This window comes from Plecotus auritus (assembly GCF_963455305.1).
Source record: "Plecotus auritus genome assembly, chromosome: 13".
NCBI lineage: Eukaryota > Metazoa > Chordata > Mammalia > Chiroptera > Vespertilionidae > Plecotus > Plecotus auritus.
This window is the reverse complement of record NC_137779.1, coordinates 12644803-13146666: the sequence shown is the minus strand read 5'-3', so window position 1 is coordinate 13146666 and position 501864 is coordinate 12644803. Positions and strand designations below refer to the sequence as shown.

The 501864-nt window shown below is 46.0% G+C and overlaps 10 protein-coding genes across 31 annotated transcripts in view; 5 read left to right on the top strand and 5 right to left on the bottom strand.

The window, feature by feature from the left end:
- The window catches only part of TMEM120B (transmembrane protein 120B), a 36840-nt gene extending 4209 nt beyond the window's left edge, over window positions 1-32631 (bottom strand). For both annotated transcript variants that reach the window (XR_013959578.1, XM_080650664.1), the window contains exons 1-9: window positions 32417-32631; window positions 17196-17314; window positions 14654-14770; window positions 13252-13311; window positions 12618-12713; window positions 9394-9483; window positions 2225-2290; window positions 1464-1525; window positions 390-482 (exon numbers count right to left, since the gene is read on the bottom strand). Coding sequence is in view for 1 of the 2 variants with exons in the window: in XM_080650664.1 (XP_080506790.1) it covers window positions 390-482; window positions 1464-1525; window positions 2225-2290; window positions 9394-9483; window positions 12618-12713; window positions 13252-13311; window positions 14654-14770; window positions 17196-17314; window positions 32417-32485 (772 nt within the window). In the remaining variant the exon portion in view is untranslated. The remainder of the gene's footprint in view (window positions 1-389; window positions 483-1463; window positions 1526-2224; window positions 2291-9393; window positions 9484-12617; window positions 12714-13251; window positions 13312-14653; window positions 14771-17195; window positions 17315-32416) is intronic.
- A 20980-nt stretch (window positions 32632-53611) lies between these two features.
- MORN3 (MORN repeat containing 3) lies at window positions 53612-61378 on the top strand. Of its 3 annotated transcripts, XM_080650667.1 has the most exons (8): window positions 53612-53762; window positions 54221-54394; window positions 57115-57272; window positions 58820-58979; window positions 59966-60150; window positions 60416-60510; window positions 60669-60697; window positions 61006-61273. In XM_080650667.1, exons 2-8 carry the CDS (start codon window positions 54250-54252, stop codon window positions 61083-61085), a joined length of 852 nt encoding a protein of 283 aa, XP_080506793.1. In that variant the 5' UTR covers window positions 53612-53762; window positions 54221-54249; the 3' UTR covers window positions 61086-61273. The 3 variants fall into 3 exon arrangements, with proteins under 3 accessions (XP_080506793.1, XP_080506791.1, XP_080506792.1); XM_080650665.1 differs by lacking the exon at window positions 60669-60697 and having other exon boundaries at window positions 61006-61378; XM_080650666.1 differs by lacking the exons at window positions 53612-53762; window positions 60669-60697 and adding an exon at window positions 53874-53977 and having other exon boundaries at window positions 61006-61378.
- Window positions 61379-65131: 3753 nt separating this feature from the next.
- On the bottom strand, window positions 65132-80935 carry LOC308238557 (calcium release-activated calcium channel protein 1). Its single transcript, XM_080650668.1, has 2 exons — window positions 80391-80935; window positions 65132-66473 (listed from the first exon to the last, which is right to left on the bottom strand). The coding sequence occupies exons 1-2, from the start codon at window positions 80685-80687 to the stop codon at window positions 65862-65864; spliced, it is 909 nt and encodes a 302-aa protein (XP_080506794.1). The 5' UTR covers window positions 80688-80935; the 3' UTR covers window positions 65132-65861.
- Window positions 80936-102782: 21847 nt separating this feature from the next.
- KDM2B (lysine demethylase 2B) lies at window positions 102783-195319 on the top strand. Of its 3 annotated transcripts, XM_080650629.1 has the most exons (23): window positions 102783-102936; window positions 103986-104130; window positions 106932-107010; window positions 109136-109182; window positions 120197-120379; window positions 120535-120637; window positions 131419-131512; window positions 132481-132634; window positions 138625-138740; window positions 144154-144280; window positions 147414-147892; window positions 153599-153685; window positions 180030-180254; window positions 186946-187089; window positions 188372-188458; window positions 188629-188889; window positions 189084-189197; window positions 189806-189844; window positions 190008-190687; window positions 191362-191525; window positions 191611-191772; window positions 192622-192840; window positions 194005-195318. In XM_080650629.1, exons 1-23 carry the CDS (start codon window positions 102904-102906, stop codon window positions 194184-194186), a joined length of 3924 nt encoding a protein of 1307 aa, XP_080506755.1. In that variant the 5' UTR covers window positions 102783-102903; the 3' UTR covers window positions 194187-195318. The 3 variants fall into 3 exon arrangements, with proteins under 3 accessions (XP_080506755.1, XP_080506756.1, XP_080506757.1); XM_080650630.1 differs by lacking the exon at window positions 180030-180254; XM_080650631.1 differs by lacking the exons at window positions 102783-102936; window positions 103986-104130; window positions 106932-107010; ... (7 more) ...; window positions 147414-147892; window positions 153599-153685 and adding an exon at window positions 170319-170496 and having other exon boundaries at window positions 194005-195319.
- Window positions 195320-197875: 2556 nt separating this feature from the next.
- On the bottom strand, window positions 197876-215333 carry RNF34 (ring finger protein 34). Of its 4 annotated transcripts, none has more exons than XM_080650661.1 (8): window positions 215194-215311; window positions 214552-214652; window positions 212955-213024; window positions 203239-203460; window positions 201745-202152; window positions 200576-200668; window positions 199931-200132; window positions 197876-198831 (listed from the first exon to the last, which is right to left on the bottom strand). In XM_080650661.1, the coding sequence occupies exons 3-8, from the start codon at window positions 212961-212963 to the stop codon at window positions 198641-198643; spliced, it is 1125 nt and encodes a 374-aa protein (XP_080506787.1). In that variant the 5' UTR covers window positions 212964-213024; window positions 214552-214652; window positions 215194-215311; the 3' UTR covers window positions 197876-198640. The 4 variants fall into 4 exon arrangements, with proteins under 4 accessions (XP_080506787.1, XP_080506788.1, XP_080506786.1 ...); XM_080650662.1 differs by having other exon boundaries at window positions 214590-214652; XM_080650660.1 differs by lacking the exon at window positions 214552-214652 and having other exon boundaries at window positions 215194-215333.
- A 20303-nt stretch (window positions 215334-235636) lies between these two features.
- On the top strand, window positions 235637-267980 carry ANAPC5 (anaphase promoting complex subunit 5). 2 transcript variants are annotated; one of them, XM_080650632.1, is made up of 17 exons: window positions 235637-235949; window positions 237508-237587; window positions 238312-238421; window positions 239725-239917; window positions 247642-247708; window positions 250062-250163; window positions 254206-254396; window positions 256806-256887; window positions 257758-257847; window positions 259516-259697; window positions 260557-260692; window positions 260897-260971; window positions 262966-263087; window positions 263761-263868; window positions 263950-264097; window positions 266198-266360; window positions 267001-267980. In XM_080650632.1, exons 1-17 carry the CDS (start codon window positions 235743-235745, stop codon window positions 267210-267212), a joined length of 2268 nt encoding a protein of 755 aa, XP_080506758.1. In that variant the 5' UTR covers window positions 235637-235742; the 3' UTR covers window positions 267213-267980. The 2 variants fall into 2 exon arrangements, with proteins under 2 accessions (XP_080506758.1, XP_080506759.1); XM_080650633.1 differs by having other exon boundaries at window positions 235653-235949; window positions 238242-238421; window positions 267001-267677.
- Window positions 267981-275351: 7371 nt separating this feature from the next.
- Window positions 275352-321073, top strand: CAMKK2 (calcium/calmodulin dependent protein kinase kinase 2). 8 transcript variants are annotated; one of them, XR_013959576.1, is made up of 18 exons: window positions 275352-275512; window positions 279416-279492; window positions 290026-290539; window positions 294029-294076; window positions 294755-294808; window positions 295796-295847; window positions 298036-298169; window positions 299518-299554; window positions 302541-302562; window positions 302704-302792; window positions 303928-304127; window positions 304721-304774; window positions 306898-306971; window positions 307071-307158; window positions 311365-311465; window positions 315231-316760; window positions 318405-318669; window positions 320283-321073. XR_013959576.1 is itself a non-coding variant. In XM_080650639.1 (18 exons), exons 3-18 carry the CDS (start codon window positions 290090-290092, stop codon window positions 315393-315395), a joined length of 1740 nt encoding a protein of 579 aa, XP_080506765.1. In that variant the 5' UTR covers window positions 275352-275512; window positions 279416-279492; window positions 290026-290089; the 3' UTR covers window positions 315396-318320. The 8 variants fall into 8 exon arrangements, 6 of the variants coding, with proteins under 6 accessions (XP_080506765.1, XP_080506767.1, XP_080506768.1 ...); XR_013959577.1 differs by having other exon boundaries at window positions 318405-318746; XM_080650639.1 differs by lacking the exons at window positions 318405-318669; window positions 320283-321073 and adding exons at window positions 308260-308388; window positions 311968-312010 and having other exon boundaries at window positions 315231-318320.
- Window positions 320247-334628, bottom strand: P2RX4 (purinergic receptor P2X 4). 3 transcript variants are annotated; one of them, XM_080650646.1, is made up of 12 exons: window positions 334435-334628; window positions 331291-331438; window positions 328007-328078; window positions 327821-327893; window positions 327280-327376; window positions 325069-325149; window positions 324829-324970; window positions 324592-324728; window positions 321870-321963; window positions 321652-321717; window positions 321276-321371; window positions 320247-320785 (listed from the first exon to the last, which is right to left on the bottom strand). In XM_080650646.1, the coding sequence occupies exons 1-12, from the start codon at window positions 334566-334568 to the stop codon at window positions 320759-320761; spliced, it is 1167 nt and encodes a 388-aa protein (XP_080506772.1). In that variant the 5' UTR covers window positions 334569-334628; the 3' UTR covers window positions 320247-320758. The 3 variants fall into 3 exon arrangements, with proteins under 3 accessions (XP_080506772.1, XP_080506771.1, XP_080506773.1); XM_080650645.1 differs by lacking the exon at window positions 320247-320785 and having other exon boundaries at window positions 321048-321371; XM_080650647.1 differs by lacking the exon at window positions 320247-320785 and having other exon boundaries at window positions 321048-321371; window positions 334292-334599.
- On the top strand, window positions 334486-465013 carry IFT81 (intraflagellar transport 81). Of its 3 annotated transcripts, XM_080650634.1 has the most exons (20): window positions 334486-334827; window positions 338537-338700; window positions 412660-412825; window positions 413347-413450; window positions 414090-414270; window positions 415740-415829; window positions 417030-417095; window positions 417397-417507; window positions 418529-418613; window positions 424799-424962; window positions 426277-426372; window positions 427746-427892; window positions 437431-437580; window positions 442267-442395; window positions 443605-443694; window positions 452008-452094; window positions 453117-453188; window positions 453273-453358; window positions 459133-459178; window positions 462492-465013. In XM_080650634.1, exons 2-20 carry the CDS (start codon window positions 338672-338674, stop codon window positions 462672-462674), a joined length of 2082 nt encoding a protein of 693 aa, XP_080506760.1. In that variant the 5' UTR covers window positions 334486-334827; window positions 338537-338671; the 3' UTR covers window positions 462675-465013. The 3 variants fall into 3 exon arrangements, with proteins under 3 accessions (XP_080506760.1, XP_080506761.1, XP_080506762.1); XM_080650635.1 differs by lacking the exons at window positions 334486-334827; window positions 338537-338700 and adding an exon at window positions 410206-410329; XM_080650636.1 differs by lacking the exons at window positions 334486-334827; window positions 338537-338700 and adding an exon at window positions 410547-410862.
- Window positions 346135-387016, bottom strand: P2RX7 (purinergic receptor P2X 7; the record flags this gene model as incomplete). Of its 2 annotated transcripts, none has more annotated exons than XM_080650637.1 (13): window positions 346135-346632; window positions 348134-348235; window positions 350968-351117; window positions 351205-351270; window positions 352934-353024; window positions 359798-359934; window positions 361369-361498; window positions 362115-362195; window positions 368269-368365; window positions 369909-369981; window positions 373478-373546; window positions 374607-374772; window positions 386898-387016. In XM_080650637.1, the coding sequence occupies 13 exons, from the start codon at window positions 387014-387016 to the stop codon at window positions 346135-346137; spliced, it is 1779 nt and encodes a 592-aa protein (XP_080506763.1). The 2 variants fall into 2 exon arrangements, with proteins under 2 accessions (XP_080506763.1, XP_080506764.1); XM_080650638.1 differs by lacking the exon at window positions 386898-387016 and adding an exon at window positions 378755-378882.
- Window positions 465014-501864: the final 36851 nt, after the last annotated feature.

The window sequence follows — 501864 nt, the reverse complement described above, 5'->3', positions numbered from 1 at the left end:
TATTTTTAAAAGTTACACACACATTCCCAATGTGCATATATGTATATGTTTATATATTACACATCGGTTATATATGTACAACAGCACTAGGCTAACATATATATATATATATTTTATTATAAATCACAGACAAAAACCAGACATTTTAAAAGCATAAGAGAGAAGCCAGCACTGAGGGCACACAGCTGGTCTCACACTTCACTAAAACAGAATCCCCAGTGAATTATGAAAAGCAACTTGGGTAGAGGCCAGCAGCCCTGGCTTTATGTGTGGGAGGTTTGTTATGTCCTTACTGGCACATGCTCCCACTGTGGGGGATTAGGGGTCAGATCTGGAAGAGGAGGCAGGGACCAGTACTTGTGCCTCCACCCGCCAGGTCGGCTACGCACCTACAGTGAGGTCCAAATGATTCCTTTCCCCCAGAGCCCGCAGCCGGTAGAGGCAGCCCCTCTGGTAATAATATTGCAGGAACTGGACACAGCCTGCAGGGGGAGCAGAGCACGCAGAGGATTGAGTGACACTTCCACCGCAAAGGGGTGGGTCTTCACTGCCCAGAGGGTATAACCCTCTCCCACCCACACCCCTCCCCCTCTCTCAAACAGAAACTTCTAGAGCTTTCCTAGGCTTTCATTAGGCTCTCAAAAGAGGCTTGCACCGGGCTGGGAGCTGTGTGCAATGCCAGGTCAGCAAGAGACAGTTCCATACAACGGGATACTTGTACGGAGGCGGAAAAAAGCCCATGGTAATTGTTTCCCAGGTTATATGCAAAGCTGTATGTACAGAGGGACTGTGTTTGTGGACTATACATAATGCAGTATTTATGCATATACGTATTTGTGAATAAAAATGGTAGAAAGGACATAGACCTATTACCAGTGGTCACCCCTAAGGGGGGGACTGTACATAATTTTCATTCTCAGCTTTAGATATTTGTATTTATTTGTAAGCAGGGTTTTATTTAAAAATTAAGTTGTATTTTCTGAGTTGGCAATATGCACACGGTATAAAATTCAAAGGGAACAAACAGGTCTATGGTGAAAAGCAAAACTCGCTCTCCCTGTTGCCAACCATCCAAGCTCCCCGACCCCTGGGACAGTGCATTGTATATAAATCCAGGGCTGTTCTTAAATGAGAAAAAAGAACATATATTTATATTTCCATTTTAAGGAAAACAAAGTTAGTGCCCCAACACCAGTGGGTTCTCAGAGGTGGTGATTGGTCGGGAGAAGCGAGGCAGTGACTGGGGCTCCAGGGGGGCAATGGGGCAGGCCATCCCTAGAGGCTGGGGGTGGAGGGGTAGGATGGAGTTGACCTGGGGGCAGGTAGCTCTTTGGATTTCCAGGGACCTCCCCCAGTGCCCTCTCCCCTCCAGGAAAGACACACCCCTCCCAGGCATGGGGCCTCCACAGGGAACCCACAGGGAACCGTGCCCCCTCCCCTGAATGTAGGCAAGAGGCACTCACTCTGAAATATGGAAAACGCTAAAAACTGACTGCGAAACTTCTGATAGATTAGTCCATTAGGCCTGCAGAGAGGTGGGGGAGAAGGTGAGGGGTACCGGGAAATCAGACATCCATCCCGCCCACCCTGTTCCCGCTGGGAGAGAAGAAAAGGTTTTTCATTTAAACCCAAATCCCAATGTCTGCCCTTCTTTACCACCATGTGCCTGGGAGCGCGTGTAGTTTTGAAGCCTAAGTTCCCACAGGTCTCCCCTCCCTCTGGGCCTCACTCCTCCGTGCCACAGCCTCGTCCTTGTGCTGCTGCCCAGCCGTGCTCCTGTCCCCTCTGCCCCAGCCGTGCTCCTGTGCCCTCTGCCCCAGCCGTGCTCCTGTGCCCTCTGCCCCAGCCGTGCTCCTGTCCCCTCTGCCCCAGCCGTGCTCCTGTCCCCTCTGCCCCAGCCGTGCTCCTGTCCCCTCTGCCCCAGCCGTGCTCCTGTCCCCTCTGCCCCAGCCTTGCTCCTGTCCCCTCTGCCCCAGCCGTGCTCCTGTCCCCTCTGCCCCAGCCTTGCTCCTGTCCCTCTGCCCCAGCTGGCAGGCGGAGGGGACGTTCCCAGGAAAACTCCCGAGGGCTCCGCTGTAAGCTCACACTCCCCTTCTTGGCCCCAAAGTCAGCAGAGGCCAAGGCCTTGGAAAGCCATCTGGCCCCTCACCCACCACTAGTCCCCATTCACAGGCCCCTGGGGAGCGCAAGCGGAGGAGTGGGGGGCGGGGCAGGAGACACTCACCAGGTCAGCATCACTCCAGACAGGAAGGTGGACACGTAGTGGTGCGACACCCACCAGCCTTTAATTCTCGGAGAGAACAAGAGAAGGGAAAGCTCAGGCAGGGAGAGAAACGCAGGCACCTCCCAGCTTCCCAGCCTGTGTGTGTGTGGGGGGGTGGTTTTGTCCTCTTCCCTGCCCTACAAAGACGCACAACCACACTAAGCCACGCATCGATGATCCAGGAGACCCACAGAGGCTTCCAGGTACCCTGAGAATGCAGCCCTCACCTCAGCACAGCTACAATCCACCTCCCCGACCTCTCCTCCTCGAACCACTGCTACCTCAGCACCTGTTATGGACTCAGTTGTGTGTCCCCAGAACTCACAGGTTGAAGCCCTAGCCCCCAATGTGACCACATTTGGAAGTGGAGCCTTTCAAGAGGTCACTAAGGCTAAATGAGGTCATAAGGATGGGCCCCCATCCAACAGCACTGGTGTCCTTAGAAGAGGGGACGCACGAGGAGTGTGCATGCTCACAGAGCAAAGGCCACGTGAGGTCACAGGGACCGTCTGCCAGCCAAGGAAGGCCTCAGGAGAAACCAACCCGGCTGGCCCCCGGGTCTTGGATTCGGAGCTTCCAGGATTGTGAGAAAATGAATTTCTGCTGTTTGAGCTGCCCGGTCTGTGTATTTTGTCATGGAAGCCAAGCTGACTGATGCAGAGGGCCTTTTGTACGTTCTCTCTGCTCCCAGGCCTTGGCCTACAGGCCTCCTGGTCCAAATTCAAGTTCTGTCTGTTACCTCCTCCAAGACGTCCCCGACCTACTTATCTAAGTCAGCCAGACAGCGCCTCTCTGGGTCACACTATCCTGCTGCCTCTTCCTCGTGGTGCTCACCGCTGTCTGAAATTACTACTGTTTTCTCCTTTGTTTCCTGAACCCCCTTCCCCACTTAGATGTCAACTCCAGAAGCGCAAGGATCCTGTCTGTCTGGCTCGTTGATGCACCTGCTCAGAGCAGGTGCTCAACAAGTTTGCTGAATAAACAGAACACACACACTGACACAGAGCTGCAGCTACCAACAGCACTTGCAGCATCTCACACCACCCCAGCCGCAGCTGCTCCCTGGGAGCCCACGCCCTGGGCGAATCTGCTCTTCCGTCCACTGCAGGCCCTCATCCAGCCCTGGACTTCACCCCATCCAGTCCAGAAGCTGTGGGGACCCTGTTGTCAGAACCCAGTGTCTCCCCTCCCCCCCGCCCCCACCGCAGCTCAGGGTTCTCACTCCACAGCCAGGGAGGGATCCTGGCTACCACTCCCTCCCCAGTGTCGGGGGGGCAGCCTAGGAGGAATGCTGGACCCAACACCTTTGCCCTTCAAAGTCCCTGAGATTGTCTCAGATCTTTGCTGGCCCTTCCTGGCCCCTCTGGGAGCTCAGACAATGGAACACAGGGTGGCAGGGATGTGCTTTGCCAAACAGCCTGGGAGCAGCCGGGCTCCTTCCTCCCAAGGATGGGGCTGTAGTGATTGGGACACCAGAGGCATCCATAGTAGGCATCAAGCCATCTCTCTCTCTCTCTCACTGGGGTGGGGGCCAAGTGAGAAGTTGGGGTCCAGGGCACCACTGCTCAGGATGAGGAGGAGCCCGAGGATCTGCTGGCTTGGGGAATGAGCTGCTGAATTAGACTTTCTTTTTAACTAAATCATCCTGCAACTGGCTTTCTCATCTGGATTCCCAGGCTGGTACCTATAGATCTGTCACTGACTTCTTAAATGCCACATGGCATTTCAGGATGTGGCTCTGCCATAGTCCATGTGGTTATTCCTCAGCGGTCACTACCATCCTCGGTGCTGCCAAGACACCCCCATGGAAGTCCCCTGGTGTGATGACATTGTTTCTCCAAGAAGCGGGATGACTAGCTCAGAAGCTGCCCCCCCCCCAAATCTCAATCCCAATTTATACTCCCATCAGCAGTAGGGGAGACTATTTGGTTCCCCAAACCCTCACCAACACCTGAAACCAAATTTTAAAATTTCTGCCCAACTTATTAGGTAAAAATTGGCGTGTCATTGAGATTTCCATTTGCATTGTCCTAATGGGGGTTTAAGTGGCCTTAAAACCTCCCGACCAGAATATAGACATCATAAGAGCAGGGACTGGGTCTTCCTCATCCCTTCTCTTTGCAGCCCCATTAGTTCTGGGTGTAAATCAGGTGTTCAGACAACGGCCTGTGGGTCCCTCAAAGGTTATGGTGAAGGACAAGGCTTTTTCCTTTATTCCTAGCATGAACAGCACTAGGTAAAGAGTAGGAACTAAATAAATGTTAAAATGCATGAAGTGATGCCCAGGAGGTGCAGCTGGGGAAAGCCACACCTGGTCTGGATGCCACCAGCACAGAGGGAATAGGAGATGGTTGCAGGTGCCATGGGAGTTCATGGGACAAGATAAGACGTCCATTCACTTCTCAGTTCCGCCTCTCCCTCTTCGTGTCCCTGTCTTGCCTGTCAGAGTCTAGGAGGCCCCTGGCACTGGTTTTCTGATAGAAAACGCAGTTGGCCACACCCTCAGACTTTTAGCTTGAAGAGCACCCAGGAAACCTCTCTGGAACCTTCCCAGCTCTCTGCCAAGCCACACACAAGTCCTTGGGTCCTGGCAAGTCCCGTGCTCCTTTGTCCTACCCTCCACACTCTCCGGAGAAATGCCCTCTCTCCACCTGGGAGTGGCCTGAGCAGTCACAGGCTCTGGGCAAGAAGCTATTTTTAAAAATATATATATTTTATTGGTTTTTTACAGAGAGGAAGGGAGAGAGATAGAGAGTTAGAAACATCGATCAGCTGCCTCCTGCACACCTCCTACTGGGGATGTGCCCGCAACCCAGGTACATGCCCTTGACCAGAATCGAACCTGGGATCTCTCAGTCCGCAGGCCGACGCTCTATCCACTGAGCCAAACCGGTTAGGGCTGGGCAAGAAGCTATTTGAGCAGCAGCTTTTTCACAGCTTCTGTGCCCATAGCCCAGCACTGACAGCTGCCACTCAATGGCAGTGGGAGAGACTAGAACTCGCTTCTCCCCCAGCCCCATCATCCATCTGCACATCCCAGGGCTCTGGGCAGGTTTATTTAACACTTTCACTGTGATACAGTTCAGACCCATACAATTCACCCATTTAAAATACAGATTCACAGAGTAGTGCTACTGTCACCACAATCAGTTTTAGGACGTGCTTGTCACCCCAGAAAGAAACCTGCACCCAGTAGCCGTCACTCTCCGAGCCTGTTTTGGACAGAAAGGATGCTTGCAGGGAGGGCGGGCTTTTTCACGAGCAGACAGTAGATGCCCCAGGAAGCATGGAGCACTCCTGCCGGAACGTAGGGACTTCAAGTTCTGGTATCTGCGGACTGTGCCCAGGAAGACCACAGCCCCCCCACAGGACACCTTGGCCACATCGGTGTGTGTGTAGAGGATACCGCACCATCCACTATTCACCTGCAGGCCGTTTCTGTAATCTGGGCCGTTGGTGGAATGGCTTCTACATTGAGGACCCTTCCTTTGCCAGTACCACTATGCCTTAAAAGCTTGTTAGAGCCAGGTGCCCAAGGGCTGGCTAGCCAGAAAAATGAATATGATCCCTGATTCATGATGTGTTCTGACCAGAACTAACTGCAGGAGACATCTGCTGTTTTGCCTTGTCTGTCAATCACCCCCATTCCAGTTCCAGACTTCAGCTTTCTTTCAGGGAACCAATTCGCGGCCACTCCCAGTCTGGATGCTTGGGTGCAGCTGAGTAATATAACTGGGCACATGACCCAGAGCCAGCCAATCAGGGCTCTGCATCCCCCCCCCAGCCACAGTGATTGGCTCAGGGATGAGCATGTGACCTGAGACTAGCCAATCAGAAGTCTGTCTCAAGATTACAGCTAGATCTGCGAATGAAAGGAACTCAGGGGTTGCTGATCCAGTAGGATGCTGACCTGACTGCTGGGAACCAGTGCAGGGGACAACAGAATAAGGAGAAGGAGGAGGGACTGTTAACATTGAACCCTTTTTACCTCCTTGAACTATTTATATGATCCCATAAATCCCCTTTATGTTTACTCCTATCAGGTAGTTTTCAATAATTTGCAAATCTGCAAGGGAAGCTGACTTGCTTATCGCACTAACTAAGCTAATGAGTTACTTCTCACATGGGCGGCATCAGACACAAAGCTCCCTCCCACGATGGGGGATTCCCCCACCTCTCTAGGCCTGCTTCCCTGACCATACCTCTAATTCAGGTCTCAAGTACAATGGGGAACAGGATGACAGAGGCTCAGTCACACCAAAACTGGGCACCACGTCTCCAGGAAGCCCATATGGCTCAGCTCCACTTGTCCTTAGAACACGGTAAGGCCCCAAGGGCCCTGCCTCATCACAGAGCTGGGGTTGAATTCATTTCTACAGAGACCATGGGGCATTTATGGGGCAGCAACGCTGAGCGCCTGAGCTGACTCTGGGATGCTTCAGAGGTGAGAAAGGTAGCGCTCACCCCTCCTCCTCACTGTGCTCTCTTAGCTACGGGTTTCTTAGCTATTCCCTGGTAAGGGCCAAGTGTGAGGGAGCAGAGTGGACCCACACGCAAAGCTTTGCATTACAAGCTCAGAGACAACACTTCCTGCGGTCCCATCAGAGCACGCATTCCAGAGAAGCCCTGGAAAAGCCCCAGCTAAAAGTGTTAGGCAAATATTTAGGCTTGGCTTCGGAACCCCACTTCCTCCTTTTGTCCCCTCCTATTTTCCTGGTGTGCCCCACACTTGCAGGGACCTCCCCTCAGTCCTGCTCCCACCCACGGCTTATCACACTAGAAAAAGAGCTGACCAGAGTAACTTACTAAAGTATTAGTGACCATCAGAGACACAGCATGTCCCGAACACTCTTACTATGAGTTCATCAGGAGGGTGAGACTCCAAGACCGATGGCAAGACCGCAGTACAGGAAGGTAATTAGTAACCAGGAAGCCCTGCCAAATGCCCTGGGCCATTTCCTCACTAAATGCTACCCTGGCTCCCCTCCAACCAGACCTAAAAGCAGAAAGCTACTATTCACCAAAATTAAGGCAAACTATGAACGTTATTTATTGGTAAGATTTTCTACTTCAGTGCTTCCCAAAGCATGGGGTGTGTATCACTGAGTTTTAGATGACATTTGATTGTAACACTAGATCAAGCTTGTCAAACTCATGCCTGCACTAGATGATGCTGAATTACATCTCTTTCCGTTCTCCTGATTACGTCGAGGAGATGGTCTCGGTTAGATGCTAGTATATCTTTAATGCGTCTCAAGATCTGTTCGTCTCCCTTTCTACACATGAACAAACACACATAAGAAAGACCACAGGCTTCAGGCCCAGAGCCTTCAATAAATTAGACAATGAAAACAAAAAGATATTTTTATACTACTTCCTCTTTCCTGTAATTGATGCTGGTTTTCCATGTAAAGTGGTGAAATAAAGTTTCCTTTTAAAACAAATATTTATTTAAGTAAAAAAAAAAAAAAAAGAGGAGATGGCTGATTTAGAATGTGGGAAAAATGATGCCCTGACCGGTGTGGTTCAGTTGGTTGGGCGTCGTCTAGTGCACAGAAAGGTTGCAGGTTCGATTCCTGGTCGGGGCACATGCCTGGGTTGTGGGCTTGATCCCTGGTGGGGGGCGTGCAGGAGACAGCTGATAGATGTTTCACTCTCAAATCATTGTTTCTCTCTCTCCCTCTCCCTTCCTCTCTCTTTAAAAAGCAATTTTTAAAAATTTAAAAATGTCATAAAAAATAAAATGTGGGAAAATGATCATCTAGGTCAGTGGTTGGCAAACCGCGGTAAGCTGCGGTTTGTCGCTCTGTTGACTAATGAGTTTGCCGACCACTGGACTAGACTAAATGTTACCGTGTAGTTGAAAGCTGTGAGGATTAGGCAATTGTGGCATATTGTGTGCAAAGAGGTAAAGGGTAGTGTATGACAGTGGTCGGCAAACTCATTAGTCAACAGAGCGGCAAACCGCGGCTCCTGCCGTCCACTGATCTAGGTGATACAAGGACATGGCAAAAATGGCGTGGATGGGACAGGAGTGAGTGCAGTTTGAGAAACACTGATCTTTTGTAACAGGCTACATGCTACAGGGCTGTGTACTTAGGAACCGCCGTTCCTCTGTCCTTACCTCCTGGCGCTACGTTCAGGGTAAGGCCCTGCTCAGAGACCACTGGGCAGAAAAGTGAGAAGGTGGCAAACTATCTGAGGGTTTGGCAGGTGCCCCAAATTAAATACATGCTCCTGGTTGTTCTTTATAGCCCCTGGGAGGGAGGGAGGGGGAAGGGTTTGGAAAGTTGCTCCTTCATGTTTTGGGAAACGATAGGGACAAGAATAGTGTGCAGAGGTTCAAATGGCCACCCCAAAAGGAATCAGAACTATGGAAAATAGGCCCTGAAGGAGGAAGGCAAGCCATGGACCTCAACAGAGTCCTGAGACTCCTCTCCCTGTGGGGGACCATCACTCTTGTCACCAGAATCCACTCAATCCACTCATCTGGTAACCTCATCCCAATTTTCCTGTGGGGAACCAGTCCCTCCTGACACTCAGCTTCTAGGTTTCCAATGACAGCTATAGGGGTGGGCAGGAGGCTCAAGACCAGCCAATCACAGAAATGCATTCTCTGGCTACAGTGATTGGTTCAGAGATGGGCACATGATCTAATGAACGCCAAGAGGACCCAGTGAAACACCTTGCAAGAGAGGAATGTGCCCTATTTTGCTGGGAATGCTAAAAATAAAGACGTGAGCTTGGAACTGATAACTCTACCTAGAACCTAAGAATAGACAACACAAGAAGGCAGAGGTGAAAGACAGAGAGAAAGTGGGTCCTGATGACATTGAGCACCTGGATTAAGCCTTACCTGAAGTCAGCCCCAAAGAACCTGTTTCTTAATATGAGAAAATAATGTCCTGTTATATTGAGTTAGGGTTTCTTGTGAACAAGAGACTGACCATGGCAAGTGAGGCTGCTGCAGTAGCAGGCACGGTTTTTCTCCTCCCTGGGTCTGAAATGTCACGGATCCCCAAGGAGGAAGGGAATGCAGCTGAGGGTAACAGCCCTCACCTGCCTCCCCTCCATGACGGAGTTCCCTTTGGCTGCCCCTACGCCCCCCATAAAGCCAGGCCCCCAATTACCTCGAGCCGTTGCTGATAAGAATACTCTCCCGAATCGTCAGGGTGCAGTAATACCACACGAGTAGGAAGTTAAAGACTTCGTCCGTTACCCTGTGTGGAGAAACAGCCCCCGGAGGGGAGCAGGCATGAGAACCAGGGATGGCTGTCCCAGCCCCACTGCAACGAAACAGAGAACCAGGCCAAGGGCTGCTCACACAGGGTGCCTCCGGAACCCCCTGATGCCCGGGAAGGCAGAGGGGGTCTGCCTCTGAGGTGTCTTTCCCCCTAGAATACTCATCCCCCCCATTCAACTTTCCACCTGAATCCTACCTGCCCTTAAGGCTCTAGCTGAGGTTTCCCTCCTGCCCTGATCACCCAGCCCACGACAACCTGTCTCCCTTCCACAGAAGGGCCTGTGGGTGGGGCACCCAGCAAGGAAATGATCCGAAGGGGGAAAGTAAGGGAAGAAACTCCTGCTCCCAGGATGCTCAGGATATTAGGCTGTGATCTTTTCCCTGCCTTCCCAGTGTAGCGGGAAATAACGGTAGCAATAACGCCTGCTTGTGTGCCAGGTTACATCTGAATGCTATCGGTGTACCTTATCTAATCCTCACTACCGTGCTGCCAGGTAGCTCCCGTTTTCCTCACTTTTTTTTTTAAAGTTTATTTTTATTTTTATTTTATTGATTTTTTTACAGAGAAGAAGGGAGAGGGATAGAGAGCTAGAAACATCGATGAGAGAGAAACATCGATCAGCTGCCTCCTGCACATCCCCCACTGGGGATGTGCCCGCAACCAAGGTACATGTCCTTGACCGGAATCGAACCCGGGACCCTTCAGTCCGCAGGCCGACGCTCTATCCACTGAGCCAAACCGGTTTCGGCCGTTTTCCTCACTTTTTTTAAAAAAATATATTTTATTGATTTTTTACAGAGAGGAAGGGAGAGGGATAGAGAGTTAGAAACATCAATGAGAGAGAAACATCAATGAGAGAGAAACATCAATCAGCTGCCTCCTGCACATACTGGGGATGTGCCTGCAACCAAGGTACATGCCTTTGACCGGAATCGAACCTGGGACCCTTCAGTCCATAGGCCGACGCTCTATCCACTGAGCCAAACCGGTTAGGGCTCTTTTTCTTCTTTTAAAATATATTTTTATTGATTTCAGAGAGGAAGGGAGAGGGAGAGAGAGAGATAGAAACATCAACGATGAGAGAGAATCATTGATTGGCTGCCTCCTGCATGCATTACACTGGGGATCGAGCCTGCAACCAGGGCATATGTCCTGACTGGGAATCAAACCGTGACCTCCTGGTTCATAGGTTGATGCTCAGCCACTGAGCCATGCCAGCCAGGCCTGTTATCCTCACTTTCTATGAAGAAACCAAGGCAGGGCGAGGTTATTTGTCAAAGGTTAAGCATCAGGACCTCAGAATATGACCTTATTTGGAAATAGGGTCCTTGTAAATGTAATTAGTTAAGAGGAGGTCACACTGGATTAGGGTGGGCCCTAAATCCAACCACTGGTATCCTCCTAAGAAGGTCATGAGAGAGACTCAGAAAAACACAGGGAAGGAGGCCATGTGGAAAGACTGAGGCACATGAGGCAGAGAACGGAGAGAAACAGCTTTAAGCCACGGAACGGAAAGAGAGAGGTGGCCAGCGACCACCAGGAGCTGGAAAAGCAAGGAAGCACTCCGCCTGCAGGGGGAGCCCGGTCCCGCCCACACCTTATTTCAGACTTCCGGCCTCCAGACTTGAGAATATCTGTTTCTGTTGTTTCGAGGCACCAGCTTGTAAGCTGTGCTGGTTACGACACCCCTTGGAGGGGAAAACAGAAAGGGGTGGGGAGCAGTGGGAATATCCAGGCCCTCAGTGAGCCTGGGAACTAACTGCACACCACACCACAGGTCTGCCCTCTGAGGGCCCAGAGGGCCCAGCATAGGAATCTGGCTGCTCATTGAGAACTTTCACCCCCTTCCAGGGGGGCATGTGAGCTGGCATTACTGATGGTGCAGCCTTTGCCCTCCAGGGAAACGGGCCAGGCCCAAGGCAGCAGGGAGGCACGGGTCCAGGGCCTAAATGAGCCTTTGTTTTGGACATTCAAGTGGCCAGACCAGCAAGTGGACAGCCAGCCAAGCGACTGCTAGGAAATAAACCCTTAACACCTGGGCCAAATATGAGAAAATAATGTGCTTGGCCACCTCCCCTGGGGCAGAACCCCCTGGGGCAGTGTGGCTTCAGCCCCTGGCCTTGTCCTCAATGCACTGCTGGGTGTCACGTGCTGGACAGAGCCCTCCATGTACAGTGTTAACACGTGAGAACCCTGTGAGGTAGGCACTGGTGTCACCCTCCTTGTACAGACGGGGAGATGGAGGCCCCCAGAGGGAACCTGCCTGTGGTAACAGCCTGTTAGTCTCAAAGCCACGAGCAATCCAAGGTTCTCTGTGACCTATTCCCTCTCTCTTTCTTTCCTTTCTTTTTGTTCCCTTCCTCCCTCTCTTTCTTTTTGCAATTGAGATGTAATTCACATACCATAAAATTCACCCTTTTAAAGTATACATTTGGTGTGTGTTTTTGTGTATTCACAACATTGTGCATCCCTCACTACTACCTAATTCCAGAACATTCTCATCACTCCCAAAGAAACACATATCCATCTGCAGTCCCTTCCCATTCCCTGTCCCCGCCAATCCCTGGCATCCGCTAATCTGTTGTCAGTCTCTATGGATTTACCTGTTCTCAACATTTCACACAAATGGAATCATACACTACGTGACCTTTTGTGACCAGCTTCTTTCACCTAACATACAAATGGAGGTTTACAGTTTTCTTACGGAAAATAACACCATCATCAACAAGTAACAATACAAGAATCAACTCTGTGTTTCACATACTCACAGCTGTAAACGCACTTTTGCCTCACCCTGTAATGTTTCCCAGATTCATCTGTGCTATAGCCTCTGTCAGAACTTCATTTCCTTTTACGGCCAAATGATATTCCATTGTGCGAACATGGCCAAACTGGGCTTTTTCTTGACTGCACTCTAAGGCCTCTGCAACAGCCTTTTAGTAGTATTATTGGAGGGATTACAGCAAACAGCACTGCTATTTCTCATGAGAAATGGCCCTTCTCTATTGACACCTCATCACACAAACACTGTGGATGCAGGAGGGACCCTGGATCCCTCTCTCACGGTCTCCTCTCACCCCAGCATGTCCCCCACCGCCACGCTGCGTTACCTGTAGTGGAGGACAAATTGACAGGCCACAGCCCCCAGGAGCAGGATGATGGTCAGGTAGAGCTTAAACTTCTCATACTCGTCCTTGTAGGCAAATCTATGGCAACAGACATGCCCGGGAAAGGTCACGTCACTATTACGACATTTATGGTAGTATAACTACATCCCATTGGGGGCAGGACTCTTGCCCCATTGGATCCTTGTCATACTGCCAACCACATCCCATTAGGACCTTCTGATCCCACTAAAGGAGAGACTGGACCTTAAATGAATGGTGACGTCAGTTAGGGAGCGAGACAAGGTCCCCTCCCCCAAAACGCCTCGGCTCCACCTCCCTAGAAACTTGATAGATTGTGGCTGGACACAACTGTCTGCTTCCCAGGAGAAAAGTGTCTGATGAGACGTGAAATGGAGCAGAGCCATTTCTCACGGGAAACTGGCAGTCCTGTCCACCCAACATATGGAACCCATGAAGGAAGCCTTTCCCAGGGGGTTAGACAGAGAGACCAAGAGCCAGAGCACCACCTATTAACGTTTTTTCCTTTATGCAAAAATTCAGCCTGGTCCCATCTCTCCTGAATTGAAAGCACAATGCCTGGGTTCTGTAAAGCCAGGTGGGCGTCGGGAACACTTACTTGGCCTGGTTGCTGAGGAGGGTCACGCTTACGTTGCCGAGGACCAGATTCAAGTAGAGCCTGGAAGGAAACACCTGTGAAGTCGCCATGTCCCTAAAAGCCCTGGGTGCAGCCCCAACCAAAAATATTCAAACGTAATGGGCACGCGTTGAAAAGCCAACACAGAACATACGATGATAAACTCAGCAACACAATGGGCCTCACATTGAGTGCGAATGATTAATTAGAGAACGGGAGGACTGTGACACATGATAGTCATGACTGACCCGTTTTTCTCCCCATATTTCCCAGCTTCCCTTGCAACTAATGTGAGCATGTGACTAAGTTCCAGCCAATGAGGTGAAGGTATATGTACAATATCTAGGTCAATTTAAAGCAGGCTCTTTTTAAAATTAAGGCATAACCTTCAAAAGTACCTAAGTCTTGCTCTGGCTGAGTAGCTCCACTGTTTAGAGCATTGACCAGACACACCATGGTTGCAGGTTCAAAACCCATCAGGGCACATCCTATCTAATAAAGAGGGAATATGCTAATTGACCCTCATGCTGTCGCAAAGATGGTGGCGCCCACAGCCAATAAGGAGGGACTATGCTAATTGACTGTCACACCCTCAAAAGATGGCAGCACCCACAGCCACAAGATGGCGGCGCCCAGTCCCCTCAGCCCCGCCGGGGTACCTGCCTACAGAGTCCCCCAGTCTCCTCAGCCCCCCAGCGGCCCAGGGCCGGCCTGAGGTGCAGGCAAGCCTCAGATGGTGGCTGCCCAGCCGCCCAGGGCCACCCGAGGCTCAGGTAACCAGGGCTGGCCGAGGCTTGCACTGCTGGCAGTGGCAGCAGCAGAGGTGTGATGGGGGCGTCGCCTTCCTCTGATCGCCGGGTCGCCTCCTGCCCTTGAGGGCTCCCGGACTGTGAGAGGGGGCAGGCCGGGCTGAGGGACTCTCCCCCAGTGCATAAATTTTCATGCACTGGGCCTCTAGTTTTTTATAAGAATCAACCAATGAATGCATAAATAAGTGGGACAGCAAACTGGTGCTTCTTTCTCCCTGTCCCTTCCTCTCTCTCTCTAAAACTCAATTTTAAAAAAAGTGCACAAGTCTTAAGTATATAACATGATGGATTTTTATATATTTATGCATCCCTGCAACCAACACCCAGATCAAAGAATAAAACACTTCCAGCCCCAGAAGGCTCCCTCCCAGCCCCACCCAGTCAGTACCTGACCCACAGTGTTCATGGAGAAACATGTGAGGAAGCCTCCTTCTCTTTCCTGCCCTCACTTCTGCCTTTCCCTCTCAACCTCAAGCCCTAATGGGAAGGTGAGAATTATGCAGAACAGGTATCCTAGACCCGGTGTCTGCCCCGCAGCGGGTGGGGAGTAGGGTGTGTAAGTTCCCAGCTCCTACCCATTCTTCTTGGGCAGGTAGGCCTCCATGTCAAAGAAGATGTTCTGCCGCTCCTTGATGGTGACATCTATCTGCTGAACCAGCTCCGCCTCCTCCACACTGGCACGGCGCTTATACCTGTGATCAGAGGTGTGGGCATGGGAGAAGCAGGGGCGTTACCAGCCTGGAGGAAGAACCTGGAAGCTCTGGCCACTGCCTTCCCACTCTTCCCTCTCAGTGTTTCTTGCAAGCTCAGTCTCCACCTGTATTCCCTGGGTTTGATGCAGGCTCCCTGCTAAGCCTTGTGACCTTGGGAATGTCTTTTAACCTCTGCCTTATTTTCCTTATCTAAAAAAATAGGAATAATATCAAGCCTACCTTCTGGAAATACCACTGCGACAAGTGAATGAGTAAGTGCAATTTAAAGTATTTAGCACAGTGAAAATCTACTAGCAATATTATTCCTCTCACTATTCTTTCTTTCTAAATGACTTTGGTTTAATCATGAGGAGTAAACTAAATGGAAAGCTTACAATAGAGAAGAATTATATGTCAATGTCTTTTGCAAACTAAGCTGGGACACAAAGGGACTGGGGCTCTGCTCGATGTTCTATAGGAGTAAGCTGAAGATTACTAAGACGGAGACAGGACGGCACTTTAAAAGAATAAGTGGCCCAGCCGGCGTGGCTCAGTGGCTGCGCTTCAATCTATGAACCAGGAGGTCACGGTTAGATTCCCGGTCAGAGCACATGCCCAGTTTCGGGCTCAACCCCCAGTGGGGCACGTGCAGGAGGCAGCCGATTAATGATTCTCTCTCATCATTGATGTTTCTAACTCTCTCCCTTTCCCTTCCTCTCTAAAATCAATAAAAATATTTTTATAAATAAATAAATAAGAAAAATAAAAGTATAAGCAGTCGGGGCTGGGTAGAGGTGGGCAAAGGGTGGGGCGGGGAATGTGGACATCTGTAGTGTCAACAATAAAAACAAAGTAAAAAAAGAAAACAGCATAAAGAGTAAACTAATCAAGGTCTAATTGTTAGTCTTTCAAGACTAGAAAAACAAGTCACAGACACTCCTGGAGCAGGGATTGTCTTCAGTGTGAGAACCTAACCCAGGGGCCAACCTTCTACCCAGTGGTTCTCAATGGCGATGTCTGGGAACTTTTTGGTTGTCAAGACAGAGTGGAGGGTGTTACTGGCATCTGTGGGCAGAGGCCAGCAATGCTGCTAAACATTCTACAATGCACAGGACAGCCCCCAACAGCAAAGAATTATCATTAGTGCCAAGGCTGAAAAACCCTCGACAGATATAAAAGACTTAAGTCCTGCCATCGGTAAGATGTGTTTTTCCAAGAGTGGCAATGTCACTGCATTAAACAATTTACACTTTACCCCACGACTAATGGGCCTCTGTTTCCCAAATGGTCAGCTAAGGTTAGGGGTACAATCAATAACCTTCCCAAAAATTGTTCACGAGGGAAGGGAAAAAGTGACCCGGAGCCACACACTTTGGAAGAGAAGCCCATGTAAGTGACCTGGGACAAGCCACTCAGTGCCTAAGATGTCTGCCTGACTGAGGGATCACAGCATCCACTGGACCTGTTCGCCTACGGGGGATGAGAGCACTTCCGAAACCAGAAAGATACAAGGACTGGAAACTGAACATGTAATCCTGGCCTCAGGAACTGACCTAAGTGATGAGCTCAAGTTTATCTCCACCAGGGATGCCAGACCTCTCACCCCCTGATCAGACAGCCTGGTGGAGGGAGTCCCCACGTGCCTGAGAAGCGCAGTTAATGTTTATCTGCCCAGCAGGACTTCTTATAACAGTTTTCTCCTGGGGAACTACCTGTCATCCTCTTCCCCCTCCATGGGGTTTAAGTAGGGCTGTCCCATTCCCAAGGTCCATAAACTGAGCATATGACCTAGTCTTGCCTAACCAGTCTCGGTGATTTGATTGGTTCAAAGATGGGCACGTGACCAATTCCAGCCAATGAGAACTGCTCCCAGAACTTGTGCTGAAAAGACAATTCTCCTTAGGCTGGGGTGCCCAAGCCAGTGGGAAGAAAGGCTGCAGGATATAAGCCTGGCACTGCTGGCTGGCCATCTCAGTGACCATGAGAGGATGGCTAGCCATAGAGTGAAGCCAATCTAGGGAAATGGAGAATTTAGAGGAAAAAAACAGATTCCTAAAAACAACCTTTGACCCCTGCATCCTAAAGCCACTTCTGTTTTTTTCCATTAAAATTTCCATTCTAGGCCTGGCAGGCATGGCTCAGTGATTGAGCATCAACCTATGAACCAGGAGGTCACAGTTCAATTCCTGGTCAGGGCACATGACCCAGTTGTGGGCTCGATCCCCATTGTGGGGCATGCAAGGAGGCAGCCTATCAATGATTGTCTCTCATCACTGATGTGTCTATCTCTCTCTCCCTCTCCCTTCTTCTCTGAAATCAATAAAAATATATTTTTAAAAAATTTTCCATTCTCTACCCAAGCCAGTGTTGAGCTGGGTTTCTGACCCTTAGAACCAGGGGAGCTTTGAATCGCAGCCCCGCCTACCTCTGGAGCGTGCGCTTCAGGTCCTTCAGTCGCGTCCTATGCTTGCTGATGGAGCTGCTACATAAAGTCTGGAGCGCAGTCAGCTCCTCCAACTTCTGCCTGTAGATCCTGTGAGTTTCCTGAGGGATGGAGCAGCCCGGGCAGGGCCCAGAAGAGAACAACACCAACAGGTCATTTTTCCATAGTTTGTTTGTGTCAGGGGACATGATTGCGGAGCTTACAATTTGACAGCTAGGACGATACAAGTACAGCTATCAAATCTGTGGCTTAGAAAACTGGGACTGGAATTGGGGAAGGCGGCACAGCACAGCCCTTGTGTAATAAGGAATTACTGTTTTCTTTCTTGCCCAGGTCCCTTCCTTCCTAATGGTAACAGCAACTAGGTCTGACTTTGAAGGGCCACTTCTTGTCAATTCTTAGTCCAGATGGTTCCACTAGAGCTAACAGTCCTCATTCCAAGAGTAGTCATGTGATCCAGGCCTGACCAATCAGTATCTTCCAATCCCTTGGCAACTGATTGGTTCAGACATGGACACAAGGCCTAAATGGGCCAATGAGAGTCAGCCCCGGGACCCTGCTGGGAGTACTGGTGTAGAGATGCCCTCTTTCTCCTGGGTTTGCTAATGGGATAGCAGGTACACACGGGGTTGCTGAGTGGGGAGAGCCGGCCTAAGAATAAAGCCAAACAGGAAAACAGACCTGAGACATGGTAAGAGAGAATTCTCATAGCCTCATTTCAGCCCTTGGATCTAATCACGTCTAAGTGTAATCCTATTCAGTACTCTTGGTTATATGGATTCATAAATTCCTTTTCAGTGAGGCCGGTATGAGTTGGGTTTCTGATCCTGGCAATGAAGAGAGTTCTTACCATATCAACTAAGGAAAGGTCATACCCCTTCCCCTTACAGCCAACCCTGCCCACCCCAGGCACAGTCACTCCAAATAGCTCAATACCTCATTCCTGGAAATAACCAGTCAGGGCCACAAGGCCACAAGAAATACAAGAGACTTTGCCCCAAAGCTGGGAGAAAGGAACACTGTAACTTCTCGGCATTGCTGCCACAACGCACCTCCCCCAGATAACGCCATATGCCGGGAAACAAGCTCTTGCCTCTAATCTGATCATCTAAGACAAATACTAACAATTTGGAGAAACCAATGTGAGGGGAGGGAACTATAACATTAAATACAATAATCCAATGAACACATCTAAAGTGGCTGTGTCCTTGAACACGTCTAAAGTGGCTGGAGGAGAAGTGTATTTAGTGGTAGAGGGAGAGAAAAGGAGATGGTCCAACAGTGAGGCCAGAGCCTAATTCTCATTCATGCCTGCCAAGCAAGGTCCCTAACTATGCAGGGGAAGCCAGAAGATCAGGGAGACGTGAAGAAAATGAAGTGAGCAGATAGCAATTAGGGGCAACACTGAAGCACGCTGTGAGCAAGTCTCCCTGGGCTCCCAGACGAGAGGGCTCAGTCCCTCGGATTCAAACAGTATCATAAGTTGCTCCTTGCTGGCCCCCCAGAGAGGAAAACCCTATGTCTATTTAACTTTTTATTTTTAAATAATTTCAAACTTGCAGAAGAATTCTAAGAAGAATAGAAAGAACTCGCCTCTACCCTTCACCCAGATTCACCAATAGTTAGCATTACACCATATTTCCATATTTGCTTTACGCACCACCACCACCACCACCACCACCACCCTCGCCGTGTGTGTGTGTGTGTGTGTGTGTGTGTGTGTGTGTGTGTGTGTGTTCTTTTTCAATATCAGGCATCAGGAATTTATAGCCCACAGACCAAACCCAACCAAATCCAGATTTTTGCACAGGCAGTAAGCTAAAATGGTTTTTCCTTGGTTGAAACAAATCAGAAGAATATTTTGTGACGTGAAAGTATAGGAAATGTGAAATTTCAGTAGCCATAATGGAGCCCAGTCACACCCGTTCATTTGCATATTGTCTGGAAACGACAACAGCAGAGTGAGTAGTTATGACAGAGACCATATGGCCTGCAGAGCCTAGAGTCCTCACTAGTTGGCTTTTGGGCCAAAAAAGTTTGCCTCCTCCTTTTCTAAGCCAGTTGGGAGTTAGCTACAGACAGACAACATGCTTCTTGACTCCGCAATCCTTCACTGTGCATTTCCTAAGAATGACGACATTCTCTTACATCCTCAGTACAATGATCGAATACAGACAATGCAACCTTGATACCACACAATACCATGACCTCACATCTTGCTAGCTGTCCATTGATGGCAATTTCCCCCCAGATCCCGGACCCGACTCGGTCTCCTGCCTTGTACTACTGCTTGCATCGTTAGCCTCCTTTAGCCTAGCACAGCTCCTCAACCTTTCTCTGTCTTTCGTGACATCCACATTTTTTAAGGAGTTGAGTCTAGTTTGGGGGAATGTCCCTCCGCCTGGGTTGGTCTGTTGTCTCTTCATGATTGGATCTGGGTTATGCCGTTGGAGCAAGAATGTCACTCAAGTGACACTATGTCCTCAGTGTCTCCCATCCGGAGGGACACAGTGTCCATGAGGTTAATGTTAACTGCTTAGAGGAGGCGGTGCCACCTGCCTTCCCCATTGTACAGCGACCAGCTTTCTATCTGTAGTTAATAATAAGCCATCTGTAGAGAGACAGGCTGTATTTTAATCACTTTTGAACTCTTCAGTCCCAAAACAGCCATCCACTTACAACCAATATCTATTGTGGTCTAGTCAGGGGGTCTCCAAGGGGAGGACAGGGGCAGAGACCCCCTGACTATAGTCCTCAAGAAGGTGGGGCCATTGGACTGAGTGTCCGGCCAACACCAGCTGCGGTTCCTGGAAGATAAGAGCCATGTGACCTCCTTGGCACTCCTTAGGGTTGGGTGCCACCACGGGGAGATAAGACCAAGACTACAACATCAGCAGCCAGATGCTTACCAGGCCCTCTTCAGTTTGAATTAATATTTAATTTCAAAGTAAAATGTGAAGACATTACCTTATAAAACATTAAAACACAACAGTTATGGCTAGAGTCAGCTTTGAACACATCCCTGTCCTTCTCCCCCATCCCCAGAAGTAACCACAGTTGCCAGTTTCTTCTAGACCTTTTCCTATGTATTCCTCCAGACTGTTCTATGTATCTATCTATTTCTATATTTTATATAGACCTATTTCTATATATACACATAAATATATAGACATATATACATGAAAAAAGCACTTGCAAAATCTAATTGTCCCTAATATTTATTCTCCTTTGCTGGGTTTTAGCAACAGGACTCCACAGACTGATAGCTAGGCATGTGGCCTATAGACTACATTTCTCAGCCTCTCTTGCAGCTACAGGTAGCAGCATGACTAAGAGTTAGCCAGTGGGATGGGAGCAGAGTGATGTGTAGTAGTTCTGAATTACATTTTTATAAGGGACTGCTTGGCCTGCACTCTCCCTGTCCCTGGCTGGCATATGGCAACTTATGGGTCCTGTTACATTGAAACTAGAGATGAAAGCTACATGATACAAATAGCAAAGCCCACTGTGCCTTCCCTCGCCAAACCAACAAGGATCCCACGTGACCCCATATGACGGAGCTTCCAACCTGTAATGGTTTAAAAATATGATCGCCCATCCTTTAGCAATCCTCACATAGAGAGGTGGGGGTCTCTGTTCTTTCCCCTTAAATATACGTAGGCTTGTGGCTGGCTTGACCACATATAGATAGATGATAGATAGATAGATAGATAGATAGATAGATGATAGATAGATAATGGCAAAAGTGACACTATATAATTTCTGAGAACATGTCGTAGAAAGACATATGCTTCTGTCTTACTGAAACACTCACTCTTAGAGCAAAAAGTTCAACTACCCTGAGGCTACCATGCTGTATGGAAACCCTAATCACATGGAGCCGTCACAGGTAGACACTGATAAATAGTCCTCACTGGAATGACAAACCTTCTTGTCATTCCAGCTCAGGCACACAGAGGTAAAGAAACCTCCAGGTGACTCCAGCCCCAGCCATGTGAGTTACTGCTAGCTATCCAAGTCTTCCCAGCCACGGCCTCTTGGCATCACAGAACACAGTCCAGTTTTCCAGACTATGCCCTGTTTAAATTCCTGACCCACAGATCCATGAGCAAAAAAGCAATGATTGCTGTTTTCTGCAGTGACAGATAACTGGAATACCACTCACCCTGGACCATACCTCCCTCTGGACTGTTCTGTGAGAAAGAAAGAAGATACCTCATTTCAGCCTTTTCCTGTGGGGATCTCTCTGTTATAACAGCATAGCTTATACCCTAACGCACATATTTTTGATTTTAAAAAAATATATAACAGTATCAGAACATACATATGATTCCACAACATCCTTTTCTTACTCAATAATATGCCTTAAAAATCTACCCATGTAAGAATACATTTACTTCATTTTTCTTTAGTGCTGTGCAGTTTTTCACGCTGTAGACACACTGCAGTTTATTTAACCCATTCCCCTACTGCTGGATATTTAGGTTGTTTCCACTCTCTGACTATAACCAACAATGTACCGTTGGTTAATACCCTTGCACTGCCTCCCTGGGCACAGAGGCTAGTATCTCTCTGGGGAAGATTCTTTCTGGGGAAAAGAAACGGAATTGCTGAGTCAGAGGGTACAGGCTTGTTTTTAGTTTTAATAGATCTTGGCAAACTGCCCGCAGAGTGGCTGTACCAATTTACAGTCCCACCCACAGCATATGACAGTTGTCCACATCTCACCAACTCTCAATGCTATCAACATTTACTTTTTAAATAAGTTAGATATGTTTTTATTGATTTTAGGGAGACAGGAGGGAGGGAGAGAGAGGAAAAAAAAACACTGATGAGGGAGAAACATCAATCGGCTTCCTCCTGCAGGCCCCGTACTGGGGATTGAGCCTGAAACCTGGGCATGTGCCGTGACGGGGAATCGAACCGATGACCTCTGAGTGCACTGGACATGGCTCAACCAAATAAGCCACATCGGCCAGGGCACAACAGCTGTCTCTTGATGCACTGTCCATGGGTGCTTCTGGGACATGGGGGCAATACAATTCCTGCCTTCCCTTGGAGTCCTTAGCTACCCTTGCACATGATGGTATCTCCAACGGGCCCTTGATTGGACCTGTGCTTTGAGATTCTTTTTCCAGGGGCAGATGACCCACACAGAGGCAATCCAATCCTGGCCTGTGGTCTCAAATGGAACTAGTTGCCAGATGGAGACCTTCTGTTGTGTTTGCCAACTGGGCAGCTAGGCCCCCTTCTGGTTAATGTCCCCATAGTTTCTTTGGAGACCCATCCCCGAGTTTCTTTGGAGACTCAGTCCATGAGATCTGCCTAGGTTTGGGGCTGACCCTGCCCCCGGGCTCCAGAGAATATAACACAGGCCTCGCATGTCAGATCATCAGCCTCCTAGTCCAGCTGGTTGATTCAGGGAGGGCCATTTAGAACCAATGAAACCCAGTCGTAGGGCTTTTATCAGAACTCCTGGGGGAAAAAAGAGACTCATTTTTTACTAGTTTTGAAGGCAGTAGGATATAAGCCCAAAGTTAATGGGGTTGTCCTGCTGAGAATGAACCCAGAGAGAGGAAAACAGGATAGAAAGGTAGATAGATGAAGGCTGAGTCCTGATGATTTTACTTGAGCCCCTGAATCAGACTGTACCTGAAAGCAGTTCACCTTTGACTTTCCAATTATATAAGTGAACATCTTCTGTTTTGTTCTGTTTAGCTTTGCCAATTGGTTTGAGTGTCTTCATTTCAGAGGCAAGTGTGACAATCTAGATTAAGATGACAAAGAACCCAGCTTTCCTTCCGGGCAAGGTTAATCACACAAGGTAAGAGGAGAAGCCACAAATCTTGGACTCATTATTACCGAGCTCTTGCCCAGGACACTGTCATCTTCAAGATGCCAAAAGCAAGGACTTGGAGCCTGGTTGAATGAATCCTTCATTAAGCCAGTAACTAGTCACCCAAAAAATGCAGACCATTAAACAACCATATTGGGTAGTTTTCTACCAAACTAAGAACCTAAACTACTATTTTTTTTAACAACTTTATTGAGGTGTAATTTATATACCATAAAATTCACTCATTTTAAGTGCACAATTCAATGATTGTTATACATTTAACAAGTTGTACAACCATTACCACATCCAGTTTTTATTTTTCATTGATTTCAGAGAGGAAGGGAGGAGAGAGAGATAAAAACATCAATGATGAGAGAGAATCATTGATTGGCTGCCTCCTGCATGCCCGTATCCTGGGCATGTGCCCTGACCGGGAATCAAACCGTGACCTCCTGGTTCTTAGATCGATGCTCAGCTGCTGAGCCATGCCCGCCAGACACCACATCCAGTTTTAGAACATCTCATCATCCAAAAAGATGCTAGGATCTATCAGCACTCACTCCCCACTCTCCCCTCCCACCAGTTCTTAGCAACCTCTAACCTGCCTTCTATCCCTATAGATCTGTGTTTTCTGGATATTTCATATAAATAGAATCCTACAACATGTGGGTTTTGTGTCTGGCTTCTTTTAGTTAGCATAACTTTTTGAGGCCTATTTACATTGTAGCATGTGCTACTCAGCAATACAGATTTGGTATAGATTTACCATATTTTGTTTACCTATTCACCAGTTATTGGACATTAGATTATTTCCACTTTTTTGCCTCTGATGAATAATGTCACCGTGAGTATTAAATACAAGTGTTTGTGTTGACATATACTTTCATTTCTCTTGGGTAGATACCTAGGAATGGAATTGCTGGGTCACATGGTACATGTATGTTTCACATTTAAAGAACACGCCAAACTGCCAAACCACTACTTATTCTTATTTCTAAATTTGGCAGCAGTGGATTGGAACATGGGAGACACTCACCAAAAACCAGGAGTCAGTTCTCTGCACATGGCGCAGGGAACTCCAGCTTATTAAATGTGATTGACTCTCACATCAAGTCACTAACCCCAAAATAGCCCAGAGTGCTGGGGCACCAGAGTGGACAGGCAGCTGTGGAAGAAGGGACCCGTGCTGCAGCACAAAGCAAGTCCCAACCCCCCGCACCACCACCACCACCACCACCACCACACCACCAAGTGTCTCTAGCTCAAGACCAATCCAAGAAAAGAAACATGCTTGATAGAATATGTACTGACAAAACTTGGGGGGAGAAAAGAGGTAAGTATAAGGCAAACGTTGCCAGTAAGAATCGAATGCTAAGACACTCATTTCTCCAAGAGAGAAAATACAACCACAGCACACGACTCAATTCTGCTGTAAATGATATTTGCATGGTCATAATCACATCATATAGCTGACACTGAGCCTGGAGAGATGTTTTCCTTTACAAGTCTTTTGGTCCTGATGCATTACTTTCCAGTTTCCTGCTCATTTTGTGAAATAGTTCAGGCATATAAAAAAGGACAGAAGAATCATAGACCAGAAAATAAACACATTAACATTCATATTCTGACCCTCATTGTAAGAAATAACAGTGCACATAAGGTTGAAAGCCCTTGTGTATTCTGAGTGTGTGTGCGCGCGCGCGCATGCGTGTTTTCTTTCTAGGTGGAATTCCCATCTCCTTTCCCCAAAGAGGTCAAACCCAATGCTGGTTATTTCCGCCCCCCACGCCCACCCCAGATCAACTTAGTCTTTCTCTGTGCTGATGCTGACCCTTTCGGACTCTATTTCCTAAGCTCCCTTACTCTGCCTCCTACTGAGGTTTGGCCCATGGGGGGGCGGGGGGTCAGGACAGAAGACTGGAAGGCTGGAGGAGAAAGATGTGGGGGTGTAGTTCCTCCTGTCTCCGCCCTGCTTGGCTGCAGCCTTCAACTACTACTGCTCCAGCCCTGTAGCTCCCCTTCCCCAGCAACAAACTTTGACCCACCTCTGGTGACTGACCCCTCCTCTGTCCCTTTAGGCTCCAGTGGCCTCACACTTAAACTGCCACACCTCAGTAATACCCCCTTCCTTAAACTCTTCGCTGAGATCCTTTGGGGAGAGACGTTTCTTGCCAGATCCCTGCCTGAAGCTCCACTACACTGAATCTGGCCCATCTCATTCCCTTGCAAGTCTTTGTATTTGTACTATAAAGACATGTATCAGGGCCCTGGCCAGGTAGCTCAGTAAGTTACAGTGTCATCCCGATACACCAAGGTCGCAGGTTCAATCTCCAGTCAGGAAGCAACCAATGAATGCATAAATAAGTGGGAAACCAATTGATATATGTCTCTGTCGCTCTCTGTCTCTCTCAAAACCAATTTTTAAAAAAGTTATGTATCGCCCTAGCCGGTTTGGCTCAGTGGATAAAGTGTCGGACTGAAGGGTCCCAGGTTCCATTCTGGTCAGGAGCACATGCCCGGGTTGCGGGCTCCATCCCCAGTATGGGGCATACAGGAGGCAGCCAAGCAATGATTCTCTCTCATCATTGATATTTCTATCTCTCTCTCCCTTCCTCTGAAATCAATAGAAATATATATTTTTTTAAAAATTTAAAAAATATATGTATCAGTAATACATAGTGTTGCTCTGAATGTTCTACTTTATTATACATGTCATAGTGTATATATCTCTCTGCGACTTTTCATTTCAGTGTTGCTTTTCTATTTAAAAGTTGTATCCATATTGATACATGTAGCTCTAAGTTTCTTCATTCTGCTCTTCATACCCCACTCCATGGTTCAGTGGAATTATCCATTTTTTAGTTGTTATAAACAAGTGATATGAAAATTCTTGGACCTATCTCCTATTTGAATTTTTAACTATGTGGATATGTATTACTTATAAAAACGTATAATGGACTTAAAAAAAAAAAAAGACAGAGAAGCATTAACATTAGCTCTGTGAGCTGAGATGCCCATAGTGTCTTTCCTGCACATCTGATTACCCGCCTTTCATACCATGTACTGAAGACACAAACAAGCGAGTTTCTCTTGGAGGACTCGAGATCTGCCACCTCTCCTATCCTCTGAGGCCCCGCGCTCTGCTCCACTGGGAAGAAGAGGTCAATGATTCCAGGCCCCAGCACGGCTGTGAGACACCTGGAGATGCCTTCTTAACACAAGGCATTTGGGCTAAGTTGTAAGTCTGGGATCCAGAAATGAGTCGACATTTAATGCAAGAATTGCCAGCAATGGAATCTCATGGCATTTTCAGATCAGGCTCTGGCCCAGGAGCATCAGGAGTTGATGGGCAACCTAGTAAATTTCAACAGAGCCATGTTCACCACCAAAATGTTGTGCCTGAGAGCTGTGTCCTTCTCTGCTGGTATGTTTTCCAAGATATCAATGTCAAATAAAGATTCTGGATGCTGAGTATACCTAAGACTCGTCACCATGGAAACACTACCAAGGTTGGCAAGTTGACTTCACCTCAACTGTATCAACTTTATATGGGGAAAGATGCTGAGTCATGTGCAAGGGTCGATTAGTAATGTCTGTTATGTGAGCAGTAACTAAAGGTGTCAGCATGCGTATCAGGCACTTGGAAGGCAGGATAATGTAAGAACGCAATGATTACATTATGTAGTCAGACTGAGTGTGCCTCTTGTTAGCTGAGTTACGTAATCTCTTTGTACCTCAATTTACTCAGTCGTGAAAGGGCTAGAAGATGAGGTCTATGTAACAGGCTACGTACTGGTTTTTAAAAATCAGCCTTACTGAGTTATAATTTATATATCAATTGGCCAGTTTTCAGATGTATAATTCAATGAATTTTGGCAAATATATACAATTGTGTAACCACCACCACCATCAGCACATAAAACAAAGGTTCTGTTCAGGCTGGTGTTCTCAGTGGTTAGAGCACTGGCCCGCAAACCAAAGGCTCTCGGGTTCAATTCTTGGTCAAGGGCATGTACCTGGGCTGTAGGTTCAATCTCCAGCCCTAGTCGGGGCATATGGAGAAGGCAACCAATCGATGTGTCTCTCTCACATCAATGTTTCTCTTTCTCTCTCCCCACGCCCCTTCTTTCCACTCTCTCTAAAAAATCAATGGAAAATTATCCTCAGGTAAGGATTAAAAAACAAAGGTTCCTAAACTTTTCTGGTTTACCATACCCTTAGTATCTAAGTAAACTTTCCACAGAGTCCTCAGGCCAAATAACTAAAAAAGTATTTATGTCTTAACAACTTAGTAGCCTTTTCTGGGGGGGAAAACACTCTGAAATTGACAAAAATATTTATTTTCATTCTGAAAACAAACAAAATAAAACAAAATTATTTACTAACGGGAATGTGTGTGCCTGTTGGCTCCCCACAAATTCTCAAACCTTGGTATCAAATTAGACATGGCTGCCATCATGTCCTGTCCCATGCTGCTTTTCCTGTAGCACTTTATTTTAATTAGAGAGCACAGAAAATCCAACTTTACAAAGATATGACACCATCGAAAAGAATGCAGCATGACCTAATGTACAACTGTGAACTGCCCCAAGCTAGCAGTGTAAGTAGTGTGGGACAGAAGTCATTGTGTTTCCCTTGAAAATTCAATCACACCATAGAACCCCTGTGACTTTGCTGCAGCTTCAGGGGGAAGCCTTGACATGGTTTGGGAATGAGAGATATAGGCTGTTTCTATTAGCCCCCAAAGATGCCTGTCTAGCAACCCTTGTTTGTTTGTTTTTATTACCAGTATTTTTATTTTCCTTCATGAAACCACCCCTTCCCTATTCTTATGTCATGTGGTTTAAAGTAGCACTGATTCCAGTTTGAGCTCCAGAAGTAGACATGTAATCAAGGCACTGCCAATCAATGCCCCAATGACTGGTAAGGGATAATCACATGACTCAAGTCCAGCCAATGAGAATCGGCCCTGGGACTCTTACTGGAATTACTGGGGAAAAGATGAACTGTTTTTTTTCCGGTTTGCTAAGTAGATGGTAGATGTCAGCCTGGAGCCGTCAGTGGTCATCTTTTTTTTTTTTTTTTTTTTAATATATTTTATTGAGCCGAAACCGGTTTGGCTCAGTGGATAGAGTGTCGGCCTGCGGACTGAAGGGTCCTGGGTTCGATTCCGGTCAAGGGCATGTACCTTAGTTGCGGGCACATCCCCAGTGGGAGGTGTGCAGGAGGCAGCTGATTGATGTTTCTCTCTCATCGATGTTTCTAGCTCTCTATCCCTCTCCCTTCCTTTCTGTAAAATATCAATAAAATATATTAAAAAATATATATATATATATATTTTATTGATACTTTACAGAGAGGAAGGGAGAGGGACAGAGAGCTAGAAACATCGATCATCTGCCTCCTGCACACCTCCCACTGGGGACGTGCCCACAACCAAGGCACATGCCCCTGACCGGAATCGAACCCAGGACCCTTCAGTCCACAGGCCGACGCTCCATCCACTGAGCCAAACCGGTTTCGGCGTCAGTGGTCATCTTTACCACAAAAAGGGAGATGCAAATCGCCTCCTAAGAATAAAGATGACAAAGAGGAGACAGAGAGACACACTCACAGAGACATCATTGGAGCCCCAGGATCCAGCCCTACCTGAAGCCGTTCGTCACTGGACTTTCCAATACATGACCAATAAACCCCTTTTTTGGCTTAAAACAGCAGAATTGGGTTTCTGTCATTTGCAACTAAGAGTTCTGACTAAATGCTATTGTTTTAAAGAACCACACAAATGAAATGAGACCTCACAAGTTCAAAAGTTTTCTTCTAGAGCTAAGCATCTCAAGAAGGGTTCAGAGTCCACTATGTTAGGAACCCAGAAAATATCTGACCTACAGAACGCAGACTCTGGTGTTCAACAACTTGGGTCTGAATCCTGGCTCCAGCACTTACAAGCCATGAAACTTTGTATAACTTATTGTCCTCTGTAAATTGGTGATAATGGGATCTATTTCTTAGGGATTTAATGAAATAATACTATCTTCCTGCTTACAGCCTGCCCCACCCTGATGTCTATTCCATACACAGCAGCTAGAGGGATGCCCATTTCATTGGTAGTAAGAGCTAAAATCTTTTTTTAAAATATTTTTATTGATTTCAGAGAGGAAGGGAGAGGGAGAGAGAGAGAAAAACATCCATGATGAGAGAGAATCATTGATCAGCTGCCTCCTGCACACCCCCCACCAGGGATTGAGCCAGCAACCCAGGCATGTGCCCTTGACCGGAATCGAACCCAGGACCCTTCAGTCCGCAGGCCGACGTTCTAGCCACTGAGCCAAACTGGCTAGGGCAGAAGCCAAAATCTTTACAATGGTCTACCTACTATGAGGTCAAGTTTAAGGAAAGAGTCCTGGCTGGTTTCGCTCAGTGGATAGAATGTCGGCCTGCAGACTGAAGGGTCCCGGGTTCGATTCCGGTCAAGGGCACATGCCCAGGTTGCAGGCTCGATCCCCAGTGGGGGCGTGCAGGAGGATCAATGATTCTCATCATTGATGTTTCTATCTTTCTTCCTCTTCCTTCCTCTCTGGAAAAAAAAAAAAAAAAGTTTAGGGAAAGACCGCTTCTAGCTATCTCCTTCCTTGTTGGGAGGGGCAAGGTCAGGTTTCCAGTGATGTAAGGCAAGGCAGGAAAGGCTCATTAAATCACCTGCCACCGTGTCTGTAAATGACCTTCTGTGGTCACACCACCGGCCACAGGGCCACGCTCAATTTACCAGCAAGGCTGAAATCCCAAACAGCTAAAAACAAAATAACCATAGTGACCTGACCTTGCCCCAGAGTCCAGTGAGGCCCCACAATCAAAAGAAATCAGATCTTTTCCTCTGGAAATTCCCAGAGATTATGACTTTTGCGGGAGGGAGAAATTCTAAAGACCTTTCAAATCCTCTAGGGCCTGAGTTAGGTTTCCTCTTTCCTCCCTTCAAGTGTAAAAGGGAAGGAAAGGTAAAACCCAGTGATATTCTACACTGCCCCAAGAAAGGAAATCTGAGAGATACAAGCATGAAATCCATGATTCCCAGATTCTGAGGTAGATTAGGAAAATTAAGATAGACCGAGATTTTCTGGTGAAAAAAAAAAGAAAAAGAAAAAACCTTTCTAGTTCCCATCTGTCCACCTGCCTACCTGCTGTAACCCTCTTATTCCCTAATAAATGCCTCATCTGAAAGTCTGTCCAATACATACACAATGACAAGGTACACCCTACTTATGATACATGTATTTCCAGAGACTTTCATCTCAGGAGTTCAGAGCTCTTACGTTTAATAGGGGCCTCCCAACACAAGGACATACATGTGAAGTAAACATTTAGAGAACTAAGCTCTAGCTCCAACTCTGTCACTAAAAAGCTGTGTGACCCCGGTTAAATTAGTATGCCCAAGCTTCAGTCTCCTCGTCTAAGAACTGAAGACACAGTGCTTTTCACCTTCAGCCCTCCAGGGGACTCCGTGGCCTTCCATCCATCACTGACCTCTGATCCAGAAGCTGCCACCAAAGCCTGAGGCCAGCAGGGGTGAAAGCAGCCACACAACCTGTCACCCAAATGCCTCAGTGTGCATTTGGGCTGGGGCAAGCGTTATGCCCTCATGTCAGGTAGGGAATTGATGCTCCTCCTTCCCCAAGTCCACTCCATGCCCGACTGCTGAAGAACTAAGCAGAGACGTCACAGTTTCCATCAAATGAGCCCTTCTACAATCCTTGCTAGGCACCCAGGGATGAAATCCAGAATTAATGCCCAATTCCTCCCTGTCCCTCACAACCTGAGCCCCAGAGACACCAAATAAGAACACAACAAATCAAACTGTCTCCTTTGCAACCTCTGCCTGCCAAGACTTGCTGTCTAATTGCTGTTAATTGCATTAATCGCATAGCTCTGAAGTGTGAAGACTCCTCCTTCTCCTAGGCTAAGGCAGGACAAGGGGAAGGAATGATGAACAACAAAAGCTCCACACAGCAAACCTCTTCTCCCACTCCTGACCCTAACACCCCCTCCGTGGTTCCAAGGCTGGACATGACATGAGAGCCCAGTAGGACAAAGCATTAAGAAGTGGCTGAGTTTCCTCAATGGCATTGGAGCCACAAGGGTCCCCAGGGAGTTGGGTGGGACCCAAGCTCCAGACCTGAAGGAGAGGGCACCAACCCACACACGCTGGACAAGCCAAAAAAGGGATACCACTCTGGTTCTGGGTACCTTACCCTCTGCTCATGCCTAAAACTGTCCCGTCTCTCCAGCACCCCTCTCTCTATTCATCCGGACCTGCTGCCTCAGGTCTAGGAGGACTCATTACAAATACCCTTGGCAGTCACTTCTCCCCTCCTCTGGATACTGTAAGAGGCCAGCCAACTGCAGACAAAAGCTACATGCTCGGGGGAAATGTCATTGCTCAGGCTGAGGACAAGGAGGAGTGCGTGTGATAGGACCTCAGGCAAGCAGAGCTTAACTCTGAGAAAACAAACACAATAGGGTAGCTGCAGAGGGAGCAGCCCCATCTCCCAAAATGGTCCAGGAGTCCCCTTGGCCAACCCCAAGGTTTCTCGGGGCGTCTCCAGTCACCAGGGTAGGTAGCGGAGGACTCTGAGACTCAGGAACAAATCACCCTGCCCCGACCTCAAGGCCACAAAGCCATTCTCTCAAGGGGCCTCCCTTGCCTCCGCCCCACTCCACCCCGCCTCAGGCTCTGGGCCAGAAGGGTGAGGGAGGCAACCAGCTGTCAGAACTGACAGATGCCGTCCACCACGCCAAAGTCAGCCTGCAGCAGCGCCTGAGAAGCACCCACACCAGAGCCCCGAAGGCGGAGAACAGGGAACCCTAGTCCCAAAGCAGAGTCGATGAGTTCAAGGTGAACGTCTCCCAAGCACATCTTCCAAACAGAGCTGCAGCGGAGGGCTGCTCCCCAGGGCAGAGGGGCAGTTGAGCTGCCAAAAGCCGAAGGGTGGGGTTAGGGGAGACCCCTGAGGAGGTGGGGGCTGGGCTGTTCTCTCCGAGTCCCAGCAGAGACGTGTCCCCCACATGGACACGCCTGGAACTTCCCCTCAGAGGCCACAGACCAACTTTCTGCAGCGAAGGAGGTGCTCAGAGCAAAGAGCCGGTGCGAGGGCGGGGGAATGGAAGCTTTGACGGGGCGCCCCAAGTGGGTGAAGAACTGAAGTGCTGGGAGATGGGAGGGGGCTGGTCCATGCGGACCACCAGCCTCCAGGGCCTGGCCAGGGACACCCCTGGGCCCTGATGGTGCCCACCACCCGGGCTGGGGGAGCAGGAAGGGGAAGGTACTGCACCTCAGGTAGCCGAGTTGAGGGACCAGGTGGCCCGGCCTTACCTGCAGTTCCTGAAATTCTCCCTCCAGCTCGTGCCACTCGCGCTCGCAACGCTCCAGCTGGCCGGACATGGTGCAGTGGCGCGAGGCGGCGGCGGCGGCTGCTCCCGCAGCGTGGCGCGGCGGGCCACCAGCTCCCCACGGCCGTGCGCTCGCCGGCCGTCTTCAGAGGCACCAGCTGTTCCTGCGCAGCCGGAGCCACGCGCGCACCTGACGTCACAGCACCCGCCCCGGCGCCCGCCCCATCCCCTCGCCGGGAGGCAGGCTCCACGCATGCGCAAGCACCGCCCCCTGGCTCCGCCTCCGCGGGGCGCGGGCTGGTCCGGGGATGTTTGGAGCTTTGCGGGTCCTAACCTGGTCTGCCTCCGGCCCCTGGGGAATGGGTTTGCGCCTCCAGGATCTCTCTTCTAGTTGGGGTTGGGGGACTTGTTCACAGACTGCATTTGCAGAACTTATTTTATTTAGATTAACTAGATTGTGTTTATTTGGGGTATCTGGGGGTCGAGAGGGAGAGAGGCGATTTAGGGGACGTGAAAGCTCGCCATCCCCTTAGCATTACCTGGTTTGAGCCAAAGCCAACAGCCTGGAATGCTAGAACTGACATTGCCTATCCATCAAGGTCGCCGAGCAGGGCGGGGAAGCACAGAGAAGGCCTTGTCATCTCACATTGTCATCATGTACTGCAACTAATAACATCCTAGATTCCTGCCCTCTGACTCTGGGTGACTATCTTGACAGCTGTTTCTGTCGCTCAAATAACACCAGCGCCTCAAAGCTAACTGAATCCAAATCCCCCTCCCCCTCAAGATCTGTCCCTGCCTAGCTTTCCAGTCGCATCTCTTATCTCACCCCCATCTCCAGCCACTTTTTCTCTTCCTGCTCTTGCATTACTGGATGCCAAGAGCCAGTCTCTAAAAAGAGCACCTTCCCAAGGAGAAGTGAAAATTCCAGGGTCGTATGCTCTGGCCCCGGTAGCTCAGTTGGTTAGAGCATCATCCAGGTACACAAAGAATGTGGGTTCATCCTGGGTCAGGACACATACAAGAATCAAATAATGAATGCATAAACAAGTGGAACAACAACAACAAAGAAAATTCCAGGTGCATTTCCTTCATCTGCTTCCCATAGATGCCCTTGCTCAAAATAGTCCCAACGATTGTAACAAGCAATTTGTGCAAAGACATTTATAGCAGCACTTTCCAATCAGCCAAACACTGAAAATATCCCAAGTGCCCACAACAGGGAGATGGTTAAGAAGCTACATCCTGTCCATTTCATGTAATACTATATGGTTGTTTAAATGATCATTATGGGAACTAAATGCATGCCTGTAAACAGGTATATGAAATCATGGTAAGTAAAAAAGCAGAACCCCAAATCATCTGTATGTATACTAATTAAAGTTAAATGATCATGGTGTACCCTGAAAAAGACTGGGCGAATTTAGTGTAACAGAAAAAGTCAATCAGGTCAATTGATGGGATTTTTATTTCCTGAAATGTTGTGCAGGTGTTTGAAAGAAATTTTAAACCCGTTTTGCTGTTCATGGGTGCAGAATGTAATGGAAACAGCAAGCATTATCTATTAAATTTCATTTCCTTAATGTTTACTCTTCAGGTATCAAGATGTCCTTTCTGTCCTTATTCAGCTATTTGCTTTACTGGACCTATCTGGAGCTAGATGGGGCTGTGTGATTTATTTGGCCCAGTCAGACAGACCTGAGCTCAAATCTCAGTTCTACCACCTGCTGAGCACAGGATCCTGAGAACCTAATTCACCTTCTCTGTAAACTGGGAGTCGCTATGGGGGGATTATTTTGAGGATTAAATGCAATGAATGGTGTAAAGTGTCTGGCAAAATGTAAGCACCAGAAAGCACTGACTTTATATGTTTGGAAATATAATTTATTTAGGGATATTTTTAGATTTACAAAAAAAAAAACAACCCCAAAACCCTGCCTATATAGTATAGAAAGTACCCAGCTACTCTTCACTCAGTTTCCCCTAATGTTGACAGTGTCCATAATTTCTTCAAAACGAAGAAATTAACATAAGTGTATTCCTAACAACTAAGCTCCAGACTTTATTCAGATTTTACTCTGCTCTTCATCAAACTTTCCACTTATTTCTATGAGCATGAACTCATATTTTTCTATTTTAGTGAGTTATAATCCATTATTACAGTTATTCATTTTGATGCTCAAACGGTCATAGACTTAGTCACTGAAATCCACTTCAAGCTGGCTTCTGTGTCCTTTTGGTAGGTCCCCATTATTTTTTAAAAATATATTTTTATTGATTTCAGAGAGGAAGGGAGAGGGAGAGAGAGATATAAACATCAATGATGAGAGAGAATCATTGCTTGGCTGCCTCCTGCATACCCCACACTGGGGATCAAGCTCGCAACCGAGACATGTGCCCTAACAGGGAATCTAACCATGACCTCCTGGTTCAGAGATCCATGCTCAACCACTGAGCCACACCAGCCAGGCCCCCATCATTTTTTGAAGAGCATTTCCTCACATTTTTTGACACTAAGCACATCTTACACCTTCCCTGCTCCAACTCTGGAATCAGCCATTTGTCATTCTTGGTTCCTTTTAGCAAAGACTGGTATTTAGAAACCAAGTTCTGGGTACTAGATGTGTGTTTTCACCACCATGGGTGTCATCACTCCTGGCTCTCTTAAGGGACAGATCTAGAGACTATGCTTATGGATATATGTACATATATATTTGTGCACATTTATACCTTTATTTATATCTATAAATACTTAAAACCATGATGTCACACCAACATGCAATTCCAATCCACAGATTTCATTCTAGTTTCCTCCCTTTCCCATATTCACAACCCACTTCTTCAACAGTGAGAAACCTGGCTCCCGTTATGCTTAATATATTTACTCATCCAATCAGTCCTCCCCATATATAACCAATCTCCCACTGCCACCACCATCCTCTTCCCAGTCCTGATGCCCACCTTGCCCCATATAAATGATATGAAAGGGATGATAAGCATCCCTTTCTTGCCTTGGTGTCCAGATTAAAATGGCTTTTTAAGTAATTAAAATTTCCCCAACCTCCAATGGCCATAATCAATACGACATAAGTAGAAGTGCTTGGTAAAGATTTAGAATTGAATACTTCCTAATCCAGCTCCAAAGTCATCTAACAATATTTGAGAAATTTATTACTAGACACCATTGCTGTCCTCATTTCTTGTAGACACAGAAAAGCTCTATATCCTGGGTTCTGGCATCCTATTATTTTGAAGGCCCTCTGTCAAACAACAGGGAGAAAACACCAATATCTATGTTTTTCTTTTTGTTCCATGCATTTGAAGAATTAGATTTGACAGTTTCCCCCAATGAAGTCGTATTTACCAGGTTCTTTTGTATGATGGCCCGTTTTGGAGAAAAACTGTAAGTGGTGGGAAATGGACCAAAATGTTTTCCAATGACCAGATGAAATGTTGGCTGCTTTTCATGTTTTTGTTTTGTTTTGCCCTTTTTTTTAAATGACTGAGAGATTAAATATTGTTTCATTGCGCCACCTGCTGGCAACTTTTCATAATTTCTGTTTCTTCCAACAAAGGGCAAAAAAAATTTCTTAACAAATATTCCTTTTTAAAAAAAATGTTTTTATTCATTTCATAGAGGAAGGGAGAAGGAGAGAGAAACATCCATGATGAGAGAGAATCATTGATCAGCTGCCTCCTGCATGCCCCTACTGGGGATGGAGCCCACAACCCCGGCATGTGCCCTTGACTGGAATCGAACCCAGGGCTCTTCAGTCCACAGGCCAATGCTCTATCCACTGAGCTAAACTGGCGAGGACCAAATATTCTTTTTTTCTCCCACCCTAAAAACTACCACTCAGAGTTTGGGTAGTAGAAATATTTCAATGTTCTTTATCTTTAATAAAACAAAACATTTGCTTTCCAAGTTTTCAACAATGAGAATACATTACTTTTTAAAAATATATATGTTTTATTGGTTTCAGAGAGGGAGATAGAAATATCGATGATGAGAAACAATCATTGATCAGCTGCCTCCTGCACGCCCCCTACTGGGGATTGAGCCCACAACCCAGGCATGTGCCCTTAACTGGACTTGAACCTGGGACCCTTCAGTCTGCGGGCCGACGTTCTGTCCACTGAGCCAAACCGGCTAAGGCTACATTATCTTTTTATTGTGACAGATAACATTTGGCTTAAATAATACTTATAAAGAGAATCTGTGTAACTAAGACCCAATTCAAGAATAAGACATCAACCCTAGCCGGTGTGGCTCAGTGGACAGAACGTTGGCCCAAGGACTGAAGGATCCTGGGTTTGATTCCGATCAAGGGCACATACTTCAGTTGCTGGCTCTATCCTGGCCCTGGATGGGGCACATGCAGGAAGCAACCAACTGATCTGTCTCTCTCTCTCACCTTGATGTTTCTCTCTGTGTCTCTCCTTCTCCCTTCCACTCTCTCCAAAAATCAATGGAAAAATATCCTCAGGTGAGGATTAACAAACAAAGAATAAGACATAAAAAAAAAAAAAAGAGTAAGACATTACCATCACCCTAGATAACACCATACCCCTCTTCCTTAATCATCACTTTCTCCCTCCCTTCCCCCAAACATAACCACTATCCTGATTTTAGGGATAATCATTTGAGCATGTACTATTTTTATAACTAGAAAACAACTGATGTATTCATTTGAAAAAATATGTAAACATAATGTAAAAAAATTTGGTGTAGCTATTTAATCTGGAAACTTGGTTATTCCTGCATTTAACAAATATATATTGAGTTCAACAACATTCATCATTAGGGAAATACGAATGAAATCATGGTGAGATACCACTTCACACCCAGGAGAAAACACATGTCCACACAAAAACTTGTACACAAATGTTCACAGTGGCATTACTCATGATAGCCAAAAGGTAGAAACAACCAACATGGATAAATGAATAAACTGAGGAATGGATCAACAAAATATGATATACCATCCAATGGAATATTATTAAGCCATAAAATGGCATGAAGTTCTGACACCTGCTACCACATGGGAGAACCTTGAAAACATGATGCTGAGTGAAAGAAGGCAGTCACAAAAGGCCACATATTGTATGATTCCATTGAGATGAAATGTCCAGAATAGGTAAACCCATAGAGACAGAAAGCAGATTAGTGGTTGCCAGGAGATGGAGATGAGGGGGAGAGTGACTGCTAATGGGTATGAGGTTTGTTTTGGAGGAGATAGAAGGAAATGTTCTGTAATTAGATAGTAGTGATGATTGCACAACTCTGAATATATAGTATACTGAAAGCCACTAAAGTTTACACTTTAAAGAGTGAATTTTATGTAAGTGACTTTTTGTTTGTTTGTTTTTGTTGTTGTTAATCCTCACCCAAGGATATTTTTCCATTGATTTTTAGGGAGAGTGGAAGAGAGAGGGGAAGACAGAGAGAAACACTGATGTGAAAGAAACACATCGATTGGTTGCCTCCTGCATGAACCCTGACCAGGGTCCGGGCCAAGGAGGAGCCTGCAACCAAGGTACGTGCCCTTGACCGGAATCAAACCCGGGATCCTTTGGTCCACAGGCCGATGTTCTATCCATTAAGCCAGTGGTCAGGAAACTCATTAGTCAACAGAGCCAAATATCAACAGTACAATGATTGAAATTTCTTTGGAGAGCCAAATTTTTTAAACTTAAACTTCTTCTAACGCCACTTCTTCAAAATAGACTCGCCCAGGCCGTGGTATTTTGTGGAAGAGCCACACTCAAGGGGCCAAAGAGCCGCACGTGGCTCGCGAGCCGCAGTTTGCCAACCACGGCACTAAGCCAAACTGGCTAAGGCTATGGTAGATAACTTTTTTAAAAATATCTATTTTTTAATTGATTTCAGAGAGAGAGAGTTAGAAACATCAATGATGAGGGAGAATCATTGATCATCTGCCTCCTGCATGCCCCCTACAGGGGATCAAGCCCCAAACCTGGGCATGTGCCCTGACCAGGAATCAAACTGTGATCTCCAGGTTCATATGCTCAACCACTGAGCATATGCTCAACCACTGAGCCACACCAGCCAGGCAGTAGGTGACTTATTTTACTTAATAAATTTGTTATAAATAATATGTGTTGCCCTAGCCCAGTGGTCAGCAAACTGGCTCGCGAGCCACATGCGGCTCTTTGGCCCCTTGAGTGTGGCTCTTCCACAAAATACCACGTGCAGGCGCACACGTACAGTGCGATTGAAACTTCGTGGCCCATGCGCAGAAGTTGGTTTTCGGCTGTCAAAAGAAATTTCAATCGTTGTACTGTTGATATTTGGCTCTGTTGACTAATGAGTTTGCCGACCACTGCCCTAGCCAGTTTGGCTCAGTGAATAGATTATCGGCCTGCGGACTGAAAGGTCCCAGCTTCAATTCTGGTCAAGGGCACATGCCTGGGTTTCGGGCTCAATCCCCAGTGTGGGGTGTGCAGGAGGCAGCCAATCAATGATTCACTCTCATCATTGATGTTTCTATCTCTTTATCCCTCTCCCTTCCTCTCTGAAATCAATAAAAATATATTTTATAATAATAATAAGTATTTGAGTGGTTACTATGTGTCAAGCACCATGCCAGGTACTGGATTACAATAATGGGCAAAGCTAGATAGGGCTCCTGTTCATATATAGTGTGTGCAGTGTTAAATATTGCATCACACAAAAGATATTAAAGAATCTTTAAAGGGAAAACAATGTCTGACTAACAACACAAGACTTCCTAATTATTTCCACCTAGTAGAATTTTGTGATGGTGAAACACAGCTCCAGATTGCACCTCTCAGTTTAAGGAATTAGAGGCTGATGCTGGAGCCCCTGTACCCCAGCATAAGGATAACTAACAAGTAAATATAGAATGGAAAAGATGAAAACGTATCGTTATATAAATGTTTCATTTTTGTGTTTTTTATTTTGGGAAATCTCGAAAGAAAGAAGGGAAGGAAGGGAGGGAAGAGGAGAGGAAAGAAGATAATTTTTGTGAAATATGCATGCAAAAAAGTGCAAAAACATTATGTACAGTTTAACAAATAATTATGAGGTGAACACCTATGTGACTATGCCCAGGTTGCCCTCCAGAAGCCTCACACATGCTGGTTCCCAACTGAACTCCTTCCTTCCCCCCAGAGGTAACCACAATCCTAATTTTTTTTAAAATATATTTTATTGATATTTTACAGAGAGGAAGGGAGAGGGATAGAGAGTCAGAAACATCGATGAGAGAGAAACATCGATCAGCTGCCTCCTGCACACCTCCCACTGGGGATGTGCCCGCAACCAAGGTACATGCCCTTGACCGGAATCGAACCCGGGACCCTTCAGTCCACAGGCCGACGCTCTATCCACTGAGCCAAACCGGTCTCGGCCACAATCCTAATTTTTATGGTAATTTATTTGCTTTTCATTGTAGTTCTACCACTTATGTTTGCATCCCTATATAACATGGATTTGTTTTTCCTGGTCTGGAACTTTTAGAAATGAAATGATACTTTATTTCTTGGTTGATTGGTTGCTTTTCATGTCTGTCTTCTTTGCACTCAATATTATGTTTTTAAGTCACATCCATGTGACTATAATTTGTTTGCTTTCATTTGCTTTCACTGCTCTGACATTCTATTGTATGAACAGTACACAAATGATATTCCCGGGCTATCACTGATAAAAACCTGGGGTGTTTCTTGTTTGGGATTTTTTTTTTAAAATATATTTTATTGATACTTTACAGAGAGGAAGAGAGAGGGATAGAGAGCTAGAAACATCGATGAAAGAGAAACATCGATCAGCTGCCTCCTGCGCACCTCCCACTGGGGATGTGCCCGCAACCAAGGTACATGCCCTTGACCGGAATCGAACCCGGGACCCTTCAGACCGCAGGCCGACGCTCTATCCACTGAGCCAAACCGGTTTCGGCTTGTTTGGGATTTTTAAAAAATATATTTTTATTGATTTCAGAGAGGAAGGGAGAGGGAGAAAGAGATAGAAACATCAATGATGAGAGAGAATCATTGATTGGTTGCCTCCTGTTTGCCCCACACTGGGGATGGAACCTGCAACCCGGGCATGTGCTCTCACCAGGAATTGAACCATGACCTCCTGGTTCGTAGGTTGATGCTCAACCACTGAGCCACACCGGCTGGGCTGAAAAATATATTTCTTGAGGCCCAGGTTTGGTAGCTCAGCTGGTTCGAGAGTTGTTCCGATATCCCAAGGTTGTTGGTTTGATCCCCCATCAGGGCATATATAAGGATCAACCTTGCCGAAACTGGTTTGGCTCAGTGGATAGAGCGTCAGCCTGCGGACTGAAAGGTCCCAGGTTCGATTCCGGTCAAGGGCATGTACCTTGGTTGCGGGCACGTCCCCAGTAGGGGGTGTGCAGGAAGCAGCTGATCAATGTTTCTCTCTCATCGATGTTTCTAACTCTCTATCCCTCTCCCTTCCTCTCTGTAAAAAATCAATAAAATATATTTTTAAAAAAAAGAATCAACCAATGAATAAGTGGAACAACAAATCAGTGTTTCTCTCTCTCTCTCTCAAATTAATACATTTTTTAAAAAGAAAAGTATATTTCATATGATTGATGATTTTTTAAAAAGTCTAAGTAGGTTTTCATGAAAGCTGCTATTGAGCTATTTGAAATGGGGAGGTAAGTGCCACTTGCCAGAATAGGCACTTCAAGAATTTACCAACTGCTCAGTGCCTCTCAGCTCTCCACTCTGACAACAGAACAGGCATCACCATTTATACATTTTCCATACACCTCCAATGTGAATAGTTGCTGTTTACAATATGCTTTCACAAAGAATATTTCATTTAATCCTCATAACAATCCCAAAAGGTAAATGTTACTATGGTATATTTTAGAGATGAGGCGACTGAGATTCAGAGAGTAATACCTATCTGGTTTATCCAGTAAATTACAGTGCCGGGGCTTGTACCTCAGCTTATTTCTTGTCATCACAGCATAACTAGGAACCTGATAGGGTATTTTGTTGTAAAAGACTCATTGTAAGCAAATCAATAGAGCATTGTATACACCCTGGGCAGAGTGTACTTCCTACCTCTTCAGTTGGGATTTGGTCATGCAGATTGTTAGGGCCAACGTTACCAATGACTTTGAAAACATTGCATGAATAGACTTGCTCACTTCTGCCATTGCGGTGAGGAGAGTATTCCTGAGTTACCCGCTGATCCCTGAAGGAGGAAGAGACACTTGGTACAGAGCTGCCCCAGCCAAGGGCCAGCAATCAGCCAACTGCAATTGAGTGAGCTAAAAGAATGTTTATGGCTATCTGCCTTCAGAATAGGGGGCTGTCAATTTCAATGCAAAAGCTCACTGGCCATCTAGGATAAGGAATGAATTTGTCATTCAGAACCCTTCCTTGGAATGGCACCTAGGATCATGAAATTTCCTTATTGATGATTTCTATTTAGGGCCTGCTATGATCTGAATGTTTGTGTCCCCCCCAAATTCACATGTTGGAATCCTAATTCCCAATGTGATGGTATTAGGAGATGAGGCATTTGGGAAGTGATTAGGCCGTGAGGGTGGAGCCCTCATGAATGCGATGAGTGCTCTTATAAAAGATTCCCCACAGCCCTAGCCAGTTTGGCTCAGTGGATAGAGCATCGGCGCGCCTACTGACAGGTTCCGGTTCGATTCCGGACAAGGGCATGTGCCTTGGTTGCAGGCTCGATCTTCGGTCCTGGTCGGGGCAATGTGTCTCTCACATCGACGTTTCTCTCGCTGTCTCTTCCCTTCCCTTCCACTCACCCTAAAAATCAATGGAAAAGTATCTTCCTGTGAGGATTAAACAAAAAAAGAGAGCGAGACCCCACAGAGCTCCCTAGTCCCCCTTCTACCATATGAAGATACAATGAGAGAGAAATCAGCAACCTGGAAGAGAGCCTTCACCCAACCATGCTGGCACCTTGATCTTGGACTTTCAGCCTTCAGAACTGTGAGATATAAATTTTTGTTGTGTATAAGCCACCAGAAGCAAGTAAAACAGGGTCTAACATTTTGAGTAATGAATGAGATCCATATTATTTGCAACACAATCTCAATTTCATTCACTATTTAGAAGTGCAGTTACTGTTGCCAGATATATGTATATATAAATAACAGAGAATGTCTGGCCTGCAAAGCCAAAAAAAAACACAAGTTTACTACTTTACAGAAAAGGTTTGCCCAATTATTACTCACTTCCTGACTCTGGGGAATAGATCACTTTTCCTGGATAAAAAGGAAGTTAACACACTTGGAGATCTGCCATCAAGGAGGAAAGGGAGGAGGGGTGTTGAATTTCAGTAGCAACCAATAGTGTCCACCACCATTGCCACCCACTCTACCAGCCCATATTATCATGGCCCAGGACCAGTGTGAGGCACAGGACAAAGCCAGTATTAATCAAATACAGTGACAATATCACAGGAGAAAATGAAGTAGGTTACAGAAAGGGCCTTCACCAGGCTTGAAAGGTTGGGCAAAGCTATTATCTTGATACCTCTTTTGTCATCTTTTGAAGAGCCATAGATAATAAAATTGTCCTTTATTCATTCACCCCTTTATTCAACAAGTTACATATTAAGTACTTATTGGGAACTGTATTCATTTGCTAGGGCTGCTGTAACAAAGTGCCACAAATTGTGTGGCTTAAACAACAGAAATATCGTTTCCCAGTTCAGAGGCCAGGAATCTGAAATCAAGGTGTCAGCAGGGGGGTTCCCTGTGAGGGAGACTCTGTCCTATGACTCTCTCCTACTTCTAGTGGTTTGCCTGAAATCTTTACAGTTCCTTGGCTTGTGGTAGCATCACTCCAATCTTTTTTAAAAAATATTTTTATTGATTTTAGCCGAAACCGGTTTGGCTCAGTGGATAGAGCGTCGGCCTGCGGACTGAAGGGTCCTGGGTTCGATTCCGGTCAAGGGCATGTACCTTGGTTGCGGGCACATCCCCAGTGGGGGGTGTGCAGGAGGCAGCTGATCGATGTTTCTCTCTCATCGATGTTTCTAGCTCTCTATCCCTCTCCCTTCCTCTCTGTAAAATATCAATAAAATATATTTAAAAAAATATATTTTTATTGATTTTAGAAAGGAAGGGAGAGGGAGAGAGATAGAAACATAAATGATGAGAGAAAATCATTGATTGGCTGCCTCCTATACACCCCACACTGGGGATCGAGCCCGCAACACAGGCATGTGCCCTGACCAGGAATCGAACCATGACCTCCTGGTTCATAAGTCAATGCTCTACCACTGAGCTATGCCGGGTGGGCATCACTCTGATCTTTATGTGGCATTCTTTTTTTTTTTTTTTTAAACATATTTTTATTGATTTTTACAGAGAGGAAGGGAGAGGGATAGAGAGTTACAAACATCGATGAGAGAGAAACATAGATCAGCTGCCTCCTGCACACCCCCTACTGGGGATGTGCCCGCAACCAAGGTACATGCCCTTGACCGGAATCAAACCCAGGACCCTTCAGTCCGCAGGCCGACGCTCTATCCACTGAGCCAAACCAGTTAGGGCTTTATGTGGCATTCTTGTGTCTCTGTCTCTGTGTCCAGATTTTCCCTTTTCATAAGGACACCAGTCCTGTGAGATTGGGATCCACTCTAATGACCTCATCTTAACCTGATCTTCTGCAAAAACTTGACTATTTCTAAATAAGGTGACATTCACAGGTACCGGGGGTTAGGACTTTAACTTCGGGGGAACACAATTCAAGTCATAACAGGAACTTGTTTTGAGGCTACGAGGCCATGACAGACTTAAATTTGGGCTTACAGGAATAGGGGAGGAGGGACAAGAAAGAAAAATAGGAAGAAGAGAGAGAAAATAGAAGAGGGAAGAGAGAGAGGAAGAGATGAAAGAGTAGGATTAGTAAAGAGAAAAAACAAAGACAGAAAACTTGCAGGAGGGAAGCAGGACCAACTGCATAATTTGTGGTTTGTGCAAAATGAAAATTAAGAATTTCCAAATGGTGATGATAGCAGAGCATTAAACCAAGCTCAAGGCCCTTTTATTTATTTATTTATTTATTTATTTATTTATTGGCCCTTGTTTGTTTGTTTTTTGTTTTGTTTTGAAATATATTTTATTGATTTTTTACAGAGAGGAAGGGAGAGAGATAGTTAGAAACATCGATCAGCTGCCTCCTGCACACCTCCTACTGGGGATGTGCCCGCAACCAAGGTACATGCCCTTGACTGGAATTGAACCTGGGACCTTTCAGTTCGCAGGCCGACGCTCTATCCACTAAGCCAAACCAGTTAGGGCTGGCCCTTGTTTTTTTAAAAATATATATATTTTTATTGATTTCAGAGAGGAAGGAAGAGGGAGATAGAAACATCCATGATGAGAGAGAATCATTGATTGGCTGCCTCCTGCATGCTCCCCCACTGGGGATTGAGCCTGCAACTCGAGCATGTGCCCTGACCAGGAATAAACCATGACCTCCTGGTTCATAGGTCAACCCTCAACCACTGAGCCATGCTGGCTGTGCAAGCTCAAGGCCCTTCTTAGAACAAGGCCCTGTGTGACTTCCCTGTGGACAGGATTGTGCTAACTAACTAATGTATTTTGAGTCCACTTAAGGATTTTGTTTTTTCATTATTTTTCTGTGCTCTTTATGAGGTACCTGGGAAGCAGTCATTTTTGTAACAGCAGGTTCATTCTTGGCTTAGGACCGTGCTAAGATCCTGTCTCTTAAGGAGAAAACAGCCTAAGGAGATGGTGGCTACAAACAAGGAAAGCTTTTCTCCTTAGCCCAAAACTTTCTCAGGACACCCAAGAATCACCTTTCCTTTCCTTTCAGCATTTTAGGTCCTTAATTAAGATATAACTCTTGGCATGGAGGTTTTTTGCCCACCTGCTTAAGACTTTCTTGGTTTCCCCAACTTCTCCCTGTTTAACCAGATCACCATGGTCAAAAAGTCACCTCTGCCTCATCCCCTGCCATCAAAGCAAGTTCAAGAAAACACAATGGGCCCTGTCCAGTTTGGCTCAATGGATAGAGCGTCAGCCTGCGGACTGAAAGGTCCCAGGTTCGAATCTGAACAAGGGCACATGCCCAGGTTGCGGGCTCAATCCCCAGTAGGAGGCATGCAGGAGGCAGCAATCAATTATTCTCTCATCATTGATGTTTCTATCTCTTCCTCTCTGAAATCAATAAAAATATATTTTTAAAAAACACACTATGGTTCTGGTCACTGGATTTGGGTCTAAACTTCCTTAGCTTGGCATCTAGCCCTCCTCATTCCCAGTCTACCACACTATAATTTAGGATGTGCTTTCTTATGTTATTTGAGGTCATCCTTCCATTCTAGTCAAGGCAGTCTCCAGAGTCTATACACTTTACTATCATTCCATCTCCAAGACCTTGCCTGGGCTACTCCTACACCTTCCTCCCAGTGAGAACTCTTCAAGGGCAGAGGCTGAATTATAATTCATCTTTGAATACACACACACACACACACACACATACATCTGTTTATGCTTTCCACAAATGTTTATGGACTAAAGATGAGTTGAACTGAGGGGCTTCCAAAGCATTTATAAATTTACTAGAGGCCCGATGCACGAAATTTGTACAAGAGTAGGCCTTCCTTCCCCCAGTTGCCAGCACCGGCTTCCCTCTGGCAGCTGGGACCTGGGCTTCCCTCGCAGCTCAGGCTTCCTCCAGAAGGTCATCTGGAAGTACGTCCAGTCTAATTAGCATATTACGCTTTTATTATTATAGACGACACAAAATCACCCTTAACTCGGTGCAGACTTGTTTCTTTTTCTGGCTCTTACATAACAGATCTTCCTAACGGTTTTCTGACTACATGTTTCTGTGGGCAAGCACCTGTCCTCTTATTACTTTTCTTATATAATACTTGTTTCCAACCTGGGCACTTAGGAGGCATTCAAATGTTTCTTTATTGAGTCTTTTTTTAAAATATGTTTTTATTGATTTCAGAGAAGAAAGGAGAGGGAGAAAGTGATAGAAACATCAATGGTGAGAGAATCTTCCATGGGCTGCCTCCTGCACACCCCTTACTGGGGATCAAGCCCGCAACCTGGTCACCGGAATGGAACCCAGGACCTTTCAGTCCACAGGCCGACACTATCCACTGAGCCAAACCAGCTAGGGCTCTTTATTGAGTCTTGAAGTCTTCTAGAAATGTAAGAATTTATGGGGGAAAAGGAAACTTGGGGAAAAGCTTCCCTCCACTAAAACCTTTTAACACATATGTAAACAAGAATAACCTTGTAAAACTTTAAAAATGTTTTTATTTATTTGAGAGAGAGAAGAAGGGAGAATAATCATCGATGAGACAGAAACATCCATTGAAACCCCAGCATGTGCCCTGGCCGGAACCCAACCGGTGACCTCGGGACGACACTCAATCCACCGAGCCACACTGGCCAGGCTTGCAAAACTTTTTAAATGTGGAAGTTCTCAGTGTTCATATTCAGGTCTTTACATTTCTAGGTTTAGTAATTTTACAGCAGGGCGTTTGGGTCAATTCCTAAATTCAGCTTTCCATTCAGGTACACTTACCTTTGCCAGGTTTCCTCCCTCCGCCCTTTCCTCTTTGGAACATGATTCCGCCCACTTCCGGCTAGGGGCTCCCAGAGCGCAAGCGCAACTCCAGGAACCCTTCCATCAATCTCTTGATCTATGCGCATGTGCAAAAGGGGCGTGGCTGGGTAAAGCGCGGGAGAATGCAGGTCCACCAAACTCACGCGACTGTCTCCACCCACCTAAATAGGCAGGCGGAGCCCAGGCACGCCTCAGGGTTCAGGCGGCGCACGCGCACTGAGGACAGGAACAGTGCGAAAGAACAAGGGGCGACTTTACGCATGCTCATGTAAATGAAGCAAGAAGCTTTTACGTCAGCATCAGAAGCCGCCTCCTTCCTCTTTTCACCTGCCTCTGACTTTTAAAGGGCCAGACCCCTTTTTCAAAGAATAACTTTTTTAAAATTAAGCATTTCTTTAAAAAAAAGTAAGCATTTCTTGAGAGCTCACTACGTGCCAGGCCCAACTTGTGTGCCTTTTCCAATTGTTCCTTTGTGATCATTGTAATAATTACATTATTTTTGCATAAATTCCTTCCCTTGCCCCAGTTGTACCATTCCTTTGGAGACAATAATTTGAAATGGGAGGCAAAGTGGTGTTCTGGGCAGGTCTTCCTAGGTCAAGAGGCTTGAAACTGAATCCTGATTCCTCCACTTCCATGCTCTTTTACTCCAGATATGGTACTATCAAATCTGTGAACCTAAGAGTTTGTTAACTGTTTAAAATAAAATTTGTTTTCAGTTACAGTTGACATTCAGAATTATTTTATATTACTTTCAGGTATACAACATAGCAGTTAGACATTTATATAACTTACAAAGTGATCCCCCTATAAGTCTAGTGCCCACCTGGCATCATACATAGTTATTACAATACTAGAGGCCTGGTGCACGAATTCGTGCACCAGTGGGGTCCCTCAGCCTGGCTTGCGGGACTGGGCCGAAACCGGCTCTCTGACATCCCCCTGATTGCGAGAGGGCGCAGGTCAGGCCGAGGGACCCCACCAGTGCACAATCAGGGCCGGGGAGGGACACGGGAGGTTGGCCAGCAGGGGAGGGACCACAGGAGGGCTTCAAGGCGTGTCCAACCCATCTCACTCAGTCCCCATTGGCCGGACCCCAGCAGCAAGCTAACCTACCTGTTGGAGCGTCTGCCCCCTGGTGGTCAATGCACGTCATAGCGAGTGGCCTTAGCATATCATTAGCATATTACACTCTGATTGGTTGAACAGCCGACCAGTCAAGTGGACACTTAGCATATTAGGCTTTTATTATATAGGATTACTGACTGTATTTCCTATGCTGTACTTTACATCCCTGTGGCTCTTTTATGAGTTTGCTGATTTTTAAAATGCTGATAAGGTTCCTACCTACCTAAAAGGATTATTGTGAAAAGTATATATATTTTTAAAGTATGTAGGTTACCAATACTATGCCTCACACCAGCTATCTATTAAATAAATAAAAAGTAGTCGTGACGTGAAATTATTTAATCAAAAAATGGTTTATAAGTTCCTGTAACAGTTCCAGATGATACTTCAGGAGGAAATACTTAATTACCAGGGTGGCTAGCAGTGTGTAACAGTGCCTATTTCCCCACAGTGTTGCCAAATCACAGCCCTTCGTTTTACACATTTTTCCTTGTCTAGACAGTATGTAATGGTATGGCAGGGTTACTTCAACAATCTTTTTTTTTTTTTAATATATTTTATTGATATTTTACAGAGAAGAAGGAAGAGGGATAGAGAGCTAGAAACATCGATGAGAGAGAAACATCGATCAGCTGCCTCCCGCACACCTCCCACTGGGGACGTGCCCGCAACTAATGTACATGCCCTTGACCGGAATCGAACCCGGGACCCCTCAGTGCGCAGGCCAACGCTCTATCCACTGAGCCAAACCGGTTTTGGCTCAACAATCTTTAATTGCTAGTGAGGCTCTGCATTTTTCCTTCGGATGGTTTATTATCTGTATTTCTTTGCCTAACAACTATTTTCAAATACTGTAATTTCCATTGGCTTATCCCTGTAGACATTATGTTAGGTTCTGACATAACATTTTTCTGACCAATTAAAAGAAAAAAGAAGAGGATTGGGGTGAAGAGAGAAAATTAAGAGGAAACATTCCTACGGAAGGGATAGAGACTAGAGGACAGAGGTCTCAGAAGCAATGTGTCCCCCTAGCTGGTTTGGTTCAGTGGATAAAGCATCAGCCTGCAGACTGAAATCCTCTCTGAAATCAATAAAAATATTTTTTGAAAAATAAAAATATATTGTAAAAAATAAAAAAGAAGCAATGTGTCCAGTAGAACTTGCTATGATAAAGGAAATAATTTGTATCTCCGCTGCCAGTAGTTACATGTGTCTACTGAATACTTGGAACCTGGCTAGTGTGACTGAGGAATTTTGGTTTCATTGAATTTATTTATTTTAAATATTTTTTTAAATTTATTTCACAGAGGAAGGGAGAGGGAGGGAGAGATAGAAACATCAATGATGAGAGAGAATCATTGATCAGCTGCCTTCAGCACACCCTCCACTGGGGATAAAGCTCACAACCCACCCAGTCATGTGCACTGATTGGCAATAGAACCGTGAGCTCCAGGTTCATAGATTGACACTCAACCACTGAGCTATGCTGGATGGGCGGTTTTATTAAATTTAAATATTAAATAGCTACCTTACTGATGGCATAACCCTAGAGATTAGGAAAGAAGAAGAGAAAGGAGGGTTAAAAAGGGGTGTGCATAGTCATTCTGAAGTGGACTTATAAATATGAAGGGACTCAAATTTAGATTTTTGGTATGGTTCCCAATGAGACAGTCCCAGACAAGGGTGTGTTCAGTTTGCAAATATCTATCAAGCTATATACACTGATGGTATTTCCACTTTTCTATGTGTATTTTACATTCAATGAAAATTTAAACTATATTTGCCACACTTTGTGTTACACTCTTTAGGCGTTTTTGGCTCAGGGGATAGAGCGTTGGCCTGCAGACTGAAGAGTCCCGGGTTCGATTCTGGTCAAGGGCACATGCCTGGGTTGCAGGCTCGATCCCCAGTGGGAGCCGTGCAGGAGACAGCCGATCAATGATTCTCTTTCATCATTGATATGTCTATATATATATTTCTCTCTCCCTTCCTCTCTGAAATCAATTTTAAAAAATACATTTTTCTGATTTTTATTTAAGCGAAGTCTCCAAAAATAGAAGTGGGCTGTGACTAGCTTTGGACATCTGAGAGCCCCTAGAGGGCGCTCATTCTTCATCAGAGACCTGAAGGCTTCATTGCGAGAATGCACATACCACACATTCATTCCTTTAAAGTGCACAATTCAATTTCTAGTCTGTTCACAGAGTTGTGCAACCATCACCACAGTCAGTTTTAAAATATTTTCATCACTGCAAAAAGAAACTCTCGGCCTATAACCTTCCTATCTCCTCCCTGTGCCCCTCTCCAAGCTACCACTAATTTATTTTCTGTCTCTAAAGATTTGCCTTTTCTGGATATTTCCTATAAGGGTAATCATATAAAAATGTGGCCTTTTGCCGAAACCGGTTTGGCTCAGTGGATAGAGCGTCGGCCTGCGGACTGAAGGGTCCCGGGTTCGATTCCGGTCAAGGGCATGTACCTTGGTTGCGGGCACATCCCCAGTGGGAGGTGTGCAGGAGGCAGCTGATCGATGTTTCTCTCTCATCGATGTTTCTAGCTCTCTATCCCTCTCCCTTCCTCTCTGTAAAATATCAATAAAAATATTTTAAAAATGTGGCCTTTTGTATCTGGCTTCTTTCACTTAGCATGTTTTCACAGTTTATTCATGTTGTAGCATACATCTCTATTTCATTCCTTTTTATGGCTGAATAATATTCCATTGTATGGATAGACCACATTTTGTTTATCCATTCATCTTTTGACTGATACACAGGAGAACTCCCTTCACCCAACCTGCAAACAAGGCCCCTGAGAAGAACCCAGCCAAATTCTAATCATTCAAATCTGGCAAGTAATTATCAAAAGAGTAGTTAGGACAGGGGCCTTCAAGCTTGGTGCTCCTGACACGTCAGTATTGGGCAGTTGCCAGTCCACAGCAACTACTCAGGAGTTTGTGAATAATGGTAGCAGATTCTGACTCAAGAAGAAAAATAATCTCATAGATTTGTGACCTGCCCTTCCAGCTGGCCTGCTGATAAGCCTTCACCTGCCCCAAATTCTTCTCTAGGGGACATCCTGCCTTCCCCTGAACCAGGGTCTAAGTAGGGGCTGTGAAAGGACTCTTTGCAATAGTGGGGCTGAGGCTTGTGACTGTGTCTTCGCTTGGCCTAGGAAAGAGAAGATTTTAGGCCACGAAGCGCCATTCAACAGGCAGCAGGGCAGCTTTGGACAAAGCCATGAGCCAAGGGACAGTTTGACCTACTTGGCTGGGCATGCTGGCCAGGTACCTAAGGAGGAGAGGCAAATGGCTTGAGGAGTGTCAGCAGCATGACTGGCCAGGGGCAACTTTGGACCCTAGCTAGGGTACTCCAGAATTAGGGATTGTAATTCAGAAAGAGCCAACTAATTTCGGTGAGTGATACAAGAGGCAGCCATTTTGCACCATGAATATGAGAACAATGAAAGAGAGAGAGATGAGATAGAGAAAGAAATAGAAATAGAGAGGGGGGGGGATGATTGCTCTGCTGTTGACAGCTTTCCAAACACTTGTATCCTTAATAAATTTCCTTTATTGGATAGTATGAGATGGTGTCTCTACTTGCAACCAAAAGACCCTTGGATAAAGCAAGAAGATACATTGTGCAAGTTCTGTGTCCATTAATTACTATCCACTGAGAGGCACACACTCAACAAATTAACTATAAATGATGTGGTAAGTGTGGAAATCAGAGCAAAATTCTCATTCCACCTGGAGTGAAGAGCACAGCAATGAAGGAGCACACACTGGAGCAAAAATGACACTTAAGCAAATACTGTATGAAATCAGTGAGACCAGGCATCCAGAATAGTTATATTTGTTAAGACAAAGTAGAACAGAGGTTACCAGAAGCTGGGGGAGAGAGGAATGGGAAGTTGTTGTTTAATGGGTACAAGAATTTTAGTTTGGGCCTGGCCAGTGTGGCTCAGTGGTTGAGCCTCGACCTATGAGCCAGGAGGGCACATGCCTGGGTTATGGGGTGGATCCTCAGTGGGGGGCATGCACGAGGCAGCCAATCAATGATTCTCTCTCATCATTGATGTTTCTATCTCTCTCTCCCTCTCCCTTCCTCTCTGAAATAAATAAAAAAAAATTTTTTTTAAAATATATTTTATTGATATTTTACAGAGAGGAAGGGAGAGGGATAGAGAGCTAGAAACATTGATGAGAGAGAAACATCGATCAGCCGCCTCCTGCACACCTCCCACTGGGGATGTGCCCGCAACCAAGGTACATGCCCTTGACCGGAATCGAACCCAGAACCCTTGAGTCCGCAGGCCGACGCTCTATCCACTGAGCCAAACCGGTTTTGGCAATTTTTTTTTTTTAAAGGATTTTAGTTTGGGATGATGAAATGTTCTGGAAAGGGATAGTGTGAATGATAGCACACTATTGTGAATGTACTTAATACCACTGAGCTGTACCCTTAAAAATAATTAAAATGGTAATATATATATATATATATATATATATATATATGAAATCACAATAAACAAAAAACAAATCACAAAAAGAAAAAATTACACCCAAGTTCAATCAGTCTTGAAGTCAGGGCCTTCAGACTCAAGTGTCAATCAATCTCTTTCTATGGGACATGCTGCAGGGGGTGTCAGTTTCCAGACTCTTCCAGTTCTTTGCCCAGAAGAGTGGAGTGGCTGCAGGAGCTCAGAACTGCAGATGGAAGAAGAAGCCACTTGGCCTCTGGCCAGGCTGCTGTCTGGAGGAAAAGAAGTCTTGGCTGAGGGCACAGAAGAGGCAAAGGCCCTGAGGCAGGAACATGCCAGGGAATGTTCCAGGAAGCAAGTGTGTGGGGCTGGAGCAGAGGGAGAGGGTGCACTGAGTAGGGCACCAAGTCAGAGAGGAAAGGGAGGGAGGTGGGTAGATGAAGCAGGGCTTTCACTAGGGCTGTGGCTTTTACCCTGAGTAAGGGGGGGGGGGGGAAGCCAGGTAAAGGATGTGAGCTGAGTGACTCGGGCCTACCTGCGTTCAAGTAAAACGTACGCACCTTCCAGGGTTGGAGGGGCTGTAAAACCTCCGTCGGATTCTCAGAGGCGGCTAGCAAACCCCCACAAAACTAAGAACCCGTGTGGCCTTGGTTTTCCCTTTGTAATTTTGCCACTATATCTTGGCAGAACCGCCTTTAACCCTTTCCTCCCTGTTTCCGGCCTTGTATTTGCTCTGGGAACCCCAGGCAGGAGAGGGGCAGGCATGGAAAGGGTAGTAACCTGCCGGGGCGCACCGTGACACTCCCTCCTCCCGCCCCTGCACACCTTTGGCCGCCAGGCGGGTGCACCTGCCGGCACTCGACCTCCACAGGCCCGAAGACTTCCCTCCCCAGCCGCGGAGGACCTGAACCGTCCCCGCCCTCGCGCGGCCCAGCAGGAAGGGGCGGGCACTGCCAGCAGGCTGTGCTGTAGCCCTACGTTGCCATAGCGACCCCGGCCGGGCCTGGGACACCGGAGCGCGCTCTGCCGGCTGCGATTGAGGCGGAGGCTGTGACACCTCATCCCGCCCAGGGACTCCGGATCCAGGCTCCGCCAGGCAGGTGAGCGCCGGTGAGAGGACGCAGGTGGGACCGGGCGGTGTCTCTGAACGGTCCCCTAGCCCTCCTAGGCCAACTTCTAGCCGTAAGGACCAGCATCCACTCTGGATTGGTCATACTGGTTATCAAATATGTGACCATCACCTCCGGCCCTTGGACAGCTTCTTTCCGATGTCATCACAAACGCAACTGCTCTACTGGTTTCCCTGGATTCCCAAGTAATTGTGCCATCAGACCCCTTCCCCTCCCCCCAGGGGCCCCCTGGAGAAGCAAGGGAGGAGACACCTGAGGGTCAGACCAGCACAAAAGAATCCCCTCCAAGGGCAACTCATCTGCCCCAGGGACTCAGAACACACATGATTCACCCCACTTGAGCTCAGACAGTGCCTCCCTGGGAAGCCCCAGAACCCTGGCATAGCTCGAGGCACACTGAGCCCCTGATGTCCCTAACCCTTTGCCAGCACCCTCTGGCCCCGCGGAAGCAGCCAACATGCCTATCTCCAAGTGCCCACCCAAGTCACAGTCCCTGTGGAAGGAATGGGACCAAAAGGCCCAGAAGAATGGACTGAGACACCAGGTGTACGCTGTCAATGGTGACCGCTACGTGGGCGAGTGGAAGGACAACATGAAACATGGTGAGTAGGGGACCTTCAGGGGCTCAGGTGGGGTCTGAGCCAAGGAAACGGGGTACAGAACTCATGGGGGACATAAGATATGTCCCTGAGGCTCCTCCAAGGGGCGAATACTGACCTGGACCAGCCAGGGACCTCCACATGGAAAGGAACTCAGCCCTGACTTTAGCTGCGAGAAAGTCTCAGGCACCAGCAGGGCCCAAAGCAGTCTTGAGACACCAGCCCCAGGCACAGCTGGGGCTCAGGAGACACCAGCTCTGTCCCACCCTCCGAGGAGACCTGGGCTAAGCCTTCGGCTGGCTAGCAGGAGGAAAAGGCAGAGGCCAGAAATCAGCTTACAATTGGGATGCTGGTCTTCAAACTCAGCCCTGATGTGGATTCTGAGCAACAGGTGGTAAAGGAGGACCCCTCCCTTCCCTCAAGTAGCTGGGGCTCAGGCTTTAACTGCATTGGGCTCTGGGTCTAACCAGCAGGGGGGCACAGGAGTCCTGTGATACAAATGAAGACCTGAAGGTAAAAAAAAAAAAGTTTTCATTTTAAAAAGTGGCATGACTTTCATTCCAGTCTCGCAATTCCAGATTCTTAACCCTTCTTCTCTCCCGCTTACCTACATTGAATGAGGTGGAGTCCATTAACCTGGGTGAGAATCTTAGTTCCACCAACTATGACCTTGAGTGACCACCATGCCATTCTGGGCCTCAGTTCCCCCATCTGTAAAATGGGAATAAAGCTTATGTGTGAAAATAAGAGATAACATCTATCAAGTATGTAGCCCAGGGTCTGTGCAAAAGGGAGAGAGTGTATGAAGAGGCTTATAATTTTATTTTTTAAAATAAGTTTTTATTGATTTTTACAGAGATAGGAAGAGAGAGGGATATAGAGATAGAAATATGGATGAGAAACATCATCCATCGGCTGCCTCCTGCATGCCCCCTACTGGGGATCGAACCCATAACTGGGCATGTTCCTTGACTGGGACTGGAACCGTGACCTCTTGGTTCATGGGTCGATGCTCAACTACTGAGCCACACTGGCCAGGTGAGGCTTGTAATTTTAAATGGGATAGTCAGGGTAGTCCTCATTGAGAAAATGAGATTTGAGCAGACTTGCAGGAGGTAGGGAGTGAGTGAATATTTGGGGAAGAGCATTCCAGGCCAGGGAACAAGCAGGTGCAAAGGTCTTGAGACAGAAGTATAACTGATGGGTCCCAAGGACATTATGGAGGCCATAGCAGTTGGAGGGCAGTCTGAAAGGTGGGAGTGGAGGACACAGAAGGGGTTGGAGTAGTAGATGAGTCTCTACGTGTGTTCAGGAGAACTAGTGAAATATGCAGAACATTTTCCAGAAACAGTCCATGAAAAAAATCCCAAATCTGTCCAGCCAGTGTGGTTCAGTGGTTAGGCATAGACCATGCACCAGGAGGTTGCAGACTCCATCCCAGTCAAGGCACATGGCCAGGGTTTTGGGCTCAGTCCCCAGAAAAGGGAGTGCAGGAGGCAGCCAATTGATCTTTCTCATCGATGTTTCTATTTCTTTCTCCCTCTCCCTTTCTCTCTAAAACCAATAAAAACATACTTTAAAAAAAATCCCAAACCTAAAGAAAGGTTTTTAACGTTTATTTTGAGACAAGGGTTTTGAGGTTAATCCCAGAAGCAAAATCTCAAGGAATTGAAATAATGCTCCTGAGAATGGCAGTTTTGCAGCTTATTTTATATGTTAGAATCAAAGGAGAAGACATAAGGTGGGCACATGAAATCCACGGGTGGCAGATTAAGGAGAAAGCAAAGCAGGGAAATCTCTAGAACTGGATAAAAAGTAAAATAGAGAAATACATACTTTTTTTTTTTTTTACATTGGTGGTTACAGGAGAGTTAATATTTCACATACATAGTTTACAGAGGTGGGCAAAGATAATAATGAAGAATGTTGGAGTCGTCTTGCCCCATACCGGGTTCTGAAGATCATTTTGATATTTTATTTTATTTTTTTAAAATATTTTATTGATTTTTTTTACAGAGAGGAAGGGAGAGGGATAGAGAGTTAGAAACATCGATCAGCTGCCTCCTGCAAACTCCCTACTAGGGATGTGCCCACAACCAAGGTACATGCCCTTGACCGGAATTGAACCTGGGACCCTTGAGTCCGCAGGCCGACTCTCTATCCACTGAGCCAAACCGGTTAGGGCCATTTTGATATTTTAAATATGCTTTTCTAGATGCACAAAAACAATGGACAGGGCTTGTTCAAGGTAGAGAATTATCTGTCACATAGACCTTCAGACGTGACTTCCCAACATAACTTACTCAGTTATGATTTTTTTTTTTTTTTAATGATTGAAACATCCCTTGAGGTCACTTCTAGCTATGGAGTTTGCCAGGCTTGCCAAGGTAGCCCCTTTTTGTTCACAAAACCCTGGCCAGCTGGCTCATCTATTCTGTATTATTAAAGAGATGAGACTGAAATCCTGGAGGGGCCAGTTGTTACCTGGGGTTTGCTATGTCAATCTGGCTTCAAGGCAAAGGGCTGGAGAACCAACGTTTGTAGAAATGGAACTTTCTGGGGGTTTTCCTGGGCGCTGGTGGTCTAGAGAGGAGGCACAGACCCTGTCCCAGTCCCCCAGAATCACCAAGTCTAGGGGCCCCTGAGGCCAGGCAGACCCAGCAACTGCCCTCCAGCCCCTTGATGGCCATGTCTGCAGTGTTGGCCCATCTGTATGTCATCAGGAAAAGGAACACAGATCTGGAAGAAGAAAGGGGCCATCTATGAGGGGGACTGGAAGTTTGGGAAGCGAGATGGCTATGGCACCCTCAGCCTTCCTGACCAAGAGAAAGGAAAGTACAGGAGAGTATATTCGGGCTGGTGGAAAGGCGATAAGAAATCGGTGAGTGGTTCCCATCATGCCCTGGGATGTGGGCCAGGCTGAATGCCTGCTGTGTGTGAGTGTGTGTGTGTGTGTGTGTGTGTGTGTGTGTGTGTGTGTGTGTAGGGGGAGGAGCCAGAGAGGCCTGGGAGAAAAGGGAGCGGATGGATTTGAGGAGGAAAAGGGGTACTGTGTGGGGAGAAGGAAGGGGTGGGGAATCCTTAAGGCTTCTCAGAACAAAACCCAGGAAACAGGAAGGCAGAGGAGAGACCCTGGGAGGAGCCTGTGAAATCCTGTGGCTACAAGAAGCCAGCCAGGCTATGGGCTGGTGCGTGGGGGAGAAGTCTCCTCCTCCTTCTCCCCCACTCATTTCCTGGCTTTCTTTTCTCTGGACGGCCCTTTCTCAGAATCCCCCTTCTGTTGGGCCAGGATAAGAAGAGGGTAGGAAGAGTGGGAGCAAGAAAGCTTAGGTCACACCCTTAGTCATCTGACAAGAGAGGAAGGTCCCACTTCCCAGGGGTAGAAGCCAGCCAGAGGCATGTTCTCACCCATAAACATCAATATCCTCACCATAGGCCATGGAAACAGATAAAAATATATTATTGCTATTGAACAACTGCTATTGCAATCCTGGAAAATGATATGGTACTTGAGCTAACTCTCACATCATCATCATCATCATCATCATCATCATCATCATCATCATCCCCATTTTCCTGATAAGGAAACAAGCTCAGAGGTGAAGTGCCTTGCTCAGGGTCACACTGCTGGCAAGTGGTGGATCCCAGGATTTCATGATCTCTGCTTTCAAATGGTTTATTGGCCAGTGATGAGAGAAGTGTTAGGATAGAGCTTTGCACAAGGAGTCCAGAGGAACATCATGGAGCATTCACCAGAGGCTTCCTGTAGAAGCTGACACACACACACACACACACACACACACACACACACAAAAGCAAAGAGTTAACCAGGGAGAAATAAAGGAGAAGGAGAAGTAGCAAAGGAGGCAGAAGTAAGGAAAGGAAGGATATGTCAGCAAGGTGTGTGTGCCCACAGGGGTGGGAGTAAGAGGAGGGAGGGAGGAGTGGGCCTTGATCAGGATTTGGAGGGAGGCTTAACCCAGCCTCCTTAGATATGATCTGCAGGAAGTCCACGATTCTGTGATTAAATGCTAAGTATGGTGTTGATATTCATTTTACCTGGGAGGAAAATCCATAGCTTTGATCTGATGTTCAGAGGCATCTGTGACTTTTAATAGGATCAAGTCAGAGTTGGGGCCAAGATAATCAGATGGGAGATCTAAAGATCCTTCTAGTTGCTGTAAGTTGGATGCACGAGGGCAGGGAGAATGGGAGAGTGGAGGAAGGGGAGAGTGAGGAGGTGAGAAAGGACCGTGGGCTGCATAAAGGCGGTAGCAGAGGGACAGAGGGACATGGACAGCCTGGAGAGTTTTTCAATACAGGATGTAGGGCTCAGAGAGCAAGGGAGGAAGAAGCCCAGGTGCGTGGTTTGGGTGCCAGGGAGGATGGTGGGGGGCGTCGTGAACAGGGACACCTTCGTGCTTTCAGGGCTATGGGATCCAGTTTTTCGGACCCAAAGAGTATTACGAAGGCGAGTGGTGTAGCGACCAGCGCAGCGGGTGGGGCCGCATGTACTACAGCAATGGTGACATCTACGAGGGCCAATGGTGGAACGACAAGCCGGACGGGGAGGGCATGCTGCGCCTGAGTGAGTGCCCCGCCCCGCCCCGCTGGTCACGCCCACATGACCACGCCCCGATCTGGTCCAGGCCCCGCCCGTGCCCTCAGGGCCGCATTCCTCTGGGTCCCTTGTAACCCAGATCCCATCAGGCCACGCCCCTGCAAAGCCCCAAAGCGCCACTCCAGTGTGGGTTAAGGACCAGATCCCTGCCCTCAGGGAGCTTAATACTCTAAAAGGACAGCCTAACAATAAATATGAGCAATTAAGCCCTTTTCTTATGGTCATAACAATCATAGCTACACTTGTACAGTACTGAAATAATTTAATCTTCACCACAATTCTATAATAACAGGTACTCTTATCCTGACTCTACAAATAAAAGGAGGAACAGAGAGGTTAAGTTACTTGATCAAGGTCATGCAGTGGTGACATCAAAAAGTGCTAAGGAATTCTCCTTAAATTCACCACCATCAGATGAGAAATTGAATTGACTTCCAATGAAGAACATGGACTCCTGGGATGAACAGGCCTTGGTTTTAAATCTTGCCTCTGTCACTTCCTAGCTCTGTGACCTTGAGCAAGTCAATCAAACTCCTTGAGTTTTGCAAGCTCCATCTGTAAAATGGAGTCCTTCATCCTTCATAGAATTGTTTGTGAGGAGTGACATCAGAAACAGGCAAGGAACCAGGTACAGAGTTAAGTGCTGAAAAAACATTACCGATTCACATTATAGCAATATTTTTTTTTACAAGTAGGAAACCATGTGGCTTGTTCAAGTAAGTAGTGGAGGCAAGATGTGAAACAGGTCTGATTCGGGAAGTCACTGACACCCCAGGGCTCTGATGTTTATAGGTCAGTTGTCCCAGACCCCACCCCATTTACCAGCCCAGCTCACTATAATCAACTTAGTTTTGTTCTGGCTTCCTGGTGGGCCTGGTGCCTAGCCTGGAGTGGCAGAAGGCCAGCCAGACATGCTCTGCCCAGCACCCACACCTCCCTGCCCTTTCTTCCAGAGAATGGGAACCGCTATGAGGGATACTGGCAGGGAGGCTTGAAGAACGGGCCGGGGCGTTTCTTCCACCTGGACCACGGTCAGCTATTTGAAGGCTTCTGGGTGGACAACATAGCCAAGTGTGGCACAATGATTGACTTTGGCCGAGATGAGGCTCCTGAGCCTACCCAGTTCCCCATTCCTCAGGTGGGCAGCTCTCATCAGGGCCCTGTGACCACACCCAGACAGAGACAGAAAACAGCACCACCCCCACAACCACACCCAACCTGGCCTGATCCAGCCCAGTCCAACCAGGGAACAGACAAGGTTTTGTTTTCAGTCTGGGTATCTGCAGGGAGGCAGGTAGCACCTCATAAGGCAGACAGCACCCCCAAAAGCAGGCAGCACCTCATAAAACTGGCACCCTGGGACTTCTATGCTCCTCAAACCCATCCCTGCTGTTTCCCCCCAGGTCAAAATTGTAGATCCCGATGGTGTGCTGGAGGAAGCCTTGGCCATGTTCAAGAAGAAAGAGGAGCCCAGTGACCCAGGAACCAGGAAGTCACGGTTAGATTCCCCAGTCCAAGCAAATGCCCGGGTTGCAGGGTTGATCCCCAGGAGGGGGCGTGCAGGAGGCAGCTGGTCAATGATTCTCATCATTAATGTTTCTCTCCCTCTCCCTTCCTCTTTCTGAAATCAATAAAAACATCTTTTTTTAAAAAAAGAAGAGGAAAAACAAGGAGATCGATGCCAGGTGAGAGGCTGGGCACACCTGTCACCCTCTATGTGGGTGAGGCAGCGACTGGAGTCTCTTTTGGGGGAGGGGTTCCTCCCCTTCAAAACCCATTTCATTGAAGACCAGTCCATTCCAATCCTGCCCAAATCCTCCCTAGGCTTACTGGGAGGAACGCTGCTTGGAGGACTTTTTTGCCCCAGGCCTCCACTTGTCCAGTGGGTTCATCCAGTCCTTGCCCCTCCTGCTGTGGGTATTAGGTTTGAGGAGAGGGCACTGGTACAGTGTCTTTCAAACTCCAGCTCCCACCACCTTCTTTGCCCCTGCAGGGACTACCAGAGCTTCAGGAGAAAGTCAAGTCCGCATCATCCAACTGCTCAAACCGGTGCAGCTCCCACTGGAGGAGTGAGTGGTGACTCCGGGCACACCCTTGGCATCCTCAGAGAGCACCTGATTCTCCCAGCACTGGATCATTCTTTGTCAATAGGGGCCAGTGCTTCTCTCCCCAGTTGGCCTTGGGGGCCCTCTTGTTACAGCTTTTACTCTAGGCCCCTATCCCTGAGTGCATGAGAATAAAGGAGAACCTGGTGGCATTCGCCTGGGCCTGTGATGTGAGGTTTGGGGGCCAGGAGAGCCACAGGAGGGATTTCAGGTAGAGAAGAGGGCTCTGGCCTGCATGGGTTGACCCTAGAAGGGAGAGAGAAGAGGTGTTGTCCCAGTCTCTGAGCTCTGAGATGCTCCAGAGAGGAGAAAGCCTGCATCTGTTCACATTGGTCACCAAGATTTGGGGTTAAACCTGACCCAGCTTCTTGGCCTAACACAGGGGCTCTGGACTTGGGAATCCTGTGGGAGCTTTAAAAGCTACAGATGCCCACAATCCACGCACAGTTTCTCATCTGTCTGGGGTGAGGCCTGGGCCTTCAAAAGCTTCCCCAGGTGACTTCAATGTCCAGCAGGGGCCAAGAATTCCTGACTTACTGGATTTGTGACCCTTAGCCAGGGACCTCCAGGCTTCAGCTATAAAATGGGACTTAAAGAGATCTCACAGGGGTATTGTGAGGATTTGCTAACAGATGTAACCATAATGAATAACATGTATTGAGGTTAATTGTGAAGCAGATATCTGGGAAGGGCTTTGCATCACTAATCTAGACAACATTCCTGCGCGATAAGAGACTCTTACATAATGAGTAGGAACATGAGCTCTGCAGTCAGATTGCCTGGGTGTGAATCCAGCGTGATTTATTAGCTGTGGGTTCTTGGGTACATCACCCAACCTCTCTGTTCTCTAGGTTTCCTCTTCTCTACCATGGGAAATAACGGTACTTACCACCCAGGGCTGTTGTGGTTACTGTGAGGATCAAATAAGGGAGCCCATCTCCTTCCCCGGGGACATTTGGCACGTTCGGAAACATTTTTGGTTGTGAGAACTGGCAAGAATGCTACTAGCACTTAATGGGTAGAGACTGGGGATCCTGCTAAACATGCTGTAGTGTAAACTCTACAAAAGAATGATTCAGCCCATCCTCAACCGTGTAGCCCTGAAATACCATGTTTGTAAAGGTCTCACCAAGCACCTGGCACATAGTAAAGGCTCAATAAATGTTCACTGACACTGTCTAGGTTCTCTCTGCCTCCATATCATAAACAGGGCGGCCTGACCCAAGGCATGGTACCTCTGACACCAGGAAGCTGAGCCTGGCAGCCTCGGGGCACAGAATTAACAGATAAAGCGCCCACTTGGGTGCCAGGTCCTATGCTGACAGCTTTACCTGTGTCCTCTTCCATGACCCCTCATCAACCTATGAGGTGTCCTGCTATTATTAGTGCCATTTTTGTTGTTGTTAATCCTCACCTGAGGATATTTTCCCATTGATTTTCAGGGAGAGTGGAAGAGAGGGAAAGCCAGAGAGAAACATGGATGTGAAAGAAACACATTGATTCGTTGCCTCCTGCACGAGCCCTGACCAGGTCCTGGGCTGGGGAGGAACCTGTAACCAAGGTACGTGCTCTTGATTGGATTCAGGCCTGGGACCCTTTGGTCCACAGGCTGACACTCTATCCACTGAGCCAAACCAGCTAGGGCAATTAGTGCCATTTTAGAGTTGAAACTGAGGTCCAGGGAGGTTTCCAAGTCACCACGTTGTAAGTTGATTGTACTTAAACAGAGGCCTATCCGCTCTTAAGGTACAGAACAGTGGTAGTGTGTGCAGGCTACCATTTTTTCAGAAAAAGCAGAAGTGTATGCTGGTTTATGTATAACTCTCTCTACATGGGAAATAAAGTGAATTGGCAACAATGGTTGTTTCGCCCCCCTGGCTGGTGTGGCTCAGTCAGTTGAGTGTCCTGCCATGTACCAAAAGATCAACTATTGAATTCCCAGTCAAGGTGTGTAGGGAGGTAACCAATCAATGTTTCTCTCTTACATCGATGTTTCTCTCTCCCCCTCTTCCTTGTTCTCTCTCTAAAATCAATTTTAAAAAATCCTATATAATAAAACCCTAATATGCAAATGGACTGAATAGCAGAACGACCAGTCACTATGATGTGCACTGACCACCAAGAGGCAGACGCTCAATGCAGGAGCTGCCCCCTGGTGGTCAGTGCGCTCCCACAAGGGGAGCGCAGCTCAGCCAGAAGCCAGGCTCATGGCTGGCAAATGCAGTGGCCGGAGCCTGTCCCGCCTCCGCAGCAGCGAGCCGGTGGGCGGAAAGGAGCAAGGGGTCCCGGACTGTGAGAAGGCACAGGCTGGGCTGAAGGACACCCGCCCGCACCCCCCCCCACCCCCGTGCATGAATTTTGTGTACTGGGCCTCTAGTGTGTGTGTGTATATTTTTAAGTCATTATCTCTGGGGAGACTTGGGAACCTGGGAACAGGGAAGGGAAACATTTCACTGTGTATCTGGAATCATGTGAATGTATTATCTATTCAAAATATGAATAAAATTGAAATTAAAGAGACTGTGTTCCTAACTACTAGCATTTCCATAAATTGCCTGGATTTAAAAGTACCTGGAGTTAAAAATACAGTATCAGACACACCTAGGGATGGGCTTGGGTATCTGCATTTTACAAGCCAATCTGGTGATTCTTGAGTTTAGGCAAGTTTAGGAAAAAAACACTTAAAACTACAGTCATAGAAATTATTCCAGCAGGATCCCAGGTCTCTGCAGAAGCAGGGAGGTGGATCTCTTAGGAAGATGCATGGAAGGTGCCTTCGTCTTCTCTGGGGAGCAGTGGAAGGTTTCAAACAGTGGCCCCTGCCCTATCCTAATCATCCTACTGGGTTCAGGCCAACCAGGGTGGGTCCTGGTGCACGTGCTGCAGGAAGAAGGCAAGAAACTGCCACAGGAAAAAGGACGGCCTCCTTCCCCATTCAGCCCACAAAGCTGCTGTTGGCCAAGTTCAAGTCTGCACAGGACAAGAACTAGGGCCACACTTTCCCCCAGCCAACTTTGACGTTAGTCAGAGCTCTTTGTATTTATAAAACCACTTACTGAGACAGACAGAGCTCTCAAATGCAAAGACCCATGGAGGCCAGGCAAGCAGCATAGATGAAGCTGGCCTGGTGTGAGAAAAGAGGGAGCAGTGGGGACTGTGGCAAACGTATGTCCTGAGGAAGAGGATGGCTACAACTCACTTCTGCTCGTCGTTGTTCTACAAAAAGGTGGGCCCAGTGCTACTGCTGGATCTTCTCACTTCTTAAGCAAAGTCAGAATCCACCCATGGGAATGCCCAAGACTTTCCAGGTTTGCATTCTGACCAATTACTTAACCTCTTTGGGCATCAATTCTGTCATCTGCAAAATGGAGACAAATACTCCTGCCAAAATGCACAACCTGATTGTAAAAATGACAAAATACCAGAAAAACCAGACTGAGGCAACATTCTATGAACAACAGATCTGGTCGTTTCAAAAATGTCAATGCCACAAGGATAAAGAGAGGCTGTTCCAACTAAATGTAACACCCTGATCCTGGATGTAAAAACCACTGCTAGAAAGGACATGGTTGAGACAAGTGGGAAAGTGAACACAAATGTTACATTAGATTTCCTGAATTGTGGTCATGTAGCAGAATGTCCTTGGTTTTAGGAGGTAGTATTTAAGCATGAAGGGTCACCATATCTGCAATCAACACATATGGCTCAAGGGCAAAAAAACAGTGATTCTCACCATTCACGGTTTCTGTATTTGTGAGTCTGCCTACTTGCTGAGGTGGAATAAGGAAACCCTCTGCCTTATTTCAACTCTCATGGTCTATTTAGTGCCATGTTTTTCAAGTTGTGTGCTTTTTGTTGATTTCACCATTTAAAATGGTTCTCAAGCGTAGCGTACCCGAGTGCAGGAAGGCTGTGACGTGCCTTACCTACCTGTGTCAGGTGTAAGCTTCATTCATGCACGAGTGATGCTTCTGTTGGCCTGAATTCAATATCAATAAGTCAACAATATATATTCAGTAAGATGTCTTTAGATAGAAACATACATAAAATCAGTTGACAAAAAATATTGTGACCAGAGGCTCGCAGGAACCTAAGCCCATATTTCCCAGAGAAGCGGTGGTTCAGTACCCACTCATTCAGCGTTCACAGTGATTTTATAGAACAGAACTACTGCGAATAACAAGAACTGACTGCATATATATTTCAGTTACTGTTCATTCAACTTTTTTGCAGGTTTAAAATTTCTCCAAATGTTGAAAAAACAATCTGTTTAGAGGCTCACCTGATTGGGGCACCAGGAGAAATGATACCAGGCAGCCCAGACCCAACAAATACAGACACAAGAAGCATCCCTTATGAGTATATTTATGTGTTCACACACACGCGCACACACTCGACGCTGAACAGGGAGGGGGAGGTCACGACAGAAAGGACAGGAAGCATCCAGATGGCACTGGCATGGGCGGGGAGGAGGGACAAAGGGAGCATTTGTCCTGGCTCTGGCTCCCATTGGTGGCCTCCTAACAGGAGGTGAACCTGGAGCTGGAAGAACAGGAAGTGCTTATTCTCCTAGAGGAAAGTTTCAAAGTGCAGTAATTTCTCTTTAAAAAGAGCTTCTTCCCTCCACTTCTGTCCCCTGACGAAAGCCCGCACCCTATGCAGGCTGTCCTTGAGGCTGGGGCAGGACAAGGTCATGGGGAAGGGCATAAGGCCAAAGCTAGGAAGTGCCCAGGCCCGGGAGGGCTTAGGCATAGTGGCTGCCTGGTGTCAGGGGGTGGTCTCCTCTGTGGTCCAGCTGGTCCTGCAAGCGGGCGAACTCAGCCAGCTCGTTGAGCTCCTGGAACTGTCGGTCCGTCTTATGGCTGACCAGTGAGCGGTAGAAGTGGACAGCAAAAACAATGAAGACTAGGCCAAAGGGGACCATGATGGTGGTTGAGGCGATGGCGGCGGCCTGGCCTGGGGTGATGCCGCCAGTGCCACCACTGCTGTCATTGGAGACCGAGCCGGGGGCTGGGGGCTTACTAGTGGGCCGTGGCTGGCCTGGCTGCCTCTTGAGGGGCAAGAACTTGACCCAGCAGAGCAGCACAACCTCAGCCAGGAAGAGCAGTGTGCCGATGACAGTGGAGAAGGCCCAGGCCAGCTCAATATGGCGATGCATGCGCTCGTGGGGTGACTCCTTGACTGAGTTGAGGTTGTGCACATTGCTCACTGCCTCGATGTTGGGCAGGATGCAGGTGCTGATCATTAGTGCAAACAGGTGCACGGCCACTAGCACCGTTGTGCAGGCACTGAAGGCGATGAGCAGTCCCGGCGGGTAGTCATGATCAGCATCCAGCTGCACCTCCACCATCGCCACCTGAGGATAGGGGAGAGGCAGGCTGAGCACCAGGACAGTCACGGCCCACAGAGGCTTTCCTCTTGTCAAACCCTGCGAGCCTGGGAAAGTCACTTGGCCTCTCTGAGCCTCCGTTTCCACATTTGTATAATGGAGATCATAAGACCCACCCACGTGGGGTTGGGAAGCTGCAGAAAGTACAGGTAAAGAAAGCAGGCTTATGCCCTGGCCAGTTTGGCTCAGTGGATCAAGGGTCGGCCTGCGAACTCAAGGGTCCCAGGTTCGATTCCGGTCAAGAACATGTACCTTGGTTGCGGGCACATCCCCAGTGGGGGGTGTGCAGGAGGCAGCTGATTGATGTTTCTCTCTTATTCATATTTCTAACTCTCTCTCCCTCTCCCTTCCTCTCTGTAAAAAATTAATAAAATACATTTTTAAAATAAGAAAAAAAGGAAGAAAAAGAAAGCAGGCTTGGAGCCCAGGCCGCCAGGATTTGAATCTACCAATAGCTACATGCTCTTGGAAAAGTCCCTGAATCTCTCTGAGCCTCAACTTTCTCATTTGTACAATAGGAACATCATATTAATTCACAGGATTCTTTTTAACAATTAAACGAGAGCTCCTAGCACGTAGCAAACACCTCCCAAATGGCAACCACTGCTCTTTCCACCCAGCCAGGTATTAAAAACCAACCACCACAAATGGTTAAAATGGTTTTATGCATATCTTACTGTGATAAAAAGTTTGCATTAAAAAGAAAAAGCAACCACCCCCCACCCTCCCTCTTGGCCCCACACTCCAATTCTCAAGCAGATGGGTGAGGATGGAGATGAAGGCCCTCCCAGTCATGCCCAGGCCCTTTCTGAGAATACAGTGCACCAACCAACAAGGAACCGCAGGAGGCTTCCCAGAAGAGATGGGCTCTAGTCGGGTGCAGTGGGACAGCCCTGGGGCCATCTACACACCAGGCCCCAGCTCAGGGCTCCAAGGCTGACGCACTAGCTACTCCCCAGTTCCTGGAGACCTATGGATCCGGGGTCACCAGGGGCATGTTCTGGGTCTGCCACCTGCTGCTTCTCACCTGGACCTTGCAAATCACCCCCAAGTGAAGGAGCCAGCTCATTTCATTAGATCGGAGCCGGGAGCAGCAGGTGCTGGGCACACTGCCAGGGCCTGCCTGCCGGGCCTGGAGCAGTGAGCACCAATGGCAATACCATTAAGGACAGTGACGCTTCATGAATTGTCCACTACGTATGTACCAGGCTCGGAGAGTGGGAGGTCTGATGCTGAAATGTGTCCACCAGCCCCACACCAGCCTGCCCTGACCTTTCCTTACTCCTGGGGAGGGTAGTGGGCTCCTTCCTTCCCCACCAGCTCTCCTCCTGCTTGTAATGCCTGGCCTAGTTCACTTTCATTTCTTATTCCTAGAAACACTTCCTATGGCCCGGAAAGGCAGAGTGGGGCAGTGGTTAGGAGCACAGGCTCTGGAGCCAAGCAGACTGCCTTTGAACCCTGACTCCTCTGTCTTTTATTAGGCTGTGACTCTGGCAAGTTCCTCCAATTTTCTGGGCCTTGGTTTAGAAACGTCACCCCCAAACCCACTGTCTCTATACGAAATCCTCTGAGGTTTCTCTCCTCCAGCTCTAGGAGGATGTACAATTTAGATGCGACTTGGGGTCCAGTGCCTTTAAGAATCTGGTGACAGCCCTGGCCGGCTTGGCTCAGTGGATAGAGCGTCAGCCTGTGGACTCAAGGGTCTCATGTTTGATTCCAACCAAGGGCACATGCCTGGGTTGTGGGCTCAATCCCCAGTGGGGGGCGTGCAGGAGGCAGCCGATCAATGATTCTCTCTCATCATTGATGTTTTTATCTCTCTCTCCTTCTCCCCTCCTCTCTGAAATCAATAAAGAAATATATTTAAAAAAAAGAAGAATCTGGTGACAGTAGTGGACACCCTCCTCAGAAGGCCCAGGTTTATATATTCATAGGACTTTTCAGACAATGGGATTCATAGATCCTCGCTCTGTAATTCCCACAAGGGACGATTGTATGAACTTCTCAGTGCAAGAGTTTATAAAATATTTCAAGTTCCTATAAAGCTGGAGCAGTGCCATTAGGATTTTGGTTGTTTTAAAGACCATTGGTGGCCTAATGTCAACCCTGAGATTTTAGTACATGTGGTTGAGGGATATGGGGCATCAGAGCAGGCCACCAGGGCACGGCGAATTAAAGGCCACTTCCGGAGGCCCCATGGCCTCTGTCCCCAGGGTTGCCCACATGGGAAAAGGGGGGCACGCACCCTCCAGCAGAGGGTGCCTCTTGCCACCTCCCCACCCCCAGCACTTCCTCTTCCTCTTTTTGCCTGCTGCCCCGGCATCTGAAACCAGAGAAGGGACAAGCAGGAGAGCCTGCTGTTTGGCTGCCCCAGGTCCACTGGCTACTTATTCACTCTCTGGAAATGTCCAGACCCATGAGGTGCATCAGGCCCTGAGCTGGACACAGTGGGCGTAAAGGGGGGGCGGTATATACAGGTCATGCTCCCTTACTTGATATCCCCCTCAGTATATAGCCATTAAGAGTGAATTGGCTCTTCCACTTGTCCTTAGAAGACCTGGCATAGAATAAGCTTAATAAGGTGTCAATGATTATTGGCAACATCATTATTAAAGCCTTGTGGAAAGGGAGTAACAGGAGCATTTCCCTCATAGGGTTAGGCTGCTATAGACTGAATGTTTACATCATCACCTCTAAATTCATACGTTGCAACCCAAACCCCTAATGTGATGATGTTAGGAGGTGGGGCCTTTAGGACGTGATTAGATCACAAGGGTGGAGCCCCATGATGGGTTAGTGCCCTTACAAAAGAGGCTTCGGAGACTCCCTGGCCTTCCACCATGGAGGACACAGTGAGAAGATGGTGTCCATGAACCAGGAACATCGAATTTACAAGTGCCTTGATTTTGGACTTCAGAACTGTGAGAAATAAATGTCGGTTGTTTATAAGCCACCCAGCCTGTGGTATCCTATCTAATAAAAGAGTAATATACAAATTAACCACCACTCTGCTACACTCACAAGCCACGCCCACCAGTCAATCAGGAGGGAGTATGCAAATTAACCTGACCAAGATGGCTGTGGCCATGGAGCGAACAGGAGGCTTGGGTTGCCCTCGGCAATGGAGGAAGCCAAGCTTTCCGCACACCCTGGCCAGCTCAGGCCTCCACTCAAGGCTACAAAGTTTCAATTATAGAAGATAAATAAATCCCAACAAAAATGGCGGCAGCCACGGAGCTAGAGAGAACAGGAGGCTTGAGTTGCCCCTGGTGATGGAGGAAGCCAAGCTTCCGCAGCCTTGGTCTCCACTCAAGGATACAAAGTCTCAATTATAGAAGATAAATAAATCCCAACAAAAATGGCGGCAGCCACGGAGCAAGCAAGAGTCTTGGCTCCACTCAAGGCTACAAAGATTCAATTATAGAAGATAAATAAATCCCAGATACCAGGGCCTCCGCTTGGGTTGCCGGGGGGCGTGGCCGGCCTGAAAACAACCACAGGCCCCTCTCCCAGGCCGCCCACGGGAACCCCCACCCTGATCTGGGACACCCTTCAGGGCAAACCAGCTGCCCCCCACCCATGCACCAGGCCTCTATACTATCTAATAAAAGAGTAATATGCAAATTGACCATCACTCCAACACACAAGATGGCTGCCTCCATGTGGACACAAGATGGCCGCCACAAGATGGCCAGCAGGGGAGGGCAGTTTGGAGGGACCAGGCCTGCAAGGGAGGGCAGTTGGGGGCAATCAAGCCTGCAGGGGAGGGCAATTAGGGGTGACCAGGCCGGCAGAGGAGGGAAGTTGGGGGCGACCGGGCCTACAGGGAAGGGCAGTTGGGGGGGACCAGGCCTGCAGGAGAGGGCAGTTAGGGGCAATCAGGCTGGCAGGGGAGCAGTTAGGTATCAATCAGGCTGGCAGTCAAAAAGTTTGCCCACCGCCAAAACTGGTTTGGCTCAGTGGATAGAGCGTCAGCCTGCGGACTGAAAGGTCCCAGGTTCGATTCCGGTCAAGGGCATGTACCTTGGTTGCGGGCACATCCCCAGTAGGGGGTGTGCAAGAGGCAGCTGATCGATGTTTCTCTCTCATCGATGTTTCTAACTCTCTATCCTTTTCCCTTCCTCTCTGTAAAAAATCAATAAAATATATTAAAAAAAAAAAAAAAAAGTTTGCCCACCCCTGGGTTAGGGGCAATCAGGAAGGCAGGCAGGCAGGCAAGCAGTTGGGAGCCAGCAGTCCTGGATTGTGAGAGGGATGTCCGACCGCCCGTTTAGGCCCGATTCTACCAGGATCGGGCCTAAACGGGCGGTCGGACATCCCTCGAGGGGGTCCCAGATTGGAGAGGGTGCAGGTTGAGCTGAGGGACACACACCCCTGTGCACGAATTTCATGCACTGGGCCTCTAGTTCTGTTATAATAGCCCAGAAGGACTAAGACTAAGGATTAAATGAGGTCTTGACATATAAGTGTTTAACACAGGGCCAGCCCACAGGAGGTGCTCAATCAATCTCAGTTATAAAGAAAAATGCAGGGCTTGAAGTGGAAGAGAAATAGCCCCTGGACGCCCTCAGCTCAGGCTAGAGCAGGGGTGGGCAAACTTTTTGACTCGAGGGCCACAATGAGTTCTTAATCTGGACCGGAGGACCGGAACAAAAGCATGGATGGAGTGTTTGTGTGAACTAATATAAATTCAAAGTAAAGGAGCGGAGGGGAGAGCAAGAGAACCCTCTGCTCTTTCAGCTCCGCGGGCTGGATAGAACAGCCGAACGAGCCGGAGCCGGCCCGCGGGTCGTAGTTTGCCCACGGCTGGGCTAGAGACAGCTGACCCCACTTGCCGATGTTCTACCCCTTGGGGTGGGAGAGAGCTGAACTTCCATTCTGGGCCTTGTTTGTCCCAGCTACAATCTCTGGGCACAGCAGAAAGTGTGTCCCAAACCACACCTGGACAAATGGCCACACCAGCAGGACAGAGACCACCCTCTGCAGATCATCTGTCACAACCATAGGCCTCAGGGCTGGATGCAGACACAGCTGGCCTGGGGACACCAGAACTGGCTAGCCCTCCCCCAGCTCTTGGGCCAAGGAGAGGCTGGGCGGCTCAGACTGTGACACTGGGCCCTCGGAGGAAGAGGAAGGGGCCCGAGGCCCTGCTCCGGAAGAAACCCCATCACCCTTGCCGGACCCTACAATTCCTGGAACTTCGACCACACAGACTGGCTGTTGGGATCAAGTTCTGTGCCATGGGGCTGCATAAAGGAACATTTGGCATGAAAATTGTTCACAGGAATAAAGCCACTGATTTTTTCCAGGATGCTTCCCGCTTGGGAAATCTCCTCATGTGAAGGGAGCGTAAAATCACAGGGGCCTCATGAACCTGGCAGGCGACTCCCAGGGCCCCAGCTGAGTCCGGAGCGATAGATCAGATTGCAAGCAGCTTCACAAGGTAATTATAGATGGAGCGCTGGGTGAGTTAACCCAAAATAACAGCTCCCATCCAGTCACGGGCCTGTTTGAACCTGGCCACAGGGGTCCCAAGGGATAGGAAGGGTGAGAGACAGCCAGCCTCACCTCACAGTGGTCCATGGATTCCCCACATGTGGGATTGGGACACTGAAATGCCAATTTTCAAGCATGAGCCAAGATAGTCATGTGATTCTGGAAGGTAGGGCCTGGTTGGCTTTGCCAGAGTCTGCTCCTATGCCTGAATATCAACCACCTCTCCTCACTCCTGCTGGACTCCATAGAGACCCTGGCCACCTGGCGCCTGGAAGTCCAGGCCCTTCCGAGGCAGCGCTCCTACGAGGCAGCCCTCCTATGCCTGGCTAACCCTAGCGCCCACAGCCAGGACACAGGACTCTCCTTTCCCAAGCCTGGGCTTCTCTCACTTTGAGGAGGGTGGGTGGCTGCAGCCTGGAACAAGAGCTGCCAAGCCACAGTCACCCAGGCTCACTCGGAGCTGTCTGAGCCTGCCGGTCCCACCTCAGATGCAAACCATCTATTAAGAGAGGGCTGAGGTCCAGTCCAGCAGTTTACAAACTCTTTTGACCATCACCTCCAGTACTCCAAATGTTTCTATAAATAGAAACACACATTTATAACAGAAACTAAAGTTCCAACAAACAATACATCCCTAAAAGCACCAACAAGGTCTATTCTTACAACACAGGATGCATGCTGCTACTTTCTATTTCATTCCATTAAAAAAAAAAAATGCTGGTTGCAACTCACTAAATTTATGCCATAAACCATGGATTGGGGGATGCGGGGGAGAGAAGAGGCCTAGACTTTCTCTTTCATCTGGCTAATTCCGACTTCTTTAGGTTTTACTTTCCAAGTCACCACTATTCCATGGCCTCCCGGGTGAGGACAGGGCCTTCATTCATTCATTCATGGAAATATTTATTGAGAACCTTCTATGTGCCTGAAAGGTCTTATGGCTCTGCTGGAAAGAAAGCAGGAAGTCAAAGAGCCAACTCCCTACCCCAGGGAGGAAGACAGGCACTGAGCATTTGGGCAAATAAGTATTTTCAGGCTGTGATAAGCATCCTTCATCAATGCGCCTCCATCACCACACTTTACTGAGCATGTTCTGAAGATGTAATGACTTACCATGTTTCCTCCACTCCACTCTATTTATCTCTGTTCCTCCAGCACCCAGCACTGGGCCTGCCCCTTTAAGTGCTTCAGTAAAAGAATGGGGAAGAAATAAATGGAGGCAAGACCTGATCTTCAGGTATTTTAACCCAGTGTGTCTGACAGACTAGCCTATGTAATCGACTGGAAACCAGAAGACCATCTCAGAACTTCTAATGAACTTCTTACTTAGCTCATTCCTTTCCACTTCAATATTGTATTTTTATGTATGCTTTATTAGAATGCATATCATACATAAGGTATAACACACATAAATATATGTATATACATAAGCATACAAATACTGAGGCTAGTACTAAGAATTTTTTTAAGACTTTTTTTTTTTTTTTTTTTTTTTAAATATATATTTTATTGATATTTCGCAGAGAGGAAGGGAGAGGGATAGAAAGCTAGAAACATCGATGAGAGAGAAACATCGATCAGCTGCCTCCTGCACACCTCCCACCGGGGATGTGCCCACAACCAAGGCACATGCCCTTGACCGGAATCGAACCCAGGACCTTTCAGTCCGCAGGCCGACGCTCTATCCACTGAGCCAAACCGGTTTCGGCAAGAATTTTTTTAAATATACATATTTATTTATTTCAGAGGAAGAGAGAGGGAGAGAGCGATAGAAACATCAATGATGACAGAGAGTCATTGATTGGCTGCCTCCTGCACGCCCCCTACTAGGGATCGAGCCCCCAACCCAGGCATGTGCCCTTAACCAGAATCAAACCTGGAACCCCTCTATCCACTGAGCCAAACCTGCTAGGGCTAGTACAGTGGTCGGCAAACTGCGGCTCGCGAGCCACATGTGGCTCTTTGGCCCCTTGAGTGTGGCTCTTCCACAAAATACCACGGCCTGGGCGAGTCTATTTTGAAGAAGTGGCATTAGAAGAAGTTTAAGTTTAAAAAATTTGGCTCTCAAAAGAAATTTCAATTGTTGTACTGTTGATATTTGGCTCTGTTGACTAATGAGTTTGCCGACCACTGGGCTAATACTAACAATTTTTGAGCAAGGTGTGAACTAAAAACTTTGGAGACCATAATTGAGACCAGGAGATGGCAAACTGTGGCCTGCAGACTACAATTTTTGTAAATAAAGTTTTATTGGCAGGCACACCCATTCATTTACATACCAACTAAGCTAAAATGGCAGAATTCAGTAGGCACCACTGAGATGACATGGCCTGCAAAGTAAAAAACATTTACTATCTGGCCCTTTATAGAAAAAGTTGGCTGACTCCTGGCTTAAACCAATGATCCCAAAGAGGGCTGTCCAATCATAGTCCCAGGAGATTTTCCTCTGAAGAAAAGCCCGTGTTCCTATCAGCTTGAGACATCCCTTCTGGAGAGCAAAAGTCCCATCAGAGAGAAAACAGCTGCCTTTTGTTTAAACTTTCTCAGTTCTATTTCTCCAAGACCTCTGACTTCCGCATTGATTCTCATAGCGCCCCCCTTGGGAACCCTAGAGTCCTTCACCAGGCCTGGACCCAGGAACCAGCAGAGATCAGAACAGATGACTACTGAAAATTCCAGAAATGTGCCACAGGCACTTGTGAACATTTATAAAAGGCTTCTTAGCTAGGCAGGGAGCATCATCCACTCGGGGCATTCAGCAAAATTCCATTTATACACAGCCCAGAGGGCAGAACTGGACATCTGGAAGACTTCAATGGCCCAGTTATCAGCCAGCTAGAGAGATGTAGAGAGACTGTAGCTGGACAGAAAGATCAGGGTTTGAATTTTACTAGCTGGGTGATCATAAGCTCTATGAGTCTTCGTTTTCCTACCTACATAGATTTAAAGCTGTTCTGAGGATTAAATAAGACCAAAGAAAAAGGTCCAGGCACATGGCTGGTGTTCAGTAAACAGTAATATCATCAACAATATTCTAGATCATCCTGTAACTCTTGTGCTCCAAAACCTTCTATGGCTCCCTATTGCCTATACCAGAGTTCAAACTCTCTAAATAGCCAGGCAAGACCCTGCACCATCTTACGTGGCCAGATTCACCTTTCTCTACTACTTTCTTTCTTTTTTTTCCTTAAATATATTTTTTATTGATTTCAGAGAGAGATGGAGAGATAGAAACATCAATGATGAGAGAGAATCAATGATTGGCTGCCTCTTGCATGCCCCCTACTGGGGATTGAGCCCACAACCCAGGCATGTGCCCCTGACCGGAATCAAACCTGGGACCTTTCAGTCCACAGGCCCAACGCTCTATCCACGGAACCAAACCGGCTAGGGCAGTGGTCGGCAAACTCATTAGTCAACAGAGCCAAATAGCAACAGTACAACGACTGAAATTTCTTTTGAGAGCCAAATTTTTTAAACTTAAACTTCTTCTAACGCCACTTCTTCAAAATAGACTTGCCTGGGCCGTGGTATTTTGTGGAAGAGCCACACTCAAAGGGCCAAAGAGCTGCATGTGGCTCGCGAGCCGCAGTTTGCCGACCACTGGGCTAGGGCTTTTTCTACTACTTTCTACACACCAACTCCAGCTCTGCCTTGCCCTGAGACCCTGTAACACTTCGTCTGATCAGAGTGCTCTTCCCCAAGCCTTAACTCTACCACCCTCAAAGTTTAGCTGGAATTACATTCTTTCAAATCAGTTATCCTTATAAAAGCAGTCCCAACACCAGGAGAATAAGGGTGAGCAAGATTCCTGGGTAACCGGGCCAGATATATTGTAAGTGATTTGCAGATACAGATGCTCAACTTACAATGGGATTACATCCCAATAAATAAATTTTAAGTTGAAAATATCACAAGTCAAAAACTGCATTTAATACACTTAACCTACTGAACACCATAGCTTAGACTAGCCTACCTTACACGTGCTCAGAACACTTACACTGCCTTACGGATGGACAATATCATCTAATGCAAAGCCTATTTTATAATAAAGTGTTGAATACCTCATGTAATTTGTTATCCATATCACTTTTGCACCATCATAAAGTCGAAAAATCTGTTCAATCAAACCACTTTAAGTTGGGGACTGTCTGTACTAATTCAATGAATCCTCACCCCCACCCCCATGAGGTTGGTACTACCACTACCCCCATTTTACAGATGAGGAAACTGAGGCCCAGAGACATTAAGTGACTTCCCCAGGATCTCACAGTCGTAAGTAGAAGAGCCGGGATTTGAACCTAAGATGCCTGGTTCTTACTTTGAGTCCTATAGCAATGGCACTACACCACGGATACAGGCTTCTGCAGCTTATCAGCCAGGTAACCTCAGGCAAGCCATTCAACCTTCCCTAGGTTGTGTGAAGAACACAAGACCCGGTACAAGCACAATACTTAGCACAAGGTCAGGCCTCTTGCAAGAGCCTAAGCAACAATAGCAATGATCGCTACTAGTAATGAGCACTATGAGAAGTGATAGTAATTTCTTACTCATCTCCATGCCCCCCGGATTCTGAACATGTTGCAGAGGCTCAATGTCTTATGATTTGAGCCCTACCTTCCAACTCATTTTCACAGAAATTCCAAGCAACTTTTGAACCCATTCTGGAACCTGGGAACAAAAGGGTGCTGGCGGGCAGAGAACTTGAGGAGGAAGATAATCCAAAAATAATTGATCCCAGGTCGTGGAAAGCATTTTGTTTACGGCAGCAGGCTGACCTTCCCAATTATCTTCTGCTTAGGCTAACGTTACAGCCTGCCCTCCCCACAAAACCAAGATTGCCACGTGTGCTCGCCACAATCCTTTAAGTAACAGAGTCAGGCCAAGGCTGGCAGCCTCTCACTGAGAGATAAACCGAGGCACAGATGGCCTGAATCATAGCCCTCGTGGGTACCTATGGCTCAAGAGCACCTGCAGGATGCTGATCATGCGCTACATCCAGGCCCCCTTATTCAGAGTCTGGATGCTGAGCTCAGACAAGGCCTGTTCTTTCTAGAAATGCCATCAGGAGCGGGATTCTTGTCTGCAGACTAGAGGGTCCAGTTAAGGTGTACATACATCACATCATCAGATGCTGAAAATTCTTCAACCTGGCATGTAATGAACCCTCAGGCAAGTCCCAGGGAGAGGAATGTGCTCCCTCTGTACATACGAGAAAACTGGCCCCAAAGAGTAAAGCCGCTTGTCTGAGGTCCCACGGCCTGTCTGGCCTATCTCCCCAGCACATGAGGACACCTGGCCAGGCCCTTCCACCCATTGGGGAGGAGGGAGGTCTCTCAATCCCTCCATCTCACCTGGAGACCAGGTGAGCCTGGCATCCCTGATAACTCTATCCCTGGAAATCAAAGGTCACATTAGCTCCTCTACTTTTCCAGGTCTCTAGGAAGGAAGCCCTAGGGGGCAGGCAGTTGATAGTGCTGACTCACAGGACCAGGGAGAGTAGTCCAGGAAACTCACTCACTGTTTCCATGGTGTTAGGCTGTGTGGCACCCCTTCCCCTCAGAGGCTCACTCACAAGGCTGGGTGTCTGTGGTGGAGGTGGGGTGCAGGCAGACTTGCCCTGCTGAGTGCCTCTTGCCACCCCAATCCCATCTCTGCCATAGATTTCCAGGCACATGACAAACACAGTTACCCTCTTGTCACTGCTCCCCCAGAATGGAGGCTGTCATGGGATTCAGCCCTTTCCTGATGGCAGAACTTGGGGGGATTCCACCAACAGAGCCAGGAAGTCTTTGCTTCCCAGACCAGGGAAAATAAAGATCCCCAAGAGATGGTCTGGGTGAGCCAAGGCCCACCCAATGCCACTGCCTGACCCTGCCTCCTACTTCCCCTACACTGTTTTTAGTAAGAGGAAGAGGGAGGTGACATTTGTTTAGAAGGCCTGCTTCCTTGAGAGGAAGAAAGACTAGAGAAGGCAGGAGAGTTCTCACCCATTGATCCTCACTTTTCCTGGAGTGGGAAAGGGGCCTGGGCAACTGTGAATTTATGACCCCAAGTGAAAGGGGAACAGCAATCCCACTATCTTCAGAGCACTACCTTAAAGAGCTGATAATCACTGGTGTCACTCCCTTCCCCCAAACTGTAAAATTTTATTTTGCTTTAAAAAATCCTTTTCTGGCCCTAGCCGAGTAGCTCAGTTGGTTAGAGCGTCATCCCAATATTTCGGGTTCAAGCTCCAGTCAGGTCACTTACAAGAAGCAACCAACAAAAGCATAAATAAGTGGAACAACAAAATTGATGTCTCTCTCACTCTCTTTCTCAAATCAGTAAACACACACACACACACACACACACACACACACACACACAAACTTTAAAAACAAAAGTGTTCTGCTCTATTTCTCATTCTCTAGGACAGCCGTGGGCAAACTACGGCCCGCGGGCCGGATCCAGCCCGTTCGGCTGTTCTATCCGGCCCGCGGAGCCGAAAGAGCAGAGGGTTCTCTTGCTCTCCACTCCGCTCCTTTACTTTGAATTTATATTAGTTCACACAAACACTCCATCCATGCTTTTGTTCTGGCCCTCTGGTCCAGTTTAAGAACCCATTGTGGCCCGCGAGTCAAAAAGTTTGCCCACCCCTGCTCTAGGAGGTCTGGTTCTATACCTGACTGGGCATTAATCAGAGCTCCATACACACAAATGACAAAAGTGCCAAGAGAGTTCTGGGTGCCAGCCAACCTGGGTTCAAATCCCACGCCAGCAGACCAGCTGAATGGCTTTGGGAAGTCCCATGACAAAATCACCTCAAAGGGTGGTTAAGGAGTTAGTGTAGAAGTTAGGGAACCCCACACAATGCCTTGGACATAGTGAGTGCTTGGCAAATGTCGGCTCTTCTTACAATCTTCAGGCAAAGGCAGAGACTAGTCTCTTGGAATCTGGCACTGATAAAAAAGAATTTCATCACATCAGCCTCAACTAAAAAATAGAGTGCCACTCCCTTACTCTCACTCTCTCTCTCTCTCTCTCCCTCCCTCCTTCAATTTAATTCTTAAAGTCAGAGAAACTACATCACTTCTCGCCTTTGGCTAAAATCAAGTGAAGTCAGAGAAACTTCTGAGTCGCGCCTTCATGCACCAATTCAGAAATCAAGGCCCAGAGAGGGATATGTCTGAGGTCACACAGGCAGCAAGTGGCAGAGCTCAGAGCTCAGAGAGCAATTCCCACCCTCATCACCGGCCTTTGCACTGTGGCTGGCTGTGCTCTGTGCTCTGCGTCCTGATCAGAGCTTCTAAAAGTTCAGGCTCCACAGTCTTGACCCACTTGTTTTGCAGAACACTGGGAGAGTACCAGACATACTCCCTTCCCAAGAAAACACAAAGGGTGAAGCCACTCCCTCCCTCCAGGCTAAAGGCTGAGCTCACTCACTGACAAGCAGCAGTGCTCTGGGCTAGAGACCCTGCCATGTGGGGGGGGGGTGGGGGGGGGACGGGGGACGGGGACGGGGACAGGCCCCTTGCATGCAGGCAGATAATCAAGAAGTAAGTGTTCGGCAGCACCCTGTCCTGGGAGACTCCAAGATTCCAGGCCAGAAGGCATTCCAGGGGCCACTTCTCTGCCCAGCCAGCAGCCTTACCTACCCCACCCCTTTTTCACTACAACGCAGCCCTGCACTGGGAGAGGAAAACGATGCCTACCCCCAAAGTCAAGAAAGAGCCCATTCACGGGAACATTTCCCGCCCTCCTCCCACACACTCAGTGACTCAGTGGCAAGTTTCTGGAGAAGAAACTGAGAGTGGCGGGTGGTTGTCAAACCCCTGGCTGAGGCTCTAGTCTAGGCAAATGCGGTAGGAGAAAGGGTGCCAGGAAATCCCCTTAACTAACTAGGTGATAAAAGAACGTGGCCAATATCTCTGGCCTCAAGTGTAATGACGAGAGAGAGAGAGAGAGAGAGAGAGAGAGAGAGAGAGAGAGAGAACGAACTCGAGGGTTCATCTCTTTCTCCCCACCTCCAGACACCTGCTCCCAAGGAGATCAGACCCTTGATGCCCTTCCTTTCCGCTCCTCCCCCCAGAACGGATGTGGGACGGTGTTCTTGCAGACCTACTTCGAGGATCCAGCTTTCTCCCCCCTTGCTGCATCAAACTTGCCCATCTGAAGGCACCTGAGCCCCCCACCCCAACTCTGGACATTTGTAGGACACCCAATCGCCCACATCAGGTGTCACTTGTCGCCACCTCACCTCACGTCCACGAAAGCCTTCTCCCAGCTCTTCCCCTCACCCTCAGCCCGCCTGGCCCGCCCAGCCCGCTGCCCCGTGGGCCCCGTAGGGGCTGCGGGCGGGAGCCGCCAGGACAGGAGAGGGGGCAGGGCAGGGCGGCCCGTGCTCACCATGGCGAAGCCGGAGAGCAGAGCCGAAGTCCGGCTGGAGGCTTTGAGCTTGGCGCGACTCAAGTAGAGCTTGCGCCAGGACAGCGCCTGCATCGAGTGCTCGTTGAGGCTCATCACCTCGGAGTAACTCTGGCTGATCCAGTCCGGGTAGGTGACGGCAGGCGGCGGTGGCGACCCTGGGGGCTCCCCGTCCCCGCTTCGGCGGCGGCTCCGGTGGCTGCCGCTGGTGGTGCTGCAGCCGCTGAGGGGAAGCTCGGGACTGTTGTTGCTCGGGGGCGGGGCGGCCTCCGGATGCATGGAGCACGCTGCAAAGGCGCGGGCCGGCCCGGGCGCCAGCGGAGGCAGCGGCCCCCACTCCCCGCCGCACCTCCGCCTCCGCCTCCGGCAGCCGCCGCCTGTCCTTCGCGCGGGCCTGGCCTGACGCGACCGGCCGCCGAGGACGCTGAGGAGGGCGAGGAGCAGCGGCAGCCGCAGCTCGCACGCACCCAGCGCCGCCAGCAAAATCACGGGCGGCTGCTACGCAAGCTTTGCCCGAGCCAGCGTCCCGGATCCCCCGGCCCGGACCCTCGGCGCGCGCCGCGATTGGCTGACGCCTCCTACTCATTTGCATTCTCCCCGCCCACCAGGACACCCCGCCCACGACGGGTGGGCGGTGTCTGTGCGAGTCATGTGACTCTTCTTCTCCGACGGCACCGCCCACAGTCCTAGCGCAAAGCCGCGGGCGCCCGCCCCTCTTCCTGGAAGTGCCGCGGGTACCCGGGCCCCGCTGGGCTTCGGCTGCCGGCGCCTCCGCACTCCTCAGCTGCTCCCATGGCCCTTCTCCAGGACTTCGGACTCATTGGTCGGGTCGCCTGAGGTCACCTCTGGGCGGTTCCTGAGGCCCGTTTTCCCCTTGGAACAAGGTAGCTCAAAATCTGCAGGAAAAAGCAGGCTGAGACCTAGAGTTCATTCTGTATTTAATGAGCATCTACTGAATGGCAACACTGTTCTAGGCTCTGAGTGAGGGTAGGGTTATGAACCAAGTGGGCAAGATCCCCTGCCCTCGTGGAGCTTTCATTCGAGTTGGGGAGACATACCAAGAAATAAATTATAAATAGTTTAGAAGGTAATAAATGTATAGAAAAAATAAAGCAGAGTAAAGGGGATGGACTGGGCTGCAATTTTAAATTTAGAATGCTCTGGGCAGAGATTTTTTCAGTCTTTTTTGTCCAGTTCGTTCACTTACAGTTCACCGGCGTCTGACACAAAACACAAAGTAGGCCAGGCCAGCACCTGTAACACTTCCAATTCAACAAATGTTTATTGAGCACCTGTTAAGTGCTAGGCTGAAGATTCCAGGAAAATGGTAACTTTCATGGAATCTTATATTTTAGTGGGGAGAACAGGCGGTAAACAAACAAAATAGGTTCACACTTTTCTTGCTTCGTCATATTTGAGCTGAGATCTGAACCAGCAATGTAAAGAGCCAGGGACTTGTATTCCAGAGGGAAAGGAACAGCAAGTGCAAAGACCCCGAATCAGCATTATGTGGCTGGAGCCATTAGGAAGCCAATTTAGCTGCAGAAGAGTGGGGGGCAGAGGTGAGGTGGGAGTAGAGTCCTGGGCTGAGAATTGTCCCCTAGGATGTCAGCTCCAGGAAGGCAGGATCCTTATTTGTCGAATTCTATCCCCAGCATCTGGAATATCACTTGGTATATACATGGTGCTCAGTAAATATTTCTTGCACATATTTCTTGCACGTGTAGGAGAGACAGGAATGAGTGGCATTCCAGGTCAGCTGAGTGAAATGTAACTGTTGTCACCACTAGAGAGCGCCCCTCCACTCACCTAGGGATAAAACTGAAGCACCCCTTCCCAAAAAAGTCTTAGGAGATTCCCCCAGAGGCCTTTCTCTTTTTATGAACTCTAGGATAGAGAACTTGAAACTTGAAATCTCATCCCTCTGGACTTGTTTCTTTGGTGGCCTTTGTACTTGTTACTTCCTCCACTTACCATCTGTGTCTCAGCTCCAGTATCACCTCCAAAGAGAGCCCTTCCCCATTTCATGTTCTATCACCTCACCTGGTGTTTTATTTCCTTTCTATCTCTGATCACTACAGTATCTGGAATCACCTAGATTGTGTACTGACCAGTTTGTCTGTGCTGTCCACTTCCCTACAGATGATGTTCTGAAAGCAGAGTTCACGTGTGTTTAAATTTTGCTACCACCCTAGGGCCTCTCACAGGGTCTGGCACAGGGGTGGGCAAACTTTTTGACTCGAGGGCCACAATGGGTTCTTAAACTGGACCGAAGGGCCGGAACAAAAGCATGGATGGAGTGTTTGTGTGAACTAATATAAATTCAAAGTAAAGGAGCGGAGGGGAGAGCAAGAGAACCGGATAGAACAGCCGGATCCGGCCCGCGGGCAGTAGTTTGCCCAAGGCTGGTCTGGCACACCACAGACTCCCCATAGAAAAAGTGTAATGAATAAAATAATGAAATGTTCTTGGTTCGAAGAAACCCCAGCTCAGAGTTGGTACACACAACATTTGGAGGCTGATGGGGCCTGAAGGAGGCCAGTTGGTCTAAAAGGGGAAAAGGCTGGAAGCTTGGAGGAGAGATTTGCTGATTAAGGAGAACAAAAGGATGGGAGCTCAGTAGGTTTTTTGGGGGTGGGGGGTGGGGAGGGAACTCAGTAGGGGGTTTTGGGGGGGATGGGACCAGGTTTCCTTTCTCCTGCTCCTCTATCATGCCCATCCCCCCTCCTTTTAATTCTCTGGGGTTTGAATCCCACCATCTGCACAGAGCAAAAATAAGTAATAATAATAAAAGTGCTATCCAGACTTGAGGGGGACCTGTCTCCCAACCTAGGGTCCTAAAGTCCTGAAAGGCCTATGTGGTTAGTAGCTTTCCCCACCATATTAGAGCCAGGTGTGACCATGAGATGGGCAACCCATCCCGAACACCTGTTTAACAGATGGAGAAACTGAGGCTCCAGGGAGAAAGCACCTTGTGAAAAGACACCAAAGGAGCCAGTGAAGAATCATATTTGGAACCCAGGGTGCCGATCCCAGAAGTGCCTCCAAACATCCTGCGTGGGTCCCCTAGTGGCCAGGGAGGTGTGCTCTCAGCCTTTTGGGGTTTATATCCAAAGAGACCAAATCGAATTTTTCAATCAACTGTGCATGAGGGTGTAAAGATCCAACTGAAAGGGCTGTTACAACCAGCTGCACCACTTTGCCCAATGGGCACAGCCCAGGGCTGGTCAGAGATGGCATGACCATCCTTAGCAGGTAGCAAGCTCACTATCATATGGGGTAAAAAAAACAGTTAACACTTAAGTAGTACTTACCAATGACAGGCACTATTTTAAGCCCTTTATTATTAGATAATTTATATAAATATATAATATAAAATATATTTAAATAGAAGTATATATTTTTATAAGAATGCCCACCTTCCATTCTTTTTAAATTTATTTTTATTTTGAGAGAAGAAACATCTATTTGTTGTTCCACTTATTCATGAATTCATTGGTTGATTCTTGTATGTGCCCTGACCTGGGTTCAAACCCGAGAAACCTTGGCGTATCAGGATGACACTCTAACCAACTGAGCTACCTACTCAGCCAGGGCTAAATAGAAGTATATATTAATTATAATCCATATTATATATTAAATTATCTTGTTTATTATTATTTTATTGTATTGAGTATATTACATAGAACTCAGAAATTCCTTACAACCACCCATGGTGTTACTGTTACTATATTATAGATGAGAAAACTGGACAGAAAGCCAGTAAGTAGTAGTACAGGACGTTAAACCATCCGGCGTCTGTGCTTAACCACCACCAGAGTCACCTCCTCCTCTGCATCAAAATCTCCAGAGGTTTTTGTTAAAATGCAAGTCACTAAAAGGTCTTCTGGTAAAGTTTGCAACTGAACCAGAGGAGCTTGCATTTTTAACGCTTTTTAGTATTTTACAGTGATTCAGGTTGGCTGTTCCCATGGCCACTCAGTTGTAGTGTGACTTGAACCTCTCTGAGCCCCCAATCCTTTGAGCAGAAATGGAGACCTTACAAATATCTATTTCTAGACCCTGAATTTGGACACCCAGTCACCCACCCCAGGCAGATTTTTAGGAGAGGTAAATCTGATGCCCAAGTGAAGAGAAACCCTCCTCGCCCCCCCCCCCCCCGCGCCTTTCCTGCCCAAATAAGACCTCAAAGAAGTCATCACTTGCACTTCAATTCAAAAAGAGAGCATTTTGCCAGAGCCCATCATTGTCCTTGGGCTTGCCTCTGTTTACTCCCTTCCCCATCCATGCCTCCCCTCTGATTGCTCTGAGTCTCGAAATCCCTAAATTAATAATAATAAAAAGAGCCACCATTTCTTGAGCGCTTGCCTTTATAGAACAAAACTCCCCATTCCTGGGCTCCTCAGGCTCATGCTTCCCCCTGGTCAGGAGCCATTGCTGGTCTGTGGCTTCGTGCCCCTGCCTTTTATGGTTAGTGCTTTTTGTGTCCTGGTGAGAAATCTTTGCCAACCTCAAGGTCATGAAGGTCTTCACTTATGTTTTAAAACATAGATTTAAAAAGAGAACTGTGCTTGTATGTTCAAGTGTATGATCCCATCCACTGATTTTCGAGTGAAGTAGGTTTCTCCATTGAAATGCTTGGACATTTTTGAAAATAATGAAGTGTCTCAATAATGGATTTGGAAAACTTTGTATCAATAAAAAAAGAATGTAAATTTTCTCAAAAAAAAAAAAGAAGTAACTGTTTCTGGACTCTATTATAGTCCATTGCTCTACATGTCTCTCTCTTTTTTTTTTCTTTCTGCCAAATCCATTATCTTGATTACTCTAGCTTTAAAATAACTCTTAAGTCAAGTAGATGAAGTCATTGCATCTCTTAAAGGGGTGGGGTGTCAGCAGATTTAAACATATTCCTGGAAGATCTAATCCTCCGTTAGCAAAACAGGACCACTGGGTCATACTGTAGAGACTGAGCACCTGAGATCAGGGAGGACTGTTGGGGGTTGAATGGTGTTCCTCAAAAGACACATTCAAGTCTTAACTCCCAGCACTTCAGAATGTGATCTTATTTGGAGACAGGGATTTTATAGAGATAACCAAGTTGAAATTGAGGTCTTTACAGTGTGCCCTAATCCAGTATGACCAAGTGCTTATAAAAAAGGGAAATTTGGACACAGACCTGTCCAGAGAGAAGAGAGTGTGAAGAGACACAGGGAGCCCTAGCTGGTTTGGCTCAGTGGATAGAGCGATGACCTGTGGACGGAAGGCTCCCGGGTTCGATTCTGGTCAAGGGCACATGCCCTGGTTGTGGGCTCGATCCCCAGTAGGGGCGTGTAGGAGGCAGCTGATCAATAATTCTCTCTCAGTGATGTTTCTCCCCGCCCCCCCCCCCTGAAATCAATAAAAAAAAAAAAGTATGTATTATTAAAAAGAGAGAGAGAGAGAGAGAGAGAGAGAGAGAGAGAGAGAGAGAGAGAGACAGGGAGAAGATGGCCATCTACAAGCCAAGGAATGCCTCTGGCTCATAGTAGCTAGGAGAAAGGCTTGCAATAGACTCTCATAGAATCTAAAGAGGGAACATGGCCCTGCTGATACCTTGATTTCAAACTTCTGGCCTCCAGGATTGTGAGACAGTACATCTCTGGTGTTCTCAGCCACCCAGTTTGTGGCACTTTGTTACAGCAGCCCAGGAGATTCACATGAGTGTCCTGGAGAGAACTGAGGTGGGGTCTTCAGTCATGAGTGCCCTAGAGAGAACTGAGGTGGGGTCTTCAGTCAGCCAAGGAAGTTGAGTTCTCATGGGCTTGTCAGGGCTGTGTGTGTAGGATATCAACAGAGATTAGAAACGGGCACAGGCCCTAACCGGTTTGGCTCAGTGGATAGAGCGTCGGCCTGCGGACTGAAAGGTCCCAGGTTCTATTCTGGTCAATGGCACGTGCATTGGTTTGTGGGCACATCCCCAGTAGGAGATGTGCAGGAGGCAGCTGATCGATGTTTCTCTCTCATCGATGTTTCTAACTCTCTATCCCTGTCCCTTCCTCTCTGTAAAAAGTCAAATATATATATATATATATATATACACACACACACACACACACACACACACACACACATATATATATATATGTATATATATATGTATATATATATATATATATATATATATATGAAAAGGGCACAGACTTTGGAACTAGGTCTGCCTCAGTTCGAATCCCAGCTTTGTTCATTTAGAACTGTGTCACTCTGGGCAAGCAACCCAACCTCTCTGAGCCCCATCTGTCAAATGGGAACGGTAGTGGGACTTGGCAGAAAGGGTTGTTATGAGTGTCCGGTGAAAGCACATTTGTCCGGCAATTGGCACAATGCTCCATAAATGATGGGTAGTATTTTCCCTCTTGTGAGATGTTCTGTGCTCAGTGAAAGGAGTGTATCTCATTCCAAACCTAAGGAATTGGCTAATTCTAAATCCAATGAATAGGCTATTTACAAAAGGCAGAATATCAGTGAGAATCCAACTAGGGAAAACATACCAGAATAGAGGAATTTACACAGAGTCTTGCTTCAGAGGTAATGGAAGAACTATGGAAGAAGGCAGATTGGAGGGTGACTCACCTACAGGTTCGCAATAGCAAGAGGGTAAGCACCACTCCTGGGTTGGAGGGACAGAAGGAATAGGTGTTTCTGGCACCCAGGAAGGACTGGAGTCACCAGATAGAAGCTGGACCCACAGTGGCCTGTGTGGTGAGAGATGGAGACACAGTAAATATGGCTGCTGTTGGAGATACTACCCAAGGCAGAGAGAGGGAGAAATACCCTGGCTTCTCCCTTCCTCCCGCCCACCAGGCTCCTATCACTGCCTCCCATTAGTGGATCTCTGCAGGAAGCTAGTTGATTGACAACCTGTAGGGATTGGCCTCCCTGTGATACAAAGCAGAGGGAGGGCAAGGAATGGTTTAGAGGGCAAGGAATGGTTTTGAGGACAAAGAAGCCCAGGCCCAACACTGGGGAGTTGGGGTTACGTTTAATCTCTCCGAGCCTCAGATACCCCATCGAGAAAATGGGGATCATGGTAGATGAGTATCTATTCATGGAACAGTAGATACAATTCCATAAAACAGTTGAACCCAGTGCCTGGCACATAAGAGGGAGCACCTTGTAAATGTGAATGAAGGGTCTAGTTAGCTATTTTCTGCTCAGAGGATGAAAGGAGGGAAGAGGACAGAGGCCTGGGAATAAACTCAAGGTGCAAAAGTGGTGCTGCTGCCGGTGGTATTTTTGTCTGGGAGGCCTGCCCATCTGTCCTCTCTGTTCTAAGCTGGTGATTCTGTCAGTCTCCTTTTAGAAATCCTGAGTCAGGCTGACCACACCGAGTTTGGGGCAGTTGGGAGTTTGGTCTCCACGCTCCTTCAAAAAAGGTTTCAAATCCACCGGGTTTTTATTTAGTGTCTCTGCCTCCAACTGCTGCCAAACTTTCCTCCATCCCGGGGCTGAGTCGTCTCCAGACTCTCTCTTTGTATAATTAAAAAGAAAAATAGAACAGCCGATGTTGCCAAACATGTATTTAAAGTGACACCCTGGGTCCAGGAAGTGAAAAATAAAAACGTTTAAGGTTTAGATTAAAAGGCTCCGTGCTCAGCTGTCTCCTGACCCTGGGCCTCCTTTAATCCCTTGCCCTGGTTTGTAAAAGCCTTTTAACTGAGGCATTTATTTCCCAGAGAACTAATCGCACAAAAATGCCCAGCCTCCCAGGAATCGCCTGTCAAGTGCAATGCGGTTCTATGAGGCCCCTGGGGAGGTGGGGAAATTGGGGTGCTGACCACCCTAGGAGCCACCCTGAATCCTTGCTTTCCTTCCCCCTGCCCTTCCCCCACCACACCTAATCCATTAAAAAACCCAGTTGAATGTAGGTTTTTCTTAAAATCTGTACCTTCTTCCCAGCATCCTCTTCCATCTTCTCCAGGTCACTGTTATCACTTGCCCAGAAAAACCTGCAGTAGTAACCTGTTCCCTGGTGTCTCTGCTTCCAGTGGCTTTGCGTCTGAGTTAGAATAAAATCCAAGCTCCTGCCTGGCCAGTGTGGCTCAGTGGTTGATCCTCGATCTATGAACCAGGAGGTCAGGGTTAGATTCCTGGTCAGAACACGTGCCTGAGTTGTGGGCTCGATTCCCAGTGTGGGGGCATGCAGGAGGCAGCTGATCAATGATTCTCATCATTGATGTTTCTATTCCCCTCCCCACCTCCTTTCTTCTCTGAAATCAATAAAAAATACATTTTAAAAAACTAAGCTCCTCCCCTGTGATGGGAAGGCCTTATCTGATCTAGCCCCTTTCTATCTCTCCAACCCCATTCCACCCACCCACTGCCCCCAACTTACTTGCATAGGAGCTACTTGCTTTTCATTGTTCTTTCCACAGGCCAAATCCTCAAGGCCTCTGCACATGCTGTTCCCACTGTTTAAAAGCTCTCCCCCCCCCTAGCCAAAACCGGTTTGGCTCAGTGGATGGAGCGTCAGCCTGCGGACTGAAAGGTCCCAGGTTCGATTCCGGTCAAGGGCACGTAACTTGGTTGCGGGCACATCCCCAGTGGGAGGTGTGCAAGAGGCAGCTGATCGATGTTTCTCTCTCATCGATGTTTCTAACTCTCTATCCCTCTTCCTTCCTCTCTGTAAAAAATCAATAAAATATATTTTAAAAAAAATAAATAAAAAAATAAAAGCTCTCCCCCCCGCCCTGGCTGGTTTGGCTCAGTGGATAGAGCATCTGCTTGCGGACTGAAGGGTCCCAGGTTCAATTCCTGCCAAGGGCACATGCCTGGGTTGTGGGCTCAATCCCCAGTAGGGGGTGTGCAGGAGGCAGCCGATCAATGATTCTCTCTCATCAATGATGTTTCTATCTCTCTCTCCTTCTCCCTTCCTCTCTGAAATCAATAAAAATATATAAAATAAAATGATAGTTATATAGAAGTCTAACCATTTAGTAACACATTGTCACCTGATAAAATATTCCCTTTAAAAAAATAAATAAAAGCTTTTCTCCCAGATCTTCCCTTGGCTGTTTGCTTCTTTCCTTTAGAATTTAGCTCAATGTCACCTTCTCAGAGAGGCCTTTCCCTGATTAATCTATCTCACCCCCCACTCCCTGCACTCTCTCACATCACCAGGGTTTGCTTAATGTCAACATAAGCCTTTAACATTACCTACTTGTTTTTAAAACTTGTTTACTTATTTAGTGTCTCTCTCCCCCACTGAAATGTGAGCAAATGAGAGAAAAACCCTTCCTTGCTTTGTTCCCTGCTTGCATTCCCAGTGACTGGTGCACAGTCCAGCCTTGTAAAATGCTTGTTGAGTGGATGAATGGATAGGTGATGGTCTGAGCCTCCAGTTTGGTCTCTGGACTTCAGTTTCCAGGATTTCGGTTCGGGATGGAGGTGGGTCAGAGAGGCAGGAGGGCACAACACTGAATGAACACTCCCTGGGTGCCAGGCCCTGTGCTGCTAGTTCTTCCTTTGTGAAGTTCACCATCTTTATTGAACACCAGCTGTGTGCTAGGCCTGGTGCAAGTTATGTATTCAGTTCAAGGAACATTTATTGAGTACCTACTGAATGCTGGATACTATGCATTTGTTAAGCATCTACTGTATGCCAGCGGTCCCAAATCAGTGCCTGTGTACACAGTAATATGCCTGAATCAATGAATGCCTCAAGAGACCCCCATTCTTCTTTCTAAAATGGCCTATAAATAAATAACTCTTAATACTCAAAGGTAGGTCTATAATGTGGGTGTGTTCAGAGTGTAGAGGGGCCCTTATCACTTTGTACTGCCAGGTACCTTTCCCAGAGCCTTATCTCCTCACCTGTGACCAGCTCTTTGCAGGGCAGGATGACTTGCCCCTCACTCACCTGCCAGGAGGGATTGTGCCTGTAGCACAGGTTCAGTCTGTGCTGTTTCTGATTCCTGCTGCTTCTCCTGGCAGTTGTTTGTCATTCATACACGAGACAGAAGGGCAGCAGGCTGGTCCTAATCCTGACGCTGCCAGGGAGCTGGGTGCCTCCGACAGGCTGCCCACCCTCCCATTTGGCCTGACTTTTCCAGCTGAAAAAGGATTTGATTCTTCCTCCTTGGTACAACCCTTTGCCTGGACCTCTTATAAAAATTCAGACAATGCACAGAAATTGTTAAAGCCTAAAATCCTTACCATAGTCACAAGGCTTTGCCTGATCTGACACTTCCTTCCTCCTCCTCCTCCTCCTGCTTCTATTTTAAATTGTGGTAAAATATACATAACAATTTACCATTTTAACCTTTTTAAAGTGTACAGTTCAGTGGCATTAAGTACATTCACCTTGTGGTGTAACCATCACCACAATCTTTCTTAATATAATTTACTCATTTATTCAATTATCTTATATTGAGATCTTATACTTAATAATCAGTTTGTTTAGAACATTTACAAAGATAACTTTAAAAATATACAGATTATTTTGGTAATAAATGGCTAATACTGTGAGCATGTGTAAAAAATAAAGAAGAATATTATGCAGTTGTAAGCTTTAAAAATAAGAAATAAACATGTAAATGAGCCCAGCTGGTGTGACCCAGTGGTTGACCATCAACCTATGAACTAGGAGGTCACAGTTGGATTCCTAGTCAGGGCACATGCCCAGGTTGCAGGCTCGATCCCCAATGTGGGGCGTGCAGGAGGCAGCAGATCAATGATTCTCTCTCATCATTGATGTTTCTATCTTTTCCTCTACCTTCCTCTCTGAAATCAATAAAAATAATTTTTAAAAAAGTTATAGAGTTAGACGGTGCTGATGGTTGCACAACAATTTGAATGTACTTAATGCCACTGAACTGTAGACCTGAAATGCTTAAAATAGTAACTCCTATGGCCACAATTAAAACCAGTGCTCAATTCAACAGTAAATTTACTAAAATTGGAACAATACATAGAACATTAGCATGGCCCCTACACAAGGACAATGTATAAATTTGTGAAGCATTTCATAAAAAAGAACAACAGCAACAACAAAATCCTTTTCTTCCCCAAAGTCACTACTATCCTCAGGTTTTTTCTGGTTTTCTTTTAGTATGTGTTTTTAAAAATCCTCACCCGAGAATATTTTTCCATTTATTTTTAGAGAGAGTGGGAGAGAGAGGGAAAGACAGAAATATCAATGTGAGAGAAACACATCGATTGGTTGCCTCCTGCATGAGCCCTGACCAGGGCCCGGGTGGGAGAGGAGCCTGCAACCTAGGTATGTGCCCTTGACAGGAATTGAACTCGGACCCTTTGGTCTGCAGGCCTATGTTCTATCCACTGAGCCAAACCAGCTAGGGCCACTTTATTTTACTTTTAAAAAATAAATCTTTATTGTTGAAAGTATAGCATATGTTTCTGTCCCCCCCCCCCAAGTACCCTCGTATTGGCTCACCTTCTTCCCCTGCCTTAGTCCCTGTTCCTCACTCTTGCTTCTCCAATAAAGTTGCACCGTACAAACTTCTGATTCACTCTCTGCTTCCTGAGGAACCCAAGGAAGACATATGCTGCAGTCTCTCCACTCTCCTGTTGATGAACATTGAGGTGGTTTCAAGTTTCTTTGAGATTGCACACAGTGCAGCTAGGATAACATCCTTTTTCGAGCTTCCTGGGGTACTTGTGTTTTTGTAGAATGTTCCTAGCTATGGAACTGCTGGATAATAGGTTGCACACTCCTTTAGCTTCACCAGATATTACCCGATTGATTCCCAAAGTGACCACTTATATTTTTCCAGTTTATTTCACCTTGACCCCTGCCTTCAACTCCCTGGATTTGTTTGGGTCATCTGGGTCTTCTTTCAGTTCCTTTAGCACATGTCGTCCCATCCCCCCCCTCCCCCCCATCACGAGGCTTCTGCATCTGTTCTTTTTTCTGCTGAGAACACTTTCCCCACATGGCCTAGCTAAGACCTCTTCTTTCCACAGAGATCAGCCAGCTCAGTGCCTCACTTCTCTGGAACAGCTCCCCAGCTTCCTCAACCCCAGACCAGGACAACCCCTTCCCCCGCCCCATGCCTGTTTTATAGATCTCCTAGTCTCATACACCTCTCTGTTGTGATACACTTACCAGTTGCAATGTTTTGCCTATCTGTGCAACTATTGGAACAAGGTCTAGTCACTCCGCTAAGTTCACTAGCCTAAAAGTAGTGAACTCCATGTTTAAATTCACTAAGTTCACTGCCACATCTCCAGCACCGAACACCGTGCCTGGCACACAGTAGGCAGTTGATATTATTCTAATCACTATTTTATGTTCTTACTCATAATCGAGTTCAGCGTGTAATTTTTCCAGCATGTTTAACATGAATTAGCATCTACTGGGAGCTAAGATCATGACAGTGTAAAGAAACACAATGTCTTTCCTTGAGGAACTCACAGATAAAGGTCAGTAAACATTACTGAGCTAGCTGGAGCCTGACATGTTTTAAGTGCTTAGCAACTGTTGAATTGACTCAGAAGTCACCTCTAGTCTGAGTCTTACTATAACGTGTATCCATGGCTATTGTTTATTGAACACTTATTATGTGCCTGGCACTCTACTGGGTGCCTTTCATTTGCCATCTTATCCTATCCCACATCCTGCCAGGGAGGTACTGTTATTACCTCCATTTTACAGATTAGGAACATGAAGTCACTGGTTCCAAATCAGGTAACTTAGTAAATAGTGCAGGCAGCACTCCTCAGCCAGAGCTCCTAACCCCCTATCATGGTGCTAATTTTCTCCTACCCCAATTACACTCCTTTCAGATTCCAGAGGCTGAGGTCTTAATCACAATGGTGAATTAATGATATCTACCATTATGGGGCACTTAATGAATATGAATCACTTTGCATCCATCCATTCATTTATTCAACAAATATTTACTGGGAACCTACCATGTGCCACGCTGTGTGAGGGGCTGGGGAAATAGTGGTGAACAAAACAATAAAACACCTGCTTTGTGTTGATGATATCCTAGTGTGAGGAGGAAAAAAATATATATATGTATGATAGTGATCAGTGCTACAGAGAAAATGAAAACAGAAACAGGAACTATGGAGTGGGATGGCTGGGGTTTCCGTGATCTCATTTCATTCGACCAACAAGCTATTATTTTTCCCATTGATAATGAGATTCAGAGCGGTGAAGACGCCTCCTCACAGGCACACAACTCATAGGCTGAGAAGTCAGGACTCTGGAAGGACCAAGGATCCCATCACTGCCAATCACTTTTTAAAATTATATATACTTTTTCCCCCTAACCAGTTTGGCTCAGTGGATAGAGCGTCAGCTGGTAGACTGAAGGGTCCCGGGTTTGATTCTGGTCAAGGGTATGTACCTTGGTTGTTGGCTCCATCCCCAGTAGGGGGCCTGCAGGAGGCAGCTGATAGATGTTTCTCTCTCATCCATGTTTCTAACTCTCTATCCCTCTCCCTTCCTCTCATTTTACAGGAAGGGAGAAGGATAGAGAGATAGAAACATCAATGATGAATCATTGATTGGCTGCCTCCTGCATACCCCACACTGGGGATCGACCCTGCAACCGGGGTATGTGCCTTAACCAGGAACTGAAGTGTGACCTCCTGGTTCATAGTTTGATGCTCAATCACTGAGCCATGACGGCTGGGCATGCCAATCACTTTTTGTTGTGTGCCTACTGAGTGCCTAGTATCATGGTGGAGACAAAAGGAATGTCAACAGTTTTCCAAGAGTTTAAGCTCGGACAGGCAGTTAAGTAGACTCAGGTGACTGGAGGGTTCAGACAGCTGGATATAGTGTCCATCCTGTGCCCAGGGCAGACATTAGGTGTGATTGCCTATGGGAGATGCTGAGGCGGGAGTCCAGGCTCAGGCAGACAAATCAATTGCAGAGACCAGGAGCAGAAGACTAAGGCCCCATATGCCCTTTGGATGTTGGTGATTCACAGACCCACCAGTCCCTGCCCTGTCCCCACAGCCAGCTCTACCGCCCCTCCCCTTTCCACCCTAGGTCTCCAGCCCTCCAGGCCACCAAACATGGAGAAAGTGGCTAGTGACCAAGTGATAAGCTCTGGCCCCACCCTGAAGCCACATGCACAAGCAAATAGCTGCTTCCCCTTCTCCTCATGCTGCAACAGCTGCTTGAGGGACCTCCCAGATAGGGGTCTCTGGGGTGATGACAGCTGGTCCCTTGCCCCCACATGGCCCCAGGACTCAGTTTCTGCCCAGCAGATCACATGAACTCCGGAGGCCACCTGGAACCCAGGGGAGGAGAGCCTGAGCTTTGGAGCTACAACGGTATAGAGTACCACCTCCCTCAGGCAGGCCACCTTGTTGCACTTCAAGAGGACCTCTTAGAACATTTGCATGTTCTTCAAAGAAGAGCACTTTTAGGTTTAGCTGATCAAGCTGAAAATAGACACATTTTGGAGTTTGAGGAATTCATTCATTCAACAAACGTTTGTTGAGTATATTTTATGAGCCCAGCCCTAGGGGCTGAGGATAGACAGTGAACAAGACCAAGGCCAGTCTTCTCAGGGACCTTTCCTTTTCTTCTTTTTTTCTAATGATTGTTTGATTGATTGATCTGAGAGAGACAGAGATTTGTTCCATTTATTTAAACATTCATTTGTTGATTCCTGTATGTGCCTTGAAAGGGAATGGAACCCGCAACCGTGGTGTAAGCGGATGATACTCTAACCCAGCCGTTGCCAACCAGCGGTCCGAGGACCAGTCTAACCTACTCAGTTACCCGACCAGGGCAGAGACTTTTCCTTTTAATAGACAGACATTAGACTATTAACACATGAGTATTTTATTATAATTGTGAGAAAACTTCTAAATGAAAAAGGGTTTTGTGCTTGGGTAAACGGGGCAAACTGGCTGGCTGTTGAATTTCTAAGGGCCACGTCAGAGCTGTTTCCCTTTAGACGGGATAAGAGCCAAATCTCCGTCTCTTTTCGGAACATCCTCACCTCACCAGGGCGACAAAGGCCTCCTCCTCTGCCATGAATAGGTGCTGAGGGGCCAAGAGGAGGGTTTCCTATGAATGCTGCTCTGTGTATGAATCTAGAAGGCACTCAGTAAATAATGGGCGAATTAATGTTATTTAAGGTGGGATAAAAAGCTACTGACTCCATTAGCAGAGGCTGAATGGCTCGCTGGGTAAGAAGAAATGTCAGCACTGTTATTCCCAGATTTCTGGAAGGATGAGGAATTTGGGGACTAGCGGAGGCACGATAGGGATGCTGGACTTCCATTAGGCACATCCTTTTAGAGTAGGTGCTGGGACGTACAAGGTAGAAGATGCATCAAGGGAATGAGACAGGTGGGGGCGGGAGCCGGTAGGGGGGGGCCCTGCCCTCCCCCAGCTCACAAGTCTGGTGAGAGCAAAGGCAGCAATGCGATAACGTGATAAGCATTATGAGAGGGCAGGAAAGAGAAGGTAGCTAAGTTGATTGTAGGAAGATAAGAGTTTTGGAGAGGAAGAGGGCAGGCAGGAGAAAGTGCTCAGGGCGGAGGCATCAGCATATGCAAAAGCCTGGGGGAGAGAAAACAACTTCAAAGAACTTAAGGTAGCTCTGGAAGTTCAGACTGATTGGGGAAAGGAAGGGTGTTGGAGAGAAAAGCAGGGCTGTCCCACCCTTTCAGCCTTCCCCTTGGGGGAAACTGTATTTCCCCCATCCACAATTAGGGTCATTTACTGACCACCACATCATAGAACACTGGGTCATTCAGTCCTTATACAACGCTTACAGGTTTGATACTATGACTCCCATTTTACAGAGGGCACAACGGAGACTGGGTGCCGGGTCTAAGCTCACATAGCTCGCGATGTTTGGGAGTTTAAATGTTGCTTTATGCAAATGCTTCTGTTCTAGCAGTTCCTTTTACATGAGGTAACGCATGTAAAAGCTTTTTTGTAATAGAGCCATGTAAACACGAGGCATTATTAGTTTTCGGTCTGCAGCATCTGGGGAGCCCAGGAAGGGGCAGTAATGAAAGCCAAAAGGCCCAAGGGCCTCTCTTAAAATTCCCCCAAGTCTATTCTAGTTCCCTCTTTGGGGCACCTCCAGATATTATCTTCTGTCAAGTAGAAAGTTTCTCAGAAGTTGCAAGATGTGGGAGGTTAAAAAAAAAAAAAAATCAGCAACAACAACTACAAAAACTCCCGCGGCAGCCTGCACATAAAGAGTCTGAATTTTGAACAAAGGGCAGGGTGAGACCCAAAAGTAAATGCTGACACATCCTCTCTCCAGCTGTGAACTGGGGGTCTGAGGGCTTCGGCAAAGGTCATCTGTCTCCACATCTTTGGGCAGGAAATGCAATTCAATCCTCTCAGTGACTGATGGCTCTGCAAGATTAATGGAATCATCCCCAACCCTGGACTCTCATCTGACAGCACAAAAAGTGAATCAATGCCCCCCCCCGCCCCCCGCCCTCCTTTCCTCTTACTAAGCGAGGTTCGCTGATTCCTCATTTTAAAAGTTCAAAACTTTTCTCCCGGAAATTTGTCCCCAGGTGTCCTTTTGCAGGGTGAAACTCTGCCTTTTGGGGTGAGATTCTGAAGGTCTGAGGAATCTTTCTAGGCTTTTCCTCTGTCCCTACTTCATCTTTCAAAATAAAAATTAATGCAAAGGGGGCATGACTGTCCCTGAGAGGGTTAACTGCCAACCCCTGCTGTCCGGCCCTTGGGGATTGGCAGCCAATGACCACTTAGCACGATGAAGTAATTCGTGGATTTTGATTTCCATTGGGTAACACACTTGTCCATCAATCCAAAGATGCAAGTTTTGAAAGTATCTTTGAACTTTTATGACTAGCTTCCTGGCATTAACCCCTTAATAAACTCACCTGTTATTTCCAACTTTCCTTCCAATGCTCATACAGGAAGAGAGATTAGAAAAATGCAGAACTCTAGACATCAACTTAAGTCTTCTCCAAATGACCAAAGCTCTATGTAATTCTGCTCTTTCCTACTCTGATACTTCAATCTACAAGGTACTGAAGAATGAAAAACCAGAAAAGGTCTTTGGGAATTCCAAACATTTTAATGGAAATAGTGTGGTATGTTGTTCCCCGAAATATTTTTTAATTGCAAGAGTAATACAAAATATGGCAAAACTCTAAGGTTTGGCAAAGTCTGGTACTAGATACACTAGTCCTTGCTATATTTTTTGTGATATTTATTTTCTATTCCTTTCTTTATGTTTGAAGTATTTGATAAATTTCAAAGGACACAGTGGTAATTACAAATGCAAATCATATTTACGTATAGTCTATATAACCCCTTCAAAAATTTCCTCTCTATGTTTTTTTTTGTGTGTGTGTATTTATACATCATCTATATGCAGTTTGTTTTAATATAAATGGGATCATAACATACACATTATTCTGAATTCTTTTTAAAAAAATCCTCACCCAAGGATATGCTTTTATTGATTTTAGAGAGAGAGGAAGAATAATATTTGAGTGACCACCATATAGATTCAGAAAGAGAAAATTACTAGTACCTCTCGCTGTTCATTATCCCCAGAGTTCAGTCTTTTCCTGCATTTTGTGTTGATCACTCCTTTGCTTTTATTTATGCTTTACCACTTACCTATATATATAGCTAAGCAATATTTATTTGGTTTAAATTTGCCTGATTTTGAACCCTAGAGCCTCAAAAAGGGTGACTAAAATGTAATTCCTTTTTGAATAGGCAATATATTTACATAGAACAAAATTCAAAAGGTACTACAGCATATAAAATGAAACAAGTCTATAAGGTTAAAAATCAGGAAACACTAATGCATACATGTGGTAAAAACTTCATGCTGTACCAAACAATAAGTTTTCTTCCCTTTTCCCAATTTAAAATTTTTTAAAATTTATTTTAGAGAGGGAGAGAGAGGAGAGAGAGAGAGAAAGTGAAAGAGAGAGAGAGAAAGAAAGAGAAAGAGAAATATTGAATGGCTGACTCCTGCACGTGCCTACCAGGTATCACACCGAAACCTGTGTATGTGCCTTGACTGGGAATTGAACCGGCCACCTTTTGGTGTGGGATGACACTCCAACCAACTGAGCCATACTGGCCAGGGCTTTCCCCCTGTGTGTTTGTGTGTTTTCCTCTTTCTTTCCAAAGAAAATTCTGTGCTTATAAAATATATGTAGATATAGATATATCCCCTTGCTTAATGAAAGGGTAAGCACAATTAAGTATTAGCATTCTGCACCTTGTTTTAAGGCTATAAGACCATTCCTTCCATATCAGTATATACAGAGCGACATTATTCATTTTAATGATTTAATAACATTTCATCGGGCATAAACATGGTCCAGGAATTTTTTAGTCAGTTCCCCAACTTTTAAGTTATTTTCAATCTTTTTCTGTTTCGAACAGGGCTACAATGGATTGCATCTTTGCGTTTGAGTCTATCCTTAGGAAATATATCAGGAAGTGGTTATCCCATTCTAAGGCTTCCCGCCCCTTCACCACTTACCTGTCCTTGAGAAGTTTGTCAGATCCAGGCAGGTGGCACAGTCTTGTATGTAACTGCCATCCCCAGGTGCCTACCGGGCCATGCTCTCGGCAGGCACTCAGAGTGAGTGGTTTAAGGGCTAACACTGCAAACATTCACACTGTACCAGATGGCCCCTTCTAGGAAACCTTTGTAGATATCCTGGGCTCCTCCCCCCAACTCATCATCACAATACTTCATTTTCTTCATTCATTCCACAAATATTTGCAGAAGGTCAATGGGGGACCCAGTGCCAAATCAGACCATGAGGTAGCCTGGTAGGGGAGTTGTGACAAATTCTGGGAAACACTGGAAATCTGCACTCTCCAATAAGGTAGACACTAGTTACATGTAACTATTTAAATTTCATTTCAATGAAATAAAATTTAACATTGGGTTCCTTAACCCCACTACCCACATTTCAAGTGCTCAATAGCCACATGTGGCTAGAGGCTCCTGTATTATCACAGACAAAAAACATTTCCATTGACAGCCCTGCAGAGAGGCAGAGTGGTAAAGCCTGTGGGCTCTGGATTCCTACAAGCTCGGGGTTCAAGTTCTGTCTGCTATTTCACAGCTGCAAAATGTGGGCAAGTAGCCTGACCTCTCTTTGAGCCTCAGCTATAAAAGTGGGGCACTACAGACCCTCCTTCACAAAACTTTGATGAGGATTCAGAGAGATAGCAAAGGCGAGTGGCTTTGCTCAAAGATATAGTAAGCTCTCAAAGATCAGGAGCGATTGTAATTATATATAAATATGATAACATCTTCAATTTCTAACAGTTTGAAAATCCTGAATTCTGAGGGTTCCATCCAGTATCATCCCTTCCTAACTAACTCCCGCAGGAAGCTGGTGGTTCACACCCTGCCCAGCCTGGAGTATGTGTACAATCGGAGCTGGTTCTTCTATAACACCCCCCCCCCCAAACCCCCGTGTTAAAGCACAGAGCTGCTCAATCAACCTTTGATGAATGAAGAAATGAATGAATGGGCCAGCACTGAATCTGACTGGGCTCCTGTAAGAAGGAGCAGGAGGGTCCAGGAAATCATTATTATGATGTTTCAAATACAACTGGCCTGGTCTTCTTTTTTTTTTTTTTTTTTTCCTTCCTGCAAGAAAAAGAACTTCTCTTGGAGAATTACCTTAATCTTCCTTCTCTCACCTACTGCCCACTCCTCTGGGACAATTAGCCAACACCAGGAGCTCAAGGGTCTTGGCCCTTCCCCCTTTGGCCCAAAATTACCTCCTCCCCCACTTTGAGCAAATGCCTGGAATTCTTTCAACAGGAGGACAAAGCCTTTCATCTGCCAATTACTGATAAAGGGAAAATGCAAATATCGCTGGGGAAGGTGATCCATCAAGGGCTCAACATTTATTGAGTGACCACTTAGGACCAGGCTGCAGGGTAGGCATTCTGGGGGAGTCAGAGGGGAACAAACCCCCGGCTGGCCCATTCTTCTCTCTGGTCTTCAGTTTCCTCGGGGTTTGTAAAGGGAGAGGATTAAATTAGGTAACTACCCCTTCCCACTCTGACATGCCAGGAACTGCTCATCGGGGTAATATATGGACTTAACTGTTTTTACCCTAAGGTGCCTGTCATCGGATCTTTTTCTGATACCACTTTTTGGGGACACCATGTGGCCACATGGGGAGAGAGGTCTTTAGGAGGAAAGAAGAATTAAGATCAAGTCTTCTATTTCAGTTTTCCTTTTTTTCCATGACCCCTCCAGTCCATGCACCTTCCTTTGAACATGTTTGTTTCATGATGTGGGAGCAGTAAAAAGCATGTGATGTCCGAGGCCCCCATTTGAGCCCCAGCAACCCCACTTACAAGCTGTGTGATCTTGGGTGAGTGGCTTTGCCTTTCTGAGTCGAAGTTTCCTCTTTTGCAAAATGAGGAATAACAAGACTATTTCCCTTAAAGGGTTCTTGTGAGAGAGAAGGAAATAAAATGGTCCCTGGTTCTTGACAGAGGCGGAAGGCAAAACCCTTCTCACTCCCACTGAGCCAAAGTGAAACCAATTTTTGATGTTTGCCAGCTAGTGGACTTGGATTAAAACAACTTCTAAGTAGTCTTTGGCGGAGGTGGGGAGAGAATACAAAAAGATAGGGCAGGAAACTTTAAGGTGAGTGAGTGGGAAGCTGTCTCTTAGGGTGACCAATAGGAGCTGATGGTTCACATCCAATCTCTGATGAGGGAAGCCACTTCCTCTCCACATGTCTGTCTGATTGCTGTGTTGACATGGGGATGACAGAGGGCAGAGCAATCTCCAGAATCATAACTTCCCTGAGCTTCAGTTTCCCTATCTGCAAAATGACCTGCTCTAGCTATCACACAAGGTTAGTGGCAAGATACAATATTAAAAGAATGGGAAGTATTTTTACAATGCCTGCTATAAGCATCTATGAAGTTCCTTTTCTTATTTCCCAGACCCATGTCATCTAATTGTGATATTTACTCCCAAGATCAGGCCTACGTGGCCTAGAGGACTGTTTAGGGCCAGCTTTTCTCACAACCAAAGTTGACCTGACTGTTCATTTAGGATTTCAGCTTTGGGGGTGGTCACAGCGAACCAGGTATGCGGACAGGGAAGCATATCCAGGTCTAATGACACTCCATATATGTATAGAGGGTGCCCATATCTCCGCAGAGAAGCCTTATAGGATTAATCAGGGGGGCCCCGAGTTCCCTGTGCCACATCCCATAGAGCCTTGCATCTTTCCGCAGACTTTTCTCTTATAAATGGCCAATAAAGGCTTACCCTCCGCCTGTTTGCCAGCTGTGTTAGGAGGCGCCAGATCCAATTCTCTCGGTATTTCACTCCTGAGCCTCTATTTCCTCCTGTTGGCGAGCGCAGGGACCTTTAAAAAATGTTCAACTTCTGTTCCAGGGCTCATCGCTTAGCAAAGCAAAGGACTCCACAGACGCGGGCAGAATGAATGAATGAAAGGCAACATCTTCCGGTCAGCTCGGATCTGAAAAGGCGCTGGTCTGGCTGTATTTCCTGCACGTTTGTGTGTGTGTGTGACTGTGTGTGTATGTCCATATCTTTTGAGTCCGGGAGTTTAAAAGTTACGCAGTTCGTACAGGTATTGGAGCTGTGCTAATTTCTTTCTGAGCCCCCAAATGCTTCTTCCTGATGGTAGGTCCGCATATGGGGCGTCTACGAGGATCGTCCCCACCCAAAAAGAAAAGACTTGCAGCAGCAAAAAAAAATATTAAAAATGCTTTGAATTTCGCTCGGCCCCGTTGGTAATGGGATGGGGTGGCTGAAGGAAGAGGAAAGGTAGCCCGTGGGCAAGGGGGGCAGGAGTTGAGCTGGGGGTCATCTTTTGGGGTGCCAAGCCCCAGGGGCTTTCACGCCAGCTTGCTCTGCTTGCATTTCCGTGCCTCCCACTGAGGCCAGCCGTGCAAATCTGCACCTCTTCCCCCACCCCCTCCTCCTCCTCTCTCCCTGCCCCGCCATCTCCGGGATGCGCCCTCCGCCTGCAACTCAGCCTCCAAAAGTCAGCTCTGCACACAACTCCGCGGCGGCGGCGGCGGCGGCGCCTGCGTGCAGAGGCACACTCGTGACCCAACAACAAAACAGTGATGCCAGGGCGCTAACGGCGCCCGGTGCCTCCCGGGCGCCCTTCCCGCCCCAAACCTCTTCGGGCCGCCGCCCCCGCCCCCCCGGGTCCCAGGCTGAGTGCCGCCCCCCCTTCCCCAACCCCTAGCCCGGCCGCGGGCTCAGAGCGCGATCGGCAACAATGTTTACGTTCCGGGGATTATGACGTCGACGCCTCCCCCCCCTACAACTGCTGAAAATGGTTTCCTAGGACTTTGCAAACGGATCTGCTTAAGTGTTGGTGCAAAACTTTGTAGATCTCGGCTCTGGCTTGCTTTATTTATTTATTTTTTGATTTGTTTTCTTTGGTCTTCTCTCCTTACCCCCTCCGCCAAAATGCAGGGGGCAGGAGTGTTGACAATTAATTGGTGAACTCTCCTAAAAAAATGGAGGCAGAGAAAGACTCTGGAAGAAGATTGGTGTGTAGCTTACCCCCCCCCCCCCCAATCTGTATCTGGTATATGATAGATCTATTTTTTGTTGTTGTTTCTTGCTGTCTTTTCTTTCCTTTTCTGTTTTGCAAGAGGACCGGAAAAATATAATAAATTGCATGCAAAAGGAAGCCAGCAGCTTACTCCTCCAGTCCCTTGTGAGGCTCAGAGTCTCAGACACTTAAGTGGCGAGGTGGTAGCGGGGAAAGGCGTAGAAGGGAGCTGAGCGGGCTTGGGGTTCGCCTGGAATCTGGGGGGCTGCGGGGTCGGGCGCTGGGCTGTGGAGGGAGGAGGCAGAGGATGCGGGGAGTGACGGGGGAGTCTCCTTAGGAAGTGAGTGTGCGCGCGCTTGTGGGGAGATGAGGCAGCTGCTGGTGCGTTTTGGGGTCTCGGATGGGAGCTTTGTGGCGGGCGGTCTGCCTCTCTCCCACTCAAGCCCAGAACCCCCCCTCCCACCTCTTCTTCTTGCACTGGAGGGCGGTCGGCGGGGGCAGCTGGGGTCTCAGTCCTTTCATTTCAGCTTTCCAGCTTTCCCGGTAGGTCGGGGGCGGCTCCAGTCTTAGAAATGCCGCCGGCCCCGGTTCCGGCTTCCCGGCTCTGCCGCCGCGGCCGCCGGGTTGCTGTTAGCGCCGAGCCGGGCGCCGCCGCGGCTCCACCCGGGGCCTACAAATGCCCCGCCAGCCCGTGCGCGGAGCCCCCCTCGCGGGTTACATAACTAGGCTCCCGGCTGAGTGGGCAAAACTCAACACCTCTCGGGGTGGGGGGCAGGGGAGAGCCCCCACAGATGTCCCTTCCATGGCCTCCAAAGATGCAGGAGGGGAATGCCCTGTATAGGGCGCAGGCAGACACCGGGGGTGCGGCCCCTCTCATTATCCCGATTTTCAGCATCTTTGGCATTTGCGCAAAGTTGTTCGGGTGGCAGTGGTGGGGTGCAGGGGGCGCGCGGCTTCTGCACCTGTTCGAGCTGGCCTCTTGGTGAGAGACGACCCCCAGGACCCCCAGTAACGTCCCGGGCTCTCTGGCTTGGGTCCCCGCAGCGCCCGATTGACCGCCAGAGATACGACGAGAACGAAGACGTGTCGGACGTGGAGGAGATCGTGAGTGTCCGCGGCTTCAGCCTGGAGGAGAAGCTGCGCAGCCAGCTGTACCAGGGGGACTTCGTGCACGCCATGGAGGGCAAAGGTGAGGCGCCCCTCCTTCAGCTGCCCTCCACGCCGCGGGCCGAGCGCACGTGGGGAGGGAGTTGCCGGTGGCTGGGTTCGTATTTCGCGCCCGCGTCCCCCATTCCAGGGGATCCGGTGACGAAACGAGGCCGAGCACTGGGGGGGTGGGGTGGGGTGGCAAGAGAGGAGGGCAGACTAGAACCGGGGCCGGGCGTGGGCCTAGGCCCGGCCCGCGCCCACCATCAGCCCTAGGGTGGGCAGAGGCAGGGGTCCGGCCAACAGAGGGACCTGGGGACGAACGAATGGACGGATAGGCGGACAGAGGGAAGGCGGGTGCGCCGCGGTCTACCCCTCCCGGAGCCGGCCCAGCTACTTGCGCGCTGCCCGGCTGGAGTCTGACTGGGGCGAGGGCCCCCCATGCCTGAAGCCTCCCAAACCCTGGTTATTTCGGGCCCTGCCAGTTAGGAACTGGCGCTGGGGGCGCTCAGGGATCATTGAATGATGGGCCTCCTCAGGCCTGGAGTCTACGGAACCCCATCACCTGGGGGACTGTGCCAGATTGGAGCAGGGTTCCGGTAGACTCCAAGTTGTTGGGCGGAGCCCCCACTTAAACCTGAGGCCTCTAGCCCTGCAGCCCTGACAGTTTGAAGTGGGGACTGGGGGTGAGGGAGTGACAACCCTCTGGCTTAAGGCTGAGTTCCCTGTTCCTGGCACTTTAAACAGACGACTTGGGGCACCCCTCTAGGATACGGGGTGTCTTCTGGGGCCTGAGACCTTGAGAACTCTGTCCCTCTTGAGAGCCCTGCCAGGTGAAAGCAGAAGTTGGGGAAGCCTCTAGGATTTTGGGGTGCCACCCCAGCCTGGTACCAGGAAGGTGTCTGGGGATGTCCTCTGGGCGTTGGGGTGATGCTCTGGTTTGGGTTTGAGGCCTCCAGAGGCCCTGTGGGGTTGGTATTGTGAAGGTGCCCTTGCCTACCTAGGCATCTACCTCCCTTTGCCCTGCTGGGGTTTGTAAGTTTATCCTCCCCCTTCAGAGATCCGAGTTTCCTTTATATTACTCCGTTTCCATTTTGTATATCCCCCATCCCCCTTGGAAACCCGTTCCATCCATCCCTCAGTGAGCTCATAGCTGAGAAGCCCTCCCACCCCCCAGGTTCCGCTTGAGTGGCTTGCCTGTGGGGTTAGCCTCTGGAGAGACTGTCCAGGCTTTGCATTTTGAAGTTTCTCTTTTGTGCCCACTGTTTCCTGGGGCGCTGGGCTTCCGTAGTAAGAGGGAGTTGCAGGGGGGAGTTGCGGGGTGGGGGGGGGGGAATTTCTGCAGCCTGTCTGGTTTTTCTGGGCATCTTTGCAACCCAGGAGCCATTCTCAACTTCATTTAAATTTCCTTAGCACAAATGGGATTTTAATTCCTCTCTTTTCTCCCCCCTGGTTCTGAGGAGTTGGCGGATCCTATGAGGAAACAATATGCAAACTCTTCCTAGTCATTTGTGAGGAATTCTCTGCCGGGATCTCTGGCCTGTTTGAGGAAGCTGAAGCTGATCCTACGGGTGGGCTTTGGGTGTGTGAGTTCCCAAAGGGGGCAGGGGTTCCAACCAGGGAGATTCCTTAAATCTGCTGTCCAAGCTCCTTTCAAAGGAGAGGGCCCTAGGGTTTTGGTAGTTCATTCAGATCTGGCCCCCGAAACTCGGGGGAGGAGCTGCGAAACAGAAGGAGCCCTTAGCCTGGATTCAAAATAGAAGCTTCTTAAACTTCTCTGCCTTTAAATCCTTAGGAATCCCCATTCACTCTGAGCCCCTGGGGATCTGAGCTGCTAAGGTCAGGGCTTTCCCGAGCTCTGGTTTTGTTCTCTCCCTCGCGGAGCTGAGCTGCCTTGGCCTCCTCCCCCTCCAAGTGGCCCCGGTGAACTGTTTCCTTGGGGCAGGAGCTCCTGTGACCCCAGAGCTCTTCTGTCTCCCTTCCGATGGGCCAGGGAGGCCCTGTGCCCCTGTGGGTTGCTTCCCTTCCCTGAGGATTCGGGGATGTGAGAGTTTATCTCAGCCTCCCTCACCTCCAGAGTTAGGGTGAGGATTTGGGGGTCTGCACTAGACGAACCCCAGATGGAAAACTGCTGTGAATTTCTTTGGGCCTCTCCGGGGCCCCTTCGCACAGCCTCCGCCTGGGGAGCATCCCTCTTGGTTACCCAGTTGGAGCAAGTATTGTGATGCTGCAGCAGAATTTCACTGTTAAGGCAACAAAGCGGTGCCCAGTTCCCTAGTTATTTTGGCACCAAATACACAGTTTCCAGGGAAACCGACTTTTCCCCCCCCGCTCCCCTTCACTATACAGGATATTACAATAAGATCTTCCCCGATGCTCAGCTACAATGAGAATCCTCCTCCCAGCCTCCTTTCTGGCCTTCAGATCCTGCCAGGTGGCATTCTTCAATTTTGCAGTCCCTTTACTTTCTGAGCTCAGCTGGGGATGAGTTTCTCTGTCCCTCTTTCTCAGCACTAGCCAGGGCTCCTGTGTGGGGCTCTTTCATGAGTCTCCCTCCCCAACCCTCGCCATCCTTGAGCTATTCATTGACAAGTTCTGACCCGTGGGGCATGCCGGGAATGACTGAGTAGGCAGAGGAGCTGATAGTTGGCATGGCTTCTCCTAGACTTCGCTTAATCCATTTCCCTGTCATTTTCCAGGGAGCTTTTGCTCTGGAGCTGGTGTCTGCCTCTAGTGTAACCCCTGCCCCTTCCTCCATCATTTTTCTTCTCCTAACCAATTGCCTGTGGTTCTTTTGCTCCTTCATGACTTCACCAGCTTGTTTTAATTCCAATATCCAAACAGATTTCAACTATGAGTACGTGCAGAGAGAAGCTCTCAGGGTTCCCTTGATATTTCGAGAAAAGGATGGACTGGGAATTAAGTAAGTTGCTGAAACTCATTGCTCCCCCTCCTCACCCCGGTCTCCCTCCCTAACACAGTTTATACCTTGGGATGGATTTCTCATAGCATTTGCTCCATCCATCTTTCATCACGAGGAAGGCTCTTTCTTCATTATCTGGGGGATATAGTATCTCTTTGTTCAAGACCCGACAAAGGGAAAAAAACTCTCTAAAGATTGGTCTTTTTCAGAGGAGTTGGGAAAAGAGGATGTAGGGTGCTCAAACAGTGTTGACTTTCCCCCCTGAGCCACCCCAGTTAACATACAGTGACTTCCTAAGAGAGTGTGCCTCCTGCCCAGAATTAGGGAACTGAGGCAGGGCCTGGACTGGGAAGGATTGGCCAGCCTCTAGGTAGGCCCCAGGCAGGGCACCCCGGTACATATATCCTTTTTTTTTTTTTTTTTTTAATATGTTTTTATTGATTACTAGAGAGAGGGGAAGGAAGAGGGATAGAAACATTAATGACAGCCCTAACCTGTTTGGCTCAGTGGATAGAGCGTCGGCCTGCGGACTGAAGGGTCCAGCGTTCGATTCCGGTCAAGGGCATGTACCTTGGTTGCGGGCACATCCCCAGTAGGGAGTGTGCAGGAGGCAGCTGAATCGATGTTTTTCTCTCATCGATGTTTCTAACTCTCTATCCCTCTCCTTTCCTCTCTGTAAAAAATCAATAAAATATATTTTAAGAAAAGAAAAGAAACATCAATGACAAAGAAACATCGATTAGCTGCCTCCTGCACAACCCCCACTGGGGGATTGAGCCCACAACCCAGGCATGTGCCCTGCCTGGGAATCAAACCGGTGACTGGTCCATGGTTTGGTGCTCAACCGCCGAGCCACACCAGCAGGGCACTGGGTACATATTTCTACTCGGACTCCCACTGTGTGGGAATTGGTCTGTTTCTATGGAGGACGGGTTCCTAGGGTACTAGGCCCCTGCCTCCCCTTTCTGAGCCTGCTGAGCACCTGCCTCCTCACTGGGATTTGTTTGGTTTACTTTCTCTTGGAGACCTGTCAGAGCTCCAGGTGGGGAGACATCTGGAAGGCAGCCTGGAAGAACAGGTTTCCGCCCGTTGGGCAGGGGTGGGGAGGAGGCTGAGGGTGTCATCTCAGCCTGCTGCCCTCTCCGGCATCTACGGCTGCCAGACTTGCTCAAGCCTCTCATTCCTATGGATAGAAATGAAACTGCAGCATCATTGTTAATTAATAGTGAATGTCACCATAATCATTATCACCCCCTTGCCATATCCCTGAAGTTGCCCCCCCTCTAAACTTAGAGGGGTCCCTCCCACCCTCTATAAAACGCATTATGCAGAATATTTTTTAGAGGGAGACACACAGAGAGGGGTACCCACACGAAAAGAAACAGGTGTTTGAATGCTCAGCTCTGGCTCTTACCTTTGACACTACCCTTCAGTCTTCCCTGAGAAAGTGGGTGGACAGTGGATGTTTCCTCTTTTCTGTAGCAGTGTGAGTTCAGGAGTCAGGGAGAGTGTGCGGGTTTGGTTTGCCCATTGGTATGAGGAAGGGGCTCAGCAGTGACCCTCCCTTGACCAGCTGGTCAATCACCCTCCCTCTGGATTATCTCAGTTTGGGTTCCCAAAATGAGAGCAAGGACCCAGCCAGCGTGGCTCAGTGGTTGAGCATCAACCTATGAAATCAGGAATTCACGGTTTGATTCCCAGGCAGGCAGTGTGGGGCATGCAGGAGGCAGCTGATCAATGATTCTCATCATTGATGTTTCTATCTCTCATCCTTCCTCACTGAAATAACTAAAAAAAATTTTTTTAAAAAAATGAGAGCAAGCTCTAGCCGGTTTGGCTTAGTGGATAGAGCGTTGGCCTGTGGACTGAAGGGTCCTGGGTTTGATTTCCATCAAGGGCACATGCCTGGGTTGTGGGCTCAATCCCCAGCAGGGGGCATGCAGGAGGCAGCCAATCAATGATTCTAGTCATTGATGTTTCTCTCTTTCTCTCCCTCTCCGTCCCTCTCTGAAATCAATAAAAAAAATATTAAAAAAAAAATGAGAGCAAGTTCCCCTTGCCCCCAGAATTGGGTTGAACTCTCTGGTTTCTGGCTTCTCATCAACGTCTGCTCCTCATTTTCTAGGATGCCTGACCCTGACTTCACAGTCCGAGATGTCAAACTCCTAGTGGGTAAGTTGCTTGCTGTGCATGGCTCAGAGATGCTGAAGTAGGGAGGGGGAGAAAGGGAACGAGGCCTGCCCTAACCGGTTTGGCTCAGTGGATGGAGCATCAGCCTTCAGACCGAAAGGTCCCAGGTTCGATTCCGGCCAGGGGCATGTACCTTGGTTGCGGGCACATCCCCAGTAGGAGGTGTGCGGGAGGCGGCTGATCGATGTTTCTCTCTCATCGATGTTTCTAATTGTCTATCCCTCTCCCTTTCTCTCTGTAAGAAATCAATAAAATATATTTAAAAAAAGAAAAAAAAAGGGAAGGAGGCCTGACCAGCTGCCTGCTTAGGTTTTAACTGCCTCTGACAACAAAGTCCCTGCAGGAGGAGGCAGGAGCAGGTGTGAGCTGCACCCGCGTCATTGTGGGGAACAGGTCAGATTGCAAAGTCCTAAGAAGCTGAAGCTGAGGGTGTTTGCCAGTGTGCAGTTTGACGAGGCTGATTTGGACCCTAGTCTCCAGCTTGGGTGTCAGAGACCCAACCTTAGATCTCTCCTTTGAGTTTGCTGATGAGTTGCAGGGTAACTTTCGGCGTGCTTTATGACCCCTGGAAGACTTTTAGACTTTCCAGAGGAGGGATTGTTCCTTCTTTCCTGCTTCCTCAGGGCTCCAGGCAGGTCTGGGGCAGGCTGTCCACTGATTGCCCAGCAAATGCCGATTAGTGCCCCGAGCACCTGCGGAGTGGCTGCTCACTGAGAGCTCCCAACTCCTGGTAGACCAGGTGGCAGGCGGCATTTCAGATTTCACAGGAAGTCGTTCGATAAGTCCATCCTTTCCAGACATGTTTCTCAAGGAGCTCCTAAATGGCAGGCAAGTTCAGAGCTGTGACCATGACAGGCAAGATCGCTGCCCTCATGGTTGGAGTGATGGGCAATAAAGAAATCAACAGTTTTTTTGTTATTTTTAAATAACTTTTATAGACATTTTTCAGAAGTCAACTGTTTTTAAAAATATGTATCATTTACCCTGACCGTTTGGCTCAGTGGATAGAGTATCGGCCTGCGGACTCGAGGGTCCCAGGTTCTATTCCAGTCAAGGGCATGTACCTTGGTTGCGGGCACATCCCCGGTGGGGGGTGTGCAGGAGGCAGCTGATCGATGTTTCTCTCACATCGATGTTTCTAACTCTCTATCCCTCTCCCTTCCTCTCTGTAAAAAATCAATAAAATATATTTAAAAAAGCATGTGTATCATTTGAAGGGTGACAAAGGCTAAGGAGAGGTAAATCAGAGTAATGAGATGAAGCATGATGGTGCTTCTTTAAAATTTTTTTTAATTTATTAATTTTAGTGAGAGAGAGAGAGAGAGAGAGAGAGAGAGAGAGAGAGAGAGAAACATTGATATGTTGTGCCGTTTATTTACGCATTCATTGGTTGTTTCTTGTATGTGCCCTGACTGGGGATATTGGGACTAAGCTCTAACCAACTGAGCTACCTGGCCAGGGCCTATATGATGGTGTTGTAGATGGTGGGGGGTGGGGGGGTATATTCAGGGAGGGCCTGGGTAGTGGTGGTGTGAAGAGATTAGGACAGAGATCTGACTGATGAGAAGCCAGCTGTGGGAAAGAACTTTCCAGACTGTGGAATGAGCAAAGGCAAAGGTCAGGAAGTGTGGGAGGAACAGAAAGATCGAGGGGCAAAGTAGCATGAGAAGGGAGAGATCACAGGGTCAGGTTCGTATAGGGTTAAACATTTTTCTAAATATTGAGATAAAATTCCCATACCATAGAATTTGGAGTGTACAAACCAGTGGCTTGCAGTATAGCCACAATGTTGTGCAGCCATCACCACAATCTTATTCCAGAACATTTCTGTCACCCCCAAAATAAACCCTGTACCTCCCAATTCTTCTCTGCCTCTATCTGCTTTTTGCCTCTATGGGTTTATCTATTTGGATATTTTATATGAGTGGAATCATGTAATATGTGCTCCTTTGTGTCTGGCTTCTTTCTCTGAGCATCATGTTCTCACGGTACATCCACATTGTACCAGGTGTCAATACTTCATTCCTTTTCATGACTGAATAATATTCCATTGTATGGACAGACCACATTTTGTTTATCCGTTCTTCAGTTGGTGGACATTTTGGTTGTTTCTAGCTATTATGAATAATGCTGCCATGAATATTCATGTACAAGTTTTGTGTGAGCAAACGGTTTTATTTCTCTTGGGTATTTAGCTAAGAATGGAATTGCTGGGTCATTCGGTAACTATATTTAACCTTCTGAGAAACTGCCAGACTGTTTTTCAAAGCAGCTGCACCATTTTACATTCCTATTAGCAAAGTATGAGGGTTCCAATTTCTCCACATCTTCGCCAACACTTGTCATTGTCTGTCTTTTTGATGAGAGCCATCCTAGTGGGTGTGAAGTGGTGTGATCTGATTGAAGTTTTGCAAGAGCCCACTCTGGTGGCTGCGTGGAGGATGAAGACAGCTGACCAGTGGGTGTGTCAGCTAATCCAGCGTGAATAATTGATCCCAAAGTGTGTCATCTGATACTCAGAAGGGAGGCCGGATCAGCTGGAAGGAGATGGCACTGATGACAGAAGGATCTCGGTTAATTGGCGAGGGCTTGCTCAAAGGACAGATTTTTTTATAGGGGGAATTAATGGTGATGGGAAAAAATAAACAACAACAAAACGGTTTTTTAAAAAGCAGGGATTCCAGAAGTGCTGAAGGAAGTGAAAATCAGAGCTAAAGGGAGCAAACTTCTTAACGCTGGGCAGATGGGATGACGGACCCCATAAATCAAGTCTTGGCCCAGGCAACCCGCTCTGGTGCCTCAGCCCAGCCACAGCCTTTGCTGTTAAACAGCCCTGGTTTGAGGCCCCACTCTGTTAGCTGATGGGTGATTTGGGGAAAGCTACTTAACCTCCCTAAGCCTCAATTTCTTCATCTGCAAAGTGGAGCTAATTGGCTAATCGCAGAATCTGCCTCAAGGGAGGACCCTCCACAAGAATGAATGAATGCATACTCAGAATTATGCTGGATGATGAGTGCTCAATAAATGGTCCCCGTTACTCTTTGTTATAAATGCAGGACATCAGGCTGATGAGATGCTCTTTATGAACAAGGATTAAAGCCAGATTCTCAAATCTGGGTTTCAGGCAACATCACTGTCTTACTGACATCGCTTTTGGCCCTTTTGAGGAATTTTCAAGTCCTTGGCGGTATCATTATGGTTTGATGTGTCCAGGCCGCCTCTTCTTTCCCTGAGCCTCATTCTTCTCATTGTGGAAGCAAATCAATGGTCCCTATGCCCTTGCCAGCTCTTGGAAAGTCTAGGATGGCAAAGAAGGCAGAACTAGTAATACCTGCACAGTCTCTCCTGGCATTTCTGTGATGATCAAATGATCAGTGAATATCAAAGTGCTTTGTAAAGCTATAAGTGAGCTCTGCCGCCGTGAGGGAGGCCTGTAATTGTGGTTAGCATGGGGTGTTATTATGCCCATCTTAGTGCACACACACATCCAGAGAGCGGCAATGGGGCACCTTTGTCATAGCAACTGAAGGGATAAGTGTAACTCCAGCTGGCCTAAGCAAAACAGAATGAGTTCAAGGGGTGCCGTCCAGGCACGTCTAGATCTAGGTGCTCCAAGAAGATCTCAAGAAGTTGATGCAAATTTTTCCTTTCTGCTTCCTCTTTCTTTCTGCTTCATTCTTTGGCAAGCTTTTCCCCATGTGGTGGCAAAGTTGGGGAGCCAGCAGCTCCAGGCTTCCGTCCTACCAGCTCAGGGTCCTCCTCCCCAACCCCTCAGTCATTCCATCAGATGTCTCTGGATGGGCTCTGATGGGCTTAGCACGCCCCACCCAGCAGAACCACATGCACTAAGCATAGGAAGGAGGAACTCACCAGGCTGCTGGGCAATAGGAACATGCCCCTACCACACATGGGAGTTCTGCTTTGGAGTGCGGTGTACGGGGGAGGCTGGACCACCCCTCCCAGATAGTGTGGGATCTCAGTCTCCTCTTCCAGCCTCCTGCCCCCTCCCCAGGTCACTGAGGATTGAGATGGCCTACAGCAATGGGGTCTTGCATATTATCTCTTTCTGACTGGGAACCATGACCTCCTGGTTCATAGGTCCACGCTCAACCACTGAGCCACACCAGCCGGGTGCATATTATCTCTTTATTGTATTTCTACTGAGGATGCCCAAGCCAACTGATGCTTTCTCTGGCCCTTTTTCTTAAAAATTTTTCAGGATAAATCACCTCATTCAATATTCATTTATTTTTATTTTTATTTTTTTTCGTGGTTGGATTTTTCCATTTTATTTCTTGTTCATGTCGATGACCTGAATCATGAGAATACAACTGAGAAGGGCTATTTCCGCTTGTAAAGGTTCCCAGGAACAGCAGGTTTGGGGTAAACTTGAATTCTGTCCTGTTTGGGGGTCTGGGTGTCCCTAAACTCTCCTCAACACACCATCCCCCATTAAGGCAGAGCCACCCTCTTCCCAGGGAGGTCTCAGTGCTTCGAGGCTTCCCACCTAGAAGCTGGCCCTAAACGTGTTCTCCTCATTTATTCTTTTGATTATAGAAATAATCACCTATCTTTTATTAGATGTTTACTGTATGACCTCATTTGGTCCTCACCAGTAATCATATAAATTAAGTGCTATTGTTCACTGTTCCAGATGGGCGATCTGAGGCTCGGAGCGAACAAGCCACACAGCTGGTGGGCAGTGAAGCCAGGCCCTGACCCCAGCCAGCTCTAGGTGTTTGCAAAGCCCATGCTTTTTTTTTTTTTTTTTTTTTTTATTTTATTAATTTTTTACAGAGAGGAAGAGAGAGGAGAGGGATAGAGAGCTAGAAACATCGATGAGAGAGAAACATCGATCAGCTGCCTCCTGCACACCTCCCACTGGGGATGTGCCCGCAACCAAGGTACATGCCCTTGACCGGAATCGAACCCGGGATCCTTCAGTCCGCAGGCCGACGCTCTATCCACTGAGCCAAACCGGTTTCGGCCAAAGCCCATGCTTTTGCTTTTATGTTTACAAAGTGCTTTCAGTAACTGTGGCAAGTCACTAGGGCAGGTCTTTCTCTCTCCACTTTCCAGGTGAGGAATGGAGGCCCAGCAAGGTTCAGGGATATACCAAGGCCTCACTGCTGGGAATCGGAGAGTGGGATTTGACCCGCGGCCAGTGCTCTTGCATCTGTGAAAGACTCGCAAGGAGGGAATTTAAAACAACAACAATCTAGCCTGGCTGCTGTGACTCAGTGGCTGAGCATCGACCTATGAACCAGGAGGTCACAGTTGGATTCCCAGTCGGGGCACATGTCCAGGATGCAGGCTCGATCCCAGTGTGGGGCATGAGGCAGCCAGTCAGTGATTCTCTCTCATCATTGATGTTTCTTACTTTTTAAAAAATATATTTTTAGTGATTTCAGAGAGGAAAGGAGAGGGAGAGAGAAATAAAAACATCAATGATGGGAGAGAGTCATTGATTGGCTTCCTCCTGCACGCCCCCTACTGGGGATCGAGCACACAACCTAGGCATGTGCTCTTGATCGGAATCGAACCTGGGACCTTTCAGTCCGCAGGCCGACACTCTATCCACTGAGCCAAACCAGTTAGGGCTCTTGTTTTTTTAAAATATTTTTTATTGATTTCAGAGAGGAAGGGAAAGGGAGGAACATCAATGATGAGAGAATCATTAATCTGCTGCCTCCTGCCTGCCCCCTACTGGGGGTCGAGCCCACAACCCAGGCATGTACCCTGTTCTGGAATTGAACAGTGACCTCCTGGTTCATAGGTTAATGCTCAACCTGAGCCACCCCGGCTGGGCTCATCATTGATGTTTCTATTTCTCTCCCCCGCCCCCCCCCGCCTTCCTCTCTGAACTTAATAATAAAATATATATATATTAAAAAATATTTATATATATATATATATATATATATATATATATATATATATATATATATTTTTTTTTTTTTTTTTAAAAAAAGCACTGCAAAAGAAATCAGAAACTTGCCCTGACCGGTTTGGCTCAGTGGATAGAGCTTCGGCCTGCAGACTGAAGGGTCCCAGGTTCGGTTCCGGTCAAGGGCATGTACCTTGGTTGCGGGTACATCCCCAGTGGGGGGTGTGCAGGAGGCAGCTGATCAATGTTTCTCTCTCATTGATGTTTCTAACTCTCTATCCCTCTCCCTTCCTCTCTGTAAAAAATCAATAAAATATATTAAAAAAAAAAAAAAAGAAATCAGAAACTTGAGGATGATAGAGAAGGTTCCAGAACCATGAAGAGGGCCAGTTGCGTGCACTCTCTGAAAAGCAGGCTTGGGGGAGTTTGGGGTCAGGGCCCACGTGTGCTTCATATTAGTGTTCAAGGTCACCTTGAAGCCTCTCCCCGGCTCTGAGCCCGTGACTCTTAGAACTGACTGATGGAGCCTTCAAAGCAGGGCCAGGGGGCCACGGATTAATTTCTGCAGCTGGAATTTGTTGGATGTGTGTGTAGCCTGTGAGCCCAGAAACCACTGAGACTGGGAACAGGGGAGGGGAGTGGAGGAGAGAGAGACAGGGGGCTGAGCTGTTGGCCTACTTAGAAAGGCCAGGCCCCGCAGCTCCCAAGTGGAAAATTTCTCCTGGAACCCATTGCCTTCGTGGGCCGGAGAGTTCAGCACTGTGGGTCCCTTGCAGGCTCCAAAGGGCAGCTTGTCCCTGTCACCTGCTCCAGGGGTGGCTGTCCCCAAAGCTTGGAGGACCGCATTCCATTTTAGCACTGATCTGTCCCTTTTGTCCCTACGGGCATTTGCTGGGCTTCCTGCTCAGAGACAGGGCACTTGTACCCAGCTCTCCTTTGCCATCCGTGGCAGAGCCGACTGGGAACCTGAGAAGCCGGAGCGCCAGTTCTTAATCCCCCAGCTCAGACTGAAAGAGACTGGCAGGCCCCAAGTGTCCCCAGTGACTCCTCTGGGTCTCTTCTGCCTCCTACCTTCCCCCATTTCACATTTAAGGGATCTGATCTGAGGATTTAAGAACTGGGCTAAAAGTCAGTGCGGCTGCCCTGGAAGAGAACCCACAAATGACCTAACCCAGTGGTCGGCAAACTGCGGCTCGCGAGCCACATGCGGCTCTTTGGCCCCTTGAGTGTGGCTTTTCCACAAAATACCACGGCCTGGGCGAGTCTATTTTGAAGAAGTGGCGTTAGAAGAAGTTTAAGTTTAAAAAATTTGGCTCTCAAAAGAAATGTCAATCGTTGTACTGTTGATATTTGGCTCTGTTGACTGAGTTTGCCAACCACTGACCTAACCCAGTGGTTTTCAAAGGGGAAATCCTGAGAATCTGAATGTGAATTCTGAGCACCCCCGCCTCCTTTCCACTTCAGCCTGAGCTCTTGTTTTTGTTTATGCATTTGGCTCTTGTCAAAGCTTCTGTTTGAAGAAGAAAGAGTTTTGTGGCAACCAGAAATAAAGTATAAAGGTCAACTACTTCCTGTCTTCACACACTAGGCAGTTGAAGCCTAGAGCAGGGTCAGTCGGGGTGCCTGGGACTGAAACTCAGTCCAGGGCTCTTGGCACTGTCCCTGGTGCCCTTGACACACCCACTCCTCATTCTGTGACCGCCTGTGGGCTGTCACTAACCGAGGAACAAGTCAGGCACCTGGGCTTCCAGCATGGTTCTTCACGTGAGAATAAAAGAGCTGGAATAGGCTCTGACTGGCGTGGCTCAGTAGTTAGGGCGTCGGCCCACTCACCAAAGGGTCCCTGGAATTCTAGATGCAATTGGCTGATTGCTGTGCCTACCTGTGTGCCTATCTACCTAACACTACTTCTCAGAAGTGTTGCATGTTCATTATCTCATTTCAGTCCCAGGACAACCTCATGGGCTGGCTACCACTTTTGCCTCGGCGTAGTAACTGATCCTCAGAGAAGCTAAGAGGCCCAGCTGAGGTTTGAACCCAGGAAGTCTTTGCTTAATCACTGCATTGTGTCCATAGGGGCAGATGAGTTCTGGGCCTTTGGTGCTGACTTACTCTAACCTCTAGGGGTGTGCTTCCCATCACCTGCCTGCCAGCAAGCCCTCTTCCCAGGCAGGCGTGACCTTGAGCAAGGTTAGGGAGGAGAGGCAGGAAGGTGGGAGGCTGGCAGAGTGGCAAGGGTTTGGGGGGGCCTGTTCTGCCCCCACCTCCCAGACTCTTAACAGCAGGCTCTCTGCCAGGTCGGCTTTCCAGAAAAGCTGAGCAGAGCCCACCTGTTCCAGGAGCCCTGGTAAGGAGCCAGCATGGCCAAGAGCACACCAGAATTTCCAGCAAAGTTCAGGGATGCCCCCTGGTGGATCTGCATTCCCAGCGCAGAAATAATCTTCTCCCAGCCTTCCCAGGATCCCTGGGTGCCTGGAGCCAGCCACTGAAGAAGGCCAGATCATTTATCAGGCTCAGCTCGTGATTCAGTGTTGCATAGGATGGAGTGGGGATGGTTTGGGTGGGGGGTGAGCATTCCATAGAATTGGGTTCAAATCCCACCTCTGCTGCTTGCTTGCTAACTGGGCATTTTGAGGCAAGTTAGTTGTCGAAGTCTCAGTGTCTCATCCATCAAATGGGTATAATTGAAGTTCCACCTTACAGAACTCTTACCTCAATTAACTTAAGATAACCTGTGTAGAGAGCTTGCCTGTGCTGGCGTGCTCATTAAATATTAACTATTCTAATTGGTAGAAAGAGTATGTTCTGCCCTAACTGGTTTGGCTCAGTGGATAGAGCGTCGGCCTGCGGACTCAAGGGTCCCAGGTTCGATTCCGGTCAAGGGCATGTACCTTGGTTGTGGGCACATCCCCACAGTGGGGGGTGTGCAGGAGGCAGCTGATTGATGTTTCTAACTCTCTATCCCTCTCCCTTCCTCTCTGTAAAAAATCAATAATATATATATATAGAGAGAGATAATCAATAATATATATATATATATAGAAAGAGTATGTTCTGGGGGAACTTGAGCCAATCACATCCGTCTCCAGACCTTGGTTCCCTCATTAGTAAGACAGGAACAGTCCTAATTAGCTTCTGGGGTGGTTGTGAAAACTAGATATTGAATGCAAAAGATAGTAACCCCCAAGTTCTTTTACAAGCTTAAGGCATTACTCTATTTAAAAAAATATTCCTATTGACTTTTACAGAGAGAGGGAGAGAGAAAGAGAAACATCTGTTTGAGAGTGGAACATGGATTGGCTGCCTCCTGCACGCCCCCAGGTGGCGATTGAACCTGCAACCTGGACATGTGCCCTGACTGGACATTGAACCTGCAGCCTTCCAGTGCACGGGACAATGCCCAATCAACTGAGCCACACCGGGGCTTAAGGCATTACTTTTATTATTCACTTCCAACCAGGTGAAAGGCACTACATTTTTATTCAACAAATCCTGACTACAGGCCTGTCATGGGCCAGACTTCGTGTGCAGAGAGCTGTGTTTGCAGCAGTGAACAGATGGGAATACTATGCATATCAGAGTGTAAGCTCCATGAGGGTTTTTGTCTAGTTCAGGGTCTTCAAACTTTCTCTGTAAAGAGCCAGAGAGTTAAGTATGTATTTCAGGCTTTGCCCGGCCGTTGTAGCTCGGAAACAGTCGGAGATATGTGAATCAATGAGTGGGGGCTGTGTGCCCATAAAACTTCATATATGGACCCAGAAATTTGAATTTCATGTAATTTTCACATCACAAAGTATTATTGATTGTGGGCCATACAGGAATCGGTGGCGGGCCCATTTATTGCTTAGTTTAGTCTTAATTCTCGGGGTAGCTTTGAACATGATTTCTCTCCTCTGGTTGACACATTTCTAAGTCTTCACGGACCGTATATTTGTCACAGCTAACGTGGGCTTCTCATTGCAGTCCTAGCAGACAGGAGGTATGAGCTTTCGCCCTAAAGCCGCATGGAGGTGGCAGTCTACTTTGTGTCTTTCTCCCCTTCCAAGTGTGTCCACTTAGCTTCAGTTGTTGCTTCTGCCTTGGCCGGGATTCCCATTTTACAGATGGGGAAGTAGAGTTGCTGGAAGGGTCATATTTTCCTTAGAGTTTGTGGCCAGTGGTGGCCCCAGGGCTAGCAGCAGTGGCCCTGTCTCCTAATTCAGAGCTTGCCCCCTTCTCTCCTGGAGCTCGCTACTACGATGAAGGTTGGGCTTTCCTGAGGAGGGGCACCCCTCTCTGTAGTTCCGTCATTCATAGGAGAAGGCATGCGTCACGTGCTGTACAGGACAGCCTACATTCATCGTTTATTTGTTCCATAATAAACTGGGTGCCATGTTCCCTAGATACGTGGGGTAAAGATGTAAACAAGACAGATAAGACTGCTGCCCTCGCGATGATTGCCGAGAAGTAGGGAAGACGGAGCAGACAAAGAAACGAATTTAAGAATTGTGATTAGTGCCAGGGAATAACAGAGGGACCCATTCATTTATGTACCAGACACAGTGCCGAGGACTTCTGTAACCATCGTGTGGTTTAATCCTCACAACTAGCGAATGAGGAGGGATGGCAGGATGAAGACATGGCTGTCCAGGGAAGTGAAGTAACTTTCTTGGCCTCACAGACCAGGCAGGGGGACCACTAAACAGTTAATTATCTGTTTAAGTCCTATCCTTAAATGAACAGAAAGGCCTTGAGTGCCATGCCGAGGATTATTTGGTTGGCAGTGGGGAACCCTCTCTGATGGGTTTAAGCAGAGAGAGGAGTGTCCATGGTCAGGTGTCTGTCTTAGAAAGCTCATACTGGCAGCGGTATGGAGGCGGCGGGCGGGGGGCGGTGGGGGTGGGCGGTGTAGTTGGAAGACAGCAGCAATGGTGGACTGGACTAGAGAGGAGCGGTGGTGGTGGAGGAAGCAGATGGATTGGCAAGATTCACTAAGGGGAATGGACATGGCATGGGGGTGAGGCGTATGGGGGAACCCTGGAGGAGGAGGAGGTTTTGTTTTATGGGGCTCCCAAGTAGGATCTAGCCCCCAGGCGGCAGGAGCTACCAGCATGTGGATTCTGCCCCCAGGCAGCCGGCGGCTGGTGGACGTGATGGATGTGAACACTCAGAAGGGCACAGAGATGAGCATGTCCCAGTTTGTGCGATACTACGAGACTCCGGAGGCTCAGCGGGACAAGCTGTACAACGTCATCAGCCTGGAGTTCAGCCACACCAAGCTGGAGCACCTGGTCAAGCGTCCCACTGTGGTAGGTAGGCCCCTGGCTGCGGTTCCCTCCCGGACACACTCGACCTCCTGCCCTCGCCCTGCTCCCTGCCGCAGGCCTGGGGAATGCTGGGGACAGGAGGAAGGGGTTGGGTGATTTGGGAGCCCAGCAAGTGCTGACGGGGGTCTGGCTTTTAGGTAGACCTGGTGGACTGGGTGGACAACATGTGGCCGCAGCACTTGAAGGAGAAGCAGATGGAAGCCACAAACGCCATTGCAGAGATGAAGTACCCGAAAGTGAAGAAGTAAGACTGCTCGCGGGCAGCGGGAGCTGGGAGGGGTGACTCCCAGCTGGGGGGTGGGGAGGCTGGAAGTGAGCCGCCAGTGATGCCACAGCGCCGATGAGATGGGAGGGATGGTGTGGGCAGGTTGGCATCTTGCTTCCCTGGAATCCAGGGGGTCTGCGTCCTGCTCTGGGGCTGCAGTCTCCTTCCAGATGGTCCTCTGGCCTCGCTGCCAGCTGTCCCCAGGGGGTGTGATCTGAGGAGGAGGAAGATAATGGGAACTGTCTCTGTGCCCATGTGTATGTGCATGTGTGTGCATTCACGTGTGTGTGTGTGTGTGCGCGCACACACACACACACTTATCAAGTCTTTGTCAACTCAGAGTGGGCGATTTCAGGGAGACTGGTGCCCCATAAACACTGCTTTTGTTGAGGGGTGGGGAGGGTCTGAGTGTCCTTCTGCTTCTGGCTGTTGAGAGGAGGGCCTCTGATCCAAAAGAACCTTTTTCAGAGCCTGGGAGTCACTTCTTCACCAGACGTCCCGTAGACATTCCTCTAAGTGGGAGGTTGGCACTGGGGAGGTGCTGACATTCGGTTGCAGGGACCTCACTACATGCACCGTGACCAGCAAGTCATGAGACCGATTGCTCATCACGGGCAGAGACACCTATCCCTGCATGATGGAGCATTTGAGTAACGGACCCCTGGGAAGAGGAAGTCACCCTGGGGCTTCCAAAATGGGAAGCAGATGCTGGCTGTCCCAGGCAGGACTGTTGCTCTGGGTTTCCTGGAAGAATTGGCTTTGGTGGCCCAAATCCATTAGCATCTCTCTGCTGCCAGGAGTACCCCCAGGAGCTTAGAGGCTGTGAACTTTTCATTCATTCTGTCCTTTATTCAGTGCACACTGAATGCGGACTCTGTGCCAGGCTTTGTAAGGGAGGCCAGCATGCTGGCCTTGGGCTTCTCAAGGTTTTGCTTTCAAGCTCTCTCTCTCTTTCTTTAATTACTTCTCTGGCATTTTCCCTCCCCTCAAAGCTGAAACCCTGTACACTCCTTGGATCTGGGCCCCATCAAAGGCAAGTGGGCTCAAGGAGCCCCTGGGACAGGGAAGTAAAACGATGAACAAGACAGAAACCCCTACCCTCTGGGGGACACGCCATGGAAACAAGGGTGAAGGTGCAGCGCTCATGCCAGAGAGGGAAACAGTCCAGGGAGGAATCCCTTTGGGCTGGTGGCTCTGGGAAGTCCTCTCAGAGGGGACATCTAACCCAGGTGTTAAAGGACAGAGGAGATGGGAGGGATGTGGGCAGAGATGGAGGTAGGGAAGTGCCAAGGGCCGGGAAGGAATCATGAGGGTCAAGCCTGAGGAAAAAATGTGGGACTCAGAGATCAGTTAGAGGCGGATCTCGGCTCATTGATTGATTGATCATTCATTCAGCATAAGTACTGAGCATCTAATTGGTGCTGACACTGGGAATGCAGCCGGGAGAAAATCCATGAGCTCCCTGCCCTCATGGAGCTTACAGTCTGTATGCTCATCTGGAGACAGACATTAATCCAATAACCAGAGAAACAAGTGGAAACTTGCAGCTGTGATGAGACCACAAGGCAGAGACCCACTGAGCTAAGGGAGCATGTACCAGGGGATCACCTGGTCAGGATAGCATCCCCGAGCTGGGGTCTGAAGGGAAAGGAGTTACTTAGGTGAAGAGGCTTTGGAAGAGCTTTCCTGGTTGTGCAGCGGGGCTGAGTAGGACCCTAGGAAGGATGGCAGTGGGGCTGGGGATTGGGTGCAGGATGCTGGTGGCGGTGGGGTGCACCAGGGTGAACAGTCCCTGACGCGCCATAGTGTGGGGTCTGTATTTCTCCTAAGAGCAGTTGGAAACCTCTCTGAGATTTTAGGTCGAGAGGGATGTGTTCAGAGTTGCATTCTGCAAATTCTCCTGCTGCTGTGTGAGTTGAAGGAGGTGGAGATAGAAGAATATGAGGAACCACTGCATCGTCTAGACCAGCCTTGGGCAAACTACGGCCCGCGGGCCAGATCCGGCTGTTCTATCCGGTTCTCTTGCTCTTCCCTCCGCTCCTTTACTTTGAATTTATATTAGTTCACACAAACACTCCATCCAAGCTTTTGTTCCGGCCCTCTGGTCCAGTTTAAGAACGCATTGTGGCCCTCGAGTCAAAAAGTTTGCCCACCCCTGGTCTAGACAAAGGTGAAGGATGGGCCAGGGGCAGGAGAGCAGAGAACAAATTGGACACGTAGGAAGGTAAAATAGACAGCAGTGGGTAACACACAGGTTTACCTGTGTGAGTATGTGCAAGAGTTTATTCTTATACTAGTAGCCCTGCTCACGATTCCGTGCGCCAATAGCTCTCTGCAGGGTCTGGACACTCTGTGCCCACTGCCCAGAGGCTCTCCATGGCCCAGAGGCCCATCCACGGCTGGGCACGGAATGCTCATGCTGCCCCCTCTCAGCGGCTGCTCCCCCGCGCCCCCCCCAGGACTGGGGGACTCAGATGGAGCAGAGAGGACTGGGCGCCACCATCTTGTGGTTATGGGTGCTGCCATCTTTGTGATGGAGTGATGGTTAATTTGCATATTACCCTTTTATTAGATAGGATTATTATTTATTAATTTTTGTATTTATTTGCAGTACAACTGTAAACCTACTTTTGCCCACCCCTGTATATTTCAGTGACTTTATGTCTACCTTGCCTCCCTAAGATATTTAGGGAAGGATTTAACTTGATTGAAAGATTCCTCTTCATAGTAAACTTCGTTAATACCTTGAGAATTCTATCCAATTACCAAAAAAAAAAAAAGGTCTTACACAGTTTTCCAGGACCACATGTCTCCCACCCATTGGCTAGATTGTGTGCCAAGTAGATTGACAAACTCCATCAGTGGCTGTGGAAACTCGTTAGAGGATTTGAACCTTGTTAGGAAGGAAATTGTCTCCTTGGAACTAGTCCATTTGTTCCTCGGAAAAGAATGCTGATCTCAGTTAATGTGCGGGATATAATGTAAGTGACACCGTTTCTGGAAATCACAGAGCTTTCGTGCTGGAGGTGCCTGGAGAGTGGAGACAGCTGACGGGCCACCTGAATGGAGGGCTTGCAGGAGGGGAGACGGAAGTGTTACAAACCATTACTGCTGTCTCCCCAGCTCCAGACTCATGCTGCTCAGCCGTGAGGGGTTAGGAATTGTAATGAGTTTTGGCTGAGATACTTAAGGCCAGGGTTGGTGACAGTTGTCGAGGGGGTAGTTACAGGTGTGTGGGAGACAAAAGATTTGTGCAGAGTATGTTAGTCTATTAGTTCTCTATTGCTGCATTTATTGAGTGTCAATTATGTGCAAGGCGCTATTCTAAGTAGTTGGTGGGCTCCCTGTGCTCATGGAGCTTATTGCCTGGTGGGAAGAAGACACAGACAAGCAAAGTGAGTAATATAACTGAGGTGACAAGTGTCATGAAAAACAAAGGGGAAGGAGGGTGACTGGGTGGACTGGATGAATATCAATTGTACCATGCATTTCTGCCACTGCTGTCCCCTCCACCTCTACCCTGTAGTATAGTTTTTTTTAAGTACTATTTGCTGTATAGAATTGTCTGGGAAAATTCTTTATGATCATATAAACAATGATGATTATTTGGGAGTATCTTTGTATTAGCTGTTTATTGCTGCATTGCAGATTACCCCCAAAATTCAAAACTTAAAAAAAAAAAAATTAGCCTGGCTGGTGTGACTCAGTAGCTGACTTGTCCACCCATGAACCAAGAGGTCACCAGTTGGATTCCCAGTCAGGGCACATGCCTGGGTTTCAGGCTTGATCCCCAGTGAGGGGCGTGCAGGAGAAAGTCAATCAATGATTCTCTCTCATCGTTGATGTTTCTGTCTCTCCCTCTCCCTTCCTCTCTGAAATCAATAAAAATATATTAAAAATATATTTAAAAAAATCTTAGCAGGTTAAAACAATAAATATCACCTCACAGCCTGTGCAGCTCCTGTAAAGACAGCCCTGGGCTGCCATCATCTGAAGGCTTGACTGGGGCTGGGGAACCCACTTCCACCATGGTACCCTCACATGGCTGTTGGCAGGAGGCCTCAGCTCCTTACCATGTGGGCCTCTCCGCAGGGTTGCTTGAGTATCCTGGTGACATGGCAGCTGGTCCCCCAGAGGGAGCAGTTTGAGAGAGCGGGAGTGCCTTGTGAGGCCTAATTTTGGAAGTTGCATACTGTTTACTTCTGCATATTCTATTAATTAAAAGTGAGTCACCACATCTGGCCCACACTCAAGGGGAGGGGCCTATGCTCTGCCTCTGAAAGGGAGGCGTATCAAAGGATTTGTGGACATGTTTTAAAGACTCCACAATCTCCTAGGTCAGTGATTTTCAACCTTTTTTTCATCACGTGGCACAAATAAACGAATTACTAAAATTCTGAGGCACACCAAAAAATGTATATTTTGCCGATCTGACAAAAAAAAAATAGGTATAATTTTGATTCATTCACACCAGATGGCTATTGTTGTGTTGGGTGCTGTCCTTTTTTATTTATTTGACAGTCTAAGGGAAAAGAGGTCAGGTATTGCATGTTTTAAAAATTCTTGCCACACACCAGTGTGCCTCTGGTGGCACAGTGGTTGAAAATCACTGTCCTGGGTGTATGACATGGGCATATACCCTTTTCACTTTAGACTTCTAGGTATTATAACACATTCCAGAAGGAAATGAGCAAGTCTCTTCCTTCGTCACCTGCTACGCAACACGCAGGACTGGCAAAATGAGGTTTGCTGGAGTAATGGAGATATGCTCTGGACTAAAAGTCCAGCAAAACGGGGTCCTGGCCCTGACTGGTTTGGCTCAGTGGATAGAGCGTCAGCCTGGGGACTGAAGGGTCCCGGGTTCGATTCCGGTCAAGGGCATGTACCTTGGTTGCGGGCACATCCCCAGTAGGGGGAGTGCAGGAGGCAGCTGATCGATGTTTCCTACTCCCTCTCCCTTCCTCTCTGCAAAAAATCAATAAAATATATTATTAAAAACCCAAAAAACAAAAAAAACGGGGTCCTGAATAATTGAGAGTTGACTGCATTTTTCTCCCCATGTCACTTTCTGGGGTGGCGGGAAGACCTGGGGAAATTTGGGGATGCATACCTGAAACAGAGAGGATAAAAATGGGCACAGGATAAGCCAGTTTCAGGGGCTGCCTCTGCCACTCTGGTGACCATGGCAAGTCTTTCGTCTCTCTCAGAGACTCAGTTTTCTCCCCTATGAAGTGGGGATCCCCCTGCCCCCATCCCCCACCATGGGCAAGACTGAGCCTGCGGTGGATGTGAAATGTGGATGGGACAAGATGCTAATGCATGTGGTCTCCGGTAGCACTCCAGTGGCCATTGGAATTCCTACATCTTCTGCTTTTCCATCTCTCCCTCACATTTGCATAGGGCTTTAAAAATAAAAGTTAATGCTCACTCGAGGCTATGTTTTTTATTGATTTTAGAAAGAGGAAGGGGAGAGAGAGAGAGAGAAACATTGATCTGTTGCCTTTTGTACCTGCCCTAATTGGGGATTGAACCTGATACCCAGGCACATGTCTGACCAGGAATCAAACTGGTAACCTTTCGGTACACCCTCTGCTTTTCTTTTTTTTTCTTCTGTTAGCCGTGCCTGCTTTTCAATACACAGGACAACTCTCAACCAACTGAGCCACTCCGGCCAGGCTCTAGGACCTGATTTGACCCATGAGGGCCACTAGAGGTCCCCTGACTAGTTCAACAAATGGGGATGCCCAGTTCCAGAAGGGGGAAAGATTTAGCCCAATGTCACAAAGCTGATTAGAATAACAAATTCCAGGCCTTTAGCCATTTGCTGCACTTACACAGATGAGTCTGACATGGTTCCTGCCATCAAGGAGCTGAGGCATTTGTGACTAAAAACATGATAATAATTCTCCCATGTTGGCAGTTCATTTAACTCCACCTCTGTTTTGTGTGTGGCAAAGCCCTTGCTCAAGGACACCCACTCAATGACTGCTCAAGGTGGGGGATAGTTCTTATAATTATTACTTTTTCTTTTAAATAGGCAAAACATACATGTGGTGAAAAATCCAGCCAGTTCCAAGAGTTCACAGTCTAACGTCTTGGCAGGCCATCCCATGAACAACACCAGGAAGCCTTCCCTTGGCCCAAGGCATTGACCACTTTGAAATGACTTCACATGTTTGCTTTCCTAAAATGGGGTTATGGGGTGGTTTTAAGGGTGAAAGGATATCATGCATGTAAATAGCTAATATTAGTACTTGATCATTGGACTTGGTAATTAATATTGGGGAGTTAATTAGCACTTGATAATTAATACTGGTGGGTAGCCCCAGTGGATGGAGTTTGGTCAAAGAAACTTGATTCCTGTAGAGAGTATAGCTGATGGTCACCTGCCCCCCTGTAAGGGTTTGGGGGAAAGGTATGGGGACAGGATGGGAGGAGGGCTGTGGCCCTGATGAGCATGCCCTGGAGGCTGGGACTTGTGATTTGAGCGCCCAGCTCCTTCAGCAGGAAGTCAGTGGTGGAGGTTTAGCTGTAACTGCAGAGTCAGCTTCTTGAGAGCCTTGGGCTTCTTGAGAGACCTGGGGAGAAGGACTGAGAAACTCCAAATCAGGCTCTTTGGATAAGCACCGCCAACCACTAGGGTAGTGACCAGGGTGAGTCACTACCTCTGAGCCTCTGCTTTCCTGGGAGTGACCTCATAGGGCTGTGTGAGGATTGTATTAAATCAAAGTATCATAGTGCCAGGTATGTGTTAACAGTATTTATCTCAATGAATCCCCACAATACTTTTATCGTGTAGGGTTATAGAGCTACTAAGGTAGGGGGAAGGGCAGCAATAACGCATTTTAGAATGCAGAGTTGAACTTCAGCTCACCTCCCTGCCATTAGGAGGAGGGAACGGCTCAGAGAGGGGAAGTAAGTTGTCCAAGGTCACACAGCTTGTCTATCTTAGGGCCAGAGATGAATCCCTGGCTTCTGGACTGCCATGCCCTGGATCTGACACCCTTCCAACCCCTAGCACTGATCATTTCTCTAGCTGTGCCCGCATGGGCACGTTTAAGGAAAGTGGGTTTGCTGGGTTGGTACCTCCAACACCAGGACAGAGTCCACGCTCCCAGAAAAAGGGGGTCCGGGGGTTCCCATAGAACGGGGGTGGGTAGAGCTACCCGCGTGCTCCCACCCTGGCTGGGTGAGGGGGTGGCCGCGGGCGGCGGCGGCGTCCCCTGGCGCTGGCCCGCGCTTCTCTGTCACCACCGCGGCCTCCCTCCGCCTCCTTGGCGGCAGCAGCGCCGCGCTGGGGTTCAGTTTCAGCGAGGAGGAGCGCAGCCTGCGCTCGGCTTCCCGAGGAAGGAAGGAAGCGAGCGGGGGCTCCAGGGTCCTCGGTGGGTGCCTAGCAGCGCCGTGGCAGGGGCTGGGTTCTGCTCGCCAGGGCCGGGCGCGCGTCGAGCCGGCGCCGCCGAAGGGGACGCCCGGGAGCTGCGCCGCCACCGCCGCCGCCGAGGGTAACCGCGGGCGCGCCGGGCGGGGCCGGGCGGGGCCAGGCGGTTGTCCCTGCGCTGTTCCCCGCCAGCGAGGGGCTGCCCAGGCATCCCGCTCCTTCGAGGTGCGCTGGGCGTGGTGGGGTGGCCTCCCGCCCGCGGGCTGCACGGTGGCGTCGCGGAGCAGCCCTTTGTGTCTCCTGGCGATGCGTGTAAGTGGAGTGTGTGCGCGTCGGCGCCTCCAGCCCCGTCACCGGTGCCAGCTTTCCAGGTCCCGCGCCAGACCTTTGCCCGAGGGGATGTTTCCTGTGCGGCCGGGGCAGTTTTGAGAAGTTGGAGGGAAATGGGCGGGCTGAGGCCGCCCCGCCTCCCCAGACCCCAGACAGCACCCCAAAGTTGGTGCGGCAGGTGCAGCACCCCCTCCGCCAAGCTCCTCCCTAGCCAGCCCTGGGAGGCGGGAACCCTTGAGAGGCTTAGCTCCGGGGGCTCCTGATTTTCAGCCCCTCACGCAGGGTGCCTGTGACACCGAAGCCACTGGGCCGGGGGGCCGGGAGCGGGGGTGTCAAGGGGCGCGGCTTTCCAGGCAGGGGGCGGCCGAGGCGGAAGCCTGGCTGGCTGGCCAGCCGCAGGGAGAGCTTAGCCGCCGTGGCACCGAGCCGGGGTGCCCATGTGACTGCGGTGTGCTTTGGAAGAGGAAGCTGTAGAGGTCAGTGCAAAGACGTCACGCCAGAGCGGGCGAGAGCAGGAGTGAGGGGGGAGACCCGGAATGAGCGCGGGGAGGTGGGAGGGAGGCGGGGTGGCGGCTGCACGGCCCGGACAAAGCCGCCCTGTCACAGCCATCCTACCCTGGACGCCCTAATGCATGCAATTGAGGGGCGGGAGGGGCGGCCCAGGCCTGGCGGCCAGGAAATGAGGGACGTGGGAGGAGGGGCCTCTCTAGGACAGGCGGGTCTGGAAGTGGTGTCCGCAAGCTCCCAGGGGCCTCAGAGGATGTTGAAGGGTGACTAGGAGGGCAGGTCAGGCACAAACTCAACTTGGAGAAGTTTCGCTGCACACAGCAGCGGCAGCTCGCAGGCATTCCGTTTCCTCACGTGCTGGCAGGTTGGGGCTGCAGGCGGGAGGTTGGGTGGGAGGTCAGTTTGGCCAGGTAGGCCTGGTCCCTGGAGCCCAAGAACCAAACTACTGTCTTTTCCTCTGCCCTGTGGGCACCTGGGTGGATATCCAGCTGCAGACTGAAGGAAGTGTATCTTGTTCCACCCATAGACACTTAAATTGTTTTCCTTAGACTGTTCTGCTGAGGCTTGGAGGGGGTGGAAACCAAGGTTAGTTTAAAAAAAGAAAAGAAAAAAAACCGAGAGGAAGAGGTGGTTTTAGGAGCTTGAGGACTAATATTTTGAAGTGGTGCTGAGAGAAAAGAGGCCAGTGTGGTCCATGGGGTGGTGTCCCTGGCGGGGGTTAGGGCTTCAGACACCCCCTCCCCCAGTTCGCCCAGGCCTTCAGAGTGGGGACATGGCTGGGGCTGGGCAGGGTGTGGAGCTGGAGTCCCCAGCTGGGACTTTAACAACCCCAGCGCCTGTCTTCCTGACAGGGCTGCGTCCTGTGCTGTCCACTACACCCCTCCGATGGGGTTGCTAGGCAGCGGGGCTCTGATGTACGGGAAGGCCTTCTGATTTGTCAGCCTCCTGCAGACACATGCTTAAGGCTCCTTCCAGCCTATCCCGATGAGGGACGCGGCACGCTGCCTGCAGACTGCCAGCCCCGAGCCCCGGTACACCTGAATGTGAGGTGCCAAAGGCAGCCAGAGGGAGGGGGCACTAGGAGCCCTACAGCCTCCTAACCCAGCTCAGCCCCACCCTTTATTATCTCCTCAGCTCCATGCTGGCTCCTCCTCCCTGCCCATCCCTGCCCCATTCCACCCCTCTTCCCCAAACCATGGAAAAGCAAAGTGCTCCGGGGAAAAGAGGTCAGTGGGGTAAGCATGTGTGTGTGGGCCTCTGGAGGTGCCAAGATGCATGAGCGTGAGCCCTGGGGAGGCTGCCCTGACCGTGCCTCCAGTGGCTCTTGAGGGAAGGGGTGGATGGGAGGGAGGCCACCCTGGCACCCCTGTCTGCCAGGTCTGGAGTTGGAAGCCTGTTCCGTCCTCCCTCCTCCTTCCTTAAGCACTGCCTCCCTCTAGGAGGGCAGCATATTCCGGGAGGAGGGAGGAGACTGGGGAGTTCCCGTAAGGAAGGGCTCAGAAGGAGGCCCCTGAAGGCACTCCCCCAGCCCCAGCTTCTAAAGCCCAGACACTCCCTCTTTTCCTCCCCCTCTGCCTGTCCACCCCCAGGGTCTTCTCTTAATCCCTTTACCTTTTTTTAGCAGCTTTATTGAGGTATAATTCACATACCATTCATCCATTTAAAGTGTACAATTCAGTGGTTTTTAGTGATGTTTACGGAGTTGTGCAACCACAATCAATTTTGGAACATTTTTATCACCCCCAAATGGAACCCTGTACCCTTTAGCAGTCACACCCAGCCCCTGGCCACTACTGATCTCCTCTTGTCTCTGTAGATTTGCCCCCTCTGGACATTTCATCTACGTGGAATCATACGCGGTGTGGTCTTTTGTGGCTGGTCCCCCTGAACTTTTAGCTTCTTTGCTTACTCCGCAGTCCGGGGCAGTTGGTCTCACCATTTAACTTTTCCCTGTGCAGTGCTCCAAGAGTGTCCCATCCTTAAGGGCAGGGGTCTTTTGCATTACTCTGAGTGCCATGCCTCGCTCTGGGCTGCAGCGCTGGTTGGCTCTCAGTAAATGATAGTTGAATGAATATGGAGATGAATGGGGACTGGTAATTGGCAAGCCACGCAGGTGGTTTACAACTGAATTCCAGGGCGCCCAGCTGCTGCGGAGGGGGCTGGCAGCGGGCGCGCTCTGGATAGAGGAGTTTCTAAGGAGCAGAAAGGAAGACCTTACTTGGGTAGGAGCTTGGGTGAGGCAAGAGTAGAAACCTGCCCTGGGTTGCCATCCAGCTCTCTTGTGGGAACCTGAAAACAAAAGTGCCTCCCCAACCTTGGGGAGCAGATGGCCAGTGCTTGAGATTGGTCACCTGATTGCAGGGGCTTCCCCCAGGGGGGAACTCCGATTCAATTTGGGTTAAAAAAAAAAAAAAAGAAAGAGAAGGAAATTCCCAGGGTCAGCGTTTATAAAAGGGCGCAGGTCAGACATCTCCGAAGTTGTTTTCTCACCTCCTGTGATTCAGGCGTTGACTTGTTTTTCTGCCCCCCTGCTTCTGCGATGCAGGTATTGTCTGATGAGCGTGAAAGGTTGTTTCACTGACTTCCACATCGACTTTGGAGGCACTTCCGTTTGGTACCATGTGTTCCGGGGTGGGAAGGTGAGTCGAGTTGAATCTCTCCAACTCTCTACATCTCCGGCTGTTTGCATGGCAGGGCTCGCTCACCTTTCCCCTGCCTTCCGCCCCCTCCTCCAGCCAGTCCCTGCTCTCTGAGAACTTTCAGGGCCTCTTGGTGCCCCTGGGGCCACCTCTTTACTCTTGTCTTCTGGCAGGAAAGATCAAGGTCACCCCTTTTGTATCACATCCGGTCACCCATTCACACTTGTTCACCCAGAACGTTAGGCCAGATCGGAACTCCAGATTTCGGCTCCCAGGAACCTGCAGCGTTCATTTCCCTCAGCTCCAGGGCTGAGACCTTTTAACTTAAAACTCCAGTTGCCAGCATCGCCTGCTTCCAAGAACATTTTACACCAGGGACAGACGTCACCCAGAGAAAGGCCGTGTGGGACCTACATGCGTTAGGATGCTCCTGCCGTGTTTGCTTCTGTGAGCGTCCACGTGGGGACGTAGGCGTCCCTCTAGGGATGCAGGCGCTCCCTGAGAATATGGGTGTGCCGCCCTGCTTGTCTGGGTCTCTTGTCAGGAGAAATTCTGGCTAGGATGTCATCCCGCTTGGTTCCAGATGTTTTTCCTCCTTCTCCCGAGTGAACATCAACTGGGTTTATTTATTGGGCTGCTTTATCATACACCTTTGGAAATTGCTCTTCTCCTTCCCCCACCTTCCTGACAAGCCTGTGGCTCAGGAGAAAGAGTGTTCCACGGAATCCAGGAAGTCTTCCCACCCTGGTGTTTCATCTGGAACAGGGATTCCCTAAAGGCGTGTAAAGGACATCCCTGAAGGGTGGCACAGCCCTCCCTTCACCCCAGAGACCCTTTGGGCTTGGGCCTGGAGGGACCCCTCCCCCTCTCCTGGGCAGGTGGGGCTGTCCCCTTGTGCTGTGGCGGAGCCTGGAGAAAACCAGAGACGTGGCCTGTATTTCAGCTGACTACCTCCTTTTCCTCCCAAGATCTTTTGGCTGATTCCTCCAACCCTGCACAATTTGGCGCTGTATGAAGAGTGGGTGCTGTCAGGCAAACAGAGTGACATCTTCCTGGGAGACCGTGTGGAGCGCTGCCAAAGAATTGAGCTGAAACAGGGCTACACGTTTTTCATCCCTTCCGGTAGGTTCCAATGCGGCTGGCGCTGAGGTCGTGTGTTCCCGTGTCCCTGCGGCTTCAGCCAGAGTTCTTAGGCCAAGCGACAGGGTTTCTCTGGGCCTCCTGGCCATTGGCAGGCCCTGAGAGGAGAGGCTTTGGGCTGCAGGGAAAAACAGTCCCGGTTTCCTCTCCTATCTTACCTGTATCTCTGCCTGTGGGCCAGAATTCTCTCCTGGGGGAACGCCCAGGGCCCTCCCTCAGGACTTCCCGCAGGGAGGTTTCTGGGTGATAGCATGGTCCTGTGGAGGGGTGGGTGGGGCAGGTGTTACCCTGAGGACGCTGAGGCAGGCCCTGGGAAGGGGCAGACCCTGGGTCACTGGGGAAGGACCCAGAGTGGCAGCCTCCCTCCTGAAGAACAAGATGGGATGTAATCAGTGGCAGCTCTCACCCTTAGACTCCCCCCTCCAAAACCAAAATTAACTCCACAGCTACAGCAGAGGGTAGTAATTAAGAGCATTAGCCCCGGAACCAGACTGTATGGCCTTATTTCAAATTCCGGCTCTGCTGTTTACAGGCTGTGACTTCACAGAAGTGACTTAACCTCTCTGTGGCTCAGTGTTCTTAGCTGTATAATGGGAATAAGGTTTTCCAAGGTGGTTGTGAGGACTGAGTGAGTGAGGGCCTACTTGCCTACAGCATTTTGGAAATGGACTGAGGGCTTTTGGCCAGTTCTAGGCTGAGTCACTGGTGGATGTGGCAGATGACCTAGGATAGTGGTCGGCAAACTCATTAGTCAACAGAGCCAAATAGCAACAGTACAACGATTGAAATTTCTTTGGAGAGCCAAATTTTTTAAACTTAAACTTCTTCTAACGCCACTTCTTCAGAATAGACTCACCCAGGCTGTGGTATTTTGTGGAAGAGCCACACTCAAGGGGCCAGAGAGCCGCATGTGGCTCGCGAGCCGCAGTTTGCCGACCACTGACCTAGGAGTCTGGGAGTACGCTCTTTTTTTTTTTTTTTTAAACATATTTTGTTTATTTTTTACAGAGAGGAAGGGAGAGGGATAGAGAGTTAGAAACATCGATGAGAGAGAAACATCGATCAGCTGCCTCCTGCACACCTCCTACTGGGGATGTGCCCACAACCAAGGTACATGCCCTTGACCGGAATCGAACCTGGGACCTTTCAGTCCGCAGGCCGACGCTCTGTCCACTGAGCCAAACCAGTTAGGGCGGGAGTACGCTCTTAGGCTGAACGATAATAGAATTTTACCCAGGATGAGGGTGGTGACAATCCCACCATATAGAGTCGGCGTCAGGCCACATGTGGGAGGTTGTGTCCTTCTTTGATTATACTTTAGAGCAGTGGTTCTCAACCTTTCTAATGCCGCGACCCTTTAATACAGTTCCTCATGTTGTGGTGACCCCCAACCATAAAATTATTTTCGTTGCTACTTCATAACTGTAATTTTGCTACTGTTATGAATCGTAATGTAAATATCTGTGTTTTCCGATGGTCTTAGGCGACCCTGCTAGCGGTCGAGAACTGCTGCTGTAGAGCCTAAGACCATCGGAAAACACAGATATTTACATTACGATTCATAACAGCAGCAAAATTACAGTTATGAAGTAGCAACGAAAATAATTTTATGGTTGGGGGTCACCACAACATGAGGAACTGTATTAAAGGGTCGCAGCATTAGAAAGGTTGAGAACCACTGCTTTAGAGGGTAAGTTGACCTGGAGAGAGCAGTCTGGGTTGGTACCACCCCAGATGAGATGAATCTGAAGCAGGAATTGGGTTGTTTTACCCAGGGAAGTGAAGGTATGATAATGCAGTCAGCCAATTGAAGGATTGTTTCCTGGATGGAGAGGTAAAGCCAAATGGCATTGGGATGACTGGTTCTGCTAGGTAGTGAGTTCCCTGTTACTGAAGGGACAGTTGGGATTTGTCATGTTCTCAGAGGTGGGGCACATGTGGTTCCCGGGGGTTGACTTCATGGACCAACACGGGGGGAAAAAAGTTGAAAGCTAATATAAGGTTACTAACTTTTAGTTTTGCTAAAGGTGGACCTTAGTTAAAAAAAACAAGAACCTGGAATCTACTTTTACTGGTATTTCATGAAAGGAAGACTATTCTGACACTAAAAATGGTGAAAGTACATAATTTCAGAATCAGGGACAGCACTTTAAATTGGATAGTGTTGAGTTTATGAAAATTTACACCATCTTCATCCAGGGACTTGGCCTTCCCTCTGGCTGCACCTGCCCAGGTGAACTACAGTTAATAATAATAATAACTGGTATTGCTGAGCAACAAATATTTTATATTTTTATCGTCTCTGCAAGCAGGTAAGAAAAAACATCTCAACCCCCCCCCCTTTTTTTTTAAATAAAGAACGTTCCTGAGGCCCAGAAAAGTGAACAAACTAGCCCAAGGTCACACAGTTAATAAGTGACAGACAGGCCAGGTGTGTGTCGTTTCAGAGCCCACCTGGTTCCCTGTTAGCCTGGAAGTCAGCAGGTTTGAGATATAGTCCCCCTTCTCAGCTGTATGACTTTGGGAGAATTATTTGCTCATTTAACGGACTTTCTTAAGGGTCCACTTGGCAGTCCAGAAGGTGCTGGGGAGGATGTGAGATTCTCTCTGTCCTGAGCGAATGCCTAGCCAGGTCGCAGCCAGGGTGGTGGAGCCTAGTATAAGGACCTCAGAAGGATGCTGGGGTCAGTGACTTGGGCTGGCCTGAAAGTATTTCCCATTCTTGCTCTATAGTAAGAACTACCCAAGACCCAAAATTCATGGTAGCTCCATATGTTTCTTAGACTCAGGTAAGTCTGAGAAACTAACGAGCAGCTGCTTATTAGCGTAAGTTGGCTTGGACCTCAGATGATCCATCTGTAAAATGGGTGCAGGGCAGTGACGCAGGCTGGAAGTGAGGCAGACAGTGGGGCGGTGGAAACTGGGCAATTGCTGCTCAGCTCCAACTAGGTAGAGTCAGGCGGTAATGGGGCCCAGTGGGCCCATCTTCTCATTTTTCTTGGGAAGGAAGCAATTCAGATTGTCCTGTGAATTTTCCCCATTTTTGTAACATGCGGGGGGGGGGGGGGGGGGAAGGGGTCAAACTAAGTACTCCCCTGAGTCCCGATGCAACCCGTGGCCTGCCAGCTCAATTCAGGTCCTACAGAATTGAGGCCCCTCATGCTTCATCCTGGCAAACACAGACCTGGCTCAGCATGGAGGCAGGTCGATGCAGGGGAAAGCAGCAGGTGTGGGCCTCTGTGAGGTGCCCTGAGTCCTCTGACCTTGCGTTTTACCCCTGCAGCAGCCACAAAGGTAGACAAATGTGTGCCGGGGGGAGCCTTTGGGTTCTGAATTCTGAACATCTAACTTGTAGGCGAGACTTCCATGTGTCCCTGCTGTCCTCCTTGGCTCCCTCAGGTCCCGGAGAACACCTGTGTCAGTAGGTTTTTGTGGGTCGCCTGCTTTCCTTCCACGAACTGGATCTGTCCCTTGTCGCATGGCCTGAATAGCCTCTGTTATTGCCTTTATATTGTCGGTGACTCTGGCCTGGGAGCAGGAGGCAGATGTCAGCTTCCCCGGCCCAGTCATCAGCCAGGGACACCTGCTCTCTCCTTCCTGGGGTGCGGCCAAAGAGACACCATAGAGAGGGTACGGATGGGGCTCAGGAACAATATGATTTGCCCTCACTGATTCTTCTGGAGGTAATCGTTTAAGTAATGAAGCCAACGCGTGGAGGCACTTGGCAGTGACTCTAATCCAGGGGAGGCTGCCTGACCCACCCTTGAGGCCCTGGCTTCGGGAGGAACAAAGAGCAGGTGGAAGCCTTTACCTGCTCGAACGGGAGAATTACTGGGAGTACAGGTTCCCCTCTTTGCTCACACATGAGAGTAACAGATGTAAGTCAGGTGTGTCTACAATGCCACCTGCCAGGAGAGCAGGGAGAGGCGGGGGCTGCTCAGTGCCATTCACATGGGCACCGTGCTCTCCAGAGCCCTGCAGGGGACAAGGCCCCATGGACCTCGGTTGCAGTTGCTCACATGGAGTGAGTTCTTGCTCACCAAGTTGCCCATATGGAGGTGGTGGCCGAGAGAGGGGCAGTCAGGTGCCCCGCGTCACAGGGTAAGTTGGCGCTGGGGACAGTCTCTAACTCAAGCCCCCAGACCTGGCCTTTCTGTAGGGCAGTAAGTGGGTACACCTGGCTCATAGGAACAGGACCCAGAAATCTTTGTGCCTGTTCAGGCTTCACCCCACCACGTGCATCCACAGAAACCCCGTGGTCCCAGGTCCAGTGGTAGGAAATACTGCTTAAATAATGCCGATGATGGTAACAGCAGCAATGGTAAGAGTTGTAGCTGCACTTGGTAGAAGCATGCAAATGTTGAGAAAATCAGGTGGTACACAGCTGAGGTGGAGAGGCTGAAGCAGATGGGGACTCTGACACTGTAAAGGCATCCGCACACAGCGGGTAGGTATAGGGGGAGGGGACAGAGACCCAGGTGGCTTGACAAGGGCACACCAGCAGGCAGAGCTGCTCCCTCTGCCTCCCCAGAGCCAGACATGCAGGGAGCTAACAACACAAGCAGGTGACATGAAAGCCTTCGTTCCTGTGTTGGTGGCAGGCAGCCTTTCCCTGCTCTCCCCCCATGACTGCCAGCTCTGTCCCGCTGCCATCAGAGGCCTGTACCACTCTCCTCCCAGGGCACCTTTGCCTGGCAGCTGGGACTGGCGTGTGTTTGCTCAGGGGGAGCGAAGAGGCTGGAACAGCTTCCGCACACCTGCCTGGGGATCCTGGCCTGCCCCTGCCTGTCCCCTGTTCCCTCCGCTCATCCTGTGTCTTTCACCGTGACTCTCCGACTCTGCCTGTCCTCACGGCCTGAGTGTCTTGTTTCTCTGTGCCCCTCTCCCTCTGCATTGGCAGGCCTGTCTCCTGGGGCCCGCAGGCCTGCGCTAAGCCGTTGATGCAGTGACAGTGCAGCAGAACTGTTAGAAAACGGAGGCGCTGTCACTTACCGGCTGTGTCTTCATTCAGCAAGTGACTTAGCTTCTCTCAGCCTCGGTTGCAGCATCCCTAAATGGGAGTGTATCATATGTTACCTGTCCCCCAGCCCTGTGCTGTCCCTTGCGGTAGCCAGGAGCCACACGGAGGTGCAGTGAGCACTTTGAAAGCTGGCCAGTCCGAGAGTCACTGATGGAATTTGGGGGCCTGCTTTGTCCCTGGCCTTTATGGACCGAGTGGAGGCTGACTCCCTGGGTTCCAGTCGTGATAAGTGACTTTTCTTTTCTCTGCCTCAGTCTCCTCATCTGTAGATTGGGGATGAATATAATGTATACTTTTTCGGGATTTTGCGGGAATTAAATGAGTTCAGCCCTGTTAAGCCTTAGACTGTGCCTGGCCCAGGGAAGCACTCAGTTAGCATTTTCATGTTTACGGAGCCAGGCTTTGGGCTAGGAGCTCAGGGCGAGACATGTCAGTAGCTCATGGACCTTCGAGGGTTTTGATGGCAGAAGGTGGAATTGGGCAGAGAAAAGTGTCTGGGTCCTGTAGCCCTGGCAAGATGTCACTTCTTAGTTGTGGCCCCAAGCAATCCTTTGTGACCCCACCTGAGACTGGCGGTCCCTGGAATGCCCAGGAAGAGGCTCAAGGACATCTGAGCAGCCTGAGAGAGGGATTTCCAACTCCTTGGCCAGCATGGGAGGGCCTACGTCTCTGTTGGCTGCTGCAGCCAGGTCGGAATCAGCACAAGGAAGCCTTTGTCATCAAGGTCCTCAACAGGTGGGGGCTGGTCTACAGCTGCCTACCACCCAACCTGAGCTAGCCAGGACACTGACTGCAGTGGTCTAGCTGGCTGCAGGCCTGAGTCCGGCTTTCTGCATCAGGCAGGCCTGAGCATCTCTCATCTTTATCCTGGGAGCTCACCTGGGCACCTGCGCCCTTCTACACACTGCCATAGGTGGGGCTGGTGACTGACCTTCTCTTCCCCCACCCCCAGGCTGGATCCATGCAGTCTACACCCCTGTAGATTCTCTGGTATTCGGTGGAAACATCCTGCATAGCTTTAACGTGCCCATGCAGCTGCGGATTTATGAGATCGAGGACAGAACACGGGTAAGGTGGCTTCCTTCTCTCTGGGTGGGCGTGCCCAGCCCCTGAGCTCTGCTGAGATCGATGAGGATGTTGTGTGGACAAGTCATTCTGAAGCCTCCACAGTGCCTCTTCCCTCCTGCTCCCTGCCTCAATCCGGACCTTGGCCCTGGTTCTTCGGGGTGGTGGGTGCCCACAGGAGCCTCTCCCAGAGCCCTGGGAGTTTTTGTTCACCTCCAAACTGGTGGCAGCCAAAACCCCCTTGCCTAAGAGGAAGTGTCTCTTGAGAAAGTACCGTGACATGTCAGGCAGCCTGCCGCCACCTCCTCACGTGGAGAAGGGATTGGAGGGAGTAGGGGGATTTCGTGGTGGTTGTTGATGTGGTTTGCAGGGAACCCCAAATGTGATGTGGAGCCTGAGGAAGCCAGTGTCTGTGATTTACCCAGATGCTGCCTCTGAGATCTGTCTCAGTATCCACTGGGGTGTCCCTAGCTCCCCTTGATAGTGATGGTGATGGTGTCTCAGATATGGATTCCCCCTACCCCCAACCCCACCTCCACCCCCTCAATCCCCCCAGGACCTGGCGTGTGCTCTCTGCTCCACTCCATGAGTGTCTCCAGAAAAGCACTGGCTACTTGGAACTTGCCGCCCTCTTTCCTATACTGGAACTTGACCAAGTGTCCCCAAGCATTTGAGACAGGTCCGAGGGTGGGAAACGGGGGCAAAAAGGGCTCGTTTTTCTTCTTTTTTTAATTATAGTTATTCAGCTATTTCTGTTCTGTACTTTATTGAGAGAATTCACATTTAAAGTGCACAGTTCAGTGGCATTTCGCACATTCATAAGGTTATGCAGCCATCACCTCTCTCCAGTTCCAGGACATTCATCACCCCCAAAAGAAGCCCAGTCCCCATTAGCAGTAACTCCCTGTTCCCCCTCCCCCAGCCTCTGGCAATCGCTGATCTGCTTTCTGTGTCTGTGGATTCGCCTGTTCTGGACATTCCGTATAAATGGAATCATAATGATGTGGCCTTTTGCATCTGGCTTCTCTCGCTCAGCGAGATGACTTTAAGCTTCATCTATGTTGTGTCAGTGCTTTATTCCTCTTCACGATTGAATAATACTCCACTGGATGGACGGACCATACATACCATGTCTTCCCGGCTTTGCCACAGAGATGACTTTTTGCCCCGAAGATGTGCTGCAGTGCTTGGAACCTAAGGAAACATGTTATAGAGGCAGGAGGTCTGGGCCCAGGATCCCCTTCTTTCTCAGTCTTGCTTTCTGGCCTCGATCTGCATGGAATCACATAGATGAGTGGAAGTTTTACACTATATGTGTATCTGACCCTTTTAGCAGCCCTGACATTGAGGGACCCCATGCAGAGGTTTCCCAGGGACCACTTTAGCCACCTGTAGTGGCCAGGTGCACAAAAAAGAGAGGACGCATCTTCAGACAGTAGGTTTGCTGCCTGGGAGGCCCAGATCTGCACAGACTGGGTCTCATTTTGTGGATGTTCGTGCCTTTCTTCTCTGCTGCCCGCCCAACCTTCCTTTCCCGGTCTGGGGGTGGCCAGCCCCGCGCTGGGCTGGAGGTTGTCATTCTGTGGTACAGGCTCCATTTGGGTGCGAGTGGTCATCTCAGAATCTGGACCAAGTGCTGTCTGGGGCGCTCTGGCCAACTGTTCTTTGATTGGTCTTGAAGAATAGGCTTGTTTGTGAGCAGACTAGGAAGTGTGGGATAGAAAGGGAAAAATCTAGAACGAGAAGTCGGGCTCATGACTTTCCAGGCTCGGATTTCTATAAGCTTCAGCCAGTGGATTTGGGCCTCGTTACCCTGTGAGGAGCCCAGGTCCCCACCCCACTCAGCAGGAGGTTGGGGGTGGGGGAAAGATAATGGAGCTGAACACTGAGTGCCTGTGGAATATCACACCCACATCCAGATGAGCGTGGCAGGGTCCCCTCCCCCAAGGCCCGCTGTCCCTGTCACGTGAGCGGGTACCCATCTGGTTTCCCCCAAGCAGGTTGATGGGCAGCGGGGCTGGTGGGCAAGCCGTTCAGTCTGCTTTGATTTCTGGTCCTTGGTGAGGGCTTGTCTACGAGGTCCCATTGTTCATGTCTTAGGAGCTAAGGGAGACAAAGGATGCTGGGGAGAGAGCACTGGATGCCAGAAAAAGTGCCACGGCTCCTTGTCAGCTCGCAACAGCTTAATTCCTTCTGTCACTGGGAGCTGCTGAAGAAGGTTGTGGCCATTTAAAAATAGTTTTTCAGGAGTTCTAAAACATGGCTTTGCTTGGAAACCAAATACAGGGGGCAGGACAGAGGATATCGTCCGTCTCTGAGCCTCATGATGTGAGTTTGTCTTAGAAAAAGAATTTGCCTTCTGTGGCCCAAGACCAGGGGGACCTCATGATTCTCCTAGGTCTAAGAAGCCATGCCTGCTCTCACAATTTAAATTTTTCTGGGCTGGGTGATAGGTGACTTTACCTGCTGCCCCGAAGACAAGCACAGACAGGTGTCTGGGACTGGTGGGTTTCCATTTCCTGCCCCCTTTGGAGATGAACTCTTTCCCCTCTCCTTCTAAAAACATGCAGAGGGGTGGAAGGACAACACCAAAGAATGGACAGGTTGCATGTTTATTATTTGAAGATAACGTCTCAACAACGATCACTACATATTTTTAACTCCAGTAGGGATGGTCCCAATGATCATTAAACTGCCATCTCTCCTTTATTTACTTTTTTTTTTTTTCTTTTCCCTAATGGTTCTAGTGAAAGCAGCCTTCTCAGGAAAGGTAATGCCCGCATGCCCCATTTCCTCTCAGCCAGTGAATCTACTTGGAAATTGCAAACAATTTACCCTTCCTCTCACCTTTCTCCTACCATTGGGTTTCTTTTTTCCCCATTGCCTTTTTTTTTTTTCCAGGAGAAAAACAAAAATTTTAAGATACTTCCACCCACCCCTCATATTTTACCTTTTCAAATCCTGAGGCCTGGGACTTCTCGATGCCCTGAAATACCTGTGGATCTGACCTCCTGCGGTCACTCTGCTGTAAGAGGAAGGGCTGAGGCCAGGTGCCACTCCACTGGGCCTTTGGGACCTCAGACTGGCCCCGGGAGGCCCGTTGACACATGGATGACCCCGCAGGCAGGGAGCATCGCATGCTTTCTGAACAACCGCCTTGCCTTTTGGTGAACAGCTCAATTTGATGAGGCTCCGATTTTTGTCAACAATTAATGTTGAGCAATCGTGTGTTTAATGTTCCCAGGCATGTGGCTGAAACCTTTTGAAGGCGAAGGGTGGAAGGCGACAACCCGTTTGTAAGTCAATTCTTTGCCAATTTTGTTTCCTGCGGTGCTCTCTTGGAGAAAAAAAAAAAAAGAAAGAAAGAAAAGAAAACAAAATGAAAAGAATTTTAATTCCTTCATCAGCATTTGTTTTCACCCAGCTGGTTTCTCTTGGGCTCAGCAACAATGAGGGGAGACTTACCTTCCTCTGCTGAAATACAGCCAAAAAAATTCCCTCCCCCCGCAATCTATAAAGATTCTCGGGTGCCATGGTGCCCATCAATGCAGAATGGCTCGGGTGATCTCCCCAAATTTGAAAAGTCAAAAGCAACTTGGGAGTTTTACCGATGGAGTCTAAAATCGGGAGATGTGAGTGAGGGTCTGAGAAGAGGAGGGCCTGTCTGTCCTCTGCTCTAGGAATTGGCAATTGTTTCAAAATCAGTTGGCCTTTGTTGTGGAGTAGGGGTGGGGCTGAGACGCCCAAACCCTTCTTCCCAGGAGGTCAGGGTCTGCCTCAGGCTGAAGGGCCTCTCTCCTGTTTAAACTACAGAGGGCACCGATCTGGTGACTGAAAAAAAGTCATTAGAAACATACTATTCCAGCAATAAAACTGGCCTCTTGGGAAAGTAGCTGGAGCCAAGGAAACCGCTAGATGATGTTCCCAACGCCATGCATCCCCCACCCCACCCCCGAGGAGCTCAAAAGCATGCGGCAGCCAGAATCTCATTCCAAAGCATACCATCCACCAGAGGCAGGGAGGTCAAATGGACCCAACACACAGATGCGAGAGGTGAGGCCCCAAACGTGGGAAAAGGGCCGTGCATCTGGAAACTGAATCCGAGGGGCCTGGATGAGGAACTGGGAGCTGGGTTGGGGCCCTTTCCAGTGGGCACCGTGAGAGAGGCAGGAAAGTAGTATTTAAGGGCACGTGGTGGACCTGGGTCTGCTTGTATTTGTTTTCGTCCCACATGTAGGATGTTGCCAGTTGATTGTCAGCAGAGAACGTTGGGAGAGTATACTTGGCTTAATTAACATCCAGCTCCCTGGGTAGAAGAGGTGGAGAGGGGCTCCCGGCCCCTGCAGAGGTCTCTTGAGGCAGACACACCCTTGGTGAGAGGGCAGGCAAGCAGGTCAGGAGTGAGTGTGGACGTGCAGGGTCTATATACAGCCTTGGGGAAGAGCACCCAGAGATGGGAGAGGGACCACCCTCCCACACTGTCAGTCCTCCCTTGCCCGCTCAGGATGCAGTTTCCGGAAGGTTCATCTGTGCCAGGGCCGGCAGTGGTATTGCTTGCTTCCCATCCTTCGCTGCAATCTCACCCATATAGACCCTGCGTGCTACCACCCATCGGCATTCTCCTGGGTTCCAGGCCCTTTCATAGTTCTGATACACAAAGCTGTCAGCACCTATCCTTCGTCCCCTATAAGAAACAGCCAAAAAGGGATCTCTTGTCTGAACTCCTGCTCCAGACCTGGGGTGTGTCCCTTGGTGTTAGAGCTACACCAGGAACTTGTGTCCAAGGGAGTCGCCTGGGAATGCAGGTGGTGGTGGTGGTGAAGGGGCCGGAGGTGAACCCCTTTTAGGCCCCGCCCCCAGGGTGGAGAGGCCACACCCCTCCATCCCCATTGGTCCGCCTGGTGTGGCCTTTCCCACAGAGTGCAGGAGAAGCTTGATAGATAGCCTGTCTGCACATGGACTTGGGTAAGGTTTGGGATTGATTTCTGTTTTTCAGGGGAGGTTGGGATAGCAGAGTCTGCAAGAATTTTTAAGAACGACAGGAGCCCCTTTCTGTTGTAGCTGGAATCAGGCAGTGGCTCGCATTCGTGGGTGCCCGCACCCTCCTCAGCAGGTCAGGGGACAATTCTGTTTGTCAAAGCACAAAGCCGACCCCATCCGGTGGCGCGCAGCTCAAGGAACCTTGAAATGCTCTCGCCTAGGCCTTTTCCTCCCCTCTTCCCTCTCATTCGTGCATGCTCCTGGTATCTTGCTCCATCCAGCGCCTCCCCCTTGCCCTGCAGCCCCGCCCCATTTTTTCCTCACACCATTTGTGCTCTTGCTAAGATGATGAAAATAACTCCCACCCTCAGTTCTCTCCCACCTTTTCCCTTTGCCCTCCAGAAACTGACCTCTGCCCCTGGGTCTTTGTTTTTAGGTGCAGCCCAAATTCCGTTACCCCTTCTACTATGAGATGTGCTGGTATGTCTTGGAGAGATACGTGTACTGTGTGACCCAGAGGTCCTACCTCACTCAGGAATACCAGAGAGAATCAATGCTGATTGGTGAGTGGACAACGGGGTCAACTACCTTGACCGCTCAGCTGGGGCAGAAACCATTTTTTCAGTGGGGCCCTTGAGAGTCTTTGGGTTCCGGGAAATCTCTTGAGCCAGAATGTCAGGCAGATTCCTAGGGACACCTTAGCTGGGAAGCCATCCTTGTCAGATTCCCACTTGGAATGCAGCGTCCAAGAAAACGAAATCATGACCCCCAACCGAGTCACATTGATGGCCTCCAGGTCACACTGGTGACTATGCAGATGTGGGGAGGGGCCAGTCCTGGGCGTGGTTGCTGAAGCAAGATCCCCACAGAGCAAAGCATCCCTGATCTTTTTATTCCTCAGTAGCTACCAACTGACCCTCTCCCTCCCTGTGCCCTGGGGGTTGGGTTTTTGTCTACAGAAGAGCAGGCCCAGCCAGTCCCCCAAATCCCAGGCCAGCTTTGAGCCAGCCGGAGGGGTGACCAGGACTGGAAACACAAGCCTGGCAGAGCAGTGGGTGGTTCTCAGTAGCAGCTGTAGCGCCCTGCCCCGCTGTCGTTCCTTAAAGGGACCTCCTCCCCCCAAAATGCTCAGTCCTTGCATCCTGACTCACAGACGCCTGCCCCAAAGCTGCATCTAGCTATGACAGCCCCACTTCTTCCCCTATGCCTCTGAGCTGTCACTGCTGCAGAGTTTTACTGGGTGCGGATCCGCTGTGCCTCAATTATTGCATCTTTCTCATCACGGGATAGAAAAATGCAATAGGGCCACGTGATTACTCCTGTTATCTCCAGGATTTTTAGGTTCTTTTTTTTCTCCATCATTAAACCTCCTTCCTTCCCCATGACTCCCATCCTTAGTGCCTTTGGGGGTTGGTTTCAGGTGGGCATAGGATCGGGAACATGTTTCTGCTGGTTTTTTTGTTGTTGTTTTTTTTTGTTTTTTTAAAAATATATTTTATTGATTTTACAGAGAGAGGAAGGGAGAGAGATAGAGAGTTAGAAACATCGATGAGAGAGAAACATCAATCAGCTGCCTCCTGCACACCCCCTATGGGGGATGTGCCCGCAACCAAGGTACATGTCCTTGACCAGAATCGAACCTGGGACCTTTCAGTCCACAGGCCGATGCTCTATCCACTGAGCCAAACCGGTCAGGGCTGGGGTTTTATTGGGAAGTGCTCATTTGCCTCCTGAAAATTCAGTTTTGTCGGGGGGGGGGGGGTGGTCTGTTTTGAGTTACGTTCCTGTCAGATGATACGATATTCAGGTGTGAAAAATGCCGAAACCCTGCAACCCGCTCTTCCGAAGTCTCCAGCCGGGTAGGAGATGGAAATGATTTTGAAATAGCTGAGAGCTGCTGTGATTGTAGTCGTTACGTGACCCTGCGGGGACCAGAGGCTTGATTTTGTGGCAGTCCCAGGCCAGGGAATGAGAGTCACTTCTCTCATTTGGGTATTAGGGTCAGAAAAGAACATTCCTGATTCTGAGAGGCAATCTTGAGCCAGAGTTTGGGTCATTGGTGACCACTTTTTTCTTAAATTTTCTTGCCACTGTATCCCCCCACCTCTGTAGTCCCTCAACCAAGGAGAAGGGGGGGGGTGTTAGTGAGACACACCTCATTGATCAAATGCTAGCTGTGTGCCAGGAACCGTGCTCTGTGAGGCCTTATTTAATCCTCACAACAGACCTTCGGAGGAACTCAGTGTTTATCCTATATAATCCTATATAATCCTATATAATAAAAGGCTAATATGCAAATTGTCCCCTCGACCAGGAGTTCAACCAGCAGGCAGGCCGGCCAACTGCCCATGTCCCCTCTCCCTGGCCAGGCTGGTCAGACCCCACCCATGCACGAATTCATGCACCGGGCCTCATATATATATATATATATATATATATATATATATATATACATACACACACACACACACACACACACACACACACACACTGAGTGGCCAGATTATTATGCATTCAGAGATCATAATAATCTGGCCACTCAGTGTATATAAATTGATTTCAGACAGAGCAAGGGAGAGGGAGAGAGAGAGAGAGAGAATTATCAATGAGCCCAGCCGGCGTTGGCTCAGTGGTTGAGCATCAACCTATGAACCAGGAGGTCACCGTTCGATTTCTGCTCAGAGCATATGCCTGGATTGTGTGCTCGATCCCAAGTGTGAGGCATGCAGGAGGCAGTCAATCAATGATTCTCTCTCATTACTGTTGTTTCTATCTTTCTCTTCCTCTCCCTTCCTTTCTGAAATCAATAAAGATATATTTTTTAAAAAGAAGAAGAAAAGAAACATAATGATGAGAGAAAATTATCAAAATGCACTCCCCCTACTGGAGATCGGACCCACCACCAGGGCTTATTGCCCTAACTGGGAATCAAACTGACCTCCTGGTTCATAGGTCAATACTCAACCACTGAGCTGCACTGGCTGGGCTGCCTTATATTTTTAAAGAGCATAATGGAGTTATAATTCACATTAGTAGCCCTGCGCAGGAATCCATGCGCCAGTAGGTCGCTGCCGCCCTCCTTGTAGCTTCTCCCACACCTCTCCCCTCTCACCCCCATAGCTTGCTGCCCTGCCCCCTCCTGTAGCTCTCGCCGCCCGCTTGTAGTTTGCTGCCCCACCCTCCTGCAGATCCGTGATCTGGGCTTTCTTATTATATAGGATACCATACAATTCACCTATTTAATGTGTTCACTTGAATGGTTTTTAGTTGTGCAGCCATCACCACAGTGAATTTTTAAAACATTCATCACCCCAGAGAGAAACCAGCAGTTGCTAATCTACTTTCTGTCTTTGGATTTTTCCACTGTCTGGACATTCCAATGAGTGGAATCATACATCATATATGCTCTTTTGTGTTATTTTTATACTTTGAAAAAATAAAATGCCAGAGAGATGAAGCATCTTGTGTGGGTACACATGGCTGGAGGAAGCTGAGCTGGGATTTGAACCTGTGTCTGACTGACCCCAACCTTTCTAGAAGTGAGGGAAGCATAGACCGTTAGAACTATTCAGAAAAGCTCGATCTCCAGTGTAAAGGGGGGAGGCAAGTGAATGGAGGTCACATGACTTTCAGCATTGAACCTAGGGTGTTCATCTCAGTCTTCCTTTGTGATCCCTTCACCCCCACCCCCTGTAGATGCCCCAAGAAAGCCCAGCATAGACGGCTTCTCATCTGATTCCTGGCTGGAAATGGAGGAGGAGTCTTGTGAGCAGCAGCCCCAGGAGGAGGAGAAGGAGGAGGAGGAGGAGGAAGAAGAGGGTGCAGATAAGGTGCCCAAGCCACCTGCCGATGGCCCTGCCTCACCCACCAGCATCCCCTCTGAGGACCAGGAGCCCCCCGGGAAGAAGCCCAAAGCACCTGCCCTGCGGTTCCTCAAAAGGACTTTGTCTAATGAGTCCGAGGAAAGTGTCAAGTCCACGACGATGCCCATAGACTACCCTAAGACGCCCACTGGCTCTCCCACCACCGAGGTCTCTGCCAAATGGACCCACCTCACCGAGTTTGAACTGAAGGGCCTGAAAGCTCTGGTGGAGAAACTTGAATCCCTCCCAGAAAACAAGAAGTGTGTCCCTGAGGGCATCGAGGACCCCCAGGCACTCCTGGAGGGTGTGAAGGTGGGCAGGGAGCCACGTCGGGGGCTGTACAGCGGAGGGCTTGGAAGGTTCTGTTCAAAACATAGTTCTTCGAGGGCAGCTCAGCACAGGGTGGCTTGGAGCAGACCTTCCTTGGGATACACCCATGCATAGAGAAGGGCCTCTGGTCCAAGTAAGCTCATCCAGGGTGTCCAAGTGGAGGCCACCACGGAGATCTGTGGGAATCTGGTGGAAGATGGCTTTGTGGTTGACAATGAGTTCTTTCTTGTACTTGTTGAAATGTGAGGATTTGCCAACAGTAGTCGCGATGGGTGCATCACGTGTGCTGCCGTTGGCTTTGGGGATGCATCCTGGTCAGGGAGACGTGTGTGTTCTGGGTTGGCTTCCTCTGGAACATGTATCCATTTCACATGAGCAGGTTGTACATCCTGGTGAGCCTCAAGGTGGCCAGCTAAAGTGGGCCACATGGCCATCCGGGGTCCAGAGTTCTCCAAGTAGAGCCTAATTATTGATCCAGCTTTCATTGGGCACCAGCTGTGCTATCCATTGGGGGACAGAAAGCAGAGGGTCATAGTCACCGCCCTCGGGTGATTCACTATTTAGCAGGGAAGCAAGCAGGTGAAGAAATCGGGAGACAGAGAATGAAGTGCCACTGAGCGTGTTGTGTGTACCCAGAGCATGGGAGCTGGCCAGGGCTCTGGGACAGTTATGCAGAGGGCATTTGAGCTGGGCTCTGAGGCTGCATAGGAGTCCTCCCGATGGGGAGGGCTGCCAGAGGCAGAGTGCTAACGAACAGGTGTTTAAGAAAAAGCAAATACACTGGGCAGCCTTATCTTGTTGTCCTCATAATCCTAACATTTGTGGAAAGCGTACTCCTTGCCAGGTACCAGTGCTAGGCAAGTGGTAGTTACCCTTATCATCTGCCCTTACAGGATGAGGAAGTAGTTTCAGAAACGTTAAGGGACACGCCTGAGGTGCATAGCAGGGATGAGGACGTGGGAATGCCTCCAGAACTCCCGTGTGGAAATACTCCAGGAACTCCCTCCTGTCAGCATGGCTAAGGCTTTTCGGAGTGAAGCTTCAGAGGCATTTGAGCTTCCTTCTCCAATGTCTGATTCCCAAGAAAATCCAGCTGCCTGCTGGGATTTGAAACGGAATTTAAGTCTCTTTTTTGATGTCTGCAAACTCTACCCAGGGTTTGTTAATTAGTTCAATTATTCATTTAGGAAACATTGTGTGAGGCCTTGGGATATAGAAATATTAAGAGTGTCCTCCCCTCGGTGCTCAGTGACCAAGGGTCTAGCAGAAGTGAGATGTGGGGCCCACATCAGGTAGTCTGACAGATACCACCAGCAGAGGGAGCCAGTGTACGGAATCACTAATCCAGGTACATTTCACTTTGATAGAGCAGGTACATCTTCCACAGGTGTTGTGAAATTCAAGTTTTATAACTCAGGGAAATTGTCGAGTAAGAGAACTCTATGGTGAGTATTTCTGTAAAGCAAATCTTTACTTGCTAATGGTTTTTTTCATTGACTCTTGACTTTTTTTAGAGGTTGCTGGCCTCTCTTGAGATTTTTAGGAAAATCTACTTATACACACAAAATGTCAGGGGGTCTTGGACACCTGAGCCTGTTCCTGGACCCCAGGTTAAGAATCCCTAATCTTGTGGCAAAGAGTTTTGTATATTGGGTTTCCCAGAGGAAACCTGAGAATTCTGTCATGTGGCTACGTTATTCTTCTGAGGTCCTGTAAAGTGAGAATAAGGTATTTTCATTAATAATTAAATCATTAATAGTATTTGGGTCCGAAAACATTGTAATTGAGTTAAAAACACATTCATTTCAAGAGGAAGTGCTGTGAAGAGCCTTTTTCTTTTAAAAGTATCTTGTGTGTCTGACCTGTTTATGTGTACAATGCTCCTGATTCCGGATTAGTTAGATTTCTTTCTGGGAGTGGGACTTGGCCCCTCCTCTCTCTCTCACCTATATCCACCTGATAGACCTCTGAAGGGCTGGATTCACCACATTATTGTCTGTGTCCATGGGCTATGCATATAGGATTTTTTGGTTAATCTCTTCCCACCTGTATTTTTGGTCTGCATGGTAGTAAACATTTTTTTGTAATTAGTTGCCAACAGTTCATATACAATGTCCTGGCTACCCTGGCCCATGTTTCTGAGTGGCGGCAAGCAGTGGGAAGTGAGTGGCAGCTGACTTCACACACCGCAGTCCCCACCACTCCCTACCGCCTCCCTGAGTGTGTATTTTCCACTAGGCCAGCACATCTCTTTTTCATATAATCTACCCACTTAGCTCATTTGTTGAACTTGACAGTCTTTAGAGATATTTTTGGTCCTGAGCCTCGTCTGAGGAGGCCCTTGTTAGGCTAAGGAGTTTGTAAACTGGGTGGACAGGCCTCCTAGAGCCCCAGGGAAATTGGAGCTTCTGCGAGCGTCTCTAAATGCTGTGTGGCCAGGAGCCTGAATGGGTGAAGTGGACCAGTGCTGTCCTCCGGAACAGGGGAGTTCCTGTCTGTCTGGCCAGGCCACCAGTCCCTCATGGTCTCTGGAGACCCGGGAAAGATTTTTTTTTTAATATATATTTTTATTGATTTCAGAGAAGAAGGAAGAGGGAGAGAAAGATAGAAACATCAATGACGAGAGAGACTCATTGATCGGCTGCCTCCTGCAAGCCCCCCACTGGGGATTGAGCCTGCAACCCAGGCATGTGCCCTTGACCGGAATAGAACCTGGGACCTTTCAGTTCACAGACTGATGCTCTATCCACTGAGCAAACCCGGCTAAGGCAACCCAGGAAAGATTTTTAAAGCTAAAACTAACCTTCCAAGTAAGAGTGTTGTCACAGAGGGTGAGCAACTTCTTCCTGGCTGCACACTCAGGGCTCCGCCAGTCCTCTCTTCCCAGATGGTGGGGTTCTTTTGCACTGAGAAATGAAAAACAGCTCAGGAATGTGGGTCCAAGGCAGAATCCTTAGCTGGTGCCCCCTGCTCCACTGCCAGTGAGTGAGTCCTGTTTCTGACCCCTGCTGTTTCGTCCTTGGTGATTGCCCAGGTATGATCTTTGGCTCGTGTTACGAAAAGGCCAGGTCTTCTTTCCTTCTCTCCATTTCCCCAGGACCTCCGACTGCTGCTCATGGTGGCTCACAGGAATCAGAGCCCCTGGGATTGGACACAGTCCCCAAAATAAGTCGGTCTCCAGATGGCGAGATTTTGGCTCTTATCAACCACCCATTTTCCCCTTTCATTTGTATTTTTTTAAATTTATCTTTATTGTTGAAAGCATTATAGATGTCCTCCCCCCCCATTGACCCTTTCTATCCCACACTCCCCCCACCCCAGGCCTTCACCACATTATTGTCTGTGTCCATGGGCTATGCATATAGGATTTTTTGGTTAATCTCTTCCCACCTGTATTTTTTAATCTTTTAGATTTAGACATTTATGGGACTTGATCAGAGACTTCTGGTGAATTGTGGGTTGGAGGTTGAGAGAACAAGGAAGGGACTTGGTGGCTCCTTCAACGTTAGTGTTCTCTGGCTGGTGATGAAGGGTGTTGTGGAGGGAACACTGGGTTGAGAGTCAGGTTTTAGCTGTGTGATTTGGGCTTCCCATTGAACTCCTCTGAGCTTCATTTTTCTCATTTATATAATGGAAATAAACCTCTTACATTGTCTGCTGTCCAAATGCCCAAAAGGCCCAATGAGGACAGGCATTTGAAATCATTGGATAAATTATAAAACTAAACAAGATAAAGTGTAGGTCATTGTTGAACAAAGAGGCTGATGGGAACTGGGGAATGACCAGTTACCTGTTGTAGGAAAGAATGGTTTGGGCATTTCTGCAGAGTAGACATTTGGTGCTAATTTATGCACATTAGTTGATTTTGTTTGGCTGGGGGTCAGATGGGACTCCCTGATGATGTGCCATCTATGACAGAATCAACAAAACCACATGGCTCAGTACTGTGATCCTTCCAGAATGGAACTAAAGGAGACAGGCTCATGAGAGGCACATTCCTCATTCACACCGTAGAGGTGGTGACAAGTCCATCTCACAGGGTGGCCAAGAAGAGCGGGTGAGAGAGTGGATATGAAATAGTTGTTATGGCCGAAACCGGTTTGGCTCAGTGGATAGAGCGTCGGCCTGCGGACTGAAAGGTCCCGGGTTCGATTCCGGTCAAGGGCATGTACCTTGGTTGCGGGCACATCCCCAGTAGGAGGTGTGCAGGAGGCAGCTGATCGATGTTTCTCTCTCATCGATGTTTCTAGCTTTCTATCCCTCTCCCTTCCTCTCTGCGAAATATCAATAAAAAAAAAAAAGAAAAGAAAAGAAATAGTTGTTATGGTGCCCAGCATAGAGAAAGTACTCAGTACATCTTACTCTCACACATTCATGCCCCAAACACGTATGGTGCCTGCCCTTCTGCCGTTTACATGGGCACCCCTCACCCAGCTAGTCCCACCGGTCCCGGGTGATGGACAGAGATGAGGAGGGGCCAGGTGTGAGTACTAAAGGATAGGACGTCTTCGGTGCATTTGAAACAGTAATTAAAAATGGAAACCGATGAAAAGTTGGTTGGCTTTATATCATCATCAGGACATTGGCAATTCTAAACAATGTCCTCCCCTAGATACACATAGTTCCCACTGTCCCCCCAACCATTGGTAGCCTTTCTAAGTGCCCCACGTGAAGTACCCACCAGAGTTGAATCATGTCCATATTCTTGGTTCCTTTCTGTTGTATTTCTTTTTTTAAAAAATATATTTTTATTGATTTCAAAGAGGAAGGAAGAAGGGAGAGAGAGGTACAAACATCAATGCTGAGAGAGAATCCCTGATAGGCTGCCTCCTGCTTGCCCCATACTGGGGATTGAGCCCACAACCCGGGCAATGTGCTCTGACTGTGAATCGAACCTCCTGGTTCATAGATTGATGCTCAACCACTGAGCCACACAGTCGGGCTGTATTTCTTTTTAAATATGTACATAGTAGAAAAATTGGTACCCTAAACATTCTATTTTACCTTATTGTAACTGTTACTGTCTAACTGGCATTTTAAAAACTATTTTCTATCAATAGACTTTATGTTTCAGACTTACAGAAAAATTCAGCAGATAGTACAGTTTCCATTTACCCTGCACATACCCAGTTTCCCCTATTGTTAACGTCTTACAGTACATTTGTTACAATTAATGAGCCAATGTTGATACATTGTTATAACGGAAGTCTCTAATTTGTTCACATCTCCTCAGTTTTTACCTCTGGCCTTTATCGGTTCGGGATCCCACCCAGGACACCATATTACATTTCCTCTTCTGTCTCCTTAGGCTCCTCTTGGCTGTGACAGTTCTCAGACTTCCCCCGTTTTTATTGCCTGTGACAGATTTGAGGCATACTGGTCAGGCATTTTGTAGAAAGTCCCTCTTTGGGAATTTGTGGCTTTGTGTGTTTATTTTCAGTTATTTACTGGAAGCTTACTATAGGTTAGTCATTGTGTGAGGCTTTGGGGATATAGCAGTGAACCAAGACATTTACAAGCAACAGTCACACGTTAGTGACATGGACTCGGTTTCTCCTGAGCTTGTGGGTGGTGGACTTTGTGGAGAGCTCTCAGGGTGTTTCTAACTGGCTTAGGTCTGGCCTCTAGCCCCCTTCAGAGGTCTTCCCTCCTATCCTGGGCTAACACGGCTCCTTTGTTTGTCCACAGAATGTCCTGAAGGAGCATGCTGACGACGACCCCAGTCTGGCCATCACTGGGGTCCCTGTGGTCACCTGGCCAAAGAAGACTCCAAAGGTAAGACGCAGGTTGCCCGACGCTGGGGGACCATTTCCACGGCCTTTCACATCTGTATGGTGAATGTTGACATTTTCAGGAGGGATTCCTGGGGGAGGGCGCTCCAGTTAAGATGGTTTTAGGGATTTGTTCATTGCAAGTGTTTGGTTTTCGAAAGGGATCCTTTTCCCTAGCGTGAGAATTGCAGGCAGTGCCTCCTGGTGGTCACTCAGGAAACTGGGGGAAAGTGATGCCTCACCTTTTCCTGCTGAGAATTTTCTTCTCCTTCCCTTTTTTCTTTCTCCCCCGACCTCTGCTTTCTTTTCTTCCAGCTGCTTCGTGCAGTTTTCTCCTCTTTTGAAAGTGACTTTTTTGTCTTTGTGAAATTGATAGGTGCTTACCGTAAAAAAAAGTCTAATCAAACGGGAAAGGATAAAGACACTGGGAAGAGCTCTAGCCGGTTTGGCTCAGTGCATTAAGCATCTGTCCATGGACTAAAGAGTCATGGGTTTGATTCCGGTCAAAGGCATGTACTTGGTTTGCAGGCTTGATTCCTGGCAGCCCCGGTAGGGGCAAGTGGGGGAGGCAACCAATCCATGTGTCTCTGTCACGTCGATGTTTCTTTCTCCTGTCTCTCCCCCTCCCTTCCACTCTCTCTAAAAATCAATGGAAAAATATCCTTGGGTGAGAATTAACTAAAAAAGACACTGGGAAGAATACTAGAGACATCTCTAGAACTTATGGGGAGCAGGTTGCTCTGCCTAGTCCTCTACCTCCCTTGTCTTATTTAGTCCCCACCTCGAGGTCCACCATCTAGAGAAAACCAGTCAGGTTTGGGAGTGTCTCCTGAGGGCTGTGTTAGGCTGGGATTCATATGTATCCACCCACCCATCTACCATCAGTCTGTCTGCACTCAGCTCCACGCCTTTCTTGAGCAAGTTATATAAGTTCCCAGATCCTTACCTTCCTCATTTGTAAAAGGGGTTACACCGTATATTCTCTGAATGGTTGTGGTGAGGACTAAATGAGGTAATGCACACAAGTCCTTAGGACAAGGACCGATCGATGGTTAGGGCTCTGCAAACGTTAGTTGTAACTTCAGCAACCTTCTCCTTGATGGGTATTTTGCTAATTTCTGATTTATTATAATTTTATATTTTTTGCCCTTCTAAAAATTACTGAGAGTAACATTCTAGATCTGCGCTTTCCAAAATGGTAGCTACTAAGCTGTATGTGACTGTTGAGCACCTGAAATACGGCGAGCAGTGCTGTAAGTGTAAATACACAGCAGATTTCAAAGATTTATCCCAAAAAAGAACAGTGCAAAATATCTCATTAATTTATTTTTTATGTGATTGCTTATTGAAATTAGGTTGCCAGATTTTTAAAAAAGATGCCCATTTAAATTTGATTTTCAGATAAACAACAAATAAAATTTCTAATATAAGTAAATCCTACATATTACTTGGGATTTATTTACACTAAAAAAGATTATTCATTATTCATCTCAAATGTACTTGGGGGTACTGTATTTTTTAAAAATCCTCACCAAAGGACATGCTTGTTGATTTTAGAGAGAGGAAGGGAGAGAGAAACATGAATGATGAGAGAGAATCATTGATCGGTTGCCTCCTGCATACGCCCCACTGGGGATTGAGCCCACAACCTGGACATGTGCCCTGACTGGGAATTGAACCATCAACTTTCGGTGCCCAGGATGATACCCAACCAACTGAACCACACCAGCTAGGGCTCTTTCTACCTGTTTAAACGTGGCTATAAAAAAAGTTTAAAATCCGTATGTGGCTCACATTCTGTTTCTATTGGACAGTGCTGTTCTAGGTTATTCTTTTTACCTTTGTTTATCTCCTTAGGGTACATTCATTCCTGAATGTGGATCCACTGGGGAAAAGGGCACTCATTCCTTGTGGGTATTGGATTCTAATACTCTGAAGCTTAGTGGGAATTTAGGAGGCAATGGGAATGGAAAAGGATTCATCTCCCTGACTTCTGCCTTTAGGTCCCCAGTCCGTGGAAGCGTTGTAGGGTTTTAAAACTGGCTTTCCCCGACATGGGCAATAAATATAAATGCCATTTAGCAGACCACAAACTGTTTTTGCAGAACTAGCACCTTGAAACAACCCAGCCAGGCCCCACAGCTGTGCTGAACCTGAAGAGGAAACCGTGGCTTTGCCTCACTGCCTCCAGGGGAAGGAGTAGGGTTTGCAGAAGGTGGGCTGTTAAAGAAACAAACTCACCATTACCCACTGTCATCTCACAGTCCATGGAGAGGTCCAAAGGGGAAGTCACTTCAGGACTACAGATGTCCCTGTCGTCTGTGCCTGAGACCCTCAGCCCACTCCTCAGGGGCATATAGGCATTTAAAAAGAAAAACAAACACACTCGAACCTCTGCCCCCTTTCCTCCAGAGGCCTGGAATCGGCAAGCTGCTCTGGAGGGAGTAGCCCTTACCCCGGGAGGGCCTTACCCCGAGAAGGATCGGTTGTAAGCACTGGTCTATACCCAAGTCGGGCCTGGATGGGAAAAGTTGGAGCCCTTAGGCATCTGGGAAAGAGTGAGTAGGAGGGAGAAGGAATAACCTTTGACATTCAGCAACACTTATGGGGCACTAGTCATTTTTTAATAAAACAAATGTTATTCACATACCATACAGTTCTCCCACTAAAAGTGCACAATGAGCTGTTTTTAGTATATTGAAAATGTTGAAAGAGTTGTACAAACCATCACCACAATCTAATTTTAGAACATTTTTGTACCCTCTTCCCCTAAGCTTTCTTTTTTGTTTGTTTGTTTGTTAATCCTCACCCGAGGATTTTTTCCATTGATTTTTAGGGAGAGAGGGAAAGACAGAGGGAAACATCGATGTGTGAGAAACACATCGATTGGTTGCCTCCTGCACGCTCCCGGACCAGGGCCAAGGGCGGGGGGCGGGAGGGGGGGGGCTGCAATCGAGCTACGTACCCTTGACCGGAGTCAAACCCAGGATCCTTTGGTCTGCAGCAGGCTGACGCTCTATCCCCTGAGCCAAACCAGCTAGTGCCCCCTAAGCTTTCTTTTCCCAGCCATCGCTAATCCACTTTCCTTCTCCATGGATTTGCCTATTCTGGGCATTTCGTAGAAGTGGAATCATACAGTATATGTCCTTCTGTGATTGGCTTCTTTCACTTAACGCAATATTTTTGAGCTTCATCCAAGTTTAGCATGTATCAGTACTTTATTCCTTTATATGGCTGAGTAATATTCTATTGTATGGCCACATATCACATTCTGTGTGTCCATTCATCTGTTGATGGGCACTTGAGCTGTTTCTACTTTGTGGCAATTGTGAATAGGGCTGCTCTGAACATTTGTGAGCAGGTTTTTACGTGAGCCTGTGTCTTCATTTCTCTTGGGTAGATACCTAGGCATAGAACTAGCTGGGCAGATGGTACCTCTGTGTTTCACTTTTTGAGGAACTGGCAGGCAGTTGTCCACAGGGGCTGCCCCGTTCCCCATTCCCACCAGCTGTGTACGAGGGCTCCGATTTCTCCACGTCCTCACCAACACTTACTGTCTGTCTGTTCGATTAGAGCCATGCCAGCTTGGTCTTTTTCTTTTCAATTTCGTTTGTTTTCTATCATTTCTTTGAAGTTTGTTGTGTGGGTTTGGCAGGGCCACCCTAACAACGTACCACAGATCACGTGGCTTCAACGACAGGAGTTCATTTCCTCACCGCGCTGGAGGCCAGAAGTCTGAGATCCAGGTGTCAGTTGGCAGGATCTGTGTATTTTTTCCGAGGACTGTGTTTGGCGTGTAGATGGCTGCTGTCCCTGTGTCTTCACATGATCGTCCCTTTCTGTGTATCTGTGTCCTAATCTCCTCTATTTATAACGACACAGCCATACTGAATAAGGGCCCCACCATAACAACGGGTTTTAACTTAGTTACCTTCTTAAAGACATATCTCCATTTGGAGGTGCTGGAGGTTCAACATAGGAATTTGGGGGTTGGGCATAATTCAGCCCACAGCATTTATTGTAAATGATTTCAGAGTCCAAAAAGGTATAAATAATAGACTAATGAATACCATGGCCGCCCCTGGCCCCCAGTTCTAGAAATAAATGATTTCCGGTACAGCCCAAATCCCCTGGATGTTCCTCCTCAGTGTATGTACCAGTGTTTAGGTCTCATTTAACCCTCACAAGGAGGCTAGGAGGTGGATAGTCTTAGCCCCATGGTGCCGTGGAGACTGGGGACTCGGAGAGGTGCCCTGGTACACTTGGGGCCACACAGCTTGTGAATAGTAAGGCGTTTTGTCCCCAGACGTGTTTCTCTGCTCGGAGGAACTCAATGAAATGTGGCAGAGGGGAGGGGGGGAAGAGGCCCGGTGCTATATTTATGCATTTCCTGGCCCGTGAGGTTAAAAAGTTAACGGGGACGGAAGAAGTCAGTAAACGACTGACTGCCTGGGCCGCCCGGGGTCTCCTGGTTCCCAGGTTTGCAGTCGGCTTCTTCTCAGTTTCATGCAGGTTGGGTTGAAAGATCAAGGGTGTTCACTGAGGCTGTCAGGATGCGAGGTAGGGAGCAGCACTGGGTCTGGGTCAGGTTACTCAACAAGTAATTAATGAGAAATGATGATTAGCTAAAAATGCTTTGATCTCCCACCTTGGCTCCTGCAGAACCGGGTCCTTTTCTGGAAGTGATTAGGCGCTGTGAGGTCATTTCTGATGTGGCGTCTTTCAAATCAAAGATGCTACTGAATCACCATCCGTCACCACGCACTTGATTGGCTGTTTCCTCTGGTGGTGATGGATTTGTTTGATCCATCTGCACTCTGGCCGCTTCGTTTTATGACCAGGTGGCGGGATTTGGGGGGCCCTGTCTGTGACCTTACCACCAAGCCCAGAGAATTGAGCTTATTTGAAGCCCGACCTGTGAACTCAGGAGCCAGTTGACCTTGTGCTCAATAGCCAGACACTGTGACCTGGCCAGCTTGCCGGTCATTCCTGGGGAGGAAACTGAGGAAGTGGGGAGGCCGAGCTTCGGCTGCTTGTGGAGAGAGCCTGCTGAAGCGTCCTGCTTCTTAATCCATTATCTCTCGTGGCCAAAGCAGGCTGCCACTTGAATTTCAATTATTGGCAATTTCTTTGGAGTGCAGGAGCAGCGAGGCTGGCCTGTGTGTGAGCAAGTACTGTGGCTGGGGACATGGGGACAGTCCTCTTCAGCAGGTACTGGATCAGCTTCCTCACGAGGATGTTAGGGGCTACACAGGAACTGCGGGAGGAAGCGACACGCACACACCTGACGTGTGTGTCACCCTCGGCTCTGCTCTGCTGTCTCTTCCCCTTCCTCCGCAGTTGGTCATTTAGATCTGGGAGGCGATAAGTCTGGGGGGCCTCGGGAGTGACCAAGCCTTTCCCAGAAGGAGAGGCACAAAATTCGTTTTATGCGTTTCCTGTTCCTACTCGGCTCCCGATTCCTGTCACCGCCGGAGTAATGAAGTTGGTGTACAGTTGGCAAGGAGAATGACTGCCATCATGTCATCTATGCAGGGCCAGGTGGCTTCCTAGACAAGGCAGCGTGGTCCAGCGAGGACCAGCCCGCAGGCATCAGCTCTATCTGGGGAACAAGTTAAGGAAATGCAGCTTCCTGGGCCCCACCCCGGACACTGTGATGTGGTAGGGTTGGGCGGGGCCCGGGAATCTGCACGTTCTAAGTGTTTTGCAGGCAATTCTCACGCACGACTAGGATAAGCTCCGGGGTCAGACGCATCTGGGCATCGAATCCTAGCTCTGCCACTTAACTCACATGTAAAAGGGGCTAGTAACGCTTTCCTGCGAGTTGCTGTCTGTAAAATACCTCAGTAGTCGGCCATTAGTCACTGATAGCAATTAAGTGGGTTTTTGCAATGACGGTTTCTAAGTAAGCGATATCATCCTGAATCTGTCCCCAGAAGCTGGTGGTTTTCTCAATAGAAATAAACTACACAGAAGGAAGGACTGGGAACAGAGAAGGGGGCGAGCGGTGCAGGACTTTTCCATCCCTAAGTTATTTTTTTTTAAATATATTTTATTGATTTTTTTACAGAGAGGAAGGGAGAAGGATAGAGTTAGAAACATCGATCAGCTGCCTCCTGCACACCTCCTACTGGGGATGTGCCCGCAACCAAGGTACATGCCCTTGACTGGAATCGAACCTGGGACCTTTCCGTCCGCAGGCCGACACTCTATCCACTGAGCCAAACCGGTTAGGGCCCATCCCTGAGTTATTGGCTGGTGCTAAAACTTAATTTCCAGCAAGAGTCCGAATCACTTAATTTCCCTGCAGTGGTCACGGGCTGTGCTGAAATGGCTGGTTTAAGAACATGCATCGTGACCCCTTCCTCACTTCCCTGAAGGGGGAAGTCCTAGGCCCTGTGAGCTGGGGAGGGTGCCTGTTGTCTTAGAATGTGCCCCTGGGGCGGCGGTGGGGAAGGAGGTTGAGGCAGTTGCCTTGATGGGCCAGGGTGGGAGGAGAGGGTGTCGATTCCACCCTCCCAGGAGAGGAAAGAGCAGCTCTTGAGGGTGGGCCCAGGTGACGCTCAACAGCAGGGAGGAGGGTGCAGTGAGGGGAACCAAGTAAAATATAACCTGGTCTGGGATCCCCAGGGTTTTCCTAAAGGACAGCGAGGCCTTTTGTAGAGCCCAGAGTTCAGCAGGATCCCTGGAGTGGAGCAGATACCTTTGATAAAAGAATGCCCACAAAAGATGGTCTGTGCATTCTGAACAGTTGTTCACAGAATCAACGACAGAAGAGTCCAGTTGACTGAAAATTATGGGTGGTTCGGGGATGCCAGTTGCTTACAAGCTGGGACCAAGTCTCTGGCTGGTTTACGTGAGCTCCGATTCTAAAATTTGTTAGTGGCTGAACCATAGGACAAGGATCCCCATCAGAGCCCCCCACGACCCCTTTAGTGGAGTGGACTGAAGCCAGGTAGTGGACGTTTCTAGCCACAGCACCTGCGGGGTCCAGGCAGGATGGAGCAGTAGCAGCTTTACCTGCTGGCTTTTGTAAGAGTTGGGGTCGCCTTCTCCCTGTGGCTTCACACCGTCCTCCTTCTCTATGCGTCTGTTTCCAAATTCCCTCTTTTTATGGGGACACCCTAATGACCTCCTTTTAACCGAATCACCTCTGTGAAGACCCTGTCTCCTAATATGGTCACATTCTGGGGGTAGGATTCATCAAAGGAATTTGGGGGGAAATACAGTTCAGCCGAGAACCCTGTTATCATACCTTCCGTGACCCTCTGTCTTTAAAATTCCCAGGTCCCTATCCTGGCCTCGAGTCTTCAGCCATAGCTCTGTCTTAGGATCTACTGATGTCTGTCTCTCTTCCTTGCAGGGGAACTGAGTTACTCCCTCGTTTCCATTTACTTACCATCCTGGGTCTTTACCCCTTTTGGGGGATGGTCCTATTTCCCCACGTACAAATTCTCCACCTCTGGGCCCAACCGAGTTCCTTCTTCACCAGGAAGCTTCCTGCCTGGGTGTTTTCTAGTTGCACCCCAGTCTCCCTGTCCAGCCTTGTCTGGCCTGCTCTGTGGGCTGCGTCAGAAATCAAAGGGCACCCTGGCCTCTCTGGCTCCTGGTTGGGTTCAGCCATTGGGAGGGACCGGTAGGAGAATGGAGCCTGGGAGCAGAGAGGCTGGGGGATTCATTCTCCCAGCGTCCGCCCCACGGGATCCTTGCAGATTGGCGGTTTCCTTCCATTGAGACCACCGCTCCTCTTCCATGGCCTTTCCCAGCTTTTCTCTTTGTTTCTAATAACCATTCCCTCCCCTAGCCCATTGGCCAAAGGGAGGTAACAGCTTATCACTGTCTGCAGCTCTGGGTGCGTCTCCAGGCCTTGTTGGTGCTCTAACCCGATGCACTCTGCTCTGTATATTGAGCCTCTGTTGAAATTTTCTCTGTGAACCTGGTGGGAGGGAGCTGGGGTGCCATCCATTTCCTGCCAAGATCGTGTCTGATTTACTCCCCGGTTTCTCTCTCCACTGGATGTCCACATTCTGCTCTGATTTTTGTTGCATGTCTGTCCTAAGCCTCCACTAGCTTCTTGAGACTGAAGGTCGCCTGTTAATTTTTTCTTTTTAAAAAATGTATTTTTATTGATTTCAGAAAGGAATGGAGAGGGAGAGAGAGAAACATCAATGATGAGAGGGAGTCATTGATTGGCTGCCTCCTGCACGCCCCCTACTGGGGATTGAGCCCTGCAACTTGGGCATGTGCTCTTGACCGGAATCGAACCTGAGACCCTTCAGTCCACAGGCCTACACTCTATCCACTGAGCCAAACCAGCTAGGGCTGGGGCTGTTAACTCTTTATGTATTTTTGTATCCTGTCTTGCATGATTGATCCCAGATAGCAAGGGCCTGGGAAATGTTTGTTGAGTGAATGAACTTGATAGCAAGGTCTTCCTAGAGCTTCTAAAAGATAAAGTTGTGTTCAATCCCTGTCAGTCACTCTGATCTCCAAGTGTCCCCCGAGGCCTCCCTTTGGTGAGAGGAAGTGCCTCTCCTTACTTTAACTTTTGTTTCCCACTCCCACTAAGAAGGGCTCCTTGGCACACCCTAGAGACTCCCTGAAATGTAGGCCTTTCTCCCACCGACTTAGAAAGATCCTGTGTCACCTGGAATTTTGCAGCCATCACCTGTATCGTTCACAACCACTGCACTGGAACTTTAAGACAGCGTTCAGCCGAAAAAACCTGTAATTAAAGTCTGCAGCCCAGGATTTCTTTCTTCATCTGATAACCTGCTTAGCTGTCTGTGTTAATAATGCCAACGACAATTCTTGGAAAGCAATTGCATTGTTGAGGGCTCCTGCCTTCGGTGGAGTAATTAGAAAGCCAGGCCAGCGCCGGAAGTGATGGAGGGCCGTGATCATGGTTATATTTCTGGAATAATGGCCTATCCTTCAGTCTTTTCTTTTTGTCAAATGTCATCGTATATTTTCCCCGTTGAAAGGAGGACACTTGACCACTGACACTGGGAGTAAGTGGTCCTGTTCTTTTCCCCCCTCTCTATAATTTGGCTTTGTTAGAAAGATGGATGGAGGTGCTACCAAATGATGTCAGGTAATCTTTCTCCAGAGTTAGCTGATCTAAAGGAAAAGGCATGATTAGGTGAATACAGGTGAAATATTTACATTGTTTAACTTTGCTTTCGTGTTACAAAGGTGGGAAGGGCAAGTATATTTGTTGGGACAAAGAAAGCAGGTGGGTACCCCTGAAACTAATACAAAATAATATTGAATGTGAACTGTAATTGAAAAATGAAATTTTAAAAAAAGTAGTGGGAAGTGAAAGTAATAGTAAAACCTGCTCTAACCCACTGGCCTTCTCACCAGTGAATGTAAATGACTAAACAGCAACGCACTTTGCAGGAGTTCAGAAGATAATTTCTCTTGGACACTTGGGTCGCTTCCTCTCTGTCTGTGTAAGTAATGCTGCCGTGAACACGAGTGTATAAACATCTTTTTGAGCCCTTACTGGCAATTCTTTTGGGTATATACTCAGAAATGGAATTGCTGGATCATATAGAAATTGTATGTTTACTTTTTTGAGGAATTGCCACACCATTTTCCACAGCAGCAGCACCATTTTTTAAAAATATATTTTTATTGATTTCAGAGAGGAAGGGAGAGGGAGAGAGACAGAAACATCAAGGATGAGAGAGAATCATCGATTGGCTGCCTCCTGCCCACCCCTCACTGGGGATCGAGCCCGCAACCCGGATATGTGCCCTTGACTGGAATCGAACTTGGAACCCTTCAGTTGGAAGGCCAATGCTCTATCCACTGAGCCAAGCCGGCCAGGGCAGCAGCACCATTTTTTATTCCCGCTAACAGTACAGAGGGGTTCCAGTTTCTCCACATCCTCGCCAACACTTGTTAGTTTCTGTTTGTTGTTGTTGTTTAAATAGCCATCCTAATGGGCGTTATTTCTTTTTGACTCACTTTATTTTGTATGCTGAAGCATTGTTTAGAAAATTACAGACGTTCGTGATAATTCTGCCTCTAAATACTTACACTTGCCTCTCTGAAAAAGACGGAATTTCTGCATTAGCCAAAATAACATTATTACCCCTAACAAAATTGATAATTCCTTAACGCCACCTAATGCCTGGTCATCCTGGTCATGTTCAGATTCCCCAAATGATCCTTTATAAAAGCTGCACCGCCCACACCAGGATCCAACCCAGGACCACACATTGAATCTGTTCTGAACCCTCTCTCTTCATCCAGACCTTCCTTAGGATGGCGATTTGTGAGAAGGTGGAAGGAACCTTGTGGGCTGCAGAGCATCTTGTTTCATGCATGTGTCTGAAGCCGCCTGCTGCTGTCCTTAAGCTTCTCCCCTCTCTCTTGGAACTTCTGTAAATTAGGCATTCGATCTAAAGGCTTGGTAAGATTAAAATCATAGTTAGCGATTAAGGTGGTGGTGGTCTGATCCTTCCTCCCATTACTCAGTTATGTTCGTCCATCTTTCTCCTGTAGAATAATCTGGAAGGCAATGCCGTGGCCCCTTGCTTCCCTCCGCCATTCACTGGTTTCAACACCAGGTGACGATTCTTTCCTGTGTCAGTTTTACCAGGAGATGTGGAGTGAATTTGCCGGCATCCTCTCCCAAGCTTTCCCTCATCCGTCAGGGTTGCCCTGCTCTAGAGCTCCCCCCGAAAAGGCAGTGCTCATGCTTATTCTGTCCCTTTAAAGACTAATTTTCAAAGGAAGGAGTCCGTTTAATAGCAGCTTCACACGGTGACAGACGAGTTTTGTCAGGCCTTTTCTATTCGGAGTGTCATGATAAACTCATGGATTTTCATAGATCCAGGAGGATTTCAAAGGCAAATTGGCCCTCTGGAGATAAGCCGTTTTTGAAGAAAAGCAAGAATGGTACACGAAGAGAGGCCCATGGCATCTGTGTGTGTGTGTGTGTGTGTGTCTTTCCCCATTCCTCCCCCCACAGCCAAACTAGACATTTGCATTTGCCAGGGGTGTGTGTGTGTGTGTGTGTGTGTGTGTGTGTGTGTGTGTGTGTATTCCCCCATCCACTCTCCCAGCCACACCAGAGCGAGCGTTTGCATTCACATTTGCCAGGCATGCATCCCTAAGTGAAAGGCATGAACGTTTCGTCAGAGCCCATCAGTGACTGTTCGCAGCTCAGAGAAGATGTGATTCAATTCTCTCCTTGGTTTGATTAGTTTCAACATGTCCCAGGGTGTAGGGCCAACATTCCCAACCAGGTTACCTTTTAGGCATAGGAGTTAAGATCACTCTTAAGTGATGGCTATTATATACACTTTTTCATTTAGGTAAAGTTCACCTAACATAAAAGTAACCATTTTAGCCCTGGTCGGTGTGACAGTTGGTTGGAGCATTGTCCTGTGCACCAAAAGGTGGTGAGTTCGAGTCCCGGTTAGGGCACATACCCAGGTTTCAGGTTCTATCCCCATTGGGGCAAGTACGGGAGGCAACCGATTAATGTTTCTCTCACCTCTCGATTTTTCTTTCCCTCCCTCCCTCCCTCCTTCCCTCCCTTCTTCTCTCTAAAAATCAATAAATCGTAACCTTTCAGAAAAAAGTTTATTGCCCTAACCGGTTTGGCTCAGTGGATAGAGCGTCGGCCTGCGGACTGAAAGGTCCCAGGTTCGATTCCGGTCAAGGGCATGTACCTGGGTTGCGAGCACATCCCCAGTAGGGGGCGTGCAGGAGGCAGCTGATCGATGTCTCTCTCTCATCGATGTTTCTAACTCTCTATCCCTCTCTCTTCCTCTCTGTAAAAAATAAAATATATATTTTTAAAAAGTTTGATTTTTATTATTATTATTTTTAAAAATATATATCTTTTTGTTGATTTCAGAGAGGAAGGGAGAGAGAGAGGGGGAGAGAGAGATAGAAACATCAATGATGAGAGAGGATCATTAATTGAGCCCAAAAGCTGGGAATGTGTCCTGAAAGGTTGAACTGGCAACCCTTCTGTGCATGGTACAACACCCAACCCATTGAGCCACACTGGCCAGGGCAAAAAACACACCACAAAAACAAAACATTTTTAAGTGAACAATTCAGTGACATTTAGTACATTCACAATGTTGTGCAACCACCACCTCTGTCTAAATTTCAAGATAATTTCAGAACTCCAAAAAGAAACCCTGTACCCATCACTTCCCACTCCCCCCCCCCCCCCAAAAAAAAAAATACACCCCTCAGCCCCTGGCAACCACCAATCTATTTTCTCTCTCAATGGGTTTACCTATTCTGGACATTTCATATATATGGAATCATACAATATGTGGCCTTTTGTGTGTGACTTTTTGCACTTAGCAGTATGTTTTCAAGGTTTATCCCCATTGAGCAGGTGTCAGTGCTTCACCCCTTTTTGTGGTTGAGTAACATTCCACTGGTTGGGAAGACTGAATTTTGTTTGCTCGTTCATCATTGGATGGAATTTGGGTTGTTTCCACATTTTGGCCATTGTGAGCAGAGCCGCTATTAGTGGTGAATATAATTTTACCTCTTGACTGTCTGCTTTTCATCCCATTTTGCGTCATCTTTGGATTTGGTCTTTTCTTTTGAGTGTAAGTTCCATGTACAGAACTTTATATCCCGTTTCTCCAAAGACTTTCTTTGGCAGATGGTGGGATAGACAGTGTGATGACTGGTTTCATGCCGGGAAACCAAGGTGTGTGTGTAGGGGTAGATTTGACTTTGTTATAAAAAATGTTTTTAAATTACAAAAGTCCTGGTTTTAGGAAGTATGCTGGCATTTTATGCATTTTTATTTTTTTATATGTTTTTATTGATTTTTAGAGACAGAGGAAAGGAGAGGGAGAGAGAGGAGGAGAGAAACATCGATGTGAGAAAGAAACATCAATCGGCTGCCTCCTGCATGTATCCCAACCAAGGATCAAGTCCACAACCTGTGCATGTACCCTGACCAGGAATCAGACTGGCAACCTTTCGGTACATGGGACAATGCTCAACCAACTGAGTCACAGGGGCCAGCGCATTTCATGCATTTTTAGCTCCTTATACTTTCCAGAGTTCGTGGGGAGAGTGGTTTGTCTAATGAATCCATTTGTTTCATCTGAATTCTCTGAGCGCTCAGCCTTAGTCTGGATTTTTGTGGGGAAATAAATAGAGGAGGGAAATAACCAAGGTCAGCGAATGAATTGGAAATGGGTGGATGGTGGGAAAACATTTCTCAAATCAATGCCATTCACCTGTTAAACTAGTTAATTTTTTTAAAATGTTATGCACAGTCACAAATCTTCCAGTGACGGTGAATACTTATTGGTTGATTTGGGTAGTGTAAGGAGACGTTATTAGGAGAGGAACCCCTTTTCACAGGAAGTTCTGTCTGTCGCAAGGGCTTATATGACTTAGTTTGTAAATGCTCATGGAATGACTGTCCCCGGGGGAGGGGGGGGGGAGAATGGGGAGATAAAAAGTAACTAAACAACATCAATAATTTCCTTAACAGAAATCACTGCTGCCTTTTTGTCACTCAGGCATTCTCTGAACCGTAGTTTTATCCAGGCTACCCTGCAGTCAGCCCTAAGTTGCTATGTGACACTAGGCAAAAATTCCTCCTATTTACATTTTATTAGAAAAACAAAAAAAGCCCTCCTTTTGCTGTTGGGGGGGGCAGGGGGGAACCTACTGAAGAACAGAGAGAGAGACAAGTGGTGGAGTGACAGTAAAGTAACTGAAGCATGCATTCTCTGTTGCTTTTTAAGCATAAATTAATACTTGCATTAAGAAGCGACCCCTTGGCATGCCTGCTTTGTCATTTCTGTTCCCTCCTTAGGGGCAGGTTGACAGATGGTATCCCTTGGTTCAGGAGAGTGCCAGCCCATTCTCTTTTCCTGCCCTGATCCTCCAGAACAGTGGTTCTCAACCTTCCTAATGCCGCGACCCTTTAATACAGTTCTTCATGTTGTGGTGACCCCCAACCATAAAATTATTTTCGTTGCTACTTCATAACTGTAATTTTGCTACTGTGATGAATCGTAATGTAAATATCTGTGTTTTCCGATGGTCTTAGGCGACCCCTGTGAAAGGGTCGTTCCACCCCCAAAGGGGTCGCGACCCACAGGTTGAGAACCACTAGCAGGGTCGCCTAAGACCGTCGGAAAACACAGATATTTAAAGTGATGTTCCCGAGCTGTAGCCATGCCCTTTGCGGCAGGGGCACAAGGAGAGGGGCCACATGCAGGAGACACCCTCGCCCTAGGGGAACCCAGAGCCCAGAGGGCACTTGCCGAGCGTGCCCTTTCCCTTCCCCGTTCCTGGGAGTGGGGATGGGGAGATAGATTTCTGCCACCTTTTGCCTTAGCTCCCTGCCTGTACTCACCCTGGGTCAGCCTGCAGTGCTACGTCTGGGCACAATCTCTCAGTAATAGGGGTCATTCCTGGTGTCTCCTGATCCGACAAGTGGACCAGAAAATTAAATGATACTCCGAGAGAAAGCAGGGACATGGGTGAGGACTGTGATCCAGGCAGACTTGGCATCTATCTATTTTTATTTCCTCACCACTTGGTGAAAGTTCTGGATCCTCTGGCTCGGGCAAGCGCCAACTGCCCGGTGGCATCAGCTTTGGAGATCGCTTTCTAAGAATGTAAGCCTAGGCTAAGTGGAGCCAGGTGAGTGTTCACTTCTTAGGGTCACTGAAAGATGAGGTGCAGCTCTGGTCTGGTGGCTCAGTTGGTTGGAGCATCATCCCATACCCTGAAAGGTCATCGGCTCGATTCCCAGTCAGGGCACATACCTAGGTTGAGGGTTTGATCCCCGGGGCAGGGCGTGTATGGGAGGCAACAGATGGATGTTTCTCTCACATTGATGTTTCTCTCTCCCCGTCTCTCTCTCTCTAAAAGTCAATAAAAACATGTCCTCGGGTGAGGATTAAAAAAAAGAAGAAGAAAGATGAGATCCAGAGGGAGGGAAAATGAGCCTAAGGTACGAAGTAAAGGCTGAATTTTAAGGTGGCAGTTTTACTGGGCAAGGGCTGGTGTGATGTATTTTATATCCCATCCAGGCCACTATTAATACAAAACAAATGTTGGATAATTGTGTGCATCACTTAGCTAAAGGAAACAATTGTGAAAAATATAAGATACTCAGAACAGACATGTTTCAGTAAAGAGCAAGTCCGCTGGGATTTTTTCCCGTAGTGTCAGTGGGTGTATACATTTCAGACAGACTTTAAAATCCACTCTGTAAGACAGGCATCCCTGTTTATTCACTCTTGCTGACTCCCTGCTAGAAGCCTCCTGAGTTTTATTTACAAGTTCTGTGCCACACGGTCTGCCTTCCTTGAAAGACTAGGCCATGACCTGCCTGTGGGTCCCTTCTGTTCTCACAGTGGATTTCTCAGCCAGTGGCCTGAGCATGAATTAACAGTTGGATGACATTGAAGAGTTGACGGCCAGATTTCACAGCGAATGGGGGCTCTTTCTGGGGAAAGCCTCTGATCTCTTTACGGAAGGTCACCCATTCCTCTGCTGGGCAAACCTTCCCATTTTACAGATGAAGAATCTGAGCAGGTACAGGTATGCATATTCAGTGTCACGTTGGGTATCCCTCCTTAGGTGATGAGTATGCTGGCTGCTAGGCTGTCTTTCTGCTCCTCAGCTTGGGTTGAGCTAAGGTCTTAATTCTTACAGCATTGACCACTATAGCTAAGGGTCGGGAGTTCCTCTTCCATCAGAGTAAGGGCAGCTGGTGTAAGTGCCCATAGATTTTTATTTATTTTTTAAATTAATCTCAATCTGGCTTTACAGTAACAATTTTCTGCAGGAGTGGGCTTCTTTTGGAGCAAGCACTAGGAACCTTTACAGTTTAGAAACCCACACCTTCTGGGCCAGCCCGGTAGTTGCCAGTCTCCAAGGACAGCGCATTCAGGGGTTCTCTCCGGTAGCCTCCACGTCTGGGGCTCGATCTGAACTCCCATCTGCACCACCCCACATTCAACACTAATTCCCTCTTCCACTTGGAAAGGTAAACCTGAGGGCAGAGAGGGCAGAGTCAGGGAGAAATGGGCCCCCAGATGGATTCCAGGCCAGCGGGCCTGCAAGCTCTGGGCGCGGGATTCTCGGGTTCGCGGACATCAGGTCCTCGTTCCAGAGCTTGTGCAAACCCGGAGCCCGGGTGTCCGCTTCGGGGGCACAGGGACCGTGCCTGGCGTCGCGTGCAGGGTTGTTCCCCATTGGCCCCTGCACCCCGAGACTCCCACGGGACGCCCCGCAGGACCACACAAAAGACCCCACCCCAGGTCGGGCGTGCATTTCCTGTTAGATTGGCGGCGGCGTGCAGCCAGCCACCCGTGTGTATCCCGGGGCGCACGGGCCGGGCGGGGCATGGGGCACGCCCCCACGCAGCCCCAGTCCCCGCGAGGGCCGCCCTCTGCGGGTCCGCCCCCGTGTCACCGCAGGCTGGGTTCCCTTTGTGTGCGGCCTGAGAGCCGCGGCCGCGCCATTGGCCCGCCGGCCCGGGGGGCCAGCCCCTTCCTGGCTCGCCTCATGCATATGCATGAGCGCCCGGCCCTCCCTCCCCGCCCCGGCCCCTCCCCGCCCCCTCCCGCGCGGGCGTGCGAGGCGCGCGGCGCGGCTCCCTCCTCGCGGCGCGGGAGCCCGAGCCCGAGCCCGAGCCCGGGCGAGCCGAGCCTGCTCCGGGCGGGCGGCGGTGGCGGCGGCGGCGCTCCAGCCATGTCAGCGCGCGCGAGCCTGGGCCCACCATGAGCCATGGCCATGTCCGTGAGCGCCGAGGACGACGACTATGAATCGGAGCCGGACCAGGTCAGGGGCCCGGGGTGGGGCTGAGGGAGGGACCCGCCACCCGACCTCCAGACCGACCGACTGACGCGCCCTGGGCGGCCGCGACGCCACCCCGCCGCGATCAGGAGAAAGTTTTGCAGCCGCTGCCGGTGGTGCCGCCAGGGCCGGGCCCGAGCGGGGTAGAGAGGAGCGCGGCAGGCCGGCGGGCGCCCCGGGCCCCGCAGCCGGCCCGGGCAGGGGGCGTGTGCGAGTGGCTGTGCGCTGGGGTGGCCGGCCGTGCCGCGGGGACAATGTGGGCCTCGCCGTCGGGCGGGCCCTGCCAGGCGCCGGCCCGGGCCCGCGGGCAAGTTGCGGGCGCCGGCGCGCGGGCGGTCGGCCGGGGCGCGCCGCGCCCTCCCCTCGCGCCCTCGCCTGCGGCCCACGCGCGTGCCGGCCGCCCGGGCGCACCCGAACCTGCGGGCGCCGGCGCCTCCCTCCTTAACGTTCGCAAAGTTGCATCGGGACCCTCGGCCTCTGGGCTGGAGGACGCCGCGGCCCGGAGGGTGGGCGGTCCGGGCCCGACGGCCCGAGCTTTTGTCTGGGCGCTGCGCGCCCGCCGCCCGCCGTGGGCCGACGAGACAGGAGGGAGACAGGAAGGGGTGCGAGCCGCGGCCGGCGCGGGGAATCCGGAACCGGCGAGTGCGCTTCGCGGCAGAGGAAGCCGTGACCCCAGATGGCAGTATTTGGCCTCCGTTGGGTTTAGAAGGGAAAGCAACCTCTCTTGGGAGCAGGGGGGAGAAATCTGTGTATAAAACAAAAGCCCTGGGTGTGTTTATAGCGTGAATTTACTCCGGGAAGACTCGCGGTTGGGAAGCGGGAGAAGAAAGTGGAGGTTTTACGAAGTATAATCTGTACAGTATTTGAAACAGGACACGAGCGAGGTAGACTTGTCCCGAGAATTAAGCATTGGATGGTTGTGTTGTCATGGGACTAGGTGAGTAAGGTGCTTGTTTATAATCCTCGGTGTATTTCCTCGATGCGATCAAGATGTTTGGGGATGTTCAGGCCTAGACGTAGGACGTTTTATCCTTCCATTAGGCGTGATTGAGGAAGTACTGTTCAGGTTGCACCTAAGTCGTACCACATGTTATCGAGTGGCTTTACTTAGCAGAGACGAAGTTAAATTGTATGGTTTTCTCAGTTTGGCTGGATATTCTTCAGGCTCACGTACCTTATGAGATGTTCCTGAGTCTCCCTGGTTTTATGAATTGGACTACCTCAGAGGCAACCCAAGCGGTTTGAAGGAGCTTGGAACTTTTATCCGTCAGTAGCGATGTCAACCAATGGGTCTCATATTCTTGCTGCTTAGTTCACACCTCAACTCTAGGTTTGAAGATTTCCGTTTAGTTTGGGTGTACCTAATCCCTGCCCACAGTTGACCATTTCTGTGGCATCTGGTCATTCATAAGACACTTCACACTTTGGTGTTTCAGGATCCAGGTTCCTGTTACCTGTTTTGGTTTTGTTTTTTAATTTGGCCACGCAGTCTGGCCTTCGATAGATATAATCTTTGCCACTGCATGAGGCAAGACTTGGTATGTCTCTGGGCTTACAACCACGTTTGCAGCTCCTGCCACTCCTGAGAGAGACCTCCACCAAGAGAGGACCTGGACGCCTGTAGACAGATTTTGTTTGCCTCCTTCTCCGTCAGCCAGTGTGGCCCTTGGAGTTATCAGCCATGGAAGTTCTCGAGGTTGCGGTGTTCACACGAAGATGATCTTTCCCCACACACACGCATTGAGGGAGAAGACCTCTAAGCCAGGTCAATGGGCAACAGGTTTTTCTGTAGTCCTAACAGAGAAAATGGTTGTCAGCTAAGATAACCAGCATTGGCAGCACTCGAAGCTGTGGCTCACTTGCCTCGAGCCTCCCTACTTCTTCCTCATCAGTTTTTGTGTTTTTTTCCAGTCCTGGGATTTCTTGGGCCTGCGTAGAAGAGTGGCTTCCTTCAAGGACCTCCAAGGCAGGTGTTTCCAAATGAAAGCCAGACTCGCCAGGTTGCAGGTTCTAGACCCCACTCTTCAAAATAAGTCTCCTTCACGGAGGGCTCGTCCATCCCCCTGCCAGAACGGGCTGGCACCACCGGAGAGGCCCTTTATGAGAAGGCGTGGGAGACCTGGCATGTGGGTATGCAGGTGTACTTGCTCACCTGCTTTGTGAAGGACCCCGTGGAGGCCCTGCTGGGAAGTTCCAGTTGCCCAGTCCATCCATCCCTGCAGCCGCGCCGAGCCCCTCACCCCCACCCCTCACCAGAATTCTCCCGCTGTACGGGTGAAAGTGCTCGTCTCTCATTCCCACCCAAGTCAGGTGTCCCGTTCTGGGCACCATCGGGCTTCCTTAGGCCTGTTCTGCTGGGCTGGCCTGTCTGTCCCGTGCCTTCCCACAGCGGCCTGGCTTCCCTCTGCTCCCGAGGTCCGGCCTGTGGGACCAGAGCAAGGGGGTAATGGTGAGTGGAAGGAGCCCCTCCCACACTCTTTACCAATGATCACCTTAGTCTGGGCCTTCTCCCATCGACTTCCTTTGCTTTTCCAGTGCAGAATGTGTCTGAAAATTCTCCCGCTCTGCTTTTCAGTTTGAGGAGATGCCCCTTAAAGAAGCGCTTGTTAGTGAGAAGAATTCTTGTTCCATCTTGGGTGTTTTGTTTGTTTTTTACCCCTGAAGTGAAAACAGTTTTATTCCTTAAAAAGAAATGTTTTTATTGATTTCAGAGAGACGAAGGGAGAGAGGGATAGAAACATCAATGAGAATCATCAATCGGCTGCCTCCTGCACGCCCCCTACTGGGGATGGAGCCTGCAACCCAGGCACATGCCCTAACCGGAATCAAACCATGACCCCTTGGTTCCTGGGTCGATGCTCAACCACTGAGCCATACTGGCTGGACTTATTTCTTTTTTTTTTTTAAATAAAAATGATTATTGCTTGTTTAAAGAGATGAATAATAGAAATTTATGAAGAAAATATTTTATAAATTGATGCAGCCCTAATCACTGTGTTACTCATTATAGCCTATATATAGATATATAGATTATATAGATATATAGATATAGATAGATAGATATCAAAGAGGAAGGAAGAGGAAGAGAGAGATAGAAACATCCAGGATGAGAGCGAATCATGGATCGGCTGCCTCCTGCAAGTCCCCCACTGGGGATCGAACCCACAACCCAGGCATGTGCCCTTGACCGGAATCAAACCTGGGACCTTTCAGTTCTCAGGCCGATGCTCTATCCACTGATCTAAACCGGCTAGGGCTCATTATAGCTTCTTAATGACATTTTAAGACAGGGGTCCTTGAATCTTCCTGAAATTATATACAAAAGTTTTGAGACTGTGCCTGTGTGTATTTTCCTGGGGAGAAGGTCTTTAGCTTTCCTCAAACTCTCCAGAAACCTATCTCCTGGGTTCTGGTACTTGTGTTTTCGTGTGTGTGTGTGTGTGTGTGTGTGCTTTTTTATTTGTTTGTTTCTATCTCTTGCTCCTTATCCTCAGCATATAAACAGACTGAAGCCTTCCCTGGGGTCTATAGGTGATTGTTAAGGGACCTCTGGTGCTGCTGAAATCCATCTTTTCCTGGAATGTCCATTATGCTCCAAGATTTGGGAGCAGCTATAATGTTGACATAAATCTGTTATGCAATAGAATGCAACATTAGTGTGACGAAGGAATGCCACTGCTCTGGGGAGCCTGGGGCTACTACCCCTTGTGGGGCTACCTGGCAGTGTGCTGCTGCTAGGGTAGTTTGGTGGGAAACTGTCTCAGTTGTGAAAACATCCACCCAGGCCCAGGTTTTATAGTTTTTCTCACTGACTCCCCTTGACAATTGCAACTCTGGCCAGCTCTCTTCTCGAAACTGTTCCCTGGCTCGGGGATGCCACACCACCTGCTGCCTTGCCTGCCCTTCTGACCGTTCAGCAGCTTGCTCTTTGTCACCTGACCTTTGGATGTTTTGAGTCTTGAAGGTACTGCTCGGGACCCTCTTTTCACTCTGCCCATTCTGCCTGGACAACCTCCCGGACTTAACTAGTTTACCGCTATTGCCTATTCCCAGTTGTATGTGTCAGCTCCGGTCCCTCCTGCCTGCTGGCCACTTTCCTTGGATGTCCCACGGGTTCCTCACATCCGCAGCAGAGCCATTGTTCTCGGTCTTCTCCTAAGCTCCTTATTCTCTTGTTGCTCAAGCCAGAAACCTCCAGGTTTTTGAGGACTCTGCCTGCCTGCATACCCCATGTTCACTCAGCCTCCCGGATCTTCTCACACTGGGTCAGCTTCTAAAATACCTCCTGAGTCATCCCCTCCTCTCATGCCTTCTGTGGCTCCTATTCGTGCCTTCGTAATCTTCAGCTGGACTGCTTGCTGTGGGATCCTCATCTCATCTCCCTGCCTTTCGTCTCACCCACTGCCCAAAACACACTCCCCACATTCTTGCCGGAATCCGATCGTGTTGCTCCTGCATATAAAGTCCTTTGACTACCCTTCTAGGGGCCACCATTTCTGCTGGGCTGGGCTTCTGCCACCTCAGGGCTGTTCGTCAGCAGCCATATCAAGTGATTCCTTCAATGTGTCGTGTTGTTTCACATCTCTATCTTACTCTTCCTTCTGCCTAGAATATCCACTCCCTAACCCCACCCCTACCCCTGGCCTGCAGAGTCCTAGTACCCCTCTAAGACTCTCTGTAGTCACCACCTCCTGTGTCTGTGACACTTTTCCCAACCTCCCTTCCCCGTGAAATGAGGCATTTCTCCTGGGATCCGCACACCAGAGTGCAGGCTTTTGAGCCACTGTCGGGTTCGTATCTCGGCTTCTTCTTTCTCATTTGTCCATGCTATGGCTTTGGGGAGGTTACTTGACTATGCTGTCCCTCAGTTTCCTTACTGCTAAATAGAAACAATGATTCCCACCTCATTGATTATTGATACAAATGTTGAAAAGAGTAATTAATTACTTCAGTAGATGTTAGCTTTTGATATTCTCATCATCATGTTGCATTGCGTTCATGGTTACAGTCTATATCCCTCCTAAGCCCCCCCCCCCCCCCCAGGCTGTAGCGCTTTTGAGAGTTGTGAACAGCTCTTACTCATCTTTATAATTCCAGCATTGAATCTGGTACATAACTCATAGCCTGAAAACACTTGGGTAGGTAGGTGGGTGAATGTGTGAGTGAGGGGGTTAATGAACAAGTCTCACGTGCGCATCACATATTCTATTGACTAGTGGTGTTCAGCATCTTTTTTTTTTCCTTTTTTAAAAAATATATTTTATTGATTTTTTTTTTCTTTTTTTTTTTTTTACAGAGAGGCAGGGAAAGGGATAGAGAGTTAGAAACATCGATGAGAGAGAAACATCGATCAGCTGCCTCCTGCACACCCCCTACTGGGGATATGCCCACAGCCAAGGTACATGCCCTTGACTGGAATCAAACCTGGGACCCTTCAGTCCGCAGGCCAACGCTCTATGCACTGAGCCAAACCGGTTAGGGCTCAACATCTTTTAAAAAAATATTTTTATTGATTTCAGAGAGGAAAGGAGAAGGAAGAGAGAGAGAGAAACATTAATGATGAGAGAGAATCATTGATTGGCTGCCTCCTGCACACCCCCTACTGGGGATTGAGCCTGTGCCCTGACCTGGAATCCAACCGGGACCTCCTGGTTCTTAGGTTGAGCCACACCGCCGGGCTTGAACATCTTTTCCTGTGCTTAGTGCCTACTTGTTTATCTGTTTTGGAGAACTATCTAAATCCTTTGCTCATTTTTAATTTGGGATTTTTTTTTTTAATTGTTGAGTCGTTCGAGTTTCTTATGTATTCTGGATACCAGCTTCTTTCCAGATACATGATTTGCAAGTATTTTCTCCCATTCTGTGGTCTTTTTCATTTTATAGAGCTCTTTAAGCACAACAGCTTTTAAGTTTGAAGTCCAGCTTATCTTTTTTCCTTTTCTCTTTTTGAAGTCCAGCTTATCTTTTTTCTTTTGTTGCCTGTGCCTTTGGCGTCATCCAGAAAACCCTTGCCTAATCCAAGGCCAGGAAGATTTATCCTTAAGCTTTCTTCGAAGAGTTTTATTGTTTTAGCTCTTGCATTTAGATCTTCAACCCATTTTTCAGTTAGTTTTTATGTATAGTGTGAGGTAGGGGTCTAACTTTATTTTTTGCTTACAGATATCCATTTGTTGAAAAGACCCTCATGCCCGGCCAGCATGGCTCAGTGGTTGAGTGTCAACCTATGAACCAGGAGGTCATGGGTTTGATTCCCAGTCAGGCCACATGCCCAGGTTGTGGGCTTGATTCTCAGTAGGGGGTATGCAGGAGGTGGCCGATCACTGATTCTCTCTCATCATTGATACCTCTATCTCCCTCTCCCTTCCTCTCTGAAATCAATAAAAATATATTTTTAGAAAAAAGAAAAGACCCTTCTCTCCCCCCGCAACCCCCAACCCGAATTGTCTTGACATCTTTGTTAAAACTTGTGGCAGCAGCCGCGTTTCCAGCTTGATTTGGCAGCCAGCTAGAGGGGTCGGAATTAAGGTCCTCAGATCAGCGGCTCCTCACACCGCTTCTTTTGAGGCCTTATCTGTCATTTCTGTCATTTGCTCTGTTATTTTTGGGGATGGCTCAGCTGCCATCGAGATCCAGACGGGCTTGTTTTTTCCGTAGATTAGAAAAATGCTTCTTGCTCTAGGAATGTGCTTTGGAAAGCACGGGAAGGTGGGCTTGTTTCAGTCACATCCTGGCTCCGGGACTCTGGCTGGATTGACCCAGTGTTTTTTCCGAGGGACACTGAGTTTGTGGCCAGTGAGGCCACAGGCCTGGCTCAGCGGCTGTTTATACCTGCCATTCCTGAGTGGGAGGGGAGAGGCCTATTTGGATCTTGGAATTTTTAAAATTTTGTTTATTCAGTTCTTCACCAAAGAAGCTAGTCCTTGGAAGTTGGCCCCTGCGCTGCCCTCTCTACCTGACTGGAAGCTCTGGATCACCCCGCTGGTTGCTCATGTTGTGATGATTTGAAGAGCGAGTTGTTAACAGGAGGTGTGCTCTGTGTCAGAATGTATTCCGCACTGTGGAGAGGGAGAAACCGTCCTGGTTTCCATTTCCCTGGAAGTGCGTGTGCTTCTCTGCACCTCCTGTTGGTGCCCACCACACTAAGGGTGTCGAGGTACTAGCTGTGAACCCCTCCCAGGGGCGCGTGGACTCTGGGGGACTCTCACCCTCTTTGCCTTTAGTCCTAGTCTGAAGTATTCAGAGCATGGCTTGAGGGCATGCACAGCCTCTGCTGACTTCATGGCCACGGGCAAGCCACTTACCCTCCAGCTCCAGTTTCCTCATCTGAACAGCAGCATCTCATTGGGTTATTATTGGGGAATATCATATGTGAAATATGCGCACAATAGTGCATACTCAGCACATAGCCACCTTCTCTGCTGTCACCATCCTTGTCGTTGCTTAATGTTTAGGTCCACGTCCCTTACGTTCCATTCTCAAATCCAAAGGCTCTGAAAACTGATCTTTTTTTTTTAAAACTGTTCCGCTGGCAGCAAGACCGGACCTGCACACTATGTCGGCCAATTTGGCATTATCGCTGCGAAACGTGCAACTCGGGGGTGGCCCAGGCCTTCCTGGGATGTTGTGTAAGGACAGTGCAAGGAGGCCGTGAGACCCTTCGCTGCTCAAAGGAAGAGTAACCGGTGTGAGGCTGCCCGGAGGTGGGCAGGCCTGACTGAACTTGGTGTGGCTTTGTGGGAGATGAGGACAAAGGGGTCAGTGGAGCTGGGTTTAGCATCCCCCCCTTTCCCCTGTGGAGTTCAGGGCAAGTTGAGCTGGATTAAGCTCAGAGCAGCAGCACCTCGTGGAGTGGGCCCACAGTTGTCAGAGGCCTTGCGGTCTCCTCGAATGCTACAGGCTGCTGGGAAAATAAACCCGAGGGAAGGATCCACTCAGGTGTCCATACCCAAAGGTGCGTGGGGTCAGGGTATGGGAGATTTTCAGCTCCGAAGGGGCCGCTCCCCAGCAGGAGAAAACTGATGAGGATGAGGCTTTATTCACGGAGCAAGGTGGACTGTTTGCCTCCCTGATGTGGTTGTACGTTTCTAGGCAGTCGCCTGGTGTTGGGGGAGTTGTGTGTCATGGGAGGCTCAGGAGGGCCTCAGCACAGTCGTGGTCCTGTGACCAGCAATTCAAATGCAAAGGCTGGACCTGGACGGAAGCTTGCTGAGTTGGCTGAGAAGGGGCTTTGAGTATTAACTGCCATTTAGATCTGATAGTTTGGGGGTGAGTCATGGTCTCTCTGACAGAGGGGTGAACCACTCTCCAGCAAACCCGTGCTTAGACAAGACACAGCATCCTGGTCCTTCCCTCTTCCCATCGTAGGTAGACAGGGGACCTCAGCAGATAGCGTCCCCCAGGGGCTGGCCAGGAGCTCCACCACAGGTTCTCGTTTGCGGGAGGCTCTGGCTGGTGGCTAGCATGCAGGGACCTCTGAGCAGGACACTGGCTCGTTCACGGTTTAGCATTTAATCTATCTGCCTGTTTCCTTCTGAGTCACGGGGGAGGAAGGGTTTGGAGCCCATTTCGAGAAGGTCTCAGAAGTCCGGGCTCCTTAGGGTTACTGTCTCATTCTCCTGGGGTCTGTTTGGTTTATTGAGCACATTCTGTGTCCATCGTCTTGTGGAAGGAAAGCGGTGACAAGACACCCTTGATCCCTGCCTTCCTGAGCCCCTTGTCTCAAAGGGAAGGCCTGCTGACAGGCAGGGATGATAAGTGCTGTGAGGGGCCCCGTGCAGGGTGACCAGGGAGCCCTGTGGGGAGAAAGCAGTGTGTGACTGGGGCCTGCAGGAAGAGTAGGCATTCGCCACGTGCAGTGGGGAGGGTGTTCCTGCAGCAGGGAACAGGCGGACCGCGTGGCCCTGTGTGGCCTCTGGGGAAGCACAATCCCAGGGCCTGTCCTCCAGCGTGGGGCCCCGGGCGGGTCTTGAGCCAGGGCGTCCGTCAGAAGCCGAGTGGCCGCTGTGTTAGGTGCCTGAGGCTGCCATACGAAGAACCACAACTGGGTGGTTTACAGCAACAGCAACTTAAGTCTCTCACAGCTCGGAGGCCCGAAGTCTGACATCAAGGTGTAGACAGGGCCATGCCTGCTCCCAAGGCTCTAGGGGAGGATCCTTCAGCATCTCTACCAGCTTCGGGCACTGACTGACATTTCTCGGCTCCTCGAAGCATCACTCCCGCCACATGGCCGTCTTCTCCCTGTGTCTTCACATAGGCTCCCTCTGGGCTGTGTCCAAATTGCCCCCTTGTATGAGGACACCAGTCATGGTGGGTTAGGGCCCATCCCAATGACTTGGCTTTAATTCAGTTGCCTCTGTAAAGACCCTGTTTGCACGTAAGGTCCCATTCTGAGGTCCCGGGGTTACACGCTGACATTTTTTTTTGGTGGGGAGATACAAGTCAACCTGTCATGCCGTCTGCCGGGGGTCTGGCCCGCCCTGCAGCCTCGCATTTCACCGGTCCTGTGTGTTCTCCTGCAGAACCGGGTCATAGGGAGGCCCAAAGGGAAGCTGGGCCCCGCCTCCGCGGTGAAGTTGGCCGCCAACCGGGCCACAGCGGGAGCTCGCCGGCGCCGGACGCGATGCCGCAAGTGCGAGGCCTGCCTGCGGACCGAGTGCGGAGAGTGCCACTTCTGCAAGGACATGAAGAAGTTCGGGGGCCCCGGGCGGATGAAGCAGAGCTGCATCATGCGGCAGTGCATCGCGGTGAGTGGGCAGGAGGGGCCTCCGGCGCTCCAGGACCCGGCCCTCCTCTGCAGGAGGCCCCACGCCCCTCTGCATCAGGCTGGGTGGTTTCTCTGCTTAAAGAGAAGGTTCCCGCAGCAGCCACTCCTGAGAGACGTGCCCTCTGGAAAGAAAGGGGCTCTGATGAGCGCTGTTTTCAAATCCCACAGGGCAGGGCTTCCTGCCGGGTGCTCAGGCTCCTTTTCCTTCATCCTCTGATGGTCTTACACCTCCTTCCTTCCCTAGATGGCCCGGTGCTTTGAAGTCTCTGCCATTAGAGAGGTTAGGGCAGCCTATCCTGTCTGTGACCCCGTTGCCAGCATTTTATGATCCAGTTCATGTAGGCCCTCCCTTCCTTCCTGTCCTACCTTCAAAGTCAGAGGTCTGGGTGGAAGGTCAGTGCTCCTCTGAAGGGGCAGCCCCGGAGAAAGAGGGCTGATTTATGGGGCTCTGGGCTGCGCAGAGCCTGGCCAGCCCCCCAGACGGTCTGCCTCCCCTCGCATCGCGTGGTGCCCCAAGACAGCTCAGGGGACACAGACTCTGATAACTTGGCATGTCCCATGGTCTGCCTGTGGGTTCCCTCCTGCATACACCCACAGTCTGTTTTCCCTGGGGTGCTGCTTTCAAGGCCCCGGGTCCTCCCTGTGGGTTTAGTGATGTCTGCTCAGGCGGAGGGACAGGATCCTGGGCAAGCTCCTCCGAAGGCCCAGCCTGGCATCCGCGAGCCTGCTGTGCCCTCCAAGCCCAGGGCACCTCCCCCTTGTCCCTCCACATGCACACACTGAGGTTTGTTTTTTATTGTGAAAAATACATAACAAAATTTACAATTTTAACTTTTGAGGTTTTTTTGGGCAAAATAAATATATTTTTGTGCTATATTCAATACATATGTATAAGGTTTTTTTTGCATAAGAAACATTTTATTCGTACTTAGACTTAAAAAAGTCAATAAGCTCCAATAAATTATCACAGTATATTTTCACTTTCTTTTTTTAAAATTTTATTGTTACTTGTATTTATTTGCTATACAAACAGGCAAAAATCCACTCCCTAATCCACCCAACCAAATAAACATATATCAATTTCAGTGCACAAATAAAACATTTTTCTTCTGATCAAACAGGTGGTTTATGTTGTTCATCAATTATTTTTTATCTCTTTTTTTTAAAAAATGTTTTTGGGGGGATTTTTAAAATATAGTTTACAGTCAATATTATTTTGTATATTGGTTTTAGGTGTACAGCATAGTGGTTAGACAATCATCTGCTTTGCACAGTGTTCCCCCTGATATTTCCAGTACCTTTCTGGCCCTGCATATAGTAAGCACAGTATTATTGACTATATTTTCTATGCTGTACTTTAATCCCCATCACTTTAACCAGTTTTAAGTGTATAGTACAGTCACATAACCTATATGCCCATGTTGTGAAACCGATCTCTGGGACTTTTTCATCTTGCCAGATGGAAACTCTATCTCCATTAAACCACAACTCCTCTTTTCCCCTCCCCACCCGCCAACCCCTGGCAGCCATCTTTCTCCTTCCTGCTTCTCAGAGGGACTGCTTTGGACACTGCGTGTGAGTGGAATCAGACAGGGTTTCTCCCTCTGGGACTGGCTTATTTCATTCAGCATAATCCTCTTAAGGCTCATCCAGGCTGTAGCCTGTGATGGGATTTCATTCTTTTTAAAGGCTGCATGATATTCCATTGTGTGTTATCTACTGCATTTTCCTCATCCTTTCATCTGTCCTTGAACATTAAAGTTGCTTCCACGTCTGTTAATGATGCTGCAATGAGCATGAGTGTGCCATACCTCTTTGAGGTCCTTTTTTGAATTCTTTTGTATATATTCCCAGAAGTGGGATTGCTGGATCCTAGTTTTTAGGTTTTTGAGGAGCCTCCACACTGGTTTTCCTAGTGGCTGCGCCGTTTCACATTCCCACCAGTTATTTCTCTGGAAATGACAGGCTCCCTTGTTTCGTCTTTGAGGAAATAATGCCAATATCCACGGGTTTTTCTAAAAGTCCTTCCCAGTAGCCCTAGCTGGTTTAGCTCAGTGGATAGAGCGTTGGCCTGCGGACTGAAGGGTCCCAGGTTCGATTCCGGCACGAGGGTTCCAGTTTCCCCATGTTTCTTGTTGTCTCCACAATTTCTTGTTATTTTCTGTTTTTATTTGATTAGCGTGGCCATCCCAATGGGTATGACGTGAGATATCTCTTATGGCTTTGACTTGCATTCTCCTGGTGAGTGATACTGAGAATCTTTTTATAGGTTCAGTACGTGATGACGTCTGTGGGGCTTTTTTGGAGAAATGACTTGGAAGTCCTTTGCCCAACTTCTAAATTGGATTGTTCGTATTTTTGTCGTTGAAATGGGAGTCCTTCGTATAATTTGGACGTTGACCACTTATTCACATAAATGATGTGTAACTATTTCCTCCCATCCATAGGTTGCCTTTTCACTCTGTTGATTATTTCCTTTGCTGTGCAGAAGTTTTTAAGTTTCATTGCTTCTGTTTTTGTTACATGTACCCAGGTCATTTGAATAGATTTCAGGGAGTTTGAGATCCCCCTTGAAATTAAATACGGATTTGTATCCGTTGCATGCGTGGGTGCATTTTTGTAGAGGTGGTCCGGTGACTCGTGTTCTGTCGGGATTTGAGAGGTTGTCTGCGGAGACCGTTGTTTTTGAAAACAGTGTCACCTGCAGCTTGGTGTGTTGGCCGTGACCCAGGACTGTCTCCTTTTCAGCCTTGTGTTTTCTCTCCCACCGTCTCCCGCCCGCCCAGCGTCCCGGGCCCCGTGAGAGGAAACCTGTCTGCTGTCACCTCTTCTTTTTATATATCTATTACTGATTTCAGAGAGGAAGGGCCAGGGAGATAGAGCCCTAGCTGGTTTGGCTCAGTGGGTAGAGTGTCGGTCCTGCGGACTGAAGGGTCCTCCCTGGCCCAGGCCCTAGTCGGGGCTCCTGCAGGAGGCAGCCAATTGATGTGTCTCTCTCACATCAATATTTCTCTGTCTTTCCCTCTCTCTCCTAAAAATCAATGAAAAAATATTTTGGGGTGAGGATTAAAAAAAGAGAGAGAGAGAGAGAGAGAGAAAAGATCAATGATGAGAGAAAATCATCAATAGGCTGCCTCCTACACACCTCACACTGGGGATTGAACCTGCAACCTGGTTATGTGCCCTGACCAGGAATCGAACCATGACCTCCTGGTTCATAGGTCGACGCTCAACCACTGAGCCACGCCAGCCAGGCCTATCACCTGTTCCATCACCTATTCAGTTCTGGTTCTCGTCCGGTACCTGGCACAGTCGGTGCTGGTTGAAGGAAACCTCACATTGATGTGTCTCCTCCTTCCCACCCCGATGTGGCTTTTGGAACTGATCGCAGATGCAGGCGTGGCCTGACTGGGAGGTATGGGGAGGCTTCTTACTCTTCCGCCAGCCCTTCCACTTTGTCGGGATGTTTTATCCACCCGTCTTCCTTTTCTAGGCCTTCTCTCTCGATGTGCCAGAGCCTCCCTCTTCCCACAGAAGCCTTCCCTTTGCCCGCTCTCCACGAGGCTTCCCCGCAGACTTGATCCCTTCCCACCGTCCAGCACCATCTCCAGTCCTGGGCTTCCTCTCCTGGGTCTGTGCTTCCCTTCTGCTTCTTCCTCTCATCACTCTTTCCCAGTCAGATGCCTCCCATCCTAGACCAGCGCCTCCAGTGTATCCCAATGTGCTCCCCTCTTCTTTCCTCTCTGAGCCCAAATTCCCTGGCTCTGTGCGTCCTTCAGCACCCGCCTCTACTGCTTCCGGTAACACCTGTACATGACCTATCTCTGTTTCCCTGGGATTTCTGCATGATCGGCCTTCATCGTCCTAAAAACCTCGAGGAGCAGCTGTCTCCCTCATCACTTCCCCTCTCGGCCACTTGCTTCAGGCTTTAGCAGATGTTCCTTAAGTATTTGTTGAACAAATGATGACTCTTACCTTCCTTATGTTTTGTTTATTTGAATTTCAGTGTTTGTGCCATGTTGTAGATTTTTTCCACTGGGATGTACAGTGGCATATAGATCTGTATATACCTGCGCGTTCGAAGCTCCTCTAACTCCGTTTATTCAGTATGGCCTGTGTAGTTCCTCTGGATCCCTGTGCCAGGTGCTGGGAGCCAGGTGTGTAGAAAGGCCGTGTGTCAGGGCAGGGGCTTTAACAATCTTTCCCCTCTTCAATATCATTAGGACCCAAAGAGCTTTTGCTTATGTGGCTTATTCACTAAAATTACTATATTCAGGATTAACACTGAGTTCATTAAAAAATAATAAGAAATCCACTTCATGAAAACATAAAATTTTATGAGAAATAACTACATCTTCCAAACAAAAATGGTTTGTGGAAAGAATGGCATTGTGTTATGTTTTTGTAAATCTCTTTCATGCCCGGTCCGTTAGAAAAGACCTGGATTTTCGTATCTGTTTCAGTATTCATTGTGTTGCGATGTTTTAGAGGAACCGTATGAGGACTGTCTGGCCTCACTCAGATGCCTGGTTGAAAAGGCAGGAGTGTTTTAACAGTCATTTCAGATCATCTTGGGTATTTTTTCAGGTTCTACCAGCACTCAACGGGTGGCAGTTTCTTAAAGGTTATTTGTAATGGGGACTCTGAAACTGTATCAATGAACTTTTTCGTAGTTACTTAAATGCCATGAGTCTTTCTCGCCCCTGAAATAGCTCATTTGCTCATGGGTGATGATGTAAATGATGTTAGCCATTTGGAAAATACTGCTGCACTGAGTTATGCAGATTTTCTAAATATTGGTGCATAGCATTATACAACGTTTAAAAAGCAAAAACCACTAAAAACCACATTTGCTAACACTGCTACCAATCTCGTCAGGAAGGTCTTTGAGTATTGGGAAGCTGTTGGGTTCACAGTGGCTAACGTAAGTTTCCTAAGATTCTAATTTCTGTTTGAAAATTAAGCATTGTATTATTTGCAACCCATGCTGTAAGTTATTTCTCTGGAAATGACAGGCTCCCTTGTTTCGTCTTTGAGGAAATAATGCCAATATCCATGGGTTTTTCTAAAAGTCCTTCCCAGTAGCCCTAGCTGGTTTGGCTCAGTGGATAGAGCCTTGGCCTGCGGACTGAAGGGTCCCAGGTTCGATTCCAGTCAAGGGCATGTACCTTGGTTGCGGGCACATACCCAGTGGGGAGTGTGCAGGAGGCAGCTGATTGATGTTTCTAACTCTCTATCCCTCTCCCTTCCTCTCTGTAAAATGTCAATAAAATATATTTTAAAAATAAAAATAAATAAATAAAAGTCCTTCCCAGTAGAAGGATGTTCTGGAGGAAGTGGCCGCTGGAGCCCTCAGCTTGGCCACGGGAGTGCTTCTGCTTCGGATGACCACCGCTTGGCATGCAGCAGAAGCACTGCCCTATTTTGTCACACAGAATGGTAAAGGGGTCAAGGGGCAAGGTTTCATTTATTCATTCTATTAAATTTATCTTTATTGTTGAAAGTATTACAGATGTGTCATCCCCCACCCCCACCCCCCATTGACCCTCTCCACCCTGCTGCCGCCCCTCCCCAGGCCTTCACCGCACTATTGTCTGTCCATGGGTTTTGCATATATGCACATATGTTCTTTGGTTAATCTCTTCTTCCTGCTCCCACCTTTCCCTCTGAAATACGTTAGTCTGCTTCATGCTTCAGTGTGTCTGGATCTCTTTTGTTAAGGGTCCATGTCTTAATAAAATTAATCATTTTTGCTGCCTCATCAAACACACTCTGAAATGAAACTGGTGATCTTTTTAATGAGTGCGTGGCCAGGAGTAGCTCAGTGACTGCTAGTGCACTGTGAGCCCTGCCCCGTCTAGTGCCATCACCCAGCAGCGCTACTGTCAACACGGTGAGAAAGGCAGATAATGTCTTAGCATTGTTCTTTTTTTATTTTTAAAAATATATTTTATTGATTTCAGAGAGGAAAGGAGAGGGAGAGAGAAAGAGTGATGAGAGAGAATCATTGATTGGCTGCCTCTTGCACGCCCTCTACTTGGTATCGAACCCGCAACAGGGGCATGTGCCCTTCACCAGAATCAAACCCGGGACTCTTCAGTTCGCAGGCTGACGCTCTATCCACTGAGCCAAACTGGCTAGGGCTTAGTATTGTTCTGAAGGGGGTTTTGACCTACTTCTCAGTCCTTCTTGTGAAGGTCTTGGGGACCCCAGAGTCCATGGCCTAGGCTTTGATACCCCTGGGGAAATGCAGCCTCAGCCCCCACAGAGCTGGACTCACTCCCCACCTCCTTCAGGTCTCTCCTCAAGTGTGAGGCCCTCCCTGACCTCCATGTTTCAGATTAGCCCGCCTTCCACCCCTCCCCCTGGCCCTGCTTGCTGTATTTTTCTCCCATATCCCTTGTCACCATATAATATACTGTATTCTCCACTTTGCCCTCCTCCCTCCACTAAGATTCAAGCTCAGGAAAGCAGAGGCATTTATTGCTATACTCCCAGCACTAAGAGTAGCTAGTACCTGGCGCACAGAGGTAGTAGTCTTAAGTATTTGAATGAGTGACTGGGTGAATAAATGAATGACAGTGGCAGGCCGGAGGAGAGTAGCTCATGCCTTTGCCCTGTTCCCTTGGGGCCCCGGCCCCTGTTGACTTCTGCTCCCCCCCGTTCTCCAGCCAGTGCTACCCCACACCGCCGTGTGCCTAGTGTGTGGCGAGGCGGGGAAGGAAGACACGGTGGAAGAGGAAGAAGGCAAGTTTAACCTCATGCTCATGGAGTGCTCCATCTGCAACGAAATCATCCACCCTGGATGCCTTAAGGTGAGTGGCTCCGGGTGGGACCTGGCTATGCTGCTCGAACACCCCAACTCGGGGCCTTTAGTGTTGGTGAAGCTTGGGGCAGGGGGAACTTGGATTCCTCCCAGGGAGGGCCCTCACATCTGGGGGTTCTGTGTGTCAGATATGAGCTGAGGGCAAGAAGGGTCTGGAGTAGCTCAGACCTCACGCACAGGTGCGGGTCCCCCGCTCCCTCTCCCCAGCCAGTACCTCAGAACCACAGAGTTTCCAGAGTCTCCACCTGGGCCAGAGGGAGATGCTGGCTGGTCAGGCTGCTTGCTGGACCCTGGCTTGGGGCTTCTGACAGGACTGGGGCCTGGCCAGGCGAGGGCCCGTAACAATAGGGGGTTGTGTTCCTGGGTGCCGGGAACCTGCCCTTGGTGCGTCCGGGCCGGGCTGCCCTGTGGGGACTGCCGTGCTGTACCTGCCTGTCTTGGGCAGCAGGTTCTTCCTTTGAAAGGAAGAGACTGTTGTGGGCTGGCACATAGCTTCTGTCCCAGAATGTCAACATACCTGGCACCTCCCTGTCAGCTTGTGTGCATCTGTGTGTTTTAAAGAGATCGGGGTGGGCCTGCCCCAAATGGTACCTCAGCCCCGAGTGTCCCCTTTTCCCTAGGTGGCGTAACCAGTCTGTTTTGACGCTCACCGCCCCCTCTCTCACACTCACACACAGACTCTCACTCTGAAGGGGACGCTTTGCTAGTCCCTGACTTTGGAAGTCAGACCACCCCGTCTTAATTGCCTGGTTACTTCTCTCTCTCCCACATCAGAAGCTCCTCCAGGGTGGGGACAGCAGGTCTGACTTGCTCACACCCAGCACCACCCAGTACAGGGCCAGTGAATGAATTCAGAGTCACCTGTCTTTTTTTTTTTTTTTTTTTTTTTTTTTAAATATGTTTTATTGATTTTTTACAGAGAGGAAGGGAGAGGGATAGAAAGTCAGAAACATCGATGAGAGAGAAACATTGATCAGCTGCCTCCTGCACACCTCCTACTGGGGATGTGCCGGCAACCAAGGTACATGCCCTTGACTGGAATCGAACCCGGGACCTTTCAGTCCGCAGGCCGACGCTCTATCCACTGAGCCAAACCGGTCAGAGCCAGAGTCACCTGTCTTAACCACTCTTGTTTTCTTTTAGCCAAAGATGGGCTGGAAATGGCATTTGGGGCCGGGGCGGGGGGAGGGGGGAGAGGGAGAATTAATGTTCCTGGCAGAGGTGGCCTCTTCCAACCCCCTCCCTGTTTGCTGACTGACTGTCCCTCGCAGATTAAGGAGTCAGAGGGCGTAGTCAACGATGAGCTTCCAAACTGCTGGGAGTGTCCAAAGTGTAATCACGCTGGCAAGACCGGGAAAGTGAGTGCCGGGCTCCCAATCCCACGGGTCAACCCGGGAGGGGCGGACCTTGGCCTTGCCAGTCCAACCTGTGCCCACATGGTTGGCTGGTGGGTGCTCTGGGCTCAGGGAAGGGCGCTCGTCCAAAGATATACAGTTCGCTTGTACCTTCTCTCTTTTTGGCCTACAAGCAAAAGCGTGGCCCTGGCTTTAAGTACGCCTCCAACCTGCCCGGCTCCCTGCTCAAGGAGCAGAAGATGAACCGGGACAACAAGGAAGGCCAGGAGTCGGCCAAGCGGAGGAGCGACTGTGAGGAGGCGCCTCGGCGCAGGTCGGACGAGCACCCCAAGAAGGTGCCCCCAGACAGCATCCTGCGCCGAAAGTCAGACGATGTGCACCTGAGGAGGAAGCGGAAATACGAGAAGCCCCAAGAGCCGAGTGGCCGCAAGCGAGTACGTCCTGGGAGGGGCGGGGCGCGGGTGGCCTAGCCGGTCCCAGGGGCGGGGGCGTGGGGCATGCATGGGCCTGGGGAGAACTCGGGACCCCGGCCTCTGGCTGCCCTGAGCAGGTCGCCTAAGTTCTGAGAGCCCTGCCCAACAGAAAGGAGGGGTAAACCAGCCAGTCACTCCTCTTCCCACCCCTTTAGGCCTCGACTCTGCAAACGTCCCCTGGTTCCTCCTCTCACCTCTCGCCGAGGCCCCCTCTAGGCAGCAGCCTCAGCCCTTGGTGGAGATCCAGTCTCACTTACTTCCAGCAGCAGGTGCTCCCACGTCGCCCCGCCCTCCCTCCCGAGGCCCTGGGGACTTGCCAGCCCCAGGCCACCCCTCCACCCCCAACCCCGCCCCACTGGTTCTCCAGCCCCCGAGCTTCCCAGGCCTCAGCCCCAGATCACTGGCTCAGGGTTCTGGCGCGGGGCCTGGGAAGCTGACCTGTGGTGGGGAAGCCCTGCAGATCTGGGAAACCTCGGTGGCCCTGCTCCGCCCCCTGGCCCTTCCAGCATCAGCCACGAGGTGGCGCCTGGTTCTGTTCTCCCCGCTCTGGCCATTAAGGCTCGGCTGGGAATCCCACAGGCCCTGCCTCCGGGACTGGCTCCCTGGGCCAAGTCCGCCCTGAACTGGCCACTGCACATCTCTGGGTCTGTCCCAGGGTGGGAGGTCAGTGGGTGGGAACAGTTGGACCACACTACCCTACTTCCAGCCTCTTCCTTAAAACCAGCCGGCAGGGCCCACCCATCAGAGTGGATTTGGGGTGAGGTGCCCCTCCAGCCCCTACTCTAGAGACCACGGCCTGGTGGTGGGGCTGGGTGTAGAGGGGACCAAATCTCTCGAGCCTGGGAGCAAGCTCTGCATCCTTTCTGTTCTGTGACAGCTAAAACCTGGCAAAGAAGATAAGCTTTTCAGGAAAAAGGTACCCTCTGTCCCTCCCCTCCCCTTCCTTTCCTTCATCTCACGCCTGGACTGGGGCAGGATCCTGGGAAGAGGGTGGGGAGGCTTGAGTGGGTGCAGCCCTGAGCCGGGACTTAACCTGCCCTTGCCCCCTGCTCACCGGCCCTTGCCCCGTCCTTCCTCAGCGGCGGTCCTGGAAGAATGCCGAGGACCGGATGGCTCTAGGCAACAAGCCGCTCCGGCGCTTCAAGCAGGAACCGGAGGACGACCTGCCTGAGGCGCCCCCGAAGACCAGGGAGAGCGACCATTCCCGCTCCAGCTCCCCCACAGCCGGGCCCAGCACCGAGAGCGCGGAGGGGCACGACGAGAAGAAGAAGGTGAAAATGCGCCGGAAACGGCGGCTCCCCAACAAGGAGCTGAGCAAGGAGCTGAGCAAGGAGCTCAATCAGGAGATCCAGAAGACGGAGAGCAGCCTGGCCAACGAGAACCACCAGCCCATCAAGTCGGAGCCCGAGAGTGAGAACGAGGAGCCCAAGCGGCCCGTAGGCCTCTGCGAGCGCCCCCATCGCTTCAGCAAAGGGCTCAACGGCACCCCCCGGGAACTGCGACACCAGCTGGGGCCCGGCCTGCGCAGCCCACCCCGCGTCATCTCCCGGCCCCCCCCTTCCGTGTCCCCGCCCAAGTGCATCCAGATGGAGCGACACGTGATCCGTCCGCCGCCCATCAGCCCCCCACCCGACTCGCTGCCCCTGGACGATGGGGCGGCCCACGTCATGCACCGGGAGGTGTGGATGGCCGTCTTCAGCTACCTCAGCCACCAAGACCTGTGTGTGTGCATGCGGGTCTGCAGGACCTGGAACCGCTGGTGAGGAGGCAGTGCCCCACTGGGGCCGGGAGCAGGGAGCTGGTTGTGTGTCCAGATCTGCGCTAAGGGTTGGGCTAGACCAGGGATGGAGTGTGGGTGGGAAGTAGGGTCCCACCTTGAGTCAGTGGTCAGGCCCTCCGCCTAAGCCCAGTCCAGCTTAAGTCTCTTCCTCCAAGAGTTCCAGCAGCTACGGCAGTCCGGTCAGCCTGGACTTGTCAAAAGAATGAAGCCTATTTGACTTCCTGACTTGGCTCCTTGGAAGATGAACAGGACCAGGTGGAGCCCTGTCCTGAAAGTGTTAGCCCAGGTTATTAACAGCAACGGTGCCAGTGACTGACCTTAACCCCAGCCTTGATATTTCTTAGCTTTCTGGCCAAGTTACGTACCTTCCTTGTGAATGGGTACGATACCTCTGCTCAGGCTTGTTTTGAGAAACGGTGTGTAGAGGGTGTGCTAAGCCCCCATGAAGTGCTTAATGGAGAAAGGTGCCAGCACCTTCCGGGGAGGGCCTGTGACAGTCACAGCAGAGGTGCCCAGGTGCAAACAGACGGGACCTAAACAGAAGGGTTCAGAGGGTGGAGTTAGAAGCCTGTCCCCGAGCTGGGAAGGTGAGGAGTTACCACAAGTGAGACCCCAACTCTGACGGCACCCCCTCTGCTGGGTCTGGCCTCCAGGTGCTGTGATAAGCGGTTATGGACCCGCATCGACCTGAACCACTGCAGGTCCATCACGCCCCTGATGCTGAGCGGCATCATCCGGCGACAGCCCGTCTCCCTGGACCTCAGCTGGACCAATATCTCCAAGAAACAGCTGAGCTGGCTCATCAACCGTTTGCCAGGTGAGCACAGGGCCAGGGACCCCAAATGTGCAGGTGCAGGGGCTGGTGCATCACCTGACCTGCGACCCCTTCTCTGTTCCCCCAGGGCTCCGAGACTTGGTGCTGTCAGGCTGCTCATGGATCGCGGTCTCGGCCCTCTGTACCTCCAGTTGTCCGTTGCTCCGGACCCTGGATGTCCAGTGGGTAGAAGGGCTAAAGGATGCCCAGATGCGGGATCTCCTGTCTCCACCCACGGATAACAGGCCAGGTGAGTGGCCAGGCTTGGGGGCAAGGCCATGTAGCAGTGGTGTGATTAAGCTGTGCTGTTGGGTCTGATTTTCACCACAGCGGCGTGCAGAAGGTGTGCAAAACCCCTATTAAATGCTTAATGGAGAACAGGTGCCATCTGGTGTGCGGGTCCTCCAACCTTCTCTGGCCTCAGCCCGTCCCCAGGGGATGCCGGGAGGAGTTTGGCTGCTGTGTTCTCAGTTTGCTTCAGGTACCCAGGGGCTCCGAGAGCAGGCAGAGGCTCTTTTCCACAGCCTCTCCAGGGGCTCTCACAAATCCGACTGCTTCTCTGTTAATTTATCCTGCATCGGCTTCAGGCCCCCTGGAGCATCAGGGCCAGGGTGGTTGGACAGGGGCTCCTGTAGAGCTCTCCAAGGTCGGGTTTCAGGGGTCATCGCTCCCTGTCAGCAGCTTAAATGAGGAAACCATGGTGACTGAGAGATGCTATGCTGTCGGCTCTGTCTGGCCCAGTACTGCTGGGTGGCGAGTGGGCTCTGTTTCTAGGTCTTCTGAACTTTCAAGAATCTCAATGTGTAAAATTTTATGTGTATATTTTTTTTATTGATTTAAGAGAGGAAGGAAGAGGGAGATAGTGATATAAACATCAATGATGAAAGAGAGTCATTGTTTGGCTGCCCCTACATAGGTCGATGCTTAACCACTGAAACATACTGGCCAGCTGATCTTCTGATTCTTAAATATTGGAACTGATTCTGATTTTGGGGGGGAAACACTCAATGACGAACTGAAACCAAGTGTTATGTCTGGCTGGTAGGCCTTTTGTGTCCTGTCAGGTTGATATGCTGCCTCTCTCCTCCCTGCCCCTCAGGTCAGATGGACAATCGGAGCAAGCTCCGAAACATCGTGGAGCTGCGTCTAGCAGGCCTGGACATCACCGACGCCTCTCTGCGGCTCATCATCCGCCACATGCCCCTGCTCTCCAAGCTCCACCTTAGTTACTGTAACCATGTTACTGACCAGTCCATCAACCTGCTCACTGCAGTGGGCACCACCACCCGGGACTCCTTAACAGAAATAAACTTGTCAGGTCAGTCGGGGTCACCCAACAGGGACTGCCCAGCATCTGGTGGGACAAGCTGGGAATTTCACATTTGTGCGCCTGCTATTATTATAGGATCCCAGTGTTCGGTCCTAGGACATAGCAGTGATCAAGACAGATACACAGCCCAGTTTAGAGGGGAAACATGCTGCAGAAGTTATTACCGGATTTGTAATAATTGCTACCAAAAATGCTGGGAGCCGTGAGCGCCTAGAACAGTGGTTCCTGGTCCAAAACAAGCGCCAGGGAAGCTTCCCTCAGTGGGCACAGGCTGGCGCCTGGCGGGATGAGTGCTGTGGGATGGGTGGGGAGCAGTGGGCAATAAGGCAAGGCCTGGCCCAGTAGGTTAGTAAGCAGCTTGCTTTCTGCCATCGTTGTCTTCACTTTCGCGCACCCTTCCTGACCCTGCTGTCGCAGGTTGGAGAGAAGAAACTTCCAGTGCCTTTACGGTTCGTTGTCTTGTCGCACACGTTGTGAAACCTCACACATCCCTCCGCTTGCTAATGGGGAGGGAGTTTGTTTTTAAGGAGTTGGGACATGAGGGACAGTGAGATGGACAGAGGCATGATTTTTCTGAAAGAATTCCACATCCTCCATCACTTGTTTTTGCCGTAAGCTTATAAAGAGGGTCAGCCACTTGGTGGGGAGGAATTTGAAAGGTTAAGGGGTACCCTTGGAACAGGTGTTAACCCCCCCCCGCCCCCCGTCACTTTTCCCATCTAAGTGCCCGGCAATGCCTGTAATGCAGACAGCATTCCATTGTGCTGGTTCCAAGTTCATGAATTCCTACTGCCTTTATGAGATTGGGTTATATTTACACTATCTGAAACGTGCATCCAAGAATCTGGGCGCGTCTGTGCCAAGATTTTGTGTTGACCTGAGGGGTTGCTTGAAAGGGGCTACTCTGATTGTTTGAAAGGCGGCTAGTTCTTTGGTGACTCGTGGTGCTGTCACTACTTCCTTATGCCACCTCCTAACCTGCAGGGACTTTGATAAGACAGAGGCAGTGCCGCCTCCGTGTGCTTTACTGCAGGGGCTGGAATATGCTCAAGAGCTCAATCCAGTTTCTCCTTTGCTAAGCGCCTGGGATTTGGGGGCCTTTGTTCAGGTTCCACGTTCCCTCCACCTCACATTCTGTCTTCTTCCCTGCAGACTGCAATAAGGTCACTGACCAATGCCTGTCCTTCTTCAAGCGCTGTGGAAATATCTGTCATATTGACCTGAGGTACTGCAAGCAAGTTACCAAGGAAGGCTGTGAGCAGTTCATAGCTGAAATGTCTGTGAGTGTCCAGTTTGGGCAAGTGGAAGAAAAACTCCTGCAGAAACTGAGTTAGTCCAAGGACTAGTGTGTAAATACAGGGTGGGTGGGGGAAAGGGACGGGGCCAGGGGAGGGTAAAAGACTTTACAGAAGCTAGGGCTTTTATTTTCAATTTGGAACTTGGAACAACAGACCACAGAACGATTCCATTTTGCAAGTCTTGCCAAGGCAATGCCGTTCCACCACCCGTTTTGGGGATGAGTGAGCCGGACATTTGCGTTATTATGAAGAGTAACTGCACTGCTTTCTGGACCATTTCTAAGGCGGCCTTTACCAAGAAGACATTCCTGTTGGAGAGGAGGATGAACTTTGGAGAAATTCTCTTAATGAAGCATGAGCTTAGGAGTTTAACTGTTTTTTTGTGTTGTTTTTTTTGTGATGGTGTTTTGTTCTGGACACCTCATTCCTTGCAACTCCGGGGTTTTTGGTGTCAACATTAAGTGGACCACACAACACATCTGCCGTCTTGACATATTTTGTTTGGTTTTGTTACATCTTACATTATGAGGAATTATTTTTGTACAAATTGTTTAAAAGTTATTTATGCAAGGTTTGAATGCATACCAGTGTTTTTATTGTTTTATGATTGCCAACTTTCCTGGTTTCCTTAAGGTAGGAGAGAACTTACCCTGGACTTCATCAACACAAATAATCCATCTATACATGTGCCCAGACCTGGCAGAGCAGGCTGAGCCTTCCGGTTAAAAGCATGTTTACCTGGAAGCGGAGAGCCTGCTTTGGACGTTAAGAAATTACATAAGCATGTTGTGCATATATGTAAAGTATAGTGGAAGTAAGACACTTTGCCAAGGTTCCCCTGTATAGAATTCACCCTTTCCTCAAAAATTTTAAAATTGAACTTCAACCTTTGCACTCAGGAGGGTTTGCTCCAGCATGAGCTCTTGGACTCTACATAGATCTAATTTATACGGTGAGTCAAGAAGTAGAGTAAATGACCCAACGTAGCCTTTCTTTTCCTTTTCTTTCTCCTTTGAAGTGTGAGCAGAGTTCTCGTTTCAGGTTTATATCACGGCTATTTCCCAGTTGTAAAGATATGCATTCATAAGTGCCATTGTTGTTTGGTGGTGTTTTCCTAGACCTTCCCGACTTGGTTTTACCTTTATTGAATTTGTATAAACAATTGTACAAAAAAAACCCCACTCTTGGACTTTGAGGGTTTCTGTTCTAGGAGTGGACTAGACATTTGATTAGAAAGTCTAGGGGCACTAATCTCAACACTAGTATATATTGTTTTGAAGCCAAACAAGCTATAATTTCTTACTCATCTGAGAAATTGCAGTAGTCCCTTGGGAGAGGGAGAGAGAAACATTAATGATGACAGAGAATCATTGTCTCATGCACGCCCCCTACTGTGGATCGAGCCCGCAACCCAGGCATGTGCCGTTGGCCGAGACCTGTTTCGTACATAGGTCGACGCTCAACCACTGAGGCACACCAGCTGGCTTTTTCCCCATCTTTAGAGAGAGATCTTGCTGTTTATGGCTAATAAAGGTAGTGAGAAAGAACTGCTACATCAATGTCCACTTGGTATTTTTACTGCCAAAGGTGGGGGTGTATGGAGTCCATTTTCTCAACCTCCCATTGGAGGCAACTCAAGGCCACATCCTGTGCTTTAGTAGCCTTGGGCCAGGGTAGCTGGAGACCCTTGGTTATGAGGTAACTTCCCCAGGTGGCAGATGCAGAAACTAGTGAGAAGTAATTTTAGATCTAACGACAGAGCCTTGCAACCTTGTACTCAAATACAGAAACAACTGCTCTAGTGAATCTGAAAATGGAGAAGACAACCCCACTTCCTGCCTCCATAATCAGTAGCAACATAAAATTTGGGTCTCGTGGGACAAGCCTTTTCTGCTAACGGTAGTTTTCATATTGCCTGCCCCTCCCGTTATCTTTCTGTTTGTCATCGCAAAATGATTTTAGATCCCCTCTAGGTTTGTGCCTTCTGTTAACTTAAATCCATAGATTCTTTCTGACTTAGACTGGAGACATCTGAAGCTGTTGCACCCCAGAATTTAATTTGGGAGATGCATTTAACAGATTAGTTTAGCACTCTGTGGTTTATTTATAAAACATGGCTTACCCTTGCTAGCCTGACGGTTCATCATGGAGCACCCCCACTAGAGGTCAAGTTTTGGTTTTCTTGACAGCCTGAGTTCTCCGAACCCCTGGGTAAGTTTCCCTGATGTCCAGTAGAGGCATCCTTTTCCTTGGGAATTGTTTTAAGGAACATGGTGTTTTTCAGGTAAACAGCCCTGTGTTAAGAGGCCCCTGATTGTCCTATAACGTTTCTGGGAGCACCCAGGCTTGCTGAGAGGAGGTTCCAGAGCTGGGAATCCGTAGCTACCATTAGGGACAAACCACAGAGCCAAGACACAGCGTTGAGGCAGGTTGCCATAGTGGTTTTAACAGGTGAGCTCCCTCCCATGTACACTGAAAAATCCAGCTGAGATTTTACCCCGGCACCCAATCTCTGTACAGACCTGTCATTTAAAAATGAGCTTTAGATGAGGCCAGGCTGAGCTAGCTGCTTGCAAACAGCTGCTCTGAGCCCATACAACATATCTGATGATGTAATGAGAGTAACATAAACCAGAGGTGGTGCTTCCTGTGTTAGATCACGGCTAAGAACCCAGGAAAGAGAGGCTCCTTCCCTTCTTCCTCTAGGAAACCTTGTGTTTACAAAGGAAGACACCGTGACTCCTCTAAAGCATCAAGTGCCATCCTTTTACACTGTGAGGACAGGGACAAGGAGATGTCATTGTATTCTGTTTTGGACTTTCAGAATTTTATCCATCTGATATATATTCAGAAATTTAACTTCAAGAGGCATGGTATGCCAGCTATAAAATGCAGACTTCAGAGAGAAATGTTTGCTTTTTGCCAAACAAGTTAGTACCTTGTAATCCAGTTATTCCAAGTGTCAAGCCTGTTAGGGTAAAAATTTGTTGGCTTCTCACTAAACCAAGGTGACTTTAAAACACTACTTAAAAAGATCCTCCATTAAGTTTTTATCCTTTTGCTAAAAACAAGCATTTGAAACTTATATAAATCCAAGAGGAAATCATTAAATAAGTTGTTTTAAGCAGAGACTATGTGCAAATAAATCTCACTTTTCTAATTTAACCTTAGACAAACCAGCACCTACTGCTCAGCTTCTAAATGTGCTTGCTATTGAGGGCTGGCCTGGATTTGAAGACTTCCCAATTTGTGGGGAAGGCTGAATTTCTGGAGTTCACTGTCTCACAGTAAGGCAAGGTAAGTGCTCCTAAAGCTTCAGCAGGTGCCGAGTTTTATGGCTTCTGTAGGGAGGCAATGACCTGCTTATGCTGGTTAGTGTGAACCACAACGACACCCACCCTGGGCTCTTAAGAAGGGAGCTACAGCCCAGGTGGTTTGGCTCAGTGGATAGAACGTTGGCCTGCGGACGAAAGGATCATGGGTTTGATTCTGGTCAAGGGCACATGCCTCGTTGCAGGCTCCTCCCTGGTCTGGGCCCTGGTCAGGACGTGTGCAGGAGGCAACCAATCAATGTTTCTGTCTTTCCCTCTCTATTCCACTCTAAAATCAATGGAAAAATGTCCTCGGGTGAGGATTTTAAAAAGGGGGGGAGCTAGACCAGGTGCAGATACCCATTCACACTGTACCAAGTGAATTAGAAACTAAGGATAACGTAAAGAAAAGCATTTTTGAAAATCTAATTTTATTCCTAAAGTTCAAATTAGCTAGCAGTAGCACTGAAAATACACTTTCACTATACAAAACTGTAAACCAATTACACATTAGTAAAGAATTTAACACACACTTTTCTCTAGTGAAGAAGCTAGATGCAGCCCTTGCTATAAAAAGCTGTACCTGAACAGAAATGGACATGTTTATTAGTCTCTAAGGCCCTGGCAGTTGACTATATAGAAGGATGTCAGTGTTCTCAATGAAATTTAAATTCAGAAATAGCAACAATGTGGAAACTTACATTCATCAAATAGTAGCATTTAAAATATCCATGACTAATAAAGTGAACATTCAGAGGTGCCACTGCTCAGCATGTACCATGTTAGTCAGTTGTGGACAGTGATCTCATCCAAACAGAACAGAAGTTTCAAACATCTGAGTAATTTAAGTTAAAAACAGGAGAACGGAGAAGAGAAGATAAATGTCTTCAAAGGGAGAGTAGCTGATGCCATAAGCAGTCTGACTTCAGCAGTTACTGATCACAGATGTGTGATGAAGCCAGGCTGAACCTGGGAAACAGCATGTTCACAGGCTGACAGGCATATGGCATGGACCAATGTTGCCGTAACTTAGGATGAATCTTTGTTCCCAGTTAGTAGTGAAAATAATTTTTAAAAATAACTTCAACTTTTGAACAGTAAGTTTCCAGTCCCTTCTGTGCACTGAAATGTCTGGGTTCAAGCCTGGGGGCGAATGTCCTGTCGGGGAGAGCGTCTACTTCAGGACTTGAACACGTGCACAGCGCGCACCACATACTGTCGGCAGATGGGACACTCACTCATGCGCTTGCCGCACTTGGTGCAGGTGACCATGTGCCCACACTCGAGCAGGACGCAGTCGATGACGGCATCCATGCAGATCCGGCACAGGCTGTCATCTTCCTCTTCCTGCAGCTGCAGCCGCTCGCCATCTGAAAGGCAACAGAGAGCTAGAACTGCCGCCTGATAGGCTGAGCAGCCACCTGAGTGACCGACCACAATAGACACAGCACGATCCTGCAGTAAGAAATAATCCCAACTTCTCTGCACTTCCCTCCACTAGAGTTGGCAATATTAATGCCTACACCTGGTAGAGTTTTGTGAGAATAAATGAGAAATGCTTAGCTTAGGACCAGGTATGAAGTGCTCAACAAATATTAGCTATTTAATTCTATTTTAATCTATATAATTCCAGGTTTTGTGAGGATTGCTTCTGTAAATAAAAATGAGGAAACCTAGGTTGTCCTTAATATGGGCCTTGGAGTTAGAACACCCTTGGAATTTTCAACCCACTTCCAACTTGGGAAAGTTGCAGTGTCTGGGGCCTCATCTCAGCACGAAAAGTTTATTTCCATAGTGAAGTTATGAAGAGTTGTACATCAAGTAGCCTGTAGTTGGAAGAAGCCCCAGACTCCAGCCTTGGAAGCATCTCAAAAGCCACCTATGTTTCTGGCCACCCTGGTACTGCTGAACTGTAACTGAAAAGGGTTGTGGGCCTTTTCTGGCTCTGTGGTCCAGATTAGGTATTGAGAAAATCAAGAATCTGAATAAGAAAGGCGCTAAATAAATTCTAAAAGTTAGCCTGCCTGCCATGACTGGTATGACTGGAGCGTCATCATCGTATACCAAAAGGCTGTGGGATCAATCCCCAGTCAGGTCACATATGGAAGGCAACCAATCCATGTTCTTGTTCTCGTTCTCTCTCTCTCTCTCTCCCTCTCCCCATCTCTCTAAAATCAATAAGCATATCCTTGGGTGAGGATTAAAAATTTTTAAGTTCACAGCCTGAGATTTGGCCCTAGAGTTATAGATGTTGAGGCTTCCATTTCTTCAAGTCACAGTAAGGATCAATGAGGATCATGAATATGGTTTGGAAGGACAATAATTCAAGGTTGAAAATGCCAGTAATCCCTGGATTTAAGAGAAATAAACATTGTCACAGAAATAAATTTGACTTGTAACAGAAACAGCCCAGCTTCTAAAGCTTTAGGAAGGATATACTACAGGGGAAATAGGAAAAAAGAAACCTACATGACTTTTGGTTCTCTTCATTCTCTTTGTATAAGCGGTTTACTTTCTCTACCAGCTCCCATTTTTCACAACAGCCAGAATAGTTGACAAAATTCCGAGCCAGGATTTCCTTCAGCTGGCGCACACTCATCCCTTCTACATCTTCAAGGCTTGACAGGTCAGACAGCGAAGCTCTCAGTCTCTTCTTGGAGAGGCCAGGTGCCTGAAATTATACAGCACTTCTATTACCTCTGTTCCTACCAATTCAGACCTCCTACAGCAAGGAAAATGACATGTTCTCCTCACCCTACAGTTATCACTGGCCCTAGATATTCTTCCCAGATTTCTTATCAGTCCTTAAAGTATCCTATATCATAAAAGGCTAATAATATGCAAATTGTCCCCTTGGGAGTTCGACTGCTCGCTATGATGTGTGCTGACCACCAGGGGGCGGCGCAGAATGAAGGAAGGCCCCGACCAGTCCTGATCACCAGTCAAGCCTAGGGTCCCTACCTGTGCACCATTTCATGCCCTGGGCCTCTAGTTATATATTGTGCTACATTCAAACCTGAATAAATATCCTCTGCTAATCAGCAAGTGTACATGGGCCTTTTCCTGCCTGCCAGGTTGACATGTCAGGAAACCAAATTTTATAGGAGCTCTCACCCCTTCCTCCAAGTTGTCTTCTTCATCGTCGTCGTCATCATCATCATCATCATCATCATCTTCTGTGTTTGCTGATGCTATTTCACTTTGTACCTATATGCATAATGGATCTGGTTATGTCAGAAATCACCTTTTCCTGACAGTATCAACCCATCTTTATCATTGGAGTAAATCTTTCCACAGACCTTCCCCAAGAATGCCCCCAACAATGGGAATATCCCATGACTTCTTTGGATGCTGAATGCTTCTGCCCCTTCCAAAGAGTTGGGCCCTACATGATTTTATCAATAACTTCACTTCCGTAAAATTATCTCAAAAGCCAAATTCCTAGGTATATGTGAATTTATAAAACCTAACTAGAACCCCTTGAGGACAGCCCCATCATGGGACCATAGGCCAAAGCCATAAGCACTGAGTCATTATCAAAGGATCTGCCTACATATAGCAGGTTTAAGCCTCTAAGATATAATAGAAACTAAAGCTCTAAGATCAGCGCAAGTGTCAGGGGTATGATCTGAAAGATCTCGATACTAATTCCAAAGAATGGTTTCTAGACTTCTTCACTGATGGCTGATGCTAGTTCTAGTTTTTAGAAATTCCTCAACAGTCAGAGGCACTCTTCTCTTTAGGAAGGACAGAAATCCATTTGATTTATATACCTTCTTTCATATCTTTCTCTTTTTCTTGACCATAGCTCTACAACAGTCAAATATTCTACCTCACTGGGAGAGTATTCTGCACTGGTACTTTGAAATTAACTAATAACCACATTTGTTCACTAATTCAATGGTTCTTTCCCATGATCCAAATTAGGATACTTTTACTGCAGCAAGGCAACTGGGCATTAGGTTAACTTACACTACTGTTTCCATGGTCACTAACACAGTCTTACAAATGTTTATATACGACTTTTCACAGTCATTATTTCACTATATAAGATAGGGAAACTGGGGTAACTAAGGTCAAGAAACTGATGAGTTATTTAGGGCCCTTCAAATAGCTGACTTTGGGGCCACCTAGCACCTAAGCTTGGAAACTCACATCAGGAGGCTTGTTAAGTGCAAAGTTCAGCAGTGTGTGGAACCTCTGCTCCCACAAGGAGGCATCAACCTCTAAAGACCCCACCAAGAGTAGACATGCCAGGCCCTTAGGGTAATTACCAATCATACCTGTGCCAAGGCTCCAGATCCTAAGGTCTGGTCTCTACCCATTAGTTCTCCCTGAAATGAAGACATGGTAGCAGAGGGGGCTGTGTAGCTTGAAAAAAATGAATGTGTAAAAAAACTAGAATTCTGGGACCTTGAGGAATTCAGACTGCTGGTGTCCAGGTCGTCCTCAGAGCCCAGCCCATGGTGGCACAGCACTAAATCTACCAAGTCTTCTTTCTCTCGACAGGTATCAATGGGTATGTTTCTAAGAATGAGATACTGCCGCAGATCCTTCACTTTCAGTCGCATTAACTGAGGGCGCTGAAAGGCCGTCTCTTGTAATAAGTGACAGGTGGAACATCTACGAAGATTTTCTTGTAAAACTGAGCAAACGGAGCAAAAATCCTTCTTGCAGTCACAACATATGTGCTGAAGAAACAGAAAAGAAGCATTTAATGATAGCCAGCTATGACCCCTTGTGAAAGTACTAGTTTTCTTTCTTTTTGCCTTCTTTTAACATTAAGTCTAATTCTTATGAAGGGTTCTGTGGCACCAGACTATTCTCACAGGTGTTAAGCCATGAAAATAAAGAACAGTCACTGCCAAGGCAGTTTGGATTCACAGAAGTTCAAATACAGCCCTTAAAAAATAACAACACACACACTCTTGTGTTAATGAATTAAAACCTTTCCACCCCTTGGGGCAAACATGTAATTAGCAGAGCAGAGCTGTCTGGAACCACATGGAGCAGAAAGCACAACCACAAACTTTTTTTATGTGAACAATTTCCATTTAAAGAGAAGCGGGGGAGGTGGGTGCGCATAACACAAGGAAAGAGAAAGGCAACTGATCTCTCAAGATCAATCCAAGCGAACAGAGGACCCCACTAATGCAGTAATCTTTACCCTACACAGCCTTAATCACAGTCAAAGCCATTTCAATGGCAAAACTTAAAGTAGACACTAAGATGTGGTCATTTCCACTTGGTGCATTGTTCCCACAAGCTAATACCTTGTTCCTTAAGTATTTTAAAGGACTGAATTGAAAATCAAAGATTGTGAGAACCATTGTATGATGGTTCTCAGAAAGAACAACTTTAACCCAAGTGTTTTATGTTGAACAGTAGTTACCTTAATACTTACATTTATTTCTTCACTTGAGTTAAGAATATGGTTAGGGATACATTTTTTTGAAACTTGAGATCAGAGTATATATAGTAAATCATCTCTGAACAAAACTGTAGCTTCAGAACATAAGCATCATTAGGAAGAATCAAGGTGTACAAACAGGTCAAAGTTCAGGAGAAAGGATGCCTGAGCAACATGACAAGTAACAATGTCTAGTCAGAAAACTTGAACAGTCATTTAGTCCCTCCAACTGAGTACTTTCCTAAATGGGAAATGATTAATAGGACTAACTTTTTGGTATTTAAAAAAAAAATAAATATTAATATTCAAAATTACATACAATCAAGAATTCTGATGTCTTTTGTAGATAATATATAATTTAACTCACCTTCTTTCTGAAGACTGAAAATGAAAGTCCACAGGCTTTGCAAACTATATTAGGCCCTTCTGTAGGTGCTGGTGGGTAAGTAGTGGAAAAATCAGAATTTGGCGTAAATCTGAATGGACCGGTGCTTCCGGCGAATCCTGCCTGCTGGCCCCTGACAGCTCCAGTTCCCATGACTTCATTCAGGAGTCCACAGCATGAAGCCCACATAGATGTGGCACCCGCCTAGAAAGGAATATAAGAAGGAACCAGATTAAAGCTAAGTGGAACCTGGGCTCTCTGAGATCCTCAGGGAATGCCATTCTGGAGAGGTATGTTTGCCTTAAATAACTTTGAGATTATTCTTTAAATTTTTATTTTTATTGATTTCAGAGAGGAAGGGAGAGGAAGAGAGATAGAAACATCAATGATGAGAGAGAATCACTGATCAACTGCCTCATGCACACCCACTACTGGGGATGGAGCCCGCAACCCGGGCAAATGCCCTTGAGTGCAGAATTGAACCCGGGACCCTTCAGTTTGCAGGCCAACGCTCTATCCATTGAGCCAAACCAGCTAGAGCTGAGATTATTCTTTAAAGTGTCAAAATTTTAAGCTATTTGGAAAGATAACTTTCTGGTATTTGAAAAGAATATTTTCCATTGGGGATAATCATAAAAACTACCCATTTTTTCTATGTGCTGAGACAGATTTTGCCAGCTATCATTTAGCAGAAAGAATATAAATTCAAATTAGTTAATTTCATTAAACTTCCGTTCTCATTTGTAGCTGGGCATAATAAACATGGCATAAATTTTTTATTAAAAAAATGACTGGGAAAACATCAAAATGCCAACTGAATGAAGCTCTTTTAAGTTTTTAATGTATCTTTGTATAATTTATTTTCTTGAGTTTTTCTCTACTTCCCAAAATCTTTAAAATGAATATATTAATTGGACATTAAGTAAAATATTTTTTAAAAGCAGTTATTCTACCTTTTGTTGTTGTTAATGCTCACCTGAGAACAATTTTTTCAATTATTTTTAGTGAGAGAGTGAAAGGGAAGAAGCGGGGGGAGAAAAATCTATGTGAGAGAGACACATCCATTGGTTGCCTACCTACCCCACCCACCCCTGACCAGGGCCTGGGATTGAACCTGCAACCCAGGTACATGCCTTTGATCGGGAATCGAACCGAAGACCCTTCAGTCCGAGGGCCAACACTAACCACTGAGCAAAACCAGTGAGGGCTATTCTACCTTTCAAACTGAAAATACTGAACACAAAATGTATGGGCTATCTGCCACTCCACTAAATGGCCTGAAAGTAATGTACTGCCTTTTATGTCTTTTTTCTTTCATCTCTTCCCTTTCTGTGAACCACAAACTGCTATCACTATACCTACCTAGTAATCTGTCTCCTTTTTTACTGCAGACTCAGAAACCCAATAACCAAGCTTGTTAGAAATATATAGACATATTTTTTTCAGTGAGAGCTCAAGGTATTTTCCCATGCTTAAAGTAGAAAAGCTATGATGTTTGGAACCAATGTTTGTCCCTTGACCTAATTCTAAAGCATATTGTAGACTCTGGATAAGTGATAGGTAATAGAAGTCCAGTTAGGTGAGATCTTATGCGTTAAGATGGCAGCACATGACCTGGCATAGTTCATTTATTTATCTAACTTGTTCAAACATTCACTGTTTGTCTAACAAGTTCTTTAAAAACTTTTTTTAAACAATTTTAAAAGACTATTTGGGATGCTATAGAAGGATCATACTATTCTTGCTACTACCCAGAAGTAATCTATAATAACAAAAGTGTAATATGCAAATCGACTGACTAACCGAACAGCAGAACAACCATCCAGACAACCTTCCAGATGACCTTCCGGATGGAGGCAGCTGGGGCCGAGAGGGCAAGAGGCAGCGGGGGCTGTGAAGGCCTACCCTAACACGAATTTCGTGCATCAGGCCTCTAGTATGTTATATTAAATATAGGGAAAGGAGAAGGTAAAGTAGTAAAAAACCACAATACAAGATTCGAACAGTCTTAAGTATCAGGGTCACTGACTTAAGTACTATATAGCTTCATACCCTGTAATTCTCAAGAAACAGTGATGCCTTTAAAAGTCTGGTTAAATTATAGTTAATAGTTCATACCTTTAAATATATACTCTAGAGCAGTGGTTGGCAAACTCATTAGTCAACAGAGCCAAATATCAACAGTACAACGATTGAAATTTCTTTTGAGAGCCAAATTTTTTAAACTTAAACTTCTTCTGATGCCACTTCTTCAAAATATACTCGCCCAGGCCGTGGTATTTTGTGGAAGAGCCACACTCAAGGGGCCAAAGAGCCGCATGTGGCTCGCGAGTGGCGGTTTGCCGACCACTGCTCTGGAGTCATGGTTTGCTTAAACATAAAAGGATGAAAATCCAGATTTACTAACAGTTCATTTAAAGTGAGTATTCTTTTTAAATTGATTTTAGAGAGAGGGAAAGAGAAAAACCCATGTGAGAGAGAAAACATCCATCGGGCCACCTCCCGCACTCGCCCTAACCAGGGATAGAACGCTAGTAAGTGCCCTGATTGGGAATCGAACCCACCACCCTCTGGTGTGAATAACACTCCAACCAACATAGCCACACCAGCCAGCGCTAAAGTTGAGTATTCTTTTACGAGAATTCCATCTACAGTGCTTTCAAAGGTAAGCTCTTTTTATTTTTTTTTAAATGGTAAGCTCTTAAAACAAGTAAAATGTTGTTTTAAAAATTTTAATTTGTAAATAACATTTTGGGGGAGTTATACATAACTCAAGTGTAGACTATACCACCAGAATAAACTTTTCTTCATTCCAGAAATTTAAAGAAGTAAAGTTTTTGAAAAGCTTCAGCTTCCTGCTAACCTAACTACTAAACAATTAAACAGCTATATTAGCTTTTATCCCTGTTCTGATTTCTGGAGGATGTTGTCTTTCCAACTCCAGTAAATGTTCCTTGTGGACAGAACTTTTTCCACTGCATCTATAGTTCTGCCATCATGACTCTGATAAATAAGTATGTAAAAGGTTTCTTTATATTTACTCTTGAACGGCAATGTAAAATTTTTTAAAAATTTCATGCTACCCAGAAAGTTCAAATTGTTTTGATGAGAAAAAATAATAAAGGCAAAAAATGACTCTGACCTAGCAGGTTAAAAATCTCAAATCTAAATAATACTCCCTTTTAAAATCAGCACTGCCACACATTGTGTTCTTTCAGAAATCAGTTGTATAATAAGTTACAGAATACGAATTTCCAAACCATGATCATTAAAATTCTAGGCTGAAAATGTTCACAGCTATGGTGAAGAGAATAGAAGAGTTTACTTTGGGAAAACAGGTGGAATCTCTGTGTAGACAATAATATTGGAGGGTAATAATTTTGTCCCATTCCTCATGTTTCTATAAAGGGAATGGAATTTCCTCTTCATTCACCAGAAGGGAAAATAATGAAAAGATCACTTCTATCTTCTTTTGGCTACGTCATCATAAAATAAAAATTTAAAAACAGACAGGCAAAAATATGTTGCTACATCCTCTTACTTGGTACAACTCAACCAAAAATCAGAGCAGAGGGAAAGAGGAAACACTGAAAAATCTAGGTTTTGGTCTCATTAGATCTGTGAACTCAAATTTGGACAAAATCTCCCAATAAGAAAATAATCTCCCAATAATACTCTTAGCACATCCTGAGGGTAAATCTGCCTACATATACCGTTAGCCTCTGACAGTAGAATTTGCAACACTCCAGCCTTCTTGAAAGGTCTGAAATTTGAAACAGTGGAAGCCTCAGTCACCAGTTTGTTTGTTTTTAATCCTGACCAGAGGATATATTTATGGACTTTTTAGAGAGAGAAGAAGGGAGAGAGAAAGAAACATGGATCAGTTGCCTCCCGTACGTACTCCAACTGGGGATCAAACGTGCAACCTAGGTATGTGCCCTGACCAGGAATGAAAGTCATAAACAAGAGCCACCCGGCTGGGGCAGCTCAGTCACTAGTTTTATTCCAAGTACCTTTCTTTCCCCAGTTACCATATCTGGTAGGGTAATAGCAAAAAAGCTTCCCCTTTTGCACCCTTCCTTTAAAAGCTTTAGAGACCCAAGTTCTATTCTGTCTTCCCTATCCTCTAAGATCTTCCTCCTGCATTCCCTTATTTTTTTAAATTCACTCTCTGCTCATCTTTTAGTAGCAAGCTTGAAGCTTTTCCCAAACTACTACATTTCCTTGTAGATTTTCTGAGCAAACCCAATTTCCAGACAGTACACAAGGCACAGACCTTTGGCTTTTGAATTTTTAGTAAATTCACCGAGTTGTTGCTCTGCCTCAATTCCAAAGAGGTGTATTGCTTAAGTAGGGGTCACCATCCACCTTTTATTTGCTTTCAAACAAACAAAAACAAAACAAACAATAACTATTACCCTTCCATGAATGAAGCCAAAGTCTGGATCTCTGAAAACTAAAGCTATGATCTGGGCTTATGTGACTAAAAATTCTAAATCCTATTTGGGACCAGGGTTGAGAGCAAGACTCTATAGGCTAAACTAGATGAATCCAAGAGGTTAGGAAGAACAATAATCTGTAAAGTTGGCAACATTTCCTCCCTTGATCAAGAATGTAGTTCAGCCGAAACCGGTTTGGCTCAGTGGATAGAGCGTCGGCTTGCGGACTGAAGGGTCCCGGGTTCGATTCCGGTCAAGGGCATGTACCTTGGTTGCGGGCACATCCCCAGTGGGAGGTGTGCAGGAGGCAGCTGATCGATGTTTCTCTCTCATCAATGTTTCTAGCTCTCTATCCCTCTCCCTTCCTCTCTGTAAAATATCAATAAAATATATATAAAAAAAAATACAAGAATGTAGTTCAAAACAAGATAGCGAAATCCATGTACATATTCCTATGCTTGGCACAAAACTTCTAGCTCAAGGAATTTAGCTATGTTTACAATTTATTTTCTAGTCATCAACAACTACTGAAAACAAATGGTTTTTCTTTGATGATCCCTTTTCTACACAACCCCTTCAGCCAAAATTGTTCCGGAATAGATTATCCTTGGGACCATGGCCTTGCTTATATCAGTTAAGAACCAGGTATCATGTTAAAAAACTTACATGGGCCTAGTAAGTGATTAAATTCCACAGCCTCCTATCTGGACTGCCAGACACCTAGATCTCCTCATGTTATTCTGACACCCAATGCCAGTTTTGGTGTGTTTTTTCCCTCAAAGCCATTGCTCCAAGATTTATTTTTAAATATATTTTTATTGCTTTCAGAGAGGAAGGGAGAGGGAGAGAGAAACATCAATGATGAGAGTCATTGATCTGCTGCCTCCTGCACGCCCCCACCAGGGACTTAGCCCACAACCCAGGCATGTGCCCTTGACCGGAATAGAACCTGGGACCCTTCAGTGCACAGGCCGACGCACTATTCACTGAGCCAAACCAGTTAGGGCTGCTCTAAGATTTTTGAGGGCCAATAACACTACCTTTTTTTTCACTCCTAATTTGGAACTAATCCTATATAATAAAAGCCTAATATGCTGTGTCTGGTCGTCCAGTTGGCCATTCAACCAATCAAAGTGTAATGTGCTAATGATATGCTCAACCACTCGCTATGACATGCACTGACCACCAGGGGACAGACACTCCAACTGGTAGGTTAGCTTGCTGCTGGGGTCCAGCAGATTGGGACTGAGGGAGACAGGCCAGACAAGCTCTGGAGCCCTCCCGCAGTCCCTCCCTGGCTGGCCAACCTCCCACGTCCCAATCGTGCACCAGTGGGGTCCCTCAGCCTGGCCTGCGCCCTCTCACAATCTAGGACCCCTCAGGTGATGTCAGAGAGCTGGTTTCGGACTAATGGTGGAACAACTGGTCGATATGATGTGCACTGACCATCAGGGGGCAGACACTCAATGCAGAAGCTGCCCCCTGGTGGACAGTGCACTCCCACAGGTGTAGCGCCGCTCAGTCAGAAGCCAGGCTCACGGCTGACAAGCACAGTGGCAGTGGTGGGAGCCTCTCCCTCCGCAGGAGCGCTAGGGACACCCCCTGAGGGCTCCCGGACTGCGAGAGGGCGCAGGCCAGGCTGAGGGGCCCCCCCACCAGAGTACACAAACTTCGTGCACTGGGCCTCTAGTTAAAAAATAAGACAAACAAATTTAAATGTTTGCTTACTAACTAGAGGCCCGATGCACAAAATTTGTGCAAAGGGCTCGGCCCTCACAGCTGTGGTGGCTTGCCTCAGCCCTCGCAGCCTCAGCTTTGTCTGGAAGGTCATCTGGAAGGACATCCGGAAGGTCATTCGACTGTCCGGTCTAATTAGCATATTATGCTTTTATTATTATAGAAGATAACACCAATTGGAGAACATGACTTTAGCTCTGCAGCCAATTGGTCTTGATAATAGGACACCCCAGCTGACCAACAGCAGCTTACCATCTAGTTGACCAAACTGCCATCCCTCACAGGAAGACAGATCAGACAAGTCCCAGGAAAGACTGAGCTAAAGCATGTGTAGTTCATTTGCTAAAACTCACCAACCTAAAAACTGCTTTTTTTCCCTCTGGTACAGTGGTTCTCAACCTTTCTGATGCCGTGACCCTTTAATACAGTTCCTCATGTTGTGGTGACCCCCAACCATAAAATTATTTTCGTTGCTACTTCATAACTGTAATTTTGCTACTGTTATGAATCGTAATGTAAATATCTGCGTTTTCCGATGGTCTTAGGCGACCCTGCTAGCGGTTCTCAACCTGTGGGTCGCGACCCACAAGTTGAGAACCGCTGCTATAGAGTCTAAGACCATCGGAAAACACAGATATTTACATTACGATTCATTAACAGTAGCAAAATTACAGTTATGAAGTAGCAACGAAAATAATTTTATGGTTGGGGGTCACCACATCATGAGGAACTGTATTAAAGGGTCGCGGCATCAGAAAGGTTGAGAACCACTGCTCTGGTAATAGAAAGGCTGAAAGTGTTCCTCCTATATTGTTCCTTCCTTAAGAATGAATTAGAAATTTCCTCCCCTCGGTAGGAGTATAAAGGAGGGGAGTGGTGCATGAGAGGCGACTGACAAGATTGCAGGACTGTGACACTTTTTTCCACAACAATAATAGACTACCGATTTTATAAGCACTCTCATATTTCTCAGTCAGATTCACACAATATAAGCTCATTCTGAATCATCATTTCAGTCAACAAAGCAAGAGCAGCAGCCTATCCTTCTTTCTGACAGAGTGCCAGTTTTCAAATGGCCTCAAGGTTCAGCTGTCTTTGATTGTGTGTATAACCTAATATGCTTTTAGAATCCCTATGGTGGGAAATACTTCCAAAATTTAAAGAATTAACAAAAAGTTTATTACAAATTTTGAAACCAAAATACATTAGAATATGATGCCTTTTAATGATTCCACCAAATGTAATAGTAACCAGGCAAACTAAAATAAAGAGTAAGAAAGGCCGAAACCGGTTTGGCTCAGTGGATAGAGCGTCGGCCTGCGGACTGAAGGTCCCGGGTTCGATTCCAGTCAAGGGCATGTACCTTGGTTGCGGGCACATCCTCAGTGGGAGGTGTGCAGGAGGCAGCTGATCGATGTTTCTCTCTCATCGATGTTTCTAGCTCTCTATCCCTCTCCCTTCCTCTCTGTAAAATATCAATAAAATATATTTAAAAAAAAAAAAAAAGAGTAAGAAAGGTTGCCCTGATTTCAGGGATCAGTTTTACAATGAGTTATAGAGTGTTGTCCCAATATGCTAAGGTTGCGGGTTCTTTCCCTGGTCAGGGCACATACAAGAATCAACCAATGAATGCATGAATAAGCAGAGCAACAAGTCGATGTTTTCTTTCTCTCACACTCTTAAAAAAATAAAAATAAAAATAAGGAAAGCTATGGAGGTTTCCATGAAGATCAAATGACAGCCAAATAGAGAGAGAGAGTCAATGGGTTTGAAAACAGCAGAAAACTAAATAATTATGTGGTAGGCAGTTAGAAAGATATGAGCAGAGCAAAGACGATAAGCCAAGTATAAGTCACCAGGGGGGTAAGCCCTGGGTGTCTAACTATGTGCCAAACTGGAAAAACAAGGACCTTACTGCCCCAGGGTAACCTTTCTTCCTCCAGCAAACCACTATGGTTTGGACCCCTGACCTTTCATATCGTTGGTCATGCGGCTTGCATCGTCCCCTGACCTTTCCTCCTCTGGCATGTCCATAGTCATGCAGCAGACCCTTCTGGAGGAGGAACAAGGAGACAAAGAGTGGCCTCTAATACAGGCCCTTGCACAACCACTCCCTTACACACTAACCCACATTACCCCGTAGGGATAACATCCAGGCCTCAGTTGTTTTAGCTCCAGGCTCAGAAAAGCTGCAAAACCTGACAAGCGATGCCAGGGCTAACATCAGGACCAGCTGCATTGATAAGACCATGACTCTGAAAGGACACACCTGGAAAGTTGAAGAATATTCTATTGGGACCTCCTCTAAGATCCGTGCCTCTAGAGAGGGACCTCCTTCCCTCTTTCTATAGAACACATCCCCCTTTCTCCACACCCCCTTCCCCAGGCACATTTTCCTTTCCAAGACCCTTCTTTTGCCTCTTGTTTCCTAAGCCCATTTCTTCTAAGGCTCACTTCTACTTGTGACTTTGTAAATAAACTTTCTTAGCCAGAACTCAAGTACTGAGGTTGCTGAACCAAGGTCTAGTCTGATTCCATCGTTCTAACACCTAGTTCCGTTTTGCAAAAATTATAGTCTAAATCATTTGCTTTTGATTAAACTAGGTAAGCAGCAGTAATCACAATGCCACCTCCTAAGAGCTGCTTGTCACAACTCTAAATTAAATATGGTAATATTTTACAGATATTTTAAGAATAACTCTACAAGTTTCAAACTAAAAACATTTTCTTGGATGTTGTAAGCTACAAAGACTAGGCAGGGATTCAGTTTTTCCACCAGTGAAAGTTTCCTCAGAGAATTCAACCACTGTAGACTTTGTTTTAAACTCCAAACCTTCAGTTTGCTAAAATTCACAATGTCCTGTGTTTAAACTATATGAAAAGATATTTCAAATCTTGAAACCAGTAAATATAAAACAATGTTTTGCAGTTTCAATTTCAGTTGGGTTAAACCAGTGGCCAGCAAACTGCAGCTCGCGAGCCACATGCAGCTCCTTGGCCCCTTGAGTGTGGCTCTTCCACAAAATACCACGGCCTGGGCGAATCTATTTTGAAGAAGTGGCGTTAGAAGAAGTTTAAAAAATTTGGCTCTCAAAAGAAATTTCAATCGTTGTACTGTTGATATTTGGCTCTGTTGACTGAGTTTGCCGACCACTGGGTTAAACTTGCCAGTAGAACTAGAGCAAAGCAAAAGAAACAGTTGAGATAATAAGCAAAAATACTGATCCTATTTAGAGCCACTTGAGAAAAATATGCTCCTTAAAATGTGAAAGGATTTCTTATTGAAACTGCTGCTTCAACTGAAAAACAATATGCAAGGAACTCTACTACATTTTTGACCAAATATCAGACCATATACCACCAAGGAGGAAAATCTACCTACATCCTAAATTCTTTTTTCATACCATTTGGACATTAAGGAGGTTGCAAAAACAGATATTAATCTTAAAAATGTAATATTTTTAGGTAAGACATTTGGTCACATTGATAGAGTTTTACAATAATGTGTGCTGGAGATCATACCTTCCTCATGTTTGGGTTTTGTTTTCTTTTTCTAAAACAGTATACTTGATCCTTAGCACCACTCACCCACCTTTCAAAGAAAAAAAGGAAAGAAAATTATAGTCAACATATTACTTTCTCCTTGATATCTCATTTTGAGCATGGAAGAATTAACGTGATTAATATAATTAAGGAAAGCTGAGATCAATATAAATATAGAAAATCATGGAGGATTAAATCAAATTAACATAGGACACCGATTTTGTTTTTATTTTAAATCCCTTATGAGTTAATTACATGCTACTCTAAGGTTAAATAGTTACTTGAGTCTTGAGAGGTAAAACTTATTTCAAAACAAATTAAAGGAAGAAAGTAAATACCCATTCCACACACACTAAAACCAATTGCTCCTGGGTTTGAGTGAAGATGTACTTTATCTGATTGCTTTGCTTTCAAAATAATTTTAATTCCACTGGAAGTACTTGCTTAAATGAATGTTCAAATGTTAGAATTCCATGACATCTGGAATCACTGACCCTGTCCAGAAATCCCCACAATTAAACAATTTCAATATAAAACAAAATTAAATAAATAGCTCAAATCCTAAATTTTGTGAATCCAGTTTTCACAAAAACATAAATGAAATGCAGTATCTTCATAATGTCATCTTGTTCAAATTGAAGTCCATTTAGATCCGCTTCATGAAATATATTTTTTCTACATCTTCAACCGCCACCAAACTTTGTTTCTAAAATTTCAACTCAGAAAGCTGTATCTTCCACCTACATTAAAAAACATTTGTTTTTAAAGAATTTGATTTAAAAATTCAACACTGGACCGTCCCTAATTCCTTCTACATCTAGTTCCTTGATGGACAAATTTAATACTAATAAAGATACTGATGTTCTTTGAGGCATTCTATCCATAGATCCCTATTTTGGGAAGATGATGGTTTTCAAGAAAGAAAGCTAGTTTTAGACATTTTAATAAGTATTCTAAATTGAAATATTTTATAACTAAAGCTGGAAGTTAAAAATAAGCTCCTAAGATAGCTTCATACTTTTAACACACCGTTCAAAAGTTACCTATTGCAAAATTCTTCCTTGCTTCCTGCGGCCAGAAATAACCTTTCTTGCTCTTGAGGGTTTCACTTTTTTTTCATTCTCATACTCTTCCCTTTGGATTGGCAAATTTCTAAAGGGTGGGATTGTGTTTTGAATTACTTCTACTAACAATATCTCCCTCCTGACACATAGGAAATGTTGGATAAAATATATGTTGAATTTCTCTAGCTACTTGACACTCCCTTATCAGTCTTCCACAGTAAATCTTTGAGACTTTGTGTAGGTCGTTCTAAGCCAGCCGCTCATTCTGTTAGCTTTCTTACCCCATCAAGCACACCTCTTCATTGAGATGAATGAAATCGGCTTATGTCTCAAAGGGTATCATCACCTTATGACTCATCCCACTTGGTTTGAGTTCGGCAAATGAATCAATACCTGAATTGATTGTTGTACACGGAGCTCTTGAAAAATTCTCAGCTCCCAAAAGTAGGCCAGAACCTGCCCCCTCCCCTTCAACTTCTCACTCAGCGATGCTCCCACGCTCTCACACCCACCTTGAAGAACTCAAGCTGTCAAATTACTTGCTGCGTACCTACTGGCGATGCAGACACATCCAGTTTGCTAGCGCTTTAGGTCGCGGCCCCCAATGTTAAACCTACGAAAAAAAAAATCCTTCGGGGTGGGATCCCCGGCCCGCGACATTTCTAACCTATTAGCCTGGTCCCAGCCTCACGGCTCCCCGCATCACTCCTTTTCTCTTCATCCTGCAGTTTTGGTCCTGCGACAGTCCCGTGGTGTTCCCGACAGTTGGGTTAGTTCAAGGACTCGGGGCGGGCAAGGGCACGCTGTGGGCAAAGCCGCGAGGGCTGAGGCGAACACTAGTGGGTCTGTCTCAGGCCCCCGAGGGCACGGACCGGGCCCGGCGCAGAACGAAGCCCTGAGGCGTGAGCGCAGGGGGCGCCCGGCCTCTCCCCGCTCCTCGGGCTTGCTGACCGGAGGCGCTGTGGGAGTTGGGGAGATTAGGGAACCCAGGATATCTGTCGTGGATTGGTCAGGGACCCAGACGCCGGGCGGCCAGGTCGCCCCTCAGCGGAGGTCTCTGGAGAGGTGCAGCCGAGGAGAAAAGAAAGCAATTCGGGCGCTCTGGCCGGATAGGAGAGACGAGGCGGGACTGCCCTGCTCCACCGGTCCCTCACCTTCATGGCCGCGACCGCCGCGTCTCGGTCGGCTCTCGCCGCAAACTCAACACCATAACAGCTCCTCGAAGAGACGTGTTCCTTCCTTCTGGACCGCGATTACGGCGCCTCCTGAGGCGACCAAGCGTCCGGACGTAAGAGGCGTGGTCACGACCGCCGCGCGCCCCCGGGAAGAGCGCCGAGCGGCGGCCAAGTTGACCAATCCAAAGCAGACACTCGGGGGGCCGGTCACCAGAGCCAATCAAGTAGTGGAAATGGGGCGGGGCCTCTGGCGCAGCTGGGTGGGCGGAGGAAGACTCCATCCGGGCTTGAGCGGCTAAGGGCGGATCTGGGCGTGGCGGGAGGCTTTCTCTCGGCGGTTTTCGATCCCCTGAGGAACTTGTGAGGCTGAGATTTGGCTATAGGTCAAGTTCCCCAGGGCGGGAAGAGGCGTGATACATTTGAAAACGCCGGTAGGTTTGCAGGCTTTTGTTATAACCGTCAGAGCAGGGGCCTCAGATTTCCTCTCGAGACTTTCGAGCCCCTCACACTCGGTAATGACCTCAGGTCTCCTCACCAGAGGGTCCGGTGAGCTGCGGCAGCTGCGCACGCATAGACGCGGAAACATTGGAAACATTTCAATTAACGGTTCTCAAGTCCCAGCTTCTCTTTTTAGAGCATGTTCAAAACAACCAAATTCTAGCACAATGAGCGAATTCAGGTGAGCCCTTGGGGTTGAGTTGTGTGTTTTTTTAACAGAACAAATGAGTAAATTAAAGTATTCAGCTTGACTGGGTGACACTCAGTTGGTTTCCCTACACTCGTCCCTCTTCCCTCCAACTCAACCAGTATTTTAGTTAAATAAGAGACATGAAGATGCCGAGTCACTTGTCTTAAGGACATACTAGTAAGACTGTTGTGTTCCTTTGTACTAGGCTTGCTTATTTATATGTACTGTGTCAGGTTAAAACACGAAGCCACGCCACTTAGGCTGAAATGATACTTAATTTTTAGCTTGTTTTTCTTGCTTCAAGCATAGATTTCTCCAATATAGTCTTGGATTTTCCTCTTTGCAAAAATTCGAAGAAAGCCTTTCTTCACCATGTAAGAGTAGTCGCTGAGCTTCACTGGAAGAGAGTGTTAGTTCTTCTAATGATCTAGGCACAAAGAAACTCAGTAAAAACTTGCTAATGGTACAAAGCCATATTTCTCATTAGAAAGGAAGCTGGCAGGTCTATCCCAAGAGTTAATGAGTAACTACATGAAAAGAAGCTCAACATCATTAGCCATCAGGGAAAATGCAAATCAAAACCACAATGAGATACTACTCCATACCAATTAGGATGGCAAAAATAAAAAAGGTAAGTGTTGTTGTGGATGTGGAGAAACCGGAACCTTAATACACTGCTGATGGGACTGTAACATGGGGCAGCTGCTTTGGAAAACAGTCTGGCAGTTCCTCAAAATGTTAAACATGGAGTAATTATATGACCCAGCAATTCCATTCGTAGGTATAAACTCAAGAGAAATGAAAACTAATATCCACAAAAAAATCCTTGTACGTGAATGTTTATGCAGTATAATTATTGTAGCCCCAAAGTGGAAACATCCCTAATGTCCATTATTTAATGAATGGATAAATAAAATGTGGTCTAGCCATACAATGGAATGTTATTTAGCCAAAATAAGAATGAAGTACTGGCCCTGGCCCAGTAGTTAGGTTGGTTGGAGTGTTGTTTCCAACAACACTGGTCAGGGCACATACAAGAAGCAACTGTTATTGTAGACAGAGGGAGTACCCGGGAGTCTCTCCTGTTGGCCAAGAAGGTGGCAGGTGGAGGTGCTCCATAGAGTCAAACTGGACCCTCCATCCAGAGGATATTAATCCGGAGGTCTCGGGAGGATCCCAGTAGAACATTCATCAGCTTTCCAGGTGTGTCCTTTCAGGGTCGTGATCTCTACTGGTTAGTTGGCGCCAGGGCAGGGGGTCATGACTCAATGTAGCTGGTCCTAATGTAAGCCATGACGTTGCTTGTCTGGTTTTGCAGCTTTTCTGGGCCTGGAGTTGAAACACAGCTGAGGCCTAGATGTATTGGATGCGGGTCAGAACCTCATTGTCCTAGGAGCTTAATGCTTAAGGGCTTTTTCGGCCTCTTTGTTTGTTCCTCTTCTAAGGGTATCTAACCCTCATGACTAGAAACATGCCACCATGGAGGAAAGGTCAGGGGAGGGTCCGAACGAAAGGTATGACCAGTGATATGCTAGGGGAGGACAGGTTACCCTGGGGGCAAGGTCCTTGTTTTCCCAGTTTTGCTTGTTGCTAAGCAGGCCCTGGTGACCTTCTGTACTTGGCCCCATCATCCTTGTTCTGCTCATGCTTATCTAACTGCTTACCACAATTCCATATATGTGAAATGTCCAGAATAGGCAAATCCATAGAGACTAAAAGTAGAGTAGCAGTTGCCTAGGGTTGAGGGGATTGGGGGTGGGGTGGAAATGGAGTGACTATTAATGGGGACAGGGTTTCTTTGGGGAGGTGATGAAAATGTTCTAAAATTGATTGTGGTGATGATTACACAACTCTGTAAGTATGCAAAAAATATTTAATTGTATAATTTAAATGAGTGAATTGTATATGTATGATATGTGAATTATATCTTTTTTAAAATATATATTTTTATTGATTTCAGAGAGAAAGAGCGATAGAAGCATCAATGATGAGAGAGAATGATTGATTGGCTGCCTCCTGTAGGATCGCCCCCTAATGGGGAACTAGCCCGCAACCCGGGCATGTGCCCTTGACCGGAATCGAACCCAGGACCCTTTAGTCTGCAGGCCACCACTCTATCCACTGAGCCAAACCAGCTAGGGCTGAATTATATCTTAATAAAGCTGTGATAATAATCCTATATAATAAAGAGGTGATATGTAAATTGACCATCACACCCTCACAATATGGCTGCCTACAACCAGGCTGGCAGGGGGGTTAGAGAGGGATGGCCAAATGACTGAACAGCAGGCTGCGTGGGGCGACCAGGCCGGCGGGGGCAGGGGGAAGTTAGGAGTGATCAGGCCGGCACACAGAGGCAGTGAGAGGTGATCAGGCCTGCGGAGTCGGGGAGGGCAGTTAGGGGCAATCAGACAGGCAGGCAGGTGAGCAATTAGGAGCCAGTGGTCCAGGATTGTGAGAAGGATGTCGACTGCTGGTTTAGGCCCGGTCCCTCGGATCAGGCCTAAACCGGCAGTGGAACATCCCCCGAGGGGTCCCAGATTGGAGAGGGTGCAGGCTGGGCTGAGGGGATTCCCCTCCGCCCCCATGCACGAATTTCGTGCACCAGGCCTCTAGTGATAATAATAAAAATATTGCCCTAACCAGTTTGGCTCAATGGATAGAGCGTCGGCCTGCAAACTAAAGGGTGCCAGGTTCGATTCTGGTCAAGGGCATGTACCTTGGTTGCAGGCAGATCCCCAGTAGGAGGTGTGCAGGAGGCAGCTGATTGATGTTTCTCTCTCATTGATGTTTCTAACTTGCTCTCCCTCTTCCTTCCTCTCTGTAAAAAAATCAATAAAATATATTTTAAAAATAATAATAAAAATATTGAGAAACAAAATAGCTAATGAAGCTGGAGGGTGTCCAGAGTAAAACAATTAAAAGAAAAAACACCCCCCCCCCCCAAAAAAGAAAGGAAACAACCAAGAGTAAGTAGAGATTTAAGTATTGGAGACCACATTATTTTATTATTATTATTATTGTTATTAATCCTTACCCGAGTATTTTTTTTTCTTTGATTTTTAGAGAACGTGGAAGGGAGAAAGAGAGAGAGAAACATCTTTGTGAGCATCAGTTGGTTGCCGCCCACACATACCCCGGACCAGGGGATGGGGCCTACAATTCAGGTATGTGCCCTTGACCAGGAATTGAACCTGAAACCTTTGATGCTTTGGCTGACACTCAAATCATTTAGCCAGCTTGAGTCAATGCTCTAACCAACGAGCATGCCAGCCAGGGCTTGAAGATCATTTTAAAACTGCAATTCCTGTGGAAGACTTGTCTTAAGAGTAAGACTTGCCTAGAATAAAGCAAGCTCCTAATAAATGTTTGAGTGAATTATTTCTGGAAGATTGAGAAGTATATGATATTTAAAAAAATAAAGGAGCAAATAGAATGCAGGAGTTCACAATCTCTAAATGCTTGAAATTGGAACCCCCTAAAGCTTGAGAGGCATTTTTAAAAATATATATATCTTTATTGATTTCAGAGAGGAAGGGAGAGGGAAAGAGAAATAGAAACATCAATGATGAGAGAGAGTGTCATTGATTGGCTGCCTCCTGCAGGCCCCCTACTGGGGATCGAGCCTGCAACCTGGGCATGTGCCCTTTACCAGAATCAAACCCAGGACCCTTCAGTCTGCAGGTCAACGCTTTATCCACTGAGCCAAACCGGCTAGGGCTAGACTTTTTATAATAACAACCCTTTTAGTTGTACCAATTGTGGTTCAGGAAAATGGTTTGTTTTCTAACAAGTCATAGCAGTTCAATACTTTGTAATTCAGAGTCAAAAAGTATTATCAAGACAGGTGGGATAAGTTATTGCAGTTCAACTTCTTGCTTAGGATGTATTGGGGCTGTTCTCTTATTTTGTTTTTTTAATCCCTCACAAAATTTTTTTATTGAATTCACAATGTGCTTAAGTCAAATAATTTCAAAATCCCAAATTCAAGAAGCAGCCATTTTTTTTTTAGTTTTTATTTATGGATTTAGAGAGAGAGAGAAGAGAAACATCATTCATTGGTTGATTCTTGTATGTGCCCTGACCAGGGATTGAACCCCAAACTTTGGCATATCAAGATGATGCTGTAACCAACTGAACCACCCAGCCAGGGCTAAAAAAATTTTTTAAGTTACTAAATAATCTCTTTATTTCAATATCATGTGTATTCATAAGACAAGAGGGTAGAAAGCTAGCTATTTTTATTCTAGCAATGGTTTTTATTATAGGACTTACTGATAAATCATGGGAGATCTTACAAACTTTTGCAAAGTTGGTTAGCTTGCTATAATAAGCCATTTCTTATTTTGGAAAATTTCAAACATACATATATGAAGCAAATAGAATGGTGTAATGAAGTCCCATGTATCCATCACCCAGTTTTAATAATTCTCCACATTCTGTCATTCTTGTCTTAAATCCAACACCCACTCCCCACCCACCCCCCATCTGAGTTAAGTTGCATTATTAAATTAGTGCATGACTGGTTGCCTAGCTATGATTGAAATGAAAGTATCTGAGAACTGGATCTGGTTTGCTATGTTGTTTTTATCCTTGGTCACCTTCACAAATTTGACTATTTACCCAAAGTAATCCATCTTCTTGTGGCCATTGCTTAAATTTTATGACTTAAAAGAGTAAAGGGATTCTATAACTATCCTAACCTGAGTTTGTAAATGCCAAAGTTGTAGATAGGTCATAAAATCTACCCACTGGTACCTTGATCGGTGTGGCTTAGTTGGTTGGTCATCTCGTGCACAGAAAGGTCTCCAGTTCAATTCTCAGGTCAGAGCACATGCCCAGGTTTTGGGTTTCTCTCTCACCTCTCTCTCTCTCTCTCCCTCTTCCCTTCCTCCCTCCCTCCCTTCTCTCATCTCTCTCTAAAATAATTTTTTTTTTTTAAATCTACTCACTGGTAGAGTGAAAAGGCATCTCTTCACTGGAATGCTTAAGCCAGGTCTTATCTGAATCCTGGCTGTCTGATTGACATCTGCTATAGGAAAATCCATTTCAACAATACATACTGCACTTTAGAGAGTAGTTGGAGAACAGATGGTTCCACAGAATCACTTGTTTTGGACTCAGAATCTTTATGGAATTTTCCTGGTTAATTACTTTGCTTACTTGAACATATAACCCATGTTCTTTTTTTTTCCAATTTAATAAATCTTTATTGTTCAGATTATTACAATTGTTCCTCTTTTTTTCCCCCATAGCTCCCCTCAACCCGGTTCCCACCACACCCTCTGCCCTTACCTCCCCCTCACTGTAGGTGTACCACCTTTGTCCAGTCTGTTCCTGCACCTCCACACCCCTTTCCCCATGAGAATTGTCAGTCCACTTCCTTTCTATGCCCCTGATTCTATTATATTCACCAGATTATTCTGTTCATCAGATTTTTTATTCACTTGATTTTTAGATTCACTTGTTGATAGATATGTATTTGTGGTTCATAATTTTTATCTTTACCTTTTTCTTCTTTTTCCTCTTCTTAAAGAGTACCTTTCAGCATTTCATATAATACTGGTTTGGTGTTGATGAACTCCTTTAGCTTTTTCTTATCTGTGAAGCTCTTTATCTGACCTTCAATTCTGAATGATAGCTTTGCTGGGTAGAGTAATCTTGGTTGTAGGTTCTTGCTATTCATCACTTTGAATATTTCTTGCCACTCCCGTCTGGCCTGCATAGTTTCTGTTGAGAAATCAGCTGACAGTCGTATGGGTGCTCCCTTGTAGGTAACTAACTGTTTTTCTCCTGCTGCTTTTAATATTCTCTCTTTGTCTTTTGCTCTTGGCATTTTAATTATGATGTGTCTTTGTGTGGTCCTCTTTGGATTCCTTTTGTTTGGGGTTCTCTGCGCTTCCTGGACTTGTAAGTCTATTTCTTTCACCAGGTGGGGGAAGTTTTTGGTCATTATTTCTTCAAATAGGTTTTCAGTATCTTGCTCTCTCTCTTCTTCTGGCACCCCCATAATTCTGATGTTGGTACTCTTGAAGTTCTCCCAGAGGCTCCTTACACTATCTTCATATTTTTGGATTCTTTTTTCTTTTTGCTTTTCCGGTTGAGTGTTTTTTGCTTCTTTGTATTTCAAATCTTTGACTTGATTCTTGCAATCCTCTAGTCTGCTGTTAGGTCTCTGTATAATATTTTTTATTTCAGTCAGTGTATGTTTAATTTCTAGTTGGTCCTTTTTCATATCCTCGAGGGTCTTGCTAAATTTATCGGCCTTTTCTAGAAAATTCTTGAAAAACCTTATAACTGTGATTTTGAACTCTATATCCAGTCGTTTGCTTTCCTCCATTTCTTTCGTTTGTGATCTGTTTCTTTGTCTCCACATTTTGACTGCTTCCCTGAGTTGGTAGAGTAGCTTTGTGTGCTAGGTGTCCTATAGGGCCCAGTGGCTCAGCCTCCCCAGTTACCTGAGGTGAATACTCTTGGTGCACCCCTTTGTGGCCTGTGTGCACAGCCTTGTTGTAGTTAAGCGTTGATTGTTGTTGGTATCACTGGGAGGAATTGACCTCCAGGCCAATTGGCTGTGAGGATCAGCTGTGTCTGTGCCGGGAGGACTTCTGTGCTGGAGACAGCCTTATGAGACAAGACTTGCAAAATTGCAAAAGCCTCTGTGCTCAACTTGGATGGGGCAGAGTCTCAGGGCTGAGCAGACAGCCTTGGCTTCCCGTCAGCCCTTCTCTATGAGGCCCCTGGGTCTCAGTGTCCCTCGGTAATCGCTGCAAGCACCTCTGAGAGAGAGCTGCCCTTGAGTTTCATCCGCTGCCAGACAGTCCAGTTTCTCCCCCAATGAATCTGGATTCCCAGATTGTCACCCGGAACTGGAGTTCATCGCAGTCGGGAGCTTCCGCCTTCCTCCCGCTAGAGAAAGCCAGCGGCACACTCAGCCGTCAGTTCTCTCTGTGCGCACTTGCGCGCGTGCCTCCAGACCTCTGCCTTCGCGGCTCCCCAGAGTTTCCGTGTGCTCCTCTCTTTTCCCAACCGTCCAGACTCCCCCATATGAGTCTGGGACCCCAGGGTCTCACCCAGAACTGGGGTTCAGTGCATTCGGAACTGGGGTTCAGTGCAGTTGGGAGCTTCTGTCTCTCTCCTGCTAGAGAAAACTAGCCAGGCACTCAGCTGCCCGTCCTCTCCGCGCATGTGTCTCCATACCTCAGCCCTTTGCAGCTCCTCTGAGTCTCCGTGTGCCCCTCTCTTTCCTTCTAGTTGTAGAATTTCCATTCAGCCAGCTTTCCTGTGGTTCTGGATGATATCTATTCTGTCTTTTAGCTGTAGTTTTGAAATTGTTTTGTGAGGCAGCAGTTTGGGTGGTTCACCTATGGCGCCATCTTGGTTTCTCCCATAACCCATGTTCTGCTTTAAGTTTCTCCATCTGTAAAATAGACATAATGATTATTGACTAGCTTTGGTTGTACACTTGGCTGAATGGTTGAAGAACCCTGATACCAAAAGCAAAAATGGAAACAGAACTTTAAGCTGGTTTCCAGAAAGTAAAGCAAATAATGTAGGGTCCATTTTCTATCTCTCTGAAGTAAGTTGGAGCATTTTACAAGCTGCCCCCTGCCCCCCATGATCCTCCTTAGTAGGCAAAAAGGGGACAAGATTTTCCTTTTATGGCTTGGGAAACAACCACTGAAGTAAGCTCTCTTGCCTTATGAGGCAGTGATGGAAGTTAGAATAGCTGCCAAGTCTCCTATCCCTAGCCCAGTGTTTTGCTCATCTGTATTACTATTCTAATAAAGAGGCAGACTTTGCAAAACAAGTTAATTCCTATACATTAGATCTGCATTGACATATAACCTCTTTATGGACATTGTAAACAAGTACATTATGTGGAAACAATTCACCTACCACCAAAATGTGGAATTAGTACAATTTCCCACTTATATTGATATATCATTTGATATATATTACAATCTACTATGTGTCAAGCACTGAAAAGAGGGATATGGCCCCTCTCCTCATAGAGCTTAAATGGGCATTATAAAAGAAAATGTCAGAAGTAGAGTATTGGTTTCCTGAAGCTGACATATCAAAACCCCACAAGCTTGGTGGCTTAAGTGTGCAGTCCAGTGTTTTAGTGACTAATACTCCCATGTAATCACCACATAAAACAACATATAAAACATTTTCATCACCCCAGAAAATTGTCTTGTGTTACACCTCCTCCCAACAGCAAAGGCCCCACTGTATAATTGTTTATTTGTCTGGATAGACTGGAAGCTCCATGTCTACCTTCTTTAAATATTTCACAACCTAGCACATAATAGGCACTCAATAAATAGGGTGCATGAATGAATACATGGAACATGGATAGAATGGATAGAAAACTGGAGTGATGCCTGTATTTATGATCAACTGGCTATAAACCAAGTTCCCACAATTCCCTCCTCTGGTCTGATAATTTGCTAGAATGACTCACAAAGTGCAGAAAAACATTTATTTAGATTTACCGGTTTATTATAAAGGTTATAATAAAGGATTCAGATGTACAGCCAGATGAAGAGGTACACAGGGTAAGGTCTGAAAGGGTCCTGAGTGCAGGAGTATCTGTCCCCATGGAACTGGGGTATGCTACCCTTCTGGTATATGCATGTGTTCACCAGCCCAGAATCCCATCAGTCTTGTTCAAGAATTTTTTTAAATATATTTTATTGATTTTTTACAGAGAGGAAGGGAGAGGGATAGAGAGTTAGAAACATCGATGAGAGAGAAACATCAATCAGCTGCCTCCTGCACACTCCCCAATGGGTATGTGCCCGCAACCAAGGTACATGCCCTTGACAGGAATCGAACCTGGGACCCTTGAGTCCACAGGCTGATGCTCTTACCCACTGAGCCAAACCGGTTAGGGCTTGTTCAAGAATTTTTACAGAGTTTAATCTCCAGCACCTTCCTAGAGATTGGTGGATGGGGCTGAATATTCCAGCCCTCTGATCACTTGGTCTTTCTGGTGACCAGTCCCTTCTTATGTTACCCTATATCACCTCTAGCATAAACTCAGGTGGGCTGATAAGGGACTCCTTATGAACAATAAAGTACACCCCCATCACTAGGGAAATTGTAAGGGTTTTAGGGGCTCTGTGCCAGGAACCTGAGGACAAAGACCAAATATATCACACAGAAGTTCACCAATAGACATCAGTGATAAGCCTCAGTTATCACACTCAGCATTTGCTTCCGGGCTAACAAGGTATGAAAAGTAAATAAAGCCAACTTTCCCCAACTTCTTGAGAAGGGCTGGCAGGATCAAGACGGCAATAAATAAGACTAAGCCTCCCAAAGGTCACAATAAACACATTTATTAAATCTCTAATTGCATGTGGTGCTATGCCATGCTAAATGATTCACAGAGAGAATTAGCTAAACCTTGCCTCTTCTGACAGTTTATAATCCAAGACAGACAGGCTGACGCTCAGTCACATTTACAGACAAATTGGACAGACACAATGGAATACAAAATTAAGTCAACTCATAAATGAACAAGGTAAATAGAAATATTCAAATGGCTAAGATATTTCAAATATTCAAAAGGAGAGTTGTCTTGAAAAATTCCAATTGCAAGCTATGCAAGATAAAAACAACAACAACAATACTTTTCTCTCTTCTATACCACTACTTTTACTTACAACCGTATAAAAATATGTATGTGCCTCATAATTGTTCCCTAAAATGTCAATGTTTTGTCCATCCTCACTGTAAAAACCTTATACCTTCTAGGGCAGGGCTGGGCAAACTTTTTGACTCAAGGGCCACAATGGGTTCTTAAACTGGACCGGAGGGCCGGAACAAAACCATGGATGGAGTGTTTGTGTGAACTAATATAAATTCAAAGTAAAGGAGCGGAGGGGAGAGCAAGAGAACCGGATAGAACAGCCGGATCCGGCCCGCGGGCCGTAGTTTGCCCAAGGCTGTTCTAGGGTCATGATGCTTGTAGTAATTTTATATAGATCATGATTTCAAATGATATTCCCAAACACACATCTGATTGTCTTTGCTAAAATAAATAGCTTTTTCTTTTGAGCACTGTTGGAAAGATTTTGAGCTCTTTTGACATTACCTGGAACATTTTCTGTTTCAACTAGCTCAATTTTATTTGATTTTTACCTTTTCTAATTCAAGATAACTTTTGATTTAGAATGGCCTCTTTTATTTGAATAGTTAATTATTTAATCATTGACACTTCAAAAAATACTTTCTTGTCCAAAGGGAAGAAGGATAAATTTAAGAGGAGAATGTTATATTATTTGAGATATAGCATCTTGTTCAATGAGCCAAGATTGAAGAAATATAAGCATGACCAATGCACAAAATAGTCATGCTTGATTTTAAATTAAAATCTAGTGTATTTCTCATTAATTAAGATTAAAATCTTGGTTGTTTTGGCTTTTACATTATTTCTTCCTGAATCAGGATCCTTTAGGTACAAGTAACTGGTCCAAATAGGCTTGAGCCAAAAAATAACAAAAGAGGCTAGAAGAGACTAAACTTGACCAAACAGGCCAATCTAGCAAGACTCCTTTAAGTCAAGCTTAATCTAGTGCACTCACACTGGGACTGGGGCACAATTTATTTCTCCCCATTTCTCAGCTACACATTCTCCATATGAGCTCCATTTTCAAGCCAGTTTTCCCACTAAAGTCTCCAGATAGCAGCCTCCTACTCTGAGACCACATACTTTCTCAGGCCTCTTCAGTGGGAAACAGTTCAAGCAAATATCCAGAAACAATCTGATTGATCTAACTTGAGTCATGTGCCTATTACTGTGGCTGAGGAATAGGAGTGTCCAGTAGCTGAAAGTGGTGCCAACCCGACTCTACCATATGCCTGGGAATTTCCCACTATTTAAAGATGGTTAAATAAATTCTTCCCTGAAAGGTTCCTGAGGTTTGTTTTTTTTTTTTCAACCACAGCAGGTCCTTGCAATGATGGTGTTTCCTTCAAATCCTTTTGTTATAATGTTGATGAAATGCCATAGAAACTTAACTCTTGTTTATGTCAATTAGCCTATGGTAAAATTGGTTTTTGTTATATATCCTTCTCTGAATTTCTAAGAACCTGTCCATGATATTAAGTAGGTATATTGTAGTGATACCCAAAGAACAGAGCTCTTGAAATTTGCTCTCTGGGTCTGATCTTAAAGTCTCAAATCTGAAAGCCAAAACACCAAAATTTAGATCGAAAAACAACCACAGTTCAAGCCATTCTTCAGAGAGACATTAGAAATCTTCTTGTTCAAATTCCTGCAAGAGCATAAATCCATACTAGTATTTTTTGATATAAAATAAAATCACAACACTTTGCATCAATTGAGAAAATGCCTCCCTGAATTAGTGAAAAGTCTGAATTATAATTTTGAAAGAGGCATGATTTTAGCACATTCAAGTATGTGCAATAACTCTGAATAGGCCAAACAAGATTTAGGGAAATTGAAATTCTTGAAAATTTGATTTTATGAATAGATAAATATGATTTTCCCTGCATTCAGTAACAAGTTTATGTTTGTATAGTGCCTTATCATTTTCAAAACACTTTACCTTTATGATTTATTTTGGTCCTCTGTCTCAGAAGTGAAGGAGGCAGCTATTACATTTTTCGTTTTATTTTTAATATATATATTTTTATTGATTTCAGAGAGTAAGGGAAGGGAGAGAGAGAGAGAGAGAGAAACATCAATGCTGAGAGAGTATCACTGATCAGCTGCCTCCTGCACGCCCCACATTGGGGATCAAACCCACAACCTGGGCATGTGCCCTGACCAGGAATCAACCACTGAGGCATGCCGGCTGGGCTATTTTCCATTTTAGAGGTAATAAGAAGCTAGTGACTGACTTGGAATAGGTAAAAAGGTCACTCAGCTTATCAGTTTTTTGAAATGCAATAATAATAACAGCTAACACTTATTATGGTTTATGAAGTCCCAGGCACTTTATCTCTATGTTCTTATTTAATGCTTAAAATAATCACTAAGGTTTATACTATTTTTATCCCATTTTATAGACAAGAAAACTGAGGCACAGAGGATTAAGTAACTTGCCCAAAGTCCCATGACAGTAAGTGGTGGAGCCATTTTCAAACACAGGCAATCTGATTACAGGGCCCACACCTCTGACTATGATCTTAAAAATAGTAGACCCACTACAGATACTTCAGAAGGACAGAGACAATGTATTTCAGATAGGTTAGCAGGTGCCTCCTATGGCTTGGTGTTCCTGGTTCATTTACTTAGAATTGCTTCCTATGCAGTGAGAGAAGATTCCTCAGATCTGACTGTCCAAATAAATGCAGTTTTTATAGACTTCTGCTTAGTGGTATTTAACTGGATTACATTTGTACATAGGATTCTGTATTTACTGATAGCTCATTTGTACTAATGTGACAATTCTGTCTCCTAATCTTTCTTTTAGAGGTATAGATCTTGATCTCTAGTTTCTTGCCATCCAGTTTTCATCTTGATATGGAATATCCAGAACAGGTAAAATCCATAGAAAGTGAAATTGCTATGCCATATGGTAAATCTATGTTTAGCTTTTAAAGGAACTACCAAATACTTTCATTGCCATCAGCAATGTGTGAGTGTTTCAGTCTCTCAACATCCTTACAAACGTGTTATTGTCCATCTTTTTTATTATAGCCATCCTAGTAGTATGGAGTCTTATTGTGATTGTCCCTATTTATGACTTCTCTGTGCCTGAACTAGACTGTGACTTCAGTGACAGCCTGAGCTGAATTTGTCTCTTTTACCACTATTTTACCAGTCAATGTCCAGCTAAGTTCCCAGCACATACTAGATGATAACAAAACTATTTGGTGAATAAAAGAATCGACAGCCACTGTTATTTTTGTGTATTCCTCCTGCACAGTTCCTATGGCATACATAAATTTTGCCAAGGCTGGTCAGAAACATCTTTAAACATAAAGAAGTTGATAAAAGGAATGAATTTCAGTGTTAAAGTCTCCAAATCTGTTTTTTATTTAATAAATTCCTCCTACAGTGATTTAATGTTTGTTTTAGAAGAATTCTAAAATTTCTTTTGCTGATTTCAGATTTATCAATGATGCTCTTGCCATGAGATACTGATTAGGTTGAACAACAGCTTTCTTGAATGTCTGTCCAAGGACTATACCCCAGTAGGTGTGGAGGGTAGGTAGGCAGCCCAGAAACTGATTTAAAAAAATGTATCTATCTGTCTTAAACGCACTTTCTGAACAAATGAATCTCATCTTTTCTCTGGGATAATGGCTGAAACCATTTTCTCTTCTTAAAGATGTCCATTCTTTTAGTCATTAATTGACACAAATTAAGATCCCAAAGAAGATATTTCCTTCCTGTCTCTCCTACACACACAATGAATAAAATACCTGTTCAAAGAACTTCAAATGAACAGAATTCTTGAGAGGTGCTCTGGCAACTTAATTGCTTTTGTGGTGCCAGGCCATTAAGAGCCTGAACATAAAGAACGAAAGAGTCATGACTAATGCTCAGAAGTTCCAGAAGCTTATGGGAAAGATGCCCTCCGATGCTTTGGCTGGGAAGCATGAAATCACTTTGAATTTCTTACAAATGTGCCTTGACAAGGACTGATTAATCAATCCTTCAACCTTTAGATCAAGGGTATTTTATTTCCTCAACTCTATTGGAAATAGATATGTTTTTTTATTTTTAAAATATATATATATTTTATTGATTTTTTTAAAATATATTTTATTGATTTTTTACAGAGAGGAAGGGAGAGGGATAGAGAGAAACATTGATGAGAGGGAAACATCGATCAGCCGCCTCCTGCACACCCCTACTGGGGATGTGCCCGCAACCAAGGTACATGCCCTTGACCGGAATCGAACCTGGGACCCTTCAATCCGCAGGCTGACGCTCTACTCACTGAGCCAAACCAGTTAGGGATTTATTGATTTTTTTTACAGGGAGGAAGAGAGAGTTAGAAACACCGATGAGAGAGAAACATCAATCAGCTGCCTCCTGCACACCCCCTACTGGGGATGTGCCCTCAGCCAAGGTACATGCCCTTGACCGGAATCGAACCTGGGACCCTTGAGTCTGCAGGCCAAGGCTCTATCCACTGAGCCAAACTGGTTAGGGCAGAAATAGACATTTTTTGTTGTTGTTGTTGTTTGATTGTTTTTTTTTTAAATATATTTTATTGATTTGTTACAGAGAGGAAGGAAGAGGGATAGAGAGTTAGAAACATCGATGGGAGAGAAACATCGATCAGCTGCCTCTTGCACACCTCCCACTGGGGACGTGCCTGCAACCAAGGTACATGCCCTTGACCGGAATCGAACCTGGGACCCTTCAGTCCGCAGGCCGACACTCTATCCACTGAGCAAAACCGGTCAGGGCTAGACATGTTTTTAAAGACTAAGTAAGAAATGCTGTGGATATGTTTCCAATTCGTACTGATTAATCTCTGAGACTCCAAAGTTGAGTTCTGACTTTAATTTCTAATATTAGGAAGTTTTATTCATAGCTGGTCCCAATATGAAGTGAGGGAGATAATTTAAAAGGAATGAAGATCCTGAATTTGAAATGATTAAATTTAGTTTATGCTATGGAATAAGTTGTGAAGCCCTGACTCCCAAAGTGATAGTGTTGGCAAATAAGCCTTTGGGAGGTAATTAGTTTTGATGAGGTCATGAGGGTGAGGCCCTCATGATGGGATAAATGTCCTTATAAAGAAGAGACACCAGAGAGCTCTCCGTCTCTCTTTCTGCCATATGAGAACATGGTGAGAAAGTGGCCTTCTGCAAGCCAAGAAGAGAGCTCTCACCAGAGACTAAATTGGCTTGCACCTTGATCTTGGACTTCCCAGCCTCCAGAGCTGTGAGAAATTAATCCCTGTTGTTTGAGCCACCCCATCCATGGTATTTTGTTATGTCAGCCTGAGCAACCTAAGACAGCTCATGTATCTACTTTATATAATTGTTTGGTGAACCTGAAAACATACAAAAATCAGTCATGGACCCAATCTTCCCTTTGCCTAAATAAACTGACGTTTAAGCATGGACTGTGTTTGCCATAGCTGGTTTGGCTTAGTGGATAGAGCGTCAGCCTGCAGACTGAAGGGTCAAGGGCACATACCTGGGTTGCAGGCTCAATCCCTAGTGGGAGCATGCAGGAGATTGATCAATGATTCTCTCTGATCATTGATGTTTCTATCTCTCTCTCCCTCTCCCTTCCTCTCTGAAATCAATAATATATATATATATATATTTTAAAAAAGAATGGACTATGTTTAAGAAGGGGATGAGAAGGGTCTGCCTTTACGAGATTACACTTTTGGCCCCAATTCTTTATCTTCCCATGTATCCCACACTTGTTGCCATGTGACTTTGCATCTTCTCTTGCTAAAGAGGAATCTATTTCCTGACACTTGGATCTGGGCTGGCCTTATGCTTTAGCTAATTGAATGTGGCCAGAGTACTGATGTATGCCATCACTGAGCTTAGGACTCTAAGACACACTGATTTCTACTTTTTCTCTTGCACCTATGCCTCCTCCACAAGAATATTCCCCGGGGTTGCCTGCTGGAGGAGGAGAGACACATAGAGACATTCTAGTTGTCCCCAGTCACATCCATTTTAGATCATCCAATCAGCCAGCCCTAAAATCTGTGCTTGAACTCTAATAAGATTTTTAGAGCTTTCTACCCTACCATCCCAGATGTGTGAGCAAATATGCTTCTTGTTATACCTTTGAGGTTTCGAAGTTGTTACGCAGCTTTATCGCTGCAGTAGAGAACTATGTGCCATCATTATTTGGCACCAGATGTTCATCAAACATCACAGGTCCAGAAACTCTTGCAAACTGAAATGTATGCAAGTTTTACAAACTAAGGAAATAACATCCCCAAAGAAGGGAAAGCAATGAGCAAATATAGTTTCTGCTCCTATTATTGAAAGCAGCCACTTCTACTAGAAACTGCCATTAAGTCAGGTATTGAGAATGAGTCAGGGTATCTCTGCAAATAAATGAAAATGGTGAGCATAAAATGCCCTCTTACACTTGTGAAAATTATGTAATGTATATTATCTTTCGCTTACCATAAGTAAGAGATATTTGAAGTGTGTTCAAGCAAACAAATTATGAGAGTTGACAATAGAAAGGTAAACTTGGCCCCAATGAATTAATTTGTTCATTGACCCTTCCATCTGCAGATGGTGACATCTACTTTGGATGAAATAGGAGGTTGAGAGACAGCAAGGAGAGTTTCTTTCCTCGGGGAGGGAGGTCAATGCAGTTTGTGAGCTTTGAGAAGCTGGAATGTTATCTTGGATCTGGAAATACTTAATGATGCTTGTCAGGCTAGAGATCAAGTTACCCTGGGAGCTCAGTTAATTACCCAGAACTTTCTGTATTGATTGAGCCCTGAGACTCTGCATGACTTTCTCAAAGCCAGGGCTCTTTTATTCCATGAGATATTTTCTCCCCTCTTAGCTGGATTTTCTTGGATTACTGAAAGAAAGTTTGTACATGCACACAGGAGAGCTGCCTCACACATTTTATTTTCCTTGTTTAGAACAATCAGAGCAATTATCTATTTCCTTTAACATGCTGTCTTAGAATAGCACAACTACAGTTAGGTTTTGTCATTTTCAGAACTTTTGAATCTGATTAGCAGGTGAAGCATTCATTCTGTGACACTGCTGGTTTTCCCATCTGTCATGGGAGCTGCAGATCATGCGCTAGCACTTAGTTGCTGGTGAGCTACTGTCTAATGAGCAATGGAGAAAACAAATCTACTTGGGGCTCACAGTGTTCAGAAATACATAAAATCATGAATATAATCATCCATTACTCAAAATAACTTAAACACCTTTGATGAGTATTCAGTTCTTTCATAATCATGACATTGCTAATTATGATTCCTGATTAAATAGCAAGCTGGGTTCCTGATCTTCATTAAAAGGTAGAGGCCATCTTCATTCATTGCTGATGGGAATGTGAAATGGCATAGCCATTGTGGAAGTGAGTCTGGCAGTTCCTCAAAAAGTTAAGCATAGAGTTAGCATATGACCCAGAAACTCCATTCATAGAACATATCCAAAAGAATTGAAAACATGTCTACAAAAAAATGTGTACATGAATGCTCACAGCAGCATGATTCAAAGTAGCCAAAAGGTAGAAACAACCCATTGAGAGATGAATGGATAAGCAAAACGTAGTTTATCCATACAATGGAATATTATTCAGCTATGAAAAGAAATGAAGCACTGACAATGCTGCCATGTGGATGGACCTCAGAAACATGATGCCAAACGAAAGAAGCCAACACAAAAGGCCACATATTGTATGACCCCATTTACATGAAGTGTCCAGAATATGCAAATCTATAGAGACAGAAGATTCTAGCTACCAGGGTTGCGGGGAGGGATAATGGGAAGTGACTGCTAATTGGTATGGGGCTCTGGGGGGGGGGTCATTAAAATACTCTGGAATTAGATAGTGGTGATCCTTGTGGGCTTCCTTTCCCAGATTCGAAGTCAACTGGCTGGGTTGTACTAATAGGGGACTCTGGAGGGAAATTAGAGGGTTGGTGAAAGGGAGAAGCCATGGTATTTCTTGCTCTTTACTGGGGATGGAAGGGGTCAGTCACTGAATAATACATAAGATGAGATAAAGGTTCATATAGGAACAAAGCAAAGAGCCTGAAGGTCTTTCTGGGGACTAAATTGTTCTGGCAGGATGAATTGCTTTCAATATTTTCAATTATATATTAATAAAGATGACTTTGGTAGCAAGAGGCAAAATCTTCCTCAGTCAAGCTAAAGCAAAAAACAAAACAAAAAAACCCAAAACCAAACCAATAAACATTTGCTAATTTTTGTTTTTGGGATTATATGCTAGGAAAGCTGATACAGTTGAAGAAAGTACTGCAAGAACTATAGTCTCAAGGTAGAAACAAAACTCAATGACCACAGCTATCTATTTCTCTCTCTCTTCCCACCCCCACCTCAATTCTGATTAGTTCTGTTTCTTTTTGAAAATTGGTCTTGTTCTCTCTTCCTAGAGGTAGTCTTTTTCTAACAGTAGGGAATATGACATTGATAGCCTTGCCTAGTTACCCCAAGACAAAGAGGGCTCTTCTTTCACTAAAGTCCACACAGCAATCCCAGAGAAGGATCTGATTGGTTCTGCTAGGCCCATATGCCTATAGTTAGAGGGACATGTTCTGTAACTTTGTTTAAATTAAAGGCAACTCATTTGTGGGGAGAACAGTGGAGCATGTTGGACAGACAAAATAAACTGAACTCCACTGCAAGTTATACATCTCTGCTGCTTTTATTGTCTTGGAGGGCTGCTTTGAAATGTAAAAGATGAAGGAGATCCAGCATTAAGTTTTCATCATTGAAAGTAAAGGAGGCCCTAGCCACTGGATAGAATGCAGGCCGGCTGACTGAAAGGTCCTGGGATTTCTACCCTACCATCCCAGATGTGTGAGCAAGTATGCTTCTTGTTATACTTGTTTCTATCTCTCTCTTCAAGGGCACGTACCTCAGTTGCAGGCTAGATCCTCGTGCCAGAGTCAACCAATCTATGTGTCTCTCTCACATCGATGTTTCTCTCTGTCTCTCCCCCTCCACTCTCAAAAATCAATGGACAAATATTCTCAGGTGAAGATTAACAAAAAAAGTAAAGGAGGCCAACCATATGTCTATAACAGCAGGTCCTTTTCGGTCTCTTGGAGACAAACTGATTCATCAAAGGGATTTTTGATTTGTGTCTTATGCCACTTTTTTTCTTTCTGAGATCAAATTTCTAGTTTATTATTCACTGATGTATCTCCAGGACTTAGCACAATGTCTGGCACATTGGAGAGGTATAGATGAATGGAAATGGAGCTGTGACAAACTGTATTGAAAATATTGTATAGGCCGCAGTGATCGGCAAACTCATTAGTCAACAGAGCCAAATAGCAACAGTACAACGACTGAAATTTTTTTTGAGAGCCAAATTTTTTAAACTTAAACTTCTTCTAACGCCACTTCTTCAAAATAGACTCGCCCAGGCTGTGGTATTTTGTGGAAGAGCCACACTCAAGGGGCCAAAGAGCCACATGTGGCTCGCGAGCCGCAGTTTGCCGACCACTGGACTATTGGGAATTCATTGTGGAGGGCTATGAGTTACAGACTATGGATTTTGTAGTATATTAGGAAGGAAACAGACTCGCCATACGGAGATATTAGCTACTATTTCAGATAAGGATACAAGGCCACTTATAATCTGACCTGGCTGTCTCCGGATGGCATTTGTGAATACTGAGGAAAAAAAATATTTATTCACGCTTTAAAAGAGGTAAATGAAAATCCCAAACTTTTAGTTTAAATATTAACATAACGAATCAAACACAAATTTTAAAGGTGCAAGTTCAATTACGTTGCTTTTTAACACAATCTTTTTAAAATTCAATTTTAATTGTTTTCAAATGAAATGAACAAATGGCAGCCCCTATGAGGTTCAGCCCCTGCTCTCAAATGTGAACCCACTTTAATTCGGTCCTAGTCAAAGTCGCCCGGGAACCTGCTCTCCTTCCGCAAGAGTTTCTGTAGGGACTTAGTTTGTAGGTGCAACGCCTTTGTCCCCACCCTCCACGGCACTCTGGGGCATTCTGATTGGCTGTGGTTCTAATATGGCTTCTCTGATTGGCCGACGGCGTGCCGCGAGCGCGAAGTAGCCCGTTTCCTGGGACACGGCCCGGGCTGGTTGAGGCGCAGGGTGGGCTGTGGTGTGTCTCGGCCGGAACTCGGGTGTGTGTTGGCAGGAGGTCGGGACACCATGGCCAGTGTCCACGAGAGCCTTTACTTCAACCCCATGATGACCAATGGCGTGGTGCATGCCAACGTGTTCGGCATCAAGGACTGGGTGACGCCGTATAAGATCGCGGTGCTGGTGCTGCTGAACGAGATGGGCCGCACGGGCGAGGCTGCCGTCAGCCTCATGGAGCGGCGGAGGCTCAACCAGCTGCTTCTGCCTCTGCTGCAGGTGAGGGGCCCCGCTGGCTCCCGTTCTTTCAGCAAACTTCACTTGAGCACCTGCTCCGTGCCTGACATTTACTTGGGTCTGGGGGTACGGGGTCCATCAGCTAACTCTTGGCCTTGGAGGACCGCAAAAAAGAAAAAGGAAAGATAATGCCACCAGCTAACACATGAGTGTTTACTATGGGCAGGTGCTTGACATGCATGTTTTTGTGGGTTCATATCTGGCTCCAGCATTTGTTAGCTGAACGACTGGGGGAAGAGTTACCTTTTCAGGTCTTCTGTTTTCTGTAGAATGGGGCTGAGTGTGTGTGTGTGACACATGAATCATATGGGTTCTGTATCCGACCTAGAGGACATTAATAAGTAGTAATAATGACATAAAACTAACAGTGAATATCGATTGTGTGCTAAGCATTTTACACATTTTATAGCACTTATTAGTTGTGGGACTTGAGCAAGTTCTCCAGCCTATTTGGGTCCTGGTTTCTGCAAAATGGGAACAATAATAGAAACTATGTCATGGGATGGCTGTATTAAATGAGAAGATCCAGGGGAAACACGTCACAGTGTGTGGCACACAATAATTACTCAATATTGGCTATTTTAATGTGTTCTCCTAGGGCACGTACCTTCCCATCTACCAGTTGTATTTTTTCCATTTATTTATGATTATATGACTGCTGCCTCTCCCCTACTAGACTATAACCTCTGTAAGGACAGTGCTTTGTCCTATTTTTCTTCATTTTGTGCCCTGGAAGCCTGGTACAGCACCTAAATAAATATGTAGAATAAGTGAAATGTGGTATGCCCTTTTGTTTAGTTTTAAATCTCAATTATATTGTAGTCTTTTTAAAAAAAGTTATAGATCAATTTTAGAGAAAAAGAGAAACATAGATTTGTTCCACTTATATGTGCTTTTATTATATGTGCCCTGACTAGCGATTGAACCTGCAATCTTGGCATATCGGAGGATGATGCTCTAACCTACTGAGCTACCTGGTCAGGGCCAAGATTGTAGTCTTCTTGATAGCAGAGGTCACATACTCTCTCTACTGGTACCTTATATGGACTTGGACACATAGTATGTCTGCCTATCTTACAAGGTTTTGGGAAGGATAAAATAAGATATGTTTTGAAAAAATAGGACACCTTTATTTGTATAATGTTTGCCAGTTCACAGAGCACTTTGCATTATCTTACTTAATCTTTGCCACAAACAAAGGAGATAATTATTATTATCTCCATTTTACTAGGGCTCAGGAGACTACAAGTTTACATGATTACAAAACTAAGAAGGAAGGAAAGATGCATCCTTGGACTACAGATTCTATGTATTTCCCCCCCATTTTAAACCATTCCACTGACTAAATGAGAATGATATGCAATTTTCGAGTATTACTTTATTGTTTTAGATAGTTTTTTCCCCCCTTTCTGATTTGAGATTTCATGTTTGGAATAATTGTTAAAGCAGAGGGGTTGATAATGAATTCATGTTTGCTGCTGTTTATCATTCTCCCGTTCTTTAAAATTTATCCATAACCTTCCTATCTTTCTTTACTCAGGGCCCAGATATTACACTGACTAAACTATACAAGTTAATTGAAGAATCTTGTCCTCAGCTTGCAAATTCAGTACAAATCAGGTAAACATTTTTTTTCTCTAGATATGAAAAATTGTCAAAATAGATGAAAATTAGAAAAGGCACATGTTAATTAATTATTTAAAAAAGATATCTTTGTTCTTTTAGGTTGTTTAATTTTTTTTTTTTTGAAAAATGGTTAACATTAAATGTACTGCTTCAAAATTTATTTTTCCATGTGGATCTACCTTTTCCTTTTTTTAATTATTATTTTTTTAATCCTCACAGGATATTTTTCCATTGATTTTTAGAGAGACTGGAAAAGAGAGGGAAAGACAGAGAGAAATATCGATGTGAGAGAAACACATCAATTGGTTGCCTCCGGCATGCGCCCTGACCAGGGCCCGGCCCGAGGAGAAGTCTGCAACTAAGGTACGTGCCCTTGACTGGACTCGAACCTGGGACCCTTCGGTCCGCAGGCCTGATGCTCTATCTTCTGAGCCATATCGGCTTAGGGCTACCTTTTCCTTTTTAATTGTTGCAGAGAATTCCAATTTTATTGGCTGATGTGTTACTTTGACAAGTTTTATGATCAAGAAAACATCAGCAATGATACTTTTCAGAATATGGGAGTGACATTTTGGATGATCAAGTTTGTTTTATGTGCCACCATTTTTATGTGAAACTCTGAATTGTTTTTAAATATATTTATTTTAGGTAAATATGAAACATGGGAAGGTGTTCAAAGGTTCCTACTTAAAATACGCACCTCAATTTTCTCATTCAGAATCAAACTGATGGCTGAAGGCGAATTGAAGGATATGGAACAATTTTTTGATGACCTGTCAGATTCTTTTTCTGGAACTGAACCAGAGGTTCACAAAACAAGTGTAGTAGGTATGAAGTTCTTCTGAGGAGAGCAGAGAATATGTTCATTGAAGTGAGCAGCTTTCTAGATCACATCTGTCATTACTCTGCAGTATCTGAACAAACACATGTTTTAATTTGTGTTTATTGCCTTGCCATTTTGATCTGTGTTTAAACAATTGTCTTGTGGAAAAGACAAGTTTTGTCTATGATAGCCAAGGTATTGACCTGGTCTGGGGGGGGGCTCTTGGGGTTTCTCAGCTCTTTCTCATAGTGCTCTGGGTCACTTGTCTGCATTTCATAACTCTTAAGTCAGGGTCACCAACTAAACTTCTATGAAGAGAAGTAAATTTTAAGGTGAGGGCAAATGTGACATCTTTTGATGCTTTCCTATTGGCTTTATATCCATGCTCTATCCACCTGGCTTTTTTTCATAGTAGTATTTGTTATTCAACATCAGTTATTTATTGATAACTTACTTACCTCTCTCCTATGTGCCAGGATGTGGACTTAAAAGATAGACATGGACCTTCTTTTTTTTTAAATCTTAACTCGAGGATATGTTTATTGATTTTAGAGAGAAAGGGGGAGAGAGAGAGAGAGAGAGCGCAACATCGATGTGAGAGAGAAACATTGATTGGTTGCCTCTCGTATGTGCCCCAACCAGGGATCAAAGCGCAACCTAAGAATGAGCCCTCACTGGGAATCAATACCTTTAAGGTATACAGGAGGACTCTCCAACCAACTGAGCCACACTGGCCAGGGCTGGACCTTCTTCTTTATTTATTTATTTTTCATATATTTTTATTGATTTCAGAGAGGAAGGGAGAGGGAGAGAGAGATAGAAGCATCAATGATGAGAATCATTGATCAGTTGCCTCCTGCATGCCCCCTACTGGGGATCGAGCCCACAACCTGGGCATGTGCCCTTGACTGGAATTAAACCCGGGACCCTTCAGTCCACAGGCTGACGCTCTCTCCACTGAGCCAAACCAGCTAGGGCTGGACCTTCTTTTTTATGGAGATTGCATTCTGGTAGGGTAGGGCCAGATGAAAAAAGTAAATAAATAAGATAATTTCAGATAGTTATAATAGTCATGAAAAAAATATATTGTGTGGATAAAGATGGTGGAGTGTGGATGTGAGCACTGGGCCCTGAATAAGAAGTAACCAGATTTGTAAAGAGTGGGGAAGAACATCTGGGCAGAAGGAATAGCAACTTCAAGTGTCTCTTTTTTATTCTTTTAAAGGAAGAATTGCAACAAATAGTCATCAAATTTGTGTATCCCGATTTCATTTAATGCCTTCACCTTGTCTGTGTCTTTTTTTGTAGGCTTATTTCTGCGTCACATGATCTTGGCCTACAGTAAGCTTTCTTTTAGCCAAGTGTTTAAACTGTACACTGCCCTTCAACAGTACTTCCAAAATGGTGAGAAAAAGACAGTGGAGGATGCTGATATGGAACTGACCAACAGAGAAGAGGGCGAAAGAAAAATGGAAAAAGAAGAACTTGACGTGTCCATAAGGTAACTTGGGTTTTTTGGTCACAGGTCCCTTTCCTGCGAAATAGCACAATAAATAATTGGAGCAAACCAGAACCTTGGAGTATCAGGACGATGCTGTAATCCACTGAGCTTCCTGGCCAGGGCATGGTTATGGGAGCAAGATTATAGTAATATTAACTCCTTCCAAAACCTCACTTAGAGTTGTCTATAAAGGCTTCTTATCTCTTGGAAAGGCAGTGCAGTATGGGGTGAAGGGTCTGGCGCTAGAGTCAGAATCCTGGGTATGAATCCTTGCTCCTTCCCTTATTCCCTGTGAGGCCTTGGGCCAGTTACTCAACTCTGTGTTTCAATTTCTTGATCTGCAAAATGGGGGAGATATCACCTCCTCAGAGCGTTGATGTAGGAATTAAATGATAAATTTATATAAAGTATTTAGAACTGTTCCTGGTATGTGGCAAATATTCACTGTTCTTCTCTAATTTCTCTTCTAGTTAAGACCCCTAAGGAAGGCTTCCAGGCAACAGTATGATCTTTGTTTGAGCTATTCTACAAGCTGAAAGTAGCAGAATGTCACTTCTTTAGAAATGTTAAAATTCAGACTTTTCATATTATGGTTTGGTTTTCTCCTAAATTTATTTGATTTAATTAGGTCTAACTGCATCTTTTTGTTTTTATCCTATTCTAAGAATTCATTTGCGTGTAAGCCAATGTATTTACTATTAAGGTGCATGGTTTCAGAAAATAGTGTATATTTAGTAAACTGAATTGCTCACTAATATGAAAGATATTCTTTAAAAGTTATTCTAATTAAGTATTATACTTTGTCCAAAAAGAAATGCTTTTGCTTGTTATAGGATATTTCTTTACTTTGCAAGATAGATTTTATACACTCCTTGATTCTTTTAAAAAGGAAAATTTCAAATTTTCTCTTTTTGTAATTTTTCTAATGTTTTATCGTGTTACGAGAAGCTTCTCACTTTAGCCCTTTCTATTTTTTTTTTTTTAAGTTATTGGAATGATTTTAGGTATGTTTTCTTCAGGGAAATTATTTTTCTTGCCCTAGAAATTTGTATTAAAATTAGAAAGGAGAAAGTAATATTGAATAGCCTACAAATCTTCCATCTTACAATGAAATCATTCCTATTTAAAAGTGGGATCCTAACTGGCATTTTAGAAGGGAGAGAATAAATATTTTTCAGGTGTTTTTAAAAATCCACTTACAGACGGAAGAGCAAACTGAAATTTAGCTTCAGCTTCTCATTTGCTCGTTGTTGCCAAGGGGCAGCTCTGTGTCCTGCGGTAAGAAATCAGGCCGATAGGGTTACAGCTCGTAAGGCTGCCCTGGAGCCTGCTAGTCTGCACGCTGCTGGAAGCAGCTCTTCCCTGTGCTGCTGAGCGGACCCCACCAAAGCAGAACTTCTCTGGTGCTCCTTCACCTGCCAGAGATTTGATATAAATCTCCCATATTCATTAATGTGTTGAACAAATACTTATCGAGTGCCTCCTGTGTGCCAGGCACTGTTAGGGCTGTGCTGTCAGCGAAAAGGGAGAGTTCCTGTCCTCGTGAAGTAAGGTGGGAGGGTCAGTAGTAGGTAACCAAATGAAGAAGTAGTGTAATTTCAGAGACCGTCAGTGCAGTAAGGAAATGAAGTAGGACACAAGGATAGAAAATGACTGTGGGGTGCTGTTTGGGAAGGTCTCTCTTTTTTTAAAAATATATTTGTATTGATTTCAGAGAGGAAGGGAAAGGGAAAGAGAGATAGAAACATCGATGATGAGAGAGAATCATCTTTCTGCTACCTCCTACACGCCCCCCACAACTGAAGATTGAGCCCACAACCCCGGCATGTGCCCTGACTGGGAATCAAACTCTGACCTCCCTGTTCATAGGTCAACAATCAATTGCTGAGCCACATTGGCAGGACAGGAAAGGTCTCTAGAAGACTGGGAGCTCGGTGACGAAGGAGCAAGTCCTGAGAAGAATCGCCAGAGTACATGGCAGACACAGAGCCCCCAAGTCAGGACAAGCTGACATATATTGGAGGGACAGACAGAAGGAGGGGCTGGATAACACCCTCTGGTCACATACCTGGAAAAGGCTCAGGTCCTCATGGCCTTAGATGTTTAGTAACTGTTCTCTGTCTCAGTCTTTCCCCTCCCCTGGTTTTGACCTGTCACTACACCACTCAGAAATCTCCAGAGATTCCACAAATTCTCCCCACCTGGTGTTTGAGGCCTCCACAATTGATCTTTTTGAACTTACCTTCTGTTCTCAGCTTGGATCCTTTACCCCAACTAGCCAGGTCTGCTTGTATGCCCCCAGGCTTTTTCCCTTTCTGCCTCTTATTTTCTTTTCCTGGAATGCCTTCCTCCTTCCTCATCATTTTCCCCACTCCTTACCAACTTTCCAGTTCCTCACTACTCTGGCTGGAGTGATTTCTCCCTTTTCTAAGTCCGTACTCATCCTTGACATTTATCGTTTACTATCATTTTTGCACCTGGGCTGGTCCTAGCCTTTACCAAGACTGTAGACCAAGCATGTCAGCCAGTGAGTTTGACATGCTTGCTGTAGACCATTAAGATTTTGTATTCCCCCCCCCAGGGCCTTGATTAGTATTTTATGCCTTGCACATACTTTAAAAAACAAACAAACAAAATCCTTGCTGATTGATCAATCCTATGTAAAATTTAAAAATTTTCAATTAAAGTGGTAGATTTGAGCCCTGTAGAGCAGTTTACAGGCTTCTTTTGAGAATCTGATGAATGCCATGTACTATCTCCACATTAAAAATGTACATTCATGCCGAAACCGGTTTGGCTCGGTGGATAGAGCGTCGGCCTGCGGACTGAAGGGTCCCGGGTTCGATTCCGGTCAAGGGCATGTACCTTGGTTGCGGGCACATCCCCAGTGGGGAGTGTGCAGGAGGCAGCTGATCGATGTTTCTCTCTCATCGATGTTTCTAGCTCTCTATCCCTCTCCCTTCCTCTCTGTGAAATATCAATAAAATATATTTTAAAAAAAAATGTACATTCATACTTACCTGGCAGAGAAGGTACCATGATCATGAAGGTGGTTTTCCCAGGGCGAGGCTTAGCCATTGCACTCAAGATGTGCTGACCCCTGTGGTTTCCCCAAATGTGGGAAACTCGACTGCATCATTTGTGGTCTTGGAGGGCTGTGTTCGTGCTGTCCACTGGACAAAAAAACACATTCATGTAAACTTTGCATGCAGTTTTACAAGGTCTATGGACTCCTAGCCCATCCATGAATCCAGGGTAAGTGCCCTTGAGTTATAACACTAGTAAGCCTAAAAGTCTGTCTCAGCTGATAATTGGATTCACAAACAAGGTCTACTTGAGCCCTTTTTCTAAATGGAATACCTCTATTGCTGCTTAAGGGCTACTTTCTCCTCCATGTATTTGTGAGGCTCTGAGGAAGCAAAGGAAGGGTCAGTGAAGGATGGCTTGGGCCATGATATTTTTATTTGCTCTTCCCAAGCTTGTTCATTGACATCGGCCACCGTTGCCAGTGTGGGAACCAGAGCCGAATTTGATCTTCATTTATAATAACTCTATTTGTCTTCACTTGTAGCCATTTTCCTTTGTGTCATTTTGATTTTCTCATGTATTGCCCCCGTGTCCTTTATTATAAGCTACCCTAAATATTTTTTGGGGGAAGGGGGTTAAGTAAGTAAATCATTTGGTACTACTGAGTGTCATGGACTTTAGAGGAGAATGGGACCAGTGGTGGTGTGTCCAGTTTCATTCGGATTCTCATCTGTCTCTAGCCTTTTTGTGTTCAGCCATATTTATTTCAAACCTTGGCCTTATTTTGTTTAAGGGATATGTTAAGAGAAAAGGGCTTATTGCCCAGACACTTAACTGTTTTCCATTTGAGAACTTGGCCTGTGAAATTTTTTTCCATTTCCCTCTAGGTCACTACTGTGTCACTGATCTTTGTTGGGCCTGGGTCAGGGCTGGTTCTTGGCAGCTCCAATATTTGCAAAAGCTGATCCACTGCCTTGGGGATTGTTAGGTAATATTTATCGGAAATGAAATTAGGAGAATATGAGAGCAGCTCTTCCTAAAGTGTTTTCTGTGGGATGCTAGTGCTTCTTGAGAGACACGAGGAAAGGATCCTTTGTGCAAGTGAGGTCGGTAAATGGTACATTAAGCAAAAGTAAAGTTGCTTCCTGTTGGATTTCTCTAATGTGTATCATGAATCTCCAAGCAAGATAGAATATATACACCTTTCCTCAAATTCTTTAACCTCAGAATTTTTAGAATATCCGTTTACATATAGTTTGCATAAAACAGTTTGAGATCAGCTGTAATTGACACAGAGTGCTTATACAAATACTATTTATGAGTAAATACTGATTTTATACTTATTGTAATCCTATATAGAGAAGACTTTCTTCAGTGATAAAAGAGTAATATTCATACTTCGACCTCAAAACAAGATTGTTTTATACTGTGCATGTATAGATTTGTCAAGTCTAGGTTTATATTAGAACATTTCTTGTTTATCAGTTCTGTGTAATCTAAGCTTCTAGGCAAATGGTTATTTCTTAGGTGAAGCCTCCTTTTTCTGCTTTTGAATACAACACCATCTTGACTCTGTAGTATGGAGTTAGAAACTTTTCACTCATTTATTTCCCAAAATCTTGAGTGTGCCTACGTATAGCCCTGGGTATTCACATACAAATGCAGGTAAGAACGGCCCAGCTCGGCAGTGCATAGGTGCTATGATAAGCATCTAGGAGACAGTGGGAGCTCAAATAAGAAATGTCAGGAGAGCTTCTTGGAGGCTGTGATTCTTGTAATTTTGAATGATGGATGGTGTCCCATAGTCCAATAGTAGGTGGGCAAATGGGCCCTGCAAGTTGTGGAAGCAGCAGGGGCACCTTGTCATGACAGGAGACCTGTAAGGTATTCATGAGGCCTGGGGTGTAGGTGACAAAGAGAAGGCAAAGGAGAGAGGCAGGAGGTGGGATCACCCATGAAGCACTGCACCTGCCCTGCTAAGCAGTGTGGACTTTATTTTGGAGGTGATGGGGTACCACTGAAGGGCTTAAAATCAGGGAGAGTGTGATAGATTTGCATTTTAGAAAGATCTGCTGAGAGCTGTGTAGAATTTAGGTCTATATTTGTCCACGATCATTGTGAACTTTTTCAGGTCATTCAACATCACTTTATTTTTTTTTTAATTTAACAAATATTTATTGTTCAGATTATTACAATTGTTCCTCCTTTTTCCCCCATAGCTCCCCTCCACCCGGTTCCCACCACACCCTCTGCCCTTACCCCCCATCACTGTCCTCATCCATAGGTGTACGATTTTTGTCCAGTCTCTTCCCGCACCCCCCACACCCCTTTCCCCCGAGAATTGTCAGTCCACTCCCTTTCTATGCCCCTGATTCTATTATATTCACCAGATTATTCTGTTCATCAGATTTTTTATAAACTTGATTTTTAGATTCACTTGTTGATAGATATGTATTTGTGGTTCATAATTTTTATCTTTACCTTTTTCTTCTTTTTCCTCTTCTTAAAGAATACCTTTCAGCATTTCATATAATACTGGTTTGGTGGTGATGAACTCCTTTAGCTTTTTCTTATCTGTGAAGCTCTTTATCTGACCTTCAATTCTGAATGATAGCTTTGCTGGGTAGAGTAATCTTGGTTGTAGGTTCTTGCTATTCATCACTTTGAAAATTTCTTGCCACTCCCATCTGGCCTGCATAGTTTCTGTTGAGAAATCAGCTGACAGTCGTATGGGTGCTCCCTTGTAGGTAACTAACTGTTTTTCTCTTGCTGCTTTTAATATTCTCTCTTTGTCTTTTGCTCTTGGCATTTTAATTGTGTCTTGGTGTGGTCCTCTTTGGATTCCTTTTGTTTGGGGTTCTCTGCGCTTCCTGGACTTGTAAGTCTATTTCTTTCACCAGGTGGGGGAAGTTTTCGGTCATTACTTCTTCAAATAGGTTTTCAGTATCTTGCTCTCTCTTTTCTTCTGGCACCCCCATAATTCTGATGTTGGTACACTTGAAGTTGTCCCAGAGGCTCCTTACACCATCTTCATATTTTTGGATTCTTTTTTCTTTTTTCTTTTCTGGTTGAGTGTTTTTTGCTTCTTTGTATTTCAAATCTTTGATTGATTCTTGTGATTCTCTAGTCTGCTGTTAGATCTCTGTATAATATTTTTTATTTCAGTCAGTGTATGCTTAATTTCTAGTTGGTCCTTTTTCATATCCTCGAGGGTCTCGCTAAATTTATCGGCCTTTTCTAGAAAATTCTTGAAAAACCTTATAACTGTGGTTTTGAACTCTATATCCAGTCGTTTGCTTTCCTCCATTTCTTTAATTTGTGACCTGTTTCTTTGTCTCCACATTTTGGCTGCTTCCCTGAGTTGATAGAGTGGCTTTGTGTGCTAGGTGTCCTATAGGGCCCAGTGGCTCAGCCTCCCCAGTTACCTGAGGTGGACATACTTGGTGTATACCTTTGTAGGCTGTGTGCACAGTCTTGTTGTAGTTAAGCCTTGATTGTTGTTGGTATCACTGGGAGGAATTGACCTCCAGGCCAATTGGCTGTGAGGATCAGCTGTGTCTATGCTGGGAGAACTTCTGTGCTGGAGACACCCTTATGAGACAGGACTTGCAAAAGCCTCTGTGCTCAGCTTGGATGGGGCGGAGCCTCAGGGAAGAGCAGACAGCATTGGTTTCCCATCAGCCCTGCCCTAATAGGTCCCTGTGTCTCAGTGTCCCATGGTAATCGCTGCAAGCACCTCTGAGAGAAAGCCGCCCTCGAGTTCTGCCCACTGCCAGACAGTCCAGTTTCTCCCCCAATGAGTCTGGGTTCCCAGAGTCTCGCTCGGAACTGGAGTTCAGTGCAGTCAGGAGCTTTTGTCTCCCTCGCGCTTGAGAAAGCCAGCCACGTACTCAGTTGCCAGTCCTCTCCGCACGTACGCGCGCGCCTCGGTACCTCTGCCTTTCGCAGTTCCTCTGAGTCTCAGTGTGCTTTTCTCTTTCCTGACAGTCCAGTTTCACCCCGTATGAGTCTGGGTCCCCAGAGTCTCACCCAGAACTGTAGTTCAGCACAGTTGGGAGCTTTTGTCTCCCTCCCGCTTGAGAAAGCCAGCTGCGCACTCAGTTGCCAGTCCTCTCCGCACGTACGCGCGCGTCTCGGTACCTCTGCCTCCTGGAGCTCCTCTGAGTCTCAGTGTGCTTTTCTCTTTCCTTCTAGTTGTAGAATTTCCACTCAGCCAGCCTTCCTGTGGTTCTGGATGATGTCCGTTTTGTCTTTTAGTTGTAGTTTTGAAATTGTTGTGCAAGGCAGCAGTTTAGGTGTTTATCTATGCTGCCATCTTGGTTTCTTTCAACATCACTTTTTAAGTGTGTCTTTTCTCTTCCTGAGAGGAGAGAATTAATTGTAAAAGTTTTTGGCCCTGGCCAGGTATCTCAGTGGTTAGAGTGTTGTCCCGATATGCCAAGGTTACATGTTCAATCCCCGGTCAGGGCACATGTAAGAATCAACCAATGAATACATAAATAAGTGGAACAACAAATCATTGCTTCTCTTTCTCGCTCTCTCTCTTTCGCTCCCTTCTTCTCTGCTTAAAATCAATCAATTAAAAAAAAGTGTCTTAACTCTTCTGATAAAAAATCTATTTGTCTTTGTAAGCATTACCATTTTTGCTATGGTGTAGTATATGTATTTCTGTATTATTTTTTATTTATATTTTGTAGAGAAGAGGAGGTATCTTGCAGTGGGCCTCTGTCCCAAAAACAAGCAGAGTTTTTTCTTTCTCAACAGGTATGTTAATTCTCTAATTTATCATGAACTTTAAGAAAACCGTCTGACGTAGTTTGTCATGGCATATGCCTGTTATGTTGGTGGGTTTATTGGTCATTCTGCATTATCCCTTGTTCTTGGCCCTCTTTTCTTCACTAACAATGCTGTTACTTTGTAGTTTTAATTTTTGATTAAAGTTATAATTCAGGTTCATTCAATAATGGCACATGACTAACACAGTCACAAAACATGGCTTAGAAGATGTACTTCCCTTTCCCCAACATTTTATTATGGACATTTTCAAACAAACAAAAAAATTGAAAAGCATTTTGCATTGAATATCCATATACCCTTCATCTGTATCCTACAGTTAATATTTTTCTCTGTTCAATGCATATATACCCCTCCTCTATCCGGCCACCATTTCTTTTATTTATTTTTTTATGCATTTCAAGTTGCAGATATCAGTGCACTTCATCCCAAACATTTAAAAAATATATATATATTTATTGATTTCAGAGAGGAAGGGAGAGAGAGAGATAGAAACTTCAGTGAGAGAGAGAATCATTGATCGGCTGCCTGCTGCATGCTCCCTACTGGGGATTGAGCCCACAAGCCAGGCATGTGTCTTGACTGGGAATCAAACCCTGACCTCCTGATTCATAGGTTGATGCTCAACTCCTGGTCCCAAACATTTTTTGTTGGTGGCTTTAAGTCATACTCTCATTTTCTCAGTAACATAAGCTAAACATTTTTCTCCCATGTTATCTTCAAGCAGACTTTTGATTTTTTGCTAGATTTTTCTAGTTTTCCCTAATTTTGTTCTTAAATCTCTTTCTGCAGAAAAATGTAATGATCTAGCTAAAAGTGATAGGAACACGCCTGCAGATGAATTTTAAACAAATTAGAAAAACTTGTCTAGCTATCAAGGAGAAAATACAGCTGGATCCTCACCTTGTCCTCACACCTTATTACATAACAGGTGGATTAAAAGGGCAAATGTAAATATTTAAAGCTGTAATTAAACTAGAAGGAACAATGCTGTTACAATATTAACTTTTAATTGGTTTATGGATGGGGAAAGACTTTCTAAACATAAATGCTGTGAAAGTAACATGTAGGAGAAGATCATTTGATTTTTTTAGCATAAAAATAAAAAATGTCTGCATGTCAGAACACATTCTAACAAGATTAAAGGCAAACAACAAAATGGGGAAAATATTTGCAATAAATATGACAGTCAAAGGGTTAATAGTTTTGTTTTAAAAATCATATTTGTAACGACTACTTGATGAGACAAAGTTTGTAATATATCATTAAATGAAAAGAGCATGAAGTAAAATTATGTATTTTAACTTTGTTAAAAATATGGTGTGTGTATTTATGTATACAGACACACATATATACATATACACATACATAGAAAAAATATGCACTGGAGTAAGATACACTGAAGAATTAATAATAGTGTTCTTTCTGGGTGGAGGGATTACAGATGACTTGTTTTCTGTATGCTTTTCAATAGTTTTAGAATCTTCTGTAATGTAATGAATTAAAATGGAATTAGAAATTATTATTATAAAGAAAAATGTGTCTATGTAGAATTGAATTAAGTGTCTATAACCCATTTAAGTACTAATATTTAATTTGAAACTAGTTTTCTACATATCTTATATAATTGTTGCTTAATGTCATTCTTATGAAACAGTTAACCAGACGTAGTGCACCTGAGTGCCATAAGGCCCTCTGCAGTGCTGGAGATGCACATGCCTGCTGTGAAGGTGCTCACCGTGTGGATTGAGGCCAGACTGGCACTTTTTTTTTTTTTAAATATATTTTATTGATATTTCACAGAAAGGAAGGGAGAGGGATAGAGAGCTAGAAACATTGATGAGAGAGAAACATCGATCAGCTGCCTCCTGCACACCTCCCACTGAGGATGTGCCCGCAACCAAGGTACATGCCCTTGACCGGAATCGAACCCGGGACCTTTCAGTCCGCAGGCCGACGCTCTATCCACTGAGCCAAACTGGTTTCGGCCAGACTGGCACTTTTAATATGCCTTGATAGGAACTACAAGAAGGGTTAGAACAGGGGTCCTTATAGGACCTTACCTGGTCTAGGCTGTGATAGAAGCAGGTGGCTGGTGGCTGAAGTCTGAATTGGGGCTGGAAGGATGAGCAGGAATTTGCATGGGAGGAGTGTGTGGATGCGGAGTGTGTGGATGGGGAGGCTGACTGTTTCAGGAAGAGGAACAGTGTTCTGTAGGGTCAAGAGGAGAGAGTAGATGAGGAAAAGGAAATAACCAGCTGATGCTGTGACTATAACATTTCCATATATTTCTTTCTACTGAGTTGTCATGTTTCAATTTCAGGCCTCTTTGTTAAAGAATGACGAGACTAAAGCCCTCCCTCCAGCTTCTTTGCAGAAAGAATTGAACAACTTGTTGAAATTTAATCCTGATTTTGCTGAAGCGGTGAGTCTTTTCCAGAATTTGTTCTTGAGTTGAAATAATAATGGCAAAGCTACTGTTATGTTGAGTAGCCACACAAATGACGATCCATCCATGCTCTTGGAGAGAAATCATGTTGTTGGCAAATGAGCAACCCAGCTTAGGTTGTAAAACTGCCCTTCCCACTCCCTAAGAGCAAAACTGCCCTTTGCACTCATTCAGTCTAGTGATGTTCTTTTTCTTTCATCATCTCTCTGATGTTGTGAATTATGGGCAGAGATAGAGTAGACTTGAGTTTTTATTTATTTTATTTTATTTTTTTAGAGAGAGAGGAAGGGAAACAGAGAGAGAGAAACATCAATGTAAGAGCAAAACATCAATTGGCTGCCTCCCATACACCCCCTACTGGGGATTGAGCCCATAATGGGCATATGCCCTGCTGGGAATCAAACTGGCAACCTTTGTGGGAACCACACCCAACCAAGTAAGCCACACCAGCTAGGGCAGAGTAGACTGAGTTTTTAAAACCTTCAGGGCCTGTCTTGGCCGGGTGGCTTGTTAGGTTAGAGCAGTGGTTAGCAAACCGCGGCTCGTGAGCCACATGTGGCTCTTTGGCCCCTTGAGTGTTCTAATACCACTTCTTCAAAATAGACTCACCCAGGCCGAAAACCGACTTCTGTGCATGGGCCACGAAGTTTCAATCGCACTGAATGTGCGCACCCACACATGGTATTTTGTGGAAGAGCCACACTCAAGGGGCCAAAGAGCCACATGTGGCTCATGAGCTGCGGTTTGCCGACCACTGGGTTAGAGTATTGTCCCAGTACACTAAGGTTGCATGTTCAATCCCTGGTCAGGGCTCATACAAGAATCAACCAATGAATCCAGCCAATGTGGCTAGGTGGTTGAGCATCAACCCATAAACCAAGAGGTCGGGGAGAAACTAAGATGGCAGCATAGGTAAACACCTAAACTGCTGCCTTGCACAACAATTTCAAAACTACAACTAAAAGACAAAACGGACATCATCCAGAACCATAGGAAGGCTGGCTGAGTGGAAATTCTACAACTAGAAGGAAAGAGAAAAGCACACTGAGACTCAGAGGAGCTCCAGGAGGCAGAGGTGCTGAGACGCGTGCACGCGGAGAGGACTGGCAACTGAGTGCGCAGCTGGCTTTCTCAAGCGGGAGGGAGACAAAAGCTCCTGACTGCACTGAACTCCAGTTCCGGGCGAGACTCTGGGAACCCAGACTCATTGGGGGAGAAACTGGACTGTCTGGCAGCGGGCAGAACTCGAGGGCGGCTTTCTCTCAGAGGTGCTTGCAGCGATTACCATGGGACACTGAGACACAGGGACCTATTAGGGCAGGGCTGACGGGAAACCAATGCTGTCTGCTCTTCCCTGAGGCTCCGCCCCATCCAAGCTGAGCACAGAGGCTTTTGCAAGTCCTGTCTCATAAGGGTGTCTCCAGCACAGAAGTTCTCCCAGCATAGACACAGCTGATCCTCACAGCCAATTGGCCTGGAGGTCAATTCCTCCCAGTGATACCAACAACAATCAAGGCTTAACTACAACAAGACTGTGCACACAGCCCACAAAGGTATGCACCAAGCATGTCCACCTCAGGTAACTGGGGAGGCTGAGCCACTAGGCCCTATAGGACACGTAGCACACAAAGCCACTCTATCAACTCAGGGAAGCAGCCAAAATGCGGAGACAAAGAAACAGGTCACAAATGAAAGAAATGGGGGAAAGCAAACGACTGGATATAGAGTTCAAAACCACAGTTATAAGGTTTTTCAAGAATTTTCTAGAAAAGGCCAATAAATTTAGCGAGACCCTCGAGGATATGAAAAAGGACCAACTAGAAATTAAGCATACACTGACTGAAATAAAAAATATTATACAGAGATCTAACAGCAGACTAGAGAATCACAAGAATCAATCAAAGATTTGAAATACAAAGAAGCAAAAAACACTCAACCAGAAAAGCAAAAAGAAAAAAGAATCCAAAAATATGAAGATGGTGTAAGGAGCCTCTGGGACAACTTCAAGTGTACCAACATCAGAATTATGGGGGTGCCAGAAGAAAAGAGAGAGCAAGATACTGAAAACCTATTTGAAGAAGTAATGACCGAAAACTTCCCCCACCTGGTGAAAGAAATAGACTTACAAGTCCAGGAAGCGCAGAGAACCCCAAACAAAAGGAATCCAAAGAGGACCACACCAAGACACAATTAAAATGCCAAGAGCAAAAGACAAAGAGAGAATATTAAAAGCAGCAAGAGAAAAACAGTTAGTTACCTACAAGGGAGCACCCATACGACTGTCAGCTGATTTCTCAACAGAAACTATGCAGGCCAGATGGGAGTGGCAAGAAATATTCAAAGTGATGAATAGCAAGAACCTACAACCAAGATTACTCTACCCAGCAAAGCTATCATTCAGAATTGAAGGTCAGATAAAGAGCTTCACAGATAAGAGAAAGCTAAAGGAGTTCATCACCACCAAACCAGTATTATATGAAATGCTGAAAGGTATTCTTTAAGAAGAGGAAGAAGAAGAAAAAGTTAAAGATAAAAATTATGAACAACAAATACATATCTATCAACAAGTGAATCTAAAAATCAAGTGAATAAAAAATCTGATGAACAGAATAAACTGGTGAATATAATAGAATCAGGGGCATAGAAAGGGAGTGGACTGACAATTCTCGGGGGAAAGGGGTGTGGGGGTTGCGGGAAGAGACTGGACAAAAATCATTCACCTATTGATGAGGACAGTGTGGGAGGCGGGTAAGGGCAGAGGGTGGGGTGGGAACCGGGTGGAAGGGAGCTATGGGGGAAAAAAGAGGAACAATTGTAATAATCTGAACAATAAAGATTTATTAAATTAAAAAAAAAAAAAGTCCCGTTTGATTCCTGGTCAGGGCACATGCCGAAGTTGAGGGCTTGATCCCCATCGGGAGGCGTGCAGGAGTCATCCGATGGATGTCTCTCTCAATGTTTCTATCTCTTTATTCCTCTCCCCTCCTTTCTCTCTAAAAAAATCAATAAAATATATATATTTTAAAAAGAATCATCCAATGAATGCATAAATAAGTGGAACAAGAAATTGATATTTCTGTCTCTTTGTCTTTCTTTTTCTCTCTCTTTCTAAAATCAGTTAAAAAATTTAGGACTAAAAATTTGTTCCTTTCCCCACTTTTGTCAGTGTGTGTTGTTGTTTTTTTTTTGAGTTTAAAAATCATACCATTCCTTGATGGATTTTTACCTTCAAATCGATTTGACATCTGACTTTGTCCACACGTAGAAAGATATATGTTTGGTTCTGTAGTAAACGGGATCTGTCTGTTTGGAGGGAAGTTTGTTTATTTATTTATTTAAAAAATTTTCTGATTTTTTTTGTTTTGTTAATCCTCACCTGAGGTTATTTTTCCATTGATCTTTTAGTGAGAGTGGAAGAGAGAGGGAAAGACAGAGAGAAACATCGATGTGAGAGAAACACATTGATTGGTTGCCTCCTGCATGCGCTCTGACCAGGGCCCAGTCTGGGGAGGAGCCTGCAACCAAGGTATGTGCCCTTGACCGGAATTGAACCCGGTACTCTTTGGGCCACAGGCCGACGCTCTGTCAACTGAGCCAAATTGGCTAGGGCTAGAGGGAGATTTAATTCAGTGAATCAAACAAAATGAAAACAGTTTCAAAATAGAATATAATTAGCTCAGTAAACTTTTTAAATAACTGAGCTAAGTGAGTTCTCCCCTCCACCCTCACATGGGTCCTAATATAACCAGTGACATAGTGGATGTATATTTAGGATAAAATGCTGACACAAGTGCTAATGGAACTCCAGTTTTTTCATTTGGGGGCCCCTCCTGGTGAGAAACCAATGTATCTTGAACCTGCTTTATTCTGCCTTTGGGGAAAAGGTGAATCTAAACTATGACCCTCTTGTTAGAAGGGTGGGGGATACATGGATGTTTGCAGCCAGTAGAACTCCTGAATTAGTCTTACACAAGAGGAAGCAGAACATTTACACTATATGGATTGTTTCTTGTTGTAGCATTATCTCAGCTACTTAAACAACCTCCGGGTTCAAGATGTGTTTAGTTCTACACACAGCCTCCTGCATTACTTTGACCGCCTGATTCTTACGGGAGCCGAGAGCAAAAGTAACGGGGAAGAGGGCTACGGCCGGAGCTTGAGATACGCTGCTCTGAACCTGGCCGCCCTGCACTGCCGCTTCGGACACTAGTAAGTTTATAGATTTTTATCCATGCAGAAATGGAAGACACAAACTTCCAAATGTCAATTAAGATGAATTTTTTAAATGCTGTTTTAAAAGAAAGATAAGGAAAGAAAGAAAGGAAGCTGACTATTTTACTAGACTTGTTAGTAACTTCCAAAAGGGAAGCTTTTTCGCTGGACAGAAGCTAATGAAACCTTCTCCTTAAACAGTCTGCCCCCTGGTGTTACTATTTAACATTACTGTCTTAGTACATGGCCTCTTTCTTTCATTACTTCTAAGAATGACAGCCATTGAATTAAAAGATAATTAGGTCATTAGGCCAGAGATTCCTAAAGGATTTTTTGGAGATAATAATGAGGATACAAAAGCTATTTTCAGTATTTCAAAAAGCCAAAAGAAAGTTGTGTCTTTACTGTATAAAAGACTGTTCTGACTAATTAAAAGTCATGTTTGTGCTTTTGGATAAAATTCAGGCAGCTCAGTGAGATGACACTTGGCTTATGCCATTGCTAAGATATGCCTATGATTTTGATGAATAAAAATAGGAAAACTGTCCAACTGGTGTGGTTTAGTGGTTGAGCGACGACCTATGAACCAGGAGGTCCCAGTTCAAGTCCTGGTCAGGGCTCTATCCCCAGTAGGAGGAGTGCAGGAGGCAGCCAATCAAAGATTCTCTATCATCATTGATGTTTCTCTCTCCCTTCTTCTCCCTTCCTCTCTGAAATTTAAAAAAAAAAAATTATTTTGTAAATGGAGTTAAGTGGATAAAATCTTTCAAAACATGGAGGCTATTTTGGAAACAATGAAATAATGTGAATAATGGTGAAAAGGTAGGAAATTACTAGTTGAAAGAGTCTCGCCAACCCCTGTAGCTTTTTCCCATCTGGAAGAAACGTTGTTTCTGCTACTGGCATCTTTGACTAGAGACCCTAGAGTGCATTAATGGACGCCATGGCCAGAGTTCAAGAATTGAGAGTTCTGCACTTGCTGTATGGGCCAGGCAACACCCAAAAAATTCTGTTAACTTCTGGTTGTTGCATTTTGAAAGGGACGTGGACTGGAGCTTGTGTGTGGGACAGTCTTTGAATACCTCATCGGAGCATTCAAAGCCATGTCATATAAATAACATAGAAATGTTCTGTTACTGAAAGTTTTTACCAGAGGTTTTTCTGCCCTAGCAGCAGTGGAAAGCCATAAGGTCCTTTGAGGATTTTGCCTGACTATATGTTTCTGTGTTGGTAATCTACCTTTTCTTCCTACCTGGGAAAAATAATCTCTCTTTAGTCGTTTTAGTATACAGTTCTCCCAGAAGCCATTTCTCTAAACATACCATTATTTGTTTGGTCATCACATGTTCAATAAAGTTAAATGAACCGATATTTATTGGGGGCCTGTGTGTGAAGACATGCTTCCTGCCCTCAAATAGCCTATATTCTGCTCATCTCATTATTAAAGGGATGTAAAGGACGTGTAAACTAGGTAAGAATGTATCTGGGTTTAGTATTCAAACAAGTAGTTACTGTGGAACAGCCCAGTTCTCCCCAATTAAAATGAATTGTGTGAGGTTATTGCACTGGTGTTGAAAGAAAATTCCTTATATAAATTTTTCTCTAAAGAAGTGAAACCCATAAGTTGATTTTGAGATACTCAGTGACCCAGCATTGATAAGATTTCTATTCTGTCACTTGTCACTGAGAAGCCCAAAGTTTAAGACTTTACTTGTGCTCTCTATGGTTAATAAACTAGTTGAAAAAAATAGTTAACACTGATTAAATAAATAGATGGTGATACACAGTAGTAGTTAGCTATGCACTGCAAGGTGGCGTACAGATAGCATTTATGTGGGAATTTTCACAAGTGCGAGTTCAGTGGGGCCAAGAATATTGGACTGAATTTCTACAGAAGTTGAGAGAGTGGGAGAGACATCAGAGATGGAGGGGAACCACATGAGCAGAAAAAAGAAATATCAGAAGTGGATAATCCTCAAAATACTTTTTAAAACTAGTTTTGAAAAAGTACAAAAGCATCAAATCCTATAGTAAAAAAAAATTTTTTTAATAATGCAGAAGGGAATGCAATGAAAAGTAAAATATTATATTCTCTCTGTGCCTCTTCCCTGGCCCATAGATAGCTAAAATAAAACTCTTAGCAACTGAGATCAAGAAAAGCTATTCCTCGATGTCCCTTTTAGTAGAAATCCACCTTAGAAGGGGTGGGTTCTATATGTCCACTGTTAATGTTTCTTGCTGCTGGGGCAAGGGAGTGCCTCTGAGGGAATAAGCCCATAGCTACAGCTTCCAAAGCAGAGACCTGCTCTTGGATGAATTATAGTACAGATGTCTTCCTGCTTCCGTTACTTGTGCTGTGCATGTTTGTGATTTTTAATGAGATATTAATGTTCAGTCTGTCGTTAGTCAACAGGCGGAGCTTGCCCTGCAGGAGGCAATCAGGATCGCCCAGGAGTCCAACGATCATGTGTGTCTCCAGCATTGCCTGGTAAGGCCACCCTCCTGCCTTGGGAATTCTGCCCACGGGTTGTGTTGGCCTTTGGAAGGCCGATTTGAATCAGATTGTTTTGTAGTCAGAGCAAAGGTTCTTAGCAGTGACGGGAAACTAGTTAGAAAGTCGTAGTAATTCAGGAAAGGCAGCCCATATTTGTTTATTTCTTAATTCATGACATTTGTTTGGCTTTGGTGTTGATTCTTTTTTTTTTTTAATATGTTTGTATTGATTTTTAGAGAGAGAGGAAGGGAGAGGAAGAGAGATAGAAACATCAATGATAAGAGAGAATTATTGATCAGCTACCTCCCGCACGCCCCCTACTAGGGATCAAGCCTGCAGCCCAGGCATGTGCCCTGACTGGGAATCGAACCAGTGACCTCTTGGTTCATGGTTCAGTGCTCAACCATGGAGCCAAACCAGCCAGGCTTGATCTTATCTACAAATTTTAATACAATGTGCCATGCATAACTACCATGCAAAACTATCACATTAAACATTGGCATTAACCTTGTAACTGGATGAGATGTTATCCTGTGAAAGCATAACCACCAAGCACAAGTAGAACACAGACTTTATTTAACCATCACGTTGAGACTCACTTTTTCAATTAAAGGCCATATGGGGGCTTCATGCTTTTTTTCTAGAACCTTGCCACTCACTGCTCTCAAAGGTGAAGAAAACCATTGGCTTGTCTGATAGTTTTCATATGTTTGATGGGCTTCATTTTGGTTCATGCTTCATGAAAGAGTATGTTAGAGGATTTATTTTGTTCCTTTTAATTCTTTCTTACAACCATGCTGATAGTTCAATAGAACATTACCCCTGGTCATTGTTAGGATATATTTTAATGATTTCTCTCACCAGAGCTGGCTTTACGTGCTGGGGCAGAAGAGATCCGATAGCTATGTTCTGCTAGAGCATTCTGTGAAGAAAGCAGTGCATTTTGGGTTACCGGTAAGGCTCATCTTTCTGTGAGATTGTTTAAGTAAATGGTGTGGTTTTATTCTTGGTAGTTTCATATGACCTTAATTATTAATTAAACACTAAATTCTGTTTGATAGGTTTCTCTTTGTTCCCTTTATCCTAATAACAACTGTGAAAATTCCATTTATCAATTTGATGAGATTGTTTTTAGTTTCTTGATCCACATTAACTTCCCATATTTACTTAGAAATTTTTCTGGACTTACTTTTACTTATTTATTTATTTAATATATATTTTATTGATTTTTTACAGAGAGGAAGGGAGAGGGATAGAGAGTTAGAAACATCAATGAGAGAGAAACATTCATCAGCTGCCTCCTGCACACCCCCCACTGGGGATGTGCCCGTAACCAAGGTACATGCCCTTGACCAGAATCGAACCTGAGACCCTTGAGTCTGCAGGCCGACGCTCTATCCACTGAGCCAAACCGGTCAGGGCAAGGCTTACTTTTAAAACAGGGATTGGTTTAAATGTTACAGCCCTAGAACCCAATCTGGCTGCTTCCTGCTCATATGTGGCCCTCGGGCTAGGAATGGGTTTTGCATTTTTAAATAGTTGGGGGGAAAACTAAAAAGAAGAATATGCGACAGAAACCAGATGTGGTCTGCAAAACCCAAGTTATTTACTGTCTGGCCCTTAAGAGAACAAGTTTGCTGATCCTTGTTTTATTAATAAACAAAGCTAGGAACCAGCAAACCTGATAGGCAGACTTGTCCTTTCTCATTTTGAGTGACAGGGAAGGACCTGAATTATAGTCCTCAATGATAGATACTCAGGGACATTGAAAGGGCAGAGTCTCCACGCATGAAATAGTAATGGCTCTTAGCATCTAGATTAATGTTGCACAAAGAACTTGATTCCATCTCAAAAACCATCCACTGAAACCTGGACTGTAGGCAATATGACTGCCTAAGCATCTGTCTCATATAGTTTGCAACAAATTCCAGGAAAGTTGGAAGTAATCATGTGCAGTCATTTAAAGTATATGCTTTTCAAATCTGCACGTTGTATACTTGACTCATTTCTGAGGAAGGAAAGTTACATGTACAGAATTGATGATAAGGACAAAAGTAAGTGGTAAGTGTCTCCTTAAAATAAATGAGACTTTTTAAATATAGTTTTTGTTGTGGATTTATGCTGTATCTTAGTTGAGCTTTCATCCTTGAAAATCATGCCAGAAGTTATTGAAAATAAATTATGCTCGTAATAGGCACCCTCTTTTAATCTACTGCTACATAATGTGCCCAGCACTGTTTGACATGTTATCTCGTTTTAATCCTCACAGCAATTCTTTATGATAGCTGGGATGCCCATTTTACAGACAAGGAAGTTGGGGCTTGGCTCAAACACTAAGGGACTGGCCCCAAGTCACATAGAAGGTAGTAGGGCGGTGTTTAAGTGGGTCCATTTAATGTCAAAGCCCTGGCTCTTCTCGGTGTACCGTCAGCCTCTCTTCCAGCCTGTTTTTCAAGAACATATTTTATATGGGGCAGGGCCAGGCTGTAGGTACTTTCCTTTTAAATAGTGTTGTCACTGTGCATGTGCTAAAATGTGAAATATGCCAGATTTCTGAAGAGCAAAACAAACTCAGTCATGTAACCTGTCTTGGGTCACGGGTATATCTGTTTGTCCCCTTAGTACCTTGCCTCCCTGGGCATACAGTCCCTAGTTCAGCAGAGGGCTTTTGCTGGGAAGACAGCAAATAAACTGATGGATGCTCTAAAGGACTCTGACCTCCTGCACTGGAAACACAGCCTGTCAGAGCTCATTGACATCAGCATCGCCCAGAAAACGGCCATCTGGAGGCTCTATGGCCGCAGGTCAGTCTTTAGGCAGACGGTCAAGGCCATAGGGGCGTGGGTCCTTTTAGAGACGAGTGGAGGCTGGCAGTCTCCCTTGTAGGATGCATCAACCAAAGTTCACACATCTCTCTGATCTGCCCAAGACACCAAGTGTAGTTAATAAGTGACAGAGCCACTTATGAGCCACGTTGTCCTCTGACTCCAAGCACAATGCCTTTGTGCTTTGAGACGGGCAGTGCCTCTTTCTGTTCGCAGGAGGCATGGGCCATGGTCACTCAAGTTGAGCATCCTTTGAACCCCAAGATGTGTTCTCTGGAATATCTCCAGCCTTGTGTTTAAGTTCCATTTTGTGTCTCTAGCTTGGAAGTAAACTTCTGAACGAGATTTTTAATCCTGGAGTCCTGTCACTACCTCACCTCTCACCTAAACAAACTGTTATTTTTAGGAATCCAATAATGAAAGGAAGTGCCTGTATGGCCAGTCTTGTTTTTGTATGTGAGGTAATTGTTTGGCACGATGTAGTCTGAAACAACTGCAGACACTGGCCACTGAATATACTGCCAGAGCAGCTGGTACCAGGATGGCATCGGGCCTGAATTTACCCATGAAAACGAATGAATACACCGTGACCACAGGCAATAGGGAGGAGGGTGTCTGGCGCTCAGAGCGCCCTGTTGTGCCATAAGCACTACATTTCCTCTGGGGCTGCACATCCGGGGTGCTTTCCCGCCTTCCTGGGAGGCAGCTGTTCCCACAAAGATGAACTTACAGTGGGGCTTAACTTCCTTCTATTTGCACTCAAGAGAAGTGTGGGGTGTGGCAGAGGGCAACCTGGGTCCCTTGATAGATGGGAGTCCCTGTTTGTCCCCTCACCCAGCACCATGGCGCTGCAACAAGCCCAGATGTTGCTGAGCATGAACAGCCTAGAGTCGGTGAACGCGGGCGTGCAGCAGAACAACACGGAGTCGTTTGCGGTCGCGCTCTGCCACCTCGCAGAGCTGCACGCGGAGCAGGTAGGAGGTGGCCGGGTCAGTGGGCTTCTGGAGCAAGGGAGGCTCTGCCAGTTCTTTCCTGTGGTGCTTGAGAAGGGCACTGGGCACGTCAGGGACAGGTCTGCTTGGCCGCACCAAGAAAGGTGAATCCTGTCTGCACCCTGCTCGTGGTGCAGCAGGTGTGGCTGCACGGGTGTGCTCATCACATCCTGTCTTTCTGTTTAGGGCTGTTTCGCTGCAGCTTCCGAAGTGTTAAAGCACCTGAAGGAAAGATTCCCACCAAATAGTCAGCATGCCCAGGTAACCTGCCCTTTCAGTGACCTCGGATTTATGTATGAAAAGACCGTTTTTACTGTATTGTTGTCAAAGTGGCTCATGTAGAGTCTCCCCTCAGTTTCTCATGTCAATTCCTTTCTGTCACATACATGCATTGAGGTCAACATGGGTAATTACTTAGGAGACTCTGTAAACTCTCTTCAGAAGCCTGAGAAATAAACTCTGAGAAAAGATTTAAAGCAGGGTACTTCCCCCCATCTTGTCTTCATGGTTTTAAATTAGTATTCTTAATATCTCCAACTGTACAGGAATAAGAAAAGAAATTATCAATGTCCTTCAATAGATCAAGAATTAGGTCTCAGTTTTGTTATTTTGTCTTGTACTTGGCAACTCTAATCTTTTCCTCCCAGAACTGAATAACCTTGTGGGAAGATGCTGTGCCCAGAGGGAATGACCTTTATAAAGCAGTCCTAGGCCTTCTGTTTCTTACTGAACTGGCTTTCATCTCTGAAGGGGCTGAAAAAACTGTTACAGGGCCTTCTTTCTCTTCCTTCCCTTCCCATGTTTAGTCTTCAGGGATTGAGGCCTGGGAATCTCCCACTGCTGGTCCCTGGGGTGGTCATTCACGTAGGTGGTTAGATAAGGTGTGAGCACCTATCTGCATGTGAGCTGTGCTGAGATGTGAACTCAGAGCACCCAGAGGGGAAACAAGACAGAAGATAGCACCTAAGGATGAAGTGTGGTTCCATGGTAGTGCTAATAGGGTGAAATAATTTCCATTGCCGTTCTAGCTATAAGAAGGAGTACAGTAAAATAAAGATACAATTTCATTTACAGTTTATAGGAAAAAATACTGTATGGCAGATAGATAGATTACAAAATGCTCACCCTGGCCAGTGGTCAGGGAACTACAAATTAAAACAATAATGAGATATTTCATACCCATCAGATTGGCCCAAAGTAAAAATACCTGACAGTACAACTGTCGGTGAGAGTGTGGAGCAGGGAGGAATGCCATAGGCTCCTGGTAGGGGCTGTAAACTAGTACAGTCCATTTAAAGAACAAATGGCTTCTATATTAAAGTGAAGCGCATATGTACTACAACCCAGCATTTCCTCTGCTTGCTGTACACCTGAGATAAACGTGTACCAGGAGAGGTATGTGAAAATGTTTATTGCAGCATTTTTCAGAAAAGTGAAAAATTGATACCACCTAACTACCCATCAACCGGAGAATAGATAAGCTGTTGCATATTCATATAATTGAAAACTATTAATGAAAAGGAATGAACTATAATTTCTTTATTAATATGTGTAAACCCCCCAAATAATGTTGAGCTTAAAAGCAAGTTGTCAAAGGATGCATGCAGTATGATACTATTTATTTATACAAAGTTAAAAACGTGCAAGATCATACTACATACTGTTTAAGGATAAGTATGTGTGTTGTAAAAGTATAAGAACATAAGTGGGAATGATAGATACCAAATCAAGTGCTTACTTTGGAAAAATAGAGAAGGGAGTAGAAATTGTAAAGTACTTTAGTAGTCTTAATAGTATCTGAAGGAAAGAAAGCAAAATGTTGGGATTTGACAAAGTTGATGATTCGCACACGTGTGTTTATTTTTTATTAATGCTTGTTCACATACTTGAAATGTTTTTTAAAAATATTTTTTATTGATTTTGAGAGAGAGAGAGAGAGAGAGAGAGAAACATCCATGTGAGATTGAAACATCAGTCGGCTGCCTCCTGCACACCCCCTGCCAGAGATTGAGCCTACAACCCGGCATGTGCCCTGATTGGGAATAGATCCAGCAGTCTTTCGGTGCATGGGATGACCGCTGACCAGCTGAGCTACACTGGCCAGGGCCATACTTGAAATATTTTTTAAATAGCAAAAATTAAAAATGTTTGAATTTTAAGGATATTTGCTAAGCAAGCCTAAATTCTTTTCTATCTCTGTTGAATAATTAGGTGAACACTTGCCATTTGTCCCTAATTATATTTTTTCTTATTAGTTATGGATGCTATGTGATCAGAAAATACAGTTTGACAGAGCAATGCATGATGGCAAATATCACTTGGCTGATTCACTTGTTACAGGAATCACAGCTCTTCATAGCACTGAGGGTGTATATAGGTAAGAAACGTGGAGAACTCCAACCCAGAATGAATTCATTCTCAAATGGCTTTATTCTTGTATGTTTTGCATGTGAATTTATCAACTTTAGCTTAGGAAAAACCTTTTTTCTTTTTTAAAAATTTCTCATCTCACTGAGATATATTTAGAGAGAGGAAGGGGCGTGGTAGCGGACAAAAAGAGAGAGAAAGAGACATCAATGTGAGAGAAACATTGGTTGCCTCCCATACATGCCCCGATCTGGGACCAAATCCGCAACCTATTAGTATACAGGATGATGCTCCAAACTACTGGGCCACTCAGCCAGGGCAGAAAAAACCTTTTTCCTATTTATTATATATTTATTACAGGAAATGAGAAAATACAGATAAGCAGAATGGAGAAAATCAGTACCACCCAGAGATAATCACCAACATTGTGATATCAATAGTTCCAGACTTTGATCTTGTGTGTGTGTGTGTGTGTGTGTGTGTGTGTGTGTGTGTACACATCTGTGCTTATAAACACAATCTTTTTCCTCTTTTAACAAAAATTTTATTAGGCACAGTTCTTCCCTTTGGGGGTTCAATTACATTATAATTGAGGAAATAGGAATTCTAACCCTGAAAGTGACTATACTTCTAACCCTTGCAAAACATCAACGTAACCACTTATGTTTATTTTGTTTGTGCAGAAAAGCAGTTGTACTACAGGCTCAGAATCAAATGACAGAGGCACACAAGCTTTTACAGAAATTATTGATTCATTGTCAGAAAATCAGGAACACGGAAATGGTGATCAGGTAAGAGGGGGTCTCTCGTGCATCTCACAGATGGTGCCTTGTGGTGGAAATTCTCATCCATGTCCTCCTGTTTGCGGGCAGTGTCCTGCTGTCTGTGGCAGAGCTGTATTGGCGATCTTCCTCCCCTACCATTGCACTGCCCGTGCTCCTGCAGGCGCTGGCCCTCTCCAAGGAGTACCGACTACAGTACTTGGCCTCTGAGACAGTGTTGAACTTGGCCTTTGCCCAGGTAAGCTGATCTCTGTGTTTTGTTTTGTTTTTATTTGTTTTAGCACATATTTGTACTCAAGAACTGGCAAATCTGGTACTACTTTTTGGTTTTGAAAAGGATAATAATGAGCTTTCACTTCTCACTATTGAAGTATGGGAATGCAGTCTCCATGGCAGGCCTTTCATGGAAATCTGGAGCTGTGAACTTGGTGACAGGCTGACACCTCCCAGTGGCACTGGCTGCGTATTTAGTCAAGGGGACTCGCCTCTTCATTGAGGACATGTGCATCATATTAATGGTTAGCTGGTCCAGAGCTATGCTTGATTTAACAAGGGGATGAGTAGAATAAAGAAGTGAGGGAGTCATATGTTCATTGAAAGGTTTTGTAAATGAAAATTTTTTTAATGTTTGCTTTCTATCTCCCTTTGTAGAATGGAAAGGCTATGAGAGAAGGGACACTTGTTTTTTCCCTGCTGTATCCCATGGTACCTAGTAGGACCTAGGGGGTCCTCAAACTTTTTAAACAGGGGGCCAGTTCACTGTCCCTTAGACCGTTGGAGGGCCGGACTATAGTTTAAAAAACAACTATGAACAAATTCCTATGCGCACTGCGGGCCCGGGACAAGTCGGCTGCTAAGCAGGACAGGCAGTGGCACCGGCGGGCTGGATAAATGTCCTCGGCGGGCCGCATGTGGCCCGCGGGCTGTAGTTTGAGGACCCCTGAATATAGTAGGCTTTTAATATTTATAGACTGAATAATTTTTTAAAAAATATATTTTATTGATTTTTTTACAGAGAGGAAGGGAGAGGGAGAGAGAGCCAGAAACATTGATGAGAGAGAAACATCGATCAGCTGCCTCCTGCACACCTCCCACTGGGGATGTGCCTGCAACCAAGGTACATGCCCTTGACCAGAATTGAACCTGGGACCCTTGAGTCCACAGGCCGACGCTCTATCCACTGAGCCAAACCGGTCAGGGCTGAATAATTTTTTCTTAAAGTTCATGCCCAGCTGCTGTGGCTCAGTAGTTGAGTGTCGACCTATGAACCAGGACAGCTCCGTCTGTCTGTCTCTATGAATTTGCTTATTTTGTGTATTTCATGTAATGAAATCATACAATATCTGGCCTTTTGTGTCTGGCTTCTTGATTTAGTGTAATCTTTTCAGGGTTCATTCATGTTGTAGCATGTACTATATCCCTTTTAACAGCTGAATCATATTCTATTGAATGTATACATGTTTCATTTATCTATTCATCAGTTGATGGACCATTGGGTGGTTTCACCATTTGGCTATTAAGAATAGCTGATCTCAACATTCATGTACAAGTTTTTGTGTGGATATTGTTTTATTTCTCTTGGGTATACTTAAGAGTAGAATTGCTAACGTATAATAATTCAGTTTAACTTGATTGACTTTTTTATATTGAGCTATTGTTGGATTCCTGGGATAAATCCCAGATGGTTGTGGGGTACAATTCTTTTAATATGCTGCTGGATTTGGTTTGCTAATATTTGTTGAGGATTTTTTTTCTCCTGTAATCATAAGATTATATTCTTTTTAATCTATTCTGTCAGTCTTTCTTTTAATTGAAAAGTTTAATTCATTTAATTTAACAATTATGCATGAGAATGGACTTATTCTATTTTGCTAATTTTTCCTATATGTCTTACATCTTTTTTGTTCCTCAGATCCGCCATTACTGCTTTCTTTTGTGTTAAGTAGATGTTTTCTAGCATATCATTTTAATTCCCTGTTGTTTCTTTTATTATATACTTTTGAGATATTTTCTTAGTGTCTCCTCTTCCTCCAGTGATCCTTATACAGCTAATTCAACCCTTTGGAATCGCCAATCTAAAGGATTTTGGTGTTGATTCTTTTAGTAAAGACAAAACTTTCCCATAGTGTGAATAACTACTCCCTACTGTATCTATCGTCATCTGAAATCAGATCATCACACCTTATGTTTTCTAAGAGGATGGTGCACATTAAATGTAGTACTTGTCAGGGAGAAGCTAAGCCAGACATGGCCTCAGGAGAGAAGGACCAGAAAGGAAGCCCTTCCGGAGTGGGTAGTGCCTGTGAGTGCGTACAGCGCCACGATGTTTCTTTTTCAGCTCATCCTTGGAATCCCAGAACAGGCCCTAAGTCTTCTCCACATGGCCATTGAGCCCATCTTGGCTGACGGAGCTGTCCTGGACAAAGGCCGGGCCATGTTCTTGGTGGCCAAGTGCCAGGTGGCTTCAGCAGCTTACTATGATCCACCGAACAAAGCAGAAGGTAGGAAGCCGTACAAAGGTTGTTAGGCAATGCTATTGCAGAAAACTTCTAAAATATGGGACCTGGAAAAAGAAAAGACATTAAATTTGGGACAGTATTTAAGTTCTGAGTGTTCACAACTTTATGTTAAAATTTCAGGCAGCATTTAAAGCGCTTTCACATGCATGTTTGTCGTGAAGGCTGAAGGCAAATGAGTGGCTATTTACCCTGTAGAATTAGGCACCGGGCAGGAAGTCAAGACTAAAGACCCTTTATAAAACCTGACTCTAGTGGTTTTTTTCCTCCTCAAAGAGTTGAATATAGAAGTATCTGTACAGCATAGGGAGCATAGTCACTGATACTGCGATAACTGTGGATGGTGCCAAGTGGGTACTGGAAATATCAGGGGCAGCACTTTGTAAAGTAGACGATTGTCTAATCACTATGCTGTACACCTGAAGCCAATACAAAATAATACTGAAAGTAAACTAACTGAAAAATTAAAAGATAAATATGTGTTTAAGAGCTAATAAACACAAAATTTAACGTTTTTTAAAAAGTGTCTGGTACTTGTTAAATCAATAAAAGTAGATATTAAATTTTGGGAACTATGTGAAGTGTTGAGTTAAATGGGTGTGGTATTTCCCCCCTTTTCCATCAGCTCTGGAGGCCGCCATTGAGAATCTCAATGAAGCTAAGAACTATTTTGCCAAGGTCGACTGCAAAGAGCGAATCAGAGATGTCGTTTACTTCCAGGCCCGACTCTACCACACTCTGGGGAAGACCCAGGAGAGAAACCGCTGTGCGATGCTCTTCCGGCAGCTACATCAGGAACTGCCCGCTCACGGGGTGCCCTTGATAAATCACCTCTAGTGAGAATGTCCCTGGGGGCCATGATGCAGAGCACAAGATTTTGGACTTGTTTACACTCGCTCCACATAAATGATGTTTTTTTTGTGTGTGTGTGTGCGTGTTTTAATATATATTTTTTTTTATTTCAGAGAGAGAGAGAGAGAGAGAGAGAGAGAGAGAGAGAGGGAAACATCAGTGATGAGAAAATCATTGATCGGCTGCCTCCTGCACTCCCCACACTGGGGATCGAGCCCACAACCTGACTGGGAATTGAACCGTGACCATAAGTTGATGCTCAACCACTGAGCCATGCTGGTTGGGCTAACTGATGTTTTTTATATCTGTTTTGTCAATAGACTGCATTCGGGCTGGTTTTCTTATTTTGCTGCTAGAATATACATATTTGTTTTGTTCTCCCTTTTCCTTCTGGTAGCAAAGACATCAAATTTTTGTTAATAAACACCTGTTAGTGTAAGTGTTAAAGATTATGTTCTTTCTGGGCGGAATTGCCAATATCTTATTAGAAATTGTGCTATCTCTCCATCATTATGTACATTTGTTTACACATATTCTCAGGCAAAACCCCTTTTGGATACTGGTAGATCTTGTAAAGAGGTCAACACAGGTGTTTCTGTTGCTTGAATTTTCTGAAGCATCCCTGCTTTGTAGGATTGAATGGTGCTTTTGTGGGCCCCTATGTGCTCCTGAATACATGTTGGTCCCTGACTGGAGTTAGGAAGGAAAAGATGTGTTTATAGTTTTTGGACCAATGACAAGCATATTTCATTCACTCTCTTGGTGTTGACTTTCTTATATCTTCTGCCTGGGTATATTTTTTCTATCCTAGCTAATAAAGAGGGAATATGCTAATTGACCCTCATGCCATTGCAAAAGATGGCGGTGCCCACAGCCAATAAGGAGGGATATGCTAATTGACTGTCACACCCTCAAAGATGGCGGCATCCAGTCCCCTCAGCCTCCCAGCCACCCAGGGCTGCCCGAGGCTCAGGTAACCAGGGCCGGCCCAGGCTTGTGCTGCCAGCAGTGGCAGCAGCAGAGATGTGATGTGGTGTCACCTTCCCCTGATCGCCGGGTTGCCTCCCACCCCTGAGGGCTCCCGGGCTGAGGGACCCCGCGCGCCCCCCCCTCCCCCCCCCCCCCCCCCCCCCCCGCTCCAGTGCATGAATTTTCATGCACCAGGCCTCTGGTAACTATATATGAGGGCTGGTGAGCCCTTAAGTCTAGGAATTCATCATGAATAAGATGATTATAAATTAAGAAAGCGTCTGAAGCTCAGAGCTGTGTAGATGCCATCACTCAAACACACAGTGCATCTAATTTACTCAACCCTGTAATTAAGCAGACACTGATCATTGCTCTTTCTGTTCATGAACTTGCTATCCTTGAGTGTTCACAGAAAAGCCCGTTTGAAGTCCAAAACAGCAACAAGACACCAACCGAATTTTGCAGCTTCTATCATTGGTTCTTTCTCTGTTCAATTTAAGCCTTCCGATGGGAAATAATTTATCTCCAAAGCTCTCTGAAGCAGAGTAAAACGACTCCCACTCACTAGAGTGTGTTTGCTGGCCAAAGATGGCTGCTCTGGAAACAAGAGATTCAATGTGGAGATAGAGACATTAATTGGTATGTTGATGTTTAAAAATCTTTCCTTAAATTTGAAGAATTCCTCCTCCCCAGAGGTTACCATAACTATATCAGTTTCTTCTTATTCTTCCAAATATATTCAATTTATTTTTTTTAAAATATATTTTATTGATTTTTTACAGAGAGGAAGGAAGAGGGAGAGAGAGCTGGAAACATCAATCAGCTGCCTCTTGCACACCTCCTACTGGGGATGTGCCCGCAAGCAAGGTACATACCCTTGACCGGAATCGAACCTGGGACCTTTCAGTCCACAGGCTGATGCTCTATCCACTGAGCCAAACCAGTTAGGGCTATTCAATGTATTTAAACATTGATTAGATCCTCCCAATCTAAGAAGTGATCTTAATCCCTCTGCCTCAGTGTAAGAAGGTCCAAGAGGTGTGGCAAGGTTGCTCAGCTGACCCTTCAGGTATGCAGCCAACCTGACCAGGACTGGCTACATCATTTGTGGGGCCCAATGCAAAGTAAAAATACAGGGCCTATATATTAAGCAGAGCCTTAATACAGAATGCAAAGGGCTCTTAATGCACAGAGCCCTGTGCAAATGCAGTTTGCATGCCCGACTCTGCTCTCGGATTGCTCGTTCATCCTGGCAGGATGGAATCCAAAGCTAATATCAAGAGGCCATGGCTCCCTGTCATCTGTGACTTAGATTTGTTGTCAGGGCCTACAGTGGGTTAAAAGGAAAGTTGGAAACATCAGTGATCCCCAAACTCAGAACATGTCTGGGTTACAGCTAATTAGCTTTTTTTTTTTTTTCCTGGTGGGGGAAGTAAGAGTCAGACTGGTATAATTAGGGGTATAAAAATTGATGATTTGCTTAAATGGGGGAAAGGATTTGGTGAGGAGGAAATTGCAGCTAAGTAGCCAGTGGGCATTTGGTTTATAAGGGATCTCAGGATGTATTCTCAAAGGGGAGGAGAAGAAAGGTGTGACCAGACCCAGTGGCTTGGCATGGTGGGATTTCTACCCAGCAGATTTGGTGTTGAGTGTTTCCAGCCATGGGGCAGTGGGAACAAATAGCTTGACACTTACGGAGCGCACTATTGTAAGTTACTTAGGGTTTTTTTGTTTTTTTTTTTAAATAAATCTTTATTCAGATTATTACAATTATTTCTCCTTTTTCCCCCCATAGCTCCCCTCCACCCATTTCCCACCCCACCTTCTGCCCTTACCTCCCCCCCACTGTCCTCATCCATGGGTGTATGATTTTTGTCCAGTCTCTTCATGAACCCCCCCATACCCCTTTCCCCCTGAGAATTATCAGTCCACTCCCTTTCTATGCCCCTGATTCTATTATATTCACCAGATTATTCTGTCCCTCAGGTTTTTAATTCACTTGATTTTTAGGTTCACTTGTTTTTTGTTTTTTTTTAAAATATATTTTATTGCTTTTTTACAGAGAGGAAGGGAGAGGGATAGAGAGTTAGAAACATCGATGAGAGAGAAACATCGATTAGCTGCCTCCTGCACACCCCTGACTGGGGATGTGCCCGCAACCAAGGTACATGCCCTTGACTGGAATCGAACCTGGGACCCTTCAGTCCGTAGGCTGACGCTCTATCCACTGAGCCAAACCAGTTAGGGCGGTTCACTTGTTGATAGATATGTATTTGTTGTTCATAATTTTTATCTTTACTTTTTTCTTCTTCCTCTTCTTTAAGAATACCTTTCAGCATTTCATATAATACTGGTTTGGTGGTGATGAACTCCTTTAGCTTTTTCTTGTCTGTGAAACTCTTTATCTGCCCTTCAATTTTGAATGATAGCTTTGCTGGGTAGAGTAATCTTGGTTGTAGGTTCTTGCTATTCATCACATTGAAAATTTCTTGCCTCTCCCGTCTGGCCTGCATAGTTTCTGTTGAAAAGTCAGCTGACAGTCGTATGGGTGCTCCCTTGTAGGTAACTAACTGTTTTTCTCTTGCTGCTTTTAATATTCTCTCTTTGTCTTTTGCTCTTGGCATTTTAATTATGATGTGTCTTGGTGTGGTCCTCTTTGGATTCCTTTTGTTTGGGGTTCTGTGGGCTTCCTGGACTTGTAAGTCTATTTCTTTCACCAGGTGGGGGAAGTTTTCGGTCATTATTTCTTCAAATAGGTTTTCAGTATCTTGCTCTCTCTCTTCTTCTGGCACCCCTATAATTCTGATGTTGGTACGCTTGAAGTAGTCCCAGAGTCCTCTTACATTATCTTCAACTTTTTGGATTTTTTTTTTTTGCTTTTTGCTTTTTCGGTTGAGTGTTTTTTGCTTCTTTGTAATTCAATTCTTTGACTTGATTTTTGTGTTCCTCTTGTCTGTTTTTGGGTCTCTGTATAATATTTTTTATTTCAGTCAGTGTATGTTTAATTTCTAGTTGGTCCTTTTTCATATCTTCGAGGGTCTCGTTATATTTATCGGCCTTTTCTAGGATATTCTTAAAAAGCCTTATAACCGTGGTTTTGAATTCTATATCCAGTCGTTTGTTTTCCTCCATTTCTTTCGTTTGTGATCTGATTCTTTGACGCCGCATTTTCATTGCTTCCCTGAGTTGGTAAGGTAGATTTGTGTGCTAGGTTTCCTATATGGCCCAGTGGGTCTGCCTCCCCAGTTAACCTGAGGTGGACACTCTTGGTGCACCCCTTTGTGGACTGTGTGTACAGCCTTGTTGTAATTAAGTCTTGATTGTTGTTGGTATCACTGGGAAGAATTGACCTCCAGGCCAGTTGGCTGTAAGGATCAGCTGTGTCTATGGTGGGAGAAGTTCAGTGCTGGAGACAGCCTTATAGGATTAGACTTGCCAAATTGCAATAGCCTCTGTGCTCAGCTTGGATGGGGTGGAGTCTCAGTCTTGGCTTCCCGTCAGCCTTGCCCTTGCGCGCACGTGCGTGCCTTCAGACCTCTGCCTTCCCGGCTCCCGAGTCTCCGCCCGAGAGTCCAGACTCCCCCCACAAGAGCGTGGGTCCCCAGGGGCTCACCTGGAACTGGGGTTCACTGCAGTCAGAACTGGGGCTCAGTGCATTCAGGAGCCTCTGACTCCCTTCCACTAGGGAAAGCCTGTGGCAACCTCCGCAGCCTTTGTGATGTTTCTAACTCTCTCCCTTCCACTCTGTAAAAAATCAATAAAATATATTTAAAAAAAAAAATTTGTCCTGATGTTTTTGGTGGTTACACTGATTTTGTTCTTTCTCATAGTACACCTATGACAAATGAAGAACTTAGTCTATGCCTCCGCTGACTTCCCCTTTTATACTGTTGTTTGTGTCTGGGACTAACAAACATACCAACCTCACTGCCTGCTGGGTTTAAACTTCTCAGGGTCTTTTTTTTTGGCCAGCATTTTTCTATGTCCTGTTGACTGGGGAAGAATTCAGTGCATAATGGTGTGACTTATGTCTCTACCTGGATGTTCAAGGTTTGGGAGGTGGAACCTTCAGTGAACAACACAATTAGAATACCGAACAGTTCAGGAAGGAGAGGACAGAGCCTTGGCAGGAGCTCTGCCTAATGGGTGAGATCCTTTAAAGTCTTACTTTTCAGCACCTCCTCAGGAACTATCCAAGTTTTCTTAAGAAGAAGATTCGGATGCTTTGATTATTTTCTTGGCACTCTTGTCAAGGCAACAAGCTCTGTTTGCCTAGCATAGTTTTTTTCTGGTGTTCCTGGAGGGGAAGCCTCAAAAAGCAAAGCCAATTCTTATTCTCCTGTTGCTGAGAAGAATGTGGTTTTTGAGTGGGATGATTCTTATCACAAGAGGGGCTTAATGTCAATGAAAGACCCTTGTGATGTTCTCTGCCAGTTGTTCTAATTCACTTTAATAAGAAAGGCACACGGTTGATGGGGCTTTTGCTCTCTGCCAAATGTTTTTGAGTGTTTATATGCCAGGCACTGAGCTATGATCTTTACGCACACCATTGTATTTACACCCCAAGCCCAGCCTGTGCCCTAGGTTTATTATCCCCATTTGACAGCTGATGAAACCAGTCACATGTCCAAGGCCACAGAGCTGATAACTATCAAAGCTGGGTTCTGAACTAGGTCTGCATGACTCCACACTGTTTTCAACCACAAAGCTGAATGTAAACAAATGAATCAGCTGTAGTACCTATTTTTATTCCAGGAATTTATAGCTCTATTGGCAAGTCAGAATGCATTAGTGAAAAGTAAACAGTAGCCCAGCCAGCGTGGCTCAGTGATTGAGCATCGACCTATGAACCAGGATGTCACAGTTCGATTCCCAGTCAGGGCACATGACCGGGTTGCAGGCTCGATCCTCAGTGGGGGCTTGCAGGAGGCAGCTGATCAATGATTCCCTCTCATCATTGATGTTTCTATCTCTCCTTGTCCCTTCCTCTCTGAAATCAATAAAAAAATATATATATTTAAAAAGTAAAGAATCATGACAGGGTAGTTGAGCATCAAATAAATGGTACAGTCCTTGCTATAGGAGATCAGAGAGGAGAGGACAAGGAGGGCCCGGGTCACAGCATTTAAGGAAATTCTTCCAGAAGTTGATTTTGGGCTAGAGTTTAGATTTGAATGGACTCTTTTTTACCTTTCTCACATAATTGGCTTCTAACTTTCACAGCTGTACGTACTAGTATAACTAAGTTTCTGCCTGTTTGCTAGTTTAATAAAACACAGGCAATTCAGTAACACAATGTAAACACACAGAATTGTATATTTTAACATGTAACAGGAAAAGGCATCAACCAGTATCTATTTTGGTTTCTTTAGTAAAGCAGGGGTTAAATCTGGCATTCAACAAGTTTTCATGGGGCCTATTAGCTCAGAAGGGTTTATACATTTTAAGTGTTTGAAAAAACAATATTTTGTGATCTGAAAATTATGTGAAATTCAACTTTCAGTGTTGTAAATAAAGTTTCATTGGAACACAGCCACACACATTCATTTTCTTTTGTCTAGGGCTGCTAGAATGGCTGAGTTTTTGCCAACAGACACATGGTCTGCAAAGCCTAAAATATTTGCTGGCCCTTTACAGAAGAAGTTTGCTGACCTCTGTCACAAAGTTAGACATATTCAGAATATTCCCTGTCAGCCTCAATACATATTTTGGGAGAAGAAAATAGGAAAATACAGAATTATGCATTCACCATTCAGAGTTGACAACATTTTGCTATTTGCTTCAAATCCATTTATAAGTAAAAGGCATAAAACTTTACAACATTCATCAAATGACTGTGACACGTTTCATTGATCTACTCCCCTGATGATCAGTTAGGATGTTTGTTCCCAGGTGTGTCTCTCTCTCTCTCTCTCTCTCTCTCTCTCTCTCTCTCTCTCTCATTTCAGGGAGGAAAGGAGAGGGATAGAAACATCAATGATGAGAGAAATATCAATGATTGATAGGCTGCCTCCTGCACGCCCCCCACTGGGGATCCAGCATATGCCCTGACACATGCCCTGAAGGGGAACCCAGCCTTGACCTCCTGGTTCATAGGTCAACCACTGAGCCACGCTCGCTGGGCCCCAGGTCTTTTCTATTCCCAACAAACGCTTGCATGCCCAATAACATCAGGAGGGATGTTCATCTAATGGAACGCTCTACATTGTTTGTAAGCGCCCGGGGAGCCTGGAAATACCAGACAAGCTAAACGTCCTGCAAATCCACTCAGTTGACAAGAGGACTTTGAACCTTTCATTAATTTGGCTCGACTCCCTTTTAAACTCTTGATTCCTCTTTTGCTTGCTTGGCAGGGTCTGTGAGACACGCCCTCCGTAATTCTCGGTTCAGGACGGGGTTTCCCCAACCACCCAAGGCGGGAAGGTCTGGCAGTCCTTGATGTCTTTCCCTCCCCTCTCCCGGCAGCGCTGATACCCAGCTGGGACCCTAAACACACACTTATTAAGGGTCAGGAAAGTAGGACGCTGAAAGGGGTGGCCGTTTGGGAAGAATGTTTTCCATACAAAGCATCTAAGCAGTCTTCGGAAAAAGCCAGACTTCATTGGTTTCGTGTAGTTTGGTACATCCAGGTAGAGTGGGGGGTGGGGAAGGTACACGATCCCCCAGCATTTAGGACGGGCCCTGAGCAGTGACGGGGGGTGGAGGGGAAGTGGGTGTGGAAGGGGGTTCCCCCAAATGGGTGTCCCGCAGCCTCGGGAAACTTTCTGGGGCTCAGCCGCCACCCTGCAGTTCCCTCGTGTGGCTAAACAAAACTAAACCAACCTCCCGAAGGGTGCCGCGGCCGCCACGCGGAGAACCGGGGCAGGTGCGCGCGGCGGGCGGGGCCTAAGTTGCAGCGTAGCCTCCCGCGCTCGTGCCCTCGGTGGGTCTCCCCCACCCTCCTTGGTCCGCGGCCTCCTCCCACCCCTTCCCGGCCCGGCCGCAACCCCCTCCTTTTCTTATTCTTTCCGCCTCGCTGCTACTTTCCTCTCTGCGGGCTCCCGCCTCCTCGCCCTCCCCCGCGCTGGGCCAAACGGCGGGGACGCGCCGAGAGCGGCGGGCGCGGGCGGGTTTCCAGCGGCCCCGGCCAATCCCCGCGCAGCCCGGGGCGGCGTCGCGCCCGTGCAGGGACCGGGGCGGCTCCTCCCGCCTCCGCCCCCCGCGCGCCTGCTGGAGCAGCGCAGAGCCGAGCAGAGCCCAGCCGAGCCAGGGGTGCGGAGCGCGGGAGGCGGCGGCGGCCTTGGCGGCGGCGGCAGCAGTGGCGACGCGGAGCTCAGGTGAGCTGGCGGGAGCCGGGTAGCGAGCGGGGGACGCAGCCACCGCAACCCCGGCCCCTTCGGCGCCCTCGGCCTCGGGGCGGGGCGACCACTGCCAGGATTGCAGACAAAGCCCTGAGGTCGGCCCCAGGTCCCCTCCGCTAAGGGGACCCCACGTGCGCTGTCTCACGCCCCGCCACGTGGGGGCGAGGTCCCCGGCGCCCCTTCCTCCGCATCCTCTGAGTGCCGGGGCCTCGGGGTGGCCTCTCGGCGGCGGGACAGCGCCCTGCCCGGTGTAGCAGGGGCGGTCCCGGAGTTTGGAACCGAGGTCCCCGGGGCCCGAGGCAGCCTAGGCCCACCGCCTCGCGTTTGACAGGTGTGGGTAGCTGGAGCGCGCAGGGAAGGAGAGGGCCCACGGAATTGGAGCACCCCACCCCCGCACCCCGCTAGTCCTGGGGGCAAACGCCGGCCCTGGGAAGTTGGACACCTGGCAGCACGACCCTAGGGTAGCAGTTGTGGGGCCGGGACCGTTGCCTCTCTTGTCGGCCCTTTGTCCCCGCCCCCCTCCTCAAGTCTCTAGGCTGGAACCTCACAGCCTTGGTCCTTTTGACCTAAATTCACCTCGGGGCCGCAGCACGCTAGCTGTGCGTGCAGAGAGGTGCCTTCACCGGCATCCTCTGCTTGACTCTGAGGACGCGGGGATGCCGGGCTCAGCCCACAACACTGGGTCTTGATGCCTGGGTTGCCACCCGCTCCAGCCTTGACCTTTTCCTGGCTCCCTATCTCCTGCACTGCCTAGTTTGGGAAGTAGGGTGTTTTCACATCTTTGCCAGCCATCTGGCTGCTCTCAGTTGGTGCTGAAGAGGATGCACTTCAGCCCCTCCTATGTCCCCCATAAGGTTGGGGCAGGAGGGTGGAGTTTGGGTGGGCAAGAGAGGAGCATGCTGGCCTCAGGGTGGGACATGCAGTGTCCACCTGCTTGGAGGGAACTTTTGCCGTCCTCAGTCTGGTAGTCCCCACAGTCCTAGGGATAGAAACTTCTTGTGCCCTAGAGCGGTGCAGTCAGTTACTACTCCCCTCTCCTGGCTCTGCTTGCCCTCCAGTGAAGAAGATAGCTCTGTGTCCTCACAGGCATCCTTGTTCCTAGGGGGAGGCAGGGCCATAGGAAGGGGAGGGCTTTGGGAGAGCTAGACCCCTTCTCCAAGCCACCCCACAAAAACATGCAATTTGAGAATAAACAGTGTATGTGCTATGCAAATGCAGCTTCTTGCTGAGCCTGGACCCTCCATTTAGATTGCTCTCTTAAACCCTTTCTATATAGAAAGCAGCCATTTGCAGAGAGCACACGACACATTTTAAAATAAAAAACGGCCACCATTTGATGAGCTCCTAAGTACTCTACTGTGTGTTATTTACATTATCTCATTTAATGTCTAAAAGTATCCTATGAGACTTGAGATTTTTATCCCCATTGTAGAGATGAGAAGATTGAGGCTTGACATAATCCTGCAGTGTTGCTAGGAGTTTATGGAGGGGCTCAGAGAGGTTAAGTAACTTGCCCAGGGTTACACAGTGAACCCAGATATGTCAGGTCCTAGAACCTTTGTACTTGATCACCTGTTCTAGAGCAGGGCCTCTTGTAAGGCCACCCTCAGCTTCTCGAGGAGTCCAGATTTGTTTACTAAACCAGCCTGTGAGGACACAGATCCAAGCAGGCCTGGTGGTGATGCTGATCAGCTTAGGCTTGTCTTTTTTCCCCCAGGTTGTTAATGGTCTGGTAGCCTAATATATTTACTAATAACTGCAGGTCTCATCAGGGGTGGTCCCAACTTCCCGGCCAGTGTTTGGGAAAGTGTGGGGCGAGTTTTGGTTTCAAAATGATGCTCACCATGCCTGGCTTTGGGGAGCAGGAGCCAGGGATGCCAAATGTCCTCCAAGCAGGCCAGATGTTTGGCAGACATGAAGAATTGCCCTGTCTTAAACGCCAGGAGTACCCTGTTGAGAAATTCCTGGAGGAATAAGTGTTATGGGAATGAAGGGAGCAGAGGGCAGTGGGGGTTCTGGAGAAATCCCTTCTGCCTGGTGTCAGTCCAGGAGGCTCCCTGAAGGAGGTGTCATTTGTGCAGAGTCTTGAAGAACGGACTGAAGAGTGGAGTTTGGATGGGAGGAGGAGGGGAGGGAGATAGGACAGCATAACCCAGCCCCTAGGAAAACTTTCTGCCGTCTCCTTCATGGGCTGGTGGGTGGGGAGGCACCTCCCTCAGGAGGAGGGGATGGATGGGCCAGGTGGGGTGGGCCAAGCCTATTTTCTTGGCATTTGAACTCAAATTTTAACATGGACCACACAGTTTCCCGTATCCCACCACGAACCCATTTTATGGAGGGGTTCGGTGAAGCTCAGTAACTTGTTTGGGGTCACTGGAGACCTTCTCCCTGGCATGCCTTCTTCTTGTGGTGATGGGTAGCATATGGTTCCCATTTCCTTTCCCGATCCTGGAGATTTGGGGCAAACGCTATTTCAGATTTTCCTTTGGGTCAGAGGGCCTTGGATTGCTATTTTTTTGCAGATGTTTTGCTTTCCCAGTAGCTCCTCTCTTCGGACCGGGTTAGAGAGGCCTGACTCCACGGGCTGCAGGAGGCTTTGCCTGCGTTTCTGTGCCATCTTTCCTCGAAGTTGAGAACATTTCCTTATGGAATGGGCTTTTCTTCTTTTGGGCGGTGCTTGTTACCCCACTGACCTGATAATAATAGGGGGCCTTTTGTGTCTGGCTTCTTTCATGCAGCATAATATTTTCAAGGTTCCTACAAATCGTAGAATATATCAGTGCTTTCTTTTTATGGCTGAGCAATACTCCAGTGTGTGGATAGACCACATTTTGTTTCTCCATTCATCTGTGGCTGGACACTTCGTTTTTTTTCTACCATGAGGGCTTCTTAAGGCCACTTTATTCCTCTGCCTCTGCAGCCCCCAATTAATAAACCTCTGGGCATAGGACATTATTTTGTCATTCCATTTGCAGAGAGAGGGTGATAGAAGAAAGATTTTCTGAAATCAATTGGGGATCAGCTTCCTGGAACCAGGTTTTTGGGACTACCTTAATTTCATCCCCACCTGCTCTTCCTCAGGAATCCTAGCTCCCTTCTAAGCCCATCACCCCCAGGGGCAGTGCACAAGTATTACATAAGTATGATTTTTAGGGAGTCCTTTTTTAAAAAATTTTATTTTTATTGATTTTGGAGAGTTAGGAAGAGGAGGTGAGAGATACAAACATCAATGATGAGAGAGAATCATTGATCAGCTGCCTTCTGCATGCTCCCTACTGGGGATTGAGCCCACAACCAGGGCATGTACCCTGATCAGGAATTGAACCTTGACCTCCTGGTTCATGAGTCAGTGCTCAACCACTGAGCCATGTCAGCCAAGCTTCAGGGAGTCTCAATGTCATTTAGGTCTATTCTTTTCAGCCACCATGATATGTCAAGTGTAGGCCCCCAAGTAATTTCACTGGTGTATATTTTGGGACACTTTTTCCAGGTAAGTAAATACACAAGTAAAGAAAGATCTGGGCAAACGCTATTTCAGATTTTCCTTTGGTAGACCGTGCCCTAACGCAGCGGCCAGGGGTGGAGTCACCTCAGTCTCTCTTGATGCCCATTCAAGCAGCTGAGCATCCTGAAAACGGAGTTGGAAAAGCCCAGAAAAGACCAGCCCCTCCACCCCTCCCACTCTTTGGGGCCTTGACTGTGAGCCAAGCTGTGTGCTGGGCACTTTCATATAGACCAGGGGTGGGGAACCTCTTTTCTGCCAAGGGCCATTTGGATATTTATAACGTCATTTGCGGGCCATACAAAATTATCAACTTAAAAGTCAGTCTGCTATATTTGGTCAAACATTTAATTAACTCACCCCTAATGCCTGGGCAGGGCCAGACCACATGATTTGCGGGGCCGGACGTTCCCCACGCCTGATATAGAAGATCGACTGGACAGCTACCCTCAAGGTAGGCCGTGCTAGCTCCATTTTACAGATGAGAAAATCAAGGCTCAGGTCCCCGGGGATCTGTATGGTTTCCTGACAGGCTCTCTTGACCTGGTCATGCTGGCAAAGGTTGCCCATTTTCTCACGGAGTGGACGTCGCCTCCTCCAGGAAGTTATGCATAGAGATAATTTCCGAATGGTTTTGCTCTCTGAAAAAATAAGAGTTTGAATGAGTAGTTTTTTTTCCTTCTTCCCTGATTGGATCCCTTCCTCAACAAAACGAAAAAAAAAAAAAAAAAAAAAAAGGCATATTTAAAAGGAGGTGAGTGGGTGAGTCTTCGCAGGGAAGACCAACCCCCTGCTCTGGCATTCCCTGCTGGGTGATGCTAATGACCAAAATGAGGAAGGAATGATTTTCGCCACTGATGTTTTCAGTTTCAACGTGTTTGTGTTTGTAGTGTTGCCAATGAATTTTTTGTATTCCATTATGAAACATTTTAAGCACAGAGAAAAGCCAGAGTTTTGTGTTGTTGACTGGCTTGTGTTTTTGGAAGGCTAGAAGGAGGCTCGGTAGTTGATGGAAAGAGGGCAGAACGGGGTACTGGCGCTGAAACTGGTGAGCTTCACTGAACCAACCAACACTTTTGGGGGCTGGTGACCAGCTCTGCCCTGGGAACTGAGGAAGGTGGGGGCTTGGTCTCTGTCCCCAAGGAGCTCCCAGGTGAGTGGTCTGAACTGCTGGGGAGTCCTTTGGAAGAGATAACGGAGTCCAGCATTTTCCATTTTGAAAAGGAGAGAAAGAAAATTCCAAGAGTCTGTGGCCCCCCCCCACCCCTCCCCATCCTGAAAGCTGCTGGGAAACTATTTTTATGTTGTCTGTTTTTATCCTGTTGGCTTCTGTAAATAGTGGCGAGATGGCAGTGGGAGAAACATGCTAATTGCAAATTTAAGGGGAGAGAAGGATTGTCCCCTAAGGAAATGGGAGGTAGGGGTGCTGCGAGGCCGAAGTCTTGGTGGCTGGGACACAAGGTAGGAAGCAAGTGGGCGGGAAGGGGCATTGTGGGTGGTGCCTGAGATAAGCCTTTGCTGCCGGAGTTTAAATGGGGAACCGGTGGTTTGAGTGGGGGGCAGGGTGTTGGGGGAAGGACACCTCCCTTATGCTTTCTTAAAGGTACTTTGGGATTTTACCTTCAGTACCTCTGATGGAAATTTTCATTTAGATTCATCCCAGACAGTTCTCCCACCCTTTAGGTCCAGGGGTGGTAGACAGGGTTCTGGACCCCAGAACCACTCCCAGCCCCTCTTTGCCCCTGGTTGGGGTTGCTTTGTGCTGGAGGCTGGGAAAGGAGAGAGGAGAAGCTAGATTGAACATCACCCCCAAAAGCAGGGAAGAGGGAGGGAGGAGGGCCATGGGTGGCAGGATGCTGATGCCTGTGGATTCTGAGTTGGCCCCCTCTATCTCTGATTTGCTAAGCTGCAGCATGTTAGAGTTGAAGTATTTGTCTTCTCATTACAAATTGCAATTCCAGTTTCCCTGCCTCTTGTTTTGGGCCAGTGAAAGATTGGGAGGGATTCAATGAGAGAAGAAAAGGGAGGGAGGGAGGGAGGGAGGGAGGAGGGAGATGATTCCTACCTCCCTTTTCCAAATACCCCCACCCCACCCCACATTCATACTTCCTCACTCTTCAAGGCCACCAGTACACACCTGTCTTAAGACAGCTGAACTTCTTGCGCCGTAAGCATCCAGGGCTGCAGGGAACTAGGGCTTCAGGGGTCAGGACACCTGGTTCTTGTTCGGGCCCAGCCCAGAACCTGCTCAGCCGCCTCGGAGAGGTCATTTCACCTTCCTGGGTCGCAGCAACCCCGTCTGCAGCCCTGGCGTGCTGATTCTGAAAGCTGAGAGAGCGTGCAGATTCTTATGACACAAATGAGCAAGGATGCGACATGATATTGTAATTACATTTATTTTGTGAGAAAGTGATGCCTGTGGACAACAGAGGGGAAGACGCAGAGTTTAGTTAGTGTGGTGGGATTAGAGATAAAACATTTTTCTTTTAATATAAATGAAAACCAATTGAGGGGCTTGAACTTGATAGCCACTGAAGTGCTTTCTTGGCAACAGCTTCCGTTTGGGGAGCACATACTGTGTGCAGGGGCCTGTGTCCTGGGTGAGGTGGGTATTGTCCCCAAGGTCACATGACTTAGGAGAGGGCTTGTGCTGCACCTGGTCACAAAGTTCTACCTCTCCAGGAGCCTTTGATTTCTCCCAAAGCACTGTGTGATTGTGGGCAAGTCACTCCGACTCTCTGTGCCTCAGTCCCATCACCAGTGAAATAGGCATGATACAGTACCGAACTCATAAAGTTGTTGTGACGATTAAATGAGATGATACACGCACCTGGCGCTTGGCAGGCACTCAGGAAGGCAGCCATGACTGTTACTGCATCCACAACCACCGTAGCAGCTGCCACAGTGCTGCAGCTCTTGTGTTGGAAAGTGCTGGTTGGTTTCTTCTCTTCACTCTGTCCTGTTCATCAGTCCTTCCCCATCCTTGATTTTATTTTTATTTTTATTTTTTAAGATTAAAGAGAGAGAGGAAGAGAGAGAGAGAGAGACTTTGGAACTACTGGTTGAGGCGAAGGCTGTCTTGCAGCTGCCTGGCAATTTGGCCTGGTTGGGAGCCTTAAGGTGTAGAGAACTGATTGATCATCTGGCAGGGAGCTTAGTAAAGAAGCTTGGTTTTAAAAAAGAAAGAAAGAAAGAGAGATGTTTTAATCCTCACCCAAGGATATGTTTTCTTATTGATTTTAGAGGGAGAGAGGGAGAGAAACATGGATGTGAGAGAGAAACATCGATCCATTGCATCCCCAATGGGGGATTGAACCTGCAACCTTTTGGTATATGGGATAATGCTGCAACCAACGGAGCCACCTGGCCGGGCTGTGAAGAAGCTTTCCTGTCAATCCTCCCTGTGTCACCTGTCAGTCAGGATACTTGGTTGTAAGTGACAGAAAACCGATCCCAAACTAACCTACGCAAAAAATGGGAGTGTATTGATTCATGTAGTTAAAAACTCCTGTGGTATATGGGCTTCAGGCATGGCTGGATCCAGGTACCCAAACAATGTCTCCTGTCTCAGTTCTTCTCTATCTGTTGCCTCTCTTCCCTCTCAGTCAACTTCGTTCTAAGGCCAGGTTCTCCTCAACCCCTGAAACTCTAGACGTATATCCTCTTTGTGCTAAGTTCCACAGAAAGAGACATTCTTTTTGTTAATATTTCTACAAAAACCTTAAAATTGGACTTGGTAGACTGACTTGGATCACACAGCTGCTCTTGAATCAGTCACTTGACCAGAGCAGTTGATGCCCAGTTGACCAGGCTTGAGTCACACGGGAACCACTGAAGCTGATGCTGCAGACAAGTCCAGGGAGTCACCTTTCACACGGAAGGATGGGTTTCCAGACAGAAGTCAGGCCAGTTATCAGACTAAAGGAGCACAGGCCAGCTGAAGAAAGCTTCTGACTTTCTGAGTGGCCTTGGGATGCATGAAACAAGCAATGACCTCTAGCCAATATTTATTGAGTGCCAATGATAATCTAGAAAGTTTTAGAACATGGAGTTCATCAATAAACAAGAAAGGCGAAGCCACAGATCTCCTAAGCCAGTGGTCGGCAAACTCATTAGTCAACAGAGCCAAGTATCAACAGTACAGCGATTGAAATTTCTTCTGAGAGCCAAATTTTTTAAACTTAAACTTCTTCTAACGCCACTTCTTCAAAATAGACGCGCCCAGGCCGTGGTATTTTGTGGAAGAGCCACACTCAAGGGGCCAAAGAGCCGCTTGTGGCTGGTGAGCCGCAGTTTGCCGACTACGGTCCTAAGGGAAGTCAGATCAGTGTCTCCGTGCCCAGATCCTGTGCATTTCTTTCCGAGCACCGTGAGACGCTGTGCTCGGCTCTCTCCCCTCACACAGGCCGTGTCTCAGGAAGGCAGAAGACTGGGCTCCCCTGAGTAGAGATTTTGGCCCAGCCTGGGCACAATATGTGGACATTGCAAGACAGCACCAGTAATTTTCAGTCCCTTCCTGAAAAACTCAGATCAATTTTAGCTCTGCCTAGTACCTCTGTGTGACTTTGGGCAAATCATTATACTTTCTGGGCCTTCATTTCTCTTTAGTGAGATGAAATGGTTGGAGCAGGTGACCACCGATCCCTGGTCTGGGAGGCAACTAATCAATACCTCTTTCACATAGATGTTTCTCTCGTCTCTCTCTCTCTCTCTCACCCTCTCCCTTCCTCTATGTCTAAAATCAAATTTAAAAAAGAAAGTATGTCTGTTTTATTTGTCCAACACATAGTAGGTCCTCAATAATTACTTGATGAAAGAACACATCGGTGAGGACCTCCCTGGGCCTCAGTTTCCCCACATGAGAGAGGTTATGGCTAGCCATGCCTGCTATCCCAGGAAGGATGTCACCCCTGGCTTTGGGGACCCTGCACTGTGTGTGTGTGTGTGTGTGTGTGTGTGTGTGTGTGTGTGTGTGTCTCCAGCAAGACCTTGGCACACTCACTGGCTACTTGCTGCGTTGTGGCTCCCGTGGTGGCCTCTGCCTTTGGTGAACAGGTGCAGGTTGGAAACGGCTCCAGGAAATGGGAATGTGCTTCCTCGAGGCCTGTGCCACTTGGCTTCCTGGCAGAGGAAGGAGCGCTTCCCTTCATCCTGGCCCTGAGCCTGGCTTCATCTGCTCCAGGAAGGGTCTGGTTGCTCAATTGTGCTGCCCTCTGAGAGGGAAGGGGAGCTCGGGGCTGCCAGCCAAGGGAGGTGGGGAAGGCCTTCGGGGCTGGGGGAAGGACGCAGGGTTGGGCCAGGAGGCTCAGGGGAGAGGCCTCTTGGCATTTTGTCCAACCTTAGCATCTATGCAGAGAGGTCCTCTTACTCTGGGGCCCTGAAATTGAATGCTTAGCAGTCCCTCCCTCTCCCCCACAGGGGCCCTGGGAGGGTTACATGACCCTGGCAGAGCCATTCGTCTTGTGTGGTGCATGTAAGTGCTCATCTGGATGTTAGCTATTGCTGTTGTTATGCAAACCATTGTCTTTGTGTACTTTTTCCTCTTTGGGAGTGTGTTGATAGGTTCCATCCAATTCTCCCAGGGCCTGAGACCTTACAGGGTTTGTGACCTCCACTCTTGCAGGGGTCTGTGGCAGAAGTTCCTGTTCTTCTCAGGCTGAATGTCCAAGCCCTTGCCTGCCAGGCCTCACTGCAGACCAGTGGCCTCCAGGTGGCCTTGAGATCTGAGACCCAGACACACCTGCCCTGCAGCACGCAGGCGCCCAGTCAATCCCGGCCAGTGTATATCTCTTCTTCTCCCTCCTCCAGACCTCAATGGCCAAGGCCAAGGCTAGGCCAGGTGCCAGCTTGTCAGGGAGACTGATTAAAAGCAGCTTTTCCGGGGGGTGCGGGTCGGGGGAGGTTTGGTGTCCTTGGTCTGGAGTGGCAATCAATAAGCAATTGTTTTTCTCTTGGCAAGAAAAACAAATCTCCATTAATGTTCTCAGGTGCTGCCAGGCTCGCTTTCTTTTCAGGAACTCTGCAGCCCTGGCAGAGGTGGCCATGGGTGGGAGGACGGGCCACAAGGCCAGGGCTCTGGAAGCCACACAAGAGCAGGCTGGCCCTCGCTGGTTTGGCTCAGTGGGTAGAGCATCAGCCTGAGGACTAAGGGTCCTGGGTTCGATTTCAGTCAAGGGCACATGCCCGGGTTGTGCACTGGATCCCCAGTGGGGGGCACGCAGGAGGCAGCTGATCAGTGATTCTCATCATTGATGTTTCTGTCTCTCCCTCTCCCTTCCTCTCTGAAATCATCAATAAAAATATATATTTTTTAAAAAGAGCAGGCTGGTCTCTTGGACATCAGTACCTCATAGGAACATTCTGGAACACAGCCTGGCAGGTAGTAAGCATTGAATAGGCATTTGTGGAAATAACAGCTTTGTGATCACTTGACCATGTACCAGGCAGGATATTGAGTGAAGGTTCATGTAATAGTCCTCATGACTATTGGGTGAGTGCCCATTTTATAGGCAAGAACACTGAGGCTGAGGGAGGCTACGTCACTTGTCCATGGCAAGCTCAAGCAGGTGAACTTCAGGGGCCCTGCTTTTCCCCTCCTGGGAGACAGGGACCGTGAAAGGGATATGTAATGTAATAGCAGAGGGGTCACAGAGAACATTGAACCTGGGTTTTATTCTTCAACTGATAGAGAAGCCAAGACAGGACCACAGTTAAGACTTCTTTCTCAGATATTCTGATACACTCTCCCCCTCTCTCACCCCACAGATAGCCTTATCCTCCTAAGTCCTATCATGGCTACAGTTACCTTCTTTCCAATTTTTACTTTTAAAGGTACATACAGTAACAAGTAAGCCCTCCCACCTAGTTTCCCCACTTCTGTAAACCAGTGGAGGCCACTGTTAATCATTTTCTCGTATCACTTTCCAGAAAAATGCTGTGCGCATGCAATCACGAACGCATGCATGGCCTTTCCCCTTACACCAGCAGCAGCGTACTAAGGTGCTGGTTTTCCCCCTGTAATAAGTGGTGTGTCTTGGAGCTGATTCATATTAGGATGTGTAGGGACACCTCTTTTAAAAGAAAAGCATGGTTTTCTCCTGGGGTATGTGCACCTCATTTTCCTTTTATTTACTCAGTCCCCTGTGGATGGCCCTTTCAAACCACACTACCAAAATCATCTCATTTTTTATGTGTGTGAGATTGCCTATAGAGAAATACTCGGGTGCGGAATTGCTAAGTCAAAGGTCTGCATTTGGGATTTTGCTAAATATTGGTGAATTTCTCTTTGTAAGGATAGTGCCAATTCATACTCCCTGTAGCCTCACCGAAATAGTATGTATTATATTTTTTGTCCTGGTCTATCCCATAGTTGGAAAAAGTGGTTTTCATTGCAGTTTTACTATTATTTCCTTTTTAAATTTTCACCGAGGATATTTTTCTCCATTGGTTTTTAGGCAGTAAAAGGTAGGGGGAGAGACAGAGAGAGAAACATAGATTTGAGAGAGACACATGGATTGGTTGCCTCCCGACCGGGGCTGGGGATCAAGCCTACAACCGAGGTACATGCCCTTGACTGGAATTGAACCTGTGACCCTTCAGTCTGCAGGCTGACGCTCTAACCACTGAGAAAAACTGGCTAGGGTTTATTTTCTTGATTTTGTTAAAACATACATAACAGAAAATTTACAATTTTAATCATTTTTCACATATATAATTCAGTGGTTTTAGTTAAATTCACAATGTTGTGCAACCATCATCACTACTTCTAGAATTTTTATATCACCTCAAACAGAAATTCTGTACCCCATAAACAATGATTCCCTGTTCCCCACTCCACCAGCCTCTGCTAACCTCTATTCCACTTTCTGTCTCTATGAATTTGCCTACTCTTGGTATCTCATGTAAGTGAAATCATACAGTGTTTGTCTTTTAATATCTAGCTTGTTTCACTTAGCACATGTCAGAACTTCATTCCTTCTTTATGGCTGAATAATATTGCATTGTACGGTTAGACCACATTTCTCTTTATCCATCATCAGTTGACGAACACTTGGGTTGTTTCCACTTTTTGGCTATTGTGAACAATGCTGCTGTGAACAGGAGTGTCTGTGTATCTGTCTGAATCCCTGCTTTCAATTCTTTTGGGTATATACTTAGGGCAGTGGTCGGCAAACGCATTAGTCAACAGAGCAGCAAACCGCAGCTCGCGTGCCGCATGTGGCTTGCGAGCCGCAGTTTGCCGACCACTGACTTAGGGGAAGACTTGCTGGGTCATGCGGTAATTCTATATTTAACATTTTGAGGACCCACCAAACCATTCATGGAAGTTTGAATTTGTAATTCTCCTAACAGCAGCCAAGCATTTTGTCACATCATTGGGTTTTTGTTGTTCTTTTACTGTGAACTCTGTATTCATGAATTGTGCCCGTGTCCAGGCTGGGACACATGGGTATTTCCTCAATGCTGACCCATGGTCTTTCCTCACTGCACGAGAGCAGGGAGCCCATCTGCCTCCATCACTATCTAAATGGGCTGACATAGAAGCTGTTCCTGAAATGCTTCTTTTAGGACTGTCCCAGGAGGCCACGTGACATTTCTCTGCCCCTCTTCCACTTCCTCCAGGGAGCACTGGCTTTCTGCTCCCATATGTACCCTCCTCTTTATCCTCTCACTGCCATCAAGAGATAATCCTATCTAATAAAAGAGTAATATGCAGATTGACCATCACCCCAACACACAAGATGGCTGCCCCCATGTGGACACAAGATGGCTGCCACAAGATGGACAGCAGGGGAGGGCAGTTGGGGGGGACCAGGCTGGCAGAGGAGGGAAGTTGTGGGCGATCAAGCCTGCAGGGAAGGGCAGTTGGGGGAGACCCAGGCCTGCAGGGGAGAGCAGTTGGGGGGGGACCAGGCCTGCAAGGGAAGGCAGTTAGGGGTGACCAGGCCTGCAGGGGAGGACAGTTAGGGGCAAACAGGCTGGCAGGGGAGCAGTTAGGCATCAATCAGGCTGGCAGGGGAGTGGTTAGGGGGTGATCAGGCTGGCAGGCAGAAGCAGTTAGGGGCAATCAGGAAGGCAGGCAGGCGAGCAGTTGGGAGCCAGCAGTCCTGGATTGTGAGAGGGATGTCCGGCTGCCCATTTAGGCCCGATCCTACTAGAATTGAGTTGGACATCCCTCGAGGGGTCCCAGATTGGAGAGGGTGCAGGCTGGGCTGAGGGACACCTCCCCCCCCCCCCCCCGTGCATGAATTTCGTGCACCGGGCCTCTAGTTTATTCATAACATCTCTCCACTCAGCACCTTTGTAATATGGTGATCAGCTCGAGGCTGCCACCATTCACATCTGGGGAGGTACTCCCCGAGTTTTAGCAGCACCTGTGACAATTGTCCAGCAGAATTGGTTGAGCACAGGAACCAAAGTTTAATAATCTTCCATCCCAGAGACGGAAGGAATTGACAATCTTAAGGGAGTGCATTGGTCTTTTTTAAAAATTAACCATGTAAAAATATACAAGGCAGTGGCATTTAGTACATTCACAATCTATCTAGTTCCAGAACATTTTCATCACCCCAAAAGGAAACCCTGTCCCGGTTGGCAGTCACTCCCATTCTGCCCAACACCTCCCCAGTCCTGGGCAGCCACTAATCTACTTTCTGTCTCTGTGGATTTGCCTATTCTAGGAGTTTTGTATAAATAGAATCATACAGATGTGACCTTTGGGTCTGGCTTCCTTCACTTAGCATGATGACTTGGAAGTGCATGTTGATTGTAGCACATGCCAGGGTTTCATTCCTTTTTAGGCCCGAGTCATATTGCATTGTGTGGCTGGGTCCTATTGTGCTTATCCGTTCATCTGTTGATGGACCTGGAGGTTGTATACCTCGGAACAGATTTGCTAGGTCATGTGGTAATTCTCTGTTTAATTTTTTGAGGAACCACCAAGCTATTTTGATATCAATGTTCTTGACCTTATGTTTGCCTTACATCTGACAGGCACCAGCTGGGGCCTGAACTAGGAAAACAGCGCCTGGCTCCTTAGGTAACACAAACTGCGCCAGCTCACACTGTCTGGGCACCCATCCTTTGTCTCATGTGACCCCCTGACCCCCACTTCTTGGTTGAGGATCATTGGCCAGGAGACTCAGCTGCTGTGTACATGGGCTTTGCATTAGGAGACCTTGGACAAAATCCCTTTCCTGCTCTCAAGCCTCAGTTTCGCCTTTTACAGTGTGGGGCTGTGACAGCAAACCAACAACCTAGTATGCTTGGGAGATTATGCTGGTGTGCAGATGTTTGTAAACTGTAAAGTGCTGTTTGAATCATCCCCATGGTGACGTGATGCAGCCTGGAGGTGTTCAATTTGGCCTACCCAGCATTCAAAAATGTTTGAAATAATTGCTAATTTAAAAAAAAATCGTGAGATCTCATCTAACATGCTGGGTTGAGGGCTTTTTTGGAAGAAAAAAAGGGGGAAAACCAGGCAGTACTAGATTCCTACTTAGCAATAGCTGGCTAGAGCTGGAAATAGCTGCCCCTCTGTAGGGGACCTGCGTGCTCTATTTTGGGGTTTTCTCATACTTGGTTCCTTCTGAAATTGAGTTTGGAATTCTTTTTTTTTTCTTTTTAATTATCACCCGAGGATATGTTTTTATTGCTTTTTAGAGAGAGAGGAACATGGATTGGTTGTCTTCCTGTACATGCCCAGACCGGGGATTGTACCCGCAACCTAGGTGTGTGCCCTGACCAAGAATCAAACTCACAACCTTTTGGTGTATGGGTTGACATTCCAATTAACTGAGCCACCTGGCCAGGGTGAGTTTGGAATTCTTGTTTTATGTGTGAGGAGGGGCTTTTAAAACAAGGAAGTGTGGAGTATTCATTTCTGTGTAGACTCAGATCAGGTTTTGCAAGATTTTTCCTAGGATGTCAAACCAGGCCCAGCCTGGGCCAGCAGCAGGGTGGGCGCTGACCCTTCCTCTCTCTGCAGGTGACACCACTGCTCATGGGACTGCCCCGGAGTGTCCTCGTCAGATGAGGTCTGCGCATGCACCATGTCATCATGTGTCTCTAGTCAGCCCAGCAGTGACCGGGCCGCCCCCCAGGATGAGCTGGGGGGCGGGAGCAGCAGCAGCAGCAGCAGCGAAGGCCAGAAGCCTTGCGAGGCCCTGCGGGGCCTCTCGTCCCTGAGCATCCGACTGGGCATGGAGTCCTTCATCGTGGTCACCGAGTGCGAGCCGGACTGTGCTGTGGACCACGGCCTGGCCCAGGACCCGCTCCTGGAGGCTGATGGCCCAGAAGTCCCCCTCGACACTGGGTCCCAGGCCCGACCCCACCTCTCCAGTCGCAAGCTATCCCTGCAGGAGCGGTCCCAGCTGGATGTGAATGGCCGCTGCATCCACCCAGCCCAACCCTCCTCACCTGTGGGCTCCCCACAGTCCTCGCCACGGCTGCCCCGGCGGCCCACGGTGGAGTCCCGCCACGTCTCCATCACTGGTATGCAGGTGCGTGAGCAACAGCTGGGCCAGGGGTCTCCATGTTAGATCGGCTCCCCCAGAACATTCCCAGTGCACCCAACTGACTGGGGAGGTGACCCCGGAAAACCCAGGTGGGGAGGGAAGTGAGAGGGAAGGAAGTCAGCTGAGGATGCAGTTATGGAGCTGGTTACCAGTGGGGAACATGGGAGACAGGGGAACTAAGTCTGAGTTATCCTGAGGGCAGGGTAGCGAGGCCGGGTGGGTGACCTGCCCTGAGTGAGCAGAGCATCTGGGGGCCAGAGAGAGCCTCTCACAAAGAGATGCATGTGCTGGTGGTTGGAAATTGTGTGTGGGGCGTCTGAACTTGGGGTGGAGGTCCCTGAGAGGCCTCATGGCCTTACAGCCTGGCCCCCTGGCTGGGTGGTTTGCCTGCGCCAGGCATTGTGCCCAACACTGTGTGTGCATTTCTCATTTGATCATTGCTGTGAACTTCTGGGAGGTAGATCAGGACTCAGATCCCCACCAGGTTCACGGGGCCCTGCGTGATCTGCCCCATCTCTTCTCCTGCCCCACCTCCTGCCTTTCTGCTGGCTACTCACAGACCTCCATCCATGCTCACTTCCTTACGTTCTTTAGATAGCCAAGCTCATTCCCTTCCTTAGGCCCATCCTTTGCCTATCTCCTCTCTTGGAACTTCTCCCGTCTTTGCAAGGTCACCTCCATCTGACATCCAAATCTCTACTCAAATGACCCCTCTGAAAGGCCTCTGGGACTACCCTCTCTAAGCAGCCTGTCCTTTTGCCCTGTTGACTCATCACCATTATGTCTTGTGTTTGTTTAGTTGCTTATTGCCTGTCTTCCCCGCAGCTAGAATGTAAGCTCCATAGGGACGGTCTTGTTCCCCATTGTGTCCCCAGCTGCTCACTTCACACAGTGCCTGGCATGTAGCAGGAGCTTGAAAATGTTTGTTGAATGAATGAATGGATGAATGAATGAATGAATTTAATTGGGAGAAACCTGGAAATCAGGAATGGCTTTTATAAAGGGGCTAATATTGAACTACATTTTGAGGGCCATCACCCCAATCAAGATCACAGGCTTTGCCAGCACACCCAGCAATGTGTTCCTCCCCCCACTTCACTTTCCCACATAATCACTGACCTGGTGTTTTTTGTGTTGTTTTTTTAAATATATTTTTATTTCAGAGAGGAAGGGAGCGGGAGAGAGAGATAGAAACATCAATGATGAAAGAGAGTCATTGATTGGCTGCCTCCTACATGGCCCCTATTGGGGATCGAGCCCACAAGCAACCCAGGCATGTGCCCTTGACCGGAATCAAACCAAGGACCCTTCAGTCCACAGGCTGACGCTCTATCTACTGAGCCAAACCGAGCCAAACCAGCTAGGGCCCACTGACCTGGTTTTTATCATCGTAGATTAATTTGCAAGTTCTAGGATTTTATGTAAGTGGAATTGTTTAAGCATGTAATCTTTTTTAGCTTAGCTTCTTTCACAGTATAATGATGCTGAGGTTTGTCCACGCTGTTGCAGACACCAGTAGTTCCTTCCTCTTCCTTTTTATTGCTAAACAGAATTCCACTGTTCAGATATGCCCCAGCCTGTTTATCCATTTACCCGCTGATGGACATTTGGGTTGTTTCCAGCTTTCTGCTTTTCCAAATAAAGCTGTCATTAACATTTGTACACAAGTCTTTGCCTGGATATATGTTATAATTTCTCTGGGGTAAATGCCTAGATCATATGGTAAATGTATGTTGTTAAGATATTGCCAAACTGTTCTCTTTTTTTAATATATATTTTATTGATTTCAGAGAGGAAGGGAAAGGGAGAGAGAGAGAGAAAGAGAGAGATAAAAACATCAATGATGAGAGAATCATTGATCGGCTTCCTCCTGCACGCCCCCTACTGGGCATCGAGCCCACAACTCTGGCACGTGCTCTGACTGGGAATCGAACCGGTGACCTCTTGGTTCGTAGGTCGACACTCAACCACTGAGCAACCAGCCAGGCCCCAAACTGTTTTCTAAAGAGTCTGCACTGCCCTAGCTGGTTTGGCTTAGTGTATAGAGTGTCAGGCCTCGGACTGAAGGGTCCCAATTTCGATTCTGGTACCTCAGTTGCAGGCTCAATCCCCAGGGCGCGTGCAGGAGACAATCAATCAATGTGTCTCTCTCACATTGATGTCTCTCTCTCTTTCTCTCCCCCCCTCACCCCCCGCCTCTCTTCTACTCTCTCTAAAAATCAGTGGAAAAATATCCTCGGTGTGGATTAAAAAAGATAAAGAGGCTGCACCATTTTAAATTCCCACCAGCAGTGTATGCAGGTTCTATATGCTCTAAATTCTTTGGTCAATCTTCTTGATTTTAACTAATATATTGGGTGTGGTTTAAATTTCTATTTCTCCATTGATTAATACTTCTAGTCATTCGTATCTTTTTTGGAGAAATTTTTTCCAAATCTTTTGCCTATTTTTATTTTTTAAAATATGTATTTTATTGATTTCAGAGAGGAAGGGAGAGGGATGTAGAAACATCAATGATGAAAGAGAATCATTGATCGGCTACCTCTTGCACGCCCCCTATTGGGGATCGAGCCTGCAACCCGGGCATGTGCCCTTGTCCGGAATTGAACTCAGGACCCTTCAGTCCACAGGTCAATGCTCTATCCACTGAGCCAAACTGGCTAGGGCTCTTTCACCTATTAAAAAAAAATATTGGGTTGTCTTCTTATTAATGAGTTGTGATAGTTCTTTATATATTCTGGATACTAGTCCTTTGTCTAATATATGTGTTGCAAATAGTTTCTTTTAGTGTGTGGCTTGCTGTTCATTTTCTTTAACAGGATCTCAAAGAGCCAAAAGTTTTAATTTTGATGAAGTCCAGTTTATGATTTGTTTCCTTTTATGTTCTGTACTTTTTATATCTTATCTAAGAAACCTTGTCCCAAGGGCACTTCTTGTAACATTTTACATTTCTATAGGACAACATGGTTATGGATTATTTATTTTACTTAAAGTGAACTTTTTATAAGTGGGTACAATCTTTTTAAAATGGCTATAAAGAGAGTCCAAACTGTTTGATTACATATTTGCAATGTACAAAAGCTGCTGTTAGAAGTCAGGACACTGGCCGCCCTGCAGAGGGGCCAGTGGCTGAGGATGCTTCTGGGGGGCTGGGAATGCCCTCTTTCTTTAAAATTTAAAAAAATATGTTTTTATTGATTTGAGAGAGAGAGAGAAAGGGAAAGGGAGAGCGAGATAGAAATACCCATGAGAGAGAAACATCGATTGGCTGCCTCCTGCCCTGCTGGGGATGGAGCCCACAACCCGGGCATATGCCCTGACCTGGAATCGAACCAGCGACCTCTTGGTGCTTGGGTCGATGTTCAATTCACTGAGCAACACCAGCTGGGCAATGCCCTCTTTCTTGATGTTTGTGACAGATTTATCTAGCTGCAAACTTACAGTTCATGTTCTGTGTGTTTGTTTACTTTCCAGGATTGTGTTCAGCTGAACCAGTACACACTGAAGGATGAAATTGGGAAGGCAAGTATCCTAGGAGCTAGGATGTGTCAGATACTGTGGGGGGCAGCCATCAGAGCTGGGAGTGGGAGAGGAGTCCTTGGAGGCAAGGGTGCGGGCAAGGTTTTGGGCTTCATGGTCTTACTTGTTTTTATATCATAATACTAATGTGTTTCTGCAAAAGCACAGAGAGTGTCCAGAGAAATCCCGTATCACTATGGTGATAGTTATATCATCCCCATATTAGTGTTGGTTTATTCTCCCCTAAGGTACTCTCACATCTGTTTTTGCTTTTGTTTCAGCCAATGGGCAGTATCGTTACAGGGGTCAAAAAGTCACACGCCACTAGAAGGGGTCAATGGGGGAAAAAAAGGGGGGACATCTGTAATACTTTCAACAATAAAGATAGATTTTGAAAAAGCTCACAGGCCAATAGAGAGCTAATAGAAATGAGCAGAGCATGCTAGGTATGGCAGCAGGGAGTGGTGAGGTCTATGGCAAACTAACATATGGAAATGATTATTGGCTTCATATGGCCAGATCGTCTGAGGCTGGGAATCTAGATTCTTATATCCAGTCTTTCTGTTTTGGCAGCTAATTCAAACTTTCTAAAAACTATAGATCCAACAAAATGCAATTGCAGGGCGGCTTTGGCAGGTCATCATTTGTTATTGTATGTCATGGTCCTCTCCCTTTCTCCAGGGCTCCTATGGCGTGGTCAAGTTGGCCTACAATGAAAATGACAACACCTACTATGTGAGTATTCACATCCCTCTTCACCCCCATCCTTGTCCAAAAACAAAGACCTCCTTTTCTTTTCTTGTTTTTTTTTTTGTTAATCTTCACAAGAGAATATTTTTCCATTGCCTTTTTAGAGAAAGTAGAAGGGAGGAGAGAGACAGAGAGAGAAACATCAATGTGAGAGAGACACATCGATTGGTTGCCTCCCACACGTGCCCTGACCAGGGCTGGAGATGGAACCTGCAGTGGAGATTCATGCCCTTGACCGGGATTAAACCTGGGACCCTTGTCTGTGGTCCAACACTCTATCCACTGAGCCAAACAGGCTAGGACAAGACCTTTTCAGCACTCAGCTTCCTAGAAGGTTTTCTTAGCTGTTGTGTCATTTTATTGTTAGGTCATGTCCATTTTGTGCATTAGGAAGGAAGTGGTATTTCTGTTTTATAGATGGGGACATACGGAGGTGAAGGGATGGCTCAGGAAGAATGAATGAAATCAGCAGACGTCTCATATCCTTACTCTGGGCTGCCATTTCTACATCCTCCATAGCCCTAAGAACCAGGAGGTAGTGAGCCAAACAGCCCTTGTAGCTGAGGTTTAGAGTCAGTCCAGTGTGGTTCAAATCCTGCCTCTTTCCTGTGCCAATTGCATGACCTTGAGCAAGTGGCATAACTGCTAAACCTCACTTTTCCCACGTGTAAACCAGCCAGTCCTAACCCATCACCCCAGCTCACTCACGTCTCGTTCAGTAGCAGTGAAGCCCACGGCTTTGCCCTTTTAGCTGGGGCAGCTGACCTGGAACCCTAGAAGCACCCTCAGGGCTGGAGGGACCCTGGGGGCCCAACCTCCATAGAACCTGCTGCTGCTTGACCCCTGCTGGTCACAACATTGTCCCAAAACAGCCATGGAGCCAAGAGCTTGGGCAAGCCTATGCGAGGAGGGAACTCTCCCGGCCGCTCTCCTCTGTGCTTTAATCCGGACGTGGGGTCTTTTCTCCCACAGGCGATGAAGGTGCTATCCAAAAAGAAGCTGATCCGACAGGCGGGCTTTCCACGTGAGTTTGGTGGGCCTTTCTCTTAGGTGCAGGGGCTGGGGCAACACAGAGAAGGTCCCACTGAATGGTGTCCCCTACAGAGGGTGCACTGGGCCGACACCCCAAAGACAGCGCTGGGCCTCCTACTGAGGTTTTTAAATTCATTTTCATTAATAAAAAAGTATTTAACATAATGTAGGTTACAAAGTCAAAAAATCCATTAGAGGAAAAGTTTGTCATTTCCTCAGAAAGTTAAACATGGAGTTACCCTATGAGCCAGCAGTTCCACTTCTAGGTATCCGCCCAAGAGAATAAAAACACACGTTCCCACCAAAGCTGGTACGTGAATGTTCATAGGAGCACTATTTGTAACGGCCAGAAAGTGGAAACAACCCAGAGGTCTGTCAGCAGATGAATGGATAAACAAAAGGTGGTCTGGCCAATGAAATATTACTCAGCCACAAAAAGCAATGGAGCGCTGATTCATAGGGTCACACAGATGACCTTGAGAACATGATGCTGAGTGAAAGAAGACAGACACAAAGAGGTCACATGGTGTGCGATTCTGCTCCTATGAAATGCCCAGAATAGGCAAATCCATAGAGAGAGCAGATTGGTGGTTTCCAGGGGTTGAGTGTAAGGAGAGTCGGGGAAGACTGCTAATAGGTATGGCGTTTTGCGGGGGGCCATGAAAATGTTCTGGATTAGATGGTGGTGGTGGTTGCACAACCTCACGAATGTACTAAAAACGATTGATTGACAGGTTTCGAAATGGTGAATTAACAAAATTTAAGTACCAGGAAGTATTTGAAGTAGAGCTACCAAAAAAGTACAGGAGGGTGTATAGTGGAGAACAGCAGTTCTTGCTGTACGCCTCCGCCTCCCTCCAGGCAGCCCCCACTTCTCACTCTGAGGAGCTGGTAACTGGGGCCTGTGGTCAGAGGATAGACCTGCAGGTGAGTGTGTCATAGGCTGCTCCCCACCAGCATGTCAGCGTGGGCCACAAAGAGAAAGGCAATACGAGAAAACATAAACCTCATCCTATCACAGGACCTGGTTTATCCTGCTCATCTGAACTCCAAGTCAGATAATATCTTGTGCCATTACTTCCTGATTTATCCTTTTTTGTTGTTGTTAATCCTCACCTGGGGATATATTTTCTATTGTTTTTTAGAGAGAGTGAAGGGAGGGCGTGCAGGGGGGGGGGTGGGAGGAGAGATGGGTTGCTGAACCCGAGACCCTCTGGTGCTCAGGCCGAAGCTCTGACCACTGAACCACTGGCCAGGGCCGATTTATTTTTGACATCTACCTCTGACTTCCTCTGCAGTCCATTTCTAACCTCCCTTTCCCAACCAGCCGATGCAGTGTTTAGCTCCTCTCAACTACGTGTGTCTCTTCCCTCCTTGTTCCAACAGGTGTGGCCAGTGCTTCCTGACTCCTTGCTTTGTAGGAGGAGTTTGTTAGTGCCCTCCCTCCCTTCCCTTCGAACTCCTCTTTACACCCCACTTCTGGCACCGGTACCTTGCTTCCACTTTTCCAAACACGGTCACGTCTAGGTCTAGTTCTGTGACTCACGCTTAGATGCTGGCGACCATAGGGTGTGCAACATTATGAGTTTTAACCATGGCTCTTTCCATCATTGTGGCCTTTTGACTGTCCGTCACCACAGGGCTAAGCAATGAACTATGCCTGCCTTTGTGGCATCATCTTTTTTTCCAAAAAATATGCTTCACGAATTTGAGTGTCATCCTTGCACAGGGGCCATGCTAATCTTCTCTGTATCGTTCCAATTTTAGTTACGTGCTGCCAAAGCGAGCACGTGGTATCATCTTTTGCTTTTGTTTTTTGTCTCATCGGCTCTTACATCTTTTCCTATTTCTGGCTTCATTTTCTGTCTCTGATGTTTCAAGAGTTAAGGAGATGAGAGGTAATGCTTTTGAGCCCCAGAGAGGAGCAGGGATTGACTCACCCTGATACGCTGAGATTGCCAAGCCAGACCCCAGCCTTCTCCATCCCTCAGTGGAGTCCTGACTCTCACTGGAGCCTGGGATGGGAAGGAGGGATTAACAGAAGGCTGAGCAACAGGACTGTGGTTCCAGCCTTGCTGATTTTCAGCTGCAGAAGAAACAGATGAGGAGGAGGCTGTGTAAAGCCCTGGTGGCATCTGTCACTCCAATGCTGTCCCTAAGATGGTTTGTGTCTTCTTTAGGTCGTCCCCCGCCCCGAGGCACCCGGCCAGCCCCAGGGGGTTGCATCCAGCCCAGGGGCCCCATTGAGCAGGTGTACCAGGAAATTGCCATCCTCAAGAAGCTGGACCACCCCAACGTGGTGAAGCTAGTGGAGGTGAGGTGGGGGCGGGGAGAGACACCAAGGAGGTCTGGCTCTGTTATTACACATTGGTATTTTCCAGGGAGAGCCACGTCACCTCTGATAGCTTATCGCAGGGCTGAGTAGTAATTATTACCCCTGTTATTTCATGCAGTCCTTACCCCTCCTAAGACTGTCGCTCCCATTTTACAGATGAAGAAATTGAGGCTCAGATGGATACTCAGGCTTGCCCTCCACTCATTTCTGTCACGTTGAAGCTGGTTCTCTTTCTACCACATATGTGTGTGATTGTAGCACAAAAGCAGCCACACACACGTAAACAGACGGGTCTGGCTGTGTTCCAACATGGCTTTATTTACAAAAGCAGGCGGTGGGCTGGGTTTGGCTGGAGTTCACCAGCCCTGGCTCCAGACAGCAGTTCTCTCACTTCGGTTTCAGGACTCGTTTGTGCTCTTAAAAATGATTGAAGAACCCCAGAAGCTTTTGCTTATGTGTAATATTTACTAATATTCACCACATTCGAATTTAAAATTGAGAAATCTAAAGTTATTTATTTAGAACAAGAGTCCTACTTCATATTAATGTAAGTGATAGCTTTTTATGAATAATAACTATATTATTTGAACAAAAAAATGGAGTTAGAAGAGAGGCATAAATTTACTTTAAAAAAAACCACCTGATTTCAGAGAGGAAGGGAGAGGGAAATAGAGATAGAAACATCAATGGTGAGAATCATTGATCGGCTGCCTCCTGTGCACCCCCTACTGGGGATCAAGCCCACAACCCAGGCATGTGCCCTGACCAGGAATGGAACTGTAATCTCCTGGCTCATAGGTTGATACTCAACCACTGAGCCCCATGGGCCGGGCATAGTTTTACATTTTTGCAAATTTTTGTTGTCGTTAATGTCTGGCTTACGAGAAGATGACTGGATTCTGGTATCTGCTCCTACTTTCAACCTGTTGTGATATCATGTGTCATGCGGTTTCTGAAAAGGTGGCGATAGTGATCAGATGGAAGCAGAGGCCATGAGAAGGAGAGAGAGAAAGTGCTGTGGCATGTCCAAGCTGGGTGGCATCATGTCCTGCTGGGGTTGGGGAGAAGGGGGGCAGGATTTGAATTTTCACCTTGAGGACCCATTTAGTTGTCTCCTAGGAGACAGGTGGGGTTCTTATTCAACCTGAGACATTTCTCAGGGAGGAATTTGCCCCCTCCCTTTTGAAACCTTTCTGTGTGTTTTGGACCCTTGAGAGTTTGGACCCTTGTGGTCGTGTCGTATGCTGCTTCCTCCCCATTCATCTCTTTCTTCTCTCTTCCTCTCCCTGCTCCCGTCTCCACATGTTCCATGTGGCTGTGCCAACAGGTCCTGGATGACCCCAATGAGGACCATCTGTACATGGGTAAGACTTGAGCCCTTGCCTTCTGCCACCCTTGCTCAGGCAGCTTTGACTGCCAACGCCGTGGCATACTCTTGAGGCAGCCCCTGGCCCTGTCATCTCCCTCCAAGGACAGCTTCTCCTTTCCCACTTCAGCTGGGCCCCACAGTGAGCCCCACAGAAAGCCGCGCCCCTGATTTGGAGCAAGAGGTGGAAGGGAGTTCTTGCTGGGACTTTCTTTATCTGCATGTCCTATTCGCTCATTTGCAAATATTTATTGAGCAACTACTATATGCTGGGTACTATTCTAGGCACTAAGGATGCCGTGATGAGTAGGAAAGATGAGGCCCTACTCTTAGGAAGCTGACATTCTACTTGGGGATGACAGTCAACACCTAAATAAGCCAGATAATCAGCTTTACACAGATGCTCTGAAGAACGTTAAATAGGGTGATGGGAGAGAAAGATGGAGGGCCCACTCAGATAGGAGCTAACCATGAAGCACCTGAATGTCAAGGGTACAGCCCTGCTACATCTGGGGAAGAGCATTCCAGGAAGAGGGAACAGCAGGTACAAAGGCTGGTGGGAGCTTTGTGTGTTTGAACAAAAATGTGGCTGGGGCAGAGTAAACCAGAGAGAATAGGTGGGGTTGAGGGTGAAGGGTATGGGAGACCATGGTGGGGCATTTGGAGCCTTGGCGGGGAGGGGCACAGAGGGCCTGGGCACTGCACACGGAAATGGAAGGACTTGGGCGTGTCTTCAGAAGCCTCGTTTTTTAAAAAAATAGGACATTGGGCAGCCTTCAGTGTAAAGGCTGATGAAGGAAAGAAGGACAGGACTAGTTCAAAACTGAACAGCAGGCTGTTGGGCCCCCGAATAGGTGATTAACAGGTCACATGTCCAGATAATGTTTGGTTTGGGTAGGCATTCACGAGAGTGGTGCAGAGAGGATTTTTCACTTTTTTTAAAAAATATTTTTTTATTGATTTCAGAGAGGAAGGTAGAGGGAGAGAGAGAGAAACATCAGTGATGAGAGAGAATCATTGATCGGCTACCTCCTGCACGCCCCACACTGGGAATCGAGCCCCCAACCTAAGCATCGAGCCCACCACTGGGCTGTGCCCTGACCGGGAATGGAACCCTGAGCTCCTGGTTCCTGGGCTGATGCTCAACCACTGAGCCGCACCAGCCGGGTGTTTTCCACTTGGTAAGGTGGTGTTGTGACAGGAGCCAGGCTGACCTTTGGTATTTGATTCCATTGGTTTTGGAAACCTTTCCAGGACAACCCGTCAGCCCGTAGGAGGTATCAGCAAGGGTCCCGCGGCTGCAGGCCTGACCCCAAAGGGTGGAGGACATGACCAGCATTTCTAGAGATTAGAAACGTCCCACCCACCGCTCTGCCGCAAGCGTGGTTAAACTGTGAGCGACTGAAAATAGACCTGTTTCAGCAGGCCAGCTTCCCCCACGCCAGCTGATTTATGGTGCTTGGGTGGGAGGGAGGAGGCGCAGAAATTCATGAGGCAGTTCTTGAGAGTTGAGACTTATATAACCGAGGCAGGAAAGGCCAGCGCTGAGGGGCCAGCGCTCCTGTCTGCGGCTTTACCTTCTGTGCTGCCGCCCTGGCTTTTAGCCACAGTCTGAAGCCAGGGCGGATCTGCCCTGCCTCTGTTTGGCTCAGTGCTGGTTGATGAACTTAAAGATGGGAAGGGGCCCTGGGGGAGTCACGTTCCTTTTCTGGGTAGAACTTTTAAGCCTTGTTTTCGTCTGAGGCTTTGGCTCTTTCTCCTCGGCCACCTCAGCCCTTGGAGAGCCTCGGAAAACGTTTTGGTTTCTTCCGTACGTTGACTCCAACGTGGGTAGATGATTCTAGAACCACAGACAATTCCATCTCTACTTGATTTTGAAACTCACTATGCTATGTTTTCACTTCCTAAAGTATAGGGTCATATTCCCAGTTCTGTTTGTCCAAGCAGAACAAAATTAAAATAATTATACCACGTCACTCAGTAATTCCACTCCAGGGTACATACTCAAAAGCATTGAAAGTAGTTATCCATAGAAATGCTTGTACATGAATGTTCACAGCAGCATTATTCACAGCAGCCAAAGAGTAGAAGCAGTCCCAATGTCCATCAGCTGATGAATGGATAAACAAAAGGTCATCTCTCCACACAATGGAATAGTATGCAGCCACGAAAAGTAATTAAGTATTGATAAATGCTACAACATGGATGAAAACATTGTGCTGAGTGAAAAAGCCAGACACAAAGAGACAGTATTGTAGGATTCCATGTATTGGAAATGTCTAGAATAGGCAAATCCATGGAGACAATGCAGATTAGTAGTTGCCAGGGGCAGTTTCCATATACACAGGGCTGACACGGGGTGCAGCCTGTGCGTGTCCTGTGAGTGTGAGTTCAGAAGGGCTCTGTTAGGTAGCTCGAAGTCTTGGTTTGAATTGAGAGTCGGGAAGGGTTCGAGGGCCATCTGCCCAGAGTGTTGAGTTGGAGCAATATTACCAACTATTCTTGGTCTGTCACCGGACACAGCCCAGCAGCTTGGAGAACTGGGGAGGGGCTGTTGAAACCTGTTCATGCTAGTTTCTTTCTTGTATCGAAACTTTCCTAGAGTTTTTAAGACCCCTGGGGCTATTCTTCGGGCTGAAGTAAATCGACATTGGGGTTGCGTCCCTTTAGACTGACAGAGTTTAGTCAGTCACATCCCTGGGACCCTGCCTGTCTCCTGTCTCCCTGCTTTGCTTTCTCTGAGGGGTATTTGAGGGTACCGCCAGGTTGGGGTCCTAGGGACATCAGAAATCTCTGACCCTTAGCCTCCCTTAGAAAAGGAGGACGTAGAGTAGCTTGGTTTAGTGGCTGCTTCTCTCTCCTGTCCCACTGCTGGTTTCCGTGCTTCTTGGTGCTTTCAGGGGCGGTTGGGAGGGGAGGAGGATGGCGAGGAAGGTGGATTTCCACTACCCAACGTAACAAATTCCCCCTTCTCTTCCCTGCAGTGTTTGAACTTGTCAACCAAGGGTGAGTGTCCCCAGCCCTGGCCGGGCTGCTGCCCAGAGCTTCCTGGGCTTGTGAAGCTGAGCGAGGTGATGCTGGGCTCTGCAGTAGAGAAAGCAGAGGCTGGTGTCGGCTTTGCTTCTCATGCGGGTGTCGACCTTTCAGGCCTGTGATGGAAGTGCCCACCCTCAAACCGCTCTCTGAAGACCAGGCCCGTTTCTACTTCCAGGATCTGATCAAAGGCATTGAGTACTGTAAGCGGGGCCTGTGAGAGGAGTCTCTCCCAGGGGTGGGCAGGAAATGGGGAGTTTCTTATTTTCCTCCTAGAGCTCAGGGAGGTGGGTGGGAAACAGAATTGTGTGAGGAGATGCAGAGTCAGGGGAAGCTGCAGAGAACCCGCCTGTGGCCATGCCGCTGGCAGCAGAAACTGTTCCTGCCACACAGGAAAATTGGGAACTATGGCAAGAGTGTCCTGTTAGGGGCTCTACTTCTATTGTCCCTTATGCTCAACAACCCTGAGAGGGGGATCCTGTTTATCTCCTGGAACCTTAGTTTTCTCATCTGTAAAATGGGAATAAAGTGTCTCTCATCAGGACTACCATCAGCCAGTGCACATCAGTAGTTCTGATTGGCAGGTGTTTTCTGATTCTGGTTGTTAAACATTTTGACTCTTACCCATGCCTATCCCATTAGGATTGTGTAAGCGGGAAGTCGTTAACACAGGGTTAGGCCCCAGACTGGACATTCAACATAGGAAGCTGCTCCTCCCATCCCCATGTCATTGTCGTCGTCATCATCATCATCATCATCATCATCCCCCCTATCCACACCCCCACTCCCAACCCCACCCCCACCCCAGAAATGCAGTTGGGTCTCCCAGACTATAGGACTGGCCTCCCCTGTGGGCTAACATCCTGGCAGGAGCAGTTAGCCAAGCCCCCAGTCTTGCTTCATGGTTCACACTTCAAATCGACCTGTTCTGGTCATTGCTGGTGTGATGAGCAGGTTGAGTGTAGACTTGTGACAGTCGAGTAAATGAAAATATATTCGACTGTCACAAATCTTGAGTCTTGAAGCTGGGAGCCAAGCTCCACAAAAACTCTCCATGCTCTGTCACTGGGCGACTTAGGTCCTAATTGCTATTGGCATTTGGTGTTTCCCTCCTCCTTTTTGAGGACGGGGGAATGTCCTTAGAGACCCCCTTTTCCCCTTATCTTTCAGCGCTGTGAGTGTCCAGCAGATCTTGGAGCGGGGGAGGATAGGCAGGGGATGGAGCTGTGGGAGAGCAGAGGGGTCCAGCCTGTCTCCACCTCTGGGCTGTGTGGGCCACATGAACTCCTCACGTGGTTTTCTTGCCCCCTCTCCCATCTGGTGTCTGTCTGCTTTCAGTACACTACCAGAAGATCATCCACCGGGACATCAAACCTTCCAACCTCTTGGTCGGAGAAGATGGGCACATTAAGATTGCGGACTTCGGCGTGAGCAACGAGTTCAAGGGCAGCGATGCGCTCCTCTCTAACACTGTGGGCACACCTGCCTTCATGGCACCCGAATCTCTCTCCGAGACTCGGAAAATCTTCTCTGGGAAGGTAGGTTTGGACCTGCCAGAGATGCTGAGTTCTGCCTGCATTCGGGTCCTCTCAGTTATAAGTGGCAAAAAATCCAACTCATGGTGGCTGAAACAGTGAATCTATTAAATCACGGAGATGAGCAGGGTGCATTTGGCTTCGGGAGGTGGTTAGATACAGAGATTCAAATAGGGATCCATCTCTCCATCTTAGGTCTGCTTTCCTGAATTGGTTTCCTCCCCAGATAGGTTGGCCATCAGCAGCTCCAGGCTTCTTGCTATCAGTTTACCAACCTCCGTGGAAAGACTGTTGGTCTTCTGAAGAGCTCTAGCAAAAATCCTGAAATTGGCTATGATTGGCCCAGCATGGGTCATGTGCCCATCCTTGACCCAATCACTGGCTGGGGGGAAGTGGTGCTCTCATTGGTCGATCCTGGGTCATGTGCCTACCCAGAGGCTGGGGGCAGGATCAACCCCACCTCAACTCCATGGACTGAGTCCAGGAGAGGTGGTTCCCCAAAGGAAAGCTGGAGGAGTTGAGGCTGGACAGGCAAAGTGGGAGGTGCCCTTCACCACCATTGTCCCCTCACACGAAGCTCCTTTTTTTTCTTGCAGGCCTTGGATGTTTGGGCCATGGGTGTGACTCTCTACTGCTTTGTGTTTGGCCAGGTAACAGGGTGGGGGTGTCCTGCCTCCTGAGTGTGGCTCATTTTAATTTCCATAATTAGATCTGAATATGAAAAAGGATGCCTTCCCAAATGTACATTATCTATATATGATAGTCATATCTGTGAAAACATGATCTTTTAAAACAGAAGGATTGGCAGAAGCTCTTAGAGGTTGTAAATAATTGATAGATTTAGGGCAAGGACAGCAAATGCTGTACTCTCCCCACTCCAAAACCGAGACAGACATCACTAATCAGTAACTGCACTTTTTCTCCTGAGCCCGATACTGCTTTGATGTTCTCAACAGGGTCCCTAGAAGCTGTTTGTTGGAGGCATAGAATTAGAGCGGAAGTTAAAATCCATTTGGCATTTTTAATTTAGGGAATAATGTTTTTTTCTTTTTTTGTCCTTTTTTTAAATAGTATTGATATTTAGGGGCTTCTATTTTTAAAAATATGTTTTATTGATTTTTAGAGAGAAAGGAAGGGAGAGGGGGAGAGAGAAACATCAATGTGAGAGAGAAACATTGATCAGCTGCCTCCACACACACCCTGACCAGGGGTCAGGCCTGCAACCTGAGCACGTGCCTTGACTAGGAATCGAACTGGCAACCAAACCGGCAACCTTTTGGTGCACAGGACAAGGCTCAACCAACAGAGCCACACCAGCCAGGGCTAGGGCTTCTATTTTTAACTCTGAAGTTCGGATTGATTATGTGAGCCATAAAAGCATGGATTTTCTGTGTTCATGAGTTTGTGCTCCTGTTGAGGAAAACTTAAGAAACTGGTCCTGTGCGGACATAAAGGAGTTTGTAATCTCCTCCCCTTACCCCAACGTTTAATCAGAAAGTTTCAATCACACACCAAAGTTGAAAGAATTGTACAGTAAACACCCATGCAGCCGCCACCTGGATTCTACCATAATCACCTGTCTATCCATCCTCAGTCTGTCTTATTTTTTTACATGTTTCAAAGTTACCAACATCTCTACACTTCTAAATGTTTCAGGGTGCAATCATTAGGTAGAGCTCACTGTTTATTAGTGCTTCTTTCCCGCCCCCCCCTTTTTTGGTAAAATTTACATACAGTGAAATGTACAGATCTTAAGTGTACTATTTAATGAGCTTGTCAAATATACACCGGTGTAATCCAAACTGCTATCTCAGGTTAGTGCTCTTAATGAACTCATTTTCCTTGGACAAGAGTGGACCAGGTCACTTTCTGAGACTTTCCCCAACCTTCTAAGCACTCTCATAACGGTTGCTTTTTCCGGGCTCCTGGGTCAGGCCCTCCCTCCGCTGGGTGAGAGCGTGGATTTGTCACCCGGCAGGTGGTGCATGAACAGACTGCGGGATCAGCCTCGTCTAGGCTTACACCCCAGCTTTGTGCTTGCCAGGCAGGACCTGACACCTCTCTGAGTTTCTACTTTTCTCTCCTGTCAAATGAGAATAATACTTACCATTCCTTATGGCTACTGAGAGGATCGACAGAAACCATTCAAGTACTCATTCATTCAACACGTATTTATTGAGCCTACTCGGTGCCAGGGATGTTCCTGGGCAGTGGAGAGACAGCAGTGAGCAAGACAGGTGAAAACTGTCATGCCTCTTGGAGCTGCTGTTCCAGTGCAGGAGTTAGACAACAAACACACACACATGTAATACAACGCCAGGGATAGGCGCTATGATGAGAAGGCCGGGGGGTGTGGGGGGCCTGTCTGCTTCAGACAGGAGCTCAGGAAGGCCTCCCTGAGAAGGTGCACTTGGATTCGACACCGGAATGATGGTAGAAAACAAGCCAGGCCAGTGTTGGTGGGGAGAACATTCCAGGCAGAGGGAACAGCCAATGAAAGGTTGGTCTTGAGAAACTTCAGTACGAAGCCTGGCCCAGACTAAGCCCTGGCCAGTCCCTGCTGTTACTGTGACGACTTCTGAGTTGTTCTTGGAGTTATCATTGTTCTAGGAGGTGGGTGAAGAGGAGTGTGTGGGGAACTGGCCTTTCCTGGATCCGGCCGCTGGGCTATTTATTTCTCTCCTGTGACCCATGTGGAGTGACGCCAGCACAGGGCGGCCTTTGCAGGACCGGTGTGCCAGCCATTGACGGCCGCTCTGACCTCTCTTCGCAGTGCCCGTTCATGGACGAGCGGATCATGTGTTTACACAGCAAGATCAAGAGTCAGGCCCTGGAATTTCCAGACCAGTGAGTATCGCCCGGCTGTCCCGAGTCACCTCCTGCTCTGAGCCCTGAGTGGTCCTGCGTATCTGACTTTCCAACTTCTGACGTGTCTCTCACCCGCAGCCCCGACATAGCTGAGGACCTGAAGGACCTGATCACCCGCATGTTGGATAAGAATCCCGAGTCGAGGATCATGGTGCCAGAGATCAAGGTACCTGGGGGCCACTGCTGCCCTGTGGAGTGTGTGCCGGCGGCTTGGCCTGCGTCGTCCTCTGCTTGGAATTGTTTGGCTCGACCCCGCCTTCGCCTCACATCCACAGCGTCATGCCCTCCTTGGCACCGCTGCCCTCCCATGCGCAGGAGGAGGGGCAGGAGGAGGATTTGGGGCTTGTGTTGATGTGATTGTGTAAGTGGGATCTGCTGCCAGCTGAGCAGCTAGCACTTCGATTGGCTTGGGCTGATGGCATCCACCCTCCCCGGACCCGACCGACCGGGGCCTCTTTGTGCTCCACACCCCGGCTGCCAAAGGCCTGGGCCCTTGCCTTGACCTTGCCCATCCTTTTGTGAGAAATTGCAGTGAGGGTGGGAGGAAGTTAGTGAACAATTTGACCCCGCTCTCCACCCTGGCCTGCTGAATTCCACCCTGTTCCAGAAAGCACTGTTAGGAGAGACACCCCACACACACACACACACACACTTACCCCTAACGCCCCAGCCAATGCCACACGCGCACATCTGGCTCGTTAGGAAATCTATAGATTTGCTTCGGGAACCCCTATGCACCTAGCTAACTAGCATTTGAAGAGGGGGAAGCCCAAAAAGTTACCGACGAGGGCTTAGACCCGAGGGGTGTGTAGGAGAGGCCGGGCCCCTGCCTGGGTCCTCTCTGTATTGTGCCCTTCCAGCTGGTCTGTGGTCATTGTGCCTCCCTGAGCCTCTGTTTGCCCTTCTGTAAAATGGGGAGGATGCTGCCTGCTCTGAGCTGAGCCTTCCAGGCATCAGGAAGAGATGCTGAGGAGTGATGGGTGCTCCTCAGGCAACTGCAGGTGGCAGATGCCAAATTGTAGTCACTTCCGCCAAGACCTGGGGCCAGATGGAAAATCCGGTCCGTGCACATCCCGCCTCGTAGCTCCCTCCCATTCTCTGTCCCTCGTCTCTTCCACGTTTCCCACCATCTTGCTCTCTGCACCCTCTGCTTGGCTTATCCACTTTCTTGCATGTCTGGCCTCCGGCTACTGCCTCTCCCCTCGTGCATCCCTTCCCTGTCCAGCCTCTGGGAGCCAGCCCTCACCCCTCCTGTCATTCGTTGAAGCTGCACCCCTGGGTCACGAGGCATGGGGCGGAGCCGTTGCCATCGGAGGACGAGAACTGCACGCTGGTCGAGGTGACCGAAGAGGAGGTCGAGAATTCAGTCAAACACATTCCCAGCCTGGCGACCGTGGTAAGGCGGGACGAACCACTGACCGAGAGCAGGGACAGAGAGTCACTGGGGCCGGAGGTGGACCCTGCCAGGACAGGCTGAGACTCAGGCAGGCGTCTGAGAAGCAGACGCTGGGCCTGAACGTCGGGGGATGGCTGGCTCTGCCCCAAACCCACTGCCACCAGCCTCTGGGCCTTGGGCGCACATCAGGCCAGGTGCCCGTATCTTCTGGCCTCGGTTCTATCTGCAGCCAGGTCCCCATGTACCGTAGAGAGGGGTAGTCCCCCTCCCAGGATCCCACTGCCCCTCCCAGAATTCCTGCTTTCAGAGCATGTTGGAAACAGGAGAAGAAAGACCAGGGCAGGTGCCAGGGATGGAGCTGGAGCCGAGGTCTATGGGCCAGGATTTTCACCTGGTGCATCTCCAGTCTCTAGAGCTAATGGCTTAGCTCATCTCACGTCTGCCGTGTGCGCAGCTCCCGGGCTAGCAGAGGGACTCCCACTTCACGTGCCGCAGAAAATTCTTCTCGACTCAGGAGGGTGGGGGTTTGATCCCGAGTCACCAGCCCCTTTTATGGCCTCACACTTACATCCTAACCCAGGAAGAAGGAGCCACAATGTGGAGTCCTCAGGCTTAACCTCGGAGACTCTGGGAGTTACCCACTTGCCAATCCCCTACCCATCAGGGTGCCTGGCTCCAGATGGGAGACCAGGACCCTCAGGGACCCGGATCCAAGCAGCAGTCCTGTGACAGAGTCCAGCTGGCCACCCACCATGGCCACCTCCAAAGCCCTGGGCTGCATTTGGCCAGCACCGGCACTGGTAGACAGGCAGGGCCCTGGGCTCCGGGAGGGGCCTCGAGTGACTGCCCCTGTAGGAGCCCAAATGCTGGCTCCTTCTCTTCAGCTTTGCACCTCTCCCCCCTGCTTCCTCACACACTTTCTCCTTCCAAATCCCGAGCCCCTTAACGGGCATCCATTCACATCTTTCTCCTCCTCCCCCACATGGAGCCTTTGCATGACCTTCACTGTTAAAAACTCACCTACACCCACTCACTCTTTCTCATCCACCCACTGCACCCACGTCCTGTGCCCATAGTGGGGCAGGTGGCTGGTGTCAGATCCTGGTGCCCACCATGGGTGATTCTGTTCCAGGCTTGGGATGTTCTTGGGAGTAGGTGTTTGCCCCTGAGTCTGAACTAGTCCTTGACTATTCAGGAAGCACTTGAGTGGTTTCTCAGGCCTGTGCTGGGAGCAGGGGTACCATGATGAATAAAACCAACATGGCACCTGCCATCCTGTAGGGGCACACAATCAACCAATAGATGTACTGTGTAACTGAGGGGCCTCAAGATGTATCCCTAAATGGGGACATGGGCCAGGTGATGGGTCACCTGGAAGAATCAGCTGTGCGCTGAGAGGTGTGAGAAGCACCTGCAGGATTTGAATTGGGAGCAGCATGATCAGGGTGGGCCTTGGAAAGATCCCATGTGGAGAATGGACTTTGCGGATGTTTTCTTGGTGCTTAACACTTGGGCAGGCGTGTCTCCTTGCCTAAAATGCAATCCCCTGAGAAAATGGTATCCTTGCATGTTGCTGGTGGGGATATGCAATAGTATAGTCACTGTAGAAAACAGCCTGGCAGTTCCTCAAAACATTAAACCTAGTTACCATGTGATCCAAGAATTTCATTCCTGGGTATACACCCAAGAGAAATGAAAACATTTTGTGTGGAAAACATGTCCACACAAAAACTTGGACATGTGTTCATAGCAGCATTATTCATAACTAGAGGCCTGATGCATGAAGATTCGTGCAAGAATGGCCCTTCTTTCCCCTGGCTGCCGGCACTGCCTTTGCTCCAGCCTGGAGCCATCTTTCTGCCTTGCTCCGGCCCGGAGCTGCCTTTCCACCTTCCCACGCTGCCCAGAGGCCTGGAGCGGCTGGGGTGGTGTGGGATGCCTGCGTCGTCGCCATGGCCGCTCAGCACCTGCGTATGCAAATTAACCCACCATCTTTGTTGGGTTAATTTGCATACTCCTGATTGGCTGGTGGGTGTCGTGAAGGTACGGTCAATTTGCATCTTTCTCTTTTGTTAGTGTAGATAGCCAAAAAGTAGAAACAGCCGAAATGTCCACCAATCGATGAATTAATAAAGAAAATGTATATCCATGCAAAGCAATATTATTTAGCCATGAAAAGGAATGGAATACTGATACAGCATATTATAAACCTCAAAAACATTATGCTGAGAGAAAGAAACCAGACACAAAAGGTCACATGCTGTGTTGTTCGTCTTACATGAAATGTCCAGAAGAGACACGTTCAGAGACAGAGCGCAGATTGCTCTATGCCAGGGACTGGGAGGCCGGGGATGTGGGGAGTGACTGCTAATGGGGACAGGGTTTCTTTGTGGGGTGATGGAAATGTTCTGAAATTATAGAGTGGCGATACAAACATACTAAAAACCATGGAATTGTACCCTATAAAATGGCGAGTTTTATGCTGTGGGAATTATATTTTAATTTTTAAAAAGTACAGCCCCCTTATGCCTGGAAAGCAATAGTTGGGGTTTTGTTGGTGTGGTCATAGATGGCTTTCACCGAATGTAGAGGCCTGGCCTTGCAGACGAGGCAGGTCGATGAGCCAGGAGGGCACATCAGCGATGGCTCAGGTGAGACACAGGCTCAGGTGCAGGCCAGCTCTCCTGTAGCACAGGGTCCCGGGGGGTGGGCAGGCCAAGACTCGATTATGACCTGACTTGAACATCAGACCAAGGAGTTCGGACCTTGTTGGCAGCCAGGGAGCCATGGGAGATGTTGGGAGTGGACCAATCAGAATTGGTGATGGCTTTGGCTGCTGTATCCCAGATGCTGCCCAGTGTCTCCCAAAGGCCACAAGCCCTGGGAGCCGACAAGGAGCTGGGGGAGAAAGGATGAGGGAGGGTGTTACCTGGACTCCCACCTCCAGGTGGCTGAGCCTCCTCTTCTCCCCTTCAGATCCTGGTGAAGACAATGATTCGAAAACGCTCTTTCGGGAACCCGTTTGACTGCAGCCGGCGGGAGGAACGCTCGCTGTCAGCGCCCGGAAACCTGCTCAGGTGAGTGTCCACCTGCCTTCCTGCAGTGGGTAGCTGGGGCCAAAGGCAGCGTAGCCCTGTGCAGCCCACTCTGCCCGGGCCCATCCTTGGAGCGGTTCCAGCTGGAAAGACGCAGACCCGGGCACACTGGGGCGGCCAGAGCGGCCCGGGCACGCTGGCTCAGCCGGCCTCCTTGTGCTCATAGCGTACCCACCCAGAGGTTTTGCCTTTCTCAGGGGGTTTCACTTTAACTGGGAAGCTTTTGACAATCAGAAAGCACTTTTGTGGCCCAGAAGCAGGCGTGCTTGATGGGGTATTCAGCCCTGTGCTGGGTGAGCAAGCCAGTATCCCCCATGAGGGACCCTACGTGTCTCGGCAGAGCAGTGTCCTCATGATCGCCCTGGCAACAGCTCTGCCAAGCTGGTATTTGGGGTCTGAGTGTCCCAGGGGTGGGGGACGGGCATCCCATGGATCCCAACCGTCCCTTCTCACTTCCCTTTTCCCTCCCCTCTGGCGATTCCAGCAAAAAACCAACCAGGGACTGGGAGCCCCTGTCTGAGTCCAAGGTAAAGCCTGCCTGCGCAGTAGCCTCTGCCGGGGCCGGGGGGCGGGGGCAGCTGCAGAGCACGGGCATCCCCACCCTGGTGGGCGGCGGACACGCCTTCCTGCTGCGCCCAGGCTCACCTTGGGCCTCTGGACCCAGGCTGAAAAGGAGGGCGCCAGGGGCTTGGACCCGGCGGCAGGCGTGCATGTAAGCTGGGCTGCAGGTGCATGGCGCTCCACCGGAATGCCCGTGAATTCACTCAGGGCCTATGACCCAGCCGGGCACCCACCTATGCTCAGGACCTGTCAGTGGCATTGGGGCTCCGTCCCAGGGCCCCGTGGCTGCCCCTGCTCTGGGTCGACCAGGCATGCTGTATGTGTGGCTCTGCCTGCTGCCTCTCCAGCATCCGCCCTTTCTCTGATGGTTAAGACCTAGAAAGTAAGTCCCCTTTCCCACCTGCTGCAAAGTTGTATAAGAGCCCTCTGCCCCTGGGGAGGGTGTAGGCCATCCCTCTTCCAAACGCAAACCGAGGTCAGTGTTAGCACCTCCTAGGACAGGTGAGAATGTCTGTCCCTGTAAGACTGACATGACAAATGGCACCTTTTCTGCCACTCAACCCCCAGTGCCTGGCAGGGTAGCAGTTCTTCCCACCGAGCCTGACCCACCACCTCAACCTCAACTGGGAGCTCTATGCAGCCATTTATGTGGTTTAAATGCAGCTTTATTGACATATAATTCACATACCATACAATTCACCCATTTAGAGTGTATATTTCAATGGTTTTTATTTTTATATACACACTTCTATTGATTTCAGACAGGAAGGGAGAAGGAGAGAGAGATGGAAACATCAGTGATGAGAGGGAATCCTCGATTGGCTGCCTCCTGCACACTTCCTACTGGGGATCGAGCCTGGGCCTGTGCCCTGACCAGGAATCAAACCGTGACCTTGTTCATAGGTTGACACTCAACCACTGAGCCATGCTGGCCGGGCTATTTTTAATTTTTTTTTACTTACAATTTGAGAGAGAGAGACCGATGTATTGTTCCATTTATTTACACATTCATTGTTTATCCTTGTATGTGCCCTGACCAGGGAATGAACCCGCAACCTTGGCACATCGGGGCGATGCTCCAGCCAACCGAGCCACCCAGCCAGGGCCCGGTGGGTTTTAGTGAGTTCACAGAGTTGTGTAGCCGCCCAGCTCCTCCATTCCCCAGCAACCACCAATCTACTTTTATCTTCTGTGGGTTTGCCTCTTCTGGATACTTATGTAAATGGAATCACACAGTATGCAGCCTTTTGTGTCTGACTTTCTCCCTCAGCATCATGTTTTCAAGGTTCATCCGTGGTGTAGCAGGTGTCAGTGCTTCGTTCCTTTTTACAGCTGAGAAATATTTCACTGTATGGAGAGACCACATTATATTTATCTATTCATCTGGTGAGGAACACTGTTTGGCTACCACGAATGAGTAATGCTGCGATGAATGTTCTTGCATTCAAGTGTCAGCTTTTTCTTGTTAGGAATTGGCTCAGGTGAAATTTATTGGCCACCCATACATAGAAGTCGGGGCTTATATGGTAACGTAGGAGGAATGCTTGTTTGGGGATAATTTATGCTTCTCTGGGGCAGCGAAGGCGGCAGTTAGCAATCAGAGCCAGTCGTCACCAGCCTGCGAGGCTGCCTCGGTCCCTGCCGCATGTTCCCATGTGTCCCTCCTACAGAAGCATAGTGGGCTGGCCTTTCTCTTCTCAACCTCAGTTTTAGGGTTTGCCTCCCATCTGTGTGCAAGACTGTCGTTTTTAGCCTTTCATTTTCAATGAGATCAAAATTGCAAGACATCAACAGACTGAAATTGGTCCAAAGGGCTTTACTGCCCCTTTATTTTCTCATCTGCAATCCCAGCAACCCCTGGGGGTTACCTGCCCTCCCTCAGCCCACAGGTGGGATGCTTTGGTTGTCCAAATGGTCCAGCACTCTGGACCTATAAGGCTTAGTCAGTCATTGGAGGCTTGGTCCCAAGTCCCATCTGCAGCAAGACGGGCCAGTAGGGCCGAAACCCAGGGCCTGCTTGGGCATCGAGGGACAGCCTCCTCCCTGGGAGACTTGACCCTCTTGTTTGGCAGAAACATAAAGCCAACGAGTGATTTTTAATCAGAGGGTTTCTTCCTAGGAATGTTCAGGCATCACCTTTTCCCTTCCCATGTGTGGGGGCTGTTTCCCTTCTGGCCAGCGGCACGTAATGGACACGAGTCCTGTGTGAGAAGCGCAGCGGCTTCTCTTAGGAGGGGCAGCTTTGCCTGATGGTGTCAGAGGGTTTGGGCCTCTGCTGAGGGGTTTCCCGTCACATCTCCATCACTCCACCCTTGTCCATCACCCCAGGCAGCCCTGGCTGCGGTGCTTCAGGATCTGGCTCTCGGGGACACAAGGACACCTTTCCTCCCACCAACATGGTCTGCTCTGGTTCCTCACATCGCCAAGAGGGGGGCCCTTCTCTCTGCCAGGGATGTCCCGTAGGCCTATTTGCTGGGGCAGTGCTGTTTTCTTTCGACAACTGGTTCCCGAAGGCTGGCTGTGTGCCAGGCCAAGCCCAGGCGGTCCTCACTATCCCCAAGAAGTTCACCTGGTGACAGGAGACACGTGTCATGGTTCCTGCCCTGCCAAGAGCCTATCGCCGAAGGGGAGGGGGGTCCAGATAGCCAACACCTTCAGTGGACACGCTGCGGAGCGGGGCCCAGGCAGTACTTGTCTGTGCCGCGATTTTAGGTGCCACGCAGACAGGTTTGCATGCATGTTTATGGTTCCTTGCTATTGTTGGCACGTGACGCTGGTTTTCCATTTACAGCGGGAATCCAGTCTCCTTTGAAAACTGTCTCTAAGGCCCTTCGGGACTGGGCTAGCCTGTTCGAGACTAGCTTCGGCTCTTCTGACCTAGAGCAGCCCTCCCGGGACTAGCTTCGGCCCGCGAGCTCGGCGGGCTCCTCGGGGCTTGTCTGGGCTCCTGGGGCTAGGCTCTGTAATTTGGGACTGGGCTTAGCTGTTTGGGAATAGGCTCCGCCCTTTGGGACTAGGTTAAAAAAAAAAGAAAGAAAAGAAAAAGAAAATCGTGTCTAAGCGAGAAAAAAGGGAGAGAGAATCTAGAAGAAGAGGTTGTGTAAATAACTTTGGACCTGGGGGTGCTGGTTCCGGGCTGTGCCAGCACTGCCCGCTCTTAACCTTGGTTTTCTGTTTGGTGAGCAGGAAGCACGGCAGCGAAGACAGCCTCCAGGGGCCCGACCCGCCCCTCGTGGGGGAGGAGGAAGTGCTCTTGTGAAAGGCGGTCAGCGTGTGGAGAGTTGGGGGGCCTTGGGCCCTGGCCACCGAACGCGCATGCATCCTCTGCGGCCAGACGACGCAGTGGAGTAGCTGCTGGACGCCCGTGACCTCGCATGCTGGGTGTCTTACCTCCAGGGCTACGCACCCTGCGTTTCCATAGCAGCATGTCCTACGGAAACCGAGCCCGTGTGTAGAGCCTTGCCGTCATCTCTGGTTGTTGTTTTTCCTTTGTTGTTTTAAAGGGGACAAAAAAAATACACACCAACCCACAAAACACTCCATGACATTGACCTTGGCCGCTGGCTGGCTGAACAGGCGGGTGTGAGGAGTTGCAGACCCAGAGCCACATGCATTTTGGGACAGTTTGCTTTTTAAAACGTTTTTATGCCAAAAATCCTTCGTTGGGAACCCGGAACCACGTCAGATATACTGAGAGGATGTGTGTGGGGGTTGAAAATCGTGAAAACTCAGAAGGCATAGCCTGCGACCACAGAGTGCGTTGCTGTATTTAAAAGGGAGAAGAGTGGACGAGACTTCTCATGCAAACCTCAAGCCTAAAACCACACCACCTTCCAGAACTGTGGACCCAAGGCAGCGAGTCAGGGCTAGCCCTCAGTAGCTGCGGGGAGCTTTGATGCAACTCTATTTGTAAGAAGGACTTGAACATTTTTTTATTTTTACTTTATTTTTTTGTGACTGGAATTGTCAGAAAAACAGAACGGGCTTGATGGTGAATTGTTTCACGGAGGCCATTGTCAACCCTAAAGGGCATTAGTGGTGGTGGTGGGAGAAGTTTTGCTTAAAGGACTTGAATGCATAGGGGGAGGCGGCTCAGCTCTCTTAGCAAATCTCTCGTTCAATTACAAAACCATCAGGGTGAAATCCTCTACTTCCATGGATACTACATGGCTTAAGCGTGAACAAACAAGCAAAAATGGTCACTTCTCCAACTAGGCTGAACGCCAGAGTAGTTCAGAAACCATCTAGACCTTCCAGGATCCAGTCCCTGGCTTCGGACGTGTAATGGGAGTTAGAACCCATGAAGCCCGCGCTTGTATATTAGCAGCTTAGCTTGTTTATAGCCTGTGTAATTCTAGACACCGAATGTTTTGTTCTCTTCTTAAATACTAGCTGAGTGTTGTCCTCAGTGAAATAGTTTATCCAGTTTCCGGGGGGCCGGTTAGGAAATAGTTTCATTCGACCGAGACGCAAATGATCATCCGTAGCAGCAACGCTCTGTAAGGATCCACACGAGGAGAACCCTGGGCACCCCCTTAGGGAAGGCTGTAGGAATCCAGAGCACTCCTCAGGGTCCACGGAACCGGGGCTTGGCACAGGACCTTCCCTTTTACAGTCAGAAGTCCAGAAAGAAAAGGTTTATCTATTTTGACCTTCATCTGATATTGGGAACTGTGGTTGCAGTACAAGCGGGACTTCTTCCAGAGCCACCTGTGGGTGAGTGTGATGGTCAAGGGTTAGGAAAACCGGGAGGACTTTGTCCTGGGAGATTCCGGTGCTTTGTGGAACCTGGGGAAACACTACATGCTTTCTGTAGTTTCTGTATGGTCGGCCTTGGTATGAGGACATTTTGCAGAGAGAGACAAGCAAGGACTGGTGCCCCTGCCCAGTGCATTCTCAGAGCCCAGGCATTCTTGGCATCCGTAGATCTTGAATGTAAGCTCTTGACTGTCATTTAGCCAGTCTTTTCTCGTGATCATATAACAATAGTACAGAATGAGGAACTGCTGGTTTCCAAAGGGCAAAGGATATCTGTCTGATGGAGGGCCCTCTCGCCTGCTTGCTTTCTTTTTGTACTTCCTCCTGCCCTCCCTCCTGTGCTTGTTTAAATGTCTGGGCTCCACCCCTTCCGGGAGCAGATGGGGCCTGGTTGGTTTGCAGTAAGCACCTTGCAGTGGTTGAAGTCAGTGGGTCCTTTGTTTGTCTCAGCTTTTTCGTGTGGACTCTGGCCTGGCGGGTGGCTCGTCCCACGCAGAGCTTCTGCAGAACTCCTGTGTCGACACAGCCGCATCGGGCAATGCCATCTCTCCCCACAACACTCTCGTGGCAGGTTTCACATTAGGCAGCACCCAGCTATTTCGGCGGTGGGTTGGGGGAGGCCCAAGTTCATAACTTTTTTTTTTTTTTACAAAGAAACACCAAAGAAAGCTGTGGAAAGGAACTGGCTGCCACCCCTAAAAAGCCTCAGCAGAGAGGGCTGTACCATGAGGTGTTAACTACCACTCCCTTAGAGCACAAACATTGGTTTTTCAGAAGCCAGCTCTCAGGAGAGGGGAAGCCATTAGAAGCAGCGGTTTCAGGTGAGCCAAAAGGCTGCCCGTCCGTTGCTCCCGTTGCTGGCTCATCTGTGGGACCAATTTGGTGTAAGCAACCTGTGGCCTGCATCTGGGCCTTGAAGGAAGCACAACTTTGCCATCTTTTCTCTGCCCTGTTGTACACCCCCCTCTATTCCACTGGCTTACCAGTGGCTCCCATAAAGCCTTATCTAGCCCCTTGTCAGCACTGGGGGCCCAAGAGGCTGTCTCCCCGCTAGCCTGGCCTTTCCTGTGAGTTAGGGCTCCTGTCCTCAAAGCCTTTCTGGACCAAGGAGGCGAATACCTGTGCATTTAGACACATAGGTTCGACCTGTCACTCTCACCCATCTTCCAAAGGGGAGCTTCACGTTGCTGGGGGGAAGAACCATGACCTCCACTTATTTCTAAGGTGCTAGGGAAGGTTCCAAGGTCGTCGGTCCCCATCTTCCCTCCAGCTTTACGGGCCAAGTTTCGTGGGACTGCTGATTTTTCTATTCTGTGATTGATTTACTGCCCGATGTTTCTGTTTTATTCCTGACCCTTTCGACTATGCATTTTCCTTTTATCAGGTGTACAAAGTTAAATACTGTGTATTTATCACTTAAAAGACATGAACTTGAGAAAAAAAATTAAGCCTTTGGTGTTTTTCCACAATGTTTAAGCTTCTCTGTAAACTTGAAATAAACAGCCAAAATGGTGCAAAGCCGGCCTCCTTGGGATTTTTCTGTTGGTCGTTAGGTCAGCACTCTCTAGGACATCTGTCCTTACGTCTGTTTTCCTTCCTTAGGTCGACGTGAGAGCAAATGCCAGGTCAAGGCTAATGTATCCAGCATTACGTTACGCATCCCTAATTTAAGCATGTCCTGGTGTCTTGCTCAGAGTGTGGTCCCCAGACCAGCAGTGTCAGCTGCACTGGGAAGTGGATTAGAAATGCAGACGCCCAGGCCTTGCTTACCCAGGATCCCCAGGTGGCTGGTCTGCACGCTGAAGTTTGAGAAACACGGCTCTAGCAGGCAGGCGATTATTTGATTTTTCTGGTGGAGATCAAACAGGTGAGCAGCTACGGGAGCAGTTTTCATGAGACATCAAACACCGCAGTGGGTAGACCTGCTACATGACATTTCACAAGGTAGGTATTACTAACCCCATTTTATGGGTCATCGCCTTTGCCCGAGTCAGTGTTTTACAGCATTTCCACCGTTGCCAGTTTTCATGGCGTCTGGAGGCTGTTTTGGAACGAATGGTTTCTCTGCACTAGAGGCTGAGGGTGCTTGCTTGGCTTTGCACCTCCGTTTTCTGTTATCAAAGGCAGCAGATGAAGTCTGAAAGCTTCCTGTTCCATTGCTGCAGAAATCCAATGTTGAAATGCTGGCCTCTAAGAGCCAAAAACAGGTGTTCCCATTGAAGCCACTGAGAACCCGGGAGTGGGTGGGCCTGGTTAGTTTGCAATAAGCACCTTGCGGTGGTTAAATGGAATCTGATGAAAGCTAAAAGAATGCACACAGGTGCATCACCTTGCAAAGTTTTAGGGGTTCCAAAGACTCCCGGAAGTCCATTTCGGATGCAAGGACCCCTACTTGAGAGGCAGTGCCACCAAGTGGGGACATAGCTGAACCAAAAGGTGACTCTGGTGAATAAAATAAGCACAGCCATCACCCCAATTGGCCCTAGCATTCTGTCTTAGAGGGAGGCTAAAAGGAGTCTCCTCCACTCCAGTAACCATCACTCCTTAGCCTGTAAGGTTAGAAGGCATTCCTAAGAATTCCAGCTCCATTTGAGCTGTGGGTTTAAGTGGGCATTTTTCAAAAAAAGATAGCATGAACCAGAGTTTTTTCAGAGGGGTTCAGTAAACCTTTTTTTAAAAAAATATGTTTTTATTGATTTTAGAGAAAAAGGAAGGGAGAGAGAAACATCAATGAGTGAGAAACATCAATTGGCTGCCTCCTGCATACGCCTACTGGGGATCGAGCCTGCAACCTGGGCATGTGCCCTGGATGGCATTCAGCCAACTGAGCCACACCAGCCAGGGCCAGTAAACCTTTTCCCCCCCCCCCAAAGTAAGAAAAGCCCAACAGAAGCAGAGGCCTTTAAAAATAAACTGCTCCTTCAGTGCTCGGAAATGAATGCATGACCAGGGGGAGGGCAAACTGCTTTCTTTAGGGAGACCTTGAACACCTGGTGCAGAATGAAGTCAGTGTGAAGGCTAAACTAGAAATAGCTTCATTAACATTTCACACTAGTGGCAACGGAGGTGGAGGTGGTGCTGGTGCTGCTTCTGGTTGGAAACTTCTGGAAAGCAAATGGGGTGAGGGGAAGAGAAGCCCTTGTCATGTTACCTAAAATCGTGCTCCCTAGAGTGTATATAGTGCCGTCATATTAGGGAAAATGTAAGCACGGGTCAGGCGAGTTGTCCCTAGAGAAAAGAAATCTTGTAAACTCTGCAGGAACACAGCCTGATGAAGCTCAAGATCCTTGATGAAGATCAAAATTCTTAAGAGAAAGTTGAAGTAGGAAAAAAAGTACCTAGGCTCCAGCAACAGACTGAGCACAGTGGGCTGGGACAACAAACGGATTTACTAGGGAAGGAAAGAACATTTTAGCTCGTGCTAGGAAACCACACAGACCGAGATTAAGAAAATCATTTGTTTTAATGTTTGGTCCTCAGTCATCTCAACATACCTCTTCTCAAAAGAGAAACACTAACTCCGCCTCATGATCACACGGACAAAGTCTGGCAGGGGGGGAGGACCCGCAGTTGGGCATGCCACGTGTCCTTGCACCTGCGCCGCTGGACCTGCCCTGCAGGGGGCGCCCCAGGAGAGCTTCTGAAGAGAGCCGGCCCTGGAGAAGGCCCCAGCCCTGTGGCTACAGCAGCGTCACTGCCCTGGGGCCACAGCTCGCCCAAAGGATCCCGAGTTGAAGGGTCAGCAAAGGTGACCCAGCCAAGAACAGGGTGGTTAACGATGCACACCTTGCAACACAAAACGGGAGCAGCTGGGCAACCCTGAAGGACTTGTGGAGTGGAAACTGACTCAGAATCTCGAACTTTCCCTGAGGTGCCATGGAAGCCTTTTCTCCCTTCTCTTTGATTTTTCCTTGGCTTTGATGAGTGCTGTGGGGAGCCCAGATGTGGGGTAGACATTACTGGTCCATCTCATTGTTGATACCCTGCAAAGAACGATATGTTTGCCATTAATTGGTATGCTATGGATAAACGTACACTCACCCGGCGCTGCCTGCAGGCAAGCCTGGAGCATTCTGGGTGGCGAGGGCCAGGTGCTTTCGCTGAGGACTTGGAACAGCCCTTCGTAGCCGCACGCACTCAAGTTGGTCCTAGTGCAGTGGTTGCAAAGCATGGTTCCCAACCCCTTTTGCTATGCAAGGTGATTTTGTTGTAATATCTGTTATAACTCACCACAGATGTCACTGATTAAAAGAAGGCTAAATTTTTATTTTAAAAAAATGTTTTTAATTATTTATTTATTTCGGGCTAGATTTTAAAGAGTGGGTCCATGTGAAGTAAGGACTAGTGCGGGTGGTCTAGAGGTGGAGCAGATGACACGGGTGGCGTGGGACTGCCGGGGGTGTCAGGCCCAGCGTTCAGTGTTGTCACCACTGGTACCGGAGGCAAGTGAGGTAAGTTTGGGAGGTGGTCTACCTGCTCGTAATCTTCCACGTATTTGTACTTCTTCTCCCGGTAGTAGTATCTTTTCTTCATGCAGTAGAGGACTATGACGTCACACAGCACTGTTGCCTGAAAGAACGAGCCAGGATGTGTTCGTCCCTGTTTCTCTGTGCCTGGGATCTCCCAAGGAAAAGCAAGTCTCCTCCACCCTCCTCCACCTCTATGGGGAAGGCCAGGCCCTGAGGGGTGCAGTCCTCCGGAAGCGGGGGGGGGGGGGGGGTAGGGGGCGGGAAAGAAGCCCAGAGGGTTGAAGGGAAGGCCCAGGCCTTCAGCCGAGGGGCTTCCCTGCTGTGCTAACTACTGCAGAGGGCCCCAGCCCAGGGTGAACAGAGAGTCATAAGTCGCTCACCACCCCGAGGAGTGCCAAGCCGGAGCCAATGTTGATCATGGTGGGGATGATGTCAAATTTCCCAGCCTGCAAAGGACCGGAGGGGGGAAAGAAAAAAAAAAGAGTTGCGATAGGGGTGGGTAAAGGGCAGGTAAAGAGTGGGGAGAGGACACCTCGCCCCTGGCCCACCCAGAAGAGTGACTAGCAAGGTCTGGAAGAGGGGCTGGCAGCCCGGCTACCTTTCCGAACACGATGATGTCGAAGCGGATGCCATAGGCCTTGATGAGTGTGCGGCGCTCAGTGCCAGTGAGGTCATTGTAGTACTTGGCAAACCTGGGAAAGGAAACAGGTGAGAAGGAAGGGCACAGCAGTGGGAAACCGTGGCCGGATCTGCCCTCTGGGTCCTGGGCCAGTGATGCTGCAGCGGAACCCTGCCCCCGCCCCCTCCCAGAGGCCTCGCAGCATTGGCACTGGCCAAAGATTGGCTCTGCCTGCTGAACAGATGACACCTTTGCACCTCGGGGCCTCTCCTGGCTCCTGTGCGGGTGGGCCATACAGCAGGAGGGCTGGCTTGTTGACAAAGCTTCCCACTCTCCTAACACGGCGGCCTCCTATGTCTTCAACTGGAACCTCTAGCTCTGAATGTCCTTCCCTCCTGGCAGCAGAGCCACCCGCTTCTCTCAAGGAGACCCTGGCCACTAAGGGCATGTCGCCGGCCAGCAGCATTCTCCAAGACTGTGAAGCTGGTCACTCCCAGCACCAGCACTGGACTTTTTAAAAAAAGAACCATTGCTCCATCGATGGATGAATGGATAAATGTGGTATATCCACACAATGGAATGTTATTTGGCTATAAAAAGAGATGAAGTACTAATAAATGCTACAACCTGAATAAATCTCTAAAAAAACATGATGCTGAGTGAAAGAAACCAGACACAGAAGGCCACATGCTGTATGACTGCATTCATATGAAAGTCCAGAATAGGCAAATGCAGAGACAAAGTAGATTAGAGGTTGCCCGGGGCTGGGGTGAGGGGGACAGAGAGGTAAAAGCTAAAGGGTACGGGTGTTGGAAATGTTTCTGAGGTGATGGAAATGTTCTAAAACTGACTGTGGTGGTAGTTGCACAACTCAGTGAATGTACTGAAAACAACAGAATTCTATACTTCAATGTGTGAACTGTGTGGTATGTGAACTATGTCTCAAAGCCTTAAAAAACAACACACACACACACACACAGGGGAACTGGCTGAGGGAGAACCACTGAGACGTGATACCATTTGCTGCCTGTTTTATACAGGGAACCCCGGAACCTAAACTCTTGGCCCATGATCTGTCCCCATGCCATGGCCCAGGCCTGGGACTTGGGCAGGGCCTGATGCTGGCAGGAGTCAGGGGAGGGCTGTCCTTGTGAGGGTCCCATCGGCTTCTCTCTGTTTTGGGGTCCCAACCCACTGGTTTCTACAAGAACTGTGTGAGGGTAGAGACAGAGCTACACGGATCGAACTCCCTTGCTAGGAAAAGATCAAACATCTGCCTTTCTATCAAGTGAGCCAGATGGTTCAAAAGGACTGCAGATCACACGTGCATTTGATTCCCTGTGTCACCACTAGAGGGAGACAAATGCAACACAAAAAGCACCACAGACCTTCTCCAGTCAGAGAGGAAGGGAGAGGGAGAGATAGAAACATCAGTGATGAGAGGGAATCATTGATCAGCTGCCTCCTGCACGCCCCATACTGGGGATTGAGCCCGCAACCCGGGCATGTGCACTTGACCCTTCAGTCCACAGGTTGATGCTCTGTCCACTGTACCAAACCAGCCAGGGCCTGGGGCCTATTTTTGATAGTGGCTACTTGTGTGCAAGATGTGACAAAGGGCAGGTGCAAACGTATGTGGCTACAGGTTTCACCACGTCAGGAAAGTGGCAAACGGGACCCTGGCCCCTAAGATGAGGACATACTGAGTTAAGGCAGGACCTGAATCTAATACGACTGGTCTTTCTAAGAAGAGGAGAGGACATGCAGACAGAGACACAGAGAGGAGAAGGCAGAGACTAGAGTGACGTATCTACCAGTCAAGGGACACCAAGGATTGTCGGGAGCCACCGGAAGCTGGAAGAGGCAAGAAAGGAGCCCGGCCTTGCTGACAGCAGGATTTGGGGCTTCCGCCCTCCAGAACTGTGAGAGAATAAATTCCTGTTGTTCCCAACCCCCGTTTGTAGTAATCTGTTATGGCAACCCTAGGAAACGAATACACAGCACTTTCAACAGAAATACCAGCAACAAGGCCTATCCTGAGACTGAAACCTGTATCCTGTGCACATTGGAGATGCCGGGGCAGACTCTGTATTTGAGAAATCAATTCCTGGGTCAGAGCCCGGAGGCCTCTGGACTAGAGGGTCACAAACAGCCCTTCCTAGAAAGCAGTGAGTGAGGGTCTCGGCTGAGGCTGGCCCGAGAGAGTAGAGCAGCCAGCCTCTCTCAGCTGCTCTGCAAATTGCCTCAATGTGTTTTTTATTTTTTAAATTTTTTATTGATTTTAAAGAGGAAGGGAGAGGGAGAAAGAGATAGAAACATCAATGATGACAGAGAATCATTGATTGGCGGCCTCCTGTACACCCCTACTGGGGATCAAGCCCATAACCTGGGCATGTGCCCTGACCGGGAATTGAACCATGACCTCCCGGTTCATAGGTCAATGCTCAACCACTGAGCCACGCCAGCCGGGCTCAATATGTTTCTTGAGACAAGAAAGGGCAGGCAAGGAGGGCTCTCTCACAAGCCAGGATGCCACAGGCGCACGGCCTCTCTCGGAGCAGTCTCCTGGCACACGGCTCCCACCTGCCTGTGGCGCTGCCTGAGTGCTGGTCTTAGGTGGGTGTGGATGCCCCCACGGGGAGTGATCCAGTCACCATCACCCGCCACACATGCCCACCCATCAGCCCAAGCCCATGCCCACCTGAAATTGTAGCCGGGGGACACATTGTGGTCCTGGTCCCGAGTGTCCAGGCGGCGGAAGGAGTACCTGGGCAGGCAGAAGGAGGCAGCTCTGTCCAGGTTGCAGTCCCATTTGATCTGGATCCCCATGATGCCGCCCTGTGGGTTGCGAGCAGAGACAAAGCGCACTTTGCTTAGAGCCTGTTCTGGAATGAGCCATGTTTGAGACTGTGCCAGCAAAGCCAGGGCCCGTGCCTACCTCAATGGCCAAGTCCTGGAAGCTGTGCCCTGCATTCTCCACTATTTTGCCAAGACGGAAGATGGGGCAGAACGGATCTGTTGCGGCATTGTAAATGCACGACTTGAGGTAGGTAGTGGTGATGTTGGGAAGGATGTTTCTCCTAAAGTCGGGAGGAGGCAGAAAATAGAAGCGAGGAAAATCTCAAAAAAGAGGTCTCTCCAAGACATTGGTGAACTCCCACAGCCGGCCACCACTTACTTGGTGAAGTTAAATTTGGGATACCAAATGTTGTTCTTAACCAAAAGGGTGAAGTTTTCTGCAGCCTTTAAAAAGGCAGGTCTGAAAAAAATGATAACGTATGGTTAATGATAACATTGTTAATGTGAATGTAAGTATAAATATATGTACACTCATAAAGCTATGTGTTATTTTTTAAATTGATTTCAGAGAGGAAGGGAGAGGGAGAGAGAGATAGAAGCATCAATGATGAGAGAATCATTGATCAGCTGCCTCCTGCACACCCCCTACTGGGGATTGAGCCTGAAACCTGGGCATGTGCCCTTGACCGGAATCGAACCTGGAACCTTTCAGTCCGCAGGATGATGCTGTATCCACTGAGCCAAACTGGCTAGGGCACTATGTAATATTTTTTAAAAACTAATCAGCATTTATTTATTTATTTATTTATGAGCGAGAGAGAGAGAGAGAGAGAGAGAGAGAGAGAGAGAGAGAGAAGGGAGAGGGAGAGAGAAACATCCACTGGTTGCCTCCTGCACGCATCCCAGCTGGGGATTGAACTCACAACCTTGGTAAGTGTCCTGACCAAGAAGTGAAACCGTGACCTTTTGGTGCACGGGACGATGACCAAACAACTGAGCCACACCAGCCAAGGCCCTGTGTAATACTTTTAAAACATGTACACACGTGTGTTATAATGTCATTTTGTCAAAAAAAAAAAAAGGGGGGGGGGTGGCATTTCTAGCAATTTTTACTCCGCTGTGTAACACTAGGTCAGGTGGGGAGATTATAGGCCAAGCCCTCAGCTTTTTTCCTCTCCGGGCCTCCTGCCCAAGGCAGCAGGAACTGGAGAGCCGAGGAACAGCTAAGGAGGGGCGTGCCCAGTGGCCTCACTGGAATTCTCTCGGCTGTGCTGTGACATTGCGGGGCTCACTGTCCTCGGGGAGATGCTCAACAGACTGGTTTTACAAAAGTCAAAGCAAAGGTCAGTTCACCTATAGGCTGGATCCTAACCTCTCAAAAATACCCAGAGAATCAGTCTTTAAAAAGAAGAAGAAAAAAAAAACACCCAGAGAGTGGTGTCCTCTGGCCCACAGCTTCTCCCAAGTGCCACATCAGCTCCTGGCTGATAAGACGAGTGTAATCTGTCCCCCAGGGGACCCCACTTTGATATATTTCCACGGGAGAATCTGGCACTGGAGGCTGACCCCTCTGGGGGAGGCCTCCCCAGATCCAGATGGAATCTTTGAAAATATAAACAACTAGAGGCCCAGTGCATGAAATTTGGGCACTCGGGTGGGGGGTGTCCCTCAGCCCGGCCTGCGCCCTCTTGCAGTCCAGGAGCCCTCAGGGGAAGAGGCTCTGGCCACCACCGCTGTGCTCACCAGCCGTGAGCCTGGCTCAGGGCTTCTGGCTGAGTGGCGCTCCCCCTGTGGGAGTGCATTGACCACCAGGGGGCACCTCCTGAGTTGAGCATCTGCCTCCTGGTGGTCAGTGCGCATCATAGCAATTGGTCGGTCCGCCATTCTGTCAATTTGCATATTAGCCTTTTATTATGTAGGATAGTCTTCCCAATCCTGAGACAGGCACAAGGCCAATGACAAGGCAAACAATGTCACTAGAAGTTGCAGTTAACATTACCGGCTGCCCAACATGAGGATCAGGGGCTTGTTCTTTGTGAAAAATGGACTTAAGGCCCTGACCGGTTTGGCTCAGTGGATGGAGCGTCGGCCTGCGGACTGAAGGGTCCCAGGTTCGATTCCGGTCAAGGGCATGTACCTTGGTTGCGGGCACATCCCCGGTAGGGAGTGTGCAGGAGGAAGCTGATCGATGTTTCTCTCTCATCGATGTTTCTGACTCTCTATCCCTCCCCCTTCCTCTCTGTAAAAAATCAATAAAATATATTTAAAAAAAAAAAGAAAAAAAAAAAAAGAAAAATGGACTTAAGGCATAACTGTTTCTAGGCAGTTATTTGCAACTGACAGAATCCTAACACAGAGATAACTCATCTGCTCTCTTATCGCGACTAACGCCGGGACCCATCTCGCCAACCCATCTTGCCACTGATGGTTGCTGACATGTGGTTGAGAACCGCCACCCCAGGAAAGCCTGACTCCACACAGACACCATGAGCACAAAGCCACTCACAGGTGTCACTTAACTCCCCTGCCGCCTTCCCTTCGGCCTAAGAACCAAAGTTTCGGGCATTCCCTCCCCTTGGCCAGGACTCACTTTGGCACATTTGAGTCATCCTCCACCGGGCACCAGGCTGCCACCTCACACGTCTTCAGAGTCCCGTTGTAGGGCACGCATCTTCCTGTTGCAACTCCTACAGGGATTAGGGGGACCCAGGTCCACAGGTGGTCTCCCGTTTTCTACTTCGCTGAAGTAGAGGATGGCAGCCCTACCATGGCACCCTAAGTGATCAGTCCTGAGCTGTGCCAATTCTGGGGTTTACACAGCGCCCCAGAATTGGAATTGGAGGAACATGGTTGCCTGAGTCCTCGCCACATCTCTGCTTTGCCAACTGCAGGGCTGGGGTGATGGCAAGCCACAGCACAGGGCAAGATCTGGGATGGCTTCTTGGATGCCGATGGCAGAGGTGACTGTCGCGAGCCTCCCCCAGGATCATGTGAAGGCCTTGGGGAATGTGGGGGATTTCTCCATCCTGAGATTCCTCTATCAGGGGAGCCCCTCAGGGGAGGCGATGTGGCCGGGGGCTGCTGTCCCCGGGTTGAGTGTCTACTGAGGGGTTGCAGTCACACGTTCATACCACTGCTGTGGGTGTTGGTAGAGCCAGCATGACAGTCGGAGTCCGACTTACACACACTGTTCTTATCTGGAAGCTGAAAGAAGAAGAAGGAGTGAAAACAGGTCCACGTGGCCAGCCCCACACACAGTGGGTCCAGGTTGGTGGGGGCGGCATGAGGCCTGAGCCTTTTTCCAAGAAGCTGCCTACCTCAGGGCAGAAGCCTTGGGTCTGGTTCATGGTGACAATGATGTTGGTCATGATGAAGAGGGAGTTTTCCTCCTGCAGCGGGGACAGAAGGGAGAGCCCTGCCATGTCACCTTCAGAGGAGCCAAGCAGAGCCACACAGCAAGACGTTCATTTAACAAGACAGTACCACCCTGGCCGGGTAGCTCAGTTCATTAGAGCCTCATCCCTATGCACCAAGGTGGTGGATTCAATACCCGGGCAGGGCACACACAAGAATCAACCAATGAACGCATGAATAAGTGCAACAACAAATTGATGGTTCTCTCTCTCTCTCCCTCTCTGTCTCTCTCTCTCCCCCCCTTCCTCTCTTCCTCTAAAATCAATACATAAAAACCAACCAAACAAAAACAGACAGTATCTTTCACTTCTGGCATGCAGAAGAAAATTTTAAAAACTGATCTTATGGTCCCCCATTTTCTCCTCTTGAGTTTGTAGCCGAATGGAAAACAGGGACTCTAGCAAATACTTGTGCACTCATGTTCACAGCAGCATTATTCACAATGACCCAAAGGTGGAAACAACCCCAGTGTCTATCGACAAGATGAATGGATACACAAATGGTGGTCTGTGCCTATAACTGGAATACTATTCAGCCATGAGAAGGACGCACTGACACCTGCTACAACTGGATGAACCTTGAGAACATGATGCCGAGTGAGAGAAGCCAGATGCAAAATTCTACATACTGTAGGGTCCCATTGATATGAAATGTCCAGAAGAGGCAAATCGGTACAGACAGAAAGCATACTGGCTCTTGCTGTGGGGTGAGGGGAAGGGTGAACTAGAGTGGCTGCTTAATGAGTATGGGGTTTCCTTTGAGGGTGACAAAAATGGTCTGGAGCTAGATTGAGGTGATGGTTGCATAGCATCATGAATGTGCTACATGCCACTGAATTTTTCATTTTAAAATGCTTAATACTGTGATATGCAAATTTCACCTCAATTTTTAAGAAAGTCTATAACCTAAAATGGTTCCTTAATAAGCTTGACTGAGGGAAAAGAACCAACAAGTGCCCCAAACATCCTCTGCCAACCGGATGATCTCGGAGGACAAATAAAACCACCAAACAAACATTTAAAGGTCTCGAATTTGGCTGGTTTTCTTTCCTAACCGGAATTAAAACAAACAAATCACATCAGAGGAGACTCAGGCAGGGTTGGCCAGCAACACTTCTCCCTTTCAGATGGTTCTGTTTTCTCCTCATAACCCTGGAGGTGCCAAATGATTCATGTATTAGAGTTTCTAAGAAATTTGAGAGCAGTTTGTTGGGGATGAGACTGAAGAATTGCTAATAATGACCTCCTACCATAAGGAGTAAAGACAAAGACCCCACAGATTCTGGTTGGGCCTCCTCCTCACTGGGCAGCTTTCAGCAGCTCACACCCTGGAGAAGGGCAGAGTAGGCGCTGGAGCCATCTGGGGGATCAGAGTAATTCAAGTACCCAGGAGTCAGTAGGCATCTCCACCCCCAGGTCTGACAAGGTGGTGGGAGCTCTGTAATAGCTGGCATCTTCGAGAGAAAGGCCTAGAACAAACCATGTTGGAAGCAGGGAAACAGCCATAGGAGGAGGCACAGGTGTGGCAGGAGCCCGAGTCTGTCCTGGCACCTGTTGGGTTCCCAGGTGTGCCCTCTGTAAACTCTCGGTGTAGACAGAAGGCCGCCCCTCCACCTCTCCTGGGTTAGATGTGAACAATTCCACGTGGTTTACTTTTTGGTTCCTATCTCTTATCTAAGTTTAGGGAAGTTTCAGTCTGGAAATGAGCCAAGCAAGTGCCATGCAAACAATTGTTTGTGTTTCAACTTCGGAGAAGCACAAGGATGCCGTGGAAGCTCACAAGGAGCCCCGTGGACCCACTTAGCCCACAGGTCTGAGGTTGCGTGTTCCTTTCCACGGAGGGGCAGTAGCAGGGGACGTATCTTCCTTGGTTTCAATAAACAGGCTGAATGACACTCCCAGGACGGGGCCATGACTTGATAGGAAGCAGAGGTCTCTGTTGAGACAGGTATGTGCCAACAGGACCAGCTAGCTCCAGCAACTGTGAATCCCCTGTAAGACCCTCCCCATTGAGAAGGCGGGGGGGGGGGGGGAGAGGAGAATGAACACACTTGAAGAGTTTCTGAAGTCCTTGCCATGCTCTGAGCCAAGAGTTGATAGCTTATCTACATTTACCAATCCAGTCACCCTAGCCCATAAGCCATCTGGAGGGCTGTGTTGGGGTTTGGCTGTACGGTGCATGGCTATTACCAAGGCTGGAGAGAGTCAATATTTAACTTGGAGCTTTGTGGGTTCACAGACTAGAGCAGGGGTGGGCAAACTTTTTGACTTGAGGGCCACAATGGGTTCTTAAACTGGACCGGAGGGCTGGAACAAAAGCATGGATGGAGTGTTTGTGTGAACTAATATAAATTCAAAGTAAAGGAGCGGAGGTGAGAGCAGGAGAACCGGATAGAACAGCCGGATCCGGCCCGCGGGCCGTGGTTTGCCCACGGCTGGACTAGAGACTAAGATGCTGTATCAAATACTTTCTTCCTTTCCCTTTATTCCTGATGGATCCCTATGCGGGGATATCTGTTTCCTTTTGTTTGGCTTTTCATCTCTGGTTGTTGTTAAAGTTTTTAAAAAAATATATTTTTTACTAATTTCAGAGAGGAAGGGAGAGGGAGAGAGAAATAGAAACATCAATGATGAAAGAGAATCATTGATCAGCTGCCTCCTGCATACCCCACACGGGGATCAAGCCTGCAACCCGGGCATATGCCCTGACCAGGAATTGAACCTCCTTGTTCATAGGTCGACACCCAACCACTGAGCCACACCAGCTAGGCACTGTTAAAGTTTTTAATGCTTTCTGAAAAGGTTCGCTTGTGGGTTTACAACCATAAAGCAAATACAAAATGTGGAAAGGTGATGCTTTTATCTGAATTTTTCCCCGTTAAAACATTTGCCTTTTCACCTTTCGGGGCTTGAGACAGACTGAGATGCCCACATGGAAAGTTTCCTGTGTTTAAGCCAGCTGTGGTTTAGAGCTGAAGAAACACAGCCGACTGAATATTACCTCTTAGATTGCAAGCCAAAAGGAGATCAGTGTGCACTGATTTATTTCTTGGACTAAAACAATTAGTCTGGGCATTGGGGATCTGAGAGCTCTGGTCATGCCAATCATTAACAAGTGTGCAAGGTCAGCAAAGAGCAGGGAGCTAAGTAGAGGCTTTCGCGTTAGACAGTCATAATGGGCAGCTTACCTGAGCTGGAATCACATAGTCGGCCACATCCCAGATCCGGAATCCGAGTTGAGAAGTGTTAGTTACAGTCACGCCCTTGGCTTTGGTAGTAACTGAGCTGACCACAGAGTCCACTTCCTGGTAGCCCTTTTCCCACACAAACACCCACCTACAAGATAAAAGCGGCCTCTTGAATTGCCATTAGGACTTGGTGAATCTGCACTGATGCCAGGGAGCCTCTGCTAGCCAGAAGCTGGAAGAACCATGTTCACTAATTATGTGGCTTTGCAAAAGCCGCTTAACTTTGTGAGGGTGTGGAGAGGGGGGCCCTCCATTTCCACTTCTGCAAAATAGGCATAGTAGCACCTAAACTACAGGTGATTTGTGGTAAATTAATAAGATGATGTGAGTAAAGCACTTAGCACAGTGATTAGCAGAGAGAAAATTATCAGTTAATGCTGTCTTTCTTATTAGACATTTGAGCACTTTAAAACAAATTTTTTTTTATTGATTTCAGAGAAGAAGGAAGAGGGAGAGAGATAGAAACATCAATGATGAGAGAATTATTGATCAGCTGCCTCCTGCACGCCCCCTACTGGGGTTCGAGCCTGCAACCCGGGCATGTGCCCTTGACTGGAATTGAACCCGGGACCCTTCAGTCCACAGGCTGACGCTCTATCCACTGAGCTAAATCAGCTAGGGCTGAGCACTTTCAAATGCACTATGACCTGCAGAATCACCAAGAGATAAAATTTCTGGTAATAACAGTTACCATTTTGGGTGTTTTTAAGTGCTAGGCACCGATCTAAGCTCCTTATATGTATAAACTAATCCTGACCACTGTGTGAGTCAAGTATCATTATTATCTCCATTTTACAGAGAAGGAAACAGACACAGAGAGGTTAAGTCATTTGCCCAAAGTCACACAGCTAGTGAGTGGCATAATCAGGATCTGACCTCAAGCCTTCTACCTCTGAAGACTCTTCTCTTGCCCTCTATGCTATACTCCTTCTAGAAAAGATATACCTTTCAAATAGCTTTTTATAGTAATTTTTATTTTTTCTCCAAGAATTCAAGTCACAGGTATGCTTCTTTCCTTTGAAGACGGGATATTAATGTCAGTCTGAATAATTAAAAATGTAAAGGCATCAGCACATTGTGGTTAGGGCACTGGAAAACAGATGGAAGCCAGCTGATCTCCGGTTCGTCTCAGTTCTACCACTATTATAACAGTATACGGTGATCAGAGTTATGTGAAGGTGGTCACTCTCTGATAACTGACCTGGTAGGTGAGACAGCCACTAAGTGACTAACAGGAAGGGACTGTACACAGCATGGGAACGCTGGACAAAGAGATGAACATGTCTCGAGTGGGATGGAGCAGGACGCCTTGAAATTTCATCATGCTACTCAGAATGGTGTGCAATTTAAAACTTATGAACTGTTTTGTGTGTTTTTTCTGGAATTTCCCATGTAATAGTTTCAGACTTTGGTAACTGAAACTGTGGAACGGGAAATTGCGGATAAGGGGGAGGGGAGGCTACTATATTATCTGCAGTCTAGAACTTCACAGATCCCCTAGATGTAAGCCTGTCTTCCCATGAGCTTCAAGAGCCAAGAGGGAAAAGCTGCATGAGAGCTCGATTCCAAATGCTTCACATCCAACCCAGCAAGTCACTTCAAGTAGCCAGCTGTATCGGGTCTCACAATGTAAGGGTGCATCACAATGACTGCGTCACAATGACTGAGTTCATGGTGGAACTTAATGAGACTCGCTTGAGTCCTGGGGATGGGATAAGACCTTCAGTGGTTGGCAAACTCATTAGTCAACAGAGCCAAATATCAACAGTACAACAATTGAAATTTCTTTTGAGAGCCAAATTTTTTAAACTTAAACTTCTTCTAACGCCACTTCTTCAAAATAGACTCGCCAAAGAGCTGCATGTGGCTCGCAAGCCGCAGTTTGCCGACCACTGGGCTAGGTGGTTCTGGTGTGGAGTTCACACCTGGAAAGCCATTTTGTTGAATACTGTCAGTACCTACTGCTGCGTGGCTGATAGATGTTAGAGGCAGAACCTGTCTGGTCATGTGAATTCCCTGGGCAGTGTTAACAGATTCCAAGCCCCACCCCAGGTTACTTGAAACAATTCCTCAGGGTAAGTCTTTCATGATCAGGTAGGTTGGGGAAACACTAGGACACTAGTTCCCAAACTTTGCTGCACAGCAGAATCACCTAGGGAGCTGGTCTTACTCTCGAGCAATGGAATCAGAAAGTCTGGGGATGGGAGCCAGCAATTAGTATTTTTTAATGATTCCCAAATGGTTGTTTGTGTAGTTTGGGGACTGTTGCATTAGGCCTTTTAAGTAAAGAAATGACAAAGCAGATAACATCTGTCAGCTCAGTAGCTATGCAACCATAATATCCCAGGTGGCCCTTGAAAGCAGGCCCAGTTGGTAAGTTAATTCCCGCGGCCTCTCTCAGGTTTTATTAGATTGTAAGGGGGTGCATTCAATTAAAATTAAACACTTGGTGAGGAATGATGGTGGCTGGGCATATCTATGCAAAGAGGACAGCATGGGGAGTGATGAGGCCGAGGCAGGCAGGTACCTATACCAACCACCCCATAAGAGGAAGGAAGCAAACTGGAAGTGTGACCTCTGCTATCTTGGATTACCACATGGTGTTAAAGGACAGGACCGGAAATCACAGATCCGAAAGGAAACAAGTGTAATCCCAAACCACGGTTTCTGTTAGCAGATCATCAGAATGGGAAGTGACAAAGATTGAGAAATTTCGGCCACGCGCTCCCCCTCCTTCCCGGAGGCAAAGGACATCACGGAGCCAGTCAGAATGACAGGAAGCAGGAAAGGCGAGGATGAAGGACTAGCCAGCGTTTGTCCCTAAAACACAACATCCAAGCAGTCTTCTACCTCAGAGTCTGGCACAGCGCCCATCCCCCGGTGGCTGGGGTCCCCGGAGGGGTGTGTCACCGGCCTCGGGTCGCTGCCTTCCGGACCTCACCTGGAGGGCGCCCGCAGGGCTCACCCGATGACCTAGGCCAGGATGAGCAGGTGCACAGCGGGAACCCGGAGGGAGCAGCCCCCCGGCCGCCGGGTCCCCCGGGTTCCAGGACCCCACGGGGTCGCCGCCCCGGTCGCGCTCACCCGATGACGTAGACCAGGATGAGCAGCTGCACCGCCCGGTTCATGAGCCCCACTTTACGGCTGCGGATGAGCACGATGCGCGGCGTGTCGTACTCGAACAGGAAGGCCCCCAGCACGGAGCAGCAGCCCGCCATGGCCGCCCAACCCGCCGCAGGACTGCGCACTGTGGCCCCGCCGCCCGCCCGGCCGCCTCCGGGCCCGGAGCCCCGACCCCTCCCGCCAGGAGCCCCGCCCCTCCTGCCAAGAGACCCGCCCCCTCCCGCCTGGAGCCCCGCCCCCTCCCCGCCTGGAGTCTCGCCCGGAGCTTCGCCGCAGCGTCCTGTCCCGCGGCGACGTCACGTGGGGGAGGGTTCGGAAGGAGGCGGTGCGGGCCCTTGGGGGACAGGCCAGGCGGTAGGTGGGACCTCCCCCTCGGGTACGGGAGACGCCTCTGGAGGCTGGGGAGTCGGGCGGGACAGAGAACCTCTCGAGAGGACCGGGGAGGACGAGCTACCCGCCCCTTCAGGGGGACGGAGGGAGGGGGTTTGAGTGACCCCTCAGGAGTGCTGAGGAGAAGGAGTGGCCCTCTTAGGGAGATGGCGCCTTCGAGGAGAGCGACCTCGCCCTAGGTCGAGTGAGGAGGGGTAATAAGCAACCCCCTGAGGGGGGTCTAGGGTCTTCGGGTGGCCTGGGTGCGGGACCCGCGGAGACAGTGTAGGTGGGAGAGCATCCTTCATTGCCCCCTCCCCCATTCAAACCAAAGGCTGTAATGGGGGGTTGGGGCAGTGCTGCCTTCTCAACCTCTGGGGGTGGGGCGGGGGTGACCTAAACGCCAGGCCAGGTGCCCTGGGAGCCCTTAGCTGGAGCCGTGCACCCTGCAGTGGTTCTCAACCTTCCTAACGCCGTGACCCTTTAATACAGTTCCTCATGTTGTGGTGACCCCCAACCATAAAATTATTTTCGTTGCTACTTCATAACTAATTTTGCTACTGTTATGAATCGTAATGTAAATATCTGTGTTTTCCGCTGGTCTTAGGCGACCCCTGTGAAAGGGTCTTCGACCCCCAAAGGGGTCGTGACCCACAGGTTGAGAACCGCTGCTGTAAAGTATTGCTCCTGGAATTGAAGCCAGGCCACATCCTAAGCCAGTTCAGATACTTCCTTAGTTGCAGGACAGGGGAGGAAGCAGCCTGAGCCAGGTGAGAAAAATGGTCAAGTGATTTGAGTAGACACTTCTCCAGAGAAGGTACACAAATACTTAATAAGGATATGCAACATATTCAATATCTCTGGTCACTAGGGAAATGCAAATCAAAATCACAATGACATACTTCACCCCACTGGCAAGGGTCACCCGGGCTCAGTGGTTGAGCCTCGACCTATCAACCAAGAGGTCACAGTTGGATTCCTGGTCAGGGCACATACCCAAGTTGCAGGGTCAATCCCCAGTGTAGGGCTTGCCGGAGGCAACCGATCAATGATTCTTTCATCATTGATGTTTCTATCTCTCTCTTCCTTCCTCTCTGAAATCAATAAAAATACATATTTTTAAAAAGATGGCAAGGTTGTAGAGAAATTGGAAGCCTCACATTGCTGGTGGGAAAGTAAAATGGTGCAACCACTTTGGAAAATAGTTTGACAATTTTTCAAAGTGTTAAACAGAATTACCATATGACCTAGCAATTTCACACACACACACACACACACACACACACACACACACACACACACACTATATGCTATATATCTTCCTATATAATAAAGAGATAATATGCAAATTGACCCTCACGCCCTTGCACAAGATGGCCACCCCATGTAGTAAAGATGGCCGCCCCCATAAAGTCAAAGATGGCTGCCACAAGATGGCCGGTGGGGAGGATAGTTGTGGGCAATCAGGCCTGCAGGGGAGGGCAGTTGGGGGGGACCAGGCCTGCAGGGGAGGGAAGTTAGGGGTGACCGGGCTGGCAGGGGACGGCAGTTAGGAGCAACCAGGCCAGCAGGGGAGGGCAGTTGGGGGTGACTGGGCTGGCAGGGGAGGGTAGTTGGGGGCAACCAGGCCTGCAGGGGAGGGCAGTTGGGGGCAACTGGGCCAGCAGGGGAGGGCAGTTGGGGGCCATCGGGCTGGCAGGCAGGCGAGCAGTTGGGAGCCAGCAGTCCCAGAATGTGAGAGGGATGTCCGACTGCAGGTTTAGGTCCAATCCCAGGGATTGGGCCTAAACCCACAGTCGAACATCCCTTAGGGGTCCCAGATTGGAGAGGGTGCAGGCTGGGCTGAGGGACAACCCCCCCCCCAAGTGCACGAATTTCATGCACCGGGCCTCTATATTATATATGTGTGTGTGTGTGTGTGTGTGTGTACACACACACGTACATATATATATAATATATATATATATCTTGTATATATATGTGTGTATATATGTATATATGCATATATACTAGTATATCTCCAAGAGAATTGAAAAGATATGTTCATGCAAAAACTTGTACATGAATGTTCATGGCAACATTATTTCTAATAGTTAAGAAGTGGAAGTAACCTAAATTCCTGTCAACTGATGAATGGATAAGTAAAATGTGGTACAGCCATAATTATTTAGAATATTATTTAGCCATAAAAAGATATGCTACATGCTACATAAAAATATATGTATCATGTGTTGATACGTGCTACAACACTTGAACCCTGAAAACATTATGCTGAGTGAAAGAAGCCAGACATAAAAGGTCACTTTTTTTTATTTTTATTGATTTTAGAGAGGAAGGAAGAAGGAGAGAGAGATAGAAACATCAGTGATGATAGAGAATAATTGATTGGCTGCATCTTGCATGCTCCACACTGGGGATTGAGCCAACAACCCGGGTACATGCCCTGACTGGGAATCAAACATGATCTCCTGGCCCATAGGTCGATGCTCAACCACTGAACCACACCAGCCCGGCTAAAAGGTCACATCCTATATAATAAAAGCCTAATATGCTAAGTGTCCAGTCGTCTGGTCATCCGTTCAACCAATCGAAGTGTAATATGCTAATGATATTCTAAGGCCGTTCAACTGCTCGATATGACATGCACTGACCACCAGGGGGCAGATGCTCCAACTGGTAGGTTAGCTTGCTCCTGGGGTCCCGCCAATCAGGACTGAGCGAGATGGGCTGGACATGCCCTGGAGCCCTCCTGCAGTCCCTCCCCAACTGGCCAACCTCTCACATCCCTCCCTGGCCCCTATTGTGCACCGGTGGGGTCCCTTGGCCTGGCCTGCACCCTCTCGCAATCCGGGACCCCTCGGGGGATGTCAGAGAGCAGTTTTTGCCTGATCCTGCAGGCCAGGCCAAGGGACCTCACTGGTGCACGAATTCGTTCATCAGGCCTCTAGTATTGTATAAATTCTGTTTATTTGAAACATCCAAAATAGGCAAATCCACAGAGACAGAAAGCAGATTAGTGGTTTCCAGGAAAGGAGATATTAGGACTGATTGCTAATGAGTATGAGGTGTCCATTTGGGGGTGATGAAAATGTTCTGGAAAATTTAGATGCAGAACTCTTGTGAATATACTAAAAGCCTCTGAATTGTACACTTTAAAAGGGCAGGTTTTATGGTATGTGAGTTATAAATCAAATTTTAAGAAGAAACAGAGTAGACAACCAGGTTCTCAGGGAAAAAAAAGTATATACCACAAAATAATGGGCCAAACCTCATGTTCTTTCTTCATAGGGGAAAACCTCAGGCCCTCACACAGAGCGTATTTTTATCTTAAAGTCCTAAGTCTGGCTTATCTGGTGTCCTTGGTTGCATGTGAAGCCGGTTCACTCACGACAATGTTCTCTAAAAACTGCCCTTCCTCACAGAGATGGCCCCAGCACCCGTTTTTATGCTGTGACCTTATCAATTGAACCACAGGGGTAACCTGACCCAAACAGGGTCAATCTGATGGTCTCCTTTGGAAGGGTTGCACTGGGAGAGAGGCATCGCTTTGTAAAACTGAATTGAGTAACCTCTGGAGTTGCGGCAGAGTCATCTATTTTTTAAAAATATGTTGATTTTAAAGAGAGGGGAAGGGAGAGAGTTACATCAATTTGTTATTTCACTTATTTATGCATTCATTGGTTGATTCTTGCAGTTGCCCTGACCAGGGATTGAACCCAGAACCTTGGTGTATCAGGATGATGCTCCGACCAACTGAGCTACCTGGCCAAGGCCATGGCAGAGTCATCTTGGTGGAGAAGCCAAGGAGGGGAGCCTGCAGGATCAAAGAATGACACAGATGGGCAAAGGAACACAGAGGTGAGAGTAAGAAAATGGTCTCTTTGGTTTTTGTTGAGTTTCTACTTCCTGGTTCTGCCCCCTTTGTTCACCTTTGCCCTTAAGATACCCCCATGACTTTGTAATAAATGTACTTTTTTTCCCCCTTGAGCTGGTACACTTCTGAAAGTTGGAATTGAAAATACTTTGGTTATGGTGCTAGGTTCCAAGAGATGAAAGATATAATACTGTCACCAGTAATGTGGTTGTTAACTGTTTGTATGAAGGCAGCAAATTAGAAAGAGGTGGGAGGCACTGCCTGAGGACACCAGTATTAAGAACAGCAATAATAGCCCATAAAGAGAAATAAGTTTCTATAAAAAGCAGAGCCAAGGACTCCAAAAAGCTCATCAGTCTGGGACCATTTAGTTGAGAGGCCAGCAGTGGCCAACATCGGTGTGCCTTAGGGTGTCATTTGGTTATAGCATGGTAAGAATGATGTTTGTCACAATAGCCTTGAGCCACAAAAGGCCAGTCAGATGAAGCAATATCCTTTGTTCAGAGTTATCTTCAATGAAAAAATTGTTTACATTAAATGTTCAGGCATTGAGAGATGTAAGATTCACTTATCTGGCACAGATCTTGTGAAATATGTCATTGTATAACTAACAGATACTAGTACATGTGGTCCAAATGTATAATTACATATACCTCCAGAAACAGCTCATAAATGAAGAACAAGTTGGTAGCAAAAGTGAATAATGATAAATTATTTTCTAATTTTGTTGTTGCTTTCCCGTGGAATCCTTGAGGCTGAAGCTGTTATAGAACAGAAAAAAAACAACCTGACTCTTATCTAAAAGGCCATATGCTGATCACAGATATCCTCTGTGCTATCTGCTGCATCAGTGGGTCTCAAACCCATCAGACCCAATGTCCCTTTTAAAAGAAATATTTTCTAATATCCCTTTAGTAGCCCTGAAAGAAATTAACATGGAATATAATCTACCTGTACTCAATTAAATATGCATATATGTAAATTTATATATGTGTTTGGTTTGCATGTTCATGATGATTAATGATATTGGGCTTTTCATGTGCATATTGGCCATTCTATATATCTTTATAGAAATTTCTGTTCAGCTCCTTTGCACATTTTTAATTAAGTTGTCTCTAAGTTGTAAAGATTCTTTATATGTTTTAGATACAATTTTTTATATGATATATGATCTTCAAATATTTTCTCCCATTCAGTGGGTGGAGTGAATTACAGGTTATAGAAGTGGAGAAAGTGGGGAGTATGATATTCTTGCAGATGAACTAGAACTATTTTTGTAATTGTGTCTTAAAATCCCAGCACGTTTGCCATTTGATCTCTAGGATGTAAAAAGACCTCGAAGACCACATCCTTTGATAGGCAACAGAGAATAGAAGATGGGTAGAAGGGAAAAGCCAGGAATACAAGAGATGATGGAGGAGTTTTGAGGTCGACCTGTGGAGATTGTGTGTCTGATGTTACTGAAAACCAACAGTATTCAGGAGTGGATACTGTGAGTGTGGATATATAAGGTTATTTGCCAGTTGTGCATCCTTAGACAAGCCATTTGCTTTTTGGGAGCCTGTCTTTTTATCTAAAGAATGGGGATAGGTGTTGTTGTGAATGTCTAGTGTGACATCATCTTCTCTATATATAAAAGCCTAAGCAACTGAACAACCCAATGACCAGTCGACCAGTTGCTATGATGTGCACTGACCACCAGGGGGCAGACACTCAATGCAGGAGCTGCCCCCTGGTGGTCAGTGTGCTCCCATAGTGGGAGTGCTGCTCAGTTGACTGACGGGCTCATGGCTGGCAAGCACAGCTGTGGCAGCGCGAGCCTCTCCTGCCTCCGAGGCAGCACTACCAAGCGGGCGGTGGCAGCAGGCGCAGTGGGGCGGGATGAGCCGGAGTGGCACCTGGCCTGGGCTCGGGCTCGGGCTCCTCGCCAGCCACCTGCTGCTTTGCACACTACTACAGCCCTCAGGGGATGTCGGAATGCCGGTTTTGGCCTGATCCCTGGGGCTGAAACTAGCAGACCGACATCTCGTGAGTGGTCCTGGATTGCGAGAGGGCACAGGCCAGGCTGAGGAATCCCACTGGTACACAAATCCATGCACCAGGCCTCTAGTCTTTATGATAATAAGAGCTGAGACCCTATTAAGTGTTTTATAGGCTTCATTTCTTTCAGTCTCACATGAACCATGAGGTGGGCATTGAGAAGTAAAACTGAGATTTAAATAATGCAAATGGTTGCATCAGGATCTGAGTCCATGTCTGTCGGATTTCAGAATCTTTGCTTTTAACTTTTTCATTATGTAGCCTTAAAATGCTCCAGAGTGATGGACTCATCAGTCTCCAAAACCACCAAGTTGATGATGATTGTTTGGGTGCAGATTCAAAGAACCTCTAAGTTCATGCAAGCAAATCACAAAGCACTGTCTTGGGATTTTTCCCAATTCTTTTCTGTCATTAAGTTTAGCCCCTGAAAAATCAGCGAACACTGTGCATTGGAGTAGTTTCTCAACTCTCGAGTGTTAGGCCAATGTGACTCGAGCTATGCAGATAGGCGTGAGATGGGTGGCTTGTAGTTGTAAATTAGCACAACCAACAGGAAGTGTTTATGGAGGGTAGCATCCTGTCGCTTTCTTCGGTTGCTTCCCTTTTTCTATTTTTTTCCATTTCTCTGTCAGTAAGAAATTCCATGGAAAGTGGGGTGACAAATGGTAGTTTTTCTTTGGGTCAGTTTAGAGTAAAGGGTGCCTCTTTCCTGTCCTGAGAATTACCCAGAATGCTAATCTCTTCCCTCTCTCTGCTGTAGGACTTTTAACTAGGTTTGGGGCATCATCAGCCTCATAATTCTGTTTGGCCTAAATCTGCCATTTGGCTTTGGTTTTGGTCTCAGCCTTCAGAAGGCCTACTTCAACATCAGTTTTGACCACTTTGAACTTGAATGTGGTCAGTGACTGTGGTATCACATAAGTAACCATCGTTTCTAATCAGAGTATCAATGTCAGTGATATGAATTAGGCCTGTCATTGGGATTTGTTGTTAGGATGTGGATATTCACTTTTGAATGTAGGTGAACATTCTAGTTGTAGCTGGAAGGGAAAAAAACCCCTCCTTAAATCCTTTATATGTTGAAATTCTATCAGTAATGTAAATATACATTTAGATTTATTATTGCTAAAAAAATAATTGGTTGGACGCTTACTTTCAAGAATAATAACTAAGAACTTTCAAATGACTTAATAGAAAAATCAGTGGGCAGACTATTAGGAGAGATTTTTGTTGGCTAGATAATTTAAATAATAATAAAGGCATTAGAAATTTAAAATATGAGTGGAGAAATCATCTTTAACTTGTCTCTTGAAAATACTCAGAACATAGGTTCAAGCAGTGTGCAAAGCTTGGGCCTGTGGGATTAAGTGAAAATACATCATCACTATTAACCTAGTTTTCAAGTACAGAAGTTAAAGAGGTCCCAACTCTTTACCATGGTCATGTATCTAAGAGGAAGGCAAATGTAAGGAATGGCTGGCAGCATCAGTATCCTGTGCTGAGCAGCCAAAATATATCTATCAGGTCCAAAAGACTTTCATTACCCTAGAAGGAAACCCCATATCATTATGTAGTCACTCCTCATTTCCCCTCCTCCCCAAGCCTTTGGCAACCACCAATCTGTTCTCTTATTTCTATGGATTCACCTAGGCTAGATACTCTGTATAAATGGAATCATACATTTGATCTTTTGTGCCTGGCTTCTTTCATTTAGCATAATGTTTTCAATGGTCATTTGTGGTGTAGCATGTATCAGTGCTTCATTCCTTTTTATGGCCCAATAATTATTCCACTCTATGGATAGTCTTCAGTTTGTTTATCCATTCATCTGTTGATGAACACTTGGGTTGTTTCCATCTTTTGGCTGTTGTCAGTAATGCTGCTATGAACATTTGTGTATGGATATCCATTTGAATCTCTGCTTTCAGTTCTTTTGGGTATATACCTAGAAGTGGAATAGCTGGATCCTATGGAAATTCTGTGTCAGGAAGTGGGGGCAAAGACCAAATATGTATCTTATGTTACAGTGCTTTAATGAATATATGTATACTCATACATATATCCTATCTAATAAAAGGGTAATATGCAAATTAACTGTCACTCCATCACAAATGGCGGCACCCATAGCTACAAGATGGCGGCACCCAGTCCTCTCAGCCCCACTAGAGTCTCCCAGTCCCAGGGGGGCCGGCCGCTGAGAGCGGGCAGCGTGAGCGGCCTGGCGGAATGCTTGGCGGCACCCATAGCTGGATCCTATGGAAATTGTGTGTCAGGAAGCAAGCGTTCGACCCTGGCTGCGGAGGGCCTCTGGGCAGCGGGCACAGAGCGGCCAGGGGTGGGGGGACACTTGCATCATCGCCCCAGAGACAAGGCAAGTGTTTTGCACCCGGCCGCAGATGGGCCTCTGGGCCGCGGAGAGCCTCTGGGCAGCGGGCAAGGAGCAGCCAGGCCCCGCAGAGAGCTACTGGTGCATGGATTCGTGCGCAGGGCTACTAGTATGTATATATGTATCAAATGAATGTGTCTGTGAACAAGCTAACTGATTGGTGATATTCTGAGAAAAGGAAGGAAAAGAAACATTTCAATAATCATGAATTATACATTATGTTTTATTATCAAAACAATCAGGTTAAGACAGCTACATTGCCAAGTTAGAATTAGGAAATGTTTAAAAAATGGTTTCCTCTAAGGCAGCGGTTCTCAACCTGTGGGTTACGACCCCTTTGGGGGTCGAATGACCCTTTCACAGGGGTCACCTACAACCATCGGAAAACACAGATATTTACATAACGATTCATAACAGTAGCAAAATTACAGTTATGAAGTAGCAACGAAAATAATTTTATGGTTGGGGGTCACCACAACATGAGGAACTGTATTAAAGGGTCGTGGCATTAGGAAGGTTGAGAACCACCGCTCTAAGGAGAGAAATGCAAGTCCGTTACCTATTCTGCATGAAATCAGTGTTACAAGAAAGCACATCTCTGATATAGAGATGAATCAGTGAGTATTGTGCAGTTACCATAACAGAAGAATGGATTGAAGTACAAGAAGACAGGTCCTACAAAATGTGATTCTCCTTGGTGTGCCTTTGGCGATGACATTATTTTATGTAGGAGACTAAAAATAAAAATTCAAACATGATGCATGTCTTTGTAGGAAGTGTCAGATATTTTACACACTGTTGACCTCACACATCACCCTCTCACTTAAAGCATATGTGGGGAAGGGAAGGAGAACAGTAGGTGGATCCAGTGATTATCACCCCAAATTCTGCCTCTATCTGGGGCCTCCACAAGGTGACAGAAACTCATCAGGAATCAGGCACCAAAAAATAAAGGTATAAAGACTCAGAGGCCATCAGAATGGAAATCTGTAGCTGTTAATAGAATTCTTGAGTAAGAATCTCCATTCTGAAGAAGTCATATATATAACCCACTTTTTAAAAATATACTGGAAAGGTTGCAAAAATGACAGTGCAATCTGACCTAATGAACTTGGTTCCTGAGTTGAAAGCCAGATAAAATCCTGGATCACAAAAGAAAGCTGCTGTTTTTAAAAAAGTATCAAAAATGGTAAATCTTAGAGTATATATAAAAAACCTGACAGATCCTTCATTAATCACAGTGTTGAATAGTGGTCTCTGTTTATTCTTCACAATAGTTGTTTAGAAATAGTCAATTCTGTGTCCAAAACCATGAAGAGGAAACCCTGCAGGAGGATCCCACAACCTGGGACTATCCATTTGCATATTTTTAGGGGCTGATGTTTGGGGATGGTAAAGGTTTGGGTATAGGTTGCTTTTTGAGTAGTATCCAGACTGCATCTACTTTAATTGGCTGCAAAGCACAGAACGTTAAAAGCTTAAAGGCGGCCTTTCCCAGTTTTTAACATCAGTGGATATATCCAGTCATAGGAATGTGATGCAATTGGAATGTATTGGGCAGCTTGGCAGTTAGACTGGACAGATTCCAGGGCTGGGCTGGTGAGTTACCTGATTCCATCTGCAGCCCTCCTAGAACTGCTGAATGGGAACCTAGGCCCCCAAGGGGCTCCAGGGGTGGTCCAGGTTTCCTGAGACCTTTAGGACCAGGGAAGGTATGGGCTGAGTCTATGTCCCCAAGAGTCCGGCTTGCTCTCTTGTCCTAGTTATCTGTTGCTATAGAACAAAGAACCCAAAACTTAGCAGCTTAAAACAATTTTATTCTGTGCGTTCATGGGTCAGCTCTCACTTGGGATGTCTCATGCAGTTGCAGACATGGGTTAGCAGGCTCTGGAAGGGTCTAAAGTAGCGGTTCTCAACCTGTGGGTCGCAACCCCTTTGGGGGTCGAACGACCCTTTCACAGGGGTCGCCTAAGACATCCTGCATATCAGATATTTACATTACGATTCATAACAGTAGCAAAATTACAGTTATGAAGTAGCAACAAAAATAATTTTATGGTTGGGGGTCACCACAACATGAGGAACTGTATTAAAGGGTCATGGCATTAAGAAGGTCCTAAAGGTCTCAGGGAGCCTGGACCACCCCTGGAGCCCCTTAGGGGCCTAGGTTCCCACTCAGCAGTTCTAGGAGAGCTGCAGATGGAATCAGGCAACTCACCAGCCCACTGGCTTCTCTCCGATGCCTGGTGACTGGGCTTGTATGATTTGAAAGCTGGGACTGGTCGGTCATCTCTCCTCTCCATATGGTTGCTTGGGCTTCATTACAGCAGGGCTGTCTCAGGATAGTCAGACTTTACCTGAGGGCTGGCTTCCTGCACAGCAAGTGTCGAGGGACAGGGAGTGGAAGCTGCCAGCCTTTTAACACCAAGACCTTGAAACTGACCCAGCATCACTTCCACTATTGGATAAGCAGTCAGAGCTGCGCAGACACAAGGGGAAGAGACCTAACCTTCAGGTCCTGAGAGACAAAGGCCAAGACATTTGTAGCCACTTTGAACCCTTCACATTCTCCAACCAGGACTCAAGACTCAAAGAGTTTGTTCATAGTTGGACATTATCCTAGTCTGACCTCATCATGAGTTGCTTTGTATTCATATAGCTCTCTAGGCATTAACAAGAAAGCTTGTATACACTGTCTCAATTTTTCCTCCCAATATCTCTGTAAGAGAGTAGGTTGAATCGTAAGGCAACTGAGGTACAGAGGTTAAAGGCCTTAGATCACACAGATTCCCAGGGGCAGAATTGAGACAGATGTCTGAATCTCCTAACTCTCAGTCCATGTTGAGGGATTCTGGCTGGTTTGTTTGTCTACCCAGGTCTCTCTGCTCTCTGACACATGCAGAGTGGCAGCGGAGGAAATCTGGCCACAGATCTTGGCTGCTGAAGCTCGGGGTGCAAGCAGAAGTAATGTGCCTATGACTGCTCTGTTCCATCAGTAAGGACTCTTGAAGCCACTGTAGTGGCCTTCACTCTTGGGAAACTCTTTCCGGATTCTCCAGCGGCAACAGCTGGGCAGGATCGCAAAGTCAGCCAGGTCCTTGGAGCCGAAGCGCCAGGTGGCATAGCACCTGTAGGCGCAGTGCCGCAGCTGGTTGTTGGTGGCATCCTCATCCAGCTTCAGCAAGGGCTCCTGGTAGAGCAGGAGGAACTGCAGGGCACGCCTGGACAGGATGAGCCTCCTGAATGGCTCTGAGGTCGTGATGCAGGCGCCTGGCTTTTTCCGACAGCACAGCTCCTCCAGGCATTGGTGATTCTTGGGGAGTTGGGATGGGAGGCAATTTCCGCACTGGCACCAGCTCGGGCTGCTGCTGGATCTGGGTGTTGCCTCCTCACTAAGCAGCTGGATCGCCTCTGGTTGCCCAGGAATGGGGGGTGGGTCTTGGAGAGACAGGGGCAGCCTGGACAAGTCTGTGAAGTCCATTAAGGGTCTCTGGAAAAGTCAAGTTTCCAAACCTATCAGCAATGACAACCCCTAGAGTTCTAGGTTCCTTAGTTTTATTATTAACTCACAAAATCACATTTAATATTACATCAATACCGTGTGTTAAACGTATGTATCAGGACTGTGATAGTCTTTTACGAGCATGGCCTCATTTAAGCCTTCGAAGAATCCCATGAGTTATGTGTCCTTATCTCCATTGCACAGATTTAGAAAGTGAAATTCAGAATAGCCAGGCCTCGGTGCAGATATCACCTCTCCAAAAAGAGTCTGACCACCCAATCTAGGGAATGCCCCTCCCAGGTCATTCTCTTATTGTACCATGAGATTCTCCATCCTTCCTAGTACTTATTGCCATCTGAAAGGATCTTTTTAATTAATATGTTTACCTGATGATTCTTCTGCATGAAAGCGGGGTCCCTGTCTGTTTTGTTTATTGTCATATCCCCACTGCCTAGGCCGATACCCAGCACACAGTAGTCAGTAAATATTTGTTGACTGAGCTCCTCTCCTTTCCCACCAGGCTCCCTCTACTGGCGAATCCCTTTGTTGTGCTCTAAGAGAAATTGTCATAATTGCCATCATTTATAAATGTCTACTCTTTGTGACATACACCTTCATTCACCAGACAAAGAAAGTCTGAGTCAAGTACCTTAAAGGTGAATAAGTTCTCATACATGAATGTTCACAGCAGCACACCCTGGTTGCAGACATTTTAGCCTCCAGAACTTCGAGACAGGCCATTTCTGTTGTTTTTTTAAGCTACTTAGTTTGTGGTAATTTATTACAGCAGCCATAGAAAATTAATACATTAGTGAAGATGACCAACAGCCTGAACTGCCAAGGAGAGTGTGACTTAGAACACCCATTTAGAGAACTGATTGGTAGTAACTCCTAAAGCTGAATGTATGCCCTATGTTTAGATGCCATATGTTTACCATAGCAGCATCATTGGCATGAACCCCAAAGGGAAGCTACTCAAATTTATCCATCGGCAAGAGAAAGGGTAAATAAACTGGATGTTTATAAAATAGAAATTATACAACAATGAGAATGAACTACTGCTATATGCAACGTCATGGATGACTCTCATAAAAATAATGTTGAGTAAAAGAAGCCAGGCGCTCAATAGAATATATGCTATAGGATTCAAATTTTATAAAATTCTGAAAGAGGTAACCACCTGAAACTAACATAATATTGAATGTCAACGGTAATTGAAAAGTAAAAACAATATTTTTTAATTCTAGAAGAGGTAAAACTAACCATTGGAATAAGACAATGGCTTTGGGGGTGGGTAGTGATAGGGTAGAGACATCAATGGGACTTCTGCAGATGATATTTACTTTTTTCATATGGGTGCTGGTTGCATGTATTTACTTTGTTAAAATTCATCAAGTATGATCTATACAAATTTCTATATGTGTTTATATTTAATAGTAAGTTTTCTTAAGAAAGAGAGAGAGAGAGAAGACTAAATGTTTTAACTTACTGGGATTTTTTTGCCTTTGACATCTTGCAGACTTCTCCCAAGTAGCTGCTCCTCCACCATCCTAATGTGGAATTCATCCACAAAGGACACATATTTTAATGTCTAGGGAAAGAAAGTTAAAAAAATTTACTTCTTTTTTCGTATTGAATTATTAAGAACTGCAAACCTGGATGTATCTAAAGCAAATATTATTCCCCTTTAGCAAATGGCAAACTCTTAAACAAGTTAACCAAAAACTCTTGCTAACCAATAATGAATGATTTCTGAGTCTAAAGGTGAATCCAAACTGGAACCCCATATACCTTAGAGTGTCCACAACTTACTGCCTAATGTTTATAGGTCCCCAAGCACTATGTAAAATTTCTTCGTTATGTTTCCTCAATTTAGGCTACTATCTTCAGAAAATTATACTGTTGCAACTTAAATTATTTATATTTCCACTAAGTTTCATTCCATCTTGGGCCATTAGTGATTATATCTATATCCTATATAATAAAAGCCTAATGTGCAAATCGACCGAACGGTGGAACAGTCGGTCGCTATGACACACACTGACCACCAGGGGGCAGACACTCAACACAGGAGCTGCCCCCAGCCCGCAGGCCCCAGGCCAGCCAAGGCGGGTCCACGGGGGCCCCTGATCACCCCACCTGTTGCCCCATAGAGGGAGGCAACTGGTGGGGGGGGTGGGGCCAATGAATGGGCAGTGCTAGGCCAGCCAAGGCAAGTGCTAGCAGGGGCCCCCTGATTGCTCCAATGGTCACCCCACAGATCAGTCCTGATTGCTGGCCAGGCCTAGAGACCCTACCCTTGCACGAATTTTGTGCACCAGGCCTCTAGTATATTTATAAAATTGATTTCAGAGAGGAAGAGAGAAGGAGAGAGAGATAGAAACATCAGTGATGAAAGAGAATCATTGATCAGCTGCCTTCTGCATGCCCCACACTGGGGATCGAGCCTGCAACCCAGGCATGTGTCCTGACCAGGAATTGAACCGTCACCTCCTGGTTCATAGGTCGACACTCAACCACTGAGCCACGCCGGCTGGACAATAGTGATTACTTTTAGTTGCAATGATGAATTTTTATTTCAAATTGTATATGCATGTACAATGGACAGTGAATTGAGCATTCAGCTGCCAGAACAGGACTGGGATGTCCTTGGATGAGGGAAAGACAAAGAAACCCTCTGATGTTTTAAAGTTCCAGAGATTTCTTTTTTTTAATATATTTTATTGATTTTTTACAGAGAGGAAGAGAGAGGGATAGAGAGTTAGAAACATCGAAGAGAGAGAAACATTGATCAGCTGCCTCCTGCACACCCCCTACTGGGGATGTGCCCACAACCAAGGTACATGCCCTTGACTGGAACCGAACCTGGGACCCTTCAGTCCGCAGGCGGATGCTCTATTCATTGAGCCAAACCAGTTAGGGCCAGAGATTTCTTATTGGTTGGGAGGAAAACATGGAGTCAAGTGTAGAGGACCTGCTTAGTAAAGTCCAAATTAAACAACCAAAACAATACAGATGAGCTAAAGTTCCCTTTGACTAGTCCCCCATCCCAGGCTTCTTTCCAGAAGGAATCGTTATCCCTTTTTGTATGTCCAATGCCTTTTTGTATTTTTATATATAACCCCCCACATATAGAGGTGTGTGTGTATAATACATGTAGAACTATATAAAATATAGAAAAATATATAGAATATATGTGTTTGTGCCTATCTATACATGTATAAAATACATAGAATTAGTTTATGTATGTAGTTTTTTAACCTATATCATACCATATGTATTGTTCTGTAGTTTGCTTTTCACCTCTCAACAAAATGTTTTGGATATTTGAAAGTACCTAAAACATAGTGATTCTGGAACTAGCTTGCCTAAGTTGGAATTTCAGCTCTACCACCTACTGGCTATATGACTGGGCAAATTATGTAACCCTCCTGTGCCTCAATTTCCTCATCTGTAGAATGGGATAATAGGGTCATCTATCTATGAGGTTGTTGTGCAGACTCAGTGAGTTAATATATATAAAGCCCATTGAAGTGCTATATAAGTGTTGGCTATTATTTTTATCTACCTCATTCTTTTAAACGGGTGCCCGGCATTCCTTGCTATGGATTTAACCTAGTTTCATGCACTGTTCATGGATTGGACATTTGGATAGAAGCTCTTTCTTCAGTGACTTGTGCTGTGGTGGATATCTGTACACTATACTCCCTGGGTTCTCATGTAAATGTGTCTCTAGGACAGCGGTTGGCAAACTGCGGCTCGCGAGCCACATGCGGCTCTTTGGCCCCTTGAGTGTGGCTCTTCCACAAAATACCACGTGTGGGCACGCATGTACAGTGCGATTGAAACTTCGTGGCCCATGCGCAGAAGTCGGTTTTCGGCTCTCAAAAGAAATTTCAATCGTTGTACTGTTGATATTTGGCTCTGTTGACTAATGAGTTTGCCGACCACTGCTCTAGGGCAAGTGTGGAGAAGTGGAAATGCCAGGCTGTGCAGTATGTCCCATTTAAATGTTACTATACACTGCCAGGTTGTTCCCTGAAGTCAATACATGATTGTTTTTGACTGTACCCATTTAATAAGTCTGATAAAAATTGACAAGTCCTGGAATGTAAAATTTGTTCTCCCTCTATCTTGCCTCTCTTTGTTTCTATCCTTCCCTAAGACGAAAGGCTTCATCTGAGAAATGGTGGAGTGGTGTGGCGTCCAGAGGCTTGTCCACCCTGGGATCACACTTGTGGTTTTGGCCTTAGTTTTGCACATTTCTCAGTGAGCTAACGGACACCCCAGCGTTTTGGCGTCTGTAGACACAGTGAGACTTACCGACTTTGGTTCCACAACGGACTCGCACTTCTTATTGTAGTAATACTCATTGACGGCGCAGCATTCACAGCACTTGCAATAGGGATAAACATGGGATTGACAGGATGTACTCGAGTAAGTGTTGATGAGAAAGTCAATGAACACAGTGGCCTGGGAAGAACCCCGACAAATGCCGTGTTAATGAAACTTCTTTTTGCCAGAGCATTTTCATGCAGCGTGGGAAAGAGAAGGCCTTACCAAACCAAAGTAGGAGAGGGTTGAGCCGATGTACACGATCAGTGCGATAATGTCAAATTTTCCTCCCTGCAAGCAGAGCGGGAAAGGTTACGTGGCTGAAATTCAGTGCAGTGCTGTTTTCTCTAACATGTCCGTGTTAGTTCCGGCAGAGGGAGGTCTGCCTCTGTGATTCCGATAAATGCATCCAAGGTGTTCACAGCGACAGAGACGGCAGAGACTGAGAACAGGACTCTCATCCGTCCTGTTTCTATCTTCCAAGATGTGCTTGAAAACATGAATGTTTTAAGCAAAGAAGCGCTGGAACCCACACACTGAGAGGAGAACCACTGAAGGTTGTTTTTTCATACAAGGCGAGGAGAAAAGCTTTACCTAAAAGTGGTTTGAATTTGCTTTGGAATCAAAGGGAAGAAATGTCCGCACAAGGCCATCCCTTAGGTGTCCTTGTGGTTCTTATTTTCCATGGCCTTTCTACTCTCTCAGCTATATCTGATTGATTCTCGTGCTTCTTAGCACCATGCTGCGTAAATAATATGCTGTCAGACAAGGTATTGTGGGCATCTGTTGAGTTTTACATGCCCAGCATCCTCACCTTCCTTCTTCTGGAGACAGCACCCCAGTTTTCCTGTGGAGAACCATCTCTGTTCATTCTCAGTGTAGAGGAGGGACAATTCCATGATGTGCTTGCTGTCTGACCTGTGAGCTGGACACTGGCTAGAACAGATTGCTTACCCCAGACCCACTCCCTTAGAGACTGACCACAGTCTATGTTCATTCTGACGTAAATCAGCACCCCTCCCTGCCTCCTGCTACCTGCTGGTTCCTGGAACGGGCTGTCATCTTGACCTCATCAAGCATGTAAAGTAAATTCGCTGGTAGCTGGTAGCATTCATGTATTAGTACCAGTGACTATTTCTGTTTGCCCTATATAGTTAAGTGGCTCAGAGGGCCATTTTATCTTGCAACTGCCCAAGATGCTCCTTATATGTAAGTTTCCCTCAATAAACTCTTTCACCAGACAGGAGTGGACTGCCCCTTTCTTCAGTCTTCCTCTACCTCCAGAGGTAGATTTTCAGTTCCAGAGCCTTTCCCTGGGTCTGTGTATACTAACACTTGCTCCATGTAGCTTTGGGGAAGGGGCTGGCTCAGAGCTGGTCCAACACTAGCCATTGAGAGTATGCCATAACCCTAGTCATAGTGATTAGTTGAGGTATCAGGTGACAGCAAGGGATAATGCTAAAACAGAGGAGGACAGATGTAAGCGATGGAGGGAGGCAGATTTTTGATGATGATGTTTGAGCATCTGGATCCAGCCATGCCTGAAGCCTGTAATGGCTCCTGGACCTTTAATTTATGTAAACTAAAAAAGAAAAAAAATTTTTAAAAGAAGCCTTTTTTTTCTAAACCAATTTAAGTTGTTGGATTCTGTACTAACTACTGTACTTTGCAGAGGGATTTCTTTCTCCTCTTTTTTTTTAAGCATCAGAAAACTTTTAAAGTTGAATATTATATATTTTATATATTTTTCTCCCTATCTCCCTCTTGTACTCAACAGATGACTGTTCATGGACAGGACCCCAAAGACATTTCTTCCCCCTCTCCTATCCCACATGTGAGATGCACAGTGCCAGCTAATGACTACCATCAAAACATTCATCTCTTGGGGCACTACAGCGATCATTAGGACATGGTCGTAGGAATGCAAGTGCCAGTGGCTGGGGCAGATACTTACGTTGCCAAAAACCAGGATGTCAAAACGGACCCCAAAGACTTTTATCAGAGTTCGTTTTTCAACATTGTTTTCCTGATAGTACTTGGCGTATCTGTAGGAGGAAAAGGATCCCGCTTACAAAGATCTATCTGAAAGTGCTGGTATTTTATGAAAAGAAAAACCAAAACAATAGCTGGTCTAGTCTTCCCTATCTATCTTCTAGCTTCGTGGTGGTCGGCAAAGGGAACACAATCCAATCCCACGAATCACTCTCTCTGACCACCTGGAACCGAAGCGCCGCTTCTCCACGTCACCTCCTCTGCTTCCACTACCCCTGGTATCACAGAGTGATGAAAAGTCTGCTAATTTTGTTTAAGATGAAAAGGAACAACTTTTAACCAACAACATAGGATAAGCAAAAAGCAGAGATATTAAAACAAAAACACTCAAAACCTTAAAGCCATCTGATTATTCCTTAAGAGGGAAACTAGGTTTTCTAGAACAAAGTGTTGGAGGTGAATCTTAGATACTAATCACTGGGTTGGGGACAGGTACCTCAGCAATCTGTTCTAACCCTATTGTCTTAGATTCTGTAGGTGTCTAGTTGGCAGCATTATTACAGGGCCAGACTAACAGCTGAAGTTGTTTACATCTCCCCTGCAGTCCAGCCTTTACAAGTGCATGAAAACCATGTTAGAAACTCTCCAACCAATCCCAACTTCATATCCCCAATCTCCTTTTTGACCTAATTCTCACACATTCAGCCAATATTTTTGCTGCCTTACATCACCCAGGGCCAAGTACCAGACAACCAGAGACCACCCCTGGACCCTGGAGCCCACAATACTCAGACTAGTCAATTCTAAGCTGTTTCCCTAGCCCTGCCTTGCCTTTCCCACGACAAACACAATAATAGACCTGGGCGGTGCTTTCCCCTCCCTGTTCCCTCCTGACCAAACCTGGTGCTCCCCCCTGTGGCCGTGTGTGGCATAGCATGCCCCCTCCTTTTTGGAAATGTAATAAAATTCTTTCAATGGCATTCACCTCTCCTTGTCATCACGTCTTGTAAATTAAGACCCAGGCGCAAATCACAGTCACCCCAAATATGCATCTCTCACCAGTGCCACAGTCAGGAAAAGGGGTGTGTTTTATTTTCATGAACAATTAGGGAGGCGTAAACCCCAGGCCTCAAGAAACTTTTCAATCTGTCCCTCCCCCTGTCTGCCTTTCAGTGGTTGTTTTAGGTTGTATATGTTTCCTTTCTGAGTTATTCATTCACAATCTGTTTACAGGTGTGGGGAGAAAAGACAACAGAAGACAGGTGCTCTGCCAGAATACAGTATAGAACATCTGAAACTGTGGGTTGTTTTTTTTAAACCCTCAAAATCTGACATTGAGAGCGGTTAGGTATTTTTAGGTACTTTAATGTGTTTCCAGCCAGGGCGTTTCAGTATCTCTACATCTGGTTGTTCTCATTCCGTGGCGGCTTTCTTCTCCTGCTCTATCGAGTGCCTTGTGTCCTAGTACACAGAGCAGGCATGCATCACCACTCTGTGTCCTGCGGCTGCATTGTCCCTCTATGCAAGTTGGTTTGACTGGGAAGGTTAACATTCTACAATATAAATACTTGAGTTTGTGCTTTCAAGGTCTTGAGAGAATGATTCTCAAACTGAGGGGAAGAATCACTTGGGAAGTGTGTTCAAAGGCAGATTCCTGGGCCTCATGCCCAAAGGATGGGTTCAGAAGGTCTGAGATGTTTCTAGGAATCTCTGCTTTCAGGGGAGTACCAGGAGGTTCCGGTGCACATTCTGGGAAATAGTAGGCCCTGGCCAAAGATGTCTTTTTTAAAATATATTTTTATTGATTTTAGAGAGAAAAGAAGGGAGAAGCATAGAGAGATAAAAACATCAATGAGAGAGAAACATCAATTGGCTGCCTCCTACAGGCCCCCTACTGACAATTGAACTGGTAACCTCTTGGTTCATGGGTTGACCCTCAATCACTGAGCCACACTGGCCAGGCACAAGGATGTTTTTTGCACACTGTAATGGGTTGAACAGTCTCCCCCAGAAAGATACATCCAAATACCTAACCCCTGTACCTCTGAATGTGATCTTATTTGGAAGTGGAGTCTGCAGATGTAATTAAGGACCTCAAGATGAGATCAGCCTGGATTTAGGGTGGCCCTAGATCCAATGACAAGAGAAAGGAGAGGGAGAGTTGAAACACAGAGGAGAAGGCCAATACCACGGAGGCAGGTATTGGAGTGATGCAGCCATAGGTCAAGGAATGCCTAGAGCCAGCAGAAGCTGGAAGAGGCAGGGAAGGACCCTCCCCTGGAGACTTCTGAGTGAGTTTGTCTCTCCTAACACCTTGATTTGGGGCTTCTGGCCTCCAGAACTGGGAGAGAATACATTTCCGTTGTTAAAGCCACCACGTTTGTTGTCGTGTGTTACAGCAGGCACAGGAAACTAAAACACACACACACCCATTCTCAACGAGAGAAGTGTATCCGGCGTTCTGTGTGGTTCAGAACACGTCCTGTACATCAGCTCACCTAGGACTTTTGCCATGGACATCTTTTGGTAAAAGACAAAAATTCTGAAATGTGATCAACCTCTTCAAATTCCTTTGTTTTAGAAAGTTACATATTTTTTCATCTACCTCCTATACCAGTAACCTGGAATTGCCTTCTCTTTTGTGTGGCTGTTTGAAAAGAACTTATCCATTACCCATCAGATCTGGACAAGAGATTTCTTCTGTGCTCATTCCAGACAACAAATGCTCTAACACTGTGTTCTAAAATAATATTAATATTATAACAGTCTCAGTTCTTCAGAAAGCTCAGATCTCTCCAGGAGCTAATGTTCTTAGGCTTAGCTCAGTGACTTGAAGGACATTTGCTAACATCTGGTCAGTACATTGCCCTGCATGCTTCTGCCGATTGCTAAGGAAACAGCCTGTGAGGGCAGTGGGGGGACCCCGGATCCCATCCTCTGTTCTTGCTAATGGCAACAAGCCTATTCAGTAGAGCAGCAGGGGATGATCAAAACATTACCTAAGCGCGGAACTGGTTTCAGAGCCCTGGATGAAACTCCGTTGGAATTGCCGGTCTTTTAAAATTTTTGCCATTCTGGTAGGTGTATAGTTGTAGCTCATTGTGGTTTGAATTTGCATTTCTCTGATGTTTAATGATGTTGCTTTGTTGGAGGTCTTTATTTACTTATACTTTTGTCTTATATTTATATATTATACTTATAATAATTCTTATATTCATATCCTATTAGAATATAAGCTTATGAAAGTAACTTTGTCTTTTTTGTTTGCAAATATATGTCCATTAGAGCAACCCATATTTTTTCTTCAACATATATTTAATTAATGAAAAATATGAGAACTACCAATATCAATTTTCTATTTAAAAAATTTTTAAAATATTTTTATTGATTTTTAGAGAGAAAGAGGAAGGGAGAGGGAAAAAGTAGAGAGAGATAGGAATGATGAGAGAGAATCATCTATCAGCTGTCTCCTGCATGCCCCCACTTGGCACCGAGCCCACAATATGAGCATGTGCCCTGACCAGGAATCGAACCAGCAACTTCTTGGTTCATGGGTCGATACTCAATCATTGTGCCACATCAGCTGGGCCCAGCATCAATTTTCTACCAGCTTCATAGGCAATTTGTATAACCATTATTCTAGGGATATACTTGGACACTTTTTCTGAAAAGGGAACAGCATAAGTCTACTTTGTTCCTGGAATTGGGCACAAAATGATGAGCCATAACCACAGTCCCAGACACCTGCCTGGCTCCCACAAGCAATGATAAGTCTTGGAGACTGTTGTAAACCTCACACTGAAGGGCCACCATTAGTGCTGGGACAGAGTTGTAGGAACAGGTTGAGAAAGTTATCCAGACATAGGAGGAAACGTGGACACCATGTCAGGACGGCACAGGATCACCACTGGGCAAAAGTTAGGAGTAGAGGAGTGAACTGTCAAAGCAAGAACAGATCAGCACCTGCCCGCTGAAAAGTCCAAATGAACCAGGATTCTAGTGAGTTCAGAGGGTTGACATCCAGAAGCCAGAAGCATACATGATGCCCTGCAAAGAACCTTTGAGGTAAGACAGAATGGCAGTGAGGAAGCAATGTGGCTCAGGGTTATCAGGAGTCCTTAAGATGTTCTTAGAGCTTGGTGTGGCTCAGGGGTTGAGCATCGACCCATGAACCAAGAGGTCCCTGGTTTGATTCCTGGACAGGGCACATGCCTGGGTTACAGGCTCAGTTCCCACTGAGGGCATGCAGGAGGCAGCCAATCAATGATTTTCTCTCATCATTGATGTTTCTATTTCTCTCCTTCTCCTTTCCTTGCTAAAAAATAATAATAATAATTTAAAAATAAATAAAAACATTAAAAAAAGATGTTCTTAGCAGAAGAACTTCACGATGCAGCCTGAGCTAGTATCAGAAGCCCACCACTCTCACCCCAAACACAAAGAAATGCAAGATAAAGTCATTTTAAAGTCCTATAAGAGAAACCAATATGGTGGCATAGGTAAACACCTAAACTGCTGCCTCGCACAACAATTTCAAAACTACAACTAAAAGACAAAACGGACATCATCCAGAACCACAGGAAGGCTGGCTGAGTGGAAATTCTACAACTAGAAGGAAAGAGAAAAACACACTGAGACTCAGAGGAGCTGCAGGAAGCAGAGGTACAAAGACGCACGCAGAGAGGACTGGCAACTGAGTGCGTGGCTGGCTTTCTCAATCGGGAGGGAGACAAAAGCTCCTGACTGCGCTGAACTCCAGTTCTGGGCGAGACTCTGGGGACCCAGACTCATATGGGGTGAAACTGGACTGTCAGGAAAGAGAAAAGCACACTGTGACTCAGAGGAACTGCGGAAGGCAGAGGTACCAAGGTGCGCGCGCGCATGTGGAGAGGGAGGGCAACTGAGTGTGTGGCAGGCTTTCTCAAGTGGGAGGGAGACAAAAGCTCCCGACTGTCCTGAACTCCAGTTCCGGGTGAGACTCTGGGGACCCAGACTCATTTGGGGAGAAACTGGACTGTCTGGCAGTGGGCGGAACTCGAGGGCAGCTTTCTCTCAGAGGTGCTTGCAGCAATTACCGCGGGACACTGAGACACAGGGGCCTCTTAGGGCAGGGCTGATGGGAAACCAATGCTGTCTGCTCCACCCTGAGACTCCGCCCCTTCCAAGCTGAGTACAGAGGCTTTTGCAAGTCTTGTCTCATAAGGGTGTCTCCAGCACAGAAGTTCTCCCAGCGTAGACACAGCTGATCCTCACAGCCAGTTGGCCTGGAGGTCAATTCCTCCCAGTGATACCAACAACAATCAAGGCTTAACTACAACAAGACTGTGCACACAGCCCACAAAGGGGTGCACCAAGAGTGTCCACCTCAGGTAATTGGGGAGGCTGAGCCACTGGGCCCTATAGGACACCTAGCACACAAAGCCACTCTATCAACTCAGGGAAGCAGCCAAAATGCGGAGACAAAGAAACAGGTCACAAATGAAAGAAATGGAGGAAAGCAATCTACTGGATATAGAGTTCAAAACCACGGTTATAAGGTTTTTCAAGAATTTTCTAGAAAAGGTCAATAAATTTAGCGAGGCCCTTGATGATATGAAAAAGGACCAACTAGAAATTAAGCATACACTGACTTAAATAAAAAATATTATACAGAGGTCCAACAGCAGACTAGAGGATCGCAAGAATCAAGTCAAAGATTTGAAATACAAAGAAGCAAAAAACACTCAACCGGAAAAGCAAACAGAAAAAAGAATCCAAAAATATGAAGATAGTGTAAGGAGCCTCTGGGACAGCTTCAAGCGTACCAACATCTGGATTATGGGGGTGCCAGAAGAAGTGAGAGAGCAAGATACTGAAATCCTATTTGAAGAAATAATGACCGAAAACTTCCCCTACCTGGTGAAAGAAATAGACTTACAAGTCCAGGAAGCGCACAGAACCCCAAACAAAAGGAATCCAAAGAGGACCACACCAAGACACATCATAATTAAAATGCCAAGAGCAAAAGACAAAGAGAGAATATTAAAAGCAGCAAGAGAAAAACAGTTAGTTACCTACAAGGGAGCACCCATACAACTGTCAGCTGATTTCTCAACAGAAACTATGCAGGCCAGATGGGAGTGGCAAGAAATTTTCAATGTGATGAATAGCAAGAACCTACAACCAAGATTACTCTACCCAGCAAAGCTATCATTCAGAATTGAAGGGCAGATAAAGAGCTTCACAGATAAGAAAAAGCTAAAGGAGTTCATCACCACCAAACCAGTATTATATGAAATGTTAAAAGGTATTCTTTAAGAAGAGGAAGAAGAAGAAAAAGGTAAAGATAAAAATTATGAACAACCAATACGTATCTATCAACAAGTGAATCTAAAAATCAAGTGAATTAAAAATCTGATGAACAGATTAACTGGTGAATATAATAGAATCAGGGGCATAGAAAGGTAGTGGACTGACAATTCTTGGGGGGAAAGGGGTATGGGGGTTGCGGGAAGAGACTGGACAAAAATCATTCACCTATGGATGAGGACAGTGGGGGGCAGTAGGGGGGTGGGAACTGGGTGGAGGGGAGCTATGGGGGAAAAAAGAGGAACAATTGTAATAATCTGAACAATAAAGATTTATTAAATTAAATAAATAAATAAATAAATAAAAATAAAGTCCTATAAATATATTTCTGAACTCAAAACAAAGAATGGCATTTTCTAGGTGTTAAAGATAATTTGGGACAGAAGCCATGAAACCCCTAGAGGTACCAGGACCAGATCTGTATCTGGCAGGCCTCTGGGGAGCCATGGGTGGCCAGTCTGACCTCAAGCACTGTTACCTGAAGTTATAGCCAGGGTACAAGGACTCATTGGTTGTCTTGTCGTCAAGGCGTCGGAAACTGTATTTTGGACGGCAGTGATGGAACCAACTGTCCAGGTTGCAGTCCCAGTAGATCTCAATGCCCATGATTCCCCCCTGAGGAAGACAACAAGAAGCTATCTCTAAGTCCTGCTGGGCGTGGGGTGCAGCCACCAGACATCTCCCTTCATAGCGATGATCACTGAAGGAAACGACTTACATGCTTCTTCAGCCGCCCCATCCTCCTCAATTCAGGGTGACCTTTTTCTCTTCTGAACATCTAAGGAATCTCTTGTACTTCTTCCTTTCTACAAACATACTAGTATTTTGAGCACTGATCATCATATTTCATTGAATTTTACTTCACTGAATCTTAAGACACTATTGCTTATAAGACTTAATTTTTTATGTTCCTCTAAGAAGAAAATGCTGTCAATTAAAATGTGAGACTTGCCCTAGCCGGTTTGTCTCAGTGGATAGAGCATCGGCCTGCAGACTGAAGGGTCCCAGGTTCGATTCCCGGTCAGGGCACACATGCCCGGGTTGCAGACTCGATCCACAGCAGGGGGCGTGCAGGAGGCAGCAGATCAATGATTCTCCCTCATCATAGATGTTTCTATCTCTCTCTTCCTCTCCCTTCCTCTCTGAAATCAATAAAGAATATATTTAATAAAAATAAAAATAAAAAATATATTAAAAAATAAAAATTAAAAATAAAATGTGAGATTCCATCAATTGAAAGCACTTCCTGATTTCAGAACTATTAAAATGTGAAAAAAATGTCTTTGAATCATGAAATACGGCATTTTGAGACAGTATGGTGGAAGCTAGGGATACAGCCATGTGGAATTGGCAGTCTCTAACTTGGAGAAAGGAGAAATAATACAGAATAATAACAATTGTTATTTATTGCCAGGCACTAAACCAGGCACTCTACATATTATAGTGACTATCTAATGCTTTTGTCATTCATCATCCAAAGAGCCAGGAAATGCAAGGAATTTAGCTCTGGAGGTGGAAAAGGTGAGGAAATGGATTCTCCCCTGGAGCCTTTGGTGGGAGCCTCAGCCAGTAAAACTGACTTTGGATTTCCCATCTCCAGAAGTGTAAAAAAATGTGTGTTGCCCTGCCTGGGTGGCTCAGTTGGTTAGTGTGTTGTCCCAATACACCAAAATTTGAGTAGACATTTCTACAAAGAAGGTACACAAATGCTCAATAAGGATATGTAACATGTTCACTATCTCTAGTCACTAGGGAAATGCAAATCAAGATCACAATCAGATACTTCACTGGCATAGCTATAATCAAAACAGACAATTAAAAAGATGGCAAGGGCACATACAAGAATCAACAGTCTCAGGAAATTAATGTACCAAGTAACTCACGCCTAGGATTGTTGTGAAAGTACTTGGCATCATGGATGGATTTACTAAATGCTCAATAAAGGGAACCATATTATTAAGACCCAGTAACTCAGCCCCTTGGCCATTTGACATCTTCCCCCTGACACAACTTCCCCCACAAACCTCATGGTACGAAGGCACCACCAACCTTAATTGCTACTTCTGAAAAGTTATCTCCTGTTTCTCGGAAGATATCTCCTAGTCGGAAAATAGGACACTGTGGATTCTGAGTCTTGTGAAAGGTGCAAGTGATGTTTAAATCTGGTAAGATGTTTCTCCTGCACATAATGAAAAGCAAACAAACACCTCCATTGAAAACTTGCATAGGAAGGAGCCAGTGTGGTGACTGGGCTCCATGAGGGCCCCCAGTGGTCCCCACCTCTGTGTATTTATACCCCTGTGTAGTTCCCTCCCACATAGTAGCAGGATTGGTCTGTGACCAGTAGCATATGGCAGAAGTGATGGTGTGTCACTTCCAAGGTTAGGTTATAAAAGACTGCGACTTCCATCTTGGTTACTGTCTTGCTTGCTTGCCCTCTGTCTCTCTTGGATCATTTGCTCTGGGGGAAGCCAGCGGCTATGTCCTAAGAACTCGCAGGCAGTGCCAGGGAGAGGCCCACATGGTGAGGAACTGAGCCCTCCTGCCAACAACCACATGAGTGAGTTTGGATTCTCCAGTCCCAGTCAAGCCTGGAGTGACTCCAGCCTCATTGACAGCTCAGCTGCAACCTGAGAGGCCCCGAGCCAGAACCACCCAGGCAAGTCTTTCCCAGATTCCTGGTCCATAGAAAATGTGTAAGGTAATAGATGTTTGTTGTTTTAAGCTTCTAACTCTTTGGGTAATTTGTTACATAGCAGTAGATAACAATATGGCCAGACACTCTGGGCACTTACGTGGTGTAATTGTGGCCGGGGAAGTCGATATTATTCTTGATGAGCACAGTGAAGTTTTCAGCACTGTTCAAGAGCGCAGGCCTGAGTGAGAGATGTGCCACAATGGAGATCAATGACTACAGGGACAGAGGGAGGCAGCGGGCCAGTGGCACCATCAGCTTCCAGTTTCTTGCTTGGGTCATTGCAATGAGTGAAGAGAAATGCAGTCTAGTTGGCAAAACGTCCTAAAAGTCTCCAGCTTCTCCAGTAAGAATTTCTCCCTACTTACTGGAAGAAGAGACCCCATGGCAGTTCTCACAGTCTGAAATAATTATATGTTTAGGTATGTGCCGTGGTGTGCTGATAAATCAACTCGCTTTTCAGGGGGAAAAAAAAAAAAAGCTCTGATGTGTAGCATTTACTGATTATTGTGGTATAAATACTCCCACCATGTCTGATTTCAGGCTACCAGTGGGACATCATTGAACTTGGAGTTGGGAAGGGATGCGCATAATTGGCTCAGAGGCGGTACAAGCCAACTCCATCATACCCCCTTATATCTTTCCCAAAAGGCTGGTGTTCCTGGAGGGCTGGGACCATAATTTTTTTATCTTGACTTCCCCATCCTTTAGCACAGCGCCACACACATAGTTGATTCTGTTAGTCATTCTCCTAGAGGCCCTGTGTAGCATGGAATTCTGCATGAGTTAGAGGAGCCCAAATTCTAGACTGCAGGAAGGTCTACACGCCATCCTTCTATCTATTTATTCGACAAATAATTATTGGATTGAGCATGAGACTGGGTGTTGGAGATGTAGTGATGAACAAGATAGTTAAGGTTTTTGTGCTTAAGCAGTTAACAGTCTTTTAAAGATGGAGAGAACTGGCTGTGGATTTATAAGGTGCAACTGGGCCATAGCTGGTTTGGCTTAGTGGATAGAGCATCAGCCTGCAGACCAAAGGGTCCCAAGTTCGATTCCAGTCAAGGGCACCGTACCTTGGTCGCAGGCTCCTCCCCTGCCCGGGCCCTGGTTAGGGTGTGTGTGGGAGGCAACCAATCAATGTGTTTCTCTCACATCAATATTTCTCTCTGTCTTTCCCTCTCTCTTCCACTCTCTCTAAAAATCAATGGAAAAATATCCTCGGGTGAGGATTAAAAAAAAAAAGTACAGCTGGTACACTGTTACCTGGCATGCCTGAGTAGGTGGAAGACTATATATATATATATATATATATATATATATAGATATAGATATATAGATATATAGATATATAGATATATATATATATATATATATATATATATATATATATATATATATATATATATTGGGGGTAGTACCAGGAAAGGGTGGAGAGAATTGGAAGAGGGCACCAAGAACGATCTGCTTTTTATCCCAGGATTTGCAGAGCCCAACTTTGGCTTTATTTGGGACTAGAGGCCCAGTGCATGAAAATTCATGCACTGGAGGGGGTTCCCTCAGCCCAGCCTGCCCCCTCTCACAGTCTGGGAGCCCTCAGGGTCAGGAGGCGACCCGGCGATCAGGGGAAGGTGACGCCCCCATCATACCTCTGCTGCTGCCACTGCCGGCAGCACAAGCCTCAGCTGGCCCTGGTTACCTGAGCCTCGGGCGGCCCTAGGTGGCTGGGCAGCCGCCATCTGAGGCTTGCCTGAGCCTTGGGCCGGCCCTGGGCAGCTTGGGGGTTGAGGGCAGGTCTGGCTGCCCCACGTGCCTGCTGCCCGCCCCCCCCCCCCCCCCCGGCTGGGCTGAAAGGACTGGGGGACTCAGGTGGGGCTGAGGGGACTGGGCGCTGCCATCTTGTGGCTATGGGCGCCGCCATCTTTGTGATGGCATGATGGTCAATATGCATATTTCCTCTATCTTAGATAGGATATAGCTATAGAGAGTAGTCTAATTTTTGCCTGTTCAGCATCCATTCTCCCTCTGTCAGTAGCCCTTTAATTCTCTTCCTTTGGGGAAGCCAGGTCTCTTCCACTCTCAGCTCAGCGGGCTGGGTGGGGATGAGTCCATGTCCTGCTCATCCCTACAGCTCCTAGAGCAGCCGTGGGCAAACTACGGCCCGCGGGCCGGATCCGGCCCATTCGGCTGTTCTATCCAGCCCGCGGAGCCGAAAGAGCAGCGGAGGGTTCTCTTGCTCTCCCCTCCGCTCCTTTACTTTGAATTTATATTAGTTCACACAAACACTCCATCCATGCTTTTGTTCTGGCCCTCCGGTCCAGTTTAAGAACCCATTGTGGCCCTCTAGTCAAAAAGTTTGCCCACCCCTGTCCTAGAGTGTGCAAGTGACCCAGAGCTGGCCAAACAGTGTAATCCAATTTCCTTGGCTGCAGTGATAGGTTCAGATTGTCATGTGACTTGGGCCAATGTGAACATTCCAGGGCTTTTGGAGGAACTATTGGCGGTGGGGGGGAGAGGAAGTAATTTTCTTTTGAACTGTTAGTAGTAAGGACAATAAAAACCTGGAGTTCTCCCATACCACAGCGTGAAGAGAGCTAAAATGGAAGAAAGAATAACTTCAGAGGAGGGAGAGAGAGAATCTTAATATCATTTGAAGCCTGTAACAAGTTTTACTTGAAGCCATACTTCTGGACTTCTCATTGTCAGGAATCAAAAACACAAGCCAAAAAGTAACACTCTTTTTCTGAAGCCAGTTTAAATTGTGTATCTGTCACTTGCACAAAAGAAAATCTTATTTATGACAAATGCCTGCTATGTGCTGGACCATTTGCATTTAGAACATTCTAGACCCCATGCTTCCTAGGCAACACTCTAATTAGAATCAGAGGACTATAGGATCCTGAAACTTTAAGGATCAAAGCCCTTTATTCCTCTCTCATGATACGTAACAGTTTTCTACCTTGAATTACAACTCTGCACACATATCTATCTCTTCTGTTAGATTGCAAGAGCCTTATCTGGGTCATTTTGTATTTTACATAAAATTTAGCACAGCCTCACCTGGCCAGTGTGGCTCTGGTTGAGCATCGACCTGTGAACCAGGAGGTCATGGTTTGATTTCCAGATTGTGGGCTCAATCCCCAGTGTGGGGTGTGCAGGAGGCAGCTGATCAATAATTCTCTCTCATCATTGTCGTTTCTATCTCTCCTTCTCTGTTTCCTCTCTGAAATCAATAAAAATATATTTGGGGGGAAAATTTAGCACAGCCTCCTGTATATAGTTACACATGAAATAAATATCTAACACCTACTACATGGTCATAGATGTGTTGAAGGAATGAATGATTACATGAATAATTTTAGTAATTCTAGAACCCATGTTCATATGACATATGAAGAAACAAGTTCAGGAACTTGCTTGCCCAAGGTCATGTAGAATTGCAGCAGCAGCTTGGAGATGCACAGTATTTATTTGGTGAATGAATTGGTGGCAGAGCCAGGACTGAAAACCATAGACAACCAGAGGCCCCTTGCCTTGAACCAGGATGACCTGGGTGTAGGCTAATGTCCCTGAGCAATTCCTTCTTTGATAATGAATCTTCCTTGACCTAGAAATGAACCTGAGTGGTGCCATTAACTGATTGAGGGTAAGACAGGCTGACACTGCCTAGTGCTTCCTACTCTAATATTGGGAACCTTTTCCTGGACCTTCTAAAAAGTTAGTTTGGGGAACTCTGCCCCACAGGTTCTGATGGTGTGACCCTGAGTCACATTTGTCTAAAGATGTGCTGTCCAGAATAGTCCAACATCCCCTAGGCAAGTGTGACTAATTACATTTAAATTAAATTCAGTGGCTCAGTTATAGTAGCCACATTTCAAGTGCTCAATAGCCACATGTGGCCACCATATCAGACAGAACAGAAAGAGAACATTTCCATCATTATGGAAAGTTCCATGGACACTGCTAGTCTAGAACCACCAAACTTCTATGGGTAGATTGTGTGTGTGTGTGTGTGTGTGTGTGTGTGTGTGTGTGTGTGTGTGTTATTGAGCACTTACTATATGCCAGGCACTGGGCTCACTTTGCAATCACAATACAAGTATCTCATTTAATTCTCACATTAGCCCACTGAGATAGGTGCAATTATTATCGTCATCTTACAGATGAGGAAATTAAAGTTCAGAGAGGTTAAGCAATTTGCCCAAGGTCACATAGCAAAGAAGTATTTGAGTCAGAATTTGAATCTAGGTCTCTCTATTCTCTGCTGAAATGCATCAGTCCCTGTGGTTTCTGAGATTTAAATCGAGTTCTACCTCTGGACCTGACCTTGTATATTAAAGAGAAGTCACTGTCCAGCTGGTATGGCTCAGTGGTTGAGCATCAACCCAATACACCAAGAGGTCACCGGTTCAATCTGGGTCAGGACACATGCCTGGATTATGGGCTTGATCCTCAGTAGTAGACTTGCAGGAGCAGCTGATCAGTGTGATGTTTCTCTCTCATGGATGTTTCTCTCTCCCTTTCCCTTCCTTTCTCTTAAAAAAAAAAATCAATAAAAACATTTTTTTTTCTTTAAAGAGAAGAGTCACTACAGGGACTACCAAATCTGTCACTATAATCATTTTTTAAAATATATATACACTAGAGGCCCAGTGCATGAAATTCATGCACTGGGGGAGTGTCCCTCAGCTCAGTCTGCACCCTCTCCAATCTGGGACCCTTCAGTGGGATCAGGCCTAAACCAGCAGTCGGACATCCCTCTCACAATCCAGGATTGCTGGCTCTGGCTCCTAACAGCTCACCTGTCTGCCTGCCTGATTGCTCCTAACCGCTTCTGCCTGCCAGCCTGATCACCCCCTAACTGCTCCCCTGCCAGCCTGATTAATACCTAACTGCTCCCCTGCTGGCCCAATCACCCCTAACTGCCTCTGACTGCCTGATCGCCCCTAACTGCCTCTGACTGCCTGATCACCCCTAATTGCCCTTCCCTGCTGGCCTGATCTCTCCCCCAACTGCCCTCCCCTGCAGGCCTGATCTCACCCCCAGATGCCCTCCTCTGCTGGCCAATTTGGTTCTGATTGGTCAGTTTCTATGCCAGTTAGTGTCAAAAGCTCCACCTCCTAGGCAGCCATTGGCTCCTCACAGTTCACCCAGATTTGGTTCTGATTGTTTGGTTTCTATGCCAGTCAGCGTCAAAAGCTCTGCCTCCTAGGCAGCCATTGGCTCCTCACACTTCACCCAGATTTGGTTCTGATTGGTCAGTTTCTATGCCAGGCAGCATCTCTGGGCCTATCAACGGGGCCTGATCAGAAAGGCAAGGCTGATCAGCATCCCCGGTGGAGGCCTGGAGAGAAATGGAGGCGCGGCTGCTGACCAGGCCCAGAGAGAAAGAGAGAGGCAAGTGCTGATCAACAGCTGCCACAGAGGCTACGGCTCAGATCCTGCTTCTCTCCTCAGGCCTCTCTCTGGGCCTGATTTGCAGCCCCCTCAGCAGTCAGTGCTGGGTAGCCATGGCAACCCAGCGCTGACTGCAGGACTGACTTTCAGTTGGTCGAGCCTCCAGTCGTGATGGACCCAGGGTTTTTATATAGTAGGATTTTTATTGACCTCAGAGAGGAAGGGAGAGGGAGAGAGAAAGAGAAACATCAATAATGAGAGAGAATCATTAATTAGCTGCCTCCTGCATGCCCCCTACTGGGGATCAAGCCTGCAACTGGGGCATGTGCCCTTACCAGGAATTGAACCATGACCTCCTGGTTCATAGGTCGACCCTCAACCACTGAGCCATGTTGGCCAGGCTTTCACTGTGATTATTTAAGAAAACTTCCCTTCTCTTCCTCCCTTCCATTTCTTTTCCTTCCTTTCCCCTTCCTTTCCTTTTTTTCTTTCTTCCCTCCCTGTCATCTCCCCATCCTTAATCCCTGAGTATGGACACTGAAAAGTCAGAATGGACGCTGCTGTAGCACTGGAGTAGAGTCTGGAGGTGCCCTGGAACATGCTGGCACAGAAAGGAGGCAGGGGCAGCCAAGGGTGTTCAGGGAAGTAGCTATTTACCAGTCAGTACAGAATTATTTCAATATTTTAACTAGCGTGGCCCTCCCAGAGACCACCGGTATGCCTGGCATGGGGTCCCCAAGCCAGTAGGACCCAGGATATTGTGGGACTCCCTGAGAAGAGAAGCTAGATCAGTGCCTGGCAAGGGCTCACCTACTCACTGCCGAGGGCCACGGGTCAGTCCTCACACTGCAACTTACCGGGGGGGCTCTTCTATTGCCTCGGTGGGACACCAGGCAGAGACTTCACAGGTCTTCTGCCTCTGTTTATACACTATACACCTTCCGGTCTGGATTCCTGCAGGGTCAAGAGGTCACAGAAGCACACGTGTGAAAGAACCATGGGAGGAAACTCTCAACCCAAGCAAGAGACCATGCTTTTCAGCTCAAGCAGTTTCAGTTTCCATGAAACCCCGACTGAACCACAAGCTTATTAAGCTGACCAAGCAACACATCGAACGGTAGAGAGATCATAGGAAGACCATGGATGCTGTTGGCTTGTTTGGCTTCTTTGAAAGAAAGATGACTGAGAGGGGAGCCTGATAGGGTGTATTCTCTCAACTGGGAAAATGGACTAGAACTTGGCTTCTTATTTGGCATGTAAGTCCCTCGAGGAATGTACAGCATGTGTCAGGGATGTGCAAAGTCGCCGAATAAACATGGCACATCTTGCCTTGGTCGGTGGTTCAGTGATTAGAGCGTCGGCCCATGCACTGAAGGGTTGTGGGTTCGATTCCCAGTCAAGGGCACATATCTGGGTTGCAGGTTCAATCCCCAGCCCTGGTCCAAGTGCGTTCAGAGGGCAACCGATTGATGTGTCTCTCTCATATTGACGTTTCTTTCTCTCTTCCTCCCTCCCTCCCTAACTCCCTTCCACTTTCTAAAAATCAGTGGAAAGATATCCTCAGTTGACGATTAAAAACAAAACAAAACAAAACACACACACACACAAAAAAAACATGGCACAGCTTCCTGGAGCATCAGGGTCAGTTAAAGATTCCCGAAGGCAGAGTTAAATAGAAAGTAATGTTAAAATGATCGCTATACCAACTCAGACACACATGTATCATGGAATAAGAATGTAACATTCATAGACCCTTTGTGTGTGTTTTATAACCACTGATATTTTTTCTTTTCTTTTTATTCTTTTATGTGGTAACTTTACTGTCATGTATGTGCCCTTTCAGTTAAAACAGGAAACATGGAGCCTGGCCGGCATAGCTCAGTGGTGGAGCATAGACCTATGGAGCATTGACCTTTGAACCAGGAGGCCAGGGTTGGATTCCTGGTCAGGGCACATGCTTCGGTTGTGGGTTCAATCCCCAGGGTGGGGCGTGCAGGAGGCAGCCGATCAATGATTTCTCTCATCATGGATGTTTCTAGCTCTCTCTTCCTCTCTGAAATCAATTTAAAAATATATTAAAAACAAAACAGGAGACAGAAATTCTGTAGGTTAATTAGTGTATGGTCCCCAGGTGTCATAGGGGTACAAGTTCAAGCTCCTCAACCTTTGTGGAAATTCAAGACAGAAAGCTTAGAATACTCAGATGATACTATAAGCCTTTTGATTTTTCCATCAGGTAGAACCCTGAAGGTACTAATTTTGCACGGTTTTTAGGAGCTCGCCTCCTCACTGGGGAATTAATGTCACATTCACATCAGCAGCTGGTCCTCTGAGGACACAGCCAAGGCACGGGGCAGACACAGACCCACCCATGGTCTGCTGAGGGTGGAAAGGCAGCTGAGAGCCAGAGTTAAAGATCTCAATTTTAGGACACTGCGAATGTCACCAGAATGCCAGACCATTCATCCCCATGGTCCCAAAAAGAGACAGAACGTACCTTTGCTCTGCGGGTCCAACCATCCCTTTATACAACCCCTGTCAGAGGAACAGAGTGTCCTGCGGGTAGGGTACTGCCAAGAGAAGGACAGGGTGGCAAGGAGTAAGTATCAAGTGCCCCTAAAATATGGAAAAGCAGCTCTCCTGTGTCCACACAAAAACTTGTACACAGATGGACACAGCAAGTCATAATAGCCAAAAAAATGGCAACAACCGAAATATTCATCAACTAATGAGTGGACAGATTAAATGTACATTTAGCCCTAGCCGGTTTGGCTCAGTAGATAGAGCATTGGCCTGTGGACTGAAGGGTCCCGGGTTCGATTCTGGTCAAGGGCACATGCTCGGTTGTGGGCTCAATCCCCAGTGGGCAGTGCAGGAGGCAGCCAATCAATGATTCTCTGTCATCATTGATGTTTCTATCTCTCTCACCTTCTCCCTTCCTCTCTGAAATCAATAAAAATATATTAAAAAAAATAAAATGTAGTACATTTATACAGTGGAATATTATTCAACCATGAAAAGGAATGAAGTGCTACTGGCTCATGCTACAACATTGGAAAACCTTGAAAACAGTTTAGTAAGTGAAAGAAGTTAGACACAAAAGACCACAGATTGTAGGATTCATTTATGTAAAATATCCAGAATAGGCAAATCCATAGAGACAAAAAGCAGATCAGTGGTTGCCAGGGGCTGGGGAAGGGGAAATGGGGAGAGACTGCTAATGGGTATGAAGTTTCTTTTTAGGGTGATGAAAATGTTCTGAAATGGTGATAATTGCACCACGTTGTGAATGTACTAAACCACTGAATTGTACACTTTAAAATAGTGGGTTTTTGCCTGGCCGGCATGGCTCAGTTGTTGAGCATTGACCTATGAACCTGGAGGTCATGGTTGGATTCCCAGTCAGGGCACATGCCTGGGTTATGGGCTCAATCCCCAGTATGGGGCACACAGGAGGCAGCCAATCAATGCGTCTCTCTCCTCATTGATGGTTTTTTCTCTCTTTCACTCTCCCTTCCTCTCTGAAATCAATAAAAATATATTTTAAAAAGAAAATAAAGTGGTGGATTTTGTGGTATATGAATTATATCTCAATAAAAACAAAAAGTAAATAAAAATCTAAAATGCGGAAGTCAGGGCAGCCTGGGGCCACTGGCAGGGACAGCCCTCGGTATACAAAGCCAGAGGCCTGGTCCAAACAGCTCTGTGGCTGCAGAACTGAATGAAGCAAATGGCATGAAGGCTCAGCAGCAAATGTGGAAATAAAGGGCGCCAGCCAGCCCTGTCTCCTGGCCTGAGAAAATGAGGTCTCAGGACTGATAGCGGAGGACAGAAGAAGGAAAAGAGAAATGTGATGACTTGGCTTCTGTATTCAACTTCCCATTTGCTCGGGAGCAGGTTCACTGGCCAGTCTTAGGGAGAGCAGGATGTGACACAGCTGCTAAGAGAATAGCCGCTGCTCATTATCTCCTGTGCAGTGCGTGGCTTTTATAGAGATTCAACAGGACCTCTGCGCCATTGTCTAGCTGCATGACACTGGTCAAGTCACTGCACCTCTCTCAGCCTCAGTTTCCTCCTCTGTAAAAGGAGGGTGAACAGATCTGCCTGAAGTGGTTGCTGTGAAGATGAGATGAGCATTATTGATACAGATCCAAGGGAATGTTAGCCTGGTTCCAGGTTTAGGTGGACACGATGGCAAAGACTGTCATAGGAGAGAGCAGATCTACCCCGAGCTCTCAGACACTCAGACCTTGTCACCTGTGTGGGCTGATGAGCAAGACCCACGGGCAAGGCTGGTCCTCCCACAAGCAGGAAACCTGCTTGATAGCATCCCAGTGCTGCACACCTCGGTGCTGGGATGGTCCCTGGAAAAGCACAGGCATTACCTGAGTGGGCAATGGCAGGAGGGTGCAGTAACAGGTGATCTTTTGTAACACATTGCTCTAGATAAACTTACCAGAATAGCTAGTTATCCTCTTAAAGAACAGAGGGCAGGACTGGGAAAGGGCAGACTAGGACAAATACATTTTCTTTTAAATGCATAAGAATTTTTCTTTGGTGTTTAATCATTATAAATGTAATACATAGAATATAGGTATGTATCAGTAAATATTTTTATTTCAATTCTTTTTTTAAAATATATTTTATTGATTTTTTTACAGAGAGGAAGGAAGAGGGATAGAGAGCTAGAAACATCGATGAGAGAGAAACATGGATCAGCTGCCTCCAGCACACCCCCTACTGGGGATGTGCCCGCAACCAAGGTACATGCCCTTGACTGGAATCGAACCTGGGACCTTTCAGTCCTCAGGCCGACGCTCTATCCACTGAGCTAAACTGGTTAGGGCTCAATTCTTTTTTTTTTTTAATTACTTTTTTTTTTTAATCTTCACCTGAGGATATTTTTCCATTGATTTTTAGAGAGAGTGGGAAAGACAGAGAGAAATATCGATGTGAGAGAAACACATTGATTGGCTGCCTCCTCCTAACTCCCCGACCAGAGGCTGGGCCTGCAACCGAGGTACATGCCCTTGACCTGAATGGAACCCAGGACTCTGGTCTGCAGACCAACGCTCTATCCACTGAGCTGAACTGGCTATAGCAGGACAAATACATTTTGATAGAGAAGAAAGTTTTCCAGAAAGAGGTAGAAGAAGGTCAAGAGTCTGGAGAGGGCAAAATCAACTTGGGAAAGACTGCATGGGTGGTCACGGTGGTGGGGTGACAGGTAGCATTTACCTGATGCGGAGACTGAAAGGCTAGGAAGTGGGGTGATAACAAACAAGCAAAAAGAAGTGTGGTGAGCCGAAACCGGTTTGGCTCAGTGGATAGAGCGTCGGCCTGCAGACTCAAGGGTCCCAGGTTCGATTCCGGTCAAGGGCATGTACTGTGGTTGCGGGCACATCCCCAGTGGGGAGTGTGCAGGAGGCAGCTGATCGATGTTTCTCTCTCATCGATGTTTCTAGCTCTCTATCCCTCTCCCTTCCTCTCTGTAAAAAATCAATAAAATATATTAAAAAAAAAAAAAAAGAAGTGTGGTGAGAAGGCAAATGTGAACTGTGTGACAATGTTCCCAGACAGACAGTTCCCAGTGGTTCCGTAGTAGGAAAAGCCGTCTCAGAGAATGCCTGCAGCAAGCTGCGCGACTAGGGGAAGGCACTTAACCTCTCTGATCTGCGTCTGACCTGTAAAATGGGGCTGGGAATGCTGTTACCCTCCTAAATCTGTGAGGCTCCACTGAAATGTGAAATGCCGCACAAATGCCAAAGATCAATGTTGTCAGGAGCCATGCGGGAGGGAGCGATGGAGGAAGCAGGCCTCGCGCCTGCACAGGCGCCTAGTACCTGAGCTGGAGACGGGACAGGCAAAGATGGGGCGGCTCCAGAGAGAGAACTGCAGTGTCTTCTGACACTGCCCAGACCCACACTCAACAAAGGAGGCTCAGTAAAGTTTGCGAGCTGGAAGACATAGCAGATCTCAATTCCCACCTTCTCCCGCCCTTTCTCTTGCCTGTGTCTCCTCCAGAACTCTTATCGCCAGTCTAGTTGCTCTGGGTCCCTTCCTTACCTCTGGACACAACCCCTGCACCTGGCCCTTTGTCTTGAGAAAGTTTGTCATCACAAAGAAGGAGTTCCCCTGAGGAGAAAAGGAGAAAAGTTCAATGCAAAGCCTTTGAGAACACAACTATTTAATCTTAATTATTCAGCTTGCTAAGTGCCTGGGGGCGTACCCTTCCACTCTGCTAAACTTCAGTCTGGAATTCGGGTTCCGGGAGCAAACTTGGGACTACACGGAGGGCTTAATATCAAAGCTGGATGAGCCGCCCTGCTGAGCCGAGGGAGAGCAAAGGCACATGGAAACTGATTGAGGATTCCTTTCCCATCCCAGTTTCCCAGTAAAAACCCATTAAATTGAAACTCAGGAGGCCTAGGGAGGCAGAACTGGGGGTGATTGTTGGCTTCATCAGAGTGCTGTTCAGATTATCTAGGACTTTAATAAAAGGGCAATAGGGCATGCCACCTCCTGGGAAATAGCAGCTTAGGTTTTATGGTTTTGCAAAGCTGTCCAGCTCCCAGAGGACCTTTTGTCTCTCCCGCCCCCCCATCTGTTCTTGAGTCACCTTCGACTTTTCCATTTTGACAATTCTAATTTCATTTTCTTTTCTTGCGAATTTAGGCAGCCGAATGCCCTTTCTGTAATGGTCCACACCCTTTCTTTCTTTGTCCTTTGTATCCTTCCTTAAACACCCAAGAGTGTTTTCCTGGAAACATTTTCTTGACAAAGTGCCACACAAACAATACAGAAGGGCTGGTCCTCTCCAGGCAGAGAGTTCTTGGTCCTTCTGAATCTAGGCAGACCTTGCTGACTCCATGGCCCTGCTCCTAAAGAGTGGTGTGCAACTCAAAGTGTGAGTGAATCCAGTCGTGTTTTAAATGCACCAGGACACACAGCTATTTTGAGAAGCCCTGGAGGACTTGATAAAGCAAAGAATCATCTCCTTTGAGCTGTTAGATCTGACCCAGTTTTGCAATTTTTAGGTTTTCTCCATTGGTATTTTCACAGAGCTTTTTAAATAGGGCCAGTCTTTTTCTGGAGTAAGGCTCTAGGTCCCAGGGCTGGGGGCAGGGGAAAGGGAATGAGGCCCTGGTGACAGTGAGCAGGGATGCATCCTGGGAGGATGTTGACCAGTGCTCACCTGCAAGGGGAAGGTGTAATCTGCCGTGTCCAAGACACTGTGCACCTCCTTCTTTCCATTCTCCAGAATCTCTTCTCTCACCTCCGCTATGCCTTTCACCTTGGTGTGCACAGAGCTGATCAGAGGTTCTTTCCGCTGGTACTGCTTGTCACACACCAGAGCAAAGCTGAGTGGCAGACACAGAAAAGCATCAGTGGTTTTCCCAGGGAGGCCCAATGCCGTGGTTTTGGATGGAGGCTGCCTCCATTCCAATCCTAGCTTTGCTAGGGAACTTTGGGCCAACGACTTGCCTTGTCTGCGACTCATTTTCCTCATGTATAAGATGGGAAGAATGGTTATACCTACCTCATAGGTGTTAGGTCTGATCAAATAATCGAATGGATATTCCCTCCCCTGGGAAACTGACCTTTAGATCATTTCACAATCAACATTCCTTTTTGCTTAGACCACATTCCATTTGCTGAGACCAGTAACTTTCCCCTCCAGACTTGCCCAGGATCTTGACCCGCACAAAGAATTCACTGCTGAAAAAACCTAGAGTCCTTTAAAATCTTTGACTCCCCACCCCTGGGTGCTGGCACTGTTTTGGGGCTCAGCCATCTGGTTTCTAGGTGACCTAATAAATTCATAATTCCTTACCCCTTTCAGCCTCATGCGTTCCTCCTTCAGCGACCCTAACAGCAGGGTTGTTGATGAATTATGTATGCAAATTCCACACAGTGAGCGCTGGCTACATGGAAACTATCACCCCAGTGCCAACCTCTAATATTGCCTAATATAGACCCTAATTTACAGGACAGCTTCTCAAATACCAGAGTTTACCTGGTATTAATTCACCAGCTTTGTTCTGGGGCTCAGAAACCCATCGGTACCTATCTAAGGGTGTGTCCAGCAGATCAGCCACCTGTTTTCTAGAAAGACACACCTGTTTTATAAATAATATTGATAATACGCGCTACCCTTTGTTGAGCACTTCAGACGTGCTGAGAGCTCTACACACATCATTTCCTTTCATCCTCACGCCAATAGGAGAGAGTATTGTCATCATTGTCCTCTGTAGATGAGAGAATGGGCTCAGAGGTGAAGGAACTTGCCCACAGATAGGCAGTGGCAGAACTGAGGTTCTTGACTGGTCTACCACGCAGCCCAGAGCCAGACCTTGTAATCAAATGCTATTCTTGTTCATGCCTTATGTAGCTCTGCCTCCGGTTTCCTGCCTTTCGGGCCAGTTCATTAGCTGTTAATACCCTATTTAGAACATGAATGTAAATTACTATGGTGGGGAAACTAAAGAGGAGAAGTGGAATTGATTATTAAAAATGGTAGATTTCATCTCCACATTTTTTCCCTGCCTCCCGTTGCCCAAAATAATTAAGAGTTTATCCTAAATGCTTTCTTTATTCATTCAGCATGTGTTTATTTGATCTCTTCCTTCTGCCCAGCCCCTAATATCTGAAGGATATTGGGAAGTCTAAGCCAACGGCTGCCCACTGGGAGCTAACCTTGGAAGCCAAGGCAGAGTGGGCCAAGACATGGTCCCAGTTGTTCTCAACCTGGGCTGTTCCCAGCTGTTCTCAATCAGGGAGCTTTCAAAATTGTAGCTCCCAGGGCCAGCCCTGGAAACTATGGTTCTATAGGTCTGGAGAGTTATCCAGGTACCTATATACCTTTTAAAAGTCGCCCTGCTGATTTTGATACACAGCCAGGTTTGAGAATCCCTGGGAATTGCATGAAAAGATAACGCATATTTGCCAATATGAAGTCCACCTGAAGACGTGCATTTCCCATGACCCAGCAGTTCCATTCGAGGTGTGTGCCCTGGAGACACCCTCATACATGTGCCTAAGGAGGAATGTACAGAATGTTTACAGCAGCATTCTTTGTACGAGGGAAAACCAGAGATAACCTAAATGTCCTTGAACATTGAATGGGTAAATAAATTGTTGGATTCACACAATGGGATGCTCTACAGCAGGGGTGGGGAACGTTGGCCGAGGGCTGTATAAGGCCCAATAAATCATTTGGGTTCAGGGCACTAAAAGTGAGTTAATTAAATGTTTGACCAAATATAGCAGGCTAATTTTTAAGTTGATAATTTTGTATGGCCTTCAAATGATGTTATAAATATCTAAATGGTCCAGGGCAAAAAAAAGATTCCCCACCCCTGCTCTACAGCAATGAGAATGATGGCGAGCTAATTGTATCAATATGAAAATAACAGTGTTGAGCAACCAAAGCATGCCACATTATGATATAAGGTTTAAAGAAATCCAAAACATCATTATATACTCAAATACCTGTCCACATATATTCATAGCAGCACTCTTCATGATAGCCAAAAGGAGACAACACCCCAAAGGTTCAACAGTAGATGAATGGAAAAACAAAATGTGATCTATCCATATATTATTCAGCCACAAAAAAGAATAGAGTACTGAAACATGCTACCCTGTGGATGAACCTCAAAAACACTGTGCTAAGTGAAAGAAGCCAGATGCAAAAGATCACATATTATATGATCCCGTTGATATGAAAGATCCAGAATAGGAAAATCCATAGAGACAGAGAGTAGTAGATTGATGGTTGCCAGGGGCTGGGAGCAGGGAGAAATGCGAATTAACTGCCGAATGGGCATAGGGCTTCTTTTAGGCGATGAACTAGACAGCGGTGGTGGTTGCACAACCTTGTGAATATGCCAAATGCCACTGACTTGCTCTTGTTAAAATTATTGATTTTGCCCTAGCTGGTTTGGCTAAGTGGATAGAACGTCGGCCTGCAGACCAAAGGGTCCCAGGTTCGATTCCAGTCAAAGGCATGTACCTTAGTTGCAGGCTCCTCCCTGGCCCAGGCCCTGGTGGGGCTCATGCAGGAAGCAACCAATCGATGCATTTCTCTCACATCGATGTTTCCCTCTGTCTTTCCCTCACTCTTCTACTTTCCCTAAAAATTAATGGGAAAATATCCATGAGGATTAAAAAAAAAAAGAAAAGATTGATTTTATGGTATAGGAATTTCATCTCAAGGAAAACCTTTTTATAGTTATGGACATATGTTGTAGAAATATAAAAACAACAATTCTGTGGTTGTTTTTATACTTCTACAACATATGTCCAAGCACAAAATTCAGAATGATGTTTAAAAGGGGAGAGGAAAGAGAACAGATACAGGCTGGGTCTGCAGGGAGCTAAACCTGGACTAGTAATGTTCTTTTCCTAAGTGGGATGGTGGCATATGAGTGTTTATTATATTCTTCTTAATATATATTTTAGTATTTCTATGACATTCATTTTTTTTAAAAAGGCTCATTAAGAAAGAGTGGTGGCAAGAGATCCAGAATTGAGACCCAACTGGCGTCCACGAGACGGAGCTAGTCAATGTAATTCCACGGACAAATAGATAACACTATAGATAACACCGTTCAACAGTACTATGCTGCCTCTCTTCACAAAATGAACGTCGTCTGTGCTGTGTTTTTCCCCGTTGGCTATTGCACCATTTTCCCAGAAAAACCCTGGGTCAGTCTGGCCCACCATTTGGGAAGCTCAGTTCTGGTCTCTCATGTCCATTCCAGAATGGACAGTGTGTTCTAGAGCAGCCTTAGTGGAATCCAGGCCCCTGTACATCGGAAGACTTGTCTCTGTATAATAATGAACGTATCATTTTAAGAATTCAAATGCTTCAGAGCCACATCTCAGGGGGAAAAAAGAGTTTGCAGTGCCCTGCCCGATGGGAAGAACATATTAACGACCGTCCCAGCAGCTCTCTCCCAACTCACTTGGTGACTCAGACAAGCCATGCACCTCTCAGGGTCCGTGGGTTTAGCCCCTGAATGAGGAGCTAACTGCCTGGCTTCCTGCTCCCTGTGACCTTTTGGCTCTGGGCAGCGACAATTCTGATCCTCTGAAGCCTGCAAACCACATGTCCCTGAAGCGAAAGGGGCAGGAAGGGGCTGGGGACTTAGCTAGGTCATGTCTGATGGGTAGGTAGAGATAATGGGGGAGAAGAGAGTGGAGAGTCTGGAAGGTGGAGAGGGCTGACATGAGAGAAGCCTTGCTGAAAGGACAGGGGAAACGGGTGAAAGTGACGGGGGGATGGAGAATGAGGTCAGCCCCAGAAGCCTTCAAGCTTGCACTCTGCACCTGACTCACCACATGTAGACAAGGGTCCCCGTTATAATGAGGTTCTTCAGAATACCGATCCACAGGCTCTGAATATGAACGACTTTGGCAACTTGCACAGACTGGCATATCTGGGGGAATTGGCACCGTGCGGGCATGGAGAGAGACCTCAGAACACGGTGGGGGAAGAAGTGCCTCTCAGACAAGCCTGGCTCTTCCTCAGTGTCTGGGCTCACTGAGCAAAGGTTACTCTAAATTGACCTGAAAGTGAACTGTTTTCCAGCTGGTTAACCCCCGCCTACCCGGAACCAGCTGTGTGCCTTCTGTGCCTCATGGAGATGCTGGGCCCGCAGCCTCTGCTTCTTGCGCATAAAATCCCCAGAGAAGAATCAGACTATGTCCATCCCTGGTCCACTCGCCTTGGCAAACAACCAAGGGCAGCAAGAGATGCACTGAGAAGATAGTGGTGGAGAGCCTGCACCCCCAAAGCCAGTTAAATACTGATTGTATTAATTACTCATTGCTGCTGTAGCAAATTACCATGAACCTAGTGGGTTAAAACAACACACATTTATTCCCCTATAGTTCTAGGGGTCCTGCTGTTCACATCAAGGTGACAGCAGGACTGGTTCCTTCTGGAGGCTTCATGAGAGAATCTGTTCCTCACCTCTTCCAGCTTCTAGAGGCTGTGGGCACTCCTGGGCTCCCAGCCTGCCAGACCAGCCCCTGCTCGCATTGGTACATCTCCTTTCTCTAACTCTGACCCTCCTGTCTCTCTCTTTTAAGAACTCCTGTGATTACACTGGGGCCACTCACATAACCAAGGATAACCTCCCCATCTCAAGACCTTGAACTTCATCACATCTGCAAAGCCCCTTTTACCGTATAAAGGACCACATCCTGTTCCTGATCTTTAGGGGGAAGCATTCAGTCTCACCATCGAGGCTCAGTTTATTCTCATGAGCACTGTGCTTCTTTGCCCCTCCACCCTCCTTTCTCACGTTGCCAGGCACATACTTGCACAAGAGTCTTTTCTCACCTAAGACACATTTCACACACGTTAAGATAAATTTGCAGATGTTATCATTTTATATCTCAAACCACAACAGGCTGGGTCACTGCATGCTTCCGCTAGCAAAGCGAAAGTGCCTGCACCACCTTTGAAGAGGGCTTGACAAACGAGTGTGGGTGTGTGGGCTTGGCTGAGACAGGAAAGGTCTGGACTCCGTGTTGGGGGACACAGGGCTGGAGGGGTTGGGCTGCTATTTTGAAGAAGAGGAGAAATATGATAGCAGGGTGCAGCCATTTGAAGAGTGTCAAGTAGAAAGGCCACAGGGCAGAACTCTAACCAAAGCGGGGAAATGACAGGGAGATGGATTTGGGCTCGAAGTGAAGAAGAACTGTCTGACAATTAGAACAGCCCCAGAACACAGTAAGCTTTCCTTAGGGTTGCTAGTTGGTGTCACTGATAACCATGACAATTTTCAGTTATCTCATCATCTCCTTCTCTCCCATCTCCTCTCCATCTACATTTCAACATCATCTCTCATCTTGAAAATGAGTCCTCCCTCGACCCCATATTCTTCTCCTACCACCACTTGATGTCTCTCTTCTCCTTTGTAGCCAAGTCCCTTGAAAAATGAGTCACCCCATCCATTTCCGCGTCTCCATCCATTCCTCCACCCACTACAGTCTGGCGCCCATCCCTCCAAAGCCTCCCTTGCCAAGTAAACAACTTCATCTTCACTGAGTCCGATAGATGCCCCACAGACCTGTTCTTTTTGGGACTCTCAGCAGCATCTGACACCAATGATCACACACTAGCTCCTTCCCTTTCTCCCCTCAGCTTCCTGGAATCCCCATTCTCCTGACTTTCTTTGTATCTCTATAACCGCCCTGCTGAGATCCTACCAGGACATCTGTGCTCCCATCACTTAAAGGTTAGCATTCCTCGGGAATCTGTTCTAAGCCTTCTTACCTTCTCATCCACATTTTCTCTTGCTGGTCAGTTGCAGTTGCTTCCATGGTTCTGGTTGCCCCATATATGCTGGTGACATAGAAATCTGTATCTTTAGCTTCAGATTCATATATCTAACTACCCACTGAGCCTCTATATTTGTGTGTCCCACAGACACATCAAACCTTCAGTTCTGAACTCATCTTCCACCCCCAACTGGGCTTTTTCTCCCATATTCCCTACCCCAATAAATTCTTCCACCACCCATCGGTTGCTCAAGCCCAAAACATGGCACACTCCTTAACTTATCCTTTCCCTCACTCCTCCTCATGCATTCTATTGTTTTATTTTCCTAATGTTATTCAAATCCATCTACTTCTCTACCACTGGCACTTCCTTAGGCCAGGTCACCATCAACTCTCACCTGATTATCCTGTAGTCTCCTAAATGATCTCTCTCCCTACATTTGTATTCCTATCTTCTCCATGCCCAACCTCCCTCCACACCCTCTACCTGTATACACCTGTCTGTGCCCATGGATGCTATAGTCTTCTCTCAAGAGAATAAATCTAGGAAGAGGTTCAGGGCCATTTGGGAAGAGAATTCTGCAGTCCTGCATCCCCAGGGCTTGGTGGGATGGGTGAGTGCAGCTCTGAATGGGCACATTCTGGCCCTGTGGCAGGCAAACCTCTAAGATGACCCCCAATGTTTCCTGAATCCTGGTATATGAACCCTGCCTAACGCCCTGAGCTTTGAGTATGATGGATATGCTTTCATGTTTAGGTTCTATTACACAGCTGACCCTAAGAAGAACACCTGGGTAGGCCAGACTCAACCCCATGAGCCCTTTAAAAGCAGAGTGTTTTCTTTGGCTGGTCTCAGAAGAGAAGTCAGAGACTTGAAACATGAGAACAATTCATCGTTTCATCACTGGCTTGAAGCTGGAAAAGGCCACATTCACAAAGAATGAAGGTGACTTCTAGGATCTTAAGAGTGGCCCCTGGCTGACAGCCAGCGAGGAAACAGAGCTCTCAATCCTGTAACTGTAAGGAATTGGAATTTTACCAACAAGAATGAGCTTAGAAGTAAAAATTTCCCCCAGAGTCCCAAAGTGAGAACTCGACCCAGCTCACAGTTTGATTTCAACCTTGTGAGTCTCTGAGCAGAGAACCCAGTCATTGCCCAAATCACTAACCTACAGAACTGTGAGCTGCTACGTGGATGGTGGTTTATGCCACTGAGTTTGGAGTAATTCCTTAAGCAGCAGTAGGAAACTGGCTTCTTACTTCATGGGGAAGCTTGCAGCCAGCAGAGTGCCACAGCGAGATTTCTAAAGCATGGGGTTCAGGGAAGTGGTCCCCATTGGTTAGGTCAAGGTTGGTACTGCCCCCATAAATTCCTAAAGATGAATTCTGCTCACGCCCATCACATGATGTTATTCCCTGCGTACTAAAGTGTTGCATAGTTCTTATATTTGAAAAGCTTGGGCTTGGGTCTCATGCCTATGTCCTAGCTGCAAGAGAAGCTGGGAAATTAAGCTGTGACATATAATCAAGAAGTGGAGTCCATAACATGGGAATTCCCCCATAATTGCACTGTTCAAATCATGATTATCCATTGAGATTTTGTAATGCATGTCTGTTTTTTGACTATCCCTCCCACTCCACCCCTACCTACCACTTTCTTTTCCCATTTCTTCCAGCAACAGAATTCTTTTTTCCTAAGGAAAAGCCATTGACTGTGGTTAGATCCAACTCATTCAGCTCTGTTACCCTCTCTCTACTTCCTGCCACAAGAGTGAGCACATGACCCAGGGTTGGCCAGTCAGGTGACACCATGCCCCTAGCCACATTCATTGGTTAAGGGATGAATATGTAACTCAAGCTCAACCAATCAGAGTCTTTCCTGGGACTTTCTTGGCAGAGCTATCAAGAAACCCTGTTTGTTCCTCTCGTTGCTATAAGGGGAGGATATGAGGTGTGCCACCTTCCTACATAGATAGCCTATTTAAGAAGAAAACGAAAATCTTAGTAGATCCAAGATATAGAGAGAGAACCAGCCCTGATAACACAGTTTGGACTTTTATGACCATCCATGTCAGAGGACAGTTCCATCGCTTCCGCTGCCCAGTTACTTGACAGTAAGTCCCCCTGTGTGGCTTGCTGGCTAACTTGAGGTAGGTTGCTGTCAGACATCCAAACAATATGACTAGCACAGACCTACTCAGCATCCTGTCCACATACTGCTGAAACCCTGGGAGCTGAGCCACGTGACCCTGCCTGCAGCTGCACTCCCTGCCTTTGACTCCAGACCTGACCTTGGTTGTGAGGGACTATGAGAAGCTGCTCAGCCTCTTGTCTTTTTTTTTTTTTTTAATTGATTTCAGAGAGAAAGGGAGAGGGAGAGGGAGAGATAGAAACATCAATGATGAGAGAGAATCATTGATCGGCTGCCTCCTATTGGGGATGGAGCCTGCAACCCAGGCATGTGCCCTGACCGGAAATCTAACTGTGACCTCCTAGTTCAGTGGTCGGCAAACCGCGGCTTGCGAGCCACATGCGGCTCTTTGGCCCCTTGAGTTTTTAGCAAAGGCCAGCTTAGGAGTACCCTAATTAAGTTAATAACAATGTACCTACCTATATAGTTTAAGTTTAAAAAATTTGGCTCTCAAAAGAAATTTCAATCGTTGTACTGTTGATATTTGGCTCTGTTGACTAATGAGTTTGCCGACCACTGTCCTAGTTCATAGGCTGATGCTCAACCACTGAGCTATGCCAACCAGACTCGGCCTCTAGTCTTATTTCCAGTATTGTAGCCCATCCTGTACCCCAGTTTTAATAACTGATGCACTGTCTTACTTTGTTATCCTGGCCTTTTGCCTTTCGGCCCTAGTATGTACAACCACTGAACCCAGAACCCTGTGGCCAGAACCCACCACCTGCTGCTGCATATCCCAGATTTTACCTGAGCCTGTCTGGACTTCCATCAGTGGCCCACACCAGTCCAATTTGATGCATACAACATCCCTCAACCCTGGGCCACCATGAGTCTACCCATTTCACAGATAGCCAAGTTGCAGTTATATCAACTTGCAGCCTCAGAATACAATTGAAGGTAGCATTGCCCACACTGTGTTCTATGGGACACCATTCAGAGAGATATAAATCTTCCACTAACACAGAGGGGAAAAGCAAAGCTGGCAGCATTTATTTCTTCAATTTTATATTTTAAAATATAAACAATGGGAAAGCATTTTACGTGGGATTATCTTCCAAAGTCGGGACTTAAGGTAAAAATTGTGTCTCATTAAAGTTGCCTTTGCTAGGCCCATGCATTGTGTACAGTGCATAGCCACAGGCTTTCCTCCTGCTGCCCTGGAACAAGTTGCTGTTTTTCCAGTTTTGCGGGAAGTGAAAGGAAGGCGAATGTGAAGGAGTTGGCTTATTTCCAGGGGCACGTTGAGTGGAAAAGGTGTATTTAGATCCACAGGTAGGACGGCAAAATGCTCACTCTGTGAGAAGCACGTGGAAGCAGAGACTGACTGAGGGAACCCCAACTCAAGTATCCATCTCCCCCTTACTCCGGGCACCAGTCACCGAATCATTGCACTGTTTTAATTGTGCCCTCCCTCCATGCTCTGGTGGAATGTGTGTAACTGAAATTAAGGGAATTAAATGCATGTAAAATAAGAGTCCACCATGTGGAAGAAAAATAGTTATCATTGTAAGGTGTTCTCATAATAATCTTTCTCATATGTACAATGATCTGTTTTTAAGAAACTGTGTGCTGGACCCAAACATACCAGAAGGTTACATTATCTGTTACATGGAATGGTGAAATATGATCTTTGTAGGAGTTTACGATGTTTTTTTTATCATCAGCCCTATAATATCTTGTCTAAGTAATGTCTTACTTTAGAATTCTAGCATATGGGTTTATCATTCAATGTTTGTTGCATAGTAAACACATGAATTAAATAATGATTATCCTAATAATTACTATTAATAAGAAGAATCACACTTAGTAAGGGCTTGCCATATGCCAGGTATTTTTCTAGCAGCTCTGCATTTATTAACTCATTTAATTCTCACAACAACCATCATCCCCATTTTACAGAAAAGGAAACACAAAGAGGTAAAGGATTTTTTTTTTTTTTTTTAAATATATTTTATTGCTATTTCACAGAGAGGAAGGGAGAGGGATAGAGAGCTAGAAGCATCGATGAGAGAGAAACATCGATCAGCTGCCTCCTGCACACCTCCCACTGGGGATGTGCCCGCAACCAAGGTACATGCCCTTGACCGGAACCGAACCCGGGACCTCTCAGTCCACAGGCCGACGCTCTATCCACTGAGCCAAACCGGTTTCGGCGAGGTAAAGGATTTTTGAATCCACCTTTTCAGATCTCAAACCGCAAGTGTGGGCATGGTTACTCTGACCGTCAGAGGAGAGGGGGTACTGCATTCTGAAGGTACCCATTAGATTAAAAAAGATTCTTTGGAAAAAGAGCTGACATTTGGGGAGCTCCTACCCTATGCCAGGTGTTGAGAAGGGCTTGCATGCCTTTTCTACTTAATTATCACAACCACTCTGTGAACAGAGGCAGAATCTGAGGCTCAGAGAGGTTGAGTGACTCTAACCCTTAGGTGGTAAACAACACTGTCTCCCTGTACAGACGTGAGTTGTCATCATCATCATCATCATCTTCTTCTTCATCAACACAAAGAGCAAGGGGGCATTACCCATTAGGAAAATGTGAACCAAAACCACAAAGAGATAACCACTTTACATCCCAATAGGATGCCCGCAATCCAAAAAGACAGATAATAACAAGTGTCAGGTGAGGATGTGGAGAAATTGGGACAAATATTGATGGTGGGCATGTGAAATGGTGCAGCTGCTGTGAAAAACAGTTGGGTGGTTCCGCAAAAGGTTGAAAGAGTTACCAAGTGATCCACCAATTTCATTCATAGTTACATACCCAAGAAAACTGTTCATGCAAAAATATGTTCTTGCAAAAACCTGGACACAAATGTTTAGAACAGCATGATTTTTTAAAAATATGTTTTTATTGATTTTAGAGAGAGAGGAAGGAAGAGTGATAGAGAGAAACATCGATGAGAAACATCATCAATTGGCTGCCTCCTGCCTGCCCCCTAGTGGGAATCGAGCCCACAACCCAGGCATGTGCCCTGACTGGGAATCCATCCAGTGACCTCTTGGTTCATGGGTTGACGTTCAACCACTGAGCCACACCAGCTGGACAACAGCATGATCCGTAATAGCCCCAAATTGGGAAACAACCCAAATGTCCACCACAAAGTTGTCCATCCATACAGTGGAATATTATGCAGCCATAGAAAAGAATGAAGTACTGATACATGCTCCAATGGACGAACCTTGAAAATATGATGCTGAGTGAGAGAAGCCAGACACAAAAGACCACATACTGTGTGATTCCATTTATATGAAATGTTCAGAATAGGCAAATCCATAGAGACAAAGAACAGATCAGTGGGTGCCCGAAGCTTCGGGGGAATGGGAATGTAACTAAGGGAGGTGGGATTTCCTCTTGAGGTGATGTAAATATTCTAAAATTGTGGTGATGATTTCACAACTCTGTGAATATGATAAAAACTACGAAATTGTACACTTTAAATGGGGGAATTGCATAGTGTACAAATTATATCTCAATAAGCTGTAAAAGAAAAGAAGAGCGTGGGGAGCCTTCCTAACCATGGAGAAGATCTAAAGTGATGTTTACAAGTCTGGTCCTGTTCCTGCCCCTAAGCAATGATGACTCAGACAGCTACCAGCAGCATCACTACTTGCACCCTGATTCATGGCCTTCTCCCTGGAAATCAAGGGTGTTGCCCTATGTTTTCCCCCCTTTCCCAGGCATGCCCTACCCATTTCGCCCTGGCAGGCCTGGGATAGAACTCAGAGTGTCACACTTGCCTCCCAAGCTTCTTTCTGTAGCAAACTAGCACAGCTTCCTCCTGTCTGCTGCTTGCTGGCCACTCTCCGCACCCATACCCTCCCCTCCCCCCCCCCACCACACACACAAACACACTTCTCCGCCAGCTTGCTGTGAGACACACATCTCAGGTCTTAAAACCATGTGGACTTCAGGATGTGCACTAGAAGCTGCACCTTGGGGTTTCCTGTGCCAGCAACCACTGCAGAGATCTGGGGTCATCTCCACACCCCACTTACCTAACATAGGAAAAGACAATCATGTGGAAGAACCACTTAATGGTGCCATAGCTCGTGCTCTGGATCCGGGTGACTTTGTTGGTCTCATACAGGAAGATATCATCGCAGCAGGCTGGCATGGTGAGAGGCTTGCTCTTGTCTTGGGGCTGGCTCCAGAAGGGCCACAAGCAGGCCCACCAGTAAGAGAAACTGAAATGCCCTGAATTTAAACTGGAGCCTTTAAGTTTGAGCTCCTCCAATGATGACAGAATGGGGGCGGACCCTGGCTGCTGTCCAGACATGGCTGGGGGATAAACAAGCGAAGTCAAGTCCTATAGGCCTGCCTGGCAGCTGACCCCGCCCCCGCTGGCCTCCCTCACATGCTGGCACAATGATGGTGTTCAAAGGAAGGGCTTTTTTTTTTTATTTTTAGAATTCTGCCCTTCCCCCTGTTCCTTTCACTTTTTTGACTCATTTCATTTGGGGGAAAGGGGCAGCCCTTCAAATGTCAGGAGATCCAGTGCTTCCATTGTGCCTTAGAAAAGGGCCTAGATCTTTCCATGGCCTCAGGAGCCACTCAGAGACTGACTGATTCATTTTCTGCAATCCTTTATTCAGCCCCAGATGTGTATGAACACTGGGTGAACGAAGGTCTCCGCCTCCCCTTCCGCCCTCACCCCACACACACTTCCTCACAACACTCCTGTCTGTAGATAGTGGGGAATCAGATCTGCTGGGTAGTGGGGAGGAGGGTGGACTTTACTTCTATGCTGAATATTTTCTGCACGACCCTCTGTCTGGTTCCTCTCTCTATCCTCCTCTGTGCTCTGGGAGGTCCATCCAGGACTTAGGCCCAGCAGCCTAAGACTCCCAGGAACAAACTTGCCATCCAACAAAGCTAGGATTTGACCCCTCAATGAGGGTGAACATATGCCAGAGGAGCCGTGGGGTGTCCCCAAGCAAAGGGACAGAGTTTTTGTAGGATTCTGGTGGAGTTTAGCTTAAATTTCAATGAAAGCAAATTTTGGCAGGATCAAAGCAAAGCAGGCTTTGTATAAAACGGTCAACTTCAGATCTGGGTTTTAAAGTGGACTCAGCTGTTTCCTCAGAAGCAATAAAGCTAAGATTCAAATGGTCCAAGAATCCTTAATCTGAAACTCTGAGCTGAGTGCACACTAAGGCCACTTCTATGAAGTTTTCTCTTCCAAATGCAGGCACTGTTAGGGTCACCTAAGGAGGATGCACGAGGCCAAAAGGGGTAAAGGTCATCTGGAAACCCAGGTGGGCTGAGCCCCAAATGGTGCCAGCACCCAAAGACTGGGAGTCAGAGGTTTTTAAAGGACTCTAGGTGGGCTTTTTCTGGGCGGAGAATTCTCTGTGCAGGTTGGGATTCTGGGAAACTCCAGAGGGGAGAGATAATCGCCTTAGCAGGTGGAATGTGGTCTAAGCAAGTGGAATGTCCATTGTGAAGTGGCCTAAAGGTCAATTCCCAGGGGAAGGGGTATCAATTCAATTATTTGATCACACCTAACAGGCACTACTTTTAAAAAATTACTGATAGATCTTTAAACATCTCTATATCCAGACCAAGCCTTTCTGAGATCCTCACCTGTGCAGAATCGCCAGACCTAAATACCCAAAGACACTTCAAATCACATCTTCGCAATGAAACACCTTCCCACAAAGCAGTCGTGCAGGGAAGGACTGATGAGGACTGCTTTTCCTGTCAGCTTAGCCATGAGGGGAGGGAGGTCAGGGTGTGTATTTTTTATTGATTTCAGAGAGGAAGAGAGAGGGAGAGGGAGAGATAGAAACATCAATGATGAGAGAGAATCATTGACCGGCTGCCTCCTGTGCACCCCCTCCTGGGGATTGAGCCCACAACCCGGGCATGTGCCCTTGACTGGAATCAAACCCGGGATCCTTCAGTCTGTAGGCCAATGCTCTATCCACTGAGCCAAACCAGCTAGGGCTCAGGGTGGTTTTTGATGGGGGACATAGAGTCAAGGAAAGATTGAGGGGGTAGTTAAGATGGAAACATGTAAGCCATCCAAAGATGTTCAAAGAGCCCTAGCCAGTTTGCTCAGTGGTTAGGTGTCGGCCTGGGGAATGAAGGGTTACAGGTTTGATTCTGATCAAGGCGCATGTGGGAGGCAACCTATCGATGTGTCTCTCTCACATTGATGTTTCTCTCTGTTTCTTCCCCTCTCTTCCACTCTCTCTAAGAATCAATTAAAATATCCTTGGGTGAGGCTTAACAAAAACAAAACAAAACCCCACAAAGATGTTCAAAGAGGAACATCAAGATTGGTGGTCTCTTTTTTTGTGTGTGAAGTAGAAAGGGACGTCATGAATGGAATGGGGGGATGTGAAGGCTTGGGTGAAGGGTGTGTGTGTGTGTGTTTCTTGTTACAGACCTGCTCTTGAATGCTTCCTGTATTGACTGCCTGCCCATTTCCCAAATCCCCTTCCCGGCCCTCAACCTCCCAGTTGAACTACTCGCCAGCATTCTTGTCTCAGGGTGTGCTTTGAGGAAACCCAGTATATTTCAGCCCCCTGTGCTGTGATTATGAGTCTGGACTTTGTCCCGAGAGCAATAGGCAGATTTATAAGCAGAGGCACAGCATGATTTCATTTTCACTTTAGTAAAGTCTCTCCAGTTACACCTTGGAAAATGGATAGAAGGGGCAAGAGTGGAGGTGGGAGGTCTGCCCAGGGAGAGGGTACAGTGGCATGGAGCAAGGCTGAGGGCAGATCCCTGAAGGATGCCAACACCAAGGAGACTATGCAGAGGCATCCGGGGAGGAGAGGAAACCAGGACAAAAGCCAGTGATTCACAAATAAGCCAGAGGCCAAGGAGATATTAAGAGAGATTATAAAGCTGTGTGATTAAAGGCCGCTAGTGAGCGGACTATAAATGAGCGGAACAGGATAGAGTCGAGCATTAAACACAAAGACAAGTGGGAACTTAGCATGTGATAAAAACATTTAAAATCAGGGGAGAAAGGAATTACTTAAAAGGGCTAGCCATTTAGAGGAGGTCAGTGGAGGGAGAGGGTGTGGTATTCTAACTTTTCATGTTTAAAAAGATGTGTAATGCCCTAGTCGGATTGACTGAGTGGGTAGAGCATTGGCCCACGAACTAAAGGGTCCTGGGTTTGATTCCGGCCAAGGGCACTTACCTCAGTTGCAGGCTCGATCCCCAACCCCAGTTGGGGGTGCGTGTGGGAGGCAACCAATCGATGTGTCTTGCTTACATTGATGTTTCTTTCTCTCTCTGCCTCTCCCCCTCCCTTAAAAAAATATGTGTAACTGAAATGCAATAGAATCATCAAATGTGGGCAGAATCAGCTACACAAAAAGGGACGTTCAAGTCATCGTTCTATTCGTGTGGCACCCATTTTGCGTTTTAGTGAAAAATGGGAACAAAGATAACTGGATGCTCTTTGAAATAACTGACAACGCCGTACTCTCACCTGGCTGGCGTTTGGTTCTTCCTCCCACGAAAACTCCTGTTGGTGTCAGTACCAGTTTGGATTTGCAGCGATGATACAATGATGCCAGACTGACTCTCCTTCAGGAGGGACAGTGTTTCAGCCAAGAGTCACTGTGGTTTCTTTCCTTCTTGGGAACTGGAGCTACTTTAAAAAGCCTGTCAAAATGAGGCCTCTTCCTCTATATTTCTCCATGGCACTTTCTCAGGAACGTGTCTTGCTCACCCTCTCTTCCTTCCTTCTCATCACCTAACTCAGAATCCTTACAATAAATGCGTCTGCTGCTTTGGAATGTCACAGAGTTAGGAGAATGCCCAGCGCCCTGCTATCCAAAAACGTTTTTCTTTGCGTTACACCAAACCAGTGCTGTCTAATGGGATGACCACTCACCACATGTGGCTATTTAAATTATTTAAAGTTAGCCCAGCCGGTGTGGCTCAGTGGTTGAGTGTCGACCTATGAACCAGAAAGTCACAATTAGATTCCCAGTCAGGGCCCATGCCTGGGTTGTGGGCTCGATCCCCAGTAGGGGGCGTGCAGGAGGCAGCCGATCAATGATTCTCTCTCATCATTGATGTTTCTATCTCTTTCTTCCTCTCTGAAATCAATAAAAATATATTTAAAACAATAAAAATAAATAATTTATTTAAAGTTAAATGAAATTTAAACTTCAGTTCTGCAGTCACATCCTATTTCAAAATCTAAATATCCAGGTGTGGCTAATGGCTCCCATAATAGACAGTGAAGATGGAGAACATTCCCACCAGTGTAGACAATTCTACAGGCTGCGCTGCTGATAAGATATGTGGGATAGAGGGAAAGGTGAGTGTAGTTGCAGGTAAGGGAGGAAGGATAGGACGGGCTCAGTCAGATGGCATCTATTTTCTGTGCCAAATAGGAAGCAGAGGTGCCTGAAGACAGAAAGGAAAGGCAGAGGGAGGTTTGATGAGTGTGAAGAAGATTCAAAACAGTTGCTATGGTGATCAGGAGAAGAGAGCCAACAGGGAAAACAGGAATTCCAGGGTGGTGTTGAGACTGAAAGGCCATGGAGGTGTTGTTGCAGCAGTCTAGTGACTGAGGTTATGACAGGGGCCCGGGGCCTTCCCACATGCAGGACCCGCCTCCCACCTCCACACCCAGGGGCCCACCAGACCTTGCCAAGTGGTTCAAATAGTTTGAGAATGTATAATTGTTGGCATTAACTGTGTGTATTATGGTCTTCTATATTTGTTCCTGAAACTAAGCAAAATTACACATGTGTTCCTCCTTCTCCCTAAAGCACCCTTCCCTGGGGCAGGACTCTGCTTTATTACCATATTCTTCCTAATTCATTTATTTTTTAATATAATTTTTATTGTTTTCAGAGAGGAAGGGAGAGGGAGAGAGAGATAGAAACATCAGTGATGAGAGAAAATCATTGATTAGCTGCCTCCTGCATGCCCCCCACTGGGGATAGAGCCCGCAAATCCAGCATGTGCCCTGACCGGGAATCAAGTCATGACCTCCTGATTCATAGGTCGACACTCAACCGCTGAGCCATGTCAGTCAGGCCTAATTCGTTTATTTAACAACTATTTACTGAGTGCCAGGGACTCTGGGATCTGTGAATTAACAAAAGAGACCAAAATTCTTTCCTTCTTGGAGCTCATATTCTAAAGAAACAGGACAAATAATAGACAAGTCAGATACATAGAATGTGAGAGGGCCATGCCCCCTATGGGGAAAAACCAAGCAAAGAAGGAAGATCAGATGTGTTTGGGGTTGAGCTTAGTGGTTAAATTGAGGTGAAATTCACATAACATAAAATTAACCATTGTAAGATTTAGAATTCAGTGGCATTTAGTACATTCACAATGCCATGCAACCACCACCTCTTTCTAGTTCCAAAGCATTTCATCACCTTAAAAGGAAACCTTGTGCCCATTAGCAGTCACTCCCTCCTCCCCTGCAGCCCCTGGCAACCATCAGTCTGCTTTCTGTCTCTATGGATTCACCAGCCCCTGGTAACCACCATTTTTTCCCCCTGTCTTTGGGGATTTAATTATTCTGGGCATTTTACATAAATGAATCATACTATGTGTTTTTTTATGACAGGCTTCTTTCAATGTGTATAATGTTTTCAAGGCTCATCACATTTTAGTTTATGTCAGTATTTTATTCTTTTTTATGGCTGAATAATACTTTGTGTGGATATATCACATTTTATATAGCTGTTCATTGGTCGATGGACACTCAGGTTGTTTCCACCTTTATCTGTTATGAATAACTAGAGGCCCAGTACAAAAAATTCGTGCATGGGTAGAGTCCCTAGTGGCTATTGGCTGCCAGCAGGGGCCTCCCTTCATTTCGCACCGTCCCCTGGCAGTCAGCGCACATCATAGCAAGCAATCGAACTCCCAGTCGTTCAAACTCCCGAGGGGACACTTTGCATATTAGGCTTTTATATATATAGATGTTACCAGGAACCTTCTGGTACAAGTATTTGAGTTCCAGTTTCCAATTGTTTCAGTGGAATTGCTGGGTCATATGTTGAAGTTTTTGAGGAAACGCCAAACTGTTTTCCACAGTGGCTGCATCATATTCCATTCCTGCCAGCAACATATGAGGGTTCCAATATCTCCACATCCTTGCCAACACTTGTTATTTTCCATTTTGTAAATAACAGGCATCCTAGTGGTAAGAAGTAGTATCTCACAGAGCTTTGATTTGCATTTCTTAATGCACATCATTGGGTGTTGAGCATTCTTTCATGTGCTCGTTGGCCATTTGTACAGCTTCTTAGAGAAATGTCTATTTAAGTCCTTTCCCCACTTTTGAATTGGGTTGTTTTATTTTTGTCACCGAGATACAAGAGTGGAGATTGGACTTTTAAATAGAGTGGTCAGCAAAGGCCTCCCTGAGAAGAGGCCTTTAAGTAAAGACCTTAAGAAGGTGAGGGAGCCAGTTGCCAGGATGTCTGGGAAGAGCATTGCAGAGAGAACAGTGAATGCAAAGGCTCTGAGACAAGTTACTTTCACTTCTCCGTAACGCTGTTTCCTGTCTGCAAACGGGGAAGAATAAGACGTGGAAGAATAAGGCCTGAAGACAATATCACGTAGAATGTCAGCAAATTATCCACCCCTGGGCTCGTCCATGCCCTTGAGCAAGATATTTAACTTCTCAGAGCTACAATTTGCTCATCTATGAAATGGGATGATGATCCTATCTACCTCACAGTGTTCCCACAAGAATTAAATGAAATAATATACCCAGCCAGGGTATATTCATAGCAGTGCTCAGAAATGTGGGGTTCAAACCCAGATCAAGAGGACTTGGAATCCTGAGGCCTCCGGGAGGAAATGGTTTACAGGAGAGTCGAAGGGGTGCTGTGGTGGGGAGGCCTGTGTTCTAGGCTACTACATACTTGATCCTATTTACGTTCTGCAGAGCATAATTTATTTATATACTAACACCAATAGGAGGTTACAGTCTGAATGCCAGCTTTCACCAAGTGTCCTTGGGCACATAGTTTAATCTCTTTGAACTCCGTTTCCTTATTTGTGCCTCAATATTGTGGACAGTATTCGAGATCATATATGTGTGAATAAGAGAGGCGCTCAAAATCTTTCCTCTCTAATTGCTTCATCATATGTTTGCCAGCAAATACTATCATTTTGGGCAATCCAAAATTTTCAACACAAAAATGCTATGATTTTTTTGTGGCGGTTAGAGTGTGGGTTTGGGGTCCCAGGCTACAGTTTAGATCCCACTCTGGTACTTACCCGCTGTTGGACCTTAGGATAGTGTCATAACCACTCTGATCTTTAGGTCCTGGTCCAACCTTACAAAGCAGTTGTAAGGATCTGAGCTCATTTTCATAAATCACCCATCAAACAACAGAACTCTGCTACACTGGTATGAAGAAAAGATGGGATGTCCAAGCAGTTTGGATGGTGAGGGGGAACAAAAGAGAGAAATCCCAATAAGACTGTCTAGAAAAGCTCCTGAGGGGCCAGCAGAGTGAAATCATAATGGGTGAGTTTCCAGCCCTCATTTTTCTCCCTGTAAAAGGAGCTAAGATCAGGAGTCTCAAATCTGAGGCTTTTCTCTTTCCGTGGCTAGCTTGGTGCCCTCAGCCAAGTCCCTTCCTCTCTCTGTGCCTCAGTTTCCCAGGGGTTCCTCTCCCCAAACCCTCTCCTCTCTGAAACCATTTGTGGTACCGCCACTGACCAGCAGAGGGCAGTGATGCACCAACATCGCTCTGAAGTCTGCCTCAAAGTTGTTTTGTTTGCTGTTTTCCTGGACAGGAGAATTATGGTGAAATAATAAATGTGGCATATGTTTCTCTTTCTCAAAGGTCCTTATTTCATATTCAGTGCACAGTCAGAAGAGGTCTTGTCACAGTATGCAGATGAGGAAGCAGAGCCTCAGAAACATGAGAAACAACAAGGACACATGCAGACAATCCACTGGCAATTTAGACCATTTGAATGCTAGGAGCGCAATGCGGTATGTCTGGGCCGCTTAGTATCGATAACCAATTACCCACTCTATGATTCATGAAGTACTTTCTGACCCTCAATATCAGAAAATTCTTATTCTGTCCTATCTAACTTACCAATAAGTGAGCTGAGGCTCATAGAGGTTATGCCATTTGGCTTATTATTTTCTTAGTCAGCATCATCTTAGAGGCTCCCAGAAATACCTTAAAAACTACAGAACTTGGTGTTTTGCAGCAGTTTTGATGTGATGGGATGTAATGGATTCTAGAGCAAATACTGCTCCTTATTTTGCAAAAAGAATCAAGCCCAATTCACCATAGCTAAGATTTGGAAACAGCCTAAGTGCCCATCAGCAGATGAGTGGATTAAAAAACCGTGGTACATCTACACAATGGAATACTACGCTACAGTAAAAAAGGAGTTCTTACCATTTGCAACAGCATGGATGGAACTGGAGAGCATTATGCTAAGTGAAATAAGCCAGTCAGAGAAAGATAAATATCACACGATCTCACTCATTTATGGAATATAATGAACAACATAAACTGATGAACAAAAACAGATCCAGAGACAGAGAAACATCGATCAGACCATCAAACCTCAGAGGGAAGGTAGGGGAGGGTGGGGGTAAGGGAGAGAGATCAACCAAAGGACTTGTATGCATGCATATAAGCCTAACCAATGGACACAAACAACAGGTGGGTGAGGGCATGAGTGGGGGGGGGTGGGAGAGTAATGGATAAGGACATATATGTAACACCTTAATCAATAAAGAAATTTAAAAAAAGAATCAAGCCCCTTTCTCTGCTTCAGTGTCTGTATGGGTTATTAGCAATTGCATGTGCAACTGGAATAGCTCTAGGTCAAAAGTGGAACTCGAAAGAGACTATCAAATTATATGCCTGGCCCTAGCCAGTTTGGCTCAGTGGGTAGAGCTTTGGCCTGTGGACTGGAGGGTCCTCGGTTAAATTCCGGTAAGGGCACATGCCTGGGTTGTTGGCTCGATTCTCAGTAGGGGATGTGCAGGAGACAGCCGATTAATGATTCTCTCTCATCATTGATGTGTCTATCTCTAACTCTCCCTCTCCCTTCCTCTCTGAAATAAAAATATATACACCTGTCCTTAACTCCAAATTCTGATAGCCACCCCCAACCACCCAGAAAATCACTGTTTTTGATGATCTTTGTATGTGTCTGTATGTGCAATGTCTTTAACAGAACCCTGGGTTGGTTAAGATGCTGTAACAGAAAGGTCAACTCAAATTAGCTTAAACACCTAAACATTAAGGAACGTTTGACTTCATCCATGTAAACTTCAAGGTGACTCGTGCAGCAACTCAACATCAGCAAATTTATCCTGCTCAAAAGTCAGCAGTGCCAATAGACCCATCGGGGTTGACGCTCTGGTATAGGGGTTGGAGTTGGGGTCTGCTCTGATGACGCACATGGCAATGCAGAGGGAGCGGGAGGACAGCGCTCGGAATTTGAGTTCGGAGAGTCTGAAGGAGGAAAGGAGGACTGGCCTTGGGGAAGGGAATCAACCGTCTCTGTTACACGCCCTGAGGCAGTTAATCCAGCTCCCAGGGAGCTCTAACTAGCTCTTACACGCGTGTGCCTGCTGCTGCGAGTTAGGGGACAAAGCAGAATCACCACTTGGTCCTTGTCCTCTCTTGCTTACAGTCTGTTTAAACCAGACTTGCATTACTTCCTTTTTACTCTTAAGACTTGTATTTTTTTATTGTAGAAATGCTGACAGCTATAAAGAAGAAAAGCCAGAATTGCCCATAACCCACCACTCAGAGACAGCTACCATTAACATTTCTAGTTCCTTCTAATCTTACCCCCGTTTTCTAATTATTGCAAGTCATGCAAATTATCTCCTTATTTATTCGTTCATCTGATAGCTATGGAGCTGAGTACTGGAGTATGTGATTCAGATTCTCACTTTACTAGGAGTTCCCAGGACAATTTCATTGTCGCCCAGAGTGGTTGAGTGAGGTTTGACTTGGGCTTTGAAGTGGATCTGAATGAGGAAAGAGGGTATAAGGATGGCCTTCCAGTGAGAGGAAGGGCATGTCCCAGGCACAAAAGTAGGGCAGGTGGGGGTAGGTGAGAAGATAGATGCATATTGGAAGGCTAGAAGGAGTCAGTGGTAGGGAAAATTCCAGGTGTAACATGTGTCTGTTTTTTTGGCCGGTCCATTCCCCTTTCTGATATCAGCACCCAATTTTCCTTTAGGGACTCACTTATTCCCCACTGTCAACTCTCAGCTCCTGTTTGGAAGAAGCTCCATACCCTATTTAGAGATGGTCACATGACCAAGTCTGACCAATCGGAATAGCACCTCCCTCTGGTCAGCGATTGGCTCATGAATGGGCACATGACTAGATCAAGCCAGCCAGGACCAATGAGCCTGTCTGGATTTCTGGGTTTCCTTGAAAATTTAGGAAATCTGACTACATTGTGTGGCACATTGGCTGGAGCTGAGAGGATATGCACTGTACAGTTTGCTACAGTCCCCACCACTCCCTGTCGCTAGGAATGATAGTTTAGCACTCTATTTAGAACTCTGTGAGCCAAACACAACTTGTCTATCTGTCACACTTAGCCCTGGGAATGCTAGTTTGTTTTCCCTGTGTAGGTGCCAAGATGAATGGGAACAACCAGGGTGTGAGTCCTCCTTGCCAGTGGATGACCTTTAGGAAGTTTCTTAACTGGCCCTGAGCCTCTACTTCCTCATCTGTTGGATCAGTGATTCTCAACCAGCAGCGAGTTTATCCCCCAGGGGACATTTGATGATGTCTGGAGACATTTTTTGGTTGTTACTGACAACTAGTGGGTAGAGGCCAAGGATATTGCTAAATATCCTACAGTGCACAGAGCAGCCCCCACCCTCCTCACACACACACACACACACACACACACACACATGCACACGCGCGCACACACACACACCAAAGAATGATCCAGCCCAAAATATCCATAGTGCTGAGGCTGAGAAACTGTGTTAAATGGAGATGGTAACAGCCCTAGCCGGTTTGGCTCAGTGGATAGAGCATCAGCCTGCGGACTGAAGGGTCCTGGGTTTGAATGAGCCCAACCCAGGGCCAAGGGCATATGCCCAGGTTGGCTCAATCCCCAGTAGGGGGCGTTCAGGAGGCAGCCGATAAAAGATTCTCTTGTCATTGATGTTTCTATCTCTCTCTCCCTCTCCCTTCCTCTTTGATATCAATAAAAATATATTTAAAAAAACATTTTCCAAAAAAAAAAAATGGAGAAGATAACAGTAGCTCATTTAAAAGACTGTTGTGAAGATCCAGTAGAATCTGTTTAAGATCTGTCATTTCTACTTTCCCACCCCTCTTGTAAACTCTACAGGTCAGGGACCAGATGGTTTTAGAGCAATGTTCTATATACCAATGACTAGAACATGGAGGTGCTAAGTAAATTTTTATGAATTGAAACATTTATCAGATGAGTACAAATCAACAAATAGTAACTATCATCATCATCATCATCATCATCATCAGTCAACACTATCTTCCCAGCCCCTGGCTCAGTGTATAATTGGTTTTCTATATTTGTTGAATGAATGAATGAATGAATGAATGAATGAATGAGAAATGGAGTATTTACTCATTAACCACTAATTTATGTGCTTTAGGAAGATACTGTAAACTTGTGGGAAATAGGCCCAGTCTTTTTCTTTTTTGCAAAGAAGACTTTTGTTCATTAAAGAAATTACTTTAGGGGAGTGAGACTTCTGCCAAGCCAGGGCCTGGCTCAAAGTCATGTAGAGTTGAGGACTCAACATCTCGCTCAGCTTAGGCAAAAAAGGAAAACGGGCCAGGCTTTGTGCGAACTCGCTGTGAAACAAGAGCTGTTTTCAGGGCCCAGGAACACTCTCTGTCCCATGTTTAATTTCTTCCATCTGTCTGGTATCTGACCTCCACTGCCCTCTAAGCCATTGCCACACATTGTCTGCACATGTTCCCATATAAGGTGATCTCTCTCTCTCTCCTCTTCCTCTCTTCCCCACTCCCTCTCTTTCTCAGGGTTGGACAGCAGGCTGCTTCCTCCACCCCACTGTTCCTCTCTTGGCCTTCCCTGGCAGGCTGCACTGTGAGGATGGATGGCTGGAGAGCGGGAAGGGGCAGGGGGCTGCCAAGGAATGTGGCAGGTTTATTTTTGTTCGGACTGCATTCTTTGCCAGGCCTGCAGGCCCCAGCCACTTGGGGATGTCACATGCCGATAAGACAGTGGGGGTGACTGAGACCTGTGGCTCAACTCTGCAACACCCCAGGTGTGAGCCATCGTCACAGAGTGGGGGAGGGGCGGGGAGGGTGGTGGTGTAGGGACTCTGAGGTCATGGAACTCACCTCTTCCCACTCCCCTGTGTCTGATTCCCAGAAAGACAAGTTTGAACCTTCAGAGAAGCAATTGCAGAAATTGAGATCTGTAATCACTTAGACCCATTGCTGGACAAAACCCAGTATTTGCAGCAGAGTAGAAAAGAACCAGGTGTCAAGGTGAAATTATTAGCTGGGTGACCTTGGGCAAGTTGCCTGTCCTCTCTGTTTCCTTATCTGTCAAAATAGTAGCAAATGTTCTTCATCCTATTCCAGTATCATAGTGAAATATGAATTCCACGAGAGCAGGGATTATTGTCTATTCTGTTCACTGTTGTATCACCAGCATGTAGATAGAATAGTGCCTGGAACATAGTAGGTGCTCAAATATGTGTTGAACAAATTAAGTGAGATAATGCATTTAAGTGCTCAGGACCAAATAAATGGTAGCTGTTACATCTATTCAATAACATCATATGTTTACTTACTTATTAAGTGCCCGGCCCTTAATAAAGTGCTGGGGATACAGCAGTGAACAAGACAGACTTTAATGAAGCTTGTATTCTCTTTTTTTTTTTTTTCTTAATCCTAACCTGAGGATATTTTTCCATTGATTTTTAGGGAGAGTGGAAGAGAGAGGGAAAGAAACATTGATGTGAGAGAAACACATCGACTGGTTGCCCCCTGCAGGCCGGGGAGGAGCCTGCAACCAATGTACGTGCCCTTGACTGGAATCGAACCCGGGACCCTTCAGTCTGCAGGCCGACACTATCCACTGAGCCAAACCAGCTGGGGCAGAAGCTTGTATTCTAATGAGGGACATACACGTTTAACTTTAGAGAGAACTAGGTGCTTTGGAAGAAATTAAAAAAGGAATGTGGAAGTGAGTTTTTCAAACCTTTTGACTGACTCACAGCAAGAAATGTTTATTGTGTACCCAATGAACTCACATGCCTGTTTATTAAACTGAAATAAAACTTTCACAAAACAATTGTGATAGATTGTCTGCAAAACGTCTGCCAACAATTTAGCAACCATCATTCCTGGTATGCACATGCCACTCCCTGCTCAAGAGGTAGAGGCTGTTTCTCCTTTCCTTGAATCTAGGCGGGACACATGACTTGCTTTGACCAATAGGATGCGATGGAAATGACACTGAGCTTGCTCTGGGCCTCTGCTTTAAGATGCCTGGTGGCTTTCATGTCTGTGCTCCTTGTACTATTCGCTGAATCAAACAAGGAGCTTGATGTGGTTCGAATTCCAGTGTAAGCAAACCAAAATCTACACCTGTGCATGTCTCAAGGTCATGAAATCAAAAGTCAAAGGACAACCAATCACAAACAGCCAACTAGGCTTACAGCTATAGCCAATGAAATAATTTCTTTTCTTTGCTTCTACATTTTCTCTGTATAAGTCTCTCCCAGGACTCCTGCCAGCGGAGGGCGCTCCTAACCACTTCCTGTTTGGTGCTGCCCGACTAGTATCAATTTTTGCTCAAGTAAACTCTTAACATTTTAAAATATGATTCAGTTGATCTTTTAACAGTATCTAGCTGCCAGGTAGAGAGGCTCAGGTTAGATCACTGAATGATGAGAGACCTCAAGGAGAGAGTTCACATGAAGGAGAAATGGCAGTCAGCACTGGGGCCCAGAAAGGAGGGAGCTAATTTGGATGTTTTGGCCCCAGAGGAGCTCCCAGCTGAACTCAGCCCCATAGAGATCCCAGCAGATACCATGTGGAGCAGAACTATCCAGCTGAGCCCAACTATCCCACAGATTTGAGGGAGGATTTCAAGCCAATACATTTGGAGTGGTTTGTTACTGCAGCAAAATATATATATATATATTTCTGACAAAGAAGTATTTACCTTTATTCTGTATATTTTCTATTCCACTTCATTTCTTAAAAATGTTCACCAATGTGCAGCCGGTGTGGCTCAGTGGTTGAGTGTAGACCTATGAACCAGGAGGTCACTGGTATGATTCCTGGTCAAGGGCACATGCCCAGGTTGTGGGCTCGATCCCTAGCAGGGGGTGTGCAGGAGGCAGCTGATCAATGATTCTCTTCTCATCATTGATGTTTCTATCTCTCTCTCCCACTTCCTTCCTCTCTGAAATCAATAAAAATATATTTTAAAATATTCATTAAGACCCATTGAACTGATTTCAATAACTACTAATCAATCGTAACTAACAGTCTGAAAAGCTCGGTGATGGCGAATGACTGGTAGGTGGGTTACTTTAGTAAGAGGATTGGGAAAGGTCTCCCTGAGGAAGGAACATGTGAGCTGAGACCTGAATGCGGAGAAGGAGCCAGCCGAGGGAAGATGGGGTAAAGAACAGCCAGACCAAAGAAAGAGCAGAGCAGAGGTCTTGAGTTTGGGATGGGTTTGTGTGTCTGAGCAACAGAACGGAAGCCAGTAGTGGAGGAGTAGAGAGAAAAGGGAGCCTGGAATAAAATTAGGCCATAAGGCTGCAACGCCTGGGACCTCAGATGCAGAGAGCAAAGACTGCTTGGAAGACTTGGGGTGAATGGTTGTCCATTTTTTTAAAATTGAGGTGAGATTCACATAATATAAAATTAGCCTGTGTGTGGAGCAGCTCACCTGAGGATATTTTTTCATTGATTTTTATTTATTTTTAAAAAATATATTTTTATTGATTTCAGAGAGGAAGGGAGAGGGAGAGAGAATCATTGATCGGCTGCCTCCTGCACACCCCCTACTAGGGATCGAGCCTGCAACCCGGGCATGTGCCCTTGACTGGAATCAAACCCGGGACCCTTTAGTCCACAGGCCGACGCTCTATCCACTGAGTCAAACCAGCTAGGGCTCCATTGATTTTTAGAGAGAGTAGAAGGGAGATATAGAGAGAAACATTGATGTGAGAGAGACACAACGATTGGTTGCCTCCCACACTCATCCCAACCAGGGCTAGGGATAGAGCCTGCAACTGAGGTAGGTGCTTTGCCCAGACTTGAACCCAGGACTCTTTAGTCCAAGGGCCTAAAGGCAAACCTCTCTATCCATTGAGCCAAACTGGCTAGGGCTAAAATTAGCCTTTTTATTTTTTTATTTTTAAAAAATATATTTTATTGATTTTTTACAGAGAGGAAGGGAGAGGGATAGAGAGTTAGAAACATCGATGAGAGAGAAACATCGATCAGCTGCCTCCTGCACACCCCCTACTGGGGATGTGCCCGCAACCAAGGTACATGCCCTTGACCGGAATCGAACCTGGGACCTTTCAGTCCGCAGGCCGACGCTCTATCCACTGAGCCAAACCGGTTAGGGCTAAAATTAGCCTTTTTAAAGGGAAAATTCAGTGGCTTTTGGATACATTCACAATATTGTGCAACCACCACCTCTGTTTCCAGAGGACTTCCATCACCCAAAAGGAAACCCTCTACTGATTAAGCAGTTGCTCCACATTCTCTCTTCCCGCCAGCCCCTGGCACTCACTGATCTGCACTTTGTCTTTATGGATTTGCCTTTTCTAGGTATTTCATGTAAATGGAATCATACAACATGTGCCTTTTGTGTCTGGCTTCTTTCACTCACCATAATGTTTTCAAGGTTCATCCCCATGGTAACATGTATCTGTACTTCATTTCTTTTTAGGCCAGAATCACATTCTGCTGTACATTTGCACCACGATTTGTTGAGCCCTTCATCCATTTTGATTCTATGATTCCATCTATAGCACTTTCATAGGCCTTGGTTTGACATCATCAGCCCAGGAAGGGAAAAGCTCTCGGCGACATAAAGAAGGCCACTTTGTGCCCCGCTGCTCCTGGCCTTTTCTTGTCCCTTCCCCGCAACTTTTTCCTGTGTGATCTGGAGCTTCCTAATGGCCCCAAAGCAGCTCCACTGCTGATTACCCTTGAATACTCCCCCTGAATTCTATAAATACCCAACGCTCAGCTGGGAAAAAAAGAACTTGAAAGGCATCTGAAACGAAAATACCCTTTTTCCCATCATTGGCCAAGTGTTTTCTCTCCATCTTTCCACTCTTTGATTCCCGGGCGAGTGCTTGGAATTCAAATCTTCAGCCCTACCAGCGAAGAGAAGAGTCTCCTTGGCAAAGCCCTTGAGGCAGAGAAAACCAGGCAGCATGTTAACACTTTTTTCCTCACAGAAAAGCCCTTTGCCTCCAGCCTCAGTGGCCTGTTATGGTCCTTCCTCTGCTGAGCCAGTTTTGAACCAGTTTAGTAGGCTGGTGAAACTGGCTTTGGGATCAAGCAGAACTGTGTTTTAATCTTGACTCAGCCAGCTGCTAGCTATGTGACTGTGGGCCCTCTATGAACTCTCCAGACCTCAATTTTCTGAATTGTAAAGTGGAAAAAAACAATACTGTTCTTGCAGCCTTGTTGGGGAGATTAAATGAGATGATGTGGGTGTGGGCAATGTGCTGAAATGAAATTAGGCCTAACTCCATGTGACTCCAGGAACCTCAGCTACAAAGCCAGGGCAGCTTGGAGACATGGGGGTGGTTCCGTTGCCTTCACAAGGCCTTACTGCCCATCATTTTGATTGTATAATTCAGTATATGATATAATTAGTCATTCCTTCAGATTGCTCTTCCAGACCCCTATTCTGCCATTTTCTTCTCTGGGAGACCAATCTGCATGGATGACCTCAAGGGGAGCCCTGTTGGGTTTAGCTAATGGGAAGCCAGCCAGGAGATCAGAGGGTGGGAGGAATGTGAGGTCAAGACTGTCTACATTTAAAGGCTCCTATTAGGCAGCCTTCTCCGGACAGCCACTCTGTTTACGAGCTTCTGGTGCCTGTTCTCTTCTCTGGCTGCTTCAGGCTTAGGACAGCAATGGCTGCCTTTGTTATTAGTTCCTTGTTGGTTTCCCTAAACCTTGCCCACGCCTTTACAAATAGTCCTTTATTAATCTCTCCTCCGTTGCCCAGAGTGTGCCATCTTTATCCTGCCAGGACGTGGACTGATACAGAGGTTATCCACTTCAGTTGACAACTCAGATTTTCAAGAGGAAGTACATGATTTTATAAGTAACCGAAATCCAACTCTGAGCTCCCATCCTGTCATTATTGGGCATTTCGCCTTCAGGTACATCCTGGGGGATGCTGAATCCCTGGATATGACAAAGCTTCAGAGAGTCACTAGAAATCTTCGATCAATGGCCCGTCCCGGTGACTGCTTGGTCACCCACCCATCATCCCAGGCTGCCTGGTCTTTTCAGGTCCAATGACATTAATGCTTGCATGTCAGGCCTGGGACAAGGAAAGCTTTGGCCACACTGGAATGCAGATTGTTTTAGGAGGGGAATGACACCCAGGAAGCATCAGCAAGTGAAGATATTATTATTTGACCCCAGTAAGAATGTCAGTGCAGCCCTGACTGGTTTGGCTCAGTGGATAGAGCGTTGGCCTGTGGACTGAAGGGTCCCGGGTTCGATTCTGGTCAAGGGCATGTACCTTGGTTGCGGGCACATCCCCAGTAGGGGGTGTGCAGGAGGCAGCTGATCGATGTTTCTCTCTCATCGATGTTTCTGACTCTCTATCCCTTTCCCTTCCTCTCTGTAAAAAATCAATAATAAAAAAAAAAGAATGTCAGTGCATCCTATTTTTCAGTTCGTAATCAAGGAAGTAATATGAATTGCATAGTATTTGACTTCTATACATGCCCATGACTCTCACAAAACCCATTAAAAAAAGCCATTTGACAAGAATGTAGCAACAGGCATACATTTAATGCCATCCATTCAGTTGAACGTTTCACATATTATTTATCCTTTTTTCCTTTTAGGAAAGCACTACATCCCCACAAGATTAAATTGCCAGAGACAATGTAGGCTGTCTGCAAAACCGAATTGAGGTTTCTGTATAAATTTAGTTCCTTTCATCTCCAAGTAACCTAGATGGCTGAGGCATTAAATGACAATTAATGGGTAACAGAATAACCCACTTCCGAATTTGTTCCTGCGTCTGGGTCATTTTTCTGAGCTTTAAAGGAATGAGATAAAGTGTGCAGTGTGCAGAGTAGCCCCAGATGGGATAGCATCTTGAAAACTGGCATTTGCTGAATACTCGTGCAGAATCCAGAAATATCTCATGGTCAGGATGAAAGGTCTAAATTTAATACCAAAAACAGAAAACTGGTTTGGCTTCCTTGGACTCCACACAGGAAAGCTCTTGTTTGGAAGTTCTGAAATGAGAAGGGGCTGGAGACGCTCTGTTCATGGCATCCTCAGAGTTCCGTGGGGCCTGGAAGGTCTATTGTCTTCCCAAGATCTCTTTTGGCCCACGATGGAAGCCTGCATTGAAGAAAGAGAATTTGTTGATAGAAAATAGGGGGAAAGTTCACATTGATGCAGATACTCCCCACAATAAGTATAGATTCATTTCTTCTTCTTCTGGTTTTGCTTACCCAGCTTTTAAGATTTAGCCACCTTCCCTGACCACCTGTGTAGGACATCTGTGGTTCTTGTTCAAATAGCATCTCTACCTCTGGTAACAGAATGCAGCCCTTCCTTTTTGGGAGCCACCCTCACCTAGTCTATTCTTATGACCATCAGAGTCATAGCAGTTGATTCAAGAATGGTCTGATACACTTCAGACTAATGAAAGTCAGCCCCAGGAATTTGCTGGAGCTATTGAAGAAAAGGTTGTACTTTTATTGAGGTTGCTAGGCTGGAAGGATGTAAGACTCCTGCTACTAGCAGCCCATTCAGAGAGGCAGAGAGATGGAGGGATAAAGAATGTCAAGAGATATCACTGAACTCCTAGGTTAAGCCATACCTGAAAGTTGGTAATATTCTTGGTCTTCACAATTGCATGAAACAATGAGCCCTCTCTGAGTCTTGCCAAATATACTTTACCAGGCGTGATTTTTTTTCTCCCTCTGAATAACCAGAGCAGAGGTTCTCAAATGTGGATGTGTCTTGCAGTATCTACAGGATTTAATAAGGGAGTAGGAAAGGGCAGCTTCCAGCGTCTCTCACCTCCTCCCACCTCACCCCACCTCCAGTGGAGGCCAGTGAACATTTAAAGGACATGTCCTCATAACATCATTTTCTTATCAGAGGGCTTTGGGTGAGAATCAGATTGGGAACTTTAGTGCTTTGGTAGCAAGGGATGAGTAGGTTTCAGCAACAGTCTGTTGCTACAATCAAAAACTGCTAAAGATGTCCTGGCTGGTTTGGCTCAGTGGATAGAGGATCAGCCTGCAACTGAAGGGTCCTGGGTTCGATTCCAGTCAAGGGCACATGCCTGAGTTGTGGGCTTGATCCCCAGTGCGGGGCATGCAGGAGGCAGCCTATCGATGATTCTCTCTCACCCATCATTGATGTTTCTATCTCCCTCTCCCTCTCCCTTCCTCTCTGAGGTCAATAAAAATATATATTTAAAAAAAAACTGCTAAAGAATCCACATCTTGGGTCCTTTAGTCTACAACCATGAGCACCCAAGAGAACAAAATTAACAAGAATTGAAAGGAAAAGACAAATCCAAGAATGAATGGAGAGCCTCTGCCCCCCATTTATCCATGATGTCATACCCTGCTAACCTGACTTAGCCAATGGAAGTGCTTTATCCATAAGAGAGTGGTGGTATGTACTGGTACACGAATGTTCATAGCAGCATTGTTTATGAGAGCCAAAAGTGGAAGCAATGCGAATTTACATCATAGATAAGTGGATGAACAAAAAGCCATACAATGAAATATTATTCTGCCACAAAAAGAAATGAAGTATTGATTCATGCTACAACATGGATGAATCTTGGAAATATTAGACTAAATGAAAGAAGCCAAACACAAAGGGTCACATATTTTGTGATTCCATTTATAGGAAATGTCCAGGAAAGGTAAATCCATAGAGAAGAAAAGCAGATTAGTGGTTGTCAGAGGCTGGGAAGCAATATTTTTTTGTTTTAACTAGTGACTCAGCGCACGAAATTCGTGCACATTAAAAGGGGATTAATTAGAGGAAATAATTTAATATTGCTATTTGCCCTTTCTCTATAATAGAAGTGTCAGAGATGAAAGAAAATTAGTAAAATGTATATGAAAACCTTCCTCCTGTCAGAGTCTGGGGCTCACCTCGGGACCTGGAGTCAAGTCCCCGCCCATCCACATGCACCTCAAAATCACGTGAGACCCAGACCCAGCCATCCCCCTCCGCCCATTGGGCTAGATCCAGACCAGGCCAGTCCCACCCTTGTCAAGCCTTGCCAGACAGGGGGCATAGCCTCAGGTCCCCTGGCCCGGCGCCAGGATGGGGGTGTGGCCTGAGGTCCCCCAGCCCAGCACCAGGATGGGAAGTGCACCTTGAGGTCCCCTGTCAAGCCCTATTGGGTGGGGGGCGCAGCCTGAGGTCCCCTGTCAAGTCCCACGGGGGAGGGGGAGGGCGTAGCCTCAGGTCCCTGCTTGTTAAGGCTTCTTATGGGAACTTGCTTGTTAAGGCTTCTTATGGGAACTTGGCCTCAGCTGTGGGTGCAGCCATCTTTGTGATGGAGTGATGGTCAGTTAGCATATTCCCTCTTTATTAGATAGGATTGCAAACTGGGAGATGATGGCTAATGGGAACAGGGTGTGTTTTGGGGGGGTAATAAAAATGTTCTGGGATTAGATAGTGGTGATGGCTGCACAACCTTATGAATATGCTAAAAGCAATTGAACCGTATACTTTAAAATGGGTGAATTGTATATATGTGAATTATATCTGAATACATCTATTAAACAAAAAGAGAGTCAGGTTAGAAGTAGGAATCTTTCTGAAAGGCTATCCCATATGACTGGGACTTCCCTTCATCTATTAAAAATGTCGAATATAGTTCAGCCAAGAGGCATCTTTGAGATTTTACAAGGAAGACTCAACATAGCATCTAAGGGGAAAAAAGTCTTCACGTGGATGGCTTGACTTGCGATATAATCAGCAATGCCTTCACTGTTATGGTGAAACTGTTGCTGAGAAGTTCTTCTTGGACCCTCACTGAATCTTTTTACCTTGAATGAATCAGGGGTGGTAGCAGGTCTTCCTGGGGCCCATGTCTGGGCCCTATAGATGGGCAGGGACCTAATATGTACAGGCCTCTCCACGTCTCTCTTTTTTTTGTTCAATTTGGAATATGTTCTTCTCAGTATCTCAGGCTGAGTAGCTTCAAATTCTTTCCTGTGTTCCTGCAAAGGCATTAATCATAAGATCCGTTTGAGTTTGAGTGGGAAGAGTGGATTCTATTGCTTACCTGAATTTGCAGAGGACTGTATTCTTATACCTGGGAAATAGTGTTCCAATAATAGCAGCAACAGGCAGAAGAGGAATTAAAAACTACTGGAGAAGCCATTCTTACCTTTATATAGCTTACTCTGTAGAAGGAGCAAATCTAACCATACCATTTTTAAAAAAGAAGGGGGAAAGGGTAAAATGTTTTTAGCTTTTCCAATGTCAGGCATTGTTCTAATCACTTTACCTGTGTCAAACTCAATCTTCACCTTTGAGGAAGATATTATCACAGCCACAGTTGATAGATGAGGAAAGCCCAGAGAGTTGAGGCCACAACCCCCACACAGATCCAGGATTCAAATCCAGGCAGCCAGGAGAATCTCCTAATGCACTCAACGGGATTAATTAATTAGATAGTCCCATTGTGTGAATCTTTCATTGTTTCTCCCAGAATTCTGTAAGTTGTTTAACTTTTAAAGTTTTTAAGTGTTGCCTCCTCCTGGTAGTGGTATCCATGAGCTGGGACCACTCTTAGTTTCTCTCCAAGTGCTTTCACTTGGTCCTTCAATAGTCAGAAGCCTGCCAGCAAAGGACCCATCTTGGAGTGTTGTGTTCCTTCTGCTCCATAAACTCCCTCTGTTCCAGTTTGGCTAATTTTTACTGATCCTTAAACATCACTTTGTTCAATGGAACCTCTCCTGATAGTATAGTCCTTTCAGCCCCAAATAAACTTGGGACCCTTCATCTGCGTTTCCCCATCATTGAGTCCTTTGGTCACAGCGTTCATCATAGTTGTATGGGTATTGCTGGTTCAGTTGTCTCTCTTCCTACACTAGGATGTTAGCTCCATTAGGAAAGGGACCAGGTAATTCCTAACCCTTCACCCCCAGCAGCCAGCATGGTGGGGGCATATAGGAGATGCCTACTATGGAATTTGTTTTGTTTTGTTTGTAAATCTGATGCTAAATCTGTAGTTGGTTTCTTCTAAGTTGTTTGTAAGCAAACAACTAAGTATTCAGAGTGTGAGAAATTTGTTTTCTTCTCTTGTTTTCTTCATTGACATCACAAAGTTCAGTGATCCCCTGTCTGAAAGGGGGCGGGGGAGGGCACGTTCAAAATACTATTCACCAACTAAGGTCTCCCCCAAGCCTGTTAGAGCAATGGGGTCTGTTCCACTAGACTTCCACGCCTCGTCTGTGATCTGGGCACAAAGATCCTCCTTCAGCCAACCTCATAGGATGTGAACTCCATGAAGACTGGAAGGGAACATTCATTTATGCAGGTGCCTAAAAACAGGCTCTTAGAAGCCAAAAGGAGCCTTAGGCTATGTACTTTACTTTTTTTTTTTTAAAAAGTACTGGATTAAAAAAAATTTAATTCCCAGTACAGGCTACGTGGCCCAAATAATGTGACAAAGAAGCTGAAATCTCTATGATGAATGTGCCTTCTTTCAATTCGGCCGGGGACTGTACAGTTGTTCCTGCATCTAACCTAATTTGGAGATACTTATGTCAAAAACCTGAATTCCAGGCTCAGGCCAAAGGCTTCCTCAACTCAAATCGCCCTGGCCTTGCCTCAAACAAAGAAGTCATCCCGATGTCTGGTGAATGATCAGAGTATTCTGGAAACGGCAAACTGCAGAACGTTCGGAGAGTTTACCGCCGGGGAAACAACCCCAAATTCTCTAGGCTGCCCACAGTGGCTCCGGACCTGGAACCCCATTTCGCACGTGGGCGCGGCACCCACCCCTCCGCCCTTCCCCCTCCCGCGCCAGGGCAGCAGCGCCCGAGCCTGGGTCCCCCGGAAACGCGGCGCCACCACCGGAAGTGACGTGTACCACTGTCTAGCAACCGTTGCCAAGGAGCTCGTCTCTAGGAACCCGCTAGAGCCCGGGGACCTCCTGGGGGTGGGGGACAGTGGTTTCCTGAAGAGAATTTGAGGTAACCTCGCCGACCCGCGGTCGGAAACTTCCCCGAACCCCGACATAGAAGAAAAGTGCCTCCCATCCCTTCCCAGTGCGGCAAGCGGAGGGGTCGCAGCGGAGGGTCCAAGGCCATTCCCCGGCGGAATGAATCGTCGGGAAGCCCCGAGGTGGCCGGGTGTGACGTGGGGTCCGGTCCCCTTTCCCGAGCCCTGGGGTCCGGGGGACACTATTCTGGGGACTCCTGCGAGTTGCTGTCCAGAGCGCGTGGTTTCTGTCCCGCTCTGTGCCAGATTAAGCGCTCGTCCTGGTTTTAATTCTTGCCCCCCCCACCCCCTCGGGTTTTTATGTTCTTTTGAGGGGAGGTGCTCGTGAATTAGTGTGGCATCTTTCCTCTGGAAGAGGGAAGAGTAATTGCTTTTGCTAATTTTAGAGCGCCGAGCCCACTGGGCATAGACAGCCTACCTGCGCAGCACGTCTTTGTCCTTAGCGCCTGACCCTCAGAAAGCTGGTGGGCCAGCGGGGAACCAAATAGTTTTTCTTCTTCTCCTGGTAACGTCTTACAAGGGTTTTGTATTTTTGAAAGGGGAATATGTATGTATATATATGTATATATATATATGGTGTATGCTATAAATAATATATATAATTTCTAAATCGTTGAAAAGTAAATACACACTTTGAAATTCTTTTTTTAGTTCATTTTTTAAATTCATTTTTAAAAATTGCTAGTTAAAACAATTGCCTGCCTGCAAAATTTCTACTACTTCTTCCCATATTAAACAAGTGATGTCTGCATGCAGGAGACACAAGAAACCTTGGTAGTGCTGTTTCAGCACTTAATCAGATATTCAATTTTTTTAAAGTTATGATCTGTCTCACTGCCAGCCTACTTATACTTACGGGGTGTTTTTGTTTTGTTTTGTTTTTGTTTTGGCCTTGGGTCTTTGAACAAACTCATTCAATCTAGTGGAAGTAAGTCGCTGTCTTACTAGTAGATGTAGAGGGTATTCAAGGATGGAATGACAGATCTGTCCTCACGGAATTTACAGTTTAGCAGAGAAGAGAAAATGTGTATGAGTAACTACAAGTGGTCAAGGTGGAAGGCAGTCCTTGTTATTCCGTTGCAGGACCTGGTGTGTAGCATAAGAATGATTTCCGGGAGGAAGTTACTGGGAAGAGTAGGGTTAGGAAACCGTTAGGATTTGCACCTCTGGAGAGGGGGGAAGGGAGAACAGTCCTTCTAGGTGGAGAAAACAGCATTAACTGAAGGCAGAGGTGGGTCAGCTAGGGAGCAGCGACCATTTCCATCTGCTGAAAGTTGAAGGGTAAAAAGTAACAATTTGGCAACACAGTTGGGGAAGGCTCATTTGAGCTAGATTTTAAAGTGTCTCAAAATCCAAGAAGTTTGGACTTTATCTTGTGGGCAATGAGAAGCCTGCAGGTGATTTGGAATGGGAGGCAGAGAACGGAGAACATGAGGCGGTACCTTATTGAAGGCGAAGGAAATGAAGTCCTGAAATACTGAAGGGTGGCAGAGTCAAAGCCTATAGGGCCCAACATAACATCCAGTGGGTGAAGATCGCTTGGTGGAGGAAACCAAAACAAATCCAAGAAAGCATACCCAGGCTAAAGCTTGCAGCTTCTACTCAGTTTGAGTTGGGTGTGGCCATGCAGAAATGGGTGCCCAGGTTTGCCTGATCTGATTTTCAAGAGAGACTGGAAATCTGGATATTAATGCAAAAATATCTCCTAATTTTTAAACCTGGGCTACTAATTTTTTAATATATTTTTATTGATTTCAGAGAGGAAGGGAGAGAGAGAAACATCGATGATCAATGATGAGAGAGAATCATCGATTGGCTGCTTCCTGCATGCCCCACACTGGGGATTAAGCCCACAACCCAGGCATATGCCCTGACCAGGAATCGAACCGTGACCTCCTGGTTCATAGGTCTATGCTCAACGACTGAGCCATGCCAACTGGGCTAAGTTTTAAAAATTAGAAATATGTCTGCAGTCCATAACAAGTCTTTACCCCTGGGTAGAAGTTGTGGAGCAGAACGGAAGAGATATTAATGTAGGTGGGATTTATTCATTTGTTCATGTTAATGCAGATGACTGCTATCACACAAGATGTGTATATAAATATACTTGGCGTTACAAATTAACAGTATATATTGAAGCATTCATAATAAAGTCATCCCACTCTGATTTATTTCAATAAAATAACTTTTCCACATAGAATTATACTTTTTATGCCTGCTTCCTATGATCTTAATACTGGTTTTCCCCCAGAACTTTTGTTATCAGTATTGAGAAATTTTTTTCTCTATTTTTACTCTTTAGTTTAAATTATAAGATCTTGATTATGAGTGACCAAATCAAATTCATTGTGGACAATCTAAATAAGGAGCCTTTTAGGAAGAGCTATAATTTAATCACATTTGATTCCCTGGAGCCAATGCAACTATTACAAGTTCTCAATGATGTTCTGGCTGAGATTGACCCAAAGGTAAGAGTTTTCTCTTTCTCTGTGATGAAAAGGGTGGCAGGAAAGCCAGTTTCTGCCTCTCAGTATCTGTCTTGAGCAAATTATTTAACCTCTCTGGACTTTATTTTCATGAGGCTTTATTTTGCAGGCCTTATGTTTGTAAAGTAATAGGAAATGATCTTAATTTTTTCTCCATTAGCTCAAAAATTAAATTATCTACTTGTACCTTATTTAGAAAATAGTTCCCCATTTCCAAACATAAATGGATTTAGTCCAGGAATAAAAATGCTTTTACAAAAGGTTTTATTATATTGCAAGTTAGCTCATGTCTCTGCACTGGAGAGTTTTTACACCTGACATTCTTAATAGAATCCTGATCTGACTTGTATACACCCTCACTTGGAATCTGGGGACCTCCATACTTTATTCATTTTATTAAGAGAACATTGTGCCTGTTATGCTCTAGCAGATTGTGAGTTTAAATATTGTTCTTTGTTAGATTTACAACAATAACATATTTTTTCAATTTCTTTAATTGTTAGCAAGTTGTTGATATCAGAGAGGAGATGCCAGAGCAAACAGCCAAACGGATGTTAAGCCTCCTTGGTATCCTTAAATACAAACCTCCAGGAAATGCCACAGACATGTAAGAATCTGATTGCATGTTGCCTTCTTTTTTTCTTTTTAATTTTGAGAAGTTTTATTTGTTTTTAAAAATTTATTTAATAGTATTATGTGTTGCTTTCCTTAAACTATGCTTTAATAGCCAAACCTTCATAGGCTATATAGTCAGCATTCCTAGGCACTATCTGGTCTCCTTAAGTCTGTGGCCTCGGAACAAAAATAATCTTGAACTTTTAATGTTATTTTGTCATGCAGAAGTTGTAAGTGGGTCAGTTCTTTCTCCTAATCAAAAAAAAAAAAAAAAGTCAGGCAAATGCACTATTCCATTTTATCATCTAGCTGCCATCCTAGATGAAAACCGTAACTTAAGCCTGCCCAGTGAATGACGTGAAGTATTAAGACTGACTATACTAGGTAATGGTTCCAACACAATCTTTCCACGTATTCCAGGGATATATTAAAGGCCTACTTTTATTTGTATTGTTAATGTGCACACTGACTTTATAATAGCCTTGCTTTTATCCTTTTTAAATTGTCATGGAAAGCAATCAGGACACTGTAAATCAGATTTTGAGTAAATGTTATCTCTTTTCATGGTTAACTTATAAGCCCGCACGTGTGTGCACACATTTTTTTTTGTCTGTCTGTTTGTTTTTTATAGGAGTACCTTTCGTCAGGGTCTGGTGATTGGAAGTAAACCTGTAATTTACCCTGTGCTCCACTGGCTTCTTCAGAGGACTAATGAGCTGAAGAAAAGAGCCTATTTAGCTCGTTTCTTAATAAAACTGGAGGTACCAAGTGAATTTCTTCAGGATGAAACTGTGGCTGATACCAATAAACAGGTATTCAATACATAATAGTATTTTAAAACTGTCTGTAATGGATTTCAAGGACATGTTCAAATACATGTTAATCTCTCTCTAGTTTATTTGCTGTTTCTGTATTTTCAGGTGGCACTAAAAGGGAAAACAGTTATCAGCTAACATCCAACTGCAATCATGTATTAAAATATTGACATTTGCACACAAATACCAATTCAGTGATAGGTGCATGTGGCTAGAAAAAAACCACACCCTGAAATTAATGATTTTGGCATAATTTATTACTTAAGAATTGTGGGAAGGTTGGATCCTGGGCTTGGGACTGCAAGGCACTTTGCTGATCAGTTAGGTGACAATATAATTTGTCATCCAAATCAGAGAGAGAGGGACTGTCAAATAATTACACCAGGACCGAAGTATAAATTGACACTCTCCCAGGAAAATTGGGTTGTGTGAGCCCCATCAAAGACTGTGTACAGGCAAAGAAGCTAAGCTTGCAACCTCAGAGGACTTTTTAGTCAGAGGGCCAAAAGTAGACAGAGGGCCAGGAATTTGAAATTTCAGTGCATTTTCCTCACCAGAGTTTTGAGCTAATACTGGGTTTTAGCCTTAAGGTATTAAGGGAGGGAGACAGATGAGTAACTAGACAACTGCAATTTTATATGTATCTACTCTGATGTCATGGCATTCTGATATAGGACTGTAGAAGTCTTCTGTGTGGGTAATGGTATCTGTGCTGAGACCTGAAGGAGGAATAGGATTTATCCAGGTTAGGGATGAGGGGACTCATACAAGATTCTCAAAGGGAACAGGGTTTGTGAACTGGAAGTGAGAACATGGGATGTTCCAGAGGCTGAAAGAAAATCAGCATAGAGAGAATATAGAGTGTGAGGTAGGAAAGTAACCAGAGAGGAAGCAGGAGAAGGATTTACTGACCAGATTTTACAGACCTGCTTTTTTATGCCCTATATAAATGTTTAAAGATGTATTTTTCAAACACTGTGTTCATAATCATTTAAGTCAGCAATTTTCAACCAGTGTGCCACAAGAATTTTTATAACATGCAATACCTGACTATTTAGTCAAGGGCACTGACCTCTTTTCCCTTAGACCAGTGGTCGGCAAGTTCATTAGTCAACAGAGCGGCAAACCGCGGCTTGCAAGCCGCCTGTGGCTCGCGAGCCGCAGTTTGCCGACCACTGCCTTAGACTGTCAAATAAAAAAATGACAATAGCCAACACAATAATAACCACCCAGTGTGAAGGAATCAAAATTATACCTATTTTTTTTGTCAGATCAGCAAAAAAAAAAAAAAACACACGTTTTTTGGTGTGTTGTAGAATTTTAGTCACTAGTTTATGTGTGCCTTGAGATGAAAAAGGTTGAAAATCACTGATTTAAGTAATCACTATAAGTTTATAGATAACCTGACTAAGAAAAGCCTACTGGGTCTAGTCATTAGTTTATCATTTTTTAACTTGTTCTTTTAGTATGAAGAATTGATGGAAGCCTTTAAAACTTTGCATAAAGAATGTGAGCAGCTTAAGGCATCTGGATTTTCCACAGCAGAAATAAGAAGGGTAAAGAAAAGAAAATCTATTTTTTATTTGAATAATACTAGGTTTAGTATTTTTGTTTTTAGTTAATTCAGTATGAGTCTTAAAACTATATCGAAACTGGTGATAGCAAAAGGCATATTTTCTTTTGTAAGGCCTTGCTAGTTCTTTGCTGAAGAAATTAATGAGACCAGGGTAAATTCATAGTGAGTTCTATGTACTATATAGACCATGCTAATGGATTTTAAAAGGTTACATTTTGAGTCTCTAATATACATATATATGTATATATCTATATCTACTGATATATCTGATATAGAAAATAAGGAAAATAACAAAAAATAAAAATTTTCCAATTGTTTGTATACCTTTTCAGGCTGTGTGTGTGTGTGTTTGCGATCACACGATCCATAATTGTTTATATCTTGCTTTTTTAAAAAAATACATATTTTTATTTTTTATTGATTTCAGAGAGAAAGGGAGAGGGACGAGAGAGAGAAACATCAATGATGAGAGAGAATCATTGATCGGCTACCTCCTGTGCACTCCCTACTAGGGATCGAGCCCACAACCCTGGCATGTCCCCTGACTGGAACCAAACCCGAAACTGAAACCCTTCAGTCCACAGGCTCTATCCACTGAGCCAAACCAGCTAGGGCTGTATCTTGCTTTTTATAATTTTATTTGATTTTTAAAGTATATTTTTATTGATTTCAGAGAGGAAGGGAGAGGGAGAGAGAGAGATAGAAACATCAGTGATGAGAGAGACACATTGATTGGTTATCTCCAGTACATGCCCTTGATCAGAATCAAACCCCGGACCCTTCAGTCCACAGGCCAACGCTCTATCCACTGAGCCAAATCGGCTAGGTGTATTTTGCTTTTTAAATCATTATATCATTAATATATTCCCATTGTTATCTTTGTATAATATGACTTTAATGATTAAATAATATCCTATAGTATAGATAATTTAAGCATTTTTGCATATCTATGATTGTTTCCTTAGGATAAATTTCTGTTTTAGTTGCTTTTCTAGATGAACACCAAGCTGTCAAATAAATTACCGGGGATAGGGGGGAATAGAAATATCCTTCATCCCAAGGAGGTTCTTTGTTCCTTAATGCTCTGGTTATTATGATAGATTACATAATCATATAAAATCCTTAGCTGAATTCTACAAAGAATACTTTTTCTGATAATGTCTTCTTGACTGTTTTTTAGGATATCAGTGCAATGGAGGAAGAAAAAGATCAGCTCATTAAAAGAGTTGAACGTTTGAAGAAAAGGGTAAGGCAAGATTTAGCACTGTAAGACTTTGGCCACAAGTGTTAAGCACTTGCAAAGACTTAGGAATGCAAATAAAGATTAAGCAGGGCATGGATTCAATCTGAGGAAGGATTCAAATAACCCTGACTGAAAGGGAATCTCCCTAGGCACTAGCCCAAAACCTTCAAGGACCTGGAATCTAGAGCTTGACTGTCATCTCCAGGGAGTATTGTTTACCAAAAGGAAATGATAAGTGGGTGTCGGAGTCACGTGACATGCCTTAACCTGACAGTAACATGAACTACTTATTCCCTTACTGTAGGTGGAGACAGTTCAGAATCATCAACGGATGCTTAAAATAGCAAGACAACTTCGAGTTGAAAAAGAGAGGGAAGAATTTCTTGCACAACAGAAACAGGAACAAAAGAATCAGGTATCCATATAAAAATTTATATTCTCATGATGAAAGAAGTAGTTCTTTATGACAATTCAAATGTAAAGAAAGAAGAATTTTAGAAGTTCATGTTTCCCTTTGTGAGCATGATAGAATACTCTTCTAAGGGTATTTTGTAGTGCCAACAGCATCAAGGACCTTTGGGACTCTATACTCAGTATGTATCTGTACACTCCCTTTTGGCCTATGCTGAGCTCATGTTGTTCCAACACTACCAAATATTGTTTCATCAACAAGCAGTAAGGTTAACTGTTGATGAAACTTGTAGAATCTCTCAAGGGGTGTTGAGATTCTGGGGCTATGATAACATCCTTTCTATTCCACTGATCACAGTATCCTCTACATTTTACTCCAGCGGTACATAAGCAAATCATGAAAAGGCTCCAAAACACCCACCATCCACATTTTTAGACTTTGCCTTAACGAAAAAATAATTTGGCCAGAAAAATAGCACTTTTATTTTGTTAAAAGTCGTTCTTAAAACTGAGTAGACTTATACATTAAAAGTATAGTTCAGTTCAGCTCCATTTCCTTCTAAGTGGACAGTTGAGGGGTTTGGCTTTCTCAGAACTCGTTTGGCATCACAGTTGTTCTACTGCAGCAACAACTACACTGCCTGGCCCTGAGGTTACTTGGCATCAAATTCTGATTCTGAGACATCATGTGTGAGAATGCTTGCAGTCCTTAAAGTTAAGAAAACCATGTTGTAACAAGAAAAGCCTGGTAACTATATTCTTTAGCAAGTATTTTTCTTTGACCACCAAATTAAGAAAATACTCTTTTTTAAACTTCTAAAAGCTCTTTGTTTTTTTTTAAGTTTTACATGAAAGGGTAGTGAGGGAACCATTTATATTTGGGACTTAACACAGCAATTTTCTTAGTTCTTATTATTTGTCCCTTTATATCACAGGAATTTTGTGGAACTTGGATTTTTCATTGTTTGTATGAGTGGTAGGTTTCAATAGACTAAGCAAGTAATAGATCTAATTCTATTTTAAAGCTATTTCATGCAGTGCAGAGACTGCAAAGAGTACAAAACCAGCTGAAAAGTATGCGCCACGCGGCAGCAGATGCAAAGCCTGAAAGTAAGTGGAAATTATTAGATAACATAGTCGATCAGAGAATATTAGTTTAAATCGGTAGTCTCCCTTAAAGTAATCAACTAATGAGAACTATCAAGTGATATCTCAGCATTCGGAGTGTCATTTTCTATCTAATGAAGGGGAGCCCTAATACAGGCATCTTTTAAGTCTTCACCTGGGATTTAATTCCTGTTCAGTCAATGTTTTGTCAGAGGGTGAAGGTAATGAAAACCATTGTGGTGCCAACAGCATCAAGGACCTTTGGGACTCTATACTCAGTGTGTATCTGTACACTCCCTTTTGGCCTATGCTGAGCTCATGTTGTTCCAACACTCTCATATAATCTGTGAGTATATGAAGTACTTAGGATGGTGGATGTTATGAAAAAGATGGATGGAAGAAATGTGAATCGTTGTTCTAAAGCCAGGGCTATAAAGACAAAGAATAACACTGAGTGTTTTCCCTATTTGGGCAATTATGCTAATGACATGGGTCTCTAATTTTAGATTAGATGAGCCCCATGCTGGCTGGGGTCATCTTAATTTTTGATGGTAAAGATGTGAAGGAATCTACATCAAATCCAAAGAACGTATACTTCCTGGCCGGCATGGCTCAGTGGTTGAGTGTTGACCTATGAACCAGCAGGTCGCGGTTCGATTCCTGGTCAGGGCATATGCCCAGGTTGTGGGGCGGACAGGAGGCAACCAATCAATGATTCTCTCTCATTGATGTTTCTATCTCTTTCTCCCTCTCCATTCCTCTCTGAAATCAATAAAAATACCTTTTAAAAAAATAATAATGTCAATAAGCAACTTGTTTATATAGGCCTACTCTTGTTAAGAAATTATTAGAGCTTACCATTAATAGTGAATTTTTGGAAATGAAGGCAATGTATATAAGAATTGAAAGATTTGGTATGCAGAAAAATAATTGACTGATCAGTACAGTTTAATACAATTTCAGATGTTAGCCTAAACATGTGTTTCTGTAATATCTGTTATCCTTAATTTTATTAGGTTAAATATTTCTTTTATGTTTTAATTCTGGCAACTAAACAGAATATCCAAAGATATGTACAGTATTAGTAATATTTCATTTTTTAAATTTGAGTTGATAGTTTTTATTTTGCTTTGACTTTCTACAGTAGTCTAAATAGAAATCATTTAGGCCAGGAAATACATAATTGTTTATTTAATAATAAAATAGACACAGTTCTGTTTAGGGCATCTCTTGTGGTGTTGGTTTAAAATATTGATGTAAGTAATATGTTAATACATGCTGCTAAATTGTTAAGTAGTAATAAAAATAATAGGCTCAAACCAACAGTCCATTAGTTCAGTATTTCTTGATCATCTACTGAATGTCAGATAGTGTGCTAAGTGTTAGGAATAGAAAGCAGAAATCCTATATAATAAAAGCCTAATATGCTAAGTGTCTGGTCATATGGTCGTCCATTCAATCAATCGAAGTGTAATATGCTAATGATATGCTAAGGCCGCTCAACCACTCTCTATGATGTGCACCAGGGGGCAGACAGTAGACTGGCCGACCAGTCACTATGATGTGCACTGACCACCAGGAGGCAGACGCTCCGACTGGTAGCTTGCTGCGGGGGTCCGGCTGATTAGGACTGAGCAAGATGGGCCAGACAGGCCCTGGAGCCTCCCATAGCCCCTCCCTGGCTGGCCAACCTCCCACATCCCTCCCCGACCCTGATTGTGCACTGGTGGGTTCCCTCAGCCTGGCCTGCACTCTCTCATAATCTGGGACCCTGGGGGATGTCAGAGAGCCGGTCTCACAATCTGGGACCCTGGGGGGATGTCAGAGAGCCGGTTTTGGCCCAATCCCGCAGGGCAGGCCGAGGGACCCCACTGGTACACGAATTCATTCACCGGGCCTCTAGTATCTCTATAAAGTGCTCACAGTGTAATGGAGGAATGACCAGAGTGTCCAATGTGATGAATTTGCTGATGAAGCTCAGCATAGGGTTCTATGAGAACAAACAGAGGCAGAGCACCACACGCTAACACAGAGACAAATGACTTCCTGGACGTCGTGGCCACTGAATTAAGTTAAAGCTGGAAAGGTGAAGGAGTGGTAGACATTCCATTCCAAGGTGCAGTGACATAAAGAGATTGGGCTGAGCAAATGATGGTTGAAGATACTAGTAGATGAAGGGTAAGCCTCTCCTGACTGCTTGTGTTCGAAAAGAGGGCAGGAGAGGGAGTGTGCGAATGAATGAGATAGCACTGTGCCTAGACTTCAGGAGGGTGGTAGTGGAGTGGTGGTTACGTGCTGAAGGAAAGAGCCAGACAAATTGAAGATTTAGAAGGAAATGGTGAGAATTGATAACAGCCTTCCCTGTGTGTCCCAATTGTATCCCCATACCCTGCATTGCATTGAATCTTCTATAACAATACCACAGTGCGTTAATGGTTGGCATATCTAACTCTGACTCAGCTAAACTTCAAGCGAGTCACCAAGTCATAATTGGTCTATTTCCAGGCCCTTGCACACTAGATTACACATACAGGCACTCAGTAAAGCCTGTTAAGGAGTTTGGAGGTGAGAGTAAAGACCTTGACTTTGGATAGGAAAACAGTGATCTTTTCCACACAGAGGAGGGGAATCAAGTAAGAAAAAAATGGTTGAAATATAAAAATAAGGTATTACATATGTAATATATGGGTTTTTTTTGGGTGGGCAGGGAGTGGGGAATAAGAAGTTAAAGAGTTCTTGCTTTGCTGACATCTTTTTGGGAAATAGTTTAAGGGTTCTATTTAGCACTTTAGAAAAAGAGTAGATTAAGCAGATGTTAATTGATCCAGGTGTTCAGTTGAATAAGGTCCATCTAAATTCTTCAGTAACAAAAAAGGTTTATAAAAAGTTTTTATTCACTTAAATAACATACACATTATTTTTAAATATGTTTTTTATTGATTTCAGAGAGGATGAGAGAGGGAGAAAGAGAGAGAAATATCAATGATCTGAGAGAACCACTGATTGGCTGTCTCCTGCAAGCCCCAGACTGGGAATTGAGCCTGCAACCTGGGCATGTGCCCTGACTGGGAATCCAACCAGGAGTTCCTGGTTCATAGGTCTTGCTCAACTACTGAGCCTCGTTGGCTGGGCCGAGCGAAATTATTTTTAGTGTAACAATGTAATTTGTACTTTTTCAGAGTAACAACCATATTATAAAACATTCAAATATATTTTTATACTCTACACATTTGTGAGATTTATTACATAAAAGAACCTACTCATTCAATGATAGTAGCATCAGTAAGATGTTTTCAGAGGGTTTTTAATTAAAAAGTTTACTGAGATCTTAGAGGTCAGGATTTCAAAATATAATTTCTAAAAAACTGCATAGAAACATATGACTACTTTTCAAAGTCTACATTAAAATTTTTAAGAGAAGAACTTAAAATGTGATAGAAATTCTGTTTTTTATGTTTTTTAAACAGCTTTATTGAGTAAAATGGACAAGTAATAAATTGTACCTATTTAAAGTGCACAATCGATACGTTTTGAAACCATCAAGATAACAAGTATATCCATTGTCCTAAACATTTCCTTGTGCCTCTTTGTAATGGCTCATTCCTCCCTTCTCTGCCTCTCTACCTGTCCCCAGGCAACCATTGATCTGCTTGCTATCATTACAGATTAGTTTGTGTTTTCTAGAATTAGAAACTTTTCAAAAATAAGGTATATAAAAATCAAGAGTTTCAAATCTTTTAAAACATTTCAGACTTTGATTCCTTACATCTCTGGTTACATGTGGTATATTTAAGAACTTGGGAGAAACTAGTCATCTGAAGATGGAGAAACTAGTCATCTAATAGCCAGAGAAGCCATGAAGTAGATTTAATCTGAAATCACATCATTATCATGTGATTCATTAAACACTTTCTCTTCCCTCTCTTTCTCCAACCCCTAAAAAGGGGTGGGGGGGAATTGTAGGGATGAATGGAAAACTCATGAATTTGCCTTTAATAAATTTTTACATGTTAATATATGGTTAGCACAACAGAACTAAAAATACTTTTAAAGTTTTAGGCCAGGTTTATTATGCAATCTACGTACGTAGATTACTTAAACCGGAAATCCAATGTTTTAAAAACTTAAGCCAGAATTTGTAAATGTGTAATGGAAAGATCTGAAATAAACTTTTAAAAGCTCTCTAGGCTGGGAATTTATAACAAAACTATTATTCACTGAAAATCTGTGTGTGTATGTTTGTGCACTCTGTCAAAATAAGAAAACTATTAAATCTTAAAAATATAACTTGCCATTTAACTATAAACTTTACAAAATCAAAACTACCAAAGATGGAAAACTGAAAAAAATGCATGAATGTAGATAATTTCTTTTTTGGATTTGAATGTGTGCTTTGAAGCTGACAAATTATAATGTATTACTACTTATGACTTATGAAGTAATAGAATAGAACTATAAATTGTCTCAGAAGTGTTGCAAAAAAAAAAGAGTAAATGACCACATATAGAAGAAAGAAGCTGGATTTCATTTGTGTTGTCATTTGGTTCTTGGATTTCTTACTTAAATGCAAAATGTGACCCAACCAAATATCTGGCTTTTTCTTTTTTTTCTTTTCCTTTTCAGTCACAGTTTACATTCAGTACCATTCTGCACCAGTTTCCGATTACAGCAAAGTGGCCAGAAAACCAACCACACTACAGAGTGGTCCCCCTGCTGCCCCGAACACCCACTTTGGCCTCATATCCAGTTATCTCAACATTATTGACTATATTTCTCATGCTATATCTGGCTTGTTTTGTAAATATTATTCTTGCATTAATTTATAGAGTATAATATAATTAGGTGGTAATTTGTTTTTTAATTGATTTTTAAAGAGAGAGAGGAAGAGAAACATTGATTTGTTGTTCCACTTATTTTCCCCCCCATTGACTTCTCCCCAGCCATCCCCACCCCCAGCACATGCCCTCATCCCACTAGTGTCTGTGTCCATTGGTTATGCTTATATGCATGCATACAAGTCCTTTGGTTGATCTCTTACCTCCCCTCTCCCCCGCCTTCCCTCTGAAGTTTGATGCTTCTCTGTCTCTGGATCTATTTTTGTTCATCAGTTTATGTTCTGGTAGATTCTTGTATGTGCACTGACTAGGGATCGAATCCATAAGCTTGGTGTATTGGGATAATGCTCTAACCAACTGAGCTACTAGCCAAGGCTTAGGTAGTAATTTGGAAAGATCATAGTACTAGTTTTTCTGTAATTATTTAAACATTTCTTCCATGTAAATTTTTTTTTATTATCATTCTAATTAGCAAAAGACTTCAATGGCCAATCTTTTATGGTACTACTAGAGGCCCGGTGCATGAAAATTCATGCATTGGCGGGGGGGTCCCTTAGCCCGGCCTGCCCCCTCTCACAGTCCAGGAGCCCTCAGGGGCAGGAGGCGACCCGGCAATCAAGGGAAGGCGACGCCCCCTTCATACCTCTGCCACTGCCACTGTCAGCAGCGCAAGCCTTGGCCGGCCCTGGTTACCTGAGCCTCGGGCAGCCCTGGGCAGCTGGGCAGTCACCATCCGAGGCTTGCCTGGGCCTCGGGTCAGCCCTGGGCAGCTGGAGCCTGAGAGGACTGGGGGACTCCGGAGGCAGGCGTGTGGCGCGCCTGCTGCCCTGGCAGGGCTGAGGGAACTGGGCGCCGCCATCTTTGAGGGCATGGCAGTCAATTAGCATATTCCCTCCTTATTGGCTGTGGGCGCTGGCATATTTTGTGAGGGCATGATGGTCAATTAGCATATTCCCTCTTTATTAATCAGGATACTTGATTTTATACACAGATATGATATTATACAGATAGATATACTAGGTATTTTGACAGATATGCCCTACTCTACAGGTCTTTTTAAAAATATATTTTTTTATGGATTTAAGAGAGGAAGGGAGAGGGAGAGAGAGAGACACATCAATGATGAGAGAGAATCATTGATTGGTTGCCTCCTGCACGCCCCCTATTGGGGATCAAGCCCACAACCCAGGCATGTGCCCTTGACCAGAATCAAACCTAGGACCCTTCAGTATGCAGGTCAATGCTCTATCCACTGAGCCAAACCGGCTAGGGCCAGGTCTTATATTTTAAATATACAGAATGTCATTGTACCTGTTCTCTTGGGCTGAATATTCATTTATTTTCTTTTCAAAGGTTTAATGAAGAGACTAGAGGAGGAGATAAAGTTTAATTCATATATGGTCACTGAAAAATTTCCTAAAGAATTAGAGAACAAGAAAAAAGAATTGCATTTTTTACAAAAAGTGGTGTCAGAGCCTGCTATGGGCCATTCTGATCTTCTTGAACTTGAATCTAAAGTAAGTGACAATCATCTTTTCATAGTTTCCAATTTTATCTTATCCTTAGTCCCGTGTAAAGTATGTGAACTGCTTTCTATAGTGTCCAATTCTTGGCTCTTAAGTTAACCTGCCCTAAGAGTTGATAGCCCTTATAAGGAGTTGCTCTTTATGAGAAATTACAGCATGTAATGCTGTTACTTACAATACATGATTTATGAAAACTTAGTCAATTGATTAGGAAACTAAGTAACTTGGACATATAAATTAATGCATATGATAGACTCATAGGTTTATGTATTCATAATATATAATTGGTTAACATAATGTATTCATATAACAAGATGGCAACTTTTAAATATCAATAATTTTTATTTGCAAGAATAATATTGTAGCAATTTTATATTTAAAGCCTAATTAGTTATTAGCCTTTTATGCCAGCTTTGGAATTACTAAATTTTTTTGTAATGTTCATTGAAACCTGGTATCATATTATAACACTTTTGCTCCCTAGCAACAAAACACTAATCAAATGTGTATTTTTTAAAAATACCAAATATCATGAAAACTGAGCCATTTTGATTTGCTAATCCTTCAATGTGCTCAACAGCCATTAACAACTAAATATATAATTTTGATCATTTTATTCTTTTAATTTTCTTGTAGAAGTTAGATGACCAAGTCAGATTTGGCTCAAATTTAATGTCATAGAATTAACAAGGAAACTCTAATTTTTTTCAGAGGATAGACAGATATACTGAAAATCATGTAATTTTTTAAAATTTGTTGAGGGACTATATGCTTCTGTGGGCTTAATCAGTTTTATTACATTGGGAAAGGTTTGGATTAATGAGTGGGATAAATGACAGCTATGGGAGAACCACAGATCATTCGAACAGGAAGGTTTTTAGATGTCATCCGTGTCAACTCTCAGCTGGGTTCATGAATTCCTTATACAAATCCCTATGGAACGTTAGTCTGGATTTTATCACTTGCAGTGACTTGCAAGTCACAAGCTAGGAGAGAGGATAACTTCAGATTTTAAAAAATTGTCTTTTTTATAATGTATAAATATTTCATGCTGAATACATTAGGATTATTTAGACATGGATGGTTAAATCCATGTAAGTAATAATACTGTGTAAAATTTATCACGAACCACGAAATGTTCATTATTTCTAAAAGTAATCATAACAACCCACTCATAACATTAATGGGACCATCTAATCACTGATGATAAGAACTATAAATTCAAAGCTTGGCTGGGCCACTTGTCCCTTAGTTTGTGTAATCATAGGGAGAGACTTAACCTGTTTTATTTTCATGCTGTTTTAGATAAATGAAATAAATACACAGATCAATCAGCTGATTGAAAAGAAAATGTTGAGAAATGAGCCAATTGAAGGCAAACTCTCACTATATAGGCAACAGGTAAGCCCATTCTTTTGGCCCACTTAGCTCTGAGCATCTTCATAAACACCACAGGCTGTGTTATCTGTAGTGTTAAAGTGAGAAGGAAGAAAGCAATCAATGTTCTTCTGTCATTGCTAATCTCCAGATTATAACAAGGAATTTATGGAAAAAACTACAAAAGACTCGTGTTCAAGTTTGAAATGCAATACACCGGATAATGCTTAGTTTCCTTCGCATCTGCCAACTGTGGTGATAGGGCTATTTGTGTTTATATCTGTGAATGTGGAATTTGATTATTTAAATGAAAGGTTACTTTAAGTGATATAAGTAAAAATATTTGTAATCTTTAATGAATTAAAGGCAATATACTGTTTCAAGTTTAAAGTTAGTTTGCAAGAATAGAATGAATTAAATTTTAGTGCTAAGGCATTTATCATTTTTTCCCACAACTATTAGATCATGAGATTATATATATTGTAATGTATTTCTAGACCAAAGAGTCAGATGAAAGCCATGGATTCTCTGAAAAGAACCCAGGCAGGAGTTTAGTGTGAAGAGCATTCGGTAACCTCAGTAAATACCGAGCTACATAACAAAGCATTATTCAAGGATGTTAGAATTTTTAAAAACCATTGACAGTAGAAAATTTCAACCGTATACCAAGGTAGAGAAGGTAGTTCAGTAAACCCTCATGTTTCCCTAAGTTATAGCAATCATGGCCTTCTTGTGTCATTTCTACCGCCAGCCCAACTGGATTATTTTGAAGTAAATCTTAGATTTAATATCATTTCATCTATAAATTTTTCAGAATGTATCACCAGAAAGTAAGGTTTTAAAATTTTAATTCCAACAACATATCACATAACCTACTATTTTTAAAGTTCACCTGTGTTTTAGCATGTATCAATACCTCATTCCTTATTATTGCTGGATAACGTCCCATTGTATGGATACTTTCACATTTTGTTTACTCATTCATCCGTTGATGGGCATTTGGGTTGTTCCTACTTTCTGGCTATTATAAATAATGCAGTTATGGACATTTTAATACAAGTTTTTGTGTGGAAATATGTTTTCATTTCCCTTGGCTGTATTTCCAGGAGTGGAGTTGCGGGTTCATATGATAATTCTGTATTTAACACTGAGGAAATGCCAAACTGCTTTCCTATGAGCTATACCATTTTACATTCCCACCAACAGTGTATGAAGTTTCTGATTTCTCCACATTCTTGCCAATACTTGTTATTATCTGTCTTTTTTATTGTAGCCATCCTAGTGGATATGCTTACATCGAAATTTTAGCTTGGTAAACTAAAACAGAGAATTTCAAAATTTAACAGAATGTTGATTGGATATGTTTTATTTTACATTGGCATTTAATGCTCAATTAGGCATCCATCATTTCACGTAAAAAAGAAGCAAAAGCTGAGGAACTGCAGGAAACAAAGGAGAAGTTAGCCAGCCTAGAGCGGGAGGTGTCTGTGAAGACAAACCAGGCCCGGGAGTTTGATGGCACTGAAGTTTTGAAGGGAGATGAGGTAAGTTGAGGTCTCTCATGTGACAGGGATATGAGTATTGTTCTTGTTTGAAACCATGAATGCTTTTGCCTTTTTTAAATTTTGAAAGTCAATAATGGGAAGTTAGTATTATTTTATGAAACCTCTTTATATATAACGCAAAACTCTGTGTAGTAATATTAAAATATTCTTGATGTACAATGACAGATCTTAATGATTTTATGAGCTAATATTCCAAATTTCTACTCTTTAATTAAGTGGGTTTATACTGGGTTTATTTTATAAAACTGAAATCAAATGAGTAGGAACAGATAAGAAAAAATTCATAATTGTTGATAAATGTAATTTCATAGAGGGCTGAGAACAATCACCACTAAGTTACTTTGTCAGTGTGTTTGACCAGTTGCACTGACACCATTAAAATGACTTCATTGTGGATGTTTACAAAGTTTAAAAATACAGTTATATCTTGCATTGCTACATACACTTCAAATTTTGAACAGTGCTTTAACAGCTGTTATTTATCATTTTGTCAAGCTCATGAGATTAGTAGTAGGACAAGTAATAATTATTGTTTATAGGTGATTAAACTCAAGTACCAAAAATATAATTCCCCACCTCCTTTTTATAAAGTTAGCTCAAAAAAGAATGAAGGAAGGAAGGAAAATATCTTCAACTCAGTGCTTTTTTTTTTTTTTTTTAGCAAATCAAGTGGTAGATCACATTTTAATCTTAAACATTGCTTTACCACCTCTTACAGCTTTGTTATTTTGCATTAGCTAAGAGGCCTCAGCAAAAGCTACTTTGAAAAGCTGCTCTGTCCAGACCTCATTTTGGCTTTCAAAAGTTGTTGAATTCATACTGTTACAGATTTGCAGTGAACCTTCACTGTGCCAAACACTTTTTTCTGTGGTGCTTCTTTCTGATTGTAACCTCCCAATATACCTTTTAGCTTATTGGGGAAGTGGTAGGTTTTCAAAAGTCAGCGCTTGATTGAAACATTCCTTTGGCTTTTAACATCCACTTCCAGATTGCTTTGAGACATGGGAGTATTTTAAATGATACTTGGAAGCCAACAGCATGTGCTTCGTGACATCCTTGCTAGCCAAGAAAAAAAAAGATTAATTATGCAGCAATTTTGCTTTATAAGAGAACATGTTATCTTCTAGCATTTTTATCTATTCTTAAGAAAATGCTGCCCAATTGACAGGAAATAGTAATTGCTATGGCCACATTTGGCATGAGTAGTGCTTATAATTCAGCGTTAGCTATTCCCTGTATGCAAATAGAGGCACAAGAATCTAGTGCCAAGCTATTAGCCTTTATTTATTTTTAAGTTTTTAAAAAATATATTTTTATTGATTTCAGAGAGGAAGGGAGAGGGAGAGAGAATCATTGATTGGCTGCCTCCTGCATGCCCCCTACTGGGGACTGAGCCTGAAACCTGTGCATGTGCCCTGACTGGGAATCAAACCACAACCTCCTCGTTCATAGGTTGATGCTCAGCCACTGAGCCACACCAGCTGGCTATTAGCCTTTATTTGTGACTAAATATATTGTAAAAGAGAAGTATCTGATGACAGAAAACGCATCCTTTTTTTTAAGGGGAAGAAGCTAACTTTGGAAATCGTAAAGTCAAGTTAATTTTTAAGCAATGGCCAGAAACTAGAACAAATCAAGTAAACCACTTACTTGGCAGTTACCTAAAAGAACAGAGGGTATTGGGGAACATTCAGCATAATTTTATAGTATCAAATCTTACTAGACAAATTTTATTTTCTACTTTGATAAAGTGATGGGCCAAATGGACAAAAGGGAGAAAGTTTATTATACTTACAATTATATAATGTAGATGGACTTTACTGGGGTTTCATTTGATACCACATGGTAACCATCAAAAAAATTATGTTCTTTGCCACTCATCTGTTTACACAGTAGGTGAGAGAGTATCAAGAAGTAGTAGGGTCCTGGACAGTGTGCTCAGTGGTTAGAGCATCCACCCTTGCACCAAAGATTCTCGGGTTTGATCACCAGCCTCATTGTGGCACCAAGAGTGTACAAGAGTATATGTTTCCTCTCTTACTGAAAACTCTCCACCACACTTGATCCTCAATCTTTTAATTTTGGCATTCTGACAATATTTTGCTTTAATTTTCATTTTTCTTGATTAAGAATTAGATTGAATATCTGTCCACATACATATTTGGTCATTTCTATTTCTTCTGTCATTTTTCTGTTTATTTCTCCATTTTTTTCTAATGGATTGTGTTTCCCTATCTATCATATATATTTTTTTTAATATATTTTATTGATTTTTTACAGAGAGGAAGGGAGAGGGATAGAGAGTTAGAAACATCGATGAGAGAGAAACATCGATCAGCTGCCTCCTGCACACTCCCTACTGGGGATGTGCCTGCAACCAAGGTACATGCCCTTGACTGGAATCGAACCTGGGACCTCTCAGTCCGTAGGCCGACGCTCTATCCACTGAGCCAAACCGGTTAGGGCTATCTATCATATTTTTACATATATTCTGGATCATAATCTGGATAATTGTTTTCTTCTAATCTGTTAACTGTCTCTTTCTATACAGAGTCTTTTGTCACACAGAGGGTTTCTTCTTCCTCCCCAAACAGCTTTATTGAGATATACGTAGCACATCTTGTTGCTGTTATTCAAGTTATGATAACTTCAAATATTGGGACATGATTTTAATATTAAGTGACTTCAGTTTTCCATAATTTGGAAAGTTTTAAAAATCTTTACATAGAAATATCTTACTTTATGCAGATTCATTGTGAGAAGAGATAGAAAGACAGTATGGTAGCAAGTATAGTAGTTAATGGTCATGATTATGACTCTGAGGTGTCAGTCAAAGGTTGCTGTGATCAGTATGATTTTTTTAAGATAACATAAAACTTAAGTAACCTCTCTTCCAGGAAGCATAGCCTGTAATTATTTTCCCAGCTCACACCTCACAACCCTCATGTGTATTCATGTGTGTGGTAACACAGAGAACAGTTAAGATCACTTGCTCAGTTTCTGCCTCCCCTAAGAAACCAGTCAGCTCCATGACGACTGGGGCATATCTCGTGCTCACTACCATTTACTTGATAGCTGGCCTGTAATAGGCACTCGGTAAATGTATAGAAAACCCAGATAAAAATGTATAACTAATATAATCTAATATAGACATATTCTTTCATAGAAAGATGAAAATATTAAAAATATCTTGGTACTTCAGTTGATAAGAAAAATTATTTTATGTAACTCTTCATCCTAACCATAATTGTTTATTTCATTGTTAGACAAAGTAATTTTTAAATACCTGCCCACAGCCCTGGATGGTGAGGTTCAGTTGGTTGAGGATCATCCTCTGTGTGTGGAAAGGTTCTGGGTTCGATTCTGAGTCAGGGCACATACCCGGGTTGCAGGTTCCATCCTCTGTTGGGGGTCAATGTTTTGCTCTCACATCAATGTTCCCTCTCTCCCTCTCCCTTCCTCACTCTCTCTCTCTCTCTCTCTCTCTCTCTCTCAAATCAATAAAAAAGCATGTCCTGCCCTAACTGGTTTGGCTCAGTGGATAGAGCTTGGGCCTGTGGACTGAAGGGTCCCAGGTTCGATTCCGGTCAAGGGCATGTACCTTGGATGTGGGCTCATCCCCAGTTGGGGGCATGCAGGAGGCAGCTGATCGATGTTTCTCTCTCATCGATGTTTCTAACTCTCCCTCTCCCTTCCTCTCTGTAAAAAATCAATAAAATATATTTTTTTAAAAAAAAGCATGTCCTCTGGTGAGTATTTTTATAAATCCTATATAATAAAAGCCTAATATGCAAATCTACCAAAGGGCGGAACAACCAGTGGAATGACCAGTCGCTATGATGCACACTGACCACCAGGGTGCAGATGCTTAACGCAGGAGCTTCCCCCAGCCCGCAGGCCCCAGGCCAGTAAAGGTGGGTGCCAGCAGGCACCCCCCCCCGCCCCGATTGTTCCACCGGTTGCCCCGCAGAGGGAGGTGACCGGCAGTGGAAGGTGACCGGCAGGGGGACAGTGCCGGCGAGTGGGGGGCAGTGCCCGGCTGGCCAAGGCAGGTGCAAGTGGGGAGCCCCGATCACCCTGCTGGTTGCCCCAGAGATTGGTCCTGATCGCCTGCCAGGCCTAGGGATCCTACCCGTGCATGAATTTCATGCTCTGGGCCTCTAGCAAATAAACAAATGCCTGGCCATAAACCTATATTTGCCATTTAATATGATAGCTTCCAGTCAGTTCTTTTGGTAAGTGATGAGTTTTTCGCTTTCATAGGCAATCTGAGCTTGATGACTTGTTTCACTTACTGGAAGAGTGAAAAATAGAACTTATGCTTCTTGTAGTAATGCTACATGGCTGCTGTCTTAATCACCCTGATCTCTCTATTAGCAAAGCAAACAGAAAGCAGCCCCAGTGATGCAGTGCCCCCTTCCCAGAGCTGTCATTCAAATGATGAATGCATGCCTTTTAGGTCTGAACTTTTTTATAGCAACAAATGAACCTCTGGTTAAGGTTCTGTTGGCGCTTCATGCATTGAAAGGTCTTTCCTGGTTTGTGGTGCATGGGTATAAGTCCATTGTGTTTTCTCCCCTAAGCATTACAAGAGCTCAGCTGTTTTGCTGTCAATATCTACTTAAAAAATGTGCTTACTCAAATAATATTTATAAGCAGCTTTAAAAAGGCCCAGCCAAGCCCAGCTGGCATGACTCTGGTTGTGTGTCAACCTATGAACCAGGAGGTCATGGTTCGATTCCCAGTCAGGGCACATGATTCCCTCTCATTGATGTTTCTGTCTTTCTCTCCCTCTGCCTTCTTCTCTGAAATCAATATATATATATATATATATATGTATGTATATATAATTTTTTTAAAGGCCCAACCAATTCATTCTACAGCTACCGACTGCAATCCTAAAATCCTAGAGCTAAATTGAAAAGATTATGAAATCTTTAAATACTTCAAAGAGAAGCATAATGAAGATAAGGGAATCCTGGCAAGATTTACTTCAGCTGTCAGATCCCAAAAAATTAGGAATCAAATTTTGGCACTTGTAATTGAATCATCACCTTCCAAGTGAGCCAAGGCAAACCTGTGATATTTTTAGAACCTTTCAAATCACATTGTGCTCTTTAGAGTTCATAGCAGGACCTGAGGCCCCTAAAATTTTCTAAGAGTTGGAACAAAACAGAATCAAATAAATTAGGCTCAGTGCACTGTAATAGAAGTAGCATATTACATATGCAGTCTAGGTAATTCCACAATTTTAACCCCAAATTTGAAAACTTTTCATAGAAATTAGTTTGTGAGATTTAACTGCTTGGACAGCAGTTGAAAACCCCATCTGAGATATAAATCAAGTCTTCCTAGCTGTGTGGTGGTGATTTGATTTGTAATAGAAACATAGAGACCTTGGGAGGTATGATTGACTGTGTTTCACAGATTGGTGTTCCTGTGCCACAAGTTTCTGTTAAACAATTTTCTACCAGAATGTATCATATTGCTTATTATAAACTCTCTCAAGAATTAGCAGTTAATTATCCACTACCATATGGAGGCAATTATATTGTTTATGCTTGGCTTGGTGAGATCTTTCTAATTTAAAGTTTAAAACGTCATACTAACAGGTGGTAAAGGTTAACATAGTATTTGTATGTGTGTTTAGATATATGGAACTAGTTATGATAGGTGATTTGGAAAGACTGTCATTTTAGCAGAAAACAAAGGTTACTGTGAAACTTTTTTATTGCCTTAAAGCAAGTAGCAGTTATCAGACCAGACTTCAGGGAATCCAAATGATTTATGACATGAAGTTGACATGAAAAGATAGTCTTTTCAGGTTTTCTGCAAGTCTGAATTTAGACAGGATACAAGACACTGACAAATGGGCAAAAAAATTGTGGCCATTGGGTATAGTCATGCTATTCTTGAACAGTTGCTGTTATTTCATTGCACACCTAACTTTCTTGGGCCTCGGGTTCTTGACCATATAAAGTACTTATTATATGGTTGTCTTATAAAGTCCTTGCAGCTAATTACTGTGGAAATAGTTGTCCTGTAAGATGTCGAGGTGAAAAGTTTGCAGCAGGAATAGAGATTCCTGTTTCTACATAAATATCCAGAATGATGTCTGGAATCCAATAATACTTTTGAGCTCCAGATAAGCTTTAAAGGCATCTAAATGTTTCATACTTAGGGAAATAGGCTGCCTTGCCCATTTAAAAAGCTAGCCCAGATTTTGATCATTACTATGAAAGGTTCTAAAATATATTAAATGGATAAGAGGAGAAAGAACATCTGCCAAATTTCGTTTTGATCACTAAGGAGATGAGTCGGTAAAATTGGTCCCAAAGCCAGAAGCTAGCGCTATAAAGCATTAATCTTACTGATTTCAGCACCTAAAATGATGGCTGCTCTTTCTTAAATGACAAATTTAGATTACAAATGTGTATTGGTCCAAATGATTAGCAATAGCTGCTATAATGGGCCTTCCTGCTCAGTGACAAGCTTTATAGTTCAGTTAAATAACAAATTTGTCTGATTGACCTGCTACTGCTATAGTACACTATAGAAAGCCTTTTCCTTAATATCTCAAGGATTCATTGTAAATCCCTATAGATGTACAATGAACACAAGAAAAAAGTGAAATTCCCTAATAAAGAAATGGAAATTAAAAGTAAGATTATCTTTTACATATAAAATTGACAATTATAAAAAGTACCATAAATAGATTTTGAAAGGCAGAATGTGTCAAAACCCTATTTCCTTTTTTTTTTTTTTTAATATATGTTATTGATATTTCACAGAGAGGAAGGGAGAGGGATAGAGAGCTAGAAACATTGATGAGAAAGAAACATCGATCAGCTGCCTCCTGCACAGCCCCCACTGGGGATGTGCCCGCAACCAAGGTACATGCCCTTGACCGGAATCGAACCCGGGACCTCTCAGTCCGCAGGCCGACGCTCTATCCACTGAGCCAAACCGGTTTTGGCCCTATTTCCTTTTTTAAAAAAATATATTTTATTGATTTTTTACAGAGAGGAAGGGAGAGGGAGAGAGAGTTAGAAACATCAATGAGAGAAAAACATCAATCAGCTGCCTCCTGCACACCCCCTAGTGGGGATGTGCCCGCAACCAAGGTACATGCCCTTGACCGGAATCGAACCTGGGATCCTTGAGTCCGCAGGCCGACGCTCTATCCACTGAGCCAAACCGGTTAGGGCCCTATTTCCTTTTGACCATTTCTGGAAATATGTCCTATAGAAATTATTAAGAATGTGTCTAACCTGGCTGGCATGGCTTAGTGCTTGAGTATTGACCTATGAACCAGGAGGTCGTGGTTCAATTTCCAGTCAGGGCAAATGCCTAGGTTTTGGGCTCTATCCCCAGTGGGAGATGTGCAGGAGGCAGCCAGTCAATGATTCTCTCTCATTATTAATGGTTCTCTCTCTTTCTTACTCTCCCTTCCTCTCTGAAATCAACAAAATATATATATATATATATATATATTAGAGGCCCGGTGCATGAATTCATGCATGCGTGGGGTCCGGCTAGCCTGGCCAGGGGGAGGAGACATGGGTGGTTGGCCGGCCTGCCTGCTGGTCAAACTCCTGGTTGAGGGGACAAATTGCGTATTAACCTTTTATTATATAGGATATACACTGAGTGGCCAGATTATTATGCGTTCAGAGATCATAATAATCTGGCCACTCAATGTATATTTTAAATGTGTCTAAAGATTTATATTCAATATGTTCATCATGATTTTATTTTTATAATTTGAGAATTCAGAAATAATCTGAAATCCAAATTATAGAAGTGTTAAAAAAAACTGAACTGAGTACATTTAAAAAATCTTACTGGCTTTATTCATCTCTTCATGAATCAGGCAGCATCCCTTTTAGTCAGAGAGGAGCTCTAAGGAGCTGTACAAAATGGAAGACTTCTATAGACAGAAGGGAGCTGGCCAAGCAAAAAGGGGATTGGTTGTGGCAAGGTCATCTTCCTTTAGGGAACAGCAGGGGTCTAGATTACCTTACTAGAAGTGACTAGGTCATTCCTGGTGGACTGGTTTAAGATTCCATTCCTGGGAGAGGCTGCAATTGTAATTAAGTTAGGTATTAAGTCTTGGTTTGGTGACAGTGGGGCTTAAGTGACTTGTGTTTTCTCCCTCTCTTAAAAAAAATTTTTTTTTTTAATTGATTTCAGGGAGGAAGGGAGAGGGAGAGAGAGGTAGAAACATCAGTAATGAAAGAGAATCCTTGATCGGCTGCCTTCTGCACATCTCCCACTGGAGATTGAGCCCATAACCCGGACGTGTGCCCTAAGGGGGAATCAAATCGTGAGCTCCTGGTTCATAGGTCGACGGTCAATCACTGAACCACACAGGCCAGGCTGTTTTCTCTTTTTTTTAACAGAAGAAACTTGCAATGGAAGAAAAACATGGATAATGCATTTTCTTTCCCCTAGTTCCTTGGGGTAGGAGAGCCCTCAGAGTGCCTTGATAGCCACCTGTTGCTTAATTGAATGGAACCATGATTAATCTGACCCCAACTACCCTTCCCTTAAGTAGTTTGTCCAATGAACGTCAAATAACAACCAATCAGCAGAGAGCACATGGAGTAATTGGTGGGTTTGTTCTTTTACCAAAAACATTTATAGCTTTTAAAATAGTTCTGGAGCACAGCAAGATAGAGAAGGGGAAATTGGCCTAGATAATACAGAGGATAGCAGATGAATAGGTTTGATTTCATTTTGGGCACTTCGCCCAGGACACTTTTAATAGAACATATTATAGTTACTCTAGGGATTCTGAGTCTGTGGTTATCTCAGGCTTACACATTTATTCTTTAAAAGGAAAAATTGCAAGTTAATAGACTCTAGGTATATTGGCATGACTTAAAATTTTAAAACCATTACTATAATCCAACCATTGATAATTTGCTGTGTGTGGGCTGAATTCCTTAATATTAAAACGAACTTAATCATGGATAGAAAAATATTTTGAACTTCCTTCCTCTAAAACACAATGTGTTCTGTATTTCTTTCAAAGTTTAAATCAACTTTAGAATGATGTCTAAACTAGGAATTAAAAGTTATTTTTATGTGAAGAATTTTTAATATTACTATTTTTAAGGGCATTTTTAAAATACTCAGGAACGAATCAAGTCTTTAAGGGGAAAAATGTACTAAATTTTAGAAATGTTATACTTCCTATTTTACTACCTTACAAATTTAGAATTACTGACCTTGGATTTAGCTGTATAACTTAAAAGGAAAAATACTGATAGTAATAAGAGTTTTACATAGGATTTACACTATTTAGATGGATCAAAAAATTAAAACATACACAAAGTATGTTTAATCAGGCAGTTAGTCTTTTAAAGTTTTCTAATAAAACTAAGTTATTATTATATACTTGGGACATGTGTTAGACAGTAGAAAATAAAATGTTTCTAATACATTGAGATTATATGTGATATTTAGCAACTACCTTTCTACTCATTAAACTACATATTGTGTTCTTTTACAGTTCAAGCGATATGTCAGTAAACTTCGAAGCAAGAGTACAGTTTTCAAAAAGAAGCATCAGATAATAGCTGAATTTAAAGCTGAGTTCGGTCTCTTACAGAGGACAGAAGAACTCCTTAAACAACGTCTTGAAAATATTCAGCATCAACTGGTAACACAGTATTATCTTGGGGTGCTAAAATTACAAATGCCAGGAGGTTTATGGGTTATAGCTCTATGGTTTTTAATAGAAAAATCATACAATTATTGTTTTTTTCTGATTAATTACAGAGATGTCATATAAGCTGATTCGTTTATGTTTAATGTAGCAGGAAGCAGTTTTGTTTTTTTACCCCTGCCCTCAGGAAGCACTCTTATGCTTGCTGACTTTGGGGTAATTAATAGCCTTATGATGTCCTGCAATATAATAACTCCTTTCATCCACCGGCATGAGGAGCCCAAGTGACAGCATGGTAGCCAGAGCATTAAGTGTAGAGGGTCCCTTCATGTGCCTTCTGGTGGAAGCACGCCCAGCTCTGGAAACCAGAGAAGGGAAGTGTAATTCCTTAAGTGGATAAGTGGGAAACCCGGTGAGTGATAACCCTCATACTTTCAAGACCCATGTGTTCAGTCTGTTTGGAACACAGCTCCTTCAGTGTACACGCCATCCTGAAGACTAGAACTCGCCCCCACAAGCCACCAGTTCCAATCTGGCCACTTAGCTGTCCCTTCACAAGGTCCTTCCTCTGTTCCGTCAGGTCATTTGCTCTCTGGATGGTGTGGTGTGTGGTACAGTGACTGAATCACAAGGTCATGTGCCCACCACCACACCTCCTTTGCCATAAATTAGGTCTCTTGGTCTGAGGTGATATATGTGGGATTCCACATCAGTAGACCAGATACTCTGAGCCCTTGGATAGTGGTGCTGGCTGGACGACTGTTGGCAAGAAAAGCAAACCCTTACCCAGAATATGGGTCAGTGCCAGTCAGGATGAAATGTCTTTTCAGAGCAGGAAGGATCTGATGTTATCATATTGCCACTAAGTAGATGATTGGTTTCCTCAAGGGATGATTCCATACCCAGAGCTCAGGATTGATCTCTGTTGCTGCCATGTCAGATGTGTGGCAGTGGCAGTGGCAATGGCTAGATGGGCATTAGTCAGAGAGAGCCCATGGTATTTTGCCCATGCGTAGCCTCCATCTTTGCCAACATAGCCATTCTGTTCTTGAGCCCATTATCTAAGCACTGGGTGGTTGGTGACAGAGGCTGGCTGACACTAGAAGGTGGCGGTTTCAATTCCTGGTCAGCGCGAGTATGGAAAACAACTGATTGATGTTTCACTCGCTCACTCTCTCCCTTCCTTCCTCTAAGATTAATTTTTTAAAAAATTCCTTTATCTGAGCCCTCCAACAAGCCTCCCATGTCATTCATTCATTCATTTATTTATTTATTTAAATTCTGAACACCCTTATTTATTTATTTATTTATTTATTTTTAAATCTTCATTGTTCAGATTATTACAGTTGTTCCTCTTTTTCCCCCCCATAGTTCCCCTCCAACCGGTTCCCACCCCACCCTCTGCCCTTACCCCTCCACACACTGTCCTCATCCATAGGTGTATGATTTTTGTCCAGTCTCTTCCAGCACCCCCACACCCCTTTCCCCCCTGAGAATTGTCAGTCCACTCCCTTTCTATGCTCCTGATTCTATTATATTCACCAGTTTATTCTGTTCATCAGATTTTTTATTCACTTGATTTTTAGATTCACTTGTTGATAGATATGTATTTGTTGTTCATAATTTTTATCTTTACCTTTTTCTTCTTCTTCCTCTTCTTAAAGAATACCTTTCAGCATTTCATAGAATACTGGTTTGGCGGTAATGAACTCCTTTAGCTTTTTCTTATCTGTGAAGCTCTTTATCTGCCCTTCAATTCTGAATGATAGCTTTGCTGGGTAGAGTAATCTTGGTTGTAGAAGTTCTTGCTATTCATCACTTTGAATATTTCTTGCCACTCCCCTCTGGCCTGCATAGTTTCTGTTGAGAAATCAGCTGACAGTCGTGTGGGTGCTCCCTTGTAGGTAACTAACTGTTTTTCTCTTGCTGCTTTTAATATTCTCTCTTTGTCTTTTGCTCTTGGCATTTTAATTATGATGTGTCTTGGTGTGGTCCTCTTTGGATTCCTTTTGTTTGGGGTTCTGTGCACTTCCTGGACTTGTAAGTCTATTTCTTTCACCAGGTAGGGGAAGTTTTCTGTCATTATTTCTTCAAACAGGTTTTCAGTATCTTGCTCTCTCTCTTCTTCTGGCACCCCCATAATCCGGATGTTGGTACGCTTGAAGTTGTCCCAGAGGCTCCTTACACTATCTTCATATTTTTGGATTCTTTTTTCTGTTTGCTTTTCCGGTTGAGTGTTTTTTGCTTCTTTGTATTTCAAATCTTTGACTTTATTCTTGTGATCCTCTAGTCTGCTGTTGGATCTCTGTATATTATTCTTTATTTCAGTCAGTGTATGCTTAATTTCTAGTTGGTCCTTTTTCATATCCTCAAGGGTCTCACTAAATTTATCGGCGGTTTCTAGAAAATTCTTGAAAAACCTTATAACCGTGGTTTTGAACTCTATATCCAGTAGATTGCTTTCCTCCATTTCTGTCATTTGTGACCTGTTTCTTTGTCTCCGCATTTTGGCTGCTTTTCTGTGTTGATAGAGTGGCTTTGTGTGCTAGGACCCAGTGGCTCAGCCTCCCCAGTTACCTGAGGTGGACACTCTTGGTGCACCCCTTTGTGGCCTGTGTGCACAGTCTTTTTGTAATTAAGCCTTGATTGTTGTTGGTATCACTGGGAGGAATTGACCTCCAGGCCAATTGGCTGTGAGGATCAGCTGTGTCTACGATGGGAGAACTTTTGTGCTGGAGACACCCTTATGGGGCAAGACTTGCTTCATTGGGGCTTTTGGTGCTCACGAGTCTGCCCCTTGAATGTGTCCCTTATGGATCTGAGGAATTGTAATCTGGATGGTCCCACTCTGACCACTGGGTACACTGGCTCTTGGATCTCCAAGGAGGTGCTAAATTTAGCCTCTGCCTGAGGCCACCCAGCAGGAGCTACAGATAGATCTGCAGACTCCTCTTCTTTGGGGTTTGGAGGTGCCCAGATGAGGCCCAGCTGTGAAGCAATGCAAGCTGCTATGGGACCTTGTGCCTTCTTTTGGAAGTTCTGGGGCTCTCTGACCCAGCTGCAGTTTGTTAGGTAATTTTAGATTGCAAAGGGCCAGGCCATTCATATGCAAAAGCCTCTGCGCACAGCTTGGGTGGTGCGGGGTCTCAGTGAATCAACAGGGTGGAGCAAACAGCTATGGCTGATCCTCAGCCCTGCCCTAAGAGGCCCCCGGGTCTCAGTGTCCCTCGGTAATTGCTGCAAGCACCTCTAAGAGAAAGCTGCCCTCGAGTTCCACCCGAAGCCAGGCAGTCCAGTTTCCCTCGTATGAGTCTGGGTCCCCAAAGTCTCGCCCAGAACTGGAGTTCAGAGCAGTCAGGAGTTTGTTTCTCCCTCTGATTGAAAAAGACAACCGCGTCCTCAGTTTCCAGCCCTTTCTGTGTACGCCCGCCTCCATACCTCTGCACTTTACTTCTGCACCTCCTCTGAGTCTCAGTGAGCTTTTCTCTTTCCTTCTAGTTGTAGAATTTCCACTCAACCAGCCTTCCTGTGGTTCTGGATGATGTCCGTTTTGTCTTTTAGTTGTAGTTTTGAAGTGGTTGTGTGAGGCAGCAATTTCAGGTGTTTACCTATGCCGCCATCTTGGTTTCTCCAATTCCTCCCATGTCATTTAAAATAAGTCCAAGTTCTTTCATTGGCCTAAAAATAAGGTAACAATATAATTTATCATCTAAACTAGGACACTTTTGAGAATGCAAAGAACAATAGACATGGACTGAGACTGTCCCAGCAAACCAACTGAGTCCTCTATGATCCCTCCCCACCCCACTGCATTCTCACTGTTTTCAGCTCCACCAGTCTCCCAGCTATTTCGTGAACAGGCCAGGCATGTTCCTGCCTCATGTCTTGTGCACTTGCTGGTCTCCCATGTGTCTACATGGCTTGCTCTCCCACTTTCTTCAGGGCTTTCTCAAATGTCATCTCAGGAAGACCTATAACCACCTTTTACTTAAGATTTCAACCCCACTCTCACCTCACACTGTGTTTTACTTGTTTACATGTTACTTGTTTACTCTCACTAGAAGTAGGCTCTGTGGGCAAGGGGATTTTCCCCCCGTTTTGTTCACTGCCTAGAACTGTGCTTGGCACATTTAGGTATATAACAAATATTGGATGAGTGAGCAAATGTAAATACAATTGGATCACTTGAGAATTCACTCATTCACCAAATATTTATTGAATGTGTCCTGTTTTATATTCTGTGCAAAGTATATAGCACTATTTTAAAGCCTAAGATTAGAACTGCTTCCTATGTACCTGAAGATAGTAAAATTTAATGTGAGTGTATAACGTATAAAGAGATGTTATTATTGTTGAAGTCAATAAGATTATCCTATAGGATTCTAAACTAATTTATTTCATTTACAACTTTAATATTATATGTTAAATATGTATACTTCTTATGGAGTCATTGAGGTTTTGACACCAAATTTGTGGCCACATTTTAAAAAATATATCTTTATTGATTTCAGAAAGAAGGGGAGAGGGAGAGAGAGATAGAAATATCAATAATGAGAGAGAATGATTGATCGGCTGCCTCCTGCACAATTGGGGATTGAGCCCGAAACCCCAGCATATGCCCTAATCCGGAATTGAACCTCCTGGTTCATAGGTTGACCTCTATTTATTCTTTACTTTTAGCAAACCATTGAGGAGAAAAAGGGTATATCTGGATATAGTTACACCCAAGAAGAGCTGGAGAGAGTGTCTGCACTGAAGAGTGAGGTTGATGAAATGAAAGGACGGACCCTGGATGACATGTCTGAAATGGTGATTACACATTTTTAGTGATTTTCTATTGGGTATAGAAGGCAGATATTTTTGTCCAGTTTTCAGTGAAACATTCAGATTTTCATTTCTGCATATTGTTTATATTTTTATCTGTATCAGTCTCTTGAATTTTTGCATTCTAGTAAGGTTGTTCAACTTAAAACAATTTATGCATTTTGTGGTTTTTGAAGTGTGTGGAAGTTATATAAAATTAAGGAAATATTTAAGATAAAAAATAAGTTTTCCCAATCATATCACCCTAATAAAATTATTTTGTTTTTCTGTGTGTCCTTAGTATTGTTCCATATTTAGGGCTGCTGTTTAGCCAGAATGTACTGATACAGCCTCCTGAGGCTTTAGAATATTTAACTCTTTCCTTACTTATTGGTAAATAGCTGCTGCCCCAAACTCTCAGCCTGTCTTATCCACATTGGCCACTCGCCCAGAACCCCAACATCTCACCACAATCTGACTCATAAAAAGATTAACATTGTCCTCACCGATTTGGCTCAGAGGATAGAATGTCGGCCTGTGGACTGAAGGGTCCCAGGTTCGATTCCGGTAAAGGGCACATACCTCGGTGGCAGGCTCAATCCCTGGCCCAAGTCGAGGTGTGTGTCCCTCTCATATCAATGTTTCTCTCTCTCTCTCTGTCTCTCTTTCTCCCTTCCACTCTCTAAAAATCAATAATAAAAAAAAAATATCCTTGGGTGAGGGTTAACAACAACAAAAAAAGATTAACATTGAGCACCATAGAGGCCTGCAAGACTGCCTTCATCTCTATGGATGGTGTCCATTGTGATTGGTTATTTCTTATGCCATTCGGGTTATTAAGTATTTTGAATATCGCTTCATTTATGTTTATATATATTTTATATAACCTACGTAATTACACAATTGTTTTACATAACAACATGATTGTAGTTGTATATAGGCAACTTTTAGTTTGTTTTAGTCATTACTTGTTAGATTATAAATATTTTGCCATATTGGTTTGCACTTAATAATTGACATTTTGAACAGTTCAGTGGTATTCCATCTTATGGAGAAATCAAGATTTACTAAATCACTTCCCTATTGTTTGGCATTAAAGTAATTTATAGTCTTTTTACTCCTATATAACACTTCAATAAATATCTTTATGCATGTAGTATTTTTGTTCTTTTAAATTCTTTTTTTAGATGTCATGTATTTTTTTTTAAATGGCAGGTAAGAAAACTGAATTCACTGGTATCTGAAAAGAAGTCAGCTCTAGCCCCAGTTATAAAAGAACTACGACAGCTGCGTCAAAAATGTCAAGTAGGTGAATTTGATATTGTGATACTGTTACTATTTTATCTGGTTGAGATATAGTAATTAGAATCCTGAATATTTTACTTGGGTAATTTATAGGAAACACATTATTGTTATTATTACTATTATTATATTGATATGACTCTTCAAAAGAGAAGAAGAATGTGACCTGAAAGGTTTCTTTTTAATTTATGCTACTTGGTTTGTCATAAATTATTAGAGGGGGGAGAGAAGGAGAAAAAGGAGTTTAAGTTAAATCACAAATGCTGCCAGATGAGCTTTTTGCTTTAAATCATGTGAGAGCTATAAATATGAAGTCACATTCTTCTGTGGCCAGGTAGAAGCTCAAAGTCTGCCGACAAGTGGTGAGAAGTTTACTTAAATCAATGAACTTACTTTGCTGGGGGGCAAACTCTGATAGCTTATGATAAGTGAGGAAATGCCATTACTTGGAAGCTAATTCTAACCACTGCTTTAAAAGATAAACTATTGGGAGGTAAATGCCCTTCAGAAAGCCAGGTAAGGTGGCCCACACCATTCGGCATGAGTGGTAGTTAATCACCCTCCATGTAGTAATTTCAGGTTTGAATGTGGGCCTGTATTGCATGTGCCTGAGATGGAACCATAGAACTCTTAGCGATTGCCATCCCTCAGAGTCAGAGAAGCAGAATGAAAAATCACACAGATTTGGCCCTAGCATATTTGGCTCAGTGGATAGATCATCAGCCTTTGGACTAAAGGGTCCTGGGTTCGATTCCGGCCAAGGGCACATGGCCGGGTTATGGACTCGATCCCCAGTGAGTGGCGTGCAGGAGGCAGCCGATCGGTGATTCTCTCTCATCATTGATGTTTCTATCTCTCTCCCTCTCCCATCCTCTCTGAAATCAATAAAGAAATATATTTTAAAAAAAGAAAAGAAAAAATTACATAGATTCAGAAGTCAGATAGACATCATTTCCTCTTTATGAAACTACTGCAGAGCCTGAGATAGGTTTAGTGACCTATCCAACTACAGGAGGAGGAAGTGGGAGAGTTTGGGCTTGACTTTGGCATCTATATCATCTTATTTCAAAACCCTTGTTTGTTCCACTACACACTACTGCCATACCAAAAGGAATGGAAGAGACAGGTCTCTGTTCTCTGGCGTTGATGCTCTAATAGATGAGATGGGACAAATACCATCTAATATTATAATTAGCATATTCAAATATGCTAATTGATTCTCACACTGTCGCAAAGATGGTGGTGCCCACAGCCAATAAGGAGGGAATATGCTAATTGCTGCCACACCCTCAAAGATGGTGGCACCCACAGCCACCAGATGGTGGTGCCCAGTCCGCTCAGACCCGCCGGGCAGCAGGCATGCAGCAAGTCCAGACCCGCCCCCAGGCAGGCCCAGCAGCTCCGCGCACCTGCCTCTGGAATCCCCTAGTCCCCTCAGCCCCACAGCTGCCCAGGGCTGACCCTAGGCGCAGGCAAGCCTCGGATGGCAGCTGCCCAGCTGCCCAGTTCCGCCCAAGGCTCAGGTAACCAGGGCCGGCCGAGGCTTGTGCTGCCGGCAGTGGCAACAGCAGAGGTGTGATGGGGGCGTCACCTTCTCCTGATTGCTGGGTCACCTCCTGCCCCTGAGGGCTCCCGGGCTGTGAGAGGGGGCAGGCCAGCCTGAGGGATCTCCACCGCCAGTGCATGAATTTTCATGCACTGGGCCTCTAGTGTCTCTCTCTCTCTCTCTCTCTCTCTCTCTCTCTCTCTCTCTCTCTCTCTCTCTCTGTATATATATATGAGGCTAATATGCAAAGTGTCCCCTTGGGAGCTCGACCAGGAGACCAGGAGTTCGATCGCTCACTATGACGTGCGCTGACCAACAGGGGGTGGCACGGAACGAAGGAAGGCCCTGGCTGGCAGCCGGAAGGCCCTGATTGGTCCTGATGGCCGGCCAGGCCTAGAGACCCTACCTGTGCACGAATTTCATGCACCGGGCCTCTAGTTTGATAATAATATAAAAAATGTAATCAGATCATATATTTAACTGATTAAATAAAATAGTACATATAAGGCACTTTGCAACAATGACTATCATTTTAATTATTAAAAATAGTTTAAAAAGATGGAATATTATTCCTTTTCAACCTAATTGTTTTCTAAGTAAAACCATATACTAGATCTTAAATGCTGTAAAGTCCTTTATTATTTTATATAAAGTAACCAACACCTGAAATTCATTTTCATATGATTTAAGTAGATTTCTCTGTATGTAAAGGACTGCCTGCCTCTTCTATTACAAAGAAATGTAGCTATCTCACTACCATCCCTAAATAGTACATCCCTCCATGTTTGTCAAGTCAAAGGGGTGCCTGAGACATCCGAGCATTTTCATCTCTGTCTTCTGCCATGTTGAAAAGACAAATATTGTATTTTTTCTTTTTAACATATTTTTATTGATTTCAGAGAGGAAGGGAGAGGGAGAGAGAGATAGAAACATCAATGATGAGAGAGAATCATCAATTGGTTGCCTCCTGCATGCTCCCCACTGGGGATCAAGTCTGCAACCCGAGCATGTGCCCTTGACCAGAATCGAACACAGGACCCTTTTAGTCCACAGGCCAACGCTCTATCCACTAAGCCAAACCGGCTAGGGCTGTATTTTTTTATTTATATGAGTTACCTAAAGTCACATTTGTATAGATTTAGTTCTGTTTGCTCTGATGGAATTTGTGCTTTTTGTTTTCCATTAACTCTGGAAAAATTCTACATACATAATGTCTTCAAATATTCTTTCCCTGGTCTTTCTTGCCTTCTCCAGCAATTCATACTAGATGAATGTTAGACACATGCTGTGCTCTATTGCTTAACCCCACTTTCATATTTTTATCTTTTTGTATCTCTATGATGAATTTTGGATAATTTCTTGAGCTCTATTTTCTAGTTCAGTCTTTTATTTCCTGAGCTTAGTCTAATCTTATGTTTATGCCACTACTTAGTTTTTCATGTCTGTGACAGTTATGCTCATTTTTGTCTTATTTTTGCTCACTGTCCCTTTTTAATCTTTTGTTTTCAGTTCCACCTTTATTTATTTTAAACATACTTACTAAATAGGCATATTTCTGGTATTCTGAGTTTCTGGAGGTGTAGCCCTGCTGTTTTGTTTATCTTCTGATTCTCACGCATAATGGATTGATTGTTTCCCTATATGTTTATACTTTGGGGTTGTGAGCTTCTCTTGAGGTTTTGTCTCTCTCTTTTTTTTAATCTTTATTGTTGAGATTATTGCAGATGTCCCTTTTTCTTCCCCCCATAGCTTCCCTCCACCCAGTTCCCACCCCACCCTAGGCCCTCACCACCCTATTGTCTGTGTCCATAATTAATGCATATAAAATCTTTGTCTAATCTCTTCCCTCACCCGACCTCACCCGACCACACCCTCTTCCCTCTGAGAATCGTTAGTCCGCTCCCTTTCCATGCCTCTGATTCTATTCCATTCACCAGTTTATTCTGTTCATCAGATTTTTTTATTCATTTGATTTTTAGATTCACTTGTTGATAGATATGTATTTGGTGTCACTTTGTTGTTCATAATTTTTTATCTTTACCTTTATCTTCCTCTTCCTCTTCTAAAACAATACCCTTCAGCATTTCATATAATACTGGTTTGGTGGTGATGAACTCCTTTAGCTTTTTCTTGTCTGTGAAGCTCTTTATCTGACCTTCAATTCTAAATGATAGCTTTCCTGGGTAGAGTAATCTTGGTTGTAGGTTCTTGCTATTCATCACTTTGAATATTTCTTGCCACTGCCTTCTGGCCTGCATAGTTTCTGTTGAGAAATCAGCTGACAGTCGAATGGGTGCTCCCTTGTAGGTAACTAACTGTTTTTCTCTTGCTGCTTTTAATATTCTGTCTTTTGCTCTTGGCATTTTAATTATGATGTGTCTTGGTGTGGTCCTCTTTGGATTCCTTTTGTTTAGGGTTCTTTGTGCTTCTTGGACATGTAAGTCTATTTCTTTCACCAGGTGGGGGGAGTTTTCTGTCATTGTTTCTTCAAATAGGACTTCAGTATCTTGTTCTCCCTCTTCTTCTGGCACCCCCATAATCCGGATGTTGGTATGCTTGAAATTGTCCCAGAGGCTCTTTACACTATCTTCATATTTTTAAATTCTTTTTTCTTTTTGCTCTTCTGGTTGGGTGTTTTTTGCTTCCTAATTTTTCAAATCATTGACTTGATTCTTGGGATCTTCTAGTCTACTGTTGAATCCCTGTATATTCTTTATTTCAGTCAGTATATGCTTAATTTCTGATTGGTCCTTTTCCATTTTTTTGGCATTCTCACTAAGATCCTTGAAGGTCTCACTAAGTTCCTCGGAGGTTTCTAGAAGATTCTTGAATAACCTTAAACTGTGGTTTTGAACTCTATATCCAGTAGTTTGCTTTCTTCCATTTCTTTCATTTGTGATTTGTTTCTTTGTCCCCACATTTTGGCTGCTTCCCTGTGTTTGTTTCTATGTACTGGGTAGAGCTGCTAAGTCTCTTTGAGTTCATAGAGTGGCCTTGTGTAGCAGGTGTCCTATAGGCCCCAGTGGCTCAGCTTCCCCAATCACCTGAGGTGGACACTCTTGGTGCACCCCTTTGTGGGCTGTGTGCACAGTCTTCTTGTAGTTGAGCCTTAATTACTGTTGGTGTCACTGAGAGGAATTGACCTCCAGGCCAATTGGCTGTGGGGACCAGCAGTAACTACAGTGGGAAAGCTGCTATGCAAGAGACACCCCTGTGGTGCAGGACTTGCTTCAGTGGGGCTTTGGTGCTCACTGAGTCTGCCCCTTGAGTGTGTCACTTAGGGATATGAAGAGTTGTAATCTGGAATGGTCTCACACTGACGACTGGGTACACTGGCTCTTGGGTCTCCAGGGTGGTGCAAAGTCAGCCACTGCCTGGGGCTGTCCAGCCAGAGCTACAGAGAGATCTGCAGATTCCTCTTCTTTGTATCAGGTTTAGAAGTGTCCATGCAAGGCCCAGCTGTGAAGCAAGGCAGGCTGGTGCTGGTGGGGGCCTTGGGCCTTTTATTGATAGCTTTGGGGCGCCCTGACCCAGCTGCAGCTAGTTTGACAGGTTTTAGGCCCAGAAAGGACAGGCCATTCATATGCAAAAGTCACTGTGCACAGCCTGGGTGGGGTTTTAATTGGGTGGGGTGGGGTCTCAGGGAATTACCAGGGCAGAGCAAACAAATGGCTGCCAGTCAGCTCTATACCAGAGAGGTCCCAGTAAGGGAACAATGACCGCTGTGAACGCCTCTGTCTGGAAGAAATCCGCCCCCAAGTTCCTGCCCTGATGCCAGACAGTTCAGTTTCTCCTCACATGTGTCTGGGTCCCCCAGAGCCTCGCCCAGCACTGGAGCTCAGAGGAAGTGGGAGCTTGTAAATTCATTTCACGGTGCCAGCCTTTTAAGAGGAGCAGCTGCGCCAAAACCGGTTTGGCTCAGTGGATAGAGTGTCAGCCTGCGGACTGAAAGGTCCCAGGTTCGATTCTGGTCAAGGGCACATCCCCAGTAGGAGGTGTGCAGGAAGCAGCTGATCGATGTTTCTCTCTCATCGATGTTTCTAACTCTCTATCCCTCTCCCTTCCTTTCTGTAAAATACCAATAAAATATTTTTTTTAAATATTTTTTTAAAATATATTTTATTGATTTTTTACAGAGAGGAAGGGAGAGGGAGAGAGTCAGAAACATCAATGGGAGAGAAACATCGATCAGCTGCCTCCTGCACACCTCCCACCGGCGATGTACCTGCAACCAAGGTACATGCCCCTGACCGGAATCGAACCTGGGACCTTTCAGTCCGCAGGCCGACTCTCTATCCACTGAGCCAAACCGGTTAGGGCCAATAAAATATATTTAAAAAAAAAAAAAAAGAGGAGCAGCTGGGTCTCCAGCACCCTATGTGTTACTCAGCCCCAATCCACACTGGTTTGGACTTCTTTCCCCAGCTCTGGAACCCTGGGCTGGGGGGTCTGATGTGGGGCTGGGTCCCCTCGCTCCTCTGCTCCTCCAGGCAGCCTCCGCAGAGGCAATCTCCCTCCCAATTCAAAAAGTGGCACACCAGGGTGCCGGACCAGCCCATTCCACGCCTCCACGCCTCCTACCAGTCTCAGTGTGCTTTCTTCTTTACTTCTCTAGTTGTAGTACTTCCACTCAGCCAGCTTTCCCGCGGTTCTGGATGATAGTTGTTCTGTATTTTAGTTGTAATTTTGATGTGGCTGTGGGAGGCAGCAAGTGCAAGCATTTACCTATGCCACCATCTTGGTTCCTCCTCGAGGTTTTGTCTCTTGAATCCTGGCAGCTGGAGGGAGGGTGTGTCCCTCAGACTGGTTTTGTGGTCATTCTGCCAGGTGTTTTAGGAGGATCACAAACTGGGAGTTAATTTCGAGTTAAGGTCTCAGCATGGGAGTTCTTAGACCATGCAGGTAGGATCAATTCAGATCCCACACCTGCCTGGCCTTTTCCTATCCACCTCTGCAGCAGCACAGCCGCATTTACTGATCAGCAGACTCGCAGACAAAACAAAGGCTTTCATCTGCTAAAGTATCTTCATCTCATCCGGAGGCCACAGCAGCTGCCTAAGTACATAGCCTCTGTCGCCCCTTCTTCTGTGAGAGTGGGTATGACTGTGACCCATGAGAGCTTTTGGCATCTGTAGGTCACTTCGATACATAAAAGCCACAGCTCCTTTTCCCACCTATCTTTTATACTTTGTTAGTCACCCTAAACTAGATGCAGTCCCACCCAACAAAGGAAGCACACACAACAGAAATGATCACTTATCATTTCCTTACTTATCGTTTCTGTTAACTCGCCTGTTCCCAAGGAAACTGTGCAGTGTGAAACCAAGGTCATTCTGAGGCTGGCCTACATCAGTCCAGGCCCGGGATTAACCGTTTTCTCATGGGTCTCCGGGTTGAAAAACAGTTTGGAGCCCTAGCCGGTTTGGCACAGTGGATAGAGCTTTAGCCTGCAGACTGAGGGTCCCAGGTTCGATTCCAGCCAAGGGCACATGCCTAGGTTGTGGGCTCGATCCCCAGTAGGGTGCGTGCAGGAGGCAGCCGATCCATGATTCTCTCTCATCATTGATGTTTCTATCTCTCTCTATCCTCCTTTCCTTTCTGAAATCAATAATAATATATATTAAAAAACAACAACAATAACAATTTGGATTTACTATGGGATTCTCAGTTTTAACTTTGCACTCTGCACAGGCCTAGGACTTTGTCCGCTGCCCTGCCTGGACATTATACTCACTTTTGTTACCACGACTGACTGTTCCCAACTCCCTTCACCAAGGGTAGCTACCGGGTATCATCTTCTGTTACTGGCCCTGGTAATTCCTCTTACTTCCTTGAAAGTTCTGTTCAGCTCTGGATTTGAAAGGATGTTTACTCTACCTTATCAAGCATTTATAAATACTTTTAACATTTCTAGGTGTTTGTAGTATATTTTCAGATTGTCTAATTCAAAATACTGCATTAGAAGAAATTTGAAACTACTCAAACAGCCTGAGTTCAAATTCTGACACCTCCCCAGCAATATAATCTTTGGCCAGATATTTAGCCCCCCTGAACTTTCTCCAGGCATGACATAGGGAGATTAATACCTCAAGGACTTGTTGTGGGATTGCATTATTATCAAGGGTAAAGCTCAAACACCTTAATATGGTTTACAAAGTTCTGAACAGAGCCCTGCCAAAGACTTCAGCCTGTTTTCACACTTCCCAGACACACTCCATTATAATAAATGACATGTACATCCTAAATTGTTCCCCTCTCTAGCTAAGCCTTTAGGCATAGTGTTCCTTTTTTCTGAATCTTCTCCTCCCCTGTCCACCCTCCCTGTAACTATGCTTACTAATCCTTCACACCTCAATTTAGATATAAATTTCTCTAGGAAGTTGTCCCCACTGATTCCCAAGCCTGGATTAGATCTACTGAGAGTCCCAGGTCACCTATGACATCTTGCATTTGCCCATCATACCACTCAACAGCCTGTTTACTTGTCGAAACATTACTTGAGGGGAAGATTTTTTTGGCTATTTTGTTCACTGTTGTGTCCCTAGCTCCTAACAAAGCCTGGCACTCAGCTCAGTACATGGTAGCTGTTGTGTTTATCAGCACCTCCATCTGTCATAATTCTCAAATGTCTAATTGTTGTATAAATAACCCTTAAGTATGCCAAGAAGCTTAGAGTTCAGTTACGAGACTAACAAGGGCATGCATTGTGTCAGAGCTACATTTCAGGCCTTTGATTTTCACTTGCTCAGTCATTTACCCTTTTCCACTAGGAACTAACCCAGGAGTGTGATGAAAAGAAATCGCAGTATGATAGCTGTGCAGCAGGCCTCGAAAGCAATCGGTCCAAATTGGAACAGGTAAGAAGACAGTTTTTAGTTGAAGAATAGCAAACACTGTCTGTGTGTGCTTATTTTCACTATACCAGTGTCAAAAGATTCCTGAGTCTTTTCCCTTATCCCCTGAGTCTGTCTCCTGGTTCCAGAGATCTTTATTTCCTCAGACTTGGTTTGTGCACCCTGAACTCTCCACCTGCACCGCTACCACCACATCCAGGCCCCCATCCTGTCTTCCTAGATGCCTCAGTAACCCAGCACCTGCTCTCCCACTTCCACTCCTGCCTTCCTATGGTTTGTTCAGAGTGCATCCAAAGAGACCAGAGTAAAACTTAGGCCACCCTCCAATGTCTTCCTGTTGCACTTAAAACCCAACTTCCAAACTATGGTCTCTGAGGCCCCACCTGCCTCAGGAACTCCACATCCTTGGGCTCTGCTCCTCCTCCAAGGGGATCCAGCCACACCTGCAGTCTACTTGTTCTGCAAACAGGCCAACCTTGTTTTCACCACCCGGCTTCTGCTCGCGCTCTTCTCTCTCTGCATCCCTCCCCCCACCATCTCTTTGCTTTGATCTCTTTTTCATCATCCCAGTCTCACCTAAATATCACATCCTTCTAGAGATCTCCCCTGATCACCCTATCTAACTTTGCCTGCTCAGTCACCCTGTCACATTCTGCTGAATTTTCTTCATCATATTCAACCCCATCAAAAACGACCTTCATTATGTGTCTCCTTGTTATGTCTGTTTCCTCTTCTTCAATGAGAGCAGGGACTTACTTGTCTGTTCACTGCTGTGTCCCAGCACCTGACACAGAGCTGGGCACACAGTAGGTATGTAATAAATGAATAACTGAACGTGCAGTGTTAGGGTCCCATGAGTCATCTCTAGAAAAGATTGTAGCCTTGTCTGTTACAGTAAACAGAGGTACAGTTGCAGAAGAGGAAATGACTGATGGCATTTCTTTTGTTGTGCATTCAGTCATCCTCTCTGCATCCGACCATGCTTTCAGTAATGGTGGCCATTTAAAATTATGTGTTTGTTTTAGGAAGTCAGAGGACTCCGTGAAGAATGTCTTCAAGAAGAAAGTAAATACCATTATACAAATTGTATGATTAAGGTGAGACAAAGAAAGGAAATCACAAACTTTCCTGAGGTTTTTCTGTATCAAGAACTTAACCTAAAACTTAGTCTTTCTACTTAGAACCTGGAAGTTCAACTTCATCGTGCTATTGATGAGATGAAGGCATATGTCTCTTCTGACCAACAAGAAAAAAGAAAGGCAATTAGGCAAGTAACTTTGTCGTTTTTTATATTGAGTTACATGATGTTTCACCTGTTGAAGTTTTATAAAGATAGTGGAACCTCAGTTCTTGAACTTAATTCGTTCCGGAAGGCTGTTCGAGAAATGATTTGTTTGAAAACCAAATCATTTTCCCCCATTAGAAATAATGTAAATTGAATTCATCCATTCATACCCCCAAATTATCCCCTGTTTTAACCTTTCTTTTATACAGTACATGTCTAATGTACTATTTAATCTATAAATAAACACTTCTCTTCTTAAATTTATGGAACCAACCCCTACTAGCCTTAAAAGATTTTTAATATATCACTGCCTCCCAAATGCTATCTATCACCTGCTAACTGCTTTTCCTTTATCCAATTAACAACAGGTTTTCTACCTATTTATTTGCCTGTGATTGTTGTTTTCTGAGCACTTTCACACCCTTAGCAACGTTAGCACTCTTGACAGCTGCTTTATGTTTTAAAATTGTGCTAATCATGGATTCCTGCCAGCAAAAAAAGCATTCTATCCTATGTTTATTGCCTGAGAGATGCTTTTTGTCATGCTGAGGTATAGCATGAAAAGGTTGTCAGGTTGAAAGCTGAAGTTTTAGTCGACAACTGAGACATTTTTTTCCTGTGAACAACTTGGTCCAGAACTGAATTGCTCACGATGGGAGACATTCATGAAACGAGGTTTGACTGTAAAATGAAGTTATGAAATTTGGAGTGCTTAAATAAGTAGATATTAAGATAATATTAAGGTTTATTTCTTGTTAAACATATTTTCGATAGTCTAGCCCTGTTAACTAAGTAGGAATATGTGTAATTTCCTTTCTTGCATGCTTACTTGTCTTTATTGTCATAAAAGATATATATGACAAAATTTGCCATTATAACCATTTTAAGTATACAATTCAGTTGCATTGATTACATTCACATTGTTGTGCAACCATCACAACTATATATTACCAAAACTTCCATCACCGTAGACAGAAACTCTTGTAATCATTAATAATTCCCCATTAATAATTCTCCCTTGTGAGGAATACATATACTTTGATAGTTGGGTTTTTTTCAATAAGCACTAAGGTTTGTCTGTTTTTAAAGTCCCCCGTGGCTTGGACTCTAGTCATCTGCCTGCTAATTGTGCAGTGTGAGTGACTGCGTTTCAGCTAGAAACTATGTGACTGCAGTGTGCCCGCCTTCAGAACAAGGAAGCGATGCCAATGCCACTAGTCCTTATATGGTGATTCTTTTGGTAATCATAGCTTGCAGCATACTGTAATAAATCAAATGCTGCCTTACAAATACATTTATAGTTGAATTGCTAGCTGGGATAAAATACAGTAATTGAACAAGATACACTTTCTTTGCCCCTTAGCACACTTCAGATGTTTTGCTTTTATCATCCAGTAAGAACTAAAAGTGTAGGATTCATATTTATTCTAAATTGCAGCTGAGATTTCTAGTGGCATGTACATTAATGTTCCAGGAAGGAATCTAAGACCGAGAATGTCTTGGCAGAGTCTAAATTTTTTTATATATAATGTACTGGAATGCAAGCTAGACTGAAGATAGCCTATAAATAGAATATTTTTCTAATACTCCAACATACTACACATATTAAATGTACTTATTCAGATTCTTTCATTGAATATAAACTTAGCTCAAATAAATCTGTGTGGTCAATGCTAATAGTTCAAAAATGTGAGAAGTTAATTTTGTTCTTGAAAAATAAAAAGTTAGAAATTAGGTTCTATTTCTTTCAAAATTACCAATATAAGTAATACAGAAGGAAATATTGCTCCTGAACTGTTGGTTTCCTGATCAGTTTTCTAACCAGATATTCCTCATCATCATTTTAAAAATTATAACCTTTATCATTCCTTAGTTTCCCTATAGAAAAATATTAGGCCCTGACTAGAGTCACGCATGATAAGAATATTATTAATTTAATGGAGTTACTATACTCTTAAACTCACTGATACATGTTTAAAATATTATTACTATTATAGACAAAATATTTTTATTATTCCACTAGAGGCCCAGTGCACGAAATTTGTGCACGGGGTGGGGGTGTCCCTCAGCCCAGCCTGCACCCTCTCCAATATGGGACCCCTCAAGGGATGTCCAACTGCCTGTTTAGGCCCGATCCCAGTAGGATTCTTTTGGTAATCACAATCCAGGACTGCTGGCTCCGAATGGCTCGCCTGCCTGCCTTCCTGATTGCCCCTAACCACTTCTGCCTGCCAGCCTGATCACCCCCTAACCACTCCCCTGACAGCCTGATTGATGCCTAACTGCTCCCCTGCCAGCCTGATTGCTCCTAACTGCCCTCCCCTGCAGGCCTGGTCACCCCTAACTGCCCTCCCCTGCAGGCCTGGTCCCCCCCAACTGCCCTTCCCGGCAGGCCCGGTCGCCCCCAACTTCCCTCCTCTGCTGGCCTGGTCACCCCTAACTGCCCTCCCCTGCAGGCTTGATTGCCCCCAACTGCCCTCCCTTGCAGGCCTGGTCCCTCCCAACTGCCCTCCCCTGTTGGCCATCTTGTGGCGGCCATCTTATGTCCACATGGGGGCAGGATCTTTGACCACATAGGGGCATCCATCTTGTGTGTTGGAGTGATGGTCAATTTGCATATTACCCTTTTATTAGATAGGATAGAGGCCTGATGCATGGGTGGGGGTCGGCTGGTTTGCCCTGAAGGGTGTCCTGGATCAGGGTGGGGGTTCCCTTGGGACATGGGGTGGCCTGGGCAAGGGGCCTGTGGTGGTTTGCAGGCCAGCCACGCCCCCCAGTGACCCAAGCGGAGGACCTGGGATCTGGGATTTATTTATCTTCTATAATTGAAACTTTGTAGCCTTAAGCGGAGGCCAAGGCAGGCCAGGCTGCAGAAGCTTGGCTTCCTTCATCGCCGGGGGCAACTCAAGCCTCCTGCTCTCTCCAGCTCCGTGGCTGCCACCATTTTTGTTGGGATTTATTTATCTTTTAGAATTGAAACTTTGTAGCCTTGAGTGGAGGCCTGGGCCGGCCAGGGAATGCAGAAAGCTTGACTTCCTGCATTGGCAGAGAAACCCAAGCCTCCTGCTCGCTCCGTGTCTGCATCCATCTTGGTTGGGTTAATTTGCATACTCGTTCCTGATTGGCTGGTGGGCATGGCTTGTGGGTGTAGCGGAATGATGGTTAATTTGCATATTGCTCTTTTATTAGATAGGATTTTCTACTTTTGTGGTACTTTTTGTTTTGAAAGATCATGAATTTGAATTTTATTTAAAGAGATAGCATGTTTTATTTCAAAGTACTAGAGAGGAACTATAAAATTGGGTTTATAACCTAATTTTCCCAGCCCCTAGTTTGGTTACCTTGAGCACATCACTTCCTCATTGTGTAAGATAAGGTAAACAATGTATACCACAGAATATCAAGTTGAATGTGTGTGCAGCAGTGCTTGGAAATTGCATAGTATGAGTTCCTGGAGCATAAGGACCACTATCTGTCCTGTTTGCTTTTTTTTTTTCAGTATGTTTTTATTGATTTTTTAGAGAAAGAGGAAGGGAGAGGGAGAGAGATAGAAACATTGATGATAAAAACACATCGATCAGCTGCCTTCTGCACGCCCCCTATTGGGGATTGAGCTTGCAACCTGGGTATGTGCCCTGACCGGGAATCGAACCCTGACCTCCTGGTTCATAGGTCAAAACTTGCTAGGGCTGACCAGCAGACCGTGAGTGACGAATGAATGATTACTCTGACAAACCTTTCTGTGAAAGAGAGAGTTAAGGGGCTGCTTGGCTTGAGAAACCAAATGGCCCCATTCGCCTGCCTCCTTAGGCTTTTATTGTAACAACGGCTTGATCTAAAATTAACTATTAGATACTATCAGTAGAGTAAGCATCCCTGAGAAGACACATGCATCTGTAGTGTCCTTTAAGCAAGGACATCTAAAGACTAAACATAAAGATTCCAGTAAAACACCTGGGGGCTCAGACTTGTTTGGAAAAGTCAAGGCAGGGGCTGCCGCCTTCAGCAAGGCCCTCTTAGAAGCCCCCTGACCTCTTAGAGACTCCTCCTTACCAACTTTCCAACCAAGTCCCATGCTTCCCCACAGATACACAACCACTGAGCCACACCTACTGGGCCTGTTTGCTTTTTGAAGGCCCAGAGCATGCTTGGTCCATAAACAGGTGCTGCATAGTTCTCTCTCAAATAAATTAAAATTATGGATTAATGTCATTGGAAAAGAGTATGAGCCTGTTGATTTCTTGATAAAATATCAATGGAAATTCTAAAACGATTGGGACATTTCTCAGGCCTAGGGTAATATATGAAATATTTAAAGCAATTTGAACTATAACCGTATATTCTTCTTAAGCTAGTATGTCATTTACATCTTCCTGGCTGTTTTTTCACTGGAGAGCTGGAAAGGCAAACAGTTTGACATAGTATCTCATAAATTCTAAGAGCAAAATGAAGGTCCATCAAGATTGTGTTTATTCCCTTACTCCTGTGCGCAAATTCTACCTTCACTTTATCTCTGTAAGCACATGGGGTACTTTTGACTGACATTGTTTCTATTCTAATCACATTCACCTCCCTTTTTGCAGAAATGCGAATCTTCCTTCACTTAGACTGCTAGGGTTTCTCTTGTGGTCTGTGATTTCTTAGATTCTCATTTTGTGTTGTCTAATTTCTTCGTAAATACCTACTATAGTGTAGTTTACACAGAAACCTAGTATTTTTTCTATCCAAATTTGAGGTCAAAAGTCTCTCTTCATCCTTTAATCTTTGTCCTTAACAGTTTAAATCTACTTTTTGTCTTATGTGATATTAAGATATAATTATACTTTTGTTAAAAAATGTAATACGAAGTTATTTGTATTTTTATTTTTACATTAAAATTTTGTAGTTTTTGTTAGATTACAAAAGAAATACAAAAAGTAACCATTATGAAATATAGTACACAAAAATTGAATGTTGTCCACATTGCCATGCCTCAGAAATGTCTAATGTTAATATTTTGATGTACATTATTTCATATTCTTTTCCCATGCATTTGCTAGTGTGTGTGTGTGTGTGTGTGTGTGTGTGTGGGCGTGCACGCATGCTAGCAAGTGCATGGGAAATGTTTTTATGTGTATACAAAAATAAAATTAAACTACACATACAATTTTTCTCTTCATAGTTTATCTAGAATTCTTTCCACTTTGGTATTTAAAGAGCTACCTCATTCTTTTTTATAGCTCTCTATTATTCCTTTAAACGGAGTACTATAATTTATTTAAACATTACCCCATCTATCAGTTTTAGTTTGTTTGCAGATTTTCACTGTTATAAACAGTGGTGAAGGAAATGGTTTTTGTTTTTGTCTTTATTTTATGAGAGTTTTCCTGTAGGATGATTTCCTAGAATTGGAATTTCAGGGTTAGATACTATCTGGTGTTTATTTTAATATGTATCCTTTCTCCCTTTTGCAAACCTTTTAAAAACAAAGTAATTTAAGCAAATGTCTTGCCATTGTTTTAAGGGTAGATTAACCAGAAATAGTACTTAACATTTTAATTCTCTTAATTTTATGCGATGTTTTGTCTTTTTTCCCCTTAAATTACTGTTTACTCTAGTTTACTTCTAAAAACTGACTAAGGATGAGGAAAGAAGATATTCGATAATGGGTTTTCTTCTAACTCCAGTACTCTAAATTACATTGTTTAATATATTTAGGTAGATATGTTAATGTTTTATGTATCAATTGAAGTTAAATTATTACATTGACTCTCTAGGGAACAGTATACCAAAAATATTGCTGAACAAGAAAATCTTGGAAAGGTAAGAATTTATTATTTATTTTATTTACTTATTTATTTTTAATATATTTTTATTGATTTCAGAGAGGAAGGGAGAGAGAGAGAGAGAAAAAAACATCAGTGATAAGAGAGAATCATTGATCAGCTGCCTCCTGTATGCCCCACACTGGGGATCGAGCCTGTAACCCAGGTATATGCCCTTGACCGGAATAGAACCCGGGACCCTTCAGTCTGCCAATGCTCTATCCACTGAGCCAAACCAGCTAGGGCTATTTTTTTTTAATATGTCTAATTCAGGTTTTCAGTACATGGTTATGACATTGTCATTAATTTTTAAAGATTTAGTACAGTTTCCTTTTGTTCATCCTCACTGGAGGATATTCTGCCATTGATTTCTCAGGAGAGTGGGAGGAAGGGGGAGAGATACATCCGTGTGATAGAGACATATCAATTGGTTGCCTCCCGCACAAGCCCTGGCCAGGTCCAAGGACCCAACCCACAACCAAGGTATATGCCTTTGACCGGACTCAAACCAGGGACCCCTAAACCCCCAAAAGAATGCCCTCAGGCCGAAGCCCCATCCACTGAGCCAAACCAGCCAGGGCTTTAGTACAGTTTTCAAAGGGAAATAGGATCCTTCTTAAGCCTTTTCAAAGATGCAGATACTTCCTTGGGAATTTAGCTTTATAAAAGTGAAGGCACAGCCCTGGCTAGTGTGGCTCAGTTGGTTAGAGCCGTGGTCGGCAAACTGCGGCTCGCAAGCCACATGCGGCTCTTTGGCCTCTTGAGTGTGGCTCTTCTACAAAATACCACGGCCTGGGCAAGTCTATTTTGAAGAAGTGGCGTTAGAAGAAGTTTAAGTTTAAAAAATTTGGTTCTCAAAAGAAATTTCAATCGTTGTACTGTTGATACTTGGCTCTGTTGACTAATGAGTTTGCTGACCACTGGAGAGCATCATCCGTAGACTGAAAGGTTGTGGGTTCATTTCCTGGTCAGGGCACATACCCAGGTTGTGGGTTCGATCCCCGGTCAGGCATGTATGGAAGGCAACCAATCAATGTCTCTCTCATATCAATGTCTCTCTCATCTCTCATCTCTCTCTCCCTCCCTCCCTCCCTCTCTTCCTTCCTCCTTTCCTCCCTCCCTCCCTCCCTCCTTCTTCCCTCCCTCTCACTCTCCCTCTCTTCCACTCTCTAGAAATCAATGGAAAAAATATCCTCGGGTGAGAAATTACAAAAATATAATTAATTACTTATATATGAAAGTCAGTTGCACTCATAAGTTAACGGTTTCAAATACATGTGGGTGTGAGGCAAACTAAATTTAATATTTCTGATACAGTACCCACATCCTGTCTTTGGTTCTTTAAATAACTTTTATAGATTGTTAGGATTTTGACAAGGAAATTATTCCAATAATATAAGAAAAGTAATAGGTTAAGTAGCAACTTAATCTTAAAATCATGCTCAGAACTTTTAAAATTCTTGATCTGACTCTTTTTGTTTTAGTTTATGAGGATAAAAATATTTCTTGTAAGATACTTTATTTGTAACATAGACTTAAATAGATGTATTTACATGCCAGGTATTGTGTCAAAAATTTGCTGGCGATATTTAAATTATATTTTCTTAATTCTGTTTTGTTTCCTATTACTGCTTGCTATTTATTACCTTTGCTCTCATTAGCCATAGCTGAGAGGGCAGTTTTTAGTGAGTGGCTTGAATCTGGTCCTCAGCTTAGTTTAGCCTCTTATTTGGGCAAATATCAACTACCAGTCTTCTCATTGGTGTCCTTAGGTCAGCCAGTATCTCAGTTATATCCTAAAAGAGGGAAAGATGAGAATGCCTCTGTGTAGTCTGTTTGTGTCTTTGCTTGCTTTTCTGTCTTTCTTGATTATTTCCCACGCTCAGTGTCAGTGTATTTCTGTCACTGTTCCCTTATGTGCGCTGTCATCTGCTCTGTTTCCTCTGCTCTCCTTCCTTCCTTTCTTTCCTCTTTGTCTCTGACTCTGTGCTACCCCTCCTTTCAGTCACCCTTCCTCAATTGGTCACAATATAGACCCAAAGTACATTTTTGCAATTTGGTCACAATATAGACCCAAAGTACATTTTTGCAATTTGGTCACAATATAGACCCAAAGTACATTTTTGCAATTTGGTCACAATATAGACCCAAAGTACATTTTTGCAATTTGGTCACAATGTAGACCCAAAGTACATTTTTGCAATTTCTTATTCCCATTTGTAATTTTAGAGTCAGTGAGTAGAAGTTTTAGTAGGTGGAACCATATCAGTTATTAGTAACAAACATAATTCTAATAAGGATTTGGGCCGATTTAATAGTGTACTTTTAAAAAAAATCACTAAACCTTCTCCTTTAGAAATATATGCATACATAGAGCATATAATGAGTCAGGAAAGAATACACTATTTAATAATAACATAACACATGATAGTTTATCATGTATTTTTTATATCTATTATGTCATGTGAAAAAATAACCCTATGAAGCATAATCCTATATAATAAAAGGCTAATATGCAAATTGTCCCCTTGACTAGGGGTTCGACCAGGGGGTGGGGCTGGCTGGCCAACTGCCCACGGCCCTTCCTCCTGGCCAGCGGGCCAGCCAGACCCCACACATGTACAAATTCGTGCACCAGGCCTCTAGTACTTTCATAAGTATCCCCTCTTATTGGCCTTACCTGACCATTTAGAAAACTGAAGTTTATAGGCATTCAGTGCCTTACTTAGAGCCTATGGCAAAGCCAAGGTTGAAACTCAAGTCTTCCGACTCCCAAAATCTGCATTCTTTTTTCTGTTCCACTTTCCTGACTCCCTTTATTTTCCCCCTCCTTTTCTTTTATATTTCTTTGTGTTAGCTTTTTAACTTCAGGTTGTCCTACGTCAATGAAAACTTTATTTAACTTATATAACCTTAGTTTTCATACAGCATAGAAGAACCTGATTCAATTATTATTCATGAACTAGAGGCTTGATGCACAAAATTTGTGCAAGAGTAGGCCTTCCTTCTCCTGACTGCCGGCACCGGCTTCCCTCTGGCACCCGGGACCCAAGCTTCCCTCTGGCACCCAGAACCTGGGCTTACTTCCAGCCACTGGCAGGCACCTGGGACCCAAGCTTCCCTCACAGCCCTGGCTTCATCCAGAAGGTTGTCTGGAAGGACATCCGGTCTAATTAGCATAATATGCTTTTATTATTATAGATTGTACAAAGCATAGCATATTCTTCTGATTATGGCAATAGAAGTAAATCCCTGTAACTGAGACTTAATTATTCTTGATTGTTTTATTTATTTATTTTTTTTGACAATAGAAACTTCGGGAGAAACAAAAAGCTGTCCGAGAAAGTCACGGTCCAAATATGAAACAAGTGAAAATGTGGCGTGATTTTGAACAATTGATGGAATGTAAGAAACAGTGCTTTCTGAAACAACAAAACCAAACTTCCATTGGTCAGGTAATTCAGGAGGGAGGAGAGGATCGGCTGATACTCTGAATTCATGTGTCGTCACTCGGGGTTTTAGCTGACACGACTTCTATAAGCATACTCCCGTGGTGTATTTCTTTTCTTGAAAGTGGTTTGTGCAACATTTTGCTTTCGGATTAGCCATTCCCTATTAAGCTTTTTTGGAAAATAATGTTAAGACACATTTAGGTTTTAAAGTATTTAATATGAAAAAAAGCCTTTTATTTTTGTTTAGTTTAGACATCAGGGGAGTCTTCTGAGTTTTATGAGATGGGGGACGAAGTTTACTATATGTAAATGTAAACATATGTCCATTAAGAAACATGTAGTTATTTTAAATGTAGTAACCCTATAGCTTAATGTTTTTCTTAATCTTTTTTTTAACTTTAGAAGAATCTTTTAGGAACTAGTATCTCTTGTTTTGAAGAAACATTTATCTGAAGTTCAGCAATTCCTACAGTTTCACTTCAGTTTCTTTTTCTTCTGTCAAATTCAAGAAAATTTAACATTTTGAATAACATATTCGTATTACTTAAAGGCAAATAAAATTTGGTGTACATATCATGGCTATTTATTTAAAAATTATATAGTGTCAAAATTTATGTTTTAAGTAACAGTTATAGTATGTATTAAATTTAAGGACTATCACTTATTTTCATTAAAAATCTAAAATAGTACTTAGGTCTTGGGAACTGTTATTTTAAATTTTAAAAAAAGTCACAGAATATAGGTGTTATCATGTGCTAAAAAGTTAGCACAGGATTCCAAGTGAAATTCAAGACTTCAAAGTGCTTCTAGTCTCTGCTTCATCTGGACAAGGTATTTGAAGATTCCTTTCATTTTTGCTTAAAGAAAGATATTAAATGTATATCCCACCATTTGTTTCATTTCAACTTTCAGATACATTTCAGAATGTTTTTCCTTTAGGTTTGGACACTCAAATATGAAATTGTTAGCATGTCCATCGTAGGTTAATTAGTTCTTTTTAGCTATCTTTTTTGGGGGGGAATTAATGAAGAAAAAAATTGTTTCTACCCCTGCTCAAAATATACAACATTGATTATGGCTTTGCATCTTTGTTCCCAAATGTGTCCTACTTGTAATTTTTGTTTGAAAGCTTCTTTCTTGGTAATCAGAGAAACTTACTAGCATAGAGATTATTGGTAATTATAGAAGCTATCCCAAGAATCATTTACCAGGTAAGTGTAGAAGAAACTTCTTCTAACAAGTTTTAAGAAACAAAGCATTTCTATGTTATTAAGTGGTTTGAACTGGCCCTCAGCTTACTTGAGCCTCCTAGTTGGGCAGATACCAACCACCAGCCCCCTCCTTTGTGCCTTTAGCTCAGCTGTTAGATCAACCACACAGAGTCAAGGCTGGGTTTCAGTGTGTGGAAACAAACTCTTCTTAATTCACTGGTCAGGTTTTGAACATTGAGGTAGACGTGTTTGTTCAGTGTTGGCTGCTGGCTTGTTCTTGTTAAGTAGTAAGTGACTGATGTTCCTTGAACGAGAGCATGAATCCTTTGCATATATTTGAAAAAAGACTAGATACCCCTTACAGAAACAGCATTTTATTTCCCAAAGGAAAGTCCACTTATAAAATGATTAAGCCTTGTGTTTAATTTTTTAGCCTTTACTATCTTTTGGTGCTCTTCTCTTCATTTTTTTAAAATACATTTTATTGATATTTTACAGAGAGGAAGGGAGAGGGACAGAGAGCTAGAAACATCGATGAGAGAGAAACATCAATCAGCTGCCTCCTGCACACCTCCCACTGGTGATGTGCCCGCAACCACGGCACATGCCCTTGACCGGAATCGAACCCAGAACCCTTGAGTCCGCAGGCCAACGCTTTATCCACTGAGCCAAACCGGTTTCGGCTCTTCTCTTCATTTTCAAAATTGTTAACAACAGATACTCCAGGGAATGCTTTTAATTCTGACTTGATTATTGCTTGCCATTTTATTCCACACCAAAAGATTATTTGGATTAAACACTAAGGCAGCTTCAAAATTACTTTAACTGAAGCAGAACATCATTATTGCTTCAAGAAAAGCAAATTGGGAAAAAAACCTAACAGTACAAAGTTATTTATAGTTTTTATGTAACATTGGACATTTAGTAACGCAGCTTAATGGGTTTGGTACAGTGACTTTCCCACTCATGTCCAGATTTGATTGTAACATTAAACAGCGTTGACTAACTCTAACAGTTTTGGACAGCTGGCACTAACAGAAGAAGAGCCTATTACATTTCTCCTTCAGGACGGATGCTCTAGCTGGCTGGTTGATGCGAGTACTTAATAGTTTTGGAAAATAATCTGTCTTCCACATGATGGCCCAAATAAAGGAGAAAAATGTAGCCTGCAAAACCTGCTTCTGTGTCCACATATTTCCTTGTCCTGGGACTTAGTGTTGCCAACCATTACATGGGACTCACTGTATAAACTGTAAATTCCAAAAGGCCACTGCTTATCTTGCTTTCTGTGTCGGTTCAGGAAATAATCCAATTTTAAAGGTTGTCCTTCAAGAAGAATTTTATAATAGGATAGTATCTTGTCTGTTCTAAATCTTATTACCAACCAAATACAAGATCATGGATTTTCCAAGTCCGGAGAATATACCAGCTAGTTCTTAGCACATTGTCTAAAGACCAGTGGAGCCCGGCCAGCATCAGCCTATGAACCAGAAGGTCACAGTTTGATTTCCAGTCAGAGCACATGCCTGGGTTGCTAGCTCGTGCAGGAAGCAGCCGATCAATGATTCTCTCTCTCCACTGATGTTTCTATCTCTCTCTCCCTCTCTCTTTCTTTCTGTATACAAACTAAAAAGGCAGATGGAAGTCCAACCAGATCTCAGGAAATTGCAGAGCCCTTAACTTTCTTCTTTAGATTAATACTTTCTATCATTTTGCTTTAATTCAGTGGGCAGCAATAATAAAAGAAGTCATTTCAGTAAACTGTCAAATCTAAATGTATTATTCTACCTAATTTGTTTATATAACACTAGAGGCCCGGTGCACGAAATTTGTGCATGGGGGGACGGGGGTGTCCCTCAGCCCAACCTGCACCTTCTCAAATCTGGGACCCCTTGAGGGATGTCCAGTGGGATCGGGCCTAAACGGGCAGTTGGACATCCCTCTCATAATCCAGGACTGCTGGCTCCCAACCACTCACCTGCCTCTGCCTGATTGCCCCTAACCACTTCGGCCTGCTAACCACTCCCCTGCCAGCTTGGTCAATGCCTAACTGCTCCCCGGCCAGCCCGATTGCCCCTAACTGCCCTCCCCTGCCGGCCTGGTCACCCCTAACTTCCCTCCCTGCTGTCCTGATCGCCCACAACTACCCTCCCCTGCAGACCTGATCTCCCCCAACTGCCCTCCTCTGCTGGCCCGCTCACCCCTAACTTCCCTCCCTGCTGGCCTGATCACCCACAACTGCCCTCCCCTGCCGACCTAGTCACCCCTAACTTCCCTCCCTGCTGTCCTGATCGCCCACAACTACCCTCCCCTGCAGACCTGATCTCCCCCAACTGCCCTCCTCTGCTGGCCCAGTCACCCCTAACTGCCCTCCCTGCTGGCCTGATCACCCACAACTGCCCTCCCCTGCAGGCCTGGTCCCCCCAACTGACCTCCCCCGCAGGCCTGGTCCCCCCCCAAATGCCCTCCCCTGCAGGCCTGGGTCCCCCCCAACTGCCCTCCCCTGCCAGCCTGGGTCCCCCCCCAACTGCCCTCCCTTGCTGGCCTGGTCTCCCCCAGCTGCCCTCCTCTGCCAGCCTGGTCACCTCCAACTGCCCTCCTCTGCTGACCTGGTCACCCCTAACTGCCCACAACTGCCCTCCCCTGTAGGCCATCTTGTGGCGGCCATCTTGTGTCTACATGGAGGCAGCCATCTTTGACCACTGGGGGTGGCCATCTTGTGTCTTGGAGTGATGGTCAATTTGCATATTACTCTTTTATTAGATAGGATATATAAAACTTCTGGAAATTTTTCCATTCTGCATTTTCCAAGTATGTTTGTTTCTTACCTTTTTAAGCTAACATCATAAAAGGGCAATTTGAGTAAAATAAGAGACTGAATATGTTGCTCAAACTAAAAATATATAAATTTGCTGATTTCTTCTGAATTGAACTTGAAACTATGCACAAATAGGTAGTTTGCCAAAGCTGCCTTTACAAAGACAGATCAAGTTTGTATTGGAAAATGAGTTCGTATGGAGATGTGTGTTTTATAGAAACCTCAATAAGACAAGCATTTTATTCACCCAACATTAGTGACTAATGAGTGTGAATCAAAGACTTGTTTCTACAAAGGGTTCTAGGCGCTTACATCATTCCTCTTGCTTGGCAGGAAGTAGTGTTTAGCCTTAGGGAGTGGGTAACTTTTATTCAACTCAGTTATATCAATAACTTCTCCACTGTTGTAGCAAAGGTGAGATCTAGATTATATATGCAACGAATACTGTTTTTAAACAATCCGTGGCATCTAGGAGAGAAATAAAGTTACATTTTTGTTGAATATGTAATTGTTTCTCCTTCTCCTTTTCCTTTTAATGAGAGCAGTTTAATGAGAGCTGTGGGCTGTGTGGCAGCCAGGCATGAGGTTTTTACCCGAGGAAGATAGAGAGGGATCTTTCAAAGTTAACTGTATATTTTCAATATTTGTCTTTCCTGTCTTAAGACAATTTTACGAAGAGAAAGTTGGCTATACCTGTCATTTAGTCTCATCCCATCCTTGCAAAAGAAATAAAAAACTAAAACACAGAATCCAAACAAGACTTGGACACCTATGCTTTCTGCTCCGGTGCTCCCCCTTTTGGCAAATTGGAAGTACTTTCTCAACAATTTTGCAATTTCCTCTCTTGAATTGCTCAGAGACTTGAGTCACCAAACTTGGTTTACTTCTGTGGAAATTCACTCTTCAGAACACAGGAGGAAATGAAAGATTCCTGTTTTTCAGTGAAAGCATGAGTTCCCACCCAGTTCAGAGTTTAACTGCAGGTTCCTGGATTGGCCACTTGCTAACACTGCACGTGAAACCTGGTAAACAGTCACAGGATCCAGAGCTTGAAAGGAACCCCTGGATGACTCACGTAATCATTTATTAGATTGGGCACTTTGAAGGACCTCTTTCAACCTCTCCGCGGTGCAGGAATCAGTACTGCAAGGCTTGTAGCAGATCTCTTCCCCACCTCAGCAGTGACCGCAGTGCGGCTCGCTCCTCATGGGGGACCCTGTTCCGTTGTTAAAAGAACCCAGTCTGATTCGTTTCTTGGTCCTGAACGTGCAGCACACTCACAGAGGAAGAAAAATTTTTTCAGAAAGCAGTTAGACAAACCAAGATTGAACAAATTTGACTTCCAGTAGCTCTGTAATGTGTCCACTTACTATACCTAAAGAACAAACTTGACTAAGTGATTAAAAATAAACTCAACCAACTAGATGAGGGAATCATACTGAAAATTAATGTCAATTAAATGCATAAGAGAAGTGAATAATAGTGTTAGATACAGAGCAAATGGAAGCTCTATAGGTCATAATTTAAATCTATCTCTGTGAAAGTTTTTAAATCATATATCCCTCCTGTTGCTGAGCATTTAGATTGAGTCCAGTTTTTCCATATGACAATGCTGCAATGAAACATAAGATTGAAATATAATAAAATATTAAGCAAAGCCACAAAGTTAATTTTGTTTGGTCAAAACTAGAATCCATTGAACAGTTTTGTAGACATTTCTTGCCTGCCCCTATGAAAATGCCAAGGGTAGCCCTAGCCGGTTTGGCTCAATAGAGCGTTGGCCTGTGGACTGAAGGGTCCCTGGTTCAATTCTGGTCAAGGACACATGCTCAGGTTGTGGGCTTGATCCCCAGGGGGGGTGGGGGGGGGCATGCAGGAAGCAGCCAATCATTGATTCTCCCTCATCATTGATGTTTCTCTCACTCTGTCTCCCTTCCTCTCTGAAATCAATCAAAATATTTTTTTTTAAAAAAGAAAATACCAAGGGTAAACCAAGGAAATTAGTAAGATATTACCTGACTAATTTGAGAATGAAATGGTAAGTTCATTCACCTATATGTAGATATTGTCTTCTGTGTGCCTGACACTGTGTTAAGTGCCAACTAGAAAATGAACATGACCTGGTTTTGCCCTGAAAGAGCTCCCTGTCTAAAAGACTCCAATATTAATGAGCAAAAAATGTTCAAATTCTTGTTATGTAGAAAAGAACAGAGATCTCAGAGGAAGAAGCAGTTAATTCTGACATGGGGTATGAGGGTAGAGGGAAAAGGCAGGACTTAAGCTGGATTCATAAGGATGAAGTGGGATTTTGATGGGCCTAGGAGAGGTGAAGACATCAAGGCAGTTAAGGACCTGGAATGTTCAGGAAGTGATGGGAAGCCTCATGTGGCACAGTTGTTCCCCAGTTGCATGGGAGAGGGAAAGGAGTTCCTATTGTGTGCCAAGCTCTCGTGCCCTGTAATTGGATGTGCTAGACTCTATGAAAAGGTACAGTAAAAGTGTAAGACAGGGTCCCTCTTAACTGGATTAAACAACAGTAAACATATCAAAACCTAATAGCCAAGTGCTAAATTTTGTGGTGCCATTGAACTTCCATCAAGACAGAGACCTAGGGAAAACTAAAGGATCAAAGGGGAGTCTTCATCAAAGAGGGAGAAGTGAATGGGGCCTGGAAAGATGAGGAAGAGTTGGATAGGTGAGTGGGAGAGCATGAGGACAGACAGACGGATGACAGACGGAGGGCAGACGGCAGGAATGAAACCAGCATGCATTCACTGGCCCTCGCCTGCATCAAGTAAGAAAAGACATGGCTCCTCTTTTCAGGGAACTCAGTCCAGTTATCAAGATGAGAAATGTAGTCTACAGTTGAAGCAGTTTACAGCACTGGATTATCTAGTAGGCAAACAAATGCACCTCAAATTTTCTGGAAGTATTTGGTATATTAAAAATCAAAGAGGGTGTTTTCATGGGAAAAATCAGAACTCAGACTTCCTTACATTCTTTTGGGGGTTTAGGGGTCTCTAAGAGTTTCAGTTCAGCCTTTTGGAATGGGACCAAGAGTTGAGAGATAATTCAAAGGAAAACAACAGCAAATCTGGGCAGGCTGGAGGAGGAGACAGTATAAGTTGAAACCCTCCTAGAAGCATGGGTAGAATTTGACTCAGGGAGGGAGCAAGAGCGCCTTGGAGAAGAGGAAGGGAATGCCCTGGGGTACGGGCCACAGTCTGGAGGGAATAAGGGAGTTGAAGCTGGGAAAGGAGGGAAATTCAATTGCTGAAGGTTTTTAGTTGGTGCGATTATGAATCATTGTCTATTTGGTATCCAATAATCACAGTTGTGCTTAATATTCTTGCTTCCATTTGGACCCTTGACAAAATGAGGGAGTCACTCCATTATAGAGAATGACAAACTGTTGTCTTCACAGGAGACTGCAATCATGGACTAAGTTTGGTTTGCTTTTTTATGACAAAGGAGAGCAGTGTAGGCAGTCAGCTAGTTACTTGTTTCATTGTATTGAGAGGGATATGTGTGTTTTTTTAAATATATTTTTTATTGATTTCAGAGAGGAAGGGAGAGAGAGAGATAGAAACATCAATGATGAGAGAGAATCATTGATGGGCTGCCTCCTTCATGCCTCACACTGGGGATCGAGCCCACAACCCAGGCATGTGCCCTGACCAGGAATTGAACCATGACCTCCTGGTTCATAGGTCAACGTTCAACCAGTGAGCCATGCCGACCAGGCTGGGGGATATTTTTTACACTAACTCAAAAACTCAGCATTTAATTCTTTTATTCAGTTCTACAACTCTGTCCTCTATACCCTCACTTTTTCTTGTTACATAGAACATTTTCAGATAAGTAAAAAGAACTGATCATTCCAAGGAATTTACTGGGAAACAGAATGTTTAAACATATTTTTGTCGGGAGACATTTTTATAAGTTTATATGATTTCCTATATACCAAAAAAATGTTAGAAAAAGATTCAGCTAGTGTTTAACTGTTCTTAATTTCTCTTTCTTGAGAGTAGGAGAAAGAACCTCTTTTTATTGTAATAACTGCCAAGTCTCCGAGGCTAGCGCGCCCTGGCCATTGAGGAGACCCACTTGCTAGGGACTTGGCAATGTCAAACAAATGTTCAACTTTTATTCTGACACTTCTTGAAGAATTTGATTGAAACTATATATGTCCAGATAACACTCAGCAAAGTGCCCTTCTTGCATTTGTTTCAAGATATATTTGGAAACAAGAGAGATGACCTTGGACTCAGCTGCTTTTCCAATTTAGGACTTCTCTCGGGTCTACTGAACAATATTCCTCAACATTGAAAAGTCAACTAATGGAAAAACATTTTAGTTACTATATGCCATAAGTCCTATGGTAGAGGTTTTGTTTCCCACCCCCCCCCCTTAACAATATGTTCTGCCTCTTAAAAGAATGATATATTTAGACCACAAACTCTATATTAGCTTTCTAACCATCTACTTCAAAATACATTTAGGAACACATTTGCTTTTCATCAGAGTGCCTTTTTGTAATCTAAATTGAGCTGTCCCTGCTTTTTAAAACATTTTAGCATCTAAGAAATAAAAAATAACAAGCACTTAACCCTTCACCTTTGCTTTCTGGCACTCAAAGTTTGTTTCTAAGCCAGGGTTCATTGTAGCTTGATGTAAGATCTAAAAGGAGACTTTGGAGGCTCTGACACCCCCATCTAAGGTTATTGCCACCTGTCCCGATGACAATAGAAGTCCTCCTAGTCTAACCTCGAGCCTGAAAGCCAAGGTTAGCTTCCAGTTGTGTCCACATTTAGCCCATGGAGATGGATGGTTTTAACTGTCATCACAGTGACATTCTTTCAGTTACCATTTTGCATATTTTGAAGGTCTGAGAAGCTCCATTTTTAATTTGTTTTCACAGTTACAGGACAGGATGTAGTAACCTTTTTGATAAAGTGACTTTACTTTTAAGCAAATAAATGACTAAGAATTATAGTCTGATCATTGTCTTAAATGACATATTACCAGGGATAGTAATATTTTGTTTTCATATTGTTTCCTAAGATGTTATAGTTAATCAGAGAATGTATAGAGATAATTATGTTGTTAGCAACAGTCTCCAGCATGCGCAATACATTTTTTTCCAATAATATGGTGTGTTACATGCGTGCACACACACAAGCACATGGAGAAATAGAAAACACACCATATTAAAATACTTCAAAGGATTGCTTGTTATCGAGGATTCCGTGTTCCTTGATTTGGAATTGGGCCACAAGGTGAACAATTTAGAACAGGTGTTCAACAGATTTTAAAACTATTATTAAATTAAGATACTTTTAAAGATGATCTGCCCTAACAGATAGCACTGATCTTAAATTTTTAATTGTTATATATCATTGTACCAGCATTACTTTAAAGTTTTCTAATTCAAAAACTGGTGACTTTTATTTTTAATCTGACATTTACGCCTATATAAAAACAGGTTTTGCATGGGCGTGGCTGTCCTGTGTACATTTCCATTATTTTATTGATGTTGAACTAGCACAATTGCCACAGTCACCACACAGCCCTAATTAAGTAAATAAGAGCGCATAGGACCCAACCTAATCAATTTCCTGGTGCCAGGGACTCCTCCAGCTGCCCAACTTCTGAACTGTGCTTGTGAAAGATGGAAAAGGGGAGCAAGGTGATATTCTACAAAGCATTCCTAAGATCCATAGTGCTCAAGGAAGATTTTAATAAGGGAAAGTCCCAGAGGAAATGTAATTTTACTTTACTTACAGATTAAGTGTGAGTTTTGCTGAATGTTTTCATGAAACATTGTCTTTCAAATGTATGTTTTCTCATCCTTCCTCTAAAATGTTCTGAGCCAGAGTCTAAATGGTCCTGCATGGTTTGTGCTTGTTTGTCAGTATGTTTCAGAAGCCCCTTTCTCTCTGTCCAGCTCTCCTTGAGGTCTCAGATATTCTTAACCAAATGTTGATGTCCAGGAAGTATTTGCTTGAGAATGAGCATCTCACTGTCAACCTTCCTAAGAGAGGAGAGATTTCTAGCAACTTCAAAGTAAATATATTTCTCTAAATTCTTTTTATCTGTATCTTCTGGAGATGGAGTTAATATTCAGCTGTCTGCAGATTTACATAGAATCTGGTTTATCCAAATATTGGCAATACCATCAAATCAAGAGCTGCTTTTGAGGAACACCTGTAATAATCTGAACAATAAAGATTTATTTAAAAAAAAAAGTGCTGCTTTTATTATTATTATTATTACTAGAGGCCCGGTGCACAAAATTCTTGCACTGGCGGGGGGGGGGGGCATCCCTCAGCCCAGCCTGCACCCTCTCCAATCTGGGACCCCTCAGGGGATGTCTACCTGCCGGTTTCAGACCTAAACCAGCAGTCAGACATCCCTCTCACAATCCAGGACTGCTGGCTCCCAACCGCTCGCCTGCCTGCCTGCCTGATTGCCCCTAACCACTTCTGCCTGCCAGCCTGATCGACGCCTAACTGCTCCCCTGCCAGCCCAATTGCCTCCAACTGCCCTCCCCTGCTGGCCCGGTCGCCCCCAACTGCCCTCCCCTGCAAGCCTGGCCACCCACAACTGCCCTCCCCTGCCGGCCATCTTGTGGCGACCATCTTGTGACCATATGGGGGCAGCCATCTTGTGCAAGGGCATGACAGTCAATATGCATATTACCTCTTTATTATATAGGATGCCCTAGCATCTTACCTTGATCTGTTTGTTATGAAATCCAGATGTGCTTATTTAGCTGTTAACATAAAAACATTCAAACCTGTAAAGAATTTTTGTGTTTATTTGAGCCAAACTGTTGACAATTGCCAGGAAGCAAAATCTCAATGGATTGGGATAATGCTCTGGAGAATGGCGGTTTTTCACCTATTTTTATACATTACAATCAGAAGAGGAGATGTAAATGGGTTACATAAAATCCATAGTTTAGGGAGGCAGGAGAAAGCAAAGTGGTGGGGGGGGACCTCTGGGATTGGTTAAAAAGTAAAATGATAGACACCTACTTCTTTTACTTAGGGGGGTGCAGGATAGTTAACAGTCAACAATTAACATGATAACAATAACAATGAAGGAATTTATGGTCTCTGTCCTGGTGCCCAGGCACATTTGGTTTTGCTCTGAGGGGTCCAGAAAAAAGGGAAGGTACAAGTTACCCTGACATTTCATAGGTATGTTATCTTAGATGCAAAAAGATAGGCTCAGTTAAGGTAAAGGTTGTCCTTGTGAGTGAAGATACTGGCCTAGGACATGACTTACCCACCATAACTGCCTTTAGTTAGTTTTAATTTCAGACCATCCTTTGTGGTTACTTTAGGTCTTTGAGTTTGCAAGACTGCCTTGCAGGCCTTCCCTGAGCTTGTCAGGTTAGCCTGTGGCCCCTTTCATCCATAGCAAGGCAGATCTGACCTATCCCTAGTTAAAACTCATTTAACATCTTTCTTTTTATTTTTGTCTCTGACCCTTTCCATCTTCTTTCATTTTCTTTTTTTTCCTCCCTGTTTATGTGATCATTCTCTTACTGTTCAAACTTTTTCTGATCATGTCGCATACACACATTCTCTTGCCACTCTTGGAGCATCTTTCAAGAAATATTAGTAGTTACCATTTTAAAAATGCATGCTGTGATGATGATGGTGGAACTCTGTGAATACACTGAAAACATCAAATGTGTGAATACACTGGAAAACATTTTAAAATGATGTATTATATGGTATGAGAGTGATGTTAGAATAAAGCTGTTTAGACTAAAAAATACATGTTCAGTGTAACAAAATTCAAATAATATCAAGGAATATTAGTTTCGAAAAATAAAAAACCCTCACCTACCTCAGTCTTCTAACTTCTCAGAGGTATTTTCACAGTTAATTTTAGAGTAGTCCCTCAGATATGTTAATTGTACACACAAGCACATATGTGTATTTACAGTCTCTTAAAATTATATACAAAAGTGGTTATATTCACTGATCTGCAACTTGCTTTTTGCACTAAACTAAATTATAATCATATATATGGAGGTAGCTAATTCTTAACAATTGCAGAGTGAATCACTATATAGATATAGTACAATTTAATTAACAAGTTCCTTATTGAAAATCCTTCAACATATATCTTTGCACCATTATGCAAGTATATAAGAAAAAAATCTTAGAAGTGCAATTATTGGATTCAGAAGTATGTGCATTTAAAATTTTGATGGATATTGTCAAATTGTCCTCCAAAAAGCTGGTGACAATTTGTAATCCCATCCGTCATCTATGACAGGGACTTGTTTGCTGTCCCCCGGCCTATACTAGGTACTTGTCAATATGATATGTTTAAAGAATTTTTTTAATTTTTATTTTTAAAATTATGAGTGAGGTTGAGTTTTATGGTCTATTTTTAAGTGTCTTATGTGATATTTTTCCTAATGGAAAAGTCTATAATGTTAACTGTGGAAGTTTTAAATAATACAGGAAATAATTTGTTACCTATAATCCCAGCACCCAGAGGTTATCACCATTCACAATTTTACTTCTAGTCTTCTTTCTATGAAATGTAGCCTGTGATTATTTTTAAGAAATGATAAAGATTGGTAAAGAAGCTTATTTTTGTATTTAAAATATGCTGTTTACAAAATGAGGTTACAGTTCAGCTACTTAGAATATTGCTCTGAGCTCTTTTGATCAAGGTGTTATATAAATATTCGATGGGCTCAGCTAGTGGAAAAATCATTAGCATTCTTTCCTTGGCACTTTCCATCACTCGCAGGGCCCAGACTGGACTGGCTTTCCTCGGAGTCAGCAGGTCTTGTAGTCACGTGGAGCAGAGGAATTCTGTGCCTTAAAAAATGAACACGTTTCCTTTAAATATACATATACGTTTATATATGTTTATGTAGATGTGCGCACGTATAATTATTATTCTCACACGCCCAGAACAGAAGATTAGTGAGCCAAGATAGGAACATGTAGAAACGGTGGTGGACACCTGGGAACAGTCAAATTATTCACATAGAAAGAAGGCCATCCATTAGCCATTCGAAAACACAAGTCCTGTATGTCAATCAGATGGTTCCTTTTCTGATTCTCATTTTGGATTGAAAGCATGGAATGCAGGATTGTTTCTGTTAACTACTTGGGCACAGAGGCAACTTTGATCCATAAATACTAGAATAATAAATGAATGAATGAATGAATGAATGTGAAAGTGAAAGAATGTGACCGTGGGTAATCACTTAATTGCTTGAATCACTTTGGACCTCAGTTTCTTTCTCTGACAGCTTCAAAGAATTATTTAAAGTGTGGACAAAAGGGGCCACATGCTAACCTGACAAGCTCAAGGAAGGCCTGCATGGCAATCTTGCAAACTCAAAGATCTAAAGTAACCACAATGGATAATATGAAATTAAACTTTACCTTAACTGAGTTATTGTCTTTTTGCATCTATGAAATGTCGGTAACTTGTACCTTCCCTTTTTTCTGGACCCCTCAGGGCAAAACCAAATGCCCTGGGCACCAGGACAGATTACCACAAATTCCTTCTTGTTATTGTTATCATGTTAATTGTTGGCTATTAACTATCCTGTACCCACCTAAGTAAAAGAAGTATGTGTCTATCATTTTACTCTTTATCCAATCCCAGAGGTCCTCGCCCCCCCCCCCCGCCCCCCTTTGCTTTCTCCAGCCTCCCTAAGTTATCACCAATGGATTTCAAGTAACCTGCCATTCTCCGGAGCATTATCCCAATCCATTGAGAGTCTGCTTCCTGGCAATTATCAACAGTTTGGCTCAAATAAACTCACAAAAATTCTTTACAGGTTTGAATGTTTTTATGTTAACAAAAGTTGCTGATGTGAACTATGTAGTTAGGCCTATGATGGTTGCATCTGTAATATACATACTTTTATTTCTTGTCAGTATTCTCTCAACAATACAGGACAACAACTATTTACATAGCGTTTACATGGTATTTGGTATTATAAGTAATCTAAAGATAATTTAAATTATATAAGAAAATGTGCATAGGCTTTACGCAAATACTGTGCCATTTCACATAAGGGATGTGAGCATCCACAGATTTTGGTATCTGAGGGGGGTCCTGGGACCAATCCCCTGTGGACACCAAGGGGCAGCTATAATGGACGAAGGTGGTGGGTGAGCCCCGGAGCCCTCTCCAAGCTGATTGTCTATTTTTACAGAGCCAGGCTCTAGGCAAGGGGGGCCCTGCTGTAGCAACTGCCCAAATAACATCTTCTTGGTTAACCAAGTAGAGAATAAAGTAAATATAATACAGCTTTATCATTAGAAATAATCACCAGTATATTCTGAAAGCTCTGACATCTTAGCTACTGACTCATTCTCAGTATTCAAGAATATCTCCTATAAATCTAATGTTAGAACACCCATCAGGCCTAGGGCAAAGTTTATAGAAAATGGGTATTATCATGCCTTTAACACACAAATGCATCAGTATGACTATTGCTTAAAAACAGAGCTGATAGCCCAGGAAAGCCCAAGGAATATGTATGGAATAGTAGCTATTCTCAGAGATCCATGATTATAATGAACATCTGTTGTTGTTTGTGTGTGTGTGTGTGTGTGTGTGTGTGTGTGTGTGTGTGTGTGTGTGTGTTTTGGGGGGGTGGTTATCTTATGTCTAATTGTCAGAGCCCATTTTAAGCAGTGGTTACATTTTGGAGTGAAACTGATGAAATCAAAATTTATGAAAGACTTGATGTATTACTCAAGATAGTTTCTGTGACCTTTTAAGTTTGTTGAAAGAGGAAGCAAGTGCATATTATAAGACCAGTTAAAATAAGAATACACTTGGAAATATAAAATAGTATCAGCTCCTAGACCTTAGGGAAAATACCTTACCTCATGACCTGGCCCCCCAAACTCCAATTTATTTAGAAGTAAGTTTTTATAAAAACTTGATGTAAATAGAACTATTTCTCAGTCTAGTCCTTTGTAATGTAGTGTCATAAAAATAATAGACTAGCACATAAACTTGCTTTTTTTCCTATCTGTAACCAAAAGCATTGCATAATCAGGCAGGAACCAGGAAGTAAAAATAATCACCCAATTAAACCAAGTGATCTGTTTTCATTACTCCTGCAGGAATAAAAAATAAGGATCAAACACAGCCAGCAAGTTTCTTTGTCACATTTGAAAATTCTTCCCATGTAAGTCATATCTTAATAGAATAAAAATGAAATTTTTATTAAGGCTTTTAATTCAATGCTGTCCTTCCAGTATTTTTAACTGTGGTGAAAACCACAATCTAAAATTTACCATCTTAACCATCTTTAAGTGCATAGTTCAGTAGTGTTAATATATTCACATTGTTGTGCAATGTATTTCTAGAACATTTTCATCTTGCAAAACTGAAACTCTTTACCCATTAAACAACTTTCCATTCCCCCTCCTGGCAACCAGTCTGCTTTCTGTCTGTGAACTTGACTACTCCAGGTTCCTCATGTAAGTGGAATCATACGATATTTATCTTTTTGTGATCAATGTGTTTCACTGAGCCTAATGTCCTCAAGGTTCATCCACGCTGTAGCATGTGACAGGATTTCCTTCCTTTTTTAAGGCTGAACAGTCTTTTTTAATGTCATTTTTATGGTACAATCTATTCTAATCTTAAACATCCTTGCCGGTATTGCCTATTAAAATGTCCCAGGAGCATGTTCAAATGCAGAATGATGAGAAGCAAGCTGAAATGCACATTTGACCTTCTCTTGTCAAGAAATCAAAAGAGGTGATAAAGTCATTAAACAATGTAGGACTTCCTCAGCGTTAGAAAAACTAGTCAATGCTAAATTAGCAATCAGGCCTGAAAGACTTTGCAAGCCTCTTGTATGGAAGGTTTTGAGTTGTTTGTCTAGAAATGTATTTGACCCATTACAACTTTTTTTAAAGAACTTTTTAATATAGCTCTGCTGCCTGGGTACTTTTTTCCTTCAGGCCTGCAGACAGTCTTTCTAACTTCTTCAGATGGAGTCAGCTGTGTCCCTGTTTTCGAATAACATTCCTCCCCTATTCTGTCATAGCAACAGGCTTATGTCCCACTGTTCATTAAGAGAGTGCAATTGTCAACCATAGATACTCTTAGGTCACACAACCTAACAATACTCATTTGTTATTTTATTTTTAATATATTTTTATTGATTTCAGAGAGTAAGGGACAGGGAGAGAGGGATAGAAGCATCAATGATGAGAGAGAATCATTGATCAGCTGCCTCTTGCACGCCCCCCCCCTCTGGGGATGGAGCCCACAACCCAGACATGTGCCCAATCAGAAATTGAACCATGACCTTCTGGTTCATAGGTCAACGCTCAACCGCTAAGCCATGCTGGCTGGGCAATACTCATGTTTTAAAAGAAGCAGAGTTCATTTTCATTCTTCCTGCTTTAACTTTTTAACAGATATATATTGAGATATAATTCACATACCATTCAGTTCACCCATTTAAAAATGCAGTTGTTTTTAGTGTATTCCCAGAATTATGCAACTATCACCACATTGACTTTGTGGACATTTCACCATCCTCAAAAGATGCCCTTCACCCATTAGCAGTCACTCCTCATTTACACCAGGTTCCCCAGCCTTAGACAACCACTAATCCATTTCTACCTCCATAGATGTGCCTTCTATAAATAAAACAATGCACTGTGTGGTCTTTAGTGTCTGACTTCCTTCCATGGTATAATGTTTCCAAGGTCATCCATGTCATAGTATTATTACTTCATTCCTTTTTTAATTTTGGAAAATATACATAACAAATTTACCATTTTTAAGTGTACATTTCAGTATTTTACATTCCCATTGTTGTGCAACCAATCTCCAGAACTCTCTTCATCTTGTAGAACTCAACTCTATTCCCATTAAACAACAAATTTCCCATCCTCCTCTCTCAGCCTCTGGCATCCATCATCCTACTTTGTCTCCATGAATTGGACTCCTATAGGTATCTCATATCAGTGGACTCATACAGCATCTGTCCCTTTGTCACTGGTTTGTTTCACGTAGCGTCATATCCTCAAGAACCTTGTCATTCATGTGTGGCCCGTGTCAGCATTTCCTTCCTTCTTCCTTCTCTCTTATGACTGACTAATATTCCATTGCATGGATATACCACATTTTATCCACTCATCAGTTGATGGACATTTGGGTTAGTTCTACTTTTGGTTATTTTGAATCATGCTACTATGAACATTAATCTTCAGGTTTCTATGTAGATATGTTTTCGGCTCTCTTAGGCATAAACCTTGGAGTAAAATCGCTGAGTCATATGGCAGCTCTGTTTAATTTTTTGTGGAATTTGCAAGATTTTTCAATGCAACTGCATCATTTTACATATTCATGCTGGGGAGCCCCCAGCTGTCATGTATAAAAAGACCTCAAGGAGGTCTTAGGTGAGCCAGTAAATGGAAGTTCACAGTCGCCTCAGGTATTCCTCTTCCATGATGTGTCTGCCTTGAAGTGGCAGTCATTATTATTTTTGGATCCTTAGTAGTAGTAGTTTTCGTCTCAGAAATCAACCTTATAAAGAGGTTCCAGAGACACTCTGCCACCTGTTCCTTTGCCCTGGGGTCCCAGTCTTTTCCCACTTCTCACCAGGAAAACCCACTTGTCCCATCATGCCTTGCCAATAAGGGAAGAGGACTGCAAGTCAGGGGTTAGTTTTAGTTTAGGACTAGTACAAGATTGAGGGATAGTCAACCAAACCCAAACCTGAGTCCACTGGTAGCTCAGATGTTAAAAAGCGCTGACCAGTCTGGCCAAGTTCCCTGTCACCTAACTTTCATCTTGTCTTATCTTCAGACCCCTGTGATGATGTTTTATCACCTTCCTCCTCTCAGATGTTGAGGGTCATTGACTTTGCCTTTGTCAGCAGCTGTTTTCTGCCCTCTGCCCTACATTGCTGTGGCTCTGCCCACTCTGGGCCCTTAGGGAAGGCACCTAGCCACCTCAGCCTAATTTCCACATTTGCTTTACATGCTACCCCATTAGGAACCTGTTACACTGTTACAATACTTAGACCAGTGGTCGGCAAACTCGTTAGTCAACAGAGCGGCAAACCACGGCTCATGTGGCTCGTGAGCCACAGTTTACCGACCACTGACTTAGACCAACACACTCCATCCCCTTGCAGTGAGTTTTGGGAAGTCTATTAGTCTAATAGGGAGGGAGAGAAGGGAGGATGAAGGAGAGAAGCTAGAAAAATATTTGTATTGATGCTAGAAAAAGAACTAAAGTTCGCCATGGGTTGACATGTGCAAGATTGAGAGCAAATATCTTGACTTGGCTGTGGTTTTGCACCCATAACTACCTTCCTCTCTCTCTCTCTCTCTCTCTCTCTCTCTCACACACACACACACACACACACACACACACACACACACACACAGCGCGGAGACACAGAGCAATTCAAAACCCTGGTCTGAAAAATCCTTCCATTGGGACATCGGGAGCTTGTCTCGAGATGACAGGCTTAATGGTTCCATATCTCCGCATTCCAGCAAGACCACCTACCCAGAGCCGCACCCTGCTGACCCTGTTAGCCAGGGCCTGGGGTCAAGCATGAGAGCGAGAAGGCGGTGCCAGTCTAGGAGTCAGGAGAGCGTGTTCTGGGTTGGGCGACTGGGTCCGACTTGCAGCGTGACTGCGTCCACGTGGCTCGCCCTCTCCATGGCTCAAGGTCCCAGATTATAAAACGGGACTGATGGTTCTCGTCTCCTGGAAATATGGCGAGAACCGAGTTAACTGCATCTTCAAGTGCTTGTGCTTCTAGGAGGCCAGGAAAGAGGGAAGTCCTGTGTGTTCCTCCTTTTCTGTTGAGATGGGGTTTCCGAGGCTCTCCTATGCAAGCCCTTAGAAGACATTTAATCAGAAAATAGTCTGGGAGGGTAAAAAAAGCAAACCTGCTCTCTCTCTCTCTCTCTCTCTCTCTCTCACACACACACACACACACACACACACACACACACACACACACAGCCTTATAGTCTCTTAAATGTTTCCAAGAGATTCTTCAGTAGTTTCTGGCCGGCAACCTGGAGGAGGAGGGTAGAGGTGATTTATTCTTACTTCTTCCAGTTTCCCTTTCTGGTCTGGTCTCTCTGTGAGTGACACTGGTTGGGGTGGGGCCGCAGGTCATGAGAGAAAACATGGGCCCCGCTGCTGGAATCTGCCTACCCCATAACACTTTGTTCCGCCTGCCTCGTCAGTGGGTAGGGAAAAGAACAGCCTTTTTATTTATTTTGTATTTACTAATTTGAGAAAGAGAGAGGAAGGGGGGCAGAGAGAGAAACATCCATTTGTTGTTCGAATTATTTATGCATTCATTGGTTACTTCTTGTATGTGCCGTGACCAGGGATCGAACCTGCAACCTTGGTGTATCAGGATGATGCTAACCAACTGAGCTGCCTGGAACAGCCTTTTTATTGATTTGTGTTTATGTGATTGTTTGCTTAAAGGAAGCCATGATGTATAATAATGAATCAGCCCAGCTAATTTTTGTTGTTGTCATTGTTAATCCTCACCCGCGGATATTTTTTCCATGGATTTTTTCTAGAGAGAGTGGAAGGGCGGGAAGGAGGAAGAGATGGAGAGAGCGAGAGAGAGAGAGAGTGAGTAACATGGATGTGAGAGAGACACATCGATTGTTTGCCTCCCGTATGTGCTGTGACAGGTGCTGAGGATCGAACCTGTAACCCAGATACATGTCCTTGACTGGGAATCGAACTGGACACCCTTTGGTGCACTGCTGAGCAACACTGGCTAAGGGCATTCAGCTGATTCAGCACCTTCTGGTGTCTGGTCATCTGTGGTACAAGGATGGAAACACCTTGGTTTCCCATGTATCTGCCAGCAGTGCTAGAGCATGGAGCGCCCAAGAACTAAGCAAAAGCTTCTTCTTCCTTTTTTTTTTAACATTTTATTTATTTATTTATCCTATCTAATAAAGAGGGGATATGCTAATTGACCATCACTTCGTCACAAAGATGGCTGCACCCACAGCTGAAGCCAAGTTCCCATAAGGAGCCTTAACGAGCAATCAGCAGGGACCTGAGACTACGCCCTCCCCCACTCGGCAGGGGTTCACAGGGGACCTCAGGCCACATCCCCTGCCCTGGCGTCAGGCTGGGGGACCTCAGGCCACGCCCCCCGCCCCGGCGCCAGGCCAGGGGACCTGAGGCCATGCCCCTCCGCCTGGTGGGGCTTGACGGGGGACCTCAAGGTGAGCTTCCCATCCTGGTGCTGGGCTAGGGGACCTCAGGCTGCTCCCCCCACCCCAGTGCCAGGCTGGGAGACCTCAAACTGTGCCCCCCACCAGGTGGGTCTTGACAGGGGACTTCAGGCCATGCCCCCCACCCCAGCATCAGGCTGGGGGACCTCAGACCACACCCCCCACCCAGCAGGGCTTGACGGGGGACCTCAGGCCACGCCTCCCGCCCCAGCACCAGGCCAGGGGACCTGAGGCTGTGCCCCCTCTGCCTGGCTGGGCTTGACAGGGGACCTCAGGCCGTACCCCCCACCCAGCGGGGCTTGACAAGGGACCTCAAGGTGTACCCCCAGTGCTGGGTTGGAAGATCTCAGGCCATGCCCCGCACCCTAGCACCAGGCCGAGGGACCTCAGACCGCACCCCCTGCATGGTGGGGCTTGACAGAGCACTTCAGGCCGTGCTCCCCACCCAGCGGGGCTTGACAGGGGACCTGAGGCTGCACCCCCCTGCCGGTGCTGGGCCGGGGGACCTGAGGCCATGCCCCCCACCCAGCGGGGCTTCACAGAGGATCTCAGGCCATGTCCCCCACCTGGCGGGGCTTGACGGGGGACCTCAAGGCATGCCCCCCGCCCTGGTCTGGGTGGGGGACCTGAGGCCATGCCCCCCATCTGGTGCCAGGCCAGGGGACCTGAGGCTACGTCCCCTGCCTGGCGGGGCTTGACAAGGGTGGGACTAGCCAGGTCTGGATCTAGTTTAATGGAGGCAGGGGTCGGCCGGGTCTGGGTCTTACGTGATTTTGAGGCGCATGTGGTTGGGTGGGGATTTGACTCTCGGTCCTGTGGTGCGCCCCAAACTCTGACAGGAGGAAGGTTTTCATATATATTTTACTAATTTTCTTTCATCTCTGACACTTCTATTATAGAGAAAGGGCAAATAGCAATATTAAATTATTTCCTCTAACTAATCCCCCCCCTTTTTTTAAATATATTTTATTGATTTTTTACAGAGAGGAAGGAAGAGGGATAGAGAGTTAGAAACATCAATCAAATGTCTTTTCTTCCATTTCTGGAGGTCAGAGTCTAGGAGTCTAAAATCAAGGTGTGGGCAGGGCTGGTTCCTGCTGGAGGCTCAAGGGCAGAAGCCAACTCCTCATCCTGTCCAGCTTCTGGGGGCCACCACATCCCCTTGGCTTGTGGTCCCTTCATCTGTCTCTCCACCTTGTTTCCATTGTCACATTTCTAACTTGGACCCTCCTGCTTTCCTGGTACAAGAACCTTGTGACTAAGCTGGGTTGGGGCGAGTGGACATTCATTGATTAAAGTCTGGAACTTTCCAACAGAAGAGGCCATTTGAGCTCATCCCCATTCCCATCCCAAAGGTGTTGATTATAAGAAACTTGATTGCCCAACTGAGTGGTTGAGCGTCCACCTATGAACCAGGAGGTCATGGTTTGATTCCCGGTCAGGGCACATGCCTGGATTGTGGGCTCGATCCTCAGTGTGGGGCGTGCAGAAGGCAGCTGATCATTGATTCTCTCTCATCATTGATGTTTCTGTCTCTCCCTCTCCCTTCCTCTCTGAAGTCAATATAAATATGTTTAAAAATTTTTTAAAAAGAAACTTGTTTAACAAAGGTAAAAGCAGCCTAGTGGACAACATTCTCCTTCACCCTGATCTTGGAATCACTCCACCAAAGCACTCCCCTCCCCCCTTCCCTCCTTTAATGCCTTTATTTTTAGTTTAGACTATTTTCTATTGTTTGAAGGTTGCCTTGCAACCTATTCGCCTAGAGCATTTAAACAATATAGAGTTTCTTAGCTGAGCGGCAACAGTAGCCAAGAGAGACTGAACATAAACTTTTAGTCTGTTTTCTCAGAGTTTGGACATCAGCGATGGCTTTAAACAGAATAGCTCGCACCCCCTGGCTTGCCTCTCCCCCGGGGAGAGGAGAAGGATGGCGGCGGAGAACATTTTGTGTTCTCTTATCTTCATGCCGGTGGAAGGGGATAAGCACCAGAATAGGAAAACAAAATATCTGGCTATTAATATACCCTAAGTCCTCTAGCACATGGACGGGGCTTGTTTATTTGTGAAAGACAAAGATGCATCTCTGTGGCCACGGGTGCCGCTGCCAGCTGGAATGGAAGCAGCAGACATGGTGCCCTCGATTAGCTGAAGAGGACCGGGACCAGGGCCCAGCTTCCTATTAAAGGAGAAGACCCTCAGACTTTTCTCAAGCAAAGTTGCTTTTCTGGCTCCACCTGCCTCAAGCTTCATTCTGTAAAATGAAGGGGGAGGAAAGACAAAAAGAAAAAAGAGGATTTACCATGAAAGAGCCAGAGTGCACCCCCAAACTCCCCACCAGACACGAGTGTCCATCACAGTCCAGTGTCCCACCTGGGGAATCAGAGGATTGGAGAACCTCGCCGGCAGAGAGAACACCCGGGTCCCTCAGGACTGGCCCTCAGGACTGGCACTGAGCAAGGCAGAAGCAGGAGCCTTTGCCTCCCCAAAGGACACACACTGCAAAAAGGACAGAACCCTGCTGAGCTCAGATCGGGCACACTGTCCCTTCATGCGTGCCCTTGGACCCCTCATGGTTTGAATGCAGTGCCCCGAGTACATAAGTTTCCTAGAAAGGCAGGTGACTCGTTAATGATAAGCCATCCTGCTGGGACAAAACCAGAAGGGAAGAGATTTCTTCGGGGGCAGAAGTGCACACATGCCTTTGAGCCCCACACCTGCTGTGCCTTGAATGAGGTTCTGTGCACCCTTTGACTGCCCGAAGAGGTCTCTCTTTGCCACCCACCAGGGTCAGGCCTTCTCAGCCCCCAAAAACACGTGGTTAGCCAGGAGTCCCAGAGGGATGCCGAGAAAGGAGAGTAGCATTGGCAGTGCCCGCCCTCACCAAGAGCAAACAGGGACAAAGGTCGGTGTGCTCAAGGCTGCCTCTCCCAGCCTGCCTGCCAGGCCAGATGCCCAGGTTGTCCTGGCATTGCCACATGATCCATGAACCTGTCATCTGTGTGCCTGCCGGGTCACCCATTACCCCAGATCCAGTTCTCGGGCTGGGAAGGTGAGGACACCTGGGCAGAGCAAAGGCATTGGCATTGAATAGCTTTAAAATCGCAGGGCCGGCGTGTCTTCACCTGTCTGTTACGGGAGAAGTATGATGCTATTGTGGAAGTATGTCTGAAAGAAAAAAATGTGTAAGCTCGCTCCCCTGCCTGTCTGAAAAGGGGGGCTGTGTGTGTAAACCACAGCTCTTAGAACTGGAGCACACGTCCTTAATGATGATTTCTTATCCTGCACTTCCCGGCTGCCCTGGCCTGGTGAATTGGTCTCTGCTCCCACAGGTCTCAGGATCTGTTGGGATTCACTGTGAGAATTTAAACAAGTTGGAGGCCATTGGGGTTGCCAAGTATAACCAGGTCTGGCACAGTCTGGCATGAGAGCCAGCAAGAGGAAGTAGCTCTGGGCATGATGAAATTACCCAGGCTCTGGCCCACAGCCCTCCTTGTCCAGGATGAGAATTAGAAGTGGTATTTTGGGTTTTTGTTTCTTTTCCTTCTTTGTACCTGGGGATGGCCTTCAGCTAACACTCACTGAGGTGCTGCACTAAACATGCTCCTTAAATTATCACATTTAACCTCCACCTGAAACCCCTGAGGGAGACACGACAGGATCCCCATCTGTAGGCGAGGATCCTGGCTCAGAGAAGTTGGGTTACATCCTTCAGGTGATAGGCCAGGTTCGTCTGCGATTAGGAATCTATTCGGAACGAGGAGGAAGGAAGAACACGAGGACATGTATTTCTGAGCCGCAGTTGTGTACAGGTCTTTTAGGGGCTGAGCCCTCCTGGTTTATACTCCGTGGGGCCATCTGAGGAAGTTGTTTAGCTTCTGAGGTGATAGATGAGGGCTGGGTCACTTCTGTTTGAAGGGGAAGTCAGGACACCATTTCTACTCTGGTCCACAGCAGGGACTCCGCAGGCCGACCTCTGTGGCTGTGTTTATGTCATTATTTTGAAGGCACCAGCACCAGCCCAGCAGCCCTAAGCTCTCTCTTCCTTTAGCCAATGTTCACATGGAAAGAAGCCAAATGGGAGAACTTCCCCAGCCGTTTCCCCTTCGTGCAGCTGGTACCAACTTGAAACCTAAGATACATAACACTGCAGCCCAGCCAAAGCCTGGCTAAGCCGTATTTCTTTAGGTGCAGCAGGAAGCCATTCCGTGGTCTAGTATCAAGAACCATATAAGGGCCCTGGCTGGTGTGCAAAGTGGTTAGAGCACTTGCCCACTAACCGAAGAGTCTCAGGTTCGATTCCCGGCCAAGGGCACGTACCTGGGTTGCAGGTTCAATCCCTAGCCCTGGTTGGAGTTTGTGCAGGAGGCAACCAATCGATGTGTCTCTCTCACATTGGTGTTTCTCTCTCTGTCTCTCTCCCTCTCTCCTCCCCTCCTCCCTTCCACACTCTAAAAAAATATCCTTGGGCATTGATGTTTCTCTTTCTCCCTCTTTCTTCCTCTCTGAAATCAATAAAAATATATTTTTAAAAATATCCTTGGGTGAGGATTAAAAATAAAACAAAAGAACCATCTCAGGGCCCAGGAGGTGCTCTGCTTCCTTGGTTTGACCCCAAGGGGTCAGCTGGCCCACGAAGCCCATCGGTGGTGATTCTGTAGACTGGTCTGTCCACAGCAGCTCGCGGAAGAGAGGGAAGAGGATGCCCAGATTTGCTATTTAATTTGGGGCCTCTTCTAGAAGAGCAGTCTGGAAAAGGAGGTGGTCCAGGAGTTCCTCAGCAACGGAAGAGCTCCCTCCACATGGTGCTTTGAGAGGGGAGTGTCAGCGCAATGCCTTGTCCCACCCCAACTAAGACCCCTCCAGCTGCCTTCAGAGCCATTCTTGTCCTTTGTCCTGGCTGGTGGAACTCTTCTGTGGGACCAGCAGTGTTGGTAGTGAGCCCCTGGCTCTCCAGTCACCCCCAAAGGTCACAGGACCCTCCAGGGTGATGCTCCAGCATGGCGACCAGAGTCTGGTTCCATCCTGCCAGGCTAGCTCTGCCGCACACATCAGCTCTGTCCCACTCCACGGTCTGAATGACACTCACCAGCTCTCTCCTCCCAGTGCCCTGATATCCCCTGGTTAATAAGCAGCTCATATAAAGACACCAAGAGCTGTGGCAAGAGGGGGAGAAAGGCCGCGGCTGTCTGAACGCGGGCCAGCACGCCTGGATTTGGCCCAGGAACGCGGTGGCTGTTTCTGCTCTCTGCCCTTTGGTAGCCTTCATCCTAGGCTATAGAAGGAAAAGAAGCATGCGAGCTTCCGGTCAAGTGCAGCAGAGCCCATGGCAGTGAAGTATTTATTAATCCACGAGACTCCGGCTGAGGCCTGCCGTCCCTTTCCCAAGGCTGAGACCAAAGTTCTGCCCTTTATTCTTCCAATCCTATTTTAGGAAGAGTCTGAGGCCCCTGTTAATGAAGCAATGATCTCCCACTCTCCCACTTTCTTTCTCTCTTTCTCTCTCTCTCTCTCTCCCTCAGCTGCCCAATTGGCATTTTTCCCACCCTGACCCCCACCCCCATCTCCTGTGTTGCTTTATCCCCCCGGGTCTGGAGGTGCCCTTGAGATGTCCCTGTGGAAGAAACCAGTGGGGAATGTGTGCCAGACCTCCCCCCGTTCCCTCGTCACTTTGGCCTGAATCCAGCTGCACAAGGAAGCTGGAGCCCTCTCCCTGGGTCTGCCCATTGTTAAGGTCCTGGTCACCTTTAACGCCTCCTGCAGGGAGCCCAGTTGCCAGCGGAATCTTGGGAGCCTTTTCTGAAGCCCTGCCCCGTGACATTTCAGAGTTGGAAATCACTAGACAAATGTGTCTCACTTAATCCTTACCACCAGGGCCCCCAGCAGAGACTCTCTCTAGGCCAAACTTATCAAGTACCACTGACTCTTTCAGCAAACATTCCCTTCATCCAGGCCGTGTTCGGGGCTGGGAATTCAGGATAAACAAGGCCAGGTCTCTGTCCTTGAGGGTCAGCCGGGCACCCACAAGGCTGGGGCCCCCCTCATTTTGAATGCCTCACACCCAAGGTTACTTTTCTTTCCCAGGCTCTCCAAGGCCCCTCCCTCTCTTAACTTCAGCTTGATTGCTTATTCTAAGCCTCAGGTTGCTCATCCGTAAAATGGGGTTATTCATGGTATTTGACCCCTTGAAGACTGAGGATTCAACAAAACCACTTAACATAAGACACACAGGCTAAATAAAAGCTGGCTGTTACTATTTTCCTCCTGAGGATAAGGTTTGTCAGGGAGAGCGGAGGAAAAAGGTGGAGCTGGGTCTGAACCTCAGTTTCCCACTCACTAACAACTGCTTACCCGCAGAGTATTCTCTCTGATCATCAGCTTCCTGGGTGATAACAATTTCCTTAATTGGAATGAATTAGTCAGTGTATGTGACAGTCCCTAACACATAGCAGGAGTTCGACACGTTAACCTCCTGGAACTTCTTAAAGATCAGAAGACCCTGATGGTCCAGGAAGCCAGAAGCGACTGGGAGAGATGCCAGCACGTCCTTGGGAAATGTCCCCATTCTCCTAGTTAATCCTCAAAGCTTGTCCCTCCCTGACTGGCTTCTCCTTCTCCCTGACAGGCGTGCTCCGTGATCAACCGTGTTCCCTCCCTCTGTCCTCTGAGCTTCTGTACTAAGTACCTGGAGGCCCTCATTCTGTCCACACTCAAGCATCACTCGGCCCGAGATAGCCACCAGCTCCTCTAATCTTTCCGCATAACCCAATCTCCCCCTCTTCTCACCCCCCACTTCATCCCTTGTTCCACTAACTCCTTAATCAAATTAAGGGAAAGAAGAGGATTTAGATAGGGTTACTAAATATATTTCTGTTCAGGGCAGGGAGACAAAGAGAAGCGTTTGGAGGAGGAGGCAGAGTGTGAAATTCCTTACTGGAATGCACTCTGAGAGCCTCCTTTCTCTTGAATCAGCCCCAGAATCACCTATCTGGACAGAGTTTTCTCTTTGGCAAAGTGCTTTCACAGACATTATCTCATTACGATACAGGCCCCGCTGGGTGGCAGAGTGCCCACTCCCTGGGAAGGTCTGCGGAGGCCACCGTGCCTCATGAGCCGACCTGACCCTGGTCTATATATTTCACAGGACACCCTGGCCTGAGGGGGTGACTCTCGGCTTTCTGTAGAGCATGACACCAACCGAGGGGCCACTCACAGCTGGAGGTCACAGTTTTCCCTTCTGTGCCCTACCCACAGCAGATTTACAATCTTCAGAAAATGTTTGCTTTTTAAAAACTGTAAAGTGCCTATTGTACAAACCTTTGAAAATATACCAATGTCTAAAGGGGAAAACACAAATCACACGTAATCCACAATTTAACTACTGGTAATATTTTGATGTTGCTCCTTTAAGTGTTTTTGTTTATTAATGTTTTTTGTTAATCCTCACCTGAGGATATTTTTCCATTGATTTTTAGAGAGAACAGAAGGGAGAGAGACAGAGAGAGAGGACCATAGATATGAGACAGACACATGGATTGGTTGTCTCCTGCACGTGCTCCAAACGGAGTCAGGATCCTGCAACTGAGGTATGTGCCCTAGACTGGAATCGAACCTTAGACTGAAGAGTCTGACGCTCTGTCCACTGAGCCAAACTGGCTAGGGTTTCTTTAAATGTCTTTGAAATGGTGCATGTATTTGTGTATATGTGTGTGGGTTTGCAAAAGTGGGGTTAGAAGCACATGCGTTGTTTGTATTCCACTTTTATATTTAATACTAGTGGCCTGGTGCACGAAATTCTTGCTTGGGGGGGGGGTGTCCCTCAGCCCGGCCTGCACCCTCTCCAATCTGGGACCCCTCAGGGATGTCCGACTGCCGGTTTAGGCCCGATCCAACAGGGATCGGGCCTAAACCGGCAGTCGGACATCCCTTTCGCAATCCAGGACCACTGGCTCCTAACCGCTCACCTTCCTGTCTGCCTGCCTGATTGCCCCTAACCACTCTGCATGCCAACCTGATTGTCCCCAAATGCCCCTCCATGCCAGCCTAATCACCCCCAACTATGACCCTCTGCCAGCCTGCTCGCCCCCAACTGCCCCCCCCACTGGCCTGCTTGCCCCTAACTGCCCCCTCTATTGGCCTGCTCGCCCCCAAGTAAGCCCCCCTGCCAGCCTGCTCACCCCCAACTGCCCCCTCTGCCGGCCTGCTCACCCCCCAGCTGCCTCCCCCCGCCGCCGGCTTGCTCACCCCCAACTGCCCCCCCTGCCACCGGCCTGATCACCCCCAACTGCACGCCCCCCCCCCCCCGCCTGCCTGCTCACCCCCAACTGCCCTCCCCTGCTGGCCTGATCACCCCTAACCACCTCTGCCTCAGCCCCACCATCATGGCTTTGTCTGGAAGGATGTCCGGAAGGTCTTCCGGTCTAATTAGCATATTACCCTTTTATTAGTATAGATGTTATTTTTGTGTTCCATTTCATCAAAGATTCTTCTGAAATATTATTTTTAAATAACATGAATGAGGATTCTTTTTCTTATTAAAAAATTATACATGCCTATTATGAGATAATCATTGCTGACGTTGATTAGGTCTTATAATACTAGTAAGCCAGGAACCCTGGTCAGGGTTAAATTATCACAATCACCCCAGGTGGAAACTGATAAACTCATTTTACAGATAAGGAGAATTAGGCCTTACAGAGGTGAAGGAACTTGTCCCAGCTAATAACGGCTTAAAATGCCCAGGGGATTTCACACATTCTTAAATCACATACAGCAATGGCCATATTTAATGACTATATAATATCCTCCAATATAGATCTATCATGATTGCCCATTCTCTCTTTTTTAAAAAAATATATTTTTATTGATTTCAGAGAGGAAGCGAGAGAGAGAGAGAGAGAGATAGAAACATCAATGATGAGAGAGAATCATTGATCGGCCATCTCCTGCACGCCCCCCACTGGGGATTGAGCCCACAACCGCAACCACAACCCGGGCATGTGCCCTTGACCGGAAGTGAACTTGGACCTTTTAATCAGACACTCTATCCACTGAGCCAAACCGTCTAGGGCTGCCCATTCTCTCTTGAACATTTACATTGTTCCCCCCAACCTTTTTTTGCTACTAAAATGAAGCAATGATCATCATTGCATAAAACCATCTGTGTTCACATATCTTGTTCTTCCTTTAGAATCTTTTCCTAGAAGTGAAACGACTGAGTCATCGTTTTAAAAGTCTTGCCACTTATTACCAAGCGGCTTTCCAGAAAGCCAGCATGCATTGCCACCAGCTTGTTTAAGAACCATCCAGTTAAGCCAGTAAAAATGGTGTCTCTTTGATTTCCAAGTCCTTGATTACTGGCAAGGTTGACCTTTTCTTTCACGAATTTATTAGTTGCAGATCTGTAACTGTCACAGATTTCAGTTTGCCATTCCTGCTGGCATGTCTCTCTCGCTCTCACCCTCTCTGTTGATTTCTGGACCCAGATAAAGTAGGGATACATCCGCGAGGGAAAATTCTTTCACATTTAACATATCCGGTAGAACTTTGGTCTTAGTGAGAAGCTTGTGTCCCCATTTTGCCCCCTCTCTCCGCCCTCATCCCCAGCCACACTGTACAGTTCCCTCAGCATTGCCCCGCCTCGGAGGGGAGGCCAGAGTTCAAGGTTTTCCTTCAGACAACCGGAAGCTCAATCTGCAATTTCAGATCGTTCTGGGGACAGTATAGTTTTATTCCGGAAGAAGCTGAGCTATAGCCAGAAGGCCCATGACCTCTGCTTTCTCCTCCCAAGAAACCTCAATTCCTTTTGTTCTCAGGAGGTGAAAAAGGAGTGGGAACCAGAAGAAACCCCCTTTCTCATGAGCCCCCTGGCGGAGGCTGCATGAGTCTTCCTCCCTCCTCCCACCTAAGGAGCTTGCTGACAGGGACCTCCCTCTTTTTGAAGAGTCCTGCTATCCTTGGAGCTAGGCAGGAATGCACTGTCATCTCCGACAGGTTATGGAACCCCCTTCTTCTGCCTGGAGCCCTAGGCAATGAGAAGGGCTAGATGGGTAGTCCCTGAGCCCCCTCAGCGTCTGGAGGAATTTGCACAGACCTCCTGGCTTTAGGCTCAGCCCGAAGTGCCAATTAGGACAGCGTGTGTTCACTTTGGGTGGGTCTCCTCTTACTGTCACTGGAGAACTTGGGGATCTCCCTTCTGTGGTCTCTTTCCCCCCGCCCCATTACTCCCCCTCCTCATCTCCACCTAGGATCTTTGGCTCAGGTTATTGGACATTCAGTTCTTTCAGGTTGTGCCTGCATGGGGGCAGAGGGGACTTACTTCCAGCCTCTGCAGGTCTGGGAAGTGGAGAAAGTAGAAGTGTGGCCCAAGGACTGGACAGTAAGACGCTTCCTTGGCCTCTTCACATAACTCTGATGTGTTTTGACATCCGAATTGCGTCTTTGGCTCTACTCCCAATTTTGGGCCATGTTTCTAAAGGCCCCTTCTACTATGCTAGCACATCTAAACCCCAGAAGACAGGGGGTGCTCCACACCATCTCGTTGTGCTCCACACACAATGCTGGCCCTTGTGAAGGATTCCTGGGGCCTGATCTGGTGGACTGGGAGAGCTAGACCTCTCTTTCCTTAGATTTCCACTGACTTCTCAAGTTTTTATTTCTGCGAACGATGGGCATCTCTTGCTCTATTTCCCATGTTTTTCTGTGCATACTGTGTTTTTTCTTCTTGTTGTTTTAAGTCTAGTTTATTATTTTTAATATGTCTTTATTGATTTTAGAAAGATAAAGGGAGAGGGGTAGAGAGAAAGAAACATTAATGAAAGAGGAACATGGATCGCTGCCTCCTGCATGCCCCTACAAGGGATCCAACCGGCAACCCAGGCATGTGCCCTGACTGGGAATCGAACCCGAGACCTCTTGGTTCAGGGGTTGACACTCAACCACTGAGCCACACCAGCTGGGCTGTGTGCATACTGTTTTAATTGGGCCATCTTAGGATGCCTTTCTCTTATTATCATTGGTGGGGAAGTAAGCAATCAAACTGTCAATTTAAAATGGGTAAGATAAGGTCAGCAGGATTTGTGGGGTTGAGATGCCACCCCGCAAGGGAAAATGACTCTCGGTGGCTCATATTGTTTTGGGGCTGGTTTACGTTGCCGTGCAGTTGTAATGGAAAACGAATAAAAATAAAAATCCTGAGGCCCATTTTGGCCAGCGCTTGGGAAGTTAATCCCGTTGTCCTGGCCAAATTCCAGCTCAGGTCACCGCATTCTGCTGGCGGAAGCCTCCTGATGCAGTTTTCAGTGGGTGGAACTTTCTGTTTTGCCTCTTTCTCAGCTCAGTGTGCAGTGAATTAAACAGCTGTCCTTTCCCCACCCTGGGGAGGCGACAGTTCTGCTGTGGGACTAGGATGACCCTGTCCCCTTATCGCAGTGCGAGGAGTGACTGATCTGGGACCAGGAAATTAACCTGGTCCAAGGACAAGGCCTGGGAGGTGCTTGCTATAGTCCAGATGGATGTGCATGTCATAGAATCCCAGATTCCTTGCATTAGAGGTTTTTCAGGAATCATCTAGTTTGTTTCCAAAACTCCATTTGTTTTGTAACGTTTGTTACGCAAATTAAAAATGTTTCTTGATCTGAAACATTTTTTTCTCTGAAGTACTCAGAAATGTATCTCCTTTCTCAACATGTAAGCTTTTGTTGCTTCTTTTAATTGTTTTACTGATTCCCTCCCCCCCCCAAAGAGCTAATGTTTAACTCTTTCCCACATGAAATTTATTGCATTTCATAGTGTGAGGAATGAATCCAGTCTCATTCTTCTCCTTACAAATAATCTGTTCTCCTCACTTTGTTGAGCAGTGATTTCATATATATATATTATTGATTTTTTACAGAGAGGAAGGGAGAGAAGGATAGAGACTTAGAAACATCCATGAGAGAGAAACATCAATCAGCCGCCTCCTGCACACCCCCTACTGGGGATGTGCCCACAACCAAGGTACATGCCCTTGACCGGAATCGAACCTGGGACCCTTCAGTCCACAGGCTGACGCTCTATCCACTGAGCCAAACCGGTTTCGGTGAGCAGTGATTTCTAATTGTGTGACTTCAGCAGATGACTTAACCTCTGTGAGAATCAGCTTTCAGTACCTGGGAAAATAGGCATGATAATGACACCTACCAGACAGGCTTGTCCTGAGGATGGAGTGAGACAACACGTGAAAAGTTCCTAGCACATTGCATGCCTGGCGAATACATGTTTAATAAATGATGTCTTCCTTTTCTTCCTTTTTACCGGCATCAGCCTTCCTCCCCACCTCCCACCTCCCAGAACCTCTCATGTACCACTGAAAGGAAGCCTCGTGGCTGGTCCACAGGTTGTCTGGCCCAGGTTTTCTATTAGGAAGTCACTGAGTAGGAAAGTTGGGGGCATGAGGAGGGTGACAAAAGCACTTTTCCTAAAAAGACCCATCCTAACAACACGTGCACGTTCTTTGCTGTTTCTGCAGTCCTCTCTCTTTCCAGAGAATGTTCTGAGAAGCTGTTCTGAGGCCTCCAAATGTTCCCCTCCCCCAGTAGCCATGTCAGATCTTTGGGGGAAATGTGATTTTTGAGGACAAAGCTCTGTGTGGGTTGCTTTATTTTGGGGGTGGGGTGGGAGTGGGAGCTGGCCATGGGTTTGCTGCATTCCAGGAAGAGGGAGGACTGGCTCTCCTCTGATGAGTCATGGAAGAGAAACGTCTAATGTTTGCAAACATCTCCAGCCAAGCCTCTGCTTTCTCGTACTCCACCCATCCCCCTCCTATGCAGAATGGACCCACCAGAGATGATTCGAAGGTTAAGCTTGAAGGCTAATGTGGAAGGCTTGGGTTTGAGATGGGAAGCGGCTGAGAGAAGGGGAGGCTGTTGTCTTGTACCTCTGAACTCCGGCATGCGAGACACAGGACAGGAGCTTACAAAGGGTGGATCTGTCTCCCAGTGAGGACCTGATCTGGGTGGTGTGGGAGGACTGGGTGAATAGTCTACAGAGGGGTGGAAAAAGGAGCCAAGGGGACTGCAGAAAAGAAGGCAAGGGCTAGGAAGAGAGGGGAGTCTTGCAACTGAGAAGCGGGAGCTGCTTCTCTCAGCAGAAGATGAAGGCTGAGCAGGCTGGAGAGGGGCAGGAGCGGGTGGGTAAGCTGGGGCCAGATGGGGCTCATGAGGCCGCCTCCCAGATGGAAGGGATCGGGCTTGTCAGACATGCTTCCCTCAGGATACACAGTGTCCCCCTTCCTCCCCTCTCCGAAATCAGGAGAGAATCACAAGGTGACTTGGGAGGGCAGCCAACCTCCTGGGACCTTTTGTGAACTATCAGGTAACTACTGCGGGATCACAGGAGGAGACCTAAACAAGCTTCCACACCCCTCCTGCCCCCCATTTTTTCTATTGTGGGACATCAAGGGAGCGAGCTGGTCAGCTTGGGAACAAAGATCCTATTCTAGGAATTTGCTCACTGCAACCCTATCCCCTGCATTCACGGCCCTTGAATGTCTGCCCGAAGGAAACCCTACCTGCTCACTGTGCTGCCATCAGGGCTGAAGCGGCACCCTGGCACCCAGTGGGGAAGGGAGAGTCAGTAACTCATCATTTAAAGTTAAAATCGCATTTAATCACTATTCCGTTGCCTGTCAGGCTCAGGAGGCCCTGGCCCCCTCACCTGCCCCCCTACATTTTAAGCATTTTGCTGTTTAAGGTCCGAGAGCACCTTGGTTTGGAGGAGGAATGGGGAGAAGGAGGGCAGTGGGAGAGAACTTTTGAAATCTTTCCACGAAAACCAAAGAACAAACCAACTGGAGAGAAAAATAGCTGCTATATTTAAACTACATTATCCCACCGGGGAGCTACGGTTTTGAAAACCAGTCCACAGGACTTTGTTTGGCGCTGCTGCATGCGTTTCTTTAGTTTTTGGTGGTGTGGTTTTTAATGGCAACATTTATTTTTCCAGAGCTGCAGTTGCAAAGGAAGTGAAAGACCTCATTCATTAATTTGGTGGGTATGTCCTGAGCACCTGCTACATGCCCCACACTGCGCTAGGCCCCCGGACGCAGTGTAAATAAGGGAAACTCAGTCCTGAGAGCAAATAATGACCAGCTATTCATTCGTTCTTGTGCACCTTCTAAGTGGGGATGATTCCTGTCCTCCCGGAGTTTAAAATCTGGTGGAAGAAGTCAGACAATAAACAAGTGACCTAGGTGACATGTGCTGGGAAAGAAAGAGGACTATTCATATTTCAAAGTGGAGTGGAGGATAGGAGGGACATGAAAAGAGGCTGCAGAGGATCAGCCAGAGAAGAAGGCAAACCTGAGTTACCATATTACAGCTGAGCGATACACAAAACAGCCGTGTGGGTCACAGGCCTACGACTGACTTCTGGGTGAACAGGCTTTCCCTGGGAAGGCTTCGCAGATGGGGTGGAATGTGAGCCTTCGCCTGGTGGGATGATTAGGGGCTCACCAGGCAGAACTGAGCGGCAGGAACAGCCTGAGCAAAGGTACAGATCTTCAGCTTTCCCTCAGCGTGGTGGACATCTTTGGTTTAGCCAACCCAACATTTATTCCCCTCCTTTGGGGCCTTGTTTTCCTGGATATGGGTCCTGAGCCAGCAGATTAACATCACTTGGGATTGTGTTAGAAATGCAAATGCTTAGGCTCCATCCCGGACCTACTGAATGAGAATTCTGGAGGTGTGGCCCCGGCCCACCAGGTGATGCTGCTCTAGGGAACCACTTCTTCCCCACTCGGTCCACGTGAATCAGATGGGGCTGACCACAGCGCATGCTTCAGAGGAAAGCACATGACCCTGAGAAAATATTAGGCCTTTCCCTCTATGGAAATTCCTAGCCTTGGCGAATTGTAAGTTGGAGATGCCGGGGGCCATGTCTGCCATCACCTGGAGAGAGCCCGCCTGAGAGCAACAAGCTAAGGCAGTGGTCGGCAAACCGCGGCTCGCAAGCCACATGCGGCTCTTTGGCCCCTTGAGTGTGGCTCTTCCACAAAATACCACGTGCGCAGAAGTCGGTTTTCGGCTCTCAAAAGAAATTTCAATCGTTGTACTGTTGATATTTGGCTCTGTTGACTAATGAGTTTGCCGACCACTGAGCTAAGGTAAGCAGCGGAGCCCAGATGGAGATTCTCAGGGACTTTTAGCCCCTGGATGGAGCTATTCTCAATTTGGAGTTTCATTCCAATAAGTCTCCTTTTTTGTAAGTGTAAGTCAGTTGGCTTTTTGACATTGAGCCATCCAAAGACTTATTAATGGAAGCGGGGAGGCAAATTCTGGAAAAGATAGTCTATTAAGTTTGGCAACTTTTCAGATGTGAGACTTATAGTTTGTGGACATGCAGAAAAGGTGGTGGTCCCTCGGCACTGGCATGTCCTCAGTAACTCGAGCCGTGCCAAACTGCACACATTTCTGTGAGACGATGACTGGGACGTGGACTTGGAGACTGTTATAGAGAATGTACCTGGATCTTAGCAACACGTCTGAGAGTCCTATCATTCAGTTCTTACAGACCAGTAGAGAAACGTGGGCTAGCTAACAGTGTAGTGGACTAACATCCCATCATCACTTTAAGAGATGTTATTATTTATTTATTTAAAATATACTTTTATTGATTTCAGAGAGGGAGAGAGAGGTAGAAACATCAATGATGAGAGAGAATCCCCCACTGGGGATCGAGCCTGCAACCTGGGCATGTGCCCTTGACCAGAATCGAACCCGGGATCTTCAGTCCGCAGGCTGATGCTCTATCCACTGAGTCAAACCAGCTATGGCACCTTAAGAGACTTTAATTTATATAACAAGGAATGTATTTTCATTAACATGATCCTTAAGTCAAGCTGACTACATCAGGTGTTCAACCAAAAGAATGGTCTGTTCTAATGCTGTGTGATAAGTGTTATGGGAGATAAGGAAGTAGGAAAATTCCTTACCCGATTTTCACTTTCCTGACTTTGGGACCTATAGTCAAGTTGACTTAGAGCAGTTGAACAACTAAATCCAATTGATTGGTTATTTTCTGATCTGGAATGAATGTCTAGAAGTTATATTGGATAAGGACAAGAAAGTCATAAGTCCTGCTTGTCATATTTGTAATGAAAGCTGGGGAATCCAGCTACACATCGCTTGAAGAGGAGGATTCTGAAAAGAAAACAGAAAGCAAAGATGGGCCAAAATGAACATAAGAACATCCCACTATAGTCAGAGTTCAGTGCCTGGGTTAAAAAAAAAAATCAACAGTTCAAGGGCACAATGGGAAGGAAGAGTTAACATGACTGCAGCTTATATATACAGAACTCAGTTTTTAGTTGATGGTTGACACAAATCAACAATGTGAGGGGAAAGCATCCAGAACAAAGGTGGACAGTGCGAGACCATGCCGACTTTTGTGTTCAGTATCGGTGTCTCCAGGACTGGACAAGGATGCTGAGGTTGCAGACCCCTGCTATAGGAGGAACAGCTCAGAACCCACGCTGTTCTTTTTAGCCAAGAAAAGACTTTTATAATGCACAATAGATATCTTGAAATACTCAAAGAGATGTCACACAGAGGAGGAATTAAACTTATTCAGAGTTGTTCCAGTGCTAAATAAGAACCAATGTATAGGAGAAGCTAGCGGGAGGTGGATTCAGCCCAGAATAAGACGGCTTTAATGATGAGAGCTGTCCAAATATGGAACAGACTGCCTTTCGCAATCTCCATCACTTTACAGGAGGGTTATAAAGGGTTGGGAAGTTAGCTCTGGTCTCTTTTGCAAAGTCACTCTTCATACTAGGCCTTTTATCTGTTTGTTGTGTGTGTGTGTGTGTGTGTGTGTGTGTGTGTGTGTGTGTGTGTTTTCTGTGTGCCTCGCTTTTTCAACTAGCCTGCCTCTTGCCAACTAATGTCCTCCTTTACCAACTCCTTTGAGGTTCTTTGATCAAGTCATGCATCTTTCTGAATCAGTTTCTTTTTCCTCTCCCTGTCCTCAATTAATAGAATGTAATTGCAATCCTTGATGAAAAATGGAGTATTTCTAAAAACCCATTCTTACTTTGGTTAACCTTGTTAATAAACATGTCATTCATAAAATAAATTGAGCATCTATTTATACGGAAGAGTAACTAGATCTTTCTGCTTTTCAGAGGCTGGGTTTATGCTCAATTTTGGCATAACCTGTGAAGGTTAGTCAGATTTCAAACAAAGACAGATCTAGGGAGCAGTATAGGTTTCTCAGAAACAAGTAATGTGTATGTTCACATTGGTAACTGTTAGCACATCATCATCACCCTCCTAGACTATTCTTTGCAATATCACTTTATTGGAGGTTGGAATACTCCCTTAAACTGAAACAGTGGGATTTTAGCCTGAGGTTGCCCCTTTCTATATCACATACCAATTATATCAATAAATGATCAGCATATACCAGGGACTGTACTGCGTCCTGAGATTGGACAAGATGGACAAGCCCCTATTCTCACAAAACTTATATCCTTGTAGGGGGAGACAGGCCGCTAAACAAAAATATACAAAAGGGGAAGAAAATAAGACACTAATGTGATAGCGAGGGTAACCAGGGAAGGTAGCCACTTTTGTCAGCCAAGACACCTCTGAGGTGGCATGCAAGCTGAGATCTGAATGAGATGGGACCAGGCACTGGAAGATCTGGGGAAGAGCATTCCGTACAAAAGCGAGGTCGGAAACCTCTTGAAGCTCATAATTACACCAGAGATGCTTAGCCAAAGGCCCAATTTCCAGGCTGAGAGAGGTTTACAACCTTCCTACCTGCAGTTCTTCCATTGATGCTGAAATGGATGAGATGAGGCAGGAGAATTGGTAAGAAAAGGTGTAGGTAGACCTGATCTTGAAGGGAAAAGAACCACCAGCCCTCCATTACCACACCCCCACCATGCAGTCACTGTCCCTCCTGGAGGGAGGCTACAATCCAGTGACAACCAGTTTCCACCGCGCTTCTCTTAGTGCATTGCCCTACGCTAGACTTTTGTTTCATGTAGGGTTCTGTTGGTCCTTGTCCAAGTATCAATCAAAACTGCATGCCAGCCTCCTCCACTCCTTGGAAATAATTAAATGAAATGACGTGCCTGATTTTTTCAGCTGGGTAATGCACTATGATTTGCATCTGCTGAAGGCATTTATCTTAAGCCCTGAGGCCCAGCCATCTGAGACAACTGAGGTGATTTTTGCTCCTGTGGATGAAACACTATTGCCAGACACAAAAGTGGACTAAACGCCTCATTCTTCGACACACTCCCTTAAGAAAGCTGTTCTTTGTGATGCCAACAAGTTCATCCTGTGTTCATGAATTCAACTGCAAAGGTCCCTGTAAAGTTGTCTAATTTTTTCTGTTGCAAAATTCCCTTTATCTTGCTGTTACCTAGGTTAGGAGATTTCAGGGGCTTAAGAATAGGCTTTGAAGTAAAGTCCCCTTTTCGCCTATTGGAGAAAGTGGGAGTCTAGAGAACTGCCTTGTTTTAAATGACCAAGTGATGCGCCTATAGTACAAATCTCGCTGTTATTTAGCAGCTAACAGTAGCATAACCTTTGTCTTCTATGCAGACGTGCATCGAAGGCCACGTGGGCTATTAAAAAATAAAATAAAACCTCCACCCGCCCCCGCCCCCTTGGGATTCCCTCAGTCAGGGCACAGAACCCGCTGGGGAAGAGCTCTTTGCGAGCGGTGGAGCCCTCGGCTGGGGACCTGGGATGCGGTGTTCCCGAGGCGACAGATGAGAGATTTGGGCCGCGAGGGAAGTGCACTGCGGAATTCCTCCCCTTGGCTCCTGAGGCAGGGCTCCGAGGGAGACATCAGGGTGCATAGTGCAGCCCTGGAGGTGAAGGGCGAGGGGACGAGCCAAGGACACCAACCCGGGCGCGCTTCGGACGCGGACCGAG

Coding starts and splice junctions, on each gene's coding strand:
- MORN3 (XM_080650665.1), top strand. CDS start 54,250: ATGCCTATCTCCAAGTGCCCACCCAAGTCACAGTCCCTGTGGAAGGAA. Junction 54,395..57,114: donor GAAGGACAACATGAAACATG/GTGAGTAGGGGA, acceptor GTATGTCATCAG/GAAAAGGAACACAGATCTGG. Junction 60,151..60,415: donor CCCAGTTCCCCATTCCTCAG/GTGGGCAGCTCT, acceptor GTTTCCCCCCAG/GTCAAAATTGTAGATCCCGA.
- LOC308238557 (XM_080650668.1), bottom strand. CDS start 80,687: ATGCATCCGGAGGCCGCCCCGCCCCCGAGCAACAACAGTCCCGAGCTT. Junction 66,474..80,390: donor TGCTCTCCGGCTTCGCCATG/GTGAGCACGGGC, acceptor CCCTATCCTCAG/GTGGCGATGGTGGAGGTGCA.
- KDM2B (XM_080650629.1), top strand. CDS start 102,904: ATGGAGGCAGAGAAAGACTCTGGAAGAAGATTG. Junction 132,635..138,624: donor CACGTTTTTCATCCCTTCCG/GTAGGTTCCAAT, acceptor CCCCACCCCCAG/GCTGGATCCATGCAGTCTAC. Junction 188,890..189,083: donor AGCCGAGTGGCCGCAAGCGA/GTACGTCCTGGG, acceptor CCACCCCTTTAG/GCCTCGACTCTGCAAACGTC.
- RNF34 (XM_080650660.1), bottom strand. Junction 202,153..203,238: donor TTTCAGTCTTCAGAAAGAAG/GTGAGTTAAATT, acceptor CTGTTTCTTCAG/CACATATGTTGTGACTGCAA. Junction 200,669..201,744: donor GATCTGGAGCCTTGGCACAG/GTATGATTGGTA, acceptor TTATGCATATAG/GTACAAAGTGAAATAGCATC.
- ANAPC5 (XM_080650632.1), top strand. CDS start 235,743: ATGGCCAGTGTCCACGAGAGCCTTTACTTCAACCCCATGATGACCAAT. Junction 250,164..254,205: donor ATCCTGATTTTGCTGAAGCG/GTGAGTCTTTTC, acceptor TTCTTGTTGTAG/CATTATCTCAGCTACTTAAA. Junction 263,869..263,949: donor AACACGGAAATGGTGATCAG/GTAAGAGGGGGT, acceptor GTTTGCGGGCAG/TGTCCTGCTGTCTGTGGCAG.
- CAMKK2 (XM_080650639.1), top strand. CDS start 290,090: ATGTCATCATGTGTCTCTAGTCAGCCCAGCAGTGACCGGGCCGCCCCC. Junction 304,775..306,897: donor ACTGCTTTGTGTTTGGCCAG/GTAACAGGGTGG, acceptor CTCTCTTCGCAG/TGCCCGTTCATGGACGAGCG. Junction 312,011..315,230: donor AGCCCCTGTCTGAGTCCAAG/GTAAAGCCTGCC, acceptor TTTGGTGAGCAG/GAAGCACGGCAGCGAAGACA.
- P2RX4 (XM_080650645.1), bottom strand. CDS start 334,568: ATGGCGGGCTGCTGCTCCGTGCTGGGGGCCTTCCTGTTCGAGTACGAC. Junction 327,377..327,820: donor TACCAACACCCACAGCAGTG/GTATGAACGTGT, acceptor TAATCCCTGTAG/GAGTTGCAACAGGAAGATGC. Junction 321,372..321,651: donor GCTTGGCACTCCTCGGGGTG/GTGAGCGACTTA, acceptor TCGTTCTTTCAG/GCAACAGTGCTGTGTGACGT.
- IFT81 (XM_080650634.1), top strand. CDS start 338,672: ATGACACAGATGGGCAAAGGAACACAGAG. Junction 418,614..424,798: donor AGCAGATGCAAAGCCTGAAA/GTAAGTGGAAAT, acceptor TTCTTTTCAAAG/GTTTAATGAAGAGACTAGAG. Junction 452,095..453,116: donor ATCGGTCCAAATTGGAACAG/GTAAGAAGACAG, acceptor TGTTTGTTTTAG/GAAGTCAGAGGACTCCGTGA.